Below are 526,457 nucleotides of genomic sequence, written 5' to 3'. Positions count from 1 at the left end.
CACTCAAAGCACTTTTGTCCCCTTGGGTTAACCTGGGGAAATGGGTGTACCTGAAGATTTCCCCAGAAAAGGGAACTGAAACATATGCTCACATAGACACAAAAGAACAAAGAAGGGAGCCAGCTGCAGCTCCTTGTGTGGATTCCTTGCCCAAAGGCTGTGGACCCCATTGAGCAGACCTCCATATGCAAGCTCCTGTGCTTTCACAGTTGCGGGATGGTCCTACCTGAAGAGGCAGGAAGCATGGAAAATCCATTGATCAGGGATGTGCGTGGGTGAGTGGGTGCCTGTGAGAACAGCCTTCTCAAGGAGATGCGAGTGTAACCCCTGTTAATGGGCACGCGCCATCCAAGGATTTATGAACTGGTGAGGTTTCCTGCCCAACCTGAATGAGCGGAGAGCCAGAACTTGCCTGGCAAATTCAACATCACAAAAAGCCAAAGAATAAGGGGAATGTTTGTGCTTTTATGAAATGGCAGGGCCAGTGTGATGTCAGGAGAGCAGAAGGTCAGATGACCTTAGCAAAGCAGGCAAGGACATTGCCACTGGCCATTGCTAATGTCTCCTTCACTATAAAAATGCAGAGCGTACACACTTTCTACACAGAAGCTTGTGGCCTGTGGGCTCTGTAAGTTCGGAGGGCAGACTTGCTTGAGAAAGGAGCTTCTTTCCATGAGCCTGTCATTAAAGCCAACCTTGGGAAACCTGCTTATGATGGTTTTATCAAAAGCTAAGTTGGGGGGGTTACTCCTTGGGCAAGATTCCGCCCTACACACTCTGGCACTGTGGTCCACCATCCCAGGAGCTTCCTTGTCTCCTGGAGGTAACACAGGTGTACACCATGGGTTTGGTTCTGAACAGGTCACACCTGTTCACTGTTTTTACATCAACTCAATTCTTTGTGAGATGTTCTCAAGTTCCCTGCTAAAGACATAGTTGCTTTTCATTTTCCAGTGATGGATGAAGGCAGGGTCAAGATGGCCATTAAGAGTCACAAACTGAGACAGAGGTTGAAAACAAGTGAGGTCAGCCCTGATTCTAAATGCTTCCCAAGTGGTGGAACCTCATCATCACCATTCAAACAATAGCCTCCAAATTACATTACTGTTTAAGCTTAGATCTAAGAGCAATAGGGTGGTTCAAAATGCCTTTATGGAGGGACTTCCCTGATGACACAGTGGTTAAGTATCTGCCTGCCAATGCAGGGGACACGGTTTTGATCCCTGGTCCGGGAAGATCCCACATGCCAAGGAGCAACTAAGCCCGTGCACCACAACTACTAAGCCTGCAATCTACAGCCCGCGAGCCACAACTACTGAGTCTGCATGCTGCAACTACTGAAGCGCACGTGCCTAGAGCCCATGCTCCGCAACAAGAGAAGACTGTGAACTGCAAAGAAGAGTAGCCCCTGCTCGCCACAACTAGAGAAAGCCCCCGTGCAGCAACGAAGACCCAACACAGCCAATGATAATAATAATAATAATAATAATAATAATAATAATAATAATAATAAATACATAAATAAAATGTAGTCTCTTTAAAAAAAAATGCCTTTATGGGATATAGGGAAACTGCTTCTGAACACTGAACATCACTGTAGACTTTTGTTGTTTTATTTTTAGAAGACCTGGGTCAGCTATAGCATGATGTTCTAAAGTTAAAATAAGGGAAATAAATAAACTACAGCAGTACTGTATATTTCTGTTGACACATACATATGCACATCAATGCATAGAAAAGGGTCTGGAAGGAAGATTCATACCCAACAAAGACTGGCTAGCCCTGGAAAAGGCAGTATGGAGGGGCCCAAGATTGGCTAGGATGGGGTTGGGCATGTCAAAGGGAACTTTTAATCTCTTGATAATGTTTTCATTTTTTACAAGGAGGATGTATTTATGCTTATTTGTGTAATTCTAAAATAAATTTAAAATAGTGCATACTGTATTAGTTTTCTATTGCTGTGTAACAAACTACCACAAATTTAGTGGCTTAAAACAGCACTTGTTCATTACCTCACAGTTCTGTAGGCCTGACGTTGAGGCAGGGTATGACTAGCTTCTCTACTCAGAGTCTCCCAGACTGAATCAGGGTGTTGATCAGGCTGCATTCCTTTCTGAAGGCTCTGAGGAAAAAGTCCTTCCAAGCTCACTCAGGTTGCTGGCTGAATTCAGTTCCTTGTGGTTGTAGGACTAAGGTCCCCATTTCCTTGCTCTCAGCCAAGGGCCAACCCGAATTCCTTGCCACATGGCACCCCCCATCTTCAAAGCCAGCAGCAGAGAATTTCCTTGGGTTGAATCCATCTCACACTACAATCTCCTCTTCAGGAAAAGCCCAGTCCCTTTTAAGGATTCACTTGATTAGGTCAGGTCCACACAGAATAAAGTCAACTGTGCCATATTCACAACCTAATCATGGTGGTGACTGCCCCATCATATTCACAAGCTCCCACATTTTACAGGAATATGTACAGCAGGGGGCAGGAAATGGGGCAATCTTATACTTCTGACTACCTCACATACTAAGAAGGCAAGCCATGTAAGTGGCTCGTAACCCAAGCAAATGCTTAGTATTTATTTTAGCTGCCATATTGATCTAGATGAGTGGTTCTAAAGGTATGGGCTGGAGACCTCTGAAGGTCTCTGAGAACTTTCAGGAGGCCCATGAGATCAAAACTAGTTTCAGACAAATACTAGACAAGACTTGCTTTTCCCACTCTCATTCTCTTACAAGTATTCACTGGAATTTCGCAGAAGTTACATGACACATGATACAACAGATTGAATGCAGAAGATATGAGAATCCAGCTTCGTCTTGCTAAAGCCACCCGTTAAAGAGATGTGCAAAAATGTAAAACAATGCCCTTCTCACTATTTGTTTTGTTTTGGAAAAAATTTTATTTTTCATTTTGGAAATGAGTTATTTTTCATAAAATTACGATATTTATGTTAACATGTAACGAATGTGTTGTTATTTTTAGATGAATTAATAAAAAAAGTTTTTTAAATTGTTTTAATTTCTACACAGTAACCACCTGTAGATGCAACCACATAAACAACAGCTCTTTGAGATCTTCAATGGCTTAAAAAAATATAAAGAAGTACTGGCAACAAAGAGTTTGAGAACCACTGAGCTAGAGGAAACATATCCTCCAGTTTGAGTTATCCTTTTTTGTTTCTATAAATGTTCCACTGCCTCCTTCACTCAAAAGATTCATCACCCCTCCCAAGACCCCGTTGGTGGAGTATTTGGGGCACAGTACATTTTTGCCCATTTCAAAAGACTTTAAATATAATTTAATAATTTAAATGATTGAGATCATTAGATAAGGTGCTGCTCATGTATGGTTATTTCCTGGGATCTATATTTTGTCAACGCCTATGAAGAATTCATCACCCAGTTATAACATTGCCCCTTTGGAGAAACAGTCAGCTTTTTAGTGCCTTGTGTGTGATGTGGTTTCCAAGAACACGCCTCTGCTTGCCAGGCTTTGGGGGGGTCCCGCGTGGTGGGGGGCACACCTGTACCAGAGCTGTGATTTTTGGCAGCCTGATCACATGGTGCGTGATGTGGGCAAAGTGGGGATGGCCGACGTCTTAGCAGAATCCCAAGGACTGCTTTACTAGGAGACGTACTCCCTGCTGTCCACTGAAGAAAAATGCACAGCCTAAAAGTTGCGAGTTATGTTTTATTTGGGGAACGTCCTGAGGACTATGGCCCGGGAGGCAGCCTCTCAGGCAGCTCTGAAGGAACTGCTCCAAAGAGGTGGGGGAAGCCAGGACATTTAAAAGTTTTTGCTCTGGGTGGGGGGAAACATGTAGCCAAACATCAAAAGATGACTGCTAATCACAAAAACAGACATCTCAAGTTAATGATTTTCATACTTTTCTATGTATGTGAAGATGCAAGCGACTGGGCTCATTGAAATTATTCCTTAGATGTGCATCGTAACTATCTAGGGCCAGTATCCTGGTTTCTCCATCCTGAATCCCCGCAGGGTTCGCCAGCAGGGCTGATGACCTGATGGCTGCAACATTCTTTGTCCACACTGTTCAATTTATTTTTACTATCTCCTTGTAGTTTGGTTAAACTGGGAGGAAATATGTGCGTTTGTTCCCTGCCCCTCCACTTCCTCAAGCTGAAAGTCTTCCTTGATGAAAATCACAGCCTCTGTGCTGTCCCAGTTGCCACAGAGCACAGTGGGCTGACATTTAGAAAGAAGGAGGAAAAAGGTATCTGGCAGGATGAGCCTAGGTTTACATATTTCTCCATATTGGGTCCTTACTTGTCATGATCTGGTTTCTTTCATGGGATTAATGTCAACCTCTCCTTTTGTAACCCCACCTCCTCACTGGTGTCACACGTTTATCATCCAAGCCTCCTCCTCCCTGAATTATAAAGCAAGCAAGTGTCCAGCAAAGAGAGACCCTCTCCTTATTTAGTCCCCCAGTTGGAGTGAGCGTTTGGGGATGTTTCTATTTCCATAGGTGTGGAAAGAAACTTGGGTTTATTTAATAAACATGCAAAGAAAATCCTGCCATGTTCAAGGGACCTCACATTCCTGTCTTCAGGTGAAGAGAGGGTCTCCAACTGTGTTTAAAATGTTCTCGGCCTTTTTTGTGAAAAGAGAAACGTGACCTTTTCCCCCAAACTCATGAACACCCAGGAGTGGAGGCCTGAGAGGAAGTAAGGAGGTCTGCTGACCTCAGGGAGCTTGGATAGAGTTTAGGGCAGAATGAGGGATAGTGCTGGCCATTCACCTGGCTGAAGGAGCAGCCCTTTCCCTCCTGGCTGCTGTAAAGGGCTGTGTCACACTCTGTGGGAACACAGAGGTCATCCCATCTTCTGCCTGCAAGGGCCAGAGTGGTTTTACGGAGAAGATGACACTGGGCCTTGAATAATAAACAGAATTTCCTCAAACAAGGGAGGAGGATTTTGCCAAAGAAAGAAAGAAAGGGCTTCCCAGATAGGCAATAACATGGGGAAGTCATGGAGGGGGTGGACCGGTCAGGAATAGCAAAGAGAGAGACCATCTCAACTTGGGACCCAGGAGGGACAGTGGGAAGTGGAAGGGGCAGGGGATGAAGCCTAAAGTAGGGTCTGGGGCAGGTCCTCAAGGGTCATGAGTGACAGGCTCAACCTTTGAAATACAGACCATAGACAATGAGATGCTGTTCATTTGTTTGTCCATTTATTCATCCAACAAATATTAACTGAGTACTTAATATGTTTTAGACACTATGCCAGAGGTCAAGGTATCACTATGAACAAAAGACACTACCTCCCTGCTGTCATGGAGATAAATGTATAATAGGTCAGGGTGATCAGGGCCAAGGACCAAGCAGGGGATGGACAGAGAAAGAGGGGTGCTGTTGTGGTTATGGAGAAGGCTCCCTGAGAAGGGCACTCTGAGTCAAGACCCCAAAGAAATGAGAGAGCAAACCCCGCGTCCCTTTGGGGAAGAGCACTCCAGCGCCTGAAGCGTGTGTAGGGGGTCCCAGGAGCTTGGTGGGAGAGAAAGCAAGATAGTTAGGCTGGGAGATGAGGATGCCTCTTCTGGTTACTGCCCTTTTCTCAGTGAAATTGTGAGCAAGGTCATCGGCTGTGAATAAGGGGGGCATGGGGGGCATTGGAGCAACCCTGGAGGTTAGAGGAGAGATGTGAATGGCTATCCAGGAGAGCTGGGAAGTGAGTGCCCAGGGGAATATATTATAATTGTCAGGCTGCACTGAGGACCCATCTGTGGCTGGAGATTCTCAGTGAGACCACTCATCACAGGATGAATGGTTTTGCCTACCCAACTTCAGCGTCAGGATACAGGTGGAAAGTAGTAAGAACACGAGATTTCCTCAAGGCTGGGATTATGTTGGGTTCCCACAGCGGTGGGGAAGAGGGGTGAGGGAATCGTGGGTGACGGCAGGTGTAGGGATTTAACGGTGGCTCATGGGATCTAAGCTGGATCAAACGGGAAGGGCGGGCGTAAGGGAGTGAGGGAGGGGCTGTTAGAATAGTTCCAGGGAGCAATGATCCATCCCTGAATCAACGGATAGAAAGATGGGAATGGATCTGAGACTACATGGAAGCTGGTGATTGGTAAGATGTGGAGGGAGAGAGGGAGGGAGGGAGGGGGGAGGGGGAAGAGTCAAAGATGATTCCAAACTTTCCAGTTTGAGGGACTCAATGACACCATTAATTGGGACCTATGCTATAGAAGTTTGGGCTGGAAAGATAATAAATTGTTATTTTTTTAGAACATACTGATTTTAAAGGGAAAACCCTGACAGTTCGACTCTCTGTTGTACTTGGAAATAGGGATCCAGGTTACCCAAGGGTTGAACAAAACTCTTTGGAAGACCTTTCCTGTGGCCTCAATACACTTCCCTACCGTAGCAAGTGGGGTCCAGCTCACCTGGTCTTCAAGGATCATGCGGGTTTCATTCCTGACATTGGGGGCCTCCAGGAAACAGAGGTGCAGTGGAAATCTCTTCTTTTGGTGGGGCTCCTGGAGAGCTGCAATGACAAAAATGATATCTTAACTGGGTTCAAATCCCAGCTGAACCCTTTGTGAGCTGACTTTGGACAAGCTGAACTTTAGTATCCTTGCCTGTACAATAAGAGTAATCACACCAGTGCCTCCCAATCAGAGAGGTGGAGATTAAATAAAATGGTATTTACAGAATTACTGGCACATGATGAAACTTTATTTTATTTTTTTAAAATATTTATTTATTTATTTATTTATTTATTTATTTATTTATTTATTTTGGCTGCACCAGGTCTTAGTTGCAGCACACGGGATCTTTTAGTTGCACCATGTGGACTCTTAGTTGTGGCATTCATGCGGGATCTAGTTCCCCAACCAGGGATCCCTGCACTGGGAGCTCGGAGTCTTATCCACTGGACCACCAGGGAAGTCCCCTGACAAAACTTTAATTCATGGTGCTTCCTTTGTCTTCTCTTCCTCTGCCCCATGGCTTAGACCTGAGGGAACCAGGTATTTTACACAAGAGATTTTTTAAAATGTTTTTAAAAGTGAAAACTGCAAGCTGAAAGTGGTCAGCAAAATGAATTCAATACGTTTTTAAGCACCTCTGACATGTATGCACAATTCCAGGTGCCAATTTGAGTGCCCCAAACACGGAGATGACAAAGTCATAGGGTCTTCCTACTTGGGGAGACACGTCCCCACCAAACTTGTGCCCCAAGGAAGCAATCACGGGATTCCTTCCTGTGAAATTAAGGCTCTTCCTGTCCAACTTCAATGCCATTTAAATGAAGATTCCCTGAAACACGAATTTTTTTAAATTATTTGCATCTGCTTGTTAACCCCTATAAAATAGGACCTGCTCTTCTGGACTAAGGAAGAGTGGATCTGCATTCACACCACATCCTGGTGGCAGTGGCTGAAGAAATCGACATCAGCATCTTCTCTTGGCCACCCTGCCATCTTTACCTGCTGCCTTAGGTCAGAGGTGGCAAATTGGGAGCTCCTGACTGGATCAGACTGGAGGACACATGTCGTCCAGCTGGCACAGTGCTCTGTAAATTCGAGGCAGCAGTTAAAATCCAGGCAATACAAGAAAATTCACACTTCTCTATTTGGCAAGAGTCCAGAGATGTGAGGAGTGGCTGACCCTCTGGAAAGGACATGTTAGCCTCAGAGCCCTGGAGGCCAACCTGCTCAGTCTCACAGGCCACACCCTGGCACTAAGGCGATGCTGTAAGGTGACGAGGAGATGCAGGTTCCCTCTGCCTTCCTCCCACCCTCCCTTCTCTTCCTACCAACTCCAAAGGACCACGGCATGTGGCAAGAGGGAAGAGAACTTTAAAGCAGACCTCAAACCCTTCAACAATGCTTTTCGCCCCCAGATGACTGGTTCTCAGAACTCAAGGAGCCGTAGAATCCAGTTCTTTGAAAGGGATCAGGGCCTCCAGATCACAAAGCATCTGTTTAATTCTGTGACTTGGTGACACCGGTATATAGTATTGCCAAATTGTCTTGCACTGTGGCTGCTCCCCTCTAATGAGAACCTTTATTTGTGTCCTAAATTGAATTAAGCTCAAGTGTCTTGACCCAGATGAACTATAGGCCAGAGTACTTAGAAAACCCAGGAAAGAAACTTTGAATGTTTATCTGTGGTCTTAAAGGACCTGCAGATATTTTAACTGGTGCCAGAATCATGGAGACAGAAAAGTGTTCCATTAAAAAGAAAGAGGGCTCCATACACTGCAAAACTCACTGCAAAAGTGAGTATAACAGATTGCAGGCGTGATTCTAGAATGGATTTTAAAGGGAAAGGTCATTTCTGTGCCCCAGAAGAAAAATGATTGATCACTGTGATCTAGCTTGGGTTAACCAAGAACAAATTATGTCAGCCTTGCCCTTCCTTCCTTATTCCACAAGTTTATAAGTCTAGCCAAGGAAGGAAATACGCAAGACAGGAGATCTTCATTATTCAAAGATAACTCTGGTAGAGGAAAAGGCCACTTAAATAAACCCACTTATAAAGGAAACCAAAATTTCACATTAAATAATGAAAAAAGACTTTTATTGGGGCTTTACTCTGCAAAATAAACTTAAAATTATGAAAATAAGTTTTTTCTTCTCTTTTAAAGACTATTTAGTTGACAAATATTTACTGAGCATCTGTTATGTGATGGCCTCTGGCAATGAAGACCCAGCAGTGAACAAATTAGACAAAATTCCTGCCTTCATTGTGGTTTATAGTCTAAGGGAAGACAGGAAAAAAAATTAAATACATAAGTAAACAAAATAGTTGCAGTTAGTGATAATGATAATTGCCATGATGAGCAACAAAAAACATAGGAAAACCAAATAAAGAGGCTGGAGGGTGGAGGCTGCCTCAGACGGGAGATGGAGAAGGCTCTCTGTGGATATGGCTTTTTTTTTTTTTTTTAATTTATTTATTTATTTATTTATGGCTGTGTTGGGTCTTCGTTTCTGTGCGAGGGCTTTCTCTAGTTGCGGCAAGCGGGGGCCACTCTTCATCGCGGTGCGCGGGCCTCTCACCATCGCGGCCTCTCCCGTTGCGGAGCACAGGCTCCAGACACGCAGGCTCAGTAATTGTGGCTCACGGGCCCAGTTGCTCCGAGGCACGTGGGATCTTCCCAGACCAGGGCTCGAACCCGTGTCCCCTGCATTGGCAGGCGGACTCCCAACCACTGCGCCACCAGGGAAGCCCCGTGGATATGGCATTTGAGCTGAGATTTGATGAGGAGGAGGAGTGGGGCAGGCACACTCTGAAGGAAGGAGTGATTGGGATAGCACAGACCCTGAACAGGGAGCTGGCTGGACAGCCCTTGTCGAGATGAACATGGTCACATATCAGATGATGTGGGGCCTGGGAGGCCACAGGAAAGAGTTTGGATTTTATTATAAATGTGATGAGAAGCCACTGGAGGGATTGAAGTTGAGGAATAGCGAGATCCATTTTACATTTTTAAAAGGTGACCATGGCTGCTCTGTGGAAATGGGAGGGCCATGAAGAGGAGAGTGGGAGCAGGAACACTAGTTAGCAGGCTGTCACAGGGGCCCTAGCAAGAGACATGGCTGGGCCGGGTAAATGGAGTGAGTCAACTGAGGATGTATTTTGAAGACAAATCCAACAAAACTTACTATTGCATTACATGTGGGAACGGGCGGAGGCAGAGGCATTATGAATGACTCTTGAGATTTTGACTTGAGAAGTGGCTGAAAGATACTGCCATTTACTGAGCGAGGCAGGGAAGACTTGAGGAAAAGGTTTGCAGTCAAGAGGTATGTTTTTGCAGCTTAAATGTCCATTGACAGATGAATGGGTAAAGAAGATGTGGTACATATATACAATGGGATACTACTCAGCCATAAAAAAGAATAAAACAATGCCATTTGCAGCAACATGGATGGACCTAGAAATTATCATACTAAGTGAAGTAAGTCAGACAGAGAAAGACAAATATCATATGATATTGCTTATATGCAGAATCTAAAAAAAATGACACAAATGAACTTATCTATGAAACAGAAACAGATTCACATAGAGAACAGACTTATGGTTGCCAAGGGGGAGAGGGGGTGGGGGAGGGATGGAGTGGGAGTTTGGGATTAGCAGATGCAAACTATTATATACAGAATGATAAACAACAAGGTCCTACTGTAGAGCACAAGGAAATATATTTGCTTTCCATAAAGGAAAAGAATACAAAAAAGAATATATATATATATAACTGAATCACTTTGCTGTACAGTAGAAATTAATAAAACATTGTAATTCAACTATACTTCAATAAAATAAATTTTTTTAAAATGAGGTGTGTTTTTGGACACCTAATTCTGAGAGGCTATTAAATGCACAAGTGAAGATGTCAAGTAGACAGGAGGATACACATCTGAAGGCCAAGTCCACAGATACAAATTTGAGAGTCAACTGCATATGGATGATATTTAAAACCATGGGACTGGATGAGACCACTTAGGACAGGGGGGATGCTTGAAGGGGAGAGGACCAGGGTGAAGCTGGGAGCACACCAACATCGAGAGGCAGGGCCTTGGAGAAGCCAGGAAAGAGTATTGCCACCAGCTCATCAGAATAGCAATACCCACCACCACAAAAATGATCAGTCAACTGACAAGGATTTTTCTTTTTAACATCTTTATTGGAGTATAATTGCTCCACGATGCCGTGCCAGCTTCTGCTGTACAACAAAGTGAATCAGCGATATGCATACATATATCCCCATATCCCCTCCCTCTTGAGCCTCCCTCCCACCCTCCCTATCCCACCCTTCTAGGTCGTCGCAAAACATTGAGCTGATCTCCCTGTGCTATGCAGCAGCTTCCCACTAGCCATCGATTTTACATTTGGTAGTGTGTATATGTCAGTGCTACTCACTCATTTCGTCCCAGCTTACCCTTCCCCCTCTGTGTCCTCAAGTCCGTTCTCTACATCTGCGTCTTTATTCCTGCCCTGCCACTAGGCACATCGGTACTGGTTTTTTAGATTCCATATATAAGCGTTAGCATACAATATTTGTTTTTCTCTTTCTGACTTACTTCACTCTGTATGACAGATACTAGGTCCATCCACCTCACTACAAATAACTCAATTTCGTTCCTTTTTATGGCTGAGAAATATTCCATTGTATATATGTGCCACATCTTCTTTATTCATTCATCTGTCAATGGACATTTAGGTTGCTTCCATGTCCTGACTATTGTAAATAGTGCTGCAGTGAAGATTGTGGTACATGACTCTTTTTGAATTATGGTTTTCTCAGGGTATATGACCAGTAGTGGGATTGCTAGGTCGTATGGTAGTTCTATTTTTAGTTTTTTAAGGAACCGCCATACTGTTCTCAATAGTGGCTGTATCAATTTACATTCCCACCAACAGTGCAAGAGGGTTCCCTTTTCTCCACACCCTCTCCAGCATTTATTGTTTCTAGATTTTTTAAAAATTATTTATTTATTTTTGGCTGTGTTGGGTCTTTGTTGCTGCACGCAGGCTTTCTCTAGTTGCGGCAAGTGGGGGCTACTCTTCGTTTTGCTGCACGGGCTTCTCATTGCGGTGGCTTCTCTTGTTGCAGAGCACAGGCTCTAGGGGTGTGAACTTCAGTGGTTGTGGCATGCAGGCTCAGTAGTTGTGGCTCGTGAGCTCTAGCGCGCAGTCTCAGTAGTTGTGGCTCATGGGCTTAGTTTCTCCACGTCATGTGGGATCTTCCCGGACCAGGGCTTGAACCCGTGTCCCCTGCATTGGCAGGCGGAATCTTAACCACTGCACCACCAGGGAAGCCCCTGTTTCTAGATTTTTTGATGATGGCCATTCTGACCAGTGTGAGGTGATATCTCATTGTGGTTTGATTTGCATTTCTCTAATGATTAGCAATGTTGAACATATCTTCATGCGCCTGTTGGCCATCTGTATGTCTTCTTAGGAGAAATGTCTATTTAGCTCTTCTGCCCATTTTTGGATTGGGTTTTTTTTTTTTTTATACTGAGCTGCATGAGCTGCTTGTATATTTTGGAGATTAATGCTTTGTCAGTTGCTTCATTTGCAAACATTTTCTCCCACACTGAGGGTGGTCTTTACATCTTGTTTATGGTTTCCTTTGCTGTGCAAAAGTTTTTAAGTTTCATTAGGTCCCATTTGTTTATTTTTGTTTTTATTTCCATTTCTCTAGGAGGTGGGTCAAAAAGGATTGTGCTGTGATTTATGTCATAGAGTGTTCTGCCTATGTTTTCCTCTAAGCGTTTGATAGTGTCTGGCCTTACATTTAGGTCTTTAATCCATTTTGAGTTTATTTTTGTGTATGGTGTTAGGGAGTGTTCTAATTTCATACTTTTACATGTAGCTGTCCAGTTTTCCCAGCACCACTTATTGAAGAGGCTGTCTTTTCTCCTCTGTATATTCTTGCCTCCTTTGTCAAAGATAAGGTGACCATATGTGCGTGGGTTTATCTCTGGGCTTTCTATCCTGTTCCAACTATCGATATTTCTGTTTTAGTGCCAGTACCATACTGTCTTGATTACTGTAGCTTTGTAGTATAGTCTGAAGTCAGGGAGCCTGATTCCTCCAGCTCCATTTTTCTTTCTCAAGATTGCTTTTGTTATTTGGGGTCTTTTGTGTTTCCATACAAATTGTAAAATTTTTTGTTCTAGTTCTGTGAAAAATGCCATGGGTAATTTGATCGGGCTTGCATTGAATCTGTAGATTGCTTTGGGTAGTAGAGTCATTTTCACAGTGTTGATTCTTCCAATCCAAGAACATGGTGTATCTCTCCATCTGTTTGTATCATCTTTGATTTCTTTCATCAGTGTCTTATAGTTTTCTGCCTACAGGTCTTTTGCCTCCTTAGATAGATTTATTCCTAGGTATTTTATTCTTTTTGTTGCAGTGGTAAATGGGAGTGTATCCTTAATTTCTCTTTCTGATTTTTCATTGTTAGTGTATAGGAATGCAGGAGATTTCTGTGTATTAATTTTATATCCTGCTACTTTACCAAATTCATTGATTAGCTCTAGTAGCTTTCTGGTGGCATCTTTAGGATTTTCTATGTATAATATCATGTCATCTACAAACAGTGATAGTTTTACTTCTTCTTTTCCAATCTGGATTCCTTTTACTTCTTTTTCTTCTCTGATTGTTGTGGCTAAAACTTCCAAAACTATGTTGAATAATAGTGGTGAGAGTGGGCACCCTTGTCTTTTTCCTGATCTTAGAGGAAATGCTTTCAGCTTCACCATTGAGAATGATGTTGCCTGTGGGTTTGTCATATATGGCTTTTATTATGTTGAGGTAGGTTCCCTCTATGCCCACTTTCTGGAGAGGTTTTATCATAAATGAGTGTTGAATTTTGTTGAAAGCTTTTTCTGCATCTACTGAGATGATATGGTTTTTATCATATGGTTTTTATCCTTCAAATTGTTAATATGGTTTATCCCATTGATTGATTTGCATATATTGAAGAATCCTTGCATTCCTGGGATAAACTCCACTTGATCATGGTGTATGATCCTTTTAATGTGCTGTTGGATTCTGTTTGCTAGTATTTTGTTGACAATTTTTGCATCTATGTTCATCAGTGATATTGGCCTGTAATTTTCTTTTTTTGTGACATCTTTGTCTGGTTTTGGTATCAGGGTGATGGTGGCCTCGTAAAATAAGTTAGGGACTGTTCTTCCCTCTGCTATATTTTGGAAGAGTTTCAGAAGGATAGGTGTTAGCTCTTCTCTAAATGTTTGATAGAATTCACCTGTGAAGCCATCTGGTCCTGGGCTTTTGTTTGTTGGAAGATTTTTAATCACAGTTTCAATTTCAGTGCTTGTGATTGGTCTGTTCATATTTTCTATTTCTTCCTGGTTCAGTCTTGGAAGATTATACTTTTCTAAGAATTTGTCCATTTCTTCTAGGTTGTCCATTTTATTGGCATATAGCTGCTTGTAGTAGTCTCTCATGATCCATTGTATTTCTGCAATGTCAGTTGTTACTTCTTTTTCATTTCTAATTCTGTTGATTTGAGTCTTCTCCCTTTTTTTCCTGATGAGTCTGGCTAATGGTTTATCAATTTGATTATCTTCTCAAAGAACCAGCTTTTAGTTTTATTGATCTTTGCTATTGTTTCCTTCATTACTTTTTCATTTATTTCTGATCTGACCTTTATGATTTCTTTCTTTGTGCTAACTTTGGGGTTTTTTTGTTGTTCTTCTTCTTTTTTGTCTAATTGCTTTAGGTGTAAGGTTAGGTTGTTTATTTGAGATGTTTCTTGTTTCTTGAGGTAGGATTGTATTGCTATAAACTTACCTCTTAGAACTGCTCTTGCTGCATCCCATAGGTTTTGGATCATCATGTTTTCATTGTCATTTATTTCTAGGTATTTTTTTATTTCTTCTTTGATTTCTTCAGTGACCCCTTGGTTGTTTAGTAGCATATTGTTTAGCCTCCATGTGTTTGTATTTTTTACAGTTTTTTACTGTAACTCATATCTAGTCTCATAGCGTTGTGGTTGGAAAAGATGCTTGATATGATTTCAAGTTTCTTAAATTTACTGAGGCTTGATTTGTGACCCAAGATTTGATCTATCCTGGAGAATGTTCCGTGTGCACTTGAGAAGAAAGTGTATTCAGTTGTTTTTGGATGGAATGTCCTATAAATATCAATTAAGTCCATCCGGTCTAATGTGTCATTTAAAGTTTGTGTTTCCTTATTTATTTTCTGTTTGGATGATCTGTCCATTGGTGTAAGTGGGGTGTTAAAGTCCCCTACTATTATTGTGTTATCGTCAATTTCCCCTTTTATGGCTGTTAGCATTTTCCTTATGTACTGAGGTGCTCCATGTTGGGTGCGTAAATATTTACAATTGTTAGATCTTCTTGGATTGATCTTTTGATCATTATGTAGTGTCCTTCCTTTTCTCTTGTAATAGTCTTTATTTTAAAGTCTATTTTGTCTGATATGAGAATTGCTACTCCAGCTTTCTTTTGATTTCCATTTGCATGGCATATCTTTTTCCATCCCCTCACTTTCAGCCTGTATGTGTCCCTAGTTCTGAATTGAGTCTCCTGTCAACAGCATATATACAGGTCTTGTTTTTGTATCCATTCACTCAGTCTGTGTCTTTTGGTCAGAGCATTTAATCCATTTACATTTAAGGTAATTATTGATATGTATGTTCCTATTACCATTTTCTTAATTGTTTTGGTTTGTTTTTGTAGGGCTTTTCCTTCTCTTTTGTTTCCTGCCTAGAGAAGTTCCTTTAGCATTTGTTGTAAAGCTGTTTTGGTGGTGCTGAATTCTCTTAAATTTTGCTTGTTTGTAAAGCTTTCGATTTCTCCATCAAATCTGAATTAGATCCTTCCTGCGTAGAGTAATCTTGGTTGTAGGTTTTCCCCTTTCATCACTCCCTTCTGGCTTGTAGAGTTTCTGCTGAAAGATCAGCTGTTAACCTTATGGGGATTCCCTTGTACGTTATTTTTCCCTTGCTGCTTTTATTATTTTTGTGTGTGTTTAATTTTTGTTAGTTTGATTAATATGTGTCTTGGCATGTTTCTCCTTGAGTTTATCCTCTATGGGACTCTCTGAGCTTCCTGAACTTGATGATTTCCCTTCCCATGTTGGGGAGGTTTTCAACTATAATCTCTTCAAATATTTTCTCAGACCCTTTCTTTTTCTCTTCTTCTTCTGGAACTCCTATAATTCGAACTTTGGTGTGCTTAATGCTGTCCCAGAGGTCTCTGAGACTGTCCTCCATTCTTTTCATTCTTTTTTCTTCTGCTCTGTGGCAGTTATTTCCACCATTCTATCTTCTAGGTCACTTATCCGTTCTTCTGCCTCAGTTATTCTGCTATTGATTCCTTCTAGAGTATTTTTAATTTGAGTTATTGTGTTGTTCGTTACTGTTTGTTTGTCTTTAGTTCGTCTAGGTCCTTGTTAAACGTTTCTTGTATTTTCTCTATTCTATTTCTGAGATTTTGGATCATCTTTACTGTCATTACTCTGAATTCTTTTTCAGGTAGTTTGCCTATTTCCTCTTCATTTATTTGGTCTTGTGGGTTTTTATCTTGCTCCTTTGCCTGCAAGATATTTCTGTCTTCTCATTTTGTCTAATTTACAGTATTTGAGGCCTCCTCTCCCTAGGCTTCAGGGTCGTAATTCCTCTTGCTTCTGTTCTCTGCCTCTGGTGGTGAGGTTGATCCAGTGGCTTGTGTAGGCTTCTTCTTTTTTTTTTTTTTTAATACATTTCTTTATTTATTTTTGGCTGCGTTGGGTCTTCGTTGCTGCATGCAGGCTTTTCTCTAGTTGCAGCGAGCGGGGGCTATTCTTCATTGCGGTGTGTGGGCTTCTCGTTGCAGTGGCTTCTCTTGTTGCAGAGCACAGGCTCTAGACACATGGGCTTCTGTAGCTGTGGCACATGGGCTCAGTAGTTGTGGCTTGCAGGCTCTAGAGTGCAGGCTCTGTAGTTGTGGCGCACGGGATTAGTTTCTCTGAGGCATGTGGGATCTTCCTGGACCAGGGCTTGAACCTGTGTCCCCTGCATTGGCAGGCAGATTCTTAACCACTGTGCCACCAGGGAAGTGTCTTGTGTAGGCTTCTTTATGGAAGGGACTGGTGCCTGCGTTCTGGAGGGTGGAGCTGAGTCTTTTCCCTCTGATGAGCAGGGCCATGTCCGGTGGTATATTTTGAGGTGTCTGTGAGCTTAGTATGACTTTAGGTAGTCTGTGTGCTGATGGGTGGGTTTGTGTTCCTGTCTTGTTTGTTGTTTGGTGTGAGGCCTCCAGCACTGGGGCTGCTGGCAGTTGGGTGCAGCCAGGTCTTGGATTCAGATAGAGGCCTCCGTGAGAGCTCTCAGCCATTATTCCTCCCTGGGGCTGGGAATTCTCCAGTGGTCCAGCGTCCTGGACTTGGTGCTTACACCCTAGAGCCTCAGGCCCGACTTTCGGTCAAGCAACCAAGACCCTGCAAGTCTCTCATCCATGCAATACAGGGGATTTAAAAAAAAAGAAAAGACTAACAAACCCCAAATGATAAAAAGTAAAGTCAAACAAACAAAAACAAAAACAAGGAAACATGCACACACACAAAAGAAACATAAACAGAACCAAATAAAACAAAACACAAGAGAACAACCAAACAAAAGAACCCAAGAACAAAATCAAACAATTAAAAAGGAATCTGACAAAAACGCCAAACCAAAAATCAAAACCAATGCAGAGTGCCAGCTGAAGAATGAAGCAAAGAAACAAAACAAACTGAAAAAAATGATAAAAAAAGGAAAGAAAAAGAGAAAGGGGAAAGAAGATAGAACAGAAAAGCAGCATAGATATAGAAATATAAAGAAGTAAAATAGAAAATATATTAAAGAAAAAAGAAGACAAAATCCCAGAGAAATGGTAAAAACGAAATCAAACAAAAACAGAAAGAAGCAAACACACACACAGGCAAGAGGAACAAAAAGAGAACCAGATAAAACAAAAAGCAAGAGAACAACCAAACAAATAGAAGAACTCAAAAATGAAATCAGTTAGGATCAAGACTAACAAAAACACAAAACCTAAAAACAAAACCATAGCAGTGTGCCAACTGAAGAATAAAGCAAGGAAAAAGAACAAACCGATAAAAATGATTTAAAAAATAATAATAAAATAAAATATAAAGGGAAAAAACACAGGACAACAGAATAGCAAAGTAGAAATAGAAATATATTAAAAAATAGATAAAAAGTAAAAACTATGTTATGAAACACGAAGATCCCAGAAGACTAAATAAAAAAAGAGTACTTAAACAACAACAAACAAAAAAAGAAAGAAAAAACAACAACAAAAGAAGCCAGACCGAACAACAGAATGAATCAAAACATAATAAAATTAATAGTAATAACTATGTTTCCCTGGGGTCTCCGCTGTTAGTGTCCTTGCACACACCGTGAGCCACAGCCCACCTCCATCTCCCCAAGAGGCTGTCCTGCCTCTGGGCTGGCCTCTCGACCTGCTGTGGTACCTGTGGGGACCACTCAGACTCTGATCTGGCCCAGTTCCTGCGTGTGCTGCCCCCAAAGTCCACAGTTGCCAGAGCTAGACTGTTTTCTTTCGTGGGAACACTCATCGTCTACTCAGATATTCCATAGATGCAGGGTCTACCTAGCTGATCGCGGGGATTTAACCTGCAGGTTGTACAGCTGATGAAAAGATTTTCAATCCTCTTCCTCAGTCACCCCGTCCCTGGGGTTCAGCTTTGGTTTATCCCCACCTCTGCATGTGGTCCACCCACAGGAGTCTGGTCCAGAGGCTGCCTTGGAGCTCTTGGCTCTGCCCCAGTGAGGACAGGGTGCAGAGGTGGTATGAGTGCTTGGACTGTGGGAGCCCGGGCAGTGCCAAATGTGCAGGGAAGCCAGCAGCCACGGGCGCAAGAGATGTGGCCCGAGTGAGGGCCTTTTCTGGTGCCCGGCATAAGGCACGTGAGGGCCAGCCCTGGCTGGGGTTTTTCTGGCACCCGGTAGCAGGCGCGCAGGGCCAGCCCTGAGAGGGCTTATTCTTTTAATTGCCCTGCAGCCGGCAAGTGAGGGCCAGCTCTGAGGGGCTTTTTTTTGTTGCTCGGCAGCCAGTGTGCAAGTGCCAGCCCTGAGCGGGCTTCTTTTATTGTCCTCGGCAGGCGCTGGTGTGTGGGGAGAGAGAGGCTACAATAGTGGCTCCTCCCCCAGCGTGTGACTCAGCAGTAGCGCCTGCTTCCATGGCAGTCCGGTCTTCCTCCATAGGCATTCGCTGCTGCGGCTTTCCTCCCTCCCGTCCCCTCAGTCTGTCTCCCCACAGCCAACAGCAGTTCTCACTCTGGGCCTGTTCTCCAGTCCCCACACTCTAGCTCCCAGCCCACTTGCACACCTGTGAACACACGTCCCAGTCGGGACACTTAGGGCCCCGGTACAGATCGTCTGTGTCTCACTCTGTCCCCGTCTGCCACAGATTGGCTGCTTCAGCATCTTCCGACAGCCTCAAATGCTTCCCTTCTGTCCCAATCGATTTCCCCATCGGGGGTTTCCCCAGTGGAGAGGGGGTTTCCCCGAATTCAGGAATCTCTTCTCTGCTTCAGCTCCCCCGCCCTGGGGTGCAGGTCCCGTCCCACTTCCTCTCCTCCTCCTTCTCCCTTCTTTTTTCCGTCCTACCCGGTTATGCAGGGATTGTTATGGTCCTTTCTGGTGTCCAAGGTCTTCTGCTAGTTTTCAGGTGGTATTCTGTGAGAATTGTTAAATCTATAGATGTATTTCTGATGCACCTGTGGAGAGAGCTGAACTCCATGTCCTCCTACTCCTCTGCCGTCTTTGAGGATTTTTTTTTTGGCATATTTTTCTGATAAACTTTTAATATCATATAATATGAAATTCTTCAATTAAGATTTGACTTTCACAGCACAATCATAAACAGCATAACTTTGGCAAAAATACTTGAGGCGTTTGTTGATTTTTTTCCAGTTGTCTCTCTTACTCTTTTGACGTTAATATCATTCTCAAAGTGTCTTTTTGGTCCTCATCCTCATTCTCTGATCTAACACTACCATTTCCTCGTTTGTCAGTGGCTTTGCAAATGATGAGGGCAGTTCCCCAAAATAGCTTTCCTAATCTTGAAATGTAGCTTATTTTGCAAGACTGACAGTTTCACTTTGCCATCAATTTTGATGTTATTTGCCTTGTATTTGCATTATGTTGTTGTAGCCTGACAACTCTAGAGGGGATACTGGACAAAGATTTCAACCCAACAGACAGGGACAGAAGCTTGGTTTTAAAAGGAAGGAATGTGCGTGAGGTCAGTTTTTTAGTGATTAATCTTGTGTCATGACGACGTTAGTTACCTATGGTGGAGACCACCAGCTGTTCACCGAATCCATTCTCCCTTTCTTTAAGCACTTAGGTAAACAGCATTTTCCTACCACCCATTTGGCTGAACGTGGCTTTGCTGAGTAAGTGAGCGGCAGTGATATGGCATTTTCAGGCCTGCCCCACAGAAACTTCCCACGTGCGCTCTCTTATGCTCTTTGCTCTTTTGGGCTGGATACAGATGACAGTGATGCCCTGGAGAATGGCAGACCCATGAGGTGGAGAGAACCTAGGTCCCCGAGGGGCTGCCTGGAAAAGAGTACCAACCTGAGTGCCTGAGTTGTTACCTAAGCTACAGACAAAATTCCACTGTGTTTAGCCATTCAACATTTGGGTCTGTTTACTACCGTGGCTTCGCCTATCCCAGATAACACACGGCTCTACTTACCTTCAGGAATGGGATCATGCATACCCAGTAATGAGGAGCCCCTTATGTCTTTCATCAAGACGCTTAGCTGGTGTCATGTGACTTCCTACAGACACACTGAGAAATGGGCAGTTGCTAGCCCAGGTCACAGAAGGAGTGACTGACTGGACAACCAAACCCAACAGCTCATAGATCATTGTCCAACCACACACACTCCTTTGGGCTTGACTCTCAGCTCTGTCCCTTTCTACATCTGTAGTGATGACTCAGCTGAATATAGAGAAGGCATGCTTTTCAAACCTGCAGGATACACAAGGCTGGAAGGGGTACCCAGACTGCACAACCATGATTCATACGGATCGTGGCATTGGATTTCCATTGTGTTGTTGTACTATGGCAACTATAGAGAAAATAATTCACAAAGACTTTGACCTAATGGGCAGGGGCAGAAGCCTTTAGGGTAAGTGGGACATAGAGAACAGAGTGAAATTCACTGGGGCTAAATATAAGGTCCTGAACTTAGTCTGAAATAAACTAGAACAAGATGGAGAAACATGGCTTAAGACATAACATTTTTTGAAAAGATTTGGATGTTGTAGGCTGCATTACTGAAGGTATTGTCTAGAGAGAAGACAACTAAGGGAGACTCCTTCCTGGAGTCTGCAGTCAAGTGCCACGCTAGATGTGAAGTGTATTCAGAGGAGAGCACCAGGTGAAGGTGAAGGGACAGGGATATGGATTTTCATTTTAGAAAAATAATTTTCTGTCGGTTTAGTTTATCTAATTTTCAATTGAGCTGCCGCAATAGGTAGCGAGTTTCCTGTCTCTGGAGGTGTTCAAATAAGTTAGCCAGAAGAAATTACTGATGTTCAGTCACTTTTGACCTACAAGAACAGCAATTGCATATGGCTTAACCTAACCCTTGGTGGAGATGGTGGAGGGTGAGTCAAATAATTGAGCAAGTGGCAGAAATACAACTCAAACTGACTTAAGAAAGGCGGGGAGGGGTGACCGTGGAGTGGCAGATGTACTGGTTCGTGTAACTTAAAAATCCAAGGAAATTCGAGTGTCAAGTATGGCTCGATCCAGGCGTCTCTCTCACCATCTCCACCTCTCCTCCCTGCTCTCCCCTGCATCTGCTCTGTTCCCAGACAGCCCTGCCCCTTGTGGTGGACAGTTGGGCACCAGCAGCTCCAGGCTTGAGTTAAACCTGCCTAACAACCCTCGCCCACAATTCCTGGGACTGACTCTTATTGAACTGACTTGGGTCACACGTCCATCCCTGAATCAGTAACTGAGGCTGGGGGTTGGGGTGGGGAGAAGGCGAGTGACCGATTGGCTTGGCCTTTACTGCAAGTTGATTCTGGAGTCCAGACAATGGGGGGATGCAAAGAGTGGGCGTTTGGCCGCACAGCCTGAGCAAAGAAAGGGCAACTTTCCAAAACAAACAACAATAACAATAACAAAACCTGAGGTGCTATAGGCCAAACTGAGGGATGAAAAGGACCAGCCACGTGAAGACCTGGGGAAGGTGTGTTCCAGGCAGAGAGACCAGCTGGTGCCGATGGAGGAATGGGTTTGAGGGACAGAAAGAAGGCCAGTTGTTTCCATTATCTATGGCTGTAAGACAAAGCACCAACACTTAATGGCTTAAGGTGCTAACCATTTTCTATCTCACAGTCTGTGGAATGACCAGACTCATCCGACAGCTCTCTGCTCCATGTGATTCCAGCCGACCTCAGTCATCTAAAGGCTGGAATCTCCAAGGCGGCTCACTCACACGGCTGGGGTGCCTCTGGGACGATGGCCCAGAACTCCGTTCTCCTGTGTGTGGCTTCTCCGTGTGGCTTTTGTTTTTTCACAGCATGGTGGCTGGACTTCAAGACAGGAGGTGGAAGCTGCCAATTTTCTTAAATCCTCAGCTTGGAAGAACATCCCTCCCACCACTTTCCACTGGCCAAAGTAGTTGTAGGGCCAGCATATTCAGGGGTTGTGGCTTTAGTGTGTAAGGACCAAAGGAACTGGTGGCAGCCGTCTCGGAGGCTTTCTACCCCAGCTGGCTCGGCTGGCCACAGTGAAGGGCAGAGTGGTGTGCGACAGGGTTGGAAAGGCAGAAAGGGGATAATAGATCAGGGTCAGCAAATTGTGACCCACAGGCCAAATCCAACCCACTGCCTTTTTTGTAGATGAAGTTTTCTTGGAACCCAGCCACACTCATTTGTTTGCCGTATTGTCTACAGCTGCAGTCATGGTCCAACAGAGCTGAGAAGTTGCAACACAGACTGTACGGTTCACAAAGCCCCAAATAGGTACTACCCAACCCTTTACAGGAAAGTTTGCCAACCCCTGGGCTAAGTCAGGGGGTGCCTTATACGTCTTCGTGAGAGATCTGAATTTTATTCTAAGTCACAGGAAGCCACTGGAGGGTTTTAAACCAGTGAATCACATGATCTGACCTCCATTTTTAAAAGATCTGCTCTGGGAATGGATTATAGGAGGATACAAGTGAACGCGGGAAAACCAGTAGCAGGCTACGGCAATCATCCAGATGAGGAAGGACAGAGTAAAAAACCAAGAGAAGATGAACTTGGCACACATGCTGAGAAGAGGAAGCCCACAGGACTTGCTGAGCCATTGGCTACAGAGATGAGAGGAAAGAGGAATCAAACATGACTTCTCAGTTTTGGCTTAAACAACTGGGCCAATGGTGGTCCCATTAACAAAAAGAGGAAAGGCTCAGGGAGGAGCAGTTTTGTGAAAAGAGCGTTCAAGAGTTCTGTTTTGCACATACTACGTTGGAGATGTTTGTCAGGCAGCCAAGAGGCAAAGTCATGTAAGCAGTTAAACACTTGAGTCTGGAGCTCAGAGTCCAAGTTTGAGAATCATCCGTAAATAGATTAGTATTGAAATCGAAAGCCAGAAGCCGGGAAGAAATACCTCCTGGGAAGTGGTGTGGAGAGACCCCTAGGCTGGGCAAGAACCAGAGGCCAGTCTTCGGCATGGAAATCAATGGAGACATTAAGAAGGAGTGTCTGGGAAGGCAGGAGGGAGCCGGGAGATGATGGGAAGGAGTGGTCCACTGGCTTGAAGGCCACTGAGTGGTGGAGGGACAGGTGAACAGAGAGGTGACCACCAAACTCGGTGACAGGAGGTCTGTCTGAAACTTTAACCAGAGCAAGGTCAGTGGGTAGGGGTCCTCGACACTGACTGGACGGGACTGAGGAAAACATGGGATGTGGGCCAGTGGACACAGCAAATACATAGAGACCTCTCCTGACGAGATTTGCTAACGAAGGAGTCAAAACCACGCAATTCCACGGCAGGCTCATGGCCTTGAAAGTCCCTTTCAGTGTTGTGGAGCTCTGGCTCCATGAGACGCCTACTCTGGGCCAGCTCATCACTTGTCTGTGACGCTAATGAGGCATTTCTCCCTGATAGCTCATTGGGAAGTTGGACGGAGCAAAACAGAGATCCATGCATAGCGATTCAAGAAAAACCGAAATGAAAAGGAAAGCTTGCAGCCACAGAGAGACGAGTGTAGATTTTCATGGGTTTCTCCCCATTGTCAGAAGGCTGCAAACCCATAAGGCCAGCAGTTTCATTTCTGCTGGGTGGGACACACAGTTCTTCCCTCCTCTCTTTCCCAAGGAAGCTAGTTCATACAAACTTCTGAAATCTGTTGCCAAATATAAGTGTGTGGCCCAAAGGATAAGCAGATTTCTGAAACTGGGACACAAATGCATCTTGCAGAAGGATACAAAGGATCATTTTTGTTTCAATTTTTTTTTTTTCTGGGAAACATTTAGTTTATGACAAACATCCAGGACAAAACACTCACACATTCATGCACACAGAACCTATTGTTATTTTTTAAACTATTTAATCACAGACTGTAAAGAAGACACAGAGATAATTTTGTACCTAATTCTATTCCCCGAGGGTCTTCGAAGAGATGATGTGACCCCAAAATCTGAGCTGTGAACCGTTGGCCATCCTATTTTATAGAGGTGCAGGCTGATCCTTTAGGTTGCCTGTTTTTCCGGATCATAGAAAGGGGTATATACAATCATACACGAGCCACATTTCTGTCTTAGCCCATGACCCGGTTTAGAATCCCAGGTCTGCTCCTTATGAGCCTGTGTGACCCTGAGTGGGTCCTTAACCTCCGTAAGCCATGGTGGCCTCATTTGCCAACTGGTGATAATAGATCTACTTTGCTGTCATGTATTAAACAAGCTAATATAAATAAAGCTCTGTGTACGCATTCTGAGTACAATAAATGGCAGCTGAAGGATAGTATCTATTAGGACACCCAACCCTTACTAAAAAGGCCAAGCTATGCCATGACTCTGAAGGGTCCCAGATCTCCTGGGTAATCCTATCCTACAGTCCAGTTTGTCTGTGTGTCTGTTTTAAGAATGACCTTGGTGCTTTGGGAATCCTATGATTAGTAGCGTAATTTTAAGCAAGTTTATCTTCAAAGGTCACAGGCTTTAGAAGGTCATCTGTTGACGTTAAGTGCCTCCCATAAGCAACACCCAAGGGCTCCTTGCTAAGCTCCCCAAGCTCTCCTCTTCCCAGACCTGAAGTCCTCAGCAGCCATCTGGACTTGCTTTGGTTGCCCCAAAGACGAGGCACTTCTCCCCTCGTCGTTTCTACATTTGAAGATGTCACCGTGGGGACTGCTCTGCGGTGGAAATAAGGGCAGTCCCCATTTGGGGCAGTTTGCAGCTTGGCTTTGAATGTTCCCCAAACCACAGCTTGCACAGTAGGGGAAGGTTCTATCCCCAAGCCCCGTGTGACTCTGGGTCAGCTTCATATAGACTGATGAAGAGTGACGACACGGCAAGGGAAGACCACCGTTTTGGCCTGACTTTGGCTACTGAAACACATCTAACTTAAGAACAGACAGGAGTTAGAAGACTAGGCCCTCCAGGGGAAAGGGCCCTTGCTTTGGCCCTGACCTGACCATGTGTAAGCTGACTGTCTTTGAGGATTCCATCCTCTTGAAATGAAGAAACAGCTGCAGAAGTTACATCTGGTTGTGGGGACATTTCCATTTAAACATATTTGGTTTTTGTTTTTTTGAGGGGGTGAGGAGGACCGTGAAAAAGCCAGTGCTTTTGTGTTCTCCACCACTTCCCCTCTGGCCTTCCGGGGTTTCAGCTGTAGCTGAGGGGACATTCTCTGTGCACACCACCAGCACCCACCTTGAGCTCCTTCCTCAGGGCTTTTTGAAGCTTCGATGGTTCACTTTGCCCTTACACTGGCAGCCCGAAGAACAGGGGGTGTTAATATTCCCAGGGCAACCCTCAACCACTGGGGTGGATGGAAAGTCGGTGGCCTCAGTCTCTGGTTCTTCAGGGGTACAATTCTGGAAGACATTCTACACCATTCCTTGGAGGGTCCCCAGCAAGAGGGAGCCCCTGATGTCCACGACAATAACCAGTGGATGCACACAGCCTTTACTGGCTTTTTTCTCCTCTTACCCCACTCCCTCTCTCCTACCTCCCGGGTCCCCTCCCCAAAAGGCTACCTGCACCCAAGACCCAAGTCTCTGCTGAGGGTTTGTTTGGGGGAGAACCTAAACTAAAACATGCATCAGTGAGCACGATGGGAGTGTGTTTATCTTGAATGTTCAGAAATAAGGTTGCTCCTTTACTGAATGAGAACAAAAAGGGAAACTGCACTGTTGGGAAGAGGAGTGTCCCAGAAGCTGAAGAAGTGGGGTTCAGCTCTGCCCACTGGTAACAAAGTGAGGCTGTCAAGTTGACTCTTGACATAGGCCAGGGAGGAGAGTCTGGCTGATCCTGGGCGTGGATGTATTTCACATCCCTGGCCCTAGTGTGGAAGGTGTGAATAGGAAAGGCTGTGGGTTGAGAGAGAGACAAATGTTCCAAGCAGACCATGGAGGCCTGGGAGGCCTGAATTGTGGTTACAGGGTCAGAGAACAAGTGGGTAGAGCAGACTTGTGAAGGGGAGGTGGTCTAGATCAACTGCAGGGACCAAGGGTGAAGGCCTCTATCCCATCCCCACATTTGTGTGAGGAGCCTGCCATGGAACGACACCCCTAATTAGCCCGTGGCTCTAACGACAAGACCATCCCTGGCTGTGGCGCTATTTGTATGGCAGGAAATGAGGAGAAGGAGACAGGGATAAAAAGCAGTCCAATAGGGCCCAATAGGGACACACCTGCAACCCAAGGGCACAATTTTAACCCATGGAAAGGAAGAGCAGAACAAAAGGTCACCATTAGCAAAGGGGGATTTCCAAGAACAATCAACAATAACTGAGAAATCAAACAATCACTTGCCTTCCTCCAGCTGATTTTATGAGGTTGCTTTATTCTTATTTGGATCTGTGAGTTGACAGAGAAAATGTAGTTCTTGTGTTTCTGGGAAAAGAAATATTTTTTCAGGTGCTCCAGCAGCAGAATAATTTTTATTTCCACAAGAGAGCTGGGTAGTTAGCTACAAGTAGAATTGTCAAAGTTGGACAGCGAATATTGTAGAATTAATCAGATTCTCCTGTAATGAGACAGCAGACTAGAACCCATCAATGAATATATATTGTAAGAATCTTGACAGTACTTAAACTGGTTGTATTATCCCAAACTGGACAACCTCTATCTCACCCCTAATCAAACCAAACCAAAAAAGTCCACCTGAGACCCTTTCAACTTGTAGGTTGAGACGGTCTGTGATGCCGTCATTTCTAGATGGCTGATATTTAGAATTCAATAATTACAATAATCAGACTTATTACTGTAGATCATCACAGCTGTTCCCTTGCGAGGACAGAATGCAGTTTCCCGATAAAGGACATACCTTTAATCTTAACTAAAATCCTTGCTTCATAACTCCTAGTCTCAAAATGCCTCCTTTGCAATATTAATTTTAAACACTGCCATGTGTGCTGACCATAGGGATTTAACTGCCAAGACCTGAAAATGAAACTCACCGAGTATATTAAAAAATTCTTCAGGACCATATGAAAAATTCATTTTTTAAAAAAATGAGGATCACAGAGATGAGTATGGTTTTATACAATCCAACATATACCTTTCCTTGTTTGTTTGTTTAATTAGCAGTGGAAGTCTGCACGAAAACCATTCTCTCGTCGGACAATCTGAAGTCTCTGGATGGTCAACAGGATGCCTCTAGGCTGAGCTGTCCAAGGCAGTAGCCACCTGCGGCTTTCCAGCACTTGAAAATGCAGCTGGTCGAAACTGAGATGTGCTGTTGGACACGTATCAGATTTTGAGGATTTAGTGTGAAAAAAAGAGTGTAAAACATCTCAATAATTTTTATATTGATGATATGCTGAAATGATCATACTTTGAACACATTGGAAAATGTATTATTAAAGTTAATGCCATCTGTTTCTTTTTTAATGTGTCTACCAGAAAATGTAGAAGTACAGACGTGTGGCTCCCCTTGTGTTTCCAGGGGACAGTACTGTGCTGGTCCATCTGTTCCGAAGGGGCCGAGGGGCAGGCAGTCTGTTGGAGGGGAGGGCAGGAGGTTTGTCTTGAAGTTCCCTTGCAAAACAGGTCAGTTTTCCCCTAGAGTGCGTGTTGTGGGTAAAGGTTTATTTGCAGGGGCTGCTGGATGTTACTTGCGAGTGAAGGTGTTATAACTCGTCCAGCAGGGAGCTTTTCTACCCCACAGTAACTAGAAGTTGTTGTCTAACCTTTTTTTGCATTTTAGAAATGGTGTAGCAGTGCACAATTCCCAGTGCTTTCCTCCTTCCCTCTCTCCCTCCCTCCCTTTCTCCTTCTCTTTCTCTCTCAAAGAGCTTTATTGTATAATTTACGTATCATAAAATTCGTAATTTGTAATTATACTACATTTACACAGCTATGCAGCCATCACCACAATAGTTTTAGGACAACTCCATCACCCTGGAAATTTTCCCCTGCTCTTTTATACTCAATCCCTGTTCCCAGCAGCCTCTAGGAAACCGCTGATCTCCTTTCCATATCCATAGTGTCTCCTCTTTGCAGAAATTTCATATAAATGGGATGAACAATATGTGGTCTTCTGTGTCCAGCTCCTTTCACTTAGCGAACTGGTTTCCACGTTTATCCGTGTTGGCAGTGCCCCTCTGGCCAGCCCCGGTTTTTTGGTCTACTTTTAGAGGAGACAGAAATGGGTGGTAGGAAATTTGGGGAAATTCCTCAGTAATTTGATCTGAGCCTAGGAAAGTTGCCAAGGGTAATAAAAGGACACCGAGAGTTTCATGTCACACTGGGATTTGATGATAGGTTACTGCTGCCCTCTCCTCCTTCTGTTTTAAAAAGAAAATGAACTGTATTGGCAAAACCATATTCATTTCCCCATTTTACCTTCCTGTTCTTGCCCATAAAGTTACGTAATTCCTACATTATTGTACTCACAGTATAGATAAAAACGTGATATTCTGCAGTTCTTTTCCTTTACTGAGCGCTTTTTAAAATAATGATGATAAATTTGCTCTCCAGCATCCATGGTCTCTCACCTGGAAACTGAGCAGATGTAACTGCTTTTTATGGAATTTAACACTGTGACAGTCACTCATTTATTCAAAGAAGTGCAAGCTCTTATGGCTCTACTTACATTGAAATCTAACCAGATGAATCTAACGTCCCACGGTCCTAAGATTTTACATTGCAAGTCCTGGTGGTTTGTTTGATTAACAGACAACAGCAAAGGAGAATCACTCCAGGGACTGACTCAATTTTCTTTGCTAATAAGCAGGTACCAAAATAATGAATATATTATGACACAACCCTCTCCCCCCACTTCAAATCCCTGACAAGTTTACCCAAAATAATACGCGGGCTTTGAAGTGTGGGTGGCTGGGATTTCTGATAAACACACCCATAAAGACCAAATCACACAAAAATTGCTACAGGAACCTCGGATGAAAATCACAGCCTGTGACAAGAAGGGGCGGGCAGGAAGGAGTTGAAAGATGCAGGCTGGGATCAAACCTCCTTCAGTAACATTTTTAATCAAATAAAGGGGAAACTCATCTGTTTCCTGTTTCTTTTGCAGACTAGGGCGTGTTTCCCTCGCCATCCCCACTGAAGCAGCACTGGCCGGGCCCCTCCGTGTGGTCCCCTTGGCTTTGGAAGGCAGCTCCACACACACTGGCTTTTCCTTCAGGCACCCACGTGGCCGCCTACGGGCTGCTTCTGCCACAGCAGCTGGCTGGGCCGGCACACAAGACGCCCAAGCCAGCCTCAGAGACGAGGGAGGGGAGCTGGTGAATGAGCCCACCGGCCCTCACCCTCGTGGGACAGCTGGGCGTGTGCTCTGCACAGCCTCTCAGAGGGGCCGCAGCAGGATTGAGGCCCCACTGGCCTCATGGGCAACCTGCTCGTTAACTCACCCTTTTCAGCTTTGCTCTCTTCTCTCCCCCACTTCCCCGCTTCCCGCTCTGCTTCCTGGGATCGCTTCCCAAGGATGACTTGCCACAAATCCTTTACCTCAGGGTCCACTTTTGGCGGGAGCTCAGCTAAGACAGCTACCCAAATTTTAGATAAATACAGACTTTAAAGGGATTCTATGACTACTTGCTACTTTTTTAGCAGAGTCTTCCAGATCATCCTTAGGAAGACCCAGAAAAGAGAAATGAAAACAATGAGAATCGCACCAAATAGCGGCTGTGTTCTTGAGCAGTGTCACCTGATGTCATCATGTCCCCCTAATTCTACTGTAAACACACTGTGGTCTGGGACTAGGAGGCTGGACACTGTGTAGAGCATTACGCGCATTAGCTGATCTCATTCTCACAACGGCCCCCTGAAGTGAGTACTACTGTTGTCCTCATTTACAGAGGAGGAAACTGGGAGGTGAAAGTTAAGTTCTGCTGCCTAGAAAAGGCAGCAGCAGGATTCCAGCTCGGGCAGCCTGGTTCCAGATTCTCAGAGTAAAGCCTCTGACACAGGCTTGAGCCAGTGAGAGGTGTTTGATAAATGTTCGCTTGATTGGGGAGTTACTACATGTGGAGAAAGGAAAGAAGATGGCCTATGTAATACCTTCGAACGTTTGACCATGAACCCTTTTAGCAGTCTGTGAAGTCCAGAGTCTTTCCCAAAACAATATACCGCACCTCACAGCATGCGGGATCCTAGTTCCCCAACCGGATATCAAACCCGTGCCCCCTGCAGTGGAAGTGTGGACCACTGGACCACCAGGGAATTCCCCAAAACAATATTTTTAAGTGCATAAAAGAAAACATATAAGATTACAAAGGAAACCAATTATATTGAAATGCATTTATCAAAATGTTACCACAACTTGTAACCTAGCAATACATACCTTCATCCTATAGGGGTGATTACACATCGCAATGGGCTCCATAAATGTGTCAAATCTGTCTGTGACAGGACTGGGCTGAGCTGCCCAAGAGGCTGGTTTCAGGACAGACCTCAGTGGTTGGCTCCAGAACCTGAATTACAAGACCTCTTCCCTCCAAGTCACCCTCCACCTTCATTAACTTCCTAAAACACAGGTTTGATTGTATTTCTCACCCATTCTAAACCTTTCAAGGCCTGCCCTCCATTGGCTCCGGAATAAAGTCTAGGATGCCCAGGATGACATTCAAGGTTTGCATGATCTGAACCCAACAACTTACCTTACTAACCCCCGGCCAGTGCTTCCCATGTTCCTTACACCCCAGCTGCAGTAAATTCCTTGCTTCCTCTGCCTGGAATGAGGAAGGGCCCCATGGCAGAATCCTTTCCCTTCAGATGAAACTCCTTTGCAAAGTCTTCCACCATGGTCCCTCTCCCAGGTAAAATTAATCACTCCTCTGAGTGCACATAACTCTTTCCACATGCCTCTACCATAGCATAAGTAACACATGATGTTATAGTTACTGTGGGCATATATTCTGGCTTACTACATGAACAATACCTTGTTCATCTTAAACAGGACCCAGCAGAATAGCTAGCCCAGGATGAGAATTCAGTTAATGTTGGTTCAAACTGATTTGAAGGTGGGACATGGGTAGTTGATTTGACACAGGTTTGAGACAACCGTGTGGACTATCTCAGTATTTGCCAGCAAAGGTGATGGATCGTTAGAAGTCTGGGAACAAAGCTTGAAGTGATCCACCCAGATCATGAAACTTCCTTGAAAATGCGTTATCTTCAAATTTCCTGTAAACCTGGCTGTCTCTTTCATAATATATTAGCATTTGTTATCAGAGTAATGTCATTGGTTTTGCTCAAATTTTTAAGAAAAATGGACATTCCTAAAAAAAAAATCTGTCCTCTTTCTCCTGTTTCTTCTTCTACCCCCTGGCCTGCCAATAATCCAGTGGGTGCAAGTACCCAGGGACCTAGGGCTCCTCTTCCTGACCCGGAGATGAGGGCACCATTTGGCTGACTTTAACCAGAAGTCCCAGGAGAGCTCTCCTCCCACCTCCTCAGGCAGCTGAATGCTAAATACGCCGCATCTGGCAGTACTCTGCCTCGCAGTAAGTTCAAGTGAATAATTATTCCACAACTTATCCATTTTCTCATCTTCCTCCGAAGTCTTTCAGGGATGACTCACTCTGTGACATGAAACAGCTGGTTGGGTTCTTCCATGATGTCCCTTTGTGTTTGTTTCTATTGTTTTCACAATTCTTTGGTTGCTGTTGGGACTTTATTACCCCTGACTTCCTTCTTGTCCTCAAACTTTTCTTTGACTCAGGAGGGCCTGAGCAGTGCTCAAGTTTTTCCCTTTTATTTGAGTTTGATCTCCTTCCTTAGTTTTAACTTTGGTGGAGTGGGAAGAGCATGGGATTTTCAGCCAAGTAAAGCTGCTTGCAGTCCTGGGTCTGCTACTCACTGGTTACATGACAGCACGCAGACAGTATCACCTCTTCCAGCCGCAGTATACTCATCAGTAAACATGACTCCTCATCAAACCTATTTTCCAGGATGTTACAAGAACTAAAGGTTAGGTGTGTAGATGCACCTTATACAGTATCTGGCGCAGAGTAAATGATAAATGAGAATTTTCATTTCCTTCCGTCTACTAGAGAGAGAGTCTAGTTCTGTGGTCTGAAAGTCTGGTTAGTGTTGGTGCCCAGGGAAGAGCCAGTGGCAGTGAAATCTGCAGGTGGCCATGCCCCTGGGGGGTTCGGTGCCTTTGCCTCAGTATCTCCAGCTCCTAGCCAGGTGGCATATAGTCGTGCGTCAACAAATACCTGTTGACTGAATGAATGAATAAATGGATAAAGGAACGAGTGGATACATTCCTCCAGAATGATAAAGGATTGGAGATGAATAACCAAGTTACGTCAAAGCAATCAAATAATTTGTAATATGTGACGCTTATTTCAAAAATCCGTCTGCTCCCCGCACCTCTGACACTGCATGATGACAAGTCGGCAGTGGAGGTCCACCACACTAGCAGGGGGAGAGGCGGGCAGAGGTGGCCGAGGCCTGGGGGGATCAAGCGGCCCATAAAGCCAGAGCAGGTGGGCCGAGCAGATCCCGCGCCTGCAGGAGTAGGCTGTCACGGTGATCAGGAGTCAGCAGGGGTGGCCTGAAGAGGAGCTGCCCTGTAATTACTATTGTTTCAGCATAAATACATGCTGTTGTTTTGTTCTGGCAGGTGACTGCTGTGTTTCTGGGCTGCAGCGACAGGTTCTGACTGTGGAGGTGTCTTTGGGGAGCGAGCTCAGATGACTAAGCTCGGCTTGGTGTCACCATGGCTTGCCGCGGCCGGCGTCCCTGGCCTCCCAGCCCGTGTCCTGCCTCTGGCTGTGCCATCCCAATCCCTTCTCCACACCGCGGCCACAGCAACCTCTCCAGCCCCGATCAGATCTTATCAACCTCCCTGCCTCCCAGCTCCCACCCCTATTTCCATGAGAAGCCGAATCCCACCGCCTCAGTGCTTGGCACCCAGCCCCTTGGTGACCCAGGCCCTGCGCAACAACACTGCACACTGGCTCCCCAGACACTCCAAGCCCACGCCCCCTCACGGCCTCTGCGGCTCCCTGGGTCTGCAGAGCTCTTCCCGCCCGTCCTCACAGGGCTGGTCCTTCCTCCTCACTCAGCGCTCAGATCGGTTCATTCCCCACAATGCCCTTCCCTGACTTTCTGAGCTAAAGGAGCTCTCTCCTGCCCCATCTCTGTGCCTCTACATTCTTACTTTCTCCATATCCTTATGCCCACCGAAGATCACCTCATTTGTTTATTTTTTTAGTCTGTTTTTTGTTCATTTTCCCTTCCCCTGATGAAATACAGGGCTTAGGGGTTTACATCCAACTCGTTCACTGCTCTGTCCCCAGCACAAAGTGGCCCTAATAGGTGCTCAATCATTATTTGTTCAGTGATTAATAAATAAAACCTGTCCCACCGAGAATAAACAAGCTCGTGTGGCAGAATCCCTGCCAGCTTCTCGCCATTGCTCCTGCAAGGTGGAGAGGGCAATGTGTGGAGGAAGAGCTCACAGGCTGGCCAGCGTTCTCCCCGGAACATAAGAGGCAATGACTCCGCACAGCACAATGGTTCCAGGAGCTCTTTAGGAATCCCTGAAACCACAAGGTAACCTGGAAGAGCTGGCAAACCCAGAAGCTGCTGATGATCCCACTGCCACAGAGTCCTATTACAAGGCCCAGAAAATGACTTTGGTAATTGTCACCACAGCTGACGTGAACACCAATATGGATTCCCGCACTAGGCAGCCCTCTCAGTTAAGAGTGATGGTGTTGTCCAGGAATAGTTCAGCAGCAATGAAAATGGACTCTGGGTATCTCAATAAAATGGGAACTTACTAGAACGATATCAGAGGCTCATAGTTCCAGAAGGAAAAATGGACTGGCATGATTAATCCAAGGAAGCAAGGAAATGCAGGGCAGAGTAGATGAACCACAAGAAGACTAGCCAAGAACGCTGCAGGGGCAGGAAACCCATCCCATTTCCCAGGGACATTAGGTGGGCCCCTGCCTTCTCTCTTCCATTCCTTTCAGGGTTGGGAAAGGGCAACCTTGTCTGAAGCAGGATGTCTGAGGATTTAGGAAGCAGCGCACTTTCCCCGCCAGATCTGCCTGTTGAAAAATAGAGGTGACGGTCACGTCTTCATCACCCACCTCCAAAGGACCTGATCAAGCCACAGGGGCATGGTGGCCCCAGCAAGTCTGGGCTAGGCCCATCCTGGCAGCCAAGCAGGTGTCAGAAAGTCACATGTCTTCAGGGGCCAGCAGGTCGGGGACGCGAGTGAAGCCAGTTAGGTGAGAGACAACACAGGGATGCGGCCTGGGCCTGTGTGGAGATGGAGCCCACCTGAGACATCCCATCCTGAGCACACTTGTGATGTGATGTTCTTTAAGGTCACGTGTTACTCTTCTCTAATATACTGACAGAATGGATTCATTGGTGGATTTCCTAACTTTGAATCAACCTCTAGTGGTGTGAGGCAGCGAGCTCTTATCAGATTGTGAGAGCCAGTTGTTTAATTTTCAGGAATTTTCAAGCCAGTTGAGGTCATGGTGGTAGCTTAAAATTAACTATGCTTAAAATTAGTCTTAGTAGGAGTATTTATACCCCAGGAATTGACAAATGCTACAAATCAGGCCTTTTTTAAATTACTTAATTAATTAATTAATTTATTTATTTATTTATGACTGTGTTGGGTCTTCGTTTCTGTGCGTGGGCTTTCTCTAGTTGCGGCAAGTGGGGGCCACTCTTCGTTGCGGTGCGCGGGCCTCTCACTATCGCGGCCTCTCTTGTTGCGGAGCACAGGCTCCAGACACGCAGGCTCAGTAGTTATGGCTCACGGGCCTAGTTGCTCCGTGGCATGTGGGATCTTCCCAGACCAGGGCTCGAACCTGTTTTCCTGTGCATTGTGCATTGGCAGGCAGATTCTCAACCACTGCGCCACCAGGGAAGCTCAAATCAGGCTTTTTTTATCTGTCTTTCCCAGAGAGCTGGTTATTAAACCAGCATACTACTGTTTGTATTCCTGAAATAAACTCTGCTTGGTCTTACTGTATTTTTATCATTACTGGATTTTATTTTTAATCATAAATGAGATTTGTCTATAGTTTCATTTTGTTTTTTGCTTTGTGGGTACATTCTTTGTCAGCTTTATTTCTTAAAGCTTTCCATATTGTTCTATGGCCCAGTTTAAATTTCTAATTTTCAATCATCTGGGGAGTATTTTTAAATGCAGATGCCCAGGCAATGCACCTGATTAATTAAATCAGAATCTCTGGGGGTGGGACTCAAATGCCAGTATTTTGAAAACTCCTCAGATAATTCCAATATTCAGCCAGGGTTGAGAACCACTGCCCTAGCCTAGTGCTTCTTAATCACTGATATACATGCCATCACCTCTCTAGGTGAGTGAACTCCTGTTAAAATGCAGAATTTAGTTTAGTAGGTGGGGATGGGGACAAACAAGCTCCCAGGGATGCTGATGCTGCTGGCCCATGGACCACACTTTGAGTAGCAAGGATTTGAATAACATGGTAATTATCTGTATTTTAAAGGTTAGATAAAATTCACTTATGCAGCCATTTCATCCTGATGCCTTTTCAACATCAAATCTCATTACTTTTCTAATCTCTTCTATAATAACTGATTTATTTAAATTTTCCACCTTTTCCTATGTCAATTATTGGTATTTTACATTTTGTGAGAAATCTTTTTTCTAGGTTTTCAAATTTGCTACCATAGAGTGACATTTAACAGTCTCTTTCATTATTTTAAACTCTCCTGTATCTGTAATTACAGCAATTCAAAATCAATAGTTCAAAAAATATTCATCCAATCAGCTAAACATCTGTGGGCTGACTGATCCTTGAGTTTCCAATTTGAGACCCTGCCAAAGACTCCCAATTACTCCAATCATTTCTCCAGTTTTTGAGTTGAGCTTTTGACTCTGTTAAGACATGCTACCAAAGAGGCAATCTCAGAAACAGTTTCAGAGCTCAATTATGTTTAACACTATGTATTGATAATTCAATCATTTTATATACCGATAGGGAAACTGAGGCCCAGAGAGGCATATGACTTACACCTCTGATAGAAGCCCAATTAGGGGTAGAAGATACATCGCCTCTATGTCCTCAGCATAACTCCTACAGTTCAACAACTTAAGAACATCACCATATGTGAATGATGTATAAGGCACCCAAGGCCTTTTATATTCAGACCGCTTTTGTGACGTTCACACCTTTTTCCCATGGTCCCAAGGAGGAAGTGCTGTTATTAAGAAACCAATGACTGGAACTCGTGTACCATTTGTGAGAATATAAAATGGTACAGCCACTGTAAAAAACAATATGGTTCCTCAAAAACTTGAAAATATACCGTATGATCCAGCAATCCACTTCTGGTGCATACCCAAAATATGTGAAAGCTGAGTCTCAAAGAGATATTTGCAAACCCATGTTCATAGCAGCATTATTTACAACAGTTAAAATGTGGAAGTAACACAAGTGTCCATCAACAGATGAATGGATAAGCAAGACATAGCATATACATATAATGGAATATTATCCAGCCTTAAAAAGGAAGGAAATTCTGACATACGTGCAACACAGAGGAAAGGGGGGAGAGTAGCTGTACGCAGAGCCCACAAGCACGCCCTCATTCACCACTGACACATCAAGAGTGTGGCTGCCGCCGCCCCGACCATTAAAATCACTTCCTCTCAGGAATTCCCTGGCACTCCAGTGGTTGGGACTCCATGCTCCCACTGCCAAGGGCCTGGGCTCGATCCCTGATTGGGGAACTAAGATCCTGCAAGCTGCACAGCATAGCCGAAAAAAAAAAAAATCATTGCCTCTCCTGTTGAGTAAAAAGCCAAAGCCCACCGGTTCATGCTACTGAAACTGCCACCAGAGCTGTGGAGCCTGTGGTCACCTAGCCCCTGCTGCTGTCCCACCCCAGCACCCACCAGTGCAGAGCCCACAACCCCTTAGCACAGCTGCTGACGTCATAAACAGGAAGAACGAAGGTTTCTCCCTTCCTGCGTTCCAGTCAACCTCACACCGGTGCCCTGCACTCGCAGAACCTAACTGGCAAGGAACCCAGCTGGCAAGGAAGTTGTTCGGGAAATGCACTTTCCAGGCGGCCAGCCCCCGAGATACAGAGTAGAATGTGGAAAGGCAGGAACCAGGCTGAAGAGGCCCAGACAATATCCGGGTACAGCCACCGAGAGGAAGGGGTGAGGCAAGCATGTGGCAGCTGAAAGTCAAGTCTTGGGGTCCAAATGTGTCCCACCAAGAACCAACCAGCAGCGGAGGTATCACAAATTCCATCTGGCACAGTCCTTTTATCTTGTCTTCCGACAAAAATGACCTAGCTCAGAGGAGGTTCTCCTCTCCTGGTCTCTGGGACGGCTGAAAATTGCTGAGCACACCCAGAGGGAGATCTCTGTGGGTCGAAGGTCTCCTGTTAACGCAGAGGCAGTTGGCCTAGAAACGGAGGCTCGATTCATTCCAGGAGTCGTGTTCGTCAGCTCAGGCTGCCAAATTGAAGCACCACAGACTGGGCAGCTTGAACAACAGACATTTATCTTTTCACAGTCTGGAGGCTGGAAGTCCAAGATGAAGGTGCCAGCAGTTTGGTTTCTCCCGAGGCCTCTCTCCCTGGCTTGCAGAAGGCCACCTTCTTGCTTTTCTCTTCAAACGTATCCCCAGTGTCTCTTCCTCTTCTTATAAGGTCACCAGTCCTATTGGATTAGGGTCCCACCTTATGATCTCATTTAATCTTAATTAGCCCTTTCAAGGCCCTGTCTCCAAATATAGTCATATCAGGGGCTAGGGCTTCAGTGCATGAATTGGGGTGGGGGTTGGGTGGGGTGGGAGACACAATTCAGTTCGTAACAGGAGACAAGTGGATATTTGCAATTCTGAGAATAAACAGAGACCTGGCTTTTAAGGCCTGGTCAGGAATATGCTGAGCCACCCCCTGCCCCCAATCGCCTTACCCCACCATTAAATTTATTTTGTCCTTCCATTCATTTATATCTCAAACATTAATTGAGTTTCAGCTGTGCCAGGCACTGTGCTGATACTGGAGACAGGGTTTTGCCATCCGGGAGACGTCACAGTGCTTGGGGGTCAGAGGCACTGACGACAGAGATCCCAAGAAAGGCTTCCTAGAGAAGGTGACCCTGCCCAGCCCTGAAATATCATCCCATCAAGGAGGATCAGGCTTGTTTAACCAGCAAGCCTCCAAAGGCTCCAAAGCATCCCTATTTGCCTAGACCCACCTGGGAGGGGAGCTTAGAGTTTGTGTTAAAAGTTTCTACTCAAACTGTGGGCCATGGATCAGTACTGGAATCACCTGGGAGCTTCTTAGACAGCCACGGAATCTCAGAGCCCATCCCAGACTCACCGAATCAAAACCCACAGCTTAACAAGATCCCTAGGGGATTTGTGTGACCATTAAAAACTGGGAAACACTGATCAAACACAATGCTGTTGTTTCACAGCTGGAGAAACCAAGGTCCAGAAAGAGGAAGTGATCCTTCCACGATGACAACACAGCATTTAGAACAAAAAAAAGCCCCAAATCTAAGCCCCCAATCCCCAGCTTGCAAACGCCTTTCTTCCATGGACTGGCATGTCTGAGACGTTCATATCACATAATGATGCTGATATTTCTATACAACAAGCCCTGGAGGACTCACTAGGAGCTCTAACCCATCAGGTGAGCACTTGGGGACCCCAAAATTTTCCTCTGTTGACAGTGTTCTGCCTGCTGTTTGGGGCGGTTTGACTGATTTCTGGCAGGCTCCCACCATGTCTGTATTCTCCTGGGAGTTCACTATTCTCCCTGCCCTTGTTGACGCAATTGCTGCTGCTACACAGAAGAAATTAAGTGCGTCCTGTAGCCTGCAATCCCAGGGACAGCCTCTGGCTGCAGCATGCTCCCATCTTCCATATTAAATGTGTGTGTGTTTCTCTCATTTCCTTGGTTCATTTTTTCATATGGTAGACACTGTTAATTGTCTGGGTCAGGGAATATCAATCCTTGAATTTGGTTGAAGGTGTTCTGAGACTTTTGGTGCCTCTATATACCTTCCAGGAGCAAATGCAAATACTTCTTGAAGGAAGGAACCTTCAATATAAACCTCAAATAATTCAACAAGGCAAATTAACAAGGCAGGTTTGTTGATATCTTTGGGAATAGGAAACCCCATCATGTGACATAGTCTTCCCAGAACTAAGTAGAACTTCTAACAAAAAAAAATGCAATAACCAAAATACATACCTACATACATACATACTAACCTCAATGGAAGCTTCACAGCAAAATAAATACAACTGAAGAAGGAATTAGAGAATTGGAATACAGATCTGAAGAAATGATCGAGTGTCATTCCAAGAGACAAAAAGATGGAAAATATAGAAAAGACATAGAAAATATATTTTTAAAGCCTAACCATACATTTTATCAGAGGCCTGAAAGGAGAAAGACGTAGTGAAGGTCTGACAAGGTGACCTTTATAGCACTGACTGAGCCAAGGGCCTGCTGAAAAGAAACAGGTAGTCTCCATGCTTGTGCCTACGTGAGTTCCTTCTCCTTGGAATCAGAGAAGCAGATCAAAGGGCTGAGCTCCACCTCCAGTCTCATCCTTGGCTACAGCATTTCCCCTCCAGATGTCTTTTTATTTCTTTTTCATCTATTTCCAGTAGGTCCTTATTCTATGTGTGAAAAAATTTTTAAATCCAGTGTTTATTTTGGATTTTACACACATGGCAAAGTCCCTAGGCTAAAAAATTAATATATAGTTCAGTGAATAGGAAAATGTTTTATTTTCTCTGGCATTGCTGATGTTAGAGACATCTGGGACAGAAAACAAATCCTTTGGAGTCTGAGTGGCAGGCCTGCCCACCACCAATGATTGTGTGGTTTGTGTACCACATGAAAATACCTGCTAAGAGGATGGGAGCCTGGAAAACAGCCACAGCTCTGCTTGCCAAGCTGTGTGCCCTAGCAAGGAGCTCTGTCTGCCAGAGGGCACCTTCTACACAAAGGTGCTACCCCAAGCTACACTCTAGCTGCATTTGCCCAGATAAATACCTTTATCTATTTTGCATAAAAGTACTCATTCATTAATGGAGTTCCACCAAACTGTCCACTCAGTAGAAGTGTCTAATAAAAGATGAATTCATTCTCAGTTACCTCAAAGGCCTGTCAAAGCTAGGTAGCCGTGTGTGTTTGTGTGTGTGTGTGTGTGTGTGTGTGTGTGTGTGCGTGTGTAAGAGCATGGTTTGTAGGGTAACTAATTGCCCAGGTTACCTGGTACTGAGGGTCCTGTGATACAGGACTGTGATGCTAAAGCCAGGACAGTCCTGGCAAACTGGTATGGCTGGTCACCCTACTTTGGGGAATTTCCTCAAGTTGAGCACCTTTGCACTGTCATTACATGAAGGACTGAAATTCCTGGTATTTCCCCTTTCTCCTCCCCTGTGGCTCCCTTGCCTTGTGCCAACCCTTATGTTTAAAGGGCATAGACCATGTCACAGTGGGCAGAAGTCTTCCCCTTCAAAGTATGCCTCTAGTGGGGATGTTCCAGTGTCAACTCCTCAGACATCTTGGGTGACTTAGAAGGTCACTTCTTTTCTCCCCACCCCTCTGTCCCAAAGGTACTGGCTTGACTTCTACTCATTTCCTCTTATTCTTATTGCACCATTCTGTTCTTTTTTCCTAACTCTACCCTGCATGCCCTCAGAGTACCCTTTCTCTGCTCTTTGGATCACTGAATACAAAGGCTCCTTTCCTAATATGACCCCCAAGTCTACATCTGAGCTCCTGGTTGTTTTATTTAATTGCCTTCCTCCCCTCCCTGATTATAAAAGTAGACATATATATATATATTTGTTGTAAAATATTGAGAGTACAGAAAAGTAGTAACATTTTATGGTACTGAATTTCTTACCAGTATTTTATCTATGAATATTTTTACATAGTTCAGAACAGACTGTATAATTTTATATTTGGATTTTCTTTTTTTAACTTAACATTACAACATGAACATTCTATTAAAATCCTAAAAACATTTTCCTAGGAGAGTCACATCAGCAGGATAGCAGACTAGGAAGCTACAGGCCCTCCTTCCCCCACAGAGACACCTACAACATATGAAACAGAATACCTCTGTGAGAACTCTAGAGACCAGCTGACAAGCTACAACACCCAGGCCACTGTAAAACCAAGAAGGGATTCCAGCAAAAGGGGATGCTAGAATATATAAAGAACTCCTATAACTCAACAACAAAAAAGTCAAATAACCCAATTAAAATTGGGTAAAGACTGGAAGAGACATTTTCCCAGAAGTGATGTATAAATGGCCAATAAGCATAGGAAAAAATATTCAACTTCACTAATCATCAGAGAAATATAAATAAAAATCAAAATGAGATATCACCTCACATCCATTAGGATGGCTACTATCAAAAATACACAAAATAGGACTTCCCTGGTGGCACAGTGGTTAGGAGTCCGCCTGCCAGTGCAGGGGACACGGGTTTGAGCCCTGGTCCAGGAGGATCCCACATGTTGTGGAGCAGCTGAGCCCGTGCGCCACAGCTGCTGAGCCTGCGCTCTAGAGCCCACAAGCCACAACTAATGAAGCCTGCGCACCTGGAGCCCGTGCTCCGCAACAAGAGAAGCCACAACAATGAGAAGCCTGCGCACTGCAACGAAGAGTGGCCCCTGCTTGCCGCAACTAGAGAGAGCCTGCTCGCAGCAACGAAGACCCAATGCAGCCAAAAATAAAATAAATAAATAAATTAATTAATTAATTAATTTAAAAAATACACAAAATAACAAGTGTTGCCAAGGATATGGAGAAATTGGAATCCTTGTTTCAACTGATGGGATTGTAAAATGTTTCAACTACTGAGTTCCAGATCAATATGGCAGACTAGGAAGATTATGGGCTCACCTCCTCCCACAGACACACCAAAACTACAACTACATATAGAACAACTATCTCTGAGAATGACCCAAAGATGAGCAGAACAGATTTCCTATGACTAAGGATATAAAGAAAAGGCCACATGGAGATGGGTAAGCAGAGCAGAGATGCAGTCTAGTCAGCACCCACACCCCTGGTGCAGCAACCTACAAGCAGGAGGTATATCACAATATATACCATGGGGGACCTACAACCTGGGGGACCTACACTGGGAAGATGAGCCCCCATAATGTCTGGCTTTGAAAACCAGCAGGGCTTACATCTGGGACAGCAGAGGGCATTGGGAAATTGATACTCCACTCTTGAAAGACTCGTGTACAAACTCACTGGCCTTATGTCACAGTGCAGAGGCAGCAGCTTGAAAAGCACCTGGGTCATACAAGAAAAAGATTCATTGACTGATCTTAGGATGTGTGTTGCAGAGGTAGGGATCTGGTAGAACTTTCTCTGGGGGTGGAAGTGCTGGCAGACACCATTTTTTTAAACTGTTTTTCCACATAGCAGGGCCAGTGCTGGCAGGCGCCATATCTATCATTCTCCATCAGTCTAGCTAAAACCATGCACCCCACCCCAGTGATCCCGAGGACCTGTCCCACCTAAAGCAGCTCCCACCCCACCACACCTGGTGGGTGGCCCCAGCTGAAACCAGGCCCCTCCAAAGTGACTTCTGCTCCGGGTCCAACCCTGCACACCAGCACGCTCACACCAATTGTGGCCCAACCACAACAGGAGGGCACATGCAGCCCACACAGGGAATACCACTGGAGCACCTGGCTCTGGTGACTGGGGTGGCGGGGAGGAGGGTTGTGCCACTGAACTCCACAGGGCACTTTCTATGTAAAGCCATTCTTTCAAGACCAGGAGATACAGCTGATATACCTCATACATAGAAACAAACACAGAAAGTTAGGCAAAATGAGGAGATGAAAAATACCTTCTGAAAGAAAGAACAAGACAAAACCTCAGAAAAAGAACTAAACGAAACAGAGATAAACAACTTACCAGGTAAAGAGTTCAAAACAATAGTCACAAATATGCTTACCAAATTGGGAGAAGAATGGATGAACTCAGTGAGAACTTCAACAAAGAGATAAAAATATAAAAAAGAACTAGTCAGAACTGAAGAATATAATAACTGAAATGAAAAACACATGAGAAGGAATCAACAGCAGTTTAGAGCAGCGGTCCCCAACCTTTTGGGCAGCAGGGACCGGTTTCGTGGAAGAAAATTTTTCCATGGACGGGGTGGGGAGGGATGGTTCAGGAGGTAATGCGAGCGATGGGGAGCGGCAGATGAAGCTTTGCTCGCTCACCCGCCACTCACCTCCTGCTGTGTGGCCCAGTTCCTAACAGGCTGTGGATGGCCCGGGGGTTGGGGACCCCTGGTTTACAGGATGCAGAGGGATGAATCAGCAATCTGGAAGACAGGGTAATGGAAATCACCCAATTGGAACAGAAAAAAGAAAAAAGACTTTTAAAAAATGAGGATAGTTCAAGGGATCTCTGGGAAAACATTAAGCATACTAACATTCACAGTATAGGGATCCTAGAAGGAGAAGAGAGAGACAGAAAGGGATAGAAAACCTATCTGAAGAAATAATGGCTGAAAATTTCTCAGAACTGGGGAAGAAAACACATCCAAGTCCAGTGATGAAACAAAATGAACTGGTTCAAACAAAATGAACCAAAAGATCCACACCAAGACATATTATAATTAAAATGTCAAAGGTTAAAAATAAAGAGAGAGGGCTTCCCTGGTGGCGCAGTGGTTGAGAATCTGCCTGCCAATGCAGGGGACACGGGTTCGAGCCCTGGTCTGGGAGGATCCCACATGCCGCAGAGCAACTGGGCCCGTAGCCACTACTACTGAGCCTGCGTGTCTGGAGCCTCTGCTCCGCATCGGGAGGGGCCGCGATAGTGAGAGGCCCGCGCACCGCGATGAAGAGTGGCCCCCGCTTGCCACAGCTAGAGAAAGCCCTCGCACAGAAACGAAGACCCAACACAGCCATAAATAAATAAATAAATAAATAAATAAATAAATAAATAAATAAATAAAGAGAGAATCTTAAAAGCAGTAAGAGAAAAACTAGTTACATACAAGGGAATACCCAAAAGACTATCAACTAATTTTTCAGTAGAGACTTTATAGGCCAGAAGGGACTGGAATGATATATTTAAAGTGGTGAAAGGAAACACCTACAACCAAGAGTACTCTACCTGGCAAGGTCATGATTCAGATTTGAAGGAGAGATTTAGAGTTTCCCAGATGAGCAAAAGCTAAAGGAGTTCATCACCACTAAACCGGTCTTAGAAAAAAAATGTTAAAGGGACTTATTTAAACAGAAAACAAAGGCCAAAACTAGAAACAAGAAAATTATGAAAGAAAAAAAATCTCACTGGTAAAGGCAAACATATAGAAAAGGTAGTGGATCAACTACCTATAAAGCTAGTATGGGGCTTCCCTGGTAGCACAGTGGTTGAGAATCTGCCTGCCAATGCAGGGGACACGGGTTCGAGCCCTGGTCTGGGAAGATCCCACATGCCACGGAGCAACTAGGCCCATGAGCCACAGCTACTGAGCCTGTGCATCTGGAGCTTGTGCTCCGCAATGAGAGGCCACGACAGTGAGAGGTCCACGCACCGTGATGAAGAATGGCCCCCACTTGCCGCAACTAGAGAAAGCCCTCGCACAGAAACCCAACTCGCACAGAAGACCCAACACAGCCAAAAATAAATAAATAAATATTAAAAAAAAAAAAGCTAGTATGAAAGTTAAAGGACAAAGGTAGTAAAATCATCATGTCTAAAATAATCAGTTAAGTGATATACAAAATAAAAAGATATAAGTATGACATTAAAACATAAAATGCGATGGGGAGGGTAGTAAAAATGTAGTGCTTTTAGGATGCACTCAAACTTAAGTGACCATCAACTTAAAAAAGACTGCTGTGTACACAGATTGTTATATATGAACCTCATGGTAACTACAAACCAAAAATGTACGACAGATAGACACATAGGAAAAGAGAAATGAATCCAAACATACCACAAAAGATAGTCATTAAATCACAAGAGAAGAGAGCAAAAGAAGAAGAAAGGAACAAAAAAAAAGCTACAAAAACAACCCTAAAACAATTAATAAAATGACAAGTACATACTTATCAATAGTAACTTTAAATGTAAATGGACTAAATGCTCCAATCAAAAGACATCAGGTAGCTGAATGAATAAAAAGCAAGACCCATATACAGGCTGCCTATAAGAGACTCACTTCAGATCTCACACAGAGACTGAAAATGAAGGGAAGGAAAAAGATATTCTATGCAAATAGAAACAAAAAGGCAGCTAGGGTAGCAATACTTACATCAGACAAAATAAACTCTAAAACAAAGACTTTAACAAGAGAAAAAGGAGGGCATTACAAAGTGATAAAACAATCAACCCAACAAAAGGCTGCAACATTTGTAAATATCTATGCACCCAATGTAGGAGCACCTAGATACAAAAAGCAAATATTAACAGACATAAAGGGAGAAACAGAGAGCAATATAATAATAGTACGGAACTTTAACACCCCACTTAAATCAAAGAATAGATCATCCAGACGGAAAATCAATAAGGAAACATTGGTCTTAAATGATGCATTAGACCAGATGAACTTAATAGATATCTACAGAACACTCCACCAGAAAACAATAGAATACACCTTCTTTTCAAGTGCACATGGAATGTTCTCCAGGATAGATCACATGACAGGCTACAAAACAAGTTTCAGAGAATTTAAGAAGACTGAAATCACATCAAGGATCTTTTCTGACCACAATGGTATGACATTAGAAATCAACTACAAGGAAAAATCTGCAACTCACCCAACACATGTAGGCTAAACAACATACTTCTGAACAACCAATGGGTCAACAAAAATCAAAGAGAAATCAAAAAATACCTTGAGACAAATGAAAATGGAAACACACCGTTCCAAAATTTATGGGACACAGCAAAAGCAGTTCTAAGAGGGAGGTTTATAGTGATACATATCTCCAACAGGAAACAAGAAAAACCTCAAATAAACAATCTAACCTTACACCTAAAGGAACTAGAAAAAGAAGAACAAACAAAGCCCAAAGTTAACAGATGGAAGGAAATAATAAAGATCAGAATGGTAATACATGAAATAGAGACTAAAAAAGAAAATAAAAGATCAACGAAACTAAGAGCTGGTTCTTTGAGAAAATAAACAAAATTGATAAACCTTTGGCTAGACTCATCAAGAAAAAAAGAGAAAGGGCTCAAATAAATAAGATCAGCAATGAAAGAGAAGTTACAACTGACACCACAGAAATATTAAGGATCATAGGAGGTTAATACCAACAATTACACTCCAACAAATTGGACAATCTAGAAGAAATGGATAAATTCCTAGAAACATACACTCTTCCAAGGCTGAATAAAGAAGAATTAGAAAATCTGAACAGACTGACCACTAGTAATGAAACTGAATCAGTAATTTAAAAATTCCCAAAAACAAAGGTCCAGGACCAGATGCCTTTACAGGTGAATTCTACCAAACTTTTAAAGGAGTTAATACCTATTGTTTGCAAACTACAGTTGACCCTTGAACAATGCAGGTTTGAACTGCATGGGTCCACTTATATGAAGATATTTTTCAATAGTAAATACTACAGTACTACATGGCCTGTGTTTGGTTGAATCCACGTATGTGGAGGAGCCATGAATATGGAGGGCCGACTATAAGTTATATGTGAATTAACCCTCATATTGTTCAAGGGTCAACTGCATTCCAAAAATTGAAGAGGAAGGAATGCTTCCAAACTCATGTTACAGGGCCAGCATTACCCTGATACCAAAATCAGATAGACACTACCAAAAAAAAAAATTATAGGCCAAAATCCCTGATGAACATATATGCAAAAATCCTCAAGAAAATATTAGCAAATCAAATTCAACAATACAGTAAAAGAATCGTACACCATGATCAAGTGGGATTTATTCCAGAGATGCAAGGATGGTTCAATATCCACAAATCAATTAACATGATACCCACATTAACAAAATGAATGATAAAAATCACTTGATCATCTCAATAGATGCAGAAAAAGCATGTGACAAAATTCAATACCCATTTATGGTAAAAACTCTCAACAAAGTGGGTATAGAGGGAACATACCTCAACATAATAAAGGCCGTATATACAAATCTATGGCCAACATCATACTCAACAGTGAAATGCTAAAAGCTTTTTCTCTAAGATCAGGAACAAGATAAGAATACCCGTTCTTGCCACTTTTATGCAACATAGTGTTGGAAGTCCTAGCAAGAGCAATCAGATAAGAAAAAAAAAAAGGATAAAAAGCATCCAAATTAGAAAAGAAATAAAACTGTCACTATACAGATGGCATGATACGATATATAGAAAACCCTAAAGACTCCACAAAAAAAAACTATTAGAACTAATAAATGAATTCCGTAAAGCTGTAGGATATAAAATCAATGTACAGAGATCTGTTGTATTTCTATACACTAATAATGAAATGTCAGAGAAATTAAGAAAACAATCCCATTTATAACTGCATCAAAAAGAATAAAATACCTAGGAATAAATTTAACCAAGGAGGTGAAGGACCTATACTTGGAAAACGGTAAGACATTGATGAAAGAAATTGAAGATGACACAAATAAATGGAAAGACATACTGTACTCATGGATTGGAAGAATTAATATTGTTAAAATGTCCAAACTACCCAAGTCAATCTACAGATTCAGTGCAATCCCTATCAATATACCAATGGCATTTTTCACAGAAGTAGAACAAATAATCCTTAAATTTGTATGGAACTACAAAAGACCCCAAATAGCCAAAGCAATCTTAAGGATGAACAAATCTGGGTATATCATGCTCACTGACTTCAAACTATACTACAAAGCTATAGTAATCAAAACTATGGTACGAGCACAAAAAAACATAGACCAATGGAACACAATAGACAGCTCAGAAACAAACCCACATGTACATGGTCAATTAATTCACAACAGAGGAGGGGGGAAGAGATGGTCTTTTTAATAAATGATGCTGGGAAAACTAGACAGCTACATGCAAAAAGAAAAGAAAAGAAAAGAAAAAAACTGTACCACTATCTTACACCATATACAAAAAATAAACCCCAAATGGATTAAAGACTTAAATGTAAGACTTGAAACCATAAAACTCCTGGTAGAAAACATAGCCAGTATGGTCTTTGACATTGGTCTTAGCAATATTTTTTTTGGATTTGTCTCCTCAGGCAAGGGGAACAAAAACAAAGATAAACAAATGGGACTACATCAAACTAAAAAGCTTTTGCACAAGATGGCCAACAGACACATGAAAAGATGCTCAACAGCACTAATCATCAGGGAAATGCAAATCAAAACCACAAGGAGATATCACCTCACACCTGTCAGAATGTTATTATCTGTTATTCTATTATCAAAAAGACAAATATGTATTGTCAAGGATGTGGAGAAAAGGGAAACCACATGCACTGTTGGTGGGAATGTAAATTGGTGCAGCCACTATGGAAGACAGTACGGAGGTTCCTCAAAAAACTAAAAATAGAACTACCATATAATCCAGCAGTTTCACTTCTGGGTATTTACCTGAAAAAAATGAAAACACTAATTCAAAAAGATATATTCACTCCTACATTCATTACAGCATTATTTACAATAGCCAAGATATGGAAGCAACTTAAGTGTCCATCCATAGATGAATGGATAAAGAAGATGTGGTATATACAGTTGACCCTTGAACAACATGGGTTTGAACTGCATGGGTCCACTTATACAATTTTTTTTTCAATAAATAACTACTATAGTACTACATAATATGCAGTTGGTTGAATCTGTGGATTCACCTGTGGATTGAACTGTGGATACAGAGGGCCAACTCAAAAGTTATACATGGGTTTTCAACTGCACAGAGGTGTGGTACCTGTAACCCCTGGGGTTGTTCAAGGGTCAACTGCATACACAAGGGTATATTACTCAGCCATAAAAAAGAATGAAATCTTGCCATTTGTGACAACATGGATGGATTTAGTATTATTCTAAGTGAAATAAGTCAGACAGAGAAAGACAAATACTGTATGATTTCACTTATATGTGGAATATAAAAAACAAAAGAAACAAACAAGCACAACAAAACAGAAACAGACTCATAGATACAGAGAACAAACTGGTGGTAGCCAGAGGGGAGCAGGTGGGGAGTTGGGCAAAATTGGTGAAGGGGATTAAGAGGTACAAACATCTACTTATAAATAAGTTACAGGGATGTAATGTACAGCATAGGGAATATAGTCAATAATATTGTAATAACTTTTTAGGGTGGCAGATAGTTTTTAGACTTATCGTGGTGATCAATTTGTATTGCATATAAATGTCAAACCACTATGTTGTCCACCTGGAACTAACAAAATATTGTATGTCACCTATACTTCAATAAAAAGGTGGGGGGAATGGTACAATTACTATGGAAAATAGCATTAAGGTTCCTCAAAAAATTAAAAATAGAACTACTATATGATCCAGTCATGCTACTTCTGGGTTTATAGCCAAAAGAATTGGAAGCAGAGTCTCACAGAAATATTTGTACACCCATGTTCATAGCAGCATTATTCACAATAGCCAAAAGGCAGAAGCAACCCAAATACCTATTGATGGATGAACAAAGTGTGGTATATACATAAAATGGAATTTTATTCAGCCTTAAGAAGGAAGGAAATTCTGTCACATGCTACAACATGGATGAAGCTTGAGGACACTATGCTAAGTGAAATAAGCCGGTCACAAAAAGACAAAACTTGCATGATTCCACTCATCTGTGGCATCTAAAGTATTCAAATTCATAGAAACAGAAATTAGAATACCAGGTTGGGGAAAGGGAAATGTTATTTAATGGGTAGAGAGTTTCAGTTTTGCAAGATGAAGCTCTGTTTCACAACAATGTGAACATAGTTAACACTATTGAACTGTACATTTAAAAATGGTTAAGAAGGTAAATTTTATGTTATGTGGGTTATTTTACAGTTTAAAAAAAAACTTTTTCCTAGATTCAGTGTTCATTGACTATATTCTATTTCAGTGTATGATGCACCTGAGTTGGCTTGACCATTTTTCTACTAGTCATTCAGACCAAGGGTCAGCAAACTTTTTCTTAAAGGAGCAGACAGTAAGTATTTAGGCTTTGCTGGCCATAGTCTCTGCTGTTATAGCAGGAAAGGAGACATAAACGATATGTACTTGGGGGTGGCTGTGCTTCAGCACAACTCCATCTACAAAAGTAGGAGGAGGGCTGGGTTTGACCAATGGGCCATCGTTTGTTAAGCCCTGGTTTAGACTATTTCTCATATTTGGTATTATAAAAATGCTGCTAATGAACATCTTTGTGAAAAAGTCCATATATACACATATGTATACTTTCCTAAGAGAAGCTACTATATATATATACATATATATATATATGCTAATAAATATATATAAGCTTCTCTCTTAGGCAAGAATCCTAAAAATGAAGTTAATGGAAAAAAAGTATGGCTATTTCTAAGGTCCTTGATGCATACATTGGGATACGACTTGAAGCAGCTCTCTGAATAGCTACCTGATCCTGATTCAGCAACACCTTGGACTCTGTCAAGGCAATACCTGGAACGAACCTTTCTTAAGTTCGAAGCACATACCACCAGTTCAGCTCCTCTGAGTTGCCTCCGCCCCTCCAGATCTGTCAGGCCCTTTACCCTTGGCAACCATGCCAAACTACTCCCTGCTCAAATTGTCCACCAGTCTGCGTGCTACCTTTTCCTTCCCAACCCAACTAATTAGTCTGCATGTACAGACTAAGCACATGTACTTATTTCAGCTCCTTCTGGAAACCCCACTAAAATGACAACAAAAGGATTCTTTACTGCACAAAACCATAAAGAGATGATAAAATGTGGGAGGCTTGAACACAGGAGGATGAATTACAGCTGACTTGTAGATGAGAAGCCAAACCTTAAGCCCATAGTGAGGAAAGACAAGGAGCAACTCAGTTTGCATTGAGAACTCCCAAAGGCTCTGTGGCCCAGGACTTGGTGGCACCAGCTATTTCTAGAAGTGTGGGTGCAGACGGGACTAAAAACAGGAGAACTGGTTGAAAATCATTAAAGAGCATCTATACTCCCAACCCCCTCCCAATGCACACAGAGACAGACAACTGTGTGTCCCCAACCCCACAACAAGACTAGTGGCTACAAACAAAAGTCTCTGGATAATGGCACACCAGGCAACCTTAAGGTTGGGGCACTGTTCTGAAGGTAGTACTAAGGATTTTCACAGTGAACTAGGAGAAAGCTTACATGCCGAACACTGAGATTTTCCCCACCCCTCACTGGCTTGGCTCCCAGATCACGGGTAGCTAGGATGGTATCTTCCAGGCAGGGACTGGAAGATTATTTTCTGGAGAGATCTAAAGATATCAAAATGTGGGTTATATAAAGCAACAGGCAGACTGCCATACAGAGGAGCCCACATCGACAGCTCCTGATGCTCAGAGTTCTAACCAGCTTTTAGCTCCCCATTTAAAAATATGAATGGAAAACCAAGGATCACCACAAACCTGAGGACAGCCCCTAACAATAAAGGTTTAGACCAAAACAGGAAAGAAAAAAAAAAAGGAAATGGAGTGTGATGACTGGGCCTCAGAATACCCAGATAGGTGAAACATCATTTCTGAGTGTGTCTGTGAGGCTGTTTCTGGATGAGGTTAACGTCTGAATCAGTAGACTGAGTAAAACAGATTGCCCTCCCCAGTGTGGGTGGGCCTCATTCAATCTGTTGAAGGCCTGAATAGAACAAAAGGCTGAGTAAAAAAGAATTTTTCTCTCTGCCTGTCTTTGACCTGGGACATTGGTCTACCCCTGCTTTCAGACTCAGACTCAGACTTGGACTTAAACCATCAACAATCTGGCTTCTTAGGCCGTCAGACTTGGACTGGAACTATACTGTCTGCTCCCCTGAGCCTCCAGCTTGATAACTGTATATCCTGGGCTTCTCAGCCTCCATAACTGAGACATGGGTTCATGGAGACATGAACCCATGGGGACATGGGTTCAAGCCCTGGTCCGGGAAGATCCCACATGCCATGGCGTAACTAAGCCCATGCACCACAACTACTGAGCCTACGCTCTAGAGCCCACGAGCCACAACTACTGAGCCCACAAGCCACAACTACTGAAGCCCGCGCACCTAGAGCCTGTGCTCCGCAACAAGAGAAGCCACTGCAATGAGGAGCCCGCACACTGCAACAAAGAGTAGCCCCGCTCGCCACAACTAGAGAAAGCCCACACGCAGCAATGAAGACCCAACGCAGCCAAAAATAAATAAATAATAAAATAAATTATAAAAACATTGTTTAAAAAAAAAAGGACATTGAGGGCTTCCTTGGTGGCACAGTGTTTAAGAATCTGCCTGCCAATGCAGGGGACACGGGTTCGAGCCCTGGTCTGGGAAGATCCCACATGCTGTGGAGCAACTAAGTCCGTGCACCACAACTATGGAGCCTGCGCTCTAGGGCCCGTGAGCCACAACTACTGGGACTGCGTGCCACAACTACTGAAGCCTGCGCGCCTAGAGCCGTTCCTCTGCAACAAGAGAAGCCACCACAATGAGAAGCCCGCACACCGCAATGAAGAGCAGCCCCCGCTCGACACAACTAAAGAAAGCCCGCGTGCAGCAAAGAAGACCCAATGTAGCCAAAAATAAATAAATAAATACATACATACATACATACATAAATACATAAATAAATTTATAAAATAAAATGGACACTGAAAGAATAAAAAATGTTCTTGGAAATTAAAATTGTGAAAGCTGAAATTTAAAAACTCAATGAAAGGACTGTGAGCTAAATCTCCCAGAAAGCAAAATGTTAAGAAAGAGAGATGGCAGAGAAGGAGAGAACAGATTGTAAAATTATGGCATGAGCTCAGGAAGTGAAACATTTTAATAAGAGTTCCAGAAAGAGAGAAAATACATGTGGGGTGTGTATGTGTGTGTTGGTAGTGGTGAGGAATAACTAAATAAAAATTTAGAGTAAAATTCTCCAAGGGACTGAAGGATATGAGTTTCCAAATTCAAAGCAGCCATGGAAGGCCCAGCCCAACAGATGAAAATTCCCCATCCAAGGCACCTCCCCATGAGTCCAGAGCACTGGGAACAAAAAGAATATCCTAAGATACCCATTCTCTTATTTCTGGGAGGTGTCTTCTAGTTCCTGGTGGGTAGGAATCTTAAAGGTTAAAAAGGTATTTGTAGCAGATTTGTCACAAGGATTTTAGTTCATTTAACTTATGAGGTTTTCAAAGGAGTTCTGAGGATGCTAGATTACTTTTTTTCTTAATGTAAAAGCAATATATGCTCATTACAGAAAACATGGAAACTTCAGAAAAGTATAAAGAAGAAAAAGTATCAGCTGTAGTTGAACAAATCTGAACATCTATTTCTTTACCAGCATGGAGTATTGTTTTTTAAGCTTTATCCATTTGGTAGGAAAAAGGAGAGTCTCAATTTAATTTGTTAAATTTGTTTCTAACTAGAGTTGACCGTATTTTTAGCAGTTATAATTCCTCTGGGAATTGTCTCATTTTGCTAGTCTTGATGTTTTTCTAGATGTGCTTGGTAAGATACTCTAAAGGAGCCATGTGTCACATTCTCATCTTCACGGCCATGCCCCAGACCAGAGCGTATGATGCCTCTACTGTGAAAATGTGGAAATATTCTTTCTAAATGATGACGGTTGTCACGCTCAGGTTTCCCATAGCCTTTCTTCCTGTTTCTCTTTCCTCTGGTGGTTGTGTTTGGCTTCCTAGCTGTCTTGCTTTGGCTGAGTGAAGACTCGGCCAGGGCTACCTCTCAGCATGTGCCCGCACTGCCTCCCTTCCCAATCCTGTACTCCAGCCACAGTGACCCCATGGGACCCTGTGCCCAGCCGGTACCTACTGAATGCTATCTAATGAAATGCCACACATCTGAGAAGGGCAGAAAGGAAAAGTGAAAAAGCAGCTAATTTTTGGTTTCATTAATGGAGCCTATTTAAGTTTCTGTTAAATATTTGCTCCCCAACAGCAAACTTGGTCCTGGAAAACACTCTTTTGGTAGACACGATTTACTTCACAATTTTCCCTCCCTCGATTGACAACTGTGAAATAGGGAACCAAAGGCTGTCAAAGACAACTGAATAACGTGTGAGGCAAACAAGTGTCCACGCTGCAGTCCCTTCTCTTGCTTTAAACCCTGGCAACGTAAAAGCAAGTCCACGGAACCACTTGAGGATGAGGAGGGGTGAGGCCTTGCAGACACTTTCAGAGCCCATTGCCTAAAAATGCTGCCTTCAGTAGGCAAAGTAGAATGAGTGCTGGAGAAAAGCACCCTTGCTTTCTTATCCCCACTGTGAGGCCAAAATTGATCTTCTGAGCTAAAGTTGACCTAGAAAACACATTTGTAAGCATTTCCCTTCCTCTTCAAAGACAATAAAAACGGACACGCTTTAACTGCAATTAAGATTGGGGCCCAGCTGAGGCTAGTGGGACTATCTGGCATCTAGCGCCACCTTGTGGTGGCTCATCCAAATCCTGGGCCCTTTCAAAGGGCCCTGTCAGATTAAATACGACCGCTTCGTGAAGAGGAGTATGGATTAAGTCATTTTCTTGGGGAATACAAACTAATAGAAATAACAAGCACTTGACTGTAACTCTATAGTAAATGAAGCACTCATTTAATCTGGTAGCAGTCCTGTGCTACAGGTAACAGGATCTCAGTCTTAGAAATGGGAAGACTGAGGCTTGGAGAAGTTGACTACTTGTATGGGCCAAGTCCTGGACTTGAACCCAGATGTTTATATTCCAAATAGCGTAACACAATTAGTATTGTTGTATGTAGTATATATCAAAAACTCAAATGAAATTAATAGTACCATATAGTATCGTATACGGTATACACTGCATAGTATAATATATATATTCTATACTGTGTATGGTATATATACCTTACTAAAGAGCACTATAGTACTTACGCTATTTTCTGTAGCACTGTAAACCAGTACTCACTACCCTTCTGGGGCTATTTTCTGCCTGTGAAGACAAGGCAATACTGGTTGACTCTTGGCAGTCTATGATTTAGCAAATGTTGTCACAGAGTTTTGCTACTAAACAAACTGTGGCCTTGCTTTCCTGGATCTCCTGGGCACCCAACCTGCAGAAGACTCTGCTCCTCTGTCTTAATCTGGGGTGCAGTAATGGAAGTGTCCCAGGGAGAATGAACATGGGGGCACCGAGGCAAGAGAACTGAAGCCATGTTTTTATTATTTCTTACCCCAATCCACTGGCCCAAACCATGATAGACTATGTCACCTCATTCATTTAACTAGAAGTATGTTTTACAACCACTACATTTTAAAGTGGGGTTACTGAGAGGTTACCTGGCTGGGTGTCAAGAGGTGTGCGTGTCATTAGGCCAGCTTTAAATATTCCAGGTGAAAAATCCGCAGCCTTTCCTTTATGGGGCAGGAATTTGGGGCCATCATTGCTCCTGAGGACAGAGACGACTCCAAGTTGTGCTTGGAGGGAACCGTGGGCCTCGTTTACAGGCGTCCCCTCAGGCAACTCCTGGCAAAGGTAGAGGGGCCTTTTCTTATGGCCGGGTCCTCGTCAGCCTGTTCAGCTTGCCTTAGTGTCACTCCCGTCTCCAGGGCACGTGGTCGGCCAGATCGGCCACCTCTGGTAGGTCTCAGGACAATTATCCATGTCTTACAAGTTAAGGAATCTGAGGTTCAAACAGAGTGAGTCGTGAGGCCACAACTGACTTCTGACAACAAAAGCCCACGCTTACCCCTACTACATCACACTGCTCCCCACTTTCTACTTCAAATATCCTGTTTTTATCCAGCTGAGCCACTAAAATCCAAGTGACATTGGTCAGACCTAGTGGAGGAAACGGGTGAAAGGACTTCCGAGGAGGGGGCGTTTAGCAGCATTCTGGGGCTGAAGCCGGGTGTGGGACGCACTTGCTGGAGCCACTTGGAGGAAAGAGCCCTGGACTGGAGGTGGGGAGCCTGGGGCTGGTCAAGGCTCTCCCCCAACAAACTGCTCTGGGGCTGGGCTTGCCCCTCGCTCCATGAGGAAGCCTGTGAGTCCCCGCCCCCCACCAGGTTCATCTTCTTTACAAGCTGATTTCAAAGGACAGCTCTGTACTAGTCCTCATCAGTTTTGCTCTTACCCAGGATAGCCATCTTCCAGCCTTCAAAAGAAGGGGAGAGGATACATAAAGCAACAGACCAGCAACAGACAAGGGTTCCTCTTGCTTCCCCTGCCCCTTCGAGCCCTCCCAAGCAGTCAGGGACAGATGGCAGAGTGAGGACGCCCAGCAAGCATGCCGCCTGAGCCTCACTGCCTGTCCCCCCTCTCTCCGGAAGCGGGAGGGCTGACTCTAACTGTACACAACGGCTATGACCACTGGCCAGCCCCTCCCCACAGGGACCCCTCCCCTTCAAATGTGTCTGGGGTTGAAGGGCCCTAGCTGGCTGTGTGTGCGGGCCAGGCAGTACACTCAAGACAACCATTCGCATAAACAGGAAACATCACGGCCTACAGGATCAGCTTTGTTAGCAGGCCAAAAGAACTCTGATTTCATTTTATAAAGTGAAAGTCATTACACAGGAATGCTTGGGAAACCGGTCAGCAGACCAATCTGAGGATTTTCCCATATGCCACCTCAGCACTAGCCATGGCGGTCACTGCCTCTTAGCTGCCGCCGCCTCATTTCCCAGTGGGGAGCTGGGACAGGGGATGGCCTTCCCGTCTCCCTCAGGGCACTGTGGCCAGGGACTGGCCCAATTACAGATGGTCTCAAGGACGAAGCAGGGAGCCATGGGGTGTCCTTGAGACCTCCAATTCAAAAGTGGCATTTGTGGACACTGGTCCTGAGGAGGCACATAAATGAACCAAAGCAGAGGGAAATGGGCAAACATGAGACACTGGAGAAAGAAGAGAAGAGAACAATCCTTCAAGCTAAAAATACACAGGGATGTGTTATTTTAGTCTATTTGGCCTCATTTTTCCACAGGGTTGTCTGACATGCTGCCTAGAGACACATTTACAGACTGGAGGAGTGATGAATGACACGGGTCTCTTTAAGTGCTACAGGGCCCTCGTGTTTTCCTCTGTGGAATCTTAGACAACATGGCTAAATCACTTTATACCATAAAACTTTCCTCTTCAGGTCTTGCAATTTTATTTACATTTCTGTAACACACACACACTTGCTACCTTTTAATATAAAAAGTATATATATTCATTTTAAAAAGTTAAAATATAAAAGTACACAAAATAAAAAGAGTGACTTGAAACTTTCCTCTTCAAGGGGAGGCACAGACATCAACCTCGTAAAAGGTCAGGACTCGTGGCCCAGGTGCGGGGTCACAGGAGTTGGGTTCTTCAGAGACTTTCGGAACTTGCTCTGAAGGAAAACCCTCGGCACACACAGGCCTTCTTTTTTATTCACCGTCTCACGAAACACATACTCGTTCACCTCTTCTTCGTAACCTGTGTCCATAAAGAGCCGTGCCAGGAATTCTAGAAGACAAGCAGATCGACAGCGCTCGCAGTCTGGACTCCACTGCGCCACTGAGCAGTGGTGAGGGGGGTGGGAGGCTGAGACAGGGCGTCCTTAATGGAAGGAGAACCTCAACACTAAAAGGTAAAGAAGGTTTTGTTCTGGAAAGTTAACAAACTCCTACTTCTCCCTATCAAACAAAAACTCCCAAATAAACAATAAGCAAAAAAGTTTAAGAACAACCTGTAGTACGCCCTCCTTGCCCTACTGTGAGTCCCCAAGGACAAGAGTCTGAGTAAAAAGAAACACAATTCCAGACTGGCTGTACTCATGCAAAATGCGTGTGTGCTCAATTTGTTTACATCAAGCACCTCATCTATGCTAACATGAAGGAGGAAAATCGGTGACCAAAGTGGGGAGAAAAAAAATCTTCTGGTGGTGACATACCCTAAGGAAAAGTTAATCCAAGTAATACATCACTACACATTAAGTGAAACAAATAGAATGGCTACGCAGCAAAAACAAAGACTCTTATCGAGGGCATTACTCCGAAGAATGTGCTCTGAAGCACTTTGCAGATATTACTGTATCTTCTCAATTATTTATAATTGGTTTAATCAGATTTCATGAATCCAAAACATTAAAACAAATTTTTAATTTTCACCGCACATTTTTAATGGTTTTGTAGTTTTAATGTTAATCACTCATTTTTAGCTTTATTTTTGAGTTTAAGAGAATATTTCACTTCAAGAAATACAAATGTTGTAAAAATTAGAGCTTAAGAAGGTAATCATCTTGTGGTTCAGATTACAGGCACACCTCAGAGATATTGTGGGTTCGGTTCCAGACCACCACAATAAAGGCAAATATTGCAATAAAGTGAACCACACGAATTTTCTGGTTTCTCAGTGCATATGAAAGTTATGTTTACACTATACTGTAGTCTATTAAGTACGCAGTAGCACTGTGTCTAAAAAAACAATGTGTATACCTTAATTAAAAAATACTTTATTGCTAAATATTGCTAACCATCATCTGAGCCTGCAGAGAGTCTTAGTAGTAACATCAAAGATCACTGACCACAGATCACCATAGGAAATATAATAATTTATAATAGTTCAAAATATTGTGAGAATTACCAAAATCTGACATAGAGGCATGAAGTGAGCAAATGCTGTTGGAAAAATGGTGCCAATAGACTTGTTTGACACAGGGTTGTCACGAACATCCCATTTACGAAAAATGCAATATCCATGAAGCACAATAAAACGAGGTATGCCTGTATTTAACAGGCTTAAAACTAACGTTCAAAATACCTAAAAGACTAAAATCATGCTCGGTGTTTGGATGGTTTTCTTATCAAAAATGACCTTTTAAAGACCCCTCTATAGCAAATTTGTGTAAAAACAGTTTCAATCACTTTTTTTTCTTAAAGATTTGTCTTGATGTGGACCATTTTTGAAATCTTTATTGAATTTGTTACAATATTGCTTGTTTTTTATCTTGATTTTTTGGCCTCGAGGCATGTGGGGTCTTAGCTCCCCAGCCAGGGATCGAACCTGCACCCTCTGCATTGGAAGGTAAAGTCTTAACCACTGGACCGCCAGGGAAGTCCCTCAATCACTTTTATAGAAAAAGGTTTCTTACCTTTGTGAGACTCAAGTAATCTCAAGGCACTACCCTGTCCTATTTGCTTTATTCCTGAGTGGACGAAGTGAAGATTCTGGTTTGCTCTCCCCCCTTTCCAGCGCAGCTCCTGGCGTCATCCACATGGCGGCGCATCAGAGCCTGTCCACTGATCCGGCTCACTAACTGGACACCATCACCAGAGGTGGCTTGTGAGCTCACAGCCGGGGCTGGTAAGTGGTGCGCATGACCGGGCTTGTTCTGGGACCTTGTGCTTGTGAGCGGGGTACAGTCACCCCCACTCCAACTGGTACCACAGTGACAATGCAATCAAGGAAACAGCAGTCAAGACAGAGTTCAGCAATCTTACCATCAGTGAAAAAATACGATCTGGTTCCATCTTGTCTAACATAAAAGTTTTCTGCAAGTTTGCTGCCGGCTTTAAACCTAAGCATGGCATGATCATACAGCCCATAGTCGCGAAACAAGACACTTTTGCCTGGTTTTAATACCTACGAAACAAAACAGGCTGCACGTAACTCGGGGACCCAGTCAAACAGAGCTTACTATAAAATAAAACCTGATTGATTTAGGGATTAAAATAACCTGCATTTGTGACAGTTATGAAAGGGGCCAGACTGCAACACCCATACTATGAAGGAAAAGGGCCTGATAAGCAAAGGTGTGCTAAGACTTGGCAGTGTCCTGTGCGCTGGAGGGGTACTTCCTGAGCACTAATGAGAGCTCTGTGGAAGGTCCAGTGTCACACAATTAAAGTGTTAAAGACATTAGAAGAAACAATCATACCCTCACTAAAGCACGTTCTCCCACCATTTTATTAGCCATCTCCTACTCCATGACCCTGAAGTCAAATTGTTTCTTTAAAAAAATTCGATGTCATTTTCACTTTTTACTGATTTTTTGGCCTTCCTCATCCTGAGTCTCAGCTCTGGTCTCCCAGGCTACAATTCTGTATGGCTTGCCCACCACACTAACAGTGGACGGCCCGCTATAGCTTACCAGACATTTTCTCATTGGGTCTTCATACAATTCTGGGAGGAAGGAAGGAAGGAGTGTGATTATCCTCTGTGAGACAAGGAAACTGGTAGCAGAAGAGGGAAGTGATTTGCCCATGATCATACAACAGCTACTAAGGAGGGGAGGCAGGACTCACGCTGGGGTAAAAGGCATCACATTGCAGGATCAGGGACGTTTGTTAGCCCTGGGCAGAGAAGGGGCGGGGGGTGTCATTCCAATTCCGTCCTCACTACTGACAAGACAAGAGAGGCTGTGAGGGAAGGGGTAACTTGAGTATTCTTCCCACACTGCTGCACTTCTTGATTTGAGGTGAAGCATCTTCACACTAGTGCAGTGTGTAGAGAAGGGACCAGTGTCAGGCTCCGGTGGGAGTTCCTCACTACAGCCTTTCAGAAATAGCTGTCACAGAGCAGATGTCTCAAAAATTGGAAGGTAAAATCCGCTGGGAGTGGTATAACTGCCCCTCTCTTACACAGCAAATAGCCATATGCTTTTCAGAATGAAAAGAAAGTGGTACTCGCTGTGACACTTGCTTTTTATGCGGGGATTCTTTCAAACTGCATAACTTTACCAAATAAGAGTGGACTTCAAAAGGGGGCATTGATTTTATTAAATATTTTCTGCCCCATCACATCAACAAGATGATCTTTAAGACATGACATGTAGCACCTATTATAGTAGATTTCTGATGTAATTTGATGTGTTTCCTCTTCCTAAATAGAATAGGAAAGATGGCCCATAATACTTCCAAATGTGCTGCAGATTTTCTCATTTAGCAAATTCTCTTCTCTTTTTTTTTTTTGGCCACGTCCCATGGCTTGTGGGATATTAGTTCCCAACCAGGGATCGAACCCACGCCCTTGGCACTGAAAGCACGGAGTCCTAACCACTGGACTGCCAGGGAATTCCGTCATTTAGCGAATTCTTATCAACACAAGCATGCATTTAAAATACTGTCAGTAAAGTGCCTCTTAGATAAAAACATTCATACCTTGGTCAGAAATGCTAAATTTTAAAATGTGAATAACTGAGAAGGAAGAAGTCTGAAAATTTTAGTCTGTGTGAGAAACAAATCATTCTTAATTTCAGAGGGAAGGAAAGGCTGCAAGGGACACTTGCTCAGGAATTTGGGAAATCCTGGTCCATGTCCCAGCTCTTCTGTCAACTGGTTGAATGACCGTGGACAACATTTCATCCCTCTGAATGTGTTCTCTCGTCCGTAAGACAGTAATTATGGTGTAACACCTCCTTTGATGGCGGGGCTGTGCAGCCACCGGCTTTCCTCACCCTCCCAACAGCTCCAGGAAGAGAGCAGGCGAGGTCGACCAGACCCACTCCACGCTGCGTGAGTCTCAGAGTACAAGTGACTCGCCTGGGCTTTCAAGGCAAGTCAGTGGCACAGGGAAGACCAAAATCTCGTCTTCTGATGACAAACTTGGTCTATTTTTATTTTACTGTTCTATTCCAAAACTGAGGGAATTCAACTTTAAGGCTGCCTTTCAGTGTAAAATTATGTGGTTTTAAAATTTCTCAGGTGTTTACATCCTAGAGTAATTAGCTCTACCGTACAACAGCTTATTACTGTAGCTGATCAAGCAAGACTGCAGAGCTGCCCAAAGGGTGCCTGATTGTCAGAGGCTGAGAGTTCGCTTCTTCCAGTAATTTCCTCATGAAGCACATGGTCTCAAATTAATGAACCAGTGACTGGCTATGCATGACAGCATCACACTGCTGCCGTGAACTCATTCCAGGTCAGTTGAAAAAGGATTTCTATTGGGGGGTAAAAACAGGAAGACTGCTGAAATGGAATTTGTTACTATAAGAAAGGGGCCAGGTATGGACTGGGACAGCTCAAGTTAACTTTTCTTTTAATATAACACTTCATTACATACTAAAATATAGATAACATGCTGTATGTTTCCATTTAAGTCAAGAATAGGCATATCCTCATTAATACCTGGCTCTGTCAGACTTAACTTTATTCATCTAATGGTGTCTCATTATGGTTTTATTTTCCATTTCCTGGGTTATTGAGGCTATCTTTTCATATGTTAACTATTTGTGTGTTCTCTTCTATAAATTGACTGTTTGCTCATTTTTCTATTGTCATTCTTACTGTTACTCAGGAATTCCTTATACATTCTGGATACTAAGCCAACCAGGGATCGAAGCCATGGCCCCTGCAGTGGAAGCTCGGAATCTTAACCACTAGACCGCCAAGGAAGTCCCTCAGTTGAATAGATTTCAAGTTACTTTTCCCACCTTGTCTTTTTAATTTCTTTGAATTATATTGTCTTTTGAAGAACAGAAACTCTTAATTTTTTTACCATCATCTTTATGCATAGAATGTGTTTGAGTCTTTGAGAAAATTTTCCCTACTCTGAAGTCAAAGATTTTCTCCTATATTTTCTTCTGAAAGGCTTAAACTTTTGTCTTTTCCATTTGTCTTTAAATCCACCTGGAATGACTTTTGTATAGGAGGTGAAGTAGGAATACAATTTTGGTTTTTCCCCACGTGGACTACCAACAGTCCCAGAATCATTTGCTGAGCAGTCCTTTTCCCAGTGATCTTCAATGTCACCTCTATCAACTATCAAATTTCCAAATATATATGGATCTGCTTTTAAGCTATCACATTCCATTTGTCAATTTGTCTGTCCCTCTGCCAACACCATTGTGTCTTAATAATTGTAGTTGTAACAAGCCTTTATATCTGGCAGGGTATAAATCTGCCCATCGCCTTCTTCTTCAAGAGTGTTTTGACTCTTTGTTCCTTCATGTAAATTTAAAATCAGCTGTCAATTTCCTCAAAAAAAAAAAAAAAAGTCTACCAAAAAACTCAAAATCAAACAAAGAAGTAGAACAAAACATGTAACATGAAGCAGAAAAGTAAGATTGCACAATGCATGTTACTCTTTTTTACATGTACAGTTCTGTGGCACTGAGTACATTCATCTTACACTTATGTAATTCTGTTAATATTTTCTCATTAGACAATCATATTATCTGCAAATAATGACTTCTGTTTCTTTCTCATTCTAAAACCCTTTATTCCCTTTTCTGGTCTTCTCCAACTGACTAGGACCTCCAGTATAATGATGGATAGAATATTGACAGTGGGCACTCTCGTCCCCAGTAAAGTTCCAGACACTCCTTACTCTGCCCCTATTACCTCCTACTCCTTCCTAATCCCCAAAACCCTCCATCAGTGAAATCACTGGTATCCTGAATGTTCCCTTCACATTCTCCTGCTAACAAAATCCTGACTGTCCCCTGAGGACGCAGTTTTCCCTGCAACCTCTCAAGTCAGGCTGTGTTTTCTCCCATGGTCCTTGTACCACTGGGCATGGGAATGGGGCTGGGGTCCTCCTTGCCCCATTGCTACTTTCTGTGCATTCCCCTTTCTCCTCCCCAAGCCTCAGGTCTGAATCTCCTGTCATCAGATCATACCACCCACTATCCCTTATTGTTAGTCATCTATTAGTTCCAGGGTCATTTCCCTCCATTTCATGATGAATGCATCTTGTGGTTTATGCTTTCATCCTCATACTACTCCATTCTTAATTCCCATCAATTTCAACATGCACGTGGATTATGCTTCCAAATATGCTGGCCTCAATGATTTGAGCTTCTCTCTTCCAAAGATCTCGTCCTCCACCCTACCTTAATCACTCGCTTCCACAGTAATGTCCTAAGGTCTTGTCAACACTGTAAAGTATAACCCCTTCATACTCTCAGTGTCACACAAGTCACTCTCCGACCACCCCCTACACCATTTTTCCAGCTCTCTAATTCCCCATCTTTCATAAACCTTCACCTTCACCTGAGCCATCAAATCAGGGATCCTCCAATCGGTCCCCTCTTCCCTCTTTACCCAGCTTAAGTCCCATGCCCATCTGTGGATACACGCTGGGTTCTCATCCGTTCATATGCCAGGGCAGGGAAAGGAGAGGTAAGGAGGAAAAAACCTTACAAAACCTCACAAGCAGAGGGCTAAAACCAATGTGGCAATATCTGAATTTTTTAAAAAATTGTTTTCAGTGAGAATAGTTATTCCCTAACAGGTTTCCAGCATCTTGAAATTTCTACCTCACTACTCTTTTAAAACATCACAAACCAGGGTTAAATTTTAATGTACAGCTCTACATATACAGAGGCTCTCAACTAATGTCCACTTTCTCAGCTTGCTGGACACTTTCCACTCTCTCTGTAAACAGACTGACTGAAGCCATGACCCCCTGAGCAGGTGAGGCTCCCAGGCTCTCTAGATGGTGCGCCATTACACTCCAGGGCCTCCCGGGGAGCTGGTGCTCCCATCAGTCACTGGTGTTCATGCCCAAGCTTGCTCGTGCTGCTGTTCTGAGATTTATCATTATATACACAATATAAACAATGCAATATGAACGTGAACAGAAGGCAGTTTTATTTCCTATGAAAAGTATGTTGAATACTTTGGAAAGACTTGTTAAACAAACACTGAACAAACTTCTATTTAAGCGTGGGAGAATCAACTATGAAAGTCTGGGTAAAAATATAAAAGACTGCCCTCATATTACTTTTCAATTGTTTTTAAGTTCTTGCTGTAAAGAAACCAAAACTCTATTACATTTATGATTTATGTAAGATAAATGGCCCCATACTCAAAGAAAAGGCCTTAGCTCTACATGAAAAGAATGATAAGTGAGTATTAACATATTTTAACTTATAATAAAATGTTTACGGTAAGAAGGTACCATTTTTAAAAATCATTTCTTGACTTAGTTGATTTTAAGTTAATCAACATGGTTACCCACTGTTTGTACAGCTAAGAGAGCCTCTATTGTAGTTTACAAAGCACCTCGTACCTGATCTTACCTGCATCTCACAATAACCCCATGAGTGAAAGACACCCCCATTTTACAGACAAGAAAACTGAGGCCCAGAGAAGAATGAAAAGGTGGCCTATCTTGAGTCACATGACTTAGGAGTGATGCTTTACTCCCTGAGTGCTGCAGCAGCCTCCTGGTGGCCACAGCAGCTTGGGTCCTCCCCAGTCTAACAACAATGATGGGAGTAACAACAATGACGACCACAGCTGACTTTTAAAGAGCACTCACCATTTCTAGGCACTGCACTAAGCACTTAAAACACATCTCATATAATCTCCCGCAAATCCTAAGATCTAGGAACTATTATCTCAACATTCCACAGGTAATGAAATGGAGGCTCAGAAAGGTAAAGGAAGTTGCCTGCATTAGGGGAGCCAGATTTGATTCTAGGCACCCTGACTCCAGACTGTGTGCTCTTGTGCACTGAACTATGCTTCCTCTCATTTTACAGCAAGACTCCACAGATCCTAGGCAGCTGCAAAATCACCCCTGCTCCAAGGCTGGCCAAGCTCTGAAGGGCAGCGATAGCCACCAGGCAAATGAGAATTTAGGGTGGATGTTTTATGCAGGAGAACTTTCTTCCCTACACTGACTATGCAGCCCACCTCGTGAGATCGGGGAGACTCTGTGAATCGAGACAGCACATGAGCCTCAGAGGGAAGGTAAGTGAAAAGATCAGGACATCTAACCCTCAAGTGCAGGCTCCCAATTACTAACCTTGTAAATGTTTTGTAAGACAAGGTGCATTTTATCAGGGTGAACCGCAGAGAGCACAAATATCAACATGACAACATCCACAGACTCTGGGGGCACGTGTTCCAGAAGGTCATCTTTAGTCAGATCACACTGGAATACCTTGCATCTTTCTGTGTCATATAAAGGATTTTGCTAGGGAGGAGAAAAACACAAAATAATTTTAACACCACATCCACGTTGATACATAGAGAAAAACACAGCATCAAAAGGAGATCCTATTTCTATGTATACACTGCTGCACAGAAATCAATGATCACTTTGTAAGTGGGTAAAACTGAGTAATGAACCATTTGCACATTAAAGCATGTAATGTTCACTACTGCTGCAACAGACAATATTTCATTTTAACAAATCACGTTTTTCCTTTTAAAAAAATTTTTATTTTATATTGGAGTACATTTGATTAACAGTGTTGTTAGTTTCAGGTGTACAGCAGAGTGATTCAGTTATACATATACATGTACCTATTCTTTTTCCAATTCTTTTCCCATTTAGGTTATTACAGAGTATTGAGCAGAGTTCCCTGTGCTATACAGCAGGTCCTTGTTGGTTACCTGTTTTAAATATATTAACCAATCATTTTTAACTGAGTACACAGTCTATCCCATATTCCAAACTGAGCATTTTAGAAGCATGTAACTCCAGAGGGATGATAATCCAAAACCAGCCTCTGCTCCCTTAACCCTATGAGAAGCCCTTCCAACTTCCTTTACTGAGATGCTCCCACAGTTCTTCTGGGTATATTTTCCCTTGATGCAGCAAGCTAATAAAACCTAACTTTTTTTTTTTTTTTTTTTTTAACTACAAGTGAGTTCCTGGTACATTTTGGTTGATGGTTTCAACACATGTATAAGAGCATTATGGAAAAAAAAATCAAACTTTTCTTTAATGTGAATAAGGACTTTAATAAAGAGAGAGATATACAAAGTTATTGGATGGGAAGGTTCAATGTTGAAAAGGTGTCAGTTCTACCTATAACTCCTCTTATAAATCCAATGCAATCTCAACTGAATCTCCACAGATTCTAGAAACTTGACAAGGTAAATTTTATTCATCTGGAAGTGAAAATCTTGAGGAATAGCCAAGATGATTTTTTTTTTTGATAGTGGCCATCCTAATGGCTGTGAGGTGATATCACATTGTGGGGTTTTTTTTTGTTTGTTTTTAATGTATTTATTTTATTGATTTATTTTTTTTGGCTGTGTTGGGTCTTCACTGCTGTGCACGGGCTTTCTCTAGTTGCAGTGAGCAGGAGTTACTCTTCATTGTGGTGTGCAGGCTTCTCATTGCGGTGGCTTCTCTTGTTGCACAGTAAGGGCTCTAGGCACGTGGGCTTCAGTAGTTGCAGCATGCAGGCTCAGTAGTTGTGGCTCACGGGCTCTAGAGCACAGGCTCAGTAGTTGTGGCACACCGGCTTAGCTGCTCCACGGCATGTGGGATCTTCCCGGACCAGGGCTCGAACCCGTATCCCCTGCACTGGCAGGTGGATTCTTAACCACTGTGCCAACAGGGAAGTCCTCCAAGATGATTTTTAAATGAAGAACAGTGGAAGAGGAGGCACACTACTGGACATCAAAACACATTACAAAATGAATTACTAAAACAGTGTGGTTTGAGAATGGGGACAAATATATCACTGAGACAGAACACAGTCCCCAAACAGACCCACGTATAAAGAGGGATCAGTAGTGTATATGACAGAAGAGAGATGACAAAAATGGCAATTAGATTAAAAAAAAAGGTAGATAATAGGGACTTCCCTGGTGGCGTAGTTAAGAATCCGCCTGCCAATGCAGGGGACATGGGTTCGAGCCCTGGTCTGGGAAGATCCCACAGGCTGCGGAGCAACTAAACTCGTGCACCACAACTACTGAGACTGTGCTCTAGAGTCCACAAGCCACAACTACTGAGCCCGCGTGCCACAACTACTGAAGTCCGCGTGCCTAGAACCCGTGCTCCGCAACAAGAGAAGCCACCGCAATGAGAAGCCTATGCACCGCAACGAAGAGTAGCCCCCTCTCTCCGCAACTAGAGAAAGCCCGCGCATAGCAACAAAGACCCAACATGGCCAAAAATAAATTAAAAAAAAAAAAGTAGACAATACAGGTGACAATTATCAGGAATGGAAAACGAATTTCTCACTCAATTCACTGTTTGAACAGCTAGCTCTATCCACTTCCGTTAGAGGACAGCAGACCACTTGGAGTAATAAAAGACTTGCAGCTCCAGTGCAGAGATGTAGAGAGGTGGAGAGATGTAGCTCCCATCCTTATGGGAAACAAGCTGGACAGAAAGCAACTTTATGTGAACCCATGAAAGAACAGAGGTCAAAGAACCACCAGCCATCCCCAAATCTGGAGAGGGACAGGTGCCTTCAGGGAGACGCAGGACCCAAGCGTTTGCTTACCTGAGGCAGTAGCCTTCAGCCTGGGAAGAGAAAATTAGAAATGTGACAAACAGATGAAGCCATCGGGATGTTCCCACCCTTTGCAGGTGTTTCCACCAAGGACATCACCAGGCTCTCACAGAGACAATGGTGCTCTTTCTGGTGCTGGACTTTCTCACCTCCTTTAAGGGAGGAAAGGTTTAACCTGCAGGGGAAAAGTCATCTGAGGCCTGTATCCTTAGGGCACTGGTGGAGTACCACTACCACTGGGGGAGGGCCCTACTCTTCCCAGACCTAGTCTTAATCTGCAGAGAGAATGGCCTCAAGACCACAGAGGATGACAGAGGTGGGGAAGCGATGGGAGAGAAAAGCTCTATTCCTGGAGAAGCAGAAACACTTGTGAGGGCCACACCCCTAAAACACAGGTCCATTATGTAGTTCAAAAACTGAGAATCAGAACATTAGAGAAAGTCTCTCCCCACATACTACCAACAAGTCTCCAGTAATAACAGTGGATTGCTGGGAAAGCTGCAAGAGACAGACTCTTCATGGTGAACAGCACAAAGGGAAGACCCAAAGCCAAGAGGAGCAACAAAAACAAAGTCACCAGAGGAGTTTGAAGTCTCTGAGGCCCATAGCAACAACAAACCTCACAGGTAACTATAGCAACAAGAGACTTCAAATAGAGCCCAACTCCTGTCTAGATTATTACAAATCCTTATTACCTCAGTATCCACTGCCCTATATAACATACCCGGCTTTCAACAAAAAAGAACAAGGCATACCAAAAGGCAAGAAAAAATATGGTCTGAAGAGACAATCAATCATGAGAACCAGACTCAAATATGACACAGACGTTGGAACTACAGGTTTGGACATTTAAAATAACTGTGATTAACATATTAAAGGCTCTAAAGGAAAAGGTAGACAACATGCAAGATCAGATAGGTAATTTCACAGAGAGATAGAAACTACAAAACAAATCAACTGGAAATGCTAAAAACCAAAAGCTTAGTTACAGAAATGAAGAATGCTTTTGACAGGCACATCAACAGGAATGCCTACCGCTTAAAGAGGAACCAGTGAACTTGATGATAGGACAACAGAAATTACACAAACTGAAGAAAGGGAAAAAAAGTTAAAAACAAAAAACCAGCATCCAAGAGCTGTGAGACAATACAAATGGTATAACATACAAGTAATTGGAATCCTAGAAGGAGAAGAGGAAACAGAGCTGAAGAAATACTTGAGATACAATGGCCAAACTTTTTCCAGATTGATTAAAAACCATAACCAAAATTTTAAAAAGCATATCTGTGTGATTATAGAACTTCTAAACAAGACATAAAACCTTAGTACCTTAAAAGGAAAAGATTATCAGATTGGTTCAAGATGGCAGAGTAGAAGGACGTGCGCTCACTCCCTCTTGCGAGAGCACCGGAATCACAACCAACTGCTGAACAATCATCAACATGAAGATACTGGAACTCACCAAAAACGATACCTCGTACCCAAAGACAAAGGAGAAGCCACAATGAGATGGTAGGAGGGGCGCAATCACAATAAAAGCAATTCCAATAACTGCTGAGTGGGTGACTCACAAACTAGAGAACACTTATACCACAGAAGTCCACCCACTGGAGTGAAGGTTCTGAGCCCTACATAAGGCTTCCCAACCTGGGGGTCCGGCAACGGGAGGAGGAATTCCTAGAGAATCAGACTTTGAAGGCTAGTGGGAATTGATTGCAGGACTTCGACAGGACTGGAGGAAATAGAGACTCCACTCTTGGAGGGCACACACAAAGTAGTGTGTGCATCGGGACCCAGGGGAAGGAGCAGTGACCCCAGGGGAGACTGAACCAGACCTACCTGCTAGTGTTGGAGGATCTCCTGCAGAGGCACGGGGTGGCTGTGGCTCACCGTGAGGACAAGGACACTGGCAGCAGAAGTTCTGGGAAGTACTCCTTGGCGTGAAGCCTCCCAGATTCTGCTATTAGCCCCACCAAAGAGCCCAGGTAGGCTCCAGTGTTGGGTCGCCTCAAGCCAACCAACAGGGAGGGAACCAAGCCCCACTCACCAGCAGACAAGCGGATTAAAGTTTTACTGAGCTCTGCCCACCTGAGCAACAGCCAACTCTACCCACCACCAGTCCCTCCCATCAGGAAACTTGCACAGCCTCATCCACCCCAGGGCAGACAGCAGAAGCAAGAAGAACTACAATCCTGCAGCCTGTGGAACAAAAACCACATTCACAGGAAGACAGACAAGATGAAAAGGCAGAGGGCTATGTACCAGATGAAGGAACAAGATAAAACCCCAGAAAAACAACTAAATGAAGAGGAGATAGGCAACCTTCCAGAACAAGAATTCAGAATAATGATGGTGAAGATGATCCAGGACCTCAGAAAAAGAATGGAGGCAAAGATCGAGAAGATGCAAGAAATGTTTAACAAAGACCTAGAAGAATTAAAGAACAAACAAACAGAGATGAACAATACAATAACTGAAATGAAAGCTACACTAGAAGGAATCAATAGCAGAATTACTGAGGTAGAAGAAGGATAAGTGACCTGGACGACAGAATGGTGGAATTCACTGCCACAGAACAGAATAAAGAAAAAAGAATGAAAAGAAATGAAGACAGCCTAAGAGACCTCTGGGACAACATTAAACGCAACAACATTCGCATTATAGGGGTCCCAGAAGAAGAGAGAGAGAAAGGACCCGAGAAAATATTTGAAGAGATTAGAGTCGAAAACTTCCCTAACATGAGAAAGGAAATAGCCACCCAAGTCCAGGAAGGGCAGAGAGTCCCAGGCAGGATAAACCCAAGGAGAAACACACCGAGACACATAGTAATCAAATTGACAAAAATTAAAGACAAAGAAAAATTACTGAAAGCAACAAGGGAAAAAAGACAAACAACATACAAGGGAACTCCCACAAGGTTAACAGCTGATTTCTCAGTCGAAACTCTACAAGCCAGAAGGGAGTGGCATGATATATTTAAAGTGATGAAGGGGAAGAACCTACAACCAAGATTACTCTACCCAGCAAGGATCTCATTCAGATTTGACGGAGAAATCAAAAGTTTTACAGACAAGCAAAAGCTAAGAGAATTCAGCACTACCAAACCAGCTCTACAACAAATGCTGAAGGAACTTCTCTAAGTGGGAAACACAAGAGAAGAAAAAGACCTACAAAAACAAATCAGTAACAATTAAGAAAATGGTAATAGGAACATATATATCGGTAATTACCTTAAATGTGAATGGATTAAATGCTCCAACCAAAAGACACAGGCTCGCTGAATGGATACAAAAACAAGACCCATACATATGCTGTCTACAAGAGACCAACTTGAGACCTAGGGACCCATACAGACTGAAAATGAGGGGATGGAAAAAGATATGCCATGCAAGTGGAAATCAAAAGAAAGCTGGAGTAGCAATACTCATATCAGATAAAATAGACTTTAAAATAAAGAATGTTACAAGAGACAAGGAAGGACACTACATAATGATCAAGGGATCAATCCAAGAAGAAGATATAACAATTATAGATATATATGCACCCAACACAGGAGCACCTCTATACATAAGGCAACTGCTAACAGCTATAAAAGAGGAAATCGACAGTAACACAATAATAGTGGGGGACTTTAACACCTCACTTACACCAACGGACAGATCATCCAAACAGAAAATTAATAAGGAAACACAGGCTTTAAATGACATAACAGACCAGATAGATTTAATTGATATTTATAGGACATTCCATCCAAAAACAGCAGATTACACTTTCTTCTCAAGTGCACATGGAACATTCTCCAGGATAGATCACATCCTGGGTCACAGATCAAGCAGGGGACGTGGGTTGGATCCCTGGTCAGGGAACTAAGTTCCCACAAGCCGTGGGGCAACTAAGCCCGCACACCACAACTACCAAGCCTGAGCACCACAACTAGAGAGCCCGCACACCACAACTACTGAGCCCGCATGCTCTGGAGCCTGTGCACCACAACTACAGAGAAGCCCGTGCGCTGCAACGAAGAGCCCGCATGCCGCAACTAAGATGCGACACAGCCAAAAATAAATAAATAAATAATTGGAGACAGTACTTTTTGCCCATAAGATTGGGAGATACAAAGAAGACTGATGTCAAATGTTAAGGGCATAGAGGAAAAAATATCTTTATACTATTGGTGAAATTATAAATTGGTATAATTTTCTGGATGGAAGCTTGGCATTATCTACTTAAATTTCAACATGTATCCTTCCTCCAAGGAATTCTATTCTATTATTCACCACAGAAATAAGTGCACACATGTGTTTTGGGGCATGTGTACAATTTTGATTACATTAACCCTACTTGTAAGAGCAAAAAATTAGAAACAATTTGAACAATTATCAACAAGGCAATTGTTCCAGTATGGCATATCCGTTCTATGGAATACTACAACAGGTAAATGAAATGCAGTGGACCTACATGTACTAGGATGAAAAACTCAGCAAGATATAACATGGAGCGAAGAAAGCAAGTTATAGTACAATGTGATGCCACTATTTAAAAAGTCTAATAGATGCTAAAACTGTGAAAGGTTGATGGAAAACTACATATTTGCATGTTGCCAAAGTGTCTCCCACATATCTGTTAGTGACAAAAAGAAAATACCTGTGCAACAAAGGAATTAGGTAGTTACTACCTTAACCCAGTGATCAAAACTAGCATCACTTACAGCAAGAATACATTGCTGCCTCCTGGTAGGATGCAATATGAAAGAAACAACATCACCTACTAAAGTATTTTTGCCCAAAGTATTTTACCTGATTTAAATCTAACTTCTAGTTTACAGGAAATACAGAAACAAGTTAAACAATGATTAAAAGAAACAATCAGACCCAATTTGGAATGTGGGACCTCATTATAGAAAATGGCTTTCTCTCTGAAAATTCAATGTCAGTGGGTAAAAGGTCAAGGGGAAGGCAGGAATGTTTTAGGCTAAGGAGATTTAAGGTACATAATAAAGTGTAAGATGTAGTCCTTAATTAAATATAGCTATAAAAGACACCTGGGACTATTGGGGGAAATCTGAATCCAGACTGCGTATTAATGACATTAGGGAATTACAGTTATTTTTCGCAGATATGATAAGTATATTGTAGTCATGTAGAAAAAGTCCTCATTTTTTTTGAAGATGTAGGCATACATATTTAGGAGTGAAGTGTGTCAACATTTGTAACTTACTTTAAAACAGTTCAGCAAGTCTATAAAGCAAACATAGCAAAATGCTGGCAATCATTAAAACTGGATACAAGGATAAGGATGTTGTTTGGTATTTCTTTCTACTTTTCTGAATACTGCTATGTTTCTGTATGTATTATACATGTATGTAAACAGGAAAACTAGGTTCACAGTGATCATAGCTGGTTAGCTTCAGGGAGAGGACTGAAATTGGGCAAATGGGTGTAGAAGGCAGGTCCAACAAGTCTAGGAAAATATAACAAAACACACAGCTGGTGCACCAACCTTGACATATTCAACTGCTCTTGGAGAAAAATCACAGGCATAGGCAAAGATATTCGGATCTTCTAAAAGCGGGAATAAACAGTTCCCAACCCCACAGCCAGCTTCAAGCATAGTCAATTTTTGATCTTCAAACTGAGGAAAGAGAACCCAAAGTTACAGTACACTACATCTACATAATGAAGAAAAATCTAAAAGGTCCAGAACACGAGACAAGGTCTCTGTCCCCATGGAGTAGACAATTAAGTGAACTGATGACCCAAAGCCACTGATACCTCGTCCAGCACTGGGCAGTTTGGTGTGGAGAAAACACAGCATAATGGTTAACAGAATAGGCTCTGAGGTTAAACCGCGTGCACTCAAATCTGGACTGCTCCCCTTGCCCCGTGTTCTATCACTGGACAAATCACTTAAACAGCTTTGTGCCTCAATTTCATCAGCAAGTGGGGATAATTGTAACACCAAACTTCACCATGTTATTATAAGGCTTAAGTTACAGAACACACGTAAAGTTCTAGAAAACGGGCATGATAAAGTGTTCATCATTATTATTATGAACCTGTCATTGAAATCATTCAGCATGAATTTAATATTTACAACTTTCAGATTAGCTTTAAAGAAACAGAAAATGCCCCTCCTTTTTTTTAACTTACAAAAAAAGCATATATTTATCTACTTTTCCTTCTCTTGCCATAATACAGAAGCATGATGCTGATGGCCTGATATGTCGGTGTGAAGTGGCTGAAAGCCCCACCAGTCACTGATTTCAAAATTCTGTGACTGGCCTTTGTTAGACAACAGGACTGCAGTTACAGCGTCTTTTCTCCTCTGTATTATACAACTCAGCAACTGCTAAAACTACTTGAGACAAACAGTGTATATCTAAGGTACAAAAATTTATGAAGCCTCTGAGAGGTTTCATAAATTATCTCACACTCCCCCTGGGAATGCAATAAAGCACCCCTCTTCTACACATTTTAAATGAAGAACAGCTCAAATAACGTGTAATATTAGTTTACCTCTCTACATGATCTGAGCTCCTCAAACTCTCTGGTGGTCCAGTGTCTATCTTTGAAGAAATTAGTGCTATTTCTTTTGTAAAAAAGGTCCCAGTTCTTCTGAGCCTCTTTTTCCAGTTTTTGCTGTTTAAAATCAGACACTAAAGCTTGGTCTCTTTTCAGTTTCTCCTCTTCTTCAGAGCTGAGAATCCTTGCCTGAAGCCCTTTCCTTTGCAAAGCAGCCATCTCCTAAGTTGATGGTCATATATTTAACACTGCTGGAGATTCTCCATTCCTGAACAACCTGAGGAATTCAAGCGGATACTGCAGACACAGGCAGGGTTTTCTCAGATGTGGTCCCTCAGGTTGGGTCCAAGCCTCAGGCAGCATCGGGAGTTTCGCAGGAAAAAGAATGAGACTCCGGTTGGGGGGGTTCTAGAACAGTTTTTTAAAGATGCTGAGTTAGTGGTCCTACAACAGTTCTTTCACCTAACAGTTCAACTCAGCAAACATTTACTAGGTGCTGACCTTACACAAATCCCTGCCCCGCTATGGAAGAGGTCACAAAGACCAAGACACAGCCCCTGCCTTCAAAGGGCTGACATTCAGCGGCCAGAGCTCTCACGCACAGAACTGTAATTCAAACCAGAGTAAGTTAACTAATACAAAAAATCGCTCTGGTTTAGAAAAAGGTCACTGCCGAGAACTGACTGAGAAATCTTGGGTTCATCAATGTTCGGTGTCCGTGAAAGGGGTGTCTTACAAACAACCACAACGGCTGCACGAACTGGAAGCGGGTGGTCAATTCACAGACAGAAGGAGGGTCACCGTTTCCAAGGACCGGAGACTCAGTGTTTTTCGGGGAAAATGGAGCTAAGCCCGCGTGGCCTGAGTCTCTGAGTCTTACGAACCAGAGGGGGCGTCACTTCCCGGGGACTGAGGCCCTCGCGCCGCCGTCGGCACGCGAAGGGGAGGAAGAGACTCAGAGACGCGTGGCGTGGGGTCCCCAGGACACTCGGGATAACCCGGGCCGCCCGGCCGCCAGGGCCTGAGAGGACGGCGTGAACCTAGTCCGTCGCGCGCTGAGGCCCCGTCATAAGTACCTAGGTTCACCTGGAGGGTGGGGCCGGGCGCGCTGAGCCCTCAGCCAGGCCAGCCTCGGAAGCAAAATTTGGGAGCCACAGCGGCAAGATCCTTCGACTGGACAAACCCCCCGGAAATACCTCGAATCGGGTTTCTCAGGCAGAGTCCTTCTGCCCTGGCACCGCCCCGCCACTTCCGCTCCGGGCCCAGAAGTCCCTCCTCGGCGCCGGAAGTTCCGGGGCCCAGCTTGCTCGGAGTCGTGCACCTTCCGGACGCGGAGGCCGGGACTTGCTTCCGGCCGCGGGTGGTTTCCGGCTTGGATCCCCGCGCGACCCGGAACGCTGTCCCGGGAGCGCGGCTCCCCCGGACGCCGGTACCGGCAGCTCGGGCCGCGGGCGCGCCAGGAGGGCACCGGTGCGGGCGCGAGGCCCGGGGGTGCCATGAACGGGACGGCCAACCCGCTGCTGGACCGCGAGGAGCACTGCCTGCGGCTCGGGGAGAGCTTCGAGAAGCGGCCACGGGCCTCCTTCCACACCATCCGCTGTGAGTCCGCGCCCCCACGGCTGCCCCTGGCCGCCCTCAGCCCCTCCGGTGTCCAGGGAGCCCTGCCAGCGTCAGCTCCCTTCCTCTCAGCCCGGATCCGCCGGAACCTCGGGTTTTTCCCAGCTCACTCCCAAACCAGAACTTTACTCCCTTCCCACTATTCCTCTGCCTCGTGATACCAAACTCTTCTTCCGAAGACCATTGGCCCCTTTTCCTGCCGCGTCCAGCCCTCCCGCGCGCTGAGGCTCCCCCTCTTATTTCTGAAAGGCTGCGACACCACATCAGGCTCCAGCTCTTCTCTGTAGCCCCTTTCCCGCCATGACCCCGCTGGGGGTCTCCACGCTTCAAGGAAACTCTTGTCGTTTCCTCGGGATCCGCGTCCACTCCCTCCTATTCCATTCTCTTCTTCCTTGTTTTCCTCACTTTTCTTTCCTCGTCCGTTTTGGTTCTGGCCTCCCTGACGCAGTGTTTCATCCCCTCTGCAGCCCCAGAATCCGCATCTTCTCTGCGCCTCATCAGGGCTCCCTTCTCCACGTCTCTGTGCTAGCTTTTCGTGTGATTTTGATGTCTTTTGAGGTCACCTGGACTACCCCAACTTTTCCTCGGGACCAAGTCCCTTGTGGGTGAAGAATAAAATTAGGATTTGAGAACCAGGAATAAGTTAGCGCTTGATCTGTGTTTGGAAGCAGGAGCGAGCAGGCCTAAGGAATGTGGAGATAGTCATTATGCTGGACCTTCTTTTTCTCCATGATTACAGACTCTATTGAGAGAGGGCCTTTCCACTCTGTGTCCTGGGTGAAGAATTGGCTGACTGAGCATCCCGCTGTGATTCACAGGCTCCTGGTTTCCCTTCCTGGTAGCCCCAATGCTGGTTAAGACATGTTTTTGTCAGAGGAGCTCCTCCTACACGTGACTCAACACCTTGGAAGAGGGTGTGTTAGATAATGCAGTTCTATCTTCCTGTGGAGGTCAGCCCTTTCAGAGGGAGGGTATTGGGAATATGATAAGAGCGTTATTTCCTGAGCAGTTTACTGAATTGATGTTTTAGCAGAGTGAAGGGCAAGGTGGAATGTAAATAAGACACTTCACAGAAGCACCTGGCCTGCCGTTTGAGGCAGGTTTGTGTTAAAAGGGAGTAAGGTGGCTGTTCATGCTGTGCTTTAACTGCAATTCAGAAACATGGGCAGGATTAACCTTTGGAAATACAGTTCAACTTTCTGCTCCAAACATCTACAGGAGTAATCCTTGTTAAAGCTATGGAGCTGGGGTGTGGCAGATCCTATCTTTGCCAGTTCCTATCAAAATGAAATCAGCTTATATGGTGCTATGGCCTTTCATATTTCATATTGGGTTTTACAATAACAGGATTTTAAAAACATGCTCTGTTCCTTTTGATCCTTATAATAACCCTAGTAAAACACCTCATTGTGGATAATAAGACATTAATTTTTCATCTGTCACTTGGCGGAAGGGGATATCTTTGCTTAATAAAATGTTGTGTAAATTCTAGCCTTTTTTCTTCAAAATAATCCACTGGGAATGAGAAGAAAAGTTTGTGGAGGTATAGATGAAACAAGATTGTCCCAGAGCTGGTAATTATTGAAGCTGGGTGATAGTACACACAGCTCATGGTATTATTCTGTCTGCTGTTGTATATGAGAAGCTGTCCACAATGAAATAGCTTTTTGAAAAATTCTAAATGGTGTGTATTTTCCATTTGTTTGAGTTATAAAAAATTTCAATTCTTACATGGGAATGCCCTGCAAACCCTTAGCATAAGTAACCTGGTGGATAAATGCTTTTTACCTTTCCCTTTAGATGACTTTAAGCCGGCATCTATAGACACTTCCTGTGAAGGAGAGCTTCAGGTCGGCAAAGGAGATGAAGTCACAATTACGCTGCCGCATATCCCTGTAGGTTTTATCCCATTGTTGTTTTTTTTTAATGTGGAATCACAGTGAATCCTCATATTCTATGTTATTGCAATTTGATTTCCATCCTATTTAAATATTTCTAGATTTCTAAAGTGCCAGTATAAGGGAAAAAGGAATTTTGGGGGTGGGGTGGGGTAGAATTCATGCTTCCCAGGTACTTGAGTAAAAATAATTTTTTGTCATTTTCTCCAAGCTCCCTTTTCCCCCGTTTGTCCCAGAGTAGACAAGGTTTCTGTGTGGACACCTGGCCCCTCCCTTAGACACACGTAGCTTCCCCCCAGCAGCTACAGAGAGAAAGGCCCAGGTGCCCTGCGGATGTAAAGCAGCAGCTTAGGAGTGCAGAGGGCAGGAGCAGGGTCGACACGGGTCATGAGTCTGGCAAGGGGTGATGTGCAGGCTGGTGGTTTCAGGCAGAAACCAGAGGTGCAGAGCCTTCAGCCCATTTAGGGCTGAGGAACCGGTTAAAAGCTGAATGGAGAAGCCTTGCCCGAGGCGGCGCTCTGATCACAAAGCCCAAAGGATCAGACAAAATACTCTTAATGACCATGTGTCAGTGCATGTCCCAGCCCTGTCCTGGAACATCAGTTCTCGGTAACCAGTGATAGAATGAAAAGGCTCTGGACAGGGAGACCTGGGAAGCTTTGTGCTGGGGAAAACTTATTGTCTGCTAGTTCAAACTGCTATCTCATTACTTGTTGCCTTTGGCAAGTTACATCATCTCCCTTTAGACCTTAGTTTCCCAAATGTAAAATGAAGAGGTTAGATCAGTGGTCCCTAAGGTCTCTTCTAACTCTTAATTTTTACTGTATGAATAAGGAGTCAAGCAGCCAAGCAGTTTCTGATTCCATACAGAGGATTAAATGCTATATTTGACAAATATTAATGACCACCTACTGGGTGCTGGCTCACTACTAGGTACTGAGAATACAGTCTTGAAAAAAACAAGTACGTTTCTTGCCCTTAGGGAGTTTAAATAAATATAAGAAAGCGTAGCACTTATTTTGGAAAATCTGGGAAGGCTTCCCTGAGGAAGTGACCTTTGAGCAGATTTGAAGGTTGAATAATTAAAAGGGAAGGAGAGGGTGAGATGTTGCAGGCAGAAGCCCTGTTAAATCCCTGCAAGAAAGAGCTTGGGTCTGAGAGAAGGCCAGCTCCTTTTGCTCTGGAGCCTGCAGAGCCTGCGGCGAGTGGAGCCGGGCACGGTGGAAGGGCCAGGTGGCTCGTTTAAAGATTTTTCTTCTTTGGCCTTAGAGTGATGGGTGATTCAGGGGCTTAAGCGGGTGAGTGGCATGATGTACTTACTGTGAACCAGCCAGAATAACGAGCTGCCGTTGGAGAATGCTCTGTGGTTACTTGGCATGGGGGGAAGCCTGGACTCTCCTATTACAAGGAAGTGCGGAGGTCACTCACTAGCTTTACTGCTCATAGTGAGAGCTCTTCTCAGTGTCAGACACGTAATGCGTAATTTATGTTTCTCAGTTCACATTTTACCATTATTTGTAACATTTCCCAAATCCCTGGAAAAATGTACAGTAATTTAAAAATTGTATATTTATTTCTTGATTACTTAGAGCCAGTTGCACAGTCACAGATTCTTGCTGTATTGTTATTTCCTCCTTATTTTTGCTTGGGAAGCCAGCAGGAGTTAAAATACAAATCGGTTCATTCTGTTCCTTTTTGAGTAGCTCTGATAAAAGATGTGATGAGGTAAAGCCACCTGTACATTCAGTTTTGATATTCATAACTGGTGTGTTTGGTTTGATTGTCTGAATTGTACTTTTGTGGCGTGTAGGGATCCACACCACCGATGACTGTGTTCAAGGGGAACAAGCGACCTTACCAGAAGGACTGTGTGCTTATTATCAACCACGACACTGGAGAATATGTGCTGGAAAAGCTCAGCAGCAGCATCCAGGTCAAGAAAACAAGGTATGTGAAGAAGCAGGTACAGATCAGTGTGCCGTTTCTATAGATTTACATTATCTATTCAGTTATTTTATAAGGATGTGAGAACCTGGGTGCTTCGTGTCCTGTTGGCAGTCTCAGCAGCTCCACCTCTCTCTTCTCAGACAAGTCAATAAAATATCTTTTCCTCAAAGGCAATAAAGAGGGATAATGCTTTTAAGACCTGAATCATAGAAAACATTGGGGAAAGGAGTGTACTGTATGATTAAATCAATTTTATTAATTTCGTGATTGTTGATATAGTACCACCAAGGGGTAAGGTTTAAATTTACAGACTTAAAATTATGAAAGAGTAATTGAATAATATATATTCTTTATTAGAGTGAAAACGTTAAATTTTTACAAGGTACATTTGAGGTCATTATTACACCAAAGTAAAGCTTTGTCTATTTTTTTTGAATAATGAGCTCTCTTTAATTTTTAATTCAACAGACATTACACGTGTCATGTGAAGCCAATTAGATTTTACTTTAAAGTCAAATTTTATTCTATAAATAGAAGTAACCCAGTGGTTCTATCTTTATATTGTAATACAGTAATTATTGTAATAGAGTAATTACATTTTAAAGAGAGTATTTGATGTTTTTCTGTTTATGCTTCCTCAAGCCATTTTTCTTTACTCATTCCACAAAAAGTAAAAGTACCTACCATTTATTGAGGGTACTTTGTTTATTTATTATCACATACCAGGCACTGTGCTAGATGTTTTACGTGTATTATCTAATCTTTACAAATAACTTTTGAAAAGGTGGTGGTGTTACCCTTTCACTCACACACACACACACACACACACACACACACACACGACGAGACTGAGGATCAGTGAGATTGTGACTCACAGTGTGTTTGTGTTGATTACCTCCACCAACCAGGTGCTGCTCTTAGGCCTCTGAGAGCTGATGGTTGTGGGAGTTTGACTTACTACTCAGTGTCATCTGGGAACTAGCAGTATTTTATCACTTAGGTGTTTCTTATAAGTGCAGAATTTCAGGACATACTAAGTCAGAATCTGCACTTTAACGAGATCCCCAGGTGATCTGTGTGGACACCAAAGTTTGAAAAATGCTGAGCTAGTCCATTTACAAAAGAAATTGTTAACGGGTAGCATTTCCTTGGTCTGGGGTGGAGTGCTCTGCCTGCTTGCCTGCCAGCAAGAGCTGGCCTGTGACAAAATGAGCAAGCAGTAAATAGATAATGGAAAAAATTGCTAACAGGCCAATATTTCAAGAGCTAGTTTAATAAATCACGTGTAATTGTAACTTTATACTGCGCACAAGGTGAATAGGTAACATTTTCCGTTATTAAAATGGGTTCTCGTAATCACACTATATCCCACCTCTGTGTCTTACCTGCTGCTTGATATAAAATGTGAGCTCCATGAGGGCAGCGAGTCTGTTTTATTCATCTCTGTGTCTCTGGTGCACGGTGCAGAACTGGAATGCAGTAGAATGAGTAGTTTGTGTGATAAAATTAACAAATATCGGTATTTTGAAGCTGTCTGTAAAGAGCCTGGGGTTCTGCAGAGACTTCCAGGTGCTTGGTAAGCGAGGCAAATCTGAGAACCACTGTTCTTGCCCCTCCAGTTTAAAGTCCATATCTCGTTTCAGAGCTGAGGGGAGCAGTAGAATCCAGGCCCGAATGGAACAGCAGCCTGCGCGTCCCCCACAGCCATCACAGCCACCACCACCTCCGCCACCTGTGCCGTTCAGAGCTCCAACAAAGCCTCCGGTTGGACCCAAAACCTCTCCCTTGAAGGATAACCCCTCACCTGAACCTCAGCTGGATGATATCAAAAGAGGTAGAGAGCATCTTCTGGAGCCATGGTAGCAACTTGGAGGAGGGTATTGATGTTTTTGTGGGGATCACAAGGCCACGTACGCGGCGGCGTGGGCATTCTCCGCCATCATAACCGTTTCCGCAGGGCCCGCCGTTCCACAGGTGATGGCGGGGCGGGGCGGGGAGGCGAGGTTTCACTTGGCTCGTTTGACAAGAGAGAGTCCGGAAGAGTGACCTGAGTTGTGGCTGTCTTTGCAGCTTTCTGCTTAGAGGCCTGAGGTTTAAAGCAGCCTGCCTGCCATCTAAAGGTCCATACGGCACACCTTTTAAGGCTTTGAAAGAAGAGAATTACAAGGTACTGGGGGTAGAAACCAAGTGTGCCAATGTTAGTATAGTGTCTGGGTTAAATTCCACGATCACTACTTTGTATTAACAAAGGTACGTAAATATGATAGCTCCTGGGACACTGGGGACACTGGCCTAGAAGGACTTAGAGGTCTGGTCAGGCTCTCCAAGGTAAAACCAAGACAGAGGAACTCACCTTGGCTCTCTCCCCCACACAGTGAATGGTTTTAGTTGTCCAGACACTTAGGAAGTTATGAAAGTAAGTGTTATATTTCATATTTGTGAAGTTTTGTGAAACAAAATTAAATCCATAACAGTGGTAAACAGGAAAAGATAAAAAGTTGCCCTTGGGAAGTTTGCCTTTTCCACCTTGTGGAAATAACTGTCTTTTCACAAACGAGATCACTCTCTGCGTGGTACACAGTTCTTAAGCCTCTGGATTTTTTTTTTTTTCTCATGGATATTGGAATGCTGTCTATGGAAGTTCTCACTTTAGTTGAACAGGAATTGGACCATGAGTGGTTGTTGCCAGTTATGCTTAAAGGAACCATAGTCATTTAAGGCCTCGTGGTAGGTTTGGACAGGAAAATCTGGCATCTTCCTTGATGTAGCCTATGGGGAATCGTTAACGTACTCACTCACATTAAAATGGTCAGGTAGAACATGTGTTTCCTTCCCTGCTTTACGTTTATTAAAATTGCGGTACCTGAAGGCATGGCTGTAAGTCAAATGTGTAAAAGCACAGAGGAGGGATGTCGTCCCACCATCTTTCTTCAGCCACCACGGCTCCTCCTGCGGGCCTTGTTTACCTGTGGAACGTGAAAGCTGGAAAGGCCCCCAGAGGCTGTCTGCTGTGGCCCTTTCTTTTTCCAGAGCATCTTGGAATATTCATTGCCTTCCATCTGGGTCTCCCTGATGGTTAGAGGTGGATCCAGAGCAAGCGCTCAGACCTTCCAGTTCCTGGTCAGGTATTTCTCAGCCCATGAGCAGAACATTGCTCTTCTCTTATTTGGTGTTTAATCCCATAATTCATAATTCTTTTTTTTTTTAAAGTAGATAAAGGCAAAATAGACAATTCATTTCTCAGAAGAATCATTATCCTGGAGCAGTCTGCTTTTTGGTTATTTTGGGTGAATTAAATGTTTCCATTGTCTCTCTGGAGACATGTTCGATGTTTTTGTTTGTTGGTTTTGGTTTGGGTCATTTTGTTTGTTTTTAAGGACTCAAGAAGCAGGAGTTCCTTTTCAGTTATTCCTCGTTGCTCTTGGTTTTGCCAGCTTAGTGTTTACAGAGGCTTGACGCGCTGACCCCCGTCCCGTCATTTATTGCAGAGCTGAGGGCCGAGGTGGACATCATTGAACAGATGAGCAGCAGCAGTGGAAGCAGCTCCTCAGACTCTGAGAGCTCGTCAGGAAGCGATGACGACAGCTCCAGCAGTGGAGGCGAGGACAGCGGCCCCGTGTCCCCTCCGCAGCCATCACACCAGCAGCCCTACAACAGCAGGCCGGCCGTCGCCAACGGAACCGGCCGGCCGCAAGGCAGCAGCCAGCTCATGAGCACCCTCAGTAAGTGTGCGCTCCGCTTCTGGGCCGCGGCGGGGGCTTGGGGGTGGGCAGAGGGAATGTCAGGCCAGAGCTGGAGCTTCTGTTTATCTTACACCAGAGTCTATAAACCTGAAGGTACTTAAGGCATAAGAAAGGGTCCTGACAAAGACAATTTGAAGCAGAAAGGAGTAAGTTACCAAACAGTTAAAAAAAAAAAAAAAGGAAAAGCACAAAACTAGAAATCTGTTCCATCTCTTTTCTTTTCCTTCTTGGCACAAATTAGGTTTTGTGAATTCTGGAGAGTGCTGAAACGTGAGCCGCAGGGCTCTGTACTTTTGCATATACCAGGCTTTAGGGGTGCCGCCTGCCCCCACCCAGTCCCCCACCTCCAGGTTTTGTACAGTCCTGAGAGCCCAGTGCCATGAGAGTGCGGTATCCCACAGCCCACAGAGTTGGGAACCTGTGCCCTTAGAAGGTGTTTGGCGACCAGCTAGCCTTCGCAGGAGGGAAGGAAGGGACATTATAGCGTCTGGTGGCTTTCAGTGCAGTTGGTGGTCAAACAAAGCAGGGGAGGACAAAAACAAATGTCTTTGTCTTGGAGGTGGGGAGAGTGCAGGTTCTCCGCGCCCTCCTCTCTCCCGACTCCCTGGAGTTGGATGTTCTCTTCCGGTCTGACTTCCTGTGAGGAGGCTGGAAGGTCAGGGGGCAGTGGCGGGGAAGCTAGCCTAGGTAACCCTGCTCCTGTGGGCCGGGCAGAGGTCACTCTCAGCTCCACACTGTAGACGTCAGGTAAACCCCTGTTGTGAGGGCCAGCCCCAGCCTTGTAGAACGGTGAAGAGCATCCCTGGCCTCTACCCACTTAGGTGGCGGAGCACCTCCTGCTTTCCCCCAGTGTGTCAACCCAGAATGTCTCCCGGCATTGCCAGATGCCCCTGTGGCGTTGGAATCAGTGCCAGTGGAGAACCACTGTGCTGGGCCTCACTCTACTATCTGAGTGAGGTCAGCGCTGTTGTGACATCAGTTAAGGCTGTTATCTGCTATCCTGTTAACACAGGCCCAGCTTCTGGGTATCAGGGTATACTTGATGCTCTTCTCAGTTGGCTCGGGACAGTAAGTTTCACACTGTGAGTTTGGGATTCACAGTGGAGAACGACCAGACAGCTACTGTGGCTATAACTCAGCTCTTCACTTTGCCCAGTCAGTGCTAAACTATTCCTTAGAAGAAAAGAGCCAAAAATGGCTCAGCGCATCTTACCTACCTAACCGCGCCGTAAACTTCTGTTAGCTCTTCATGGCTCCACGTCCTCCTGGCCCGCGGCTCTTCCATGGCAAGACCTTAATCTTTGCATACTTCATATGCAGTAAAGTACTGGAGTTATTTAAACCAGCATTGTCAACTGGAACCAATTTATAAACCCTAAAATCACAGTAAATAGCGCAAATTTGGTAAACCCTAATGTGAAAACATACAGAGTAATGATAATATTGTTTTTCTGAATGGTAATGTGTATTATATCCTCTCCCCCGCAAAAAACAAATGGATCAGTTTGAACATGGGTCAAATTGATTGTATAAGAAATTTCAGAACTGGGTTTTCAGCTCCATTACACAGACCTGTTTATGTGCATGTCACCTTCTTTGTAAGTGATGGCGCTTAGCTCTGCTGATTGGAGGTTGTCAGCTGGTGTTGATCCCATCACCTTCCCCACGTCTAGAACAGCAGATGTCACCTTTTTTGGTCTCAGACCTCTTTATGTCGTAAAACTTATTGAGGACCCCAGAGAGCTTTTGTGTGTGTAGCTTATATCTATCAATATTTACCATATTAGAAATTAAAACTGAGAAATACTTAAAATAGTAATTCGTCTAAAAGAACAACAGTAAACCATCACCTGTTAACAAAAATAACATTTTTATGAAACATAAATTTTCAAAATCAAAAAATATTTAATATGAAGGGTAACATTGCTTTAAAATTTTGCAGATCTCTTTAACATCTGGCTTAGTACAAAGCTGGATTCTTACATCTGCTTCTGCATTCAGTCTGTTGCCATAAGTTGTTTAGGTTGAAATAAATGAAGAAAATGTGGCATCACATAAATATGTAGTTAGAAAAGAGAGGCCCTCAGGTCGAATCCTTCTGAAAGGGTCTCAGGGACCCCAGGGTTCTCAGAACAAACTTTGAGGAGAGGTGGCCTAGAGATTAGTAATCCAGAAATACAGAAGTTCACTTTTCTTCTTTTCCAAGTGGTATCAACTGGGGTCCTGTTATTCTTATCATATTAGATGGGAAAACTTATATTCTTCGCTCCTAAAACCTAAATGTCACACACTGGACAAAACTTTGAGGCTTTACAGAGCTCGTTAGTTCAGATTTGTGGTGTAAGGTAACGTGAAGATTCTGGCCAGAGGGGTCAGGGGGGTACTGGATTAGTATATGACTGGTATGCACAGTATAAATAGTATTCAGCTTCCTTAACAGGAAGCCCAACTTGGTATTATTTTCACTTTTATAAAGCAACTTAATATGAACAATTCTACTAGACAGTGAGTCAGTTATTTATAAATATTTTTTGTTATTTATTGACACATGTGAAAGCTGTCTAGCCTATCCCTCCCCTGTTTTATCCCAGAGAGCAGTATTGCTGTGCTTTGCAGATACCAAAAATAGCAATTCTTTTAAAACGTTGACTGCACCAGTTCTGTCACTGAGCCAAATCAGTTTTCCTCCCTAATTAAATGGAACTGGCCTGGTTTTACTGTAGTGTGAGAGCCCAAGCAGTCAACCAAAGAACCGTGGGGAAGTCATTTTTAAATTGTGTACTTTGGGTTTGATTTTGTTTTCTCTTTATAGGAAATGACTTGCAGTTGAGTGAGTCTGGCAGTGACAGTGATGACTAGAGCCGGATCTTTCGAAATCAACATTTTGTGCACAGATCTGCTGCGAGACTGGGCTGCTTTAGCGTGAAGTCCGCGCCGAGAGGAAAATGTGGGAATCAGTGACTGTAGGAGGAGCTGGAGCCTCTGGAGCGCTCAGATGTGCATATCTTTAACATAGCGGTGATGGGTGATTTTCTCGTGTAATTTTTGAACAATGTCACGTTTCAAAGTTTTAAGTAGATCTATAGCAGAACTAACAGAATTATATCTCTTATTTGGTTAACACTGTTAACGAAAGACAGACAAACGTGCCCTGGTTTAGGTTACTCAAAGGCCGTTTCTTCACCTAGCCAGTGATCCAGTTGTAAACCTCAGCAGCCACCAGCTTGGCCAAATGGTCTGTACCAGTGAAGTGAAACACAGTCTTTGAGGGGTGGGCAGAGAGGGAAACCTCAAACTGCAGCATAGACGCATGTTTAAACAGCTTTCAATTATTGACACAAAGTGGTGAGCAAGTTCTGTCTGACCCAGCCTGACAAGCCTGTGTAGAAACGGACTTCAGGATGGAGTCCGAGAGTGTCAGCTGGGGGGACCTCGGAGCTCTGCTGGCTCAGCCCCTCGTCTGCGCAGTGCTGGTTTAGGGCCAGTGTCTTGCCCCCAGTCCGGGCTTTTCCCACCGCTCCCGTCCCTGAATCTCACTTACTAGAACCAGAGATTCTTACACATGGGACTTAACAGTTGTGCATTGGAGCTTTTATTGGATTCCAAAAGAAAGAAGTGTTGGCTACTTCTAGCTCCAGTTTAGATCCAAACAGTCCCTAAGTACATGAGGCTTGGGGAGCAGATTTAACCAGCAGCCACTGTGCTGATGCATGTGACTCGATTAAATTGAGGCTTTTAGTTGCATGTGGATCCATAATGAGTGTGTTTCTTTCAGTAGGTTTCAGTGGGGGACTAGGAGTGGAAGAGAGGTGAGGTGAAGAAGCCTCTTTGAGCAAATGAGCTGGCAGCCGGTTTCCAGACCAGAATCTGGATAGGAGTCGTGCAGTGTGAAACGAGCACATGTTTTGATAAGGTTTTTCTCTTCATGCTTTTGTACCACTGTTTGTGCCTGACTCCCAAACTGATTTGTATTTTTTATATGCAACTAGAAGAAAGTCACAAGGTTGCCTTCTGCAGCGGGCAGTTTCCAGATGAATCTGTTGTTGCAGGAAACTGGTGACTAGTAAATGTTCCGTATGCAGCAAATGTGTGATAAGTCGTCCCATAATTAGTATGGAGTAGCCCATTTCTGTAATTTGAATGACTGTGTCCTGAGAAATTTCTGTCTGCTTTGGTTCAGTGGTATCAAGAACATTAAGAGTGATTTTTCTTCCTCGAGGTGGCCTCTCCCTCCCCAGCTAGTGGAGGGAAGCAGTCTGGACCTAGAAAGAAATTAGATGATCCGTGGTGGAGGCTTAGAGTTGAGCCTTGCAGAGTCACCTGTTTGACCCACACAGTGACCCCAGTGAGCTGGAGAAGGGGGGCCGGCAGCACGCTCACGCCACTCTGCCAGGCGCCACTCAGGGGTCCACGCCAGTGCCCTGTGCTGGGTTCTCAGCCCGTTATGAGACTTCAGTGGATTTCACGGCAGGTAGGAACTTACTTATAATGAATTGATCCTTGCATTTTAATTCCTTGGTAATGACAGCTCAGGGAAGCCGAAGGCCATGGTTGGGAGACTTGAATTGTTACTGGATGTGAGAATTGTTTCACTGCTCTTAACTTGCTCAAGCTGGGGCAGGTTCCAGGAACTTGAACTATAAATAATCTATTTAAGCCTCTCTCTTTCTTTTTTTTTTCCTCCCAGAGTCTTGATATATGTAGACAGAACTGCGGTTTGGGGCCTGTCGGGTCAAGATGTTTGTTTCTATAGGAAGTGCTTGCAGGTGGCAGTGGGCTTGGTGAATTAGGCTCTCTGAGCTCAGACCCTCTCCCCGTCATCCATCCTGCCCGGCCCTGCACGGTTGTTAACATCTGCTAGCACAGCCCCCGTTTTGTTCTCTGCACAAAAGCCTTTGGCGGTTCCCTCCCCAAGCCCTCCAGCTTTACCCAGCAGAGTAAGGAATCTTTTCTTTTTGGAAATGAAGAATCTGGCCTCGTAAACTACTTCTCACGAGTGCCCTCCTGCCAGCCAAACTGGACTTGTTCTTCCTGCCTCCGTGCCTTGTCACTCTCCCCTCCCCCAGCCCCACTCAGGGGTCTCTGTGGGTGCCCCCTTCATGGACTCCTCCTCTGTTGGTTTCACCAGCTGGAGTACTGTGTGCACACACAGACCTTCCTCTTGCTCGAGCTCTGGTTGGTGTGAACTCCTTCAAAGCAGGCACCGTCGTGGTCATCTCTGTTCCCTAGAGGGTGCACAGGAACAGACCTATAGATGCTCACAGCCTGGTGGGAAGGGGGCAGAGAACCAGCCAGTGGAGCACAGAGGGCAGACGTAGAGGAAACATTCCAGGTGTCTGGAGACAGCTGGAAGCTATCCACTCTGATTTTCGTGGTTTTGAAGTCTCTAACTGAATTGTTAAAATTGCCTTTTCTTTGTTCTGTGTCACGTCTGCCGCGCTGTGGTTCATACGGCAAGTTGTGAAGACTTAAGTCCGAAGCGCCTGAGGAGCCATGGCAAGCAAGCCACAGTAAAGGCGTGATTTGGGGAAACTTAACAAGCTAGAGGTTTCTCATGATGCCACTCATTTCTGTAGCAGAATCATATTTTTCTATGTGTGGTGTTAATGTGTATGTGCTTCAGGGGTGGGAAAACTTGAAAATTCCAAAATCCTTATTAGTTCCCTATTTGAGAGGCTGGTTAAGTAGGGTGTGTGTGCGATGGTGTGTGTGCGTGTGATGTATTTATTGCATTATTTTGAGAGAGTAGCCGTCTGTTATGTGGCTGTACATTAGGTACAGCCAAATTGAATATTTCCATTTGGCGAGGAAGGTAGGATTCATGAAACTCAGGCCTTAACCAGTAGGTTGGATGACAAGACCAATTGAAGCGTTACGAAATGTCTTTTTGTTGCTCCTGTTATTTTTGTCTTGGGTTCATTGTCTCATTCTTTAATGATTATTAAAATCTTGTGCCTGAAAGTTTATTTTGCTTAATTATGAAGTAGACATGCACGTTTATATTTATGTAAAGTATTTGCTGTAAAGTGTTTTTGGTTTATTCTCTTAAAAGATCACTATATTTAAGTAAAAAATGAAGGTCAGCAATACACTTCATATCTCGGTGGGTTTTATTTTCTTACTAGAAATCAATCTAGGAATCAGTGAAAACTGTAGGGTTCTTTTAAGAATACTTTGTGCTTAAGCCTAATTATCTAAATTGATTCCCTTTTAATTTGGTGTTTATGATCGTTAGGATGTACACTTCAGTTTTAAAAGGTGTGAAGTTCAAAACTAAAGGGTGGCTTTAGCAAGCCACATGGCATCTGAGGCCATTTTACTGGGTCTGGAAAGGCAGGCTTTTAGCTTTGGGTCTGGGAACCATGCAGGGGTTAAACTGAATCCCTAGACACGTATCCTAGTCATTTTAGCTCGCTAGAGTCCTTCCGCCTGGAATGCCACGCTGCACAGAAGGACACGTGTACACCTCTGACCCCCAGTCGACACTCACAGTCTGGAATTGGTCCTGCCTCCTGCTTGCCCTCCGCACCTTGGATGCAGCAATGCCCACACCTATCTTGTGGTCCTGGCGCCCTGATAGCTGTAAATCCCTAGGTGGGAAGTGACCATGTTCCTTTTAAACTCTCTGTGGCGTCTTTGACCTATTGGGTGCTCAGTAGGTTTGGATTGAAGACAATTACGCGTTCAGAGAACTAGGCCAGGAATCCTCTGCTGCTTATCCTACACCCGGCTCCCATGTCTTCCTGTGGGAATGGGAGACTTGAGCCAGGACTCTCAGTGGGGAAGCGGTGGTGCATGTCCATCACCTAAGGGACTATTGATCCTCAGGTAACTATTGCCACCACAAGAGTGTGTAACAAACCATCCCAAAGCTCGAAGCTTAACATAATAAGCGTTTATTCCGCAATTTAGGCTGGACGTGGCTGGACAGTTCTGGTCTTGACTGGGCTCCTTCCTGTGCCTGGGATTTGACAGGTTTAGCTGGTTTAGGATGGCCTCAGCCCTCACAGATAGGGCAGCTCAGGTCGACTCCATGTCTCTCATCCTCAGCAGCCTGGCCTGGGCATGTTGTCACAACAGAGGCAGAGGAGCTAGATGAGAGGAGACTGCCCCTGTCACAATTGCTGACATCTCATTGGCCAAAGCGAGTCACAGGGCCAAGTTCAGAATCGAGGGGCGGGTGGGCAGATACACTCCAGCAATCGACGTGAGGAGTGGCAAAGTTCATTGGATCCCGGGAGGTGTGGGAATTGGAGCAGTTACTGCAATCAGTCTGCTGCCTCCATGGACCCCATGTCTCTCCACCTTGGTTGAGAACCCTGGGCTGCATGATCACTAAGGACCCTCAGGGCTCTGGCTTTTCTCCTGGCCAGAGGGATAAAAGTCCGGAAGAGGTAAGAAAGACAGCTTTGTGTTCGTGGTTCCTGCAGAGGGCGCCAAGCCCAAGCCAGTGGCTCCTCTAGGTGGGCACTTCACTCTGTTCACTGTGTGTCGTTTGCTAACCTACCCTTTCCAACCCAGAGCACCACTCTGGTTACCTATTGCTAAACGACAAACTGCCCCAAAACTTAGTGGCTTGAAACAACCACCATTTGATCTGATGGAATCTTTTGGTTAAGAATTAGGACAGAGCTTGGCTGGGCAATTCTGCTTCTTGTGGCTTCAACTGAGGTCACTCAGTTGGCAGATGGGCAGGCGTGGCGAGTCCAAGCTGGCCTCCCTCACATGTCTGGCGCATGGTGGGTGGCTGGAAGCAGGCTCGTTTGGGGCCATACGTGGCCTCTGTAGCAAGGCCATCTCAGGGAGGCCATCTTACGTGCTGGCTGCCTCCGCCTAGTACAGGTGTCCTGAAAAGCTGCGTGGCCTTTTATGACCTAGCCCAGAAGGCACACGGCATCACCACCACAGTGTTCTATTGGTCAGAAGCTCACCTAGATTCAAGAGGAAGGGACACAGACCTCCCCCCGGCTTTAATGACAAGTATAAAAAAGCCACCCACCCGAAGTCCCCAACTGTCTTCCCTGTGTTTTTTGCCTAGTCTTCTGCAGTTGTTCTCAGGTGAGACGTCTCCCCAGAGCAGGCTCTTAGGTCCCTGGTCTAGCAGCATCAGCATCCCCTGGGGCCTTGTTAGAAACCCAGATTTTCAGACCCCACTCCAGACCTGCTGAGTCACAATGACGAGCCCTTCGGGTCATTCTGATGAACCCTAAAGCTTGAGAACCACTGCTCCAGGACACAACACCCTTGGTGAGCCTCAAGTGATGACCCACGACCACGATGACTGCCTTGAACTTCCCATCTAGGTAAGGTGTTGGATGAGGGTGACTTGGGGCGGGGCACCCATGGAGTGTGGTTCTGTGTATGGGTTGGAATATCAAAGACAAAATTCATCGTTGCCTTTGAAGAAGTTACTGGGGGCAGAAGATCACTGTGGCGTGGGCCCCTTTACCCTCCTGTGAAGGGAGTGGGGCAGGGGGAAGAGAGGACAGGGGAAATAGCTGCTTCCTTTGGTGAGGTTTCTCGGAGACTTGTCTGAAAGTCCGCTGCCTGGGGCTGAAAGGAGCTCAAGTGAGCCACCAGAGAGAAGGCCCCTCTGATACAGGTAATGTGAGTCCTCTTCCTCTGTTTCTTGGGCGGGCGGGTTGGATGAGGTGGGATGGGGAATCCTTAACTCATCACTCGTGTGTGGTTTGCACCCCTCCCAGAATGGTTAAGAATGAATATGCGGGTGGGGGACCAGCCCACACCCTGGAGCCTCTGTGCCCATGGTGGTTACTGGGCTGCTCTAGTGTAGTAATCTCCTGGGTGCATCGCCAGGGCCCTGGAGCTGTGTGTGAGCCCATTGCTACCACACAAATGGAAGATCTGCGTTTCGCTGAAAATTTAAATTGGTTCACTCCACTGCAGGGGAGGGCTGGGGCAGACAACCCAAGTAAAGCAGTCACTGGGGTGTAAGCTGGTCCATTGATTATAATGAGGTTTGGAGAGTCTTAAGCAATCTGACCCATATGTGCCCTCCACACCCCTACCTATCAGGGTGATGGATGGACCCATGTGTCTGCCCCAAGACGCTCAGAAACTTTGTCCTACTGTCTTCCCAGGCACTGGTTCCTATATCTTAGTTACCAAGATCCCTTCAGAGACCTTACTTTGCTTACAAGTTTGTCACATTTGCCCCATTCCTGCTCCCCAATATCCGGTCCAGCAGCCACCCCTTCCCCACACAGCCTATATGCTTCTGGCGAATCACCAGGGGGTGGGCTAAGGGTAATCTTAAAACCTCTGCCACCCTGGGTTCAGGAACCCAGCTGTGATCTGATCAGCAGGCAGTGTTCTGACAACAGGAACTGGTTCAAGAATGGGCATGTGACCCAAAACAGGCCAACAAGGCTCAAGGCAAGATTTGCTGGGGACTCCTGGGGGGAAAAAAAACTTCTTGAGAGCCACTGGAATAGATGTTCTCTCTTCCTGTGGACGTTACAAGGTCCAGATGTAAGCCTGAAACTGTAGTAGTCAGCTTGTGACCACCCTAAGGACTGAATTAACAGGAGAGATGCAAATAGCTGAGAGGCTAAATCAAGCCGAGAAATGGAGAGGAAGCCTTGATTGAACCTTGCCTGATCGCCACTCCACTCCTGGAACTTATGAGTTATATGAGCCAATAAGTTCTACCCTATGGTTTATATCATATTTAAGTTGGATTTTCTGCTACTTGCCAACAAAAGCATCTGGACTGACACTGCCTCCTTTGGTGACAGTATCTGAAGGCCCTGTCATATTCTCAGCCATGCCATGTGACAGCTTGAGAGTAGCCAAAGGAATCCATCACCCCTCCAAGGACATACCCTGTCACAGCTGGAGGGCAGAATCCACACTCACCAGCGGTTAGAGTTGGAAGAAAATTCAGCCTCTGTCTCAAGTCTCTCAGGTGAGGAAACTGAGGCTGTGGGAAGTGACGAACCAAGTGTGAACAGATAAGGGGGCTCCCACCAGCAGATGATCCCAGGAGGTGTTTCTGCGGCTGCCTGACCTCCTGACAGGTGCCCGTGCTCCTGGCAAAGCTGCTCCCTACGCCGGGGAGTTAACATTTCAGGGGAGGCACGGGCCCACCTTCCCCGATCTTTCATCTTTTCATTTCAGCATGCTGAAGGGGGAGAATGACTATTACTATATATAGTCTCAACACATGTGACCTTGAATCCTTTCATTTCCTGAGCCTTTCAGAACACTCCCTAGAAATAGCTGGAGGCGGGCCCCCCTCTAATACTGCGGGGTCCAGGGACAAGAGCACAGATGGTGGCTCCCATGCGAAATGTCTGAGTATTTACATTAGGATCAAACTGACAAACTGTTACACATTAAATAGGTTCTGCTTACACTTTCATGAAGACTGGAATTTTTAGGTTCCTCAAAGTTTTCTGTGGCAGCACCAGGAGAGCGGACCTCCCTGCCCCTGGCCCGTCTCACGCCGGGATGTGCGGCCTGTATCTCCAAGCTCCATCTACCACCCCTGCAAACAGCTTGTCCCTGGCCACCCCTCACCCTTACAGGTGTGTGCGAGCCACAGTCAGGAGGACAGGCGTGGAGAGAGGGCTGTGCGGCCCCGGAAGCAGGCTCAGGACCACTCGGGTGGAGAGTTAGGGTTTCCTGGGACCTGCAACATGGGGTGTGCAAGTGTCACCGTGGCCCCGTGGGGAGGGTCATGGCCAGAGGAAGGCCAGAGTAGTGCCCTCCAAGGAGTGGGACACAGGACTGGGCCACTCCTGGCCAGGTCCAAGGGCAGTACTAGATCTCCATTCTGTCCTATGCAAGATCATAAAGCAAGGCTGGGGGTGAGCAAGACCCGGCTTGGTGACCTTGGACCTCAGTTTCCTCCCTCGTCCCTGAGGGAGCAGGACTACTTCCCATTCTAGAACCCTCTGTCGAGTCTGGAAGCAGATTGGATTTCAGAACCCTTACCCCATCCAGCAGTTCTGGGACACCAGCCCCAAACCCCCGGGGAAGAGAGAGCCACAGTAGGGAGGAACGCTGCCTTTATTTCTTGATTTCCCATCCGGAGATGCCAGGATGAAGGTGGTGGCTTCACATGGGACAGACGTGGGCCATGGAACGTCAGCCCAGGACTTGCAGTAGAGGCGGAGGGAACCAGACTGACCCATGTGTCCACCCACCCCAGGGCTGATTCGCCCACGACAGGCCACCAGCACAATGCCAAGTGCCCAAGACGCAGGCCTTGTACACAGGCCCAGGAGTGTCCCTCCATCTGGTAGCAAATGGGCAAATCCCACCTGAGGTCTGCCGTGGGGAAGACGTCTTTCCCAAACAAAGCTAAGCCTCACTCAGGAAATATGGTGATGAAAGGCAGCTCACAGACACGCAGAGCTAACGATCCTGTAGAAACGGGGGCTTGGGCGCACGCACACGAGGACAAGACTGTGCACCACGAAGACAGGGAGGGAGGTCACAGGGCTCACGGGAGTCAGCAGGCAGCCAGGAGCTGGCGCCCAGGACAGATGCCGTCTCTGCCCGGAGCATGTACTCAATCGGGCCCAGACGGGAAACCAGGCGGCAGTTTCCTAAGGACTCAGGAAACACCAGTGGCCGGCCTGCTAGCGAATGTCCTGAAGGAGAAATGGACACGAGAGACATTCACAGGACGGAGGTCCAAGTGCGCAGAGCCAGGAGGTCAGGATGGTGCTGGGGATGGGGAAGCCCCAAGAGCAGCCCCTTCGGGAAACGTTGAAAAGAAGGCCACTGCTCTGCTTTCGTCTACACGGCAAGCACCCCAGCACCCCAGGATTTGGCGGCAGTCTCAGTACTTATTCACAGTTGGGGCTCTGCCTGGGGAAGCCGCATCCACATGAGGCAGCGCTGGGCTGTGGCCAGCTGCGGGGCGGGGGAGGGGTCCCTAGCTGGGCCCAGATCTGGGGGCCACCCCCAAAGAACAGGCCCACTTCCCTGCTCTGTGGTTCCCAGGCTCGGGGAGCCCTGGCCAGCTGCCGGGTGAGAATGCCCGCATTTCCAGAGGTCAGAGGAGCCAAGAGGCCTACGCCCCAGATGCCCCCAGCGGACGGGAGCAAACTCCAACAGTCTGTGTGCCTAACAGTGCAAAGCCAAGTCCACGATATTCGGAAGGGAGGGCCCCTTAGGCCGCCGGTCTGGCCGGAGGGTCGCGATGGGCGTGTGGAGGAGGCCCGGTACTCGGGGTTAAGACAGGATGCAGTGGTCCTAGGTTCTTCCAGTCGGACTGCGTTAAAAGCACATCTTAGCAGCAAGAGTTTGTCCTTGTTTCTGTTGCATGAAGGTGGTGGAAACCGGACCAGGATGGGGCGAGGTCAGTCTGCCAAGGGTGGAGAAGCTGCTGCCAGTTCCATGGGTGCAGCCGCCTCCTCCCGGCGGCCCTCAGGTGAAGTAGCGACAGGGCGTGGAGTCGATGTAGCAGTATGGGGTGCACCGCAGGTCTCCGTACGACCTGAGGGGGCAGACACGGGGCAGTGGGCAGGAGCCCCAAGGACACAGCCACGTTCTCAAAGGCCGCCTCTCGGGACTCTGGTCAAACCTTATCCGAGAGCCGCCCTACTGCTGCCCTCCTAAGGGCGAGGGGCTCCAAGGTGAGGGGCTTGGGGCAGCTGAGTCCAGGCCTCTGGGGCTTCTCCCCTTGAGTCCATCTGAGGGATCTGGGGGAAAGGGGTTGGTAGGTAGCCTGGTTCTGCACGCAGCCCCTCAGAGAGAATTGGCCCTTTCTCCAGCGCTGTCCAGTAGACCACACTGCACTATTTCTGTGGCAGCCACTGGCCATATGTGGCTATTGAACTCTTGAAATAAGGTTAGTGTGAATGAAGAGTCGGATATTTAACTTTATTTAAATAGCTACATGTGGCCGAGGGCTACCATATTGGAGAGCACAGGCTACACATCTGTAAGCCCAAGCGCTAATTCCGAGACTGTGTTGTACTGATACACCACGCCCACATTCGCAAGCATCCCCTGAGGCTTCTCGGGATTAAGAGAGTAACCACAGAGAGCAGGGGGTAAACCCTGGGCTCCACGTGTCCCTGTAGCCCAGGTCCGATTGTCTACACCCAGTGGTCTCCTTCCGCCAACCCTTCGGCTGGGGCCTGGCAGGAGCCTCCCTACTTCAGGGAGGGGCAGTGCACACAGACACACAGATGCAGTGGGGTCCTGGCCCAGCCTACAGTGCTTGGAGTTTGGGGTTTGAGCTCCCCCAGCCTGGTTTGATTTGTTGCTCTGCGTTTGGGGGTGGACATTGAGGAGACCCCCTTGGAGGAGAGAGACAGGCCTTGTGTCTGTCCCCCATCCCTGCCGAGGGCCTGGGTCCAAGCCTACAGAGGAGTGGGGCGGAGGGAACGGCTGGACAGATGGACTCCTGAGGAACCAGGGATCCACTCTGGGGCCAAGGGAGAAGCAGGATGTGGACTGGGAGAGGAGCGGCCTCCCTACCTTCCCTACAAGCTATGCAACTCTGGTCCTGTGAGGACTGGGGGAACGGAGCCCAGGAGACCCCATTCTGGGCATGGGATCGTGCCTCACAGGGCAGAGGCCCTCAGCGGGCTTGGGAGATGTCCTCGTGGAGGCCAGGACACTCAGGATACTGAGCCACATGAACACCCACTGAGGGGTCTCAGAAACAACTGCAGGGGGTGCTTGAAGGGAAGACTACATTCCTGGGGTTTTCTGGGAGGAGCTTGGAGCCACCAAAGTTAGATACTAAGGCTGGTGGGATCTCATGTGTACCCACAGGCCTGCCCGGTGGTTCCAGAGAATTCAGGTTACAGATGCTTAGATTCTCTGAAATGCCCAGATACCTCCCCCCTCCACTGGCCCCCCTCCGGGGCAGGCCCACTCCCAGGAGATCAGTGTGGTCACGGGAGCAACGGGGGATGAAGCTGCTCATCCAGGGGCCACAGTGAGCTGCAGCCCGGGGCCCAGGCGGAGCTGGGGGCGGCCGACTGCTCTGAGTGGTGTGTGGGTTTCTGTGTTTAGTACTGTCCCCCCACGAGAGCAGGGACCATGCATGTGTTCTGTGTCACCATACCTCAGAGTCCAGAAAGCCCCAGGAACACAGGAGGCATTCAGGAATATTTGTGAAGGAAAGAGGAATAGGCAGGAGGGAGGGAGGCCGGGGTGTGGTCGCAACCCACGAGGTGGTCCCTACCCGGGGAGATAGGTCTCGCAGGTCAGGTGGCCGAAGTCAGAGCCGTCACAGTCCTCCACGCCCCTGTGCCGGTGACCATCTCCACAGTAGGCCCGGCGACAGCCTGAGGGGACACAGGAGGTGAAGCCCTGAGAGGGGGGTGGGGGACAGCCTGACGGGACCATGTGGCCTGAAGGAGCCCCCCCCCACCCCACAGAGCCTGAACCCTCCTGCAGGGATGTCCACAAAGCTTCAGACCCCAATGCCACGGGAGGACAGTTTCCGTCGCAGGACCACCGTGGGTTCCCGCGAGGTAAGGGTAGGGAGACGGGGAGCACCGGGCACGTCACAGCCTTGGTGGCACTTGTCTGTCTGCAGGGAGCTTCCTGCGTCCCTCGGGAGCCAGACCGTCTTCCACGGGGTCTCTGCTCTCACACCAGGGGAGGGGCCAGGAGTATGAACCCACCCTCATTTTTACAGGGCTTTGAGACCCTATTAGTTCCTTCCTGCTGTGTCACCTCCACGAGGGGCAGGGGGACTCCAGGCAGAGCCAGCATCCTAGGAATCACCGCCCAGGAACTGTCGCGGGAAGTGCAGCTACGCGGAGAGAACCAGACGCTTCATCCTGCGCCTGCCCCTGCGCGCTCTCATCCTCCTCTGAGCTCCTTGCTGGCGAGGAACCCGCCTTTGCACCTACACGTCCGCAGCCCTGGCTTCTCACAGCAGGACTTTAAAAATAATGCAGTGAAAGGATGTCGAGCCCTCACGGCACCCAGACAATCAATGCGCACGTCAGCTCGCAGAATCTCACAGAATCTAAAGGCTTGAGCGTTCGGTGTAGTCGTACCCATTTTTCAGTTGGGGAAAGTGAGGCCCTCCATCACCCCACTCACCGTGTGGCCTCCTCTCTGAGCCTGAGGGTGACTCAGTGGCTTCCAGAGCCTGCGTCCGAACTCTATGTGAATCTAAAGCTCATGCTTTCCACCTCACCTCCTACTTTTGTCACTTGATTTAAAAAAAAAAAAAGAAGAAAGAAAAGCGACGCTTCAGCCCTATGCTGCCTGCCTGTCCCGGTAGCATCCATAAGCCTGAAGGTAGCCCAGCCGCCCGATCCCCCAAACAGAGCTCTGCTATGAGGACTCTGTCTGCTAAAAGTGAGTCCTGATTCAGATTCTTGCCTTCTCCCGTCTGCCTCTCAGTCCTGCATCACCTTTATCTTTGGTAAGAATTTGGATTAGAACGTGGGTTTCGCCAAGAAGTAGGATTCAAAAGAAAGGGAGGGCCCGGTGGCTTCTCTGGGGCCAAGATCCTTGACAGCAACCCCATCGCCATGCTTGGACGGTGGGAGGGCTCACGTTTGGCCTGAGTGGGGAGGGTCGTCCCCCCAGCAGCCCAGCTCTGGCTCTAGAACTGTCCCAAACCAGCACAGCTGGTGTCCGGGGCTTGGCCTGACCCCACCCGGCGGCGGTTCAAGCTGGGGCCACTCACGGATGCAGTCGTCACCCACATCGCCGTTCCCGTCATCACACTCCTCCCCCGGCTGCAGGACCCCGTCCCCGCAGGAGCCGCGGTGGTCTACGGGGTAGTCCACAGGGTAGAAAGGCGTCAGCTGGCCAGAGAAACACAGCACGGTTACTGGTACAGTGGGACAGGTAGCCGGGCACCGGGGACAGAGGCTCTGGGCGGGGGCAGGGCAGTGGGGGAAGGGCACTCCTCCCCTGTAGCCAGAGCTCTGTGGTTGGCAGGAAGGCTGTGCGGGGCTGGGAGCCTGTCTGGAGCCTTGGCCCAGAGCAGAGCTCCATGTGGGGAGCCGGGGCATGGAGAGCTCTTGGAGGCGGGCTGAGGGAGGGCGCTCAGACTTCCACAGAAAGCTCTGCGCCAGGCCTCTCCTTCCTTTGGAGATGCGTCCCTCTGCTGATGGGGTGTGTGCTGAGTGCCCAGTACCTGGATGGGGAGCCAGCCAAGGCTGTCCTTGAAGTACAGAGACCTCTGGTCTCTGCGGAAGGCAATGGCATTTTGGGTGTTCAATCTCTCAAGCTCCTCCTGGTTGTTGACCACAAATATCTGCCAGAGGAAACATTGGTGAGGATTCCAGGAGACACTTCTACGGAGGGCGGGGGAAGAGCCAGAGGAGGAAACAGTCCCTGACCTTGGGCTGGTGATCAGTGAGACGGGGGGTTTGCTTTTACACTCCTGCATCCCTCCTGAAGTGGGGACCAATGTCTTGATTCCCACATCGTCCCAATCCAGTTCCTAATGTCTGAGTTTGAAATAAAAATATCTACCATGGTTTAAAATTTATAACATTTAAAATGTTACAAAGACTTGGGGACTTCCCTGGTGGTCCAGTGGTTAAGAATCCGCCTTCCAATGCAGGGGACGCAGGTTCGATCCCTGTTTGGGGAACTAGGATCCCACATGCCGTGGGGCAACTAAGCCTGCGCGCCGCAACGAAGATCCCGTGTGCCGCAACGAAGATCCCACGTGCCGCAACTAAGACTCGACACGGCCAAATAAATAAATAAATGTTTTTAAAAAAAATGTTACAAAGACATAAATAAAAAGGTGATGTCATCTAATCAAGTAATTCAACATCTGGAAATGATTCTTAACAAAAATCCTATACTCAGGGCTTCCCTGGTGGTGCAGTGGTTGAGAGTCTGCCTGCCAATGCAGGGGACACGGGTTCGAGCCCTGGTTTGGGAAGATCCCACATGCCACGGAGCAACTAGGCCCGTGAGCCACAATTACTGAGCCTGCGCATCTGGAGCCTGTGCTCCACAACAACAGAGGTCGCGATAGTGAGAGGCCTGCGCACCGCGATGAAGAGTGGTCCCCACTTGCCACAACTAGAGAGAGCCCTCGCACAGAAATGAAGACCCAACACAGCCATAAATAAATAAAAAATAAATAAATAAATAAAAATTAAAAAAAAAAATCCTATACTCAAAGTATTCATTACAGTGTTATTTACATCAGGGAAAAGCTTGGGAGCACCTGATACATATCTGACAATTGGGCTCTGGTTAAATAAAGCACAGCACAGCCACATGATGGACAGACTATTACGTACCCATTCAAATTATGAATTGATGTCCAGGTTTACTTTAAAATAATCTAAGGTAGGTAGGCTGTCGTGAGTAAGCGTAAAAAGGAAACAAGATTAGCCGGGAGTTGATAATTGTTGAACTTGGGTAAAGAGTACAAAGAGGTTCCTTACACTATTTGTTCTGCTTTTGTATTTATTTGAAGTTTTCTATAATTTTTTTTTTCTTAAAAAAGACAAAGAAGGGAATTCCCTGGCAGTCCGGTGGTTAGGACTCTGCGCTCTCACTGCCAAGGCCTGGGTTCAATCCCTGGTCAGGGAACTAAGATCCTGCAAGACGTACGGCACAGCCAAAAAAAAAAAAAAGACAAAGAAAATACTCCAAAATAGACCCGCAACCTTGGTTTTCTTCTTTTGATTTTCCCTTATTTTATTTTCCAATTTCCTATAACGAGCTTGTGCCCAGTATAACGGAGGAAATAAGTTTTACTAAAAGGCTTTTACAAAGCCCAGGGAGCATCAGTCATGTGAAGAGTCCTGAGGGATGACCACCCCAGATTCCACCCAGAAGAGCCTTACCACAGGAACTCGTGGGGAACTGGGCCCATACGCAGACTCCCCGTAGGAAGGGTTATTCACATTCATGGGAGGGCCACAAAGACATCTTCCTGGAGGCCCGGGAAATCCTCTTTCCCCTTTGGGTCCCATTACAAGGTGTCCTAGGAAGCAACAGACTGCTGTTACTAGCAAAGGAAGAGAAAACCAAACAGCCCAGGGAGGTGTCAGCAACCTTCACGACAGAAAGAATTTTGAAGTCCACAGTGTTTCAGGGAGGCCTGGAGGAGAGGTCCAGAGAGACATTTCTGGTCCAAGGTGTGGGTCCCTTAACCACACTGGGTGTGGCAGCACCTTTCCCAACCCTCTTCCTCCCTTCCCTCGCTCTATACTTTAGAGACCAGACAGATGGGCATTCTACTTCCCAGACCCCCTTGCTCCTGGAGGTGACCATGTGCCACAGTGTCAGCCAATGTAAGATCCGTGGTGGGAGAAGGGTGAGTGTCTGGGGAAGTCTATCCTGATAAGGGAGAAGCATAGCTGGAGGGAGACACAGCTTCCTCCTTCTTCCTGTCTGGAAGACAGACAAGATGTCGGGTGCTGCAGCAGCCGTGCTGCAACAATGAAGTAAAAAGTGTGAGAAGAGAAGCCAGATCGCAGGGAAGACCAGGGCCTCATGGGGCCTGGGGCCCTGAGAGCGAGACCTAGAGGCTGAACCAAAGCCAGCCTCTGTCCACCTCTGGACTTCTTTGTTGTAGGAGGGAAACAATCCCTATTTATGTTTAGACCATTATCAATGGGGACTTCTTCCTGATGAGCGCATTGCTAGCTGATAACTTTCATTATTTTTTTACTCATTTTATTTTGTTCTTATATATAGGAATTTAACAAAGGGATTTCTGAATGTGGGTTTCTTTGATTTCTTCTGGAAGAAATGGAACGTTTGAAAATGCTCAGCCTATTTGTTCTTACCTGATGCTGAAAAAAGTGTCCGGAAAAGATATGATCAGGAAATTCACTCCCTGAAAGGTGGGAGGCCTACTAGGGTAGTAGTTCTCACCTTGACCTGTAAAGGCCCTGATGCCCAGGCCACACTCCAGACCAATTCCATCAGGACCGCTGAGAATGGAACACAGGCATCTGTGCTTTTCAAAGCTCTCACGAGTGAGCACCGAGGTTGAGAGCTGTTGGTCTCGGGAAATGGTCTTTGCACAAAACCCCCCACCAGACTATCCTCCTCTTCACCCACCATCCCTCCCTTCCCAGGCGCCTCCTGGCTCACTCCTGATCGGGGTTCATACATCACTTCCTCAGGGAAGCCTTTCTGAAGCCTCACACTCCATCCTGTTCACACTGAGTACAGTTTCTTAGATCCCCCGGCCTTTTCCTCCTGGCACTTATCTCTGTGATTCTATTCACTGTGAGATTATCCAGGCCAGCTGGATCTCCCCCAGGAGAATGTCAGCTCCACAAAGGCAGGTGGATGCCTGTTTTCACTCACCAGGATGTGGCACAAAGTAGGGGCAGAGTACATGTTTGATAACTGAATGAATGAATGCAGACTAACTGGAAAGGGAAGGTCTTCAGAAAAGACTAGAGGTCCCACTCCGGCTGGCAGAAAAGTGCTAGAGCCAGAGCCACCAACAGGGAGAGAAGAAAGAGAGGAAAAGATGGGCACTGAAAACAGAAATAAGTTAAGTACCCCTCCTGCTGGGAAAATAAGGGGGAGCTTGGAGATCAGCCAGTCATCGGTTTCAGGTTGTATTACTGTATCGAGGGCAGTCAGCAATTGGGGACATGGTTTGCAGATCCCACAAGGGTGGGGAAAAAATGACCCCGGGGAGAGAGGTCTGGTCAGAACCCCGAGGAAGCAGCTGCAGCTGGAGGAGGAGACCCCAGCGGGAATGCCCACACCCTGAGCCTTCCTGAGCCGGTGGACAGACATGTCCAAGATGGGAATGCTGCCAGCCTGCCGGGAAGGGAGGCTTGCCAGCATCTTAACCAAGTTATGGTCGCTCGTTCTAACAAGAAATACAAATACAATCTGGGAGGGACGCCAGTCTCATGCTTGGAGGGACAGAGACCCCACCAGCTCAGGAATGTTCTGGGGAGTTAACCAAGGACGGGAGAGCATGGGAGCCGCCTTCCAGCAGGCTCTGTGACCGCCAACTTCTCCTCCAGAACCACAGCCTCAGAGAGACTCAGGAGTTTGTCCCATTATCCAGCTAATTAGTGGTGAGGCTGAGATTTGAGTTCATGTTTGACTTAACACTATGCCATTCAAAAGACACGTGTCCAGGAATACTGATGCTCGCAGGAAGCTGGCAATTCCCAGGTACCACAATGATTCACTTATGCCCTGTCTGGGGTCAGGAAGGACTCAGCCAAATTTGTAATTTGGTTATTGCAAATTACATCCTAAAGGCATTTTGCCGTGGTTCCCTCCCCCGTCCCCAGCCCCTCCTTCTTGGTTAACTTGGGTAATGAGAAGCTCCTGCCCCCTCCACCTCCCCAGAACTGTCCCGCCCCCCAGCACCAGGCACCAGAAGCAGAGGTGGCCTCCAGATAGGATGACAGGATGTGGCAGGGAGCCTGCTTCCTGCCCCCCTTCCCCCCCGCCACCATTTCCCTGCCTCTTCCTCCCAGCTGTCCAAGGGCATCCATTACCCCTGCCTGCTTCCTGCCAGGCGGCACTGAAGGGCACAGCAACCCAAACTTCCCCAACTCAGCCCCTCGGAGCTTGTCCAGCAGGCAGCCTCTCCCGCATCCCCGGCAGCCGGAGGACTCAGCTCTCCATCTTTGCTAAGGGAGCTTCCCATCGCCACTGGCCGCTGCAGTGGGAGCAGGTCCGAGGGGTAACCTGGGAGAAGGCAGAGGAACCATGGAGTCGTCTCCATGTCTCCCCCATCCCACTCTGCCCCTGCAGAAGCTGCACAGCTACGTGGGAGTGTCTCGGGACCAGGAGTCACAGACCAATTCTGGACCAGGAGTGGCCACCAGTCAGCTCTGTGACCTTGGGGAATCTCTGTGATCTCTGAGGGTCAAAGTTCCCATCCATAAAGAGAGGGATGGACCAGACCAGGCAGTTTAACCTGGGGCCCACAGAGCCTGAGGATATCCCAAGATGGATCGGGGGCTGGGGGTCTGGAGCTCTGGGAAGCAGTGAGCAGAATCTTGGCTGTAGGTAGACACATTTTTTTTCCTGAGAGTGGAACTTTATCAGGCTCTCAAAGGTAGTCTCGGAAATCGCTTTGGAGGCCTGTTCCAACTCCTGAAGATGATCCAACGGGTCCCGGGCACAGGAAGGTCTCTTGTAAACTCCTCCCTCTCCTTCTCTACCCATCCCCCCAAAAACATTTCTAAAGAGCAGGATTCCTGCCCCATTTTCTTCAGCAGCCTCACTCTGGGAGGTTCCCCCAGAAGGGAAATGACCCAAAGGAAGGCACAGGGAGGGGACATCAGTCAAGGAGCTGGCCCGCATCCTGCTTGGCTGCCATGCAATAATCCAGGTGGGACAGCCCGAGAGTCAAAGTAGGCCAGGCGTGTGAGCACCTGCAGGGGCCAGCCCCACGCACCCCACCTGCCCGGTGCCATGAGGACGCAAAGCTGACTTGGCCAAGACCCTGCCTCAAGGACCTGCCATCTAGAAGGAAGAGGAAACACATCTGCAGAAAACAGTTAACAGTGGAGGGGCCGTAGCAGATGCAACGTGGGACTGGGGCCCAAGGGAAGGAGACTCACCCCGTTAGAGACCAAGAAGGCCTTATTGAAGGAAGGAGAGGAGTTGGCGGGGTGGACCAGAGCAGCGGTCCCCAACATTTTTGGCGCCAGGGACCGGTTTCCTGGAAGACAATTTTTCCACGGATCGGGGGCGAGGGGGTGGTGGGGATGGTCCAGGCGGTAATGCGAGTGATGGGGAGCGGCAGATGAAACTTCACTCGCTCGCCACTCACCTCCTGCTGTGCGGCCTGGCTCCTAACAGGCCTGGGGGTTGGGGACCCCTGGACCAGGGGATGACGGGAACACTATTTCAGGCCATGTGGACCCAGAGGGACTGTAGGAATATGCTCCAGCTCAGCAGACAGCAGAGTCCACTGGAGGGCAGAGGGCACTGAGGCTGGGATCTGGCAGAGGATGGGGTGGTAGAGAGGGAAGGGGGTGGGCATACCAGGCTGAAAGACAAGGTGCTAGGGGACCAAGGAGAGAAAATAGGATTACACTGGCCCTGCTACAGGGATGGGGGTGGCAAGACAAAACAGTGGGTATCTGAGGGAGCTGCTGAGGGTCTCCAGGCCCTGCCCTTCTCACCCCACCCCAGGCCCTAGGAGGGAACCGGGATTCAAGTCAGATACACACAGTGAGACCAGTGAGGTCTTAGTTTGCTGAGGACGCCCCCCAACCGCACGCCTCCTGGCTATTCCTCAGTTTTGTGAGCTCCTAAATACCCCAGGGGTCCAGAGCATCCCTTCCAAAGGCAAAACCCGGGCTTCAGGCCGCGCTCCCGGTCTCTGGGGTTGGCAGCTCAGGGTCATGGGCTCAAGTGGAACGTTATGCGTCTGAACGAAGGAGGGAAAGGACTGGCTGGAAGAACCTTCATCCAGATCATCCAGTCAATGCAGGGAAACAGGGTCTGGGCACGGACACAGGGCCTGAGCTGCATCTCAATCTAGCTCCCCTAACAGAAATAAGGGTGGCAGAATAACTCGTCACAGTCATTGATGTTTGTTCTTCCATTATTTTTTCCTTCCCGACTTCAAGGAGGTGGCAAGACTTGGTGCTTTCTTGCTCTTGCTGAGAAACAGGTACTGTTTGAAGACTTCTGCCTTCTGTTCTCAAAAGAGAAAAGGTCCTAAGGGGGCGGCGCTGTATGAGGAGTGTGAGAAGGGAGGGGCTGGAGGACAGAAAAGGAGGGATCACCCCAGATGTGGGAGGATGGGGACCCCCAAATCCTGAAGGAGAGCCAAGGTCTCAGGAGGAACGGCTGTGGGGCCTTCCTGGGAAGGTTGAACCTTGGGGACCAGGATTCTCAGGCTTGGAGATGATCTGATAACCAAGCCTGGCGTGAGGAAGGTGGTCACATGTCTGACCGTGTGGCCTTGGGCAACAGGTACTTCAGAGGTGGATGGGGCAGATGAAGGGCTGGAGGGACCTCCCGTGATGTTTATCTGCCATAACTCCCCAGGATCTTTGCCCCACGGTTCTGTGGCAGCTGAAGAAGTGGAGAGAACCCCATTAACGCCTGAGATTGAATTTCCCTGGCATCCTAGCAGGTTGGAGTCTCAGAGCCAGTTTTCATTTGGTTTAAAGGATTAACAGAATGACATTTCTTGACCTTCCCATGATGTGGTTGTAAACACTTCCCCACAGTGGGGAGAAGTGCACTTTGGGATTTTTAAATGCCTTCATTTTCTTAAGAAAAGAATTAGAATAAAAATTTTGATTCCTTTCGTATAACCGAGGACAAAGAATCTTGCACAGTCAGTAAACAGTATTCTTGGACCTAGAGATGCTGTGCTTATATAGATGATGTGCTATGAAGGCCTTCCTTTGAGCTGACAAACTAAATAAAAGGCTTAGCTCCTCAAATTAAACAAGGTGAAACAAGGTAACAGTGTACCTGTACCCTCTTCAATGGTAGACTCTCATTCCTTTGTAGTGATTTCTTTCTATATCCGATGCAAATCTGTAAAGACTCTTTTATAACACTGTGTAAGACAGAAAAATTTGCAATGTCATCTTTACTTCTAGGGTTAAGAGCATTGCTTGGAGCCATGAAACGTTTTTCTAGAAAAGGGTGTTAGTTGATGAAATACTTGCCAGTTATTTTTCACTTAAAGTGTAAATGACATCACCAATGTGATTTTTTTTTCTTTTTCACTCCTCTATTTGTTCTCCAAAGTGCAAAAACAAAGCCAGAATAGTGGTTATCTCTCTCGTGTAAAATTTGAGTGGGCATAATTGTGGATAAATTAGAAATATATTGAAATGCTTCAGGCATTTTCCAACTCAGAACACAAGGCAGGTCTCTGCTGACATCTCCCTGTGCTCTCTGGGAGGCTGGCCAGGAGGGCAACAGTGTGGATCAGGTGAAGAAGTGTAGCTCTTACCTGCAGACAGGGGACCCGGGGGGCCTGGGGCGCCCGGACGGCCAGGTTGACCAGAAGGCCCAGGTTTGCCTGGTGGGCCCATAACTCCACTATCTCCCTTCTGCCCCTGACAGAGAGAAAGGCAGAGCCCGTTATAAGAGCAGGACATGGCAAACCTCCTCCCCCATTCATCTCTAAATTAGGGACCACCTTGCACTTTGGAGCAGGGGGGAGGATGCAGTCCCAGAGGTCCCAGAGGGACCAGCAAGCTCCTAAAAACCTCAGGGCAAGTGACATTTGAGACAGTGATGGATGCATGTTTATAGACATTACTTTTTTTGAAAAAATTGAAGTATAGTTGATTTACAATATTGTGTTAGTTTCAGGTGTACATCGTAGTGATTTGGTGGGGTTTTTTTGGAGATTATATTCCATTATAGGTCATTACAGAATATTGAGTATAGTTCCCTGTGCTACACGGTAAATCCTTGCTGCTTATCTATTTTATGTATAGTAGTGTGTATCTGTTAATCCCATACCCCTAATATGCCCCTCCCCCCATCCCTCTCCTCTCTGGTAACAGTAAATTTGTTTTCTACAGACATCACTTCTTGCTCTGTCCTAGACACATAGCACCTGACAGCGAATAGGAACCAATCCAAACCACACCCCTCACTGGGCAGGTGAGGAAAGAAAGGCTCAGGAAAGAGCAGCGATTTAGGCCAGTCACCTGGCATCAGCCCTCTGCCTGCTCATCAGGACAATTTCTGTTTCAGCACAAGAGCTGTTCCGGCCCCGTGGCCTCCCGCTGCTCTCAGGATAAAGACCCAGCTCCTTACTGCAGCCTCCACAGCCCTGCACGGCCAGGCTTTCCACGCGTGTCCCAGCCTTTTGGCGTTTTTGGTCTTCAACAACACCATGCCTTTTCTTTCCCTTCTCAAGACTCTTCTCTCGGCCCCAAGCCCCTCTTCCTACCCTTCTGCCTAGTTAACTCCCTCCCATCCTTCAGCTCCCAGCTAAAATACAGTTGCGGCAAAGCCTTCCTTGACCTTGCCTGACCAAGTCAGTTCTCCCTGTCATAGGCCCCTTTCCTTCACGGCCTTTATCCCTGATCATAACTACCATTGTTTGTGTGGTCATTTCCTCTGTGTCTCTCCAGGAGACAGAAGCTCCCTGCGGGCCAAAATCTGTTTTGTTCACCTCCTTTCCCTAGACCAAATGGGGAAGGAGGAGAAGCTGAACACACAAAGCGGATGTAGTTTGTTGGCTCTAGGTCGAGAGATCTGGGTTTTCATCTTGGCCATGAGACCCTGGGTAACTCACGTTGTTGCTCTGTGCCTCAGTTTTCTCATCTGTGAAATGGGGCCAGGCAATATACATCTGCACAGGCTTGCTGTGAGGCTAACAGAGATCTCAAAGGTGAAAAAGTGGTTTGCACAGAATCAAGGGCTTTGTGGGCCAAGCTGATTATCATAGCAACTGGCTTGGTTTCATCTTTTTCCCACAGTTAGAAAAGTCCTGATTCTTAACGAGAGGCACACCTGCAGGTATAGTCTTTCCACACAGCATGTCCTCTTTGCTGTCTGCTCTGGGAGGGTTAAGAGCACACACCTCGGGCTTCCCTGGTGGCGCAGTGGTTGAGAATCTGCCTGCGAATGCAGGGGACACGGGTTCGAGCCCTGGTCTGGGAAGATCCCACATGCCGCGGAGCAGCTAGGCCCGTGAGCCACAATTACTGAGCCTGCGCGTCTGGAGCCTGTGCTCCGCAACAAGAGAGGCCACGATAGTGAGAGGTCCGCGCACCACGATGAAGAGTGGCCCCCGCTTGCCGCAACTAGAGAAAGCCCTCGCACAGAAACGAAGACCCAACACAAGCCATAAATAAATAAACAAATAAATAAAAATTAAAAAAAAAAAAAAAAAGAGCACACATCTCTCCCCAGAGCTGCCCTTAGGAATGACTCCAGAAACCAAGGCTGGCACACCTGTAGATCCTTCCCCCAAGCCATTTGCTAACTGTCCACTCTTGCCCGGGGCCCGACCAGGATGGTGACTGGTGCCTGATGGCTTTGGCCTGGTCCCCTTCATACCCTTGTGCTGTGGCTACCTCTCCCACCTAATGAAACGTAACCTTCCCCAAGCCTGGGGAACAGGCAGGCCGGGCACACCTTTCACCACCATGTGATGTGTGACCTGTCGCCTTGTCAACATGGCCCTGGGGGCTCTCTCGGCAATGTCCAAGGAGTTCTTAAACACTTAATGCGGGATCGTGAGGTCAGAGTTTGTCTCTAGTTCCACCCTCACGGAGGGAGTCTTAAGCCTTGCCTTAGCATTCCGTGAGGCAACCAAGATGGGTGCCAGATGGCAAAGGAAGTCACACCGTCTTAATATAGCCACAGCGAAGGCTTGTTTTTCTAAGAGCCACATCAGCTGGCTCTGAGCACAGGAAGTGTCACAGCTTGAAGGAGCTGGAAGCGCTCCTTGTTCTGACCTCAGCGGTAATCAGATATTCTGCTGCTCAGTCATCTATTCAGAAGAGCCCCGTCCCTGTGAGCAAGACTCATTGAGCAGCGCTTTCCAGGAAAAGCATTCTTTATTCCTTTACTGCCACCAAGTCTGGTGATTCCCGTCAAGGAAGTTGTGTCTCTGCGACTGAAGATCTGTGTGATAAAGTCAAGAGCTGCTGTCCTGGGTCTGCCCGGAGGCCAGGCCTGAAGCAGGAGGGTGATGTGAAGATTGCTTTGGGGAAGCTGGTCTCAGGTCTCCAGGTTCTAACCCTGCTTGGAAGCTGGCTTGGCTGGGGGTCCTGGGTGGTCAGGCCCCTTCCCTGGCCCCTGGTTTTCTGGCGACTACATGCAGGGAATTGGGTCGGTGGTCTCTAAAGTCCTTCTGGATCTGAAGTTCTTACTCCTGGATCCCCTTCCAGATTTCTGATTCCAGGATTTGGGTTGACTTTCCATAACCTCCAGAGACTCTTAGCACCATGGCTCAACAAACACTCTGTATGTAAGACTCTACTAGGCAATTAATTCATGACAAAAAGAAAGTACCATGGCCCGCTCCCAAGGCTGACGAGTCCAGTCTCGGCTGGAGCACAGTTGGGTGTCTATAACGTCTTTGGAGGAAGATGAGCTCATTTCCCTAACTTCTCTGAGCTCCCAGATGTGGTTCTGGTGTCGTTTTTAAGATTGCTCCGACAGAATCATTCTCAACAGGATCAAGAAAGAGCCTTCTTGGCTTCGGCCCTAACCAGGACAAGACAAACACTGCCCAAGGAAAGAACTAGATGACAGAAGCCAACCGGCTTCTCGAACCCCAAGCTTAACACTTTCTGGATGGAACGCAGCAGTAGCGGAGAAAACGATTTTTTTGAAAAGATTTTTCCTTTTTTTCTTCTTTTTCTGAGCCTAGTTTTTAGGAAATTGGTATCTGTGGCATCACAGAATTGGCTTTGTAGTGTTACCGTGGTTCTGAATCCCGGTGCACATTAGATTCATGTGGGGCTTTATAAACAACAACAACCTATGCTGCAGCCCAGTTGTATCAGAGTCTTTGGGAAGTAAGGCCTCGACATTGGGGAAGAGGAGAGGCACACTGGGGACCACCACCAGTGCACCCAGGGCAGGGAATCTGTATTTAATCGGCCCCCAAGATGATTCTGATGGAAGCTAGAGTCTGAAAGCCACAGATCTAGCCTAAGGAAAGAATGGAAATGTGCCCAAACACGTTCACTTCTCAGCATTATTTATAATTTGGTTAGGCTTCTCTTGTCCAAGCTATCTACTCTGGTTACTCATTTACCAAAATCGATGCAGAGATTTAAAAAAATGTTTAAGAGTAAGAGTGCTTAATGAACACAGTAACAAGTTAAAATGTGTGTGTTGTGATTTTTCAGTTAAAAATTTAGGATACAATAAGTAAATATTGGATATAAAAGGAACAAACGACTAGAAAGTCCACGAAAGCAATAATACTGGAAGGAAGTGTACATACATGGTAACATGGTTGTGCCTGGGTGTTAGGTCTTTAGATGATTTCCTTCCTAGTTTTCTGAATATTCTGTTTTCTGTGATGATCATATATTACATGCATAATGGGAAAGGAGGTAAAAAGCCAACAGACTGGCAACCAAAAGAGTAAGGGGTACACGTCTCATTTGAGCAAGGGGGAGAGGTTCTCTGAGGCCCTGGGGAGAGCTCACATCACATGGTTTGACACAAGAGCCTGCTGACCAGGGGAATTCAGAATGAAAACTTTCCCTAAACCCTGAATAGTGCCAATAAAGGGGTCATTTACAAATGGGGATCTTGAGTGAGGAGAAAGCACCCTATTGCTGAGACCCAGCAGATCCTTGAACAGCAGGGAAATATCTGGGCTGATTCCAGAACTCCATCTGCGTCTGGGGCACTGAGGCAAAAAGCAGGTTTTCTGGGCGAACGAGCAGATCTGATTTCCACTCCCAGTTGCCTTGGATAAGACAGACCTGTTCTTATGAACCGAAGACCCACTCCTGCCTCTAGCCTTGACACAGCTGGACGGGCGTCCTACCCCATCCGCCTCTAACTCCCGCCTCAGTGGAGAGCCCAGGCGCCCCGGAAGGGGTGCTGTCCTGCCCCCCAGCCCAGAGGATACTGGAGACTGTGTCCCTGCAACGTCCCTGACCTGTCCGCCCCACCCTGCCCACCCCAGGTCAGGAGGTCCGGTGAGCCCTGGGATCCGTACCTGCTTGCCTCGTTTTCCTGGTCTTCCTGTGGGCCCCCGGTGGCCTGCTATCCCGGGCTCGCCCTTTGGTCCCATTTCACCCTGGAAGGAAGAAAGAGAAGCAAGAGAGGAATGAGGGCACAAGGACCAGGCTCAGCTCCAGGTCGATCCAATCTCTGGCCACGGGGCCTCTCCTTGGTCACTCCCGGTCTTTTCCAGGTGGGCTGCTCTGGGAGGTTGGGAGAGCGATGAGGTCGTGTGAAGGGAGAGAGGGTTTTCAAGGAAGAGGACGGGAGGGAGAATGTTACCGTGGGTGGGGAGGTTACTATCTGAGAGAGACAGCTGCTGGGCAGCACAAATTTTGGTTCCTAAATCCCCATCCAGAGCGGCTAGGGTGGGAGGCGCCTGCATTTCAGCCCCCTGTGCCTGGGACACCAATGGGGGAAATGCCTTCTCCCTAAGTTGAAATTTTATGCTGTGCTTTGTTTTGTTTTGAGCACAAATTCAAATCTATGGGTTTTTGAATGATTGGACACAGTTTTGGCAACTATCATCTTTGGGAGGTTTCTGCTCACGTTATATATTTCCCCACTCTTCAGTAAAAAATTGGTTTGAGTTCCACCTCACTCCCATTTGATTCAGATAAAAACTCTTAGTGGGAGAGATGTTCCAGACACATGTTCACATACTCAATCTAGTTATTGTAAAAGGCACGGAAAGCAGCGTAAGCAACACTCCTAATTGAAAAGCTCTATTTGGAACCATCAGAACCAAATGTACCAACTGCAGAGTTCCAGAGTTTAAGGCCAGCCTTTTGTAAAACCCATCTCTCCATTTTGGTTCATCCCCTCCTTCCCCGTGTTCTTCCAGGATTCCAAGCCCACTGGTGACTTCTTTGGCTCATGAACCCACCCACAGGGCATCCTTAATACCCCCAGTAACCCCTCCATAGCCCAGAAGGCACCACACAAGCTAAGCTTAGCAACAGCAGCCATGAGAGTTTCTGTTAGGCAACAGCTGGTGCCCGTGAAGAGCTGACCCAGCCATTCAGACGAGGATAAACAACCGGACGACTTCTCCCAGGGAGGCCAGAGGAGGTACAACACAATGGAAAATTCCAGGGAACACCAATACACAGTAAGGATCAAGCATAAAGCTCTGAAATTACCTGTTGGCTCAGCCAGTATAATGAATTTGTCAAGCTACCAACATTTTGCCTCACCGAGAATTGTCCCTAAACCTACGATTTCTTTCCCGTCCGTCATGTCCTTCGGCCTGCTAGGATAGGGTGGATTTTCTGTGGCCATGGAGATGTTTGCATAATTTTCCTTGGCTGTTTAGAGGGGGCTGAGAGGTATCTTGTTTGGCTGGGAGAAAACAGCAGCATAAACAGCATAATTTTTTGGAAAAGATCGTCTGAAGAAAGTGTGGTCCTTCTCTTCACCAGCCGGAAGCAGCCAGTAATGTCTTGATCTAATTTCTCTCCAAAGACCTGATTATGGTCATCACATCAGCTCTGTCTTAAACAGGCTGCCCTGGGAGGGAGAGAGAACTCTGTACGGCAAGTCTAGTAAATGGTGCAGAGACCAGAGAAGCTGTCATACTTAATTTTACAGGAATGTATGTCCACTGTTGCACTGACTGAAAACCTAGACTAAGTATTTTAAAATAAAATTATTTGTCTCTCTTAATGTTTCCTTTCACTTGCTTATATAATTAATCTATTTATTTTTAACCCAACACTCTATGTAGGTAGCAGAGACAGAGTTTTTGACAGCTTTAGGCAGTGATAAATTATAATCATGTCGGATGATTGAAATTATTTAAATATGATCTACTGACAAGAGAAAGTCAGATAAAAATTGTTCATTCATTCAAGTTTGGAAAATAAAATTTTAAGGTGAACTTGAAAACAATTTAGAATTCTAAGAAAGCATCCCGTTTGCCTGTTTGAAGAATATCATGCTCTGAGGCTTAGGCAAAAATAAGTTTCCAATGTCAGTGCCTTACAGCATGAGGAACCACCATTGCGATGGTGGTTGTCCTAAGTGATCATTCAAGCACCCTTTCTCTGACACTCCCCTCGCCCCCGATACCTCTTCCCTAACCTTAAGTAAGAGTTAAAAATAAGTCTGTCACTCAATTGCCACTTTCACAGTTTTTAGCACATCTGCACACCATTCTACTGTTATTCACTAAATATTTTTTCTTTAAGTCAACCAAATTAACTCCTTTTTTATTAAGTCTTGCCCCAAGCAAATCCCACTAAATACTTAAATAGATAATAAATTTACCTATCAAATAAAAAATGTTTTAGCTGTCACCCACTAAAATAACCCTGTGGGCCTCCGGCAGTGCATGTGCCCCCTTGAAGGAGCGCTGAGCTGGGTGCAGTCAGCAGTGGTCTCAAACCCATGCCAGGGCCCTTGACCACTGCTGCTCCAGTCTGAGTGCCTGGGCACAAAGCTTTCTGCCTTTGTACAGTCCCATAGCCCTCTGACAGACAGAAGATGCAGGGAACGCCTCTCTGCACTCAGGTGGGGAATCCCTTCCTCCCACTGACCTGGAGGGAGGTCTCACTGATGCATTCAACAACTTGCTCCCCTTTCAAACCAGAAACTTCCACAGCGAAACCCGCTTTTCATGCCTGATGAATGGAGAGGCAGACCTCTTTTCGCTGTGCTTGGAAGGTCTAATTTGCTACTGAGACCTATTTTTACTACTTCTAGGTACTTACTTTCTGCCCCAACATTCCAGGAAGTCCTGGGAAACCCTGTGAAGAGAACAACAAACACAGTGACTGCCTCTGAAATAATGCTTGAAAGGGCTGAGGAAGAGTTTGGTCAGCTCTTCAAGATAAAGTCCTGTCAGTCAGCCAGTCAGCCAGTCAGCCAGTCAGCCAGTCAGTCGGTCAGTCAGTCAGCCAGTCAGTCAGACAGTCAGACAGTCGGTCAGTCAGTCAGTTGGTCAGTCAGTCAGTCAGTCAGATAGCCAGTCAGTCAGACAGACAACCAGTCAGTCAGACAGCCAGTCAGCCAGTCAGCCAGCCAGTCAGCCAGTCGGTCAGCCAGTCAGAGAGTCAGCCAGTTAGTTAGTCATTCTGACAGTCAGTCAGTCAGTCAATCAGTCAGTCAGCCATTCATTCAGCCAGTCAGCCTGCAAGATGGGGGTGGGCAGGGGCTGTCACTTCCGTTGAAGTTTATCATTTTTATGCAATGCCCATTACCTTTTCTCCTTTGGGACCCAATTCACCCCTTTCACCTCTGGATCCCTAGGAGGAAACCACAGGAGAGAGTCAATGAGTTAACTCCACTGGGGGGGAGGGGGAACTGGAGCATTTCAAACTGAAAGCTCCATACGTCAGCACCCCACTTCCCAGGTAAAGAAACAGGTTCAGAGGTTAGGAGACTGGCCCAGGGAAGGCATGCTTTGTGAGATAACCTTCTATTTGGACCTCAAAGACCTCTACACTAATAAAGGACAACCCACAGAAAATTCCGGGTCCCAGATTTTCTCTTATCCTCTAGGAAATTTGTTCCCAGGGTCTGGCTGGGCTTTTTGTTTTTTGCTCCGTTTTTGACAGACAAGAAGGTTGTGTGGTAGAAGCTTGCTCTAAGAACACATCTGCCATTTTTGTGCAGCACCCCATGTCAGCTGTGTTCACGCTGCACCTGGCACAACTTCCAGCTCTCACTGCCCCGCCTGAGGGGCCTCCACCTCCTCCAGGAGCTCCTCCCTACCCACTTGCCCTGGCTAGGAGGTCCCTCACTCCTGTCTCGCAGCCCACTGACAAAGGACAGGGTAATATCTAGGAGTGGTGGCTGCAGTCGCTGACTATAGAGACCCCTGGGCCCATCCTCTGCTCATCACTGACCCCAGACCCAACAGCCCAGACCAGGCTCTGGGGAGCCATCAGAGACAAGCACCAACCTTTTCCCCTCTGGATCCAGGGTAGCCCTAAAAGAAAGCAGAAGGTGAATTGACAATCAGCCCTGTAGGAACTTTGGGTCTGGCGCAAGAGTGGAAGCCATCCCTGTATGTGGTGGTGAGATGTGTCTCCACATTGAGCTGCAAGTTTTTTGGGGGGGTGGGGGAGTTGCAGCAGTAAATACAAAGAAGTCCCTGAGGGTTGTGTTTAAACCAGGCCTAAAAAGAACACTGCTTTTCTTCCTCTCCCAAAGGCCTGAACAAAGGTTTCCATCCGCTTTGTTGTCCAGAGGCTTGACCCTCGCTGCCCAAGATAACAGCAGGAATGGCATCCCTCTGCCCCCGTGTCCCAGGACACGATGTCCCCCAGAGGGCTGGTAAAGATAAGCACACTCTGGCACCAGGCTCTCCAATGTCTGTGACAATCCCCAGCCCAGGACGGCAGCCACCCGGTCCCCACTTTATAGACATCAGCTGCTCCAGAACCTTAGTAAGAAGACCTGGAAAAATCTATCTGGACCAGCACACTGACCTTGGAGCCCATTGGTCCTCTTGACCCTGGCAAGCCCATCATCCCCAGGTCACCTTTTTCACCCTGTGGGAATCAGAAGAAGGGGGGAAAAAAGACCTACAGTGACATTTCCTAGAGAAACTGAACCAGGAGAGGCATTGGCAAGATCAGGATGGAACTGGGGACATTGGGGCTGGCCTGTGAACCTGAGGACCCCAAATCCTCCCTTGCTGGCTCCCAGGGGCCCAAGACTACAGACTCCACACTTCATTCTGGTATTTGACCTGAAACATAGAATGAAATTGTCCAAGGTAGAGCAGATCTTCAAACTAAATGCTCACTAACATGTTGTAAATTGACTGATGTTTGATCTTCTCCCAGACAAGGCTGGGAAAGGGAAGGGGAGAGAGCATGCAGGCACTGGGGCCTCAAAGGACAAGGTATCCACACCCCAAAAAAACTACATCTGCTCTACTCTTTGCATAGTGAGGGCCTTTCCAATGCTTCCGTATACTCTTACCCTAGGTTTGCAGCCAAGCAGAGTGAACATCAGCCTCTGGGTGTATACTACGGAGGCAGGGGACTAGGATTCATGGGTGGGATCTGTTAGCCCTCAGAATGGTTTACAGTTGGAACTTTCAGTGCCCTCTGTGCTAAAAACCTTTAACCAGCGCTAAACAGTAGAAATATAAGGTGAACCACATACTTAATATTAAACTTTTTTTAGAAGTCACATTAAAAGTAAAACTAAACAGATGGAATTAACTTTAACAACATATTTTATTTACTCTAATTTAATCTAATTATCATTTTAAATATGCCGTCAATGTAAAAATTATTCATGAGAGGTTTACATTCCATTTTTCATAATAAATATTTGAAATCTGTTGTGTATTTTACATTTAAATCACATCTCAATTCAGGTGCTAAACTTTCATCTAAAATACTTGATCTGTATTTAGATTTCATAAAATTTATAGTTAAAAAAGCAGATTCACGTACTCAGTATACTCCAAAATAATTAAATATTTTCAACTAACTGAATTGAGTACAGGTTTTTGAATTCAAACTTAAATTAATTAAAATTAAATATTCAGTTCCTCAGTGGCACTAGGCATGTTTCAAGGGCTCAGTAGCCACATGTGGCTAGTGGCTGCCATATTGGATGGCTCAGCTCTATACAGGGGATTTTTAAAGAGATATCCTTGGGACTTTTCCTAAGAGGACTGGGAACAATTTTCTATTCTCAGAATAAATACAGCCAATAAGTGAGTCAGAGCAGATAGTGACATTCACCTGCTCACCCCTGACTTCTGCAGGTCAAAGTTCTGAGTCGTGGCCTCTGCACCCAATAGTCTATGACCAAAGTGTGTGAAAAGACATGGGTGTGGATGTATTAGCTTTTCCGAACCTGTCTGAGGACGGGGATTTCACCAGCATCTGGCAATCCCTCTGTGAATATAGGATTTCTGTTGTTCCAGCCCCCAACTCCCATGCCCTCACCCTCCACCCCCTGCCCAATTAGCATGACAGGCCAACTGCTTTCCAGACACAAGCCCCTCTTGTGTCATCTCAGGGAACCAAAGAACTGCACGCTAACTCTCAGGACAAAGGAGGACAGGGCCCCTGGGAAAGAGGCGGCAGCCCCTCGTTTCTCCTCCCACAGAAGCTGAGCTGTGGGACTGACCAAGGTCTTGCAGTCCAAGCAAAGGAGGAAGTGTTTAGGGACTTCGGGGAAGTCCTCAGGCTCTCTCCTTCCTCCCCATCTGGAGGAAGTGAGTTTCACCGACTATGTGCCAGGGGCCTGGGGAGCTGCCATCTTCTCCCCTCCAGTTCTGATGCCACCGGAGCCCTGAGAGCTGCCACACTTACCCTGGGGCCTTCAGGGCCGGGCCAGCCAACAGGCCCAGGCATGCCAGGAACACCTGGGGGGCCGGGTCTGCCCTTCAAAGACAGAGAACAAAAGTCAGGACAACTGGGTTTGTTTCCCTCCCTCTAAAAACACAGATTTGTCTCTGTGGCCTAGAGGGGCGTATGGGGCCTCCAAGCATGGCCCCAGGACCCTCATCCCCACCCTCCAAAGACTGATGGCCTAGAAAGTTGGGCCACTTGGGTATGAGTTAAAGCCCTTGGTGTCACATTATGTCGACACACAAGATTGTTCTGTTCGAGAAATAGAAAGTGGTAGGGAACGGATTCTAAACTTCTGGTTCTTCGATCGTTATCATCTCTACCCATCCACCCAAATGTCCCCTGCATTCCCATAGGTTCTCCCCAAGGAGGCAATGTAGGAGGGGAGAGGATTATGTTTGGAGAGCAGCAGCAGATGCTGGGGGTACTTCCTCAAGGTCTTTCCCCCCTGCTCAGCATGCCCATTTCCCAGGGGCTACCTTCCTTGCTGTACCAACACATTCCTTCTTACAACCTGCAAGTGTGGGTTTGCCGGGGGCAATTGGAGCTGCCCAGCAATTGATGTACCTCCCCTTCCTGCAGCCAAAAGCCCAGCCCCCTTACATCAAGGTAAGGCAGGACAAATTCTCTGGTGCCATTCACACTCCAGAGCTCACCTAGGGATCAGACTGAAGTTGGATGTCGTCTGATACCACCCCAAGCTGGGTTTCTTTCCCTGCCCCATCTGGGTCTCCCCTCCCCTCAGGCTCCTCGGGAGAGAGCGCCCCTAATCATTAATTCACCTGCACATGGCATGGACCATCTCTATCTCTGTGTCTAGGGAACCCAACATAAGCCAAGGAGCTATGGAAGAGTAAGCCCCGCAAGAGAGCAGGGGAGCAGCGACTTGGGGTCTATGTTGACCTCTGCACCCACTGGCTAATTTCAGTTAGCCAAGCTGGAGATGTGGAAGGCTCAGCCCCTACCCAGACATCACAAGCGCTGGCATGTGTACTAGTTCCTGCTCCTGCCTTCCTCATCCACGGCAGACATCACTAATCAATCACGGCCCTTGTTAGTCCTGAGCATGGAGACGATACCAGAATCCCCCCAGCCCAGCACTTCAGTCGACCCCTGGGACTTGACTGGAGTGGTCAGCTGTGCCTTAAAGGGTTGGAACTTTGCCTTTCAAAGGTCTGTTTGAGTCTCTTATTGATAGTGAAAGTATTTGAATAAAACATTTAACTGGGAAAATAGTAATTTATATTTAGAACCAGAGGCATCTTTCTTGGCCAAAGTTTTGAACCTTCTTCTATGTCACCAAGACCTACAATTTCAGTGCCAGCATCCATTGACTACAGCAAGCGGCAGGGGGCTTACTCCTTCCTGACACTGATGAGAATCTTAATAACATGTGTTTGGTTTACTGAGTCCCTGTGACCTGAAGTAACTCCCATTTATTTCAGCTGGGCCTTAAAGCAAAGCCATTTGTTTCTGTCTGACACTTTATTCCACTTTAATCAAATTGACAGTGAGAGTCATTTGGTGCCGTTGGCTGAGGCCTTGGAGGGTTTCTCTGATGGATGGCAGGATGAGGTGGTCTGAGGTTGGGGGAAATCTGGCCAGGCTTGGCAGCCTCTGGCAGAAGTCCTAATGCCGCCAGTAGCAGGCTGCAGCTCCTGACTGAAAAGTGGGCAGAAAGAGGAGGTCACTACAGTCCTCATCAGGACGGCAGTGCTGTCATCAGCCATCTGGGTACCAGGGCCGCGGAGGTGCGCGGCTGGTCCCCACCCCTAGGAGTGCACACACTCATGCACACCGAGCACAGCTGCCCGTGTAATGCTGACAGAACAGCATGGACCATACCTTCCTTCCCGGTCGGCCAAGCTCCCCCTGTGGATGGAGAAGACAGGTAAACAGAGGCTGCTTTGGAGGAAAAGTTCTGGAATCAGAGGGCTTAGCAGGGCTGATTCCAGAACTTGGTAACCTGGCGGTTCACAGCACCCCCGCCATGTCAGGGGGCCCCCCAGATGCACTGGTGGGGTCCCACACCTTCAGCAGCCCAGTCACCCCGGAGCCCATCCTCACGCACTAAGGCAGGATTAGCACGTGCTCTGAAATCTGAACTTGAAAACCCTCAGTGGCGCCCCCAGAAAACAGGCTGGAATTACCAAGGAGAGGTGGGGTGAAGATAGAGGTGGTTCATACCTTTTCTCCCTTTGGTCCTGTCTTGCCGGGAAGCCCAGGCGGGCCCTACACAATCAAGATAAGAAGTGAAGAAAGCATGCATGAGCCCAAGGCAGGCCGGTGGGAGGGAGCCAAGGCCGGGAGGGGCTCTTGGGGCCCTGGCTCCTTGGCAGCCTCGTCCTCTCTGCAGATTCAGGGCTCCAGGCACGGCAGGAAGGACACTCCATACTCTGCAGCCCAGGCCCCTCTCCCCTAGGCCCCCTCTTCTTGCTTTCTCTAGGCTGTTTCCAGCAGCACCATTATTGTAATTAATGTTCACACACCTACTCTCTGTGATTTTCATTTTCTCCCTGGAATTCTTGGGTTGCCGGAAACATCCTGAGTGCTTGGTGAGAGCAGCTGAAGAGACTTGAAGATATGCTATTTGCTGAAAACGAGATGCTGCACCACCTCTCACATCTTTTCGGCTGCTCTTACCAAGTTTCCCTGGGGCCCAGACAGGACGGAAGTTAGGCTTTGCTCGCAGGAGCAGCTGACACAGAAATTCCCATGGTGGATCTATGGGTACCAGGTACAGCAAAAGTCTTCTGTTTTAAGATGTGAAGAGTGCATTTTTGTCCCACGGCCCGGTCACGGGAGCGGGGCTGAGTCCAGCTCAGGGACTCCAGGGCCCGTCGCACTAAAGCTTGACACCCCCTACGGCAGGACGCAGCTGCCTTCAGCATACGTGCCTGTGAAATGCTCAGTTGGCCAACTGTCTTCCAAGCTCCCCAGGACAGCAGAGAGGAATCCACCAAAACCCCCAGGCCACCACTTCATCCCCAACATCTGCAGGTGAGCACGCCTCACGCAAAGCCTGTCTGAAACAGGATTTCTAGAAGGCTTGTCCAAATGACCAACAACCCCTCAGCCTCTCTGCACATTAGAAACCCCTGGGGATCTTTTAAAATTCCCGAGGGACACAGGCATCCCAGGGGATTCTAATGGGCAGAGAAGTTTGGGAACCACTATCTTTGGTTTATCCTCCTTCTGTTTTAGGGAGGGGAGGAGGGAGAGTTTCAGTTCCGTTCTTTTTTCTTTCCCAAGCCTCACCTTTTTCCATTTTCTTGAAATGGACTAGAACTATTTATCAGGCCGTTGTGCTCTCCCTAGCTCAGCGCTTCCCAGACTTTGATGTGGAGGTGATTCCCTCCGGAGAGTCTTGTTAAAATGCAGACTCTGATTGAAGGGTGTGGGATGGAGGAGGGGAGGGTGAGATTCTGCGTTTCCAGCAAGTTCCCAGGTGATGTCAGGGCTGCTGGTCCTCACACTGTGTCCCCGGAGTCGGCAGCACAGCCTCGGAGTGACACACGTGGGATTGCACGAGGTTGGAGGCATGCACATGGGGCTGGAGACCGCAGTCTGGGGGCAGCCGGGACCCCCTTCCCATGGGTTCTCTGTGGGTTCTGAAACCGAGCGGGGCCTGTGGTGGTCCCAGGCATGGAGGCCTTTTTTTGTCCCCTTTATTTTCTTTAACATCTTCATTGGAGTATAATTGCTTTACAATGGTGTGTTAGTTTCTGCTCTATAACAAAGTGAATCAGCTATACATATACATACATCCCCATACCCCCTTCCTCTTGCGTCTCCCTCCCACCCTCCCTATCCCACCCTTCTAGGTGGTTACAAAGCACCGAGCTGATCTCCCTGTGCTATGCGGCTGCTTCCCACTAGCTATCTATTTTACATTTGGTAGCGTATATATGTCCATGCCACTCTCTCACTTCGTCCCAGCTTACCCTTCCCCCTCCCCGTGTCCTCAGGTCCATTCTCTACATCTGTGTCTTTATTCCTGTCCTGCCCCTAGGTTCTTCAGAACCACTTTTTTTTTTAGCTTCCATATATATGCGTTAGCATACAGTGTTTGTTTTTCTCTTTCTGACTTACTTCACTCTGTATGACAGACTCTAACTCCATCCACCTCACCACACATAACTCAATTTTGTTTCTTTTTATGGCTGAGGAATATTCCATTGTATATATGTGCCACATCTTCTTTATCCATTCATCCGTCGTTGGACACTTAGGTTGCTTCCATGTCCTGGCTATTGTAAATAGAGCTGCAATGAACATTGTGGTACATGACTCTTTTTGAATTATGGTTTTCTCAGGGTATATGCCCAGTAGTGGGATTGCTGGGTCGTATGGTAGTTCTATTTTTAGTTTTTTAAGGAACCGCCATACTGTTCTCCATAGTGGCTGTATCAATTTACATTCCCACCAACTGTGCAAGAGGCTTCCCTTTTCTACACACCCTCTCTAGCATTTATTGTTTGTAGATTTTTTGATGATGGCCATTCTGACTGGTGTGAGATGATATCTCATTGTAGTTTTGATTTGTGCTTCTCTAATAATTAGTGATGTTGAGCATCCTTTCATGTGTTTGTTGGCAATCTGTATATCTTCTTTGCAGAAATGTCTGTTTAGGTCGTCTGCCCATTTTTGGATTGGGTTGTTCTTTCTTTGACATTGAGCTGCATGAGCTGCTTGTAAATTTTGGAGATTAATCCTTTGCCAGTTGCTTTGTTTGCAAATATTTTCTCCCATTCTGAGGATTGTCTTTTCGTCTTGTTTATGGTTTCCTTTGCTGTGCAAAAGCTTTTAAGTTTCATTAGGTCCCATTTATTTTTGTTTTTATTTCCCTTTCTCTAGGAGGGGGGTCAAAAAGGATCTTGCTGTGATTTATGTCATAGTGTGTTCTGCCTATGTTTTCCTCTAAGAGTTTTATAGTGTCTGGCCTTACTGTCCCCTGTTTCTTGTAAGCAAGACTCCAGCCTCTGTGACCTTCCCTGAGTTCCAAAGGGTGGATTCGAACAAAGGAGGAACAGCCAAGAGACCACCTGAGGCAAGATTAAAGGGACCAGAGAAGCTCATCAAGATAAGGAGATGAGGTTAAAGGAGGGCAGGCCCTGCTCACACCCTAATCTTGTCAGAGACCCCACCCTTGAACCACTGTTATAAAACCCTTCATCCAATCCTCTGGGGTTGTGACACACAGTTTTTTTGTTGTTGTTGTTTTTTAAATTAATTCATTTATTTATTTTTGGCTGTGCTGGGTCTTCGTTTCTGTGCGAGGGCTTTCTCCAGTTGCGGCAAGCGGGGGCCACTCTTCATCGCAGTGCTCAGGCCTCTCAATATCGCAGCCTCTCTTGTTGCGGAGCACAGGCTCCAGACGCGCAGGCTCAGTAGTTGTGGCTCACGGGCCCAGTTGCTCCGCGGCATGTGGGATCTTCCCAGACCAGGGCTCGAACTCGTGTCCCCTGCATTGGCAGGCAGATTCTCAACCACTGCGCCACCAGGGAAGCCCAGGACACACAGTTTTGAGGGCATTAGCCCGCTGTGGCCCCCTTTGCCTGGCAAAGTAATAAAGCTGTCCTCTTCTACTTCACTCAAAACTCTGTCTCCGAGATTTGATTCGGCACCAGTGCAGGGAGGCTGAGCTTTCAGCATCGTTTCTCATGTGCTATCACATGCTGTCAGTATGGACTTCAAGGCTGGCAAGATAGGAATCCCCCCAGAGCTGACCCTCAGGTGCCCACCATGCCTTTATGTGGACTCCCCAGCCCCTCTGTGGCAGCTCCGGTCCACCTGTTTTCCTCATTGCATTCGACAAATATTGATGGGGAAGCTCTACACCCCAGGCACTGGTGTGGGCTGGGCACACAGCATGAGCCAGGTGGACAACGTCCCTGCTCGCAAGACCAGGGGTCAGTTCTGTAAGAAGCCAGATAGGAAATACCTTAGGCTTTGGCTCTGAGAGAGCAATTCTGTCACAACTACTCAACTCTACCCGTTAGTGCAAAAGCAGCCAGAGACGATAATATTTAATTACAAAAACAGGCCAGGTTGGACCCCTGGCCATAGTTTGCCAACCCCAGCCATAGAGCTTACATTTTATGGAGGGGAGACCAAAGAGCCTAGGAACAAAAAATAAGAAAACCATAACAACGTGAGAAAACTATGCAGAGAAAGAAAATAGTCATTGGGTGGAGAGTGATGGGGAGGGTGCTGCAGGCGGAGTGGTCGAGGACACGTGTCTGAGGAGGTGGCGGGCACACTGAGCGCTGAGGGACAGAGGAGCTGGCCATGGTGAAAATCAGAAGGCAGAGCGGTCCACACAGCCGGAGCCGTAAGCTTCAAGGCCCTAAGGCTGGAACAAGCTTCGGGTGCTTGAGGACTCAAGAGGTGCGCTGTGGCTGCATTGGGTGGGCAGTGGTGGTCGTTTGAGCTGATGCGGGAGTTACGGGCCCCCGTGTGTGGGGCTTTGCCCCCAGGGTGAGGAGGTTTGTCTTAGTCTTCTTCCCATGATGGAAAGCCACAGGAGGGGTTCCCCAGGAAGGGCGACATAATTCCTCCTTCCCGTCCCCATGGCAGGCCCAGACCTCAGGCTGAGGGATGTTCCTCCTCGATGGACCCCCTCTCCTGGGCCAGCCAGAGGGGCCAGGAGTCCATGAGGCAGGGTCTCTGGAGGGTACTCTTTGTCTGCCTAGAAAATCCTTTCTCTGGCATTTTGCCTGTTCCTCACTCTTACTTGAGCTTTGGTGGGGAGAGGTGAGCTACTTGGTGCCAGTATCTGGGGGCCAAACTGAGCCCAGGGTAACAAGTTCCCTGTTACCTCCATTTTTCTGGCCTGAATGCAGGTACCTCTGGGTCCACTGGGGGGGTCAACGGTCACATTGTCATCCAGTGTTTGTCTGATGATAATAACCACACCCATTATCACCACTTTGGGGGGTGGCCAAGCAACCAAGCAGCTCACTTGGTCACCCCCCAAATCCAGTACTGCAAGGGAAGTTATTATCCCCATTGTGTGGAGGAGGACGTCAAGGCTGGGGGGCAGAATCCCCCAGAGATGAACTAGTGTTCTGTCCATGTGGTTCCTCCAGGGCAGGAAGACAACCCCATGTCACCTGAAAAGGGGCAGCTCTGCCCAGAGGGCATCCCTGCTCTGAACAGAGGACAGCGGGGTAGGGCCTGGGGGATGCACCGACCTGGGGCCCCGGAGGCCTGGGGGAGCTGAGCGACCCTTGCACGCATGGGGGCCGTGTGGTCTCCAGTTCCAGGACGAGATTCTTCATGTCTGGGGAGAGAAGCTTCAAGGCAAAGCGACACAGGTTACAGGTCAGACTTGGGGGACAGAGAAGGGTCACCTCCTGGACACAGACCTGTTCTATAGCCCAGGCCCTGAGGTTGGCGGTTCCCTGACACCCCAGTGGGCGTCTCAAGAAGGCGACCTCTGGGTCCCCAGTTTCCATTCTCTCATCTGCTCTGAGATGAACCTGGTCTGAATGGATTACAGAGAGATAATGACTTCTTGGATGGAGTTAGGAAGTTCACTCAGGGGCCTTTTATCCAATGTCCAGGACAGCACCGTCCAAGAGAAATAAAATGTGAGCCACCAATGCGAGACACCTATATAGTTCAAAATTTCCTGGTAGCCACATAAAAGAGGTAAAAGGAAACAAGTGAAATTAATTTTAATAAGTATTTTATCTTACCCAATATATCCCAAGTATTATTACTTCAATGTATATTCAGTGTAAAAAAATTACTGAGATATTTTACATTCTTATAAAATGCATTCAATGTGTATTTTACACTCAGCACATCTCAACTGGAGCTGGTCACATAGGGCCAGTGGTTACTGTACTGGAGGGTACTGGTCTAAGAGGTTCTGGAAAGATCTGAACATCTCAAATCCCTGAAACGCCCTGGCCAGTTGTCTTCTAGGTCAGCTTCTCCGATCCTGTTCTTTCCTCACCTTTTCCTCTCTCCCCACTTCCGTTCCCTCTCACAGGACTGTGTCCTGTGTCACCTCATGGATATGGTGTACATTCAATTCGGGCTGTGGAAGGGAATTTCACAAGCACTTGGGGAGAAGAAAGACAGAAAGGAAAATGCCATGTCCGAGCCACTGATAGGAGCCCAGAAAGCTATAAATTCACCTCAATGTTTTTGAGAGGACGGGACACTTTGCCAAGTCCAATTCCCTGCTGAGAAGCATTTCCCTCCATCACTTGTTTAAGGCGGTGGGAGAACAGACATGTACCAGAAACAGCTAAATGTCCAATCTGGGCTCCACCTGCCACGTGAGGGCAGAGAGCTAGATCCCTCCGGACTGACTCCCACTGAGCAGTGGGGGAGGAGGTGGGATGTGTGGTGGCCCTGGGACCTGCATTTCTGCTCTCTCACGAGCCCAAAGCTACTCACCGGACTTCGGGCCCCTCTAAAGAACGGCGGTGGGAACAGAGGGGGTGGCGGGGGGGTCAGCAGGCAGCATGCTCTGTGGCCGCCACGCTTCTTCTGATCCAGGCCGGGAAGGGCTGTTCGGAGAAAAAAATGCTCATTAGCGTGGGGTCAGCGCTAGGGCCTCTGGGTATCCACCACGCCCGGGAAGACTACGTCTCATTTCCGAGTCTCATTCCAGACATCCGAGTCTCATTTCCAGCCTGTTGGGTGTGAGCGCACCTCCTGCCTGTACCTGGCCTAGCCCTCCCCTGCCTTCACTGGATAAATGAACAGATGGTGCGGCCACTGTGACCATCACGAGGTCCAGGGCTCCTTCTCCAGACACTGACTGGTCACTCTGTAGATGGGACAAGGAAGGCCAGGTTCAAACTTACTCATAAGGTGCCCCCAACAGTTGAGGAGAAGGCAGTGTGTCTGTTAATACCCTTGATACTGTGCCCAGAAGGAACTGTTCTGAGGGGGGAGGCAGCAGGGCTGGGGGCAGCACTGATCAGACCTAGAGCCGGGATTTCAAACATAGATTTGACTCCAGACTCTACACAGAGATTCGAGGTCACCCATGCTCATTGGAGAGCTAAGGTTTAATGTCTCCAGACACAGGTGTGAGGAGATGAAGAGAGGGCCCTGGATACTTACAACTTCGTTGTCACATGCCCGTGTTCAATGTTAGTACATGTTCAGTGTTGAAGTGTACCTGGCAGAAAGGACACGGATCCTAAGTGTACAGCCCACTGGATTCCTGCAAAGTGGACACACCCTAGAAGCCAGCACCTGGGTGGAGACACAGAACTCCCTGGCCTCTAGAAGCCCCTTCAGCTCCTGTCCAGTCTCTGCACTGCTCCCTGGCTGCTAGCCCTGGGGAGTCCTTGTGCCTGTATTTGAACTTTATATGAACGTGAATTCTTGTGTCCTTCTTTCGCTCTGCATAGTGTCTGTGAGGGGCTTCCTGGTCATTGCTTGTCGTTGTTATGCTGCTGAATAGGGTTCCTATTCAGGACCCGGCCACAACCTATTTGTCCATCCTGCTGCTGCTGCACACTGGGTTGACACCTCTACACACCCACCAGAGTGCCTAAACTGAAAAGGACAGAAAATAACAAACGTCGGGTAGGATGTGGAGCAACCAGAACGCTCATCCATTGGCTGGTGGGGGTGAAAATTGCTTCAACCTCTTTGGAAAACTCTCGGCATTGTCTACTAAAGCTGAATATAGGCACATACAATAGCTCAACAACTCACTCCTAGGTGTTTACCAATGGAGAAGTGAGTGCATGTTCACCCAACACACGTACTAGAACATTCATAGCAGTGAGATCCATAATCACCCAAAGCTGTGATTTTCCAGCTCCCAGTTTTGGTCTCATGATGGCACCTCCATCTCCACCCTTTCTCCAAACCTCTGATCTCACAGAACATGGGCGGGTTTTCCCCCACCCCCTGCACTCCTCTTGCCCTGAACCCAGTTTTCAGTCTTGTCTCCCAGGGGACAGTGCTCGCCTTCTCTTTCCACCCCGTGATCCAGGACTTGCCTCACGCATCACGCAACCAAAAGGTGCTCCCCAGAAGGCACCCGGTGTGGGGCGGCTTGTGTCAGCTCCAGTGCCCTGGGAATCACCGCCCCGAGCCCACCCACACCCTCACACCCAGCAGAGGAGCATCCACTGGCAGGGCCAAAGGTCCTCAGCACTCTCAAACGCAATGCCCCCATTGGTAAGGAATATTTTTAAAGACCCCTTTGTTATCCTAAAATGAAATTCATAAATAATACAACATACCTATACAATTAAAAAATCAATATAATGCTCTGAATATAATATAAAAGAGAACTCTCAGAAAAGTGATTTATGATATAAAAATGCATATTTTGACTATAAGTGGTCAGGCACTAGCACATCAGGAAACACGATGATGTAGTTAGATGCTTGCACCTATATGTGAAACCGCAGTGAATGTCACAGCTACGAACACAAGGTGCAGTAGAGGCAACACAAATGCTTCAAGTGATGTGCCCGCTGTGCGATGTGATTTTCTCAAATGATGAAAAACACTGGGTAAAATCCCAACCAAACAAAGCACAGTCATTACTCAGCAGTTGTAGTCTCAGAAAACTCAGTTTCATACTACAACCGTTCAACAAATTTGATGTCAAAGAGAATTAGTTTCTAGGATGAGATCATTATAAAGGGTATGTATCGTCCATGTGACATTTCAGAGTCATGGGGGACATGGAACCACTCTTCATGTATGATTCTGTCCTACTCTTTGCAGGAAACCTCTCACCTCAGCCACTGTGACAACTGAAAATGAAAATTTCCAACGTGGCCCCACGAAACACTCTCTGACATAAATTGTAGCAATGTTTTCTTAGGTCAGTCTCCCAAGGCAATAGAAATAAAAGCAAAAATAAACAAGCGGGACTTAATCAAACTAATAAGCTTTTGCACAGCAAAGGAAACCATAAACAAAACAAAAAGACAACCTACAGAATGGGAGAAAGCATTTGCAAATGATGCGACCAACTAGGGATTAATTTCCAAAATATACAAACAATTCATACAGCTCAACAACAAAAAAACAAACAACCCAATCAAAAAATGGGCAGAAGACCTAAATAGATATTTCTCCAAAGAAGACATCCAGATGGCCAATAGGCACATGAAAAGATGCTTAACGTCACTACTTATTAGAGAAATGCAAATCAAAACTACAATGAGGCACCATTTCACACCAGTCAGAACGACCATCATCAAAAAGTCTACAAATAACAAATGCTGGAGAGGGTGTGGAGAAAAGAGAACCCTTCTACACTGTTGGTGGGAATGTAAATGGGTACAGCCACTATGGAGAACAGTATGGAGTTTCCTTAAAAAGCTAAAAATAGAGATACCGTGTGATCTAGCAATCCCACTCCTGGGTATATACCTAGATAAAACTCTAATTCAAAAAGATACATGCACCCCTACGTTCATTGCAGCACAATTTACAATTGCCAAGACATGGAAGCAATGTAAATGTCCACTGATGGATGGATAAAGAAGATGTGGTGCATATATACAATGGAATACTACTCAGCCATAAAAGAGAATGAAGTAATGTCATTTGCAGCAACATGGATGGTCATAGCGATTATCATACTAAGTGAAGTAAGTCAGAGTAAGATAAATATATCACTTATATGTGGAATCTAAAAAAATGATACAAGTGAACTTATTTACAAAACAGAAACAGACTCACAGACATAGAAAACAAATTTATGGTTACCAAAGGGGAAAGATGGGGGAGGGATAAATTAGGAGTCTGGGATTAGCAGATACAAACTACTATATATAAAGTGGATAAACAACAAGGTCCTTCTGTATAGCACAGGAAACTGTATTCAATATCCTGTAATAAACCATAATAGAAAAGAATCTTATATATATATATATATATATATATATATATACACACACATACATATATATATATATGAATCAATTTGCTGTATACCAAAAACTAGCACAACTTTGTAATTCAATAAAATACTTCAATAAAAATTAAAAAATAGGGCTTCCCTGGTGGCGCAGTGGTTGAGAATCTGTCTGCCAATGCAGGGGACACGGGTTCGAGCCCTGGTCTGGGAAGATCCCACATGCCGCGGAGCAACTAGGCCCGTGAGCCACAACTATTGAACCTGCGCATCTGGAGCCTGTGCTCCGCAACAAGAGAGGCCGTGATAGTGAGAGGCCCGCGCACCGCGATGAAGAGTGGCCCCCGCTCGCCGCAACTAGAGAAAGCCCTTGCACAGAAACGAAGACCCAACACAGCCAAAAATAAATAAATAAAATAAAGAATTAAAAACAAAAAAAATAAAATAAAAAATAAAAAAATAACAAACAAAATAAAACAAAATGGCCCCATTAGAAACTGTTGGCATATCCCATGTTTGGAGATGGGCTTGGTCATGAACAGTCCACAGAATCTGGTTCCCAACAAAGGCAGCATCTGTCCCAGGCCAGGTAAGTTAACAAGGAACTGAGGGAATTCAGAGAAGCAAGGAAGAGGTGATGACCAGCTAGGAGGGGCATGGGAGCCTTTCTGGAGAAGGTGGCATTCCTGCTAGTTCTGGAAGATTGGGGAAGATTCAGACAGGAAGTCTTCCAGACCCAGGAACTGTCTAGGGCAGTCAGGGGCACTAGAGCTAGGCCTTGAACGACTGGATGGGGCAGGGGTGATGGAGGAGGAAGGCTCCCCAGGGGGAGGGAGGAACAGCAGGTAGAGACAACGTTCTATTCAGGCCACTTTGACTGCCAGAAGCAGACGTTCATTTACACCGGCTCAGGTGGGAGAAAAGGGAGGTTTATCGTAAAGCTGACAAATGTTAGGAAGAGCAGGAACTGAAACTCCTGGCAATCCTCTTCCCCTCCCCCCTCCTCTCTCTTCCCCTGTCCTTCCCCTCCCTCCCCTCTCTCCTCTCCCCCCTCCCACCTCCTCTCTCTCCCTCTCTCCCCTCCCTCCTCTCCCCCTCCCCCTCCTTTCCCCCTCTCCTCTCTTATGCTTCCTTCTGTTCATCTGTTCACCCTGTCTGTTTTTTATTTCCTCTTTGACTTTTGCAGTGATCCATTGGTTGTTCAGCAGCATATTGTTTAGCCTCCACATGTTTGTGTGTTTTAGTTTTTTTCTTGTAGTTGATTTCTAATCTCATAGTGTTGTGGTCAGAAAAGATGCTTGATGTGATTTCAATTTTCTTAAATTTACCAAGGCTTCCTTTGTGGCCCAGCATGTGATCAATTCTGGAGAATGTTTCATGTGCACTTGAGAAGAATGTGTATTCTGCGGCTTTTGGGTAGAGGGCTCAATAAATATCAATCAAGTCCAGCTGGTCTAATGTGTCATTTAAGGCCTATGTTTCCTTATTGATCTTCTGCCTGGATGATCTGTCCATTGATGCAAGTGGGTGTTAAAGTCCCCCACTATTATTGTGTTACTATTGATTTCTCATATTATGGCTGTTAGCATTTGCCTTATGTATAGAGGTGCTCCTGTGTTGGGTGCATATATATTTAGAATTGTTATATCTTCTTCTTGGATTGATCCATTGATCATTATGCAGTGTCCTTCTTTGTCTCTCGTAACTGTCTTTATTTTAAAGTCTATTTTGTCTGATATGAGTATTGCTATTCTAGCTTTCTTTTGACTTCCATTTGCATGGAATACCTTTTTCCATCCCCTCACTTTCTGTCTGTATGTGTCCCTAGATCTGAAGTGGGTCTCTTGTAGACAGCATATATACAGGTCTTGTTTTTGTATCCATTCACCTAGCCTATCTATGTCTTTTGGTTGGAGCATATAATCCATTTACATTTAAGGTAATTATCGATATGTATGTTCCTATTGCCATTTTCTTGGATTTGTTTTTGCAGGTCCTTTTCCTTCCCTTCCTCTTTTGTTCTCGTCTCTTGTGATTTGATGACTAACTTTAGTGTTGTGTTTGGATTCCTTTTTCCTTTTTGTGTGCGTATCTATTGTAGATTTTTGGTTTGCAGTTACCATGAGGTTTTGATATAGCAGTCTGTATATAAACAAGATTGTTTTAAGTTGCTGGTCTTTTAATTTCAAATGCATTTCCAGTATCCTGCACTTGTACTCTCCCTTCTCACGATTGTTGGTTTTGATAGCATATTTGTGCACAGATGATTTCCTGTTTTTACTTTATTTTTGCCTTTACTGGTGAGCTTTTCCATTTATAATTTTCTTGTTTCTAGTCATGGCCTTTTCTTTTCCGCTTAGAGAAGTTCATTTGGTGCAAAGCTGATTTGGTGGTGGTGAATTCTCTTAGCTTTTGCTTGTCTGTAAAGCTTTTGATTTCTCCGTCGAATCTGAAAGAGAGCCTTGCTGAGGAGAGAATTCTTGGTTGTAGGTCCTAGCCTTTCATCACTTTAAATATATCGTGCCCCTCCCTTCTGGTCTGCAGAGCTTCTGCTGAGAAATGAGCTGATAACCTTATGGGAGTTCCCTTGTATGTTATTTGTTGCTTTTCCCTTATTGCTTTTAAAATTTTTTCTTGGTCTTTAATTTTTGTCAGTTTGATTACTATGTGTCTTGGCATGTTCCTCCTTGGGTTTATCCTGCCTGGGACTCTCTGTGATTCCTGGACTTGGGTGACTGTTTTCCTGTCCCATGTTAGGGAAGTTTTCAGCTATTACTGTTCAAATATCTTCTCAGGTCTTTTCTCTCTCTCTTCTCCTTCTGGGACCCCTATAATGCAAATGTTGGTGCATTTAATGTTGTCCCAGAGGTCTCTTAGACTGTCTTCATTTCTTTTCATTCTTTTTTCCTTTATTCTGTTCTGTGGCAGTGATTTCCACCATTCTGTCTTCCAGGTCACTTATCTGTTCTTCTGTCTCAGTTATTCTGCTATTGATTCCTTCTAGTGTAGTTTTCATTTCAGTTATTGTATTGTTCATCTCTGTTTGTTTGTTCTTTAGTTCTTCTAGGTCTTTGTTAAACATGTCTTGCATCTTCTCGATCTGTGCCTCCATTCTTTTTCTGAGATCTTGGATCATCTTCACTCTCATTACTCTGAATTCCTTTTCTGGCAGATTGCCTATCTCCACTTACTTATTTGTTCTTCTGGGGTTTTATCTTCTTCCTTCATCTGGGGCATATTCCTCTGCTGTTTCATTATGTCTGACTTTTTGTGATTGTGATTTCTGCTCTGCAGGCTCATGGATTGTAGTTCTTCTTGCTTCTGCTGTCTGCCCACTGGTGGACGAGGCTATCCAAGAGGCCTGTGCAGGCTTCCTGATGTGAGGGGCTGGTTCCTACCCACTGGTGGGTGGAGCTGGGTCTTGTCCCTCTGGTGGGCAGGGCTGTGCTCAGGAAGACTTTAAGCAGCCTGTCGGCTGATGGGTGGGGCTGTGTTCCCACCCTGTTGGTTGTCTGGCCTGAGGCGTCCCAGCACTGGGGCCTATAGGCTGTTGGGTGGGGCTAGGTCTTGGGGAGGAAATGGCGGCCTCAAGGAGGGTTCACGCCAATGAGTACGTGCCAGAGCTGCTGCTTCCAGTGTCTTTGTCCCCACAGTGAGCCACAGCTGCCCCCCGCCTCCACAGGAGACCCTCCAATACGAGCAGGTAGGTCTGTTCCAGTCTCTTAAGAGGTCACTGCTTTTTCCCCTGGGTCCTGGTGCCCATGTGACTTTGTGTGCACCCTCCAAGAGTGGAGTTTCTGTTTCCCCCAGTCCTGTGGAGCTCCTGCGATCAAACCCCACTAGCCTTCAAAGCCAGATTCTCTGGCAGCTCCTCCTCCCATTGCCAGACCCCCCAGGCTGGGAAGCCTGATGTGGGGTTCAGGACTTTCACTCCTGTGGGAGAACTGCTGTGGTATAATTGCTTTCCAGTTTGTGGGTCGCCCACCCAGCGGGTATGGGATTTGATTTTATTGCGATTGCACCCCTCCTACCATCTTGTTGTGGCTTCTTCTTTGTCTTTGGGTGTAGGGTATCTTTTTTGGTAGGTTCCAGTGGTTTTTTTGTCAATGGTTGTTCAGTTGTGATTTCGGTGTTTTTGTAAGAAGGGGTGAGCTCACGTCCTTCTACTCTGCCATCTTGCTGGTCGTAACTAAGAAGCCCTCAGGCAGATGGCTTCTGGCAGGGCTGTACCTGGAATTCAATGACATCAGCAGGAATCGTCTCTCCTGACCTCTTGGCTCTGCTTACTGGTGTCATCCTCACTCAGGTGGCTCTGCCTTTATTTTATGACAGCAAGATGGGCACTAACTGCCACAGGCTGACCCACCTGTCTTTTTTTGCATCTTTACTCCCCCCATCACTGCACGATGGCTGACCCAGTCTCACCTCAAATCTTTTACCTCCAGCATCTATTTTGCCTGGAACATCCCTTTGTGGCTCTTGTTTCAAATATCCATGACGGGGACTCTGATGGCCCTACACATTTTTTCCAGCCAAGTGACAGGTCACTGGGGTCACTGGGGTGGCTGTGCAGACCCGCCCGGGACCAGGCCCAATCTTCAGCAGAATCTCAGTGTGTTGCCAGCTCCACTGAGCCTATGGGAGAAGGTTCTCTGGAAGGGGGCAAGGGCAGGCAGACCCTCTAAATAAGTTAAGTAGAGCACAGAAGTAAGAAGTTTTAAGGTGTAGGTCTAATGGGAGAGGAGGTTCTGCAAAGAAAAGCATAGGTGAGGAAGGTTGGAAAGTTAGTTTGGGGCTAGATCGTGCAGTTTTGGATCCCCCACCAAAGGGTTTGGGCTTTATTCAAAATGTAGTAGGGGGGCTTCCCTGGTGGCGCAGTGGTTAAGAATCCACCTGCCAATGCAGGGGACACAGGTTCAAGCCCTGGTCCGGGAAGATCCCACATGCCATGGAGCAACTAAGCCCGTGCACCACAACTACTGAGCCTGTGCGCCACAACTAGTGAGCCTGCTCTCTAGAGCCCGCGAGCCACAACTGCTGAGCCTGCATGCCACAACTACTGAAGCCTGTGCGCCTAGAGCCTGTGCTCCGCAACAAGAGAAGCACCGCAATGAAAAGCCCACGCACCGCAACGAAGAGTAGCCCCCGCTCGCCGCAACTAGAGAAAGCCCACGCACAGCAACGAAGACCAATGCAACCAAAAATAAATAGATAGATAAGAGGGTTAACATAAATTAAAAAAAAAAAATGTAGTAGGGAGCCACAGAAGATGCTGAGTGAAGGAGTAATAGGATCAACACGGTGCTGGGAAAGACGGTGTAGGGGCAAGGTGGGCAAGGAGAGCTCAGAGAACGGCAGGCAGCGAGCAGGCTGCAGGTCGGGTGTGGAGATATCCTGTCAGGGCCTGCGCTGGCATGCAAGCAGTGAGGGCCGGAAGGAAGGGGCCACACAAACATCCTGGGGAGAAAGAAACTGGGGGGTCAGTGCACTGCAGGGGTGAAAGAGGAGGAAGGATCAGGGTGATTTTGATGTTGCAGGGCACCTGGGGCAACAGTGGTTAAAGTCTAAGATGGAATAGTCAGAGAAGGCACTGGTTTGTGAGGAAAGCTTCCAGCTTTAGTGTGAGACATTTGTTCATCTGTACTTGTGCTTTGCCAGGCACTGGACTAGGCCTTGTGGGGGCAGAGCAGTGCCTAAATGTGCCCCTGCCTGTAGGCAGCTGCCGCGCCCTCTGCTCAGGGCCCACTTTGCCCTCCCGCACCCAGCCCCGTCCTGGAGACTCTTACTCTACAGCAAGAACTGTCAGGTTCACCCTCCACCAATAAGCTTTCCTCGATTCCCAGGCCAAGACGGAGGGATCCTGCTATGCTTTCTCCGGGTTTACCCCATGTTAGCTCTTATCCATGGGGTGTTTCCTTGTGCTCTCTGTGAGGATGGGCGTCAGTTTTGATCCATAGGGTCTAGCACAGCACCTGGCATACACTGGATATTCCGAAAATGTTTGCTGAATTAATTTTTAAAATTTACTACATGCCACGTACCATTTAAATGCTTCACACATATAAATTCACCTAATCCTCAGAGCAACCCTGAGAGTTAAGTACTATTATTACCATGATCATCATTCCCTTTTTACAGATCCAGTAGCTGAGGCAAAGAGGTGAAGCAACTTGCCCAAGGCCATACAACTAGTAAGCAACAGAGCCAGGATTTGAACTCTGGTTCCAGAGTCCTTCCTGTTGATCTGGACACTATGACTGCATGTGTGTGGAAATAAAGATCGGGAGCTAAGAAGAAGGCCAGCGGTTCCTGGAACAACCACCTGAGATAGAAAGTGCCTCATTGCCATGAGGGAGGATGCGCCCTAGGGGACCTGTTGGCATCTCGGTAAGAGGCGATGAGAAAGGATTTATTCTAGGAGTTGGGCTTTTGCTACGTGATGCTGGGGGGAGCTTATGGGGAAGCCAAGTCTGGCCTCGCTCTGGACTGGCTGCTGTCAGGACATGAGGGTTAGTCTATGACTGCATCTTTTTTTTAAAAAATAAATAAATTTATTTATTTATTTGTTTGTTTGGCTGTGTTGGGTCTTCGTTGATGCGCCTGGGCTTTCTCTAGTTGTGGCGAGTGGGGGCTACTCTTCGTTGCAGTACACGGGCTTCTCATTGCAGTGGCTTCTCTTGTTGCAGAGCACAGGCTCTGGGTGCACGGGTTTCAGTAGCTGCAGCACTCGGGCTCAGTAGTTGTGGCTTGCGGGCTTAGTTGCTCTGCGGCATGTGGGATCTTCCCGGACCAGGGCTCGAACCCATGTCCCCTGCATTGGCAGGCAGATTCTTAACCACTGGACCACCAGGGAAGTCCTGTGGCTACATCTTTTTTTTTTTTTTCAAACACTTTATTACCATATTAAATAAAAGTTTATTTTTTTAATCCTAGTTACTTTTTTTTTTTAACTCATCTTTTTTAAAATTTATTTATTTTTGGCTGTGTTGGGTCTTCGTTTCTGTGCGATGGCTTTCCCTAGTTGCGGCAAGCGGGGGCCACTTCATTGCAGTGCGCGGGCCTCTCACTGTCGCGGCCTCTCTTGTTGCGGAGCACAGGCTCCAGACGCGCAGGCTCAGTAATTGTGGCTCACGGGTCTAGTTGCTCGGCGGCATGTGGGATCTTCCCAGACCAGGGCTCAAACCCGTGTCTCCTGCATTGGCAGGCAGATTCTTAACCACTGGACCACCAGGGAAGTCCTGTGGCTACATCTTAATTCGCATCCAGAAGAAGAGGAGACAGGAGCTGTGGGCATAAAGCAGCAGCACAGTTTCCCACGTGAGCAAGGACAGAGGGCCTGCTGGCTGGGGGATAGTCTTGTTGTGTCCATGTCTGGCATGGTGACAGAGTAGCCTTGCTTTTATCTTGATCCATCACGGTCACAGAGTGGCCCTGTCGGCTGTCGTTCTGTGAGGTTGTCTGTGTCCAACAAGAGGAGCCGCGGCCGAGCCGGAGGTCAGGCAGCCGGGTCGCCGTGTTGTTACAAGACTTGACGTCAGCAGCAATGGCACTCCTCTCCCCGTTTCTCCAGGTTTCTCTCCTAGAGTGTAAGCTGCTGCGGCTGGCCTGGGGCAGGCGGGCAGCTCTCCAGAGCCCTTCCCCGGCCCCAGCTGCAGCCTCTCCTTCGCCTCGGTTGGGCCTCAGCGAGGGCTGAGCTGTGGTTCTCCTCACGGCCTCTCCCAGCCAGGGGCACCTGGGGGGCGGCAGGTCCGCGTGCCGAAGGCGCACTGCTCATCACTCCTGTTTCCAGACCATATAGGGCCCCAGTGCTTCCTGCAGTCCGCACCCTCTGCAGCCTCCCCTGATGAAAGACACTGGCTCCTTAGAGCCGACCCTCCTTCACTCCCTCCTGGAGGCTGGAGCTCCCTTAGGGAAGACACACTATCAGTTGCTTCCCCTGCTGAGGCTACTGCATTGTCCACCCCTCCCCCTCCCTCTGTCCCCTCCCCCTCCCCCCACTTCATTTTCAGCAGGTGAGGACCATCTATTTCTGCCTGCCCCCCAGCTCCCTGGAGAGGTTTGTTTTTAGCACTGTCTAGTTTATTTCCAGCTCATTCCAGCTCAGAATATTTCCATCAGGTGGACGTGTTTGGGAACAGCTTCCCCTCGCCTCTTCCTCCCAATCACTAAAACAGGCCTTCACATGTCTATTTTGGTGTCATCTGAGTGGCCTGCGGGTCTCCCCGGACTAGGCTGCCTCCGTGGAATCGTGTCTGAGCTCGGGTCCAGCCTGGAAAGCCCCAGAGGCTCTGTTGTAATGGAAACAATCCTGTGTGTGTGTGTGTGTGTGTACACGGCGCCTGCAGAAACCTGGGTGCCCCACGTGGCTCAGCCCCAGGCAGCTGCCTTGGAAATGCCAGCCCCCATGGAATTTCGGGACTGCCTGCCCTGACTTAGAGACACCAAAGCCATCTTGTGCGTGGCCGCTGCAGTGCCACATCACAGGTAGAAACATTGCTGAGTGTAACGCAGGCTTTCGGCAAACATTTGGGTTTTCTTATTTTTGCTGTTGTTGATGCTGTTTCTGCCCTTTGGACAAACTACGCACTTGAGTCTGGTGCATATCCTTGGAAAGTGATTCACTCCAACCTGCTCTTGGAAACATAGGCACTTGGATCAAAGTGTGAGTCCAGGTGCACGTGACCATGGGACCCGGCGCGACTCCCTTCTTCAACCTGAGGCTCCCCATCGGCACCACAAGGAATTTGGCCCAAACCACCTCCAAAGTCCTTTTTTTACACATATGACCCCAGGATCACCACTGTGTCCCTCTGGGTCTCTCACTCACCAGACCAGCCTATCAGTAAGGCACCAGAGACAGCCTTTTCTGTTTCTGCCCCCTTTTTTTGCATCAAGCAGCAGCCCCTCAAATCAAGCAAATGTGTCATTAGAAGGCAGCAAAGGAAAGACGTGACACACACATCCTGCCTTTGCAGGTTGGGAAAATTACAGGTGCAGCCACGCACTAACTGCTCCACAGCTGCTAGGGCTCATTACTTCCGCCCCCTCCGCTCTGGGCCTCCCCTGCCTGTTGGAACTTGCGCTCGCAAGAGCCCGAGGAGAGGAGAGGTGAGGGCACACGCTCGTGGCATCACTAAGGGTTCTGACCGTGAGTCAGATGGCTCAGCTACAGCCAAGTTCTCACCCTGACCAGCAGCAGTTCGCCTGGTTTTCCCCGGTTCACAGATTCCAGAGAAGGCTGCACCTTACAACTTTCCTCACACCAGCCCCACTCATACCACATACACCTTGAGAAAAATATTCTGATCCTAGAGCTTGAAGGTATTTGAACTCCTCTGAAAGACCCTGTTAGGAGTTTGCTGTCTTGCGATTTGACTGAGCAGGCCTTGGGGGGCAGGTGAGGACACAGCCTACAGAGAAGACATTTGCCCCTGGGATGACAGTGAGCTGCATGACCCAGCCTGGAGCTACCAGCCAACCTGGAGGAAGATGGAGAGTGTCTTGGCCACCCGGTGCGCCAGGGTGGCCCCGGACCACAGAACACCATACGACTTCAAAGCCAAGGGAGCAGCAGCTGCCAGCCTGCCACTCAAGGTCACACACACACACACACAAACACACACACACACACACACACGTGCGCCAAGATCCCCATCAATTCCAATGTCAAACCCCTTTACGTTGCAATTCCAACACCGGCGGAGGAGTTTAAAATTTAAAGGCTGCTGAAAACTCCAGAACAAGTTTGCTTTCCAAGAGTCTTTTTTCCAAAACAACACACACACACACACACACTCACACAACTCACCCAAGCAGCAAGCTGAGTAACAGAGCAGTCCTGAAATGGTGAGCAGATGAGTGAGGCTGAGGGATGGGCCCGTCATCATGGGCAAGGCCCCGGCGGACTGGCCGGGGGACACCCGCTGGAGGCTGGCTGAGATTTGTCACGCCCCCAGCGCTCCCAGCGCCTGGCCTGTTGGGCATTTGGGGTGGGAGTCGGCCAATCCCTGCTTTGGTGTCGCTTCTGCCCCAGATGCCAGGGGTCCGGAGGCCAGTCCTGAGCTCCCAGGAGCAGGAACGGGAGGCAGAGCTCTGGTCTCTCAGGAGGATGCACTGGGGGTGGCTTGGGAGAGGAAGAGTTCCCCAGGGAGAGCCCGGGGAAGGAGGTGGGGCTGGAGCCCAGGATACTGATGCCCCTGCAGCAGAGGGGAAACGGAGGGTAACCCGTTAAACAGGCTGCTTTGCACTCTGGCAAGCCTCACAGGGCCATCCTCACTGTCACCCCAGCCGCGGTGGGAGTGGGGTTGGGGGGAGTCTGCCCGCCTCGGCTCCAGGGAAGGTCTGTTGCTTCACCACATCTATGCCAGTGCTGGCAACAAAGCTAAACTTAATTTTTTAAATATGTATTTATATATATATTTCCAAAGGGCCCATGAGGCAAACTTTTTTAGATGAAGCTTCCCTGTAAAATGATTAAGTGACATATACCAGATACACGTGGAAATCTGTCTGACACTTTATAGGCACCCAATGCACAAGCATGCGCACAAACATACAGAATATTCTAGATCATAAAAGCAGTAAGCACTGCTGTTTTAACCAGCTTAATAAGGACCATGAGCTATAGCAGGAGTTGGCAAACTTTTTCTGGAAAGGGCCGGATCGTGTTTTAGGCTCTACGGGCCTCATGGCCTCTGCTGCAACGCAACTCTGCCATGGTGCATGAAAGCAGCATAGACAACACAGGTAGGAATGCGTGTGGCCGTGTTGCAATGAAACTTTATTTACAAAAATAGGAGGCAAGCTGGATTTGGCCCCCAGGCTGTAGTTTGCCAACCACTGAGCTACAACCTTCAAAAAAAAGCATACATCTTGTACTCATTCATTCATCTGCTGTTTCATTCATTCAGAAATACACAGTGAGTGAGTGCCAAATGCCTGCAAGACACAATGACTAGACAGTCCCTGCCCTCGGAACGTCTCAGTCAGTGTTGCGGAAAGAGTACAGGCCCTAGAGTCAGGCAAACTTGGGCTGCAGCCCTGCTTTTGCCACTTACTGGCTATCTGAACTTGAGGAAGTTACTCACTCTCTCAGAGTCTCGGCTTACTTACCTGTCGAGTGGGTATGGCGAAACTCACCTAGCTCATTCGTTGTAAGGATTAGAGCAAGGCTTTTGGAGTTCCTAGCACAGAATAGGGGCTCTTTTATCAACATTTTCATAGATAACTTGTACGAGGTGGAAAAATAAAAGTGGCTAACATGGGGCTGGGGTGTCTGGAGGGATTTACAAGAAGAAGTGATGGGTACCAGTTGGGGCAGGGGATACAAGTGAGAAATCAGGGAAAGCTTCCTGGAAGAGGTGGCATCTGAGCTATGTTTGAAAGTAGAGAAGATCTGCTGGGTAACTTCCCTGGTGGTCCAGTGGGTAAGACTCCACACTCCCAGTGCAGAGGGCCCGGGTTCAAGCCCTGCTTGGGGAACTAGATACCGCATGCATGCCACAACTAAATGCTGCAACTAAGAGTGCACATGCCTCAACTAAGAAGTCCGCATGCTGTGGCTAAAAGATCCCGCATGTGACAACTAAGACCCAGTGCAGCCAAAATAAATAAATAAATAAATAAATATTAAAAAGTATATATATCTGCTGGTACCATGATGGGAGGAATGAGGGAGGACAGGGTTAGGCTCTGTTCCTTCTCTGGAGCATTTCCCTCTGTTTGCAGAAACATCAGGGAAGACAGCACAGAGGGCACAGAGTCCTGAAACCCAGCCCAGGGCAGAAAGGTCTTCTGCGTCACATTTACCCAGATCCCCCGGTGCCAGGGCCTGTTCCTGCAGCTCATCAATTTTTCAAGCCTCATTTCAAAAACCCTTAGAGACGGAAATTTTGCCATTTTAAGCACCTGAAGCATTTATTTTTTCACCATTCCACATCAAACTTCTCCTCGAAAGGCTTACACAAGTAAACCACTCAGCTATAACTTTGTTTCATGATTCAGAATGAAGGTGGCTGACTAGGGGATCACTGAGGTCCTGTCCAGCCCTGCAGGTGTCCGCATCTCTGCTCCCAACCTAATGTCTCAGGCTCACCAATATCTCTTTCTGTCTCCCTCCTTCTGCGACTCTCCTTCTTGCCTCGATCCCATTGTCTCTCTGTCTCGCTGTCTCTAACTTGGTCTCATTCTCTGTCTCCGTCTCTCCAGACACTAGCAGTTGAATTTCCTTAAGTCAAATGCCTGGAGGTGTGTTCACTGCCTAACTGCCCCTCAGCCAAGCGTGCCAGCTTGAGATCAGGAGTCCTGGCCTCCAGTCCCGTGTGGCCAGTAACTTGCGGTGTGACCTTGGAGAACTCACATCTGTGCTGGGTGTTGGTTTTCCCAAATGTAAATGGGAGCGTTGGACCAGATGCGCTCTAAGCCCATTCCAGCCCCGGTTTCTCCCAGGGGAGGTGGCTCCTGAGACCCTCCTCTCCTCTCCCCTGGAGAGCAGTCCTTGCCCTCGACGCAGCCTCTTGTTGGCCCAAGCACCAGCTCACCCAGCAGAGCTGCCTGCAAAATCTAATTCATAGTAAAAGTTTCCGGGGCCTTCCTGCAGCTGTCAGCAGGTGTCATATTCACAGTATTTTGTCTTAATTGCAGCTCTGGGATTCATCACCCAGGCCAGAAGACCTTTCTGGAATACTGCCTCCCAGGCACCAGGCCAGCACCCCTGTCCCCACTGCTGCCACATGCAGGCCTGTTTCCTGCTGAGCCCCCCAAAGTGGAGTCTGCTTTGCATCTTCCCCTGGCCGTGTCTCCCACCCCTGCTGCCCAGAGAGGCTGTGTGGCCTGGCTAACTCAGCACCTTTCCCAAGGACTCAGACTCCCCAGAAGTAGGCTGGAGGACCTGGGGTCTGTCTTCTCACTGCCAGACACGCTCTCCTTGACCAAACTTTGGTCAGGCTCTGAACCAGGCCCCCACCTTGGGCTTCCTTGCTGAGTCCAGTTTTAGCAAGAAGCCTGCTAAGTCAGTTTAGAGAGAATCGCCACCCTTGATATCTGTTCACCCTTGATATCTGATCAAATTCCTCACCTCCCCCACCCCTGATATCACCTGGCCTGCCTTCAGCGAGAATCCTGTTAAGTGGCTGTAGCAAGATCCCCCTACCCTTGAAGCCTCTTGGTAATTTTCCATCTACCAACCCCTCAACCTGCTCCTTGACTACAAATCCCCACTTGTTCCTGTTCAATTCAGAATTGAGCCCAATCTCTCTCCCCTCTTGAGAGAGTCTTGCCACCCACGGCAATAGTCTCCATCAAGGTCGCCCTTACTCTTTCAACAAGCATCCGAATCACTTTTTCTTTGGCACAGATCCAATGTTTTGCCCACAGCAGAGCCCTGTAACAGATCCCACTTCAGCCACAAACACTTATTGAACACGTACTATGTGTCAAGCCCTTGCTATGCCACCAGGATGGAGAGACAAAAATGCCCACGGTCTAGCCTCTGGAGGGCAAAGAGTTTTCATATCATCTGCTAACACCAACGATTGGTGCAGATTTCCTGGAACATTGTGTTAAGAAGGACTCTGAGGAAAGAGAGTCACGACTTATTGGTATTGCCTCCCAGAGATGAGAGGAAGGAGTGGCATCTGTGCTGCTTACTTGCTGGGCCTTGTTTAGCAAAATCCATGAAACAATGACAACACCGGACTCAGCACATCCCATGCATTATCGCACTGAATCCTCAGAGTAGATTACCCTCCATCTACAGAGGAGAAATCTGTACATTTCAGATTGGTCCAGGCCACACGGCTAGGACTGGGGTCAGAGTTCAGCAGGACTCTCGTGCAGCCCTGGGAGAAGGTGGCCTCCTGGTGGCCGCTTCCCCAGCCCCGGGGATGGCTCCCCGTCAGACCGCCCTCCCCGCTCCTGCTGCTTTCCCTGCTCTTGTGGGCCAGGCGGCTCCTCTCCGACCTGGCCCTTCCCTGGCGGCTGGCTCTCTCTACTCTTAACCCCCAGCCGCTGACTTTACATCCCAGGACCTCCTCAGAGCTGGGGCTGTGAGGAGAAGGCTGGAACTCCCCCAGAATGTGTGCTCCCCGCCACCCCACAGGCCAGAGCTATCCCTGAGAAGCGGTGGTGCTGCCCAGCTCCGCCGCAGTGAGGGTAGCTGGGGCGTGTGGTTACATGACTCTTCCCACCGATGGTTCTGCCTGGATGCAGAAGACTCCAGCCCTGGGCGATGCTGGAGCCAGGACTGAAAGGGCCTGCATCTCTGGATGCCAGTGAGGAGGCCGGCCACCCCCAACCAGGGCCACTGGACTCTCGGGCGAGCAGAAAATGAATTTTGACTAGACGAAGTCACTGACATGTTGGCGTTTGTTTGTCACAGCAGGTGGCATTACCCCAACCGGGGGTGAAGCGCCAGCCACAGGAACATTCGTGAGCATTCGGTACCCTTCCCTGGTCCCCACAGCCACTGCACACGGTGATATCAGTATCATCAGCCTCGTCTCCAGACGATGGTCAAGATCTAAGGATACGCCTGAGGTCACACACAGCCGGTAGGTAGTTGGCCAGATGTCTTGAATTGAAGACATCAGCTGAATCCAGATGTCTGACCCTGGAGACTTCTGGAGGTGACCAGCACAAAGTGGTGACCTTGCCCCACACCCTCACCAGCCGGCGAGAATGAGCAGGGAACCTCAGAAAAAACACAGGTGTGTCCCAGCCAGCTGGGCTTGGAGGCGTTTCCAACACCCAGTCCCATGTCTTTTTAACCAAACCTCATGATCACTCATCTTCAGGTCCTAGTTTCCTGTTTGGTAAATGCAATCCGACCTCCCTGACTATCCTGGCCGCAGAGAGGGTTCAGTCATGTGTGCATTTACTTTCTCTGTTGAATAGTTTACGCTTCAAGGTGGGCAAGGGATCTGCAACTCATTTTGAAATTCATCGAATAAAATAAGGTGGATAAACAGATAGAGGATAGAGTAAATATAGCAAAATGATAATGACTGCAGAATCTATATGCTGGGTGTATCTGTTTGCTAGGGCTGACATAGCAAAGTACCTGGGTGGCTGAAATAACAGAAATACATTTTTCACAGTTTGGGAAGCTAGACGTCCAAGACAAAGGTGTCAGAAGGTTCGGTTTCTTCCAAGGCTTCTCTCCTTGGCTTGCAGATGGCTACCTTCTCCCTGTGTCCTCACATGGCCTTTGCTCTTTTCAAGCATCCCCGGTGTCTCTTTGTGTGTCCAGATCTCCTCTTCTTATAAGGACACCAGTCAGATTAGACCAGAGCCACCCCTATGGCCTCACTTAACCTTAGTCACCTCTCTAAAGGCCTATCTCCAAATACAGTCCCATGCTGAGGTAATGGGGGTTGGGACTCCAATATATGCATTTTGGGGGAGGGGGGAGATGCAAGGCAGCCCATAACAGTAGGCATATCGGTGTTCCCTGGACAATTCTTTCCACTTTTTTTTGAATGTTTGGGATTTTCCCTAATAAAAAGGAATAGACTTTAAAAAATTTAAGTAGGCAACAGAGAACCAGAAGTTACCTCCACAGGGTTAGGATTGGGGGTGGGCCATCCAACACCCTTGCTAGCAAATATCTGGGCGCTATGGAGCTGCACACAGAACCAGGACACCAGTGTCACCTGGAGGAGCCTGTAGCCATTAATCAGGAGACCTTGAGCAAGTAACCAAATCCTCAGGAAAGACATGAGGTGGACATCCCCTTCTGCACCCCCCCCCCCCGATAAGGCTTCCCAAGCCACAAGGATGAAGGAAAGTCACCTCACACTGGCCATTAATTTGTAGTAAGTCGTGTATCAGAAGTGACTCCTTTGTGCATAGATCTAAGGAGACAAACCCATCTCTCCTTCCTCCCACAAGAGAATTTTTTGGATGTTATCTAAAGGAAGGCATCTGCTTTTCTGAGTTCAAGTTCTAATTTGACCAAATGGCATGTGGTAAATGGAGAGGAAGAAGGAGGCAATGTTATTAGGAGCTGAGGGAACATCAAGAAACCTCCTCAGGGCTGGATGTGCCTTGGCTCTGAATTTGATTATGGCAGCCAGGATAAATCAGCGAGTCCTATTAACTCTTCTGCTTTGGCTTGATGGGGGAGGTCAAGTTTCTAGAGTTATTCGGGAGATCTGGCCACAGGTCAGAGATGAAACCCTCCAGCTGCGTTGAACCCAAAGGGTGGGCTGTTTCCAACATGTGCTGACAACTGGGGCTGAGTGGAAAGACCCTGTATTTCCACCAGATATGTTCCCATGCCTTCATTTATCCATGGTGACATTTTAGCTCTACGGACACTTGTGATTCAAAACCATGTGGCTCACTTAGCCCTTTCCCTAGAGCCTCCATCCCTGCCCCACTACCTCCAGTAATTGTTATCCGTGGGTCCACAGCAGGTGGGGAAGAGGGAAGCAGGGTCCCTGTGTGCCCGTGGCTGCCCACTGGCACAGTGAACACTTCTACCCATTGGTCTCATGAGTCACTGAAATCCCTGGATTCCAGAAAGTGGGGGACCTTGGGTTGACCCCCTTGAACTCAATTGAGCAATAGAGCTTACTGACTGAACAAGTTGGCAAAAGGAACCTTATAAACACTGCTATAATTATGTGATTCTACCATTCTGGAAATTCTCTGAGATCTCAATTCCCTTTGCTAATTTGGGTCTAACAGATTTTTAAAGACAGAAAAATCCCCTCCTGTGCTCCAGATGAGAGGCTGTGTTTTGTATGTCTATATGGGATTTTGTCTAATTGTTTAGAAAAGGTAATACATTCATGTGATTCAAAATTCAAAAAGTATAAATGCGTATACTTGAAAACTCTCCTACCCTGTCCCAGTTCCAATTATTTATTATCAATTAGTCTCCTGTGTATTCTTCCATGAATATTTTCTGCATACAGAAGCAAATAAGTAGGTATATTCCCCTCTCTTGCTCAAATGGTTACCTGTAATATATTACTATACCTGTGATACTTCACAGTATTTCTAAGAGTATTCTGTATTACTGCATAAAATGCATACACATTCCCTCCTATGGCTATGTAATATTCTTTCATTTGGAAGAACCATAATTTGTTCACCCTGCCCTGTACTAATGTGCATTTGGGTGATTTGCAAACATTTGCTGATATAAACAATGATACACCAAAAATTTATATGGAATTATAACAGACCCAGAATTGCTAGAGCAATCCTGAGGAAAAAAAACAAAGCAGGAGGCATAACTCTCCCAGACCTCAGACAATACTACAAAGCTACAGTAATCAAAACAGTGTGGTATTGATACAAAAACAGGCATAACGATCAACATAACAGAATAGAGAACCCAGAAGTAAACCTACACACCTACAGTCAATTAATCTTCAACAAAGGAGGCAAGAATATAAAACAGGAAAAAGACAGTCTCTTCAACAAGCGGTGCTGGGAAAGTTGGACAGCTGCATGTAAATCAATGAAGTTAGAACACACCCTCACACCCTACAAAAATAAATTCAAAATGGCTTAAAGACTTAAACATAATACATGACAGCATAAAACTCCTAGAAGAGGACATAAACAAAACATTCTCTGACAAAAATTGTGCCAATGTTTTCTTAGGTCAGTCTCCCAAGGCAATAGAAATAAAAACAAAACTAAACAAATAGGACCTAATCAAACTTACAAGCTTTTGCACAGCAAAGGAAGCCATAAAAAAAAAAAAGAAAAGACAACCTATGGAATGGGAGAAAATATTTGCAAATGATGCTACAGACAAGTGCTTAATCTCCAAAATACACAAACAGCTGATACAACTCAACAACAACAACAACAAAACAAACAACCCAATCGAAAAATGGGCAGAAGACCTTAATACACATATCTCCAAAGAAGACATACAGATGGCCAACAAGCACGTGAAAAGCTGCTCAACATCACTAATTATTAGAGAAATGCAAATCAAAACTAAAATGAGGTACCACCACACACCAGTCAGAATAGCCATCATTTAAAAGTCTACAAATAACAAATGCTGGAGAGGGTGTGGAGAAAAGGGAACCCTACTACACTGTTGGTGGGAATGTAAGTTGGTACAGCCACTATGGAGAACAGTATGGAGGTTCCTCAGAAAACTAAAAATAGAATTACCATATGATCCAGCAATCCCACTCCTGGGAATATACCGAGACAAAACTATAATTCTAAAAGATACATGCACCCCTATGTTCATAGCAGCACTATTCACAATAGCCAAGACATGGAAACAACCAGAAACGTCCATCAACAGATGAATGGATAAAGAAGACGTACATATATACAATGGGATACTACTCAACCATAAAAAAGAATGAAATAATGCCATTTGCAGCAACATGGATGCGACTAGAGATTATCATACTAAGTGAAGTAAGTCAGAAAGAGAAAGACAAATACCATATGATATCACTTACATATGGAATCTAAAATATAACACAAATGGGGACTTCCCTGGTGGTGCAGTAGTTAAGAATCTGCCTGCCAGTGCAGGGGACACGGGTTCGAGCCCTGGTCTGGGAAGATCCCACATGCCATGGAGCAACTAAGCCTTTGTGCCACAACTACTGAGCCTGCGAGCCACAACTACTGAAGCCCACGCACCTAGAGCCATTGCTCTGCAACAAGAGAAGCCACCGCAATGAGAAGCCTGCACACCGCAACGAAGAGTAGCCCCCGCTTGCCGCAACTAGAGAAAGCCCATGCGCAGCGACGAAGACCCAATGCAGACATAAATAAATAAATAAATAAATAAATAAATAAATAAATAAATAAATTTATTTTAAATAAATAAATAAATAAAATATAACACAAATGAACTTATCTATGAAACAGAAACAGACTCACATAGAGAACAGACTTGTGGTTGCCAGGGGTTGGGGGAGGGGAAACGATGGAGTGGGAGTTTGGGATTAGCAGGTGCAAACTGTTATATACAGAATGGATAGACAACAAGGTCCTACTGTATAGCACAGGGAACTATATTCAATATCCTGGGATAAGCCATAATGAAAATAATATGAAAAAAGAATGCCTGAATGTGTATAACTGAGTCACTTTGCTGTACAGCAGAGACTGGCACAACATTGTAAATCAACTGCACTTCAAAAAAAAAACACAAAACAATGATACAGTAAAATAACCTTTTGCATGCATCTTTGTATATGTTGTTAAGCATGTCCATTGGAGGAATTTCTAGAATAGAATTGCTAGATCAAACAGTGTGTGCATTTGTAGTTTTTACACATTATGACTAATTCATCTCCACAAAGTCTCCATCAATTCACATTCCGTCCCACAAGCAGAGGATGAGTGTATCTATTTCCACATACCCTCACCAGCACATGTGATGTCAGACCTTTTGAATTTCACCCACCTGATGGATGAAAAATGACACTTCAGTGTGGTTTTAATGTGCATTTCTCTTACGGTGAATGAGGCTGGGATATTTTCACACGGTTTGGAGCCATATGTATTTATTCCATTTTTCCATTAGGTTGTTGGTCTTCCGTTATAAATTTTTTTAAAATATATTTTAAAAAGCATCATTTTATGATATGACTTGTAGATATTTCCCCCGGTTCGTTTTGGTCTTCTGACATTGTTTTTTTAGTTGTTTTTCCCATACACAAATTTTTTCTTTTTATCTGGTAGAATCAGTTGTAGAAGCCTTTTATTATGGCTTCTGGGTTCCCCCCCCCACTAAAATTACCCCCCAAATCCCCCAAGATTTCTTCTAATAATCTTATTCTTTCATATCTTATGTTTAAATCGTAATTCATTTGTGATTTATTCTGGTATAAGATGTAAGTTTGTTTGTTTGCTTGTTTTCCAGGAGACGTTTTATCTGTGACCTAAAGCAGGAAACAAAAACATTCTCTAAACTATGAAGCCTGCAAACATCAACTATCACAACACTCGGTAACATGAGTAACATGCACGGTGGGAGTGGGACTTGAGCCCAGATCAACTGTGTCCTTATCCTCACTGCTCTGTTCATTCAAATGCCAACCACCTGTGCACCCCAGATACTGCTACCGTGACCCACTTCACTTCTCATTTATTATTTCATCTGTGGTTTTTTTTTTTTTTTTTTTTGGCTACACCATGAGGCATGTGGGATCTTAGTTCCCAGACCAGGGATCGAAACTGTGCCCCCTGCATTGAGAGCGCCAGAGTCTTAACCACTGGACCGCCAGGGAAGTCCCATCCATTTGTGTTATTTTAATGTCACAAACAGACTGTGGGCTCCTTGTGTTAGTTTGTCTTGTGAATCTTCTTGTTCAATATAATAGTTAAGTATATAGTAGGAGGTGCAATAAAAATTGGTCATTTGATTGATGGGATGTGTACCAAAAGCTACATTTATCAAGTAATAGTCATAATTAATTTAGAGACAGAGACAGATTTAAACATGCTAACGATGATGAGGAGGAGGATGATGGTCTGAATACATCCAAATGGATTTTATTGCCTCATGTAGGAAAAAAAAATCAAACAAAATGCAAAGTGGCAGCAGATGGTTATGCGGCCAGAAAACTGAGCATCTTTGTCAAGTCAGCCACCATTTGCTGGCATTCCGTTTGAAATTTTCATGTTTAATAATCTGCCTCTGATTTCCCAGGAGGACCCACACTGGCCGGCCTGGTGATTTGACACTGCTGTCCATTTTGAAGGGCGCAAGACTGTTATTCCACACAAGGCAGGTGCCGTGTGGACAGAGGGTCCCATTCTCTTGACTCGGATGAACTGGATATGGGAAGTGACTTGTCTGCCAGCTGGATCCACACAGGGTTGCACAACTTCCAACGGGGGGAATGCCCTCAGGCTGCAGCGCTCTGGGGGCTCCGAGCGTGCTCACCCTGTCTGGGGAGGTGACAGCTTTCTCCCTCACAGCTCGGGGAGGCGCTGTGGGTGGACTTTGCCCATCAGCTCAGGACTCGGTAGCTAAGGCATCATGCCCAGGTGTGAGCCCGTGCTTTCCAGATCGTGCCCTCCCATGCTTCCTCCTTTGATTCTCACCACAATCCCTCGAATTACCCTCTATTATGCCCCCCTTTTCCAGGTGAGGAAAACTGAGGCTCTGACAGTTAAGGTCTTATGGAGCTGGGCTTCTGAGCCCAGACCTCCGGTTCCGAAGCCCACGCACTGTGATGGTTCCCGCTCAGTGCAGGCTTTCGATGGAGACTCTGAATTTTGAAACTCTTCAGCACCAGGAGCAAACCTGTCCAGCCACTGAATAAGAGCAGGTGGATTATAGTAAAAACGAATCATCCCGGGAGAAGGCAAGTAGCCTGGATTTCAACACTCTCACTGCCATTTGGCATAATGGTTGCAACCAGTGACTGAGAGCTTAACTATGTTCCAGGCACAGTGCAAAGCTCTGTACCTACTACACTGTCATCTGATGAGGCAGGTACTCTTACTAACCCCATTCTACAGAGGTGGAAACTGAGGTGTTAAGAAATCAAACCAAGACCACTTGGCCAAGATCACTCAGCTAGTGGGTCACAAAGATGTCACTCAAGTCCACAGCTGTCTGAACGTGAACCCCATGCCTTTTCCTGCCACCGTCGTGAGTTCTCAGGTGCCAATGCTCGGAAGAGAAACATGTGCCGAGACCCCTTCTTTGTGGAGGAGCTAATTCTGTAAATTAGCAAGTGACTTGGGAGCCACAAAGTCAAAGAAAGTCTACGGCTAAAAGGATTCTTGGAATCTGGTCCATCCCTTCATTTTACAGACGAGAAAACTGAGTCTCACAGACAGCAAATGGCTGGTCCAACAGTACACGGGTCCCAGAGTCAGTGGCAGGTCAGAGAGAGAACCCAGGTTTCCCGAGTTCCACCTCAGTGCCTTAGCACCGCCACTGTTCCCTCTCAGGGAACATTGGTAAGCAGGCAGGTGGCCAAGCCCGCTGGCTAACCGTCCCCACGCCGCCGCCTTCTAGTCGGACCTGGACAAGAGCAGCTGAGCAGCAGGCCCCGTGCCGGTCAGGCGGGTGCCCTCTCGCTTTCCTGACTGCGCAGCAGAGGAAGTGTGGGCTGGACGGTCAACTCGGATATGGAAGGCAAAAAAAAGAAAAGAAATCATTTACTCAGACACTTTGGGGAAAGCGCTGCCAGGGCCTGAATCGTCCAGACAGCCTTTCGGCCTCCCGGTGCTCACTTCATGGGCAGCCACGGAGCGTGGAGGAGCGCCACCCAGCCCCAAGGCCTCCCCCCAGGACACTCGTGCCCACCGTTGACTTTCCCCGCCACGACCTGCCCGACACCGCTCTCAGGAAGGCGGACAGGAGGGAAAGGGTTGTCCTCGTTTGGAACCCCCCTAAATCCTGAACACTAATCTCAGCAGCGGAGAATCTGGTTTCTGGATGACCACAGAGGACCTGGAGGCCTTTTGGGGGCCACCCTGTGAGGTCCACCCCAATGCGGATGATCTCAGAAACCAAGCCAGTTCAGTTTGGGCAAAAAGGGCAGTCTGGTTTCAACCCTCAACAATAATGACGCACCTGGCAGGCCCCTCATAGAGGTCCCTCGTACCTCCTCAAACACTTGAAGAAACCCCGAGTCCCAGCAAAGTAAGAGAGCCCCAGTCCGGCAGGTAGGCCTCCACAGGTAGGATGGCCATCATCACCCCATCCCCCATCGGCCTGGGTCCCCAAGACCCCCATGCCAGGTCTCAGAAGGTCCTTCCTGGAGCAAGTGTCCCAAGAGAAATCTACCAGCTGCAGCAGGAAAGCTCCAGTGCTCTCTCCAGGCTTCTCAGAAAGACACCAAGAAGACCAGGTGAGCGGTGGCGGGATGCGTGAGGAAAGGAGCAGGGAGGCCCAGGAGGGGAGCCTGTCCAGTTCCCATTCACAGTTCCTTCTTTTCTTTCCTCGTTTTTTCCAGACTTCAGCTGGTTCATGGTGCAAGCCCTCAGCAGCCACCAGGCCTCCCCTGCAGCTGTTGCAGCTCCCAGCACCTGCCTCCGCTTGTGCTTATGTTGGTTGCCGTGGAGACATAAGGGCGGGCTTGAATGGAGTCGAACGCTCCGGGCTGGGTGATGGAATAGGGCCAGGTGTATTTTTAAAGCCATCTGGGAAAGCTGGTCATCACAAGAAGAGCCTCCTTCCCTGGTCAATGGGTCCCTGCTTTAGGGACTGGTTCACAAATGCAAAACGGATAAAAGCTGAGCCCCTCTTTTGGCCTTAACCCACTGGATATTTTAAGCAAAAAGTTACTGTTTGTACTGTATTTGGGACTTTTGCCTTTTGGCACAAATGCACCTTAGGGGAAATCATGACCTCCCGGCATGTGTAGAGACAGCGTGAGGTCCTGGACATAATGAGAGAAAAGGTTTATACATCACACACCAGGCACTTTTTACAGTTCTTTGCGTTCATAATTAGCCCACTTAATCTTCACAACTGCTTTGTGAGTGAAACCCTACTCTGAGCCCCGTTTTACAGGCAGGGAAACTGAGGCACATAGAAGGCAATTTGCCTGCCCAACATCACAAAGCTAAGGGAGACACAAGATTTGAACCCAGGCAGCATGGCACCAGAGGTCCTACTCCTAATCAATAGGCTGTTGTGCCTCTGCAATAATTTGGGACCCAGAAAGTCCTGATTTGGAAATTTGGCCCTGGCACTATGTGACCTCAGGCAAGTGACTGCATCTCTCTGAATGGTAGTTCCCTCTTTGGTAGAACTGGGGTACTAATGTCTTGTGAAATTGTTGTGAAGATTAGAAGTCAGGTATGTAAAGAGTCTAGCAAATAAGCAGTGCTCTGTGCAAGGTAACTTTATTAGTGTTAGTGGGGGCTCCCTTAGCTACTGGACCCCAGCTCTGGTATCACATCAGAGGGGTGCTGAGCCCCCAGAAGGGGCGGGTGGGCAAGCAACTGCAAAAGGACCAGCAGGACCACAGCTGCTGGCAGATGTTGCTGCTTCCCTGCCATAGGCCTCCACACTCGCCAGGCCCCGTGGGCTGCCAGCTCCTGTCACAAGCACCTGTAACTATGCCAGAAGGCTTCCCCAGTTGTGGAAGTTGCCTGGGGAAGCGTGTCCCCAGGAGCTGGTGGATCAATATTCCAGTCCCCTGTCTCCCCGAGGTCCTAGGAGATCTGAGCCCCAGCTGCCCACAGCAGGAATTGGCTCGTGAACTCCCCCAGGACCGACGGCCTTCCCTTCCCTGTCTGGGTTTCCCAACGCCCTACTGGGATCACCTCCCAAACACACCACTTGCACCCAAATCCTTGTCTCAGGGTCTGCTCTGGAAAGGGATCCAAATAATGACAGTATTCATGCCTGTGCCTCTGATCCTGATGTCCTTAAAGAAAGCACTCGGGGGACACTTGACCCAGTGGAATAGGCAACTGTAGGAGAATAACTGATTAAAGGCCCCCAAAGAGGTCCAGACCCTAATTCCTGGAACCTGTAAAGGTTACCGTATACGACAAAAGGAACTTTGCAGGTGGGATTAAATTAAGAAATTTAGGAGGGGGAGATTATCTGGGTGGGCCCTAAATGTAGTCACAAGTGTCCTTATAAGAGAGAGGCAGAGGAAGACTGACACGGAAGAAGAAGGCCATGTGACCACTGAGTGGCCATAGGAGACTAATACAGGATCTCAGGGGCAACCTTGAGCAGTGGTCCTCAAAGCGTGGCCCGTAGACCTGCAGCGTCAGCAGTGCCTGAGATCTTATTAGAAGTGCAAAGTCATGGGCGCCACTCCAGACCCACTGCATCAGAAATTCCGGGGGTGGGCCCAGCAGTCTGTCTTAACAGACCTCCCAGGTGACGCTGATGCTGGCTATAATGGTTAGCCATGGCTGGGCGTTAGAATCACCTGGGGAGCTCTCGACACTCTCAGTGCCCGATCCCATGCCCCGGAGAGTCTGATGCAATTGGTCTGTTCAGCCTGCACGCTGGGCGCCTGTAAAGCATCCCAGGTGATTCTCGTCTCTCCAGAGCTGAGAACCAGTGCTGTAGTTTGAGAACCACCGATCCAGAACATTAACTTTCAAACTGAGCTTTGCAGAGCTTGGGAAGTCTGGAAAAATGCATAGACTGCTAAAGAAGGATGAGGCAGGGTCCAAACCAGCAGGGCTTCTGACCCAGATGGTCCAGATAGGCAGAGGTAAGGAGGAAGGCAGCCCAGGTGTAAGACGGGAGCGTGCAGTGGGGACTCGGGGGCTGCTCCATGCCAAACGGTCGCTGTGGTGTGGGTCAGGACTGCCAGGTTGCCCTGGTTTCCAAGAGGTTTTTTGGTTTTTAAGAGACATCAGAAATATATTTTTAAAATTTGTTAAATCACTTGAGTTTTAAATGTTAGCAACTAAGGCAATTTTAAAAAGTTTTCTCTGTCTCTCTTTTTTTTTTAAGTACTGCAACATGATGGCTGAGTATAGCTCCACATGAAGACTGGACTCGGTCCTTGGACAGCTGGTTTGCGAGCTCCAGCTGTACTGTAAGGGTCTTTCATTCACCCCTTGAGCCCAGGAGACTAGTCTTCTCAGGGTGATGACAGGAACTCCATGTGGGCAGGATGTTTTTGTCTGCTCACTGCTGCATCCCAGTTCCAGGTACCAGAGTTGGGACTTACTAAGTGTTTGTTGAATGAATAAGTGCTCATAGCAATCCTGTGAGACTACTATACCCATTTTACAGATGAGGGAGTCGGGGCTCACACCACAGTTACGGTGTGAGCGTCCCACAATCACCCAGAGGCAGGATTCAGACCCAAGGCTCCCACAGCAGGGACAACTGTGAAGAGCAAATACACTGCAGCTGTGGAAAAGCTTGGCAAGATAAGGGGTCTGGGGGCACTTGGTACCAATTATAAGAGCAATGCGAGCAGTAGTTACGACGTGAACTGCGTTTCAGGAAGACGGGTCCCCAGCCTACTTGGTGACTCATAGAAGTCAGAGGGGTTTCTGTTCCTTCTGGAGCTGCGTTGTTTTTGTATGGTTGTGGGTCTGAGGAAGGAAGGCTTGGGTGTGGTGAGTGACAATGTCGGTGCTTGGCCTGGATCTCTGGAGAGAAAGTCCTTGTCTCTCACACCCACCCCTCTGTGAGCTGGAGAGGGGTCCACTGCTTCATTCAGAGGCTTGGGGTGGGGTGAAGTGGACAAGCTGGGACCCCTGGAGGGCCCTTTAATTTAAGGAGCCTCTCTGATTATATTACCCAGAGGAAATATGGGGAGCTAAATCGGAGGAGATGGCTGGGAAGTACATTACGGAACATTAAACAATAGCCGACCAGCATCAGACACAAATAAATGGCCCATAATCTACTGCCAAGAACATGACTGGTCCCAAGCAGTGGCCTGGCTGGCTTCCAGTCAGGGGAGTGCAGGGCTGGACACCACGTCCTATAGGCCACAAAACGCCGGCCCTGGCGTTTGTACAGCGCCGGTCCCAGCACCCACAGGAGAAGATTGCGGCACCCAGACAGAACTCACAAGCTTCCACAAGATCTCACTCTCCAGGACTGGAGGTGGGTCTTCTCTCCATCTTGTCCTGAGCCCTGGACCCAAACATCATCGGGAGAGTTCCTGCCTGCCTGAGAAATCCCATGTTGGAGAAGGGAAGCCACGTGTGTCTGTGGGCATCGGGTCGTTTGGCTCACACCCCTGAAGAGAATGTCTGTGAAATGGGGTTCCTCTGGCTCCAGGAAGCCTCATTCCCCAAAATGCCCAGGTTGAAGCTCATCTCACTAGAGCATCTTTAGCTTAGATCTTTAACTCCTGTTACAACACAAATACCTCCAAAGAAAGATAAACCAGTACCCTGGCAAGTCATGCACCCTCTAGTATGAAGTCCTTGTCTCAATCGTTTGCTAAAAGCTTCAGGCACTGATGTCCTGAGGAGAAGGCAGGAGAGTGCAGAGGATAGAGACCTGGAGCTGGGTTTTTGGAGGCTGGGGTACAGGGCCTTAAAAGCTACTATTGGGCTTCCCTGGTGGCGCAGTGGTTGAGAATCTGCCTGCCAATGCAGGGGACACGGGTTCGAGCCCTGGTCTGGGAAGATCCCACATGCCGCGGAGCTGCTGGGCCTGTGAGCCACAATTACTGAGCCTGCACGTCTGGAGCCTGTGCTCCGCAACAAGAGAGGCCGCGATAGTGAGAGGCCCGCGCACCGCAATGAAGAGTGGCCCCCGCTTGCCACAACTAGAGAAAGCCCTCGCACAGAAACGAAGACCCAACACAGCCATAAAAAAAAAAAAAAAAAAAAAAAGCTACTATCACCGTTTATCCATGACCATAGCAGATTTGGTCTACATTGCTAAGAGCCCTGGACTTAGAGTCAGTGGGCAGGGTTCCAGTCTCCAGCTCTCCCCACACCAGCTGTGCCATCTTGGGCAAGTCACTTAACCTCTCTGAGCCGTCATTTCTCCATCTGAAAATCGGGAGTGAGGCCACACCCATCCTGGGTGCTGTGAGAGACTGAAGTGTGCAGAAGGTCTTTCATTCTATAAATATCACTGTCCTTGGGTCTGTGCCACCACATTCTAGAAACTGTACAACAACAGAGCCGCATCCGTGGATGGACCCTGGGGCTGAGTCAGTGCACAGACCACAGTGAGTCCAGCCAGGCCCGCCAAACCCAGGCCAGATCAGCTGACCCTTAGCTGATCCACAGACACATGAACTTCAACAATAAACAACTGCTGTTCAGCCACTGAGTGTTAGGGTGGTTTATCGCCCAGCAGGGGTTAAAAGAATACACCAAAGTTAGGGCTCCTGACACTTTAAATCTTAGGGCCATGTTCAATAGAAATTAATATATCTGACACGTCTCTGCCTTCTTAGGCAAAATGAAACACATTTTGTGTGTTTCACACATCACAGTGCAAACCAGTCAACAAGCGGTAAGACAGGGGCGCCTTCAGGGGATACATACAGAATGGAGGCTCTAGAAATAATTCCGACCGGCTATCCTTTTTGATCTCGGAACTATTCCCTGGTTCTTTGCCATTTTTCCTGTAATCAGGTTTATCAGCTGTCTTTGTTGTTCTTGCTGTCACTGTGTCTATCTTAAGCAGCAGTCCCCTCCCCAATCTACTGTGCTACGGTTACGTCACCACCCTCAAGAAGCCTGCTCACCCAGCCTGCGAGGATGATGTCCCACTTGAGAGTTCACAGGCTTGGAGTGAGGGCCTGAGCTAGTTTTCTCTGCACCCAGGGCAGGTGCTTTAGTGCTGGGATTGCTATCACCAGTTTTGGTCTCTTTGATGCTCTTTGCTCCCTCCTGCTCCTCTCGGGGACCCGATAGCGGAGGCTGCCAGGCAATGAACATCTGATCCAGAGAGCTGTGCTGTGTCTGGCGTTGCTGGAATCCAGTCTTTTCTGAAGAGAGTGAAGGAAAGAACCAGCCCACAGGCCTGTAAGAGCGTTTCCTCCATCCCAGCCCGTCTCTGGGGCCTGCGCTGCCTGCGGTTCCCCCAGAGCAGAGCCACGTCCTGCTTGTCTTGTGTCCCCTGCGGCACTTCGCACAGTGCCAGGCGCACAGTAGGCGCTCACTAAGCTACCGTGGGTGGAATGAAAAGACTTCCTGGTGGCACTTTTCACTATGTGCACGGGGCTGGGCTTCTTCAGAAGAGTTAAGAATCTATGAGCTTCTGAATACAGACTATTTCACATCAGGTTGTAGGAAACTATTTTGAAAGGATTAAAGTTCTCCTGTGTTAAGGAACAGTTCCCGTTTCAGGGCATAAGTTTATTTCTGAACTGAGCTATCAGGAAGCCCTGGCGACAAGAAGAAGGGGACAAAGCAAAGTGAGGAAGCAGGAGGAAGCAGATGTCTTCTTTTGCTCTGTTGAGCTGACACCTTAGTGATTCCCCCCAGAGCTACCCCATTGTTTTACCAAATGTTTAAAGAGCACATCCCCCACCAGAAGACCTGGATTTAGCAGTTTACGAGGAAGTGCCTCTGGACAGGTGGGCTACCTCTTCTCAGTGCCCACTCCCTTCACTCAGCCAGGGGCTGACCCCCATGACTGCATCAAGGGGCTCCCCTGCCCCGGCTTCCGGTGGGTTTGGCCATGAGAGGCACTGCCAAGAGGTGGTCGGATTGGAGGGGAGAGCGGTCGGGGTATTTCTTCTGCGCTCGCTCTCTGCTTTGGGTCCCTTTGTGACCAAGGCTCCTCTCAGCAGTCCCTCCTCCAAGGTCCCAAATCTCCCCGGGATCCAGTTCCCCACTGGTCCCAAATCTCCCCATCCAGTTTGTCCTCTTGCCTCCTCAAGCACCGGGGTGGTAAAGGCTTCCCTGGGCTGCTCATTTCTCAACCTTCCTTCTTGGCTCCCCTAAGCCCACCCACACCCCTGAAAGCGGGCCCCTCATTCCAGTCTTTTCTCGAACCATCTGAGTTACTTCTCCTTCCTACTGTTACCCTGACTGGAACGGTCTGTACCAAGTCTTGCCTAAGAGATGTCTAAGCTATGCCGAGGCTCTCTCGAGGGCAAGGAGTTCAAAGAAAATCAGAGGTCCTCTTCTCTCCAGTTTTCAGAACTCATGAGCCATTTTGGCTGTATCTAAATTAAGTGGTACAAAATGATGGCAGACTCCAATCTACAGATGAGAAAAGTTTTCATTCCTTCATGCACTCATCCACTCACCAACTATTTATTGGCCATCTACCCAATATTTCCCCGCATAACTAGTGATAATGGCCAAGACAGACACAGTCCCTGCCTGCATCATGGTTCTTACAGTCTACCGCCAACCACCTCCCAGAAGCCAGAGAGCCTGCCAGAGGCAGGGCTGGGACCAGAAGACTGAGTTTCTTTGAGTCCTGAGCCTTTGGCAGATCCTCCAAGGAAGCTATGGCCCAAACAAGGTTAAGAACCACCAAGCAGACCAAATTAACTCTGAAGCTTCCCGCCTGGATCGGGGAATAATGACCCACTCACTCCCAGAAGCTTGGCGCTCTCAGCCTGAACTGGGGGTGGGACATGCCGACACACGCGTGGCAGCACAGCCGTCCACCTTTCCTGCCCCCACCTCCAACATTCTCCACAGACTCCCTCCATTCCTCCCGCTCCTCACACGGTTATAATTAGCCCCACGGCCTCCTCTGCGTCCCTCCCTCAGGGCCCACAGATGCTGGCAGCTCGACAGGTCGCTGAGCCATTCTTATGAATGGAGAAGGCTGGGGACTGCATCCAGAGCTGTGCCCTCCCTCCTGGAGAGCCTGTGTCCAGCAGAGGCAGTGGGAGTGAAACTTCTGCCTCAACTCAAGTACCTCTGAGGTGCGTGCTGGAGGGTGTGACGGAAGCAGCTTTTTCTGGGGAGAGCCAGGGGTGACCGAGGAGAACTGAGGGGGGCTGTGATGGGACCGGCTGCCAAGCCTGGGGTCCTCAAGCCCTCCGGAAACATCCGAGTTTCGTCAGAAAGGTTTAAACAGGCCACGCTGGTAACCCAATACTTCCCCTGCCCAGGGTCGGGCAGGACAAGGGCGACAGCCTGGAGCCCTCAGGGGAGGTTGCCAGGCCGGGGGCGGAAGGAGCCCTCTCCCCACCCCCAGTGCTAGCCCAGCTCCCAGCTCCGGGCCTGCCTGCCCCCTGCAGCCCCTCCACCTCCCCTCTTCGCTGAGGCTGAAGAGAAGCCCACCTCGGGGAGAAAGCCCAGCAGGAAAGCCCACGGGGCCGGAGAGACGGAGACCTGGTCCTGAGGCTGCAGGGGCCCCCGGACCCGGGACAACCACCGGGACTCCCTCCCGGTCAGCCCGCTGCACAGGATCCCCTGTGGGCCGAGCCCCCCGCGAAGGGTTCAGGGGTGTATTTATAGAGATGTCTGGACGACTCACTTGCCTTCCTCTCTGCCTCTGTTAAGCTCCCCACAATTCCCGACCCAAATGCAACCCTGCAGCCAGTGAGGAGAAGAAACAGTCTGTTCAAGGGTTTCTGGCTTTGAGCAGCCAGGCAGGGACAAGGACAGAAGGGGCGTCCCAATGGGGGCTGGCCGGGTGACCGGAGGCTGCTGGGGCCGGCTCCCTCCCAGCCTCCCTCCACCCTGAGGGGAAAGGGAGAAATATCAGGACGGATGCAGAATAGCCCTCCTCCCTCCCCTGCCCGACAGAGGGGAGACAGGGAAGTTGTGGTCCTGCTTTACCTGCTGAAATTGGAAGCACGCTGGTGAGGAAAGTGGGCTGAGACATGATGAAGCGGAAGAAAAGCTGAAGATAAATTCCCAGGGTCACTGGATTCAGAACAACCATGCTGGCTGCGGTCTGGAAAGTGTCAAGTTCTCAAGGAAGGGCTGCAAGGAGCCTTGCTTATCTGTGCTTTGTCTTCCCCACGCTGTTTGCCTCTCTCTCTCTCCCTCACTCTCTCTGCCTCTCTCTCTCCGTCTCTCTCTCTCCCTCACTCTCTCTCCCTCTCTCTCCTTTCCCCATGCCTCTACCAAGAAAGAATGCCAACCATTTCCCACTAAACCTTCTCCGTACTACACAGGGTTATATTTATCTTGAGCACTGGATCAAATGCCCTCATTAAAATGAAGATATCTGAATTTTCTTCTCTGGTGACTGAGGTAAGAGGCCATTGAAGACATGATTAAAAAGGCAGCCAGATCTCGAATGTCCACTAGAAGCAGTCCTCAAGGGCAGACAGATTTCCTCATTGATTATCCACCAGTGCCTATCGCCCCGCAGCTGAGGTGTCCAGCGGCATCACAGAATCCATTCGAACCTCTGGATTCAAACTGAATTTCCGTGGAGACAAATCCTTCTGCTGTCAGTCTGTGACATTTTTACCCACTGGGGGACAAATGTAAAGCTGACCCTAGATTTTTTTTTCTTTAATCATCCAATAAAAGGCGGAGGTGTGGGTGGGGAGATTTTATAGTTTCCAAAACAGCTTTCTCCATAAAAAAGTGTTTATCTCTCTCCAGAATTTGCAGCCTTTATCCCATGCAAAGCAGTGCATGAAAAGTGAAAAGAGTCAATGGATTGCAAAGTGAATGGTTATTGATCAGACTGCATTTGGGAAACAACATCATTGACTTGACCTTTGGCTAGACAAAATTCTTCAAATAAAAAGTGTCACATCCTTCGATGAATCAATCCTCTTATGAGTTTATGAAGACTGTTATAGAGATCCTTAGGTCTCTATATATAAATAATTAAAATAATAACCCACATTTTGCTTTAATCTACATAACATACTCCCAGGGCCTCACGGGAGCTAATTCAGAAATGGTGTGGTAGCTCCTGACTCTGGGGTCCAGTAGCTGAGCCTCACTCTGGGGGAAGGTGGGGTTGGGTGAAAGCATAGGATGAGGCGATACCCACAGCGCCAGCACCAGAGGGGCTTGACTCCAGCTCTGCTGTGACCGTGGACAAATTGCTTGATCTCTCTAAGTTTTCTCATACAACGGAGGCGTTCCCCTTTAAAGCCCTGTTGGAAGGGTTAAATGAGGTAACGCGGGGTGACTCATACATGAATTTAAAATTGTGTATAGAGGCAGCCGAAATGAAACCCGCGGAGCCATGGTAAATGGGCGGCAGATATGGCCACCAACAATCTCTCCCATCCCTGTATGTACACTCCACTCTTCCCAACAAGAGGCGGGGTCTGTTTCCCCTCCCGTCCAGTCTGGGCTGGCCTTGTGACTAGCTTTGACCAACAGAATATGGCTGAAGTGACACTGTGCCATTTCCGGGCCTAGGCCTTAACAGGTCTGGCAGCTTTTGCTTTTGCCTTTTCTTGCAAACCAGCTGCCACATTAAAAGGTCTGGGCTATTGAATAGGCCACAGGGAGGGGGAAGCAGCAGGCCCCTGGCTGTCTGGCCATCACAGAAGAGGCACTAGACATGAGAGTGAGGTCAATTTGGATCATCTGGCCTCATTCAGGTCCCCAGATGATGGCAGTCACAGAAGTGACCAGGGGAGACCAGCTGAAGAACTACACAGATGAACGCAGCCCAAATTACAGATTCATGAGCAAATGAGATGGCTGTTGTTTTTGCCTTCGGTGTCCTGAAGCCACTAGGTCTTAAGGTGATTTGTTATGCAGCAACAGCTAACTGATACAGGATTTATAAGAAAAGCATGAAGAATATTCTTGAGTTACATTCAAAATTAACAGGACAGCTTAAAGAGGGGGTACCCCACGTCGCTGTTCCCAAAATGTTTAACAGAAGGATCGTGATTGTTGGCCAAGTCCAACCAGGAAATTCTCAGGCTTGTTCTCATTAATTCTGGAAACCTCTGGCCCCAGCAGCGGGCTTTGGGTGGCTTGGAGAAGATGCAGGCTATGTAGGGGGAAGGTAACTTTTGAGTAACTTGGTGCCAGAATCTGAACTTTTACCATCCAGCTCTGATTCCTCCTGTGAAAAGCAAAGGGATTTCTCCTTCTCTCAGCGCACAGATTTCACCACCACTGACCGTGCAGTTGGCACAGATTATGTCACTATGTCCTGCCCGTGACACCTGCTGGTATTGTTTTTGAACTGTTTCTAAACCACCGTATGTTGCTATTTAACCTGTGTTAACGTCTCTAAAGATGAGAGACTGGGACTTCCCTGGTGGTCCAGCGGCTAAGACTCCGCGCTCCCAATGCAGGGGTCCCGGGTTTGATCCCTGGTCAGGGAACTAGATCCCACATGCTGCAACTAAGAGTTCACATGCCGCAACTAAAGATTCTGCACGCGGCAACGAAGATCCTGCATGCCAAAACTAGGGCCTGGTGCAGCCAAATACATAAATAAATATTTTTTAAAAATATATGGGGGACTGTTCCAGAGCTCTGTGCACCCCTACAGGCCCCAGGACAGTCCTCGTCACCTAGTAGATCCTCAACAATGTCAGTTAATGTGATCCAATCATAAGATGAAAAGAAAGTAGGAAAAGTGACACAAACTTATGCTCCAGCCATACTAAGCTGTGGGCCAGGGCCTTGTCCAGGGAGGGCTGGGGCGAGCGTGGAGACTGTGGACAGTGGCCTGCATACGGGAGGCTGAATGTACACTCAGGCCACCGGGGGGAAGTCACTACTGATGTAAAGTTACGACGGGAACCTCTACCCTCTGGGGAGGCCCCAGCACAGACGTATTTATAAGCCCCCAATATTTATTAAATCGTGTTTTGTAAATTTCCGTGTCCCATGGACCATGTGTTTTATGAGCCTATTTCACATCAGGTGACCTTAACTGACTGAGGCAGAAATTATTATCTCTCTTCAAACCCTTCTGGAAGGGCTCTGAATCTTTCAGAATCTAATAACACAAGCTATTAGATTTTTCCAGAAAGAAATGATCTGAGATTTGTGAAAGGCTTACACCAATAAAGCCAATCAAAGTTAGAGCCTTCCACCCCAAGCCTTGTAGGTGGGGGGGATACTAAGAAACAATCTGGGGTCCCCATCACTTAACACTTAACATGCACATGCCATTTCACCCAGAGATTCCACAGAAATACTCATTCAACTGCCCAGTGGTTTAGAGGCAAGGATATTCAGCACAGCCTCAGATTTGAAACAGGCTTTCACTCCATTCAGTGAAACGTTATACAGTCATTACAAAGAATAAGGTAGTCTCTGCAACAAATGGTGCTGGGAAATTGGTCTTCCATATGCAAAACAAACAAAAATGAACCATAACCCTTACATTGCCCCCTACATAAAAATTAGCTCAAAGTAGATCATAGACCTAAATGTAAAAGCTAAAATCATTAAACTTTTAGAAGAAAACAGGAGAAAATCTTAGTGGCCTTGGATTAGGCAAATATTTCTCTTTTTAAAAAAATTCTATATATTTAAGGTGTAACAACATGATTTTTTTGATGTACATATACATTGTGAAATGCTTACTACAGTCAAGCTAATTAACATATTCATTACCTCACATGGTTATTTTTTTTCTAGTGAGAGCACTTAAGAAGTACTCTCTTAGAAAATTTCAAGTATACAGTATTATTAACTATAGTCAACATGCTATGCATTAGAACTCTAGAACTTATTCATCCTACATAACTAAAACTTTGTTCCCTTTGATCAATATCTTCCCATTCCCTCCCTCACCCCTAGTGACCATCCCTGCTTCTGTGAAAAAAGATTTCTTAAATAGGACACAAAAAGCACAAACAATAAAAGAAAAAAATTTTTCATGGACTTATCAAAATTTTTCTGCTCTTCAAAAGACAATGTTAATTGAAAAGACAAGCCAAAAACTAGAAGAGAACACTTGCAAAACACATATATGATGACTGACTTGTATTCAAAGTATATAAAGAACTTTTACAACTCAATAATGAAACGACCCAATTAAAATAAATGGGCAAAAGGTGTGAATGGATACTTTACCAAAGAAGATACATGCATGGCAAACAAGCACATGAAAATATACTCAACATCATTAGCCATTAGGAAAATGTAAATGAAAACCATAGTGAAATATCCCTACATACTACTAGAAGGGCTAAAATTAAAAAGACTGACAATTCCAAGAGTCCCTGAGGATGTGGAGCAACTGGAACTCTCCTAGTTGCTAGTGGGAATGCAAAATGGCAAAACCATTTTGGAAAACAGTTTGGCAGTTTCTTATAAAGTTAAATATATACTTACTACACTACCCAACAATTCTACTCTTTGGTATTTGTTTAAAAGAAATAAAACATATTTCCACCCAAAGACTAGTATGTATGTGCATGTTCATAACCACTTTATTTGTAATAACCAAAAACTAGAAACAACCCAAGTGGCCATTAACGGGTGACTAGATAAACAAACTGTGTACAAAGCAACCGTAGTCAGTAACATGTGATGAACTGCCGAAACGAGGGACATGGCTGAATCTCAGACGCATCATGAAAAGTGGAAGGAGCCAACACAAAATGCTAATCCTGCTTAATTCCATGTACACAGCCTTCTGGGAAAGAGAAAACTCTAGGGATGGAGAAGAGATCAGTGGCTGCCAGGAGTTAGGGGTGTGAGGAGGAAGTTGACTGCAAAGGGAACTTTTGGTGGTGACAGCAGTGTTCTCTATCTTGATTGGAGTGGTTGTCTCCTATGTCAAAACACAGCAAACCGTACTCTTAAAAACAGTGAGTTTTACTTTATGTAAATTTTCCCTCAACATGGGACTTCCCTGGCGGTCCAGTGGTTGAGACTCCGCACTTCCACTGCAGGGGACATGGGTTCGATCCCTGGTCGGGGAACTAAGATCCCACAAGCCACATTGCACAGCCAAAAAAAAAAATTTCCCTCTATAAATGTGACTTTAAAAAATAAGAAAAAGATAGTTCCCATTTATGCTCTGACATGGAAGCTTGTCCATGTTGAGTGAAACTGGAAAGTTGCAGTGAACCTGACCAAAAAAGCAAATCTATTTATCAATTATTTATATGTGCAAAGAGAAAGGCAAAGAGAAAGACTAGAACAATGTACACTACACACTTGGGGATGAAAGCATGTGGGCTAAGGGGAAAAAGAGGGAAACTTTCCTTTTCAGTCTTATACAAATAACACCTTCTTAGCCTTCTATACCTTTTAAACCTTATACAAATCATATTTGTATTAGTGGAAATTTTTACAGTGAGCATTACTTACTTTGCAATTTAAAAATAAAAGGATTTTTTTCCCGAAATCAAATTCTTGGCTATCTTAGGAGTACAGAAGAAAGAAGAAAGGGAAAAGGTGTCTTTCCTGCATGTCCGAGGTCCAACAAGTCCCTGCCGACGTGCTGAGCGGGGCAGACAGACCATTATTGTTTGGTCCTGGCAGAGAACAGAGCTGTGAGCCTGGTCTTTCTGGCCCAACATGAAGGATGATTCAGTCACACCAAGGCCCCCGGCCACCCCCTCCGGCAGCTGCGTCAGCAGCAGGCAGACAAGACAGGGCAGCTGGGAAGCCCGGGAGAGCCCTTCCTCACAGCCCTGTCCCGCAGCAAAGGCTAAAGTCGGAGCCAGAACTGATGGAGCCTCGCAGCGCAACGGAAAGCTCGGCTGAGAAAGCTGCTGGTAAGTCTAAGGCGCCTAGCCAGTCTCCCCCAGGCCGTGAGCCTGCTGGTCCTCTCCAGGGCAGGAGGTGGTTGTCCTCACTTTCAGGGAAGAGATTTGCACTGGGCGGGCCTTGAGCCACTGCACCTGGAGTGCAGTCACAGCAGTGACAATAACCTTACAACACAGCCTTCCCCCAAGCTGAGCTGGAGGTGCACCAATTCTAACTCCGTTTTTAAAAAGCAGACGAGTTTAAATAAATTGAGAAATGCGGCCTATTGTATGTCCCTCTTGGCAATGTATACTATATACTAGCATACCAAAGCCCCTGGGAAGTCCTGCAGAAAAGAAACCCATTTACTTTGCTTTTTCCCCTAAAAGGACCTTGACCCCCAAATCTATTTTTATTTAATTCCTATTATTTAATCCCCCCTTTTACTTCTGTTTTATACAATAAACATGTCATTAGTGTGCTAAATAAATAATTGTGATGTAGGGCTTTACTTTTTTTTTTAAGTGACTATATAAATGTTTCTGTAATAAATTTATTTATTATTATTTTTGGCTGCATTGGGTCTTCGTTGCTGCGCACGGGCTTTCTCTGGTTGCGGTGAGCGGGGCTACTCTTTGTTGTGGTGCGTGGGCTTCTCATTGCGGTGATTTCTCTTGTTGCAGAGCACGGGCTCTAGACGTGTGGCCTTCAGTAGTTGTGGCACGTGGGCTCAGTAGTTGTGGCTCACAGGCTCTAGAGCGCAGGCTCAGTAGTTGTGGCACATGGGCTTAGTTGCTCCGTGGCATGTGGGATCTTCCCGGACCAGGGCTCAAACCCATGACCCCTGCACTGACAGGCGGATTCTAAACCACTGCGCCACCAGGGAAGTCCCAGGGCTTTACTTTTTATAAAATCTAGTTTAACAGTTTTTTTTTTTTTCATTTGATGGTCACGAGCAAGGCAGCAGGACTAAAGTTAATAATTCCGGTTTTACAGATGAGAAAATTGAGGCTTATGTGAGGCTCCAGGGGCAGCAGCAGAGATTCAGGCCACTGTCCGGCAGGCGGAGCGATCACTGGCAAGACTGGACCTGAACCCCTCACGCTGACACCCGAGCCAGATGCCACTGCTGCTCCAAGGCCTCAGGCCAGACTTGCTCCCCAAGGGAATATCATCAGTCAACCTCATCTCTGCCAGACTCAGAAATGCTGTGGGTCCAAGAATCATTCAGCTATGAAGAGGGGAAACCACATTCTTGGTAGGGAAATGGGAAGGTCACAGCTTTAAGACAGGAAGTCAGAGAGGGCTCGAGATGCCAGAGGAGACCCCAAAATCGTCTGTGACAACCAAGGATGGATGGCGCTTGAACTGAAGCCCACAGGCAGGGAAAACGTCCTGAATCCTGAGCAAAGCCAGTTTCCTGATGTCACGTATTTCAAGAATCACAGAAATAAAAGAGCTCAGAAGAATTGTTAAGCCACCAAAGGCTTACATGTAACAAAATACATACCTACACAACAGACCTCAGCCCCACTCTCGCAGGTGGGGTGGTGGGTCTGCCTGAGGTTTCCCAGAGGGTGAGCCCTAGAAAACATAGCTGACATTCATTTCATCATCTTCTATCCAGACCAAACGCATGTTCCTAGTTTACTGTCTGTACTGGCCATGATATCTTTATTGAGAGAACATTATCACTCCCAACCCCATCACCTCCTCGACCTCACCTCACGCCCCTCCCCATCACCATTACCATCCCACCTTGGATCTCAAGAGATTGGATGGGGTGGGGAGGAAGGGCCGCACCATAATTTGACCTGGCCCAAGGTAAAGGCAAAGCATTGATCTCAAAGCTTGGATCTAGTCTCTGTGCAGCTGAAGGTGGAGATCGAGGGCGTGGGGCTGTGCTGTTTGCCAAGGCCCTGGAACAGGGTGGCTCGCTCCTAACACACTGCCAGGCCAGGGCTGCCCAGGACTCCACATGGTGGGAGAGGAGCAGGGCCCCAGCTCTGTATAATTACGCACACGCCCACGCCTGTTGTGGGAAGGGGCATCTTGGCCAGTGCAAGCAATACCAGCAGCTGCTGAGGGACGTTTTAGAACCACAGACTTTAGGAAAAAATAACCTGAGAGACAGAGGAGAACACACACAGGCATGGCAGCCCCTCGCCGCTTTGGGGTTTGCGTTCAGTGAGGCCCTGTGGTTCCTGCAACCAGGAGGTTCCCCATCCTGCAGGCTGTGTGGGACCAAACTGTGTGCAAATCGGGGCCTCAGCATGTGCAGTATTTAATCCCCTCCTTAAAGTCTTAAAGTGCTTTAAAAATGCTCAGCCACAGGGAAAGGGCTATCTGCAAGGCCAAAATATATACCTATACAATCTGGGTTAAGAGAGCAGTGATTTTTTTTTTTTTTTTAAGCACTAGAGAGATTAAAAAAAAAATGTTCCATGCAGTTACCATGGATTATGTGATAACCTGTTTCCTTATATACAGTTACCGAATGTTTTGCAAACACACGTGTGTCCTTAGGAGGTGGATGGACATGGCTAAACTGGAGAAGATGGAAATGGAAAAAAAAATGATTCAGGAAGGTAAGAGAGAGGTCAGAGGATTCATTCATTCAACAAATAATTACTGAGTTCCTGCTGTGTCCCATGCAAAGATCTAAGAGTCAGGGATTTAGCGTGAACTGAATATACAAAATTCCTTGCCCTCAGGAAATTGCACTGTAGTGAAGGTGTCAAGACAAACAAGAAGCGTAGTCCAGGCGTTCAGTGTGATGCAGAATGGAGAGAGAACTAATCAGGGAGGGCCTCCCTGAGGAGGTGACATCTTGGCAGAGACCTGAGGGGACGTGATGTGTCTCAGGCGCAGAAAGGAGGCCTCTGTGGCTGGAGTAGAATAAGTAGGGGTGGGTGAGGGAGAAAGGGTGGGAGAAGCCACAGGGGCCAGGTCATGTAGAGTCTGGGCTTTGTTTTAAGGTGGAAGCCAGTGGAGGGTTTTGAACAGAGGAGGGACAAGCTCTGACTCTTGTTTTAACGGGATCACCCTGGCATATAAATGGCAAGAAAGGGACTTAGAAATGGATGTGGGAGGATGCAGGAGGCCCATTAGGAGGGTCCTGAAGGTGGAGATGAGGGAGACAGTGAATAATGACCAGATTGGGTGTATTTCTAGGGTGGAGTGTGGCCGATTGTGTTTTCCCAAGGCGGCTGCACCAATATGCACCCTTCCTACACTTCCTCCTTACAGTGTGATGTTGCCACACCTCTGCTGAGCCCGGACCCCTAGCCTCTCCTCAGCCCTCTGGACCTCTCTATCTTTTTCACATCACACCGGCCCCAGTCAAAGGCCTCCTCCTCCCCACCCCCCAGGTCTTTATAAAGTTACTAGAACCGATGAAGGGCAGATTTCTCACAGATGCTGGGCTGGTGTAGGACAAAGTAGAGACTGGGCAGGATAGAAAAGCCTTTCCTTGGAATCTGCAGAAGTGCTGAGGTGACTTGGAGTGACCAGGACTGTGGAACCGGGGTCAGAGGTGATCTGGGGAGGGCCCACCGCCGTCTAGATTACAGGAATTTGGCAGGAGGCGTGCCAGAGCCGATGAGGAAGGTAAGAGGTGAGATTTGACTGTAGTTCTCAGGGAGGGATTCATGGAAGACTCTGAGGCCTTTCTGATCTTAAGGGATAAAAACACTGATGCCAATCACCGGTCATCAAACACCTATTATACTTGCACGCCTATTATTTCTTGAAAGCCTCACAGCAACTCTGGGAGGTAGCTGTCACTCCCTCCATGTTACAGATGCAGAAACAGAGGCCAATGAAGGCAGCTTAGGTGACCTGCCCAGGGCCACAGAGCTAGAACACCAGTACCCCGAAGCCTGCATTCTATATACCACCAGCCCCGGTTCAGACACCACAGGGAATGGGGAGGCACCTGAGGGGACCTGCCCGGGCACAGGGTGGGCGTGGTCATGGCCCTTCGGGGGCCAGTGGCAGGGCCTCATGGCCAGAGAGTCCTCAGAGGAAAGAGAACAAGCTAAGATGCTGGATGCAGATCTTGGTGGCCTGGAACACAGGAGGTCGCTTCCCAATGTGAACGGCTGGGCAATGGGGGAAGATTCTACATGTGTGCAGGGCGTTCCAGCTCCTGCTCCTGTGAGCTGCCAGCAGGGAAGGTTGGCCTCATGTTTCCCTCCTATTTCCACCTATTCCAGAATCCCTGCTCTCCCCTCCACTGGGAAAGCCCCCCTCCCTTCATGTCCAAGTCCTCCCAGTTCTCCCAAGTTTAAATGTCCCCTCCTCCGTGAAAACTCTGCCAGGAGGGATGCATGTGCTCCTGGGAACGTCCCCAGTGGTTCCCTCATCTTCATTCTTGCACGTAGAGGGCAGTGTGCATGGTGGCAACAGCACTACGGTTTCAAGTCAAACGGTAGCTGGTTGGAATCCCGGCTTGGCCGCTCACCAGCTGAGGAAACTTCTCAGAGCTCAGTGGGGATAACACCCCTGATGGGGCTCTGAGGAAGGGTCAGGGATGCACCCTGAGGTTCCCTGCACTAGGAACAGCCAACCTCGGGACTCACCTCTCACCACTCAGGACCTGACTAGGGGACTGCATTCAAGTCTCAGCACCCAAGTGAGAACTGGGGACACTTTAGTAATTGTGGTAACAACCAAGACAGATTCTGGCAAAGGCTGAGCTGGGGAATGTGGGTCAGACCTGGAAGCCACAGAGGGTTGCTTCTTCCTCCCCAGGGAATTGAGACGACCAGCCCTCCTTTGGGCTTCTGCTCCCCTCCCCTCCAGAGACAAGAATGAGGAGGGTGGGGGGACAAGGCCAGACCTGGGTGAGCAGCCCCTAGGAATTCTCAGGAGGCCACAGAGCTGATCTTTAAGGCAGAGTGAGCCCACCCATGAGCAACACGGCCCTGTGAGGATCCTGGGTTCTGACCCATCAGACCGATAACTCCTTTTTTTTGGAGGGCATGGGCACATGGCCTTAGAAGGGGTGGCCCAGGGTGTAAGTGTGGGGAGAGGGGTCTCCTCCTCCACACTATGGATTCAATATACCACTTCTCTCTTTTTATTTTTTTGGCCACGCCATGCAACATGCAGGATCTTAGTTCCCAGACCAGGGATCGAACACTTGCTCCCTGCATTGGGAGCGTGGACTCTTAACCACTGGGCCGCCAGGGAAGTCCCTCAATGTACCACTTCTAAAATGCCTTATACAATGCCTTGCCACGTGGTAGGAGACATTTAAACTATTCAAAAAGAAGAATACTTATGTTCGTGTGTATGTATATGTGCTAATATAAATGGAGCTCTACTCTGTGCTTTCAACCTTGCAATATAGTTATTTTGACATATGTCTTATTTCTCTGAGTAGATTATTAATTCCTTGAACACAAGGCCCATGACTGGTCCTTCTCTTTATCCACCCAAGTGTCAAATCTGATACACAGTAGACGTTCAATAAACGTTAAATGAATTAATGAATTCATGTTATATGCAAAATAGTAAACTACATTGCAAGATATCCAAAATCCCTAAGAGTAATTCAGCCTGGGTCAAGATTCCCCTTGCAAAGTCTCAGAACAGACTTGTCTCTTGCCAAGAGAAATGCAAATTTGCAGCTGCAGAGGCCTTAGCTGTAAATGAAATGACATGTGTAAGGCACTTTCACACAGTCTGGCCTATAAATGTTAGGTTCCAGAGCCCCCTGTGTAAGTTGAGGGTTGGGTGAGTGCATTCTCCCCCTGCCTCCCCCAGGCTCTCTCCACCATGTGCCAGACACCTCCCACATCAGGCCTGCACCTAGCCTGGAACAAAACAACTAGCTCTTCCCAGCTCTGGCTTCCATGCCTCAATGCCATGTCAACAACTCCTGAAAAATAGTCTTCAGAGGAGAAGATGCTGACATATCCTCAATTACAGTCTGTGATATCCACATGCTGTCTGGAAAATGCATTAGTCCAGTATATTCATTTGCTAGGGCGGCCATAACCAAAAGACCATAGATTAGGTGGTTTAAACAACAAATGTATTTGCTCACAGTTCTGGAGTCTAGAAGTCCAAGATCAAGGTGTCTGCAGGTTTGGTTTCCTCTGAGGACTCTCTCCTTGGCTTGTAGATGGCCACCTTCCAGCTGCATCCTCACATGGCCTTTCCTCTGTGCATGGACATCCCTGTTGTCTATGTTTCCAAATTTCCTCTTCTTATAAGGATAGCAGTCAGATTGAATTAGGGCCCAGCCACAAGGCCCTATCTCCAAATACAGTCACAGTTTGAAGTACTGGGGGTTAGAGCTTCAGGATATAAATTTGGGAGTGGATACAATTCAGAAGAACTGGATTCAAGTCCATTTCCTGGTTGTGTGATCATAGGCAAGTTGCTAAGCCTCTCTGAGCTTTTGCTTCCTCATCTGCAAACTGGGCTCCTGGGTTTTGTGAGAATGAAAGGAATTACCACGTGGCAAGTGCCTGGCACACAGTGGGTGCTTAAGGAATGCTGGTTTCCCTCTCAGCCTATATGTGGGAATGTTTAGACTCTTGTATATACAAGACATGTTGCTTATGGATCTGGTGGGGCCAGAGGAGAGGACTGCTCATGGCTTCTTTTAGTCCTGTACTACCCCATGAAGAAAGAAGGCTGCTATAGAGCAGATGCATTAGGACGTTTTTCCGACCACTGTGATGGTGCAGGGCACAGGAAACAGATCAGGTGTCAAGCATATAAGAGAGCATCAGTAACTCTCTTTAGGTGTGGGCACCTAACACCCCTTGGCATTTGAACTGGATGAGAGGTTGAAGTTTTGGTATGGATTGAGCTGGACTTTCTAAAGCCTGAAAATGAGAGTTGGTTTATACCTGAACCTGACAGCAAAAGCTACGATTCCTGTTTGAACTATTGCCTGGGATCTGTGAAAGGGGGATGTGATACAGCTTGTTTAAGAACCTAAAGCTTTCTGGGACTTCCTTGGTGGTCCAGTGGTTAAGACTCTGCACTCCCAATGCAGGGGGCCTGGGTTCAATCCCTGGTGAGGGAACTAGATCCCGCATGCCACAACTAAGATTGCATATGCCGCAGCTAAGACCTGGCACAGCCAAATACATAAACAAATATTAAAAAAAAAAAAAAAAGGAACTTAAAGCTTTCAATAAACTGGTTAGGGGTTTCCCTGGTGGTGCAATGGTTAAGACTCCACACTCCCAATGCAGGGGGTCCAGGTTCAATCCCTGGTCAGGGAACTAGATCCCATATGCATGCCGCAACCAAGAGTTCACATGCCACAACTAAGGAGTCTGCATGTTACAACTAAGGAGCTGGCGAGCTGCAACTAAGGAGCCCATGAGCCTCAACTAAGGAGCCTGCCTGCTGCAACCTAGACCTGGTGCAACCAAATAAATAAATATTTAAAAAAATTTTTTTTAAAATGGGTTATTAGTACTTGTTATTTCTTGTATCTTTGTTGTCTTATGTCCCTTAATACCCCTCAAAGTACCAAAGATTCAGATCTTTCAACTTCTCCCGCAATACAAGGGTCAATTTAAAGCATTCTCTTAATTGAGTTTTCCCCTTTGAATAAAACCTTATATCTCACTTGATTTTACCAACTTTCCACAGAAAACCTCTTACAAAGCACTTTTTAAAAAGCGTGTTAAAATAAAGACCATATATGACAAGCCGACAGTTAACATCATACTAAATGGTGAAAAGCTGAAAGTTTTCCCTCTACTATCAGGAACAAGAAAAGAGTGCCCACTCTCATCATTTCTATTCTGTATACCACTAGAAGTCCTAGCCGGAGCAATTAGGCAAGAAAAAGTAATAGAAGGCATCTAAGTTGGAAAAGAAGAAATAAAATTGTCTCTGTTTGCAGATTACATGATATTACATAGAGAACACCTTAAAGACTCCACAAACAAGCTATTGAAACTAATAAACACGTTCAGTAAAGTTGCAGGATATAAAATCAACATAGAAAAATCAGTTGTCTTTTTATAATTAACAATGAAATATCTGAAAAAGAAATCAAGAAAACAATTCCATTTTCAATTGCATAAAATAAAATAAAATACTTAGGAATAAATTTAACCAAGGAAATGAGAGATCTGTACACTGAAAACTATAAAACACTGATGAAAGAAATTGAAGAAGACACATATAAATGGAAATATATCCTGTGTTCATTGATTGGAAGAATTAATATTGTTAAAATTTCCATGCTACCCAAGGCCATCTAAAGATTCAGTGCAATCCCTATCAAGATTCCAATGGCAGTTTTAAGAGAAGTAGAATAAACAATCCTAAAATTTATATGGAACAACAAAAGACCCCAATAACCAAAGCCATCTTGAACAGGAAGAACAAAGCTGGAGGTATTACATTACCTGATTTCAAAATATATTACAAAGCTATATTAATCAAAATAGTATGATACTAGCATAAAAACAGACATGTAGACAAATAAAAGAGAATAGAGAGCCCAGAAATAAAATCCACACATTTATGGTCAATTGATTTCAAAAAAGTGCAACAACATACAATGGAGAAAGGACAGTCTCTTCCATAAAGGGTGTTGGGAAAACTGGATAGCCACAAGCAGAAGAATAAAATTGGATCCTTATCTCACACCATATACAAAAATCAACTCAAATGGATTAAAATCTAAAACATATGATCTGAAACTATAAAAATACTGGAAGAAAACATAGGGGAAAGGCTTCTTGACATTGGTGTGTGCAATCCTTTTTTAGATAAGACCGCAAAAAGCATAGGCAATGAAAAAAAGATAGTCAAATGAGGTTGTATTAAACTAAAAAGCTTCTGTATAGCAGAGGAAACAAGAAACAGTGAAGGAACAACCTATGGGATGGGGAAAATATCTGCCAACCATACATCTGATAAGGGATTAATATCCAAAATATATAGGGAACTCAAGCAACTCAAGCAAGAATACAAATAACCTGATTTTAAAAAGGGCAAGAACCTGAGTAGATATTTTTCCAAAGACATCCAAATGGTCAACAGGTATATGAAAAAGTGTTCAACGTCACTAATCATCAGGGAAATGCAAATCAAACCACAACGAGATATCACACCACACCTGTCAGAAAGGCTATTATCAAAATAACAAAAGATGAAGTGTTGACGAGAAAAGAGAACCCCTGTGCTCTGTTGGTGCAAATGTAAATTCGTACCGCCATTATGGAAAACAAAAACATTCAGATCACAGCAATAGATGAACCTGGAGGACATTACGCTAAATGAAATAAAAGAAGCCAGGCACAGAAAGACAAATACTACAGGACCTCACTTATAAATGGAATCTAAAAAAGTCAAATTCATAGAAGCAAGGAGTAGAATGGTGGTTGCCAGTGGGTGTGGGTGGGGTATTTGGGGAGATGTTGGTCAAAGGGAACAAAGCTGCCGAATTACACAGGATGAATAAGTTCCGAAGACCTAATGTACAGCATGGTGACTAATATTAACAACACTATATTGTATACTATTTGAAATTTGCTAGGGGAGTAGATCTTAAGTGTTCTCACACCACCACCCCCCCCAGATGGTAACTATGTGAGGAGTTGGATATGTTAGTTAGTTTGACTGTGGTAACCATTTCACAATGTATACATATCTCAAAACATCATATTGTAAACCTTAAATATATATCATTTTTGTTTGTCAATTATGCCTCAGTAAAGCTGCAGGAGGTGGCGGGGGGGGGGGGGACTTCCCTGGTGGTGCAGTGGTTAAGAATCCGCCTGCCAATGCAGGGGACAGGGGTTCAAGCCCTGGTCCAGGAAGATCTCACATGTCGCAGAGCAACTAAGCCTGTGCACCACAACTACTGATCCTGTACTCTAGAGCCTGTGAGCCACAACTACTGAGCCCACGTGCCACAACTACCGAAGCCCACGCGCCTAGAGACCGTGCTCCGTAACAAGAGAAGCCACTGCAATGAGAAGCCCGTGCACCGCAACAAAAAGTAGCCCCCGCTCGCCGCAACTAGAGAAAGCCCGTGCGCAGCAGCAAAGACCCAACACAGCCATTAATTAATTAATTAATTAAATGAAAACGAAAGGAAAAAAAAAAAAAAGGCTGGGGGGAAAGCATGTTAAAGGTGCCACCAACACAACTGCAGCCTGTGTCTTTGTAATACGGGTTTCTCCAGGCTTGGAGGTATGACCTGCTCATAATAATAGTTCAGCCCTTCCGTGGGGAGTTCAGGTCCTCAATGCCCTCCCAGGTTCTCCCTATAGGAAGTACTCCTGTTCAAGTCTATATTCAGATAGCCCTAAGCTGTTAATCCTGATGCCTCCTCACACGGAGCTGGAGACGTGTTCCTGCTCACCACTGCTCTTCCAGCTCTGAGTACAGGCATTTCTGGTGCCGTAGTGCCAGACAACAGGGAGAGGTCCCCTGTCGTGCTCACTCGTGTATCTATTCCCACCGCTCCTCCCTCTGCCCCTGCAGGGGTGGGCTGTAGTCTAAAGAGGGGGAAACACACAGAGATTACAGTGATTTAAGGTCCTCCTCTTCTGAGGGCTCGAGTGCAAGTGTGGGTGATGGGAGGGGTAAAGGGCAGAAGCCAGGGCCATCTGAGTCACACTGTGGGACAGGGCAGGGGGTTGCAGGGGGCCTAGTCTCTGCAGTCATCTGAAGGCCTGGCTGGGGCTGGAGGCTGTTCAGAGACCTCAGTTCCTGGCCACACAGACTTTTTCACAAGGCTTTGTGAGTGTCTTCATGACACATCAGCAGGCTTCCCCAAGAACGAGCGATCCAAGGTGAGAAAAAGGAAAAGGCCACAGCCTTTTGTGACCTAGTCCTGGAAGTGTCACACTGTCACTGGAACCAAGTCACTGAGTCCAGGCCACAGTCAAAGGAAGGAGAGTTAAGCTCCACCTCTTGAAGGCAGAGCACCATAAAAACTGTGGCCATTCCCCCACTATCTGCTCTTCTTGAGTCGAGCCTGTGCTTTCCAACCTGCTCTTTCCTTCTCAGAAGGCTTCTTGGTTCCTTATGCATCCTCGCCAGCTCTCCGCCCTGAACCTGCAGGGGGCACACAGCTGGTCCTTCTCTTGAGCTTAGCACTCTTTCTCCAACTATGTGACATTGTCGCCCAGAACCAATTCACACCCGACACCGTCTTCCCCCTCCTGACACCCTGTGCTTTGGAAATGAGGCACACCTGAAGAGCAGAAAAATGGGCCAAGTTTTCTCTCTTAGATGCCTGGAACTAAAAACTTATGAATCTGGGGTAAACAGGTCTAACTTGAGCGTGCATCAGATCACCCAGAGGACTTGTTAAAACACAGAATTCTGAGTTTCCAAGACTCACAGGTCTTGGAAGTTGGGTGGGGATTTGTAGTTCTTATGTTCCCAGGTGCTGCTGCTGGTTTATGGACCACACTTTGAGAACCACTGGTCTGAGGGTTAAGTTAGCAAAATAAGTGTATCTTCAGTGACTGAATTATTAGGGTATACTTACTCAGATGACTGTTTTCTGCAGGGAAATTTGGATAAACTTACAACTTCCTTGGAAAATTCTACTTTGTGGCAGTCTTCTTCTGGTCTCTTATCTTCGCCCTATGTTCCTCCCCTCCCTTTAAACATCACATCCAGCTTAAAAGCACACATAACTGTATTTTAAGATTTCTGTTTGTATATTTCAATTCATCGGAGCACAGATTCTCAGAATTGAGGCACTCTGGAAGAGGCCTGTGGTTTGCAAATTCAAAAACATATTTTGAATTGAGGTCAATTTAAAATATATATCATTACTTCTTTTTGGCCTTTCTTACACGCTCCAAATTTCTTTTACAATCCCCCCACCCTCCCCCGCCTTATATATCAGTTTCAATCGTCTTTATAAAAGTGAACAGCTCTTGAATTAGGAAATTCACAAATTCAAGGCAACTGATAAGTGGTAGCATCTGATATTCAAATGACCTTCTAAAGTAATTTTCCATTTTTATTCCTGCCCTATTTCAGTCAGTCCGGGAGATTCCTGGAAAGAACATGTGCTAAACGCATTTCCATTTCCATTAGTAGGTGGCTCCATAAACAGCCAATTTGTTTTATTTTTCTGTGGATCATTCTCAACCCTATTTGCCCAAGTTGAGTCACACTGTCAAAGAAAGCTGAAATGTTTTATATTCAAAGAGCTTATATTCAAAGAGCTCAAACTTGTTTGTCCTGGTGTGCAATTATAAACACATTTAGAGAAAAAGGAAAAGAAAGCCATACCAATATATACTATTTTTCTGTCAGTGACCTCTCTCTCTCCAGTCTATTTTTTTTTAAAATGGAGTCCAGCTTTTAAAAAATAATGAATGTAAAGCGTTTATTACATAATGACTTAGAGGCAGGATCACTATATATTAAAAGACCTACTGGGAGGCAATTTTCCAAGTTAAGACCCCAAAGCCAAGGTCTTTGAGGACCCCTTCCTCCCCCGTGTCTGCAGGTCTCATGAACGCCATGTCCTGTTCTGGTGAGTTCCTTTAGACAGGAATTTGAGGAGCAGCCTCAGCTGCACACACTCAAACACGCTGCCACGTGGATTATCGCTGAGGATCTGGATTTATCCTCAGGTGCCTGTCGCTCAGGGCCCTGGACCCTTCTACATCCCTACAGCAGCCCTCCTCATGCTCACCTGCATCCTCTTTGTTCTCAATCTCACGGAGTCCAACTTCAGCCCAAAGTTGGTCTGGCGGCCCCATTAGCGGGTCCAGGGCTCGAGCTGTGTCTCGTGTCTTTTCTCAGATGAGGAATCCAGAGGCTCATGTTTTCCACACGCAGAGTTAGCAAAGTGAGTGGTACTGTGTGATCTATTTCTTTCTCACTTTATCACAACTGTTCTCCACACTTTGCCATTATTGTTCTTTAGGAATCCTGAGGTTTTTTCCCCCCTAAAAGCCCAGTATTTTGCAAGATAATCAAAATGGAAAAATCGAAACGTTCTCATTTAAATTCACAGGCCCATTAGTTCTCTTTCAAATCTTTTTTCTTTTAAAATTGTCCCTTCAAGATAAAATCATACAATATGCGACCTTGGAAAACTCCCTTGATTTCCCTGAGCCTGTTTCCTTATCTGTAATATGGGACTTACAGATAATCTGTAATATGGGAATAATAATAATTCCTCCTTTCAAAAGATTGCTGTGAAGATGAAATAAATTATATGTATGAAAGTTCTTAAGAGTTATGTAAACTTGATTATCATTACCTCAAATTCAGATCAAAACAATACTGATAATCAATATTAATGCTGCCTGGGAATTCCCTGGCGGTCCAGTGGTTAGGACTCCGAGCTTCCACTGCAGGGGACCCAGGTTCGATCCCTGGCGGGGAACTAAGATCCCACAAGCTTCAGGGTGCAGCCAAAAAAAAAAAAAAGAAAATAATTAAAAAGAAAAAAAACCCCTATTAATAGCTGCCTAAAACAGAACAGCCCTCACTGTTGCAGATTTCCTAGAAAAGTTATACTAAATACTTAGATTTAATCCATTTTCTCTTGCGCATTTTTCTCTTGTTTTCCCAAAGTCCCCCATTCCTTGAGTCAGTGGCATTCGCTACCTCAGAGGATGGGTAAGGCTACCAGGTCTGGGGAATCCCCAGCACAAGGGGCCTGAACCCCCAGAGTGTGGACCCCCACCGAGAAGCCACATCCAGCATGGCACCTGGTAGTAGCATCACAAGGTCTGAGGGAGAAGCCCAGGCAGCTGGGCCTGAGGGAGGCCTGCAGAGACCTGGGCATCCCAGCACAGTGTGGGGAATGCGGCCAGAAACTCCCCATGGCCCCGGAGGGAAGCCGAAGGGACTGAGCAGATAGCAAACTGGAAGAGCTCTGGCTGTTTGTAGAGAGTGGATGCTCTCTGCAGATTAGCAGGGCCTGAGGCTGAAACCCAAGGCAGATGAAGCCCAATGATGGAACGCCATGAGAAGAGAGGACAGTGGTGGCAGCTGGCCTCCGAAGATGGCCCCCAATGAACCACACCTCCTGACAGTCTCGTCCCTGTGCCGTCCCCTCCCACACTGAGTCTGGGTTGGCCTGTTACTCCCTGTAACCGACAGAGTGCAGCAGAAGTAATGCTGTAACAGCTCCAGGCCTAAGTCTTAAGAAAGCCTGGCAGCTTTTACTTTAGTCTTTGTGGAAGTCAGCCACCGTGTGAGAAGCCCAGGTCCCCTGCTGGAGACAGCAGCCCGTGGAGAGGCCCTAGAGGGGAAGACACCACCAGTGGAGAGAGACCATGTGGAGGAGTGCCAAGGCACCAGGGTTGTCCTCCTGACAGCTTACGACTGTCAGGAACAAACTGGCCTGACAAAGCCAGGTGTATTGAGCCACTGCAGAGACAGACCACACCCCAGAGGAACCATGGGGCATCTCACCAAACAAAAGTAAAGCAGAGTTAGCATAAGGTTTGGGGGAAGGGTGGGGTTTAGCGGAATACAAATGAAGCTGAGATTTTGTTTGCTTTTAATTGAAAAACCAGTTTACTAAATTGAGGTCATCAAAGAAACTCAGTGTAAAGTGGCATTAAGAGCCAACAATTTTCCATGCCAACCGCTTGTCTATCATTTTTAAAACTGAGATGCCATATTTCACAGGCCATAAATTCACATACCATAAAATTCACCATTTTAGAGTATACAATTCGGTGATTATGGTATTGAATCAAAGTTTTGATAGGCTCAAAGCAAAGCAGGCTCCGTGTAAAGGATTCCACATCTGCTCAGGACTGTGAGATGGACGCCAGGGTCGTGTTTCCTCAGACACTATAGGGTTATGATAGACGGAAAATGCCGTGTCCAGAAACTGCACCTGAGGAGGTGCATCTGAGGTTTGCCCAGAAACAAACCAAGGCTGCTTCTCTGTGTCCAAGTGACTTAGCTCCTCTGGGCAAAATCGGGGCATGTCATTCTTACTGATGAAAGTTTCTGATAGTCTATGATTTTAGAAAACAAGGTTACTCAGGAATAACAAAGATGGTTGTTAGGCCTTTCCCCTTGCAGTGAGTCCCTGGATGGAATATATCTTGTCAATTTTGCATATCATTCAATCCATGTCTCATACTCCAGCCGAATGAAAGGCTGAGCAGATTTTTACATTCTTAGCCAGAGCTAATTTTTACTTTCTCAGAAAAAGAAGGCAACCCAGACCTTCCAGCTCAGCGGGGCCTCTGGGACCCAGGTGCAGCTGCCGTCAGAACGCAGCTGCTCGAGATCTCAGGTGAGGTGAGAAGAATCGGCTGAGCCCCATCAACCCACCAAACTGTGAGAGAGCGAATGTCTTGTGTTTACCCACTACATTTGGGGATGGTCTGTGATACATTAATAGATTACTGAACAACCGTGCCTGAAGCAGACCTCTCCTCTGGTGGGAGACCTAGATCACTCTCAGGGAAGAAGGAGCCAGGGGAGAGGCGTGAACCTCAATTAGAGGAAGCACTTAGTCAAAGGAGACTTGAGTGTTACCCTCTGGTGATAGAAGTTAGAGCACAGTTACCTCTGGGGGATGTAGGGTTGGGTGGAAAGGGCAAGAGGGAGCCCTCTGGATTGCCAGGGTGAAGTGTTAAATATCTCAATCTGGGCAGGGCTTACATGGACGCACACCTACGTAACAATTCACTGAGCTGTACACGTAAGACAGCAAGCGGAACTGGAGCTCAGGAGCTAATTTCTATTAGAGTAACAAAGAAAAGTTAACCAATTCTGTGAAATGTATACCTGCCACAAACAGGCTGTATAAGTGAACACAAGGAATTATGACAGATGCATGAAGTAAATAAATATTTATGCAGGATAAAGGTAGTAATTATGAGTCTAAACACTGATTGACCAAGATGCCAAAGAGGAACATGATTGAGAGCAGGGAATTTAAGAAGAATATAAAATTACAAAATTGCTGGAATATTCACTCACACAATTCCTATTTTATGAATTAAATTAGAAGTAGGCTGTACCCTCTTCAAGATCACTGTCACTGGAATTAGAGATGGAAGGAAGCTTTGAAATTGTCTTTTACTGGTTCTCAAACTGGTCTGCACACTGGCATCACCAGAGGAGCTTTAAAAGACACTGATGCCTGGGTCCCACCCTAGAGATTCTGATGTAATTGGGCTGGGGTGTGGCCTGAGAACCAGGATCTTTAAAAGCTCCCCAGGTAAAGTAAAAAAATGATCCCTTTTAAAATCGCATCAAAAAATATATAAATAAATAAAGGAAGTGAAAGACTTATATGCTAGGAACTATAAAACATTGATAAAGGAAATTGAAGATTATTCAAGGAAATGGAAAGATATCCCATGCTCTTGGATTGGAAGAATTAGCATTGTTAAAATGGCCACACTATGCAAAGCAATCTACAGATTTAATGCAATCCCTATCAAATTACCCATAACATTTTTCACAGAACTAGAACAAATAATCCTAAAATTTATATGGAACCATAAAAGGCCTAGAATTGCCAAAGCAATCCTGAGGAAAAAGAACAAAGCTGGAGGCATAACCCTCCCAGACTTCAGACAATACTACAAAGCTACAGTAATCAAAACAGTGTGGTATTGGCACAAAAACAGACACATAGATCAATGGTACAGAATCAAGAGCCCAGAAAGAGACCCACACACCTACAGTCAATTAATCTTTGACAAAGGAGGCAGGAATATACAATGGAGAAAAGACAGTCTCTTCAGCAAGTGGTGTTAAGAAAGCTGGACAGCCTCATGTAAATCAGTGAAGTTAGAACACACCCTCACACCATACACAAAAAATACACTCAAAATGGCTTAAAGACTTAAACATAAGACATGACATCATAAAACTCCTAGAAGAGAACATAGGCAAAATGTTCTCTGACAGAAGTCGTACAAATGTTTTCTTAGGTCAGTCTCCCAAGGCAATAGAAATAAAAGCAAAAATAAACAAATGGAACCTAATCAAACTTTATAAGCTTTGGCACAGCAAAGGAAACCATAAACAAAATGAAAAGACAACCTACGGACTGGGAGAAAGTATTTGCAAATGATGTGACTGACAAGGGCTGAATTTCCAAAATACACAAACAGCTCATACAGCTTAATTATCAGAAAACCAAACAACCCAATCAAAAAATAAGCAGAAGACCTAAACAGACATTTCTCCAATGAAGACATAAAGATGGCCAACAGGCACATGAAAAGATGCTCAACATCGTTAATAACTATAGAAATACAAGTCAAAACAACAAGATATCACCTCACACCGGTCAGAATGGCCATCATTAAAAAGTCTACAAATAATACATGCTAGAGAAGGTGTGGAGAAAAGAGAACCCTCCTACACTGTTGGTGGGAACTGTAAATTGGTGCAGCCACTATGGAGAACAGTATGCAGGTTCCCCAAAAAACTAAAACTAGTGTTGCCATATGATCCAGCAATCCTACTCCTGGGCATATATCTGGAGAAAACTCTAATTCCAAAAGATACATGCACCCCTATGTTCATAGCAGCACTATTTACAATAGCCAAGACATGGAAGCAACCTAAACGTCCATCGACGGATGAACAGATAAAGAAGATGTATACACACACACACACACACACACACACACACACAATGGAATACTATTCAGCCATAAAAAAGAATGAATAATGCCATCTGCAGTAACATGGATGGACCTAGAGATTATCATACTAAGTGAAGTAAGTCAGAAAGAGAAAGACAAATATCAGATGATATCACTTATATGTGGAATCTAAAATATGATACAAATGAATTTATTTACAAAACAGAAACAGACTCACAGACATAGAAAACAAACTTATGGTTACCAAAAGGGAAGGTGGGGGAGGAATAAATTAGGAGTTTGGGATTAGCAGATACAAACTACTATATATAAAGTAGATGAACCAAGGTCCTACTGTATAGCACAGGGAACTATATTCAATATCCTGTAATAAACCATAATGGAAAAGAATATGAAAAAGAATATATATGTCCATAGCTGAATCACTTTGCTGTACACCAGAAAGTAACACAACATTGTAATTACTTCAATTTTTAAAAACTTAAAAAAAATAAAATAGAAGCTCCCCAGGTGATGGCAGTGCACTCACCACTAGGGTTGAGAACTTAGGGGTCAATTTCAACCACTTTTCACAAACGAGTACAGGGAGGTCCAGTGCAGACAAATGGCTGTGAAATATGCATTAATTGGCTGTAGCCAATTTTCTCTGATGTGCCCTAACAGGAGAGAGCTGTGGCATGGATAATGCCAAAGAGCGAATAATCTAAAAATAATTTGTTTGGCTTGGGAAAGCAGCACGTGACTTCCCGGCCGCAGACTGGCCTGGCTAATTCAGTTTGGCTCAAATGAATGCGCCTTTTCCTGATTTTACACTGACATCCCAGGCCTGTGCTGAGCTGTGGAAGGAAGGTGGCCAAATTAAAAGCTGGCTGTGGCCAGTTTCCCAATGGGAACAGACAAGCTGTCAAAGGCACACAGTCACTACAGGGACATGGGGACTTCTCTTACCACAGTGGGACAAAGCTAGCTCTGTGACTCCATGAGGATTGGGGGCCAGAGGCAGAAGAGGGTGTGAAGGGCGAGGGGCTAATGGTGATCAAAGCACTCTTTTGTGCAATGTTTCCTGCTAAGCATTTCTGTAAACACACATGCTCCAGGCAACTCTGAGTTAGGTGTTCTATTTCCTCCCCCCATTACAGAGATGAGGGAACTGAGGCTCAGAGTGGTATAACCACCAAAGCAGAGCAGGGTGGAAATTCAGGCTTACTGTCCTCTGCCCAAGAGGAGTGTCCCCCGCCCAAAGCTGAAAAATGAGCTGTTCATGGACCTGGGTCAGATCCTTAGATTTTAAGTCTTGGTGAATGAACTTTGGCCCCCTTATTTCTCAGCTCTAACAGTCTTACGGCAGCAGTAGAGAGACCTCCAGAAGTGCCCTGCGGCAGCGGAACTGACAGAGAGCCCCAGTGGAGCCTCCCTGAAACCTGTCTCTGGCATCTGTGCTGAGCCTGCATCTCCCAGGCACCACGCGGCTCCCCTCCCATGTCTGCGTCCAGAAGGAAGTGAGGGGGCCATTCCCGGGAGACATGGACCTCGGATAGAAGCCTTGCCAAAGCTTCCTTGCACCACGCGGCTCCCCTCCCATGTCTGCGTCCAGAAGGAAGTGAGGGGCCATTCCCGGGAGACATGGACCTCGGATAGAAGCCTTGCCAAAGCTTCCTTGCACCACGCGGCTCCCCTCCCATGTCTGCGTCCAGAAGGAAGTGAGGGGGCCATTCCCGGGAGACATGGACCTCGGATAGAAGCCTTGCCAAAGCTTCCTTGCACCACGCGGCTCCCCTCCCATGTCTGCGTCCAGAAGGAAGTGAGGGGCCATTCCCGGGAGACATGGACCTCGGATAGAAGCCTTGCCAAAGCTTCCTTGCACCACGCGGCTCCCCTCCCATGTCTGCGTCCAGAAGGAAGTGAGGGGGCCATTCCCGGGAGACATGGACCTCGGATAGAAGCCTTGCCAAAGCTTCCTTGCACCACGCGGCTCCCCTCCCATGTCTGCGTCCAGAAGGAAGTGAGGGGGCCATTCCCGGGAGACATGGACCTCGGATAGAAGCCTCGCCAAAGCTTCCTTGCACCACGCGGCTCCCCTCCCATGTCTGCGTCCAGAAGGAAGTGAGGGGCCATTCCCGGGAGACATGGACCTCGGATAGAAGCCTTGCCAAAGCTTCCTTGCACCACGCGGCTCCCCTCCCATGTCTGCGTCCAGAAGGAAGTGAGGGGGCCATTCCCGGGAGACATGGACCTCGGATAGAAGCCTCGCCAAAGCTTCCTTGCACCGCATGGCAACCAGGGTGCTCCCACCCAACCTTCCTTCCTGCCCTCCTTTCCTGGGGTCCGGTCTTCATCGCGCCTGATGGCCCTCCCAGCCTTCCCAGCCCCTCCCATTTCCTCTCACACAGATGTTTCCCTTGATAAAATTCTCGCGTTTAATCCCATCTTGGGATCTGCTTCTCAAAGGACCTGGACTAAAGTAATGGCTCTCCCCACCGGTGCCCCAGCCACGCACACAGCCCCATGGGTGGAAGAGGGAGCAAAGGAGGTCACCTTCTGCTGATCCACCTGGGGACCTTGGCCCGAGATTCTGAAGGTGCAGATGACAGAGGCAATATGTTTGCCTTCGTCACTGGTCTCAGTGCCACGAAGGAAGGAAGTCCAAGTGGCCAGTAATTGACTAGCACTCCCATTTGCCCTAATTCAACTGCCAAGAAGTCACTTTTTGTTGCAGGTGACCACAAGCACAAACAAGAGTTTGGATTATGTCCCCATCTTGTTATGTCCCTTGGGGAAGATATTCAAGCCCTGCACCCTCAGTAACTCCTTGTGGGGAGATTTTCTTGCCATCTTTTGCTCCCCGTGAAGGAAGAGAGCACATAAACGATAACCTGATTCTAAAACACCTAGAAGGAAGTGGTCCACGGTCACCAGTATCATTTAGCATTGCTCTGGAGGTACTAGCCAATGCCACCAGATGAGCGAAAGGAAGAAGAGGTTAGAGAGAATTCATTAAGGTATGGAATTAGTATACAAAATATGCAAACAACAGCCAAATATAAATATAGTGGAAGATAAGAACTTATTTACAATAGTGACAAAACAGAATAATGTCTAGGAACAAGTTTAACAAAAGTTGTGTAGTGCCAATAGGATGAGAATTTTAAAACTCCATGGAGGAACAGAAAAAGTACTTTAATAAATTCAAAGATACCTTATTCTTGAATATAAATAAAATTTTAAGACCCAATTATCCAAATATTCATATTTAATACAATATTTAATACATATGCATTTAACGCCACTCTGTATTAACCACATCTTATTTTCTGTAATGCTGATGCTTTGACACCTGGGCCTTGCTGACCCCAGAGACTGCCCCTCCCAGGTTAGCTAGTTCCCGGTTGGCAAACAACTCTCTTTTTATATGCAAATCAACCCTGAGCCCAGGATCCCAACCTCCCTCTTTACCGTGCTCTGTATTGGGCTCTCACATTCCAGGCCTCTTATCTCCCTGCCCTACTCACCACAGGGTCAGGTACCAGATGCCGGGGGCAGCCCCTGCACCCTGGAGCCCATGGATATTGTTCAAACTAGCCAATCCTAAACCTGCTTCATCTGCCTCACCTGTTTCTTTCCAAGGAAAGCACGGTAAAGGCTTCAGCTGTTAAGTTGCCTCTTTCTCTGTGCCCAGAGACCACCCTCACCCTTACCCCGTGCAGCCCTGCACGGTGTGGGACCCTCTCCTCTCCACAACTGTGAGTAAGAAACTATCTTTTCTTGGCAATCGTCTCATCTGTTGGCCTTGCTGAATGTGAAGTCCTTCTACTAATGCACTAAATTTTAAAATGTACTCCAATGAAAATACTAGATTTTTTGTGCTCCTAGAGTTAATACAGAAAAATAATCAAATGAAGACAAGCATGAAAGCTCTGAAGAAGAATGACGTTGGCAGAGTGGTGGGGAGAGGGGACAGCTGGACCGTGGACGAAGGGCGGGGGGCGAGAACGGCACTATGAGTTATGAAATGGAGTTAGGAGTGTAGTGGATGTAAATTTCAGCGCACAGCACTCAAGTGTGAAAGAAATATTTATTTCCAGTAACTCAACTTTACTTCTGACCTCCATTTGGAGGAGGAACTTGGCCCAGTTCCGTCAGGGCCTCGAGGCCCAGACCCCACCCCTACACGGCTGTAAGGCGGTGGGGCTTGTCTAACCCAGGCACCAGGGCTGGGCTTTGCTCCTCCGTGGCTCACCTCTCCACGCTGCACCCTCAGAATCGTCTGCCACGGCTTTTGTGATATAAACCCCCCCAGGTCGCCACCCCTGCAAGAAAATGTCCGTGATGTACATATCACTATATACACTTAGCAATATGTAGATTCTTCAAGGCGGAGCCCACAGAGGAGCTTGCCAAACAGAGCAGGAGGACGCAGGCCCTGGAAGACGAGGGGTGGGTGACGTCTGGGTACACAGGCACTCGGTCGAGGTGGGAAGGGAGATGGGAATTCGATGCATCATGAATATCGTGAGTAGTGAAGAAGGTACACGCAGGGTGCTGTAGGAGGGCTGGGAGAGAGGACAGCTTCACGGAAGAGGTGACAACATGGCTGATACCACACGGCAAACGGCGGGGAGCACACAGAGCTCAGGCTAGGGTGAAAGCGGGTCTGATTTCCTGAGCCCTCCCTGATCACTGGGGTGAGGAGGCAATACCTGGGAACACGCTGGGACCAGAGAATGAGCCTCAGGACGAACCAGGCAGCTGTAGATTAAGCACTCCACAGAGCTGGCTCCAGTGACTCCAGGGAAGAAGATCATGGATGATGCCATCTCTGGATATTTCCAGGCCTGAGTCAAAATTTAAAGTGTTCCCTTCAAACTTTGAAACTGGAGATCCAGGGGTTTCTAGCTGTGCCTTTTCTCTCTGCTCCCTAACTGCAGGGGTAACCACACAACCTGGATTTACCATGGGTTCACTGACCAGCTAGCCTCTCTCCTAGAAGAAAAGGCCTTGGAGGGGAGGGACGATCCAAGATAATCCAGTGAAAACCAGAGGTTTAGGCAGCCTTGCCTGTCAGATCTGAACCCAAGGTGTACTTTAATCTGCACCTCATCTTTGGGAGGATTTCACAGGATCTTCAATTTCCTTTATCCACATTACTCCACTATTCAGATGAGCAGCAGCAAATGCAACCAGAAAACACCAGATGATTCAAACGTCATCTGTATACATTTCACTCTCCACAGCAGTCAGCAGGGTCAGTTTTACCAGAGTTTCTCAGTCATAATTCCCATCTGGAATTTAACTGGTTTCCAACTTTCTTTTTTTTCTTTTTTCTTTTTTTTCTTTTAACAGAGTCACGTCTCTCACTTTACTAATTCTCAAAATATACGGTTCCTTTTTACATACATACACAAACACTTTTAAACATAAATACCAAATTCAAGAGAATCAGATGGGTAGATAAATTTAGGAAGCCAAGAGCACAGAAGAAAAGGCCAGTCACCAGATTTTACAAATGATCATCTGAACTCCTTCTCTGGACATTCAACTTGACATATTATCCTAAATATCCCATGTCACATGGTCCACAAGGTCTTCCTTTAGGACTCGGAAGCAATCAATAGCCATACTTATCATTAAGATGGGTCCTGCCATCTCCACTTTGGCCTTCAGGTGGGACCCACACACAGTAATCTGGATCATCTTCTGGATAGTTGGAGGAAAGTGTCAGTGGAAGTTTGCCTCGACCAGGAGCTTTCTTTTTCTTCAATTCATCTCTGCTTTTCTCATATTCATTCTTTGATGCTGAGGGTTCCTCACATGATGCAGCCGTCTCACTAATCTCTTGGTAACCTTTATTCTGTTCCACTTGGCCGAGTTGAGACATGTTTTCATGATTTTTTGTTTCTTTAGAACATGTGAAATCTGTGGGAGGACCTGTTTCCTGCACTGTTCCTTCTGGCTCTACCTCCTGCTGTAGCCTACTGCTTCCTGCCTCCATTTTCTTCTTTTCATGCTCCTCCTTTTCTTTCTCCTCTTGCTCTTCCTCCTCCTCCTCCTCCTCCTCCTCTTCTACTTCAGGCTCATCCTTCATTCTCATTAGAGTTGGAGGGAGTTCTGGACGCTTGGGGGGTAACTTCCCTATTGTTCCAGTTTTTAATTTGAATTTGCTTCCTCCTTTCATGGCACCAAAGAGAGGCAGTGTAAGCTTTTTAGCTTTGTTTTCTCCATCTGTAGCCTGACTTTCAGTTTTTTTTAGTTCTGGAATCTTTGCTGGCTTTACAATTTTTATCAACCCTTTAAGTCTCTGCTGTTCTTTTCTCAGTTCAAAAGTTCTCAGGTGAAGTTTCTTCCGGGACACACCATCTAATGCATTCCCTGATTTCATTTCTGACATGAACGCATCTAAAGACTCCTGAAATGGTGACTCTGATAGAGCTTTGCCGGAGGCTTTCAGTCTCTCAGAAATTTCAGAGAGTTCCTTTTCAGCATCATTTAACTTTGCAACCAATGATTCGAAGGTCTCTGGCTTCTCATCAATCTTCCCAGCCTTCTTCATTCGGTTCAGACGCTTCTTTTCAACCAGGCCAGTCCGATCAAGAAACGTGTCATCATCACTATCATAAAAGTCTTCATCCTCCCAGTTCTTGGCTTTCCTTTTCCGAGATACTGCCTCCTGCCACAGCAATCCCAAAGTATCAAGGATTCGACAAGCTTCCAGTGAGCACTGGATCATTGCCTCTTTTTTCTTTCCTGAGTGAATAGCCTCAGCCACTAGCTGTTTTCCAGTTGAATCATCCACAGGTAATCTCACCCTGCAAAGCCAAGTGCTATGACCCTGTTCATCAAATTCATATTCTAATTCTTCTCCTTCTCGGTCAAAAAAACCTTGGAGAGCCTTTTTTTGATCCTTTATATAGAAGGCCTCTCTTTCCTGCTGAAACTCTAAGACAATAGGGTTCTCTTCAGCCTCATCCTCTACAGCAGCTTCTCCTATTCCCCAGGTGCAGCCCATTTCATCATCCTGACTACTAGTATTTCTCTTTCTTTCAGCTGTATCCGTTTCCTCTTCTTCATCTGAGTCTTCTCCCAGCATCTTCTTCTCCAACATCATTTGTTGCTGCTTGCGCAATTCCTTCAATTGCGTTACTGTCAACTCAGATTCTGCCTCTCGGTCTTCCTCTGGTCCCTGAAAAAGAAAGAGCCGAGTGCTGCCTCCAAAGCGAAGAACATGCCCAATGTGGACCCGACAATAGGTGCGGGGTGGGGGGGAATGTGGGTTTTGTTAAGAAAAGTGCCGTGGGTGCTTCCCAAATCGTAGAGGTAGAAGCCAGGCCCGTGGCCGTCGCATTCTGCCTCGGGACCGGACACCCTGTGCTGCAGCACAGCGTGGTAGCGAGACACCGAAGGATGCTCCAGGCACACGTCGCAGCTAGCGAGCCTTCCGAAAAGACAGCAACTCATCCCTTTCAAACTCCGGGTGCCAAGGATGGTGCCGCCCTTCAGTGTCTCTAGGCTGTAGGGGGCCGTGGCGGGGCCGCCCCATGGAGGCTCTCGGTAAGGGGGAGCCCGGGCCGGGCTGCCAGGGGAAGGAGCCGCTGTGGGGGGCCGCGGCTGCTCCTCCGCTGGACCCCTAATCTCCCCGCTGTCCAGCAGGGCTGGCGGGACTTCAGGCTCCGCGGAATCAGAGTCCGGCAGCGCCGTGGGCCTTTCCTTCTTTACCTCCTCAGGGTTTGAAGGATTGGTGGCCGGGGCTTTGCCCCGCACCACCGGGGGCAAGGGCAGGACTGGCTTCTTGAAGTCGCCATTCAGTTCCTGCGAAGCCAGCGGCTCGGACTGAGAGGGACTAGTGGCCTTCATCAAGCGCGTGCCCCAACTTTCTTAATACACTCATATGAAATTCCATCCTAGTCACTCTGAGTTTGCATTTATCAATACTTTAATCATGTGCCACTTCTTCATGGCAGTGCACTGCTTCCCCACTGCCTAGAGAAGTGTCTTAAAAACAGTAAAGGAACTTGGTGCAGCCGCTATGGGAAACATATGGAGGTTCCTCAAAAAACTAAAAATAGAACTACCATACAATCCAGCAATTCCACTTCTGGGTATTTATCCAATGAAAATAAAAACATTAATTCAAAAAGATATATGCACCCCTATGTTCATTGCAGAATTATTTACAATAGCCAAGGTATGGAAACAACCTCAATGTCCGTTCACAGATGACTGGATAAAGAAGATATGGTGTAAATATATACAATATACTACTACTCAGCCATACAAAGAATGAAATCTTGCCATTTGCAGCAACATGGATAGATCTGGAGGGTGGTATGCTAAGTAAGTCAAACAGAGAAAAACAAATACTGTATGATTTCGCTTACATGTGGAATCTAAAAAACAAAACAAATGAACAAACAAAATAAAACAGACTCATGGATACGGAGAATAAACTGGTGGTTGCCAGAAGGAAGGAGGGTGGAAGGATAGATGAAATAGAGGACAAGGTTTAAGAGGTAAAAACTTCCAGCTATAAAATAAATAAGTCATGAGGATGTAATGTACACATAGGGAACATAATCACTAATATTGTAACAACTTTGTATGGTGACAGATGGTAACCGGTCTTATTGTGGTGACCATTTCATAATGTATAAAAATATCAAATCACCATGTTGTACACCTGAAACTAATACAATATTGTATGTTTCTTATAATTCAGTTAAAATTAGTAAAAGAACAAATACATTTTTGGAAGCAATATTATTTTCATTTTCCTTTGGTGTTCAAAATCCTATTATTTCTTTGTAACAGATTTGAGACCTTTTTCCCTAAGGAAAACATACTCAAGTCACATAATAAGCTGAGCTACTTCAGAGGTGCATATGTGAAATAACCATAGAAAATATCCACTGAGCTATTTCCAAACATCATGAATTCTCATTCGGCTATTATCCAGTGAGCCGGTGGCTGTTTATGGAAATAAAAACACACAGCCCCTGTCTTCCAGGACATGACTCATCTATTTGGGAAATAAGACCCATTTACTTGCAAAGTGAAACCACACTGCTAAATAGGACACAATTCCAGCCAGCCTTCTCCTCTAAAGTTGCATCTTCCTAAAACACAATGGCATTTATTGAGTGCCTTCTATACACCCGGCACTGGGCTTCTGGATAACTTTTTGAACCCCTAGACAACCCCATGAAGTATGAAAGGTTTGGGAAAGAATATCAGTAGAGGAACTAACCTGATAAGTCATTTACAAGCCTGAATTCTCATCGTTCCTAAATTAAAAAAACAACCATAATCTTTCAAAGTTCAGTTTTTATGAGGCACTTGAGTATTCAACATACTAGGATCACGTAAGAATGTTCCTTATTAAACTAGGGGATACAAAATATTTACCAAGTAAACTTTGACTATCAACCAACAGATTCATTTTAGAGGGGCTTATTCAATATCTTATCCTTCTAAGGAAAGATCCCATTTATAAAACAGGCAGTCAGTGGACAGTGCTCCTGGACTAATCTGATCTTTGTTCAGACTGACCTCTGCTGGTCAGCCTATTAACCTGCCAACTTTTTTTCTCTCTTGAGATAATATGACTAGAGAAGGAGCCTTTTCCCCAAATTACATCTAGTATCCAGATTTATATAGTTCAACTCACAGATATTCATCAAGCCCTCAACCTTTCAGCAAAATCTTACATAGCACTTGGCCGCCAGAGGCCAGTGTCCACGGGCAGAGTAGGACACTGATGAGATTACATAAGCCGCCCACTCTCTGCCCTCCTTGGATATTCCCTATGCTCTTCCGCAGCCCAGGCTCTCTAGTCTGTATCTCAGAACTACATAAGAGGACCTGCCAGGGGGCCTGATATCAAGGGCCTGTCAGGTAAAGCCACAGCTCCCTTCAAGTATCTCCTGGGTTCACACCTCGAAGCTGGAGTCCACGACATTGTGGCGGTCACTCAGGCCCCTAACTAGCCAACAGATATAAGTCTGATGTGTACGGTACAGTCAAACTAGCTGAACTTGGATATAAAGTCCTACACTCCAACTCATATATAAAACTGCAGATAATAAACAAGAATGACCCTGATAATAAGTGATACTTTTCCATTTCTAATATTTTCTTAAAACAATGTCTGTTTCTGGTAATACAATTACATAATTATTTTTACTTTAAAATCTTATAAAAGTAGGAAAAAAACGTAAGAAGGAAATAAAAATTACTTAAATCCCATCACCAAGTTATATTAAAATTTTAGTTTATTTTGTGCCCACCCTTTTTCTCTGTGTATGTATTTGAGTAAAGATGTATATCCTGACCTGGACCCATCCATTTTTATAGCTGTGATTATTTCTCCATTAATAAATATTCATTCTTTAACACAATTTTTATTTTAGGATGTTGACAGATCATAATTTACATAACCAATGTCTTATTATTAAACATTGTGGTTGTTCCTAAATAAAACTATGCTGAATGGCCTTATATATAAATATTTGACCAAATATTTTATTATTTCTTTAAAATACATTCTTGAAATAGGCCCACTGGGTCAAAAGTTATGGGGTATGAACATTTTATGATTGCAAATACAAGCAATGCTAGAACTCCTCTATGGAATTTGTACCAATTTCATCTTCCACCCCAGCACAGCACTCCCCTCTTCACTTCACCCTCACCAAACGCTGAAAATTATAATTTAAAAAGTGCTTTGCTAAGTGGCTGGGGTAAAAAAAAAGGGTTTTCTATTTAACTTACGTACTCATTTGTATTCATACTCATACTTTTATTGATCATTTGTGTTTTTCTGTTAATTGTGCATTCATGCCCTTTGCCCATTTTTCTATTAGTGCATTAATATTTTTCTTATTTTTAAGAGTTCTTTATATATTAAGGCTGTTGATTCTGTTGGTCTCAATGTGGTACACATAAACTAAGGTTGATTATCCAAATATAGTCTGAAATTATTAGTTTGGGTGTGGTGTGATTTCTCCTTTGGCTTAGTAAGTTCTTTCCTGAAAAACAAAACGGAACAAAAACCCAACTCATAAAATGTAGAACAAGCCCCATTAAATACTGGGTAGACTAAGGTATGAAGTGGTCAATGGATAAACTATGAAGGAGAGATAGTCTAGGTACCCCAACTTACTGAACATGCCTCTACATTGCATAGTTCTTGAAGCTTTTTTCTTCGAAGATGTTATTAAAAGATATGTGACTTTAAGAATGGATTTACTTAAAAGAATACTGATGTGTCATTCAATAAACCAGTTATGATGCTATTTAATAAACCCCCTCTTTCATCTGTAAATGGTTATTTCTGTGGTAGAATACTGGTATCTTTTTATGTTTTTAATCAATTCCTGCACTATAAAATGTCATTTAGAAATGTTTTTTATTTTTCTTTGCAGAACAATTTTAACATTATAGTAATTTTGCTGTGGAAAATAAAATTCCATCTTACGGGAAAGAGAAAACTCCTCAAGTCACTCATTGGCATCTTTATTTACATATTAGAGCGGGTCAGCCAGTGAAAATCCTAGAAAAAGAAAAGACAACAAACATTCAGTCAAAAGAAATAACTGTGTCAAACTATAACCTGTTTTGCTTGCTCTAAAATCTAAAAGTCCCACTATAACCACACTAGCCACAGTAGTGGTAAAGTGAAGTTTGTCTTTGGTCTAGAGCTCTTCCCAAAAAGGAGCTAAAAATCCATTAGTGAATCTTGCTGTCTTGTCCTACAAAACAACCTAACATCACTTTCTGGATCTTCCCCCATTAACAGTAATCAGGGCACAAAAAAACTAGAGTCTGAAAGAACCAGAAGTACATGCAGAAGAAGAGCGGAATCTACAAAACAGAAATAGAGTCACAGATGTAGAAAAAAACTTACGGTTACCAAAAGGGAAAAGGGGGAGAAGGATAAACTGGGAGATTGGGATTGACATATATACACAGTATTAAATATAACATAGATAACTAATAAGAACCTACTGTATAGCACAGGGAACTCTACTCAATACTCTGCAATGTCCTATATGGGAACAGAATCTAAAAAAGAGTGGATATATGTGTATGTATAATTGATTCACTTTGCTGCACGGTAGAAACTAACACAACATTGTAAATCAACTATACTCCAATAAAAATTAAAAAAAAAAACAAAAGAGAGAGAGGGGATGAAGGAGGCCCAAAGAGGACCACAAGCTCCCATGTCTAAGAAGACCTTGAGGAGAAAGAGCAGTGCATGGAAGCCTTGCCCAGGACTAAGACCATCCTACCCATGCGGCCTGGACTCAGGCAACTGCAGAGATGAGGTCTTCTCTGTTTCTACAGCAGGAAGCAGCCAGCTACACCATGAACTGATGACAAATGCTAACCACTAGTTTGTTCTCTATATCTGTGAGTCTGTTTCTCTTCTGTTATATTCATTTGTTTTATTTTAGATTCCACATATAAGTGATAATATACAGTGTTTTTCTTTCTCTGTCTGACTTATTTCACTAAGCATAATATCCTCTAGGTCCATCCATGTTGTTGCAGATCATGGAATTTCCATCTTTTTATGGCTGAGTAATATTCCATTGTATATCTATACCACATCTTCTTTATCCATTCCTCTGTCGATGGACACTTAGGTTGCTTCCATATCTTGGCTATCGTAAATAATGTTGCTATGAACACTAGGGTGCATGTATCTTTTCAGACTCACAGATACAGACAACAAATTAGTGGTCACCAGTGGGGAGAGGGATGGGGGGAGGGACAAGATAGAGGTATAAGATTAAGAGACACAAATTACTATGTATAAAATAAATAAGCTACAAGGATATATTGCACAGCACAGAGAATATAGCCAATATTTAATAATAACTTTATGAATAATTTTATGAAAGTATAATCTATAAAAATATTGAATCACTATGTTGTACACCTAAAACTAACATGATATTGCAAAATCAACTATACTTCATTTTTAAAAAATGACAAATGGTAATGGGCACACAATCAATGAAAAATAAACAGCTTAGAAACTATAATATATGGGGAATTCTACTGGAATGAAGATAAATAATGTTGAAGTCGTAGATGCAAAAAATACAAGGATAATCCTCATGAAATTATACAAGAGGAAATAACTTGTATTCTCCAGCAATACCCCCCAAATTCATAGAGGATTCAGAGAATAGACCATTAGAAGCAGATCATTTAGAAAGGCATTAGCAGAGAAGGGACAATCAATTAGGGCCCTTCTGTGACTAACACAGGTCTCAAGTCTATTTTGTCTGTGTGCTCTGAACGTGCTTACCAAGCCTCTTGTGGCTTTAGTTTCCTTAGTGCTCTGATGCCCTGATGCCAGGAGGAGGGCATCCTGGTTGCAAAACTGACATCCCAGCTACTGAAAAGCAATACTCAGCTACAGATAAATGACATGCGATTTTAAAACCTATCTATTGGGTGTCTAGCTTGCAGAAATGATTTCAACAAATAGTTTTTTTTTTTCCAAGGCAATCAGTAAACCCACAAAGGTACTAAGTAGGTTCTGAAAGTTGTTAATCCTACCTGAAAACAGTCTGCCTGCTTGCTCCACATAAATCCCTGCTAATGCCACCTACCCCATCACCTTTCTGGCCTAGCTCTTCTGTGGTCACCATCCCCATCACCATGCTTCTTCTTAAGCATCTCTTCTCTCTGCTATAAGAAGAGCCTATGAGAGGCTATGCCAAAGCCTCTCTCTTTCTCTCTTTCTAAATTTTAATTGAAGTATAATAGACAACCTTATATTAGTTTCAGGTATACAACATAATGATTTGATATTTGTACACATCGAGAAATGATCACTACAATAAATCTAGTTAACATCCATCACCATATATAGTCACAGAAATTTTTCTTGTAATGAGAACTTTTAATATTTATTGTCTTAGCAACTTTCAGATATGCAATGCAGTATTATTAACTACAGTCACCATGCTGTGCATTACATCTCCAATGTCTTTATTTTATAACTGGAAGTTTATACCTTTTGACCCCCATCACCCATTTTGCCCACTCCCCACCCCCCAACTCTGGCAACCACCAATCTGTTTTCTGTATCTATGAGCTTGGTTGGTTTGTTTGTTCTAGGTTCCATAAGAGAGATCATATGATACTTGTCTTTCTCTATCTGACTTAAGTCATACAGCATAACGCCCTCAAGGCCCATCCACATTGTTGCAATGCTAAGATTTCATTCTTTTTTTATGGCTAAATAATAATCCATTGTGTATATATACACCACATTTTCTTTATCCAGTCATCCATTGTAGACTGCTTCATATCTTGGCTACTGTAAATAATGCTGCAATAAACAAGGAAGTGCATGTATCTTTTAGAGTTAGTGTTTTAATTTTCTTCCCATAAATACACAGAAGTGGAATTGCTGGATAACATAGTAGTTTTGCATTTAATTTTTTGAGGAAACTCTATATTGCTTTCCATAATGGCTGCATGTATTTATATTGCCACCAAGAGGGCACAAGGATTCCCCTTTTCTCCACATCCTTGCCAACACTTATTTCTTGTCTTTTGATAACAGCCATTCTAACATGCATGAGGTGATACCTCATTGTGGTTTTGATTTGCATTTCCCTGATGATTAGTGATGCTGAGCATCTTTTCATGTACCTGGTGACCATCTGTGTGTCCTCTTTGGAAAAATGTCAATTCATATTTTCTGCCCATTTTTTAATTGGATTGTTTTTTGCTATTGAGTTAAATGAGTTCTTTATATTTTTTGGATATTAACCCCTTATCAGACAATATGATTTCAAATATTTTCTCCCATTCAATAGGTTGCCTTTTTGTTTTGTTGACAATTCCCTTTACTGTGCAGAAGCTTTTTAGTTTGAGGTAGTCCCACTTTATTTTTGCTTTTGTTGCCTTAGCTTTTGTGTCAAATTCAAAAAATTATCTCCAAGACCAGCGTCAAGGAGCTTACTGTCAGTTTTCCTCTAGGAATTTTATGGTTTCAGGTCTTATATTCAAATCTTTCATCCATTTTGAGTTATTGTGTATAGTGTAAGATCGTGGTCCATTTTCATTCTTTTGCATGTGGCTGCCTAGTTTTCTCAGCAGCATTTACTGAAGAGACTGTCCTTACCCCACTGTATATTCTTTTCTCCTTTGTCATAAATTAACTGATCATATATGCATGGCTTTATTTCTGGGGTCTCTATTCTGTTCTATTGATCTATGTGTCTGTTTTAATGCCAATACCATACTGTTTTGATTAATAAAGTTTTGTAATATATTTTGAAATCAAGTAATTTAATGCCTCCAGCTCTGTTCTTTCTAAGATTGCTCTGGCTATTTGAGGTCTTTTGTGGTTCCACACAAATTTTAGGATTGTTTGTTCTATTTCTGTGAAAAATGCCATTAGAATTCTGATAAGAGATTGCACTGAATCTGCATATTGCTTTGGGTAGTATGGACAGCTTAACAATATGAATTCTTCCAATCCGAGAGCATGGAATAGTTTCCATTTCTTTGTGCCTTCTTCAATTTTTTTCATTAATGTCTTATAGTTTTCAGTGTACAGATCTTTCATCTCCTTGGTTAAATTTATTCCTAGGTATTTTATTCTTTTTTGATGCAGTTGTAAATGAGATCGTTTTCTTAATTTCTCTGATAGTTTGTTGTTACTGTATAGAAACACAACAGAATCCTGTGTGTTAATTTTGTATCCTACAACTTTACTGAATTTATTATAATAGTTTTTCAGTGGAGTTTTTAGGGTTTTCTATATGTAATGTCACGCCATCTGCAAATAGTAACACTTCTACTTCTTTGCTTCCAATTTGGATGCTTTTCATTTCTTTTTCTTGCCTAATTGCTCTGGATAGGACCTCCAATACCATGTTGAATAAAAGTGGCAAGACTGAGCATCCTTGTCTTGGTCCTGATCTTAGAGGAAGCTTTAGCTTTTCACTGTTAAATATGATCTTAGCTGTGGGCTTGTGACACATGACCTTGATTATGTTGAGGTATGTTCCCTCTATAACCCCTTTGTTGAGATTTTTAAATCATAAATAGATGGTGAATTTTGTCAAATGCTTTTTTCTGTATCTGTTGAGATGATCATATGATTTTTATCCTTCATTTTGTTAACAAAGTGTACCACATTGATTGATTTGTAGATATCGAACCATCTTTGCATACCTGGAATAAATCTCACTTGATCATGGTATATAATCCTTTTAATGTATTGTTGAATTTGGTTTGCTAATGTTTTATTAAGGATTTTTACATCTATGTTAATCAGGGATACTGGCCTGTAATTTTCTTTTCTTGTGGTATCTTTGTCTGGTTTTGGTTATCAGGGTAATGCTGGCCTTGTAAAAATGACTTTGGAAGTGTCCCTTCCTCCTTTAATTTTTGGAAGAATTTGAGAGGAATTGATATTAATTCTGCTTTTAATGTTTGGTAGAATTCACCAATGAAGCCATCTGGTCCTGGACTTTTGTTTGAGAGGTTCTGATTACTGATTCAATCTCCTAACTTGTAATCGGTCTGTTCAGGTTTTCTATTTCATGACTCAGTCTTGGCAGGTTATATGTTTCTAGGAATTTATCCATTTATTCTAGGTTGTCAAATTTATTGGCATATAATTGTTCATAGTAGTCTCTATGAAATTTTGTATTTCCATGGTATCAGTTGTAATGGCTCATCTTTCATTTCTGATTTTATTTATTTGAGTCCTCTCTCTTTTTTTCTTGGTGTGTCTAGCTAAAGCTTTGTCAATTTTATCTTTTTAAAGAATCAGCTCTTAGGTCCAGTGGTCTTTTCTATTGTCTTTTTAGGCTCTATTTCATTTATTTGTGCTCTGATCTTTGTTATTTCTTTCCTTTGACTAACTTTGGGCTTTGTTTTTTTCCTAGTTCCCTCAGGTGTAAAGTTAGGTTGTTTGATTTTTTTTGTTGTTGTTTTTTGAGGTAGGCTTTTACTGCTATGAACCTCCTTCTTTGAACTGCTTCTGCTGTGTCCCATAAATTTTGATATGTTGTATTTCCATTTTCATTTGTCTCAAAGACATTTAAAAATTTTTCTTTTGATTTCTTCTTTGACCCCTTGGTTGTTCAGTGGCATGCTGTTTTATCTCCACATATTTGTGAATTTTCTAGTTTTCTTCTTGTAATTCATTTCTAGTTTCACACCACTGTGGTTGGAAAAGATGCTTGATATGATTTTAATCTTCATAAATATATGAAGATTTGTTTTGTGGCCTAACATATGATCTACCTTGGAGAACATTCCATGTGCACTTGAAGAATGTGTATTCTGCTGCTTTTGGATGGAATGTTCTGAATATATCTGTTAAGGCCATCTGTTCTAATGTGTCATTTAAGGCTGATGTTTCCTAACTGATTTTCTGTCTGGATGAACTATCCATTGATGTAAGTGGGTATTAAAGTCTCCTACTATTATTGTATTGCTGTCTATTTCTCCTTTTAGGTCTGTTAATATTTGCATATGTATATATGCACGCCTATGTTGTGTGCATATTTACAAATGTTATGTCCTATTGTTGGACTGACCTCTTTATCATTGTGCAATGCCCTTCTTTGTCCCTTATTACAGTCTTTGTTTTAAAGTCTATTTTATCTGATATAAGTATAGCTACCCCAGCTTTCTTTCGGTTTCCATTTGTATGAATTATCTTTTTCCATCTCTTCACTTTCAGTCTCTTTGTGTCCTTATATCTGAAGTGAGTCTCTTATAGGCATCATATAGATGTGCCTTATTTTTATCCATTCAGCCACTCTATTTATTTTGATTCAAAAATCTAATCCATTAATACTTAAAGTTATTTTTGATAGGTATGTACTTATTGCCATTTTGCTGTTTTCTGGCTGTTTTGTAGTTCCCCTTTTTTCCTTTCACCAACGTCCTTGATATCTGTCTTATAGAAACAGAATTTCAGTAGAATTCTATATATTTCATAGTTTCCAAATTAATTTACATTTCATTGATTGTCCAGGTATCCGTTCTGCCCATTTGTCCACTGCCTGCCTTGTTCAAAAAAGAAAAAAATCTAACAGCAGATACATGTATAAAGAACCAAGACAGAAACTACTTGAAAAAAAGTAAAACACTGAAAACAGCAGCTGATATGCAAGGTGCAGGCATGGAGGCCAGGTATATAAGAGAAAGCAAAGTAGCTGGACCAGAATCAGAGTACAAAGTATGAAAAGCAACTTAATCTGGGATGGGAGAGGAACATACTACACACTTTGTCATTTATTTTACTGCTATAGTCTACACCGTAGTTTTGCTTTAAAGACCAAAGTAACTAACTCTGAATATAATTGCATAAATTACCCTATTATAGTCTCATATCCCATTGTGCTTCCTCCTCCACTCTGTCTTCCAGGCACTTTGGCTTTCTTTCAATTCCTTGGACTTGCCGTGCTCCCTCCTGCCAAAGAGCCTTTGCACATCTTTTCCCTCGCTTCTTTGCTGAGTTTGTCCCTACTTATCCTTCAGCTCTCAGTTTAAGCATCACTTCTGAGAAGTCTTCCTGGTGACTCCAATATAAATTGAATTCCTTTGTGGGGTTTTTTGTTTGTTTGTTTAAATTTACTTAATTGAAGTATAGTTGATTTACAATGTTGTGTTAATTTCTGCTATACAGCAAAGTGATTCAGTTATATATGTGTGTGTGTGTGTGTGTGTGTGTGTATACAGACACATTTTTTTTCATATTCTTTTCCATTATGGTTTATAATAGAATTTTGAATATAGCTTCCTGTGTTATACAGTAGGACCTTGTTGTTTACCCATTTTATATATAATAGTTTGCACCTGCTAATCCTAAACTCTCAATCCATCCCTCCCCCACTCCCTCTCCACCTTGGCAACCATAAGTCTGTTCTCTATATCTGTCTGTTTCTGTTTCGTAGATAAGTTCATTTGTGTCATATTTTAGATTCCACATACAAGTGGTATCATATGGTATTTGTCTTTCACTTTCTTACTTCACTTAGTATGATACTCTCTAGGTCCATCCATGTTGCTGCAAATGGCATTATTTCATTCTTTTTTATGGCTGAGTAGTATTCCACTATATATATATATATATATATATATATATATATATATATATATATATACTACATCTTCATCTGTCATTGGACATTTAGGTTGCTTCCATGTCTTGGCTGCTGTAAATAGTGCTGCAGTGAACACTGAGGTGTGTGTATCTTTTCAAATTATGGTTTTCTCCAGATATATGCCCAGCAGCAGGACTGCTAGATCATGTGGCAACTCTGTTTTTAGTTTTTTGAGGAACCTCCATACTGTTTTCCACAGTATGGAAATTTACATTCCCATCAACAGTGTAGGAGGGTTCCCTTTTCTCCACACACCTCTTGGGTTCCTTTGTTTTATGCTCATTCAGAACTGGGTTTCTTTTCTTCAGAGGAATTGCCTCACTCTATTGTGATACATTCAGTTGAGAGGTGACTGGACTGTACTCTCCTACTGGACAGTAAACTCCATGAGGTGAGGGCCGAGCCTGGTTTGCTCACTATGCTATTCTTAGCACCTGACACAGCACACCTAACACATACCTCAACAAATATTCATTGAACAAACAAATGAAAGTGACAAGCTCAGAAACAGTTTAGACAGAACTCAGTAAATAACAGGGTGTTCTATTTGGTAGATACTTTTGGGGGTGGGAGGGGAGATGCATTTCTGCTTTCTGCTTAGCAATCATCTTTACCTGGGCTTTCCGCATGGCTTGCGGCTCAATCATGATGTTGATAAGACAGGGTTTAGTTGTGTCTGCCAGGCTCTGCCTCAGGGATTTCTGGAGTTCTTCTGGTGTTTGTACAAAATACCCTTTGCCTCCAAATGCAGTCATGACATGCTCGTAATGTGAGTGTGGCAGAAGACACATTGGAGGGGCCCTGAAAAAGAAGGTCACAAGTCAATAGAAAAAATTCTCTAAAATAATTTGTGGAAAAATTTCGTCTAAAATGAAAGGCATACTTTTACGTAAACTGAGATGCCAGTACATTAAACTTTCCATACACTTTTTATTGTATGTATAGCAATGTCCAATAGAACTTTCTGTGATGATGGAAATTTTTGTATCTGTGCTGCCCAGTATAGCAGTTACTAGTAACCTGTTGTGGTGAGCACTTGAAATGTGACTAGTTAAAAAGAGGAAGTGAATTTTTAATTTAACTTAAACAGCCACATGTGGCTAGTGGCTACCATACTGGGCAGTGAAGGCTACACCATCAACTATTATGAATACCCCCTCCAAAAAAAAGAGGAAAAAAGGAATGGTTACTACAAAACAGCAAATAACAACAAAACAACAAACAGAGTCAGCGAGCCATAAGCAAACATACCCACAGCCTGCTCCCCTGCAGCTGACTCACAGATTCACAACTTCCTCATCCCACAGCCAGCCACAATACTGTCTCAGTTTGGCTCTGTCATCAAAGGACCAAGATTTAGCTAAGCGGTAAAAGGAAGGAAGACCTCTGTATCATAAATAATATGTAAACATCTGTATTCCTACATGGTGTAGTGGGAATAGTAGGACTGGGAGCATTTGCAATAAGCCTTTTCATTAACAAGGCCTAGACATGAAACTCATTCACCAGAGCCTTCAGTGGCTCCCTGATCATAAACTATTCATTGAAGTGCCAGTCAAGGATGGTTGTGCAAAAAGGAACCATGCGGACAGGGTTCCTGTCCTTCAGAGCAGCTGACCATGAAAACAAGCAATACTGACACCACAGGAGAAGGTGTCCAGTATAGGAGACTTTTTAAAGAGAGATTAAAATAGATGAGAAAACATAAATATACACTGTTCTGGGTTACTTACACTGTAGTAGCATCTCCAAATTTTAACATTTCCTTCCAAGTATCTGTATCAAAACCTTGGTAAATTCCATTGTTATTCACCACCAAAAGTATGATTGGCAAGTTGTACCTAAAATTGAGAGTAAAATATAAAGGAAATCATTTTTCATTCTGAAGCAATTTCTTTTCATTGGATTGAAATTTTAACTTGAAAATGGATAGTTTTCTATAAGCTTTTTTGTAATATTAGGGTAAGACCAAAAATTAAGCATTTGTTATCCTAATGAAGACTATCAAATTATTAACAGAAACATCATGGAGCAGTAGAAAGAATGCATGGTTAGTGGCTGGCAGACCTGGTCCCACCACTACGCAGCTACGGACCTCAGGAAAATGACTGAGCTTTTCTGACCCTTGGTTTTCACAGATCTGGGAGTTAATAAGAATGACACCTTCCATACTTAATTCCCTCTGAAGCACTTGTTCCTCACAACTGTCCTATAAGGTAGGAACTAGTACGACTCCTATCCCTACTTTAGAGGAGACTTAAGTTTGGTTAAGAGACTTAACCCTAGTCACCTGGGTCTGATGTGGTCAAGCCAGTATTTAAATCCAGGCCAACTGACCCAGAGGCCGTTCTTTTAGCCACCAAGCTCTGCTATCTCCATGCAGAAAACAAGCTTTTATCAGAGCAGAACTTTTTTTTCAGTGACCTAAAAACTACTCCCCAGTTTTGCAGGTTTTGGGCATGTGGTAGAGAGATCATGAACATGCTGTCCTGGATGAGACAGACCCCAGGGTATTTATACTAGTATTCTCAGGACACAGCACAGTGCCATGCACAGGGCACCTGCCACATGGTGAACGCTTGGTAACTATCTGTTAGGCAAGTGGGTCTTGGGTATAATTTTTCATATTTTGGAGAAAGAAATGCTGACTCAGGATGCTGCTTTACCTGCAGATGGTTTCCACTTCCATGCCAGAAAATCCAAATGCACTGTCTCCTTCCACACAGATGACCCGCTGCCCTGGGTTTCTATCTTTAGCCACTAGAGCAGATGCAATGGCAAATCCCAAACCGACTCCCATTGTTCCAAAAGTACCAGCATCAAGCCTGTTGGGGAACAGAGCTAAAATGAAACCTTCTGGGGCATATCACAGATGGTGGGGTTGGCACAAATCTAGTCATTTTTTACATGGCTCATGGAAAAATAAAGAACAATAAAACATTCTCCTTATTATTAAGTTTTTAGACTGTGAGGAACTAATTTGTTAAGGATAAGCAAATGAATGGGAGAAATCACTCATGATTTCTTGGAAGACTGTGAATATATCCTCAGAACACTGAGTATACAAATTATCACATGATCTCAGGACATACCAAGCATAGAAACACTACAAAACGTCACCTAAGAATACTTTTATGAAGTATGTCCTTACACTGGCCACGTATAATTTTCAAATGTTTTCTCAATCTGCTTTTTGTAGTTTCTAATTTAACACGTTCCAATTCATTATAATTTCCTTTACCTGTGACGAGGAAGGTAGTTTTGAAGCACAGTGCGCCCAATATCCATAGTATTTGCTCCTTCGCTCACCACAAAACAGTCTCTGGGCAGTTGTTCTTGAATGTGGTAGAATACTGTGTAATAATTCATAGGCAGGGATTTTTTGAAAGCTAATTCCTAAAATATCAGAGGGAAATAGAATCAAATTAGATTAAGATACAGTGAAAATAAACAGCATCAATAAGCTACTTTCAAACTTACTTGCAACAGCCAAAGGCTATGAAATTCCCAAATGGCCACTAGATGATGACTCTGAGAAGCTAACTGATCTGTAAACAGTCCTAGGGGACAGCCTAAGAAAAACAGGTCCCAGTCCCAATTTGGGACACAATCAAATAAGGCAGGAAATATCCCTCTTCCTGGAGATCCACAACGCACACTAGCATATTAAAGACTAAGACGTCCTATAGTAAAGATAGCTGAAGACACTGGGTTAAGCAAAACTAAACAGTCTTATTTGAGCACTTTCAGGGAAACACTGCCTTAGAAAAAGTGAAAATTTTATTCTAGAATATTTTCATCTAAAATATGACCCTACACTTAAAATTAAAAATGAAGTCAGGGTTTTAGAAAATCTAATCTTTCCCCACATGGAAAGGGGATATGCTTCACCCACTACTCTGGAGGGTCTCTAAATGGAGGGAAAACAGCAAGGTTATTGCCCTTGTCTAGCCAAATGCCTTTTAGAGCTTCAGCAGCAAAGCCCCACTGCCTCTTAACCTGTACTACTTTGGTCTGCTGGAGATCATACCCAAGATGATGAGCGACCCTCCTATACTCGTGCACCAGAGAAGAGAGGCAAGATCCTTCCACCTTAAACTAAGGTGATTCCTATGGAAAAGAAGGAATTAATCACTATACCATTCAGGAAAGAAAACTGAGACTGGCTCCTGATAGGAGAAAGTCATTGATTAAAATTCCAAAGAAAGAAAGAATCATGTAGAAACAACTCTACTTGTTTGGAAAATGCAAATTTATTCCAAGACGACTGATATATTAGGGAACAATATGAGTAAAGCTGGAATTTCGTATTTGCTTATGAATGATTCCATCAGTTAGAAACACTACATGAACCCAGAAAACTGCACCCAGCTGAACCAAGATGCAGAGGAATGCACAAAACAGCAAAAAAAAAAAAATCAGGAACAGCTGGAGAGGAGCTTCAAGATGGCAGAAGAGTAAGACATGGAGATCACCTTCCTCCCCACAAATACATCAGAAATACATCTACATGTGGAACAACTCCTACAGAACACCTACTGAACGCTGGCAGAAGACCTCAGACCTCCCAAAAGGCAAGAAAATCCCCACGTACCTGGGTAGGGCAAAAGAAAAAAGAAATAGCAGAGACAAGAGAATAGGGATGGGACCTGCACCAGTGGGAGGGAGCTGTGAAGGAGGAAAGGTTTCCACACACTAGGAAGCCCCTTCGCGGGCGGAGACTGCAGGTGGCGGAGGGGGGAAGCTTCGGAGCCACGGAGGAGAGCGCAGCCACAGGGGTGCAGAGGGTAAAGCGGAGAGATTCCCGCACAGAGGATCGGTGCCGACCAGCACTCACCAGCCCGAGAGGCTTGTCTGCTCACCCGCCGGGGCGGGCGGGGGCTGGGAGCTGAGGCTCGGGCTTCAGAGGTCGGATCCCAAGGAGAGAACTGGGGTTGGCGTGAACACAGCCTGAAGGGGGCTAGTGCGCCACAGCTAGCTGGGAGGGAGTCCGGGAAAAGGTCTGGAGCTGCCAAAGAGGCAAGAGACTTTTTCTTGCCTCTTTGTTTCCTGGTGCGCGAGGAGAGGGGATGAAGAGCACCGCTTAAAGGAGCTGCAGAGACGGGCACAAGCCGCGGCTATCAGCGTGGACCCCACAGGCGGGCATGAAACACTAAGGCTGCTGCTGCAGCCACCAAGAAGCCTGTGTGCGAGCACAGGTCACTATCCACACCTCCCCTCCCAGGAGCCTGTGCAGCCCACCACTGCCAGGGTCCCGTGATCCAGGGACAACTTCCCCGGGAGAATGCACGGCACGCCTCAGGCTGGTGCAACGTCACACTGGCCTCTGCTGCCGCAGGCTCACCCCATACTCCGTACCCCTCCCTCCTCTGGCCTGAGTGAGCCAGAGCCCCTGAAGCAGCTGCTCCTTTAACCCCGTCCTGTCTGAGCGAAGAACAGATGCCCTCAGGTGACCTACATGCAGAGGTGGTCCAAATCCAAAGCGGAACCCCAGGAGCTGTGCGAACAAAGAAGAGAAAGGGAAGTCTCTCCCAGCAGCCTCAGAAGCAGCAGATAAAATCTCCACAATCAATCTGATGCACCCTGCATCTGTGGAATACCTGAACAGACAACGAATCATCCCAAATTGAGGAGGTGGACTTTGGGAGCAATGATATACATATTTTTTTCCCTTTTTCTCTTTTTGTGAGTGTGTATGCATATGCTTCTGTGTGTGATTTTGTCTGTATAGCTTTGCTTTTACCATTTGTCCTAGGGTTCTGTCTGTCCTTTTTTTTCTTTTTAGTATCATTTTTAGCACTTGTTATCATTGGTGGATTTTTTTTTTGGTTTGGTTGCTCTCTTCTTTCTTTCTCTCTTTTCTTTTATTACTTTAAGAAAATTTTTTTAATAATTTTTTATTTTAATTATTTTATTTTATTTTATTTTATCTTCTTCTTTCCTTTTTTTCTCCCTTTTATTCTGAGCCACATGGATGACAGGCTCTTGGTGCTCCAGCCAGGTGTCAAGGCTGTGCCTCTGAGGTGGGAGAGCCTAGTTCAGGACACTGGTCCACGAGAGACCTCCCAGCTCCTCGTAATATCAAATGGCAAAAATCTCCAGGGATCTCCATCTCAACAACAAGACCCAGCTCCACTCAACGACCAGCAAGCTACAGTGCTGGACACCCTATGCCAAACAACTAGCAAGACAGCAATACAACCCCCTCCATTAGCAGAGAGGCTGCCTAAAATCACAATAAGGCCACAGACACCCCAAAACACACCACCAGACGTGGACCTGCCCACCAGAAAGACAAGATCCAGCCTCATCCACCAGAACACAGGCACTAGTCCCCTCCACCAGGAAGCCTACAAAACCCACTGAACCAACCTTAGCCACTGGGGACAGACACCAAAAACAACAGGAACTATGAACCTGCAGACTGCGAAAAGGAGACCCCAAACACAGTAAGTTAAGCAAAATGAGAAGACAGAGAAACTCACAGCAGATGAAGGAGTAAGGCAAAAACCCACCAGACCTAACAAATGAAGGGGAAACAGGCAGTCTACCTGAAAAAGAATTCAGAATAATCATAGTAAAGATGATCCAAAATCTTGTAAATAGAATGAAGAAAATACAAGAAACGTTTAACAAGAACCTAGAAGAACTAAAGAGCACACAACAGTGAAGAACCACACAATAAATGAAATGAAAAATTCTCTGGAAGGGATCAATAGCAGAATAACTGAGGCAGAAGAACGGATAAGTGACCTGGAAGATAAAATAGTGGAAATAACTACTGCAGAGCAGAATAAAGAAAAAAAGAATGAAAAGAATTGAGGACAGTCTCAGAGACCTCTGGGACAACATTAAACACACCAACATTTGAATTATAGGGGTCCCAGAAGAAGAAGAGAAAAAGAAAAGGACTGAGAAAATATTTGAAGAGATTATAGTTGAAAACTTCCCTAATATGGGAAAGGAAATAGTTAATCAAGTCCAGGAAGCACAGAGAGTCCCATACAGGATAAATTCAAGGAGAAACACACCAAGACACATATTAATCAAACTATCAAAAACTAAATACAAAGAAAAAATATTAAAAGCAGCAAGGGAAAAACAACAAATAACACACAAGGGAATGCCCATAAGGATAACAGCTGATCTTTCAGCAGAAACTCTGCAAGCCAGAATGGAGTGGCAGGACATATTTAAAGTGATGAAGGAGAATAACCTACAACCAAGATTACCCAGCAAGGATCTCATTCAGATTTGATGGAGAAATTAAAACCTTTACAGACAAGCAAAAGCTAAGAGAATTCAGCACCACCAAACCAGCTTTACAACAAATGCTAAAGGAACTTCTCTAGGCAGGAAACACAAGAGAAGGAAAAGACCTACAATAACAAACCCAAAACAATAAAGAAAATGGTAATAGGAACATACGTATTGATAATTACCTTAAATGTAAATGGATTAAATGCTCCAACCAAAACACATAGACTGGCTGAATGTATACAAAAACAAGACCTGTATATATGCTGTCTACAAGAGACCCACTTCAGACCTAGGGACACATACAGACTGAAAGTGAGGGGATGGAAAAAGATATTCCATGCAAATGGAAATCAAAAGAAAGCTGGAGGAGCAATTCTCATACCAGACAAAACAGACTTTAAAATAAAGACTATTACAAGAGATAAAGAAGGACACTACATAATGATGAAGGGATCAATCCAAGAAGAAGATATAACAATTTTAAATATTTAGGCACCCAACATAGGAGCATCTCAATGCACAAGGCAAATGCTAACAGCCATAAAAGGGGAAATCGACAGTAACACAATAATAGTAGGGGACTTAAACACCCCACTTTCACCAATGGACAGATCATCCAAAATGAAAATAAATAAGGAAACACAAGCTTTAAACGATACATTAAACATGATGGACTTAATTGATATTTATACGACATTCCATACAAAAACAACTGAATACACTTTCTTCTCAAGTGCTCATGGAACATTCTCCAGGATAGATCATATCTTGGGTCACAAATCAAGCTTGGTAAATTTAAGAAAACTGAAATCGCATCAAGTATCTTTTTTGACCACAACATTATGAGACTAGATATCAATTCCAGGAAAAAATCTGTAAAAAATACAAACACATGGAGGCTAAACAATACACTATTAAATAACCAAGAGATTATTGAAGAAATCAAAGAGGAAATAAAAAAATACCTAGAGACAAATGACAATGAAAACACAACAACCCAAAACCTATGGGATGCAGCAAAAACTGTTCTAAGAGGGAAGTTTATAGCAATACAATCTTACCTCAAGAAACATGAAACATTTCAAATAAACAACCTAACCTTACACCTAAAGCAATTAGAGAAAGAACAAAAAAACGCCAAAGTTAGCAGAAGGAAAGAAATCATGAAGATCAGATCAGAAATCAATGAAAAAGCAATAAAGGAAATGATAGCAGAGATCAATAAAACTAAAAGCTGGTTCTTTGAGAAGATAAACAAAATTGATAAACCATTAGCCAGATTCATCAAGAAAAAAAGGGAGAAGACGCAAATCAACAGAATTAGAAATGAAAAAGGAGAAGAAACAACTGACACTGCAGAAATACAAAGGATGATGTGAGATTACTACAAGCAACTATATGCCAATAAAATGGACAACCTGGAAGAAATGGACAAATTCTTAGAAATGCACAACCTTTCGAGACTGAACCAGGAAGAAGTAGAAAATATGAACAGACCAATCACAAACACTGAAATTGAAACTGTGATTTAAAATATTCCAGCAAACAAAAGTCCAGGACCAGATGGCTTCACAGGCGAATTCTATCAAACATGTAGAGAAGAGCTAACACCTATCCTTATCAAACTCTTCCAAATATAGCAGAGGGAGGAATACTCCCAAACTCATTCTACAAGGCCACCATCACCCTGATACCAAAAACAGACAAAGATGTCACAAAGAAAGAAAACTACAGGCCAATATCACTGATGAACATAGATGCAAAAATCCTCAACAAAATACTAGCAAACAGAATCCAACAGCACATTAAAAGGATCATACACCATGATCAACTGGGGTTTATCCCAGGAATACAAGGATTCTTCAATATATGCAAATCAATCAATGTGATACACCACATTAATAAACTGAAGGAGAAAAACCATATGATCATCTCAATAGATGCAGAGAAAGCTTTTGACAAAATTCAACACCCATTTATGATAAAAACCCTCCAGAAAGTAGGCATAGAGGGAACTTTCCTCAACATAATAAAGGCCATATATGACAAACCCACAGCCAACATCGTCCTCAATGGAGAAAAACTGAAACCATTTCCACTAAGATCAGGAACAAGACAAGGTTGCCCACTCTCACTACTATTATTCAACATAGTTTTGGAAGTCTTAGCCACAGCAATCAGAGAAGAAAAAGAAATAAATGGAATCCAAATCGGAAAAGAAGAAGTAAAGCTGTCACTGTTTGCAGATGACATGATATTATACATAGAGAATCCTAAAGATGCTACCAGAAAACTACTAGAGCTAATCAATGCATTTGGTAAAGTAGTAGAATACAAAATTAATGCACAGAAATCTCTTGCATTCCTATACATTAATGATGAAAAATCTGAAAGTGAAATTAAGAAAACACTCCCATTTACCACTGCAACAAAAAGAATAAAATACCTAGGAATAAACCTACCTAAGGAGACAAAAGACCTGTATGCAGAAAATTATAAGACACTGATGAAAGAAATTAAAGATGATACAAATAGATGGAGAGATATACCATGTTCTTGGATTGGAAGAATCAACATTGTGAAAATGACTCTACTACCCAAAGCAATCTACAGATTCAATGCAATCCCTATCAAACTACCAATGGCATTTTTCACAGAACTAGAACAAAAAATTTCACAATTTGTATGGAAACACAAAAGACCCTGAATAGCCAAAGCGATATGGAGAAAGAAAAACGGAGCTGGAGGAATCAGGCTCCCTGACTTCAGACTATACTACAAAGCTACAGTAATCAAGACAGTATGGTACTGGCACACAAACAGAAATATAGATCAATGGAACAAGATAGAAAGCCCAGAGATAAACCCATACACATATGGTCACCTTATCTTTGATAAAGGAGGCAAGAATATACAGTGGAGAAAAGACAGCCTCTTCAAGAAGTGGTGCTGGGAAAACTGGACAGCTACAGGTAAAAGAACGAAATTAGAACACTCTCTAACACTATACACAAAAATAAACTCAAAATGAATTAAAGACCTAAATGTAAGGCCAGGCACTATCAAACTCTTAGAGGAAAACATAGGCAGAACACTCTATGACATAAATCACAGCACGGTCCTTTTTGACCCACCTCCTAGGCAAATGGAAATAAAAACAAAAATAAACAAATGGGACCTAATGAAACTTAAAAGTTTTTGCACAGCAAAGGAAACCATAAACAAGAACGAAATGACAACCCTCATAATGGGAGAAAATATTTGCATATGAAGCAACTGACAAAGGATTAATCTCCAAAATTTACAAGCAGCTCATGCAGCTCAACATGAAAAAAACAAACAAGCCAATCCAAAAATGGGCAGAAGACCTAAACAGACATTTCTCCAAAGAAGATATACAAATTGCCAACAAACACATGAAAGAATGTTCAACATCATTAATCATTACAGAAATGCAAATCAAAACTACAGTGAGATATTATCTCACACCGGTCAGAATGGCCATCATCAAAAAATCTAGAAACAATAAATGCTGGAGAGGGTGTGGAGAAAAGGGAAGCCTCTTGCACTGTTGGTGGGAATGTAAATTGATACAGCCACTATGGAGAACACTATGGAGGTTCCTTAAAAAACTAAAAATAGAACTACCATACGACCCAGCAATCCCACTACTGGGCATATACCCTGAGAAAACCATAATTCAAAAAGAGTCATGCACCAAAATGTTCGTTGCAGCCCTATTTACAATAGCCAGGACATGGAAACAACCTAAGTGTCCATCAACAGATGAATGGATAAAGAAGATGTGGCACATATATACAATGGAATATTACTCAGCCATAAAAAGAAATGAAACTGAGTTATTTGTAGTGAGGTGGATGGACCTAGAGTCTGTCATAGAGAGTGAAGTAAGTCAGAAGGAGAAAAAGAAATACCGTACACTAACACATATATACGGAATCCAAAAAAGAAAAAAAAATGGTCATGAAGAACCTAGGGGCAAGACGGGAATAAAGACACAGACCTACTAGAGAATGGACTTGAGGATACGGGGAGGGGGAAGGTTAAGCTGGGACAAAGTGAGAGAGTGGCATGGACATATATACACTACCAAACGTAAAATAGATAGCTAGTGGGAAGCAGCCGCATAGCACGGGGAGATCAGCTCGGTGCTTTGTGACCACCTAGAGGGGTGGGATAGGGAGGGTGGGAGGGAGGGAGACACAAGAGGGAAGAGATATGGGGACATATGTATATGTATAACTGATTCACTCTGTTATAAAGAAGAAACTAACACACCACTGTAAAGCAATTATACTCCAATAAAGATGTTAAAAAAAAATCAGGAACAACTTTTCTCACAATCAAAGAGGAAACACTATCCATATACAAAGACTTTAAACAAAAATTGCCAAATCCTGCAGAAGTGGCTCATTTTAGTGCTAACAGTGGATGGTTTGGTAGTTTCATACATTACTATAAATTCTAAAGCCTTCAGCTATCAGGCAGAGCCATGAATGCAGATGAGGAAGTTGCAAAAGAATTTCCAGCAGTGATACAAAAGTTAATTGAAAAAGAAAGCTACAAATGGTCTCACTAATATAAAATGAAATGAAGTGAAATGAAATAAACGTGAGGGGATGGATGTGTTAACTAACTAGATGGGGCGAACTCTTTCACAGTGTGTTTATCAATGCACCATGATGTACCTTTAAATATCTTACCATTTTATACGTCAATTACACCTCCATAGGGACTTCCCTGGTGGCTCAGTACTTAAGAATCTGCCTGCCAATGCAGGGGACACGGCTTTGAGCCCTGGTCCGGGAAGATCCCACATGTCGCAGAGCAACTAAGACCGTGCATCACAACTACTGAGCCTGTGCTCTAGAGTCCATGAGCCACAACTACTGAGCCCACGTGCTGCAACTACTGAAGCCCAAGCACCTAGAGTCCGTGCTCCGCAACAAAGAGAAGCCACCACAATGAGAAGCCCGCGCACCACAAGGAAGAGTAGCCCCCGCTCACCGCAACTAGAGAAAGCCCGCGCGCAGCAACAAAGACCCAATGTGGCCAAAAATAAATAAATAAATAAATTAGAAAAATTATACCTCAATAAAGCAGAAATTAAAAAAAAAGAAAAAGGTGGCTATACATTAGATCAAATTTTCAGTTTTGATGAAACACCTGTCTATTATAAATGCATGCCTTGGAGATCTTATATCTTACAGGACAAACATGCCCCAACATGCCCCAGGATTTAAGGTTCCAAAAGATCTCTCGTGATTTGGTGCCAAGGTGAAACTGAGGACAAGGAACCACACCCATCCACATTGGCTCTTACGACTCTCTGTCCAATGTCAGATCCCCTCTTTCCACTGCTTCACAGTAACTCACGAGCTATAACCTTTCCAATGCCCACTTCCACAAGAAACTTCAGGTGCCATATTTATTGTAATACATATATGAATGTGTGTGTGTGTGTGTGTGTGTGTGTGTATCTTACACATTGTGATTTTAGGAATGCAAATGTCATGATATGACAGAACTAACTCAACCATGGACCTGAAGTGTTCTTGAGTTTCACTGGGTCCCATATTACCTTGGATAAAGCTTCATTGCTCTTCATTTTTTCTCTCAGAATTTTCCACCACTTGCTCTCAGGAGGATACTGCCATGGTGTTTTCTCAAATTGTTCTAAAAGCTAAAAAACCAGAAACTTTCTTTCCTTTTTGAAAATAAACTTAAATCATATTAGCATAAAAATCTCTTGTAAAAAAGACAATACAGCTACACTATCCTACCTTTCACATCACTCATACTCTGTTTTTCCTCTGGGCAGTAAACAACTGATAGAAGATAAATAGGTACCACGGAAAGCTTCTGCTTGGTTCAGTGATGACTTCTACCAGTAACTGGGATCCCATAAGACAAAGCAGAACTGTAACCCCCTCCATACTTCACAGGCAGGGGGGCTCGTAAGCCTTCCTCTGCCTCTGACAATAGAAGGAAAATCACCCTGCCAAAGAACCCCTGCAAGAAGACTCATAGCCCCAATACCCAGGGATTCCCATGATACAGACCAAATGCTCCAGAGTGTTTTAATATTGGGGATTACATCCTAATTTTGTATAATCATGATAATGATACCAATTTGTATCCAAAGTCATGGGACAAATGTGCCTACATTTTGTCTGTCACAGTGAAATGTATAAATTATATACAAATAATAAGAATCTAGACAAGTTACTGATTACAGTTTGAAGAGTAAAAATCTCTTTATTGCCTAAAGAAATACTAAGTTAGATTTTTTCCAGTACATAAAGCCATTTCTTGGCTGTAAGTTCAATTCCTCTGGAAGCTGTATTATAATCTTTCAGATAGCTGAAATCAGTTTGCCGGCTGAATGCCTTTAAATTTTCAATCACCTTTCAAAAATGCTTAACTTACCCACATACAAATTATCTATACATAAGGAGCTGGATTTACCAAGTTCCATAGTTATATTTAAGAATAGCTTTCCATCATAAATTTTATTTAAAATAGATATTAATAGACCTGTCACCAAGTGAATCAAGACTGAAACATTTTCAAGAACTGACTTCCGTAAAGACCAAGCCACATAAACTAAAACCCAGGCAAAATCTCTCACCTGTTTAGTAACAGCATTTATGTCTCCTAGCAAGGTCACAGCAGGTCTTACATTATTCCCCAACTCTTCTGCACAGATATCAACCTAAAAAAGAGGCAAGGATAAAGAACAAGCTGTGTTTATTCTTAAAAATCTTTAAGAATTAAGACAATAAATGGACTGTGCATGTTACACATAAGCATATGATTAAGATTTGATATTCAAGAAGTTCCTTGATAAAAGAATAAATCCACGGAACTATATGAGTATCATAGCTAGTATAGAAACCTCACTATCACTTCAAGAAGTAAAATTGCTGTGTCAGTTAGGCTTGAACATTTAAAATTTTATTAAACCTTGTGTAATTGTTCTTAAAAAAAAAAAAGAAACCTCACTATCTTCCCTCATTTTAAAATCTACTCCGGGGACTTCCCTGGTGGCGCTGTGGTTAAGAATCCGCCTGCCAATGCAGGGGATGTGGGTTCGAGCCCTGGTCCGGGAAGATCCCACATGCCAAGGAGCAACTAAGCCCGTGGGGCACAAATACTGATCCTGCGCTCTAGAGCCCACGAGCCACAACTACTGAGCCTGCGTGCCACACCTACGGAAGCCCGCGCACCTAGAGCCCGTGCTCTGCAATGAGAAGCCACCGCAGTGAGAAGCCTGCACACCGCAATGAAGAGTAGCCCCCGCTCGCTGCAACTAGAGAAAGCCCGTGTGCAGCAACGAAGACCCAACACAGCCAAAAATCAATAAATAAAAATTAAAAAAAAAAATCTACTCTGTAGAACTTTAGTATTGTTCCACTATACTCACAGGAATGCATTTGACTTGATCAATTACAGTTTTGAATGTAATGAATAATAAGGTTCTACTTAATTACCCTGGAATTCTTATTCAGAGCAGGAGTTCTCAAATTTCAGCATATATCAGAACCGCCCGGTAGGCCTGTTAAGCCGCAGACTGCAAGAATCCACCTCAGAGTTTCTGACCTCAAGAGGTCTGGGGTGGGCCCAAAAATGTACATTTCTAACAGGTTTCCCAGGAGGTGCTGATGCTGCTGGTCCAGGAACCACATTTTGAGACCCACTCCCAGGGAACGGCATGATTACGTCCGGCATGATTACGTCCTATTTACTCAGAAGCTCCATTTCTGGATGGCCATGGGCAAGCTTCATGGAAAACAGCTTCTTCAAGGAAAAGTAATTTAGGCACACCAAAGGGGATGCACTTTATTCTGTAATCAAGAGGCAGCATCTTCCAGTACAATCCAGGTCTTGCTTGTTTGTGGTTTTAGTTTTCAACGGCCCCTATCAGAAGCTGACTTAGGAAGTAAAAGGTAAGCAGGGAGAAGACAGCAATTGCAGCGAGGCCATTAAAATACCTTCACACAATCTGTGTAGGGCAAACAGGTTTGTAGGCAGTACTTTTCACATCAGTAAGGAAACTGGTTTATAAAGAGGGGTCATAAAGATACAAGAGCTTATTCCAAACACATAGTTTTAGCACCATTGTTTAGAGATTTCCAGCCAAAGGGTGTTTGAAGGTTTTGGAATCTAAAAGAATAACTTGATCCCTAACAATACTGAATGTTTTGTTCTAATCTACCTCCTACTTGAACCTCTTTTGTCTACCTTTAAATATACTTGAACTATGAAGAAGAGGCAAATTATGCTTTTCAAACTATTTAAAACTTGATTTTGAAAGGTTTTCTGGTTAGCAGTAAAGTGGTACATTATGTTTCATAGGCTTGAAAAGGCAGCTTACTTTGGTACCTGTAATTATGCCAGACAATTTATAAAATTCTACTTTTGTAAAAAGAGAAACAGTTCTTTACAAAAGTCAAAAAGAAAGTGAGCTGATAACGGCTGAGACAATAATAAACTACACATAGCTCTGATTTTAAATCTCTCCTCTTAGGACTTCCCTGGTGGCACAGTGGTTAAGAATCCACCTGCCAATACAGGGGACGTGGGTTCGAGCCCTGGTCCGGGAAGATCCCACATGCCAAGGAGCAACTAAGCCCGTGTGCCACAACTACTGAGCCTGCGCTCTAGAGCCTGCAAGCCACAACTACTGAGCCTGCGCTCTAGAGCCTGCAAGCCACAACTACTGAGCCTGCGTACAACAACTCCTGAAGCCTGTGCGCCTAGAGCCTGTGCTCCACAACAAGAGAAGCCACTGCAGTGAGAAGCCCGCACACCGCAATGAAGATTAGCCCCCGCTCGCTGCAACTAGAGAAAGCCCAAGTGCAGCACTGAAGACCCAACGCAGCCAAAAATCAATCAATCAATCAATTAATCTCTCCTCTTTGAGTACCTGGATAAACTTCACATCTGGCTGATATCTTGGAGGCAGTCCAAAATGTAAAATCCAATTTAATCTGGCACCAAATAACACAATTACATCAGCAAATTGCAAAGCCCTATTAAAAAGAAAAATCTGATATAACAAAAAGGATATCTACATTCTTATTTGAATTATTCTAAAGTTAATTTCTAAAGTATTTGGAAAAGTCTAAATAATTTGGATCTTGTACTGGTCTTGAGAATTTGATCTTTCAAACTGAAATAATTTATGAAACCATTCTATTTAAATGGTAATCCAAAAGATGAAATAAGTAGAAAATACTACCATAAGACTTTATCTATATTCTATATCATTTATTACTTTTTTATCATTAGAAAGATTAATACAAGTATACTGTAGATAATCTGGAAAAAGCAGAAAAGTATAAAGAAAAAGCCAAAATCTCCCAATAATACTATCAACTTATAAAGTATTATTAATATCCTGGCATAATTTCATCTAGTCTTTTTTTCTACACGTGTATTTTTATATAGTTGAGCTTATATACTAAATACTGTCTCATGCACTTTTGCTTATCATAAATGTTTTCCTTTATCATTAAGTTCTTCTTAAATACAAATTTTAAAGGCTACACATTTTGTTGAACACAAATTTATTTCACCTCTTCTCAACTGCTGGATATTTTCTTTGTTATTAACAGTACTGGGTTGCACATCTTCATTTGAATCTTAATATATACTTCATATTGATTCCTTGAAGCAGGTATTTTTATGATGATTGATTCACTTTCCCCAACTGCTTTAAAAAAATATTACACCAAGTATATTTCTAATAGTTTTATATACCCTAGTATTTTTGTCAATATAACTTCAATTTTTTGATATTTACTTTGATATCCACTCTGATATTAATAACCCTTGCTTTCCTTTTGTTTACCTCACACATCTTTGCTTGCTTTTACACTGTATCATTTTGTTTCCGATGTGGCTCTAATGATGCACACAACTGTCATTGTTATTGATCCAATTGAAATGTCATACCTTTTTCCAGGATAATTTTTATTATAATAATTGCCGTGGGTTTTCTTTTTTCTACTTCTTGGCTATTTCCCATTTTTCTTATCTTTTGTCCAAAGAGGATCTGTTTTTTTTTTTTTTGCTTTTATCTTCTGCAGTGGCTTATGCTATTTTTCACAGAAATTCAGTTATTATTTCAACTATATAGTCAAAAAAGCTATCCTCATATACTGTTTTGGTCCTGTGGGACCCAATTTAACTAACAGATAAAAACTGAAAATGGAAGGATAGATTTGCTTATAGATACTCCAAAACTTGAAATTGTTGATACCTGAAATTGTTGATACAATTATTTACAGCCCCTTACAATCTTTTCTATATTATTAATGTCATTAATATTATCTTCTTAAAATTCAACAGGAATGAAGATAAACTTCAGCTCAACCCAAGTTAAAGTATATTAAAAGAAAAAAACATTGTAATAATTAATTTGGCTACTGTATAATGTATACTAATATGAAAAAAGTAAACGTATAAGCTTATTAAAATAGAATTAAATGAGCAACATTAAAGATTGAACAGGAAACATGACATTTAAAAACCCCTCAAAATTAATTTAGCGTTTGCATGACAACATGAAAATTACCAAATGTAGAACAGTGGTGAACTGTGGAGAGGGAGGGAGGAAATGGGATCAGGTAAGATATGCAGGGACTACAAACAAATCTGTAATTTTTTGTTTCTTAAAAGAAAAACTTAAAGCAACACATACTACTTAATATTATATTTGATAAAGTTGAGTGGTGGTTACATAGTGCTCATTAAATTACTCTTTCGTTTGTATATTTATAGTATTTCATAATAAAGAAATTTAAAAAAAAACACATGGTTTATCAGAAAGTGTGTTTTAAAAATTTAAAAAGAAGAGGGGCTTCCCTGGCGGTCCAGTGGATAAGACTCCAAGCTCCCACTGCAGGGGGCGTGGGTTTGATCCCTGGTTGGGGACTAAGATGCCACATGTGGCAGGGCAAAAAAAAAAACAGTAAAAAGAATGAGGTGAAGTCAATTAAAAAAAAAAAAATCTAAGAAGAAGAGACTTCCAGTGCCAGCCAAGGCTGGGTAATCCCACTCCAGCCTAGCTCTCCCACTGATACAGTGGAAACTCTGAACAAACTAGAAAAAGCAACTACCTGAGGCTTTTGAAAAGTAAACAACAGTAGGTGGACCGGGACGAGATCAAAGAAGTGACCCATGCAGGTGGTGAGTTTTTAAGGTTTTCCCCTCTTTTATCTCTTTGCTTTGATTCAGAGCAGTCCTAGTTGCAGAACTAAAGGAAAGCAAAAACTTGGAGAGAAACCGTGTCTTTTTGGCCAGAAGATCAGGAAAAGGGACCCTGCATGCCTGAGAGCATGGGGGGAAAGCTCCAAAATTTTCTTTTTCTCTATTTCTCTCTCACAGCTGTGCTGTGAGGGCAGCACAGCGGCACTGTGGTAAGTCCTAAGCAGCTAAAATCCCAAGAGAAACTTCATTTTTCAGGCAAGAGGAACTGGGAAAAGGGGCCCCTGTGGTCTGGAGAATATGGGGGCATCCCCCTTATCTTTCATCTTTCTTTTTTTTCCTGCCACTTTGCCTCAAAGGCAGCACCTGTTGTGTGGTACGATAAGGTAGCAGCAAGGGCCAGGAAAAGGGACTCTGGGAAATGGGTGGGCTATGTCTTAAGAGAGAAAAGGAATCCCTAGTTCTGGATATTAACCAGCATGTTTATATCCAGAACTGGGGCTGGGGCTCACCCCTGGGCTGGGCATGTGTGGACAGACCCAAAGGAGCATAGCAAAGGCTTTGGAAATCAACTGACCCTGGAACCATGCTCACAGTGAGTGAGTGAGTCAGAACCTGCAGTCTGAATCTAACCAAGCTAACTGCTTGCTAAAACAAACAAACAAAATCAGCATTCTACAGAGGATTTTGGTATGACCTAGAATCTCACAACACAGTATTCAAAATTCTAGGATACAATCCAAAACTACTCAAAACACAAAGAACCAGAATAATGTAACCAATTTCAAAAGAAAATATAATGAATAGATGCCAATTGTACTGATGACCCAGATGTTAGAATCAGTAAACACATACTTTAAATCAGCTGTTATAACTATGTTCCATAAGGTAAACAAAAATACTCTTGAAATAAATGGGAAGATAAACATTCTCCGCAGCGAAATAGAACATATAAAGTAGACAAAAGGATTAAAAAGAATTAAACAGTTATTCAGGGACCTATGGGACAATATCAACATGCCTAATATTTGTGTTACTTCAGAAAAGAGAAAGAGATCGGTGTAGAAAAAAATATTTGAAGAAATAACGGCCAAAAACTTTCCAAATTTGGTGAAAGGTATCAATGTACAGATTCAAGAAGATCAGAGAACCCCAAACAGGATAAACTAAAAGAAAACCGTGTCCAGACACATCATAATCAAACTGCTGAGAAACAAAGATAAAAAAAAATTCTGGAAGGAGCCACAGAAAGACAACTACATCAGCGGACAGAGATTCAAATGACTACAGATTTCTCATCTGAAACCATGAGAGTCAGGAGATAGAGGACAACATCTTTAAAGTGTTGAAAAGTCTAAAAAGAAACAGATGTGCTTAAAATTATGTGATTCTTTCAGAACTTCTCCTAGATTCAGTAAAGTCACAAAATAATTTAAATTAGCCTGGAATCTGCCAAGCCATTGTATTTAAAATCTGGAGCGCCACGTACCTGGATCTGGCAGCGCCTACACAGTTTGGATGGTTGTCAGGGATAACACCCTTTCCCATGGGGGTGGGCAGAAATGGCAATTTACATTGCTCCACCAATTTCCTGATACTCTCCTCTGCACGGGCATAAGCAGCACCTACAAGAAATCAAAATGTATTGGACAAGTCAGTTAAGCTCCAGACACTGTGACCCTTAAAATAGTTCATGTGAAATTGCTTTTAGAACTTCTCAAACATTCTCCTGCTCAGGGCTTAAACTCAAAACAAATTGTGACTATGGTTTTTGTTTTTTGGCCACGCCACGTGGCACGTGGGATCTTAGTTCCCCGACCAGGGATCAAACCTGTTCCCCTGCAGTGGAAGTGCAGAGTCTTAACCACTGGACCACCAGGGAAGTCCTGTGACTACGGTTTTTATCTTTGGTATTTTACAATGTTTAAGAGGGCAATAGTTCTAATTTCCACCCCCCCCAAGTAATATTATCAATTATTCTGAACGACGTCTACCCCCAAACAAAAGTTGCACTTCACATCTCTTGCTGCTCTTAATTGTCAGTTCTATGCTACTTTCCTATTGGATTACTACTCACAATTCCCTGGACACACATCTACTGGTAGGCGCAGGTGGGAAAGGAAGGACTTTGCACTGACAGGGAAGAGCAACCTCACACATTGCTCCCCACCACCAGCTAACCAGGACTGCACAGTCATCTAGTCTGCGTATGGAAATTCTAACAAGGGGCTTATGTTTCTAAAGCTCTGTAGATTGCTTCATAGGCTCTATAATCCTGTGATCACAACAGGACTAACTCGAATGGGTCACATCATTTGTTTTTACAGTTGTGTGCCTGCAGAATAACCATATGCTTTATGCCCTCAGTGGCACTGAAAACAACTTACTGTTTGAATATAGAAATGATTTCGTTTCTAATGTCATCAAGGCCATCGTTTTAGCTATTTAACTTTATGCTCTTTCTCAGGGTTAGTAGAATATTACTCCATATCCAGAACTTATAATTCTCTACTGAGTCTCAGTAAATAGTATAGCATGTTCAGATTCAATTTAATGCTCCCCCCTATAAAACTACCTTAGAATCTTTTGTCATCCATGTAGGATGAAAAATAATCCCTTTTTTTTAATCCAGAAAGTTTCCTTCTATTCTCCTTCTTGCCTCAATATTTGTCCATTCAGTTCCCTCTTCCTGGACTGCGTGGGGTCTCTGTGTCCACTCAGTGACCGGTCACCCATTTTTTCAAGGGGTGGCTACAGCGTCATCTCTTCTGAACTGTCTTTCCACACCACCTACACAAGAACATTGTTGCTGCTTCCCCTGGGAATCCACCTCAGCTCTCTACACACACCCCACTTATTTGTGACCAGGTCTGTCTACTTATAAGTAGGAACCATTATTTCTCTATATACCTCACAAATGTTTTCTATAATCCCTGCCTTATCATAAAGACTCATTAAATGGTGGTTAAAGGAAGTACAAAAACTAGCATCCACTGAGCTCTATTATTTTGTTGTTTAATTGTAACAATACTGTTGAGGTAGCTAATCTCTATTTTACAAGTGAGGTAACTGAGACTCAAAGCAGTTTTTGCCAAGGTCACAGAGCTAATATATCACATAGCTGTACACAACTCAGCTCTGACTTCAATTTTTTTCTGTTGTCCACCATTTTTACTAAAACTGTTTTTACTTTCTATGTAGTTATTTCCTAAGTAGTTGATAAATGACTAGCATGGTCATAGATGATTCACAGCCCCCTCAGGTCTAGAACATATAATGGATACTATAATAAATTGCTGACATGCGTATAAATTGGTACAATACCTTGGGAGAAAGCAATCGGACAATATGCTCCAAAGGCCTTAAAATATGAATACATTTTAACTTAATTTTCTTTCTGGGAATCTATCTTATATCCTAAATATGGAAAAAGCTTTAAGTACAAACGAGTCTGTTGCAGCTATTCTAAACACAAACAAAAACTGGCAAAGATTTAAATATTTGCCAGTAAAGTATTAGTATATACATGAATGGACATTAAAAATATTTGGGAAAAAATTTAAGACCATGAGAAAATGTTATTCTAACGTTAAATGAATTAAGTATAATATGAAACTGTCTAATAGAGTGGCCATTTGACCCAGCAATCCCACTCCTAGGTACATACTGAAGAGAACTGAAAATATACATCCACACAAACATTTGTACATGAATGTTCATAGCAACATTTTTCACAGCAGTTCAAAAGTGGAAACATCCCAAATGTCCATTAACTATGAATGGATTAAATTAAATGTGGTATATCCATACAATGGAATAATAACAATAATAACTATGAATTGCACTTATTATTATATTATATATAATTATAATAAATATATTATCACTATTATTCAGCAATAAAAAGAAATGATGTACTGATACACGCTACAACATGGATGAACCTTGAAAACATTACGCTAAATCAAAAAGGTCAGTCACAAAGGATCATACATTATATGATTCTATTTAAAAGACGTGTCCAAATAGGCAAATCTATAGAGACAGAAAATAGATTCGTGGTTGCTTGGGGCAGAGGGCTAAGGAGGTTTGGGGTGACAGCTAAGGGGTGTGGGGTTTGGGGGAGGGTAATGACAATATTCTAAAATTGATTGTGGTGATGGATGCACAACTTTGTAAATATACTAAAAGATATTAGATTGTATACTTAAAAAAAAACTGTCTATACAGTATGATCACAATGTATAAAATATACATGCAAAAAGGAATACAAAAGTACTACATGTTAAAATGTAGTACTTCTTTTGATGAAGGGATTTCTTCTTTCTAATCTTCTGGATTTTCCAAATTTTTAATAATATTCATGTGTAATCTTCATAATAGAAAAAAACACATTTTATTCATAAGAAATGTAATAGGGACTTCCCTGGTGACACAGTGGTTAAGAATCCACCTGCCAATGCAGGGAACACGGGTTCGATCCCTGGTCTGGGAAGATCCCACATGCCAAGGAGCAACCAAGCCCGTGTGCCACAACCACTTAAGCTTGTGTGCCTAGAGCCCACGAGCCACAACTACTGAGCCCGCGTGCCACAACTACTGAAGCCCGCGTACCTAGAGCCCGTGATCTGCAACAAGAGAAGCCACCACAATGAGAAGCCTGCACACAACGAAGAGTAGCCCCCGCTCGCCACAACTAGAGAAAGCCCACGTTCAGCAACGAAGACCCAACGCGGCCAAAAATAAATAAACTAAATAAATTTACAAAAAAAAAAAAAGAAATGTAATAGGTGATATTCCAGGCATTCTAGAATAATTCTATGATTTCAAAACTAATAAATAATGCTAAATGAATAAAGAGAATTTTTATTCCAATTTCAAACATTAGAGTCGATGCTAATAAATCATGAAGACAATTTCTAAACAGAATCAGCATTCTTTTGAAAGCCTAGCAAGATTTAGAGTTCCACTCAATGCTACCTTTCCCGATGATAAGAAGGGGCTGCTTGGCATTCCTAATAACAGATGCTGCCATACATACAGCAGAGCTTTCTGCCATACTAACAGGAGGCGGCATGCAGCACTCCACGTACCTGGAAATAAAGAGCTCTGTTAATTAGGAGGCCAACTTTTAAACTTTTTTATTGTGAAAATATCAAATACATAAAAAGGTAGAAAAAATAGTATAATAAACTCCATATGCCCACCCTGTAAATTCAACTACTAATATTTTACCACATTTGCTTCACACATACACACATAAATATACATATACATTTCTTCCTAAACCATTTGACAGTAGATTACCGCAGCAAGACTTAAAAATTAAAAGATAAAGACTTTCTCCTATATAACCATAATATCCTTATCATACTTGGTAAATTAATATTTATTCCCTAAGATCATCTAACAACCAAAGGAGCAATTCACTGACAGGAAATCTGAGTTAATGGCTGCACACTGTCGTAGTAGTTGTTGTTGTAGTAATAATAAAAAACATACTAAAAGTTAATATTTCATACCTACTATGTGCCATTTATCCTTATTTAATTTTCAAAATAATGAGATTAGGTATTACCATTATCTCTGTTTCACTACTGTGAAAAAAAAAAAAAACTCAAAAAGTAGGTAATTTGCCTGGGGTCCCCAGATGGCATGTGGCAAAGACTGGATTGAAAATGGTTGTTCTGTCTCGAAAGTCCATGCTTTTAACTACCTCACTATATTTCCACTCACTGAGTAAGTCAATATTTTAGTACCACAATATGCATTAGTAAAAGAAATATTAAATATTAAAACTGTCATAGTTAAGTATTTCTAGACACCAACTCCTCAGTTTTAGTTCATTTATCCTAATTAATAAACATCATACTGTACAAAACTTGGGCATATAATACCAAAAAAGGACATCCAAATCTTTACAAAAATTTTAAAGAAGGCTTACAGAGTTAACTTACCTAAGGTACATCTCCCCCCAACCCCAATAATATTATTTTGATTGTCATGTTCAGGTATTATGAAGAATAGATGTCCTTTTTGTCTGACTCTCTCAAATGGAAACCTCTACTTGGTATCCTGAGTGAACAGAAGTGCCCACTGTCTCTCTGTAGTCACTAGGTCCATGACAGCAGGAATGTGCTAAATGGTACTCAGGGTGATGCATTAACCCAAGTACCCATCCTTACCAGGCGTGACTTAGATACCAATTTATTGTACTTATTGTTCACTCAGTGTTTATTTATGGAATAAGGGAACTTGGCAAATCATAGTAACATCTGGTGTCGAAATATTTTTAAATCACAGAGACAGACTAAAATTTTTTATGCTGAGCTCTTACTAGAACTATTTGAAAATTACTATTTTTCAATAGTCACTTCATCTCTTGCTTTATACCATGAAGACTCTAAGTAACCATATTACATGAGGATTAGTTTTTTATGGTTACTGAAATAATAATTTCAAATGAGGAGTTTGGGAAGCTCCAAGTATTTGATGTAGTAATTAAACCCCAAAATAATTCCTAAATAATGCCATTTTAATTAAGAGAATTAAGCCCTTTGGCCAGGATTCAGTTTAATTACTAAATCCTCAAAAGTTAAGACAAATTGAAGATTAACTTATAAAATGTTAGGTAAATTCTTTTTAAAAGGTAAGCATTATGGTAACACAATTAAGAAAGAACTCCAGTTAACTATTACTCACCTTATAGAATCCACATTCACCTGGAGGTTCACAAAATCTGCAGGTATGTCAACATAGCAAGCACCTGGACGACCATAAATACTGCTTCTCACTGCCTAAGTTCATTACAAATGGAAGAAAATGTTTTAAAAATCTCAATCCTTATTATCACATTCCACTCAAAGAGAATTTAAAATTGTGAAATGAACACTATTTTGATTTTTCTCGACATCCTTAGTTGATGCAACATCCTTAGAAGTAACCAATTTTAATTCCATTGAAATGCTCTCTATTGATTCTATACATTTTAAAAGATATTTTTGTTTAAAAGGGGAGAGATAAGAAAAAATACGCACTTAGGGCTTTAAAATTCATTTTCTCTATTACACTTTAGTCCTAGAAATTATCTACTAGGTTCTGCCTACCAAGTCTTTACTTTATAACATTACTTTCACCTGCTTCCTAATCCTAATGATTTGGCAAAGGTTTCAGAAACTGTGATGTTGTTAACATGTATCAAATGGTTTCTATAACACATGGTTTTTGAAACAGCTCAAATGTAACTTCACATATAAAACTAATTTATAATACACTGTTTAATCAACTAATAGATGGTCTTATATTAATACTAATGTAAGTACTAATTTTCAAAAACTTAAGTAAATTTAAGTAATAATACTTAAATAATTTAAGTAATAAGTACTAATTTTCAAAAATTTAAGTAATTTAAGTAATAATACTTAATAAGTATTATTTTCAAAAATAATCTTGCAAAAGCATAAGAGAAAGGGTACCCAGGATTTCATTATATCCTTCTTTTTACTTTTCCATAATTTAAAAAAAATTTAAAAACTAAAGTAGAGGGGAAATTTTTTCAAAATAATTTATTTTATCTGTTTCTTTAAGTTAATGACAGTGAATATTAAAATGTACATAGCTACTTATCAATATCATTGCTAACTGCCTGAATATATTCCAAATTGCTACTCATTCTATGGAGACTAAAAGTAACACAGGTATAAGCAATTGAGAAAAACCAGCTGACTTGGAGAGCTTGTAATTAAATACTGTACCTTTTCGATAATAGAGGGAATAGCTTCTATGCTACTTGGCCGGGCAGAGAACTTGCTATATAATCTACAAGCTTCAACCTATATGTGAAAAGAAAATCACTTAAAATTCAGCTCATGTATCATATTACTCTTCTGAAAGAAGACAAAATGTTAAGCCATTACTTTCTATTATGTTTAGAGGCAGGATGGAGAAAAATGCATTACCTAGATTGTTTCTTAAAAGCCTATTCAAAGTACAACCAAATCTCCGCCTTGGTGTGATTCAGGAAGGAAATCAAAACAAGACACAATTTTCATTTCTTAGATTGGCAAAAATAAAAAAGTTAGATAATACCCAGCATCTACCATAATATAGGAAAACAGGCACTCTCATAAACTCTGGTGAGAATATAAATAGGAAGGGAAGTTGACACTGTCTGCTGAAATTGTAAGTAAGTATATCCCTGGACCCAGAAATTCTACAGCCAGGAATATACAACTTCATCTGTTATATCTCATTACAATAATAATCTATTTTTACATTTCTGCCAGTTTTCCTGTTATATATTTTGTTGTTATGCTGTTTGGCATAAATTCAGTAGTGTTAATTTTTCACTGTTTAATGTACTTTGAAGCATTGTATATTCCATAGAAACCGTTTCTCTTAATACTTTTTGATATAAAATCTACTTACGAGTTGGTAGTCTTAGTCCCACAGGTATGAGTAGGAGTTTTCCTCTCAACTTTTCTCTTCCTCAAAGTCTGATAGTACCAAACCATTTTTATTTCTGCATTTTCTTGACTCTTTGAAGAACTTATTTTCAGAGTTTAAATTTCTGTCAAAAAGGTGTATTTCTTGGAAGATTGCTCCTAAACAGAACCTAAGCTTTCTTAATAACCACATTGAGAGTTTCTTGTAGTTAAGGAAAATTACCTTTAAAATATCTCAGGTACTTTTATTTTAATTGTTTATTTTGCAGACAGGAGTTTTAATTTCTTCTCCATAAATCTTAATGGAGTATACTTAGTTACTAAATGATAGAGGGAAGATCTTAAGAGTTGGGTACCTGAGGAAACTCCTGGAAGGCCCCCATTGTTTCCTGACTTCTTTCAGAGGAACCACCAATCACAATCAAGGGCCTGAAATATTAATTTTTTTAAAAGAGAATTACAAATGAGATCAACACGTAAAGTACTCAGCAAGTGCCCAATGAATAATAAACACTCAATGAATGTTAAAAAAAGAGAGAAAGAGAGAGAATTACATTTTCCCTTAAAAACTGCCAATTTAGAAAGATTTAGGAAACAACTTCGTGTGAGAGAACACTTCCTCAATTTTGGAAAAATCTGTAATTTGTAGTAAATATTTTTCCTCCATGCCCCTCTCTCCCCTGCCTCTTTTGGATACTGATTCTAAACCTCTGGGTGTGATGATGTAAAATGAATTGTTATGCCCTTCCTATTATTCTTGAAATTAAGAGAAGGAAAAAACTTTTGTCACACTTTCCTAAATGAGTCTATTTGGAAATGGCAGAATGAAAAAAATTCCTCAGCAATAAAATTCTTATGCTTTGGGGAGAAAAAAAAAAAGATACAGCAAAGTTAAACTTACTCAAAAATTATCAGACACTAAAGTAGATAAGAAAGAGAAAGTGTAGGAAGGACGAAAGAAGTCAAACCCTAAAAAGTAGGAAACACATGGCAAGAAAGAAAACAATGTCCTTCCCACAGGAAATTTAAACATTTTATGAATTGATCAAAACATAGCCCCCTTTAACATGATCTAATCGGTAAAGAACCAGAGATGGGATTAAGGGCAAGAGCAACTAATCTGCTTATAAAGCCAACTCAATAAATATAAGATTTCAATTATCCTGCTAGTTATGCAAGACCAAGTGAAAAATTAAATACATTCTTGCATATTGAGCTGGGATCTTTGATAAACAGTTCTTCACTTAAAGAGACTTACACACACATTCACATATATATATATATGGAATATACACATATTCATTCCAAAATATTAATAGTCTTTTTTTCTAGGTAAGAGAGCTGTTGATTTTTTTTTCTTATTTTCTTCCTAACTCTCTCAATTTTTCACTAAGCCATTTCCTCAAGCACCTGACCCCTGGTCTTCCCACCACAGATCAGTGGTTGCTCCACTAGGTAAAATCATGCGTTGAGATTTTTAAGAAAATGTTTTAAGTAATTACCAACAGTTCATGTTTGCATTTGCCATACCACCCAAAGCATGGATGAGACCTGGGCCAGAAACAACAAGGCAAACTCCCGGCCTAAAAGCAAAACAGAATTAATTTTATTAAAAGCAGGTCAAATGCAATACTTGATTCATATCACTTTAGGGTGAAATGTCATCTTCTTGGACTTCAAAGGCAGGATATATAGATCTTTACTACAATTGTAAAACAATTATTAGAATATATTTTTAATTAGAAAAAAAAGGTTATATCAGTCTTCCTGCAAGAAATAAGGTACCTCACACTGTATTTCACTAACCTCTTTATACTTTGCTCCTATTATATTTGGGCTAAATCAAGTTGATTGCATACAGAAGCAAATTTTTGACTAATGATTACATTTCTGTATGGAAAAAAAGCGTTTTAAAAAATTTTCTTAACAAATAAATATATAATGTAAATTGGTCTTTGCCAGAAAGTAATTCTGAAATGTAGTGCTCTGCCCCAATTTTTAAAATTGAACTTGAATGCTTTACCCCAGATGACTTTCTAAGCTTAAAGCACTGAAGAAAAAGGTATCGCCATATAATTCAACTTGCCATTTTCAATTTATAAAGTAATTTCTTAAGAACCTCTATTTAAGACAGTCTTTAAATTGGTGCAGCCACTGTGAAAAACAGTATGGAGTTTCCTCAAAAAACTAAAAATAGAACTACCATACAATCCAGCAATTCCACTCTGGGTATTTATCAGAAGAAAACAAAAACACTAATTCCAAAAGATATATGTACCCCTATGTTCATGCAGCACCATTTACAATAGCCAAGATATGGAAGCAACCTCAGTGCCCATCCATGGATGAATGGATAAAGAAGATGTGATTGATACACACACACAATATTACGCAGCCATAAAAAAGAATGAAATCTTGCCATCTGTGTCGACATGGATGGACTCGGAGGATATTATGCTTAGTGAAATAAGTTAGACAGAGAAAACCAAATACCATATGATTTCACTTACATGTGGCCTCTTAAAAACAAAACAATGAACAGAAAATAGACTCAGAGACAGAGAACAAACTGGTGGTTGCCAGAGGGGAGGTGTGTGGAAGAACGGATAAAATAGGTGAAGCGGATTAAGAGGTATAAACTGCCAGCTATAAAATAAATAAGTCATCAGGATGAAATGTACAGCATAGGAACACAGTCAATAATACTGTAACAACTTTGTATGGTGATAGATGGGAACTGGTCTTATGGTGGTGACCATTTCATAATGTATAAAACTACTGAATCACTATGTTGTACACCTAAAACTAATATAATACTGTATGTTAATTATAACTCAGTTTAAAAAAAGAAGTTGAGATAAAACATAGACTTGAGTTTACCTGCCTGTCAGATATCCAACCGCAGAGGCAGCATAACAAGCCTACGAAGAAAAAACACTGGGACTTAAGCATTTTGGGACTCTTATAGTATTACATTGTATTAAGTAATAAGTATTATTAAGTATTATACATGTATAAAGTATGTATATAATAATTCACTCTCAAGTAAGGGGGAATTGGAACATTTTTCATTCTAACAAGTAATGTTCTACCTGTAAATTTCAAATGGTTTAAGCATCTAATTCTAATTTTTAGTTTTTCAAGGAATTTGTCCATATCATCTAGTTTATTAATAGTATCATCTTATAATTGCTTAAACGTCTGCAGGATCAATAGGAATGTCTTTTTTATTCGTAACATTGATAATTTGTGTTTTTTCTCTTTTATTCTTCATCAGTCTTGCTAGGGATTTACCAAATTTATTAATCTTTTCAAAGAACCAATTTTTGGATTTGATTTTTCTCTATTGTTTCTTTGTTTTCTCTTCCATTGATTTCTGCTTGTTTTAAAAAAATTTATTTATTTATTTTTGGCTGTGTTGGGTCTTCGTTGCCATGCGTGGGCTTTCTCTAGTTGCAGTGAGCAGGGGCTACTCTTTGTTGCGGTGTGTGAGCTTCTCATTGTCGTGGCTTCTCTTGTTGCGGAGCATGGGCTGTAGGTGCGCAGGCTTCAGGAGTTGTGGCACGTGGGCTCAGTAGTTGTGGTACGTGGGCTCAGTAGTTGTGGCTTGCGGACTCTAGAGCTCAGGCTCAGTAGTTGTGGCACACGGGCTTAGCTGCTCCGCGGCATGTGGGATCTTCCCGGGCCAGGGCTCAAACACGTGTCCCTCGCATTGGCAGGCAGATTCTTAACCACTGTGCCACCAGGGAAGCCCAATTTCTGCTTTTGTACTTACCATTTTACTACTTTCAGTTTGGGTTTACTTTGGTTTTCTTTTTCTAGCTTCTTAATATGTAAGCTTAGAGCATTGATTTTTGATCTTCTTTACTAAGTATAGATTCATTTAAAACTATTTCCTCTAAGAACTGCTTTAGCTGTAGCTTACATGTTTGAGATCTCATCTTATCATCATCATTCAATTCAAAACGTTTTCATTTTCCATTGTGATTTCTTCTTCACCCCACTGGTTATTTAGGGTCCATGGTGACATCCCCTTTTTCACCCCTGACACTGGTAATTTGTATTTTTTCTCTTTTATTCTTAATCAGTCTGCCGTGAAGATTATTGATTTTATTAATCTTTTCAAATATTTACAAAGGATTCAAACGTATTGAATTTCCAAATGTTTGGGGATTTTCTATCTTTCTGTAATTGAATTCCAGTTTATTTCCATATGGTCAGGTCACATATACTGTTTGTTTCCAATCCTTGGAGATTTGTTGAAATTTCCTTTATGGCCTTCATATGGTTAGTTTTTATTTTTAAACTGCACTTCAGCTCATTACAGGAAGACAGGGAAGGTGCTAAATTAAATACAAGATAACCTGGAAAAATGCTAAATGCCCTTTAGGAAGAAATGAGACTGGGTTGGCAAAATGTCCTAACTTCCTTTCTTGTGCTTCCAGTAAGCCTCCAAGAAGGCTGGCAAGGCAATGAGGTGGAATGAGCACTGGACTGGGGCTTAGGACCCCTCTGAAGTCCAATCACGGCTTTACCATTTGTGATACCCGTCACCTTGCAGAGCCACCTACTGTACAACATGAGACAGCCTTCACCCATTCACCCTGCAGGTACTACCAGACCTCCTATCAAGTGCAGGCTCTACCTACGCACTGGGGATACAGATGTATCAAGAAGAAATAATATCCGTGACCCCCTGGAGCTCAGAGCCTAATAGGGAAGTCAGACGGGACAAATAATACACAGACACAGACACATAATAATAGTTAGTTACAGAGTGAAGGTCAGGGGGCCAGGATTCAGACCAGGTAAATGTCCCTTCCAATTCTGACACTCTAGACTGCGCAGAGTACAATACTGTATAGTGTAAGAGCATGGACTCCAGACCCAGAATACCTAGGTTCAAATCCTGGCTCTGCCAATACCAGCTGCCTCCTTGAGCAAGTTTCTTAACCCCTCTGGGTCTCACTTTTCTCATCTGCAACTAGGATTAACAATGGTTCTTGCCTCCTAGGACTGTTGTGATTGATACGTGTTAAGTATTACAGGAGAGGTAAGCGGCGACTGTCCGCAGTGAAAATTTGCCATTACTATTACTCATCCCCAATCATGCAGTCGGCTCTCCGAGTCCATACTTACCGCCTGCTCGTTCCTCATCCCGATGTATCTGATGCCCACCTCCTGGGCAGCAAGGGCGATTTCGGTCACCGGGATGCCTACGATGCCAAACATGTAATTCACATCCTGGGGGCCAAGAACAGAGGAATGAGGCCGCTAAAAGGAAAACCTCCAGCAAAGCTCCCTCCTGCCCGCCCCCGCCGCTTTCCCGTTTCCAAGACAACGTCTCGGCCCCGTCGGCTGCCGTAGGAGCCTTTCGATCAGGAAGGTCCAGCACACCTGTGTTTTCAGGGCCTGGGCGACGACTTTAGCACCAGACACCAGCCTCTCGCGTCCGTCGCTGCGCTCTGCCAAGTTACTTTCCGACATCTTCCACCTGAAGTTCGAGGGCCTTTCGCAGTGGACAGCAGGCTGACGCGGAGTCACCCAGCCAAACCAACCCCGGAGGGCCGCTCCTCTGAGTGAGGAGGAGGGCGACCCACCGTTTTAAACGGCGGGGAGGAGGAGGCGGGGCTGAAACCAGTCCGCTCGGGGTGAGGTGAGATGTAAACACTCTCTCCTGTCACAACCGGGCCTTTTCCTGGGCCCTCCATTCGCGGCCGGCAGAGTGTCAGGAGGAGGCGGGACTAGCTGGAGGTGGAAGCCTGTGCCGAGCAGGTGAGAGGTCGAACTGCGGAGGCCTGTCGTCTTAGTCCGCCACCCGGAGCCATTTCGAGACCGAGTAGGGCGGGTGGTGCTTACGCAGGGTCGGGGCGGAAGGGGGGCTAGGGGCTTGGGCAGAAGGGGGCGTGGCGCGCGCTCCAGGCCCCGCCCCCGGACGCGGTGCTCTCGGGGCTGCGCGCTGGTTTCGCAAAGGCTGCTGGGACGCGGGTGACTGGGTGGCGCTTGGTGTGCGGCGGGGGTCGTTTCTGGGTTGCGTTGTCATTCTTCCGCGCCCTTTAGGCTCTAGGCTTTGACTTACACGTTTTTTGGTTTGTACGCTCATATCTTTGTGGCTTTGCAATCCGTAAAGATTAATACCCATCAATTAAATCCGTAAGCGGATGTGTACTCTTTACGCCGCGTCTTAGGGGAGGACACGTCATCTCCCAAGCGAGAGATAAAGTAACTTACCCAGAGCCATTGGACCAGACCGTGCTTCAGACTAACAGTCTTGGGCTCTATTCACTGTTAAGCCCTTTGGCCACAGGAGATAAGAGGAGCCCCTTGAGCCTAGTTACTTTTGACCGTTATTTTCTCTAACCCTTGCCAATAACCCTCCACTCTTGTCTTTACAAAGTGAGGAAATGGCGGGGTTTTGTGATTCTTAAGAGTCAGTCCCTCACCACAACCAGCTCCCGCAGCTGAGAACCCTTTAAAAAAAAAAAAGTTTACTGATTTAAAAAAAAGTCAGTAAATAGTTGATTTACAATGTTGTGTTAATTTCTGCTGTACAGCAAAGTGATTCATTATACATATATATGCATTCTTTTTCATATTCTTTTCCATTGTGGTTTATCACAGGACGAGAACCTCTTAAAACACATTTTTGAGTGAAAAAAATGTCCTTACAATGTGTGATTTATGAGGCTATGGCCTCAGGGTCATTAGACCATCTATCTGCTCAGTAGCAAACAAAATCGCCAATGGTAAGGAAGAGTGGAACTTTAAATTTTTGAGGATTTGGAGTGTTTTAAAGCAAAAAGACCAGTAATATGTGGAAAGTAAAGAAACAAGAAGAGAGAGGAGTGGGTCATGGGTACTAAAATGAATGAAAAACATTAGAAGTGAAAGGATTTCTAAAGCCAGTGGGACCTTCCAAAAAGGTTTCCCCTTGAATTTCAAGCCCTAATGCCCACCCTGGCCCCGTTGGATATGGGTACCTAGCCTAAGGTAGTCCATCTAAGAGGGAGATTTCTTTGAAGTCTCAGAGTTCATCTAGAAAATAAATGCAGATCTTGCATTGTATTCCAGAATCTATCCATATTTTAATATAAAAGTGATCTTTTTATTGAGGTAAACATACACTTAATTGTACAGATCTTAAATGAGTTTTGACAATTGTATATACCTATGTAACCACCACCCGAAATACAAATGACATTTTAAAATATTTACCTGTCAAATAAAATTGACATTCCAGAAAGATGCACAGTGCTCTTTGTGTGGCTTTGAATAGTCCTTGGTACAGTGTCTCCTGTCTCTGTTTGAGAAGCATAGACCCTATACCTCTCTACCATGTGGGATTGTTTATATCAGTACCTGTATGACAGTTTCTATCCCCAAGCATCAGAATCACTTGGAAAGCTTTTTAAACAAACAGTTGCTTGGGCACTACCCCGTATCTTCTGAATCAGCATCTTAGGACAAATTAGGCACCTGTATTTTTTTAAAGCTGCTACCTAAATTTGATTTGCAGCCTGACTTGAGAACCACTATCTCTGTACTCATGCTAGAGGCATGAGTTAATAATTAAATGTGTGATTGCCTGTTACCAAAAACTGTTGCTTAATTTGGATTTATGGGTTCAAGGCTGGTTTGACATCAATAGCACAGACTGTGTAGATGGCAGTTAGTCAGTTCACGTGGACTTGTGTTCAAAGAAGAACTGTGTTCTTCTGTCCCAAAAGAATCACTGACAGAATCACTCAGTATAAAGTGAGAAAACTAAACTATGGATTGGAACAAATCCCCTGAATTCAGTATAAACAATTGTGCAAAGGGACAAATTCTCAACTGACTGAACTCTGCCCTTTAGCAGAGGGAGTCGGTGAGACTGTTGAAACTTGCTTCACCTTTACAGCTTTGAGTTCAGGGCCCAGCATTCCATGGTTCACTTGGGTCTGATGATTCAACAAAAATCATTTACTTTACTTTTCCACATATTACTGGTCTTTTTGCTGAGAGTCTCACCCCAAGATTTGCAGGCACTTGGAGCAACTGCTTTCAATCCAACGACAATGACAGGATTCCAGGATTCTTTTGTAACTTACCCAAGGCCTTTTGTGCAGACGTTGTAAGCATTAACCACGTTCTTTATTACTTTCATTGGTGGTAGGCATGGAATTTTATTTGTTTGTTTTGCCTTGTTTGTTTACTCATGGAAAGAGGTCAAAGGAGGAGTAAGTCTAGGTTTTTTTTTTAACAGGAAAGGCTAAAGTAATGATTACATGCTCTCCAAAGAGCATACTGGTTACTGTATTTGTGGGCTCTGGACCTGAGATTATGAGGGAGATATTTGGTGGCATTCTTACATCTGGGTGAAGAGAATATCCAGGCAACCAGGTCATTTCCTTAGAGGTGCAAAATAATACCTGGAGAAAATATACTTGCTAAAGATTTAAAACAGGCAGCTTCTATAGTAACTTCTTAGGCCCCAGAATTATAATATGTTTTAATTTCAGTAAACTAACTGCTATGAAGACATAAGTGATTTATGTCAAATGGCTTAGAAGTCATAACATAGTTTTTCTCCATATGCAAGTACTCCACACTCGGAGGTGGCCTGTGGCCTAGGGGTTGGTCAACCATCACGTATGAAACACGGTATCAGTTTTTAAATGTTTCCTGTTTTCATTTGTTTCTTCTGTTTTGCCATCAGCTTTCATTACAGCCCCTTCCTTTAGCTATTTTTTTTAAAAAATAAATCTATTTATTTATTTATTGGCTGTGTTGGGTCTTTGTTGCTGCGTGCGAGCTTTCTCTAGTTATGGCAAGTGGGGGCTACTTTCCATTGCGGTGCGCGGGCTTCTCATTGCAGTGGCTTCTCTTGTTGCGGAGCATGGGCTCTAGGCACGCGGGCTCAGTAGTTGTGGCGCATGGGCTCTAGAGCGCAGGCTCAGTAGCTGTGGCGCATGGGCTTAGTTGCTCCGTGGCGTGTGGGATCTTCCCGGACCAGGGCTCGAACCCGTGTCCCCTGCGTTGGCAGGCGGATTCTTAACCACTGCACCACCAGGAAGTCCCGATATTTTTTTTTATATATTTTTAATATATTTATATATACTTAAAGATGTCATTTATGACATCTTTCAGACACATGAATAAGAACAGAGATTAATACACACCCATGTGTCCAGTGCTAGCTTAAGAAACACTTAACGAATAGAACGAAACCCCTATGTTTCCTTCCCCCATCACATCTCCTGCCCTGTGCCATAGAGGTAACCACTATCTTGAATTTGCTGTTTATAATTCCCACCTGTGCATTCTTTAGGTGATTGGCATTTAGGTTGTTTTAAGCTTTTTAGTGTTATAAACAGTTTTCTTTGAATATTCTTGCATGTCTCCTTGTGCACAAGTGTGAGTTTTTATGTATATGTATCTAGCAGTGTTATCAGAGGGTAGGTTCTTGTCTCATAGCAGAAAGAATTCAGAGATGAGACAGGGAGGTCAAGAAAGCAAAGTGAGGATTTATTTAAGAGAAAGTATGCTCTCAAGGGAAGAGCAGGCAGTCTCAGGAGAGCAGCTGTGCTGAGTTTCTTCAGCAAGCTGGTTTGTGGGGCATAGAAATGAAGGGGTGGAATATTCACTGGGAATGGGAATGGGAAGGGGTGGGCTCATATTCCCTGATTTTCCTCCCAGCTCCACCTTCCCGAGGGGAGGAGGGATTTCTGTCCTTATTTAGCCTTGATCAGAAGTGTCATGACATTGGTGCATGATGAGTACTTCTTATCTGCAAGGCTAATTTTATTGTAATGAGGGCATATTGAGCGAAAGGTTACATTCAGACACTGGAGATTCCCGCCTTTTCCCACCTTTCTTTGTCTCCAGGACACTTATCACCCCCCAAATGTGTGGTTTCCTGTCAGTCTGGAGGTTCCTGCTTTTCTTTGTCTGCCCAAGGAACCCCGTTGTTTACAAGATGTATGGTTTCCTGCCATTTGGCCCCTGCTCCTCTTTCTCTGCTCGTATCTAGCTAACTGCCTGCTTTAACAGGGGTGGGTCATCATCAATTTTACTAGATATTACCAAATTGGTCTCAAAAGTTATTGTACCAATTTATACCCCTAACTTCTTTTTTTTTTTTTTTTTTAATTATTATTTATTTATTTATTTATTTTTGGCTGTGTTGGGTCTTTGTTTCTGTGCAAGGGCTTTCTCTAGTTGCGGCGAGCGGGGGCCACTCTTCATCGCGGTGCGCGGGCCTCTCACTATCGTGGCCTCTCTTGTTGCGGAGCACAAGCTCCAGACGCGCAGGCTCAGTAGTTGTGGCTCACGGGCCTAGTTGCTCCGCGGCATGTGGGATCTTCCCAGACCAGGGCTCGAACCCATGTCCCCTGCATTAGCAGGCAGATTCTCAACCACTGCGCCACCAGGGAAGCCCTATACCCCTAACTTCTGTATATAAGAACTCCCCTTTCTCTGCACCCTCAATTGTGGAATTTAAAATTTTTTGCCAATTTGATGGTTGTGAAATGGATTTTCATTTCCATTTCCCTGACTACTAATGAAGATATCTAGATATAGATTATATAGTTATATATTTGGATTTACCATTGGGATTTCTTCTGTGAATTACCTGTTTATATCTTTTGTCCTTTATTGGATTGTTTATCTTTTTCTTATTTGTTTGTACATGTTCTTTATATATTCTGGATACTTATTCTTTGTCTTTTAACTTTGTTTACAGTTACTTTTGTGGTACAAAATTTTGTGTTTTTTCGGTGTGTGGTCACAACTGACAATTTTTTTTTGGCTGTGATGCACAGCTTGTGGGATCTTAATTCCCCAACCAGGAATTGGACCCATGTCCCCTGCAGTGGAAGTGTGGAGTCCTAACCACTGGACCACCAGGGAATTCCCACAACTGACAATTCTTTTCCTTTATTTTATACTCTTTGTATCTTGCTTGAAAAAACTTTCCCTAGGACTTCCCTGGTGGTGCAGTGGTTAAGAATCCGCCTGCCAATGCAGGGGACACGGGTTTGATCCCTGGTCTGGGAAGATCCCACATGCCATGGAGCAACTAAGCCCATGCACCACAACTACTGAGCCTGTGCTCTAGAGCCCATGAGCCACAACTACTGAGCCCACGCACCTAGAGCCTATGCTCTGCAACAAGAGAAGCCACTGCAATAAGAAGCCCACGCTCCGCAACAAAGAGTAGCCCCTGCTCGCCTCAACTAGAGGAAGCTCACGCGCAGCAACAAAGACCCAACGCAGCCAAAAATAAATAAATAAAAATTTTAAAAAAAGAAAAAAAAACATTCCCTAAACTGAGGTTATGTGGAGTTATTTTTCTATATTTTCATTGAAAAGTTTAATTTTTTTATATTTAAGCCTCTTGGTCTCCCTGAAATTGATTTATATATATGATGAGAAGTAGCAATCCAGGGTTTTTTTCCATATAATATATATATATATCAATTAGATTTTGATGTGTAATTAACCACTCTAAAACTCACTGACCTAAAACAACCACCATTTATTTAATTTATAATCCTGTGAGGCTGGGCTCAGCTGGGCTTCTTCATGTGTCTGTGGTCAGTTGCTAGTCAGCTAGGTCACTCTGCCACTGGAAGTTGACCCCTGGTCCCCAGCGGTGACAGGCTTATCCCCACTGTGCCATATATCTTTCATCATTCAGCAGGCTTCCCTGGGCTTCTTTTATTGGCAGCAGGTTGCAAAAGGGGACAAATCCCAGGGCAGAAGCCTTTGTGTGCCCATGTTTGCTAACATCGCATTAGCCAAAGTAAGTTATAGGTAGAGCTCAGTCTCTGAGTGGGATGGCATTAATGTTACATGATAAAAGAAAATGAACACAGAGAGAGGAATAATTGCTAGCCATTTTTGTAGTCAATTTACTAAACTACCTGTTGTCCAAGCACCTTTGATGGTATAGTTCATTCTTATCCCAGTGATCCATAATGTTATCTATCAAGTTGCCATATATGTGTGGTCTGTCTCTGGACTCTCTGTTCTTTTCCTATCCCAACACTAGTCCTACACTATCTTAATTTCTATATTTTCAAAATAAGTCTTTATGTTGGTAGGACAAGTCCTTCTACTTTGTTCTTTTGAAACCATCTTATCTATTGTAATTAGTTTCCTATCACTGCTATAACAAATTACCACAAAATTAATGGCTTAAAACAACATAAATTTATTATTTTAACAGTTCTGTAGTTCAGAAATCTGAAATGGGGTTCACTGGGATAACAGCAAGGTGTTGGCAGGAGCACATTCCTTTCTGGAGGCTCTAGGAGAGAATCCATGCCTTTCTCCTTCTAGCTTCTAGAGGCCTCTCAAGTTCTTGGCTCCATCTTCAAAGTGAGCAGTATCAGACCAAGTCCTTCTCATGTTACCATCCCTCTGGTTCTCCTTCTTCTGCTTCCCTCTTTCACTCCTAAGGATACTGGTGATTACATTAAGTTTACCTGGATAATGCGGGATAATCTCCCTATCTCAGAGTCAGCTTATTAGCAACCTTAATTCCCCTTTGCCATTTAACCTAACATACTCACAGATTCTAGGGATTAGGATGTGAACATCTTTGCAGGGCCATTATTCTGCCTCTAGGTTTATTCTTAGCCTTTTTCTCTTTCGTACATATTATAGAATCAGTTTATCGAATTCCATGAAATACTCATTGGAATTACATTGTTCATAAATTAATTTGGATAGAACAGGATCTTTATATTGAGTCTATCCTGCCATGAGCATTATATATCTTTCCATTTATTTTACTCTTCCTTAATCTTTTAATTAAAATCTTTTATTATGTTTATTTCTAAGTATCTTACTGTTTAGTTATTTGCATTTTCTAGTTTTGGGGGGCTGATGTATTAGAATGCAATTAATTTTCTTATGCTGGTCTTAAATTTAACTACGGTATTTTCTTTCTTTTTTTTTTCATTTTTTAAACATCTTTATTGGAGTATAATTGCTTTACAATGGTGTGTTAGTTTCTGCTTTATAACAAAGTGAATCAGTTATACATATGTTCCCATATCTCTTCCCTCTTGCATTTCCCTCCCTCCCACCCTCCCTATCCCACCCTCTAGGTGGTCACAGAGCACCGAGCTGATCTCCCTGTGCTATGTGGCTGCTTCCCACTAGCTATCTATTTTACATTTGGTAGTGTATATATGTCCATGCCACTCTCTCACCCTGTCACATCTTACCCCTCCCCCTCCCCATATCCTCAAGTGCATTCTCTAGTAGGTCTGTGTCTTGATTCCCATCTTGCCACTAGGTTCTTCCTGACCTTTTTTTTTTTTCCCTTAGATTCCGTATATATGTGTTAGCATACGGTATTTGTTTTTCTCTTTCTGACTTACTTCACTCTCTATGACAGACTCTAACTCCATCCACCTCACTACAAATACCTCCATTTCATTTCTTTTTATGGCTGAGTAATATTCCATTGTATATATGTGCCACATCTTCTTTATCCATTCATCCGATGATGGACACTTAGGTTGCTTCCATGTCCTGGCTATTGTAAATAGAGCTGCAATGAACATTGTGGTACATGACTCTTTTTGAATTATGGTTTTCTCAGGGTATATGCCCAGTAGTGGGATTGCTGGGTCGTATGGTAGTTCTATTTTTAGTTTTTTAAGGAACCTCCATACTGTTCTCCATAGTGGCTGTATCAATTTACATTCCCACCAACACTGCAAGAGGGTTCCCTTTTCTCCACACCCTCTCCAGCATTTATTGTTTGTAGATTTTTTGATGATGGCCATTCTGACCGGTGTGAGATGATATCTCATTGTAGTTTTGATTTGCATTTCTCTAATGATTAATGATGCTGAGCATTCTTTCATGTGTCTGTTGGCAATCTGTATATCTTCTTTGGAGAAATGTCTATTTAGGTCTTCTGCCCATTTTTGGATTGGGTTGTTTGTTTTTTTTGTTATTGAGCTTCATGAGCTGCTTGTAAATCTTGGAGATTAATCCTTTGTCAGTTGCTTCATTTGCAAATATTTTCTCCCATTCTGAGGGTTGTCTTTTGGTCTTGTTTATGGTTTCCTTTGCTGTGCAAAAGCTTTTAAGTTTCATTAGGTCCCATTTGTTTATTTGTGTTTTTATTTCCATTTCTCTAGGAGCTGGGTCAAAAAGGATCTTGCTGTGATGTATGTCATAGAGTGTTCTGCCTATGTTTTCCTCTAAGAGTTTGATAGTGTCTGCCCTTACACTTAGGTCTTTAATCCATTTTGAGTTTATTTTTCTGTATGGTGTCAGGGAGTGTTCTAATTTCATTCTTTTACATGTACCTGTCCAGTTTTCCCAGCACCACTTATTGAAGAGGCTGTCTTTTCTCCATTGTATATGCTTGCCTCCTTTATCAAAGATAAGGTGACCATATGTGCCTGGGTTTATCTCTGGGTTTTCTATCCTGTTCCATTGATCTATGTTTCTGTTTTTGTGCCAGTACCAAACTGTCTTGATTACTGTAGCTTTGTAATATACTCTGAAGTCAGGGAGCCTGATTCCTCTAGCTCCATTTTTCGTTCTCAAGATTGCTTTGGCTATTCGGGGTCTTTTGTGTTTCCATACAAATTGTGAAATTTTTTGTTTAGTTCTGTGAGAAATGCCATTGGTAGTTTGATAGGGATTGCATTGAATCTGTAGATTGCTTTGGGTAGTAGAGTCATTTTCACAATGTTGATTCTTCCAATCCAAGAACACGGTATATCTCTCCATCTATTTGTATCATCTTTAATTTCTTTCATCAGTGTCTTATAATTTTCTGCATATAGGTCTTTTGTCTCCTTAGGTAGGTTTATTCCTAGATATTTTATTCTTTTTGTTGCAGTGGTAAACGGGAGTGTTTTCTTAATTTCACTTTCAGATTTTTCATCATTGGTGTATAGGAATGCAAGAGATTTCTGTGCATTAATTTTGTATCCTGCTACTTTACCAAATTCATTGATTAGCTCTAGGAGTTTTCTGGTAGCATCTTTAGGATTCTCTATGTATGGTATCATGTCATCTGCAAACAGTGACAGCTTTACTTCTTCTTTTCCGATTTGGATTCCTTTTATTTCTTTTTCTTCTCTGATTGCTGTAGCTAACACTTCCAAAACTATGTTGAATAATAGTGGTGAGAGTGGGCAACCTTGTCTTGTTCCTGATCTTAGTGGAAATGGTTTCAGTTTTTCACCATTGAGGACAATGTTGGCTGTGGGTTTGTCATATATGGCCTTTATTATGTTGAGGAACGTTCCCTCTATGCCTACTTTCTGCAGGGCTTTTATCATAAATGGGTGTTGAATTTTGTCGAAAGCTTTCTCTGCATCTATTGAGATGATCATATGGTTTTTCTCCTTCAATTTGTTAATATGGTGTATCACGTTGATTGATTTGCGTATATTGAAGAATCCTTGCATTCCTGAGACAAACCCCACTTGATCATGGTGTATGATCCTTTTAATGTGCTGTTGGATTCTGTTTGCTAGTATTTTGTTGAGGATTTTTGCATCTATGTTCATCAGTGATATTGGCCTGTAGTTTTCTTTCTTTGTGACATCTTTGTCTGGTTTTGGTATCAGGGTGATGGTGGCCTCGTAGAATGAGTTTGGGAGTGTTCCTCCCTCTGCAATATTTTGGAAGAGTTTGAGAAGGATAGGTGTTAGCTCTTCTCTAAATGTTTGATAGAATTCGCCTGTGAAGCCATCTGGTCCTGGGCTTTTGTTTGTTGGAAGATTTTAAATCACAGTTTCAATTTCAGTGCTTGTGATTGTTCTGTTCATATTTTCTATTTCTTCCTGGTTCAGTCTCGGCAGTTTGTGCATTTCTAAGAATCTGTCCATTTCTTCTAGGTTGTCCATTTTATTGGCATAGTGTTGCTTGTAGTAATCTCTCATGATCGTTTGTATTTCTGCAGTGTCAGTGGTTACTTTTCCTTTTTCATTTCTAATTCTATTGATCTGAGTCTTCTCCCTTTTTCTCTTGATGAGTCTGGCTAATGGTTTATCAATTTTGTTTACCTTCTCAAAGAACCAGCTTTTAGTTTTATTGATCTTTGCTATTGTCTCCTTCATTTCTTTTTCATTTATTTCTGATCTGATCTTTATGATTTCTTTCCTTCTGCTAGCTTCGGGGTTTTTTTGTTCTTCTTTCTCTAATTGCTTTAGGTGCAAGGTTAGGTTGTTTATTCGAGATGTTTCCTGTTTCTTGAGGTAGGCTTGTATTGCTATAAACTTCCCTCTTAGCACTGCTTTTGCTGCGTCCCGTAGGTTTTGGGTCATCGTGTCTCCATTGTCATTTGTTTCTAGGTATTTTTTGATTTCCCCTTTGATTTCCTCAGTGATCACTTCGTTATTAAGTAGTGTATTGTGTAGCCTCCATGTGTTTGTATTTTTAACAGATCTTTTCCTGTAATTGATATCTAGTCTCATAACGTTGTAGTCGGAAAAGATACTTGATACGATTTCAATTTTCTTAAATTTACCAAGGCTTGATTTGTGACCCAAGATATGATCTATCCTGGAGAATGTTCCATGAGCACTTGAGAAAAATGTGTATTCTGTTGTTTTTGGGTGGAATGTCCTATAAATATCAATTAAGTCCATCTTGTTTAATGTATCATTTAAAGCTTGTGTTTCCTTATTTATATTCATTTTGGATGATCTGTCCATTGGTGAAAGTGGGGTGTTAAAGTCCCCTACTATGATTGTGTTGCTGTCGATTTCCCCTTTTATGGCTGTTAGTATTTGCCTTACGTATTGAGGTGCTCCTATGTTGGGTGCATAAATATTTACAATTGTTATACCTTCCTCTTAGATCGACCCCTTGATCATTATATAGTGTCCTTCTTTGTCTCTTGTAATAGTCTTTATTTTAAAGTCTATTTTGTCTAATATGAGAATTGCTCCTCCAGCTTTCTTTTGATTTCCATTTGCATGGAATATCTTTTTCCATCCCCTCACTTTCAGTCTGTATGTGTCTCTAGGTCTGAAGTGGGTCTCTTGTAGACAGCATATATATGGGTCTTGTTTTTGTATCCATTCAGACAGTCTGTGTCTTTTGGTGGGAGCATTTAATCCATTTACATTTAAGGTGATTATCGATATGTATGTTCCTATTCCCATTTTCTTAAATGTTTTGGGTTTGTTATTGCAGGTGTTTTCCTTCTCTTGTGTTTCTTGCCTAGAGAAGTTCCTTTAGCATTTGTTGTAAAGCTGGTTTGGTGGTGCTGAACTCTCTCAGCTTTTGCTTGTCTGTAAAGGTTTTAATTTCTCCATCAAATCTGAATGAGATCCTTGCTGGGTAGAGTAATCTTGGTTGTAGGTTTTTCTCCTTCATCACTTTAAGTATATCCTGCCACTCCCTTCTGGCTTGCAGGGTTTCTGCTGAAAGATCAGCTGTTAACCTTATGGGCATTCCCTTGTGTGTTATTTGTTGTTTTCCCTTGCTGCTTTTAATATGTTTTCTTTATATTTAATTTTTGATAGTTTGATTAATATGTGTCTTGGCGTGTTTCTCCTTGGATTTATCCTGTATGGGACTCTCTGTGCTTCCAGGACTTGATTCACTATTTCCTTTCCCATATTAGGGAAGTTTTCAACTATAATCTCTTTAAATATTTTCTCAGTCCCTTTCTTTTTCTCTTCTTCTTCTGGGACCCCTATAATTCGAATGTTGGTGCATTTAATGTTGTCCCAGAGGTCTCTGAGACTGGCCTCAGTTCTTTTCATTCTTTTTTCTTTATTCTGCTCTGCAATAGTTATTTCCACTATTTTATCTTCCAGGTCACTTTCCCGTTCTTCTGCCTCAGTTATTCTGCTATTGATCCCGTCTAGAGTATTTTTAATTTCATTTATTGTGTTTTTCATTGTTGCTTGGTTACTCTTTAGTTCTTCTACGTCTTTGTTAAATGTTTCTTGCATTTTGTCTATTCTATTTCCAAGATATTGGATCATCCTTACTATCATTATTCTGAATTCTTTTTCAGGTAGACTACCTATTTCCTCTTCATTTGTTAGGTCTGGTGTGTTTTGACCCTGCTCCTTCATCTGCTGTGTGTTTTTCTGTCTTCTCATTTTGCTTATCTTACTGTGTTTGGGGTCTCCTTTTCACAGGCTGCAGGTTCGTAGTTCCCGTTGTTTTTGGTATCTGTCCCCAGTGGCTAAGTTTGGTTCAGTGTGTTGTGTAGGCTTCCTGGTGGAGGGGACTAGTGCCTGTGTTCTGGTGGATGAGGCTGGATCTTGTCTTTCTGGTGGGCACGTCCATGTCTGGTGGCATGATTTGGGGTGTCTGTGGCCTTATTATGATTTTAGGCAGCCTCTCTGCTAATGGATGTGGCTGTGTTGCTGTCTTGCTAGTTGTTTGGCATAGGGTGTCCAGCACTGTAGCTTGCTGGTCGTTGAGTGAAGCTGGGTCTTGATGTTGAGATGGAGATCTCTGAGAGATTTTCGCCATTTGGTATTACGTGGAGCTGGGAGGTCTCTTGTGGACCAGTGTCCTGAAGTTGGCTCTCCCACCTCAGAGGCACAGCCCTGACACCTGCCTGGAGCACCAAGAGCCTTTCATCCACACGGCCGGCCTGCGGTCCCCAGGACTGCCGTGGCTTCGGCCTCCGGGGCCCCTCCAGAGCCGGCAGCCTCAGTGAGGCCGCCCTCCCCTCCGGCTCTGGGGCACTTCAGTGACGGCAGAGGGAAGAGACCCCGAGCCGGGAGTTCCAGCTCTGCAGAAACACGGGCTCCGTTCTGGATGAGGAGGTGGGACCGCTCTCTGTATTTTCTTCTTAATTATAATTTGCTTATAGATTCTCTTGGGTTTCTTTGTAGATAATCATATCATTAATGAAAGTTTTGTTTCTTCTTTTCCTATTCTTATATCTTTTATACTTCTTTTTCTTTTTTTAACATTCCTAAATTTATTTTATTTTTATTTTTTAAAAGTTGTACTCCATTTATAATTATTATAAAATATTGGCTATATTCCCTGTGTTGTACAATATATCCTTGTAGCTTACTTTATACATAATAGTTTGCACCTCTTAATGCCCCTTCCCTCTTCCCTCTCCCCACTGGTAACCACTAGTTTGTCCTCTACATCTCTGAGTTTTACTTCTTTTTTGTTATATTCACTAGTTTATTGTAAATTTTTTAGATTCCACATATAAGTTATATCACACAGTATTTGTCTTTCTCTGTCTGACTTATTTCACTTGACATAATACTCTCCAAGTCCATCCATGTTGTTGCAAATGGCAAAACTGCATTCTTTTATGTGGCTGAGTAGTATTCCATTGTGTGTGTGTATGTATATACACACACACACCACATCTTCTCTGTCTGTTCATCTGTTGGACACTTAGGTTGCTTCCATATCTTAGCAACTGTAAATAGTGCTGCTGTGAACACTGGGGTGCTTGTATCTTTTCGAAATTAGTGGTTTTGGTTTTTTTTAGATATATATACCCCCAGGAGTGGAATTGCTGGGTCATATGGTCGTTTTATTTTTATTTTTTTGAGGACCCTCCCTACTGTTTTCCACAGTGGTTATACCAATTAACATTCCCACCAACAGTGTACAAGGATTCCCTTTCTCCACATCCTCACCACATTTGTTATTTGTGTTCTTTTTGATGATAGCCATTCTAACAGGTGTAAAGTGATATCTTATTGTGGTTTTGATTTGCATTTTCCTGATGATTAGTGATGTTGAACATCTTTTCATGTGCCTGTTGGCCATCTGCATTTCTTCTTTGGATATACTTCTTTTTCTTATCTTATTGCACTGGCTAAGAGCTCCTGTACAATATAGATAAGAAGCACTGATAAGTCACATTTTAATTTCCTTTAATTTATTAATGTGGTGAATTAAGTTGATACACTTTCTCATATTAAATGATCCATCATTCTTGTGATAAACCCAACTTGGTCTTGATGATTTTCTTCTTAGACATTGCTTAGTTAGTTTGCTATTATTTTTATTTAGGCTTTCTGCATTTGTGTTTAAGAGTGAGGGTCAACCATTATTTTCCTTTCTTAAACTATCCTTATCTAGCTTGGGTTTCAAGGTTATACTGTCTTTTAAAAATTTTCAGAATAGTTTGTATAAAATATGTATGTATAAATATGTTTGTATAAAAAAGATACAGTATGTGTCTTTCCCTTGCATGTTTGGGAGAATTCCACTGAAAAATATACCAGTATTGATGCCTTTAGAGAGAGTCTTTGATAATTTAATTTTTCTTTTTTTTTGAAGATTTTTTTTTTGATGTGGACCATTTTTTTTTTAAGTCTTTATTGAGTTTGTTACAATAGCGCTTCTGTTTTGGTTTTTTGGCCTCAAGGCATGTGGGAGCTTAGCTCTCCAACCAGGGATCAAACCCGCACACCCTGCCTTGGAAGGCAAAGTCCTAACCCCTGGACCACCAGGGAAGTCCCCAAAATTTAATTTTTCTTGGGTAATTGGTCAGCTTCATTTTTCTATCTTTTTTGGACTTAGTTTTGGTAAGTTTTATTTTCCTAGAAAATTGTGCATTTCATCCACATATCCCTTTAACATACATTTGTTCTAGGGCATCCAATAATCAGTTCTAAAATTTTTGTTGTAATCACAGTTATGTTCCCTTTTAATTTTTTCATGTTCATGTGTGTATTTGTTTACTTTTCTCCTTGATCAGTCTTGATGGAGTCTTGTTTATTTCATTAGTCTTTTCAGAGAATCGTTTTCTACCCAAGGCTTCTTGGCAAAATGGCCACTTCCAGAGCTGAGCCAGGAAATGTACACAATAAGGTTGGGACATCTTTTAATGTTAGATTACAAAAAAGGTATTGGAAACTATTAGGGTAATGTAAGATGAGTTTCAATAATGATAATAATTGCAATGGAAAGAAATCCATGAAATATGTTTAAATCCATGAGTTCATAATATTTTTAAAAAATTGGTCACCTTCAGAAAATAATAGAGATACCAGTTTCTTAGTATGAAAACTGATTTTAAAAAGAAGGGGAGGGACTTCCCTGGTGGCGCAGTGGTTGGGAATCCACCTGCCAATGCAGGGGACATGGGTTTGAACCCTGGTCCGGAAAGATCCCACATGCAGCAGAGCAACTAAGCCCATGTGCCACAAGTACTGAGCCTGCGCTCTAGAGCCCGGGGGCCACAACTACTGAGCCCACGTGCCACAACTACTGAAGCTCACGCGCCTAGAGCCTGTGCTCTGCAACAAGAGAAGCCACCGCAATGAGAAGCCTGTGCACCGCAAGAAAGAGTAGCTCCCACTCACCGCAACTGGAGAAAGCCTGCGCGCAGCAACGAAGACCCAAGACAGCCAAAAATAAATAAATAAAAAATAAAATTAAAATAAATAAAAATAAAAAGAATGGGAGAGAAGCAATCCCACTCCTAGGCATATACCCGGAGAAAACCGTAATTCTAAAAGATACATGCACCCCGAAGTTCATTGCAGCAGTATTTACAATAGCCAGGACATGGAAGTAACCTAAATATCCATCAACAGAGGAATGGATAAAGAAGATGTAGTACATATATACAATGGAATATTAGCCATAAAAAAGAACAAAATAGTGCCATTTGCAGCCACATGGATGGACCTAGAGATTGTCATACTGAGTGAAGTAAGTCAGATACAGAAAGACAAATATCGTATGATATTACTTATATGTGGAATCCAAAAAAAGGGTACAAATGAACTTATTTACAAAACAGAAGTAGAGTCACAGATGTAGAAAACAAGCTTATGGTTACCAGGGGATAAGGGGGCAGGGATGAATTGGGAGATTGGGATTGACATATACACACTACTATATATAAAATAGATAACTAACAAGGACCTACTATATGCACAGGTAACTCTACTCAATACTCTGTGATGTCCTATATGGGAAAAGAATCTTAAAAAAGGGTGGATATATGTGTATGTATAACTGATTCACTTTGCTGTATACCTGAAACTAATACAACATTGTAAATCAACTATACTCCAATAAAAATTTTAAAAAATTAAAAAAAAAAAGAATGGGAGAGAGAATCTAGCATTTATCCTGCCTTTCCTGTATGAACTGTACCATTAGATAACCAAATAGTAGATAAAATAAAATACCTCTTTTTAAAAAGTATTCCAATTAATGAATAAAAATGAAATGATAGAATTAGAATACCAGCATTTTGCAATCCCCAACGAATAGAAAATAGTATTAAGGGTTAATGTTTTGTGCTAAGATCATAAAAAGAGAGTCAGACATAAGCCTCATGTTGAAAGAACATACTACCACCATAGTCTTCCTAAAAGGATGGAACCTGAGTCCAGTACAATCTCTGGATTCAGCTGTCGATTTGCAAGAAGTACCAAGGAAAGGGGAAAAGTTTGAATCTTACCATGCATGTGTAAGCAAAATCCATTCTGTTGGAAAATCTACAGGTCAAATGACCAGGCTTCTTCAACAGGCTGATTTTTTTAAATTAATTAAGTAATTAATTAATTAATTATTTTTAGCTGTGTTGGGTCTTCGTTTCTGTGCGAGGGCTTTCTCTAGTTGCGGCAAGCGGGGTCCAGTCTTCATCGCGGTGCGTGGGCCTCTCACTATCGTGGCCGCTTTTGTTGCGGAGCACAGGCTCCAGACGCGCAGGCTCAGTAGTTGTGGCTCACGGGCCTAGTTGCTCCGCGGCATGTGGGATCTTCCCAGACCAGGGCTCGAACCCGTGTCCCCTGCATGGCAGGCGGATTCTCAACCACTGCGCCACCAGGGAAGCCCGAACAGGCTGATTTTAAGGAAATAAAAGGAATGGAAAAGGAACCTATAGATTAAAAGAGACTTAAAGGATATATCAATTTTTTTTAATTGGGAAGACGAAACTATACTGCCTAAGGATATACATTAGGTGATAAAGCTTTTTATTTTTTAAAGGAAGTGATAACTATAAAAATCAGGGTAATGGTTACTTGGCCAATTATGTGTAGAACTGCCAGATTTAGAAAAACAAAATGAACAAAACAGGACACCTGGACTCTCAGCTAAATTTGAATTTCAGGTAAATAATGAATAATTTTTCAGCATATGTTCCAACATCCAAACTCAAACTTAACTGTGCCTCCTATATTTTATCTGGCAAAATCTTGATTTTATTCAAGATGGTAATGCAGCTTACTCCCCAGCCTTCCTTATAGCTCAGAGTGGTCATGAGTTCCCTTGTTGGCCAGAGCAAATTTTTTTTTTTTTTTGGCCACGCTGCGTGGCTTGCAGGATCTTATTTCCCTGACCAGGGATGGAAACTGGGCCATGGCAGTGAAAGTGCCGAGTCCTTACCACTGGACTGCCAGGGAATTCCCTGGCCAGAGCAATTTAAATGAAGTCAGTGGGCAGGGCTTTGGGGAAAGCTGATTGAACCGGCAGATACCGTCCTACTCTTCCACGCAGCATGGCATTGGACTTGTAGCAGTCTTCTTGCGACCACAAGGTGACCCTGAAGATGGTAGCTGCTGCATGCTGAGGACAGAGAAGCACAGAGAGGAAGATCCAGGATTCTAGATAACATCGTGGAACTTTGTTATATTTTGTTATCAGAATTTCCTCACTTCATTAGAAAAACTTTTCTTCTTTTACTATGTTCTGGTACACTGAGTAGCATTGGGATTATCTGCTCCTTTATAATTAGGAAGAATTCCTCTGGAAACTGTCTGGGCCTGCTTTGAGGGTGGAGGATGGGAAGGGAATAGTTGTATGATAACTTTGTTATTTCTTCTGTGATTGTTGGCTTGATTCAGTTTTCTCTTTTAACTGGAGTAAGTTTTGATAAAATACATTTTCCTAGGAAATTATCCATTTTATCTAAACTTTCAAGTTTATCAGTACGTAATTGAATGAGGAGCTTGTTTCTTATTCTTTTAATTTCTCCTTCATTTGTAGATATTTCCTCCTTATTGTTACCCATTTTGTATATGTTCTTTTTTTTTTTTCCCTTAATTAGGTTAGATGATGATTTATCTATATGTTTGGGTTTTTTCCAAAGAACAACTTCTTGGACTTATTTATTCTATCATTTTCTGTCTGCTAATTTATTAATTTCCACTTTTGTTTCCTTTCTTCTGCTTTCCTGCACACTGCACTACTCTTTCCCCCATTCCTACCCACATTTTTTTGTTTTATCATTTCTGTGTTGTCAGAGTCAAAAACATTTGTATTGTGTTCTATAAACATATTCTTCATATTTATTTTATATTTAAGGATCAGTGTCAGTTCATTCACCATATTTTTCTTTAAATTTTTTAATTTTTTAAATTTTTGGCTGAGTTGGGTTTTCATTGCTGCGTGCGGGCTTTCTCTAGTTGCGGCAAGCGAGGGCTACTCTTCATTGTGGCGCACAGGCTTCTCATTGCGGTGGCTTCTCTTGTTGCAGAGCACGGGCTCTAGGCGCGTGGACTTCACTAGTTGCAGCATGCAGGTTCAGTAGTTGTGACACATGGGCCCTAGAGCCTGTGGGCTTCAGTAGTTGCAGTGCATGGGCTCAGTAGTTGCAGCGCATGGGCTCTGGGGTGCACGGGATTCAGTAGTTGTGGCACGTGGGCTCAGTAGTTGTGGCTCACAAGCTCTAGAGCGCAGACTCAGTAGTCATAGAGCACAGGCTCAGTTGCTCCGCAGCACATGGGATCTTCCTGGACCAGGGATCGAACCCGTGTCTCTTGCATCGGCAGGCAGATTCTTATCCACTGCGCCACCAGGGAAGTCCCACACCATATTTTTAAAATTACCTCTTGGTTGGCAGTTTATCCTATATGAATTTTTTCAAGAAAGACTGATGGGACTCCCCTGGTGGCGCAGTGGTTAAGAATCCTCCTGCCAATGCAGGGGACAAGGGTTCGATCCCTGGTCTGGGAAGATCCCACGTGCTGCGGAGCACCTAAGCCTGTGCGCCACAACTACTGAAGCCCACGCACCCTAGAGTCCGAGCTCCGCAACAAGAGAAGCCACCGCAATGAGAAGCCCGCACAGTGCAACGAAGAGTAGCCCCCGCTCGCCGCAACTAGAGAAAGCCCACGCGCAGCAACGAACACTCAACGCAGCCAAAAAAAAAAAGACTGATAAAAATAACATTCCCTGAGTTGTCAAACCTATTATCTCTGATTTTTATACTTCAAACACAGTTTGGCATAGAATAAAATTCCTGGTTCATATTTTCTTTTTTCAAAAGGACTCTATGTAGGCTTTTACTAACATTGATGTTATTGTGGTGAAGTCTGAGGATAGCCTGATTTTTTACCCTTATAAATGCCCTTGATCTTCTTATTTGGCTTCCGAAATGATTCTTATTTAACTTTGAAGGTCAGGAATTTTACTAGGCTATGTACTGGTATTGACATTTTGTCCCTTTTTTCCTGAGTTTGGTGTGTCCTTTCAATATATAAATTCAAATCTGCTTTTCTTTATGGAAAGTTTTCTTCAATTACATCTTTAAATAATTTTCCTCTTCCATTATGTATTATCTATTGTTTGTAACAAATTACCACACATTTAGTAGCTTAAAATATGACACATTTATTATCTCATAGTTTCAGTGGTCAAGGAGTCTGAGCATGGCTTAACTGCCTCCTCTGCTCAGGACCTCACAAGACTACAGTGAAGGTGTCAGCTGGGTTCACAGTTTCATCAGAGGCCGAGTCCTCTTCCAAGCTCAACTGGTTTTTGGAAGAATAATTTCCTTGCAACTGTAGAACTCCTGGTGGTTTTATTCTTCAAGGACAGCAGGAGAGAAAGTGTCTGACCTCAGAAAAGACTTCAGTTCCTCTTTTAAAGTCTTTCACCTGATTAGGTCAGGCCCACTCAGGATAATCTTTTAAATAACTCAGAATTAGCTGATTTGGGATTTCAATTACATATGTGAAACCTGTTCACCTTTGTCATATTCTATTGGCTGGAAGCAAAGCATAGTTTCTACCTGCACTCAAGGGAAGGGTATCACCTTAGGGTGTGTCCACCACACATTATTTCCCTTTTCTTTTATGGATTTCCCAATTACGTATATGTTGGATCTCATTCACCAGCCCTCCCTGTCTATCATTTTCTCTAGACTGCTTTGCAATTCTGTATTTCCGTTCGTGTTGCTCACTTTCTCATTCCTGACCTCTTTGTCACTTATGTTATTTACAGCATCATGTGATTCTTTTGTGCAGTTTCCATACTTGCTTTAATTTCTTTTTTTAAAATTTAAGTCCATATTTTAAATTGAGGTATAATTGACATATAAAATTATATTAGTTTCAGGTGTACAACATAAGGATTTGATATTTGTGTACATTACTAAATGATCACCACAGTAAGTCTAGTTAACATTGTCACCACACATAATTACAAATACTTTTTTATGGTGAGAACTTTTAAGATCTACTCTCTTAGCACCTTTCAGATATGCAGTACTGTATTATTAGGTGTAGTCACCATGCTGTACATTACACCCCATGACTTACTTATGTTATAACTGGAAGTATGCCTTAATTTCTTTGATGGCTTTATTTTTTTTTCTGCTTCTGTCTTGAGCTCTCCCAGATAACATTTCATTTCCCCCACTCCCTGTTCTCCTTCCCCCACCTCCTCTCTCCTCCCCTCTCCCTCCCCTCTTTCTCTTCCTTTTTATTTATTTATTTATTTTTAAAATATTTGAGTGGAAGTTTTTTTAAAAATTTTTATTTATTTATTTATTTATTTATTTTGGCTGTGTTGGGTCTTCGTTTCTGTGCGAGGGCTTTCTCTAGTTGCGGCGAGCGGGAGCCACTCTTCATCGCGGTGCACGGGCCTCTCACTGTCGCGGCCTCTCTTGTTGCGGAGCACAGGCTCCAGACGCGCAGGCTCAGTAGTTGTGGCTCACGGGCCTAGTTGCTCCACGGCATGTGGGATCTTCCCAGACCAGGGCTCGAACCCATGTCCCCTGCATTGGCAGGCAGATTCTCAACCACTGCGCCACCAGGGAAGCCCCTCTCTTCCTTTTTAAAATGGTTCTGTGCTTGGTGGTTTTTTGTGGTTTTGTCTTGTAAACCAAGTGTTTGGGGTTTTTTCATTCATGGCAGAATGTTTGATCACAGTTTTTATGTGCTTTGTGGCAATTTTCTGGAGAGTAATCTTAGTTTGCTTTTCATGAAGTATCTTTTTAAAATTTCATTTAATTAATTAATTAATTTTGGCTGTGCCATGTGGCTTGTGGGATCCTAGTTCCCCAACCAGGAATTGAACCTGGGCCCTCGGCAGTGAAAGCACAGAGTCCTAACCACTGGACCACCAGGGAATTCCCTTTTGTAATATATTTTACCTGATCTTGCCCTTTTTTTTACTTATTCATTTTTGAGTGAGGGTTTTTCCTGGACTGTTTATTTGCAGGAGATTTATGTGGGAGGTGAACAAGACCATTCTGAGTTGATAATTATTTACCTTCAGCACTTTGAAGATCATATTTTTAGCTCCATGGTTGGTCTTGAAAAGTCTGCTGTTCTTCAAATCACCATGACTTTGAAAATAATCTCTTATCCCTCTGGTTGCTTCTAAGAGTTTTTTTTTTTTTTTTAATATTTGGTGTTCTGAAGTTACTTTATGATATGAATAGGTATAGGGTTCTTTCTGGTTATCCTGAATCTGTGGATTCTGTATTTCATTGATGTGGAAAATTATTCCTTCAAATATATGTCATTTCCTTTATTTCCTCCTTCTGAAATTCCATTTAGAAATATAATGCAACATCATCCATATCTTCCATGTCTTTTATCCTCTTTTTTCATTTCTGTCATCTCTCTGGTACATTCTAAGAAAAAATTTCTTCAGCTCTAAACCCCATGTCACAGAATCTCTCCATCTGGTTTTGACAGTATTTTATTGTTTTATTTGTCTTAGATTCCACTGGAAACTTCTTTAATCATCTCAAATGTACTCATTTGATAATCTGTGCTAGATACTGTCATCTGAAGTTGTTGGGGGTCTGATTTGCTGTGTTCTTTGGACTCTCTTCCATTATAGTTTCTTTTGCATGATAGTTTGCTTCCTTGCATGTTCAATAATTTTGGATTGTGAGCTCATGATTACGTGAAGATGAGCTCCTTTAGAGAGGATGTGGATTAGCTTTACTAAGCACCTGAAGACCATTTTGTGTTCGTTTCTTAGCTTGAGGGTTACCTGGGTCATGTACGTCTGTGAATTTGAATCCTAAACCCACATAAGGAAACCTTTGTTATAACTTCTCAGGGGATACTTTTTCCCCCCTTCAAAACCCAAGATGAGATGTACCAGTTTCTATGTCAGATAGTTACTTTTGCTGGCAGGCAGCTGTTTATGTTTGTCTGACATATCATTATTGCATTATTGCACTGGGTATTGCATTATTATTTGGATAATGTCATTATTACCCAAAGTTTGTAGTTTACATTAGGATTCACTTAGTGTTATATGTACATTTTGTGGGGTTTGACAAATGTATAATGAAATGTATCCCCCACTATAGTTCATACAGAATGGCTTCACTGCCCTAAAAATCCTCTGTGCTCCACCTGTTTAGCCTTCCCTTCTGAACTTTTTGCTGTCTCCACAGTTTTGCCTTTTCCAGAATGTCATATAGTTGAAGTCACACATATATACCCTTTTCAGATTGGCTTCTTTCACTTAGTAAAATGCATCTAAGTTTCCTCCATGTCTTTACATGGCTTAATAGCTCCTTTCTTCTTAGTGCTGAACAATATTCCATTGTTTGGATGGACCACGGTTTATCCATTCACTTACTCTCAGTTGCTTCCAAGTATTGGCACTTACGAATAAAGTGGCTATAAACACGTGCAGGTTTTTGCACGGACATAAGTTTTCAGTTCATTTGGGGAAATACAGGCATATGGCTGCTGGATCACATGGTAAGAGAACTGTATGTTTAGGTTTTAAGGAACTACCAGTTTTTTTCCCAAAGTGGCTGTACCTTTGTATTCCCACCAGCAGTGAATGAGAGTTCATGTTGCTCCACATCCTTGCCAGCATTTGGTGGTGTCAGTATTCTCAATTCTCAGTTTTGGCCATTTATTAGGTGTTTAGTGGTATCTATCGTTGTTTTAATTTGCAGTTCCCTAATGATACATGATGTGAAGCATCTTTTCATATGCTTATTTGTCATCTATATATCTTCTTTGGTGAGGTGATTGTTCAGATCTTTTGCCTATTTTAAATTGATTTGTTTGTTTTCTTATTGTTGAATTTAAGAGATCTTTTTATATTTGGGGTAACCATCTTTTATCTTTTGCAGATATTTTCTCCTAGTCTGTGGCTTGTCTTATTCTCTTGACATTGTCTTTCACAGAGCAGAAGTTATTGTTGTTGTTTTTATTTTGTTTTGTTTTTAATTTGAGGTATAGTTGATTTACAATGTTGTGTTAATTTCTGGTGTACAGCAAAGTGATTCAGTTATACATATGTATACATTCTTTTTCAATATGGTTTATTACAGGATATTGAGTATAGTTCCCTGTGCTATACAGAAGGACCTTGTTGCTTATCTATTTTATATAGAGTAGTTTGTATCTGCTAATCCCAAACTCCTAATTTATCCCTCCCCTACCCCCTCTTCCCTTTGGTATTCATAAGTTTGTTTTCTATGTCTGACTCTGTTTCATAAATAAGTTCATTTGTGTCATAGTTTAGATTCCACAAAGAAGCGATATCATATACTATTTGTCTTTCTCTGTCTGACTTACTTCACTTAGTATGATAATCTCTAGGTCCATCCATGTTGCTGCAAATGACATTATTTCATTCTTTTTTATGGCTGAGTAGTATTCCATTGTGTGTGTGTATATATAGATATATATATGTATGTATGTATATATATATGACATCTTCTTTATCCATTCATCTGTTGATGGACATTTAGGTTGCTTCCATGTTTTGGCTGTTGTAAAAAGTGCTGCTATGAACATAGGAGTGCATGTATCTTTTTGAATTAGCGTTTTCTTTGGATCTATACCCAAGAATGGGATTGCTGGATCATATGGCAACTCTGTTTTTAGTTTTCTGTGGAATCTCCATACTGTTCTCCATAGTGGCTGCACCCATTTACATTCCCACCCACAGTGTAGGAGGGTTCCCTTTTCTCCACACCCTCTCTGGCATTTATTTTTAGACTTTTTAATGATGGGCATTCTGACCAGTGTGAGGTGATACCTCACTGTAGTTTTGATTTGCATTTCTCTAATAATTAGCAATGTTGAGCATCTTTTTATGTGCCTATTGGCCATCTATATGTCTTCTTTGGAGAAATGTCTATTTAGATCTTCTGCCCATTTTTTGATTGAGTTATTTGGGGTTTTTTGTTATTGAGTTGTATGAGCTGTTTGTATATTTTGGAAATTAAGCCCTTGTCAGTCGCATCATTTGCAAATACTTTCTCCCAGTCCATAGGTTGTCTTTTCATTTTGTTTATGGTTTCCTTTGCTGTGCAAAAGATTATGAGTTTGATTAGGTCCCGTTTATTTTTGCTTTTATTTCTATTGCCTTGGGAGACTGACCTAAGAAAACATTGGTATGATTCATGTCAGAGAACATTTTGCCTATGTTCTCTTCTAGGAGTTTTGTGGTGTCATGTCTTATATTTAAGTCTTAAACCGTTGTGAGTATATTTTTGTGTATGGTGTGAGGGTATGTTGTAACTTCATTGATTTACATGCGGCTGTCCAGCTTTCTTAACACTACTTGCTGAAGAGACTGACTTTTCTCCATTGTAAATTCTTGCCTCCTTTATCGAAGATTAATTGACCATAGGTGTGAAACTGCACACCTCAGATTGGGACTCGAACCCAGCCAAAACCCAGATTGGGACTTGAACCCACTCTCTTTTAATTGCGATCACATACCCGGTCCCAGGACTTAAGCTCAGGTTCTTTATATCTCATTGCAGAAAGAATTCAGTGAGAGACAAAGTGATAGGTAAGAAATGGATTTATTTAGAGAGATACACATTCCATAGACAGAATATAGCCCATCTCAAAAGGCAAGAATGGCCCTGGGAGAAACACACTACACAAAGTGTGGGCCATCTCAGAAGGTGAGAGGCCCCGAAATATGGGGTGGTTAGTTTTTATGGGATGGGTAATTTCATAAGCTAGCAAGTGGAAGGATTACTCCAACTATTTTGGAGAAGGGGTGGGGATTTCCAGGAATTGAGCCACTGCCCACTTTTTGACTTCATATGGTTAACCTTGGAACTGTCATGGCGCTGGTGGGTGTGTCATTTAGCTTATGCTAATGTATACAATGAACATATAATTAGGCTCAAGGTCCCCTGGAAGTGGAATCTTCCTCCATCTTGGACCTAGTTGGCTCTAACCAGTTTATTTTTTATCCAATATCTATGTCATTCTTTTACAGGTTGTGCCCTGCCCCCTTCCTTCAGGTCTCAGGTGTGTGAGTTTATTTCTGGGCACAGGGCAGAAGTTTTTAATTTTAATGAAGTCCAGCTTATCAGTTATTTCTTTCATGGATCATGCCTTTGGTGTTGTATCTAAGAAGTCATCACCATACTCAAGGTTATCTAGGTTCTCTCCCACGTTATCTTCTAGGAGTTTTGTAGTTTTACACTTTACATTTAGGTCTGTGATCCATTTTGAGTCAATTTTTGTGAAGGATGTATGTGATGAAATTTATAATAACAAATATATGTTTAGTATTCGTCCCCATTTCTATCACAGAGCTCCTAAAACCCTTGGAATTTCCGAAGTGATAAGGGCAGTATGTGTCTTTTGATATTCATAACAAGCCCCTTTCAACCACACCTGAGTTTATGTTAATGCGTTAACTTTTGGAAAACCCCTAAGTATGGGGTCTGATTGCCAGGGTAATCAACCATGTGATTGAAGGGTTGTAATTTAGCCCCTGACCTCCTGGGAGAGGGGAGGGGATGGAGTTTGAGTTCAGTCACCAATGGCCAGTGATTTAATCAAGCATACCCAAAACGACGGGGTTCAGAGAGCTTCTGGGTTGGTGAACATTTGGAGATACAGGGAGAGGGCACCCCTTCCCATATACCTTGCTCCTATATACCTCTTCATCTGGCTTTTTTATCTGTATCTTTTATCATGTCTTTTATAATTAACTGTTAATGTAAATAAATGTTTCTGAGTTCTGTGAGTTGCTCTAGCAAATTACCAAACAGGAGGAGAGGGTTGTGGGAATCTCTAATTTATAACTAGTCAGTCAGAAGCACAGATAACCTGGATTTGTAATTATCATCTAAAGTGGGGAAGGAGTGAACCCTTAGGCTGTGGGATCTGACACTACCTTTAAGTAGATAGTGTCAGAACTGAGTTAATTGTTTGGTGGTGTTGGACAAAACACATAGAGGGTAAGATCTGTGTCTAGACTGATTTTCTTGCATGTAATGTCTGCTTTTTCCAGCACTATTTGTTGAAAAGACTGTCTTTGCTTCAGTGTATTGCCTTTGCTCCTGTCAGAGATCAGTTGACTGTATTTACGTAGATCTGTTTCTGTGCTCTCTATTTTATTTTTTTATTGATGTATTTGTTTATTCTTTTGCCAATACCACACTGACTTGATTACTGTAGTTTTATAGTAAGTCTTGAAGTTGGATAGTGTCAGTTCTCAGACTTTGTTCTTCTCCTTCAATAGTGTATTGGCTATTCTGGGTCTTTTGCTTCTCCATATAAACTTTTGAATCAGTTTATCGATATCCACAAAATAACTTGCTGGGATTTTATTTGGGATTGTATTCAATCTGTAGATCAAGTAGGGAAGAACTGACATCTTGATGATATTGATTCTTCCTCTCCATGAACATGGAATATCTCTCCATTTATTTAATCCTTTCATTTCATTCATCAGAGTTTGGTGGTTTCTCTTATAGATCTTTTACATATTTCATTAGATTTATACCTAAGTATTTCATTTTTTCGGTGCTAATGTAAATGGTATTGTGTTTTTCATTTCAAATTCCACTTGTTAATTGCTGGTATATAGAAAAGCAATTGACTTTTTTTTTTTAATATTTATTTATTTTATTTTTGGTTGCATCGGGTCTTAGTTGCGGCATGTGGGATCTTTCGTTGCGGTGCACGGGCTTCTCTCTAGTTTTGGCACATGGGCTCCAGAGCACGTGGGTTCCGTAGTTGTGGTGCACAAGCTCCAGAGCACATGGGCTCTGTAGTTGCAGCATGTGGGCTCACTAGTTGTGGCGTGTGGACTCAGTAGTTGCGGCGTGTGGGCTTAGTTGCCCTGTGGCATGTGGGATCCCAGTTCCCTAACCAGGGATCGAACCCACATCCCCTGCATTGGATCCCTGTGTCCACTTAACCACTGGACCACCAGGGAAGTCCCTAGGAAAGCAATAGACTTTTGTATACTAACATTTTATCCTGCAATCTTGCTATAATCACTTATTAGTTCCAGGAGGGTTTATTTTTGTCAGTTCTTTCAGATTTTCTACATAGATATCATGTCATCTGCAAAGAAAGACAGGTTTATATCTTCTTTCTCAATCTGTATGTCTTTTATTTCCTTTAATTGTCTTATTGCATTAGCTAGAACTTCTAGTACAATGTCGAAAAAGAATGGCAAGAGGGATCATCCTTGTTTTATACCTGATCTTAGTGGGAAAACTTAGTTTTTCTCACCATTAAGTATGATGCTAACTGTAGGCTTTTTGGTAGGTGCTCTTGATCATGTTGAGGAAGGTCCCCCCTCAATTCCTAGTTTGCTGAGAGTTTTTATCATGAAGGGTTTTGAATTTTATCAAATGCTTTTTCTTTTTTTTTTTTAAATTTAATTTAATTAATTTATTTTTTATATAGCAGGTTCTTTTTTTTTTTTTATGGCTGTGTTGGGTCTTCGTTTCTGTGCAAGGGCTTTCTCTAGTTGCGGCAAGTGGGGGCCATTCTTCATCACGGTGCGCGGGCCTCTCATTATCGCGGCCTGTCTTGTTGCGGAGCACAGGCTCCAGACGCGCAGGCTCAGTAATCGTGGCTCATGGGCCTAGTTGCTCCGCGACATGTGGGATCTTCCCAGACCAGGGCTCGAACCCGTGTCCCCTGCATTGGCAGGCAGATTCTCAACCACTGCACCACCAGGGAAGCCCAGCAGGTTCTTATTAGTTATCTATTTTATACATATTAGTGTATTCAAATGCTTTTTCTGCATCCAATTTTTCTTTTTTCGTCCATCGTTGTGATGGATTACACGAACTGATTTTCAAACATTGAATCAGCCTAGCATGCCTGGAATAAATCTCATTTGGTCATGGCGTATAATCCTTTTTATAAATTATTGGATTGGATTTGCTAATATTTTGTTGAGGATTTTTGCAGTTTTATTTTCTTGTAATGTCTTTGTCTGGTTTTTGTATTAGGGTAATGCCAGCCTCATAGAATGAGTTTGGAAGTACAGTTGATCCTTGAACAACATGGGTTTAAACTGCATGAGTCCACTTATACGTGGATTTTTTTTTTCAATAAATACTACAGTACCACACAATCTGCAGTTGGTTGAATCCACAGATATGGAACCTTGTGTACCAAGGGCCGACTCTGGGACTGGAGCATCCGTGGATTTAGTATCTGCAGCAGATCCTGGAACCATGGATACCAAGGGATGACTGTATGCTCTCTGCTTCTGTCTTCTAGAAGAGATTGTAAAGAATTAGCATAATTTCTTCCTTAAGTGTTTGGTAGAATGTACCAGTGAACCTATCTGGGCCTGTTTTACATGTTTTGGAAGGCCTGCTGTTGGACAGGGCTGGGTCCCAGGGTGGCTGGCTGTGTGGCCCTGGGGGATTCGGGGCTGGTGCCTATCTGCTGGTGGGCAGCTAAGCCCCCAGCACTAATAGGCTAGAGGGAGGACTCCGGAATGGTACTTGCTGGCACCAGTGTCCTCGTGGTAGAACAAGTACCTCAAAATGGCTGCCACCGTATCTATGTGCCCTGGGGGACCCCATTTGCCTCTTGCCTCTCTAGGACTCTCTAAGATCAGCAAGTGGGTCTGACCCAGGGTCCTTTCAAATTACTGCCTCTGCCCTGGGTCTAGGAGCCTGTGAGATTTTGCTTGTGCCCTTTAAGAGCAGAGTCTGTCTTTCCTTCAGCCCTCTGGCTCTCCCCTATGCAATCGCCACTGACTTTCAAAGCCAGACTTTCCGTGGACTCATCTTCCCTCCGCAGGACCCCTGGGCTGGAGCCCAATGTAGGACTCAGACCCTTCACTCCTTGGGGAGAACCTCCACAATTGTAATTACCCTCCAGTTTGTGGGTGTTGACTAATCTGCATCTTTGCCCCTCCTACCAGTCTCCTGTGGTTCCTTCTTTGTATCTTTAGCTGTAGAAAATCTTTTCTGCTAGCCTTCAGGTTGTTCTCATATAGTTTTGTAAAAAAGTGTAATTTTGGTGTACCCGAAATGGGAGGAGGTGAGCTCAGAGCCTTCCTACTCTACCATCTTGGTCACACCAAAGCTTAGATTATTGATCTTAGATCTCTCTTCTTTTCTAATATATGCATTCAGTACTGTTCAAAATATCCCTCTCTACCCTCCTATCACTGCATCTCACAAATTTTCATAAGTTGTATTTTCATTTAGTTCAAAATATTTAAAAATTTCTCTTGAGATTTCCTCTTAGACCCATGTGTTATCATAGAAGCAAGTTGTTTAATCTCCAAGTATCTGAGGATTTCCCAGTTATCTTTCTGTTATTGATTTCTACTTTAATTCCATTACGGTTTGAATGCAGACATTGCATGATTTCTGTTCTTTAGAATTTGTTAAGGTATGTTTTATGGCCCATAATGTTTTCTATCTTGATGAATACAGGATATTTCATGCAAGCTTGAGAAGAATGTGTATTCTGGTGTTATTGGATGAAATAGTCTATAATTATATCCAATTAATTGGTGGTACTATTTTTTTTTTGAATTTTTGAAATTTATTTTATTTATTTTTTTATACAGCAGGTTCTTATTAGTTATCCATTTTATACATATTAGTGTATACATGTCAATCCCAATCTCCCAATTCATCACACCACAACCACCCCCCCACCACTTTTCCCCCCTTGGTGTCCATACGTTTGTTCTCTACATCTGTGTCTCTATTTCTGCCTTGCAAACGGGTTCATCTGTACCATTTTTCTAGGTTCCACATGTATGTATTAATATACGATTTTTTTTTCTCTTTCTGACTTACTTCGCTCTGTATGACAGTCTCTAGATCCATCCACGTCTCTACAAATGACCCAATTTCGTTCCTTTTTTATGCCTGAGTAATATTCCATTGTATATATGTATCACATCTTCTTCATCCATTCGTCTGTTGATGGGCATTTAGGTTGCTTCCATGACCTGGCTATTGTAAATAGTGCTGCAATGAACATTGGGGTGCATGTGTCTTTTTGAATTATGGTTTTCTCAGGGTATATGCCTAGTAGTGGGATTGCTGGGTCATATGGTAGTTCTATTTTTAGTTTTTTAAGGAACCTCCATACTGTTCTCCATAGTGGCTGTATCAATTTACATTCCCACCAACAGTACAAGAGGGTTCCCTTTTCTCCACACCCTCTCCAGCATTTGTTGTTTGTAGATTTTCTGATGATGCTCATTCTAACTGGTGTGAGGTGATACCTCATTGTAGTTTTGATTTGCATTTCTCTAATAATTAGTGATGTTGAGCAGCTTTTCATGTGCTTCTTGGCCATCTGTATGTCTTCTTTGGAGAAATGTCTATTTAGGTCTTCTGCCCATTTTTTTTTTTTAATTTTTTTTTTACTACAACTACAACTGCTACTACTACTGAGACTGACATCATTTTTTTTTTAATTTTTATTTATTTATTTATGGCTGTGTTGGGTCTTCATTTCTGCGCGAGGGCTTTCTCTAGTTGTGGCAAGCGGGGTCCACTCTTCATCGCGGTGCACGGGCCTCTCACTATCGCGGCCTCTCATTGAGGAGCACAGGCTCCAGACGCGCAGGCTCAGTAATTGTGGCTCACGGGCCCAGCTGCTCTGCGGCACGTGGGATCCTCCCAGACCAGGGCTCGAACCCGTGTCCCCTGCATTAGCAGGCAGATTCTCAACCACTGCGCCACCAGGGAAGCCCCTTCTGCCCATTTTTTGATTGGGTTGTTTGTTTTTTTAAAAATTGAGCTGCATGAGCTGTCTATATATTTTGGAGATTAATCCTTTGTCCGCTGATTCATTTGCATATAGTTTCTCCCACTCTGAGGGTTGTCTTTTCGTCTTGTTTGTAGTTTCCTTTGCTTTGCAAAAGCTTTTAAGTTTCATCAGGTCCCATTTATTTTTGTTTTTATTTCTATTACTCTAGGAGGTGGATCAAAAAAGATCTTGCTGTGATTTATGTCAAAGAGTGTTCTTCCTATGTTTTCCTCTAAGAGTTTTATAGTGTACAGTCTTACATTTAGGTCTCGAATCCATTTTGAGTTTATTTTTGTGTATGGTATTAGGGAGTGTTCTAATTTTGTTCTTTTACATGTAGCTGTCCAGTTTTCCCAGCACCACTTATTGAAGAGACTGTCTTCTCTCCATGTATATCCTTGCCTCTTTTGTCATAGATTAGTTGACTATATGTGCGTGGGTTTATCTCTGGGCTTTCTATACTGTTCCATTGATCTCCATTTCTGTTTTTGTGCCAGTACCATATTGTCTTGATTACTGTAGCTTTGTGGTATAGTCTGACGTCAGGGAGTCTGATTCCTCCAGCTCCATTTTTTTCCCCTCAAGACTGCTTTGGCTATTCAGGGTCTTTTGTGTCTCCATACAAATTTTAAGATTTTTTGTTCCAGTTCTGTAAAAAATGCCATTGGTAATTTGATAGGGATTGCATTGACTCTGTAGATTGCTTTGGGTGGTATAGTCATTTTCACAATATTGATTCTTCCAATCCAAGAACATGGTATATCTCTCCATCTGTTCATGTCATCTTTGATTTCTTTCATCAGTGTCTTATAATTTTCTGAGTGCAGGTCTTTTACCTTCTTAGGCAGATTTATTCCTAGGTATTTTGTTTTTTTTGTTACAATGATGAATGGAATTGTTTCCTTAATTTCTCTTTCTGATCTTTCATTGTTAGTGTGTAGGAATGAAAGAGATTTCTGTGCATTAATTTTGTATCCTGCCACTTTACCAAATTCATTGATTAGCTCTAGTAGTTTTCTGGTGGCATCTTTAGGATTTTCTATGTATAGTATCATGTCATCTGCAAACAGTGACAGTTTTACTTCTTCTTTTCCAATTTGTATTCCTTTTATTTCTTTGTCTTCTCTGATTGTCGTGGCTAGGACTTCCAAAACTATGTTGAATAATAGTGGCGAGAGTGGACATCCTTGTCTTGTTCCTGATCTTAGAGGAAATGCTTTCAGTTTTTCACCATTGAGAATGATATTTGCTGTGGATTTGTTGTATATGGCCTTTATTATGTTGAGGTAGGTTCCCTCTATGCCTACTTTCTGGAGAGTTTTTATCATAAATGGTTGTTGAATTTTGTCAAAAGCTTTTTCTGCATCTATTGAGATGATCATATTGTTTTTATTCTTCAGTTTTGGTGGGGGGGGGGGGGCGTTAAAGGTCACCAGGCTTTTTATTGCAGTTAAAGCAGACTCGGACAGGATGGTCCCAGCCTCGAGAGGGGACAGCCCGGCAGTCATGGGAACACTCGTCACAGAAGCCCTCTCTGCAGGCCCAGCAGTGGTACTTGGAAAGCTTGACGCTGAACTCCTTCTGGCAGTTGTGGCAGTGCAGGATCTCATGGTCTGGTACCCAGTATGCCGGCCTGGCTGCATCCTTCACCAGACCTAGTGGTATGTCATTGGCTGTCACCACAGCTCCCAGAGTGTTCTGTGTGGACTTGCCCACCTTCCGAGCAATCAGCGTCCCACCCTCATCATCCGCCTGTGCCTCAGTAACATCTAACTGGGAATTCCTGGCTTCATAGCAGTTGTCATATACCCGCACGGGCGCGTCCCCAAGGAACTTGAAGAGGTCATTGTGCAGTCCGTCTGCATGAGTTCGATAGATGACGAGGTCTGAGATGGCCAGGACCTTAAGCAGCAGCCGTGTTCTCTGGCTTAGATTCACCGTAGCCGCCAAGAGCCCTTCTGTGTCTATCACTGCTTCCTTGTGGACTGGGTCATATGCTGCCCACACTCCCACAGTGCAGGACTCCTGGGCAGGGGAGGTTTTGAAGACTTCCCGGCCACAAAAGAAAGTGTGGTTGAGGGTATGAGACTTCTCGTCCCCAGTATTTCCAAAAATGGAAACCACTCTCAGATGCTGATCGGGTTTGCAGTCCAATTTCCTAATAAAGTCCTCTTCATTCGTTGCCTGAATTTCTTCATTCTCATCAACTAGGAGGAAACTCACAACCTTCTCAGTCCTCTTCTTCCTCTTGGTGTCCTCATCCATCCCTTCTTCCTCCAGCAACTCCTGGACCTTAGCCACATGGTACACAGTAACAGGGTGCCTCCTTTTGTTACCCCCAGAATGAATCCTCTTCTGGCACTCCAGGCACAAGTTGATTTTACAGGTCTGGCACCTCACGTCTGCCCTCTGCTTCATACCTGGAGAATGCCCACCGGGGCCCTTGCAGGGGTCACGGTAAGGGACGTGGCCAGCTTTGAGTCTGATCCGCTCATGGTTTCTCAGGCGCTCCTGCCGCTGGAGCTCCTCCTCGCAGCGGAGACACTGCAGGCTGCAGCACTCGTCACGCTCGAAGACGGCTTCGTCAGTCCCGCTACAGGTGTAACTCTCCTGGCACAACAGCCCAGGGTTCAGGCCCTTCTCTGCTGGGGAAGTCTGCGCACTCATATTCAGACTGGGAAGGAAAGCATCTACCATGTAACGGTACCTGGGCTTTCCCCAGAAGTGAAGACAAAGGCATTGAGTCTGAAGACTGAGCACAGCCTCCACAGGGTTCTGACTGCCCTTAAAAAAATGTTTTTAAAAAAACATTCGATGTCCTATTAGAATTCTTCACACATTTACAAACGTTCGGTTGTTTAATTTTCTGCTGCCAAGACTCCTGAATCAGCAGCAACGTTGACTTGGTTTGATAGTTTCATCCTCCATAAAGTGCAGGCAAATATGTGGTTAAAATTAACTTGAGAGGGTCTTTTATGGCTATCTGAGAGAGATCTGATGGGTTCACTGAGGTCGGTGCATGCATGGGGCCTTAGACACAAGGTTTTGGTAATGAAAGAGAGTGGTCAGGAGATTTTCAATGTTATCCAGCTCAAGTCAGTATTTCAGAGGATACCTCGACGCCTCTCTCCAGCCGGGGATTCCTCACCCTTCCTTCTTTCCGGACAACACCACCACAACCCGAGAGGCAGGAGCAAGTTCTAAGAACAAAGAAGGTCCCCCCAAATCCCCCACCACGCTGCCAGAGGCCAGAGCCGAATCCATTGTTTATACCACCCCACCCCCGCCCCCGCCCCCCCTTCCTCCCAGGAGCAGAGGGAGCTCCAGGGCTGTCGCTTGTCCAGCGCAGGGCCATGCCCTTCCCTCCCTGGCAGCGGCGTCCCGGGAACCCCACCAAGAAGCAGCTCTGCTGTGGCGAGGCAGCGTCAGGGGACCCCGGGGCGCTGGTGGAGGTGTGGGCTGTTCCTCAGGGCACCGGTGGATCCATCCTCATCTCCATCTCCACCCCTCTCCTCCTTCACTGCCTCCTGGGCTTCCTCCTCTCCTGTTGTCAGGATCAGCTGATCCGAGTGAACTTCTCCCTGCTCCCAATTTGTTAATATGGTGTATCACATTGATTGATTTGTGTATATTGATACGCAATATAAATATTTTGCATCCCTGGGATAAATCCCACTTGATTATGGTGTATGATCCTTTTAATGTGTTGTTGGATTCTGTTTGCTAGTATGTTGTTGAGGATTTTTGCATCTATATTCATCAGTGATATTGGTCTGTATTTTTCTGTTTTTGTAGTATCTTTGTCTGGTTTTGGTATCAGGGTGATGGTGGCCTCATAGAATGAGTTTGGGAGTGTTCCTTCCTCTGCAATTTTTTGGAAGAGTTTGAGAAGGATGGGTGTTAGCTCTTCTCTGAATGTTTGGTAGAATTCACCTGTGAAGCCATCTGGTCCTGGACTTTTGTTTCTTGGAAGATTTTTAATCACAGTTTCAATTTCATTACTTGTGATTGGTCTGTTCATATTTTCTATTTCTTCCTGGTTCAGTCTTGGAAGGTTATACCTTTCTAAGAATCTGTTCATTTCTTCCAGGTTGTACATTTTATTGGCGTAGAGTTGCTTGTAGTAGTGTCTTAGGATGCTTTGTATTTCTGCAGTGTCTGTTGTAACTTCTCCTTTTTCAATTCTAATTTTATTGATTTGAGTCCTCTCCCTCTTTTTCTTGATGAGTCTGGCTAATGGTTTATCAATTTTGTTTATCTTCTCAAAGAACCAGCTTTTAGTTTTATTGATCTTTGCTATTGTTTTCTTTGTTTCTATTTCATTTATTTCTGCTCTGATCTTTATGATTTCTTTCCTTCTACTAACTTTGGGTTTTGTTTGTTCTTCTTTCTCTAGTTCCTTTAGGTGTAAGTTTAGATTGTTTATTTGACATTTTTCTTGTTTCATGAGGTAGGCTTGTATAGCTATAAACTTCCCTCTTAGAACTGCTTTTGCTGCATCCCATAGGTTTTGGATCATCGTGTTTTCGTCGTAATTCGTCTCTAAGTATTTTTTGATTTCCTCTTTGATTTCTTCAGTGATCTCTTGGTTATTTAGTAACATATTGTTTAACCTCCATGTGTTTGTGTTTTTTAGGTTTTTTTTCCCTATAATTGATTTCTAATCTCATAGTGTTGTGGTCAGAAAAGATGCTTGATATGATTTCAGTTTTCTTAAATTTACTGAGGCTTAATTTGTGACCCAAGATGTGATCTGTCCTGGAGAATGTTCCGTGCGCACTTGAGAAGAAAGTGTAATCTTCTGTTTTTGGTTGGAATGTCCTATAAATACCAATTAAATCTATCTGGTATATTGTGTCATTTAAAGCTTGTGTTTCCTTATTAATTTTCTGTTTGGATAATCTGTCCACTAGTGTCAGTGAGGTGTTAAAGTCCCCCACTATTATTGTGTTACTGTCGATTTCCTCTTTTATACCTGTTAGCAGTTGCCTTAGATATTGAGGTGCTCCTATGTTGGGTGCATATATATTTATAATTGTTATATCTTCTTCTTGGATTGATCCCTTGATCATTATGTAGTGTCCTTCCTTGTCTCTTGTAACATTCTTTATTTTAAAGTCTATTTTATCTGATATGAGTATTGCTACTCCAGCTTTCTTTTGATTTCCATTTGCATGGAATATCTTTTTCCATCCCCTCACTTTCAGTCTGTATGTGTCCCTAGGTCTGAAGTGGGTTTCTTGTAGACAGCACATATACGGGTCTTGTTTTTGTATCCATTCAGCGAGCCTGTGTCTTTTGGATGGAGCATTTAATCTGTTCACATTAAAGGTAATTATTGATATGTATGTTCCTATTACCATTTTCTTAATTGTTATGGGTTTGTTTTTGTAGGTCCTTTTCTTCTCTTGTGTTTCCCACTTAGAGAACTTCCTTTAGCATTTGTTGTAGAGCTGGTTTTCTGGTGCTGAATTCTCTTAGCTTTTGCTTGTCTGTAAAGCTTTTGATTTCTCCATCGAATCTGAATGAGAGCCTTGCTGGGTAGAGTAATCTTGGTTGTAGGTTCTTCCCTTTCATCACTTTAAATATATCATGCCACCCCTTCTGGCTTGTAGAGTTTCTGCTGAGAAATCAGCTCTTAACCTTATGGGAGTTCCCTTGTATGTTATTTGTCATTTTTCCCTTGTTGCTTTCAATAATTTTTCTTTGTCTTAATTTTTGTCAATTTGATTACTATGTGTCTCGGCGTGTTTCTCCTTGGGTTTATCCTGCCTGGGACTCTCTGTGCTTCCTGGACTTGGGTGGCTACTTCCTTTCCCATGTTAGGGAAGTTTTTGACTATAATCTCTTCAAATATTTTTGGGTCCTTTCTCTCTCTTCTCCTTCTGGGACCCCTATAATGCAAATGTTGTTGTGTTTAATGTTGTCCCGGAGGTCTCTTAGGCTGTCTTCATTTCTGTTCATTCTTTTTTCTTTATTCTGTTCCATGGCAGTGAATTCTACCATTGTGTCTTCCAGGTCACTTATCCGTTCTTCTGCCTCAGTTATTCTGCTATTGATTCCTTCTAGTGTATTTTTCATTTCAGTTACTGTATTGTTCATCTCTGTTTGTTTGTTCTTTAATTCTTCTAGGTGTTTTTTCTTTAATTCTTCTAGGTCTTTGTTAAACATTTCTTGCATCTTCTCGATCTTTGCCTCCATTCTTTTTCCGAGGTCCTGGATCATCTTCACTATCATTATTCTGAATTCTTTTTCTGGAAGGTTTCCTATCTCCACTTCATTTAGTTGTTTTTCTGGGGTTTTATCTTTTTCCTTCATCTGGTACTGAGCCCTCTGCCTTTTCATCTTGTCTATCTTTCTGTGAATGTGGTTTTAGTTCCACAGGTTGCAGGATTGTAGTTCTTCTTGCTTCTGCTGTCTGCCCTCTGGTGGATGAGGCTATCTAAGAGTCTTGTGCAAGTTTCCTGATGGGAGGGACTGGTGGTGGGTAGAGCTGGGTGTTTCTCTGGTGGGCAGAGCTCAGTAAAACTTTAATCCGCTTGTCTGCTGGTGGGTGAGACTGGGTTCCCTCCCTTTGGTTGTTTGGCCTGAGGCGACCCAACACTGGAGCCTACCCGGCTCTTTGGTGGGGCTAATGGTGGACTCCGGGCGGACTCACACCAAGGAGTACTTCCCAGAACTCCTGCTGCCAGTGTCCTTGTCCTCACGGTGAGACACAGCCACCCCCTGCCTCTGCAGGAGACCCTCCAACACTAGCAGGTAGGTCTGGTTCAGTCTCCTGTGGGGTCACTGCTCCTTCCCCTGGGTCCCGATGTGCACACTACTTTGTGTGTGCCCTCCAAGAGTGGAGACTCTGTTTCCCCCAGTCCTGTCGAAGTCCTGCAATCAAATCCCACTAGCCTTCATAGTCTGATTCTCTAGGAATTCCTCCACCTGTTGCCAGACCCCCAGTTTCGGAAGCCTGATGTGGGGCTCAGAACCTTCACTCCAGTGGGTGGACTTCTGTGGTATAAGTGTTCTCCAGTTTGTGAGTCACCCACCCAGTGGTTATGGGATTTGATTTTATTGTGATTGCGCCCCTCCTACCGTCTCATTGTGGCTTCTCCTTTGTCTTTGGATGTGGGGTATCTTTTTTGGTAAGTTCCAGTGTTTTCCTGTTAATGATTGTTCAGCAGTTAGTTGTGATTCCGGTGCTCTCGTAAGAGGGAGTGAGCGCACGTCCTTCTACTCTGCCATCTTGAACCAATCTTCACTATTTTTTTTAAATGGTAACTTTATAATATATATATATTTTTTCTTAATTATTTTATTTATTTTTGGCTGCGTTGGGTCTTCATTGCTGTGTGCAGGCTTTCTGTAGTTGCGGCAAGCAGGGGCTGCTCTTCGTTGCGGTGTGTGGGCTTCTCATTGTGGTGGCTTCTCTTGTTGTGGATCACGGGATCTAGGTGCATGGGCTTCAGTAGTTGTGGCACACGGGGTCAGTAGTTATGGCTAATGGGCTGTAGAGCACAGGCTCAGTAGTTGTGGCTCACGGGCTTAGTTGCTCCGTGGCATGTGGGATCTTCCCAGACCAGGGCTCAAACCCATGTCCCCTCCATTGGCAGGTGGACTCTTAACCACTGCACCACCAGGGAAGTCCAAATCATAGTTATTTTTAATTGCTGGTCTGATCATTCCAACATGTCTGCCACATCTGACTCTGGTTCTGTTGCTTGATGTGTCTCTTCAAATTGGTTTTTTGTTTTTTGCCTTCTAGTATGCCTAGTAATTCTTTGTTGAAAGCTGGATATGAGACATGAGGTACTGGGTAGAGGAACTGTAATAAATAGGCATTTAGTAGTGCTGGCCAGGTGTGGAAAGTGAGAAGTGCTCTTTTGTCCTGTGGTCTATCTTTTAGTGAACTTGACAAGTTCACGCTGCCCAGTCTAGCCCACCTCTCTGGTGGGACAGGATGGCTACAGGGGGCTGGAGTCGGGTGTCTCCCTCCCCCTAGGTCATTTGGGTTCTATAAAACCCCAGTAGGTTCGCTGTGCTAAAACAGTTTCTTTTGAGGGCAGGCCTCCTGAGCAACAGTGCACTCTGGCTGCTTTTCCGCTCTCTCTAGCCACAGGGATTTTCTCCAGCCGTACAGCGAGGACCGGGTACAGCTCCTAGAGGAAGAACTCAGAACTGTGGGCACACCCTGCCAAAGCCGGGCTCCCCCGAAGTTCTTCACTCTTGGACATGTCCACCCTGAGCCTCCAGCAACTGGTCAGTTACAGTTTAGCTTTTCCTGCACTAATACTGGCTCCACTGAGGTTTCTGCTCACGGGTTTCTACTCAGTTAGGTTGTGATTTTTTGTATTCACCTGTCTGTCTCTCTAAATTTTGGAGGCAGCAGTTTGCCCTGTGATCTCAGTTCTCAGATGTATCTAAGAAGAGCTGTTGGTTTTCAGTTTGTTTACATTTTTACTTGTTAACGTAGAATGGCTGCTTCCAAGCTCCTTATATGCCAGACTGGAAACCAGAAGTCTCAACTCTTTATTTTTTTCCTTATGTTTTTCATTTAGTAGAAAAACAGTGTGACATTAAGAAAACATTTTAAATCTCCATAAGATGACCTGTCATGTTTTCAGTTACTTGCATTCTTTTCCAGTCTTTGTTCACATGCATGCATGTTTTACTTAGCTATTATCACTGTAAACAGAGAAAAGTTTCCACTATATTTGTTGAGCATAGCTATCTTTAAAATTTTTGCTTAATATTCCACCTGGTTTGTATATATTTTCATAGCTTTCTTCATATTGGATGTTAGATATTGTTTGTTTCCAGCTTTCATCTATTGGGACTTATTCTTCAATTTTAGCTAGCATCCACTTATTAAACACTAAGTGCTTTACATCAGGTATTTTCATTTCCAGCTTGTAGATGAAGAAGTTGAAGCTTCGTTGTGTTAAATAACTTATCCAAGCTTATATAATGAGTAAGTATCAGAGCCAGGATTTACTTTTTTTTTTTTTTTGGCCGCACCACGCAACATGAGGAATCTTACTTCCCCAACCAGGGATCAAACCCGTGCCCCCTGCGGTGGAAGTGTGGAGTCCTAACCACTGGACCACCAGGGAATTCCCAGATCCAGGATTTCAAATCAGACATTTTAAAACTCAAAAGCCCATATTCTTTTTTTTTTTTTTTTTTTGGTGCCAATTTTAAATACAGTTTTATTTAAGACATTGCATTTTCCACTTACAATACAGTGCTTGTAAAGTGCAATGTTATTTCCTTTCCCTGTGCACACATTCCACGTTCAAGTATCAAGAATGCCCAGTTTACTACAGCAGCTCAACTTTAAAACTGCCATGGAATTTGCTACAAATTTGGGTCCTTCAGTGTTGTGTGGAACAATGCTACACCTGTGCTAGGCTGGCTTAATCAACCTCTTCAATGGTGGGCCCAGAGGAGGCACCACCAGACGATGGAGCTCCACCACCAGGGAAGCCCCCGGGCATCCCTCCTGGCATTCCTCCTGGCATGCCTCCTGCGCTCTGGTACAGCTTGGTAATGATGGGGTTGCAGACTTTTTCCAGCTCCTTCTGCTGATGTTCAAATTCTTCCTTCTCTGCAGTCTGGTTCTTATCAAGCCAGTTGATTATTTCATTACACTTATCAAGAATCTTCTGTTTGTCCTCATCATTAATCTTGCCTTGAAGTTTCTCATTCTCAACAGTAGCTTTCATGTTGAAAGCATAGGATTCAAGAGAATTCTTCGAAGACACCTTATCCCGCTGCTTCTCACCTTCAGCTTTATACTTCTCTGCTTCCTGAACCATGCGTTCAATGTCCTCCTTGCTCACACGGCCCTTGTCATTAGCGATGGTAATCCTGTTCTCTTTTCCTGTGCTCTTATCCACAGCAGAGACATTGAGGATGCTGTTGGCATCAATATCAAAAGTGACTTCAATCTGAGGAACACCACGGGGGGCAGGAGGAAAAGCCCATATTCTGTACTTCCGTAGTATGCTGTCATTTCAACTGACTTTTTTCTTATTTAAATGACTTCCTAAGATAAAGTCCCAGAAGAATATTGTTTGTGATTTATGATATGAATTATTAAACTTTTTTCCCAATAAGAAAGTACTATTATTATCACTTTACTAGTTTATTTTTTTCCAAATTTAATACTTTAAAATAGTACAAGTTAATGTTTATTTTGTATATAAGTTCAAAGTTTTTCAAAGTGTTTGTTTATGATTTGTTTTCTTCTTTAAATCTGTTCTTGTTTATTGCCTGTTTATAAGTGTTGTCTTGATGTTTATATTTTGCATGTAAATTTTAATTTATCAATCTGTTTCTTCTATTATTTTAACTGCTTCAAATTTTAGAAAGTTGTTTCATCAAACCTCTGATAGCCAATTATAATTTATTCTAGTTTTCCTAACATTCAACATTTAACTCCTGATTTTGAGGTTTTTTTTGTATATGGTGTAAGGTGTTTAAACTTATTTCCAAACTGTTGTTCAGTCATCCCAATATCACTTATTCAATCAAACTTTTCCTCTTGTCGTTCTGAGTGTGGTGGCATACAGAGAATTACCAGTAAGGCACACAAATAATTACCAGTCTGTCCAAAGCAGAAGAAAACAAAACTGCTCAGTGCCTCTAGGAAGAGAGGCGAAAGCAGAGATACTGACCATTTCTCTGCCGTTCACCAAGCCCTGCTTGGAGCTGGCCACGTTTGTGAGTAGGGCTAAGGTCACTCTCATTCTTGATCACGTGCTGCCCTCTAACTGCGCTGTGGGTCACCTACAGCTTGCCACCATGCTTGTGTGGAGGGCATCCTCCACAGGTACTCAGAGCCGACAGCATCTGGACCCATTTGCCCGCTTTTGCTCTTTCTCTCTTGGTGAGCTTGACTGTGCCTCTCCCCAGTAGAGACCTCCTGGACCCTCCATAGGAGAAGGTGGCCTTTGGCATGTTTTCTCTAGTGCTGTGTTTTACCTTAGATTTTTTTTGTTGTTTCTTTTACCCTTTCTACTATCATTCATTCTCAGTGTTTCCAGACTATCCTATCAGGGATTGTTCTTTTGACTTGGGGACCGTGGTTTCCTGGCTCCAATACCCATTCCTTTGTCCTCCACGGTCTGCATGCAGGGCATCCTCACCGTCTCGCTGGTCCTGTGATCTGGGTGTTTCAGTCCCGAGCACTGGCAGACAAGAGCACAGGGGTGATGGGACGTGGTGTCGTGATGTTTGGCCCACCATGCCCTTAGAGATGTTGTATCCACCACACACTTAATTCACAAAGAACCTTTGCATTGCCCCCACTTCTGAGCACATCTTCCCTGAAAAATTTGACCTGTGGTTCTAGGGCATCATATTTTCCATGCGCTGGTTGTGTTTCTCCATGTCCAGTCTTCAGGTCCTCATTCCCTAGAAGGTGCTTCTTCTGATGACTCTAATTGAAGGTAGTCCAACAAAGAAATGGGGGAGAAATTTCCCAAGGGCTTTGAAAGACAATTCTTTGCTGATACTCATGGAGTCTTATTTCAGAGACCCTGATGATAGTTCTAGAGGACTAAGAAGAGCAGGGTAGCTACAAATGCTCCCACCGTTCTTCTCTCCCAAGACTGACGGACAGTGAGGAAGCCTTCTCTGAGTGCTTTCCTTGCTCCCTTGGCCAAGGTCTACGAACCACAGTTTAAGACTTACTTCCTCAGCAATTCATTTTTGGCTCCCAAAGATTTCAGATAAGCTTTTGAGGAGAAATCTGATACACTCCTGCAGAATATAATTGGAAGATTTTTCAAATTACCTATTTACCTATAAATGTATAATTATATATATAAATAATTATGTTAAAAATTTTTAATTACAATTTATTTAAATTTATAAATATACATTATTTACTTATTCATTTAATTCCTACATATTTCTTTATTCATCTTATGTAATTACCTAATGGAATATCTATCTCTTACCCCTGTTCTAGTCTTTTAAAATCAGGAACCTTATTTAAACAAATGAAAACCAGTAACAACCTGGTTCTACAGTGATGTTCCTGTCAAGGCAGAGACAAGCACTGAATCCTTCAACCGACCTGGACCAGATTGTTTGGGGGACTTCCCCCCCCCCCCCCCCAGTTTGAGTGTTTAAATACTTTGCTGGTCATTTCCATTAATATGGTGGGAACACTTTGAAATCCGCCCACATTCTCTCAGGCCTTTTGTTGCAGAAGCACCTGGGAAATAAAGGTGATGGTCCTGGCTCATGTCTTTCTTTGACGTGAGGGGAAGATAGTGTCAGAATGTACCTGCCTTTACCCTCCAGCCCAGTGGCTCTGCAGGTGACCCCAGGCCAGGAGTATCAGCACCACCATCACCTGGGAATTCATTAGAAAATGCATATTCTAGGGCCCTACCCCAGACCCGTTGAGTGAAAACTTCTGGGCATGGGGTCCAGGGAACTGCATGTTCAAGCCCTTCAGGTGCCTCAGCGTCAGCATCCCCATTTGAGAACCCCTGCTCTGGTCTGACCACCCAGTCTCTCCCTTGTGAGGGTACTTTGAATTTCTGTTGAATTGTGCTGCAGCTGCAATGAAGACACCACAGTGGTCTCTGAAGGTCTGACTGATAAATTACCCCCGTCTTGAACATGTACTGGGAGGGTTGGACCAGGAGACAGGAGAGTTGCTTTCCAGTCTGTTCTCACCACTAACTAGTCCTGGAGGATTCCCTCTTCAGGAAAATGGAATTTTACCATCTGCCTTCATTGCTTTATGTGACAGGAGGATAAAATCAAGTAGTGGATGTTAAAGTGGTTTGAAAACATTAACATGTAACATAAAATGCAACCTGGCAGCCATATAAAAATTTGTCCCTGTGGATTCTTTACCTCAAATAGATTTCCCTGTGAAGAGTGCTGTCCATCTATGGATGGGCTACATTGCATTGCACACCCACTCACATCTATGGGGTGCACTGCTGTAAGAAATCACAGCAAATTTAGAACCTGTGAATATAGAAGATGAAATAAGCCCTAGGAACATGGCAAATAAAAAAATAGCTTTCATGAGACCCAAATCTTGGAAAATCAAATGTCTAGTTTTTTCACTGTAAAAGAGTTAGGTGGGGAAAAAAGGAGATAGATGAAGTGTTAGGAATGAAAAGGAGAAGGAAAGGAGGAAAAAAACATCCATTTACTTCTTAAGAATGACCACTCTTGCGGCACTTCAGTGCAAATCCCCACGTGGGTAAGTGGTATTCCGTTTGCCCACAGGGTGGCAGTAGCGGACCTGGAGGGGGCTCTTCTTTGGAGCAGTCTCGTGGGTGCTTTTTTCTGTCTGCACAACAAAGTGAAGAAAAGAGCCTTCTTCCATTAAATACCTGTGCATTTCAGGGGGAAGTTTTGTCTTAAATTATGAAGGTAATTTCCCATTTGAGGAAAAGAAAGGTGACATATTTAGGTTCAAGTGTCACGATTGCTCATTCGGTGTTCTAAGAGAAATTACTCCTGTCACCAGAAAGGGGCCCCAGTCCAAGGCCTGGTCCACGGTTACACTGTTGTATGTCACTCGCTTTTTGGAGATAACAGGTGGAATGTTTTTAAAAGAGGAATGACAATTCACCGGTTCAGCCGGGAGTTCCTGGTAATTTACTCACTGTTCCATGTAAGTTCAGCCTTGAACCTCAGCATCACCCTCAGTTGCCACCTGACACACACCCCTGAGGCATCAGAGTCTTGGTGGTGGATGGTTTGCACGAAGCTGTTCAAGCTACAACACTGTGGGGCTTTACATTGTTCCAGGGCCGGTCATGGACACTAAGCGCAGAGGCAGAGAACAAGAGGCTTTCTGGGAAATAAAGGTCTCTTTGGGGTTTCTTTAAATTCAGATTATGTAAGTTAGATGGAGATGGGCATTTCTCCTGCTTATGTAAAAGGATTTAGACAAGGAAATCACAAAACTCATGAGAATGGGTTTAGAACTATTTGGAACTTAACAGTATTTTTCATGGCGTGCTGTCAGATACACGTAGAAACGTATACTGTGTTCGCTCCTAATGACTTAGCTGGTCCCTCAGCTTTGTTCCACAGGATATGACATTTCCTCTGCGAACTCCCCAATCATGGGGCTGTCATTCTCCTTGACAAGTAAAGAGTGACAAGATCTTTTATTAAAACGATCAGTATGTCTATATATAAAATTTTAAGTGTATATACCTGCCTCTGAAATTATCTTATTAAGAATACCTTCATAATAATCCTTTCATTTTATTGCAAAAGACGCGATTGTAATAGCATGGCTAGGAAGGAAACACAGCTAATTTTCAAGGTGACTCATTTAGCAAGATGGAAAACAAAAGCTCCTTGTGTGTAAAAATATCCAGTGATTGACATGTTACCAAATTTCCACAAAATAGATTTCCATGTAATTTAAGACTTTGATTTCTTTTCCTCATAGATCATAAGAACCCTCCTGACCAGGATTAGTGTCAGGGGAACATGTTTCCTTATGAACTGAGAAGCAGAGGCTTCTGTAGGGCGGTGAAAAGATCAGGATGCTTCTGCATGAAGATGTCACTCCAGCAGTGCTGCCCCCACCCCAGCAATGATTTCCTGGCTCGACTCTCACTCTGCAGGCAGCGGGGAGTCACTGGGAGATTCTGAGCAGAGGAGCGTCTTGATTGACCCAGGCTTTAACCAGATCTCCACGGAGATGAGGCTGGAAGAGGGTGGGGCGGCTGTGGGAGCTGCCGGTTATCTCCCTCTGACTTCATTTTCTGCTGCCTTCCGTAGTCCCTGGTCCCTGGTCCCTGGTCCCTGGTCCCAGCCCACCGCTCTCCTGGCTGTTTCTTGAACCACCCGAAAGCTCCCACTCGGGCCTTTTGAGCGAGGAACCCTCTGCCTGGAACCCTCTTCCCCCGGCACCCACGGGCCTCCTCTCGCACCTTCTCTGGACGCCGGCTTCTCCTGGAGGCCTTCCTGGTCTAAAACCTACCCCCACCCACGCCAGGCCCTCCCTGCCCCCTCCCCGTCTTTATGGCTCCTTCGTACTTATTGCCAAATGACACGTTAGGTGCAGTCAGTTGGCAATGACAACAGGGTTAATGTCCCAATAAACCCATCGTAAGTTGAAAATATCATAGGTCAAAAATGCATTAGATACACACAGCCTCCCGGACATCCCAGCTCATCCCCGCCCACCTCACACGTGCTCAGAACACTCACATTAGCCTGCACATGGGCAGAACCCTCTAACGCAAGGCCTAGTTTATAATAAAGGGTTGACTATTTCATGGAGTTTATGGAATACTGCACTGAAAGGGAAAAACAGGATGGAGTGCGGGTCCAGATGGTTGTCAGTGTGTCTATCGGTTGTTCACCCCCGTGACTGGGGGCTGCGGCTGCCCTGCCCAGGATCAGAGAGAGGGTCATACTACACGTCGGTCCCCCAGGGAAAGTCCACATTCTGAATTCTGAGCACGGTTTCCACTGAACGCATATGGCTTTCGCGCCATCGTAAAGTCGAACCATCATGAGTGGGGGGACGATCTGTGTTGATTGTGGCAGTGTCCTCATACATGGGGAGGGTCCACTCGGAAGGGCTAGGCGCCTTCACCGCTGGGTCCCTGACGCCTGCACCTCCATCTGGCACAGGCGGGTACCACGTGGATGTTGAAGTGAGCGCCCTCCCGGCCCCGCCGTCTCCCGCCCCCGCCTCAGTGGAACACAGGACACAGGATGTGGGGGCACATTGTCACCTCAGTGGCGCCTTCACGCTGGGCCCTTCCTGGAGTTCAGACTCCTGTCAAATGCCTACGATGGAAGGAGGTTCGTAGCTAGCTTTTCAGACTAAGCACACATCTCCAGCCACCATTCTGTTTATGGTCCAGGCCCTGCCCTGCTCTGCAGGTGGATCCGTTGCTGGATCGCCAAGAACCTCGTGACTCCCAGGGAGACCCCGGCCCCTCAACCACCCCGTGAGCGCCGTCCTGAGACAGCACTGGGCCACCTGCACCCTTGCATCCTGTCGCCTGCCAGCACCCCCTGCTGCCATCCAGGCCTTTCAAAGCCCCTGCTACATAGAGAGGGAAAACCAGAACGCCACTCTTCAGCAAGGGTGCACTCTGGTGCCTATTTTTATTTTAATGACTCATTCTCTCCTACCTCATTAGGCTTGCTTCTTTCAAGGGGAAATACCCGGCTGAACCTGCATAACCCCTTATTACTGACCTACCTCTGTTCACGCAGAAATGATTGCCACTCACGGCTCTCCTACCAGGCTCTTTTTGTAAATAATCTAAATTTATTTTCTCAAAGTAGAAAGAAAGGGGATAGCTTGATGGTTCCGCAATTTCCTTGTTTTGCTGCACTGCAAGGCCCTGAGATTTGATTGATTGATTGATGGCTGCATTGGATCTTCGTTGCTGCGCACGGGCTTCAGTAGTTGTGGCATGCGGGCTCAGTAGTTGTGGCATGCGGGCTCAGTAGCTGCGGCGCACGGGCTTAGTTGCTCCGCGGCATGTGGGATCTTCCTGGACCAGGGCTTGAACCCGTGTCCCCTGCATTGGCAGGTGGATTCTTAACCACTGCGCCACCAGGGAAGCCCAGTCCCTGAGGTTTAAACGAATGTTCTTTGTCCCCGCATCAGTGGCATGCAGCTCTTAGCTGAGGAAGGAGGACCCCGCAAGCGCCACTCTCAGCTCCAGGACCTCCTGACCTGCCCCCACCGGGTCCTGGTTCATGTGCTCCCCCCACCACCGGGCCTTGTTTCCCCCCCTCTTAGTGAGGCCATGGCCTTATACTTTAGAAATATTGCCAATTTGACTTTGAAGATGAAAGTTTTCCCCTCAAACCACTCCCCATTGTCATCATTCTGAAACCAGAGCTGGAGTGGGAAACAGATTTTGAGACTTTAAAAATTATTCCTTGCTGGGACCTAGAGACTGTCATACAGAGTGAAGGAAGTCAGAAAGAGAGAAACATATACCGTATATTAACGCATATATGTGGAACCTAGAAAATGGTACAGATGAACCGGTTTGCAGGGCAGAAGTAGAGACACAGACGTAGAGAACAAACGTATGGACACCAAGGGGGGAAAGCGGGGCTGGGGGGATGAATTGGGAGATTGGGATTGACATATATACACTAATATGTATAAAATCGATACCTAATAAGAACCTGCTGTATAAAAAACATAAAATAAAACTCAAAAAAAAATTATTCCTTGCTGGTCTTCAGAGGCAAAATTCAGATAAGAGAGCTTATCAGTTATACTTGCATTTCTACCCAAAAGCTCATGGCCGCTCAGTCAAAGGCCTCTTGTTCTGATCTTCCAACACTGCCCACAGTGCCCCAGACCGGCGGCAGCGCACCCCGGGGCCTGGCATTTGGATGGAACATTTCTTCCCTGAGGAAAGAGGTGACAGTTTGAGACGGGGCGGGGTTGGGATGGAGACTGCTGTCCGCCCTGAGAAGTGCCTGAGTTTGCGGGGATTCTGACTGGGCACCCCGAGGCCGTGGTCTGCTGCTGAACCTAATTATGCTTGCTTTTGTTTGCGGAACTTTGAGAGAAAAAGAAATCTGTGGCGGCCCGGAGGGTCTGGTTTTGAAATGCAAACACGGGGGTTCTGAGTCAGACTTCGGCAGGGTGGCATTTTGTCTTTAAAGAGCAGCAATGTGGTTCCTCGATTTGTCTCCGCTGTCTTGACATTTAGTTGGATTCCTGGGCAATTGGTCGGCCCGGGTACATCTCCACGGAGCACGGGGGCCTGGCCTTGGCACTGCCTGGCAAGTCTGTGTGCTTGGGGAGGGACTGTGGCTGGGAGGCCAGGCCGATTTTCAAGGCAGAACTGTGTGTAAAAACACCCAGTGACACATAACTTCTAGAAATTAAAATGCCTATTCTTGGGAAAACAAGGCACACAGAAGTGTCATTGTAAGTTTACTTCTAATCTCTTACGGTAGGAGCTACAACGCTGAGTTTGCTTTCTAGAAAATTCTAGTTTATTTTCTAGAAAGTTGCATTTTATTACTGCAAAAGGATTTTATTTCCAAATGAGTATGCTTTTTTTGAGCAGGAGTTTTGGAGTCCCAGAGACAGAGGTTGAGAAGGTGATGGTGTGCAATGGCAATTCTCAAGTTCAAGGAGGGGGAAAAAGTCATGCTCTGATGGGGAGACTTCTTTTTGACTGTCCATAAACTGGCATTTAAGTAGAAGTCAGCACTTTCTCTGCACCAAGTTAAAGAATGTGGTGCTGGGTAAAGGGAGGCTTACGCTTTATATTCATTACTAACCAAAGAAAGGCAGGGAGAATTGTGACCCATCAGGTTTTTATGGCTAAGATAGCCGAGCTGTGTTATTAGGATCACAACAGTCACAGCTGGTGTAGATGGCTGACCTGTAGTATGTTTGTGTGTATTGAGGGCAGGCGGTGGGGTGTGGAGTATATCACAGAATTATCTATAATAATTAGAATAGTTATGATTGCCTAAATCTGAAGTGTGCAACTAGAAAGAGTCCTGCTGGGGAAGCAAATCGTGGCAAACATTGGGTCTGTTGTGGAAATGTTCTAAAACCAGACTGTTAAAACAGTGAGCCATTTTAAACGTAACTCGCTACGTGTTTGGAGAGAAACACATACCCTCTTGTTAGGAACCTGAAACAAACTCTTTGAGCTGCAGCGTCACAGCCGGTGAGTTTGATTGCCGGGATTAATAAATCACAGCTAAGCAAGTCCCCATCTTGGCAGGATTCTGGATTCAGCTGTTTTCTCCTTGCCCCATTGCGTTCTAGATTGATGGTCTGCATCATGTCTGGAGCCAGCCGTCAGCTCGCTCTTTTCCTCTGCGGCTGTTGCGTGGCTGCCCTGGGGGTCCAGGCCGAGGAGCGCCGCCCGGCTGAGCGTCACCAGGCTGCCCAGTACGTGGCTGCCGTGTACGAGCACCGGTCCATCCTGAGCCCGAACCCGCTGGCCCTCACCAGCCGCGAGCAGGCCTTGGAGCTCATGAACCAGAACCTCGACATCTATGAAGAGCAAGTGACGATCGCGGCCCAAAAGGCAAGAAGTGCTCCCGGGTCAGCTTGTTGGCAGAGCAGGGCAGATTAGCCCTTGGTGTTGCGTTCCCTCTGGGAAATGAGCCCGGCCGGTGAAGATGAGCTGAATGAGTCGGTCGGCTGGAGTCCCGCTACTGCGAGGCTGGTCTGCAGCACCAGCAGACCCTCCAAGGTTGGGAGGAGTGCAGAATTTGGGGCCTGCCCGAGACTTGCTGAGTCACAGTGTACATTTTAGCAGGATTCCCCAGGCGATGCTTCCCCTCCAGCCTGGGAAGCCCAGGGCCAGGCACGCGGTGGTGCCAGAAGAGTCGCTCGGTTGCTTGTAAACAAACGTGGGTGCCCGGCTCCCACGCCTGCCTGCAGAGTCAGCTGGGGAGCGCGCCGGGGCACTGGGATTTTTTAAGGTTCCCCGGTGGATTCAGATGTGCAGAAACATCTGAAAGCCAGCAGGCACGACGGCCTCTCATGCCCTCGGAGGCTTTCAGCGATAACTAAAGTAGTAAGCGGCCCCAGAGCTGCGTTTGCTGCCTCCCGATGACGTGGGGCTCCTTTCTGGTCCCCGCGCCAGACCCCGAACGGCCTGAGAGCTCAGTCCAGACACAACCCAGCCCAGCGGACAAAGGACGCCGGTGCCGCCTTTGTGAAGGCTTCCTGCGCGGCCCCTTTTCCGCTCCTGCCGGGAAGGGTGGGACAGACGGGGGTGGGGGGTGTGGGAGCCAGAAGTCTCTGTAGGAACATGGCCTGCTGGGAGGGCAGTCTGGCCTTGAGCCCCGGCGGGGGCGGGGGACCCGCCCGGCTGCTGGAGGAAGCCCCGCTCCGCCCTGCCGGGACAGCAGGCGGGCTCCCTGCGAGCAGAGCGGCCCGCGTCTGTGAGTTCAGCGGGCAGAGCTGTGGTGCCTGCAGGTCCCGTCCGAACAGCCCCCATCTCCGTTCAGGGTGGTCAGCACTTCCCGGACAACCACTGGCCGTCACTACCTTTTAAAATGTAGCCTGTAGTACCTTTATATGTAACACAGAAATGTTGGAAGGGCGCTGAAAGGCCGGTCCAGCTGTTCTGATGGGTGACACTGCTCTTTTTTTCCCAACCCGACGTCCAGCTTCCCCTGGACGCCTCCAGTGGCCCAGGACTCACTGCCCACTTGAGGACAGTGGGAACGTCTGGAAAGGGCTTCCTTTCTATGGGCAACAATCAGACTCCCTATAACTGCCACCCATCGTCGTGTCCTCCCTGGCCAAACAGAACAGACTGAATCCCATCCCACACACGCCATCTTGCCCAGATCTGAGGACGGCCCCAGCAGGTCTCCCAGGCTGTGTCTCTCCAGTCCCACCCACAGTTCCCTGAGGGATGCGGTCCCAGCCCCGCCCCCCAAGCCTTTCCGGGTTACGTCCGTGCCCTGAGCTGCACGCGGCTTTGCCGAGGGCAGGCGGAGGAGACCTGCCACTCATTCTAGGTGTCGCCCCCAGAAGGAGAGCTTTTGGCAGCCACACCTTGCTGTGGGTGCATCGGGCACTTGCTGTCGGCCAGAGCTCCTGAGCCCTTTTTCACACAGACACACACGCTGTCCTGTACTTGTTAGGTTAATTTATTTAACCCGAGAGCAAAGCCTCACATTTATGCCATTGAATTTCATCCTGGTGGGCTATTCGGGGGTCTTTACTGACAGACATCCTGCATATCAGTTACCTTCACGTCATTCACACTTCTGGGACATACCTCATTTGTGTCTGCACTGAAGCCGGTGTAAAACCATCCCAGCCCGTGCCCGCAGGCCTCCTCCTGACACAGGTCCATTCTCGGCACGAAGGTGTTGGCTTGCGGGCAGCTGAAATGTCACCCCCTTCTTCCCCATCCTTCCACAAGACCATGCTGAGACACTTGGCAGATGCCACACTGAAACCCAGAGACTGTGACTGCAGTTTTCCCCCGCATTTTAATCACCTGCCCCCCCAAATGAAACATATAACATGTTTTTCTTGAACCCATGCTGCCTGCAGGCATCATTCCTTCTGTGTTTGTGGTCCAGGAGCAGGGACAACAGCTGTTGATCCAGTCATTTTTAGGGCTTACAGACATCTCGGCTCCCCTACGTGGTGGTTATATGTGTTAAAGTAACCTCTAACACTGGTTGATGCCGTGCATGTGTCAAAGTTTTATATCAAACTTGCTATAAGGGCAGAGGTCCCTGCAGGCCAATTAAATGAGTTCTCTCATTTACAGGGAAGAAAAGGAGTTGCGCTTAAAGATATTAGGCTGGGTGGTCAGCTGGGCTGGCACCCGGAATTCCCCAGGAGTTCTTGAGCTCACTGGTCTGTCAGAAAGTTGCTCAAGCCCTTTATCAGGAATGCAAATTCCTTCCTAGAATGGATGGGTAATCACATCAGACCCAAAGTTCTGTCCCGGCTCAAGTCTGAGCCCTCATTCTGGGCAGATGTATATTAGGAAATGCAACTTAATTTTAATATTAATCTAATATGTATCCATAACTGTTAATGTCCATAGGAAACCATTCAGTGCTTTCAAAGTTGTGTTTTTAATAAAGGAAAACATGTGTCCAAGTATAATTTTCAGAAAGTTAGAAACATGACTCTTACACATCGAGAAGAATGGACATGTGTCAAAGCTCTCATTTAACTCATTAATTAACTCAGGAACCAGTAAGATGGTAAAGCTGGTTCAAAAGATAACTTGAGGAACAGATGTGAGTGTGTCCATCAGTCAAATGAATGTTGAAATGAATCTGCTAATAGATACAAAACAGGCTAATGTCCTACAGGGCAATAAAACTGTCATGTTTAGGGTGATTTTTTATTAAATAGCAAAGTCAAACAGTGATACATTCACTAGATGAATAATCCTCGAGTGTGCTTGTCAGTACCCTGGTATATTGTAGAAAGATACACGTATACAAAGAATGTATACATAAATTCTTCGCCTTGCTTTATTTCCAAGTTTGTGATAATTTTTCTTTCTAACGTGCAATAAGATGACCAGCCTCATATTCTGCTGGAGGGAGTGTACATTGCTGTAAGCTTTCTGGAAAGCTACTTGGCAACGTATATTAAGAATTTAAAATTTTTCATACACTTGACTCAGTATTTTCACTTCTAAGGCTTTATTCTAAAGAAAGAATCAGAGTTCCAATCACAGGTTTGTGTACAATGCTCATTCAGGACGTGTTTTGAGCACCCTGTACGCAGATGGTCAACACAGTTTTTTTATTACAAAATGTTGGGAACAATTCAAATGCCCAATAACAGAGGATGATAAACTGTGGTGTCCTCTTAAATATAATCCAGCATATAATACAAGTGATATTTCTGAAGGTATCTTTGTAGTCTTGATGCTCTGTAGTGAGAGAGTCAAGATGGAAAACCGTTTGTTTATTATTGTCTCAATTATACACGCACACACCTATACAGAGAGGGGGAAAAAATGAAAATAGGCAAGATGTTAACAATAAGTATCTTCATGATATAGGATTATGAATTCTTCCTTTATGTTGTCTTTTCCAAATTTTCTACACTTAAACTTTTGAAAATTTTTTTATAACCAGCAAAAAAATTATAAGGAGTTTGCAGTGCATTCCAGAAATAGTGACTCAAATTGCCTGTTATTTTAGATTATTCGTGCTTGCTCTGCCATCCTCCTCCACCTTTCACTGTGGGGTGATGCTGCCCCAGGCTTAACATTTTCAGCCGAGTAAGTGGAGAGCGGCAGCCGAAGGGGCCCTGGCACTGGGAGCTGAGGGCCGCCCTGTTTGTTTGGGTTTCCTCAGGTTGCTGCCACTGTCACAGGGAGCCTCGGGCTGTCACAGGCAAGGGCCCCCAGTGTCTCCAGCTGTGGGAGAAGGCCTGTAGGGCGGTCAGGGCTCTGACGGGAGTCTCCTAACTCCCAGTGGGAGAAAGGCAAGTTAGAGCAAGTCCTGGTTCCTATGCTGAAATCAATGCACTTGACTTTCACCCACCAGCCCACTGGGGCCCGTTAGAATCACGTGGGGACCTGTTGCCGGGACCCCACCCACAGTTGATTGAAGCAGACTTTTTAGGGATGGGCCCAAGCATCACGGCTAAACAAAGATTGTGTTTTCAGAAGTCCCCTGTCTGATTTAGAAGCACAATGAAGGTTGAAAACCACCCACCGGACTAGCGGTAGCACATCTGCTGAGCCTGATACTCAGGCCTGTTACAGTCACCGCTCCATCTCCCATGGCACCACCACCAACCCCAAACCCCTCCAAACTCCTGCTCCCTTCAGCCAGACTCACTTGTAACCTTCTTCCCTGACCAGCCCTCAGTACTTTGCTGGTCCCTAGAAGACTTTGTCTTTCTTCCCTCAGAGTTAGGCCAAGTGAGACGGCTCCCCCAAGGCTCAGATCCCTGCCGAGCCCAGCTACCACGTCTGGACCTCTGTGGTTCCTGGTTCAGAGCAGCTGCAGGACGGCTGTCAGAGGAATGAAGGGGTGCTTCCCGTTATCTGCTAACGGACTATTCTCTGATGTTTTGACTTGCAGGGTGTACAGATTATAGTGTTTCCAGAAGATGGCATCCACGGATTCAACTTTACAAGAACATCCATTTACCCGTTTTTGGACTTCATGCCTTCTCCCCACTTGGTCAGGTGGAACCCATGCCTGGAGCCCCACCGATTCAATGACACGGAAGTATGTAAGGGGACCGGCCTTCCTCCTCAGGAGGTGGGAGGCTCACGGAGATGAACCAAGCCAGGGGCCAAGAGCCAGGACATGTTGAATGAGATTGACAGGAGCCCTTAGGGGTCTGAGAACCAAACCCGAGCTCCATGTGCCACAGTCATTCACTTAAAGAATGTCTGCTATTATGAGGCATTTACTCATCTGTGGATCGTTCTATTTGTTAATCACACAAGAAATGCATGAATATATGCTTCTACAACAAATCAAAGTTAAAAAAATGAAAGCCCACCTTCACCACACCCTATCCCTCATCCACCTCCCTTTCTAGACAAACTGCCATCAGTGCATCCACCTATATTCTTTTCTATGCATCTCATAGATACTGACATCTTTATTTTTTAATTGTATTATTTTTACTGAAGTACAGTTGATTTACAACGTTGTGTTAATTTCTGCTGTACAGCAAAGTGATTCAGTTATATATATTCACTATTTTTTATATTCTTTTCCATTATGGTTTATCACAGGATATTGAATATGGTTCCCTGTGCTATACAGTAGGACCTTGTTTATCTATTTTATCTATAGTAGTTGGCATCTGCTAATCCCAAACTCCCAATTCATCCCTCCCCAGCCCCCCTTGGCAACCAGAAGTCTGTTCTTTATATCTGTGAGTCTCTTTCTGTTTCATAGATAGGTTCATTTGTGTATATTTTAGATTCCACATATAAATGATATCAAAGGTATTTGTCTTTCTCTTTCTGACTTACATCACTTAGTATGATAATCTCTAAGTCCATCCATGTTGCTGCAAATGGCATTATTTCATTCTTTTTATGGTTGAGTAGTATTCCATTGTGTGTATATATATATGTATATGTGTATATATCTATACACACATACCACATTTTCTTTATCCATTCATCTGTCGATGGACATTTAGATTGTTTCCATGTCTTGGCTACTGTGAGTAGTCTGCTGTGAACACAGGGATGCATGTTTCTTTTTGAATTATAGTTTTGTCTGGGTATATTCCCAGGAATGGGGTTGCTAGATCATGTGGTAGTTCTGTTTTTAGTTTTTTGAGGAACCTCCACACTGTTTTCCACAGTGGCTGCACCAATTTACATTCCCACCAACACTGCAGGAGGGTTCTCTTTTCTCCACACCCTCTCCAGCATTTGTTATTTGTAGACTTTTTAATGATGGCCATTCTGACCGGTGTGAGGTGCTACCTCATTGTAGTCTTGATTTGCATTTCTCTAATAACTAGCAATGTTGAGCATCTTTTGATGTGCCTGTTGGCCATCTGTATGTCTTCTTTGGAGAAATGTCTGTTTAGGTCTTCTGCCCATTTTTCAATTGGGTTGTTTTCTTGTTGTTGTGTGAGCTGTTTGTATATGTTGGAAATTGAGCCCTTGTCAGTTGCATCATTTGCAAATATTTTATCCTAGTCTGTAGGTTGTCTTCTCGTTTTGTTTATGGTTTCCTTTGCTTTAGAAAAGCTTATAAAGTTTGAATAGGTCCCATTTGTTTATTTTTGCTTTTATTTCTGTTGCCTTGGGAGATTGACCTAAGAAAACAGTGGTACAATTTCTATCAGAGAATGTTTTGCCTATGTTCTCTTCTAGGAGTTTTATGGTGTCATGTCTTACATTTAAGTCTTTAAGCCATTTTGAGTTTATTTTTGTGTATGGTGTGAGGATGTGTTCTAACTTCATTGATTTACATGTGGCTGTCCAGCTTTCCTAACACCACTTGCTGAAGAGACTGTCTTTTCTCCATTGTATATTCTTGCCTCCTTTGTTGAAGATTAACTCACTGTAGATGTGTGGGTTTATTGCTGGGCTCTCTGTTCTGTCCCATTGATCCATATGTTTGTTTCTGTGCCAAGACCACACTGTTTTGATTACTGTGGCTTTGTAGTATTGTCTGAAGTCTGGGAGGGTTATGCCTCCAGCTTTGTTCTTTTTCCTCAGGATTGCTTTGGCAATTCTGGGTCTTTTATGGTTCTATATAAATTTTAGGATTATTTGTTCTAGTTCTGTGAAAAAATGTCATGGGTAATTTGATAGAGATTGCATTAAATCTGTAGATTGCTTTGGGCGGTATGGCCATTTTAACAATATTAGTTCTTCCAATCCAAGAGCATGGGATATCTTTCCATTTCTTTATTTTTTTTAATTATTTTTTAAAAATTTATTTATTTATTTTTGGCTGTGTTTGGTCTTCGTTGCCGCACATGGGCTTTCTCTAGTTGTGGCGAGCGGGGGCTACTCTTCGTTGTGGTGTGCGGGCTTCTCATTGCAGTGGCTTCTCTCGTTGCAGAGCAAGGGCTCTAGGCACGCAGGCTTCAGTAGTTGCAGCTCGCAGGCTCATTAGTTGTGGCTTGCAGGCTCTAGAGTGCAGGCTCAGTAGTTGTGGCTCACGGGCTTAGTTGCTCCACAGCGTGTGGGATCTTCCCGGACCAGGGCTCGAACCCGTGTCCCCTGCATTGGCAGGCTGATTCATAACCACTGTGCCACCTGGGAAGTCCCTCCATTTCTTTAAATCATCTTCAGTTTCCTTTATTAATGTTTTATAGTTCTCAGCATATAAGTCTTTCACCTCCTTGGTCAGGTTTATTCCTAAGTATTTTTTTTTTTTTGATGTGCTTTTAAAAGGGATTTTTTTTTTACATTCCTTTTCTGATCATTTATTTTTAGTGTAGAGAAATGCAACTGATTTCTGTATGTTAATCTTGTATCCTGCTACCTGGCTGAATTCATTTATCAGTTCTAGTAGTTTTTGTGTGGAGTCTTTAGTGTTACTATAGACTATATATATATATATATAGTATCATGTCATCTGCGCATAATGACAGTTTTACCTCTTACCTTCCAATTCAGATACGTTTTATTTCTTTTTCCTGTCTGATTGCTGTGGCTAGGACTTTCAATACTATGTTGAATACAGGTGGTGAGAGTGGGCATCCTTGTCTTGTTCCAGATTTTAGCAGGAAGGCTTTCAGCTTTTCACCTTTGAGTATTATATTGGCTGTGGGTTGGTCATAAAAAGCTTTTACTATGTTGAGATATGTTCCCTCTATACCCACTTCGGTGAGAGATTTTTTCATGAATGGGTGTTGAATTTTATCAAATGCTTTTTCTGCATCTATTGAGATGATCATGTGTTTTTTGTCTTTTGTTGATGTGATGTATCACATTGATTTGCGTATATTGAACCATCCTTGTGACCCTGGGATGAAGCCAACTTGGTTGTGGAGCATGATCTTTTTTATGTGTTGTTGGATTCAGTTTGCTAATATTTTGTTGAGAATTTTTGCATCTATATTCCTCAAAGATAATGGCCTGTAATTTTCTTACTTGGTAGTGGCTTCGTCTGGTTTTGGTATCAGGGTGATGGTGGCTTCATAGAATGTCTTTGTGAGCGGCCCCTCCTCTTCAGCCTTTTGGAGGAGTTTGAGAAGGATCAGTATAAGTTATTCTTTGTATGTTTGGCAGAATTCCCCAGTGAAGCCATCTGGTCCTGGACTTTTGTTTGTAGGAAGTTTTCTTTTCTTTTTTTTTATTACAGATTCTATTTCACTTGTAGTGATCAGTCTGTTCAAATTATCTATTTCTTCTTGATTCAGTTTTGGTGGGCTGTATGATTCTAGAAACTTGTCCATTTCTTCTAAGTTGTCCAATTTGTTGGTGTATAATTGTTCATAGTATTCTCTTATGGTTTTCTGTATTTCAGCAGTATTGGTTGTTATTTCTCCTTTTTCATTTCGTATTTTGTTTATTTGGGTCCCCTCTCTTTTCTTCTTGGTGAGCCTGAGCAGAGGTTTGTTGATTTTGTTTACCCTTTCAAAGAACCAGCTCTTGGTTTTATTGATTTTTTTCTATTGTTTTTTAATCTCCATTTTATTCATTTCCTCTCTGATCTTAATTATTTCCTTCCTTCTGCTGACTTTAGGTTTTGTTTGCCCTTCTTTTTCTAATTCTTTTAGGTGGTAGGTTAGGTTGTTTGTTTGAGATTTTTCTTGTTTTTTGAGGAAGGCCTGTATCACTATGAACTTCCCTCTAAGAACTGCTTTTGCTGCATCCCATAGATTTTGTATGGTTGTGTTTTCATTGTCATTTGCCTCAAGGTATTTTTTAATTTCTTCTTTGATTTCATTGTTGACCCATTGGTTTTTTAGCAGCATGTTGTTTAGTCTCCATGTAATTGTTTTTTTCTCATTTCTTTTTCTGTGGTTGATTTCTAGTTTCATGCCATTGTGGTCAGAAAAGATGCTTGAAATAATTTCTATCCTCTTAAATTAGTTGAGGCTTATTTTGTGCCCTAGTATGTGGTCAATCCTAGAGAGTGTTCCATGTGCACTTGAAAAGAATGCATTTTTTAAAATTTAATGTCCTGAAAATATCAATTAAGTCCAACTGTTCGATTGTATCATTTAGGATCTCTGTTGCCATATTGATTTTCTGTCTAGAAGATCTGTCCATTGATGTGAGTGGGGTGTTAAAGTCTCCTATTATTGTGCTCCTGTCAGTTTCTCCCTTTATGTCTGTATTTGTTTTATGTATTTGGCTGCTCCTGTATTGGGTGCATATATGTTGATGAGTGTAATATCTTCTTCTTGTATTCATCCTTTTGTCATTATATAGAGTCCTTCTTTATCTTTCTTTATGGCCTTTGTTTTAAAATCTGTTTTGTCTGATATGAGTATTGTGACCCTTGTTTTCCTGTCATTTCTGTCTGCATGAAATATTTTTCCACCTCCTCACTTTCAATCTATGTGTGTCCTTTGCCCTAAAGTGAGTCTCTTGTAAGCAGCATATTGTAGGCTCTTGTTTTTTAACCCAGTCTTCCACTCTGTGTCTTTTGATTGGAGCATTTAGTCCACTGACATTTAAGGTAATTATTGATAGATATGTATTTATTGCCACTTTAGAACTTGTTTTCTCCTTGATTTTTTAATTTCTTCTTTGTTCCTTTTTCTTTTTCCTTTTGCGGTTTGATGATTTTCTTTTGTATTATGCTTACGTTCTCTTCTTTTTGGTTTTTGTGAATATATTGTATGTTTTTGATTTGTGGCTACCCTGTATTTCAAGTATGTTAACCCCTTCCTATATCTAATTGCTTTAGACTGGTAGTCATATAGACTGAAACACGTTCTAGAAAAATGATCTACGTTTTCATACTCTCCTCTTTCACATTTTATGATTTTAATTATTTTATGATTTTACACCTTCATATTCATCTGTTTGCTGTTCATTGTGGTTATCATTGCTTTCACAGAATTTTTTTTTTTTAATCTGTGTACTGGCTTATTTAAGTGATTTATTTTACAATTGTGATTTTCCTCTTTCCTATAGATTCCTTCTTCTTTTCTATTTAGAGAAGACCTTTCAATATTTCCCTTAGGATAGCTTTACTACTGCTGTATTCTTTTAGCTTTTGCTTGTCTGGGAAAGTCTTTCTCTCTCCTTCTATTCTAAATGATAATCTTGCTAGGTAGAGTATCCTAGGTTGCAGTTTGCCACTCCCTTCTGGCCTGCAGCTTTTCTGTAGAGAAATCAGCTGGTAGCCTTATGGGGGTTCCCTTGTAATTAACTCTGTTTTTCTCTTGCTACCTTTAGAATCCTCTATCTTTAACTTTTGCCATTTTAATTATAGTATGTCTTGGTGTAGGTCTGTTTTGGTTCACCTTGTTTGGGACCCTCTGTGCTTCCTGTACCTGGATATCTGTTTCTTTCTTTAGGTTTGGGAAGTTTTCAGCTGTAATTTCTTCAAATACATTTTCGATCCCCTTTTCTCTTTCTTTTCCTCTGGAATCCCTATTATGTGTAGATTGGCATGTTTTATATTATCCCATAGGTCTTTTATATTGCTTTCATCTTTTTTTATCTGGCTTTCTGTCTACTGTTCTGATTGAGTGATTTCCTTTATTCTATCTTCTGGATCATTTATTTGTTCTTCTGCATTATTCAATCTGCTGTTCATTGCCTTTAGCTCAGCTTTTGTCTGGGCAAATGAGTTTTCTAATTTTTCTTAGCTCCTCTTTATAGTTTCTAGTTCCTTTTTACAGTAATCTGCATTTCTATCAATAGTCCTTCTTAATTCCTTTAGTATTTTCATGATCTCCATTTTGAACTTGGTGTCTGTTAAAGAGATCTGTTTCATTGTTTGTTCTTTCAGGGGAATTTTCTTGATCTTTTCATTGGGAATGGCTCCTCTGCTTCTTTATTTTACTTATGTTTCTCTTACTCTGTGAGTTTGGGAGAAACAATTATCTACTGTGGTCCTGGAAGGCTATTTTTATGTGGCAGCGTCCCTGTGTAGCCTGTGTGGGTTTAATATTTTTTGGTATGAGGGCTGTTTTCACTATGAGTGCCTGCGACCTCTTTCCTCAGTGTGTGCTGGCCGTTATGCCCTTGATAGGAGGTGTGGTGGTGTTGTGGTGACCAGAGCCTGCACTGGGTATTGAGCAGGGTCTGCTCCCTAGTTGCTGGAGTAGAAGCCCCTAGGACCCATTTCTGAGCTGGGGTGCGAAGTAGGCAGGATTGGAGCGCTCCCACTGGGAGAGGACCCACTGAATAGTCCTCTGCCAGAGCTGTTCACCCGTGAGGATGCTCTGTGGTGTCACCTGTGTGCTCACAAAGTACACACTGTTGTTGGCACTGCCTTCAGCCCCATCTCCGCCTTGGGAATGCTGTCAGTCAGCCCTGATGTCCCTCAGGCATTGTTTTCACAAGGCTACCAGTGCAAATCCATTGAAGTCAGGTACCAAGACTGCAGTAGTCACACACCTGGACCTGCTGTGGGAGCTATGGAAGCAGCCCAGACCCTGGCCCAGCCTCTATGTACATGCACCCACAAAGCCCACAGATGCTAAGGCCAGTCCTGTCCCAGCCACGGGAGTACATTGTCCACTTGGGTGTCCCTCAGGCACTGAGTTTACAAAGCAGGCGCCAGTAGGGTAAATCTGCACAGCCGCAGGGAGAGGGCTCAGATTTCAGCCCCGCCTCTGCATGTGGGCAACCCACTAGCACGCTCCCAGAGCTCGTAGAGGAGCGCATGGAGAAAGAGGCTGCTGTGGTGGGCCCCACCGCTCACTTTGCTGACATGCGTGTTGACAATGGGGTTTCAATGGTGGCACACACCTGCCATGAGCATGCCAAAAGTGAGGCTACTATGGCAGGCTCGCCCCTCCCTTCCACGCTCCTTGACAAAGGCTCTTCGCTTCTATGGAGGGCCCGGGCTTTCTCCATGTATACCACTGGTTGCAGCCCATACCACACTCCAGCCCCTTCAGGCTGTCTCTGCAGCCAACCGCAGTGCTCTCCCCAGGTCTGTCCTCTGAAGCCCGAGTTCCAGCACCCAGCCCCAGCACGTACCAGTGGATGCGCGTCTCAGGCTGAGGAGCGCAGGGCAGTGGCCTGGCTGATCCTCCTCTCCAGTGAAGGGGCTTCCCAGAGTGTGGGAACCTTTCCTCTTTCACAACTACCTCCCAGGGGCACAAGTCCTGTCCCAATTCCTTTTTCTTCTTTCGCCCTACCCGGTTGTGTGGAGATAACTTCTTGCGATTTTGGGTGTTGGAGATATTCTGCCAGCGTTCAGTAGGTATTTTGTGAGAATTGTTCCAGATGTAGATGTATTTTTGTTGTATTTGTGGGAGGAGGTAAGCTCCATGCCCTTCTACTCCACCATATTGATTGGAGCCCCCCAAGATAAGCACTTTTAAAATTACTTTTTAAAGAGCACCAAGTTTTCCCTTTAAAAGATTTTGATTGCACTTTGCATCCCCAGTAATAGTGCATGAGTGCCTGTTTGCCCATCCTTTGGTCAATGCAAGATAGAATAGTCTTTTTAATTTTTGCCAATCTTACAGAGGTGAAAAATGATACCTCATTATCATTTTAATTTTTATCTCCTTACTACTACTGAGACTGAGCATCTTGTCAATGTTTGTTGGCCATTTGTATTTGTTCATCTACAAACATCTGTTCACATCCTTTGCACGCTTTCAGTAGTGGTTACTTTTTTCTTATTGATTTATGATAGCTATGTATATATTATCGATACAATACAGGTACTATTTTAAAATTGTAAGAAAAAGGCAGGGTTTAAAAATTTCCTTTATTTACACTTTTTGTTTTCCCTCTAGGTCCTCCAGCGCCTGAGTTGTATGGCTGTCAAGGGAGAGATGTTCCTGGTGGCCAATCTTGGGACAAAGCAGCCTTGTCATAGCAGTGACCCTGGGTGCCCAAATGATGGCAGATACCAGTATAACACGAACGTGGTGTTCAGCAGTAATGGAACCCTGGTTGACAGCTACCGCAAACAAAACCTCTACTTTGAAGCAGCGTTCAATACGCCCCTGGAAGTGGATCGCATCACCTTTGATACCCCCTTTGCTGGCAAGTTTGGCATCTTCACTTGCTTTGACATATTGTTCTTCGACCCTGCTGTCAGGCTCCTCATAGACTCAGAGGTGAAGCATGTCGTGTATCCGACTGCCTGGATGAACCAGCTCCCACTCTTGGCAGCCATTCAGATTCAGAGGGGTTTCGCCATCACCTTTGGCGTCAACTTTCTGGCTGCGAACATCCACCATCCATCTCTGGGGATGACGGGAAGTGGCATACACGCCCCTCTGAAGTCCTTTTGGCACCATGACATGGAAAGCCCCGAAGGTCACCTTATAATTGCCCAGGTAGCCAAAAATCCACAGGGTCTCATTGGTACAGGGAATGCCACAGGGAAAATGGACCCATCCCATAGTAAGTTTTTTAAAATCTTGGCAGGGGAGCCATACTCTGAGAAGGATGCTCAGGACGTCCACTGCGATGGAGCCCCCAAATGGAACACGAATGCCCCTCCCACGTTTAACTCTGAGATGATGTATGACAATTTCACCCTGGTTCCCGTGTGGGGCAAGGAAGGCTACCTCCGAGTCTGTGCAAATGGCCTTTGCTGTCATTTGCTTTACCAGAGGCCCACTCTGTCCAAGGAGCTGTATGCCCTGGGGGTCTTTGACGGCCTTCACACTGTGCACGGCACTTACTACGTTCAAGTCTGTGCCCTGGTCAAGTGTGGCGGTCTTGGCTTTGAAACCTGTGGGCAGGAGGTCACAGAGGCTGCGGGGATATTTGAGTTTCACCTGTGGGGGAACTTCAGTACCTCCTATATCTTTCCAATGCTTCTGACCTCAGGGATGACCCTGGAAACCCCTGACCAGCTGGGCTGGGAGAATGATCACTATTTCCTGAGGAAGAGCGGACTGTCCTCCGGCCTGGTGACGGCAGCTCTCTACGGGCGGTTGTATGAGAAGGACTAGGGGATGTGGGGTGGGCTCCCCCTGCACTGGCACAGGCCAAAGCTCACAGCACCGGGACCACTTCTTCGCCCCAGAGCCCATCCTGGGAGCCGTGGGAAGAGGTAGGGAGACAGCTTTCGCCAGTGTCTTTTCCTCTTAAGCGCAAATTTGTGAGACATTTTCTGGTATTTTCTACTCACATTTCGATTTTTCAAGCCACGTCTTCCTCCAGCAGATCTTCCATTACACAATTGTTTTAAGAGCACAAACAAAAATAAATGTCAGTTTATATTTTACATGTCCACAAAACAGCAGGTTTCGTGTGTGTTCTTGCTGTTGTTGATCAAGTGACACCCAGGATATACAGGTATTTCAGAAGCCTCAAACATTTTCTAGGGTAAGAAACAAACTCTCAGAGCAAAAGCCGTGTTAGAAATGGCTGCCATGGGGACTTTTCCATTCTGCTCGGCCAGAACTCATCCCCCCGCACTGATCGTGCCAGAGCCGCCAGCAGCATCAGCAATGTGGATCCTGAGGCAGCTTTTAAAAATAGAAGGGAAGCTTTTCTCACATCTGCCTTTCTGTCAGTGATCGGAATGTGTCAGGCAGGACTCAGAATAACTGGAAAGAAAGAGTGCAGTGCCCCGGAGAGAGAGGCTGGAAAAAAGTGCTGAGGAGAGGGCAGCGATGGGAACAGATGAGTCATAGGTTTCCTGTGCACAGCGTGTCTCATCCAGGGATTCCAGACACCTTAATAAATCACGCTAGCTCTGGGCAAGAGCCTTCCGGCTGCCCAACTGTGCGGGGTGGAACGATGCTGGGAATTCATTCCCAGTCCGCTGGCAGGGCCTTCTCTTTGCAGACGGGTTGCAGGAACGGTGTGGGGTTTGGCCCCGCTTAGTCTTTATTCAGTCACTCAACAGGTGTCTTTGGAAAGCCCACCAGGGACAGAGCGAGGACCTCCCAAAATATGAACTGCACGTGCAAAGTCATATTCAGTGTGTGGAGACATTCTTTAGGCCACTGGTCTGTATTATTTGTATCCAACATTTCAAAGTCACTTTGACTCTATGCCTAGTAACTGTTTCAGATCATTTTTAAGGTGGAAAATCGGTAGCTTTTAAAGAAAATGGATAGTTAGCTTTCTGTGATTTGCCTCTTCAATGTGTGGCTATTTAGTTTCATCTCCTTTATAAATTAGGTTTTTAGAAACAGTATGTGCGTATATCTACACATAATTACATGAAGTAAAAAATGAAATTCTTTCCCCATTCCCCCCACAGTGTGGCTTTCCAGACCCTTTCCTGGCTTTTAGGCAGAAAAATAAAGAGCATAGATCCTAGGGTCAGACTGACCAGCTTTACTTTCTTGGCCTCCCTGTTTACTCCTCTTCACTACGTAGACCTCGACTATTTATCTGAACCTTGCTGTGCCCCAGTTTTCTCATTTGTGGGATGTGTATTGAATCATCCATGTGGGAAAGAAGCAAAGACCCGCTGACTCACTGCCCGCTTGCAAAGGCCTAGCATGAGTCAAGCCGGCCTTCAGGGAATTTGCAGGAACAGCTCAGGATTCCTGAGGAAACCCAGGAGGTCCCCCCGGAACGGGACGGGGGCCTCTCCCACCAGATGCTGGCGCAGACCCGGGAGGGGCGAGCTGGAGGGGGCACACGGCTCCGGATGTGGCCGCCCCTGCTCCAGGGAAACAGAAATCATCTCAGAAATGCATATTGTTGCTTCCTGCCAAGATGATTCAAATCATCCAGAGAGAGACAGAGGCCAGGCCTAAATACAGACTTGGTGGAGCTACTTCACCCAGCAAACATTTTTGAACCACCTGCTGGATGCACATTTTGCTCTTCTGAGCAGAGTACTGAGAACTTTCCCCGAGTTACTATCTACTGACAATTTAGAACTAACTGCTCATGAAGTAGAAATGAGGGGGACAAGAAATTATGATTTTTATGATAAAAAGTAGTTGCCAGATGGCAGAACAAAGTGCAGGGCAGGGGGGAAATGAGTAAAATAAATCATTTTCAGGAAAAAAAAAGGCATGTGTGACTCACGGTTGTGATACGCTTCTGTCAGCTGTGATCCTGAAACTTAGGAAGCAGATGGCGATCTTGACCATAACACAGGGGCAGACACCCAGTGTATTTCTGGTGGAATGAGGCCTGGGGGAAGCGGCTGTCCGTGTGGTTTCTCATGGGGGTGCAGCTGCGCCTCTCTGTGGTCTTCTGCGCAGAGGGAGTGAGAGACAACGATGGGCTTAAAAAGTCCTGTTCTTAGAGAAGGTAAAGCCACGGCCTGCCGGCAGCCTGTCCGCCCCAGTGCCCACCATGGCCTCTCGAGAGGAGGGCCTGCCCTCAACCCTGCTGAGGGAAACCCACCTGGGCCAGTGCTGACCCACAGGCGGCCAGCTCAGTGCCCTCACCCCCAAAAGAAACCCTGTACCCACGAGCAGTCACGTCCATTCTCCCTCCCCCCATCCCATGGCAACTACTAATACACTTCCTATCTCTACGGATTTGCCCATTCTGAACATTTTATATAAATGGAATCATACAATATGTGGCCTTTCGTTCCTGCCTTCTTCCACTTAGTGTAATGTTTTCAAGGTTTATCCTTGTGTATTATGTATAAGTTCTCCCTTCTTATGGTTGAATAGTATTTCATTGTATAGATATACCACATTTGTTTATCCATTAAGTTAGTGGACATTGCGTTGTTTCCACTTTTTGGCTATTAGGAATAATGCTGCCGTGAATATTCATGTACAAGTTTATATGTGAATATACGTTTTCAATTCCTTGGGTATATATCTAGGAGTGTAATTGCTGGGTCATACAAGTCAATGTTTAATTATTTGAGGAACTGTCAGACAGACAGACTGTTTTCCAAAGGGGCTGCATCATTTTTCATCCCTAGTAGCAATGTATAAGAATTCAAATTTCTCCACATCCTTGCTAATGCTTGTTATTGTCTGTTTGTTAAAATCATAGCCATCTCAGTGGTTGTGGTTTCTCATCGTGGTTGTGATTTCATTGCCCTAGTTGCTAATAACGCTGAACATCTTTCCAAGTGCTTACTGGCCACCCATATATCTTCTTTGAAGAAATTATTAAAATCTTATGCCCATTTAAAAAATTGGATTGTCTTTTTATTATTTAGTTGTAAGAGTTCTTTGCCTATTTTGGATATTAGACCCTTATCAGATAAGTGATCTGCAAATATTTTCTCCATTTGTTGGTTGTCTTTTCACTTCTTCATACCGTTTTTTGGTACACAAAAGTTTTAAATTTTGTGATGAAATTTTTAATTTTAAGATGAAGTCGAATTTATCTTTTTTCTTTGGTTGCTTGTGCTTTAGGTGTCATACCTAATTAAAGGTCATAGGCTTACAGCTATGTTTTCCTCTAAGAGTTTTATTGTTTGAGCTCTTACACTTAGATCTACGATCCACTGAAGTTAATTTTTCTATGTGTTGTGAGATAGGGGTGCAAATTCATTCTTTTGCAAGTGAGCATCTAGCTGTCCCAGTGCCATTTGTTGAAAGACATTATTCTTTCCCCATTGTATTGTCTTGGTGCCCTTATTGAAATCTATTGACCATAAATATACACGTTTATTTCTAGACTCAATTCTATTCCATTGATCTGTATGTCTGTCCTAAAGCAAGTACCACACTTTTCCTTATTACAGTAGCATTGTAGTAAGTTTTTAAATTGGGAAGCGTTGAGTCCTCTTTGTTCTTTATCAAAATTGTTTTGGCTATTTTGGGTCCTTTGCAGTTCCATATGAACTTTTTAGGGTCACCTGGTCAATTTCTGTCAAAAATATCAGTGGAATTTTGATAGGTATTGCATTAAATCTGGAGATTAATTTGGGGAATGCCATTTTAATAATATTAAATCTTCCAGTTCATGAACACAGGATGTCTTTCCATTTATTTAGTTTTGTCATTTTTAGTGTACAAATTTTTATACTCCTTTTATTTTTATTCCCAAGTATTTTTTGGATGCTATTATAAATGGAATTGTTTTCTTAATTTCATTTTTGGATTGTTAATTCCAAGTGTATAAAAATAGAGTTGGTTTTTTATATTGATCTTGTGTCCGGCAAACTTGCTGAACTTATCAGCACTAATAATGTACTGGTGGAGTTTTTAGGATTTTCTATATACCAGATCATGTCATCTACAAATAGATTAACTTCTTCTTTTTATATGAATGCCCTTTTTTTCCCCCCTTCCTAATTGTTCTGGCTAGAACCTCTAGTACAGTGTTGAGTAGATGTGGTGGAGTAGACATCCTTGCCTCATTTCTGATCTCAGGGGAAAAGCTTTCAGTCATTCATCATTAAGTATGATGTTTGCTGTGGGCTTTTCATAGATGAAGAAGTTTCCTTCTACTCCTAGTGTTTAGTGTTTTTATCATGAAAGGGTTTCAAATTCTTTTTCTCCATTAATAGTGATAATCAAGTGTTTACCCCCTTTATTATACAGTGTATTACATTGACTTATTTTTATATGTTGAAAATATCTTGCATTCCTGGGATAAATCCTACTTGGTCATGGTATATAATACTTTTTAAGCATTGATAGATTTGGGTTGATAGTATTTTTTTGATGACTTTTGCATCTGTATTCATAAGGGATATTCATGGTGTATAAGACTTTCTAGATGGTGATAGATTTGGTTCAATATTATTTTGTTGATAATTTTTGCATCTACATTCATAAAGGATATTGGGTCTGTAGTGTTCTTTTCTTGAGATGCCTTTGTCTGGTTTTGGTATGAGGTTAATACTTCACAGAGCGAGTTGGGAAGTGTTTCCCCCCTCTTCAGTTTTTTAAGAGTTTGTGAAAGACTGGTGTTAATTCTTCAAATGTTTTGTAGAATCCACCAGTGAAGTCACCTGGTCCTGAGCTTTTCTTTCTGGGGAGTTTTTTTAATTAAAATTCAATGTCTTTACGTGTTATAGGCCTACTCATATTTTCTATTTCTTCTTGAAACAGTTTTGATAGTTTATCTTTCTAGGAATTTGTTTATTTCATCTGGGTTAGCAGATCTGTTGGTATGTAATTATTCATAGTACTCTCATAAATTTTTTATTTCTGTGAGGTTAGTAGAATTCCCCCCTCTTCATTCCTGATTTTCAATCGTCTTCTTTTCTTGGTCATTCTAGCTACAAGTTTGTCAATTTTGTTGATTTTTGTAAAGGAACTTTGTTTTGTTGATTTTTCTCTATTTTTTTTTGAATCCCTACTTCATTTATTTCTGCTCTAATTTCTATTGTTTTCTTCTGCCTGCTTTGGATTTTAGTCTGCACTTCTTTTGTCTAGTTTCTTAAACTGGAAGATTATAGACTTGAGACCTTTCTTCCTTTTTACTGTGTTTACAGCTTAATTTCCTTCTAAACACTGCTTTCACTGCAGTGAAATGGAATGTTATATTTTTGCTTTCATTAATCTCAAGATAGTTTCTCATTTATTTAGTAGTACAGCCATTACAGCTCTCTTTTGGATGCTGTTGCCATGGTATTTCTCTTCATCCTCTGACTTTCAACTTATTTGTGTCTTTGAAGCTAAAGCACATGTTTTATAGATAGTATATAATTGGATGTTTTATATTCATTCTGTTACTCTCTGCCTTATAATTAAAGTTTAATCTATTTACATTCAATGTATTACCAATAATGTAGATTTTACACCTGCCATTTTGCAATTTGTTTTGTATCTGTTCTTTTTTGTTTCTCTAGGCCTCCATCACTGCCTTCTTTTGTGTTAGATATTTTCTAGTGTACCATTTTAATTCTCTTGTCATTTCTTTTATAATTTATAGTTATCTTCTTAGTGTTTGTCCTGGGTATTCCAACTAACATGTTAACTTATAACAATTTAGTTCATATTAATGAAGCTAAATTTCAATACAGATACAGCTTGAAGATACTGCAGGTTCAGTTCCAGACCACTGCAGTAAAGCAAATATCACAAAGTGAGTTACACAAATTTTTTTTGGTTTCCCAGTGAATATAGAAGTTATGTTTACAATATACTGTAGTCTACTAGGTGTGCAATAGCATTATCTCTAAAAAACTGTACATGCCCTAATTAAAAAACACTTTATTGCTGAAAAATGCTAACCATCATCTGAGCTTTCAGTGAGTTGTAATCTTTTTGTTGGTGGAGGGTCTCGCCTCAGTGTTGATGGCTGCTGACTGATCAGGGTGGTGGTGCTGAAGGCCGCGGTGACTGGCAGTTTCTTAAAATAAGACAACAATGCAGTCTGCCCCATCAATTTGACTCTTCATTCATGAACGATTTCTCTGTAGCATGCAGTGCTGTTTGATAGCATTTTACCCACAGAAGACCTTTCAAAATTGGAGTCAATCCTCTCAAAGCCTGCCACTGCTTTATCAATTAAGTTTATGTAATATTCTAAACCTTTGAATAGGTTTCAACGGTCATTTCAACGGTCTTCACAGCATGTTCACCAGGAGTAGATTCCATCTCAAGAAACCACTTTCTTTGTTCATCCATAAGCAGCAACTCCTCATCTGTTAAACTTTTATCATGAGATTGTAGCAATTCACATCTTCAGGCTCCACGTCTAATTCTAGTTCTCTTGCTGTTTCCACCACATCTACAGTTGTTTCCTCTACCCTCACAGTCATCCGTGATGGTTGGAATCAACTTCTTCCAAACTCCTGTTTATGTTGATATTTTGACCTCCTCCCATGAATCACAAATGTTTGTCATGGCATCTAGAATGGTGAATCCTTTCCAGAAGGTTTTCAGTTGACTTTGCCCAGATCCATCAGAGGGATCACTCTCTATGGCAGCTATAGCCTTAGAAATGTATTTCTTAAATAATAAGGCTTGAAAGTCAAAATTACTCCTTCATCCATAGACCGCAGAATGGATGTTGTGTTGGCAAGTATGGAAACAACATGCATCTCGTTGTGCATCTCCCTCAGAGCTCTTGGGTGACCAGGTGCATTCTCAATGAGCAGTCATCTTGAAAGGAATCTTATTTTCTGAGCAACAGGTCTCAATAGTGGGCTTAAAATATTCAGTAAGCCATGTTATCAACAGATGTGCTGCCATCCAGGCTTTGTTGTTATGGAGGACAGGCAGAGTAGAGAGCATAATTCTTAAGGGTCCCAGGATCTTCAGAATCCGAGTATTGGCTTCAATGTTAGCTGCATTGTTAACTGCAATGTTAGCCCCTAACAACAGAGTCAGCCTGTCCTTTGAAGCTTTGAAGCCAGGCATTGATTTCTCCTCTCTAGCTATGAAAGTCCTAGATGGCATCTTCTTCCCACAGAAGGCAGTCCATGTACATTGAAAATTTGTTGTTTAGTGTTGCTACCTTGATTAATGATCTCAGCTGGATCTTCTGGATAACTTGCTGTAGCTTCTACATCAGCACTCACTGCTTCACCTTGCACTCTGATGTCACAGATATGGCTTCTTGCCTTAAACCTCATGAACCAACCTCTGCTAAGCTTCACACTTTTCTTCTGCAGTTTCCTCCCCTCTCTCAGCCTTCACAGAATTGAAGAGAGTTAAGGTCTTGCTCTGGATTAGGCTTTGGTTTAAGGGAATGTGGTGGCTGGTTTGATCTTCTATCCAGACTACTAAAACTTTCTCCGTATCAGCAATAAGGCTGTTTTGCTTTCTTATCATTCATGTGTTCCCTGGAGTAGCACTTTCAATTTCCTTCACGAACTTTTCCTTTGCATTCATTCACAATGTGGCTGACTGTTTGGTGCACTGGGCCCAGCTGTTGGCCTATCTGGGCTTTTGACATGCTTTCCTCACTAAGCTTAACCATTTCTAGCTTTTGATTTAAAGTGAGAGACATGAGACTCTTCACTTAAAGGACTTAGAGGCCATTATAGGGTTATTAATAGGCCTAGTTTCAGTATTGTTGTGTCTCAGGGAAGAGGGAGGTCTGAGGAGAGGGAGAGAGAGCAGTCAGAACACACACATTTACTAAATTCGCCATCTTATATGGGTGTGGTTCGTGACACCCCCAAATAATCACAATAGGAACATCACAGATCACGGATCACACATCACCGTAACAAATATAATAAGAATAAAATTCCAAATATTGCAACAATTACCAAAACGTGACAGATATGAAGTGAGCATACGTTGCTGGAAAAGTTCAGCGTTGCCACAAACCTTTAATTTGTAAAAAATGCATTATCTGTGAAGTGCAATAAAGTGAAGCCCAATAAATGCTTTCTGCTTTCAAGAGCCTTGTTTTGTCTTTTGATAGTTTGATTATAATGTGTGTAGGCTGGATCTCTTTGAGTTTATATTCTACTTGGAGTTCTTTGAGCTTTTTGAGTTTGTAGATTAACGTTTTTGAAATTGTTTAAGTTTTCAGCCATTATTTCTTCAAATATTCTTTCTGCCTCCTTTTCGTTCTCTTCTCCTTCTGGGACTTCCCTTGTGTGTATGTTGCTATGTTTGTTGGGATCTCACAGGTCTCTGAGGCTATGATCACTTTTCATTTTTCCCCCTGTTCCTCAAGACTAGGAACTGACCTATCTTCAATTTCACTGATTCTTCTGCCTACTCAAATCTAACATTGAGGCCCTCTATTCCAGTTACTATAATTTTCAAATTCAGAATTTCCATTTGCTTTTAAAAATATTATCTCTATATATTTATCGATATTCTCTATTTGGTGAAGCATTTAAAAAAAAACTTTCTCTTAATTCTTTAGACATGGTTTCTGTTAGCCCCTTGAAGATGTTAAAAATAAATGATTTATGGGCTTCCCTGGTGGTGCAGTGGTTAACAAGCCACCTGCCAATGCAGGGCACACGGGTTCGATCCTTGGTCCAGGAAGATCCCACATGCTGTGGAGCAACTAAGCCCATGTGCCACAACTATTGAGCCTGCGCTGTAGATCCCGTGAGCCACAACTACTGAAGCCTGCACGCCTAGAGCCCATGCTCCGCAACAAGAGAAGCCACCGCAATGAAAAGCCCTCGCACCAAAATGAAGAGTAGCCCCTGCTCGCCACAACTAGAGAAAGCCCGCACGCAGCAACGAAGACCCAATGCGGCCAAAAATAAAGTGAATAAAATAAAATAAATTAAATAAATAAACTTAAAAAAATAAAATAAATGATTTACATTCTTTGTGTAGTAAACCCAATGTCTCAGCTTCTTCAAGGATAGTTTCTATTGATTGTTTTTCCTGTGTATGGGCCATACATTGTTTCTCTGCATATCTCAATCTTTTGTTGAAAACTGGACTTTTAAAATAATATAACATGGCAATTCTGGAAATCAGATTCCTCTCCCTCCCCAGGGTTTGTTGTTATTGCTGCTTGTTTTAGCGGTTCAGTGACTTTTCTGAACATGTTCTGTAAAGTCTGTATCTTTTGCCATGTGTGGCCAATGAAGTCTCTACTCATTTAGCTTAGCTGTCACTAACGACTGGACAGAGATTTCCTTAAACATCTGGGACCAAAAGAATTCCCTGGTCTTTGCCAAGGGGCTGTGTACGTAAGGGCACATCTTTAGAACACAGCCTGGCAGTTGAAAATTGGCTTTCACTTCCTGTTTGTGCAGAGCCTCAAAATTAGGCACAGGCAAGAATTTCGGGTAGCCTCGGGTCTTCCACAAGCATGCACACAACTCCACGTATCTGTGGCATTCTAGAATTCCTAGAACCATGTCTCATGGATATCTATTCCCCTAGCTTTTCCTTTTAAGCTTTTTGGTTGTCTGTTGCTTGCCTCAGCTCTTATCCACCTCCTAAGGCAAGTGCAACATTAAAACTCTTGCCTGGTGCTGGGAAAACTGGAGAGCTACATGTAAAAGAATGAAATTAGAACATTCTCTAAAACCATACACAAAAATAAACTCAAAATAGATTAAATACCTAAATGTAAGACTGGATACTATAAAACTCCTAGAGGAAAACATAGGCAGAGCACTCTTTGACATAAATCACAGCAATATCTTTTTGGATCTGTCACCTAGAGTAATGGAAATAAAAACAAAAATAAACAAATGGGACCTAATTAAACTTAAAAACTTTTGCACAGCAAAGGAAACCATAAACAAAATGAAAAGACAATCTATGGACTGGGAGAAAATATTTGCAAACAATGTGACCAACAAGGGATTAATCTCCAAAATATACAAACAGCTCATATAGCTCAATATCAAAAAAACAAACAACCCAATCAAATAATGCACAGATCTAAACAGACATTTCTCTAAAGAAGACATACAGATGGCCAACAGGCACATGAAAAGATATTCAACATCACTAATTATTAGAGAAATGCAAATCAAAACTCACACACAGTTAGAGTGGCCATCATTAAAAGTCTACAAACAATAAATGCTGGAGAGGGTGTGGAGGAAAAGGAACCCTCCTGCAGTGTTGGTGGGAATGTAAATTGGTGCAGCCACTATGGAGAACAGTATGGAGGTTCCTTAAAAATCTAAAAATAGAGCTACCACATGATCCTGCAGTCCCACTCCTGGGCATATATCCGGAGAAAACCATAATTTGAAAAGATACATACACCCCAGTGCTCATAGCAGCACTATTCACAATAGCCAAGACATGGAAGCAATGTAAATGTCCGTCGACAGATGAATGAATAAAAAGATATGGTGTATACACACACACACACACACACACAATGGAATATTACTCAGCCATAAAAAAGAATGAAATAATGCCATTTGCAGCAACGGATGGACCTAGAGATAATCACAGTAAGTGAAGTAAACCAGACAGAGAAAGACAAATATCATGATATCACTTATATGTGGAATCTAAAATATAACACAAATGAACTTATCTACAAAACAGAAATAGACCCACAGACACAGAAAACAAACTTATGGTTACCAAAGGGGAAAGGGGAGGGGAAGGATAAATTAGGAGTTTGGGATTAACATATACGCACTACTATATATAAAATAGATAACCAACGAGGACCTACTATATAGCACAGGGAACTATACTCAGTATTTTGTAATAACCTATAAGGGAAAAGAATCTGAAATATATATATATATAACTGATCGCCTTGCCGTATACCTGAAACTAACATGACACTGTAAATCAACTACATTTCAATTTAAAAAAAAAACCCCAAAACTCTTTCCTGTAATTGTTTTCAACAAATACCTCTCCAGGGAGAATAACTTTCACACTGGGTCAACTTTGAGTTAGCTCAACTACAGACAGTGTGGTAAGTGGGATCTTCCAGGGAACCATCAGACAGGCAAAATAATGACAATTCTTGGGAATGAGGCTTTGAAAGAGCTCTACTTTTGTTTTGCTTCTTTTGGTGGCTGCTTGTCTGCACCAAGAATGTGGGCTTAGCTGTTAAGGCTCCTGCAGAGCTGGAATGAGGAATGCACCTTGAGCAAATTGAAACACCACAAAGGTCAATGATCTTATCAAGACTCAGTGGTCCTTGCTCTGCCATTTTCACTGACATCACTTGGAAAAAGCTTTCGGACCATTTGCAATGTCTTAGGTCCTAATGCTACTAGTCACCTAACTGCAGGCAACCAATGGACTTTCTTCCCATGCCCCTACACACTTATGGCCACCTAGATGTGAGGAGAGACAAAGCTCTTCTCAAGAAGCCCCTTTACCTTGAATTCTTTTCACTCACATTCTCTTTGACTTTGCCATTTCTTACCATGAGTATCAGAACCACAAGAAACTTTCCTCTCATGTATACTGGGTCCTACCACCTTTGTGGCAGGCATGATAAGAGTTCAAACCAGGTTACACAAGAAATAAGACGTTAAGTGAAAAATTTACTGTCAACACAAAAAATGCGTTTTGATTGTTTCTACTAGGTCTGAGGCAATATAACAGTAACTGCTGTTACTTTGGGTACCAGAAATGAACCAACTTCCCATTTTTGGGGGGTGGCTAACATTACCGAAAAGCCTGTTTTAGAGCTTAGTGGTAACCTAACCCCAAGCATTGTGCCATGTTCATTTCTAACTGAAGGTTTAAGCAAGTTACGTGTCACGCACGGACTAGGGATGGCAGAGCTAGCAGACATCTGAGAAACACTTTCAATCAACCCAGATCCCCTCTATTTAAATGGCAATTGATGCCTGGGTTAACCTATGACATGCTTTGGATTAGTTTAACCTCAGGTTTGCTTTTGGGGATTAGCTCACCATCTTTCTCTATCCTTTTCCTGCTTTTATTAGTTTGTTGCTTCAACATTCTTCCACTTTCTCAGCAAAACCTTATGGTGTCTCACATCAGAAATTGTTTGTGTAGGGACTTCCCTGGTGGTGCAGTGATTAAGACTCTGCGCTCCCAGTGCAGGGGGCCGGGGTTCGATCCCTGGTCAGGGAACTAGATCCCATGTGCATGCCACAATTAAGAGTTTGCATGCCACAACCAAGAAGCCCGCCTGCCACAACTAAGGAGCCCATATGCCACAACTAAGGAGCCCACCTGCTGCAACTAAGACCCAGTGCAACCAAAATAAATATATATATATATATATTTTTTTTTTTTTTAAAAAGAGGTTATCCCATTAAAAAAAAAAATTGTTTGTGTAATCCCCTAGTGCATAAACGGGCAAGGCATTTTTTAAATCAAGGATCTCCCCCAAATACCAAATCTCACAAATCTTTCTCTGCAGAATAATCACCATTGACATCCTTCTCGTCTTTCTCCCCGACTAAAATGTAAGCTTCCTGAGGGCAGAGACTTCATTCCTGGTGTAGCTCCAGGATTTAAGACAGTGCCTGCTGCAGAGTGTGTACTCAAAAAATGTTTGCTGAAGGGCTTAAAAGCGAAAATGCAATTTTTCTTTAAGTTTAGAGACGGGCGAAGAGGAAGAAATATTTTAAGACCAAATCACTGGCTTTTCAAATCAAGCCTGCATTTCAGTCCTAATCAAGAAAGAAGACAGATAAGAATCATAGGAAGGCAAGAGGAGTAAACCACCCTCAAGAAAATGAGAAATAACACAGAAAGAGGAAGGCAGAGAAATGGAGACTCACATGAGTGCTGGAGACTGTGAGGTGCGGAAACGACCTAGACAGTGGAGAGTGTTCTACACCCGTGTACTTTTACTGTCTTCCGTTAGATTAGGCTCTGACTTGGAAGGGATGGTCACAGTCAGACATGAGAGAGGGGACTGGTGCTACATTGAAATCAAACACCTACCCAATCAGTTTGACACTGCCAGGGAAGAGCTTTCCAATTCCAAATTCATTTTTGCTACCCAGTTTTACATCTGAATCCCCTACACCAGAAGGAACCACAACAAGGGAAGGAGCAGGCAGAGAGCAAAGACTGCTAAGCATGCCCGGGGATAAACTGAGAACAGTGACACGCTAGCCTGGCTCATCATTTCAGGGCTAAATGAACTGTGAACTGAACTCCAATTATCCTTCCCCAACGAGCACGGCCAACTGCCCGATCTCACTGAGGTTGGGCTTGGCCAGCGGAGTATTAGCAGCAGTGATGCATGCAGAGGCATGAACTGTGTGGGTCAGGCTTGCCTTCTTGTGCTTCGTTCACAGAGAACACAGATGGAGCAGATCGAGCCCAACTCACGATGAGCGGTCAAGCCCAGCCAGACTCCAGATTGAGGCGTCACCCGGCTGAGCCCGTCAGCCAACCTGCAAAGGCATAAGTGAGGATGAGTATTTTAGCTTGACGAGACCTGAGGCAGCAACAGCAACAGAAATGTAAGCAGATGTCATTCTCTTAGGCTCCATCACGAGGACACATTCCGTTCTTCACTGCTCTGTGCCCAGAGCCTAGCACAGTTCTTGGGACACAGCAGGTGTTCAATAAACATCTGCTGCGGTACCTTTCTGTTTCTTTTAAAACTAGTGACCTAGGATAATAAAACTGAAAGGAACTTACATAATTTAGTAGTCAAGCATATGGTCCAACTTCAAAATTGCCAATTTCAACAAGGACCGGAAAGCATATTAGAGGTCATCAGGTGATTGAGCACCAGTGGTGGAAATGACTGCCTGGATGTGAATCTAGGCTTCATGAATTACTGGCCAAACAAGCTCAGGCAGAAGTCACTTCACCTCTTTGCCTTATTCCTCACCTGTTAAATGGTGCTATTAATAGGATCTACCTCATAGGACAGTTGTGCGGATTAAGATATGGATTTCAAGTACTTACAACCTTGCCTGGTACATGACAAACACCGTAAATGCACCTTCTGTTGTTATTATCAGCATAAGATGATTTGGAAAAGTTATTAACGTCTTCTTGACCTGCTCCTCCAATCGTCTATTTATATCTACTTGCTCTCACTTCTAGCTAATCTCTGTACATGTTTATAATAATAAGCTTTTTTTTAGCTTGGGAATGCTAAGTGCTGATATCTATTCCATCCACCTCCCCTCCACCAACCATTTTAAGAACTGCTGATTTTGTTCTTTTCATCCAAGATATCATTTGCCCCTTCTCCACCTGCTCAAATCATATTTGTTCCTCCATGTCCAGCCTAAATGCCACCTCTTCCAAGAAGCCCGTTCTGATCACCCTTCCCAGAGTGAACTTGTTGTTCACTGACCCTCCATAGTTAGCAGTTCATCTCTACCTCAATTACACTTTCACACTTTCCACTTTTAGGTACGTACCTTTCCATGATGAAATTGTGAGCTCCGAGAGGACAAGATCCCAATTTCTAGGCTCACTTTCTGCCCATTCCCATGCCCAAGTATATAGCGGGCAAGCAGTAAGTATTTGTTGAATAACTGTATTTGAAAAGCCCATTTAGAAAGGTTCATCTAAATTGTAAAACAGCTTTATTGAAAACTCAGTAAGTTTCTAAAGAAAGGTAAAAACCAGTTACAACTGAACACTAATCAGATATTTTAAGGGAAAAGAAGTTTGCACATGAAAGACACTTGATTTATTGCATTAAAAAACTTTATTTCATTTAAAAGGTCCAATATAAGCCAAATTAAACCCCAAATCGACAGCTACACTTACAGATATCCTGAACTAAATGGCACTGTTTTGAGTCGTGTGTCTTATTAAAGGAGATCATTTGCTATTACCACCACTGCCCTAAAAGTAGTTCTACAACAGAAGCTGGTATTATAATACATAGCAGATACTTCAGATGTCATCTTTCATGCAGAAGTTAAAAAAGCGAACAGGCTTTTCTATTCTGTGCAGGTATAAAAACCAGTACAGAACAGGGCCTGAATGCCTCTGACATACAAGGTGTAACTATAAAGGAACTCACTGGCGCTGTGTCCCTTCATTCAAGCAGTCCGCGTGCTTCCCCCAACAATACTAGTGCCATTAAGATACTGTTCTGGACAGTACTTTGGGTTTCCCCTCACCAGGTGCCGACCAAAGGAAGTGGTTGATCAAGCTGGGGGACAGACTATCACAAAATGGGATCACAGAGCAATGGAATAGCTTTCCTAAGTGGGCAAGTGATTCGGAAGACCCACCTCACCAGTATTTCCAGTCATGGCATCATTTACATAAAATGATGCAAGATCTAAATTCTGGTATGTGTGAGGATAAATTAAAAACAGCTTGTTACTTTATAGCTACACCTTGGGTTGCATTAGAGGCGGTAAATCTAACAGCGTGTCTAATGAGTCCTTCTGGAAATCACTTCAGCAGACAAGTCAAATAGCCTGCAAAAGAGAAGACACGGCAGAGGGCGTAAGTCATCCTGCCGAGGTTCTCAGCCTTCTCTTGGAGGACAGACCAGGGCCCAAGGACAGAAGTTCCCAGGAGGGAAGGAGGCTTCAGCTCCACCTAAGGAAGACCTTTCTAACAGAGCTGCTCAACAACTGAATGGACTGCTTGGTGAGGTAGAGTCACTGGAAGTATTCAAGGTGGAAAGATCACCCTTGTAGAAGGGACTCCTGTATTTGCTAAAAGGTTAGACTGGATGAACCTCAGGTCTCTTTCAATTCTGAGATTCTAGAAAATTCCCTCAGGGAATTCAGAAGAGAATTCCTAAAAGGAAAGAGAAAGCACACATGTGTATACTTTTAGAATCCTCTTGAGTTTTTTCTTTTTTTCAAAAGGTACAATAGAAAATGTAGTCCGCTGTCTTTAAAATGCATATTCACCTTCCTACCACTAATAATTAGGAAGGGTCCATTATGACTTCTTTATATTATAAAGAAAAGATGGATGATTACATTTATAATTTCTGTAAATATTTTAGAAAAAAATGCTTAAAATCTAGTAGTCAATGCCCTAGAAACTTTATAGATTTTTAGGTAATATGCACAGATACAAATACATTATTAAATACAACTCACATCTGTGTTTTATTATACTCTAAAATATACAGGAATCTTGATGTACTGAAAGAGTGCAAGTAAATACAGTATTCAAGCAGTCACTATTTCTATTTACATGCTCATTAATTCTTCAAAAACCCACAAAATTATCAAATAGATCAAAATACTGTTCTGTGTTTTCACACTTTATATTCAGAAAAACCAGCTGATAATTTACAATGTCATAAAGTTTCCAGTTTCACAATACAAAAAGAATAAAATGAAATTGGGTATCATTTTGTGAAAATTTATGGAACTCTACCCAGACCTGGAAGACCCCCGACATATGTGAAATCATTTTCACTGGGAAAGTGACAGTTACAGTAAAAGCAGACCCATATAAATTGTTATTTAAAAGCCTAAACATCAGCCTTTCCCCCCTCTTTTTGTTATTTAAAAGGCAGTCTTCCAATTCGGCAGGCAATTGCTTCCTTCCCTAAACAGTAGCATGTTATAAACACCCTACTTTAAAAGTCAATAAGACCTAAAGGCTTTAGTATTTTAAACCTTGCCCAGTATAGAAATGCCTTCCGAGAGAAACCTGATGGCGTTAACTTATGAATAACAAGGGTGTTTCTCTTTTTGATTCTTCACTAAACAATGACAACGAAAATCCCCCAATCCACTGTGGAGGCACAAGGGCGACACAGGCGATGAAGGTGTACCATCCAAAGTAGTGAGGTTGAAAACTCCACTCCCCAGGACCACTTGGCTGCAATAGGGTGAAAATCATCTACTTCCTGATTTCATGAAATTTCCTTCTTCTAGGAAATTCTTTACATTTTCAAACAAAAATAGTTCAATTTTAAACCTAAACCATTCAAAACTGGGCAACAATAGCCCGACACCAATCTACCTCATGTCTACATCACAAATATTTTCACCCTGACTGCACCCAATCAGCTGGTTTTCAATTCTAATATTATAAAAGTTGGAATTTTAAAATTTTTATGTAAAAGAAAAAAAAATGTAAAAATACATCTGCTTTCTCTCACGGTTTAATACAGTATTAGAAGGCTTTCAGATGTTTTCTTAAAAAAAAAAAATCAACATTTAAAACCAAATCTCAGCTTCATTTTCAGAAATATTAAAGTTTGGTTTAGATAATGTCTCATTTCACCCGCTCCAGCTTCCGCAAAGTGGCATTCTATTAAAACCCTTTGAGTTATTTGGTCCTTTGGCAATTTGCTGTGCACATCATGCCTACTGTACCAAACTTTTATTGCCCTTAAATTTACTTGTAGTTTTACTGATAAAACTGAAATCTAATGTCCTTATCTCTTCTTCCACGATAGTGTTGCTTGTGTGAGCAGATTAGGGTACACAGTGTCCCAAATAATTCTTGGCACTGCAAAACCAAATTACATAATTCCACAAAGCAATGTGCCATCCAAGTGTTTTCCTCTGGTCAAGTTTATTTCAAGATTCTAGAAGTTCCTTTTGCAAAACTTGCCTTTAAAACTCTTCTTCCTAATGTTACCACATTTCTTCTATTCGCCCACTCTGTCATCTTTCCTCTTAGGTTGAATTTGTACGTGAATAAGAAAGTGCCTTTTTCCTGAAAAGCACAGTTGGAAGCGTCAGTGCCAGAACTCCCCCCTTGGACCTCTGGCTCAGCCGGTCAGTAGGTCTCGGAATCGGAGTCATTGAGCTCGTCCACATCAGTGTATAAGTACTCCTGCTCCCCGCTGATGTTGTTGAAGCTGCAGTAAGAGCTGGGTTCATTCCTCATGATGGGCAAGGCTTCGAAGCTGACTGTTTTTGAGGTGTTTGTATAACGGTTAATGGCATTGAATGTCAGAGATGATAAAGGGCTACTTGATGAGACAGGCATCATGGTGGCCAAAATGAGAGCGAGGCAATCAGCCACGTCCTTGTTGGGAGCACAGGCCAAAGCTGGGGTATAGCCTAGAATTAAAGATAAAATTTAAAAATTACTCATCCTAAGACTCATTTCACTAATACAAGGAAATAAGCCTAAAGCCCTTCAACTTTACACATACTTTAAATTACCTAGCTTATATAATAAATTGGTTTTACTGGAATGACTGAGAACTTTCCAGTAAGTAGAGAAAGAGGAAAGTCATAGAAACCTAGGGTGGGAGGAGACCTAACAGACTACATTATAGCAGAGCAAACTGAGGCCCAGGACGGGTGATTCCTCCACTGTCTCACAACTCACCTCTATCCGTCCAGATTCATAGACAATATCAGACTAGAATAAGGGGAAAAGAAACAGACTGACCAATCTTTGTTCAGAACGGTGGGAGAGTCTTACTGTTAATTTGTCGTTCTGTAAGTGCTTACATGCTGAGAAACCTAAATGTGCACAGATTGGTGAATGAGGCTCTGAGTAGGTGCTCAAAAGATGCTTGTTCAATGAATGACTCATGGCCATCAATTAACTTCTCTTTTAGGGTCACAGTCCACTGAAGAAAAACAGATAAACTAAACAGGTTTAAAGCTCCTAAGTCAAAACAAATGTTTCCTTTGTATATGTTCCCTTCTTTAGCAGAAGAAGACTGACTTTAGCCCTAAGGCACCACAGAGTATCAATACAACAGAGGAAGGAAACACTTGGTTGGGTAGGGAGAGAAGATTGTGAGAACATAGAGCCTAATTTAATCATCAACCTCTGTTGTTACTGGAGCAATTTATAACTGGATCATTAATTTGAAGGTTAGAATTGATTGTAAAATAAGATGGGTACTTACTATGACTTGCCAACTTTGGACCGTGATTACTATTTCACATTGCAAAGTATGTCAGAAGACATCAGGTCACAGGCGACCTTCATTATCATCTGTTATACTATCCCTTCCATCTCTTTATAAGGAAAAGCTATATAAAACCTTGAAAATGATCAACAAAGATTGCCTATTGGCTATTGATTTAGAGCCTCACAGTGTGACCAAATATATTATACAGGTTAGTGATTTAGGCTCCTGATTTTAATCTCTATAGTTGCTCTATTTCCAGAAATGTAATTTACTGATAGTGAAAGTTTCTTTTATAGCTAGGAGAGTCTGAACTTATCTTAGTGGGTGATACCACTCACTTCTATGGATTTCGTGACTACATTTTACTGATGATTCCCAAATCCCTATGTCCAACCTAGATCTTGCTGACTTTGGGCTCCAGATCCATATATCCACAATCCAGTTACCCACTTGGAGTTTCCAGTGAACTCTTCTCATGTCCCTAACTGAACCCAGCTCTTCCTCCTACATTCTCATCTTAAACAATGGCACTTCCCCCACACATCACCCCACACCAGGCTGCAGGCGACTTCTTCCCTCCCAGAGTTCCAATGAGTCCCATCAAAAGGGCTCTAGAAACATCAACGTCCTTTCATCTCCAATGTCTCTGCCTTAATTCTGCCCACCCCCTCCTTCCACCCCTAACTGTGAACCTGTTTCCTAGTCTAGGCTTGCTCCTCTTCAGACTAGCTGCTGTCTCCCTGATACACAGATCCTTTGCCACTTGACCTAAGAGACTCTGGCGTAACTCAGTACTCATGTTGCCCTGCGTTGTATCTCTAAATACATCACGCTCTCTGCTTAAAAAGTTTTCTCCCCACTTTTTACTTGTCCTTTGGATTTTGGCTCAGAACGCACTTTTGCGGGATGCCTTCCCCGATATCTCTCATGGCATTCTAGGGTTATTCTAACTGAACTGCGTCAAGGGCCTTGTGACAGCCTGTTTATATGCACTGCCATTCAAGGAAGCAGGCTGTCTTACTCTACACTGTACCTGCAGGATTTAGCACAGTTCTCGGCACAACATCACCTAACACATACCCACTGAGCCCCACATGGCCGGGCGCTCTTCTAACTGCTTAGAGTAGATCTGTGAGTGCAGCTGACAAAGACTCCTGCCCTCATATGTTAGAAGATAAACTCTATGGAAAAAAGAATGTGGAAGGAGTAGAGCAGGTTAAACAAGAACTGAAAATGCTATGGCGGGGTGTGCAGCAGGCTGCAGTATAAAAAGGGTAGTCAGGATGGGATTCATTGAAGAGATGACATTTGAGTTAAGACTAGAAACAGGTGAAGGGTTTAGTCAGAGATTGCTGGGGGCAGAGTGTTCCAAGCAGAGGAAGCAAGCAGCCAGAACAAACATGACAATGCATGTACATCCCTGGTGTGAGGAGCCGGCGACGGAGGAAGAGTAGGAGATGAGGTGGGAGAGGTAATGGGGAGCGGGACGACCTAGTAGGGCCTTGGAGATCATTTAAGGATTATCAGTAAACTGAGATTCAGAGGGAAGCATCTTCCCATGTATTTTAAAAGGATCCTGGCCAGGGTGGTAGATGAGGGAAAAAAGTGGGCATAATTTGAATATACTTTGGAGGTGGGTCAGTAGTACATGCTGGTGGATTGTGCCCTGGGTGTGAGAGGGGTCGAGGAGCAACTGTAAGGATGGGAACGGTCACCAGCTGAGCCAAGGATGGCTGTGGGCAGAGCAGGCTCGGCAGAGGGGGAGAGAAAGGCCTATCAGTTCAGTTCTGGACGTGTGCATTAGACATCCACTGTCAATTAGGCAGCTGGAGACAGAAATTTAGGAATTCTCAGCACAGAGGTAGTGTTTAGAACCAAAGGACTGGATGAGGTCACCCAGGGAGTGAATGTAGGTAGGGAAAGCAAAAAGAACTCAGTACTGAGTCCGAGAGCCCTCCAATACTAACAAGCTGGGGATAGCGCAAGAAATTGTAACTAGTACTGTAGGAGGAAAACTAAGAAAATGTGGAGTCCTAAAAGCCAAGTAAAGAAAGTTTATCCAAAAAAAGGGATACACCTGAAACTAATATAATACTGTATGTCAGTTATACCTCAATAAGAAATGAGTAAAATAAAAAATAAACAAAAATTTTTCAGTTCCAGTAAATCTGGTTATTTAAATCTAACCAACAAAGTAGTGAGTTACAAATCCTCACCTGGTTATCAATTCAAGGAACCAGGCATTTGTGAATGAAGAATGTCCTAGGGACCTCCCTGGTGGTGCAGTGGTAAGAATCCGCCTGCCAATGCAGGGGACATGGGTTCAAGCCGTGGTCTGGGAAGATCCCACATGCTGCGGAGCAACTAAGCCCGTGCGCCACAACTACAGAGCGTGCGCTCTAGAGCCCGCGCTCCTCAACAAGAGACGCCACCGCAATGAGAAGCCCACACACCACAACGAAGAGTAGCCCTTGCTCGCCGCAACTAGAGAAAGCCCACGCACAGCAACAAAGACCCAATGCAGCCAAAAATAAAATGAATAAAATAAAATAAATTAACAGAAAAAAAGAATATCCTAAAGAAGGATATTATAATCAAATCATATGTATTCTCTCTGACTCTCCCTCTTATCCTGCCCTGAAGTGATCTGTACCTACTGATCCCAGGAACAGTGTGCAGCACAATGGATTTTGGGGGGAATAGTGGACACTAGCTATGGTAAACTGCAACCTTCACATCCCTTATTCACATATGTTTTCAATTCCACATTAAAAGCCTTTTCTTATTTTTAAAGAAGAAATAATCAGTTGTGTCAAATTCTGATGTGTCAAGTGAAAGGAGAGGTGACTCCTAGTATTGCAGTGGTCACTGGTGACCTTGCTGAGAACCGTTCTGTAGCGCGATGGGGGTAAAAGCCTGACCAGGGGGATTCACGAGAGCAACAAAAAGGAGACGTGGAGACAGAGGGAGAGCCAACTTTTGAGTAACTGTGTTGCAAAGGGGAACAGAGAAATATGGCAACAGCTGGTAGGAGCAGTGGGAGTAATGAAAGATTTTTTAAGATGAGAGAAATAATGTTCCTATGCTGATGGGAATAATCTAGAAAGATTCCTACAAAAAAGTCATTATTACAGGACACAAAAGCAAAGAATTGCTAAAGTGGCAGTCTCAAGTATGCAAAAGAGTGCATAAGTGGGAAGATTAGCTTTAGACAAAACCTGGCATTTAAGTAAGGGCCTTGATAAATATTTGTTGACAGAACAAATTCTTTGAATACTAAGATAAACAAAGGCGGTATCACTAAACCAAAGTTAGTAAACCCTAACTCTGATTTAATAAATACATGAAGCTCAGAAGTTCACCTGTTAGATGGGCTTTTCCTGCTTCTCTTGCCCTTATTCCCTTTGCCACAAAGTATAAGTCCTAGTCAGTATTAACTTCAGCTCTTCTCTTTGACCAATAAAAAATATCCAAGTCTACTTTACTTCAAACATGGATCATCAGAAGATGAAAGCTTCTAACAGGTTAAGGAAAGAGAACACAGAAGCTACTTACCATTTTCATCTACTGCAAGCACACTTGCTCCTTTCCCCAAAAGTTCTTGAACCACCATTGTTAGCCCATTTCGGGCAGCAACATGCAGAGGTCTGGAGGGAAAAAAATATGTGTACACGTACATGTGTGCACGCCCATGCGTGTGTGTGCTCGTTCACTCTCTCTATCCTGGTTGTTGAAGACCATTTTTGCTTGGCTGTGCAGATCTAGAGATGCAAACTGGAGGCCCGTGGTCCTGACAGCGATGAAGATGGGAGCGGGGCACGGCAGAGCCAGCGTGCAGTGCACTGTCAGGCCCCGTCATGCAGCTGAGCTCAGCACTGGGCCCATCAACAGGTTTCCACCTTCACCAAACCCTTTTGTGAGTTTCCTTCAAGACTCAATGTTTGAAGAGATTTTACTAACTAAACTGCCTTCTTAAGTTGTTGTTTTAAGAAATGTGGTTGGCAAACATGTATAATAGAATATACAATAAAAACTGTAAATTGCAACAGCACAAATTCCAACAGGCTCTGAAAACAGTTTACAGGTTCCATGACTCATTTTTGGACCCTTAAGGGATCTGACTGATACATGAATGGGAACCAGTATTATAAGGTTTTTCTCTTTACTAAGTCTCAAAGTAGAATAGCAAATGAAAATGGAGAGAGGACAATGGGAGACACTGATCCAGGATTTAAGGAGTCACCTGGAGGCTGGCGGTTCACAATTAGAACCTGATTATTTCTGAAATCTCTCTAGCTTACAGACATGTATAAAACTTTTTGCCTCATTTACTGCTAGTGTCAAATAATGTATTATTCCAGTTGGTTGCCATAAAACACACAGAACGGTATTACTTTCCTCCACAAAATTGGATTGAGAAACAACACATTTCAATTCAAAAGCTTTTTTAGTAATATGCCTTTTAATTATGATGATTTTAGAAATGAGTTTGTCACTTATAAGAACTGTTCCTTATTTTTTAACTGCTTCTGTGACAGACTGATTCCAATGGTCCCATGTTAAAAAAGAACCCCATTAATCATTTTTATAATTATAGGTCACAAGGTTTACACTAGACACTGAAAGTACTCACGTTTGCAAAGCTGCATTGGTTGCATTGATGAGGTTTCTATCTGTTATCTTTTCCAGTATTAACAAGGCACTAGTTTCATGACCCTAAAATTATGGCAAATAACTCTTAAAAACTTCAGCACCATTAAAGATGAATTTATACACTCAATACACCCCAACCCTAGTCCATGTAACATATACATCACCGTATATATGCCATGCATTTTCTTGCCTAATGCCTTAAATATTTGCCCGAACATGTGTTGGTGTAATGGGGTTACAGAAGAGGACAGGAATATTTAAGATCAGAGAGATTAGAGAAAGACAATCATTACGTTTAGGCTTGTGGTCCAAAACTTACTTGGCTTACTGGAAACTTTCATATACCACGGTGCTTAACACATCAGTATTTTTTCCCAAGAAATCTGATGTCAGTGATTATTAGAGAGGTTTGGTCCCTAGCTCTGTTCATTTTAGTTAAGTGGAAAAACTTTAAATGCCACTGTTGATATTAACAATGAAAATATATCCTTAGGATGTGTACCTACCTTGCTGCAAGCCAAATGGAGGGCGGTGTTTTTACTGTTATCTTGTAAAGTCAGATCTGCACTAGCACTGCTAACCAGCATCTCTGCGAGGAAAAATTTTATCAACTCTTTTGTTTATGAACATACACCTCAGATTACTAATAACTCACTGTAGAGAAATGAAGACAGAAAGGAAAAATATCCCTCCAGCAAAAACTTAAGTGCAAAAAACACACTGTAATATAAAGGTCTATACCATATTGTTATACTGTTGTATAAGTAACAGACAAGAACAACAGCAACTACCATTCCTTTTGTGAGGTTTTACTAAATTTCAAAGACTGTTTTAAGTGCTCTGGATTTACAGTAACTTATTTACCCCTCAAAACAACCTTACAAAGTAGATACTGTTATTTTTCTCACTTTATAGATGAAAAAATTGAGGCATGAGGTTGCTTAGTTGGCAATCTAGGACCACATTCGATCTGACTCCAGAGCCAGGGTTCTTAACTACTATCCTAACACTGCCTGGTAACGTCACTATTCAATCAGTAAGGGCAAATGGAAATACTGTGGGCCTAATGAAAACGTGGGTGTAAGCAAGTAAAAGGTTTTAAATCTCAGGAGCGGTGAGATAACTAATGCAAAATTCAGTGAACTAGAGTCAGATGGGAGCTACATTATACATAAGCAATATCCACACTTAGAGTAATAAAAGCCTTAAGCAGTTTCTTTACCAACTGTATTTGTCTGTCCGTTTTCTGCAGCCATCATGAGAGGTGTTTTCCCAGAGGAGTCCACAGAGTTGACATGAGCATTATGGCTGAGTAGCAGCTGCAAACACTCTACATGGTCTGTGAAGGCGGCCGCGTGGAGAGGAGTTCTGCACACAGAGAAATGGGAAGACTGGACTAAATCTGTGCACTGTATACTCAATTTATGAAAGCAATTTTCAAGGGTTTACATACTAGGCATTGCTTGGATACAAATAGGCTTAATGGGGGAAGCTTACTTAACTCCTGCCACAAAAATTTGTATTTCTGATAATATAGAAGTCCCTTAATTAAACTAGTATAAGATAAATTATGAAATTGCCAAAAAAAATTACATCATTAAAGGAAATTCTGAAAGAAATAAATCCTGACCCAAATACTGCCATCTATTACAAACGCTGGACTCTTCCTATTTAGAAATCTGTTAACTTTACTAAAAAGAGTCTTTGGGTAACAAACACACATCTTTTTAAAAAAGGGAAATCATTTAGCCAGGAAGACTGGCTAAAAGTCATGGTAGAAAAGCCTTTTACAATGAGAACGTAATTAAGGTTTTGGAACAATTTATACTTGTAAATATAAAATCAACTTTTAGTTAATAATGGGGTCTCTTTAAATTCTTCCACACTAATCTAGTAGTTAAAATTTCCTACATGGTTGACTTCCTACCTTCCTTTTGAATCTGTGGCGTTCACGCTGCTGGCGCCTAACGTGTCAATTAACATCTCAGCAGCACCTTCGTTGTCATTTATCCTGTGAAGGTAACAAGGTGATCACTCTCACAGCCATGGTGTATTTCTCAAACACTCAAATCAAATCCGATTCATTCTGCCTTTACTTACACAGCACAATGCAATGGACTGAAAGCATTTCCTTCCGTTTTCTGGAAAACATCCTGTTCTAAAAGGAGTTCTACACATGTCTCGTGACCTAAATAAGTAAATGAGGATCAGATATTAAAATCCAAAAAAGATAGTGACGTGCCCATACACACCAACATATCCCTACAGATAAGACTTTACATGGATTACAAGTAATCAGTTCCCTGAACCCATTAAACATCACATTTTTAGGCACTTTGGAATTCAATGTACAACCTCAGGACCTAAAGTACAGTAGCTTCTTACGATAATTTAATATCAGTTTATTATTATTATTTGTGTGTGTGTGTGTGTGTGTGTGTGTGTGTGTGTTTTAGCTGTGTTGGGTCTTTGTTGCTGCGCATGGGCTTTCTCTAGTTGTGGCGAGCGGTGGCTACTCTTCATTGTGGTTGGTGCACGGGCTTCTCATTGCGGTGGCTTCTCTTGTTGCGGAGCACGGGCTCTAGGCTCGCGGGCTTCAGTAGTTGCGGTGCGTGGGCTCAGTAGTTGTGGCACATGGGCTTAGCTGCTCCATGGTATGTGGGGTCTTCCCGGACCAGGGCTTGAACCCGTGTCCCCTGCACTGGCAGGTGGATTCTTAACCACTGCGCCACCAGGGAAGTCCAATATCAGTTTATTATTGACATGACAAATGTTTACTTTGTAGGGAAAAAAAACTAGTTTCATTATTCCTTTCTATGGTGACCAGTTAGAGTTATTTGGGAATTATTTTTTAAAATGTCCTATTTATATGGCATAGTATAACTTTCAAAATAATATATGTTTATACAGCATAATTAACTTCACAATTTGAATATTTTCTGGCTCTACTAAGGAGTTAATGGTAAAATCTCAAATTCTATCGAAGTGTTCAGAGGGAAAAAAGTACATGTCCCTGTCCCCACCCCATTCCCCAGTTCCACTCTCTAGTGACCACTAGTGACCATTATTACCTTACAGTTCCAGAAAATTTTTAGGCATATACAACTGCATGCACATAAACACATACTTCCTTTTTAAAAAATTTTTACACAATTGGGATGTTCTGTTCTGCAACTTGTTTTTTACTTTAAAAACTATATATCTTCCCACAGTAGCATATACAGACATCCTATTGTTGAATGTTTGCAAGAACTTCACAGTATCAGAATGTATCATAAAGGATTTAATCTCTAATTATCAGTTTCGAGGTGATTGCTACTTTTTCTTTGTGATATTATCAACAATGTTGTAAATGTTCCAGTACTTAAAAAGTGTTTCTTTGTATTTATTTCTAGGAACAATTTTCTAGAAATGATCTTGCTGGGTTAAAGGTCAAGTATATTGATTACTAATAGGTGTCAGGCCCACAGTTTTTAATAGCAACTTTGAAAACAGGGGAAAACCCAAACCTCAGATTTTCTTAATCCAATTTTCAAAGCCAGGGTTTTAGTAAAAGTACCCCCACTGCTGTATTAATGGCAGAAAATGAAATGTTGCTTCTTTTATTTCGTTAGTCATTTGGGATGTGCATTAGGAATAAATTAGATTCTTAAACAGCCTCTTTACTTCTATGGCTTAACATCTGGCTAACAAAGTGATGCTCTATTTCTTTTCTTTTTTAATTACTCTAACATTCTCAAACAATAGTTCATCTTAATCTTCATCCTATAATTGTTTTTACCAGGAAAAGAAAGCATGTTTTAGAAAACCTATGGTTATGTTCCATCATGTCAGTTCTTTCATCCAGTGATTCTCAACTGGAGCAATTTTAGCCCTCAGGGGACATTTGGCCATGTCTAGAAACATTTTTGCTTATCACAGCTGGGGATGGGGTAGGGAAGTGCTGTGGCATCTAGTGGGTAGAAGCCGGGGCTGCTGTTAAACCTCTTGCATGCACACGACAGTCACTCACAACGAAGGATTATGTGGCCTCAAAGGTCAACAGTGCTGAGGGTGGGAAACCCTGCTTCAATTCTCCCTCTCCAAATGTTAACTCATGGCCAAGAAGTAACCAAGGAAAGTTGTCCAGTATTGATTTGAGAGTCTCCTATTTTCCCGGGAGAGCAGTTCTCAAGGTGTGGTCTGGGGAGCTGCAAGGTGATACTGCAAACTATTCTTTAACGAGCCATCAAAGAAATGTGCCACTCTATTAATATTTTTTTGAAAAATAGTTGTTTTTCATAAAAATGCTATTCATATTAACATGTAATGGATTTATTATTATTTTAAAATAAATTAATAAATATCCTTAAATTTCTCAGTCCTAATTTCCAATACAGTAAATACTAAATACTAACAGCTATAAGCCACAGGTCCTGAGACTGAAAGATGTGAGAATCACTGTCTGCGTAGATTGTGGATGGCAAAAGGGAGTCCCGGGGCTCTGGATTCAGCAGTCATTACTGGGGTCATGTCAAGCTGAAAAATTCTTCACTTTGTGTCCTGGTTTATAAAAGTATACAGGATAAAACTGGTCTCTTCATGTTTTAGAGGGATATTCTGAAGATGCTTATAGCTTCGTAAAAATTGATACATTTTTAAAAGGAACACATGAGATCATGGAAGTATTCTTAGTTCTGTGATTGAATGACTCCATAAACTGAAAATCTGACTTTAAAGTTGGGTATGTATAACCAGTTCTCTTCTAAAGCTTTGCCATCATCCCATTTTAATTTTGAGAGAAAGGTTCTTTTCTATCCTGTTGGAGTGCTTCCAATTTTTTTTTTAGCCATACAATAATTACTAGTCAAAGTAAAACTATTTTACATATTCTACTCTCAGAATGCCAAATTATAAAATAGGCTTTTGGCTGTAAATATGGTATTAATTTTACACTGCCTGTACAGTCTCTGTACATATAGCCAACACACATCTAATTCCTTCCAGCTCAATTCAGAATCATCACCAATTTTGCTACAGTCTGGAAATTAGACACATCTGTTATGATCTTTAAATGGCAACCAGGCACGTAGTTTGTGCAAAATTTTGTGTCTTGTACACAACGTGCTCAGAGAATCTAAATTCAGCAGTGATGGAGTAAGAAACTCACTTTAGGAAAACCGTGTTCGCCGGAAAGACGTGGTAGGAATGTTATAATAAATAGCAACTCTCCAAAGGATAGTTACAGCAGTATTTTTACAACTAAATGTTCTACCTGAGGAAAAATACCTTACTGTGTGATTTTTCCAATGGTTAATTCTCACTGACGTTAAAAAAAAAAAAAAAAAAAAGAACCAATAAAAGTCTGTTTCAAAATAGTTTTATCTGTGGATGTTTTCCTACTATTTGGTTTTCCTTATACTTGTAAGATGTCAAGTTACATTATAAAGACAAACCAATTTCAATGGCAAAATATAGTATCTTCTTTGACTTAGGATTTACCTTGGACAACTTTTGCTATATTCATTAAATACCAACTTTAGTGAGCTGAAAAAGGAAGAAGAGTTGAAATCCAAAGGTTTTATCGTTTTCAAAACTATTCTGGCTAAGGATCTGAGGTAGTAAAATATGAAACTGACTAAACCAAGCTTTTGAATTAGCAATATATTTAACTATTCAAGTTTTCTATGGCACCATCAGTACTCAGAGTTGCAAAATGACCAAATGTAGCCACAGGTCAATCCTCAAGAAGAGATCAAAGCTGTCTCAGAACAAAAGAATAGAGCTCTCAATTCTGATACAAGAATTAATATGAAAATCAAAATACTGTATCTAGAAAATGCTTATGAAAATGTTTAATTAAACTATAATTTTGCAAGATTCAGATTTCTCCTCTTTTACCACAACTCAACCATTATTTGTCAAAATGGCTCCCAGTAAATGAACCACATAAAACCGGGTATTACAGAAAGATAGAAACCTCCTCTCTGGCAAGGCAGTCAGCTGAATTTTATAACAGCCACTATGCTTATTTTTTTAAGCAAGTGGATATTATATAAAGAGGCAATTTCTATTTTCTGTACATTTTGAGGGAAAGTTGTTAGAACTGTCAACTAGTTTTGTAGATATGCTATTACAACTAACAATAACCTGAATGCTACACTGAAATTCAAAACAAATAAAAAACCCCTCACATCCCTGATAAAACCCTAAGCATACACTTAGGTAGGACTGATGTTTTACACTGCATATAACGTACCCAGATGTTTTCTAAGATGATCAAATCTCAACATGCTCTGCTACTTACATTATTTTAGTGACATTTCAAAAGCGAAATCCCATTTTTCATATCTATCCTTTAAAAATAGCTTTATACTTCTCTGATTGACCTTTAATGAGTCTACCTGTAAAAGGACTAACTGTGACGGTTAGTCTCCAGGAGGCTAAAAGTAAGTCTGTTATAATCATGCAGCCAAGTTCACTTAACCACAAAAGTGTCCAAGTTTCTAGTTTCTACTTCCGTGATTTATTCTACTAGGATTTTATTCCCTTAAAATGTTGAACATACATGTTACTGTTGATATAAAGATCTTAACTTGCAACGTGCTCAGAAAACATACACAGATTTCAGCCTAGAATATGATACATTTTCATTGTTTCTCTTACCTGTCATTTTTTCCCTAATAACAAGTATATTTAGAAATCAAAATATAATAAAAATACAAACATAACTATATAAAAGACATTGGAAATAATATTATAAAAGTATATTAATATTAATAACAAATAATATTATTAATAATAATGTTATAAAAGTAATTAATATTACAAAACTATCTTAAAAATGCAAAATACTTATTGAAGCAAAGGTCTAAAAAACTTTTAAACTTAGTGACTGCTTATCTCAAAACATCTCTGAAAACCAGCATCTTGGCTTTAGCACGACAAGGCACTGGAGTAAGCTATAGCTACGTGGTAGGTTATTCATAATATATCATTCTCATGAAAGTCAGAATGTGTTAGTTAGTTGTCTCTCTGTGGTACATAATGGGTAGGTAACGTGGGTCTGTGTCTGTGTACTTAACCGTTGTAGCAAGCCCAGTGAAGTGCCGTGTATCCATGATTGTCCGCCATGGCTGGATTTGCATCCATAGATGCTGCTGACTGCAGAAGAGCTCCGAGAACACCAATGTGTCCACAGGCAGCTGCCAAGTGTATTGGTGTCCGGCCCCTGCTATCTCGTAATAAGCACTTAGCACCATGTTGAAGCAATGCATCTACACACTCTTCATGGCCTGTGACTGCCTGAAAGAAAAATTATTTGCATGTAGCTGAATACACTATGTTGGGCACTCCATGCCAATTATAGCTAAATTATGAATTTTAAAGTCCATATTCCCCATGTCCTCCCACCAATCAAAGCATTTATCATATTTTGAGTAACCCAGTATTTTTACTGAAAGTGGCTTAAAAATTTAGTTAAAGCAGTGACTTTGTCAAAATAAAAGTAAATATGAAAAACAGGAATAATGGGACTTCTAGTTCAACAAAAAAAATATTTCAAAGGTGAAAAAATTAAGACAAAAATGTGTAAGAAAACAGTTGTGATAATGGAAAAAAGTAAAACTGACATCAATTCTACTCAAGGCTTTAGGGTTTTAAAATTCTTTTTTTTTTTAAATTAATTAATTAATTAATTTTTGGCTGTGCTGGGTCCTCGTCGCTGCGCGCAGGCTCCCTCCAGCCACGGTGAGTGGGGGCCACTCCTCGCTGCGGTGCGCGGGCTTCTCACTGCGGAGCACAGGCCCCAGGCGCCCAGGCCCCAGCAGCCGCGGCACACAGGCTCAGTAGTTGTAGCTCGTGGGCTCTAGAGCGCAGGCTCAGCAGTTGTGGCGCACGGGCTTAGCTGCTCTGCGGCACGTGGGATCCTCCCAGACCAGGGCTCAAACCTGTGCCCCCCACACTGGCAGGCAATTCCCAACCACTGCGCCACCAGGGAAGCCCGCTAAGATTTTAAAATTCTGTTCCAACATTATTCTTCTCTGGATTAAGTTGTGTTTTGTGGTTGTTAAAAATTAGAGTTCAAAAACTAAGATAGTGAAAGAAACAGTAAAGATTATTTGGTAAAAATTAAATGAAGAAAAATATAAACACAGCCTAGTTCAGTTTTAGGTAAAATTAGGTCATAAAAACTTTCAGAAAGGAAGCGAGAACACTTCTGCTTACCCCTCTGTGCAGTGCCGTCCTTCCCCATTTATCTTTGGCATCTACGTTTGCTCCTTTGTTCAGCAGGGAGTAGACACAGTCCGTGTGCCCGTTGAGCACAGACAGCATCAGCGGAGTCCTGGGCAACAACAGGAGCAGCTCCGTCACCACCAAGACTTCATCCATGAAAGTACACTGTGTTGGCCTGCCTTCTAAACATGTCTTTCTGTGATGCAACTTTAAAGTATACTTAAAAAACTGTATTTGATGTTACTCAGTTACACACTATGACAGACTTACTAAAATAGGGGGGCAAAGGTATGAAGATGAACAAACATCCTAAAACTAATTTTAAAAATTATTAAAACTTACTGTCCATTTCCATCTTGAATATCTACTGCATTCTGTGGTTCTGCATTTCCTATTAGTAGCCGTAAGCATTCCGAATGACCATTTGTTGCTGTAAAGTGATATTCAAAAATTTCAGCAATTATATATCTATAAAATGATAAAATAGAAAATGTCCATCTTAAACCACATTTGCTAGATATAATTTTGGAATATTCATTGAATTTAACAGGCAAGAAAGAAAATGCTCATTTTATTTAGCTCTCTGGTGGTGCCAATGTGGTCAGGAAGGGCAGCCTGCCTCCAGCCAAGGGATGAAATCATGATCAGACAAGTCAATCACATCAACCCCATTCTCCTTTGCCAATGACTGGTTTCAAGTTCTGCCCACTGAGATGTTAAGAAGCCTGGAGGACACCTGGGAAATATTTTTATTCCTGATAGTGAAAGTCCTCCTTCTTTCCTGATTTTAGATGTGATCCTTGGGGATGCTTCAAGGAAATTCTGTTTGGCCCATCATTTTTTTTCTTAAACTGGATTCACGGATACTCAGTACACAGCAGCTACTGATGAGTGTTCGTATCGTCTAAGCTCAACACCCAAAGCAACAGGCATAAGATCCCTGTGGGAAAGGACTGGCTCACATCCAGAACCAATGTCCTTCCATGATTTAAGAGTAAGATGCTCCCCAGCAGGTCTCCACATTTGAAAGGCATCTTGGTTCTAACCAAGGCTTGCATTTATTGAAGAGGTGGGTGCTAACAGTAACCTGTAACTCTTTCAGTGGGTAGGACTTATGAATTATATGGCATTGGTTAGCCACTTCTGAGGGACTTACTAGTGTCTTGGTTCAATATTTATCTATTAAGAGTGCAAACACTCCATGAAAGCTTTAAATTAGCTCTGCAAATAATGTGCTTACAATATAATTTTTCAAGTTGCAGAATAATATACAACTTCACTCTTTTTCAGAATAAGGTAACAGAAAATGATAGCATTTTGACTTCTTATTTTTACCATATAGCAGTTTATATACATATCCTTATTAGGACTTTTAATCCATTATTAAAATTTTTGTCTTTGAGCCCTGCTTGATTATCTGATAGTTTCTGAAAGGCTGCTCTGGAGCGACAGTGGGTGTTACCTATAGTCTTCTAAAATGCAAGTTTTCCAAATGACCAGAAGCAAAGTCCCAGACCTACATTCAAATGGATCCACTTTAAGGATCACCCTATAAAAACAGACTAAGTGAAATGGATCTAATCATACGAAGATGGCCTACTGGGGATGAGACAAATACTTGGCTAGGATTTCTTCACATATACCAGTCTTGAATTCATTATTTAAAATTAATACTGCCTTGTAGTAATTCCTGTAGAGAGTTGTGAATCTGCATTTGCTAGTGACACAGCGGGTACTGAGTCATCACAGTGGCATTGTTATGTAGTTTTGCATTTTCTACAACATCACAAAACACTCCATGGAGTAGTTCTCGCATAGCAGGCACTCTGTATTCCTGTCTGATTAAATGTTTAATGCAGTACCCTGGTACAGTAAGTAAAATGTTTATCAGTTGTTAAATGAAAGCACATACCAATCCAAAATAATTTCCATCAAAAAGCAGTTAAAAAGAAATTGTTATTTTGTTGTTGTTGATAAAGTACTTCAGAAGTTAGACTATTATATAAATCCAATTTCTAAGGTAGATATTTTTTTAAAGTGATTATAATCTTGCTGTTGGCTTTTCCCTGAGAGTAGAATCATTACAATTGTTAAAGTCAAAATTGTTAAAACAATTACCAGGAGTATAATATACAAGAAATTGAAAAAGAAGAGCATTAGATGGAAAGTGGTAAATAAAATCATTCATAGTCTTTGACATACCTGCTGCATGTATAGGTGTTCTCTTCAAAATGTAATCTTTGACTAAGATTGAGGCTCCCTGATTAATGAGAACATCCACACATTCTACATGGCCCTTAAATGCTGCAAGGTCCAAGGGCGTTCTTCCACTACTGTTTCTCACATCAAGATCTAACAGAGACTGTACTAACACTTCTAGTGCTTGATGGTGACCATGATAGGCCTGGGAATAAATAAAAATATAAATTAAAAAAATACATATTTAGACTGACTTCTTAGAAACCCTAGAAAACATAAAGGGAGTAGTAAGCAAACTTGTCTTCACATCATTATATTTGAGGTAATCTAAAACTTCTGTATTGATAATTCAGAAAGTTACCTACAAATTTTTCTAATAATCAATTAGTAGGCTACAGTGTTAGGGAATGGGTATTCCACAAATAATAAAAGTTGAAATGACAGGTGATCTTTTCACGAGTATACAATGTCTGGTTCATGGCAGACATTCAATGATGTGTGACATGGGTTCAATGAAAGCTTTCATTCTAAGTCTACGATCCCAAAGCCCGTGTTCTTCGTCACAGTTCAGTGCCCCCCTTCACTCCCCGAGAAAATGTTACTACGCTTAAATCACAGAGACAGTTGCAACTGAAGTTCAGCTAGTACTTGAGCCTTCTGACTTCTCAAATTAAAATGACTACTCCATCCCGTAACGTGCTATCTCAAAAATAAACATTTCTTTTCAAAAATATTTAGACTGAGCCCTGCTTGAAAAACTACCACGTGCTATGCACTGTCCTAGCAGTACAGCAGAGCAAGAAGATTGAGAAATTTGTCTGAAACCCGACCGACTGAAATCCCCTTCTTTACACAGTCTGCTTTCCAGAGAATTCATTTCAAAAACCAACATGTCAACTGAACATCTATTACTCTTATTGGACTAGATGCTGAGCAGGACATAAGGCAATAACGACACAGTTCTGATGGGGAAGGAATGTCTCCTCTGGTTCACTCATGCCACCCCTTTTAGCTAAGGGACAAGTCATTTTCTGATACCGTTCAGACCTGCAGCTTAGCACATATAGGCAAACTGTAAATGATCACATGTGAACTTCTCATTAGGGAATTGAAAAATATAAAATTCTACCATATTTGTGCTAAATGTCACCTGCTTCTAAAAAGAGATACTTAGCTAGAAAGAGGGGCCCGCAATGTACCAAAGGGCTGTAAAGCCACTTCTTGTGGGAAATGTCAGAAAGTACCAGCAGGAGGTGAAGCTGCTCTGGGCCTTACTGACCTCTTGATGTTTCTGACTCCCTCAAAGTTAAAGTGACTAGAGATCTCTGAGCTCTACTGTCTGAGGAGCACATCTAACCTTGTTCCTCAATACCAGGTCAACAAAATTATGCTATTAAAAATGAACTGTGAGAAGCACAGTATATGCAGAAGGTGGTATAAAAAGAAGCAGAGGGAAAATAAGGACGGCTAGAGCCAGGGTAATCTGCCACAGGGTAAGCTTCCCCGCACGATGGCTCTGACTGGACTGGGACAAGAGGCTTAGAGGCCTAGTATGTGCGAAGGCAGGACCAAGGCCAGTCTCTTGAGTCCTCAAGCCAGCGCGTTTTTACTGCATCAAGTCATCCTGGATTGGGAGAGTTTGGAAGGAGAAAAATCACTTCAGTAATTTCTGAAAAACCTCCTAGGGATGGATACAAAATGCAAGAGTGGTGGTATAACCACATTTCATTGAGCCTAATTATGAAATCACAAAATTGTTTCCATTTCAGCTTAAAAACACTATTTAGCACACCCATGTTAATAACAGCACTATTCCCAATAGCCATGGAGTAAAATAACTAGTTAAAAAAACTGAAGTTTTTGAGATAATGCATTCAAAAACTTGGCAAAGTGCTTAGTCTGGCACCTAGTAAGTGTTCAAGAGATGAGGCGCTATTATTATAAGAATGATGATAATGATGCAGGAAGAACTGCCTAGTCATCTGCTCAGACGTCATTTCTTGCCACCCATAGTAAAATAGCTATTTTCTCCATGCTAGCTTTGCACTTCCAGATGACTTATTTATTATGCAAGTCTGGGAGAGTAGATAGTATTTCCAAAGACCCAAAGGGCAAGGAAAAAGGAAGCTTCAGCATGTCTTCTTAGTTATTTAGAGCATGGTAGGAAGTACTGCTGGGGAGAAAGGGGGAGAAAGACAAAGCAGAAAATTCAGTGTACATGTGTCAGTGTTAGAAAATATGCCAGGAGAATATTAAAATAAAAAATAATAGTATATGTGAGAAGAAACAATTAAATGGATCATTGAACTTGTGATACACATTAACCTAAGTAGAGACCCTTATAAGCATTTTACTATACTTAAAATCAGAGGTCTCACAAATAGTGACAGTACCCAATTCTCCCGATTCTCAAAGTCCCCCAGCTCCCCACAACATGCTTTATTTCAAAGATAAATTCTTCTTTCAGCACAGAAAGAACTAGATTGGGCTCTGCCTGAAATTTCCTAAGGTAATTCATTTCCATATTTGACTTAAAGAATTGTCACACTCTCTTCTAATCTTCTCTTAGTGATGGACATTAAGAGGAAAAATTCAGAGGCATCTGAAGCTAGAAGGAACATTACAGACCATGTAGTTAAATCCTATAGCATGAGCAAGTGAAGGACCAGTGAACACAAACTTAGCACCCCAAAATCACAAAGTAAGCAAAAAGTTGTAGAAATACCACAGTAATTACAGTTCTTACATCATCTGCTTAAGAAGTCAGAATCCATTCCACTAGGGTGGGTCATTTTAAAATTCACATCTCAGGCATATTCTCTCCTTAGAGCAGGCCTTGTGGGAAGCTCAAACCCCCCGGCCTTTTTTTTTTTTAAGACAAACAAACAAACGAAACAAAAGTACATTCAAGAATTCTCTGAGTTAAGAAAGTTCTTACAGTTTTAACTCCATGATCATCATTATATGGACCAAAAGTTCTGGGTACTAGTTTCAGTCAACACAGATATGAGACATTTTCAGTAAACGAGCCATCAAGTTGGCTGTGAAGGCAATACTCACAGCCAAGTGTAAAGGGCTTATTGTTGCTCTATTGTCTGAATCACTCAGCATGTCTGTTCCCGAGGTTTCCATTAACTGAGAAAGAAAAGAATTTTAAGTGTCAGAAATGGTACTTTTAGACATATCACAGCAGTTATTCCTGGTCCCCCTCCCCCGAGTTCAAATCCATTTTAGAGTATAAACTGATACTTGAATATGAATTTTAAAATCCCAGACCATTATATTATGAAAACTAAATTCAGCAACCTTATGGAATGGATTATCCTGAAAATGTAGTAAGGACCACATACTAAGAGCTTTGAGAGAGGGCTATAAACTTAGAGTTTGAGAGAAATGCCATTTAATTACCACCAAGTAAGAACCTTCCCTCCCCCTGCAAACATGATTTCTGTCACTATCTTTGTTCCCAGGAATGTGTAAGACAGGCTCCAGCTCTAGTGAGAGCAAATATTTAAATAATCAATATTAGGGGGAAAACTGACTAATTAATACTTACAACATCTAAAGGAGTTTCACTTGCAATCTGAAATAAAATTTAAAATAAAAATACTTAGTTGAGGAAGCAGTCATATACAGTAAAGAGATAAATGTTAACTACATGTCTCTATTTACATAGGGCTTTGTTAAATTCTATTCTGAACTTGTGCTTCCTTTGCCTCCAAAAATGAAGTCTTTTAAATAAACAACTGTACAATATAATAGACCACAAATCTATACACATGGGTCTCAGATTTTAGTCTACAGATACCATAATAAACTAAGGAAATATTACTTCTGTAGCAGGGTTCTAAATGCTATATTAATATTTATATATTATTAAATATTATATATATTATTTATATTATATATATATTATTATAAATATATATATTATTATATATATATTATTATAAATATTTATATATTATTAAATATATATATTAATATATATAATATTATATCAACCTCTTTTTTCTATCTTTTATACCCACCCTCCTTGAATTTTATTTCCCCTTTAAGGGAAGCAATGTTAATATAATTTATAAGTAGGTCTAAATGAAGAAACCTCTAACGTGAAGCATGTGCTACACACTTCAGAATCATTTAACTTGTCTTTTACTCTCCCTTTGGTTTGGCAAAGTGAGGTGAATGGTGTATACATTCAGGAATGAGACCACAGTTGAAATAAAAAGTTCCTTTGCAGAAGATGAGTCTCCCTTGTCAGGAGAGACTGACAGAAGACTGGGTCTTTCTGAATTCCTGAATACAAAGGGGGAAGCTTTCTCTCACAGGAACATGTATTTCTCACATATGACATAGTTACAGTTCTTTAAAACATTCTGGAAAACATTTAAAGGGGCAGGGGCAGTGAATGCTACATGGACATGGGGGGCTCTAAGGGAGCCCTCTCCAGAGATCTAATTTCCTCCTTTCTCTGTGAAAGGGAAAAGGGAATGAGAGAAAGCTTAGTGAGGCAAGTATGAATTTAGGAGGGATAGGGATTCTAAAAATGTTAAAAGGCATTTGTTTCTTGATCCATTTATTCTGTCATTACATTATTAGAATATAAACTTACATAGGTCCTTCCACAAGAAATCAGGAATCTTACCAGCTGAAGACACAGACGGTGACCGTATGCAGCTGAATAATGAACTGCATTGTATCCTTGCTTGTCCCGGATCCCTGGATTTGCATCATTTCTTAGTAAGTATTCCAGGCACCTATTATAGTAAGACATATTCATAATTCTAAATCCTGCATTTTAACCAATGATAAAAACAGAGACAAACTCAAAACTGGAAATTTTTCTTACATTTGAGTAATGTAAAAATCATAAACACATCTACACTACATACATTTGTCATTTAAATGATATTGACTGTAAGTACCATAAAAGTACAAACAAAATGTTCATACGAGAATCTTCTTTATCCACAGTCTGTCAGCAAGCACAGTATACCTGAAGACTGTTTCGTACACAGTCTATATTCATGGCACCAGCTAGTCAACTCAAACAACGTTTGACAGGATTAAACTCTTACTGGTGGGGAGCATCCAATCTTTCTGGAATACATAGTTAGTATATCTCATTAGGAAGCTCAAGAAAGGATGTAAAAATATCTCCCAAAACCAAGGTCAGAATTCAAGGATCTTGCATTAGAGACCTGAAAAGTGTGGGAACAATGTAAAAGTGGTATGTAGGTAACACGAAAGACCTTCCCATGGGAAATACACTTCATTCCTGTGCTATTAAAATATGAGGAAAGTAATTTTAAAAGAACTGTAAGATTTTTTGATGATGGCCATTCTGACTGATGTGAGGTGATACCTCATCGTAGAAAGAGAAAAACAAATACCGTATGCTAACACATATATATGGAATCTAAAAAAAAAATGGTTCTGATGAACCTAGGGGCAGCACAGGAATAAAGACACAGACATAGAGAATGGACTTGAGGACACGGGGGAGGGGAAGGGTAAGCTGGGACAAAGTGAGAGAGTAACACTGACATATATACACTACCAAATGTAAAACAGATAGCTAGTGGGAAGCAGCCGCACAGCACAGGGAGATCAGCTCGGTGCTTTGCGACCACTTAGAGGGGTGGGATAGGGAGGGTGGGAGGGAGACGCAAGAGGGAAGAGATATGGGGATATATATATACGTATAGCTGATTCACTTTGTTATAGAGCAGAAACTAACACACCATTGTAAAGCAATTATACTCCAATAAAGATGTTAAAAAAATTTTTTTTAAATAAAAGGACTATAAGGTTCACAATTTGTTATAATTCTGATAAATGTTATGGCAGCAAAAAAACAAAGGAGTACTGAATTAGAAATTAAAAGATTTATCGCTAGAGTTAGTTTGATACCAGCAATCTTGGGCAAATCATTTCACCTTTATGGTGAAATGGCTTCTGTTTATTCATTTGATAGATGGGAGTAGGAATTCAACTAAATAATCTAAAATCCATTCATGTTCAAATTCCAAGTCCATAATTATTCAGTGATAATTTGTCTAATATTGCAGTATGTCTAACTAAATACTAACTCCACCACTAGGGGGTGAAATCTATAATCAAATACTGCTTGTCAAGTTTCCAAAAGCATACTGAAGTTATAAGAACAAGTGGAAAGGAACAATGGAGAGATGTAACTGATCACCCAGTAACTCTATCATATATGTATGAGGACCATTCTTTGCAATGCCAACCCTTATTTCTTTAATGCTAATTGCTTAAAGTACTTTAGATCTCTTAGGAATTACTTACAGAATCTACATTTATTATAATATCCTTAATGGTAGCAAATGTTCATCCTTTTAAGCGGGATTTTGATATTTATATGCAGTGAAAATGATGATGAACTGCATATCACTATGATGAAACAACAACATCACCCGAATCTGACTCTAAGGAACAAGCCTGGTGTTTCTCGGTATTCCTAAACTAGCTCTGAGGGCACGCCAGGAAGTATTTCAGGCAGTGTGTAGACTCTGTACACAGTCTTCCTAGGTACCCAGCTCACAGGTCAATCCTCACTGGGATGAAGGAAAGACCTGCTGGCCTGGAAGGACAGTCTCACTGCTTTAAAGGCAGAAACATTTCACCCAAGGGCATATCTTTTTACCTTTAATCAAGTTCTCTAGATGTGAATGATAAAACAGAAATAGTTCTCCCTACTGAGACCTGAATACAAGACAGATTCTATCAGTGGAACAAACTATTTTAAGATAACTTGCTGATACATGAGTACTGGGGGAAAAAAAAAAAACTGACTTATTTAAGGAAAGCAAAACAAGTAGGTAAGTTCATGTTTACTTTCTGAAGTAGGAGAGCAAGTCTCAAAGCACTACTTATATTTACTAGTTGCAAGTATACAACATTAAATGGTTTGAAATAATTCAACCATAATACATGCAGTAGTTCTTATCAAATCATATTATTTCTTTGTCTACCTTCATATTACTAGATGATTGGTCTCCTATAACAAAACAAAGACTAAGAGTTGATTTATAATTATAAAATTACTTCTATTGCCACACCTTTCAAATTTTGCTAAGCAATATGAATTTTCATGACTACTTTGTAAGCATTACCTTTAACAAATGAAAAAAATTACTGACATTCAGGAAAATTAAATGACTTGCTCCCAATCTTTTGGCTAGAATATGGCAAAGCAAGGACTAGGCCTTGGGTCTTCTCTTCAAGTGTTCTTTCTATGCTACAAATGCTTTAGCACAGGGGTTAATGAGTTAGTGACACTTTGACCTGGGTGTTTATAAAATACTGAACCACAAAATTGCTTGATCTTGAAAATCTGAACCTCACTTTTGATTTGCAAACGAGGTGAAGGGGAGAGAGTCAATCCTAAATTTTTTTGCTCATTGTAAAGTTAACACACGCTCATTTTATAAAACGCAGAAAATTAAGAAACGAAGATTTTCTACAATTTCTCTTATTTCCCTAAAATAAACCATGTATGCAAAATCTGGAGGAATATTTATGGCTAAATACCTAAGTAATAAACCAAACTTACTGTTAAATATTTTGTTTTCTTCATTTGTTAGACAAATTAAGTATCCTCATCCCAATTAAGCATGTAATTCAAATCAGAGTGATTTTCAAACTATTTAAACTTCTCCTACTCTTCCCCTACCACCCATGAACTCCTACCACTTTTTCTGGTGCAAGTTCAGACTGAGTCAAATCCATGTGTCCCACGGCTGGTCAGAGCCCTGGGAGAGGACCACTCGGCCCAGGGCAGAGGATGTGGCATTGTCACCAGAGGCCCTCCTAACTCTACTCTCCCCCCATCACGGTATACAATAGTGTCTGACTGACAAAAAAAGATATTAAGCATAGCTTAAAAAAATACAACTAATCCTTACAGGAAGATTACAATGTGTCAGGTATCGTTCTAAGCAATTCAGATATTCTGTACCTCATATGGCCATGAGTTAAGGTCAGACTATTATTCCCACTTGACAGATGAAACGTGCAGAGAGGTTAAGTAACCTGCCCAAGGTCTCACAGCAAGTGGCAGAGCCAGAATCAAACCCAGTTCTGTCTTACACGCATACATAAAACAGGTTTAACAAGGCTGCTGAATGCAAAGTTGTATACAAAAGTCAAATATATTTCTCTATTTCACAACAAAGGAAATTTAAAGATAGATTTATTTTGGCAATGAAAATATCAAATACTTAGGAATAAACCTAAGGATTATAAAAGTTCCAAGCAAAAGACTGTATGATTCCATTTACATAAAGTTCAAAACAGACAAAAATAAACAATGCTATTAGAAGTCAAAATATGATCCCATTTTTGTGAACATCTATCTCCATAAACGTGTATCTTGGTGAAATATATCTATGCATTCATAAACACATGTATATATAACCATATGAACACAGAAAAGCCTATGGACAGACATTTACCAGGTCCATAACTCTGATTACACTGTGAGGGATGTGAAATGATCTACATAAACATATAGAAATACTTCTGTTAATGGTAGTTATCACAGAAGAAAAGGCATGAGGAGGATTTCTTCCTTATATGTAATCACAATAAATAACCCCAGCCTTCCCCTTCTCTTATACACACCACACAGGCGTGGGGTAGGTCCTCACCATCATGCTCATAGCCAGTCCTATTTTTCTTCAAATGGCAAAGAGAACTTTATTTGTTAATATTTAATACATTTAGTATGTTTCTCCCGTGAAAATAACTGTATATTTGTTTGCCGAGTCATGACTGTCTATAGTGAATGTAGGCATCAGGATGATGGGGGCGACTAGCAGGATGAGGAGAATGAGGAGGAACGATTTCATGTATTTTTCCAACATTTACTGAAAGTAAAGATAGGCACACAAGGCAGAGTAGAATTGTAATTACTTATGTCACTTCTGAACAGCAGAAAACCAGTGGCAGGGTGTCAAAAATCCCAAAGTATATACAACTTTCCCTGGGGATGCTGACAGGACATTATTAAACAATCATTAAAGAAACAAACCAACAAACACACATTACTGAATAACAGTATTTGAAGTCATGGGGAATTTCTTTCTTCTTTTAGAAAATATTTCACTCTGGCTTTGGCAGCAGAAAGAATTATTCCGGATTCTCTTGTTATCCAACCTATTCCTGGGAATTAAATCCTTGGAGTTCAGAAAAATAAACCAACTCTTTAATTCTACTATTTAAGCCTCCAAAACAATCACTTACTGAAAGGATGCCTCTGGTATCCTAAAATGGTTACTGTAGTGAATAGTTTCCAGAAGGTTCCCAGGGAACAAATCACTGAGTCTATAAGTGATGGCATCAGACAAGACCTCTGGGACTTTGATACTTCAAAGGTAAGAAAGAGGCTCCAAAAAACAGTGCTAGATTCTTTTATACACCTGCCCTCAGTTTTCCCCACAATTCTAAGAAGTACGCTTCATTCTAATTTTACAGATAAAGAAGATTTTGCCTAACAATTACTTGCTCAGGCTCAAAGAGGTATAATATGAAGCCCCCATGATTTCAGCTGGGTCTTTTGGATAAAGCTCATGTTCTTTCTGGTACATCAGGTTGCTTGTAGAGATACTGAGAATTAAGTGTTTAAGTAATAAATATCTCTAGACCAGCGGTCCCCAACCTTTTTGGCACCAGGGACCGGTTTTGCAAAAGACAATTTTTCCACGGACGGGGGGCGGGCGGGGTAGGGGGATGGTTCAGGCGGTAATGCGAGCGATGGGCAGCAGCAGATGAAGCTTCGCTCGCTCGCCACTCACCTCCTGCTCTGCGGCCTGGCTCCTAACCGGCTGCGGACCAGTACCAGTTCACAGCCCAGGGTTTAGGGACCCCTGCTCTAGACTATTGCTCAAAACAGTTTATATTAGGTGAGAAAACTAGCAATTTAATTCACTTTAGTACTAAGTATACTTCTAAAGAAAAAGACTGGCTTAAAATAAAACCACAAATCTCAAACAGTATAGGTTGAACATTGTTATTCTTTTGTTCCTGCGTAAGAATTCAGGTTTAATGTAATTGTATAAGGGCAGGAGGACGATGGGGTAATCTCTGTCTGTGTGTACGTGAACTCAGTGGAATTTACTTAGATCATGCTGGGCAGTACCCAATAAACGGTTTATAGGAACACTGGTAAAGGACTTCTGATGGTGATAGTCATTTTGGGTATAATCTATTTTAGGAAAATCTATAAATCAAATCCTGAAATTACAAAATTTATAAATCAGAGGACAATCTACTTACCCAAGTTTACCAAAATATTTTCTGATTTACAAATTCTCTATCAGAGATTTTCTTTAAAGCTCTACTATCCAAAAACATACTTCAAATAATTTGGCTTCTCCCAAAACCTATCTATATCTAACTATTCTGGTATATATGAAATTGTATAAAGTGATATACTCCTCCAAACAGAAAATACGGTCATCCTTCGGTATCTAAGGGGGACAGATGCCAAGAGTACTCGAGGATACCAAAGACCGTAGACTTGGACCCTCAAGTCCCTTATAAAAAATGAACACAGCCCTACAATAAATACAGTCGACCCTCCGAATCTGCAGATGCAAAACCAGTAGATACAAAGGGCTGATAGTATACTTTACTAATGCTTTCAAGATTAGGATTTTAGCCACAAATCCAGCATAACAAAGTGTTACTTACAGAAATGGATTTGAAATTAGTTACAGAATTTATAATGAATTAATATTTGTGAGTAATACCATCAAATTATGCTTTTTATTTTGAAGGTAAAAAAGTAAACATTAAAAACCAAGGAAATAGTTCTATGTTAAATGCAACTTCCTTGAAGTATATTTTATAAAATCCTTCCCCAGAAACCATTATTTGTTTTTCCTACCCTTCACTGACCCAGACTCATGGGGAATACCACAGACATTGAAGATTTCTTCTCTGTCTCTAATGAGTTCATTTTCTTCCAAGAAGGCAATATACATTAAGGTACTATAAATGGGTCTGATCATCTTTGGGTGAACATTAATTATGAAAATTTATAAATCTCTCATTCTTTTGTTTTTATTAAGTCATTTTTGGACAACATTTATTCACTACTCCATTATCTATATAATTTACTTATTTAAGCACTATTTAGTACCAACTATGTGCCAGATTCTGCCAGTTCAATTATTCCCTATTTGAATACCAATTTACAGGGATCCCTTGGAAATATGAACTTTCTACCTCTGAAGAATACTGGTATTCCAATCTCTGCTCAATCTTCTGATGGCATTGTCTGTGTACCTCTTGCCTTTCCCTTTCCCTATGATATACTCAAGACTGCTGCCTCTAAGAAGCCAGGTGGAAAAAACATGGAGGTGATAGATATTAAGATGTGTTTTTGGAAGGGAAGACGAAAAGGGACCTTTATCTTTCTTCTACCTGATTAGTTCATAATGCAGGTTGCTGAGCAGAAGTAGGTGGTAATAACGATGACTAGGAATAATTATGAAAACAACTTATTTTCCCTACTAGAGCATCAGGGAAAGATAATCAATAATAAAAAGTACAGAAAAGGAAATATAAATTTGCTATAAAAACTGCCAGATAGAAACAATCCTTCATTCTCACCACATGATACTTACTTGCCATCTGTGTCTGACGTAGCTGCATAGTGCAAGGGTGTGCATCCTCTTTCATCAAGGTCATTCACGCTTGCTCCTGAGCCCACAAGAGCAAACAGGCACTGGTAGTTGCAGTTGGCAGCAGCATAGTGCAGTGGAGATCTTTTTGCCCAAGTTAATTAAAAAAAAAAAAGTCAGGGACAGAAACCAGTAAACAAGAGCACAGTTGATCCACCCAGTTATAAATATTTATAGAAAGCCTGAGATTGATTTCTGCCATATACCTAAGTCTTTCGGAGGGCCAGACAGAAAGCCTGGAGGAGAAACTAAGATGGCAAAGAGCCTCTAAGAATACAAAATAAGATAGGAACACAATTAAATCATTTCACGGTCCCCAGACAGTAACAATTCCAGTCTTTTGAGTGAATTACAGATATCCTTCATATTCTGCTCCAAAACTTGAAAACTTATTTTTTTTCCTCCCTAATGCCATTAGCAATCTGAGAAAACTTTCATTTTAACAAAGCTTCCCCTATACTAATAGAGATGTTTCATAGGTAGCAGCTTCTGTTCCTGTCTCAGTAGAGGAATAAAGAGTAAGAAAAATACAGAAGCATTAAAAAGAATGCTGTTGTATCAACTATATGGTAGAGCTGCACAGTAATATCAGATTCCTCAAGCAAAAAATGCATAGTTTTGAAGACTGTTCATCATTTTGAAGAGTTTACTCTAAACTGTTAATTTCTAGAGATGGAATATTTGTAGCTTATTTCTTCTCAGTTACTGAAATGAAAAAGAATGTTACGAAATTTAGGAGTTTCTGTCTTTAGATTACAAAACTATGATGATCCATGACCTTTCATTAAAAAAAAAAAAACAAAAACAGAAGAAGAAGAAAACAGACAAGTGAAGGTAAATTTAGTCCAGAGTCTTCATGGTATAATTTTTTCTAAAATATTTACCTGGTGAAATGACAGTGAAGCATTATTTTACTTTATTGGATAATAGTATAATATAGTAATAGTATTTTTGAAAATGCAATTAACCCTGAATTACTTTCAAGCTTCTAAACTCAGAATGTGCCCTAATTGTAGTACAGAATGCGTCAAGTGCTACAAAGTAACTAATATATGCTGGATTAAAGTACACTTATAAAAATAAATTAGCTATAAAAATACTGCACGCCAAAGTCAAACAAAGTGATTTTTGATTTTGTGGGTCATTAGTTCCTTCAATTAGCAGGCTTATAAGAACAGTCTGTTCCTCAAAATAATTATGGGGTCAGATAGTCGTTTTTCCTTTTCTTTTCTTATATGCACTTCTGATTCCCTACCACACGTAATTCTACTGTGCACTGGCCCAATCCCATGCACTGACACAGATTCACACACACCCTCTCTTGTCATATACTCTGATAAAATTCTCAAACTCCTGATACACAATTTTGCTCATATTGCCACGTCTATTTCTTTTTTAATTGAGGTAACACTAGTTTATAACATTATAAGTCTCATGTGTACATTATATTTAGATTTCTGTACACACTACAGCATGCTCACCTCTATTTTTCAAATTGCATTCTGTCCTTTCCTATGTGGTTCTAACAGACTCTGGGTCAATTCCTACTCTAAGTAACTTAGCAGATCATGGTGGCTTTAAGTACTGCAATCACAGATGCAAGTAACAATGAGGCCTGGGCTGAACAGTGAGACTGCAGATTGGCTGGGTGACTACAAAGGGATTCTGCATTCACAGGTGCTTTCCTGTGGGTCACGCTCAGGGTGTGTGCAGAGAGTTAGAGAAGAGGAGAAAGAAAAATTACACATAAATTTGTAACCTGTTTCCTCCCTCTTTCTAGTGCTCTGGAACCAAATATAGGCAGCAGAGTCTCTAACAAAAGAATGACTTGAAGGAATGGAGAACTACCACTGAGTTCCAGCTCTTGTGAGTTTTTTGAGGGAGCATAGGTACCATGCGGTTTTATATTTTCATGGCTATAATTATGGGAGGAGGAGGAGGAATGACATCACAAGAGGTATAGAAGTGCTTATAAAGTAAAGCTGTGGCTGGTAGCCTGGGGCTATGGCAGGGGCCCAGCTGGAAGAAGGCTGTGGGTGAGAATGAATATTCAGAAGTTATCTACTTATTGGGGCCTCTCAAAGAATCATGATCACAACGCAAAAGACGCAGAATTATTCAGTTAACTCTCAGAAGCCACAATAGAAGGTCAAGAAAGTCATTAAGTAAATAACATTAAGTAGGCTCTACAGAGGAACTGTACCACACCCTACCTTCCAAATTTATCCTTTTTGTTGAAGTCTGCACCAGTGTTCAGCAGAAGGTTTAGGCACTCCAAATTCCTACCCAGGAAAAATACATTGAGAAGATGTAATTGTAATGAAATTGTAATTATAATGAAATCGGTAGGTTTAAATAAGTATAAAAGCATGTTTTCAAATGAGGGCAGAGTGAATAAAACACTATGATTTACATTTTATGAAACAAAAAAAAAACCTGCCACGATCAACTACCTTTTTCTTAAAAAAAAGTAAAAATTTTGTTAACATACCCTCCAGCTGCAGCTGCATGTAGACAGGTCCTGCCAAAATCATCTGGGGTATCTATATCAAATCCTACAAGAATGAATACATCTTATATAATAGTATAGGTAAGTTACTTTATATTAGAGTATTACATTAAAAAAATGTAAAAAGAAAATCACACACTCCCAATCTTAAACAAAACTATGAATTACAAATAGGTAAAAATTAATTGAAAATAGATTAATAATGTACAGTATTTTTTAAAAAATTACCACTAAAGGATTGGGGGTTTTAGAACAAATGCTAGAGTACTTGCTTAAAAGTCATAGGATACAATGGAATATTATTCAGCAATAAAAAGAAATAAAGTACCGATACATGTTTATAACACTGGATGACCGTTCAGAACATTTCTAAGTGAAAAAAATCAGTCACAAAACCACATCTTGGGTGATTCCATTTCTATGAACTGTCCAGAACAGGTAAATTTACAGAGGTGGAAAGTAGATTAATGACTGCTTAGGGCTGGGGGGAGGGAGGAAATGGGGAACTGACTGAAAATGAAGGGTTTTTTTTTTTTTGGGGGGGGGGAATGAAAATGTTCTAAAACCCATTGTAGTCATGGTTACATACCTCTGTGAATATACTTTAAAAAAACACTGAATTGTAAATTTTAAACAGGTGAATTGTATGATACATGAATTATTTCTTAATAAAACTTTTTTTTTTAAAGCCATAGGTGCTTTGATACTTGCAGATTAATACTGAGAAGAGGTTTTTAGAATTCTCCTTCATAGATAAATGGGTATGTGATTACTTGTGGACACACATACACTTAAAACATTCAAAACACAATTACCTCACTTAAAAGATATCATTAAGAATAACTCAGAAGTGTCTGTCTCACAATATGTTAATTTTCACTGAAACTTTCCCATAATTCTTTCAGCAATCGAGAGTATTAATATACAAAATCTGTTCAACTTTCCTAACACGCTAAGAAATAGAATATCACTAAAAATTAAATCTTACATATTTCGTAATTCTATGCATTTAATAAGGATCATAATTTTGTAGTAATATTTATAGAAAGCTATTGATCCCGTTTTGCTTCAAACTGACTATGTGGTATTTTAAGACAGTAATCAGATACGGCATAAATAATTTCACAAACCTAGAAGATATTGTAAACTGGCCATTGGCTCTTAAAAAGGAAGCATGCAAATGAAGATATTTTACGTCTAGACACAAAGGGACTGCTCTAGAAATATTCCACACCCCATTCCCCAACTAAGAGAGAGAGGAGGAAATCACTGGAAAAATAAAACCTTTCCCAGAGCTGAAGAGAAAATCAAATCTTAAAATTAAAGGGTCCAACATATTCTAAGAGGGGTTAATAAATGATCCACACATGGACTTATCTACATGTGATTCTGGAAAAGCAGGATAAAGAGACTGTATTAAAATGGGAGATGGCGGGGGGCGGTTTGGGGAGGTAAAAGGGGATAATCTGTCTGTGAAGGTTCCACTTACCAGAAGAAAGAAGTTTCCTACAGCAATCGGAAAAACCACTTAAGGCTGCCAAATGGAGGGGGAACATTCCATGTATGCCACGCCTAAAGTGAACAGGACAGTGTCCTCATCACAATGCAATCACTTAAATAAAGTAAAAAGAAACTATTCAATACTTAACTTATCCAGCTACTCTCCTCTTAGAGCAGGCCTTTTCCACCTCAGCACTACTGTCACTGTGGATTTTCTGTGGGGCTGGGGGCTGGGTTATCCTGTGCCTGTAGAGGCCATCAGCGCCCCTGGTCTCTACCCACACTGCATGACAGTAACACTCTCCTCCCCAAATGATGACAACCAAAATGTCTCTAGACATTTGCCTCAGGAGCAAAACCCATTCCCCCTGCCCCGATGTTGAGAATCATTACCACAAGGCAAAATGTTTAAGAATGTTCACTGCAGTAACTTTTGTAATAGTAAAAACTTGGAAGCAACTTGTGTTTGTAAATGAGAATGAATAAATTGTGAAATCTTTACAACAGAATTAAATTTTATAAAATGAATGAACTAGAGTTACATATAGAGACGAGAAAAAAAAGCCCAAATTTGTATCTACATGGCTAAACCAACAACTTCATGTAAAAAAAAAAAAAAGTTTAAAAAAGTGTACAGTAGCATACCATTTACAGAAAGTTTAATAGAAGATTTAAAACATGTTAATAAACATATAAAAAGGTAATAAAAATTTAAAAACATACATAAGAATGATAAACATCAATTTAAAAGTAGGGTGTTTCTTTCTGCAGAGCCTGCAAGAGAATCCATCTTTCAAACAAAATCTTACATGGAAACTTTAATATGTTACTCATAATCTAGAAAGAACTGGGGTAAAAAAATATAAAAATACCCTATGCTGGTTTACCAATGAAATCACATTAAACATTCTATTCTATTACATCGCCAATACAAAGAGGAAAAAGCTCAAGCAATTAGTACTACATTGAGGACAAAATCCACGTTTCCCTGACAAGGCATCAACACCTTGGGAAGTACTTACTTTGCAGTGTCAGCACCACTTGTAATTAGAGTGTTGATTAGCAGCTCATGGCCGTACCTCGCTGCTATGTGCAAAGGGGTGTTGCCATTCTTATCCTCACAGTCGATTACTGCTCCTGCAATAAAGGACATACTATCAGACACTGAACTATGTAACGATCAAGTCAAATCCATTACATGGAAAGTGATATAAAATGCAATTCAAGCACAAACTAATGGGTATAACAATTTAACCACAGATTTCATCCACAGCACATTTACTGGGCCAGGCACTGGGGTTACAGATTTCACACTTAAAGCAATTTTGTGAACTAAGCATAAGATCTTAACAGATTTAAAAATTACAAAAGGGTTCTGGGCGTCCAATAAGTTTGGAAACCACTGTATTTAAACAAAATCAAACACATTTCTTTAGAGTGAGACTTTCCAAAGCTTTAATGTGCACACTCTGTGTCACCAAGAAGACAGCATGCAAGACTTTATGAATTACTTGATCATGAGCTTATTCCTACCCTTTCCCTGCAAAATCAGAACAGCTATTGTCTTGAGGACTACTAATAAACAGTTCCTTGGAACATGGCTTGTGAAAACACTGCTTTAATGTACCCAAGAGTTCTTTTTATTTAAAAGTTTAGCCTGCCTAGTACTAATTCAAATGCAAAAGAATACAAGTTCAGAAAATAAATGAAAATGCTAAAAATAGTTCAAGATAGTCAGAAGGGAAAAGAGAAATGCAACCGAGTTTCTTAATATATAATACAGTTTGCAGTAGAAAGGCAGAGTTTTCTATCTAGCATGTTTTAAAAAAGCCAACACTAACTGCTAGATAAATTATATTTATAATCTAAGGGAAACAATACAAAAATAAATGAAAAACATAATTACAAAAGATACATGTACATGGCATTTAAAATTCTTCATTATCTGATTTTCATGAGCTCTGATATCAAATGTCAAAAATGTGTACACTGCTATGACAATTCCTCAATACCATTCATTATGTGGATGCTTTTACTACACTTAAGAAAAAAAACAAACAGAAATACTTTTTACCACTCTGGATAATGGTTTGTGATCTGGAGAATCTACCGTGGAGGGCAGTCATGTGCAGTGGGGTTTTTCCATCTTTGCTCTGAAATAAACACACACGAGATTTAAAATTCTTGTTATATCTGTAACATGTAATTGTTAGTTTTATTTTGAATATCCTCTTGCAACTTTACTCTGTAGAACTATTACTCAAGCGTTAAGTTTAACTGAAGCCTGTGGCAGCACAACAGCTGTTTGAAATTATGAACTAATTTTTTAGTATATATATCATAAAGCACAAATATACAGAAACCTCAATGCCCACAGTTTTAAAAAGGCCCGGAGTGGTGGGTGTGGTGGAATCTTAGTATCACTCCTATTTCAGGTGGGGGAAGTGAAGCACAAAGGATATTAATGATTCCACCAAGGTCACATCACTGGAAGTGGTACTGCCAGGATGTGCTGCCCACGGTTCAAAAATTTCACACTGCTACAATTCTTTTGTTCTAAGAAATGCTGAATCCCTCCTTGACCAAGGAAAAGTGAATGTTAGAATTAACTTCAGAAACTATAATTCACTTAAAAAACTTTATACATTATTTTGTTTATAATTATTTGTAACAAATAATGTTAGCTATTTTCCCAAATTATTTAAAATAATAAACCAGACTGGCCTTGCATGTGTGTTTGATGTACAAATTCTGAAATTCTAGAGGAATTCCAAATATGAAGAAAAACAATGCCTGAGTTAGGTGGTATCTTTTATTGTGAGTTAGGTAAAGTCTTTTCTTCCCTAAAATTATTTTGTTAATCAAAACATACATGTGACCATAACAAAGGAAAGAAGTATTTGGGGTATTTTGTTTATCTGTCCAAAATTTAAAGTACACGGTGGGGTGGGAAAAGGTGTGACAGCTATCTAGGTTGACAACTGGATATATTGTGAGAAATTGTATATTTCTTGCTTTCAACCTATATACAATTGAGTTTCTGTCCTCTACAGTTAACTGATTATGGAATAAACACTTGAAGAGCGGGAAAAAAAAAAAATCGGTTAAGTGACACAATCAATGAGGCAGGGTTCATGATAAGCAAGGTTATGAAAAACCAGAGCTATACTGCTTTTTAAAAACCATTCATTTTACTTCTATGTAGTATTCTGTAGGACAACCAATTAAAAAACTTATAAACTGAATAATTACAAACGTAAATTCACATTCCAATTCTAGTCATCCACAACCTGATCAAGGACAGAAACATCAAAATAGAGAATGGGATGGGAGGAAAAGATGAAGGAGAAAGGTGCCTTGATAAGGAGAACTTGAGGGTCAGCAAATATAATTTTTTTCTTGCAAGGCAAATGTCAAAGCCTTAACTCCTTAGTCAAACAGTAATTCAATAAGCATAAATTTGACAAATACAGGAAACACAGGTGTCAGGAACGAAGACATATTCTTGAATGAATGCACATTCTTATGCGTTGAAAACTCACTGCTATCAACAATTTTTACATAATGTCAGTTGGACGGTACCTCAGAGGTCATCAACAACTTGGGGAATGTGTTTCAATGGAACTTGGCGGTAAGATAACTGGGCAACTGCACATCAGCAGGATGTCATACGTCCTTAGACAAGATTAAAGCAACTTTTATGAAATCTATTTTTAAACGAGCATCATGGTCTGTTGTCTTCAAATCTACTTAACCACCACATCTTAACTGTTTTGCTAAAACATTCCCTTGTCATGTGTAAAATCTACCACTGAATATTCTAAATCATTAAGGAGGTAACTTCAAATAGGACCCTCTTGTAGAACTGGTTCTCATCTCAACATTTCAAAAGAAAATACAGACTTAAAAATAATCATAGGTACTAGAGTCAGCTACGTAGGCAATGACATGAAGCAAGTGATTAATTATCTTCAAATTATAGTAAATAGTCATGTCTAAATGGCACTGTATAAAATAGAAAGCCTAATTTTTACCCAGCACCATATAAACTAAAAAATGTGTAACAGTTAACGATATAGGTAAGCCTCTTATTCCATGATACTTAATATTTAACAAATATAATTTTAACTACAGCCACTTTATCATAAAGGGGTCTCACAGAGACTAAAGCTACTTGATGAGATCTTTTCGTTTGAAGACTATGAAGATAATTTCAAAATTTTTATTTTGAAAAACTCTTCATTAAAAAATATTACTAGGCTTTTGAGGAAACAAGTAACAAATTTCCCACCCCCACAAGAATTCTGATATTTTTTCTAGGCACTGATTATCCAAACAGCAGGAATTCTTCAAATCAAAATAAGCAGTTTGAACTTATCAGTAAATATTTAGAAGTTATTTAAATTATTAAAAATAAAACTTTAGTTTAGTAGGTGATTTGATTGAGAACTAAAAACTTTAAATGTATATTCTTACAAGAGACATTTTAACCAGAAAGGGGTTCTTTATGATATCTCATGCCCTTTCCTTCCATGGGTTGATATGTATAAATTTTGTCCTTTAGCTGGCAGGGGGCAATTTAGAGCAATGACCTAATTATAGATGGGCTTGCTGCTGCTACAGCTGTCAGAGTGGGTCAGTGGCATCGTTAAAGGATTTTCTAAAGTTAGAGAGGTAAGAAAATGAACTCCCTTCTCTACCAGTCTGAAAGACACTGGCTCATCACACCTACAAAAGGAGCTGAAATTTTATGCAACGAAAGCTCTGAAAACATTTGAAGCTTAAATGTTTTTACTAATCCTAAACGGTTCCATTTTTTTTGTGGTTTTCTTTTCTTTATACCACAAGACATGGTTTGGCAAGTGCTCAAAGAATGAATTAATAAATTAATACAGAAGCAATCAGTGAAAGCATCTTGGAAAATATAAAATGATGATTATACATTATGAAGTAGTTATGTTCAAAACTGTGGTTGCATGTGCATTTCCAAAGAATTATGCAGTAAAGGTACGTATGTTTTGGCTCCAGAATTTTCACATATTTCTAAAATTCAAATGTTCACTCTTGAAAGGGAATGACCAAAAAACCAAAAAGCAACTATTCTTATATGTAAAACACTGTATCAGTCTTCTAATTTTTCTAACACTGTGAAAAATTTCAAAACAGAAAAGTTGAAAGAATATTATAGTGAACAGCCATATACATACCACCTAGAGTCTACCACTAACATTTTACTATGTGAGCATTATCATACATCCATCTCTCTACCCACCCATGCAACTAAGTGATGCTTTTTGCGGGGGGGGGAGTGCCACACTGCGTGGCACGCAAGACTAGGGATCAAACCTGTGCCCCCTGCAGTGGAAGTGTGCAGTCTTAACCACTGGACCGCCAGGAAAGTCCCTAAGTGATGCTTTTTAAAGTCAGCTGCTGATATCACTACCTATTACCTCTCTAAACACTTTGGTATGCGTGTCATTAACTAGGGTTCAGTATTTGTTTGATTTGTAACCTTCTACGGGAACATTTACATGCAATGAGGCATATAAAAAATGTACCACCTGATGAGTTTTGACTAACACTTATTTATATAACACAAAGCTGTCAAAATACAGGACATTACCACCACAGAGAAAGTCCCCCTACACCCCCTTTTCATCAATCCCTCCTCCCAGAGGCAACAATTGTTCTCTCTTTTTCCCCCCACCCCAACTATAGAGTCTGGAACCCCATATAACTGGAATTTTGTCTGTTCTAAAACCTTATATAAATGGAAATATGAATATATTCTTGTGTAAGGCTTTCACTCAGCATAGTATTTTTAAGATTCATCTGTGTGTTATCAGTAATTCACTCCTTTTTAGTAGCTACTGATACTACGGTGAACTCCTAAATACTAGATAGGGATTCTGATACTACTTCATACCTTCATATTGACATCGGCCCCATTGCCTACTAGAAGCTCTAAACACAATGCTCCATGTGTTGATGCAGCAGCAAAGTGCAAAGGAGTAAACCCTTTTTCATTCTTTTGATTTACATTAGCACCACAGTCTATAAGTTCATTCACGACAACATCTTGTCCATTGTAGCAGGCTACATGAAGAGGTGTATTTCCATAGGCATTTGGTTCATTCATCTATTGGAAGAAAAAAATTGTCAATCTTAAAGCAGTCTTCCTAATTATCGTTGTGAGCTATTTTAGCAACACTGTGGTTGAAATCTGATTATTAAAGTGAGAAACAAACAGGGATAAATACACAGATATGGCTTATAATTTCAAACTTCTTTAAAAATAATGAACATAACAACGTTTTGGTGTCAAACGATTTTGTAGCTTCAGGGAATATAACTCATATATACAATATCTACTTCATGACAAAACTGAATGAGTCCAAGAGATATTTTAGGAAAATGAAAACAAATAATATATTTTTAAAAGCATTCTAGGTAAGGGACAATCATAGAATTAATTCTAAGAATCATGAAAAATGAACACAAACTGAAAATTCTGACATATATTGAAAAACACGCATATTTTCTGCTATTTACAGTGACAAAAGATTAAAGTTGGTGATTAGCAGAAAGATTTTTAAAAAAATGACTGACATCCTTTTCTATTTAATTCATTTTTGCAACAAACTTGGGCTTTAGATATTTTCCAGCCTACATACTGACATTTTACCAAAATGAATATGCTCAAAAAATATAGTCAACACTGAGAAATAATTCATGTAAATGAAGTTTCTTTATCTTTCTATTTCTTAAAAAATATATTGGATGAAATATTTTAAAGTTTACATAACTTTTCTGTGGTAAAGAATTTTACTTTCGCTCCTGTCTTCTGGGAGGTAATCTATGGCACACCTGACAGCTGTGTCCTTGTCCAGGGTGGGAGCTGGCTACCCTGGACCTGAGAGTAGGATCAGGCACAGCGGGTCTTTAGCGCAGGGCCAACCACAGCACATAAACCAACCATGTGATGGAGGGGAGGGGCTTTGGGTCCGTTGGTATCAGTGGACTTGGAGACTGAAATCAACCATATGAGCAATTTTGATCAATCAATCATGCCTATGTAGTGGAGGCCCAATAAAACTCTGAAAACAAAGCTCAGGAGGGCTTCTCTGGTTAGCAATACTATGTGCATATGTCACGTTCTGATGCTGGGAGAGTAAGGAGTCCGAACTCTGTAAGGAGAGGCCAATGGAAGCTTTGTGTTTAGAACACTCTTAGACTCTGCCTTGTGTGTCTCTTCCTCTGGCTGATGTTAATTTGTATCTTTTCTGCCTAATAAACCATAACTGTGAGTATAATAACTTTCAGTGAGTTTCTGGAGTCCTTCTAGTGAATCATCAAAACTGAAGTCAGTCCTGTGTGGAGACTGTGCCCTCTAACCTTGTGGTTGGCCCCAACTTATCACAACTCTATTTAACATTTTCTTTTCTCAGATCTCCGGTAACAGAAATTAGAGGAAGTGAAAATGCAACACTTAACTTTAGTCAAGTTATCTAGATTTCATCACCAAAAGGTGGCGGACACAGAAAAGATTCTCCCTCGGAGCTTCTTCCAAAACTTTGAGAGATTAAATTTATTGTTTTAAGTCACTCACTTCAGCTCTAGGAAACTAAGTCATGCAACTGGAGGCCACATGTCACTAAACGGCTCTAAGTCTGACCACTTTTTCTGAAGAACATTCTCACCAGAGTTTATAATTTTGCTGTCAATAACATAAGCTTTAAAAATTGCACCAGAATGGACTTGAAACAGTGATCAGAAACAAGGCTATCTCATTTATCTAGATCAAGGGTCTCTTAAGGCATTATGTCACTCTGTTGAAACAGAGCTATAGGAAGTGCTGAGTTGAAATAAAACTTTCATCTGTTTGTACTCTACAAGCTTCTACCTAACAATGTGTTTGAATTTTTGATCCCTACATTTTCAATAACTAAGTGCTTCACAAAGTCCTTAAATTAAATTAATAGGCTATCCAGCTCCACAGTTCTGTCACGTATTCTTTGTCCAACCAGATTACCACCTATCTTTCTGTCTTTGCAGCTGATCTAAACTACCTCCCTCTCTCCTTCTACTTGGCTGCTTTTCATCTGTGTTTTAAAGACCAGATGAGTTTGTCAGAACTGTGCCTAAAGGATGGACTGTGGGAGCTCCAGGTATTCTTAGCTATCCCAATTCTGTAATCAAATATATTCAGATGAAGGAGCAACCCCTCTGAACCAAACAGATCATACAGTAAGGAACACTTGCAGCTAATGGGCCAGAAGCCTCTAGTTTTCCTGCCTACCTCTGGCCAATATCCTGTAACGTGAACAGCTACAGTCATTTAAAGGAAATATTAGACAAACTGGGCAAATAATACTAACAATAACCCAGTCACTTAGGAAAATGATCCAAATATGTCTGATCTGCTGGTTTCCATAGCTGAAATGAAGCTACAGGGCCTAGAATGTGATGGAAAAGAAAAACTTCTGTCAATCAACCATTCACCTTTGGAATATATTTTACCTCTTAATACATTTGACTAACTTCGTAACTTGGTCAGACATCAGTGCACTGTATATTATGTAAAGGACTATAAACATAAAACTATTAAAAGACAAAAATGTTATTGTAAGAAATCATCTTTTAAATTTGAAATAACTTCTGCCAACAACAAAATCACAAACACACAAAATGCTCCATTCTTCTGTACTGCTTAGTCTGTACACCTACATCAACCCCAAGATCAAGAAGGTACTTGACTACACTGATCATCCCGCTAGAGGCTGCTGCGTGGAGAGGTGTATAAGACTTCTTGTCCTTGCATGTCACTTCAGCTCCGTGTGCCACAAGTAATTTCACTACTTCAATGTGACCTGAAAATGTGTTTATGAAGAAAAAACAAGATGAGTGTATGGAAAATATGAAATACAATCCTGAATATCTTTAAAGACAGGTAAAAATACAATACAAATTAACTAGATAATGCATGACAAGTCACCAATTAATCACATTATAACCAGAGAGAGGATAGAAGAAAAAAATAGGAATTCAGGATAATTTTGATAAATGCTGATAGAGGTAACTAATAATTGAAAGTAATACATTTATTTATTTAATCCAATGATAACCCTGCAATCTTCCTTTTACCTAGATCTTGTTGCTTCCAAGGTTGTTTTAATACATTCTCCAGCTCTTAAGTTAGCTTTTCATGTCTAATGTAAGACATTAGTTTATGTTGTGGAATCTTCTTCTACGTGGAAATCTAGGAGTGACTTGGGCTTATTTCTTAAAAATGTCAGGTCTTTAGAACACGCAGCTAAAAACTTCTTTTTCCTTATTATTTCCACCAGATGCCTTAACAACCTTGTATCAATCAGGATAGGCTAGGTCAGCAGTCCCCAACCTTTTTGGCAACAGGGACCGGTTTCATGGGAGACAGTTTTTCCACGCGGCGGGGGTGGGGCGGGAATGGTTCAGGCGGTAATGTGAGTGATGGGGGTGATAGTTCAGCGCTATGGGGGGGATGCGGAGCAGCAGATGGAACTTGGCTGGCTCGCCTGCCGCTCATCTTCCGCTGTGCCGCCTGGTTCTGGGGGATGGGGACCCCTGGGCTAGGTTATACGTGCTGCGGTTAACAACCAACTCCCAAATCTCAGTGGCTTAAACAATTAGTGTTTTATTTCTCATTAGCATTATGATAGCTTGGCCAGAGGGCTCTGCTCAGTCACGCAAGGATCCAGATTCATGGAGCTGACACACCATTTGAAGGCAGCTTGGTCACTGTGCCAGAAAGGGGAACAGACTACAGTCTCACACCAGCAATTAAATGCTCTGGTCCACAGGGGATGCTACTTTCATTAGTCAGAACTAGTCTCAGGCCCCACCCAACCACATAAGGAGGCCAGGAAGGGGGACATGTAACTGGAAGGTGGGAGAACCACTGTTCTTTCTTATCTCCTCACTTCTTGTCACATTAGATTATACAGTGCTTTCTCCTCCTCCCAAAAGCCTTTCCACCTCTGTGCCTTTGTTCATGGGACTGATTCCTACGTTGTACGGAATGTTCTGCTTGGTCGTTTCTTTCTAATCGTTGTTACTAATCCTCAAAGAAGGTCATGTCAGTTCCTATCTTCCCTAGAAGTCTAAGGCTTCTAGTTGCCTAGCATTACGTGGTCAAAAGCACAATGTACCTGTAAATACTATCTAATAAGCATACATAATAATACTTTGTGATGTATCTTAAACTTGAATCATTATTTAACAAACTCTTTAATTACTTTTATGTATTAAGTTCCCAAATATATATATCTTTAAAGACAAATATCATAGGCTCTTATGTTCTACTTCTTGGTGTATTTCAAACAAAATAGGTACCTAATAAATATGTTACATTAAACGAGTTGCTAATGATGCCATTTTTAATACCCCTCATAGGGAAGGAGTATATAAAGTAAATAACTATAAAAATGAGACTTTCAAACATAGTACCTTGCCCCCTTGAAAAAAGGAGTCTATAAGATGCATAAAGAATCAAGTAGATATAGTTGTTCATATATATAAATTATCAATTAAAGAGGATACATTCAGCTATTTTTTTCCCCATTTCAGTATGAAAAATATCTACTATACCTTTAGGAAAAAATCAAAAGAATATCTGTCAAATCATTAGGTGCCAAATTAAATGTGACTATCATATAAGAGCACTAACTGGTACAAAAGATCTCTCATTACACATTACTCTCTGATCTATGGCTCTAGAAAGACAACTAATTGGGTTTACTGTAATGTATTAAAAACCAGGACTTATAATGCCCAGGAGGCTCACACATAAATATAGCTTTTTTAAACCGGGCAAATGCATATTATTCACTAAATATGCCAAAAAGAAACAAATTCTCCTGATTTTTAAGACTAGAAGGCCCATTATACAAACAGAATGGAAAAACTATCCAAAACCAACACATCATTCTAAGTAAATGATTTAGATCATATTAATTATGTAGATTCCAGGAAGTGTGAACTTTTCCTGAGACCCATAAAGCCCTGTTTTTAAAAGGTGCCATGAAAAAAAAAAAAAAAAGGTGCCATGCATAGGGAAATTTACAATCTTAAAACTGACAAATACTTGTTTAAGCACATTTCTGAAATATGTATAAATTCCTTTAATGGACCACTGAAAACATGAAGAAGGGGCCTTTCCATAGTCAGTTTGGGGTGACCTATTTAAAAGAAAACAGGGAAGAAAGTTCTAGAGTGAAATAAATGATTTTGTTCTAGCCAGAATACGTATGTGTTTTCCTTATCAATTTATAGAACGATGCTACCAAGGAGACTAGATTTCATTCAATTCATCTGGGTGTATTTTTAGAAGACAGCATCCAGCAGACATGCGTGGCATACATAATTCTGTAGTCAATAACTCCTTTAAAAAAATTATATCCATGCAATGTGAATTTGATAAATGTAATCATTATCCGTCAGGAATTTGGAAAATTCCCTACATTTTTCTTTTGTTCATGAATGTATTAATAAAAGTAAAATGAGCTATGCTCAAGTTTTTATGGAAAGGAAAGTAAGAAGAAAAAACACCATTTCACATCAACTCAAATTATGCTTTGCTTTAAGAAGAAATAATGTAATGAGTTGCTTGTCAAGGTAATTAATATTTATTTAGTACCCTCTATGTCAAAGTCATCACAGTAAGGTACTTTGAGGCAAAAAGTGACTGGGTATTGCTAAAAGCACTGAAGGCAACAGAAAAGATGAATGAGTAAATGGATTTTTTTTTTTAAGCAGATCTTTATTGGAGTTATAATTGCTTCACAATACTGTGTTAGTTTCTGTTGCACAGCAAAGCGAATCAGCCATATACATACACATGTCCCCATATCCCCTCCCTCTCGAGCCTCCCTCCTATCCTCCCTATCCCACCCCTCTAGGTCATCGCAAAGCACCGAGCCGATCTCCCTGTGCTATGCTGCTGCTTCCCACCAGCCAGCTATTTTACATTCGGTAGTGTATATATGTCGATGCTACTCTCACCTAGCCCCAGCTTTGCCCTCCCACCCCATGTCCTCAAGTCCATTTTCTATGTCTACCTCTTTATTCCTGCCCTGTAACTAGGTTCATCAGTACCAGTAAACGGACTCTTCATGAAGGTTCATGGTAGGAGCAAACACAGGGTAGGGAGGGAAAAATGATCAGTTCATTTGGGGACAGAGGTGGGGCTGGGGAACATAAACAGAGGATTCAATCATAGCATAAGGATAAGAGGTAGAACCTAACAGAAAAGTAAGGGTAGCCTCAACCAGGGGACAGAAGGTCAGGGCAAATACAGCAGCCTGTGAGAAATAAATTACAAGAAGACATGTAATGCAATAATGTAATGTCTCTTAGGCTAATATTGGCAGATTCTCTAGAGGTGTCAATGACCTGGACTTAAGGCCTGTCTAATAGACCAGGCAATAACTCCCTACTTTCATATATTTAGCTCCTTTTTAATCCTGAACACCTAAAACAACTGAATGGTTTTAGAAACTGTGTGTCAATACTCCTCTTTTTCCAAGCTTAAAGGAAGGAAGAGACAGGGAAAGGAAAATTATGAATCTCTGAATGTTTATACTCAAAAATTAAATGGACTATGAGATCCAAGAAATACAGAATATCTTTTACAATCCACAATCAGCCTGAAAAATGACATTTAGTAGATCAAGGAAAACAAAGCCATCCAAGGGCCTCTGAGATACACACACCCAGCTACTCTGGGAGCTCAATTAGAGGCAACCCACAAAATTCCTTGGCCTTCAATTTTATGAAAACAGCTGTTTAGCCAAGTTTAATTCTTTGGAGATAAAAGGCCTGACACCCTCTGCTTAATGTGTGAACCTTTTAATATAAAGTATATAGTTTAAAACCACAGACTATCTGTTCCTGAACTGTCAAGAATAAGCTACTCCAGAATATTCAGAAAAATCCCCAAGACTTAATATACAGAAAACCTACAGGCTGTGAGGAGGGCACTTTAGGACACCACAGGAGACTTGCTTCTGGATGTTTTACCTTCAATTAATAGAAGAAAAGTGCCCATGTCATAACTAGAGGCACAAACCTTTGGTGTGAGAGAAACACCAAGAGCCCAAGAGTTATTTCCATGATGGGCAAAGGATTTTCCTGGGCCTTGGGGTTACTGTCAACTGCTTTGAGTTCATTTGGTTTCTTACATTTTTGTATTTTATACAATTTTATATAGTTTTTAAAATTAATAACCTTCTATCAACCTTCGAATTGTAAGTGAGAGCTAAGAAAAGACAAGAGCAAAGGCAGAGAGTAGTGAGGATAAGCTATGCCTGTGAGAAGAGGGGCTAGACTGTCTTTGTAGTCAGTATGAGAGGCACATGGGAATGAGACCAGCACTACATGGCAGGTCCGTCAGTCCATGTAATTCTTCCTAAGTCAGAGGAGCAAGAACAGCAGAAGCAGAATGGACTGCTGGGAGGAAAAGAAAAAGCCCTGAGCTCCATGGCTGCAAAGAAAGGAGTTCTTCAGCTCTATTGTAAGACGCCCCACCCACGGCTTCCTTCCAGAGGCACAGCCTAGCCCTACGGGACTTGCAAGCTTTGCGGCAGGTTGAGATCCACTTCGACCTGCGTGGTCTTAGCGTCCGCAGGCCAGCATCTCTGCTCTGTTCTTTCTGTGCATTTTAAAGTATCCTGAGGAAGGCTGACCGTTCTCCTCCCTGGCTGTCCCAGTTACCTCAAAAACCCATTAATGCTTTCGTTAGTGCTCTGCTTGTGGAGTTGCGTAGGTTTTAAGCAGTCTGCCCCAGGACCATTTTCCCATGAGCTCTGTTAGTTTCAGACTGCAACTGTGCAGATCCTAAGACTTTTCAAGAATCTTTTTTTTTCTTTGTTTGGTCGCACTGCGCAGCTTGTGGGATCTTGGTTCCCCGACCAGGGATGGAACCGACACCCTCGGCAGTGAAAGCGTGAAGTCCTAACCACTGGACTGCCAGGGAATTCCCTTAAGATGTTAAAAGCAGAAAAGCTGATATCTAAACCTCAGTTTCTTACTGTGAAATTACTGTGGTAGAAATCAAACGTGATATGCCTATTTAACCCAGTGCTTGGCACAAGATAACAGGCTTCTTAATACATCTTCACAACTTCTACCTTAATATTCCCATACAAACAAGGATGGGTTCAGGATGGGTATGAGAATGGGCTTTTAGTAAACACCAATCTAAACTCTGTATCCCAAGCTTGTGTCTAGGACATCTCTCCCTTTAAAAGTAAACAGAATTAATTTTAAACAGCTTTCAGGAGAACTGGACCTAATGTACTCCTGTCCTGGCAAACCTCTCCCGACTGCCAGGCTGGTTACACTTGGGCAGCAAACTCAGATATGGTGCAACTTCTCACTATCCTAAAAGACATGTTATACCAGATGCAAGAATGAAATGTCCAACTTTTCCTTAATACTTAATGTCAAAAAATAAATTTAAAAAACACATACCCATATACGCTGCCCAGTGGATAGCACGTCTATCTTTCTTGTCAAAAGCATTAATATTGGCACCTCTAGACAAGAGTAGTTTGACCATCTGGAATAAAAATAAACACAGTTTCATCAACATTCAGAAGCAGAACTGTTCATGAATATCCATCGTGAAGACTACTCATCTCAAGCTCTCTGGCACCGAATTTCTGCATTTGTAGAAAGGAAAGACGAGACTATATACTGAAGATGCTTTAACATAATTTAATAAACAACAGGACAATATACGAAAAAAGGTTTCACTATGGTGGTTACTGAAGTCAGGCATCAGTATCTTTTTAAAGATGCCACTTTGTGTCCTGGTATTTTATGAACAACTAAGCACAAATCTGGAAAGTCTAAAGGGAGAGCATTTAACAACAGGTTTTACTCCTTTTTGTAGCCCAAAGTGTTATTAAAATTCAAAGTGCATTCTGATCCCAGAAATGTCTTAAGTTTAATTCAAACACAGATGCAGTGTCCGTAATATGATTAGACCTGAAGGTCACTGCACAGTCTACTTACCTCATAATGTACCAAAAAAAGTCATTCCCATTATGTCCAAGCATATTTACAATAGTTTCCCCATTAGAAAGGGCATTCCAGATGTCAAAAAGGGACTCATCTAGTGACCTGAACTGCAGTAAAGACAAGAATTCTTTATGTTGCAAAAGCCGAGAAGAACAGTGAAAACAGCACTGCAGCGACTAGCCCTCAGCCATGGAATCTTGGGAATGCCACTTTACCTCTTTTTTTAAAAAAAACTGAAGTAGAGTTGATTTACAATGTTTCAGGTACATAGCAAAGTGATTCAGTTTTATATATACATATATTTCTTCCAGATTCTTTTCTACTACAGGAAAAGAATTGATATTGAATATAGTTCCCTCTGATATACAGTAGGACCAACCATTTTTACCTCTTTGAGTTTCTGTGTCTGCAACAAAAATGAAGGACTGGACAAGCTGCCCTCAAAGGTTCTTCTAACTCTGAGTCTCATTCTTTCCTAAGTCTACCATGTACATACATAAATCCCACTCTTTGCTATGGCACACCTAACATTAACCAATGCTCCTTGTATAAGATAACTAAATACTAATTTTCTTAAATTGTTTTCTTTTGATGGTCTGTCATCAAAGAATTCTTGACTAAATGTTCAAAATAAACTATAAGAAAATGTTTTCTACACTCCACCTTCCTTTGCTACCATCTTTCTGGGAGAACAATGAAACTCTTCCACCTTCCTAGACATTCTTTCCTGCAATGACAGAACATACTTTTCACATTGTGTCACAGTTGGCAGTGTTGTCCTTTGCCTCCCCAGGCTGACCATGAAATTCAAGTGCAGGGGCTGTATCTGATAAATAAATTTCTAAATTTGAGAAAGTTATATCATGAATTATCATGAAAAGAAGTCTGAGGGTTTGAAAAAGGCAAAATTAGATAAAAATGAGCAAAATAGGCAAGTTCATTAATAATGGGGGGGGGGGCACACACGCAGGGAGAGAGAATCACTGTCTAACTGAATACCACTTACCTCCCCGTGTCCACTGAAAGCTGCATGATGCAGTGCAGTTCTCCCTGCTCGATCGGACACATTTACATTACTCAGCAGAGGGACCAAAGCTTCCGCACACTTTACAGCTTTATTAGCAGCCGCTATGTGTAAAGGGGTTTGCCAGTTTTTGTCTCGAGCATTAACATCTGCAGAATGCTTCAAAAGTACCTGAACTGCTTCCTAAAACATATGAAGATACACAAGACAAATGAGTTAACAGCTTTAGAAATTGTACACACATGAAGGAGATAAAATTTCTTGAGAAAATAAAAATAGTTCTGGCAGAACCTGCTATAAACAAGCCAAAAAACAAAATAGCTTGAACTAAAGGCAGTACTCAGAGCCATGCAAGATACATCAAAATAAAACATTCTTTTTCTCTATCCTCCAATTAAAGGCACAACAATCAGTCTCTATCAAAATGTACAAGAAATACTGACAAATGTTCTTCAAAAACATTCATTACTAATCTTGCTTTTCTAGATGGTGAGATACAATTAATTTATACTTTCAAAGCTTTAAAAAGTAGATTTATCACTTTGCCATTAAATATATAAAAATTTAAACATACTATTTCCCAAAGTATTCCACATGCTATATTTTACAAAATGAAAAATCACTAGGATCTAATTCATTAGAAAGAGAGAGTGAAAGAGAGGGAGGGAGGGAGGTAGGGAAGAAGTCTTCGTTGTGATGCTACCTGGTGGGAAAGTTGGTGTTAACAAGGCAAATTAAGAGTTTACTATTCAAAGGGATTGGTCTCCCAGAAGCACAAGAAAAACTTCACAAAACATCCATAAACTGGACTCATGGCAAAATCGAAAGCAATCCAGTATGCCATCAATATTAAGCAATATAATCAGAACTAAACGTAGCAGAATTTTTTCCTTACAGTGATAATCCTATTTTTGGCAGATGAACAACAAACTACATATGAAATGAAAAGGACCAGAACCAAATCACCTCAGTTCTGTCATTTACAAGGTATAATTATTCAAGTCTAGTAAAACTGACCCTTGGTTTTCTTATCAGTAAAGAGGGGAAAGAGCACCTGTCCATCACTCATCTCAAGTCTGCTATGAAGCAAAAAAACCTAACGTACATAAGACTGTTCAAAAGATTAAAATAACTGTAACTATGCAAAGTAGCAAGGAAGACCAAGCAAAATACTATTATTCATGATTTGCACATAGCCTTTGAAATAAAAAGTAATCAGAACTGCTGAAATATGGGAACCAGCACAAGGTTGGCAAAAGACTGGAGAGATGCCCATCAATCTATCGACCTGCTGAGTAGCTAAGTAAAGACATATGGAGGCTTGCCCTGTGACCTCACAATTCCAATCCAGCTATTTACCCAAGAGAAATTTTAACAAGACCCATCTAAGAATGTTTTTATTTATTTATTTTTTATTTTATTTATTCATAAGAGCCAAAAACAAGAAATGTAAATGTCCACCTATAGCAAAATAGATAAACTGTTGTACATCCATACAGGAAACACTACTCGGCAATAAAAAGAAATGAACCACTAATGTACACAACAATATGACTAATCTCAAAAGAAGTCAAGACATAGGAGTACATATTGTATGATTCCATTTTTATAAAATTCTAGAACAGGCAATTGAGAGGTGCCTCTGGGGACAGGAGGGACTGACTGAAAAGGGACATGAGGGAACTTGCTGGAGTGATGGAATCTTCTAAATCTAGACTGGGAGAAAGGTTACATGGGTGTATACATTTGCCAAAACTCAACACTATACACTTAAAGTCTGTGCATTTTACTGTAAACTATATTTCAATTAAGAAAAAGGAACATAGGGGAAAAGATACACAGAGGAATATGTACTCAGAATCATGGAGAACAAAGTACAAACACTGTCAGGATTCTCAATCTTCATCCTCAAGAAGGGTATTTTGTGACTTAGGGAGTAACACTAATACCATCCTGGGAAATAGATGTACTAGAAAATAATTAAAAACAAAATGAAGACTTTATAATTGGATAAATTGGGCAAATACAGCATACTATAGATGCCAGGCTTGTCTTAATTATTTCCAACTGGAATTCACAATGCATACCTTTAAGTTTCTGAAAAGTGTGTGGAATACTTATGTTCCATCAGCAAGAACAGAAAAATCAAAGCTATCCTTTTGTTTCACAGAAAAACAAGAATAAATCCAGTTTATGGTTGAGGGTGGGTAAGATGGCACCTAAAGAAGGCTGTAAACACAACGACTAAGACTGTTTGAACCCTGGGTCCACTGCTGGGGACACTTAATTGTGTCCCCCACAACTCATGTTGAAGCCCTAACCACCCCCCACCACAAAGCGGTAAAGTTAAATGAGATGATAAGGGAGAGACCCTAACCTGATCAGACTGATGGCCTTCTAAGACGAGGAAGAGGGAGAGAGAGAGCCCCCTCCCCCACCAAATGTGAGGACACAGTGAGAAGGCAGCCATCTGCAAGCCAGGAAGAGAGTCCTCATCAGGAACTGACCCTGCTGGGCCTTCATCTGAGACGTCCAGCCTCCAGGCTGTGAGAAAACACATTTCTGTTGTTTCAGCCACCCAGTCTATGGTGTTTTGTTTGGCAGCCGAGCTGACTAATACATCCATCATTTACTACTCAGAATAATATACGTCAGTGCCATATCACAACAGCAGTGATCTTTGAAAATTCAGAGAAAACTAAAGAACTCTCTAAAGACAGGAGATTCAAAAACAAAAACAATTTTTTTAAAGGGTAAATTTCTGGATATTACAAACCAATGAGCCTGATGTCTTACCCTAGTAAAATTCTAGATTTTATTAGCAACACATTACAAGCATTTAGAAAAAAAATGTAGGGATAACCAAGGATATACACAGTTTTACTAATGACAAAATTACCAGAGTAACCTTGATCCCAATTTTTCCATTATTAGAGGGTATGCATGTGTAAGAAATGCTGCAGGTGTGCCTTGACTTCAGACTAGTAATACCCTATGACACAGATTTAAATAAGATTAAGAAATATGGGGGTGGGGTGATAACAAAAGGTTAAATAATTATATCCAAAGAGTATTCATAGCTTAGGGTCAGGCACAGGGAAAAGAAGGGTTAACGCATTCCAAATGAACACAATGTTTGGGTGAACCACTAATATCTCACATGATAATATATTTTAAACTCAGTTATCTTGATAGAACTAAAATGTTAATTCCTGGAGTTAGGTTAAAAAAAATAAATGCATATCCTTCAGAGGATCCAGTGTGATGTGGATGGATAGACAGATAGATAGATAATAAATAAATAACCCCCCCACACACAGACACAAAGCCCTAATACTCAGAAATTGATTTATTCAGAAGAATACTCAGCATGTATGGAGAGCTGGATTGTATGCTACACTTCAAGACTGACAGTCACAAACCAGTGGTGGAGAAAAGATGAGGCAGCCAGGCAATATGACCAGGTGCATGGAAACCATGTCATGGAAGGAGAGCTGAGGAACTTGGTATAGTTAACCCGAAGCAGTCTTTCTAAAGCCAAGTTCAGTGAGGGAATTAAGCCTTAAGACATCCACTGTCTGTGAGGAGTTAACTTCCTTACTATGCATCTTCAGTGACGCTAGTCATCTCTGTCCTTGGGAGAAGTGAGAAAATAGTCACTCTAATCATCTTCTGTAGAGCTTACTTCTCTCATGGCATCTCAAAAACATAAATCAAAAGCTACCTAAAATTTTGCCTTTTTATATACCCCTTTGTGGTTATGTTTTCTATTAAATGAAGTAAGTAATGTAAGTATAGCTCTCTTTTGCTCTTAGGCTATGATAGGAATAATTAAAAGAACACCAGTGAAACTGATCATCTTGACTAGGTTTCCTAGCAGTTTTCCTAATCATGGCATTTTCCTTTTAAAAGAAAAATAATCCTTAGGGCTCAGGGTTTACAGAAGTTATATTTTTATGGAATGGTTACATTTTATAGCTGTTTCCCATAATCCTGCAGAAGAGTAGTAATACTACATACCCTAGTAGTGTTTAGGATGAAAATCCTAAACTTTTTTTAGGTTGAAAAGCTTAAACTTAAACTTATTAGGATCTGTTGCTTTCTAACCTACAGCTTGCCCTTAAGTTCAAGCCACGTACATAGTTATAAAAAATCAGCAGTTAGGTCTCTGGGTGGAACCTACAATCTGCCTTTAACATTAATTATTTTTTTAAAGAATCTTTGGCCTATTTTACAATCTCTACAAATATACAAAGTGATGATTTAATTTGACAAAACTCCACTAAATTTAATAGTCATATTTCCAAGAGTCATACCAAAAAATAGGTAAGTATGACTAATTTATCAATAGGTTGCCATGATGGCAACGTTTATCTCCCTTAACTGCCTTTATTTAAAGAAACTTCACTACAAGAGGGCTAACCACAAACTTAAAAACATTACCATGAATTTCAGAGTTCAAAGTATTTTGGTTAACAGGTCTTAGTTTTCAGAATTCCCAGATTTGCCCAAGATCACACAGCTAGAAAGTGGCAGGTGATATCTGAAGCCAGTGTCTCCCGATCCAAGTCCCACAGTTCACCAGCTGTAGCCACCAAGGAAGGACCACCGTCCCCTCCCTCCTCCTCCCAATCCAGAGGCTTATGGTCAACAGACCGCCTCTGTCACACCGCAGCATTTTCAGTCCCTTCCAGCCACCTTCTCCTCCACTCCTCTTCACTCACCCAACTCTCGTTTTGGGTTCAAGGTGTACTTCGCAATGAGGAATACAAAGAAGAATGAACAGACAGGAGGGCCCCCAGTTTCTCCTGGGGAAACATCCTCCCAAGGCATGTGTTCCCCTTGTCTCTCCAGAACTATCTGGCCCCATGATGGGGAGAAGGAGCAGTAGCCACCCTCTCTCGTCTCTCACAATTTGAATAACTGAAGAAAACATTAATTTATACAGTCCCACCCTTTTATATTTTAAATTATTTAAAAAATGTTTTCAACTATGGTAAGATAGGTAAAAGGGGTGCTTTGGGCACAATGCATTTGTATAAAGTACCCAATCCATTTTAGAAAGGCAGTAAAATGACAGAAAAAAAGAGGGTCCAGGTATTTGTGTCATCTCTGCTACTCAACAGCTGAGTGGTTTCTGGCAAATTATTAACTACACAGTTCCTTAAAATATCTATCCTACAAGGATGTTATGAGGACTAGAAGATATGACAAGTATAAAAATGAACTTTCTCCCAAAATGTCAGTTATCTTGAAGGTCAAACGACACACAGGATTATAAATAAAAAGGAATTGTTCTTCCTCATAAGACACCTAACATATTTTAAGATTGTATTTAGAACTGGCAACATGTGAGATCAAGTAATGTTTCTGAAACTAATTTCAGTGTTCACCTAAACAATCTTTATTTAGTCATTACACACTGCTGAGATTATTTCTTCAGCACAACCAGCAGAACCTCTGCAACACGTCTATTGGGCTATTGTGAACCAGTCAGCAGAGAAAAGCCTTAAGGAGGAATTTGTAAGATAGAAAAACAACTGCTCTCTTGTAAGAAGTACAGAAGGAGGGTTTTCTATTCTCTGCCACTTCAGACTCTCCAAGAGGCCTTAGTCACAAAAGGAAAATGGAACAATTAACTTGGTTTGAACAAATTCCAAAGTAAAGTGACCAGTCTAAGTATTTTCAGTTGCTTTTTCCTTTTTTGAAAATACAGAATTTGAATATGGACTCATAGGCAGGCCTACTTAATGATTTTATATACAAAATATTTACTAAGAGAAATTTCATACCTCACTACAAGATGCAACTGCTCTGTGTAAAGGTGTCAACCATTTGTTGTCTTTGGCATTAACTCTAGCTCCTGCAACAAGAAGAAAAAAATAGATTGAAATATTTTGCATAAAATATTTTAAATAAATGTCCTGAAAATACTAGTTACATATAGTCCAAATTGGATAAATAACAATTGAAAATGTAGTACTTCATTTTTATACTTTCTGCTAATAAATCACCCTTAAAATACAAAACAAAACTATCCTTTTTAATTGATATAATTATCCAGTAAGGTATTAGCTCTTTTTATTAAAAATCAAAGAAACATCATTTTATATATAGTCTAGAAAAGCCACCTTTATACAGAGCATATCCAAAATGAAAATCAGATCCCAATGTAGAATGTGTGTTAAAAACCTCAAATACTTAAATACATGAATAAGAATACTAAGACATAAAACGTAGACCATTACAAAGTCTTCATTATAATTCTTTACTAGTGAATGTATCATGTTATAATGCAATATAGTAATATCAAAATAGTTCTCCAGTAATGACTAAAAATGCTTTCGTACTATAAAGTTATTTTATAAATGGATACAATGGCTATAACCTTAGGGGAAAATATTGAGAAAGGAAATGAACCAACCCACATGTCTTTCCATGTTATACCTAAAGTTCTAAAGTAGTAATAATTAAAACAAATCAACTACGTATTTTTTGTTTAAAAATTAAGTCAATGGACACAAATTTTCCTTAACAGAATGGAAATACCATATAGTAAGACAATAAGTGTATTATGTAATTTGAGGGGGAAAAAAAATCTATCACCTATGTAAAATCCACTGATTTGGTGCTTAAATCCCCACCAAACAGAAGCAGCACACCGTGGGATCCCTCTACATAGAGAGAAACAACCTTGACTCTCAGGACTAGAGGAACTTGCAACAGGTCCTGCACTATGAGCAATCCTAGATTTACATCTAGAATCATAACTAGCTAAGTGAGAAGAGGCTTTAGGAACCTAGTCCAACCTCTATACTTTCTAGATGATGAAATGCTGGTACAAGCAAGCAGCTCACCGTCAGAGTCAACTACAGCAGAACCAAGGATAGAACTCAGACATCCTAATGTTTACATTCTGTTTTGAGTGTGAGGTTCTAAGTAATAATCAAGTGCAGTGATTCCAAGTTACAGCCCGAATAACCTCTAGCTATAGGTCCCTAACTAGCTGTATGATCCCTCTGAACCTACATTTCTTCATCTATAAACCAGATCCCCTAATACCTTGTTACAAAAATTAACAGGGGAGTTCCCTGGTGGTCCAGTGGTTAGCACTCCGAGCTTCCAATGCAGGGGGCACGGGTTCAATCCCTGGTCAGGGAACTGAGATCTCACATGCAGCACGGCGCGGTCAAAAAACAAACAAACAAACAAACAAAAACCAACAAAAAAGATTAACATATGAACCAATGTACCTAGTACATGTAGCACAGATACATTAGAGGTAGATTTTATAAGTCTGAATGTGAGAGAAAATGAATGAAAGGCAGGTGTAGGAAATCATCCACAAGTGCAGCAGTTGAAGCTGAACTCTGTGTGGGCAGGGCCAGTGAATCACGAACCAGCAGGAGAGCTTTCAAGATTGCTTAAAGCTGTGGGAGAAAGAAAGGGAGTCAGCAAAATAAAGAACCAGCCAGAGGGACTTCCCTGGTGGCACAGTGGTTAAGAATCCGCCTGCCCATGCAGGGGACACGGGTTCGAGCCCTGGTCCGGGAAGATGCCGCATGCCACGGAGCAACTCAGCCCGTGTGCCACAGCTCCTGAGCCTGCGCTCTGGAGCCCGCAAGCCACAACTACTGAGCCCGCATGCCACAACTACTGCAGCCCACGTGCCTAGAGCCCGTGCTCCGCAACAAGAGAAGCCACCGCAATGGGAAGCCTGCACACCGCAACAAAGAGTAGCCCCCGCTTGCCACAACTAGAGAAAGCCCACGTGCAGCAGCGAAGACCCAACGCAGCCAATAAATAAATAAATAAAATTAAAAAACAAAAAACCCAGCCAGAGACAGTGGTACATTCATGTAATAAACATCTGAACAACTACCGGCCAGGTTCTGTGGAGACCAAAATGGTGAAAAGAGGCTTTTCTGACCACAATAAAGTCAGCATTTGTTTTGGGTAAGAGCACAAACACTTGAAATGTTCACGGGTCAGAAAGTTGGAGCCCTAGAGACAGTGAAGAGGCTCCTTCCTTCTCCCCATTTATCACTTGGAACTTCAATGGTTCTCTATAATCCCTGTACCTCTTTCTATGATTTTGTATTTATGTGCACAGTAGGAGGGCAGGTCCTGGCATTAAGGCCTGAAGGGTAGTGACACAGACACTTAAAAGACACAAGTACCCTGGAAAGACAGAACTAGAGAAGAATGAGGCCTGAAAATGGGCCTCCAACAAATGGGAAGGGTCAGAAGTCTGATTCAAGGCATTAACCAACAAGGAAATAGAATGTGGCTGTCACAAAAAATGAGGATGATCTCTACGTGCTGATAAAGATCTGAGAAATAAAAAGTAAAAACAGCAATAAGTAAGAGCTGTATGAATAATATTCTTTACTTTTACATAGAAAAAGGAAGAGTTAAGTATCTATATTTACATTTGCAAAAGGAAACCCTGGAGGAAAGCTAAGACATTAAGAACAGCGGTTGCCTATGTGTTGGCATTGGTGGTGGGGGGCAATGAGAACTGGATGATGTGATGGGGAACTAGGGTAGAAAGGCAACTGCGCTGTAAGCTGTATACCTTTAAAGGTGTGTATATTTTAATTCGGAAATGAAACTGAAATACTACATATTCAAAAAGTGAAATGTACTGAAGAGGAAATGAAAGGAGTGGTCATGAAAAAACACTCCAAGAATTTGGCTTCAAGTGCAAAGAAAAAATTGGAAAGCAGGAAGAGGGTGAAGATAGTCTGTCTTTCTTTTGGAAATGGGTTATCAGATATACAACTGAAGGAAGAAAATCTAATATTTATGGTGCATTCGGCAGCCCAAAGTAAAATACCCTGCTTGCTTCATTCTTCCATTTTAAGTTACAATAATTAACTAATTAATTAAATCGTCTTTCTCTTCACTTTTAATAACAAAATCAAAGTTAATTTTGTCAAAAACATGAGTGACTATAACAAATAATCCACTAGTGGCTTAACGAGAACACATCATGCTGCCCCTTGCAACTAGTAAACAACTTGATAAAAAATTTGGCTTGCTCTTTTTAAAGATTCTAAAGATACTTAACTGCAGGAAGATCAGCACAATGGGATTTTAGACATCTAATCATATCCTATCTCAGAAGACACTCATTGTGTTAAGTCATCTTTCTTCTAGTAACACTAATCAGATATTTCAATTCCTTGGAAAATAAAGGTCAAGTATGTGAGTAATGGTTGAGCTACCTCTAAGGGCACAATACAACAAATATCTCCCCTGCCCACATGGGTAAATTAGTATGTGCTTTATATATTAACAGACAAACACGGCATAGCAATGCCCATTATAAGAGCAGCAGTTGGCTGCACAATGAAAAATGGCTTAAGAACAATAAACATGGCAGTGCACATCAGACGTCCAGGCTACCAGAGCTCATCTCATGTGAGCTCTCTGAAGGTAACCAGACTTCTGTTCCACACAGAGAGCTCCAAAATTAGCTACATATTCATATACACACTACAAAGTAATTCCAGTAATGGAAAAGACATTTCCAGAGTAAAGTAACTAATCCAACAGCTGAAAACTAGCCACAAAGAAGATGAAGACAGGAAAAAGAGAAGGAGAGGGGAGGGAGAGAGAGAAGGAGATGGGGAGGGGAGAGGGAGAGAGAGGCGGGGATGGAGGGAGACAGGGGGAAGGGGAACAGACCTGGGGGAGGGGGAGAGAGTGGGAAAGGGGAAGATGGGGAGGGAGAGAAGGGAAGAGGGAGGGGGGGAGGAAGAGAAGGGAAGAGGGAGGGAGGGAGGGAGGGCGGGAAAAGAAAGAAATCCTATCCACTGAAAACACAAAATAGTCTTCCTAGAGAGAAATAAAACCAAATGTAACAGCTCCAGTGGCATCATCACAGGCTCTCTACCTGGCAGAGTATAATATTTGTGATTCAAAAGGATGATCTTAAGTCACCAAGAAAAGATTAATTTCTTTACTATTTCCTAATCATTAAAACAGGAAAGAACATAAAATAGCAGCGCCATCTCAACTGCTGCAGTCAGGCTACTGGGAGACCCTGTGGTAGGAGAAGCACTGCTGTGGAAGCTGAAGACAAGACAGCAATTTGAGGATGATGTCACTGATGACCACTGCAAACTGACACCCAAAGAAAGCCTCCTGAGTGCTAGCAGCATATCTAGAAAAACCCAAGGTTGTTATGCCCAACTGTATAAATCAAAGACTGTCTTTACTAGACTCCCTTTCCCCCACAAATCCATCAAATGTACATCAACCGAGCTTTCCCTTAAGAAGAACAAGCAGCCAGAACCTACATCACATCAAATATCTGAATTTGGATTCACCTTTCCCGACCAGAGATGTGATTAGATTTCCAATATGTTAAAAGCAAAAAGAAAACAAGCAAGCAAAAATCAACTGCAGGGTCGTCCAAAAAGCTTGGTTGTATCCATTTGATACCACAGTTAGATTATACAGAAAAATCCAGATAACCTTCTTCCTTTCACCCAATCTTTTCATTTACTAATTCACACATATAAAATATATTCTGAAACAATAGTTTTTTAAAAGAAAAAACATATTTAAGGTAAAATTTCTTCCAAAATTAGATAAATGTCTACTACATTTAGAGACAAAACAGAAAGTAATTTTAAAAAATAAAAAATCTGGTTCACTTTTATCAGTCTATCCTGGGCTCTAGCCAGCAATGCAGCTGAAGAGAGGTCTGGACATATGAGGAGGCAGTCAGGGGTCAGTGGATGGAGCCCAGGAGTAAGACCTGTGATCTAATAATGGCTCTGTAAACAGCAGGCTGTGTGACCTGGGGCTGCTCCTCATATGCCTACGCCTTCATTTTGGTAATAATAATCCTTGTGTGTGCGCGCCCATGCGCGTCTCTGTCTGTCTCTCTCTCAAGGGAGGCTAGGCCCCAGGTTAAAACAACACAGGGAGCACCTGTTACTGAGCTCTACAAAGTCAGGCATCCAAATCACAAGTGTCCCATGTGACTCTAGGTCTCATTCCGCAAGAAGACTAATTCACCTGCTTTCTCCCTAATCTGATCACTCACCAAGATCTGCCAATTCTTTGATTTTTGAACCTCAGTTATCAGTAAAATAAGAGCTGTGGTAAATGATCTCTACGATCCATTTCCAGTGATAATATTCTACCCTATTTTGAAATACTCAGAATAAATTATTTCATGCTTATTAAATACCTTGCCTTACTTTAACATTAAATAAATAAGATAATATCTTTATAATCAATACCAGGGATCTTCAAATTACAGCCCACAGATTGCCAGCCACCTATTTTATAAATAAAGTTTTACTGCAACATAGCTACACCTATTCCCTTACATGTTAAATAAGTAGCTTTCACATTACAGGAGTAGAGATGAGTAGTTGCCAGTGTGTCTGTATGACCCTTCACATAAAAAGTCTATCAGCCTCTGATCTAGGCGAAGTACCTGAGAGTTGATGCTATTAAAATTATTTCTATTTTCCTATGTGTTTGTAATAATTATAGTCCCACTAATAATTTTCTAAAACTTCTGTTTGCAGAGCATAGGTTTTTTTCTCTGCTCCTAAGCCACAGAGGAGACAGTCCCTATACAGTGAGCTGGGTCAGGAGCCAAGAACTTTTAGCACTCTTCCCAAACGGGAAATAATGCTTTCCTTTGGCTGTCTACCAAAAGCAGTGGCAAAAGCTTCAGATTCCGTTTTCAGGTTGGGAGAAGAATGAGCAAAAAGCAAGTACATTTCCACTTTTCCACCTGTGATGCTAGACCACCCCCCCTACCACCAAGCTAGTGCACTGTATCATTTAAGAGGGTGTTATGGATATATAGATATTGTGGGTTGAACTGTGTCCCCACCACCAAATTCATATGCTGAAGTCCTAACCCCAGCACCTCAGGGTCTTCATAGAGGTAATTAAGTTAAAATGAGGTTTTTTTGTTTTTTTAGCATGGGCCCTAATGCAATATGACTGGATCCTTATAAGCAGAAGAAATTTGGACATAGACATGTACTGATGGAAGACACAAGAAGAAGGCGGTCATCCACAAGCCAAGGAGAAAGTCCTAGAACAGAGCCTTCTCTCACAGCTTTCAGAAGAAACTGACTCTGCCAACACCTTGATCTTGTACTTCCAGCTTCCAGAACTGTGAGAAAATAAATTTTGTTGTTTAAGCCACTCATCTTGTAGTAATTTGTGATGGCAGCCCTAGTAAACTAATACACCAACACTGCAGTCTTTCAAAGGTCACACACTTTAGGTCTAATTCTTAATACCAGAAACACAGTACACATATTTCCTTTTTAAGAACTTTATTTTCTAAAAAAGGCCAATTAAATGATTGACTAATGCCTTATTCAACACATTATTTAACCACCTAACACATGCTAGAAACAGCCTGAGGTAAACCTAGGTTTGAAAAATATAAGCATTACATGAATGGCTCCCATAAAAATATCTATATTTAGGCAGCCAGTAAATTTAGTCCTTAAAACAGAAGTTCTTCAACAAAAGTTATTTCCTATACAAATTTTACTAAATGCTAAGTAGATGGGGGTGGGTAGAGTGTAGAGGGGAGCACAGTTCAGACTGTAGCAGAGTTAAGAGTCAGATAGCCTGAACTCCACAGTCAGATAGCCTGGGTCTGAAATGCTGGCTCTAGCTTTTATTAGCAGTATAACTTTCAGCCAGTTACCACATCTCTAAATGCTTTCGTTTCCTTTATCTATAATAATACCTTCAGAGTTAAGAGGATAAAATGAGGTCATAAATGAAAAAGCTAAATTTAACGTAGTACTTAAGATATAGTAAGCACTCACTGCTTCCTATTACTTCGCTCCATTCAATAATAATTGTAAGAGTAATTCTACTAGACTCTAGTGTTACTATATAGATTCTATGGAAGGATTCACTTGTTTGATTACATATAACATGTCAAAAGTTATACCCCTCATCCATGAATCTTAAAAATGCATCATGGACATCAAGTGAAGCTTCTTCAGGAAGGCTACCAATTCGACTAAAAGAGCGTGTTTGTGTGCATGTCCTTTTGCCTCCTTCTCTCCACTGTTTGTGTCCTAGAATCCCTACCTAACACCCTTTTAGATGATCTAGAGGTCATCCACAGGAGAATCTCCCTTTATAACACAGAAGAACAAGGTAAGGCTCTACTACAGGAGAGACCAAGGAAGAATCTTCATTATTTTTTTTAAGGGTTTTTTTTTTTTAATTACGTGTAACACAAAGTTATTTAAGTCAATAAATTTTTAAGGAATTTCACATGTTCTGATTCTTTCCACTGCCAATCACCTTAGTTCCTCCAAACTCATAATCTTCAAGATAAAACAGCCCTTTCAAAAAGAAGTTATCATGTGAGTCAGCCCACAATTCTTTTAGTTAGGCTTCTTTGATCTCCAATGAAATATGGACACACTTCAAAATTCCCCACCTGTAATCTTTGGGATCCAATTTCCTCAAGCGATTTACTTTAGGACCATGTTTACGGTCAGGAGATGGATCTGCCTGGTTCTGAATTTGACACCCTCTAAAAATGTATTAGGTTCAAATTATACTCACTCCTAAGCTATCACACCCTAGAACAGTACAGATCATTGGGATATGCCAATACCTAAGATAAAAAGTTTGTTAGGTTTTTCATAGTTTACTTGGCAGCTCTGTCTTGTAGTTCTTTCCCACAGATCTAACAGGTAGTTCTATGAGTAAAGGAAACCACACAGTTAATCTATGAGGCGTTTCCAACGATGTAGGTTTACAGAAAAAGCCCCATCGGGATAGACCTCAACAGTCTTCATTATTTTTGACAGAGCTGCTGGAGATGGGGGGTAAGAGCCAATCACCATCGATCACAACCTAAGAACCTGTGATCCAAGGAGCTGCCAGGTCACCCCAACTATCTGTAGTACATCAAGAATAAAGGAAGCTATGCTACTAGGATTGAAAGAAAACACATTTGGTTTGAGAGCTATGTGAAGAAACAAACGTTAAGTGATGCTAACTTTTTGCCCCTCCCTACTCCAAATAGATGTTCTGGATAAAGCATATTCCTCAATGATATATAATAGCAGTCCAGTGGTTAGGACTCCACGCTTTCACTGATAACAGCCCGGGTTCAATCCCTGGTAGGGGAACTGAGATCCCACAAGCTGCATGGTGTGGCCAAAAAAAAAAAAAAAAACTTAAAGGATTCAGCACAGGACTAGAGCAAAAATATACAAAAGCAGAGTAAACTGAGCAAAATACAGTTAATAGGTAAATATATTTGAAAGAAATTATCCCAGGAAAGGAGAGGAAGAATTTGTGAACTACTCTTTATACACAACTTCAGAGAAATTAACTTCTGAACAGAGACCTCAAAGAAAAGCTCCAAGAAAGAGGTAAGACAATGCAAAGAGATGAGAGCTGGCAGATCAGGAAAGAGAAAAGGAAAATAAAGCAATCAAAGATAAAAGCCTAGAAACAACAAAAAGCAGAGTAGACATGTCTTTCAACACAGTCAAGAATCTGAAGCCACAGCCAGAGTGAATCTTTAAAAAACTAGGTCAGCCTCTGTCCCTCCACCCAAAACTCCCCATTGGTTTTCCACGTCACTTTAAGGGCCAAAGCAAGTCTTTACCTGGAACACCCCCAACCTCTGCTTTACCTCCTACTGCTTTTTTCACTTGCCTCCAAACATGCTACACCTCGCGGTGTTTGTTCTTGCTAATCTCTTAATTTCCACTAAACATCTGCACCGTATGCAAGGCTCGCTTCCTTATTTGCTTATCTCCTCGAATGTCACTGAATCCTTTCCTGATAACCCAACACAAAATAGCAACTGATCCCCACCCAACATACCATTCCTTTAATTTTTCCATAGCAATTATCAACACATGACAAACTATATATTAACTTGCTACTATCTCCCCCATTAAAACATAAACTCCATAAAGGCTGGGACTTCATTTATTTTATTCACTGCTCTACCACAGCACCTAGAATGGTACCTGCTATGCAGCCAGGCTCATTAAGTATTTGTTGAATGAATGAAGGATAGGTAAAAGGAAATAACTTAAAACTAAATGTAAAGACAAAATTACAATCAGAAAAAAGCTGATAAAGACAGATGAAGGATATCCATTTTAGTAGCAAAACACACTGCAGAAAAATTTACTGATAGAAAAACACACGGAAATAAAACATGCAAAGATGCAATGAAAGATATAAATGAAATAAAAATCCGAATTTCAAAACTAAAAGTGTACATTCACATAATGCCCTAGCAAAAAAGAATCAACAGATTTAGCCTAGGAAAGTTAGCATGAATTTCAGGGATAAAGAATTGAATCCTACAGGCATCCAGGCAGAAGAAAATGGACTATGGTGGTGGAAAGTGTAATGGGGGGATGGAATGTAAGCAGAGAGGAGCTCAATTCAAGACTTTCACTCAACGCTAGAAGACAGTGGAGTAACATCTACAATGTTGAAAGGAAAAAGCATAAATTGAGAATTTTATAACTAGCTAATCTACCCTTCAGCTAAATAAAAAAAGGAAATGGTCCAAAATAAATAAGATACCATGGAATACAATATCCATGAGCTCTTACAGAAAATATAAAAACAAAAACTACTTGATGATGATGTCTATTCAACCAAGAGACATCAAAATTTAAAAACCTGGGAATAGAGAAGCTATGAATAAGGACAGAGTGTGTGTGTGATAAAACAGTGGGAATTATGATTACAAAATAAACTGTAACGTTGTAATTCTTGACAATGGAAACACAAGAGTGAAACAAATTACAGAACGTTACTTCCTAATTTCTCATCATAGTAAATCAGAAAACAACCAAAACCTGAAACATAAACATCCATGAACATCAAAGTACACGGCTCTAAGGAAAGATCAACTTCCTTATATTCTTCACTTTTCATTTTAGAGAAATATTTTAGGAACTATTTGTTCCTTGCCATGGATACCAAAGTAGTTTTTATAATATGAAATTACAGTAATTTACTTTATTGTGTGTTCCTATTGGAGCATACCATGACTTTTGTATAATGCAAGAGCTAAATGGAGATTATTATTTCACATTGCTTAATTTTCTTAAGATTACACTAAAGTTAACCTAATTACTATTGTAACATGTCATTGGTAACTAACATGAAGGGTAAGAACAGTCTACCCTAAACTTTTCAGTAACAATTTTCATTACTAATTGCAAACAAATTAGCCTAATTTTGTTGTCTACTTTCCCCTTCATGTATTTATTTCTCTTCTTTAGGGAATTATCAGGTTAAACACCTAGTTTCAATTCTAATTTATAACTTATTAAAAATCCATTCAATACAATTATAAGGCTATTTTGAAATCGGGGTATGTAAATTAGTGTATAACTTGGGCCTCAACAACCATGGCATTCAAATCAAATTTAAGCAGAACCTGTGAAGCACCACTACAGAACCTCAAGAGTGTACATACACTGTCTGAAGACTACTGTTCTGGGTGATAATTATTTTTCCCCCAGTTTTATTATATAATTGACATATAACATTATATTAGTTTAAGATGTAGAACAAAATGATCTGACATATAATATAGAAATGATTACTACAATAAGTTAACATCCATCACCTCACATAGTTAAAATTTTTTTCTTGTGATGAGAACTTTTAAGCTTGCATCCCCAGAACTATCTTATAACTAGAAGTTTGTACCATTTGACCACCTTTACTCATTTCCTCCACCCCCCACTTGTCTACCTCTGGCAACAACCAATCTATTATCTGTTTCTATCAATTTGGTTTTTGTAGATTCCACATTTAAGTGAAATCATGAATTATTTGTCTTTCTCTGACTTATTTCATTTAGCATAATGCCCTAAAGGTCCATCCATATTGCTGCAAATGGCAGGATTTGCTTCTTTTTTTACAGCCAAATAATATTTCAATGTATGCATTTACCACATCACCTTTATTCATCCATTGACAGACATTTAGGTTGTTTCCATGTCTTGGCTATTGTGAATAATGTTGCGATGAACATGACTGTATCTCTTTGAGATGGTAATTTTGTTTCCTTTGGATATACACACAGAAGTGGGTTTGCTGGATCATATTGCAGTTCTATTTTTAATTTTTTGAGGAACCTCCGTACTGTTTTCCACGGTGGCTATACCAATTTATATTCCCACCAACAGGGGTTTTCCTTTTCTCCACATCCCTGCTAATACTTGTTAATGCTTGTTTTTTTTTAAATGATAGCCATTCTAACAAGTATGAGGTGGTATCTCATTGTGGTTTTGCTTTGCACTTCCCTGATGATTAGTGATGTTGAGCACTTTTTCATGTACCTTTGGCCATATCTCTGTCTTCTTTGGAAAAATGTGTATTCAGTCCCTCTGGCTGACTTTTAACCAGATTGGTTTGTCTGTTTTTTGCTACTGAGTTGTATGAGTTCTTTATATATTTTAGATATCGATCCCTTATTAGATATATAATTTGCACATTACTTTCTCCTATTCTGTAGGTTGCCTTTTCCTTTTGTTGGTTTCCTTTGCTATGCAGAAAGAAGCTTTGTAGTTTGATGTAGTCCCACTTGTTATATCTGATTTTGTTTCCTTTGTTTTTAGTGTCAAATCTAAAATATCATCACCAAGATTGATTCCAAGCTTACCCTGTATGTTTTCTTCTATGAGTTTTATGATTTGGGGTCTTATGTTCAAGTCTTTAACCCATTTTGAGTTGATTTTTGTGTATGGTGTGAGATAGTTGCCCAGTTTTCCCACCACCATTTATTGAAGAGATGGTCCTTTCCCCATTGTCTATTCTTAGCTCCTTTGCCTTAATCGATCACAATATGCACAAGTTTATTTTGGGGCTCTCTTTTGTTCCACTGATCTCTGTGTCTGTTTTTATGCCAATACTATATACTGTTTTGATTATTACAGCTCTGTAATATAGTTTAAAAATCAGGAAGCTCCAGTTTTATTGTTCTTTCTCAAGACTGCTTTGGCTACTTGGGTCTTTGTGGTTCCATATATATTTTAGGATTGTTATATTCTACGTCTGTGAAAAATGCCACTGGAATTTTGATAGGGATTGCACTGAACCTGTAGATTGCTTTGGGTAGTATGGACATTTTAACAATATTAATTCTTCCAATCCACGAGCACGGAATATCTTTCCATTCCTTTGTGCCTTCCTCAATTTCTTTCATCAATGTCTTATAGTTTTCAGTGTACAGCTCTTTCACTTCCTTGGTTAAATTTATTCCTAGGTATTTTACTCTTTTGATGCAATCATAAATGGAACTATTTTATTAATTTCTCTTTCTGATAGTTATTAGTATATACAAGCACACAGATTTTTGTATATTGATTTTAGATCCTGCAACTTCACTAAATTTGTTTATTATTTCTAATAGTTTTTTGATGGAGTCTTTATAGTTTTCTATATGTAATATGTCACCTGCAAAAAGAGACAGTTTACTTCTTCCTTTCCAATTTGAACACTTTTAATTTCTTTTTCTTGCCTAACTGCTATGGCTAGGACTTCTAGGACTCTGTTGAAAAAGTGATGAGACTGGGTATTCTCACCATGCCCCGGATTTTAGAGGAAAAGGTTTCAGCTTTTCAGCTTTAAGTATGTTCGCTGTGGGCTTGCCATATATGGACTTTATTATGTTGAGGTATAGTCCCTCTATACTTACTTTGTTGAGAGTTTTTACCACGAGTAGGTGTTGAATTTTGTCAAATGCTCTTTCTGCATCTATTGAGATGATCATATGATTTTTAGCCTCATTTTGTTAAGGTGTGTATCACATTGATTGATTTGTGGAAGCTGAACCATCCTTGCATCCCTGTAATAAATTCCACTTGATCATGGTGTATGATCCTTTTAATGTATTGTTGAATTTGGTTTACTAATATTTTATTAAAGATTTTTGCATCTATGTTCATCTGGGAAATTGGGGTGTAACTTCCTTTTTTTGTAGTGTCTTTTTCTGATTTTGGTATCAGGGTAATGCTGACCTCAAATGAGGTTGGAAGCATTCCTTCCTCTTCAAATTTTGGAACAGTTTGAGAAAGATAGGTATTAACTCTTCTTTAAATGTTTGGTAGAATTCACCTGTGAAGCCATCTGGTCCTAGACATATTATTAAAGCAGAATATGCCTCAATTAAGAGGAAGCATTATTTTTCTCTTGAACCTCCTCAGTTCTTACCTCTAGTAAATTTCAGCTGAAAACTAGTGAGCTAGCATCCACAGAGGAACAGACATCTTCAAGGAAGTACGTCAGTGATAAAGTTATTCATAAAGAAACTAATATAAGAATATTAGCTTGGTCCATAAGTGACTGTAATTCTATAAGATCATGCAATTTGTTATAAAAACCACATTTAAAAAACTTTATTAATTTATAATGGCAAAATTCTATTCAGGCTACTATTTAAGAGGATTTTCACTCAAAATTTCTCTCAGTGCTCCTTCTCCCAAATATCAAAGGAATGATACTATCTCTCCAATTGCATTATGCATATATCTGTGCAATCTGGCAACACAAGCACAATTCAAACATAGGCATCCTTTTTCAATAAATATCACTTACGATAATCTGGATACAACAAAAATATTTCTAAGCTCTCTTTGATTGCCTGTTTTAGGACTGCAAGAAGTCTGACCACCATAGGTGCTATTCTATAGGACACAGTTTTACCATTACTTCATATTGTAAGGTCTTGAACAGGTTAGAAGAAATTTAAAAATAAAGTACAATTTCCTAAAATATATTTTACAGGCCCTCAAAAAGAATTAGACACAAGCTATTTAAAGACATAAATCTTGCTGGTATCATTTTCAAAATATATCTACAATCACATCTTTTCTAATCCCCTCCAATGCTGTACTAGCTCCAAGCTACTATCACCTCCTCGTTGGAGAACTATTATCATCTCCCAGCAACTCTGTGGTCAATGAGGCCTTATATGACTACTCCATATAATACCCAACTTATATAATGCTCATCCCACTCCATTACAGCTGTCCCTCAGCATTCGCAGGGGATTGGTTCCAGGACCCACTCTGGATATCAAAATCTACAGATGCTCAAAGCTCTTATATAAAATGGCATAGTATTTGCATATAACCTATGCATATTCTTCTGTATACTTTAAATTATCTCTAGATTACTTATAATACCTAATACAATGTAAATGCTATATAAATAGCTGTAAATACAATGTAATGCTATGTAAATAGTTGCCAGTGCATGGTAAATTCAAATTCTGCCTTCTGGACCATTCTGGAATTTTTTCCAAATATTTTTGATCTGTGGTTGTTTGAATCCATGGATTCAAAACCCATGAAAACAGAGGGCTGACTGTATTCTGATCTACTTTTTCATTTTTCCATAGCACTTATCTCCTTCTAACATACTGTAAAATTTACTTGTATTTGTAGCCTGTTTTTCTTTAGAGTATATGCTCCACAAGGCAGTGACTTGTTTTCCAATGTACTCTAAGCACCAAAACAGTACCTGGGACATGATATGAGATCATTACTTCTAGAATGAACAAATAAGTTTCAGGTTGTTTAACAAATATGAAGAAATAGTCAATGAGGTTTAATAAATATTAAATATGACCAAAATGTGCATGATGTGCTCTTACACAGAGCTTACCATACCAGATAAAATAAGCAATTCAATGATTTCTGCATCTCCAAGATAGGCAGCAGCATGCAGTGGAGTTCTCTTTTCATTGTCCTGTGATAAGAAGGAAAGATGGAACATAAATTTTAATATAAAGTTAATTTTAATATACTTTAAATGAAGAAAAGCCATTATTAACTACAGCTCACTACTTCCACAACTCCAGTGTAGTCTGCAAGTCCCATTATCAGAGTATTCCTTTGCAAGGAGAAGAAAAGCCTAAAAAATATATTTTGGCCTTAAAAGAATGGTATAAAATGCAGCAAAGAATAAAAGAAAAATCTAAGATGACAAAGAAATAACTTAAGACTTTCTTTGAATAAAGATGCCTATGCTGCTTGTATACACAAGAAAATTTCCTTTACTTCATACTACTCTCCCACCCCCCCAATATATTTCCACAATTTTACATAGTTTAGAATTGTTGATCTAACTAAGTAAAACAAACCCTAACAAACAAAAAAGTTTGCTTATCAAAATGTTTCCACAGGACTATAGTGGCAAAAATAGAAAATATCTCTGGGGATCTGAAATTACCCCTTAAAATAATCCTAAGCTTTTTCTTAAAGTTCCTGCCAATTTCATTTTTAGCTCTAAAATATATTCCTATCCTATGCATAGTCTTCTAAATCTTCCTCCAGGAAGAGAAGCTACATCTAAGTGCATGGCTGTGTGTACTTCCCCCCTCAAACAACAATGACCTCCAGGTTTGAGAAGCAAGATCTTAGAGTAATGTCACATTCAGGGATTCAATTCACATTACACTTCATCTAAAGTTACAACAGAGTGTTGCTGACTTGGCTGTATCTGAGAAAGCTATTCATTTAGAAATATTTAGTTTGAAATTTACATCCAATTTTTTAGATACTGGCTTTTGAGCCAGATTATTAGTTGTTTTCCATTATCCGTTTCCCCTTTGTCCATAGGAATAAAGTTTTACCTGGTTATTTACCCACCAGCAAGAGAATAGACTCCTAGCATGCCTTGAAGTTTTGTTACTTAGTGTGGACCAATGGTACGTGAGTGGAAGTAAAGGCACAACTTTCAGGTCATCTTCAACCTAAAAGACACCAATCCAGAGCTAGACTAAAACTTTCCCACTTCCCTCAGGCTAGAAGGCACATGTGCAACTGTACCGGCTTTGACCATGCAGAGGCAGGCCAACATCCTACAAGTCTGTTAAGCAAAACATACTGAATCATCTTGTAGAGCACACAGTTGCCCCACCAACACAGAGCTGGACCACTAACTTCTAGACTATTAAGAGAAATAAAATTCTTATTTAAATAGGTATTGTATTTTGGGGTCTCTTGTATTAAGATAACATTATAACTTTCAAGATTTAAAAAAATGAAAAATTTCACATCATAATAATTTTCCAGTTTGGCAACCAAAACCCCAATTACGCTAAGAAAAGATAGTTAGGCCAATGAGAATAAATTAGGAAAAAAACTGCTAGTCAAAAGAGGGGTTAAAAATATTCACAGGCAATTCTAAAAAGGTTTAGCTGTAGTATATAAAGGAATTAGAAAGATGTGTGTAACACAATTATAACTGGCTCTACATACGTTTCTTCATATAATTTTAATATATTTGTGATACTGGTTTTGTTCTTAAAATAGTTGGTATAGTGGTTATTAATGTTTTTAATAAGCTAAGAGTTCCTGTCTCTCTAACCCCAATTAATTTCCACAAGACCACGTTTTTTATTCCAATACATACCACATCAAACAAATGGTTTGCATAGAAATTACTGAACAAACTGTCATTGAAACAGCTAACACAGAACCACTAAAATATCAGGCTTTATTCAAAGCTGAGTCCTAACTTAGTCAATTTAATAAAAAGATCCTTGGCTTAAGGCTTTTCAGTGTTAATCACTAACACATCAAACTTCCCTAGTGTTTAAATATGAACAGACCCACTCAAATTGAGGAACACATCTAGTCCACAGTATAAACCACATACACAGCACACACAGAAAGTGAGTCATTTATGTGTGAGAGATGTCTGGAATTCTATGACTCAATGCCTTAAATCCTATTTATGTATTATTTTATGACTCATGAACTTTCTTTTTCCTTTAATTTGATTTGGAGAGAGGAAAAACTAAGGAATAAATTGGTTAATTTTAAAAGAAAAAATTTTACCTATCATATTTTACTTTACTACAATTAAATATTGAAAATCATGCAATAAAACATTTAAGATTCCCTTTAACAAAATTTATTAGAATGAAAAAATGACTATTCCCTTATACACATTGAATTCCACTTAAAGGAATTTTCTTTTTTAAGATAAAGGTATTGCTATGTGTGTGCAAGCAAAACTTAGGTATATTTATCGATCATATAGGAAGCAAAATGCCGAAAACAATTTCAATGTCCATCAATAAGGAAGTGGTTATTTAAAATTATGAAACACAAGCAGCTCTTAACCAACCTTCATTTAACTGAATCACATGATTAATCAATATTTTCTGTTTCCTGAGTAAAACTAATGGTGACTTTGGCACACCATGTGTTTTGACTAATAGACCACCACAACCAAGACCCTGCATGCTCGCTCCTACCACTGGGTATGTTTACCAAGGGTAAGACGTGTTTGTTACCACAACTGCTTGTGCCAACTGCACCTGCAATCATTTACGTAATTTTTAAAAATATTATTTAAACTGATGAAATAGGAATGAAAAAAGAAAATTGTTTCTATGATCACTAGGTTGAATACTATATAAAGACTCAATAAAGGCAAGCTACGAAAAAAAGTACTGTTGAATTGGGTGTGGCCAAGACAATTGAAACACTAAGGCAAACAGTTAAGATATTGAGAAGTTTTTGCCCTCAGTTTGATTCTTAAGTATCTAAATTCTCACATCACTTAAAGAAACCCAAAATGGGAATTACAGATAACGCACTGTGGGTATGGTCTATGCAAGGAAGGTAACATTGAACTGTCAGTGGACTCCAAAAAGCCTTGGCCCAGTATTTCTTTTAATGTCTGGAAAATACACATTGTTGCAGCAAAATGCTTAAAGATCATTTAAAATGCTTCCTTCTGTCAGACTTAGATCAGCTTATCACTACCAGTTATGAACATTTTTCAGATGAGAGGTCTTTGAGTTGCACATCCACATAGTGAAATATGATGTAAGGGCTCTGAATCCAATTCCAAAGTTGGGGGGGGTGGGGCGGGTTTCCCCACACATTCAAGCAATGCTCCAACACCAGCTGGTCGTCCTACAACTCAACACAAATCTGACACCACCTACCAGGGGACAGCATCAGGTGCCACAAGTTAAGGGTTCAGTCCTACAAGACGGGGGCCCCACCCCACCTCAGAGGTAAACAGCAAGCCCAGGTTGTTACTGGTCCTCTGACTGACTGGCTACAAATCCAGGTTCCCCGGACCGCCTCCTTGGGTTTGATTAATTTGCTAGAGTGGCTCACAGGACCCAGGAAAGCAGTTTACTCACTAGATTACCAGTTTATTACAGAGGATATTGGAGGATATGAATCAACAGTCAGATGAAGAGAAACACAGGGCGGGATCCCAAACAAAGGAGCTTCCATCCTCACAGAGTGTGGGACCTGACACGGTGGAACGTGTAAGCATTTCTGGGTCACCAACCCGGAAGCTCCCTGAACCCCCTCCTTTTGGGTTTTTATGAGGTCCCACTACACAGGTATGTTTGATTAAATCACTGACCTCTGGCAACTGAACTCAATCTCTAGCCCTTCTTCTCTCCGCAGAGATCAGGGGGTGGGACTAAAAGTTCTAACCCTCTAATCACGTGGTTGACTCCAAAGGCAAGGGCTCCCACCCTTAGGGGCTTTCCGAAAGTCATCTCATCACCATAAAAAAAGGCACCGTTGCTCTCCTCACAGGAAATGTCAAGGGTTTTTCTATGCTAGAAACAAAGACCAAACATATATATATATTTCCTATTACAAATCATAATAATGGGTGGGCCAAAAAGTGCCTTTTTTAAGTGGTTTTTTAAGTAAAAATAAAAGACACTTTTTCATTTTCACCAAGAACTTTATTGAACAATGATTCACCCTTCTCTTCAACTACCTTCTGCCATTTTTCAGGCAACTTTGTAATTCCATCTTCCCAAAACTTTTTATCTTTTTGACCAAAGAACTGTCCAGGTGCCTTTTACAGTCTTCCAGGGAATTGAAATTTTTTCCATTAAGAGAATTTGGTAAACACCGAAATAAATGGAAATCGGAAGGTGCAATGTCTGGTGAATATGGTGGATGAATCAGAACTTCCCAGCCAAGCTGTAACAGTTTTTGCCTGGTCATCAAAGAAACGTGCGGTCTTGCGGTATCCTGATGGAAGATTATGCGTTTTCTGTTGACTAATTCTGGATGCTTTTCGTCGAGTGCTGCTTTCAGCTGGTCTAATTGGGAGCAGTGCTTGTTGGAATTAATCGTTTGGTTTTCCGGAAGGAGCTCATAATAGAGGACTCCCTTCCAATCCCACCCTATACACATCACCTTCTTTGGATGAAGACCGGCCTTTGGTGTGGTTGGTGGTGGTTCATTTCACTTGCCCCACAATCTCTTCCGTTCCACATTGTTGTACGGTACCCGCTTTTCATCGCCCATCACAGTTTGTTTTAAAAATGGAATGTTTTCATTACGTTTCAGTAGAGAATCGCATACGGAAATATGGTCAAGAAGGTTTTTTTCACCTAACTTAAGTGGAACCCAAGCATCAAAGCGATTCACACAACCAAGCTGGTGCAAATGATGATTTCAACGCTTGGTTTGGATATTCTGAGTATGTTGGCTATCTCCCACGTGGTATAATGTTGATTGTTCTCAATTATTGTTTCGATTTGATCGCTATCAACTTCAACTGGTCTACCCGACTATGGAGCATCATGTCACAGCACCTTCTCCATACCCTGCACAAATCTCTTCATGCATTTCAGTTGCGGTTTTACATTTCTTGAAATAATAAAGTGTAATATGCTGAAAATGTTGCTTTCTTTCTTCCATCTTCAATATTAAAATGGCTACACAAAAATTCATCAATTTTGCTAAGCCTTTTTTTGAATGCACGCTGATATGACAGCTGTCACATACAATCTCACGAAACTGTTTTGAATGAAGTTAAAGGCAACTAAGTGCTACTAGAGCCATCTTACGGAAAAAACCAAACGAACCTTTTGGCCAACCCAATATCGCACTATGCTTTCAATTTAAAATAACAAGCAGACCCCCATGTTCCTTATCAATGGAACATCTCTAAAGCACACTGTTAAATGAAAAACGCAGCCTCGAAACAATTATATGCTAAAGGTTCTACACACTCCTAGGATTGAATATGCATAAAACATCTTCGGAAGGATACTCAAGGATATCTTGTATACTCAAGATACAGTGATTGCCTCTGGGTAAAGAACGCTGACACTAGAGTCTGAAGTGTGAGACAGTTATTCTTCACCATTTGTGGCCTTTGGTACCGTATGGAGTTATTACCATGTACATGTTTCAAAAAGTAAAATAAAAAAATTAAAAATAACATTTCAATCAGCTGAAAAGCATTTCAGTAATTTCCCATACCAGGCATTTCACAAGTCCAGGTGCCCATTAAAAAAAGAAAATGTTTCTTAGATATTAAGTCGGTTTTTAAAGAAACCATATCTCCATGTTGTATTCTAAAACAATCCCAACTAGAATTATGAAATACACACAACAGACTCAAACAAAAAATTTAACTCATTTGATCACACAGCTTTTGATTATATCCACTGAAATAAATATTTTTCTTACAGTTCTTATGTGGTGCTCTGAAAAGATATTTTGTGCATATGATTAGGACTACAAAAAATTATTCACCCTCCCCAAATAAAAGCAAACTGAAAAATAGCTTTAGTGCTTATAAGTGATTATCCTGAAAGATGGGAAAAGGACACATATTAAAGGAGACCAGTGATTGCTAACCACTTTGGGGTTGGGCCACAGGCTAATGGTAGACTGGTGCATTACACACAAGTGATTGGAACATGAGGGAGTTCGTTTGTGGTGATGCAATAGCTCTGCATCTTGAACATGTTGGCGGTTATACAAATCTACACATATGACAAAATGTCAAAGAATTACACACAAAGATGTTACCATCACTCCTCTCCTCCTCCCCCATATGAGTGCATGCAAAAACTGGTGAAACCCAAGAAAGGAATGTGGTCTAATTAGTTGTACTATGCCAGTATCAACTTCCTGTTTTTGATAATGCACTGTAAGATGTCATCATAGGAGGAATCTGGTTGATAGAAACACAAGACCCTCTCTGTACCATTTCTGTAATTCTGGAGTATCTATAATTTCTTCAAAATAAAGTTTTTAAAAAGTGTTCAGAAACATCCTGAATTATACTTTAGTTTTTATGTTGTACTACGGCGAACTCCAGAAACAGTAAGCAAAACACAGGCAAGCAAGGTTAGACAACCTAGGGAATGAGTCTGTGAGAAAGAAGGGAATCTATGGTATATCCCAAGCATAGCCCAGGAAAAGCGTTATTAGATCTAACAGGAAGTGCCTTACGTCAAACCTGGGAACTCAAACTGCACTTACACATTCTCAACATTTTCTGTGGAAGCTTTAACTTAAAGCAGATTTTAGGATCAGGTTGGAATAAGAGGAAGCCTATAAGGTAGGAAAACAGAGAAGTGAAAAGTTAGAAATGATAAACTGAAAGAGACAGAACATCTGTACAAGAAGAAATGCTTAGAGAGTCTAAGAATTCATCTATGTATATGGATTCAACTACAGCCTTCACAACAATGACTCAATTCCGCAATTCTGCCCTACTCCAGGTACTGAAGCATTCGTGTATATTAGCTGTAACCAGGAAGAATAGTAACACCAACATCACAGAGCTTGCTTTATGCTACGACTACTCCAAGCACTTTACCTCACAAGGTTAAGGAAGTGAATACATATAAGGAAATCAAGTCACAGAAAAGTTTAAGGAATTTACTCAAGATCATGTGGAATTGGCAGAATCAGGATGGAAGCACAGGCAGTTGAGCTCCAGGTGTGTGATGTTAACTTATTATACAGACTATTTACAAGGCTCCACTATCTATTTAACCGCTGTCTGCTTAAAACTAATCACTCTCCCTCAAAACATTCTGTGGCCTGACTTCACTTATTCTTATCAATTTCTTATCATAATTTTCTAAGTAGGTTTTTTTCTTTTCTCTATTTTTCCCATTTACTTTCCCATAATGGTCACTCTCTTTTCTGTCCCATCATTTTTACTTTTTCTTTTATTTCTACTGCTATCAGACTGAAACTTCCCTGTTGAGTATCTGGGTATCATCTTTCAATGCTCAGCTTCTGGTCCATAGAACTCAGCTGAACTTAGCTAGGATTTATCAGATCCACTCTTGTCTTGACCCCTTCATAAAGTAAGTTATGATGGCTGGTTGTCCTCAACACCCTGCACTCAGAGAAGCCCCACGGTGAACCTTGGCCTTGGGGATATAGTTCTGTAGGGTGCTGGTGGATGTCTGAGATGCTTCAAATAAGAGAACCCTAGCTTACTTTGGCATGGAAGTGACACTCTGTACACTTACAGCTATCTGGAAAAATCCTTAGATTGTGCTTTTAGTTTTTATTTTTAAATTCACTACTATTGGGACTTCCCTGGTGGTTCAGTGGCTAAGACTCTGAGCTCCCAATGCAGGGGGCCCGGGTTCGATCCCTGGTCAGGGAACTAGATCCCACGTGCCGCAACTAAAGAGCCCCCACGCCACAACGAAGATCCTATGTGCTACAACTAAGACCCGGTGCATCCAAAAAAAAAAAAAAAAAAAAAAAATTCACTACTATCCTCCAAACTTATCCTCTCATCCTCAAATCACAGAGAGCCAACTGGTTTATGTGCTAGCAGATCAAACTTGAAGGCAATTTCACATTCGTTAAATCAAAAGCTCAATCACTTTTAGTGGCTGACATCATCACCAATCAACTCCACTCTCCCTCGTTAACCTGATGTTCAAAAGTACTAACCTATAGCTGAAACCAGTTAATCTCTACTAATAGAATGAATAATAGCACATTTTCATCTTTCACCTTTCTTCCCTTTACCCAGAATGCCTTTCCCCTTCCCAAATCCCTTCTACTCTTCATGGTCCAGCTCAAATTTCATCTCCATCACAAAGTCTTCGGGAGCATGTCAGTACACTGGGGTCTCTCTATCCTGTGCTTCTATTACAACATTATCATTTGTACCATACAGGTGGCATTCTTGTTATTGCTCAACTTTGGGCTTATGTCATGGTTTCATAATTAGGTAATAAGTATCTGGAGGAAGCAAAGTGTCAATTTTATACCCACATAGCACCTGGCTTAAAGTTACATACCACACAGGCACTACAGAGGTTTAAACAAATTTAAATGTTAATGAAGAAAACCCGCCATGAATCAATAATATTCTAATGTACTGTATAGCTTGTAGAAGACTCCTATATTGATTTTGGGGTCCAAGAACACAGTACATTCTAGAATAGCCTCTGACAGACAACTACCCAAAACTCTGGGTACAGACAACTATACATAAATGAATTAAAAACCAGTTGTAAAATGTTTGCTATGATTCTTTCCCAAGGAATACTTTGAGAACCTCTGTGGAACCTTAAAGTTCCAGATTATAACGTGAAAAATCACCTGCATTTAGCAGAGGAATGTAACTTTAAGTAAAAAGTATTTCGGGGACTTCCCTGGTGGTCCAGTGGTAAAGAATCCACCTTCCAATGCAGGGGACGCGGGTTCAATCCCTGGTCAGGGAACTAAGATCCCACATGCCACGGGGCAACTAAAGCCCGCGCTCCACAACTACTGAGCTTGTGTGCCTCAACCAGAGAGCCGGCGTGCCACAAACTACAGAGCCCATGTACCACAACTACACAAGGGAAAACCCACATGCCACAACTAGAGAGAAGCCTGTGCCACAACAAAGAGTCTGTGCCCAGTGAAGGATCCCGCATGCTGCAACTAAGACCCCACACAGCCAAAAATAAAATAAATAAAATAATAAATAAATAAAAAATTTTAAAGTATTTTGACTAGTAAACAGTCTCTGTTTCTCTCACTGTCCTTAAGAGTTACTACTTATTGAACACATACCTTAGATGGCATTACTGGGTGCAAGCAAAAGAAATCTAAATTGAACCAATTTAGGTAAAATGGACTTATCAGAAGGACATCAGAATACCTCATGGAACTGAGCACCAACAACTACAACTTAGGTCAGGAAGGCATGTGGCAAGGCCACAAGAGCACGTGAAACATTCAGGACTCTGTCTACTTCTCAGTTTCTTCAGCATCAGCTGCTTTTCTTTGCCTTTGCCAGCAACACTTTTCCTCACATTAGGAAACAAAGCATTAGAGATCCCGGGATTTACTTTTAAAACTTCAGCAGACCAAAGAGAAGTCTTTTAATTCTAAACCTCAGAACAGTATTCTGATCGACTCAACTTTGCTTAGTTGCTCACCTGTGTACAAATCAAGTGAGAACAGCTGAAGAAGTCAGGTTTTATTAACACAGCAGTTCCTACAGTAACCATGTGGAATGAGGAGTTTCTCAGAAAAGGAGTGCAACCCACAGATCTTTATTTTGCGGTAGGCACTGCATAAAGCACTTGACACATCTGTTTTACTTTGCAAAATTACTGTACGGTTGAGCATGCATTATTCTTAATAGATGAGGAAATTGCTTTCAAACTCAGGTTCTTCACCAAAACGCTATACTGACAACTGACCAATTAAAAGTATTTATCAAAGCTTGGCCAGTTGTGGCTTCTCCTGGGAATCTTGAAAAAAAGCAAAACTGCAGCAAGTACACTGCTTAGCTATTTGGGCTAGAGGCTGAGCTTCCCCACACTTAAGGATACTCAAATCTAGCTTATTCCTTCCACGCACAGAACAGAACTATCATTAGCCTATAAACGATGCCCCTCTATATTCCCTTTCTGTATTCACACAGGAAGCAAAAGGAATGGCTGAGGAATAATTGGGTAATAAGCATGCTCTCTCTCCTTCCACTGCTTTAGAAAAGCTGCACTAGCCAGAGATCCAGGATTGTATATACAGTTGAGCCTTGAACAACATGGGTTTGAACTGCGTGGGTCCATGTATATGCCGATTTTTTTCAATAAATATATTGGGAAAAATTTTGGAAAACTGTGACAATTTGAAAAACTAGCAGATGAACCATGTAGTCTACATATACTGAAAAAACTAAGAAAAAGTTAGGTATGTCATGAATGCATAAAATATATGTACATACTAGTCTATTCTTACTCAGGCACATAAGGTGAGTGATATTTAATATAAATGATGTTAGTTTTTTACTGTTTTATAACTTTGCTTTCAAAGAATTAAATTACCATACAGTATCCCCTCCCTCTCCCCTCCCACCCCGCCTTGTAATTGGAGAAATTGCGTTATCAGCCTATCAACACAGGTAAATGGTTTTTATAATGATTCATTCATTAGTGTACAAGCTAAGCTACCGGGAAACAACTGATTACACCAGGCTACCATAAAGCAACCATATTGTTGCTGCTTCAGTATCAATGCATGAATTGTTATACCTGTAAATAAGTATGAATTTCTTTTTCATATTATCTTTTCTTTTTTTGATGTCTAGTATTAGTAATACATATAACATCTAGTGTTTTGTATCATTATAAGACAATACTGATGTAGGTAGTAAGAGAGATGATTCATCTTATAAACAGATGATGTAAACTTACAATACTGATAAATACAGTAAAGTACTGTAAATGTATTTTCTCTTCCTATGATTTTCTTTTCTTTTTTAAAATAAATTTATTTATTTATTTATTTTTGGTTGTGTTGGGTCTTCATTGCTGCGCACAGGCTTTCTCTAGTTGTAGTGAGCGGGGGCTACTCTTCGTTGCAGTGTGCGGGCTTCTCATTGCACTGGCTTCTTTTGTTGCAGAGCACAGGCTCTAGGCCTGCGGACTTCAGTAGTTGTGGCACGCAGGATCAGTAGTTGTGGCTCACGGGCTCTAGAACACAGGCTCAGTAGTTGTGGCACACCGGCTTAGTTGCTCTACAGCATGTGGGATCATCCTGGACCAGGGATCGAACCCATGGCCCCTGCACTGGCAGGCAGATTCTTAACCACTGTGCCACCAGGGAAGTCCCCCTATGATTTTCTTAATAACATTCCTTTTTTCTAGTTTACTATAATACAGTATATAATAAAAATAACATATATTATCTGTGTTAATCGACTGTTCTTATTATCGGTAAGGGTTCTGGTCAACAGCAGGCTATCAGTATTAAGTTTTAGGTGAGTCAAAAATTATACATGGATTTTCAGCTGCATGGGTTGCGTGGGGTGTTGGTGCCCCTTATCCCCACATTGTTCAAGGGTGAACTGTATTTAAGTACCAGGGACAGTGCATAGGTATAAATGTCTACACTCTAAAAACTTCTAAAAACACTTAAGAAAATGTATACCCAGCAATTCACTAATTAGTATACAACAATAGTCAGCTATATTCAAAATAATATAATGACCTAATTGTGCTGGTTAAACTAAAAAGCCAAAACAAAAACATTTCATCTCAAATAATACACCTTACACATGGCAAGGGATGCTTTACAAATCCTAATCTTCAGTACAACAAATGCAATCCAAACCTTAAAAAGTTCAGAGCAATAAAATGAATGCTCAATAAATATTTGCTGGCTTGAATTTATCAAACTCATAGGCAAAACTTGTAAGACAGATAAAAATTAAAGAGTAGCACAAATCAAAACCTAAAGGAACTTGACATGTTTAGCTTTTGACAGTAACAATCACTCTGGACGACAGTAGACAAGAAGATTTTACATGACCTCTCAATCATCCTTGTAAAAGGACACAGTCATGAATATACTGTAGGGAAGTTGGGGAAGGGGGAAAGGAAGGTAGAGAAGAGGGAGAAATTTTATTCCCTTAGTTCAATATGATATTAATGAGATGTTAAAAGCAGCACCATCTTTTAGGACAAACAATGTTTACACTTAGTTCTTTAACTGTATCCTATGTTATTTTTCAAGTACAGAAAAACACCAATTAAAAATGGCTTTAAAATAAAGAAGATCTACTCTCATAAAGGGTAGGGACAAAGCTGGTTGATCCAGCAGCTCAATGACATCATCCAGATGTCTCTCAGAAATGCTACCTTTCCACTGTGCCTCCAACTACAACTATATGTTATAACCAGCGTAAAGGCTCATCTCAAGCTAGTTCACCCCAAACAACATCTGGCAACAGGAGAGAAGCCATCTTTTCCTGTGTATCTATTTTAATTAATTAGTTAATTAATGAAATTTTAAAAGAGCAGCTTTAGGTTCACAGCAAAACTGAGGGTATAGAGACTTCTCATATACCTTCTACCTCCACACATGCACAGCCCCCACCCAGCATTACCAACACTCCCCAACAGAGTGATACATTTGCTACACTAATGAACCTACATCAACGCATCATAATCACTCAAAGTCCAGAACCTTAGGGTTCACTCTTGGTGTTGTAAATTCTATGGGTTTGGACAAATGTTTAATGACATATATCCATCATTATGGTATCAGAGTATCTTCACTGCCGAAAAAATCCTATGTGCTCTGCCTATTCATTCCCACCCCCCACCAACCCCTATTTATTTATTTGCTTATTTATTTGCATATTCATTCATTCATGCGTTCATTTAGCTGCGGCACGTGGGATCTTAGTTCCCTGACCAGGGATCGAACCCTCGCCCCCTGCAGTGGAAGCGTGGAGTCTTAACCACTGGACCACCAGGGAAGTCCCAACCCCTCATATTTATACTGTCTCCAAAGTTTTAACTTTTCCAGAATGTCATATAGTTGGAATCACACAGTATGTAGCCTTTTCAGATTGGCTTCTTCCACTACGTAGTATGCATTTAAGGTTTCTCCATGTCTTTTTTTTTTTTAGATCAGAATTTATTTATTTATTTATTCATTTGGCTGTGCCAGGTCTTAGTTGTGGCACGCAAGATCTTCACTGCACCATGCGGGATCTTTAGTTGCATCATGTAGAATCTTTAGTTGCGGCACGTGGGATCTTCTTTTTAGTTGCAGCGTACGGGATCTTTAGTTGCAGCACGCAGGATCTAGTTCTCTGACCAGGGATCGAACCCGGGCCCCCTGCACTGGGAGCACGGAGTCTTAACCACTGGACCACCAGGGAAGTCCCTCTCCATGTCTTTTCATGGCTTGATAGCTCATTTCTTTTTAGTGCTGTATAATATTCGATTATCTGGATGCACCACAGTTTATTTATCCATTCACCTACTGAAGGACTTCTTGGTTGCTTCCAAGTTTTAGAACTTAGGAATGAGGCAGCTATAAACATCCACGTGCAGGTATTTGTGTGGACATAAGTTTTCAACTCATTTGGGTAAATATGATGACTGGACCATATGCTAAGAGCATGCTTAGTTTTTCATGAAACTGCCAAACTGTTTTCTGAAGTGGCTGTACCACGCTGCATTCCAACCAACAATGAATAAGAGTTCCCACTGCTCCACATCCTCACCAGGAGGTTCTTTGGTCAATTCTTTTAGATTTTCTACCTAGATGATGACGACATCTTCCTTCTCAATCTGTATACCATTTATTTCCTTTCCCAGTATTTTTGCATTAGCTAGAACTTCCAGAATGATGCTGAGAAGCAGTTGTAAAAAAGAACACTCTTGTCTTATACCCAGTCTTAGTGGGAAAGCTTTGAGTTTCTCACCATTAAAATATAATGTTAAGCTGTAGGTTTTTTGTAGATATTCTTTATCAAGTTGAGGTAGTTCCCCCTTTATTCCTAGTTTATGGAGAGAATTTATCATGAAGGGTGTTTGATTTTGCCAAATGCTTCTCCTGCATCTATTGATATGATCTTGTGGTTTCTTTTTTAGCTTGTTGATATGATAGATTACATGAACTGATTTTCAAAGGTTGAAGCAGCTTTGCATATCTGGCATAAATCCCAGCCGGCCATGGTGTATAGAATTCTTCTTACACATTGTTGGATTCGATATGCTAATACTTTGTTAGAAATATTTGCATCTATGTTCAAGAGAGATATTGGTCTGTAGTTTTCTTTTCTTGTAATGTCTTTGTCTGGTTTTCCTGTTAGGGTAATGCTGGCCTCAAAGAATGAGTTAGGAAGTATTCCCTCTGATTCTATCCTTTGAAACAGATTGTAGAGAATTGGTATAATTTCTTCCTTAAGTGTTTGGTAGAATTCACCAGTGAATCCATCTGGGCCTGGTGTTATTTCAGAAGGTTATTAATTATTGATTCAATTTCTTAATAGATATAGGCTTATTTGGATTGTCTATTTCTTTTGTGAGTCTTGGCCCAAAAACATTTTTTAAGGAACTGGTCTATTTCATGTAGGTTGTCAAATTTGTGGGCATAGAGTTATTCACACTATTCCTTTATTATACTTTTAATGTCTATAGGACCCATAGTGATATCCCCTCTTTCATTTCTCGTATTAGTAATTTATGCCTCCTCTCCTTTTTTCTTAGCTCGTAGAGGCTTATCAATTTTATCAATCTTCTCAAAGAACCAGCTTTTGGTTTCACTGAAAAGAAAATCAATAGAGAAAAATCAATTTAATTGATTTCTGCTCTGTTTCTTTTCCTCTGCTTATGTTGGATTTAACTTGCTCTTCTTTTTCTATATAGTTTCCTAAGGTGAAACTTAGATTATTAATCTTCTTTTCTAATATATACATTCAATGATATAAATTTCCAGCTAAAGCAATGCTTTCATTGTATCCTACAAATTTGATAAGTTGTGTTTTCATTTTCACTTAGTAAAAAATATTTTAAATGTCACTTGAGATTTCGTCTGTGGCCCATAATTATTTAGAAGTTTGTTGTTTTAATCTGCACGTACTTGGGGGTTTTCCAGTTAACTTTCTGTTATTGATTTCTAGTTTAATTCCATTTTGGTCTAAGAGCAGACATTGCATAATTTCTCTTCTTTTAAATTTGTTGAAGAAAGTGTGTTTTCTGACCCAGAATGTATTCTATCATGGTAAATATTTCATGTGAACTTGAGAAGAATGTATATTCTGGAGTTGTTGGATGAAGTAGTCTACAGATGTCAACTATATCCAGCTGTTTGATGGAGCTATTGATTATGTCCTTACGGATTTTTCACCTACTTGATCTGTCCATTTTTGATAGAGGAGTGTTGGAGTCTCCAACTATAACAGTGGTTTCATATATTTTCCCCTGCAGTTCTATCAGTTTTTCCTTCACATAGTTTGATACTCTGTTGTTAGGTATATACACGGATCATTATGTCTTCCTGAAGAACTGACCCTTCTATTATTATATAATGCCCTTGTTTACCCCTGATAACTTTCCTTGCTCTGAGGTATGCTCTGTCTGAAATTTACATCACTACTCCTGCTTCCTTCTTCTTTTTTAATTGAAGTATAGTTGATGTACAATGTTGTGTTGATTTCCGCTGTACAGCAAAGTGATTCAGTTACTTACACAGAGACACACACACACATTCCTTTTTATTTCTTTTCCATTATGGTTTATCTCAGGATACTGAATATAGTTCCCTGTGCTATAAAGTGGCACCTTGTTGTTTATCCATTCTATACATAATAGTTTGCATCTGTTAATCCCAAACTCCCACTCCATCCTTCCTCCACTCTCCCTTCCCCCTTGGCAACCACAAGTCTGTTCTCCATGTCTGTGAGTCTGTTTCTGTTTCACAGATATGTTCATTTATGTCACATTTTAGATTCCACATATAAGTGATACCATACAGTATTTGTCTCTTTCTCACTTACATCACTTAGTATGATAATCTCCAGTTCTAGCCATGTTGCTGCAAATGGCATTATTTCATTCTTTTGTATGGCCGAGTAACATTCCATTGTATATATGTACCACATCTTCTTTATCCATTCTTCTGTCAATGGACATTTAGGTTGTGTCTGTGTCTTGGCTACTGTGAATAGTGCTGCTATGAACATAGGGGTGCATGTATCTTTTTTAATTATAGTTTTGTCTGGATATATGCCCAGGAGTGGGATTGCTGGATCATATGGTAATTCTAATTTTAGTTCTTTCTTTCTTTCTTTTTCTTTCTCTTTCTTTCTTTTTCTTTCTCTTTCTTTCTTTCTTTTCTTTCTTTCTTTCTTTCTTTCTTTCTCTCTTTCTTTCTCTCTTTCTTTCTCTCTCTTTCTCTCTCCTCCCTCTCCCTCTCCCTCTCCCTCTCTTTCTTTCTTTATGACTGTGTTGAGTCTTCGTTTCTGTGCGAGGGCCCTCTCCAGCTGCGGCAAGTGGGGACCACTCTTCATCGCGGTGCGCGGGCCTCTCACCATCGCGGCCTCTCTTGTTGCGGAGCACAGGCTCCAGACGCGCAGGCTCAGTAATTGTGGCCCACGGGCCCAGCCGCTCCGCGGCATGTGGGATCTTCCCAGACCAGGGCTCGAACCCGTGTCCCCTGCATTGGCAGGCAGACTCTCAACCACTGCGCCACCAGGGAAGCCCCTAATTTTAGTTTTTTGAGGAACCTCCATACTGTTTTCCATAGTGGCTGCACCAACTTACATTGCCACCAACAGTATATACTCCTGCTTTCTTTTGATTAGTGTTAGCATGATATTTTTTTCTTCATCCGTTTACTTTTATCTATATGTGTCTTTCTGTTTAAAGCAGGTTTCCTGTAAACGACATATAGTTGAGTCTTGTTTTTGGATCTCTGACAATTTCTTTTAACTGGTTCATTTAGAGCACTGACTACTGATATATTGGGCTGGCCAAAAAGTGCCTTCGGTTTTTTGGGGTTTTAAAAATTTATTTATTTTTCGCTGTGCTGGGTCTTCGTTGCTACGTGCGGGCTTTCTCTAGTTGCGGTGAGCGGGGGCTACTCATTGTGGTGGCTCTCTTGTTGTGAAGCACAGGCTCTAGGCGCGTGGGCCTCAGCAGTTGTGGCACGTGGGCTCAGTAGTTGTGGCTCGCGGCCTCTAGAGCACAGGCTCAGTAGTTGTGGCGCACAGGCTTAGTTGCTCCACGGCATGTGGAAATCTTCCTGGACCAGGGACCGAACCCCTGTCCCCTGCATTGGCATGAGGACTCTCAACCACTGCGCCACCAAGAAAGCCCCGTGTCTTCAGTTTTTAAGTAAAAATAAAAGACACATTTTTCATTTTCACCAAGAACTTTATTGAACAATGATTCACCCTTCTCCACTACCTTCTGCCATTTTTCAGGCAACTTCGTAATTCCATCTTCCCAAAACTTTTTATCTTTTTGACCAAAGAACTGTTCCAGGTACCTTTTACAATCTTCCAGGGAATTGAAATTTTTTCATTAAGAGAATTTGGTAAAGACCGAAATAAATGGAAATCGGAAGGTGCAATGTCTGGTGAATACGGTGGATGAATCAGAACTTCCCAGCCAAGCTGTAACAGCTTTTGCCTGGTCATCAAAGAAACGTGCGGTCTTGCGATATCCTGATGGAAGACTATGCGTTTTCCATTGACTAATTCTGTATGCTTTTCGTCAAGTGCTGCTTTCAGCTGGTCTAATTGGGAGCAGTACTTGTTGGAATTAATCGTTTGGTTTTCCAGAAGGAGCTCATAATAGAGGACTCCCTTCCAATCCCACCCTATACACATCACCTTCTTTGGATGAAGACCGGCCTTTGGTGTGGTTGGTGGTGGTTCATTTCACTTGCCCCACAATCTCTTCTGTTCCACATTATTGAACAGTATCCACTTTTCATCACCCGTCACAATGTTTTAAAAACGGAATGTTTTCATTAAATTTAAGTAGAGAATCACATGTAGAAATACGGTCAAGAAGGTTTTTTGCACTTAACTTACGTGGAACCCAAACATCAAAGCAATTCACATAACCAAGCTGGCGCAAATGATTTTCAACGCTTGATTTGGATATTTTGAGTATGTTGGCTATCTCCCGCATGGTATAACGCTGATTGTTCTCAATTAATGTCTCGATTTGATCACTATCAACTTCAACTGGTCTACCCGCCCATGGAGCATCGTCCAGCGAGAAATCTCCAGCACAAAACTTTGCAAACCACTTTTGACACGTTCGATCAGTCACAGCACCTTCTCCGTACACTGTACAAATCCTTTTGTGCATTTCAGTTGTGCTTTCACCTTTCTTTGAATAATAAAGCACAATATCCTGAAAATGTTGCTTTTTTCTTCCATCTTCAATATTAAAATGGCTACACAAAAATTCACCAATTTTGATGTCTTTTTTTAAATGCACACTGATATGACAGCTGTCACATACAATCTAACAAAATTGTTTTGAATGAAATTAAAGACAACTAAGTGCTACTAGAGCCATCTTATGGAAAAAACCAAACAAACCTTTTGGCCAACCCAATACTTTCTTTTTAAAAAAAAATTATTTATTTATTATTTTTGGCTGCACTGGGCGTTCGTTGCCGTGCGTGGGCTTTTTCTAGTTGCGGAGAGCGGGGCTACTCTTCATTGGTGCACGGGCTTCTCACTGTGATGGCTTCTCTTGTTGCAGAGCACGGGCTCTAGGCGCACGGGCTTCAGTAGTTGCAGCACGAGGGCTCAGTAGTTGTGGCTCGTGGGCTCTAGAGCGCAGGCTCAGTAGTTGTGGCGCACGGGCTTAGTTGCTCTGCGGCACATGGGATCTTCCCAGACCAGGGATCGAACCTGTGTCCCCTGCATTGGCAGGCGGGTTCTTAACCACTGCACCACCAGGGAAATCCTGTTTCCCTCATTCTTTATTCCTATTTTTATCTTCCACTCTTTTCCTGCCTTTTGTGGCTTTACTTGAGCATGGATTTAATATGAATCCATTTTCTCTCCATTCTTATTTAGCCTATCAGTTCTACTTAAAAAAAATTTTTTTAATGGTTGCCCTAGAGTTTACGGTATACATTTATAGCCAATCCATCTACTTTCAAATACCACTTCATGGGTACTGTCAGTTCTTATAATAACAAAATAACCCTAATTCCTCCATCCTGTCCCTTATCATCACTGTCATTCATTTCACTTATAAATAAGCATAATATATGACATATATACATATATATAAGCACACATAATTGAATACATTTAGTATTGTTTTGAACGAACTTATATGTAAGACCAATGAAAAATAAGAAAAATGTTTTTATTTTACATCAACTTATTCCTTCTTTATGTAGGAATGTTCTTCCTTTCTTTATGTAGATCCGAGTTCCTGACTTATTCTCCTCTGTATAAAGAACTTCTTTTAACATTTCTTGCAAGGACGGTCTACTGGTAACAAAGTTTTCTGTTTGATAAAGTCTTTATTCTCCTTTATCTTCTAAGGATAAAGGTGCAGAATTCTAGGTTGGTGTCTTTCTCCCAACTTTAAATATTCCACTCCATTCTCTTCTTCTTGCATGGTGTCTGAGAAGTTAGATGTAATTCTTAACTTTGCTCCTCTATAAGGTGTTTTTCCCCACTCTGGCTTCTTTCAGGACTTATTACCTTTGATCTTCTGCAGTTTGCAAAATGATATGCCTAGGTACAGTTTGTTTATTTGTTTGTTTTTCACATTTATCGTGCTTGGCGTTCTCTGAGCTTCCTAGATCTGTGGTTTGGTATCTTGACATTAAGTTAAGGAAATAATCAGTCATTGTTGTTTCAAATATTACTTCTGTTTCTTTCTCTGTCTTCTCCTTTTGACATTCCCATTATGAGTATGTTACACCTTCTGTAGTTGCCCCACAGTCCTTGGATGTTCTCTTCTGTTTTTCCAATCTTCATTCTCTTTGCTTTTCAGGTTTTGAGGATTCTACTGAGACATCTTCTAGCTCAGAGATTCTTTCCTCAGCGGTGTTCAGTCTACTGAGAAGCCCATCAAAGGCATTCTTCATTTTTCTGTTACAGTGTTTTTGATTTCTAGCATTTCTTTTTGGTTGTTTCTTAGAATTTCCATGTCTCTTCAATTTGTGGTTTTTGCCTTTTTGTAAGTCGTATACTTCTTTCTTCATGACCAGACATGATGTACTGGATAACTAGGCCTTTTGTAATGTGTTGGTGAGGTGTAAGGGGAAGGCCAGTGTTCTACAGTCCCATGAGTAAGTCTGTCTTTTAGTGAGCCTGTGCCTCTGGTCTGTGAACCTCACAAGTGTTTCTCAGTGGTCGCCTTCCAGTGAATGAGGTGGGGGATAAGATGCCTGAACAAAATCAGAGCTCTGCCCATTAGAAGGTGGAAAATGAATGAACACTAAGTCAGTAGCCAAAGTTTCTGTCACTTTGTGATTTTATATAGCCTTTGATATTATTTTTCTTCCCAGACACTTGAGTGTTCTAGGCAACGTGGTATGAGGGAAATACCAGAACAAGCAAGACACCTATTAGAGTAGAAATTCAAATCAATTTTGTTACTACCCACCGAAAAGAAAAATGTAACAAAAGAAAAAGGAATCATTAACTGGAGTCTAAGCTAAAATGTGATGAAGCATTCCTCTTACCCCCCAAAACCGCTGTGAAATGACCTAGGCTTAAGTGATATATTATAATTCACAAAACAAACAGAATAGTTTACAGAGTTGTCAAAGTAACATACTGGGGACAGAAATAGCCTCAGAGATCATCTAATTCAATCGCTTCGTTTTACAAGTGAGAAAAGTAGGGCTCAAAGAGGCTGAACCAGGGAAGAACACACAGGCTAGAGTCTAGTCTGTCTGACTTAGAGGCCAAGGTTCCTCTTACTATTACACTTTGGACCTCTTCACCTTCTTACAGTTTAATAAGTTAACAGCAACAATGCGGTAGCTGTCATTCTTTACGTTCATGTGTTTATCTGTAAATATCTGCACGTGTGTTGGATTTTAGAAAATAATATATTTTAAAAAATCATAGCAGTGACAAAGGACTCATCACTGTCCTATAACTGTAGAAGTACGGTCCCACTTTAGAAAAATTTTCCACAGCATGACAACCTTAATGTTCTTTTTTACAGCCCTCTATTTGTGACAAATACAATTATTAAATGAAACTTATAGTACAAAGTCTAGGAAGAAGAGAGATTTTCATTTCTTAGAAAAGAATCACATAAAACAGGAGACTCAATCATAAGATAAATAATTTAAACAAAAAATATCACACCGCCTACTAGACAATACATGTAACTGAAAGTTACATTTAAACCAATTATTAACAGTTTCAGTTTATGGCTAGTAAACAAGGAAGATACACTTAACGAATAACTAGTCATACATCTTGATGAAGCTTATTTTGGGGACTAACTATTAGTACCTTGGAGTCACAGAGGAGAAGAGTCTCCATTTGTAAACAAATACTTCAAACAAGTCTACTCAAACATGCCCTCACTCAATTATAAATATTAATCTTCAGCACAAGATAACATTTTATATAATAACAGCAGCTTGAGAAAAAGAAATCTAATCCCAAATATATGCGTATCTACTACTATGGCCATGATATTTAACTGTTAAATTAAACACATATTCTCAATTAATAAAGATAATCTGAATATTCAGCACTAGCAAATTACAGGTATTATAACCTTAAACATTAATTTAGAGGAGGGCTAAAAAAATCAAGAATCAGATTACACAGCTACAATCAGAGGTGGGCAAAACTTCATCCTGAACTTGAAATGTACCAGTTAAATCACTAGATACACTAGAAAGATTTGATCTTATCTCAAAAGTTCTATGCTTGAACTCCAACACAGTGGATAAATATAAACATGGCTATTTGTGGTGGGTAGGAATCAATGTAGTTCTGTAAATATACCACACACAGAAACCTCTTTTGGGGGTGGGAACCAAAATGATCCATTTTAAATTATAAATTATGAAATAAAATTTTAAACTATGAAAATGTTTTAAAGTCAAGTCTATGTGGCAGTATGTTACTTTTAAGTGATTTTATATGTTATTCTTTAAGTGATTTATATAATTTATATTTTCATTTATCAGCTGAATCAAAAGGAGGACCTTCCCCCTTAGTTACATACCAAGACTTGTCAATACCTTTAAAGAAATTATCCTTGTATCCAGGAAGATTTTCAGTATATATATCTGTATTTAATACAATACCAATCTGAGACAATATCAAAGGTTAACATTTGTGTCACTGAGTCCCAGAAGGAGAGGAGAAAGAAACTGACACAGGAAAAAAAAAAAATCTGAAGAAATATGGTTGGAAATTTCCCAATTTTTGGTAAAAGACATAAATTTCTACATTGAAAAGTTTCGTGAACTACAAATATGATAAACGCAAAGAAAACCATGCTGAGACACACCATAATCAAACTGTTAAAACCCAAAGAGAAAGACAAAAATTGTTTTTCTCAGGCTGCTTTAAAGACAAGTTACATATAAAAGAAATACTCAAATGACTGTGGATTTCTCATCAGAAACCAGGGAGGCCAGAAAACTGAAGAAAAATGAAAACATAAAAACGTGTCAAACAAGAATTCTGTATGACATGAAAGCATCTTTTAGTAATGAAGGCAGTATAAAAACATTTCTCACATAAAAGAGAGCTAAAGGAAATTAATTCCCAGCTGACTTGGTCTACAAGAAATGCTAAAGGAAGTTTTTTCAGGCTGAGAGGAAATGCTACCAGAGGGAAACAGATCTTCAAATATGAAGCATGCACAATTTACTGAAAGCAAAAAATTTTAATGTTATCTGGGAAGGAATTCAGCGTATTACTTATATTACATGGCAACTCTAGCACAAACAGGGGAAAGTAAGGGCTTTTGTTTTTTTTTAAACTTTAAGTGGTAAAACTTTAACTCTATGTAGACTGTGAAAAGATACGTATTTATATTATAATCCTAGAGCAACTACTAAGAAAATAGTAAAGATATGGTCAAAATGTCATTAAGTTCGCAAAAACAGTATATCCAAATAATCCAAAAGAAGGAGGGAAAGAGGGAATAGTGGAGCCAAAGTGAAAAGGGACAAAAATAACAGAACAGCAGACTTACCAGCCATATCAGTAAACACATTAAATGTAATGATCTGAACACAATAATTAAGAAACACAGATTGTCATTTTGGATATAAAAACAATACCTAATTATACACTACCTACAAGAAACCATTTAAAATACAATGATATATTTATGCTGAAAGTTTATAAGTTGTTAAAAGATATATGATGCAAACAGTAATGAAAAGACAGCTAAAGTATCTCTATTAGTAATATCAGATGAAAAATCAGAACAAGGAAAGTTACCAGGGATGAAGAGGCACATTACATAACGTTAAAGGGTCAATTCATCAAAAATAAACAAATAAATAACAACAAATCCCCAACAAAACCCCCAAAATAAATAAAAAGCAGACAAAACCTCATTAGTATGACAATACTAATGTATATGTACCTAATAACAGCTTCAAAGTACATGGAAGCAAAACTGATAAAAAGGAAGGGAGAGACAGATAATCCACAATTACAAGAAACTTCAGCATGCCTCTCCCAGTACCAAAGAAAACAAGTAAACAGAAAAATTAGCAAAGATATAGATGACCTGAAAAACACTAGTAATCATCTGAACCTAACTTATATCTACAGAACACTCTACCTAAGAACAAAAGAATAAACATTATTTTTAACTGCACTTGAAACATTCATCAGGGTAGACCATGTTCTGGGCCAAAAACCATACCTTAATACATTAAAATAAACTGAAATTACACAAAGGATGTACTCTGGCCATAAGAGAATTAAACCAGAAACCAGTAAGAGACAGACACTTGGAAAATCCCCAAGTATTTGAAAATCAAAGTATATACTTTAATAGTAAAGTAGAAAAAAAGGAGAAAACTAATTCTAAATAACCCATGTAAAGAGGAAATCTCAAGGGACATGAGAAAATATTTTGAACTGAATGAAAATGAAAATATATCAAAATCTGTGATATGAAGTTAAAGCAGTATTCAGAGGGCAATTTAAATAGTAAATGTTCCTGGACTTCCCTGGAGGCACAGTGGTTAAGAATCCGCCTGCCAATGCAGGGGACAGGGGTTCGAGCCCTGGTCCAGGAAAATCCCACATGCCGCAGAGCAACAAAGCCTGTGCACCATAACTACTGAGCCTGTGCCCTAGAGCCCACGAGCCACAACTACTGAGCCCACGCACCCTAGAGCCCGTGCTCCGCAACAAGAGAAGCCACCGCAGTGAGAAGCCTGCACACCACAACGAAGAGGAGCCCCCACTCGCTGCAACTAGAGAAAAGTCCGCGCACAGTAATGAAGACCTAATGCAGCCAAAAAATAAATAAAATTTAAAAGAAAACAAAACTGTAGAAGTAATATTTTTTAAAAAATCATATGCTCATCACATTTACAAAAACAACATCTTCTCATGATTTAAAAAAAACTCTCAGCAGACTAGGAATAAAAAGGAACTTCCTTAACTTGATAAAGGTAATTTACAAAAATTACAGCTAATATCCTATTTAATGGCAAAAGACTGAATGCTTTCCTTCTAGGATCAGGAACAAGGCAAGTTTGCCTATTTTCATCACTTCTATTCATTCTCATACTTGAAGTTCTAGTTGGTAAAATAAAACGCATATAGATTGGAAAAGAAGAAATGAAACTGTCTCTGTTCATAGATGGGGTATTGTATACAGAGAAAATCCCAAGGAATCTATTAAAAAAAAAAAATCCTAGAATGAGTTTAGAAAAATTACAGAATGCAAGGTAAACATACAAAAAGCAACTGTATTTCTATATACTAACAATTAACAACTGGAAATCAAAATTTTAAAAACTGTACATTTACAATATGAAAGAATGAAAGAAAGAAAAGAGAAATGCTTAGGTATGAATCTGACAAAAATTTGCAAGATTTATATGCTGAAAACTACAAAACATTCATGAAAGAAATAAAGAAAACCTAAATAGAGAAAAATACCATGTTCATGGATTGGAAGACTCATTACTGTTAAGATGTCAATTTGATCTATATAGATTCAATACAATCTTAATCAAAATCCCAGCAGGACTCATAGTAGATACAACAACCTAAAATTTATGTGGAAAGGCAAAGATATTAAAATAGTCAAAGCAATTCTGATAGAAAAGAACATGGTTGGGGGTCTTACACTGTGTGATTTCAAGAATTACTATAAAGCTGCAGTAATCACGGCAGTGTGGTATCAAAAGGGAAAGAGATAATCAGAATAAAGAGTCCAGAAATCAACCCACACAAATATGATCAACTGATTTCTGGCAAAAGTAAAAAAGCAACCGAATGGATATATAATCTTTTCAACAAATGGTCCTGGATATCCACATGTCAAAAAATTAACATCAATCTATACTTAACACCTAACACAAATATTAACTCAAAAAGAATCATAGACCTAACTGCCACATCTAAAATTTTAAAACTTCTAGAAGAAAAGACAGGAGAAAACAAGTAGGTTAAGCAGAGTTCTTGGATGTGAAACCAAAAGCACAATCCATGAAACTGATACATTAAATCCATGAAACTGATACGTTCAACTTCATCAAAATGAAAAACTTTTGCTCTCAGGAAGATACAGGTAAGAGGATAAAAAGACAAGACATACACTGGGAGAAAACATTTGTAAATCACATATCTGACAGAGAACTTGCATTCATAATATACAAAGGACTTTCAAAATTCAACAGTTAGAAAACAGTCCAACAAAATATGGGCAATTAAATTGTGCTGGGACAATTCAGTACCCACTTGGAAAGGGGGTAAAAAACTCCCCACTATCTCATATTATATATCTAATGTAACTGCAAGTATATCGTAAAGCTAAATTTAAAGAGCATAATGATAAAGCTCTGAGAAACAAATATATTACCTTTATGACTCAGGTTAAGGAAAGACTTCTTAAGGTAGCAAAAACTCAAAAGCATTAACAATAAAGGAAAATACTGAAAAACCTGACTACATTAAAATTAAGACCTCATGTTCAATGACACAGTAAAGAATGAAAAGGCAAATTGGAATGGGAGAAGATATCTGCAAAACTCACAAAGGGTTCATATCCAGAATAGATAAAGGACTACTGCAAATTAATAAGGAAAGAGAGAAATCAAAAGAAAAATGGGCAAGAGATTTAACAGGCACTTTATAAAAGAGGTTATATGAATGTCTAATAAACATATAAAAAGGCACGTGACAGTCATCAAAAAAAAAAAAAAAAACCCTCAAACTTTACAAATAGTGAGATACTACCACATACCACAGAATGGCTAAATAAATAAGACAAAAAGCAAGAATATGGTCCAAGGATGTGGGCCACCAAAAATTCTCATATAGTGCTAATGGGAGTGTATACTGTTTAAGAATATAGCATTCTCTAAGTTGAATATACACATAGCCTTATATGCCAGAAATTCTATGCCTAGGTATATGTCTTATAGAAATGCATGGTAATGTGCAACAGAAGACATGCTTATGAATAGCTGCATTGTTTACAACAGGCAAAACCTGGAAATAACCCAACTGTCCATCAACAGAATATGGATAAACTGTGGTATATGCATTCAGTGGAATACTATGAATAATCTTTAGCAACACATAACACAGGTAAATTTTTAAAATGAGATAGTTTGTGCACAAGAATCCAGACCCAAAAGAATGTATGTTGTATGACTCATTTAATTAAACATGCAAAATTATACTGCTTTAGGGAGGAATAATTAGGTGGCAAAATTATAAAAGAAAACTAAGAAAGAGACTATAATAAAAGTCAGATTACTGGTTACATTGTGGGGTGGGAGGAAACAGTTCTAATCACAAAGTGTGCACAAAGGGCCCTTGTGAGATGCTAGCAGTGTTGTGTTTCTTGATCTGGGTAGTGGTTACATTTAAATAATTCATCATAGTCTATATTTGTTCTACATATTTTAAATGAGTTATATTTCATAATTTTTAAAAGATTACAAGGAGAAAAAAATCAGACATGAGTGCTTCAACATTCTTTCAAAATATCAATTAAGACACATTTGAACTAAGAGGAAACGTGCATCAAAAAATTGGGGGATGGACTTCCCTGGTGGCACAGTGGTTAAGAATCCGCCTGCCAATGTAGGGGACACGGGTTCGATTCCTGGTCCGGGAAGATCCCATGTGCTGAGACGCAACTAAGCCCATGCACCACAACTACTGAAGCCCGCGTGCCACAACTACTGAGCCCACATGCTGCAGCTACTGAAGCCTGCGCGCCTAGAGCCCGTGCTCTGCAACAAGAGAAGCCGCCGCAATGAGAAGCCCACCGCACCGCAATGAAGAGTAGCCCTCACTCGCCGCAACTAGAGAAAGCCCGCGCGCAGCAACAAAGACCCAACACAGCCAAAAATAAATAAATTAATGCATACATACATATATACATACAACATTTTTAAAAAAAGGAAATCCTTAAAAAAAAATTGGCAGAAAACACAGGCTCTGAAACAATATTTCAGCTTAAGAAAAGTAGCTTCCTTTGTTGGTCTGTCAAGATTCATTCTCCTGAACTAATGTTCAAAATGAAAATGAAAGTCTCCTGAATATTGGAAAAGAAAGCTACTCACCCTTATACCCGTGCCCTTCCCCCAACTACCATTTGGATCTACAAGGGAATTAAGAATAAAAATAGAAATTTTATTACCAGAAATTTGTGCAACGCAATCTGAAAACTCAAAATAATCTAGTTTCTATGTAAACAAAACACCAAAACCCTCACTGTACATATCTATCTTCCAAACTAATGATAAAAACTTGACATACAGCATTTTGTAACTGTTTTCTCATACAAAGACAAATATATTCGAAAATGAATAAATTATTATTTTTTGCACTTGTACAAGAAAACATGCTTCAAATCACTTGGGTAAGTAATATTCAAATCATTGATTCTCTAGAAAAACTACGGAGGGAAAAAAATGATACATTATTAAAGTATTTATGTAATTTACATGTTTTCCTCAACAAGTAATTATGCTAAGACACAAAGAAATATCTCAAGGTTTTATCATTGTAATTTTATGAAAAAATGTATATTTAGTAATTAATCGACTCAAATCACTCACTTTCACAGTAGATAATCTAAAACTATCATCTAAAATATTTTATATTTTATTTGTCAATACATGATTTGGGATGGGATGGGACAAGAAGTTTCCTTTCCCAAATCTGACTCTGGCTATTACAGGTACTTTGGTTTACATAAAATTACCAATGTATTAGCTATTTAGATTTGTTTATATGTGCCACTGTTTTGGCAGCATGATCTGAATGAAAACTGAACCCCATGTTATCAAAAAACTATACACTTGGCTTTATTAGGCAGTTCTTAACACTGAATGACATCTCTGAATCCCCTCTTCACCTGCAACGTTTCTATTATTTCCTGTGTTGCTTTTGTGCCATGCTCAGCAATCCTGCAAACTTTACTTCTATTTACTGAGTATGATTTAGACTTGTAATACAACAGTAAAGCCGCTTTCGAGGCTGTCAGGGAAATGCAAATGCTAAAAACTTTATTAAACGCCTTCCCTAAGAACCAACTTCTGTTCCTGAGCATTGAGGGAAGATGGGATTTAGTCCCCTCGGCAGAGAATAGGGTGGAACAGGCCTACCTCCAGCTGTCCCTTTAAAGTCAGTGCTCTGATAGACCATCAGCAGAATGGTGCAAATGATAAATTTATTTTTCACGAGAGCCTTTGCTTGCCTGCATTCCAAGCGCACATGTTTTTTTGTTTTTTGTTTTGCTTTTTTAAAGAATTCACCCTTCCTATGTCAAAGTGATTTGAATTGTCTAAACAAGTACTGATGGGAATGCAAGGCAAAAAGACTGTGGAAAGAAGCCTGTTTAGCTTAATTGCACTTGGGCAACTGACAGTAGACTGCCCCCATCCACCAAACCCAAAACCCACACACCCCTGACACAAACAAAAAAACAGCTACAAACAATACAGCCAAACACTTTAGATTATAAACTTGCTAAAGTCAGGGACTATGCCTTATTTTTATTCACTCATTTCTAACACTTTTTAAATGGCTACTACTTACAGTCGGCCTTCTGTATCCATGGATCAAAACTACTTGGAAAACAAAATTCCAGAAAGTTCCAAAAATCAAAACTTGAATTTGTCCCAGGCCAGCAACTATTTATATAGCATTTACAATGTATTTACAGCTATTTACATACTATTTACATTGTATTAGATATTATAAGTCATCTAGAGATGACTTAAAGTATACAGGAAGATGGGAGGATGTGCGTACGTTATACAAATGGCAAATAATACACCGTTTTATACAAGGGTCTTGTTGAGCATCCACAGATTTTGGTTGTCTGGCGGAGATGGGGGAGGGTGTTCTGGAATCAATCCTCCATGGATGCTGAGGGATGACTATACTGGGTATAAATACAGAATTCAAACAAGGTCTGTATCTCCAGAGAGTTACTGAACATGACACAAATAAATTGAGTGTTAGAAAGGAGAAGTTCAGAGTGCTACAGCCATCTATTAGGCTGACATAATACTACCTGGGGGACCAGGAAAGGTGTTCCAGAAAAAGAGATACTTAAGTCTTGTATTAGTTTTCTATTGCTGCATAACAAATTACCGTAAGTACAGCAGCTTAAGCAACACTCATTTATTAGTTCACTGGTCTGTAGGGCAGAAGTCCAAGTATGGTATTGGCTGGGTTCTCTGCTCAGGGTAGCTCATAAAGTGGAAACCAAGGTGTCAAACGGGCTGTGTTCTCAAAAGGAGGCCTGACTAAGGGAAAATTTCACTTCTATGCTCATTCAGGCAAAATTTGGTTCCTTGTAGTTGTGAGACTGAAGTTCCAATTTTCCTTCCTGACTGTCAGCCAGAAGGATCCCTCTGCTCCCACAGTCTTTGGCATGTGGCCCCCTCCATCTTCAAAGTCAGCAGCAGAGAATCTGCCTCATATCACATTCCTTACTCCCTTTGTTTCTGACTCTAGATCCAGATTTAAAGAGTTCATGTCATTAGGTCAGGTCCATCCAGCTAATCTCACTTTCCTAAAGCCAACTGTGCCAGATGTCATAAACTCATCACAGAAGTGCCATCCTATCACATTTACAGTACAGGAGATTATACAGGAGATGTACACCAGGGAATGAGAACTTTGTAGGCCATCGTAGAGTTCTGCCTGCCATAAGCTGCAATCTGCAGAATGAACAGAAATTGAAGACGAGGTAAAGGGAGTTGGAGACAATGTGGGCACAACTGATATCCTGAGTTGGGAAAAAGCATGAACAACAGGGGAAAAACGTATGTATGACTGGTCTCCCTAATACTCAGCATGGTAAATGGCACATATTCATCAAGGGAATGAACCAACATACCAAATTATATCAAATTAGGCTATCAAGTATTTACTAAAGGCTTATATACTTATGGCTACAAGAGAAGAGCTAAGAACTTTGTTGTAATAGTAACCCACTGGGCAGAAATGAGGGGTGACAAGCCAGGGGAGACAACATGGGCAGAAAACTGAACTGGACATTAAGAAAACCAGGCTCTTAAGCTATTTCTGCTAAATGGAAGTGACCAAATAAACTCCAGGGGTCTTATTTTTGCCTCATCTATAACAGATGATGTAACTACTAGATCTCCAAAATCCCTTTCCAGTGTTATCTGTCTTACACAGTGGAAGGCATGATTCTTGCCCTGGGGCAAATTCTATTTAGGAAGTTTTGAATCTAGTATTAATTCATGTTGTAATCTAGATATTGCTCTAGCAGTAGTAATATTAAAAAGACAAGTCCACAGAGCATCCTATTCTAAATACTGAATTTACTCTCTTCTACAAATTTAGCAGTAATTCTCTTCTACAAATTTAGCAGTAATCAGATACTCCTAGGCTAAGGCTTACTTGCTTTTCATAAAAAAATAAAACGCCAAAATTACGTATCAATACCAGGTCTTATAAGAGTAAGAGGAAGCAGAGGTGATGCCATCTATGATTGGGCAATTATGTTTTTGGTTTCTTTTTTGTTTTTCTTTTTTTTTTGGCCACACCTTGCAGCATGTTGGATCTTAGTTCCCTGACCAGGGATCAAACCCATGCCCCCTGAAGTGGAAGCGCAGATTCTTAACCGCTAGACCGCCGGGGAAGTCCCTGATTGGGCAATTTTAATTATCAAATAGCAACACCAGTGTTTTGAAAACTAATGTACAGAATTTCTTTTTAAAAAATACTGCTGGACTACAATAAAAAATTGCCATTTCACAAAATATGTAAGGTGTAAGTGTGAAAACATTCAGTGGAATGTCAGTCAGCTGTTTCAATCAATAAAATGCTTCTCAATGGCTTTTCCAGAGCTATGTATATTTTTAATAGGCATATTTCCCTGAGTTGAAGAGACACAGCTGACAGTCTGGGGAGAAAACCAGGATTAGAATTCTCAGGACAGAGTAACAGAGAGGAGAGGATGGTACAAGGAGAGAATCCCAGAGACCTGCAGAATATCCCTTCGTGTACTCCACTGAGTACTGAGCAGCACGTGACATGTGTAAGAATACCACTGGAGACTCATGAAAAGAAGCATCCAAAATAATTAAAGCAGTGTTTCTCAACCTTTTTTTTCCTTACCACCCTGACCCAAGAGCCTTTTTAGATTTTTTTCTCCCTAATTGCCCCCATGAAATTTTAATACCACTGTATACCTAATTTATACACTTCGACCCTTTAGAGGGCCACAAATCATTGTACTATGTAAGACTTTTCACACACACACACACACACATGCGTCCCAACAAAAAACACAATTTTTGCCAAGTTGGAGGTGATATCATCACCAATGAGAATGCACGCATTAGACGGAACAGTGCCTGGTTCGCACACAGGAAACAGTGTCCTGTTCCTACCAGCCAAACCAGAAAAACTCATCACTCCCAGGACCTTGGGTAAAGTACTCAGGAAAAATTATCTCAGGAGTGGAGAATAATTAGCCTATTTTGAAATTAAGTAACATTTATAGTACGAACAAAATTTATAAAATATGGATAAATCTGCAAAAGATGTAAATGTGGAATTACAAAATTTGCTGAAGGAAATTAAAAATGACCTAAATAAATGGAGAAATATAACTTGTTCATAGGTAAGGAGAACCAATACTGCTAAAATGTTGATTTTTGCCAATTTCATCTATAGATGAACACAATTCCAATTTCCTTTTTCCCCAAGAGACTGACAAACTGATTCTAAAAAATTCACATCAAAATGCAAAGGACCTAGAATAGTCAAAACAATTTTGAAAAAGAAAAAAGTTGGTGGTTTCAAGACTTATTATAAAACTATAGTATCATAATGGTGTGGTATTGGCATTAAGCTACACAAATACATCAATGGAACATAACAGAGTCCATAAACAAATCCACACATATATCAACAATTGACTTTTGATAAAAATGCAAAGGCAATTCAGTGAAGAAAGTATAGTCTTTTCAACAAAAAAATTGTTTTTTGACCGCGCCTTGCGGCTTGTGGGATTCTCAGTTCCTCGACGAGGGATTGAACCCAGGCCATGGCAGTGAAAGCCCAGAATCCTAACCACTAGGCCACCAGGGAACTCCCCTTTGCAACAAATATTTTAACAACTGGATATATCCATATGTAAAAAAGTGAACTATGACATACACCTTGTACCGCATGCAATTAAACTTGAAATAGGCTGTAGATCTAAATGTAAAATTTAAAACTATAAACTTCTAGAAGATATGAGACAATCTATGTGACACCGAGAGAGACTTTTTTTAGACACATGACCAAAACAAAAATCCATAAAAGAATAAATTGATAAATTGGACATCATCAAATTTTTAAACTTCTGCTCTCCAAAAACACTCATAAGAGAGTGAAAATAAAGCCACAGATTGAGGACTTGTGTCCAGAACATATAAAACTCAAAAGTAAGAAAACTATCCAATAAGGAAAAAAACGAGCAAAAACATTTGAAAAGACCAAGGATACAAAGATTGCCAAGAAGCAATGAAAAGATGCTCAACATCATCAGTTACCTCAGAAATGCAAATTAAAGCCACAGTGAGATACTCATCTATTAGAATGTTTAAGATTAGAAAAGACTAATCATACCAAATATTGGCAAGATGTGGAAAAAACTGTAGTTCTCATATCCCGTTGGTGGGAATGTATAATGGTATAACCAGTACGGAAACAGCTGGCAGTTTCTTAAAAAGTTAAACATACACCTACCATATGGTTTGACCATTCCACCAGCATATATTTACCCAAGAGAAAGGAAAGCATATGTTCATACAAAGACTTGTAGACATGCCTTCACAGTAGCTTTATTTGTAATTGATGAAAAAGAAGAACAACTCAAACTCTATCAACAGGTGAGTGGATAAACAAATTGTGTATATTGATACAACTGAATACTATTCAGCAACAGAAAGTAATGAACTGTTAACACATGCCTCAACATGGATGAATCTCAAAATAATTATGCTGAGTGAAAAGAGCTAGATAAAAGGAGGACATATCGTATAAAGCTCTGGAAAATTCAAATTAATCTATAGTGACACAAAGCAGATCAGAGGTCAGGGGCAAATGGAATCCTTTGGGAATGATGGGAATGTTAACTATCTTGTTTGTGGTGATGGTTTCACAGGCATATACCCACCCATGTCAAAACTTATGAAATTATACACTTTAAGTATATGCAATTTACTGCATGTCAATTATACCTCAATAAAACTTAAATAAAAATAGGCTGAGGTGCTAGATGAGACTTACCAGACCAATTAGTAATTTCAGCTCAGGCTGAAATTTAGGACACAATCTATGACATTTTTACTATGCTATATAACTATCATTATTTACCCACCACCAATTTATACAAACATGTCCACTAAAATTGCTTCAAATAAAGGACTTAGAGGACATTTAGTCTATTTGGGAAGTTGATAATATATTTAAATAATTCATAATAAATCCCAACATTCTAAGTTTTGCTTGCATGCTCTCGCCTTCTGAGTCGGCCTACACTCTGTTTATGGAGTGTGTATCCCTCTAAATAAACCTTTTACTTTAAAAAAAATATTAAAGTTTTGCTTGGCCACCAGAATGTCTGTTTACTTGGTGAATTTATCTCATTTATTACCAATTAGCAATAAAGACTAAAAATAACCCAAATGCCCTCCAAGAGGGGGACTGGTTAAATAAAATGTTATAAACACCTAAGTGTAGAACTATGTGATTATAAAGAATAAGGAAGCTCTCTCTAGACTGGTATGGACTGATTCCCCAAATATACGGGATGAAAAAAGGAAAATGAAGAAACATATATGCTAAATAAAAAACAATGAATGGAATACAAAGATAAATCACCACCAGTTTCTAGCTGCAAAAACAGCTGGTTTCATTACACAAAACCTCCTTTGTTTCAGGACCAGCATAACAGCCATTTAGTCACAATGACATGGAACATACGCTCGTTTACGGATCTTGGAGGAAACAAGAACATTGGTGAAGAAAATTTAAAAATCTGAGGCTGAAATCTAGAAGCACTGGCAAGTACAGAAGAGAGGTGCGGTTTCTAGGGATGGAGAAACTACAGGGCAACCCTCTCCAGGGTGGAGGCCGACCTGGTTCTTCTCTCTTCACTACCTCCCCGTTTCACTCCATGCTCCATGGAAGCCAGCTGGGAACTGGGTGGGTACACTTGAGATGGGGCTGGAGGTTTGCAGGCCACAATACTAATTACTGTAACTACAGAAGACCATGTACACACATACAGTTTTGGGACAGAGAGTTCACATAACCTCAAGTAACTGAGTGAGGAGGTTTTTAAGAACCTCTCCAGAAACATCAACAGCTTGGTGTACTGACAGCCAGCAGAAGCGACTTGTGGTCACAAGAAAGATTTATTAAAGATTAGAGCACTTCTTGCTAATTTCCAGAAAAGACTAGAGAACACTGTGAAGAATGAGGGTGGGTGGAATTCAGGCAACCTGTGTAAACTTATGGTTTACTACTTTGTGTAAACTGCCAACTATCTTATTACAATTTAATAATGAAAACAAATGATATGCTTGTGTGATGTACACACACACATATACGTACATGTACATGTATGTATTTGCCAAACACTTTATCTGACAAAGTAAAAGCAACATCATTTCAATGATCCCAGAAAGTATTTTTGAAAGCTTAGAAGATGTTAATAATTTTGAAGACTACTTTGGCAAAATCAATCCCAAAATATTCTGAATAAAAAAGTACATCTGAATTCAGAAACCAATATGTAAAACATACAAGGTAGCATTTTCAAAATTATCAAGTTTATATGATACAGGCAAGATCTACTGACTAGCTCTTAATCAATTCTTTTGAGTTTAAAAAGGGTCACAGTCACAGAAGTCATAATCTAAGACTTCCTGTTTTAAACACTAAAAACGGTGTTGGCTAGATTATAATTACCCCCAGTCTGACACTACTTCGAATGACATTTTTAACCAGCCAAAAAACATGGCACTAAGGGAGCCTTGTTTATTCACTCATTAGCAATGCTAAAATTTAATAGCACTTGACTATGAAAATCAGGATCACATTTGTATTACAGTCTAAAAGGTAGGAAGGAGTCCACAAAGAATGTGGACATAACTTTTAGGGGGAAAAATCCATTTTTTAACAATTATTGCTTTATGGCACTATTTGGCAAAAGAAAAAGTATTTCTCTCCAATTTACTTTTCTATTTCCCCAGCTTCTGCCAAATCTACATAGGTTCAAATGTCTGTTCTGCTATATACTTTCTAAATTTTAGTTCTGTCACCTATTGGTGGGATGGAAATGTTAACCTACCAGCTTTACAAGATTGCTGTGTGAGTTAAAGCAGGCACCATAAAAATGTTTAGGCACATCACTGTCTCTGAAATAAAGTCTATAATTAACACCAATTTCTATCACTGTGGATTAAGAAAAACAATTTCTGCTTGTAGAAAATTTTCTTATAAAGTCATACCTTTCCTCTGAAATGTGTTATTAATATTTCAAATTAAATTATTTGGGCTCCACAACATGGCATGTCATTAAGTTCTGGTAAATCCTAGGGAAAGACATTTATTATTATTATTATTTTGGCCACATAAATCTGAAAATACAAATGAAACCTTCTGGGCAAAAGCAGGAGATCATTCAAGGTCACTTGGAATTTTTAGAGCATCCCAAATTTGGGGCATGAAAAAAACATGAAGGCCATTAATGTAATCCCACACATTTTACAAAAGAAAACTGAGTCCTAATAAGTGAAATGGATTTGTTCATGTAGCATAAGGGTAAGAAGATAGAAGCACTTAGGTCTTACCACTTATGTTCCAACTGTTCTTTACATTATATATACCAAACTGCCTTTAAATTTTGTTTGACCGTTTCACCTGTTTGTTTTACAGTGCTTCTTCCATATCCAAGTGACTTATTTTTCTAAAAGTTTGCTATTTCAACTATTTTTTAGGCAATAAAAAATCTTCTTCTACTAGGTTACCTATCCAAACAACTATTTCCCTTTTATTCCTTCATGAAAATGCTGATTTTCTCCAGATACGGAGTGCAATATGATCACTGATGATAAGCCTCTCACCCTAGGGGATGAACCAGGTGATGAACAATGGCTGATCTAAGCAAAAAGTTAATCCCCTTCTACCTCTGCTGGTGGACTGGTTTACAGTGGGCTTGTAACCGAGGAAACTCAGGGGGAGTTTTGTGGGGATTCTGGAAAAGATCTTTTTGCCTGATTAAAAAAGAAGAAAAGGAAATGTACAGGGAGAATTCCCTTTCCACTTTCTCTGGCTGTTTGTCTTGAGTGCAGGATACAACAATCATTTCTTCAGCAGGAGGAGAAAGCCAAGAGTCTCACAGAGAAGCTCACTCAGAGATATGACATTACTGTCTTAACCAACCCCCCACCAATCACCTTGTTCTGGATTAAATTACTATATAAGCAATAAACCTATATTTACTCAGACAGTCAACTACTTGTGGCCCAAAACCTCCAAATATAAAACTCCAGTATTTTCTAGTGAAATCATCTCAGCTAGCTTCTACAATAAAAGACTTCCTTCTCAGACCAAATAATATGAATGTGTAATATTTTATATTAGTTTTTAAAAAATCAATTAGGTGTGTTACTAAGAAAGATGCTATTTAGTGGTCCACAGTATTCAGAACTTCAGGATATGACTCAAGAAGCTAACCTAAAATAATTAACAATGTTTACTTAACAGTATAGAACTAAATCTGAGCTCTTTTACCCACTCTAAAATTTTATAAAAATAACTGCAAAAAATGTAAATTTCAAAAAGTCAGCTGTTATTCTCAAATACTCACTTAAATAAATCTATTTTAGAAAAACACCACTGTCGCACTGACATAAAGCTTAAAAATATTTTATTACCTATTAAGAGTGAGTGGGTTTTATATTACAAAACAGTGTAAGTTTTATTACACACACTTGCACATACAAACATACATACCTGCCTCTTAAAACTCTATGCGATTCCTTATCATAGAGGACAAAAATAGGAAAAAAAAAAAAAAAAAACTACCATCCTAAATTAGAACAATGGCCAAAGACTTAACACATCTGATAATTATGACTATACTCTCAACTATGAAGAGTCACACAAGAAAAGCAACTGTAAAAAAATTTGTCAAAAACCCATGAATCACTGAAGACAAAGTCACTCTCAAGAAGGGTCTACTGCTTTGAAGCACTAACCAGACTTTTAGTTCTAAGCTTGGTTCTAAGTTTCAGAGCAAGAGAACAAGCTAGGAGATGTTAAGAAACGATGTTTTAAAAGTAAGCAAGGAAAGGAATCTATAAGGAGAAAAGCAGAAGCTAAAAGTCATTAAAGTTAGGGGGTCACACACTAGTTACAGATAACACAATACCTCCCAAGGACATCACAGCAGAATAAACTGATGCTCAAAAATGATTTTTTGAGCATAAAATTTTAAAAACTTAAGATAATTTGATTATTATGGCAGAAAAGCAGTTGGCTATAATGAGACTTTGTAATGATGGAGAAATTAACCATGGTTAAGTAGGGTTATAGTCCAAACTTTCTCACCAAGATGAGATTTGTTAGTTCCATTTAAAACAAACAAACAAAAAATACTAGTGTTAAACAGAACAGAAAGCCTTTTTCTCCTTTTCCTTAGTCTATACCCTTATAGTTATTTTCTGTCTTACGGAAAGTAGACTCTCTAGAACACCCCAATTACGTAAAGTGACCAGCGCTCCGTTTAAAATAAATCCTGAACTACTGCATGTTTCCAATAAATGTAAACTTAAATGCAATTCACTTAGGAATGTTCAAGGAAAAAAATGTAATGATGAACCATTTTAGTTAAAGATTCAAATCTATTCAGTTAATTCAACCTTTAAAAATAAGATAAATACCTCTTCTATCTACTTAACAGCACATCAAGTGGTCACAACAGTACTGTCCAAAAGAATGGGGGAAAAGATGAGAGTTGGAGATGAGCTGGCAGAGCACAGCTTTCTTAGAACCGGCCAATCAATTCCAGGTCATCTGTTTTGCTGTTGCTATAGGGACCTTAGGAATAATGACCTCTCCCCACTCTCCATCATTCAGAGAACTGAATTATGTATGAAAAAGATACTGAAAACATTCACTTCCAGTAAAAATATATACATTAATAAATTTGATCTTATTATAGTTAATTATATATTTTCAGCCTCTATTTAGTAAATTAAAAAAAGTTTGGCCACTGGAGAAACACATATGGAAGGAAATTATCCATATGCCCACTCTTTCTAAAACTGTCCCTCAAGTCAGTCCTGAATGTTAAATCCACTGTATCTTTAAAAGTCTGAGGAATTTTCAAACAATATGTCTTTATTTACTGCAAGACCCCAAACAGATGAGTCTTTGTGTATAATGTTATTCACAGAAAGCAAATTTGATCTCACAATCAAGTTAGATATATTATAAATTTTATAGGCATGTCTCTTCTTTCAAGTTCACAAAAAAAGAACCCTCATCTGAAATGCACACAAGTATTTGACAGTGAAGTGTCATGATGTCTATAACTTACTTTCAAATGGGATTCAGCAAAAGAAAGAAAAAAATATATGTGTAGTATAAATATAATCTGTGTAAATATGGGAGAGAAAGCAAATGTGGTAAATGTTATCAATGCTGGATATAAGTGGAGGTTATATGGGTATTCAAAGTCTTTTTTCAACTATTCTGTGAAAATTTTCAAAGTACAAAGTTGGGGGAACAAAAAACCCTCATTGGCTCCTGGTTCTCCTGTGTTTTAGTTATTACCCTGAATATATGTCCAGTCCCTTCCTGTTTGCTTCAAGACCCTTCTACCCTCGTTTAAAACAGCTGTTACAGAATTGTGTTATGTCTTTTAACAAAAATCATAACTCTAGGAAAGTAGGTTTCAAGGCTGGTATCAGCGAAACTGTTTTACCTGAAAGTTAACATCTTCTTTCTTAAATATTAGTGCTCGAACTTCATCAGGATCTCCATTAAATATAGCTTGCACCAGTGATGGCTAAAATACAAGAGAGTAATAAAAACATTAATCACACCACATGGATGATTCTAAAGCTATTTCCACATAACTTTTAAATCTAAAAATTTTCTTCCCTATCATAATAATCACTTGGCTTTTGACATGAACCAAGTTTCATGAAGTCAAATCATATGAAAGTACAGGATTCCTCCTTGGAAAAAAAAAAGGCCTAATTAAAAAAAAAAAAATCAATACCGTATGACCAAAATTAGGTAGCATAATAAGCATAATCAGATTTTATTTTATATGAGTGGAGGCCTTTTGAATATACATACGGTAAAAAGAAAGTCTCTTCCAAATACAAGTGTGACATCTCAACATCTACTTGTGGGACATAACTTGTCAAACAAGTAGTTCCTAGCCCATGTGGAGGCCCTCGAAGGCCTCCTTGAAAAGTTCTGTTTGGGGCACCAAAAGAACTTCCATGGGTTAGTATTACATGTATAAAGATAAACACCCAAAAAAAGAAAATCTGGCAGTTGATGAAAATCACTACTATTCAAAGACCAAAAATTACTGTAAACCTGAATAACATGAAGAGGCAGACACGTGAACATCTAAATATAACAAGTTCTTAATCAACGACACAGCCTGCCTGAAAAGGTATCATATTATACTAGTCAAACAAGAAATCAATTGACAATAGCATTAAAAATACGATTAAAGATGAAGTCTGACTCTTTTTCATATAACAGCCTTGCATGTAAATACATACAATTCATTACAGAAAAGGCTGTGCCTCGGTGTTGCTGGCAGTAGTCAACCTTTCCTAAAACATACAGTTCCTCATTCTTGTTATATTGGTTTTTAAAACCACTAAGTGAAAACAGAAATGTGGTTGCTATAACTACTATCCTCAAATTATTTTTAAAAGTCTTTTTAAGAGATTAAGAGATAAAGTCTGAAATGTTATCTAAACATCTGAAAAAGTGAAAATCAGAAATGTGTGCATTCATATACAAGTAATATTGCATCATATTCACACACCTATACTGCTTTAATTTGGGTTTTTAATGAAACTAGTGCAAATTACATTTATTCTTAAAAAATAAAATTTACCCTACTAGTTCAGTAGAATACAGTAAACATAAACTCTCGTATCTTACCAACACACTTCCCAAAGGTGGAGAATGTAGGGACTTATTTTCCTGTGGCAATTTAGAAATGAATGCAGGAGACTCATCTTCTACCTCCTCCAAAACAACAATACACACTCGACTCATTCGCTCTTTTAAAAAACTGAATTCTAAGCTATGTGATAAAAGTCACAGTTGGAAGAGTACAAGTAGTTTTTCCTCCTCTTCTGTACAACACTTAGAATCATTCTCTGAACAGCGCAGCTGGTTTTTTAAAGTTAATAAATACTATCGGAAAAAGTGAAGTTTAAAATTATAAATTATAACTACATACTTGTAACTTACTAAGAAAACAATTCTGTTATTTTCTGTTGGGTTACTGTAAAACTCAAAAGAAATTTGACATCAACATGTCAATAACTAAAACTGAGTCCAGGACAAGCTCATTTAAAAATATTTTTCCCCTACCAAAACAGTCATATCCCTCTGTTTCAAAGAAATTTACTTGCATAAAAAGATCACTGTCTGGGTGACATCAACACACGCTGCAGAATAAGATGAGAAACAACTGCTGTGACAGAGAAGATCGCAGCTGTACCCGCTCTTGCCTGCAAGGTCATATAGTTACCAGTAGCTGGCTTGCTTATAATTGAAAATAAAAAATAAAATCTCATTGTTCTGTTTCCACTTCTAATTTGTCTTCATTTCTTCAGCTTCACTGGTTTAATGCTGATACTATCCAGAAAAAAAAGACATCTAGAGCTCAATACAAATTCTCAAAATGTTGCTCAGAGGTTGACAATTCTTTCTGTGTTTGAGAAAGAAAAAAAAAAAAAAAAACAACACTCTGCATTAATAGCAAAGCTGCAGTACATTTACATGCGATGAGTCAGACCACAAGAGACAATAGGACTCTTGGTACTAGAATATGGCTTGATTAATCCAGATATTCCATATAAGAAACACAGTTAGCTTTATTCCCATCGACAGCATAGGCAAGGCAGAGCGTTCATTCTTCCTCCATCAGGCAGTGGTCTGTAGCTACTCCAGCAAAAGGACACAGGCACCAGGCAGAAATGGTGTTAGCGGAGAATCCAAATGGAAGAGGCAGGCTGAGAAGGCATCTGAGCTCAAATTACTGCTTCAGGCTTTTCATTTTTAAAAAAGAGAAGGGAAAAAAAACCCAGTAGTTTATCATTCCAGTGTTTTCTTTGATCTCCACATGAATACAGCTTCCATTAAAGAGTCTTCATTCAGAGGAAGAAACAGCAGACTGTGCATCTTCTTTGAGCCAACTACTTTATTCAATCATCTGCCTCTGTGCCAGTATAGTTTCCTTCCACTGTGAAAACCGCTAGAGTTACCCTTTTCAGTCGATTTCAGATGCTTTCCTGTTCTTCAGATGATCTCTCAAAATGCCACTGACACCTCCAAATGAGTAGGTCCTTAAAAAATAGAGAACCTCAGGATCGGCGCCACAGTAGCATTTCAACTGAGCAACAGTCTGAAGAGCAAAGACTGCAGAACCGCAGAATGAAATGCCTAGTAATGCTCACATGTTACACTTACCAGAGAGCTGAGCTACTGCTCAGGATGCAACTTCCTCTAGCAGGAGAAAAAAAATAGTGCATTTGGACAGCCTTCACAATGAGAAGGTTCACGCCAGTTCTGTGACTAATCCAGATCAAACTAAAAAACTCTGTAACTGAAAAATGAGTGCGCTTTTAACATTTTCCACGAAAAGCCACAAGGAAATCTGGTGTACTGCCTCTGCTGACTAACACTGGTTTTAGCAAGTAAACAATTCCAAACAGCTTAACTGCTTTCATATGTTACAATACAGCAAATGTTTAACCCTATAGTGACAGCTGCAGTGATAATGTCTGCAGTGAATCCATAAAAGAGAACTAGAGATAAAGAAGCATTTTATGAGAATATAAATACCATGAACCTAACGTTTTCTTTTTCTTATTTTACCAAGACCATTTTTAATCTACTAGATGTTATTTTCAAGAATGCACAAAGTTTAAACAAAAGAAATTTCAGATTTACTAACAATTTCTAAGTTGTCGAATTTAATCAACCAAGTCATATTTTGAAAGGGAAAAAATAAAAATTTCATATTTTAGAAATTATAATTGTAAAATTCTATTGATCACTTGAATTTCACGAAAGAAATAATTCTATCTTCCCATCTAGATGTGGAATAAAGCCTTAAATCTGTTAAATAGCTATGTAAAACTATTGTTTCAAGTCTTTGGTAGTGAAAAGGCACAGGGTAACACAAAGCAAAGAATCTTCTCCCTTCCTATAAAATTAATTATCCCAAGCTACAAATAAGTGTCAAAAACAACCAATTTATTGTTGGCTTTCTCTGTTTCCTCCCTGCTTCTCTGCTTACTCAAGGATGGGGATATTTCCCCACAGGAAAACTACTAAGAAAATACCATGACCTCCTCAATCTTTGTTCCTTCTTCTATCAACCAGAATTCTTATTAATAAACATAATAGTTATTCTTGAACATTTGTGATGTGCTAGGTGCTATACATTCTCATTTAATGCTCACAGTGACCTTGCTACACTGCCATAGTATAGAAGAAAAACACAGACTTAGAAATTAAATATTATATCCAAAGTTAGGCAAATTAATAAAGTTGTACCTAATTACAAACACATGCTCTTTCTAATCTACTCTGCTTCCACTGATTGTACGCACACACTCTCCTGAGAGCTTTGCGACCTATAATTGCAAAATAGACTGTAAAAGTGATTTTAAAAGACAAACAATGTATAATGATTGAGAAAAGTTTAGGTAACAAAGGAACATACTATTTACCGCGATAATATTCCCAAACAAGTTATTTTAAAATAGGTACTTCAGGGCTAGTGTTACCTCACACGTTTAAGCCAGTTGACTTACCAAAAAACAAAAACAAAAAAACCAGCATGATATAGATAAATAAGAGTGCCAGAATTTAACAACAAAAGCCATTAGGTATCAGTTTATGAAAAAACCTGTAACCTTAACATAACTGTACCAAGATACTATGCTAAAAATTCGGTTATTTTAAAATATATAAATGGTTTTAAGCCAAGTTAAAGACAAGCAAATATTTTGACATTCAAAAATGATGTTAACTGTCACCACAGGGCTAAATAAAAACTATCACCTTGATGTCTGAAGTATTTGAAAACGAAACCACTATAGTAACAATATCCTATATTCTACTGTCACTGTCAGGGTTCTGCCCACACCCCCAAACAAAATCTCTTTTTATATGGACAATTTTAACTTGTTCTAAAGTATCCAGTGTATAAGTTCATCTACTTAAGACTTAAGCAGGTACATCCTGTTTTCCTGTTCTAGGTCAACTTCCATACCTAGGTTTTTCCCAACCAGAAAGCAAGCTCTTTGAAGGCAGGGGCTGTGTTATACACATATTTTTTCCTTCCAATTTTTTCCATCTGTAAATAATTTCATTGAAATAAATTATATTATGTCACAAGAACTCTGGAATAGAGTAGCAAAATTACAAAAGACAATGGGGGGAGGATTCATATGCTTTAACCTGTAAACACGGGAGGCTTTAAAGTGCAACAGAATGAGTTTCGTGCCTCTAGTGGGAAAGCAACTTAAATGTATTCAACGTAAGTTGACAGCATATAAAACAATGATGCTGAATGACAGCTAACACTACGGGCTCAGGAGTCAGCCTACCTGGAGGTTCAAATTCTGATTCCATTATTTATTAGCTGTGTCCCTGGGCAAACTACTTAAATTCCCTGAGTCTAAATTTCTTAGACTTCCAAGAATAATAATCTCCAGAGATTTTTACCTAGGAGACATACAGTAACAGTACAGTGTTTGAGAAGATAGGCTTTGTAGCCAAACTAATCTAATCGGGCTTCCCTAACAAATCTAACTGTGTGACCTTGAGCAAGTTATTTAACTTTCCCATGAATCATTTCAACATCTATTAAAGAACTGAACAGAATCTACTTTATAGTGTTATTAATAGTGAAGTTTAAAATAAAGATAATATTATTATTACAGATATTTAGGAGAGTTGAAAGATATCCATTGTGAAGACACAGAGTAAAAAAGAGGGCTACTGAAAACCTCCCCCTACTGGTGAGGTGATTCAGACTGGTGTCTGGAGATCCCATTCAGTTACTAAGTCCCCGCCCTTTTCAGGCCTCTAGAGAGACTTTAGAAGCTTGTCTTTACACTCCAGTGTTTATTTAAAGTGTTACTGGGGGAGGGAGCAGTAAACTTAAGCAAGAAGTTAAGACTACAGGGTTTGGCATTCCTCCACATTCATTGTATTTTACAGTCTAGGGAAAGGGTAAAAAGGACTGGCCCATAATATATTAAATTATAAAAAATACTGAAATACTATATATAAGTTAACAGCATCATATAACACTGTTTTATATCTCCTCCTGAATAAGACAGGCCCCCTAGTTTCAAGGAACTCACATCTTAGAGGAAAAGGACACAGGTAAATAAGTATTTAAGAAATTAGGAATGGAGAAAGTACCCGTGATGAAAAATTATTGACAATAATTGTGCAAATTTAAATTCACACAACTTAAGTTTTTGTTGTTGTTGCTTCTTTTTTCAGCTGAACAATGGCAAGGGGATGTGGTTTTTTCTTGAGGCATTTACTTTTTAGGCCAAATTTGATTAATTTTTTAATAGGCCAACAATTTCAACCCTGACAACTTGATAATCCTTCCATTCTTTATGCTAAAATGTACCCTATCAAAAGCTTACTCCTACTCTTCACACAGAGTCTCTTAATGGAAAAGATGGTTTAAAACCTTCATTTTACTGATAAAAAACATCCTGAAGGATTATTTTTAGGCTCCCAATTTTGTTACAACAGAATTTCTTTTTTTGACACAAATGATTTTTCCTTTCTGCATAGAGAGTCAACCCAAAGCTTGTCTTATCTCTTACGAATCTGTGAACTCCAGATTGATTACTATAGAATAAAATATCTTATTTAGGGTATGCTAAGTGGTTACTCTGTGCCAAACTAGTCTCTGAGTATTAAAAAATAAAAAGCTTGTGGGATAAGTGAGTTCAAATCATGTTTCAGAAACATTTCTCATAGTTCAAGGATCCTGAACAATCCTGAGTTACATGCCTCATCAGTCCATATACTTTAGAAAAAGTCTTATGAACAGATTTAAAAGCAAATGGGGGTGCAAGGAAAGGGGGGGATCAAGAAACAGCTGCTCTCTAGGCTACTGGTCAGATTTCCCTGTGATTAGTACAGCCACCGCAAAAATGTCACTATATGTTTTTAAAATGATGAATTCAAAATCCTTATAAGAGACCAGATTTAATTCTCTGTGTGTAATGTATTTATCAACTAGATCATTTTTTTAATGTTTGCCTATCATACTTCCAAAATGACCATCAATGTTACCTTAAGATCTCAACTGGTTTCACCCTACCAGCATAACAATAATTATTAACCCTTTCATTATTATAATATTACTATATACTACATAGTGTTAAAACATTAACACATTATTAATGTGATGTGTTCTTTGCAAAGACCTATATTCTGCATCCATTCTTGGCATTTTCCATTCAACTGGAACATTCAAGTTTTTAGGTAAGTACAGAGTCCCACAGGACAAAGACGATACTTCCCAGCCTCCCTTGCAGTGAGGAGCCACAGGACAAAGTTCTAACCAGCATTTTAAGTAGAGGTGTTATGTGGCTTCCAGAAAACTTCCTAAAAGGACAAATGGCATATCCATTCTGCTTCCTGGAACATGGATGACTGGCCACCATCTAAAACCAAATAAGGACCAGAGTCTAGGCTAGAGGGGATCTGGGTCCCTGAGGACTTTGTGGAACAGAACTGCCATAAAAGTCCTGGACTGCCTACTTCCTGACTTTCATGTTAGAGAGAAATAAGTTCTGCCTCATTTAAGTTACTGTGATTTTCAGTCTCTTCACATGGAGCTGAACCTAACTCTAAGTGAGAATGTTGCTCTTCCTTTAATCATCAATCAGTGGGCATATACCCTTCCAGCCCTGTTCTCCTACTATTCATACTCTAGTACCATAGAGCCACTTACATTTTCAATAAATGAAATGAATTATAAATGCTAGCCACAACAAATTTAATAGAAACAATAACTGACCAGAAAACAGCTTGAAGAACAATCCACTATTACCCTGGGTAAGCAAAGGAAAATCAGCAGAGGGAAAAGGAAACAAATATTTATCACACATATTCTCGTTGAATCCTCAATCACTACTGGCGGGTACTACTCTACAATTTATACATGGGAAACGGACGCTCGGTAACATACAGTCAGTCAATGACTCATCCATTCATCTGTATTTATTCATCATCTACTATGTGCCAGGCTTTCTGCTAGGTCGAGGAAACAAAATTATGAACAAACAGTCAATCCTTGTTCTAATGAAGCTTACACACTAATGAAGCTTACACACAAATAAATATTACATAACTGCAAACTGTGAGAAACTGTAGAAGGAAAAGAAATTTTGGAGGGTAAAGAACTACAGGAAGGTCCACATGGCTGGAGCAAGCAATCATGAGGGACAATGGCAGATGCAGCTAGAGGAACAGCAAACTCAGATGACACAGGGCTTTGTCAACCAAGTTATATAGTTTGTATTTTTGATTAAGTGATTGAAAAGTCATTAAAATTTTTAAAACAAGGTAGTCATCATGATTTGCTTTAAAAAGATTATGTGGCTTCGGTGTAGAGAATGGAATGAAGTAGAAGAATGGAAGCCAAAGGACTAGTTAGGGGACCACTGCAGGAAACCAAAAGAATGAGTAATCTGAGCTAGGATGCTGGGCATGTAAATGGAGAGACAGATCTATTTTAGAAACAGGATTTATAGGACATGCTAACAAACTGGATGTAGGAGTGAGGGAGAAGGTGGTAATCACAACAACTACCAGGTTTCTGAGTTAGGAAACTAGTGCTTACTAGAGTTCAAGCAATTTGGGCCTCCTTCAGTTTCCAAATTTATAAAATGGGGAATATGATTTGTTGTATCTTATCTAAGGTCCCTTCAAGCTCAAAGTTGGTTTCAAATCTTAATCCAAAGTCTGTATCTTAGCATATACTCTCATGATTTGAAAATGAAGTGTTAACAATCCCAAAGCTGCCTAATTCTAGGTGAGTATAAAAAAGTTCCTAGGGCTTCCCTGGTGGCACAGTGGTTGAGAATCTGCCTGCTGGTGCAGGGGACACGGGTTCGAGCCCTGGTCTGGGAGGATCCCACATGCTGCGGAGCAGCTGGGCCCGTGAGCCACAACTGCTGAGCCTGCGCGTCTGGAGCCTGTGCTCCGCAACAAGAGAGGCCACGATAGTGAGAGGCCCGCGCACCGCGATGAAGAGTGGCCCCCGCTTGCTGCAGCTAGAGGAAGCCCTCACGCAGAAACGAAGACCCAACACAGCCAAATAAATAAATAAATAAATAAATAAATAAATAAGTTCCTAAAGAATGGTAAGATTTGGTTCAATCCTTCTCCAGTACATTGAAATAATCTAAAAACCTTTTGGCAAGAATACCTTATTCTTAAAGCATGCACCAAAATTACAATAGCAACTGATTCAACAAATACTTACTATTACTATTTCCACTCCACTATGCACACCACACCAAGAGATCACAAAATGTCATATACCACCTTCACCTTCAAAGACCTTATGCAACCTAGTGATTTTTTGGATATGACACCAAAAACACAGGCAACAACAGCAAAGAAAAACAAGTGGGACTACATCCAACTAAGAAGCTTCTGCACAGCAAAGCAAACCATCAGCAAATTGAAAAGACAACCTACAGAATGGGAGAAAATATCTGCAATCCATATATCTGATAAGGGGTTAATATCCAAGAAATATAAGGGCTCATACAACTCAACAGCAAAAACAAACACAAACAAAAACACCCACAAAAAAACCCCAAAACCAAATAACCTGATTTTTAAAATGGGCAAAAACCTAAGTAGGTATTTTTCTAAAGAAGACATATGAATGACCAATAGGTACATGACAACAACAAAAGGTGCTCAACATCACTAATCTTTAGGGTAATGCAAAGCAAAACCAAAATGAGATTTCACTTCATACCTTTTAGGACAGCTAGCATCAAAAAGATGGGACAACAAGTGTTGGTGAGTACATGGAGAAAAGGAAACCCTTGTACACTGTTGGTGGGAATGGAGATTGGTACAGCTACTATGAAAACCAGTATGGAGGTTCCTCAAAAAATTAAATATAAAACTAGCACAAGATCCCGCAATCTCACTTCTAAGTATATATCCAAAGGAAATTAAGCCAGTATCTCAAAGAGATGTCTGTACTCCTGTGTTCATTGCATCATTATTCACAAAGCCAAGATATGGAAACAACCTAAGTGTCTATTGACAGATGAATGGATAAAGAAAATATGGTGTGTGTGTATGTGTATGTGTGTGTGTGTGTATATATATATATATATATATATATATATATATGTATATATGTGTGTGTATGTGTGTGTATATATATATATATATACACATATATATATATATATATATATACACACATACACACACATACATACAATGGAATATTATTCAGTTACAAAAATGAAGGAAACTGTGCCATTTCCAACAACATGGATGAATCTGAAGGATATTACAGTAAGTGAAATATGCCAGACACAGAAAAATATTGTATGATTCCATTTATATGTGAAATCTTTAAAAGTGAACTCATAGAAGCAGAGGGTAGAATGGAGGTTGCCAGGGGCTTGAGGGTGGGGGAAAAGGGGAGATGTTAGTCAAAGGGTACAAACTTTCAGTTTTAAGATGAGTAAGTTCTGGGGATCTAACATATAGCATGGTGACTATAGTTAACAACACTGTATGTATATTTTGAATTTGCTGAGAGTAGATCTTGTGTTCCTATCACAAAAGAAAAAAATGATGACTATGTGAAGTGATGGATTTGCTAATTAACACGTTTAGTTTGATTGTAGTAACCATTTCATAAGGTATATGTATATCAAATTGTCATGCTGTACACCTTAAATATACACAATCTTTACTTGTCAATTATACCTAAATAAAGCTGGGGGGAAAAAAGGCCTTCTATGGCCTAAATGAGGTACTACATCATACACAAAAAAAATTAACAAGGTAAGAATACAAAAGACAATAAAAGGCAGTATATATAGAAGACTTAAATAAGAGATATAGACTATACCTGCCACTAATCAGTCACTGGTAAGAGTGCAGCATATGAATTTATTAATTGGTATGTAAAGATACCGTCTAATTGCCCACTCCATAAAAAAAACGATGTCCTTTATAAAGCTATCTATAAACTTCATTGTTGTTAATTTTTCCACCTTTAATTTACTGGAAGGGTGCTTTCTCAAAGAAACCAATGGTCTACTAGCTAGAACATTTAATATCAAAACTTATTCTTGATCACATTTGTGAGAAAAATGTTGAAACGCTAAAACTATTTAACACTAAAACTATTTATAATGCAAGAATAATAGTTTAGCTACCCAAAGTGTAAATAAGTGCCATCTAATAGAAAAAGAAATATAAAGTGAGCCACATAGGCAACTTAAATTTTCTAGTAAACACATTTTAAAATGGTGAAACCGGTAAAATTAATTATAACAATACTTTGTGTTATCAAATATATCCAAAATATTGTATCAGCTTGTAATCAACATAGTTACCAAATACTTTACTTTTAAAATTAAGTCTTCAGGGCTTCCCTGGTGGTGCAGTGGTTGAGAATCTGCCTGCCAATGCAGGGGACACGGGTTTGAGCCCTGGTCTGGGAGGATCCCACATGCCACAGAGCAACTGGGCCCGTGAGCCACAATTACTGAGCCTGCGCGTCTGGAGCCTGTGCTCCGCAACAAGAGAGGCCGCGATGGTGAGAGGCCCGCGCACCGCGATGAAGAGTGGTCCCCACTTGCCGCAACTAGAGAAAGCCCTCGCACAGAAACGAAGACCCAACACAGTCATAAATAAATAAAATAAATAAATAAATAAATAAGAACGTGAATTTCTAAAAAAAAAAAAAAAATTAAGTCTTCAAAATTTGTTGTGTATTTTATAGTTACAGCATATCTCAATGCAAACATTAAATTTTCATTGGAAATAACTGATTTCTACACAGATTTCATTAAAATTTACAATACATGTGCTCAAGTTGTTCCAAACATACTTAAAAGTTTTGCAATAACTAAGACAATTAGACAAAATTAAGAATTAAGTTCCTCAGTTACAGTAGCCAGCCACATTCAGCTAGTGACTATCATGTTGTATAACACTGGCTTAAATCTGTAAGGACTGACTTAAATATACTATCTACATTACTGTCTAAAGGAAAAGAACATAGTTTAGATTTTTATGATGGTTCAGTCACTAATGTGAATATACGTTGTTAGACTGTTCTACAGTAAAATAACCACATTAGGAGATAATGGCCTTAGTTGATGTTTCCTAAATATTTGTCTTAACTTGAATGGCTCACTAGTTCTTTCTTTTTTCTTTGTCTCTTCTCTCAAAACATATAAACACCTCCCTAATTTTATCACAGTATTAACCCTGGCTTGAAGGCAGTAACATATTTTCTTGTGAACAAAGTACATGAACTTTATAGGTGCCATTTTCTTCATTATGCAGAGGCCTCTTCACATACATTACATTAGGGTTCTACACAGAGTTCATTAAGTTTAAGTTAACAAAAATTGGCTAGCTATCTGTCAGCATATTATTTCTTTCTTTAGGTACCTTTATTTTACTATCGAAGGAAATGGAACTGATCAAGTATTTTTTATAGTTGTTTTCAGTTCTAACATTTTATGAGTTTGTGTCCCTTTTCTGATAACAGTAGGCTGACTCATGAAAGGGAAGTACCAAAGGTGGTGGTAGCAACCATTGATTACGTTGTTTTCCATAAGTTTGACTGTGAGAAAAAAAAATAAATTAGGCAATATTTAACCCAAAAAGGGTTAAGGGAAAAAGGTAAAGGTCAAGATAAACATGGTGAAGGTTAAAGAACTTGATTTTCAAAAAGGAAAGACATAGGGAAAGTGATGTCAGCAAGCTGGTGAACAAGAAGCCATGGACAAGCTAATTCACGAAAAATACATGGACTTGTTCCCTTTGTGAAATCCAGAAACCAGCTGAGGGGCTTCCACACCCCAGGACTGTGCAAAACCAACCACACTGAAGCCTGTAGTAAAATCTGAGACACCCTTTTGCTATAATTCCTACCCCTGGTGCAGTGCCATACAATCGGCAATAAACCCCCAGCAACAAACTTCTCCTTGGGGAGGGGAGTAAAGGACTAAACTGTACGTTTAACATCCAATCTTGGGGTTGCTGCGGGAGGAACTGGCTTCTGTCTTGCCTGTCTCAGAGTGCTGATGGGTTCTGACATACTCTAGATACCTGGTGGCAGCTAAGAACAAAGAAGGCAGTTTGGTCTACCCCTTTGGAAGCATTCACCAGAGCCCCTCCCCCCAGCTCAGTGCAGTGTAAACAGATGCAAAAAACCCAGGTCCCAGTTTTCCCCTGGGGAGGGTAAGAGCTGGACCATGTGGCTAATGTTCCAACTTTTCTGGGGGCTGACCAAGGACATGGCTTCTGTCTCTTAGAGCACTGATGGGACCTGACATACTCCAGCTGCTTGGGGGCCACTGAGAACAAAGACAGTAGTTTGGATTAGCATGCAAGGACTCACCATTACCTCCTACCACGCTCCATGCCGGCTCAGCACAGAATAAGTGAGGGAAAACCCACAGATCCCAGCTTCACCCTGGAGAGGGAAATAATTGAACTGTGTGCCCAATGTTCCAACTTTTCCAGGTGCCATCAGAGGGACTGGCTTCTGTCTCAACTGTCTCAGAGTGCTGACAAGATCCTGCACACTGTAGTTGCCTGGGGGTTGCTAAGAATAAAGATGGCAGTTTTGGACTAGTACTAAGCTTTGAGACAGCCCCAGAATCTCTGGCCAGGCTGAGTGGTTGGGATCTTCCCCTGTATGAAACCAGTCCATGAAGACAGGGTGAGGTGTCTGTTTTTTCTATAAGTATAGATACCAACACAAGGAGTCAAAGAAAATGAAGAAACTAGGAAACATGATCCAAACAAAAGAACAAGATAAAGCTCCAGTAAGTGACCCAAATGAAAGGGAGGTACATGAATTATCTGGCAAGGAATCCAAAATAATGGTAATAAAAATGCTCACTGAGATCAAGAGAACAATATGTGGACAAAGTAAAAATTTCAACAAATAGAAAAATTTAAAAAGAACCCAACAGAAATCTTGGAAGTGAAGAATACAATAACTGAACTGAAAAATTCAAAAGAGGGATTCCACATCAGAGTAGGTCACACAGAAGAAAGAATCAGTGAACTTAAAGACAGATTATTTTAAATTATCCAGTGGAACAAAAAGAAAAAAGAATGAAAAGCATGAAGAAAGCTTACGGAACTGATGGGACACCATCAAATAGACCAATATACACATTATGGGAGTCCCAGGAAAAGACAGAGAAAAGGGCCAGAAAACTTACTCAAAGAAATAATAGCCAAAAACTCCCCAAATCTAGGGAAGGAAATAAGACATCCAGGAAGCCCAACAGGGTCCCCAAAAAATAAGCTCAAAGAAATCCACACCAAGACACATTAAAATCAAACTGTCAACAGTTAGAGCAGCAAGAGAAAAGTGACTTGTCATATGCAAGGGAATCCCCATAAGACTGCATGGGATAGCTCAGCAGAAACTTTGCAGGCCCGAAGGGAGTGGGATGGTATATTCAAAGTGGTGAAAGACAAAAACTGCCAACCAAGAATAATACAGGTGGCAAAACTATCCTTCAAAAATGAAGGAGAGATGAGGACTTTTCCAGATAAACAAAAGCTGAAGGAATTCATCAGCACTAGACCTGCTTCACAAGAAATGCTAAAGGCTTTTCTTCAAGTTGGAATGAATGGATGCTAAAAAGCAACATAAACACAGATGAAAGTATAAAATGTGCTGGTAAAGGTAAATATATAAACAAATACAGAATACTGTTATACTGTAATGGCAGTACGTAAATAAGTTTTAATTCTAGTATAGAAGACAAAATTATTAAAAACAACTGACTATAAAATATTAATGATTCACAACATAAAAATATATAAATTGTGACATCAATAACAAAGCATAGGTGCAAAGAAGTGTACAGTTTTTGTACGAGATTAAAGTTATCGGCTTAAAATAGACCGTTATAAACCTAACCCAGGGGTCCCCAACCCCTGGGCTGCAGCCCGGTATCGGTCTGCGGCCCAGTATTGGTCTATGGCCTGTTAGGAACCAGGCAGCACAGCAGGAGGTGAGTGGCAGGCGAGCAAATGAAGCTCATCTGCCACTCCCCATGGTTCGCATTACCACCTGAGCCATCCCACCCCGCCCCCGGGTCCATGGAAAAATTGGCTTCCACGAAACCAGTCCCTAGTCCCAAAAAGGTTGGGGACCGCTGACCTAACAGACATATACAGAACATTCCACACAACAGCAGCAGAATATACTTTCTTCTCAAACAAACACAGAACATTCTCCAGGACAGATGACATCTTAGTCCACAAAGTAAATTTTACCAAATTTAAGAAGAAACCAATCCACAGCAGAAGGGAATGCTGGAAAATGTGGGGGGAAAAGTTTTTTTTTACTTTATTTGTTTGCATTTGTTTGTTTATTTATGGCTGCATTGGGTCTTCGCTGCTGAGTGTGGGCTTTCTCTAGTTGCGGCGAGCGGGGCCTACTCTTCATTGCAGTGTGTGGGTTTCTCATTGTAGTGGCTTCTCTCATTGCGGAGCAGAGGCTCCAGGTTCGCGGGCTTCAGTAGTTGTGGCGTGCAGGCTCTAGAGCAAAGGCTCAGTAGTTGCAGCACATGGGCTTAGTTGCTCCGTGGCATGTGGGATCTTCCCGGACCAGGGATCGAACCCCTGTCCCCTGCAATGGCAGGTGGATTCTTAACCACTGCACCACCAGGGAAGTCGTGAAAATGTGGAAGTTAAACACATTCCTGAACAACCAGTGGGTCAAAGAAGGTATCAAAAGGGAAATCAGAAAATATCTTGAGACAAAAACGAAAACAAAACATCCCAGAACTCATGAGATGTAGCAAAAGCATGAAGAGGGAAGTTTCTAGCAATGAACCTACATTAAAAAGGAAAGATCTCAAAACAACCTAAATTTGCTTCTAAAGAACTAGAAAAAGAACAGAGAAAAGCCAAAGGTAGCGAAAGGAAGGAAGTAATGTAAGATTAGAGCAGAAATAAAATAGAGAACATAAAAACAATAGAAATGAAATCAACAAAACTAAGACTTGGTTTTTTGAAAAGATAAAACTGACATATCTTCAGCAAGACTAAGAAAAAAAGAGAACTCAAATAAGTAAAATCAGAAATGGAAGAGGAAATATTACAACTGATGCCACAGGAGGAAAAAAGAATATGAGACTACTATAAACAATTATATGCCAACAAATTGGGCAACTCAGAATAAATGGATGAATACTTAGAAACATACTACCAACCAAGACTGAATCATGAATAGGAAATCTGAGCAGACCTATAACTAGTAAAGAGACTGAATCAGTAATCAAAACCTCCCAACAAAGAAAACCCAGGACCAGAGGGCTCTACGTGTGAATTCTACCAAACATTTAAAGTATTAATGCCAGTCCTTCTCAAACTTCTCCCAAAAAAACCAAAGAGGAAGAATAATTTCCAAACTCATTTTATGAGCCAGAATTACTCTGATACCAAAGCCAGATAAAGACACTACAAGAAAAGAAAATTACGTGTCAATATTCCTGATGAACACAGATGCAAAAGTCCTCAACAAAATATTAGTAAACCAAATTCAACAGCACATTATAGAATCATGCACCATAACCAAGTGGGACTTAACTCTGGCATGCAGTCATGGTTCATCACACAAAATTCAATTAATGTGATGCACAACATTAACTCAATGAAGGATTTTAAAAACTCACAATCATGTTGATAGATACAGAAAAAACATTTGACAAAATTCAACACCCTTTCATGATAAAAACTTGCAACCAACTAAGAATAGAAGGAAACTACCTTAACATAATACAAGCCATATATGAAAAGCCCACAACAAACTCAATGGTGAAAAGATTCAATGCTTTTCCTCTAAGATCAGGAATATGGCAAGAATGCTCACTCTTACTACTTCTATTTAACACAGTACTGGAATTCCTAGCCAGATCAGCTAGGCAAGAAAAATAAATAAATGGCATCCAAATCAGAAAGGAAGAAGTAAAACTATTCCTGTTTGCAGATCTTATGTTGCATGATCTTATGCAGAAAACCCTTAAGACTCCACAAAAAAACTGTTAGAACTAATTAATGAATTCAGTTAAAGTGCAGGATACAAACTGAACAAAAGTCAGTGGCATTTCTGTACATGAAGAATTAACCATCTGAAAAGGAAACTTCATAAACAATAAAATACTTAGAAATAAACTAAGGAGGTAAAAGACTTGTAAACTGAAAATCACAAAACAGAGATAAAAGAAATTAAAAATGACATAATAGGGGACTTCCCTGGTGGCGCAGTGGTTAAGAATCCACCTGTCAACCCAGGGGACACGGATTCAAGCCCTGGTCCGGGAAGATCCCACATGCTGCAGAGCAACAAAGCCCATGCACCACAACTACTGAGCCCACATGCCTAGAGCCCATGCTCCGCAACAAGAGAAGCCACTGCAGTGAGAAGTCCACACACCGCAACACACAGTAGCCCCCGCTCATCACAACTAGAGAAAGCCTGTGCAGCAATGAAGATCCAATGCAGCCAAATAAATAATCTTAAAAAAAAAAAAAGACATAATAAATGAAAATATATCCTATGTTCATGGTTTGGAAGACAATATTGTAAAAAAAAAAGAGAAAAAAAAGGGAATAACTGAAAAAGAATAGTGATGAAGGGACTTCCCTGGTGACACAGTGGTTAAGAATCCACCTGCCAATGTAGAGGACAAGGTTCAATTCCTGGTCCGGGAAGATCCCACATGCCACAGAGCAACTAAGGCATGCGCCACAACTACTGAGCCTGCACTCTAGAGCCCATGAGGCATAACTACTGAGCCCACGTTCCACAACTACTGAGCCCACGTGCCGCAACGACCGAAGCCCATGTGCTGCAACTACTGAGCCCGCATGCCTAGAGCCTGTGCTCTGCAACAAGAGAAGCCACCTCAATGAGAAGCCCATGCACCACAACAAAGAGTAGCCACCGCTTGCTGAAGCTAGAGAAAGCCTGCACACAGCAACGAAGACCCAATGCAACCAAAAAAAAAAAAAAAAAAAGAACTTATTAAAAAAAAGGAATAGTAATGAAAGAAGATCGTACAGATGCAGAAAAAGAAGGGAAGATCTAGAACGGAAGTAGAAAAATTATCTGAGTCATGAAGAGGGCATCTTTATCTTCTCAAACAGGAGGAAAGGATCAATGTAGGTAAGTTAATAAGTGGCAGAGAAAAGATAATGTTGAAAAGGAGTAGGAGTAAGTGTTTAGCAGTTGAAATGGGTCATGGGTTCTAAGCTGGATAGTAACAAAAATACAGAAATAAAGGTAGTTTCAGTACACAAGACATGTTGTGGGGTGTGTTCACTGGAGTACATGGTTAGAGCTAAGGGTAGAGGATCACTGATGTTGAACTGTGAAGTAGAATGTTCAAAATGTCATCTACGAAGAAATGAAATCACCTAGATGATGGGAAAACAGCTACAGCCCAGAGGTGCTGGGGAGTGAGATTTGACAGACAACAGCAATGTTCCAGAAATAGAAGAATTACCTACCAGATGGCATGCGCCTCAAAATAAGGAAGGTTTTTATAGGTAGGTAGACTAGTAACATTTTCCCAAGATAAACTGGCTGTGAGAAAAGGAACAGCTACACTTAAGAAGACCTCCGGAGAAGGACGTACTTATGAAAACACTGAGTTTCAGCGAAGACAGGACATGGAATGGGTTTTCTGGGAAGAGTGTAGATTCAAGAGTTATACATAAGAACTTAAGGTCTAAATAAATATTTAGATGACTATTTTCAGACTTCAGTCTTGAGAAAAATAACTACTTCCTTTGAAAAGTATGCAAGCAAAAAAATTTTAATAAGCCAAATATAACAATACAGGTAGTTTTCTAGAACATACCCAATATGCCAAAACTAAGGAAGAAAGGAGAAGTATGTAGTACTGTATTTAAGCAGTATTTTTTAAAGTTAGATTATTTTCTTCATAATTTTGATTACCTCAGCAAGTAGTTTAAAGTTAAGCAAAAGTTTCATCATTCAGACTGAAGGCCAGACTGAATTAAAGTTTTTTACATCGTGTTATTTGGGAAAATATCCTATTTGATCTCTTATGAGTATAATTTTTGTCTGGAATTTATGTTATCTAGCAGCATGTCTGGCATATGACTTATGTTTACCAGACCCATGATAAACACATTTTCTGAAATATAATTAACATTGTTTGCATAATTAATAATCTTTCAGCAACTGTTTCAAAGACAACTTAGGCCCAATATTTCAAAGTTTTAGAGTATAAAATTTTTATTTTAAATAGGCTGAATTTCTGCCTTTAAAAAAGATTGAAGAAAGGGTAGTTGCAATTCATTCTGGTTTCTACAATGTGGTGACACTGGGGTAAATGTAGTATTAAGTTACTGTACTTTACAAGCTGAAGGGAGAAAATTTTCAATTTAAAAATAAGTTGCTATGGTTACCCAATGTTTACCTTTATAAGCAATAACTATGTGAGCCATCCAGGGATTTCCCACCAGTGCAGTAGGATCAGTAGCTGAAGTGCACACTAGCTGTTTCACACACAAATTGGGGCTGCATACGCCACTTCCACTTCAAAGTAGTTATCGTTGGGAAATACTAAGGAAGATGATTCACATCTTTCTAAACCACAGAAGGGTGGGTGGAGACAAAAACACTAAAAGTAACTATTTTAAAATCCAAGTGATGACTCAGATAGTTTTCAACATTTTTCATATTCTTTAGTTTCCTCTATTAAAGAGTGCTATCTAAAATTTTGCAAAGCAGCTTCTATTGTTGAAAGAAGGAAAGGGTGTTTCTAACGTGTTTCAGTCATGGAATTTTTTTGCATAAATAGATGTTCATGCTCTTGATAAATTTGTAAAACGTCATGCTTATAACTTAATATTACCTCAGTACTTCAGAATAAAACAATGCCGATTCCTTTAGATGTAGTCAATTTTTAACCTCCTGAGTGGGAAGAAGAGGGTCCCTGTCAGAATTGATGATAAGCTCATTCTTGAAAAACTGGTAGTTAAACCTGCTATCAGTTACTGTATTACAGAACCTTTTGTCTATTTTGTTCACAATTAGAACACTCAGTAATGCAAGAATACCTATGAAACTTTGACCCCAATATAGTTCTAATGTGATCTTAAAATTATGAGACCCATTACATCTTAATGGGTCTTCCACAAAGTATCTAATTTTCTGCACAACAGATTATCAAATATGTTTGTTCTTTAATATCAGGGCTATTCTTAACTGAAATAAAATAGCATGTTACACCAAACTAGTTTAAACAATAGAGTCTTATCATCATAAACAAAAAGAAGTGAAATAAGGGGGCTCCAAGGTGACTGATTTGGTTACTCAACGCTATCACGTAAGACACCTGGGCTCCTTCCAGCTTTTCTGTCAAACTCAGCATGGATCTTAGGATAATTACCTTCACAGTCACAAAATAATACCTGCCATACTTCAAGGCATCATATCAGACACATATTGCTGTCCAGCAGAAGGGGGAGTTTTCTTCTGTGTCTCCTTTTTTAGGTACAAAGAAGACTTCCCCAGAAGCTGTTGGGTTGGTGAAAAAGTGCGTTCGGGTTTTCCCGTAAGATGTTATAGAAAAACCTGAACGAACTTTTTGGTGAACCCAATACCTAAACTGACTTTCCCTGATATGTGACCAGACCTTGCTCACTACTAAGCAGAGCAGGATTACCATGATTAGCTTACACTATCAGGGATTCCTCCAAGTCATGTGAGATAGAGGTGGGCAACCAAACAAAACTGGGGGCCTGCAAGGAAGGAAGTGGGTAATGGCCAGTGAGTAGGCAACTAACAGTATACTATTTACTATACAGAAAAATTAAATCTTGGCATTTTATTTCAATAGTTTAGTTTTCCCCCCATTATGAGATACTCTGAGAACTCTAGAGATTTATTTTTAAAAGGGAAAAAAAATCAGTCACCAATAATTTATCTTAAGACAGATGAAAGGCGATCATTTTATGAATACTATTGACAAAAGAGAATAGTATACTTTAGAATATAAAATTGTAAAATTACACTTTAATTCTGACCAATTAAAATCAAAGTTTTATGTCAAAAATGTTTCCTGTTAATCCCACTTTTCTCTTCTAGGAAAAGTAAGGCTAACACTACTAGACATAGGTCAAACCACACCTAGAGTAATGAGACCAGAACACATTCAAAGAAGGCAGCCAGGAATGATTGTGGATCAGTGAAGCTGAGGGGTTTGGAGACAGGGAGAATATACCAGCTTTAAAATATCTGAAATGCTGTCATTGCGAAGAGATACCAAACTGCATAGGTCTGGAAATAAGAACTAGGATCAATGAATAGTAACAAGCAGGAAGATAAAATCTGGTTCAGTATAAGATAGTACTTTTTTACCTAGCATCTTATCTGAAGATGGAACAGGTTGGCTGCTCATATGGGGCAGGGACGAATATTCCAGGTCACCTGAATACCTACTTACGATGATTCTAGGCGCTTAATGTGTACTTAACTTGTAACAACATACCTGCAAAATACACTCCATTTCACAGATAAATTCTGAGCTAGACAAGTTAAAACTGGCAATCACACAGCTAAGAACTGGAGAAAACTGGATTCTTACCCTGGCCCATCTGTCTCCAAAGCCTGGCTCTTCCCACACATCACACACCTAAAAGAAGTTAAATCAGTTGTTAAGGAAGCAAATGGGATTTCTGAGTTGGTGAGAACTGTCATCTGACTCGAAGTCCCTTTCAAAACTAAGATGCCAGAAATGAAAAGTAATACTCCCTTCCACTTGTACCAGCACTTCACAACTGTTCTCACATTAGTCCCTCACAGCAGTGATGTAAGGTAAGTAAGCTGGGGAAGCATTCATTCTGTTGGCATTCTACCTCAGAGAATAAGAGGACAACAAAGATGAAGTCCTTCAACTTTCTTCTGGTTTACCCCCAAGATAGTTATTTTCCATTTTTTCCCTCTGATCTTTCATTCATTCAGTACTCATTTACTAAACACTTCTTACATGCCAGATACCAAACCTCAATGACTCTGCAGTCTGATGGGAGGAACCTGTAGGCACAGAGGGAAAAAAAGTACATTTAAAAAAAAATTTTCCATCTCCTTAACAGATCTTACTCTATCAATTTCAACTCCTTTCTTATATCACTTTGATTTACTCCTCACTGCTGCCCCTGTTCCTTTCTCTTAGCCTACAGAAAACTCTGCCCCCCTGTACTACTCCATTTTTACTTGTTTCTCCCTACTGCAGCCAGACTCCATTCTCAACCACCACTCAACTGATATTGCTCTAAGGTCACCAATGATAACCAACTGCAAAATCTTTATTTTTCTCAACTAGTCTACAATACTGGACACCAGTGATCTTTATTAAACTCTCTTCTTGCTATTTCCATAAAGTTTTCATCTATTTTTTAAACCTTTTTTGTAGTCCCTTTCATTTGGCTTTTCTTCCACCCCCTATACCTAAATATTGGCTTTCCTTTCAGTCCACTTTTCTTCCTCCTGGTCTACAATCTCTTCCTGGACAATCTCATCTGTTTCTATAATATGAGTCATCATCTATGTGATATTTCCAAGACTTTATTTCCAGTCCTAACCTCCAAACACAACTTCCAAATGCTCAATGGGCCCTTTTACCTGCATGTTCTGTATTATCTCAGACTCGGCATATCAAAATTCAACATACCATCTCTAGTCCACTCCCCCAAACGGTTCTTCTGCTGAAATTCCCAGGTTGGTTAACAGCACTGACACTGTCATATACGTAGTACACAAAAAGAATTATCTAGAAGACTTCCCTTACTTTATCTCCCAATTCTAGTTAGTTGCCAAGTTTTAGGCATTCTACCTAAACTCTTCCTAAACTCTCTTCATCCACAGGGACCTAGTTCAGACCCACTTCAGTCCTCATCTGAATTATCAAAACCACCTCCTAACTGGTCTCTCAACTCCTGGCTCTCCTTTTTCCAGTTCTATCCATCCTTGTAGCAGACATGGGTTCCTTCACAAGAACCCCTTGCTTTAGGGGGTGCATCTGGCCCAAAGGTACACAAGAGACCGAGGACTGGCCAGAGCACCCCCTACCCCTAGTCACGTGTTTAGGTCAGGGAGGAACATAAAATCAAAGCCAGGCAGGATTTTCCTCAAGGTTTTAGTTTCCTGCTGAGGATATCAGGGAAAAATACTCTCTTCTTCTTTTGGGACTGTAAGGAAATGTAAGCTGAACTGCCTGTAGAAGAGAAAAAAAGGATACAGCTTTAAAAGGGTAAGGGATGAGGGGACTCCACTGTCACCAAGTCCTGGATGGAGCTCTGCCTGACTATCCCTACTGCCTGGCTAATCAGTTTTCTTTTGCATTTAAGCCACTTTGAGTTGGGATTTCTGCCATTTGTAACCAAGAGTCCTGATTAACAATTTTCTATACCACAAGTCACTTCTCTAAATCACAGATAAAATGTTATTTGCCTGCTTTTATTCAGTCAACTAAATTTTACTAAAACACAACACTGAAGGCACCCACCACTACCCTGTCTTTAAGTTCACAAATGCAAATATACTTGTTAAAATTGTAATATACCATATCATTTCATGCAGCTGTGCCACTGTCTACACTGTTCCCTCTGCCTAGAATGCTCCCTTTCTACCTGCTTATCCACAAAATATATAGTAGGGTTGCATAAAATAAGGCTGGAAAATTAGGTAGGGGCCAAACCATGAAGGGCCTTAAATGCCACACTGACATATACACATTTTAACTGCAGAATGGTGGGGAGACCACTAAAAAATTGTAAGTCAAAAAGTGACATAATCAGATTTGTATCTTAGAGGCCTCAATGTGGACGTAGTATGAAGGATGACCTAAAAATGAGGTGATACTAAAGGCAGAGAAAACAATAGTAGGCTACTGAAATAGTCTAAGCCAGAGGCTACAAAGGATGGTAAGAGGAATAAATTAGGACATTTCTGGGGAAATAAATTTTGCCAACTGCTGTCAAATAGCATTGATAAATCTTTCAAAGTTTTTAAACTAGCATTTCTACTTGCAAGAAAGTAGACATAAGGAAGTAAATGTGAAGCCTATAAAATTTACATATCAAGATTTTACTGAAGGAGCATTGATAAGAAAACATTAACAACAACCTAAGTGTTAAACAATAATTTAAAATTTAGAATATATCATACAGTGAAACTGAATGATATTTAAAAACCGAATTTTTTAAAGCATGAGGCAATACCCATAAATGTTAAGTGGAACACACCACTGCACACAATATGATTCTAATTATGTTCAATAATGAAGATCAGAAGGATTTTTTTTTAAAAAAAGCAACAACAGTATCGAGAGATTAGTTAGATGAGTGGTAGGATTATGGATAATTTGTTCATTCCTTCATATGTTCACATATTTGGTTTTTTCTGAGTAACACTATTCCTTAGTCATGATTTGCTAAACTCAACCACTATTTAACGGTAAAGAAAAATAAGTCCTACACAGGTTAAATGACAAAAATTCACATTAATAAGTGTTGGGACCAAAACCTGAACACTGCCTGGGTGGAAGGCTTGCTGTTAAGAAGCAGACCCATGAAGGCAGAGCCATCACCCGCAGCTCCGGAGAACCTGCAACAGCTGGGCACTGAGCACAGACCAAGGCTGTTAAGGCTTGAAGCTGGCCTCTAAATTCGCACCTCAAAGGCATCAAATCACCAGTGAAGAGGAGACTATAAGAAGGCGTAATTTAAATGCTTATTTTTATAACTTTATTTTTATATAAAAAAATCTTTCAAGGAACAGAAAAGGAAATAGTAATGACAGACTAGACAGAAGAAAGAAGGCCTCAGAGAAAGGTGTTTGGAGACACTGATGTTCTATTGTCTGTACTTACTTTGCTTTTTAAAATACATGAATGCTTTTAATGCGAGACTATTATTTCCTTGAAGTGAGATTTCCACAACCTTGTTACAATCCCAAATAAACTCTACAGACCCAAGCATTCAATTTAGTCAAGCAGGATAACGATCAAAAAGTCCTTTGATAACTAACAGAAGAGAATTTGAATATAATATTTGTGAAATAAAAAGGCTTCAATGAAGACGTTTGGGTGGCTACTGGATAGGAGAGAAAAACAAAATGATCAAGGACAATTTTTAAAGCCTGAGCTATCTGAATTTTTTCTAACATTACAAATTAAGAAACTGTGTTTTATTTAGATGCCATTTAAATTACAGTACCACCTAAAAAATCAAAACATCTAAGACGGTTCTAAGGTAGTAGATTGAAGATTATATAAAAAATCTAGTCAGGTATAGCTCTTAACCATTTCATACACAAAGACTTATTATCTTTTTTTAAAAATTAAACTGAGTATTAGATCACAAATGATTAAAACTATGTTTCACTAGTTTTAATTTACCTACCTATAAGAGCAATTATACCGCTATCTTAACTTCACTGGTTCTTTACGAAGAATTTAAAAATGATTCCCTATGTAAAGTTAGAAAATTTGCAGAAACCAATGCAAAAGCACCATCCAGTGGTAAAAGATGAAAATTACAACTTATAAATTTGTGACTCTACATGGTCTCCAATACAAATTACCAGGAAAGAAAAAATAAATGGGCTAAATGATGTTGATGGTGTCTGCTATTTGTTACCATTTTCCCAATCAAATCTTATTCTTACTACCTTAAGTTTGACATTTTTCCCTTTTCTGACTTGCCCACCCATTACCCAAATGCTTGACTAAATTCAAGACTCACCCAGGGCCTTTACTGAGCCAGAGGTTAGAAAACAGTTTCTAAAGAACAGAAATAAGGTGTGTGAGGGATGAATTTCCAGTGGAATTCTACTCAGCAAGGGCCATTCCAGGTAACAACAAATGAGAGGCATCCTATGTTTCATTTTTATTTAAATGATAAGTTGGTAGATAATCCTGAAAAGCCAGGTAAAGATTCACAATTGGTTAATGCATTCAGAATTCAGAATTCCTAAAGAGAATATGAATACTTGACATCATCAAAATTATTACAAGTTGAAGAATACAACCTAATAATGCTTTCCCAAAAATCTGCTCCCCATCTACCGGAATATAGATGGATAAAAATTTTCAGCTTCCAATAACACCTCTCTGATCACCCTCTTCTAAAAAAAAAAAAAAAAGGTAACTAATAAATTACTAAAAAGCAAAAAGCTAATAAGGGTGATTTTTTTGTTTTGAAACAACGTTGCATTAAGTCTACTTAATATCAAATGGTATTACCATTTGATAATCATCATAAACTATTTATCACAAAGTATGGCAGGCTGCCACTTGGTAATGGTAAAGAAGCCAATGACTGGGCTATAGTTTCTTCCTTTCTACACAATCTTTCAGTATGCATGAATTTCAAATAAGAAGCCTAACAAACCATACCAATGATATCAAACTAGCTTATATTGTCTTCACTAGTGCCTTCAGTTTGACACCTGCAGCTTTTTAAACTGCTTTCACTAACAACACAGGCGTCACTCTCATAGTGAGGCTCCCTGGGGATGACAGGCTGACATGTCTACAGTGAATGGCTGACATGTCTACAGTGTACATCACAAACATGGAACACACAGGAAAACGAGCTAGGAGCAGGGAGACACCAGTCAGACAAGAGAAGGAAGAACACGTCCAGTACTACATCAGTGTTTCAGCATAAAATAAAACTAACTGCAGTGTCATCATCAGCTATTTAATATTCTCTTCTCCAAGCTCCAACAGAGTGACAGCTTATTAGATTCTTAAGCCCCCTCCACTGAAAATCTATTTGAATTATTAAGTAAGTTGCTATACTAAGTTTCGCACGAATACAGGGCCCACCACACTTATAAACAGAATGTCTACAACACAGGATTTGCATTGACACTAAGTATTTATTCACATACACTTATATATAAAAGCGAAGTTTAAGTTACAACCAGGTGTAAATAGCAACAAACTAACAAATTACAAGAGCTGCCTCTATTACTGCAGAGAGACTATGGGAAAACCACCTAGCATAATAGGAATTCCCACACTATTTCCTCTGGTAGAAGCAGTAGTGGTATTGTTTCAATTCCAATATCAGGCCTGTAGCAGAAAACAAATATCAAAAGCAAGAATATGCTGACCCTAGAAATGAAGGGCTACAATATAGTACTTTGAATTACTAGATCATATTCAAAAATCTTACTAATTCAGAACTTAGTTTTACCCTTCTATCAAGAAAGAAAATTATTTTTAAAAAGAAAGAAAATTATTAATCTGTGTAATGAGACAGAGTTTTTAAAAGGTTTTCTTTATATATGAACGATTTCTTGCTGGATTCTCTGAAGAGACTCAAAAAGTGGGGTTAGATTCTCGGAATTGCTAGCAACAAGACATTCTCATTAATTAAAAAAACAAAAAACTATCCAAATATATTTACTATAACATTTATCAAATAATTTCACGGGGATATCTTAATCTAAGAAACTGTCTATAAAGTATAAAATATTCAATCTACATAATTTCTGAATATTAAAAACATGGTCATTTTAGAAATACATAAATTTAAGAAATAACAATGTCTCCCAAAGATAAACACTGATAATTATTTTCTATATATGTACTAAAAATTTGTGATAATATACTATTTAGTAACTTGCTTCTCTCCATTTTCTTCCACTTGACAATGTGGACCTTACTCATGTTCTTGAATATTCCTCTTTAACACCTTCAATGACTATGTAACATAACATTCAAAAGTACTATCATCTGTATTATATTTAACCAATTTCCTAAGATTGAACATTGGAGTTACTCCTCTTTTTTTACTCATATATAATAATTTTTTCAGGCTCGTATCACAACAGTTATTTTTAGTGTCTTCAAATAAATTGTCTTCAAATAAATAAAATTAGGCCTAAAATACTCTGGAGCCTTAATTCTCAGGTGCACTGACTTAGAAAGATCAAATGTCAGAATTAAGTTCTCTGTATAAAAGTATTCTGTCAACGGTATTTATTATTAGTCTGAAAGAATCATCAGTTTTAGCATTGTTCTCATAGTGATTATTGCTTTGTTCCAATATGCCTTTCCAGTATGTTAGAAGAAGACAGAAACCATCCTATCCACCTGGCAGAAGAAGGTTAACTACAGTTCTAAACATATTAAAAATTGTTATTTCTCCTCTTGTCAAAACTCTTTATGAAAAAATTAACCTTGTCAAAAAAATAGTCAAGGGGCATTACTTTTACTATGTCTTCTACCATATTAATGTAACAGACATAGTAGTAATATTAACTTGCCATTTGGTGGCAGCAAACACAAAAGAAGTAATTTCCTGAGTACACCTATTGTATTATTACCAATTCAAAGGTAGTCTTCCCTGAATCTCGAATTTTTAAACAAGAGTTTCAAATGAAAGATGGTGTTTTACAGGTTTTAACAGGTTTAATGTTTTAACCCTGTTAACAGTCAAGCTCAAAACAGTATTAAAAGAGAATTTGTGATTAATATTAATAGCTTTCTGTTACTATAGCATTTACCAATACAATTTAATAGCCTCTAAAACTATGGAAACCTTTTGATGCTTATCAAGCAATAAGTAACTGCAATAACTTTCATTTGTGCTAAGTAATATTTATATATCTCATGTAAAAATTACATTTTTTTACTCTAACCAAATCCAGCTAGCCTAGCCTCGTAAGCCACAAATACTTATTCAATAATCATTTGTTAATAACTTCATATGTGCTAAGTACAAGGAATACAGCAGTGAACAAAAGAAATTGTTTCTGGCTTCATGAAGCTTATACACCCTTTTCCCAGACTTGTAAAATGGTGTAGTAAAAGGCCGGCTTGAGAGTCTAAATAGTATACAAATATACATAAAATACAAAAATATTGTTTCGCTCTACATATAATTTACAATAAAAAAAACTACACAAAAAAATTAGAGTAAAGAAATGCAACAGAGTTTTGCTTCCTCTTCTTTTGAAATATCAAGTTATTTCGAAAGGGAAAATGTTTGGTGCTCTTAATTTACTATTCTTGTTTACTCAACCCACAAGACGCTAAGTGACTGAAATAATTAAGCTGTATCAAACTGAAAAACTGTACACAGAGTATCTTTTCACACAAAATAATCACACAGCAAAGTTTGTCAAACTTTGCAGTAACTTATTTGGAGAAATCACTGCCAAAATGTCTTGTAATCCAAGACACTGAGAAGCATGAGTCTAGGATCACGAGTGGATTCACAATGAGGCTATATGGTGCACATAAGGACAGATGAACCATTGAGTTACACACCCCGTCCTCATAGCACAGCAGCTCCTCCAGGGCGAGGCCGTATGCCACTCACATCAGTATACCCTTATGACTCTGCACACAACAGTCATGAACAATTTGCTATGCATGGATATTTATTTCTCATACTGATGACTGGATCTTGTTAGCAGAAGAGAAATTTCATTTTCTTTTTTCTGTTTTTGTCCCAAGTAGATACAAGTTTCTACAGGTTAAAAATTAACATCAGCAATTTCACATGGGCCAACCTAATACCAATTATTCACGACATAAGTTCCTTGAGGGTAGGCACCATTTCCTATCCCCCTCAAAATGTTTGTCTTCTAGTAAGGGAAAGAGATAAGTAAAAAGTAAACTGCAAAGCAGTACAATAAGTGCTTTGACAGAAGTTCAAACTTCTGTTCGTGTGTGTGTGTGTGTGAGAGAGAGAGATGTACATACATATAATGCATTAGGAATCACAAGGTATACAAGTCAGTGAATGACATCAGGAAAAGTGGAAGCCACCTGGAAAATAAAATTAACTAGGACTCAAAAAGATTAAGTGATCACTATATTGAGCTGTATGTGTTTAAAGAAATATAAAGGTACTGGGAAACTACTGACTGATTTCTCTCTGAGATGGGAAGAAAGTCAGGGATGTCTGCCCTCACCACTCCTATTCAATTTATCATATTGGAACTCCTAGCCACTGCGATAGCACTATGAGAAGAAATAAAGGGCATACAATTTGGAAAGAAAGAAAGAAAACTACCTGTATTAGCAGACAACATGATTGTCTATGTAGAAAATCTCATGAACGTGTCTAAAAACGTTTCCAGAACTAATAAGTTTAGCAAAGTCATAGAATACAACTGTATTTCTACATACTACCAATGAACTAAAAATAAAAAAATTTTTAAGCAGTACCATTTATAATAGCACCCCAAATTAGAAATACTAAGGTATAATTTAACAAAATATATGCAGAATCTGCATGCTAAAACTATAAAATATTGATAAAGGAAATCAAAGACCTAAATAAATGAAGAAAGATACCACATTTACGTACTTGGAAGACTCATTATTGTTAAGATGTCTATTTTTCCTCATTTAATCTATAGACTCAGTGCAATCCCAATCAAAGTCCCAGTGGTATTTGCAGAAATGAATAAGCAGATTCAAAAATTTATATGGAAAGGCAATGGAACTACAAGATCCAAAACAAATTTTATGAAGAATGAAGTTGCAGGATTCACACTACTAGAAGGCTACAGTAATCAAGACAGTGTCACACTGGACAAAGGGCAGACATATAGATCTGATGGGCTGGAATGGAAGAGTCTGGAAATATATCCACACATATGTCGTCAACTGACTTTTGACAAAGGTGCAAAAGGCAGTTCAACAGAGAAAAAATAATCTTTCCAACAAATAGTCTGGAACAATTAGATAATTCATTTGCCAAAACAACAACAGCAGCAAAACCTGAGACCTCTACCTGATACTACATACAATTAAATTACAATGGCTCACAGGCCTAAATGTACAATCTGAAACTATAAAATTTCTAAAAGAAAATATAGGAGGAAATGTTTGTGACGATGGTGAAGGCAAAGATTTCTTAGAGATGATATCAAAAGTACAACCCAAAATAAAAATACTGATTTCTTAAAATTCATCAAAACAAAGAATTTCTGCTCTTTGAAAGACATCATTAAAAGAATGAAAACACAGGCCACAGACTGAAAGAAAGTGCTTGCAAATTAGATATATGACAAAGGAATTATATCCAAAATAAATGAAGAACTCCTATAACTCAATAATAGGACAGTCCAATTTTTTAAATGGGCAAAAGATGTAAACAATTTGACACTTCACCAAAGAAGATATACAGACATGAAAAATATATAGACATTAATCATTAGAAAAACACAAAATAAAATACAATGAGATACTATTACACACCTACTAGAATGTCCTTTTTTAAAAAAAATTGACAATACCAAATGCATTATGCTAAGTGAAAGGCTGTATACTGATTCTATTTCTTATGACATTATGCAAAAGCCAAAACCTTAAGGACAGAAAAAAGATAAGTAGTTGTTAGGAGCTAGGGACCTGGGGAAGGGATGAATACAAAGGGGTAGAAAGGAATTTTTAGGGGTGATGGAATTGTTCTCTATCTTGACTGCAGTGGTCATTACATGACTGTATGCATTTGTACAAACTCACAAAACTGTATACTAAAAAGCGTAAATTTTACTATATCTAAATTATACCTTAATAAAAATAGAAAAAAACTATAAAAATACTAGAAGAAGCCACCCAACAGTTTTAAAAAAAATCTAATAGGGAAGACACAAAAATGTAGAAGACATAATAAAAATTCATAAATTTAAACATCTAAAAATATTAAATTTCTGCATTAAAAAATGTAACCAAAAAGTGAAACAAATGATAAATATTGGGGGGGTGGGAAGAATCCACTATTAAAAAAGGCGAAGAACAGAAACAAACAATTCATAGGAAAGGAAACATAAATGTCTCATATAAAGAGATGCTCAACCTCGTAAAAGAAAATCAAATTAAACTATATGGATGTATCGTTGATCATCTCTCAAACTGGAAAAGATCAAAAAGTCTAAAACTGTTTAGATCCTAGAATGAATGAGTTATTAACATATCTAATCAGTTACTAACATAATCTCTGTGGGAAAGCGACTTGTCAATATCCAGCAAACTACGAACGCATATTCTACTGATATGGAAATACATTTCCAGGATACATTTTTTTTTTTAATTTATTTATTTATGGCTGTGTTGGGTCTTCGTTTCTGTGCGAGGGCTTTCTCTAGTTGTGGCAAGGGGGGGCCACTCTTCATCGCGGTGCACAGGCCTCTCATTATCGCGGCCTCTCTTGTTGCAGAGCACAGGCTCCAGACGCGCAGGCTCAGTAATTGTGGCTCACGGGCCCAGTTGCTCCGCGGCATGTGGGATCTTCCCAGACCAGGGCTCGAACCCGTGTCCCCTGCATTGTCAGGCAGATTCTCAACCACTGCGCCACCAGGGAAGCCCCCTCCAGGATACATTTTTAAGTGAAAAGAGCAAGTTACATTGGGTCTATAAAGTCTGATGTCTTTTGTGTAAGAAAGAGCGCGCCAACTGAAGAATGTCTACAAGGACTGAGTCACTGCAGTCTCTGACCTTTAACACACCCTGAAAGGAGTTCAGGGTGGATATCAGGAAGGAGGCACTCTGTGTTCTGGGAAAACTGGCAGAACAGGCCTTCAGATAGTTAGATATTTTCAGGAGAAAATTTTATGAACCCCAAGCTCTTGCATCTTCCCATACTTAGAAAAGCACTAAAACCATTAACTAAGACACGTGCTCCTTGTGACTAGCAGCAACCTTCTACCGAGATGTGCGCTTGGTTGCATGTACCAGATTCGTCAAAATCACAAATGTTGACCTCCTCCCTTACGTCCTTAGAACAGTTTCTCAGAGCTCTCTGGAAGCCTGGTTCCCAGGCTGAAACAAACTCAACTCACAGTTTTGCGTTGTGCGTTTTTAAGTTGACAAGAAAAAGACATATTTGTATTTGCTTTTATCTGCATATAGAAACACTAAGGCTACAGAGGAAACAAACATGGTTATTCATTTGGAATGAGCTGTACAAATTTTACTCATGAGACACAAAATGGGGGAAAGACTTCTCAAGTATAGCTTTATCTGGTTTTGATTATTAAATTATGTGAAGGGAGGAAAAGAAAGAGGGAGGAGAAAGAGGAATTTAACCTGTAGTTGGTACATTTGTACATGAGCAAAGTGATATATGTAGGTGCAGTGATATATGTATTATTATTATATAATAAAGAATTCTTTATTCTTTATATAATAAAGAATTTGTCTGGTCTTTGTCCTGGGTACCTGAGAGCATCTGAATCCTTGGTATTTCCCAAGTGATAGAAGTGTCTTTGTTATTCATGGTGAGCTCCAAGGACCATACACTGGTTTACACTAATGAGGTGACTCAAGGCAGGCCTCTAGATTGTTCCAGATTGGGGTTGACCATGCTGAAAGAACCATCGTGTGATAAAAGGATTGGGGCTGTGAGCCACGTGATATTAGCCTTACCTCCTGAACTCCAGGGAGAGGAGGAGGCTAGAGATTGAGTTCAATCATGTGGCCAATGATTCAACCCATCATACCTATGAACTGAATCCCCCCAAATAAATAATCTTTACACTGAAGTACCAACAAGCTACGAGGGTGATCTGTCTGAGACAGGCTGGGACCTGGGACCTGGGACCCTCTGTCGCAGTGCTTACACCTGGACAAACGTCTCTTCAAGCAACAGAATACAAAGAAACTATAAGGGACTAAAAATAACTGCATGCATGTGCAGTTGGGGCAAATTGCAAACAACAAAATACAACAAGATCAAAAGCCCAACTGCCACTTCTAAGGTGTTAGGAAAAAAAGCAGGGTAACATGCATGATCCCTGCACACAGCTCCACCAAGGGTGTGGGCAGACCACCTAAGCCACCCCTCTGTCCCTATCCACCGAGCTGCCCCTACCGTAAACCCCATTTAAGGGACCAGCTCACACACACCCCCACCCCCACCCCCCGCCTGCCTCGGGGAGCAAGCAAAGGCACCTCTTGCTTGTTCTCGCTCCCTCTTGCTACAGCTGGAGCCCCAGTAAAGCCCTGCCTGAATTTCTCATCTGGCCTCTTATCAATTTCTACTGATTTGAGTCCAAGAACCCAGATAACACATCCTGAAGACTCAGAAAACGAGTGTGGAACCCTCTCAGGTCTATGTCTCCCCCTTTTGCTGGTTCAGCTCTCTATCCTTTTGCTCTAATAAAACTGTAATCATAAGTATAGCATTTTCCTGAGTTCTGGAAGTCATTCTAGCAAATTATCAAGCCTGAGGGGGTAGTGGGAAGCCCAAAATTTATAGCCAGTAGGTCAGAAGTGAGGCTGGCGTGGGAACCCTGGAGCCACAGTTGGTGTCTGAAGTGAGGGTAGTCTTGCTGAGGACCAAACCCTTAACCTATGATGTCTACAGAACTGCCCTGTAGTAGGTGGTTATTCATTGTAGCCTTGTTTGCATTAGCAAAAAAACAACCTAGATATCAATAGGGAAGTGGGAATATATAAACAAGAAAATACTAAGCAGCCGTGAGTAATAAAAAAAAAAACTCTTTAAGTATTGACAGGGAATGATCCTGGAGGTAGAGAGAGGAAATAAGACGCACAACAGTGTGTGATATACTATCCATTGTGTAATAAAAGGCAGTAACAACTGGTATTTGTTTATATAATGATAAAATCTCTAAGGATAAAAAAAAAAATACTATTGGTTGGCTAGAGTACGGGAAACCAAACAACCTGGGGGTGAGTGGATCGAAGTATAAGGAAATATTTTTACATTATATCCTTTCATTCCTTTTAAATGGTGAACCGTATGACTGCCTGTTAAAATTAAATTTTAAAAGCTACATAGATGAATCAGATGCATACCAATGGTAAGAATTATTTAGAACAATGGTTCACTCAACACTGGAAATGTAATCTACTCCTTTGAAGAATAATTCAATTATTTAAATATCTAAAAGGCAAAATGATAAATCAACGTGATGTTATATGATGCAACCATTAAATATCATAATTTGGAAGATTACGTAGCAACTAGGTGAAGCGTGACACTAAAATGAGATGAAGCTGGGTTTCAACCCAAATTATATATAGGAGCCCCATAATTAATAATGTGTCCTTGACAAAACATTTTTTATGAAATAAATAGAGGTGCCTTGCATGGTTGTTGTGAGGAATCATATTAATATATAAAAAACATCTAGTGCAATATATTTTGCTAAATGAAAAGGTTATAAAACTGCATATACCCTCTGTTTAGAATTATGTATCACTCATTCATTCCAAGAGTTACTGAGTTGTTACTATGTGCTCTGGGCTGGTAACAAAGAGCACAGCATTGTTCTGAAGGAGCTATAGTTTAGTAGAGGAGACAAGCACACACACAATGTGCTTATGACAGAAGGATACACACTGATAATTAAGAAAGCCCAGGCCTAAAAAGGGGCACAAAGAAAATGCCTGTAAGTATTAATGAAATGAATTAATTAATGCTTATAAGTACTAAATTGATGAAAATGCTTATAAGTACTAAATTTTGCAGTCATAGAGAAAGCAAGACTAATCCAATCTCAAGAAGTAGAAGAACTGAGTATGTGTGCGTGTGCATGTGTCAGGTATCACTTCTGCTAGGATGACTTGGTCTTGAAACAAGCTGGCCAAATAAAGGTAAAAAGGCATTTATAATAAGGAGGGCTGGGTGTAAAACAATAGAAAGCAACACACTACAGATAGAAATATAAATTAATATAGTCTCTGTATATTACAGATGTATGTCCTGCTGAAAAAGATCTCTGAAATATATCAATTGGGAGGAAAACATACACAACAATCAAGTAAACCCCTTGTGCGTTGAAGTCTGCAACTACATTTCCCAGAATCCCTTTTCTCGAATGATTCAAGGATAGCGTTTCTCTGCCAATGAGGGTTACTGCAAGATTTACAGAAAAGAAAGGAACGCTATTATTGTCTGATGGCAAATGTGAGTCAACACATGGGCAGGCAACAGGCATGATGTTTGAACTGGATGCTGCATGAGAATCATCTGCTTTTTCCAGACTCAATATTGTACAATGTCAATTTTCCAAATTAAATCCATAATTTCAATGGAATAACCATTAAATTCAAGTTTCCATGGCAATTTGAAATTTTTTTCAATGTGCATAAAAAATCAAAGAGTAAGGAAGAGTCAATTTTGAAGAAAAATATGAACTTCTCAGCATATACAAAAATAAAATTCCAGGTGGGTCAAGAAACTAAGTGGGTAAAGAAACTGCAAATTTTTAGAAGAAACAGTATTTTTAGGAACTTGATGGTTTCTTACACAAGGAAGGAAAAAACATAAAAGATTGGTAAGTATGATTACACTATAATTTAAAGTTTCTGAACAAGACTCCATAAATAAAGTGAAAAGACTAGCAACATATTGAGATGTATATAACAAAACCACCACCAACAAAGAAATCATAGTATGCACACACACACACACACACACACACACACGACTGCATTGTAAGGAGGGGAAAAAAAATGAACAACAGGCAACTCACGCAAAAAATTCCAACTGGTCAAAATATATGAAGATATATTCAATCTCAGTATAATCTGAGAAATACAAATTAAAATGAGATACTCATACCCATCAGACTGTAAAAACTGAAGTCAAACTAAAACAATTACCAACAAGTTTAAGAGTAAAGAGGCAATATAAATTGGTACAACCACTTTGGAGAAAATTAAAATTACACAGTAAAGGTGAACGTGTATAACTGCTACGACCCAGAAAGCCTACTTGCACATGTCAACCTCAGAGAAACTTGGGCATGTACACAAGGAGATACACCAGGATATCTACCGCAGCACTCTTTGTAACAGCTCAAAACTGGAAACTACCTAACTGCAGTATGTTAGGGGAATAAACTGCATTTATTTGTATGAGATACATAGCAATTATAACAAATGTACCACCATGAATAAATTTTTAAAACAATGTTGCAAAAGACACATATAGTATACCATTTAAAAGTTTAGAAAACACAAAAATAATAGTTCATGTTGTTTATGATATTGTTTACGATATTGTTTATGGATATATAAATACAGTGTAAGTGCAAAAAACGGAATGATGTAAGTCAACTTTCAAGGTGGTTACCTAGGGAAGGATGGAAACGGGGCTCTAGCTGTATATATAACTATTTTACTCTTTTAAGAGACAACGCAAACAGGGCAAAGTATTAACATCTGTTTATTCCTGGTACTAGGTATGTAGGTTTCTACTGAATTTTACTTTATCCTGTGTGTCTGAAAATCTCAATCTGATTTTAAAATATTTTTCAAGAAAGATCATTCTGCTTGGCTTCAGCATAGAAGATAAACTGAAATGGGCAAGTCTGTGGAAGGGCAGACTGGTGAGAGGCTCTGTCGATCCCAGTGGGAGGCAGAGCAGCATGAAGCGAGAGCAAGGAAGTGGGAGGAGAGAGACCTGTTCCTTACACACACGGATTAGGACTAGAGAGTTCTTCATACACTCATGCAATCCTTGGATGCCTGGGAGCCATTCTTTCAGGATCTCCTGTATTGTTGAAATATTTGTGCATATATGATAACTCAAAAAAAAGGTTCTCCAATGTCAGCTTGATTTGGGATTTGTCTTACAAAATTCAAGTTCAATCACATCAGCTTCTAGATACAGAACTTATGCTGCCTTTCTACAGAACTACTTAGTAAAAATCAAAGCTTGAGGAGCCTCTGTCCAGAAACTGTGCACTACTATTATTAAATCTGATTCACGGTATTATCATCACGTCTGTATTACTAACACAATGTACCAAAGACACATCCTTGTCAATCTGCACCAAAACTTGTCGCTTTCACTATTTGTGTTATCACGTGAAAGATGGCAGCTTATAAACAAAGTCTAAAACTCATCATCTCTAATCATCACCTGAAAATAATTCTACAGACATAGGTCTCAAGAGTCATTAACATCAGATCCAAACAGAATTATAGGGAAAAACATTGCAAATTCCGGAAAGACACGTAAGAACACTTAGATAATGAGTCAGCCCCACTGAACAACGTCCTGATACACAGGTACAATTTGAACCTAAGAGCACGCTTTCATCAACACTAATATTTCAGATGATTCTATCTCATATAAGTGTGCATGCATGTGCATTCACACACATTCATGAGAATGACATGGTGGTCCAAATGGACCCAGCTCTGCTTAAGAAGAATGTAGGCCCAAAGGTCCAGCAGGTCACCATTCCTATCACAAAGCACTGCAGTAAGACAGTAGGATCCTTATGAAAAGTACTACTATCAGACAACTACCAAAAATATGTTAAGCCCCGGAAGCCATTGTGTGTAGTTTTCCTTGCTTAAATATTGAGGTAATGCAACTTTTAGAACTGAACACTAGTTTCTTTCACAGTTGTCTGCTTATCAGCATAAACCACCTAAGAGAGACAGAAAAGGACAGGAAAGGAGATGTATTCGCTCCACCTTCTGCTCTACTTGTGCTTACACACAGCTGCTTTTCAGCTTGTAATGCGAAGGTCACATCACCCTTCAGAAACTCCACATGTCTTTTTATTACACTTGCAAAAAGGAAAAATAATTTGTTTCTGTTAACTCGGAAGTAGACAAAAAATTCTCTAGTCTTTTGAGAATCATTTTTAGAGGCAAAGATAGAAGTATTATAACTTGGGCTGTTTGACTGATACAGCACTCTGTTCAGTGTTGTGATAGAGATATACTTTTTCTGGGCACTGGTATCACAACACAGTTCAATTAGTTATTAATATTGACCTACCATCATTTTTGTGTTTCTTCTCTTTTTAGTCCTTTATAGAATCATTTTTCCTCTTTTGTTCCTTCTCTGAACCTTTGCCCTGCCTTTGTCTTTTATTAGATGAAGTCAGATGCAACTAACTCTGATCTCTGACTTACATACATGACCTACTGCACAGATAATCACTCTCTAGTAGTTACATGAAATGGTCATGTTTTAGAGTTCAAACAGATCTAGGATTAGACCTGTGACCTTGAATAAAGTTAACTTCTCTGAGCCTGAATCTCCCTAACTTTAATAAGAACAATGCCACTTACCTCAAATTCATATAAAGTACTCAGTACACTTTAAGGACTCAATAAACATAAATCTCTTGCCCACCTTTCTCCTCCTTTCCTCCATCCATCCCCAGAGTAGCTGCTCTGTCTCTTGTGTTTAATGACAAAGACAAGAGAGGAAGTTAAAAAAAAATCTTTCTAGATCACATCAGGGTACCTCAGGTAGTAACCAAGAAGGGACAGAAAAGGGGATGAAGAGGCCAGGGCTCCAAACACTACTCAACCAGAAGGGCTCTGACTTTGTCACAAGATACTGGTACACACCACAGGCCACATTTGGTAAAATGGATCCAGTGGCTTTTAAAAAATGAATTCTGAAAAACCACCAGTGTTGACAATCCCACCTTTCCTCAGTACAAATAAATACACACAAAAATTGCACCTTCAAGAGCCACTGAGATGACCACCTTCCTCAGTGGTTCTTTTCTTCCCTATCAGGGAGTTTGCCCAGCACACAGCCCCACAGCCATACCGCATCTCTCAAAAGTGACCAGTACTGTTCAAGGTCCAACCCTTTGAGCAAAAAAAGGAATTATATCAGATACTGGGGATGTCTCACATAGGAGAAGGGTAGAATAACTGAATCACAGCAAGGCAGGAAAGCAGCTGAGCATCAGGAACTACTGGAACCAGGGACTTACAGTGGGAATCACTCCTGTCAAAGCAGACCGGCTTCCTTCAAGGAATATGAACACAGACAGGTCTTACACACTACATCTTACTACACCCATCACCACAGAGGGATGAGTCTCCTTCCTGGTTTCACTTAAAAACACCCAGGGAATTCTGACTGGCCCGTGTGAAGGGAGGCTGGCAAGTGACCAAGTAGTGAGGACTCTGGGAAGTCCCATTAGAACTATGTGGTAAGGGACAGAGATGGACAGACCGAACCCCAAAACAAGGGGGCACTGTTCCCAAGAGACACAAACATGGTAGGCAGGCAACACAAGGTAACTATTAGAGTGAGAGAGTAGAAACAGCAGTTTTGGGAATTGAAGAGATCTCGGTTAAAATCCTTACTTGACCAGTTAACCAGAATAAACCTTGGGCAAGCTATTATCTCTGAATTAGCTTCCTCGTGTATAAAATGAGACTGAAGTAAGATTTAGAAAAAAAAAAATTCATAAAGTCCCTAGCAGAGTTCTAGTACATAATAGGCATCAAGATAAAAATGTTTTAATATGGGCTTCCCTGGTGGCGCAGTGGTTGAGAATCTGCCTGCTAATGCAGGGGACACAGGTTCGAGCCCTGGTCTGGGAGGATCCCACATGCCGCGGAGCAACTGGGCCCGTGAGCCACAACTACTGAGCCTGCGCGTCTGGAGCCCGTGCTCCGCAACAGGAGAGGCCGCGATAGTGAAGAGGCCCGCGCACCGCGATGAAGAGTGGCCCCCGCTTGCCGCAACTGGAGAAAGCCCTCGCACAGAAACGAAGACCCAACACAGCCGAAAATAAATATAAAAATAAATAAGACCTGGTGCAACCAAATAAATAAATAAATAAAAATTTAAAAAAAAAAAGTTTTAATAGATCACTAATTCATTATATCTCACTTTTTCCACCAGTGAAGTTAGAAATAATCACATAAATGTTTACATACTCATATTAAGTGTTTATGAAAGTTCTTAGCATAAAACAGGCATTCTTCTGTCATTGAAAGTCATAGAATTTCAGGGGAATCAACCTGATGCCTGATTATTTCCAGGAAGAAGTATTCTACACCACCTCTAAACTAGCAGCTTGCTTTCACTGAGCTTAAATCACTTCCTATAGTTTCCATCCACTAGTTTCTTAGTGTGACATATGATAAAAGTCCATTCCTACTTCCGCATGGTAGGCCTCCAAATATTTGAGGCAGCCATGATGCCTCCCACTCCCCTGCCCAGGTGAATTTTCCCAACTGCACATTCCTATTTGCCTCAGTCATCCACATCACATGATTTCAAGTGTATCTCCCATCTGAACAAGCACCTATATCCAGAAATGTGGTAAGCTGGGCATATGGAGTAAGTCAGAATTGAGGCCTCCTTGTCATTTCCCTTGCACCAACCACTACACTTCTTTGTGCCACATGTGCTGATAAAGCTAGCAAGCTGCACCCCTCAGCCCCTTCCATCAACAGTATTCTATTGGGATCAGTTTTGGGAAGGAAGGACAGGCTCTTAAAATTCTCCCTCTTTGGGCTTCCCTGGTGGCGCAGTGGTAGAGAATCTGCCTGCCAATGCAGGGGACACGGGTGCGAGCCCTGGTCTGTGAAGATCCCACATGCCGCGGAGCAACTAGGCCCGTGAGCCACAACTACTGAGCCTGCGTGTCTGGAGCCTGTGCTCCGCAAAGAGAGAGGCCGCAATAGTGAGAGGCCCGCGCATCGCGATGAAGAGTGGCCCCCGCTTGCCGCAACTAGAGAAAGCCCTCGCACAGAAACGAAGACCCAACACAGCCAAAAATAAATAATAAATAAATTAAAAAAAAAAAAATTCTCCCTCTTCACTTTCCCTTTGTCTGATTCAGCTGATCACATCAGCCTACCAAGCTCAATCCTCTTAGTTCCTTAACCTGTCATCCAAAGTGTTCACTATCTCAGAGAGTCAACACTGAAGTTCAGTGATATTTCTGGGTCTCTTCCTTCCAAATTATGGTAGGATTGTACTTCCCTGCCCCACAAACACCCGGACTGGGTGTGGTCACCCCGCTTTGATCAGTTAAAAGTGAGCTGAAGTGATGTGTGACGGAGGCTTTGAAGCCTGATATGCCATTCATCATGTTCCCTCTCTGGTACCACAAGTACAAGCAACATTCCAGAAGGCAGAAACTCCAGACTGGGTTCCTGCATGAGAACAACACAAAGCAGAGAACCCTGCTGACCTGAGAACAGACATGTGATATAAGCAATAAATAAATCTCTTTTACTTTTTCAGTCACTGAGATTTAGAGGTTATCACTACAGCAAAATCTAGCCCATCCCAGCTAACACACTATCCCTCCTGTATCTGTGCCATCTGCAAATGTGATGAGTAATCTGTAAATCTCGTGCAATTCACTGAAGATAGGAGGTTTCATGCACAAAAAGAAAAGTTAGGCTGTTTTGGTTTGTTCTTAATGAATTCAGGCTAATTCTTAATGTTTAGTACTTCATCTCTCCTGGAAACAAGTAATTCTTTAAATAATCTACTCTAGAATCTCACCTGAGAGCCACATCAAGCTCTTCCTTCTTCCCCTTTCTAAAAAATGGAGTAACCTTTCCCTGTCTCAAGTCTTCAGATGCCTCTCTACTTAACTCCACCAGGCCTGAAAACATAAAAAGTTATTTAGAGAATTCATTTTCAAGTTCTTACAACCCAAAAATATAATTAATTTAAGTCAAGAACAAATACCTGCTATCTTTAATCATCTCTCTGGATTTCATTTCCCTCATTCTGTTCCTTAACCCAAAGACTGACCTTTACTGACCATGGCCAGTCAGAGGAATCTTTTCTTTCAGATGTAATATTCATGTCTTCTCACACTGGGCTAGGCTCACTATCCTGTGCCATTCACTCACTACTTAAAATTTATTCAACGTTTACCAAATATTTGCTATGTATCAGGCAACTGCTTGGTCTGCGACATGATATCTGCCTTCAAGGAGTTTACAGTTAAAAATGTCAACTGAAGGGGCTTCCCTGGTGGCGCAGTGGTTAAGAGTCCACCTGCCAATGCAGGGGACACGGGTTCGAGCCCTGGTCCGGGAAGATCCCACATGCCGCGGAGCGGCTAGGCCCGTGAGCCACAACTGCTGAGCCTGCGCGTCTGGAGCCTGTGCTCCGCAACGAGAGAGGCTGCGACAGTGAGAGGCCCGCGCACCGCGATGAAGAGTGGCCCCCGCTCTCCGCAACTGGAGAAGGCCCTCGCACAGAAACGAAGACCCACCACAGCCTAAATAAATAAATAAATAAATAAATAAATTTTTAAAAAAAATGTCAACTGAACACAAGAGAAGTGGATAGGAGCAACAACACAAGGAGTCTTGAATGCCTTACTTAAGTAGTAATAATATAGTGCCTAGGAACATAAACTTTGAAATTAGTCCTGGTCTCAATTTCTTCATCTATAAAACTGGGATAATTAACAGCAAAGAACTGTTCAAAGTATTAAATCAGACAACCCAAGTAATGGATTTAGCTATATTTAATGCTAATATTACCCTAAAGATAATGGTTAATAACTGAAAAAACTAACACACTGATATAACTGTCCATATTTTAGAAGTATTATGCTTTGGATCCGGTAGCAAGAACAGATTGAAGGATGAGTCTAAAGTCCATAAAGACAGTTAAAAGGCTGTTGCAGTAATCAATGATTCAAGTAGACAGAAAGAATGAGAAAAAAATCACCAAAGCGGTTTAGTCCTGACTCTGATAATAACTGTATAATCTTGTACAAGTTAACGTCCTCTCCAGGCCTCAGTCCTCTCATCTTAAGATCTGACCTAAATGATTAAAGTTTATTTCCAGAGTACCACCTGTTTTTAACGATTTTACATTTTATATATCTCTAATGTCGGTTACAGGCATCTCTTATACAAATATCTATAACAACAAAAACCAAAACTCCAAAGAATAATTAAATGCTAACAACTACCTTCAAAAGCAAGCAGAAAAAAACAAAAAGCATGCACAATGTCAAGGACTAGAAGAAAACTGCATCTGTGATTAGGCTTTCTGAGATAGCAAAAAACAAAAACAAACAAACAAAAACCTATTATAAATCTAGAAGCTGTGAGTTAAATTTTCTTTGCAATGCAGACTATCTTTATCACTTAAGTTCCCCAGTTTCCATGGAATAGCATGAAAAACTTTCAAGATACATTTTCCATAGTAAAGCCTCAGATAAACAGATTTCTAAATCATCTAATACCATTTCCTATTTTATCTCTCCATCTATTAAAACTAATAGGCAAGAAAAAGAAAGGATATCCAAACTGGAAAGGAAGAAGTAAAATTACCTTTGTTCACAAACAACATAATCTTATATGTAGAAAACCCTAAAGAGTCCACAAACCAAAAGAATATTAAAACTAATAAATGAATTCAGCAAAGTTGCAGAATACAGAAGAAACACACAAAAATCAGGGTTTTTTAATACACTAACAAACTGAAAAGGGAATTAAGAAGACAATTCCATTTACAACAGCATTAAGAATGAAATACCTGGGAACAAACTTAACCAAGGAGGCAAAAGACTTGTATGCTGAAAACTATAAAACACTGCTAAAAGAAATTAAAGAAGAAACAAAGAAATGGAAAGATATGGATTGGAAGACTTAATATTGTTAAAATGTCCATACTACACACAGTAATCTACAGATTCAATATAATCCCTATCAAAATCCCAAAAATGTCTTTTTACAGATTAAAAACCCATCCTAAAATTCATACGGAATCTCAAGGAACTCTGAATAGCCAAAACAATCTTGAAAAAAAAAAGAACGAACTTGGAGGTTTCACATTTCCTTACTTTAAAACTTACTACAGGGACTTCCCTGGTGGTGCAATGGTTAAGAATCCACCTGCCAACACAGGGGACATGGGTTCAAGCCCTGGTCCGGGAAGATCCCACATGCTGTGAAGCAACTAAACCCATGCACCACAACTACTGAGCCTGAGCTCTAGAGCTTGTGTGCCACAATTACTGAGCCCACATGCTGCAACTACCGAAGCCTACGGCCTGTGCTCCACAACAAGAGAAGCCACCGCAATGAGAAGCCCACGCACCAAAATGAAGAGTAGCCCCTGCTCACCACAACTAGAGAAAGCCCGCATGCAACAATGAAGACCCCATGCAGCGAAAAACAAATAAATTAAGAAAAAAACAGGGCTTCCCTGGTGGCGCAGTGGTTAAGAATCCGCCTGCCAATGCAGGAGACACGGGTTCAAGCCCTGGTCTAGGAAGATCCCACATGCCACAGAGCAACTAAGCCCGTGCGCCACAACTACTGAGCCTGTGCTCTAGAGCCCACGAGCCACAACTACTGAGTCTGTGAGCCACAACTACTGAAGCCCGCGCGGCTAGAGCCTGTGCTCCGCAACAAGAGAAGCCACCACAATGAGAAGCCTGTGCACCACAATGAAGCGTAGCCCCTGCTCGCCGCATCCAGAGAAAAGCCTGCGTGCAGCAACAAAGACACAACACAGCCAAAAATAAAATAAATAAAATTAAAAAAAAAAAAGAAAAAGAAAAACTTACTATAAAGCTATAATAATCAAAACAGTGTGGAGCTGCCATAAAGACAAACATATAGACCAATGAAACAGAACAAAGCCCAGAAATACACCCTCACATATATATGGTCCACAGATTTCAACAAGGGTCCCAAGACCATTCAATAGGAGAAAGGACAGTCTTTTTAACAAATGGTTTTGGAAAAACTGGATATCCACATGCAAAAAAATGAAGTTGGACCCTTACCTTACACCATATACAAAAATCAGCTCAAAATGGATGAAAGACTTAAACACAAGAGCTAAAATTATAAAACTATTAGAAGAAAATGGGAAAAGCTTCATGACACTGACTTTAACAATGATTTCTTGGACATGACACCAAAAGCACAGGCAACAAAAGAAAAAGTAGATAAACTGAACTTAATAAAAACTAAAAGCATTTGTGCATGAAAGGACACTATAAATGCAGTGAAACGGTAACCTACAGAATGGGAGAAAATATTTGGAAATCATGTGTCTGATGAAGGATTAATATCCAGAATAAAGAACTACAAACCAGTAACAAATGAAAACAACCCAAGTAAAAAATGGACATTTCCCCAAAGATATACAAATGGCAATAAGCACATGAAAAGATGCTTAATATCGTTAATCACTGAGAAAATACAAATCAAAACTGCAAAATAGGGCTTCCCTGGTGGCGCAGTGGTTGAGAATCAGCCTGCCAATGCAGGGGACACGGATTCGAGCCCTGGTCTGGGAAGACCCCACATGCCGTGGAGCGACTAGGCCCGTGAGTCACAACTGCTGAGCCTGCGCGCCTGGAGCCTGTGCCCTGCAACAAGAGAGGCCACGATAGTGAGAGGCCCGCGCACCGCGACGAAGAGTGGCCCCCACTTGCCACAACTATAGAAAGCCCTCGCACAGAAACAAAGACCCAACACAGCCATAAAAATAAATAAATAAATAAATATTTTAAAAAAAAAAACTGCAAAATAACACTTAACACATATCAGAATGGCTATTATAAAGAAAACAAAAAAACAGGTAGAAAATAACAAATGTTGGTGAGGTGCAGAGAAATTGAAACTCTTATGTGTTGTTGGTGAGAATGTAAAATGGTACAGTCGTCAATGCACAATTACAATATGGCATTTCCTCAAAAAATTAAACACAGAATTACCATATGATCCAGCAATTCCACGTCTGGGGATATATCCAAACAAACTGAAAGTAGGGTCTCAAACAGGTACGTACATACCCATGTTCACAGCACCATTACTCACAAGAGCCTAATGGACACTTAGAAAGCAATCCAACTGTCTGTGGATGGATTAATGAATTTTTAAAATGTGGCATATACATACAATGGAATGTTATTCAGCCTTAAAAAAGATATTCTGCCACATGCTACAACATGGATGAAACTTGAAGACATTATGCTAAGTAAAATAAGTCAATCACAAAAGGACAAATATTGTATGATCCACTTACAGGAAGCAGAATGATGCCTGGTGTTTGTAAGAGGTTGGGGGATAAACGGTATAGGGAGTTAATGTTTAATACATACAGAGTTTCAACGTGTGAAGATAAAAAAAGTTCTGGAGATGGGTGGTGGTGATGGTCGCACAACAATGTGAATGTATTTAGTGTCACTGAATCGCACACCTTAAAATGATTAAAATGATAAATTTTATGTATGTTAATTTTACCATAATGAAAAATGAATAGAAAAATAACTTTTTGCTTTTATATAAATGAATAGGAGTTTAGAGTAATATATATTTTTGTTTGATTAATTTTAGAATGAGAAATTTTTTTTAACACCAGTGGTAAAATAGTATTCTGATGAATTCTATCATATACAAAAAAACATTTATGAAGACCTATGCCCCTAAATATATCATGTTATTGTTCAGATAGAATAGGAATATGTTTAAATTATTTGATCTAAAAAAAAATTTAACATGGAATTTTAAAAGGTAACTATATCTACTTACACGTTTCAAAAAAAGTACATTGGTGATTAGGAAAAAAATCTTTTTCAAGGCAAGTTTTTAAAGATAGAAAACTTCCTCACATTTAACTAGTGAAAATTAAGTATACAAGTATTAATGCTAAAGTATTATCTGTATTAGAATTTGAGAAAAAACAAATTGTGGTCTTTCCTAACAATCTATTCCTAATCCCCACTATGAAATGACTATGGGTCACTTCAAACGATTACGAGCCTCCTAGGGATTAAAATGCTACACAGAAAAATAACATTTACAAAATCAGGTTAACCAAAATATTAATATCTAGGGGGAAAAGATAACTGTCTTTAAGTTTTTAACTCAACTCTTGACAAGTTTTTCTCCCTGATTTCTTCTGGATCTCCCACATCTTTGCACACCACGCAACAGTTATTCATTGACCCCAAAGATACTGTTTAGGTCACAAGCCAAACTTACCCTTTACAAAGGCTTAACTAAGACCAGGCCTCTAATAAATCAGGGTAATGCTAATTATTTTATACAGATAAGAAAATATCTATGGAAAGTCTCTTTTCCTCTAAATCACTTTCAGTATGGTTCTCCTAAATGTTGCCTTAAACATAGTAACCTACCAACAATTCACTCAAACCTACAGAGCTTATTTCAGTGTTTAAGGAAACAGAAAGCCTATTATTTCTTATGGTTAGATAAAGCTCTAGTGTGTGTGTTTAAAAATTAAAATGCTCCTATCATATCCCCTTTTTTACGGGGATGCAGTCTCTTATACTTAAGGTGTTTGCTAAACCTATTCATAATTTTTCTCTAAGACTCTCATAAAATGACACTTTTTCCACAATCATTTGTCTATTGTAACCTTTCCAAAATAATTTACCACTTCCTGTGATTCTTTTTGTCATTCTTCCAGATATAATTCTCCACTCATCTACAAATAATGCTTTTGTAGCCCTATGAACTCAAAATTTAACCTTTGAAAATTCTGCTATACATTTTATACATTAAAAACATACTCAGGTCAAAATAAAAAGCCAGAACTTTCTATCAAAGCCCAAGGAATTTAAATCTTCTAGTCTATGGAAGCCTAAACCAACAAGAGACACAAACACAGGTTCAACAGTGTCTGAGGAACCAATCTCAGGACACCATCTGTTCAAAAAAATTTTGGCCTCAGGACCCCTTCACACCTTTAAATTATTGAGGAACTCAAAGAGTTTTGTTTATGGGGGTTATTTATAGTTGGTGCATTATTCAAAATTAAAAGTGAAAAATTGTTTATATACTTTCAATATTTCAAGCTTCACAGCTTCTTCACCAGGAGATTTCATCTCAAAAAACCACTTTCTCTGCTCACCCATAAATAGTAAGTAACTCATCTGTTAAAAGTTTTATCATGAGATTACAGCAATTCAGCCACATCTTCAGGCTCCACGTCTAATTCTCGTTCTCTTGCTGTTTCCACCACATCTGCAGTTGTTTCCTCTACTGAAGTCTTGAACCCCTCAAAGTCATCCATGAGGGTTGAAACCAACTTCTTCCAAACTTCTATGTTGATATTTTGACCTCTTCCCCTGAATCATGAATGTTCTTAACGTCATCTAGAATGGTGAATCCTTTTCAGAAGGTTTTCAATTGACTTTGCTCACAGGCATCAGAGGAATCACTATCTATGGCATCTATATCCTTACAAAATGTATTTCTTAAATAATAAGACTAGAAAGTCAAAATTATTCCTTGAGCTGCAGAATGGATGTTGCGTTAGCAAGTATGGAAACAACATGAATCTCACTGTATTGATACATTTCCCTCAGAGCGCTTGGGTGACTAGATGCATTGTCAATGAGCAGTCATCTTGAATCTTTTCTTCTGAGGAACAGGTCTCAACAGTGGGCTTAAAATATTCAGTAAGCCGTGTTTTAAACAGATGTGCTGTCATCCAGGCTTTGTTGTTCCATTTACGGAGAACAGGCAGAGTAGAGAGCATAATTCTTAAGGGCCCCAGGATTTTCAGAATCCAAGCACTGGCTTCAACTTAGTCACCAGCTGCATTAGCCCCTAACAAGAGTCAGCCTATCCTTTGAGGCTCTGAGGCCAGGTGCTGACTTCTCATCTGCAGCTATGAAGTCCTAGATGGCATCTTCTTCCAACTGAGTGCTGCTCACCTACGTCAAAACTCTATTGTTTAGTGCAGCTTCCTTCATTACCTTACCTAAATCTTCTAGATAATATGTGGCAACTTCTACGTGAGGACTCACTGCTTCACCTTGCACTTTCATGTTATGGAGATGGCTTCTTGCCTTAAACCTCATGAACCAACCTCTGCTAAGCTTCAAACTTTTCTTCTGCAGCTTCCTCACCTCTCTCAGCCTTCACAGAATTGAAGAGAGTTAGGGCCTTGCTCTGGATTAGACTTTGGTTTAAGGCAATGTGGTGGCTGGTTTGATCTTCCATCCAGACCACTAAAACTTTCTCTATGTCAAGAAGTACAAACTACTATAAATAAAATAAATAAACTACAGGATATATTGTACAACGCAGGGACTATAACCAATATGTTATAATTACTGTAAAATAGAGTATAACCTTTAAAAATTGTGAATCACTATGCTGATTGAAACTTATACTGTATATCAACTATACCTCAATTTAAAAAACAAAACTTTCTCCATATGAGCAATAAGACTGTTTTGCTTTCTTATCATTTGTGTGTTCACTGGAGTAGCACTTTTAATTTCCCTCAAGAACTTTTCCTTTGCATTCATTCACAACTTGGCTAATTGTTTCAAAGGGCCTAGCTTTCAGCCTATCTGGGCTGTTGACATGCCTTCCTCACTAAGCTTAATCATTTCTAGCTTTTGACTTAAAGTGAGAGTTGTGTGACTCTTCATTTCAACAAGTACTTAGAGACCATTAGGAGGGCTATTTATTAATTGGCCTAATTTCAGTATTGTTGTGTCTCAGGGAATAAGGAGGCCAGAGGAGAGGGAGAGAGAGCAGTCAGAACACACACATTTATGGATTAAGTTCACCGTCTGATACGGGCACGGTTCATGGCACCCCAAAACAGTTACAGTAACATCAAAGATCACTGATGACAGATAACCATCACAAATAAAATAATGAAAAAGTTTGAAATATTGCAAGAATTACCAAAATGTGACTCAGAGACACCAAGTGAACAAATGCTGTTGGAAAAATAGCGCCAACATACTTGCCTGACACAGGGTTGCCACAAACCTTCAAGGTGCAGAAAACAGAATATATGCGAAGCGCAGTAAAGCAAAGAAAAGCACAATAAAACAAGGTCTTCCTGTACATATATACAGGTTTCTCTACACAGACATCCAGTTTTGCCCAGGGCCAAAAACGGGTATGTGTGCATGCGCGAGCACACACAGACACACACACAGGCTCCATGCATTCATAACTGCCAAACTCAACATTAACTACTAATGTTTTCTCCAAGCGGCTTGTTTAAAGCAGGGTTTCTCAACCTCTGCAATACTGACACTGTAGAGCAGGTGGTTCTTTGTTGGGGGTGGATGTCTTCTTGTTCACTGTAGGATGTTTAGCACCACCCCTGGCCTCTATCCAATAGATGCCAGTAGTATCCTTTCCCCCTCTCCAGTTATGACAATCAAAAATGTCCCCAGTCATTAGAGAAATCCCATCCCCCACCACTGAAAATCACTGTTTTGGAGAAGTCATCTAGGAAGCCTGACCTTGCCTTTTGTTGTTGTTGTTAAAAATGGGGGGTGGGAGGGTAATAAATTCCATTCTAGCTCTTTCTTCTCACCACTCCTAGATTTAATTATCTGATGGTGGAAAGCAACTGTCCATTCTGAGTCTTATCTGCAAGCAATGCTTAGAAAACAATACTGAATTAAACTCTTCTTTCTAGGGAACTCAGTCAGGTTTTCCCAATTTCAAGAGTGGAGAAAGCCTCTAGTAATGATCTTTTAGTAAGGATACATATATATATATATATATATATATATATATATATATATATATATATATATATATATATATCTTCTGTACCTTATGCACATTACTGCATGTCAGAGAAGGAAAATAGGCCAGTGTTTCTCAGCCTTGGGAGTGCATATCAAAATAACCTGAGATGTTTTTTAAAAAAAATGTAGGTATCAGGGTCCTGTCTCAGATACACCTAATCAGAATTCTTTACTCATCCAGCAATTATCTGAATGTCCACTATATGCAAAGCATTATTGTAGGTGATGGGGATACAGCAGTAAATAACAGACACGGTCCCTGCCCTCTTAGAGTTCACATTCCAGTAGTGGGAGACAGACCATAAATATAGTCATATAAAGAGAATTATTTCAGATAGAACCACAGGGAAATAAAACAGTGTAATGGAACCAATTTCCTGCATTCTCACCAATATCAGTAGATAGTAACAAAGTATTGAATGCGGTAGGTGAAAATGTTTCTTTTGCATTTTAGTATTCAGGAAGCCTATGATATAAATTACATGCCTAAATTTCTTGTTACGTGTTTAGTACTGGGCAAAACTGTGGCCCTTACTCTTTGGGAAATTATAAGCTCAAGACTAAATAGGTAAATTCTCTCACAGCTTCAATTCTAACTTCCATGAGTTCAATGAAAACACTACGTCAAACTTTTGAAAATGGTTCAGTTTAATGATTTTATAAATGCGGGGGAAAGATCCTGCACTCCTAAACGCAAACGCAGGCAATAACAGAGAATAGTCCAAAAAAAAGGTTGCCTCCTGCAGAAGTCATTCAAAGGAAAAAAACATCCACTGACAAGTTGACAGTCACAAGGATTGTTCACAACAAAATCTGGCAAGACTGAGGGAGGGGACTTCTCTTCCTCTCATTTTATACTTCTGTGAAAAACTGGTACCAAAAACCTGGAATAAGTAAGTTTTCTGCTCTTCAATTTTTCCTAAGAAGCAAAAACAAACAAACAAAAGGAACAAAAAACCCCAAAAAACAACAATCAAAACAAAGACCTCTTATATATCCTCTCTATGGTTAAAAAAAAGTTGTGAGTATGAAGAAAAGGGAACCCTCTTAACACTGTTGGTAGGAATGTAAATTGGTACAGCCACTATGGAGAACAGTATGGAGAGTCCTTAGAAAACTAAAACTAGTGTTGCCATATGATCCAGCAATCCTACTCCTGGGCATATATCTGGAGAAAACTATAATTCAAAGAGATACATGCACCCCTATGTTCATAGCAGCACTATTTCCATCAACAGATGAATGGGTAAAGAAGGTGTGGAATATTAGTCATAAAAAAGAATGAAATAATGCCATTTGCATCAACATGGATGGACCAAGAGATTAACATACTAAGTGAAGTTAAGTCAGAAAGAGAAAGACAAATACCATATGATATCACTTATATGTGGAATCTAAAATATGACACAAACGAACTTATTTACGAAACAGACTCAGACATAGAAAACAAACTTATGGATGCCAACTATTACATATATAGAATGGATAAACAAGGACCTACTGTATACCACAGGGAACTATATTCAATATTGTGTGATAAACCATAATGAAAAAGAATATAAAAAAAATGTATATATAGGTGTAACAGAATCACTCTCTGATATTAACACAACATTGTAAATCAACGCTACGTCAATAAAATAAATTAAAAAAACAAACAAGAAAACAAACTTATGGTTACCAAAGGGGAAAGGAGGTGGGGGAGGGACAAATCAAGAGTTTGGGATTAACAGATACACACTACTATATATAAAATAGATAAACCACAAGGTCCTACTGTATAGCACAGGGAACTATACTCAATATCCTGTGATAAACCATAATGGAAAAGAATATATATATATATCACTTTGCTGTATACCAGAAACTAACACATTGTAAATCAACTATACTTCAAAAATAAATACAGTTTTGAGTACCAAATAAGAAAAAGATCAAACACTTCTGTCACATCAAAACTACTAAAAGGTACCACTTATACATACCCAGCCTTTAAGAATCAGAAAAAATGTTCAGATGCCAGAAGATGTTTATCTAATGTTTCAATACACACTCCATTCCACACACACACACAGCAGCAACCTGTTCATTCTGTAACAGTGGTTCTCAAATGGATGCTTCACAAACTTCACAGTCTGCTCCCATGGTTCCCACTCCACAAACTGCGTGTAACTCTGTCACAAATTTGTAAATATTTTATGCCTGCAAGGAAGTAGCTACTAAAAGTAGCTACTAAAAGTCTCAAATTTAAAAGAACTGAAAAGACAAAGAATTTAAATAATATTCCCCAATCACAATGGAATTAAATTAGAAAAAAACCAAAAAATTTGGGAAATCCCCAAATGTTTGGATATTAAACAAGACACTTCTAAAGAACACTTGGGTCAAGCACAAAATCACAAGGGAACTTTTTAGTTAGAATGTATTTTGAACTGACTGAAAACAAAACCAAAACATATCAAAACTTATAGGATAGTTAACACAGTATTATTTAAAAGGAAATTTATAGCTGTACACACCGATATCAGAAAAGAAAGACCTCAAGTAAGCTTCCAGCTTAAGCAATCAGAAAAAAGCAAACTAAATGCAAAGTAAGCAGAAGGAAAGAAATTATGTTAGAGGAAAAAATCAATACCATAGAAAAGATAAAAATAGGGGGAAAAAAATCAATAAAACCAAAAGTTGGTTCTTTGAAAAGACCAATAAAACTGACAAACCTTTAACTAGACTGAGGAAAAAAATAATGAAGACAAATTACTAAAATCAGGAATAAAAAGGGGTACATCACCACCGACCTTAAGAGAAATTAAAAGGATTATGAGGGAATATTTTAACAAGTTTATGCCAACAAATTAGATCTCTTAGATAAAATGAAAAAATTCCCTGAAAGACACAAATTACCAAAACTGACTCAAGAGGAAATAGAAAATCTGAAGAGACCTATAACAAGTGAAGAAACAGAACTACTAATTTAAAAGTTTATCACGAAGAAAAGGCCTGGCCCACACAGCTTCACTGGTGAATTCTAGCAAACATTTAAAGAAGAAATACTACAAATCTTTCACAAACTCTTCTAGAAGAGAGCAGAGAACGCTTCCCAGTTCATTCTATGAGACCAACATTACCCTCATACCAAAGAAAAAGACATCACAAGAAGAGAGAGAGAAAATATTAGCAAGCCAAACCCAGCAACACACAAAAGGGATTACATTGCTTGGCTGTTCTTAAAACATTAAACAGAAGCTTACCATACAATTCAGCAACTCATACGAATCTTCCCAAGCGAAATTAAAATACACATCTACACAAACTGAAGATCTGTGGCAACCCTGCATGGTCAAATGATGGTTTACATTTTTTAGCAATAATATAAGTATTTTTTAATTAAGGTATGTACATTGTTTTTTTTTAAGACATAATGCTGTTGCACACTTAATACACTACAGTACAGTGTAAACACAACTTTTACATGCACTGGGAAACCAAACAATTCACATGACTTGTTTTATTGCAATATTCGCTTTACTGCGGTGGTCTGAACCAAACCTGCAATATCTCTGAGGTATACCTGTAAATTAGTGGTTGCCTAAGGTTAAGAGAAAGGAGGGGAGGTTAGGAGTAATGGGAGTAACTGCTCATTGGCACAGGGCTTCTTTTTGAGGTGATAAATATTCCAAAATTAGATTGTGGTTGATAGTTGCACAACCCTGTGAGTTTACTAAAAACAAAACAAAAAAACACATTGAATTATACATTATTTAAATTATACATTATTAAATTATTTTCATGTATAGCTTTTGTGAATTATATCTCAAAAAAGATGTTAAAAACAAACTCCAGCTCAGATTTAGTTTCTTTGCCCAAGGTGGGCAAAGAAAGTGGAAGAGCGAAGTCCCAAGCCAAAGTATTTCAATACAATAATGGCTGCCATTTATCAAGTGCCAATTATGTGCCAGGGGTTTTACACACTCTCATTTAATTCAACAATTCAGCAAGCTAGACACAACTACCTCCCTTTTCTAGGCAAGGAAACAGAAACTTAAGTGAAATAACTTGCCCAAGGTCACAGAGGGAATAAATAAATGAGCCAGAATTAAAAGTATATGTTCCAGCATTCCAGACATTTAATTAAGACTATCATAATTATTTTCCATATACATGAATGACATCTACTAATATTTACTTAACCTTTTCTTTAAGTCATTTGCTTCTTTTGCCCAACAAAGCCACAGGAAAGAATGAAGGCATAACCTGAGAGGGTAATACTGGGGCTACAGACAGGAGTAGAAAAGGTAGAGGATAAGAATGTAAGACTGACATTAACAGCGCCAATGGGAGGAACTGTGGGTAAAGTGCCCACTGAGAGTCAAGGCCTGCTGAGAAGACGGCACAGCCTGAGAAGGGGTGGGAACGGAAAGGAAGGACAAATTCCAAAAGGCAGCAGACCAAGATGAAGGGGAAGAGACTGAGGTGTGTGTAAGTTAGGAACTGAGGGTGGCATAGGATTTAAGAAAGGAGGCTGAGGTGGAAAAACAGAGGTGAAAGCTGAAAGATGAGTAGGGATGGTTAATACGAAAGGGTACAATGAAGTGAGCTGGGAAACCCCCAAACAGGCCAGAGGAAAGTGAGACTGAAGCAGAACACCAGGCTACGGTCTTGAGTAGACTAGAAGCAAGGAAATGTGGGTCAACACCTGGAAGTCCAAGTAGACCAGTCACCCCCGTAAAATCTCAAGAAACACACCAGTAGGAAACGCTGTCCCACACTTCAGAAAACACTACCCTAGCCAATACTGCTCGAATCAGGACGTCAAGACTTCTCAAGAGGTCAGTTTGTGGCCAAATTGAACTTAACCAACTAGGTGAAATAGGTTCCAACACAGCAAAGCTCAGCTTCATTGTGGGTGAAAAGACGGGACAACCAACGATGAAAGAAGTTATGGTCAGACAAAAGGAATTCCAAGTTCAAAACTGTGGCTCCAAGACTTTGAGGAAACTAGAAAGTGAGCAGGTAAGGAGTTCTTTTGACTATAATAGAATCTAGAGTCATAGGTAGGTGGAACATTGCTAGTAAGGAAAGAAAATACACACACGTTGATTAGCAACATTCTAAAAGCAATAATTCAATAGCCAAAACAGAGAAGGTTCTAAACCAGTAATACATCAGAACATACAAAATAATCCATGTATTGCTGATCATTTGTAATAGTTAAGCAGTCAAGTCAGTATATCTAAATTTATGTGAAAATGATATATAGAAATTCAGCTTTATGATAAAAGATTAAAAATAAGTTGTTTTATTAAGAGGCTATTTAAAATAATTCACAGTTTCTTTAAAATAGCAAGGTGGATTAACCGTTACTTAACATATACACAATCTTCCAAAACATTTCTATAATACACCTGTATTGTCTTTTCATTTACAACTCCTGACTAGTTTCTAAGTTGGGAAATACTCCTACCACGTTCCCTCTGTTGTCCCCGCTACAGTATCAAATGAGAATGTCTGCAAGGTTACAGCCCCCAGCCCTCGTCTACTGAAGTCTCTCGATTCCAGACCTCTCTATTTGAATCATTCAACTAACAGACATGCTGGTTTCTAACTACCTGCCTATACCTTGGATTAGGCTACTTACTGGCTCTGTGTGACTAATACTATACCTGCTGTTCCAATCTGTTCAGCCGGCTTCAACTCCACTGCCCACCCTTCATGCTGCAGTTTGCTTTTACATCCCTTAAAAGCCAGCTGTTCTTAACTCTGAAGTCCAACTAACTCCATTTCTCCAGGATGTGAATGTCACTTGCTTTACTGTTTATAAAGTTCTCCCAGGGACACTATTCTCACTCTTGGCATGACCCAGTCTGGCACTCTTGGAACTATACACCGCCTAGCATATAAGCTTTCAAAAAGTGGGGGAAACCTCTCACCATTCAGAGAACTATCCAACATAGATGCCTTTTGTTTACCCATCTACATACACATCCACACCACACACATACATAAAATCTTTCAAAGTCCTGTTTGAATTATCTGATTTTATCCTAATTAATTTAGACCAATAAAAATACAATACTAAAGGGGCTTCCCTGGTGGCGCAGTGGTTGAGAATCTGCCTGCCAATGCAGGGGACACAGGTTCGAGCCCTGGTCTGGGAAGATCCCACATGCCGCGCAGCAACTAGGCCCGTGAGCCACAACTACTGAGCCTGCGTGTCTGGAGCCTGTGCTCCGCAACAAGAGAGGCCGCGATAGTGAGAGGTCCGCGCACCGCGATGAAGAGCGGCCCCCGCTTGCCGCAACTAGAGAAAGCCATCGCACAGAAACGAAGACCCAACACAGCCAAAAATAAAATATAACTAATTAATGTTTTAAAAATGCAATACTAAAGATAGCTAAGTAGGTCCTTTCTGACTTTCATCATTTTTAATCCGACAGTTCCCTCAAAAGGAAAAGACAGGACTTCCCTGGTGGCGCAGTGGTTAAGAATCCGCCTGCCAATGCAGGGGACGCGGGTTGGAGCCCTGGTCCGGGAAGATCCCACATGCCGTGGAGCATCTAAGCCTGTGCACCACAACTACTGAGTCTGCGCTCTAGAGCCCTTAAGCCACAACTACTGGAGCCCACGTGCCGCAACTACTGAAGCCCGTGCGCCTATAGCCTGTGCTCCGCAACAAGAGAAGCCGCTGCAATGAGAAGCCCACGCACCGCAACGAAGAGTAGCCCCCGCTCACCACAACTAGAGAAAGCCAGCACATAGCAACAAAGACCCAATGAAGCCAAAAATAAATAATTTTTTTAAAAAAAAAATGTAGTGTTCAACTGTAATAACTTGCATTCTAGGCTTCCAGAACAAGCATTTGTGTCAGAAACAACTGCTTCCTAATTTCCCTTTTTAAATATCTTGTCCTGTGCTGCATGCTTTAATATTATCTGTGACCTTAAATCTGCAAGAGTAGAAAAGACATACCTTTAACTTTATAACAAATCAAAGATGAAACCATCACCAATTAAGAATCTGAACTTAAATTTACTGCGCAGAAGTGAACTTTAGCTGTGGGAGTAGTAATTCTATCAAGACTTTGCTTTGTATGACAACCAGTATACACAAAGAATCCTGGCAACTTTTCTTAAAATCAGTATCACATAAGGAAGGTAGATGAATCCCTTAATAGTATAACGAAGAACTGGGGCTAGGGACAGGAGTAGAAATCAAACCTAAAGTACTTGAGAACTTTAATCATCGTGTACAATATACTGTAACACTTTAAAACATTATTGGTTTAAATAACTGGAGATTTCATTAATTTTCATTTTAAATTAGAAGTATTACTCAGTGATTGGCTTGATTGAACTGTCCATAGGATACATTATCCAGAACAAAAAGGCTTAATCCTAAACTATTTTCTCCAGGCACAGAACATTTTCCAGGGGCATCTCAGTCTAGACCAGGTATATGAATTTTACATTAGACTAGAAAAATGAAAAGGAAATAAAATGCCGAAAAACCTAATACAACCCAAACCTAACCACTTGGATTATCTGGTTTTTTTTCACTACCATAATCAATGTTCAATTGCATTTTAATGTGTGATTGACCCTAGTGGGACTATGCAACAAAAAAATTATCAATTGTTATATGAATATAAGACATAATTGTACACATAAGTGAGTCATTATTACGGCTATAAGGATCCTTTAAAGATGTACTCATTTCCATTCAAACTTTGGCTTAGTAATTAGTATACTCAGTTAATGCTAAATTAAAAGTTTTTACATATGTTCTGAATTACAGCAGTAGCCACCTAACCAGTCTTGGGTGTCCCTATTTGTCTTTTATAATCTACTCTTCTAAAACCTGTAATGTAGCGGTTATTTAACTTTGGGGTGTCATGGGCCCCTCAGAAGATCTAATAAAACTATGAACCCTCTTGAGAAAAGTACATATATGCACATTCGCCCTGAAGCTCTTCACAGCCTAGCTTAGACTTCCCATCACCTACCGATCCATCCAAACTTCTTAACCTTGTATGCCAAGTACTTCATAATGGAGTCACTGTTAATTCAACTAATCTACCTCCAGTCCTTTCCAACTACACTCACCAATCGGGTCTATCTCCTAACTATCCCGACAGAAATATACCATCCTCTTTTTCTGGCTTGCTTTCTGGGTTCCCTCTTGTTGCTTTCCTGCCCAAATGTTTGCTCTCAACAAACCCTTTCTGTGGACCTAAAATACCTCCCTTGCCATGAGGGTTTCCCTCTGCCTACGATCAGATCATCTGATCCTTTCTGAATTTGAAATCATGTTATCTCCATCTCTTACGGAGCACTCCATGTTCTACACTGTATTATACAAAGTATTCAAAAAAAAAAAAGTCAAGAAACATAGAACACACTTATTTCTGAATTATATATTAGTTACATTTCCAAAGAATATGCTCCATGTTTTTCCTCAACTTCTATAAACCTTTTCATGTGAAGTATCTCAGACGCTGTGCATTTATTTATGCATGTCTTCGCTCATTTTCTAGCCAATAAGATTCTTAGGGGAAGAGATGGTAGCTACTGCACCCTGTGTCCCCCACAATCTCCAACACAAAGCAAGGAGATACTCGATATGGAATACTTGAGCATATGGGCATCAGTGTTTTTCAGGCATTTCATACATTCTGTATCCCCAATTATAAGATTTTTCAAGGATCATCTAGTTTTTTTCCTACTGAAAAGTCAAATAATGCTCTACCCTTAGTGAATGCTTGACAAGTGAGAACTTACTATCTGAAACAGTGATTTATTCTCATCTATACAATATCTACTCGTTGATATGCCAACTTTGTTCAAAAAAAAAAAACTAAAAAAACAAACCTTCAATATATCAAGAATTCTTACCTAATAACCATTAACCCAGGAGGGAACACAAAGATGGCTCCTACACAAAAATAATCCAAATGTGAAAACTATTATCCTTTAGTACTACTGCAAACAAAGTTTAACTTGAGTTATAAAACCAACTCAGAAAACAGAAAAAAACAACATCCAGACTATACATATGCACACTACCAGAGGCAATAAAACAGCACAAAAGTATAGAAACATTTTTTTTAGAAAGTCTTAAACATGATATAAAAGTTTCTAATTGATTCATGCTACAAGTATTATGCCAAGTGAAACAAGTCAGACATAAAAAGCCACATATTGTATGATTTCATTTATATGAAATATAACAGGCAAATTCATAGAGATAGAAAGTAGATTAGTGACTGCCAGGAGGTAGGAGGAGGGGAGAACAAGGAGTGACTGCTAATGGCTTTTTAAAAGACTTTTCTTTTTAGTTTTTAATTTATTCTTGGCTGCGTTGGGTCTTCGTTGCTGTGCGCGGGCTTCTCATTGAGGTGGCTTCTCTTGTGGAGCATGGGCTCTAGAGCGCAGGCTCAGTAGTTGTGGCGCACAGGCTTAGTTCCTCTATGGCATGTGGGATCTTCCCGGACCAGGGCTCGAACCCGGGTCCCTTGCATTGACAGGTGGATTCTTAACCACTGAGCCACCAGGAAAGTCCGGCTAATGGCTTTCTGGAGTGATGGAAATGTTCTGGAATTAGATAGTGGTAATGGTTGTACAATTTTGTGAATATACTAACAAGTACTGAACATTTTAAAAGGGTGAATTTCATGGTATGCAAATTATATCTCAATTTTTTTTTAAGTTTATGACCATTTTGGCTATTTTATCTCAGAGAAAACTGTTTTTTAATAGGAATCTAATTTTATAATAGTTTGTTTCCTCAAGCTGATCTAAACTAGTGGTTATAAACTGGTCCCCCTTTTTAAAACCACGGTTTTAAATTTTTCTCAGTGTTGTCTACCAACTTGCCAACACTTATAAATAGAAATTTTTCATAAGAATCTGTATTTCTGGCTTCCTACAAAAAACTGGAGTTCTAAAAATACTAGGCACACCTGCACAGAAACAATGGCCTGGGGCTGAGCAGCAGCTAACATACCTGCTATTTGCCATGATCTCCATCACTCCCTATTGTGTCCTAGATACTGAAGCCAAGTATCAGCTGCCATTTAGCTCCCCAGTTGTGAGTTTGTTACCCCTGAACCAAACAAAGACCATCTACCTTTCTTATTAGGGTATACTATGAATCACTGCTGATAAAATGTAAGCCTGTAATTGGTCTAAGGGTACAAATTTCCAGCTATAAAATGAGTAGATCTGGGGATCTAATGCACAGCATGGTGACTATAATTAACAATGCTCTATTATATATACATAATTGAAAGCTGCTAAGAGAAGTAGATCTTAAATGTTATCTACACACACATACACACACACACACATGAATGGTAATTACATGAGGGGATGGAAGTGTTAACTAACTTATTGTGGTAAGCATTTCACAATATATACATGTATAAAATCAAAGCCGTACACCTTAAACTTACATATGTTATATATTAATAATATCTCAATAAAGCCGGAAAATAAATTTTAAATGTAACCATGTATGATTACATTTTCAGTAACTGCAAAGAGAAAAAACCTGACAGTGACACCTGTTGAATAAAACCCTGCAACTGTTACAGATTCGTGCTGTTATAAACACTTTTATGTGGGGGGAAAAAATCCAGGGACATTTCCTACAAACAGGAAACAAATTCTTTTCATTTCATTTACAATTGAAAGTTATTTTCACCTACTAATAGAAAATAGCACAGTAGTAACTTCTTACCCCCATATTGGTGTTGGCACAAAATGAGGGAAAGCTGCCTTACTCATTGTCATTGATTGGATATGAAAACAAACTGCTTTATTTACTCACTGATTTTATGTTTAAACCATCCAGAACCCCCCTGATGCTTATGTGCACAAAGAAAAACAATCCCTACCCACGTTTGGCTTCTACGTAATAGACTGTATTTAAAAAGATGGAAAAAAGCAAAATACAGGGTGTACATGGAAATAACATAGAAAAGTAGATTCTACTACCTCCTAGCTCGTATAAATGAGGACTGAGCTAAAAGTTATGTCAACTACCTTTCAGCTTTAAAATTCTGTGTACTTAAACAGATCTCCTCCTTTCCTCCAAATAAAATAATTCGTCTAGCTGAACTGCCTGTCCTGTAGATGGGAAAGGTTAAAATAGTATTTGCATTCCATTTCACTTGTACCATCGCTTTTAACAGCTAATAAAATATCAACACATAAGATGACTTCTAAAAGCAGCTATTCCCTTCCAGGCAAAAACAAACTCATTTCTACATGTCTTCCAAAAGAAAGACCAAATGAGCCAATTACTTAGTAGTTTATTAGAGGTAAACCCCAAGGTTCTTCCCCCCGCCTCTGAGCCATGCCACTTCATTAACTTGCCCAAATACCTTCAAGTTTACAGGTGACATTTTACATATCATCTTTACCACCGAGTATTAATAGATATTATATAAAACTGGAGTAGCATCACAATTGTTTCACAACTGCAATTCCTAAATACACAAATGAAAAGGTGCAATTGGATTCTATGTCCAACTGAAAATACAATCCTGTTTCTGTTTAAACCTGATGGTGAATGAAATGAGATGCTCTCCCAAAAGTTCACCAAATTTCTAACACACATAATCCAAATAACTTTCTTCAAAAGTGTAAGACTAGAAACAAAACAAAAATTGTTACCTCAACTATAAGTTATGGAACCACAAGGTGCCATTAGATTGGTAAAGATTAGTGGAGACCCTAGATCTTGAGTTACACACCATTAAGAGTATAACGTGCGTTAACTGTACAGGAATTGGTTTATGCTTTACCTGTTATTCTTTAATAGTGCTGCCCGACAGAACTTTCTGATGATACAGATGCTCCACACCTGTACTGTCCAATATTATAATCAAGAGCCACGCAGGGCTACGGAGCACCTGAAATGTGGCTAGCAGGAATGAAGAACTGAATTTATTTTATTTAAAATTAAAGTTAATTTAGGGACTTCCCTGGTGGTGCAGTGGTTAAGAATCCGCCTGCCAATGCAGGGGACACGGGTTCGAGCCCTGGTCCGGGAAGATCCCACATGCCAAGGAGCAACTCAGCCTGTGCACAACTACTGAGCCTGCGCTCTAGAGCCTGAGAGCCACAACTACTGAAGCCCGCGCACCTAGAGCCCGTGCTCCGCAGCAAAAAAAGCCACTGCAGGGCTTCCCTGGTGGCGCAGTGGTTGGGAGTCTGCCTGCCAATGCAGGGGACACGGGTTCGAACCCTGGTCTGGGAGGATCCCACATGCCGCGGAGCGGCTGGGCCCGTGAGCCACAACTGCTGAGCATGCGCGTCTGAAGCCTGTGCTCCGCAGCAGGAGAGGCCGCGGTGGTGAGAGGCCTGCGCACCGCGATGAAGAGTGGTCCCCACTTGCCGCAACTGGAGAAAGCCCTCGCACAGAAACGAAGACTCAACACAGTCATAAATAAATAAATAAATAAATAAAAGAACGTGAATTTCAAAAAAAAAAAAAAAAAGCCACTGCAATGAGAAGCCCGTGCACCGCAATGAAGAGCGGCCCCCGCTCGCTGCAACTAGAGAAAGTCGGCGTGCAGCAACTAAGAACCAATGCAACCAAAAATAAATAAATAAATAAATAAATAATAAAATTAAAGTTAATTTAAATTTAAGTTGCCACATGTGGCTAGTGGCTATCATACTGGACAATGCAATTCCACAATTTGAAATACAAAGTATAAGCTTGACTAAACACTAGAGTTTTTCAAAGTATCATGTCCTGATGATGTTAACACCAACTAAAAACTTCCTGATACAAATGATACACAAGTTCAGCCATCAGCCTAAACAGAAAAGTCACTTATGAAATGACACTACTTAGATTCAGAATTTAAGGTACAATATTCACTAAGAGACAACATTGAAAAATATATCTCAAGTTTTTCCCCCACTGTTTTTCAAAAGGGGAGCTCACTTTCGGAATAGTTTCCCAATACGTGCAATTACCTTCCCTTCAAATCTGTTCACTATCTTCTGTTCAGAAAAACAAACGGCAAAGATAAATTTTCAGCACTAAGAAGTCTACTGTGACTCGGTATATTTCACACGTTAATTTCCCTTTGATTCAGATGTTTGGAAACCTCTGCATCGCCTGAAAGCCTTGTTACCCATCGTTCCACGTTTTCAGGTGTACAAGTCATTCTGATACAGTTGCGATTTCGTTCCTAGACACAAAATATTTCCTCAATCCAAGAGTCATGACATTTTACCGCACTTCAGGTATTCTTGTATCAGCTCTTCCTGAGTCAAGAAAAGTAACCAAGATGGTGCACAAGATGTCAGAAGAAAACAAGTGCGGGAACTTGCACGTTGAATAACTACTCCCTGAGCAAAATCTCCTTTGACCCAGAGAGTCGGCCTCGAACTACCCGGCGACGCCAACAAGTCAGCAAGGTCGTGACCCTCGGTCACGGCCGCCGGCAGCGCCCCGCCTGGCTGCGGGAAGCCACCTGTTAGGCCCCGGCCTCACCTGGAGAGGAGGCACGGACCCGGACACGGGCGCCCGGCGCGAGCGCGGACCCGCCCCTCCGGCGGCGATGGACGGAGGCGGCACGTGGGCTCCCCCGGCCGGGCTGCGCTGACAGGCGGGCCGCCGCGACCCCCGAGGCGCCCCCGCCTCCCTCGCACCGCCCCGCCGAGCGGGCGCCCAGCGGCCCACACCGCCGGCCCCCCCTTCCTCCCGCCTTCCCTCCCACCCCCGGGCCTGCCGCCCCTCGCCTACCTGGTCGCGGAGTTTGAGGAACGCCATGGCGGTCGGCGCCGCCCGGCCACCGCTCCCGCCCCAGGAGCCTCGCCTGCGCCCGGAGCCGGCGGGTCGGCTGCAGTGAGCTGAGGAGTCCGCGGGCAGGGGGCGGCGCCGCCTCCCCGCCGCCCTCCGCAGCCGAGAGGTGAGGAACTGGAGGATCCCACCTCCTCCTCGAGGACTCCCCGCCCTCCTCCTTCCTTTCTTCCTTTTTCCCTCCGCTGTCTCCGCAGCCGCTGCCGCCTCACGCCCCCTTCCCGAGACAGCCGGGCAGCCCCCGCGGCCGCGCCGCTCCAGCCCGCGGCAGCCGCGGCATCCAAACTCCACTCCACAATATTACCACCACCGCCCGCCGCGATTGGCGGCCGCGCGGGGGAGAGGCCAGAGTAAGACGAGCGCCCATTGGCCACGCCGCCGCGCTCGCTCGGGCCCCGCCTCCCGGATGGGCAAGGGCGGGGGAGGAAGCGGTGAGGGTGGGCGCGGAGCCGGGCGCGCTGGGCGGGGGCGAGTAAGGGAGCGGAGCCGGGGGAGGGGCGGCCAGGTGCCCTGGGCGCGCGCCCTGGGCGAGGTGGGAGGAGCCCGGGCTTGAGGTGCGGGTCCCGGGAAGGGGGGGGTTAACTGCCCGGGGCTCGCACGTGGAGGGAGCGGGCAGAACGCTCCCCAAAGCCGGAGGAGACTGCAGGGACTGGGTGAGGGGCCGGAAAGGGGGTGAGAGGTGGGCACCTGGGGGCTGCTGCCTTCCTGGGAGCGGCGAGGGGAGGGTGGCGAACAGGACTCGCACGTGGAGGGGGAGTGAGGATTCGCCCCTGGGCTTCCGCAGGATGCAAGAGCCAAGGGAGTGGGGTGAGAGATGGTCACCGGGAAGCTGCTGTCCTCCCGGGGGTGGGGGGTCGGGCAGGAGGGCAGGGCCGGAGGGAGGGGGGAGGGGGAACGTGAACTGGCGGAGTCTGGCACGTTGTCTAAGGAGAAAGAGCGCCCCTTTTCTCTCTGGCACGCGGCCCTCCAGACCTGGGGAGGTTAGAGGGGACGTCTGGGGGGGGGCCGCCCTCCCGCGGGCAGCAACCGTGGGGGAGGGGGGAGATGCTGGCATTCTGGGCAGAAAGGCAGCACCTTCGCAGCCAAACTGGTATGGACGCCTGAGCCTTTCTCTACCCGCAGTTCCAAACCGAAGCAAGGCTGTGGTTCTCTCCCCAAATCCTCCTGCCTGGCTTGCATTTTTCCCCCTTTCTTCATTTGCATCTGAAGGGTTTTGCCTCCCACTCGAGAGAAATCAATTAAAAAAAAAAAAAAAAAGATGTGTTGGATTGCCAATAAATAGCATCCTTGGATGGAGGAGGAGAGGAATGACTCCCCTGCTACACACGCCCCCACGCCACCCCACAGCTCTGAAACGGCTTTTCTTTCTTAGGCAGCAGCACACTGTTGCCATTCCAGGCTTGTGTGGGAGAAGACTGCTGTGCGCCTGTGTCTGTCCGCCCGGGCGACTCCAGCCCTTGGTTAATAAAAGGTACAGATGGTTAGAACACAAATGTGTGACGTCAGGCTTGGTTTTAAAAAGTTCCCTGTTCCCTACATCAATTGTGTCTCTTGGGACAGGCTTTATTTAGAGGATCGATTTGGGTCTAATGGCAGTCGGGAGAAAAGGGGACCTATGCCAGGACTGTCAGTGTCTTATAGTGCTGCACTTATAACAAAAAGCTTTTAGCCCCACAAAAAATGAAAATATCAGAGTGCAACATGAAAAACACTGCTGACTAATAGCATGATCCTTCCAATATTCTTTGGCATACCAAAGACTTGATTCTATAGAAACAATTATCTAAAATGACATTCCTCATCATAAATTATATTTCCAACTTAAAATGGAGGGATTCTCACAACTGCGAGGTAACACTCATGATGAAGCCAGACTGCTCTTGCTTTGCATCCTCAGTACCTCTCTCCCCTTTACTTCATCAACTCCTGCACATAAAATAGGAATACTGTTTCCCACCCCGCCTCTCCTATCAGTTCAGTGAGGGTGAAGGAGTTAATATTGTGAAAACACTTGAGTTCTCCGCAACAGAGGTGTTGTGATAATATTGCTAGAGTACTTTTTGATCACAAGTCACCTTTGTAAACAATTACCCATGTACTATGTCCAATACAGAGTTCTTAGTCCAGGAGTGTAAGAATTTACCCTCATTCGTACACAAGCCTATTAAGCACTGTGGATGTCTAGCCAGGAATTAATACATCCCCTTCTTCCCCCAACTCACCCCCAAACATCTCTCCTCTGAGTTAAAAGTTCTAGAATTTAAAAGCATAACAGAAACTTGATTAGGAAGAAGGGGAAGATTCACTTTGGCGAAAACAAGTGCATTTGAGAGTTATGAACGTAAATTGTGGACCAAGTATGCATTTTAATAGGTTTTAGGATTGAGCTAATGAAAGTTTTCAGGGCTCTTGTGAAATTTTCTAATTAACATTAATTAATGAAAGTATTTTACAAGGCACCATCCCTGACAACTTGCAGATAGAAGGTTCCAAGCTCCCAATAGATAATGCTTAATATCCAGCTTGGTTCTCACCCTCCTCCACCCTGAACACCATTTAATTTGCATCTTAATTTCACTATCTGTAAAAACTAAGCATAACATTACCTGGCCTACTCATCTCACACAATCAAATAAGATAATGATATGAAAGGCTGTGGGAACTCTGCAGAACCATTCAAATTTAATGTTATTATTACAACAACTACATTTCCATAGCTGGAGAGAGGGTGACAATCATTCTGAAAAATAGGAATAAGAAATCTATGTCATTGAGCAATAAAATGAAATAAGATTCATATTCAAATTCTGATACTATTTTTTAAATCTTTATTATAAGGTTATTCTGGCATATATATATATAAAATATTTAAATATTAAAGGAATCTGTAGTATTGAAAAGTCCCATGTCATCAAAGCTGATGACGCCAGGAACTTGAATGGTATTGGTAATCTCTCTGTCCCACCCTTATCTCCCCACCCTTTTCTAAATGTCATTTTCATTCTCCCTTACTGCAGCCAGCAGCTCAACTCACATCTTAAGTACTGTGCAGTCATGAAGGAAACCTCAAATTTTAAAAGTCTCAAGGAATGACTAATCAGGCTAGACTCATGTGCCCATGCCTCAGCCAATCACTACAACCAAGGAAGCAAGGTCTGAGAATTGATGACAGCTTCCGTTCAGAATTCATGTTTAAAACAGTGGGAGGAAAGATGTCATGTAGATGTGACCACCAGGGTAATTGCTGTGAGCTAGGCAGCCACACCCAAGTTTACTTACTGTGCTACAACCGTGGTGGGCATTTGCCAGCGCCTTATATGCTTTACATCATTTAAGTTTTTCAGTAACCGTTTTAGGTTAGGAAACTGGGGTCCAAAGAAGGGGTGTGCCCATTGTTACCCAGCTAATCAATGACAGGGCCTGGATGCATGAGGCCCTGGAAAGTCAAAAGAGTAGCTTATGTGATAGGAAGTAGACAACTATTGATGACTTTTGAGCCAGATAATCCTTATATTATAAAATGGTTTTTATGATGAGTCTGAAATACATGGAAAATGCATATAATAAACTGCCAAAGCAGCAAAGATATGTTCAGAGACCTAGAGGATAGAATTGGAAAACCTCATATACATATAAAAGAGTTTCTGGAGGGGAGGAAATAGAGTATGAAGGAGAAGCAATCTCCATAGAAATGATGCATGAGAATTTGTCAGACTGGAAGAAAAATGAGTTATCGGATCAAAGGAAGATGCTAAGGCTCAAGCAGAGTAAGTTTTTTAAATTGAGACCCATACATAGTAGTGAAATTAGAGAATACCAAACACAATAAGAAAATGTTCAGGGGCTTCCCTGATGGCGCAGTGGTTGAGAATCTGCCTGCTAATGCAGGGGACACAGGTTCGAGCCCTGGTCTGGGAAGATCCCACATGCCGCGGAGCAACTAGGCCCGTGAGCCACAATTACTGAGCCTGTGCGTCTGGAGCCTGTGCTCCCAACAGGAGAGGCCACGACAGTGAGAGGCCCGCGCACCACGATGAAGAGTGGCCCCTGCTTGCCGCAACTAGAGAAAGCCCTCGCACAGAAACGAAGACCCAACACAGCCATAAATAAATTAAAAAAAAAAAAAGTTCAGAGTTACCACTGAGGAAAGTCAAGTTATCTTAAAAGAAATGACAGTCAACCTGTAGCAGATTTATTAGCAACAATAGACTATGGAAGACAATGGGAAATATCTTCAATGTATTGAGAGTCCATCCTGAGAAACTAGAATTCTATTCCTGGCTAAACCATCTTTCAAGGGGAAGAATAAAATAAACACATTTTTAAAATTTAGGACTCACAGATGGTCGTTGAAAAAGATACAAAAGAATATACTCCAACAAGAAAAAAGCTGAACCCAAAAGGAATAAGTGAGTGGGAGAAGGAAGGATAAACAGATAAATCAGTGAATATCTTGGTTAATCTAAATCAGTAGTATTTTTTTAAGTACCCGTATTTTGGAATTTTAACACCAGGTGAAATTAAGTTATTAGCCCTTAAAAATGTGGTAGATAATGGCAGAAAGGAGTTCTGAGTTAAAGACAACCTTTTTTATTCAGAAGGAGTGAGGTAGTCTTAAATTTTAGACTTCGACAAGCTATTACATTGGTTAAAGTTTTTTTTGTTGCAAACAACAAAATCCAAGCAAGAATTTCTTAAATCGATCTTCAACAGCTCCCAGAGTCACTGGGAGAGCTGAAAAAACAAGCGTGGGCTGAGCTTGTAGAAAAAGTGCTCTAAACCATGTAATAGAGCTGGTGTGATAAAGAAACTGCTGCTGCTCCCATCAAACACCAAATGCCAGGAGCTCAACTTCTCTTCCTCTGCTCCTGCCATCAGCATCAATGCCAATTCTGTGTCAGAAAATTAGTCTTGCAGCCACTGCCACCTCCACAAACTGGATATCAGCCTCTACCTGCACCAGGACAGTGGCAGCCATGTGCAGAGCTTGTACCCTCACATCCTCACATTTCCACTGGTGCTTCTGGTTAGCAGAGCCAGTGTCATAGGCCTGCATCCTAGCTGCAAGGGAGGCAGGGAATTTGAGTTCTCAGTTTTACACTGGGGAAGAGGGATCTGTGACCAGGGAATTATCCCAAATATAGAAAGGCTATTTAAATGATTGTGGCAGCCTTGAATATGACAGAGTCCCTTAGTGGTATATATATTAAAAATAGGAGACTCACCAAAATAAGAGAAATAGAATGTGTGACTTCCAAACCTATGGAGAGAGAGAAAAAAAAAATGACCTAGAGAAGAGTTAGTTACCAGATTAGCGGGCAAGAAAGAAGAAAAGGAAAAGCAAACTGAAATTATGATAAATAGGAAACTCAAATAAGATTGTATAAAGAAGTCCAAGTATATTATTAATCACAATAAATATACATGGTTTAGGCCTGTCTATTAAAAAGCAACAACAACACAACAAATACATTCAGACTGGATTTTTAAAAAAAGAAATCCAACTATCTGCTGTTTGCAAGATATATGGTTAGAAAATATTACCAAAAAGTTTGGGGAAAGGCAATTAAAGAAAACTATGTACCAAGAAAATACTAACCCCAAAATTGTTTGTCTAATAACATTAATATCAGGCATAAGAATTTAAGGCAAGAAGGACTGATAGAGATAAAGAGGTGATCTGTAGGAATCATAAAAGAAACTATCCCCCATGAAGATACACAGTCACGATACATTCATGAATTTGTGTGCACTTAACCACATAAAGCAAAATTTGATGGAACTACATAGAGAAGTTGGCAACTGCACCATCAGAAACTAATAGACAAGCAGACAAAACGTTAGAATACCATAAAATCAATAAGCTCGATACCATGTGAGATTTATACATGAACACACACATACACACACATAATCAACAGTAAAAAAAAATAGTTCATACCACTTCTCCAAGACACTAAATCCAGCCATTTTACAGGTGAATTTTACCAAACATACAGGAGACAATGCCTTTCCTTTGTTATATTTCAAAAAGTAAGAAACTAAGAACCAAGTATAACTGAGACTCATGATGCAACAGGTGCTGCTCAGATATCTTGTCTTCCAAACCAACCCTTGGACCTGTCCAGTTCTTTGACAAGGGCAGTTATTTCAACAACAGGGCCCTCAGAACCATTTCATTGAGTCAAAAGCTCTTCTAAGGGGGTCTCTGCTTAACTGCTTCAATTATCTCTCTGCTGATGACTGCTCCTCTGTAGTTGAAACACATGGAAAATGCATATAATAGACTGCCTGAGATAAAAATATACAATTGTATGAATAGTATGATATACGCTCTGTTAAACATCAAGCAAGCAAATATCTGAATAGAAAAAAAAATTTAACTCTGGAAGAAAGTATACTGCAACATTAAATAAAGTTATGTCTGAGTGACAGATGTATGAGTCCTTCTATTTTTCTGTATTTCGCATATTTTATTTAGCAAGAAATTAAGTAGTTTACAAATACACTGGCACTTCATGATTTCATAACTTCGTTGGAATAAAAAAGACATGAGACATATAGAAAACAACTATCAAAATAGCAAAAGAAATTCTAACTGTATCAATAAGTACATTAAATGTGATTGGACTAAACACCCTACTCAAAAGGCAGATTTTATCAGACTGAATAAAACAGCAAGCTCCAACTCTGTGTTACAGGTCAGCAAGAGACACGCCTGAGATTCAAAGATATAAGTAGATTGAAAGTAAAGGATGGAAAAGATACAACATGCAAAAAATAACTGCAAGAGAATGTAAGTTGTTACAGCTGCTATAGGAAACAGTATGGAGGTTCCTCAGAAAACTAAAAATAAAATTACCATATGATCCAACAATCCCACTCCTGGGCATATATCCAGATAAAATTGTAATTCAAAAAGATACATGCACCCCTATGTTCATAGCAGCATTGTTCACAATAGCCAAGACATAGAAGCAACCTAAATGTCCATCAACAGATGAATGGATAAAGAAGATGTGGTACATATATACAATGGAATACTACTCAGCCATAAAAGAGAGTGAAATTATGCCATTTGCAGCAACATGGATGGACCTAGAGATTATCATACTAAGTGAAGTAAGTCAGAAAGAGGAAGACAAATACCATATGATATCACTTATATGTGGAATCTAAAATATGACACAAATGAACCTATCCACAAAACAGAAACAGACTCACAGACATAGAGAACAAAATTGTGGTTGCCAAGGGGGAGTGGGTTGGGAGAAGGATGGAGTAGGAGGTTGGAGTTAGCAGATGTAAGCTATTACATATGGAATGGATAAACAACAAGGTCCTACTTTATACCACAGAGAACTATATTCATTATCCTGTGATAAACCATAATAGAAAAGAATATTAAATAAACAGAATGTATATATATGTATAACTGAATCACTTTGCTGTACAGCAGAAGTTAACACAACATTGTAAATCAACTATACTTCAATTTTAAAAAAATAAAAAAAAATAAGTAACCACAAGAGACCTAGAGTGGCTATATTAATATCAGACAAAATAAACTTTAAGACAAGAAATATTACTGGAGACATTTTTGATAAAAGGTCAAAACATCTGGAAGATATAACAATTATAAATATATAGGGACTTCCCTGGTGGTCCAGTGGTAAAAAATCCACCTTACAATGCAAGCGATGCGGTTTCAATCCCTCGTCAGGGAACTAAGATCCCACATGCCACAGGGCAACTAAGCCCACACTCCACAACTACTGAGCTCACACACCTCAACGAGAGCCTGCGTGCCGCAAACTACACAGCCCATGCACTCTGGAGCCCGCGCGCCACAACTAGAGAAGAGAAAAAAAAAACCTGCACGCCACAACTAGAAAGAAGCCCACGCACCGCAATGAAGAGCCCGCGCACCACAGAGAAATATCCTGCATGCTGCAACTAAGACCTGACACAGCCAAAAATTTTAAATTAAATAAATAAATAAATATTTTTAAAATAAATAAATATATGTGTGTGTGTGTGTATGTGTATATATATATATATATATATATACACACACATACATACATACATGCATGCATACAGCTAGGAACCAAATCCCAAAATGTATGAAACAAAATCCAGCAGAAATGAAAGGAGAAATAGACAATCAATCATAGAGATTTTAACACCCTACATTAAATAATTGATAGAACAACTAGAGAAGACTTTAACAACACTATCAACCAACTTGTCTTAACTACTATTTATAGAACACTCCACTCAATAACTGCAACATACATATTTCTTTTCAAGTGCTCATGAAACATTTTCTAGGATAGACCATATGCTGAAGACCAAAATAAGTCCCAATAAAATAAAGAATATTGAAATTATACAAAGTATGTCCTCTGATCACAATGAAATTAAATTAGAGATCCATAACAAATAAATCTGAGAAAACACCACATATTCGGAAATTAAGCAACACACTTCTAGATAACCCATAAGTCAAAGAAGAAATCGCAAGGGAAATTAAATAAGTTGGGCTGAATGAAAAATATACAACATATCAAAAGTTATGGGATATATCTAAAGCAGTGGTTAGAAATGTATAACTTTAGATGCCTATATCAGAAAAGGAAAAAGGTCTCAAATCAAAAATCTAAGCTTCCACCTGAAGAAACTAGGAAACAAAGAGCAAACTAAACCCAAAGCAAGCAGAAGGAATGAAATAATAAATGTTATAACAGAAAAACAATAGAGAAAAAATTTTTAATTTGCTTCTTTGAAAGGATCAACAAAATTGACAAACCCTTAACTAGACTGACTAAGAAAACAAGGGAAGGCACTAATTATCAAAATCAGGAAAGAAAATAGGATACTGCTACCTACCCTATAGAAATTAAAAGGATTATAAAGGAATATTATTGACAGCTTAATGCCAACAAATTAAAAGACTTGGATGAAATGGACAAATTTCTAGAAGTACACAAAACCAACTCAAGGAGATATAAAGTATTTGATTAAACCTACAAGTAAAGATACTGAATTAGTAATTTAAAATCTCACAAACAAAATCCCTGGCCCAGATGGCTTTACTGATGAATTCTATCAAATGTTTAAAGAAGAAATAGGGCGTCCCTGCTGGCGCAGTGGTTAAGAATCCGCCTGCCAATGCAGGGGACACGGGTTCGAGCTCTGGTCCGGGAAGATCCCACATGCCGTGGAGCAACTAAGCCCATGTGCCACAACTACTGAGCCTGTGCTCTAGAGCCCAAGAGCCACAACTACTGAACCTGCGTGCCACAACTACTGAAGCCCAAGCACCTAGAGCTCCTGCTCCACAACAAGAGAAGCCACTGCAATGAGAAGCCCGCGCACTGCAACAAAGAGTAGCCCCCGCTCACCACAACTAGAGAAAACCCGCACACAGCAACAAAGACCCAACACAGCCAAAAATAAAAATGAATAAAATAAATTAAAGAAGAAATAATACCAGTCTTTCACAAACTCTTTCAGAAGACAAAAAAGAGCACTTCCCAACTTATTTTATGAGGCCAGTGTTACCCTGATACCATAGCAGACAAAGCTGTCACAAGAAAAAAGAAAAGGAAAAAAAAACTACAGACGAATCCTTCATGGACAAAGATTCAAAAATCCTTAACAAAATATCAAATCGAATTCAACATTCAAAAAAAAATATTATATACCACGACCAAGTTGGATTTACTTCAGGAATGCAAGGTTAGTTTAACATCTGAAAATCAATTAATGTAATATACTGTATTAATGGAATGAAGAACAAAGATCACATAACCTCAGTACAGTAGGAAGAGCTAGCAAAAGAGATTGAGTGGGATAAGAAAACACACATCAAGACAATGTATTTCAGGTAAGAGAGTAGTCACCTGGTTGAGTGCTGCTAAGTCCAATAAAAAGAGAAATGAGAATTGACCATTGGATTAGACTCTTTGGAGGTGGCTGACAGCCTTAAGAAGGGTTTCAGGAAACTCGTGTCATTGAAAATCTGAAGGGAATGAGAAGTGAAGAAGTGGGGGAAAAGAATACAGACAATTTTTTTCAAGTAGTGTTTTAAAAGGTAGCAGAGAAGTGGGGCAGTAAATGGAGACGAATGAGAAGCCAAAGGGAAGTTGTTTTTGTCTTTTAAGATGGGAGTTATTACCTGTGTACAGGCTGAGGAGTGACACAGTCGAAAGGGGAAAATTGACCAGGCAAAGGAGAGAGCAGATGCCTGTGGGAGCAAAGTCCTTGAGAAGGCAAGGGGGGATGAGATGCAGTTCAGAGGATGCATCAGAACATGTCAAGAACTCTGAAGTGTCTGAGACTTTACCCTACTTGCATGCTAACAAGTTAGCCTGTCACAATTTCATGGATGCTGGCAGAAAATGTGAGACTCCTGGGTCAGAGACAAAGGACTTCATTTCTCACAGCTAGAGTGGTAACCAGAGTATCAGAATTTTCTTGCATCAGTTTCCTGAACCTCAGTTCCCACAGAGCAGTGTGAAGAGAGCCAGGTGACACCTGCACACTCAGTGGGTTGCATTACAAGTAAGGAAATCTGAACTCAGCAAACCTCAGTCTTTTATATGGGGCAGTAAACATGCCTGTCCTTTGCTCCAGAGAGAGACATTTTTATGACACTGGACAGTAAGCATCCCTGATGTTGGTTCCAAAGGGAGACACTATCTCTATCTCCAAGGCTGTTCACTCTACAAACATCCTTGATAAGACAGCCTGAAACAAAAGAAATGTGAGACACGTGGAGAATTGTCTCAACAGAAAATTTAGCCTTAATTAAGAGCACAAACACTTCATCCATCTTAAGGTGTGGAGGTTGGGAGAGTAGAGAAAATAAGATTATTGGACAAGATGCTATTGGCTCTCTTTTGTTTTGCTTTATTTTCTTCCCAGAGTATCAGTAGTTGAGAGTATCAGGTAAGACTGAGGACTGGGCATCTGGAAGAGTGAGAGAGGGTAGACTAAGGACATGAAGAGTTAGCAGGCACTGCCGAGGGCCCTCCTATAATTTATGATCATAAGTTTAAACAGCAAGTTATGACTGTTTTAACCAGGTTTGTTCCACTGCTTGGGTGTAAGGACAAAGTATAGAGTTGGCTTTAACCAGGACTGGAGTTTTTCCGGGCAAGCATGATAGAGAAAGAAAATGGCAAGGGCGTTGTGGATGTACACAAAGAAGTGATCACAGTGGTGGACCAGGGAGTCTAGCTGGATGAAGAAGAGAGTGAGGGGAGGAAGGACAGTGAAAAATGGATGGGACCAAAGGATCAGAGTTCCTGATGGTGTTGGAGAGTGGCTGGAATGCAGGTATTAAAATAAGTGAACTAGGAGACAGGAGGCAGCGGTCAAAGAATGGAGTGCTTAAAATCAAGGTTTTGAGTTATATGAGCATGGGAATGGGTACCTAACGTGGGGTGGAGGAAAAGATCATTGGAGGTGAGGAGTTTAGGAGACTGAGTGGCCAGAGTTGTCAGGTGGACCATTTATGAGCTTGTCGAAGTTACCAAGAAAAGCTGGTCACATGGAGAGAAAGGCAGGTGCAAATGAATGAAGGGAGATAACTGGAAAGTTGCTGACGATTACAACAGGGAGGGGTGGCGGGTACTGTGGACTGATGGCAGACTATTCCTTCATTTAATAAGTTTTTTTTTTTGATATTTATTTATTTGGCTGCGCCTTATCTTAGTTGCAGCAATCAGGATCTTCATTGCCGCTTGCGGGATCTTTTAGTTGCGGCATGCAGGATCTAGTTCCCTGACCAAGGATTGAATCCAGGGCCCCTGCATTGGGAGCGCGGAGTCTTCACCGCTGGACCACCAGGGTTGTCCCAATAAGTATTTATTTATATGTGACCAACTAAGCACTGTGGGAGAGAGGAATTATTATCACTGTCCTCAAGAGTTGTATGAGCTAACTTGAAGATAATGCATACACCTGTAAGAAGCTAAACAACAGGGCAAACGTTTCAGTATGGTGAGGCAGAAAGAACACTAGCCTGAGGTTCCTGAGATCTGAGCTCTATTTCCAGCCCTGCCAATAATTAGCTGTGAGCTTGGGTCAATCTCTTAACCTCACCTGGCCTCAGTTTCCACATTTGGATATGGATTAAATGATTCCCAAGAGACCTCAGCACCTAATATTGTGATACAAAATAATACATCTATCACAAGGAAGTCAGGAAGAATAAGCATGATTATCTAGATGTTACAGAAAGAGGAAATTCTTTCCGTAATGAAGGACAAAATAATTTGTCCAGCATCAGACTGTTAAATCAGGTTCATTGTTGTTTGTATTAGTCCATATAGGGTACAGAGAAGGTGCCCTAATCTGTGTTTGTTTTCCTCCACTTACACAAAGTTGTGTTTGTCTTTCCATTATGTCTCTTTGGTTCTGGCTAGGTCATGATTGCTCATGTCAAAGACCAAAGAAAATGCCATTAGAACCCATCACTGGAACAGCTACATTTAACACCTCCCTGAAAGAATACATTTTTACAGGAAGCAAAGAGGTATGTTGCCCTCTAGGAAGTGTATGTCACCTTAGGGTAATTAGGCTGATGTCCATTCCCCTGATGGCAAATGAAATGAATGGGTCCAATAACCCTTGATATCAACATAATGTTGGGGTGGGATTGGAGGTCAAGTTTTAGAAGGATATAATTGAGGTGAAGAGGATATAAACAGCTTTTCATCTATAACAGATTCTTCCTTTGTAACTGTAATTTACTCCTATATTTTTTATTATATGCAAGCACATTCACTCATATAGTTAACTATATTCATTCATATAGTTCATTGAGATCCGGCTGTACGCTAGGCCCCATTGTAAGGGCTAGAAGTACCGTACAGAGCAAGATAGCTAAGAGCCCTGTCCTATCTCCCTTTGCCAATGTATACTGAACCAGGGAGATGGACATAATAAAAAAATGAGTAAGTAAGATATTTTTCAGAGTACAATCAATGCTATGAAGGCTGTAAAGCAGGGTAACAGGATATACCTTACTGGGTTCTGATTCCCTCGATTTAGAATGTAAGTTCCACAAGAGCTTGTCATCACTGTACCCTTTTGCCCTGGTTAGTGAATTTTAACTATGGGCTCCTTTAGATACAGTTGTCGGGAAAGTGAGACCTAAAAGAAGAGTTTTCAGCCACACAGAGATGGAGGGGAAAGAGCAATGTTCCAAGGAGGCAGTAAGTTCAGCATGTTTAAGACACATAAAGAAGGCCATTGTGGCTGGAGCGTTGCAAGGACAGGAAAGTGTAACATAAGGTGAGGTTGAAGCCCAAGTCAGGGACTAGAATAATCTGGGCCTTGTAAGCCAAATGAGAGGTTAGGAGTTTGAATTTTCATTTAATTGCTGTGGTAAGCCATTGGAGGGTTTTAATGAGGGATATTCTGTGACCTTATTTTTAGTTTTAAAAGTTTCCTCTGGCAGTTGGGTAGGGAATAGACCAAGGGGAGCATGAGAGGAAGCGGGAGATCTGTTAGAAGGTGAGAGGTGATGGAGGCTTGGTGCAAGGGAAGAAGTGTTGAGACGTGGTTGAATCTGAGATCTATTCTGAAGGTAGAATAACAGGGCAAGCTGATCAGCTGCGTGTGGGCTGTTAGAAAAAGAGAGGAGGCAAGAAAGGCTCCAGTGTTTTGGCTCCAGTAACTTGGTGCTGGAGGTGCCACTCACTGACAGGGAAGCTGGGGGAGGAGTAGATTTTTTGCAGGAAAAATCAAGGATTCCATTTTGGCCATGTGACACTTACGGTGCCTATTAGACTTCCGAGCGGTATGTAGTTTTTTTTTTTTGTTTTTTTTGTTTTGAAGTGTATTTGATTTACAATGTTGTGTTACTTTCTGCTATACAGCAGAGTGACTCAGTTATACACATATATACATTCTCTTTTTATATTCTTTTCCATTATGGTTTATCCCAGGAGATTGGCTATAGTTCCCTGTGCTGTACGATTAATGGTTGATATGTAAGTATGGCAAGATGTCGGCGTTGAAGATCTTTTGTGTGTCACTGGCACTTAGATGCTCTGGAAAGCCGCAGACTGAGTGAGGTCACCAAGGGAGAGCATGTGGAGGTGAGAGCCAGAGACCAAGCCTTGAACACCTGTCAGGGGACTCCAGTTTTGACCTTCGAACAGTATGATATTTTACATGGAACGGCACTACCTCCCAGGTCAATCCGTCAGTCTTAAGTCCCCATTTTGTCTTTCTCCCTCTCAACAAGTAGTGGGATCCCACCTTGGGGGGCAGCCGTATTGGTGAGAACCTTTAATCACACAGGTCCCCCTGGGACCCATCAATATGGCGTCAGGTACCCAGGCAGAGGCTGGTCCCCGCCGTGCGTCTCTCCCATCTGCAGAATTCCCCAACTCCCCCAGCCACAGTGCTCCCTCCCTTCCTCTCTTTTCCTCTGAACTGCTGTCTTCCTCATTACTGTCCGTACCTCTGCAGACATTCTTGCTGGTGTTGTAGCTACTTATGCAGAGCAGGTGCCCTAATCTGGGTTTCCCTCTGCTCATACAAAGTTGTGTTTGTCTTTCCATTATCTCTACTTGGTTCTAGCTAGGTCACCATTGCTTACCCCTACTTTCAGCTACATTGTATCTTCCTCAAGGGCAGGATATTCTCTTATTTATCTTTCTATCCCTGATCGTGTTCTGCGTTTCCCCATTTAGAATGTAAGTAAGTACCATAAGAGCTGGGACCTTGTCCCTTGTGTTCACTGCTGTGCTCTTGGAGCATGGAACAGTGTTCTTGAATAAACACCGACAGAGTGAATGAATACAGTAGCTGTTGATAGGTTTATGTTCTAGGTAGATAGGTGATCAAGTGCCCTGCCTCGAAGGAGGACTTTCTCCCTTTTGCGTGACAGATGTTATCTCCACTTTGGGCCCCCTGTAGAGCTTTACCACTACACACACTGAATACTGCAGTATAAAGAGGTGTTTCACTTCTCACCACCCTTATGGACCCTTTCCACAGTCTGCTGATGCTGAAGCAGATAAGAACAGGGCATGCGTTTGTGGTCTGTGTAACACGTATATGCAGTTGGGGTCTGTGGTAAATTGTCTGCAAAGGTGGCCATCAACAATTTCTTTCATCTCTGTACGTATATCATCTACACGTACATCATCCTCCCAACAAGAGATGGAGTTTGTTCCCCTCCCCCTTGAATCTGGTGGCCTTGAGACGTGCTCAGTAGCAGTCAAAGTAACGTCATATGACTTTGGGGCCTGGGCCTTAAGAGTCCTTGCAACTTCCAGTTTTACTGCCTTGGGATCTAGGCACCATGTTTAAGAAGCTTGGAATTCTGGACGATATGAAACCACATGGAGAGAGAGAAGCCCAGCCAGCGTCCAGCCATCCCAGCCACTGCAGCTGAGGTGTGAAACATGAATAAAGCCATCTTGGATTCTCCAGCCCAGCCAAGCTGTCCCAGCCAACCAGATGCAGCAGAGACAAACCATCCCAGAGGAACCCCACCCAAACTGCACAATCATGAGAAAATAATAAATGGGGCCGTTTTAAGCCACTACTTTTGTGGGTTAGTTGTTATTTAGCAACAGGTAACTAAAATAGGATCTGTTCCAGAATTCCTTTTATGACAAAACTTCTAGAAACACATTGCATTTAAAAGCAGAGTGCCTGCAATTTCTAGCAAAACTACAGATGCAATTATCCCTTGTCTCAGCTGTGTCCCTTCTAGGAATCTATTCCAAAGATATCCTGGCAAAAATACAAAGAGATATATTGGCTGTTCACTGCAGCACTATTTGTAATAGCAACAAACTTCAAACAACCCACATGTCTATCAGTAGGGGACTGGATGAATAAGCAATGTAGCATCCATGTGGTGGAGTACTATGCAGCTGTAAAAAAGGACTGTGGACCACCTCTGTGAACTGCTGTGGAGGGATCACCAGGATATAAGGTTGAGTGAGAAAAGCAAGGCAGAGAAAAGTACGTGTAGTATGGTATGTTACTATTTAACTTTTTTTTAATTTTTATTTTTTTGGCCTCGCTGCACGGCATGTGAGATCTTAGTTCCCCAACCAGGGATTGAACCTGCGCCCCCTGCAGTGGAAGCACGGAGTCTTAACCACTGGACTGCCAGGGAAGTCCCTTAATTTATTTTTTTAATGAAAGGATAAAATATAATACTTTCAAAAGAAATTTATTTCCTATAGGTGGAGGGAGGGTATAGGGTAAATGATACCACAGGAATATAATCCACAAACTCCAGACTGTGGGAAACATTATAAAATAACCAATCCAGTTTCTTCGACAAATAAAAAAAATTTTTAAAAAGGGGATAGAATGGGAACCTAGTGATTAAAAAGAGGGACTTAAGAGCATATGAACCGATTGCAATTTTTGAACCTGTTTGTATTCTGATTTGAACAAATAAACTGAAAAAGTTTGTGAGACAATGGGAAAATGTAAACATGGGTTGAATATTCAATGATATTAAGGATTTGTTATTTAAATGTGATAATGATAGTGTTATCTTCTTAAAAGAATCGTCATATATTTGAGATACACACTGACATTTTTTATGGTTGAAATGATATGACAGTGGGAGTCGCTTCAAAAGAATTACATGGATTGGTGAGGTGGATGAAGTTATAGATTAAACCAAATTGGCCATGAGTTGAAAATTATTGAATCTTGACAGTTGGTTCATGAAGGTTCATTATGTTGTCCTCTTTACTTTTGTATATATTTGAAATTTTCCAAAATAAAAAGTTAAAATAAAAAAATAAGGGCCCCTGAGACCCCGTGTTTTAAGGGCACTGAATCCATTCTCTTCATAATAGCACAGCTTAGGTCCATCACCCCCAAGTCACGGCATCTGTGTCAAATGGAAATCATGTCTGTGAACCATGATCGGTATTTAGAACTCTGGGTGATTGACACCATGTAAGTGATTTTAAAGTTACAATGAGTTCTCAGGAGGTCCAGGTGTTTTCGTTGTTTTGTTTTTTAAGAATTTCCTGTGCAACAAAGACCTACTGTATAACACAGGGAGCTATACTCAATATTTTATAATAACCATAAGGGAAAAGAATCTGGAAAAGAATATATATAACTGAATCACTTTCCTATACACCTGAAACTAACACAACATTGTAAATCAACTATACTTCAATAAAAATTTTAATTTAATTTAGTTAAAGAAAGAATTTCCTGTGTCATTGTTATCTCTTACACTTAGGAGAAGTTTTAACAAACATGTAAATAGTCCCCTTCTTCTCTTCCAAACACGTGCCATTCATTCACTCAATCATTCAGCACTCTTTGTTCGAGTGACTGCCATGAGAGGTTCTGGCATTAGGGAGATGGTGCTGCCAGCTGAAAGACTGTCAACACGCATGCCCAGATGCTTGCCTCACCATGGAACAGTAGAGGGCTGTGGTCGAGGTCTGTGCCAGGACAGAGGAGGGACCTGGGTGCTCTGCCTCTAGCAGGAGGCTGGGGGAGAAATTTTAGAAGAGGGGGTGTTGGAGCATGCTAAGATGCTGGTTCTGGGGAAAGAACAGCAAAGAATTGGGATTGGCTTATTTTGGAGGAAAGGTGTAACCTGATGCTTTCCACTCTACGAAATTCTTTTACTTTCAAATACCAAAGTGTCTCATCTCCTTCCTCCAACGAAACGAGTGATATATATCAGTGGTTCTCAAAGTGTGGTCCCTGGACCAGCAAATTGCGGTCCCTTGGGAACTCTTAGCAGTGCAAATGCACCAGCCCCAGCCCAGACGTACTGAATCTGAAAACTATAGATTCGCTTCCATAAATGCAGCTTTATGAAGAAGAAAGAAACCTGTCTTTTTGTCCAACTTTTAAAAAATACACGATTATAGTGGACATTTTGGGAGACTCCAAAGTAGAAAAACAGTTTAGGTTGACTGAGAGCCTGCCAGAGCAGTGCTTGTGGAGAGACCAGTGCTCCACAAAGAGAGCCACAAACGCCAGGCTGGGCAGCTCCTGTCAGCCGCTCAGGGGCAAGCGCAGACTAGGAAGATTAAGCCTTGAGGGGACCAGGGCCCCGGTCTCCTTCTCTGAGATAACAATCCTTAGCCAAAGATACCTGAGGCCAATAGCTAAATAAAAAGATTATCCTCTAAGTGAGAGTATATAGGACAAGGTATAATGGGTAATAAAACTATATGATAAAATTTTTGTGAAAACATATAAAAACTTTATTTTTTTCCTATGACTACTAGAAAATGTTAAATAGCCTATGTAGCTCACCTTTCTGGCTTGCGTTATATTTCTGTTAGCACAGGTGGTATGTAAGATGTATATAAAATAGAGGGTGGGCAGGAGACAAAATTTGACCATTTTTTCCTCCAGCTCTGAGCAGGACAATGGGTATCCAGAGGCACAAATCGTCATTTCTTATTCATGTGTCATTTGTGTTTGTATGGTGAAGATAGCTTGATGATACTAGCCATAAAAATCCTGCAGCAAACATCTTTTATATCCATATTCAAAAAGCAATTTTTAATTCTAGAAACTAGGCTTTCCTATCGGAAGAGAATGCATGGATTAGTAAAAACTAGAACATACAGCAATATACACCAAAAATAGCCACCCCCGCTCCCCCCACCTTGACTGCTTCAGACATAGTTAATTAATCAGGACATTTTTTTCCTCTGGTCTCAGACACAGCATTGATGTCCTTATCAACAGAGTGGTCTGAGAAGCTATGTAGCTGGTGAGAGATGCAGCCATGGTGCAAAGCTAGGTGGGCCTGACTCCAAACACCGAGTTTCTTCATTATGCCATGCAGAGTCCAACTTCAAAACAGGTGCACACTTATATTTCTAGTTTAAGTCAATAAACTGTCCTCCTGATTTATAAATCAGTGTCTTATGAAATTGGTTGCGCCAGTACTCCCCCCCCTCCTTCCCCGCCGCCGCACCCTGATCAAATATCTTTTGATGTGCTGGCAAACGTGAATATCTGATCTTTCAACTAAGAACCAGGCTCCAGGCCAGGAATGACCCGTACAGAGCACGTGTGCTCACTCTCTTCTCCTTTAACACTGACAGACATTGCCAATCAATCTCAGTGCTCTTTTTTGTCGAACCTAGACCTAGCCTCAAAGTCCTATTCAACACAGTGCTCCAGGAAGCCACTGCCACCTGCCCGGTGAGACTATTGATTTGCTGGCCTGGATGATAGTGACCTAACAAAACTGTTCCATGTCCAGCTGGCTTTTTCCGAAACTCTGACCTTGTGCCCCTCTTTTCTTTTTCCTAGAAGGGTAGATAGGTTCTAGTGCCAATCCAGAAGGTTTGTGGTGCATAGGGGAACTGGGAGAACAACACTGGCATTTTAGGTAGTCGATATTCCATAAAACTGTCTTCAGTATTCAATATATTCAATAGAATGGGCGCATTCATACAACACGTTTTTCTGTTTTTCCAGAGGCAAGCGCCAGAGGTTTCCATACAGTTCTCTTCTAATTCTACTACTGTGTCTGAGTTAGAACTCACCAGGTAGTTTTTGGATGGAATTTACAACAATGATAGTAATAGTTGTTCCTGTATCAGGATTATTTTGGCTGCAAGTAATATATATATTTCTATATTGAGAATGTTGACATTGCTGCTATTCAAGAAAGTTTATGCTGGACGTCCCTGGCAGTCCAGTGGTTAAGACTCCGCACTTCCACTGCAGGGGGCACGGGTTTGATCCCTGGTCAAGGACTAAGATTGCACATGCCACATGGTGCGGCCAATAAAAAAAAAAAAGTTTATGCAGCCAGTAAGCAAATTTATCAACATAAATGAGGGGTGTGGCCAAAAGGGTGATGTCCCAGAGGAAGTACACTGCAAAAATTTCACGTTAAAGGAACTCTCAAGGATATTTGACTGAAAGTGCAAAGGATAAAATAATGGAAGCTGATCTAAACTTAGAAAGGGTGTGACATTTGCTAAGGCATAGAAAAGATGCTCTGAAGGGGAGAACTATTCAAACTACTCTTGATAAAATTTTTACAAAGAGAAAAAACATTTTGTCAATGCTTCTGTTTTAAATAATAATCCATTAAATATTAGTTTTGCTATTTTTTAAAAATCTATTTTATTGAAGTACGGTTGATTTACAATGCTGTGTTAATTTCTGCTGTACAGCAAAGTGATTCAGTTTTATATATATTCTTTTTCATATTCTTTTCCATTATGCTTTATCACAGGATATTGAATATATTTCCCTGTGCTGTACAGTAGAACCTTGTTGTCTATCCATTCTGTATTGAATAGTTTGCATCTGCTAATCCCAAACTCCCAGTCCATCCTTCCCCCACCCCACCCCCTTGGCAACCACAAATCTGTTCTCTATATCTGTGAGTCTGTTTCTGTTTCGTAGACATGTTCATTTGTGTCTACATATAAGTGATATCATACGGTATTTGTCTTTCTCTTTCTGAGTTACTTCACTTAGTATGATAATCTCTAGGTCCATCCATGTTGCTGCAAATGGCATTATTTCATTCTTTTTTATGACTGAGTAGTACTCCATTGTGTACATATACACACATCTTCTTTATCCACTCATCTGTCGATGGACATTCAGGTTGTTTCCATGTCTTGGCTATTGTAAATAGTGCTGCTATGAACATAGGGCTGCATGTGTCTTTTTGAAATGTAGTTTTGTCTGGATATATGCCCAGGAGTGGGATTGCTGGATCATGTGGCAACTCTGTTTTTAATATTTTTAAGGAACCTCCATACTGTTTTGCATAGTGGCTGCACCAATTTACATTCCCGTCAGCAGTATGAGAAGGTTCCCTTTTCTCCACACCCTCTCCAGCACTTGTTATTTGTAGACTTTTTAATGATGGCCATTCTGATCAGTGTGAGGTCCTACCTCACTGTAGTTCTGATTTGCATTTCTCTAATAATTAGCGATGTTGAGCATCTTTTCATGTGTTTGTTGGCCATCTATATGTCTTCTTTGGAGAAATGTCTGTGTATGTCTTCTGCCCATTTTTCAATTGGGTTGTTTGTTTTTTTGTTACTGGTTGTATGAGCTGTTTGTATATTTTGGAAATTAAGCTCTTGTCAGTTGCATCATCTGCAAATATTTTCTCCCAGTCCATAGGTTGTCTTTATTTCGTTTATGGTTTCCTTTGCTGTGCAAAAGCTTATAAGTTTGATTAGGTCCCATTTGCTTATTGTTGCTTTTATTTCTATTGCCTTGGGAGACTGACCTAAGAAAACCTTGGTACGATTTTTGTCAGAGAATATTTTGCCTATGTTCTATTCTAGAAGTTTTATAGTGTCATGTCTTATATTTAAGTCTTTAAGCCATTTTGAATTTATTTTTGTGTATGGTGTGAAGGTGTGTTCTAACTTCACTGATTTCCAGTTTTGCTATTTTTAAACTATCCCTGTACATTTACCAATCAAAGTAAAAGGTTTTAATATTTTGGCAAAATTTTTAATGAAACAGTTGTAATTTGTCCTATTGATTATTAAGATTGCTTTGCTCCGTTTCAGCTTGCATGGTCATTTTTATGCTCCTGAACTACCATGCAACGTGAGGACTGCCTGTATGTTGGTAAAACAAGAAGAAATTCAAAATGATAGAATTGTACTAATGCTTTGGCAATGTCAGTGTATTTTAAAGTGTAATTGGGATTAGAAAAAAGATAAAAGATGCAATAATATTATAGACACATCTGCCAATGCAAACCTATAACTCACATAGCTATTTCAGAGGTGTGTGATGCATCTGAGACACAGGTGATCTGGGTATTCCTTTGCCTGAAGGATGGGAATATGAAAAGTTAAGGATGGAGAACAGGTGTGAATCACTGTATAACGTCACATCCCACGTCACATCCCCAGAAAACATGGTGGTCAACGTCAAGCCATCTTCACATTTGCTTCCTAAGGGCTGAATATGCACCAATTAAAAGGCCACTGGCTGCAAGTTCATCAGGACTCTAGCTCCTCTTGCTGGACCTTTCTGCCTTCTGCTTGCATGTTGGCTCTATTTCAGGCTGGAAGCAAATCAGGACAGCTGTCCCAGGCATTGCATCCAAATGCCATGTCATCCAGAGGCAGATAGAGGATATTTCTTCCAGAGTCTCCTTCTCAGGAGTAAGGAGAAGCCTTCCAGCCTATTGGCCAGAACTGGACCACATGGCCACTGTATCAGTCAGGGTTCAGGACGGACAACTAAAGCCATTCTATGCATTCTGGATATAAAGGACTTAATTCAGAATTAGGGGCATACATGACTTCTGGGAGAGCTGGGGGAGCAGAGTTCAGAAACTATCCTGGAAGATCAGAGGAGTTGACCCTGATAGATCTTAGCCTGAAACACCTAAGTGTGTAATTCCTCAAGTTTGTGCCAGGAAGCTGCTGACAATCTCTCACCTGCCCACCTATACAGCTCCAGCCATTCCTGGAGGAATAACACCATCCTCTTTGTAAATCTTGCCCTGAATTCCTCTTGGAAGCAGTCATCTGGAACAGGCTGAGACAGTGACTCTGGGAAGCGTGCTTCCTAGGCTCAGAAGGGAATGTGGTAGAACCACACAGCTGGCCGCAGACCACACCCAACACACCCACCCGGAACCCAGCCCTAGCACAGCAGGACGGCCACTGCAATTGGATTAGGTCGTCAGGATTTCCCTTTGATCCTGAGAGTAGGGTAAAGTCAGTCTCAACTGTCACATGGGGGAGGACTGACACCCATCCCCCCTCCCAAATCAGTGCTTGACTAGCAAGGAAACTGGGGAAAAGCTGTTGGTGAGACAAGCAGCAGCTCCTGCTACATGCTGTTCACACCATAATCGTAATTTTCTTTGCAAATAAACATATTTGTTACCAAAGTAGCTAGCTATATATTTCAAAGAAATGTGCTATATAACATTCACCACGCATACCTGTTATTACCCACCCGTTACAATCTCCTGCAAGTGGCTCAAATCCCATGCTAAATTGTAAAATTACAGTCAGCTGATTGGTAATTTATAGTGTTAACTGCATTCAGTAAAAAGTTAAAGCTCCTTTTAGAAAATTCCTCCATTAGCTCTTCTCCTCCAGATAACCAGCCAGATTTATTTGTCTGCTGCTTCTTTATATGCCTTACCAGCACCCTGAGCACATCCTTGATTTAATGAACTTACTTGTGCGGCTCAGATTTACAAGATCGGCCATCCCCCTTCCTGCCGCTCATCTTCCTGATCGCCATTTGGCTGTTATTTCACATCCCATTCAATGCCATTCCAGGTTCTTCAGAGACTGTGGGACCAGTTTTCCTCTGGGAAAAGGAAAGCGGATGGCTGGGAATCCATTTGGAGGCCCAAGGAAAGAATGCAAATGTCAAGGATACTAATTGCTGATTTTCTTACCAGGGCTGTTTACAGTAAATTCTTTCTATAAGAAAGCCCTGAAGACGAGCCTTTTTGGGGGGGAATCAGGAAAGTTATGTATGTGCAGGTGCCAGGGAGCGGCTTCTGTTCTAGAAGGGCCTCAGCGTTTCCTCCCACAGGCCTCCTTGAGTATGCAAGCTGCATATGTATTTATAACTCTGCAGTAAAAAAGTGAACTTTATTAGCAGAGATAACTGTCATAATTCAAGCAACTGCACTCTGTATAGCAACCAGAGACTATAGGCAGCAGGATAATATATGTTCTGTCCAATCGTGTGCAAGTATAGGCAAATTATGAGTCACCAACTGGGCACAAACAAGGAAGAGGAAGGACAAGACTTGACTGCCCCTGTGGGGGACCCTAGGGGCCTGCAGAATGTGTCCAAATGCTTCTTCCAGGGAGTTGGTTTTTCCTTGAGGTCAGTGACTTCATCATGCATTTTTGCATCCACGCATCCTAGTAGCAGCCCTCAATAAATGTTTATTGAGTGAATGAGTGAATAAAATGTTGACCCTAGGACGTGCAGTGGCTCCTGAATTGTTCTCTGTGTGTGTGTGTGTACTCCTCCCCTTCCTATTCAAACATTGATTCTAAATCAGCGGAGCCACAGCTGTGCACTTGAAGAGACCCACTCGCAAACACTGTCGGCCAAGTGAGGCTCTCCATCTAGGCTGCACATCAGCATCACCTGGGGATGTTTGGAAACTCCAGTGCTCACGCCTTAACCTCAGACCAGCTGAAATCAGAATCTCCAGAGCTGAGGCCTAGGGATCGGAACCCTGCCACTTAAAACCACAGCTCCAAGCCGGCATGAAGGCTTCTCTGGCTTAGGGACTGGGGGACCCAGAAGACATCCCTCAGTCCAAAACCTTTCGAAGTTCAGATCAGCTTCCAATATTTTATCCTTTGAACTTTCAGTCACATATCCCTGAGAGTTCCTTTAATGTGAAATTTTTGCAGTGCCACCTTTATTGGGGCCCAAGGTGCAGACAGAAAGGAAGTACTTCTGATGGGACTTAGGAATTTGTACTCCTCTGGACTCTGAGCAGAGGAGGGCGTGTCACATGTCTCAGGAACATATAGCACTTGAAACAACAAAATGATGCCACGCTGTGGAGCCATTGCATCTCCGTCCTGCCCAGGGTAGTGACCCCTCTCCAGCCTCCTGGCCACTGGCACATGTCCACCTGGGGCTCTCTGCCCACTGCCTGGCAGCCGCAGTCCACAGCCTTCCCCCAGGTCTCTCCAGCGACCTCCTAGTACTCTTGGGGAAGGTTGGGGAAAGGTGGGTCACGGTTATTTTGGTTTGTAGACATCTTTGGGGTGGGGGGCGGCTGAGCGGTGTCTCGGGAAACTCTAAGTCGCTGCAAGCTGCAGCAAGTGTGTGTCAGTGGGAGGTGAGAAAGGCAAACAGGGCTGAAAACTGTGCCAGGAACCTGCCTGGTGGATAATCAAAACTGGCCTATAAATAACTAATGGAACAACGAACGTGTTGTTGAAGTTATTTTCCAAAGCAGCGTAGAGGCAAAACGAGTGCTTCCCTTGAGCAAATCCTCAAGCTGTTCTAGGAGGCCAAGGAAAAATACAGAACACCTATCTGGTGGTGATGCCTTTGCATAAACAACTTCTCCAGATAACTGAAAGACACCCTCACTGATGACAAGAAACCCCACCTCTTAATTGTGTAAGGGAACTTTTTCTCAAATGGGTTATCTTCTCCCCAGAGGAGGTGAACAGAGTGCATAGTCATTTATTGGCTTTTGGGGGTCCAGGAAGCAGAACCTAGATTCCCCTTGAATCACTCTTCTCTTACAGCCTCTGGCCGGGCCCCAGGAGTGGAGCATGGGACCCAGGCTGAAGGCCATCAGAGTGGCTTGTTTCCCCTGGGTACAGGCCAGGGACTCTAGTGCACAGACTTTGTGACAACTATTCCCCTTGCTTTGAACCCTTTCTGGCTGCCATATGCTCAGATATGTTTTGAATAGATACAATCACAGCAAGTCTGGCCTCTGTTTAAGTAGAGAGTACTGAAATGAATGCATTATTATTTCTTTTAGTGTTCTTAAAATTCACTTTGGTTTTTTGAACATCTTCAAAAAGACTCATAAAACTTCCTGTTCCATGACTTGAGAATACACTATGGAGAAACAGCTCAGGAAAGTAATCTAAAATAATCCATACCCAATTTCAGTCTCATTTCTGAAACTATTTTGTGCACAGTCCTATTCTGCCTTGGGACCCTAGCCATGGCAATATTGACGTATTGAGTGGCACAATTAAAGTAAAATAAAACATTATACCATTTATCCCACAATCAGCTTTTATGAGACCTGCATCATCATAGACCTTTAAGAAAAAAAACTGCGTGTTGTGGAAAATTTTGTACAAAACCCTCTGTACCTGACTCAGTTGTGAAACTCCCCCAGGCCTAATAGTTTAGAATTGTGGGTGAAATTAAGCCCATTTATGGATTAAGTTCCTATACTTGGTTCATTGCTGAGCTAGTGAAGGGAGGTGGGATGCTGTCAGAAGCCACCATATCAAGATGTGACAAGGAGAGAGGAAGCAGCAAATCACTCCCAGCTGCAGAGCCATGCAGGGTGGAGAAGACAGCCTTGTAAGCCTCACCAGGCCCTCTTCCGAGGGCCCCACTATTATTACCCAGAATGACAAATGCGGTTCACAATTACCATTTTGTGCCATTAAGAAAAGTCTACAGTTATGACCACATGGCTTTTTTTCCCCAAGGCAGGGAAGTGCGTAGTGCAGTTCAGAAAGCTTTACATCAAAGAATGGTTAGGTCTGGACATTTAAAATGGCAAATTTGCATTATCTGGGAAAGTCACATATGCAGATTCCCCGATTCCAGTGAATAGGATAGAAAATTAAAAAGAGAAGAGACCAAGCTTTTAGTTCCAGTTGTGTTATTAACTAGCTATCTGGTCTGGGAGCTCGGTTTTCGTACCTTTAAACTGGAAAGGCCTAGATTTACACTCTCTAGCATGATGCTACATACAACTACTTAAATTTAAATTAATTACAAATAAATAAGATTTAAAAATTCAGTTCTCCAGACACATTTCAAGTGCTCAATAGCTTACAAGAGGTGAGGGGCTGTCATATTGGAGAGTGCAGATTGGAACATTTCCGTTATCACCCAAAGTTCTGTTGGGCTGCCCTGATCTAGATCCCGAGGATAAAATATGTTTCATCTCTGTGCCACTGCCTATTGATGGATAATGGTAATGGAAAACGTCCCAGGCTGTCTGCTCAGCCTGTGAACCATCCCTGCCCTCTCTGAGAACTGCGAACTGCTCTCTGGTCCACAGGAATGGGCACTGCATAGCTACTATACGAGCTGTCACTTCCTTTTAGACGATGGCTGATTGGGCCAGCAGTGGTCACCTGACCCAAGCACACTCACTCAGACTCTCTTTCTTGGGAATTTGATGCTGAGATTCAGATATAGTCCCTAAACATGGGTGCTTTGAGTGGCCACATGATCTCAAGAAGATTGGAGATGCAGAGAAAGCCTAACTGCAGACAGAAACAGTGAGACAAGCAGGCAGAAACACGCAGAGATAAGGGACAGAATCCTGATGGCTTTCCAGTTCCTGGTTGCTGAAGCCTAGCTGCATTCTTGCACTTGAATTTTGGGAGACACCTTTGTATGTTTGTATGATATTTCTCCCTATTTGGCTCAAGGTGGCTCAAATTGTTTTCTATTACTTGTAACTGAAGAATCTACTATCTAAATCAAGAATAGTTTCTAAAACTGTCACTGTTTGCAAACGACATGATACTATACATAGAAAATCCTAAAGATGCTATCAGAAAACTACTAGGGCTAATCAATGAATTTGGTAAAGTTGCAGGATACAAAATTAATACACAGAAATCTGTTGCATTCCTATACACTAGCAATGAAAGATCAGAAAGAGAAATTAAGGAAACAACCCCATTTACCATGGCAACAAAAAGACTAAAATACCTAGGAATAAACCTACCTAAGGAGGCAAAAGACCTGTACTCAGAAAACTATAAGATACTCATAAAAGAAATCAAAGACAACACAAACAGATGGAGAGACATACCATGTTCTTGGATCAAAAGAATCAATATTATGAAAATGACTATACTACCCAAAGCAATCTACAGATTCAATGCAATCCCTATCAAATTACCAATGGCATTTTTCACAGAATTAGAACAAAAAATTTTACAATTTGTGTGGAAACACAAAAGAACCCGAATAGCCAAATCAATCTTGAGAAAGAAAAACGGAGCTGGAGGAATCAGGCTTTCTGACTTCAGACTATGCTACAAAGCTACAGTAATCAAGACAGTATGGTCCTGGCACGAAAACAAAAACATAGATCAATGGAACAGGATGGAAAGTCCAGAGATAAACCCACACACCTATGGTCACGTAATCTATGACAAAGGAGGCAAGAATATATCAGTACAATGGAGAAAAGACAGTCTCTTCAAATAAGTGGTGCTGAGGGGCTTTCCTGGTGGTGCAGTGGTTGAGAGTCTGCCTGCCAATGCAGGGGACACGGGTTCGAGCCCTGGTCTGGGAGGATCCCACATGCCGCGGAGCGACTGGGCCCGTGAGCCACAATTGCTGAGCCTGCGCGTCTGGAGCCTGTGCTCTGCAACAAGAGAGGCCGCGATAGTGAGGCCCGTGCACCGCGATAAAGAGTGGCCCCCACTTGCCGCAACTGGAGAAAGCCCTCGCACAGAAACGAGGACCCAACGCAGCCATAAATAAATAAATAAAATTTAAAAAAAAAAGAAAGCATCTTCTTACCTGGATTAAATGAGGAGGCTTCACTGAAAAAAAAAAAAAAGTGGTGCTGGGAAAACTGGACAACTACATGTAAAAGAATGAAATTAGAACACTCCCTAACACCATACACAAAAATAAACTCAAAATGGATTAAAGACCTAAATGTAAGGCCAGACCCTATAAAACTCTTAGAGGAAAATATAGGCAGAACACTCTTTGACACAGATTGCAGCAAGATCTTTTTTGATCCACCTCCTAGAGTAATTAAAATAAAAACAAAAATTAAAAAATGGAATCTAATGAAACTTAAAAACTTTTGCACAACAAAGGAAACCATAAACAAAACAAAATGACAACCCTCCGAATGGGAGAAAATATTTGCAAACGAAGAAACTGACAAAGTGAAGTAATGCCATTTGCAGGAACATGGATGGACCTAGAGATTATCATACTAAGTGAAGTAAGTTAGACAGAGAAAGACAAATAGCATATGATAACACTTATATGTGGAATCTAAAATATGACACAAATCTTCCCTGGAGGAGTGTATCTGGACCAGCAATCTTATGTTCTCTCCTCAATTTATTTTACGATTTCCAGACTGTCCTCTGGAGAGTTTCCTCTCAGGTCACCATAAATTCATGAGAACCAGCCAGTAAAGGTTCCATGCTCTCTACCCAGCTACAAATGAAGCAGTTCTTTATTTGTGTTATATATTGGGCTTCCCAAGAACACTGTCTTAGGTCAGGTTCCCCGGAAGCAGAGCTGAAGCAGTTTTAGGTACACACAGTTTATTGAGGGATGCCCTGGAAAGGAGCCTGTAAGGGAGTAAAGGAAGCAGGATGTGATCTCAGGTAAATTCTAGCCTTGGCCTGATCCATGGTCACTCTAGATTGTAAGTTGCACTACAGAGTTGTTCCACCTTGAGACTAGGGGACCAAGATGTGTGCCCCTGTATCCATCAGTCATTGGCTGCTTGGGGTGACACATCTCAAAATTTTCTGGGTGGGGCAGCTCAACCAAAGAAGGATGTGCCCAGAGAAGGTCACAGGCAGACGCTTTCAGCCATAGGACTTGCAGCAGCTGGGAAGTACTGCCTAGTGAGGGAGATTGGACAGGACACCATCAGCCTCCGATGACCTAATTGGAGAAAACCAGGCCAGGACCAGAACACTTAATTACCATCTGGCATTTTGGCCTCAAGCATCAGTGTGGAATCACAGTGAGTAGGGCTAGACCCTGAGGAGCCACAGGGGCTCCCGTTCAGAGGGGCTTGGGGTCTAGAATCCTAATAGGTCAGGCATTCTCACTGGCCCTTTCTTCCTGGGTCGACATTAAGTCTCAGCCTTCTGCATCACACTTTTGGATGGCTAAGAAAAGTGAGAAAAAGGAAAAGCAAAGAGACCAAATCTCCAAATGGAGATATAAACCCTAATACTGTGGCTTAGTATGAAGCAAACTCTTGTTCTTCATGCACTGTCTTTTTTTTTTTTTTTAAACATCTTTATTGAAGTATAATTGCTTTACAATGGTGTGTTAGTTTCTGCTTTATAACAAAGTGAATCAGTTATACATATACATATGTTCCCATATCTCTTCCCTCTTGCATCTCCCTCCCTCCCACCCTCCCTATCCCACCCCTCTAGGTGGTCACAAAGCACCGAGCTGATCTCCCTGCATGCACTGTCTTAAGGCAGATTTAGTTGAGTGCTTACACTGGGCCCAGCACCATGTGAGGATGTGAAAGCAAATTCCAAGGAGCAGTTCCAAGGCCATATTGAGCAATGGAATCATGACTAAAATAAATGCTGCTGTAGGCTATTTGGTGTCCACAAGAAGGGACAGGCCAAGAGAGGTGGGGCTCGGGGAGAGTCTAGGTCAGCGGGGAGTGCTGAGAAGTACAGCAACAGCCCCCAGCGAGCCTGCCAGGGACTCCAAGGAAAGAGCTGAGGTCAGCCAAGTGGCAGTATCTGAGGAAGCAAGTTAAGGTCAGTGTTCAGAAGCCCAGGCCAGGGAGCAGGGCTCAGGCAGAGGGAGACGGCATAGAGGCATGGCAGGGCCAGGTGCTGGGTGAAGGAAGATGAGAATAACTTATTTAGCACCTACTACTTGCCAGGCACTTTGAATACATTTAATCCTCACAATAACCTTGCAGGATGAGTATGAGATTCAGAAAGATGAAAACAGTGCTTCTCAAACTTTAATGAGCATATGAATCACCTGGGATTGTGTTAAAACACAGATTCTCATTCAGTGGATCTGGGGTGGGCCCAAGATTGTGCATTTCTAACCAGCTCCTGGTAATGCTACACTGCTGGTCCACAGACGGTCCTCTGAGTTTCAAGAGGTTAAAACCCTCACCACAAAGTCAATGTCTTTATTATTATGAAGGAAATGTAGGGAATGAATGGCAAGAAAAAAAAACAGTCTAGTTTGAGAGTCTACTCTTCCAGACAGAGTCATGGCCACGGACTCTGGACCGTGGCTGTCTGCCCTCCTGGGTGTGGGCAGGTATGGGTAGGTGTGGGCATGGAGGTGTGCTGCCCTGAAGAGGGGAGTGGCCCACTCTGGATGCTTGGGAGATGGGGGGTGGCTCTGACAGTTCTCTGGGGTGACTTATTCATTTCAAAGCATCTGACCCAGTGTACTTTAGTCACTGCTCGTAGTTGGTTTAATGATCAGTTAATTTGGATAAGATATTATGGTAGAAATTACTTTTCAGCAGCGACTTTCAAATTGTCAGCCTCAGAATGAAATGGAATCCACTTCTCAGAAGTTCTCTTGATCTTTCTTTAAAAAATGGTTTGTTCTTTATCTAAGACCTTCTCATGGGCCTTATTATTAAATTTTCTCCTCTATCTCATTATAAATATTGGTACGAAAGCTTATTGAAACATTTCTTAGGGCCCCCTGCTAGTTTTTAAATTGTGATAATTATTATTATGTATTTTTTAAAAGACCTTGCATTCATAAGATGCTCTACAGTTTCTAGAACGCTTTCATTGACATTTTCTTCCTTTTGATCTTCACACAGGAGATTACTGACCCAGGAGGTCAGTGTTATTTTCTCAGTATATAGAGAAGGAAATGGAGGTATAGAAAGGTGAAGTAAACTGTTAAGGTCCTGTGGCTATATAAGGGTGGAGATATTAACATGTTTTGAGTATTTGCTGGTGTCAGCCACTGTGCTAAGCTTTATATGTAGTAGGTCACTTAGTTCTTGCCCAAACCCCATTATTATCCCCATTTTGCAGATGAGAATGCTGAGGCCTAGAAGGATTACCTATTTATTCAAGGTTACATGGCTAGCAAGAGGAAGAGCCAAGGTCAGAACTGAGGCATTGGTGCATCTAACTTCTACACTAGAAAGGGCCTGTTGCAATGTTTGGGGCCATAGCAGAAGAAAAAGCATTTGTGAGGATTTCTCTAGCCCTGTCCTAGCATAAATGGCGTCATGGCCAGCCACAGGGAAGACCTTTGGAGTCTTGGAAATGTCACTCTCATATAGGAGGAGGGGTTTTGCCAGGCTACCAAAACGGGTAGATGGTAAATAAAGCCTCTTAAAATCATGTGTGGGACCCAGCCAGCACCACCTCTGGAGGGTATCTGACACTTACACTTCGGTGCAGGGCCAGCTCCAAACCAACCTACCCCAGTCTGCTCCTCACTAGGTCTTCTGACTTCCCCTTGCTCAGCCCATGTGCATCACTTTGGCACCTGAATCAGAGCTCCAGCATGAAACCAAGTTCACCCAGAAGGTACAGTGAAAAGACTTTAATAAAGGAATTGCTTATAGAGGGGTGATCCGGGTCAAGGGAACAAAGGGGGGCTTGAGGCACCAAGGGACCAGCCGCAGCGGGAAGCTGTCACCACCCTTTCAGGCTTGGAAGGGGCAGGGGAAGAGAGTATTAGCAGAGGCTGGTGAGCTGCAGGCATGGAGGAGTTGTAGCTGTGAAGGAGCAGAGAGGAATAGAGAGGGGAAGAGATGCTCTGTTTTCTCTCTCCTCCCACCTTCCAGTTTCCTGCCAGTGCCTCTCATTGCTGGGTCTGCTCAGAAGCCAGCCGGCCAGGGAGCATGGCTGAGGCAGTCCCCTGGGATCAGCCTCCTTGAGCACAGAGCAGGTCAGAGAAAGGTGGAGAGTGCGTGCAGGAGGGCAGGGTCAGGCACTGAAGAACCAGCGCAGCATCACTAGGCAGTCTCTTCTCTCCCCCCTCCTCCACCTTCCACTCCACGTGCCGGGCAGCAATCTCCAATTCTGCATCATTCACCCAAAGTTCTCTTTTCCAAAGAGGCTTCCCTGCTACAAGGAATATGGAAGACTGGCCAGCAGGTGGGTCCTGTGTGTTTAAGAGTCAACCATCTGGATGTGTGAACTGGACTTCTGGAATTTGTGTTGCTCTGGTGTGGAACTGGGTGTGAAGCATGCTGGCTGCTGGGGGATGAGAAGTTACAGGCTGAACAAGGCAGTGGAAGCCAGATGTTACGTCGTGGCACCAGGGCCCCCTGAGGAACAGTGGTCTGTGGGGTCCACACCTTGGGCACCTGAATGTCAAAGGACGCTCTAAGCATGTGAAGCCTTGGACATTGTGAGAACAGACTCTGGAGCCAGATTGCTTGGATTCAAATCTAGACACCATCACTCACTGGCTGGGTGACCTTGAGCAAGTTATTCCTCTTCTCTGCCCTCGTTTTTCTCATCTAAAAAATGCGGATAATAACAGTACCTACCTGAGTGAGTTTTTGCGAGAATTCATAGAGTTAATCCACAAAGTGGATTTTAGAATCCCATATACAGTAATCACCATCTAAAACCTAAATTTAAAAACCTGCAGGGCTAGTGTCCAATCAAATAAGGATTTTTACCAAAAATTGGTGAAAATGTGTCAAAGTAGAAGGAGGTGTAGGCAGGTAGTGGGAACTCAAACAAATAAAAAGGGAATATACTGAATCAGGTTCAGGGGCAGTGTATCTATCTGCATGTATTTTGCATTTCAGTCTCACCAGGAATCAAACTGCTGTGTTGGGACTTGATATGACTAAGTTGGCGAGTATTTACTGACGACCCTTTCTAGCTCTCCTAGGGAGACTCTCTCATTGTGTAATGTCCCATTCAATTCCCATCTAAAGCTCTTCTCAAAGAGAATTGAATTCACTTGGTGTTTGACTAAATATTTGAGAAGATGTTTTAAAAAGCCAGTTTAAGAAGATTTCCTAAAATCTTATTTTCTCCATTGTCAAAATTAGGAAACAACATTCCTGCATGACAAGCTTGTTCTGAAGAACAAAGTGTCTGGCGCATGGTGCTCCTTAAACACAAGCTCTCAGTATCGTGTTTCACGATTTTACCTTTGAAAAATTTGACAGGGTTGTACAAGAAAATATACTCTGTATTTTGACTACTTTGAGGAATTGAATTCCGTGTTTGGATAATTAAACTATAAGACTTTCAATAAACGTGAGATTAATTTATATAAAGTCATATTAGAGATAGAGGTATACAGTTCTACTATGAAATTATCTTATCAAAAAATTAAATCTTCATCTGATC

At 41.7% G+C, this 526,457-nt stretch overlaps 7 protein-coding genes, 3 long non-coding RNA genes and 1 pseudogene across 38 annotated transcripts; 5 read left to right on the top strand and 6 right to left on the bottom strand.

The window, feature by feature from the left end:
• Positions 1-57,447: 57,447 nt before the first annotated feature.
• Positions 57,448-75,251, bottom strand: METTL6 (methyltransferase 6, tRNA N3-cytidine). 2 transcript variants are annotated; one of them, XM_082459343.1, is made up of 5 exons: positions 75,012-75,251; positions 73,996-74,127; positions 66,042-66,212; positions 59,789-59,930; positions 57,448-57,812 (listed from the first exon to the last, which is right to left on the bottom strand). In XM_082459343.1, exons 1-5 carry the CDS (start codon positions 75,234-75,236, stop codon positions 57,631-57,633), a joined length of 852 nt encoding a protein of 283 aa, XP_082315469.1. In that variant the 5' UTR covers positions 75,237-75,251; the 3' UTR covers positions 57,448-57,630. The 2 variants fall into 2 exon arrangements, with proteins under 2 accessions (XP_082315469.1, XP_082315470.1); XM_082459344.1 differs by lacking the exon at positions 59,789-59,930 and having other exon boundaries at positions 57,676-57,812.
• Positions 75,252-76,371: 1,120 nt separating this feature from the next.
• Positions 76,372-90,313, top strand: EAF1 (ELL associated factor 1). Its single transcript, XM_082459349.1, has 6 exons — positions 76,372-76,616; positions 78,435-78,529; positions 80,343-80,479; positions 82,123-82,313; positions 83,968-84,201; positions 87,035-90,313. The coding sequence occupies exons 1-6, from the start codon at positions 76,514-76,516 to the stop codon at positions 87,079-87,081; spliced, it is 807 nt and encodes a 268-aa protein (XP_082315475.1). The 5' UTR covers positions 76,372-76,513; the 3' UTR covers positions 87,082-90,313.
• COLQ (collagen like tail subunit of asymmetric acetylcholinesterase) lies at positions 88,888-163,528 on the bottom strand (the record flags this gene model as incomplete). 7 transcript variants are annotated; one of them, XM_082459328.1, is made up of 17 exons in its annotated part: positions 88,888-96,694; positions 98,399-98,501; positions 99,866-99,986; positions 100,322-100,441; positions 102,003-102,142; positions 108,086-108,191; positions 112,787-112,867; positions 115,503-115,538; positions 115,992-116,036; positions 116,696-116,722; positions 117,225-117,287; positions 119,076-119,147; positions 120,960-120,986; positions 121,302-121,346; positions 126,311-126,412; positions 127,530-127,642; positions 162,103-163,522. In XM_082459328.1, 17 exons carry the CDS (start codon positions 162,206-162,208, stop codon positions 96,625-96,627), a joined length of 1,377 nt encoding a protein of 458 aa, XP_082315454.1. In that variant the 3' UTR covers positions 88,888-96,624. The 7 variants fall into 7 exon arrangements, 6 of the variants coding, with proteins under 6 accessions (XP_082315454.1, XP_082315452.1, XP_082315457.1 ...); XM_082459326.1 differs by lacking the exon at positions 162,103-163,522 and adding an exon at positions 140,786-140,883; XR_014262832.1 differs by having other exon boundaries at positions 96,614-96,694; positions 98,279-98,501; positions 162,103-163,528.
• Positions 109,992-491,327, top strand: LOC309659527. The gene is made up of 2 exons (XR_014262864.1): positions 109,992-111,110; positions 491,034-491,327. It is a non-coding gene; the product is annotated as an uncharacterized lncRNA (long non-coding RNA).
• On the top strand, positions 167,269-186,937 carry LOC309659504 (uncharacterized protein). Of its 3 annotated transcripts, none has more exons than XM_082459361.1 (3): positions 167,269-167,948; positions 183,071-183,160; positions 186,827-186,937. In XM_082459361.1, the coding sequence occupies exons 1-3, from the start codon at positions 167,756-167,758 to the stop codon at positions 186,850-186,852; spliced, it is 309 nt and encodes a 102-aa protein (XP_082315487.1). In that variant the 5' UTR covers positions 167,269-167,755; the 3' UTR covers positions 186,853-186,937. The 3 variants fall into 3 exon arrangements, 1 of the variants encoding a protein (XP_082315487.1); XR_014262842.1 differs by lacking the exons at positions 183,071-183,160; positions 186,827-186,937 and adding exons at positions 168,916-169,177; positions 170,410-170,493 and having other exon boundaries at positions 167,841-167,948; XR_014262841.1 differs by lacking the exons at positions 183,071-183,160; positions 186,827-186,937 and adding an exon at positions 168,916-170,498.
• Positions 189,552-237,119, bottom strand: HACL1 (2-hydroxyacyl-CoA lyase 1). Of its 6 annotated transcripts, XR_014262829.1 has the most exons (19): positions 236,989-237,119; positions 236,731-236,835; positions 234,472-234,512; positions 233,094-233,174; positions 231,948-232,020; positions 230,902-230,979; positions 229,850-229,944; positions 228,128-228,240; positions 224,637-224,772; positions 220,863-220,968; positions 218,565-218,648; positions 217,515-217,616; positions 207,894-208,048; positions 207,319-207,477; positions 206,386-206,493; positions 205,267-205,453; positions 196,966-197,040; positions 194,737-194,773; positions 189,552-190,330 (listed from the first exon to the last, which is right to left on the bottom strand). XR_014262829.1 is itself a non-coding variant. In XM_082459302.1 (17 exons), the coding sequence occupies exons 1-17, from the start codon at positions 237,076-237,078 to the stop codon at positions 197,008-197,010; spliced, it is 1,746 nt and encodes a 581-aa protein (XP_082315428.1). In that variant the 5' UTR covers positions 237,079-237,119; the 3' UTR covers positions 196,880-197,007. The 6 variants fall into 6 exon arrangements, 5 of the variants coding, with proteins under 5 accessions (XP_082315428.1, XP_082315429.1, XP_082315430.1 ...); XM_082459302.1 differs by lacking the exons at positions 189,552-190,330; positions 194,737-194,773 and having other exon boundaries at positions 196,880-197,040; XM_082459303.1 differs by lacking the exons at positions 189,552-190,330; positions 194,737-194,773; positions 233,094-233,174 and having other exon boundaries at positions 196,880-197,040.
• Positions 190,801-193,347, bottom strand: LOC309659474 (kanadaptin pseudogene; annotated as a pseudogene). Its single transcript has one exon. The product of its transcript is annotated as a kanadaptin pseudogene (transcript).
• On the top strand, positions 237,123-304,910 carry BTD (biotinidase). Of its 4 annotated transcripts, none has more exons than XM_082459323.1 (4): positions 237,123-237,247; positions 287,542-287,806; positions 292,317-292,466; positions 300,613-304,910. In XM_082459323.1, the coding sequence occupies exons 2-4, from the start codon at positions 287,546-287,548 to the stop codon at positions 301,783-301,785; spliced, it is 1,584 nt and encodes a 527-aa protein (XP_082315449.1). In that variant the 5' UTR covers positions 237,123-237,247; positions 287,542-287,545; the 3' UTR covers positions 301,786-304,910. The 4 variants fall into 4 exon arrangements, with proteins under 4 accessions (XP_082315449.1, XP_082315448.1, XP_082315451.1 ...); XM_082459322.1 differs by lacking the exon at positions 237,123-237,247 and adding an exon at positions 237,254-237,366; XM_082459325.1 differs by lacking the exon at positions 237,123-237,247 and adding an exon at positions 286,162-286,525.
• LOC309659511 lies at positions 290,902-315,282 on the bottom strand. 2 transcript variants are annotated; one of them, XR_014262847.1, is made up of 3 exons: positions 314,805-315,282; positions 303,830-304,000; positions 290,902-291,217 (listed from the first exon to the last, which is right to left on the bottom strand). It is a non-coding gene; the product is annotated as an uncharacterized lncRNA (long non-coding RNA). The 2 variants fall into 2 exon arrangements; XR_014262848.1 differs by lacking the exon at positions 314,805-315,282 and adding an exon at positions 311,677-314,781.
• On the bottom strand, positions 316,690-492,959 carry ANKRD28 (ankyrin repeat domain 28). Of its 7 annotated transcripts, XM_082459231.1 has the most exons (29): positions 492,622-492,959; positions 449,177-449,224; positions 427,963-428,046; positions 388,385-388,463; positions 373,484-373,554; positions 367,674-367,874; positions 366,116-366,203; positions 360,335-360,477; positions 357,534-357,746; positions 353,682-353,760; positions 352,630-352,744; positions 351,597-351,679; positions 350,090-350,153; positions 349,812-349,880; positions 347,542-347,682; positions 340,530-340,641; positions 339,438-339,464; positions 338,942-339,016; positions 335,885-336,086; positions 334,025-334,112; positions 333,674-333,791; positions 332,533-332,752; positions 327,569-327,656; positions 327,396-327,479; positions 326,691-326,836; positions 325,975-326,057; positions 325,449-325,531; positions 324,371-324,462; positions 316,690-320,003 (listed from the first exon to the last, which is right to left on the bottom strand). In XM_082459231.1, exons 1-29 carry the CDS (start codon positions 492,646-492,648, stop codon positions 319,717-319,719), a joined length of 3,210 nt encoding a protein of 1,069 aa, XP_082315357.1. In that variant the 5' UTR covers positions 492,649-492,959; the 3' UTR covers positions 316,690-319,716. The 7 variants fall into 7 exon arrangements, with proteins under 7 accessions (XP_082315357.1, XP_082315358.1, XP_082315354.1 ...); XM_082459232.1 differs by lacking the exon at positions 449,177-449,224; XM_082459228.1 differs by lacking the exons at positions 449,177-449,224; positions 492,622-492,959 and adding an exon at positions 429,174-430,693.
• A 124-nt stretch (positions 492,960-493,083) lies between these two features.
• On the top strand, positions 493,084-511,374 carry LOC309659505. 4 transcript variants are annotated; one of them, XR_014262846.1, is made up of 4 exons: positions 493,442-493,485; positions 494,051-494,149; positions 505,116-505,225; positions 506,643-511,374. It is a non-coding gene; the product is annotated as an uncharacterized lncRNA (long non-coding RNA). The 4 variants fall into 4 exon arrangements; XR_014262843.1 differs by lacking the exon at positions 493,442-493,485 and adding an exon at positions 493,084-493,331 and having other exon boundaries at positions 494,051-505,986; XR_014262844.1 differs by lacking the exon at positions 493,442-493,485 and adding an exon at positions 493,084-493,331 and having other exon boundaries at positions 494,051-506,795; positions 508,005-511,374.
• Positions 511,375-526,457: the final 15,083 nt, after the last annotated feature.

The sequence above is a fragment of the Balaenoptera physalus genome (genome assembly GCF_965194825.1).
Source record: "Balaenoptera physalus genome assembly, chromosome: 4".
Classification (NCBI taxonomy): domain Eukaryota; kingdom Metazoa; phylum Chordata; class Mammalia; order Artiodactyla; family Balaenopteridae; genus Balaenoptera; species Balaenoptera physalus.
Note: the sequence above shows the minus strand (reverse complement) of the source record. Positions and strands in the feature narration are given on the sequence as shown.

Bases quoted from the DNA above. Each gene is read 5' to 3' on its own strand.
- HACL1 (XM_082459302.1), bottom strand. From the start codon at position 237,078: ATGTCGGAAAGTAACTTGGCAGAGCGCAGCGACGGACGCGAGAGGCTG. The intron at 208,049-217,514 runs GTAATATGGGAC...CTGATATTTTAG, and splicing joins GCAATGAAGCTTTATCCAAG to GAATTAGCTTTCAAAAAATC. The intron at 206,494-207,318 runs GTAAAGCAGCAT...TCTCAATTTTAG, and splicing joins GAAGTGGAAACCATCTGCAG to GTACAACTTGCCAATCATAC.
- BTD (XM_082459323.1), top strand. From the start codon at position 287,546: ATGGTCTGCATCATGTCTGGAGCCAGCCGTCAGCTCGCTCTTTTCCTC. The intron at 287,807-292,316 runs GCAAGAAGTGCT...TTTGACTTGCAG, and splicing joins TGACGATCGCGGCCCAAAAG to GGTGTACAGATTATAGTGTT. The intron at 292,467-300,612 runs GTATGTAAGGGG...TTTTCCCTCTAG, and splicing joins ACCGATTCAATGACACGGAA to GTCCTCCAGCGCCTGAGTTG.
- EAF1 (XM_082459349.1), top strand. From the start codon at position 76,514: ATGAACGGGACGGCCAACCCGCTGCTGGACCGCGAGGAGCACTGCCTG. The intron at 78,530-80,342 runs GTAGGTTTTATC...TGTGGCGTGTAG, and splicing joins TTACGCTGCCGCATATCCCT to GGATCCACACCACCGATGAC. The intron at 84,202-87,034 runs GTAAGTGTGCGC...TTCTCTTTATAG, and splicing joins CCAGCTCATGAGCACCCTCA to GAAATGACTTGCAGTTGAGT.
- ANKRD28 (XM_082459228.1), bottom strand. From the start codon at position 429,290: ATGAGTCGAGTGTGTATTGTTGTTTTGGAGGAGGTAGAAGATGAGTCT. The intron at 367,875-373,483 runs GTATGAAATTTC...CATATGTTTTAG, and splicing joins CAGTTGCATCTTGTAGTGAG to GAAGCAGTTCAGGTACTTTT. The intron at 360,478-366,115 runs GTATGTGTTTTT...ACACATTTTCAG, and splicing joins CCACTGGGCAGCGTATATGG to GTCACATTGAAGTAGTGAAA.
- METTL6 (XM_082459343.1), bottom strand. From the start codon at position 75,236: ATGGCTGCTTTGCAAAGGAAAGGGCTTCAGGCAAGGATTCTCAGCTCT. The intron at 74,128-75,011 runs GTAAACTAATAT...CTCTTTCCTCAG, and splicing joins AGCTCAGATCATGTAGAGAG to TTTGAAGATCAAAAATTGAC. The intron at 57,813-59,788 runs GTAAGATTGCTG...CTTGTCTTCTAG, and splicing joins ATCGTATTTTTTCACTGATG to AATTCCTGGCACGGCTCTTT.
- LOC309659504 (XM_082459361.1), top strand. From the start codon at position 167,756: ATGATTCAGTCACACCAAGGCCCCCGGCCACCCCCTCCGGCAGCTGCG. The intron at 167,949-183,070 runs GTAAGTCTAAGG...TTACTTTCTCAG, and splicing joins CTCGGCTGAGAAAGCTGCTG to AAAAAGAAGGCAACCCAGAC. The intron at 183,161-186,826 runs GTGAGGTGAGAA...CTTATTTCTCAG, and splicing joins GCAGCTGCTCGAGATCTCAG to CTCTAACAGTCTTACGGCAG.